The sequence below is a fragment of the Mesoplodon mirus genome (assembly GCF_964341445.2).
Source record: "Mesoplodon mirus genome assembly, chromosome: 7".
Taxonomy (NCBI): Eukaryota; Metazoa; Chordata; class Mammalia; order Artiodactyla; family Ziphiidae; genus Mesoplodon; species Mesoplodon mirus.
In genome coordinates, this window is record NC_138983.1 from 135,698,214 (window position 1) to 136,113,322 (window position 415,109).

Sequence of the window (415,109 nt, forward strand, 5' to 3'; positions counted from 1 at the left end):
TCACCCTTTTAAGAGGTTTTCTTAATATGCCCTATTCAAGCACTGGCTAAGACCTTTACAAGGTCTTGGAACTTTGACCAAATATTGCCCCTAGAATTCATCCCCACATGATTTATTCCACTTTAGGAAGCTGGTCCACTCATAACAGGACCAGGACACCATTTCCTCCCTAGAAGCATTTGTATGGAGTGAGGGCTGGCAGTTAGTCCCTGAAATACTCAGATTTAGGGTTTGCTAACTTACTCCAAGGCAGCCAGCTGACTCGTCGCAGAGGACAAACAGGATCTTCACCATCCTGGCTGCTAGTCCAGTCTTTCCCCCACTCAACCATTCTGTACCGAGGCCATGAAGTGCATTCAGTCTAACAAACAGGGCACGCCAAGCAGAGCAGAGCATGGCAAGCCTGTGGGCAGTTCTAATGGAAATCGCCTTCCCCACAGTTTAAGATGCTACTCAACAGCCCTTTTGAGCAGGCAGTCGTTTTGTGTGTGTGTGTGTGTGTGCCAAAAAATATTGTTGACTCCCATGCAAGGGAAGCTATATTTTCAAATCTGTTGTTTTACAACATTGTTAATGGTCAGTGACCACTAGGAATGTAATAACACCTAAAATGATCGTTATTTTATTAAACCAATGACATGTACATGCAACTGAACCACCTATGTGTACAATGTTTATTTAGGCCATGAGTAATGCATAAGGTGTGGGCCCTCACACAGGTTATCACTAGTTTAGACCAAACGAGAACATGAGGTTCCAGAACTCTCATGTGGAAAAGAACATCTGACTGCCCTAAGCCAAGGAGCTGCCAGGCCAAGGCAATGGTTGGTGAGGAAATTAGAAAAAAGCAAAACAAAACAACGTGCAGTGCTTTCCTTTAGTGGTCTTGGGGCTTCGTTTCACACTCTACTTCCTCTAAAATCTATTATTAACACCCATTATGTAAACATGTTACCTTAGAAACTATTGAAGAGGTACCATTTGGGGAAGCAACCCTTGGGCAAGGCTCTTCTGCTGCTGAGCCCTGCTCCACACCTCGTGGGGGAGCTGCTCCCCCCCACCCCGCCCCCAGGTCTCCCTTTCATCAACAGCAGTGATGAGGCAATAAATGGTGCTTAGTCTCTTTGGAAGGAGAGGGAAGACAATAAAGAACTGGAATGGGGGGTGGGAGACGGGATCCTAGTGCACATACAGAGGCTTCAACTCTTCTTATGCAAAAGGACTTTGAGTTTTGCAAAAACACACTGGTCACTTCATTCTACAAAAAATCTACTGAAATCGACACTGCATTCCTTCACCCGGGGAGTCTGGCTGAAGGATTCTGAAAGGTCGGCTGATTTCAAGACTACAAATCCCAGCCTCCCTTGGGGGACAGACACTTCTGAGAGGAAGTGATTTAGCCAGTCAAACCTCTAGGGTTGCAGCCAATTGAGAAAGGGGATGGAGGGAAGCTTTTAAAAGGAATGTCTGCTCAGCTCACACGCCTGGGGTCTGCCTCTCTCACTCTTACTTGGCCTCCTCTCTAATTGTTTCAGTCTGTCTGAGCTGGTAAATTCCTAAGCTCATAGTCAATTTACACTTAGCTTAAAAGCTCTAGGGGGAAAGAGAAAAAGTTTCCAGGGAGACCACTCACCTACCATTGCTCAACTAACCCTCTGGATTTTAACTGTTACCTCATGTGTTTTCTTAGTGGGAGGAGAGAGGCAATTTAGGCAGATAAATGAGCAGGGATGTAACTCCAGAGGCCCTGGGTTCAAATTCTGGCCCTTCTACCTACTGGGCAACTTATCTGCACCTGTGAACTGGGGAGCTGAGTAATACCTCCCGCAAGAGTTCCTGTGAGATATTAGATGACACACATGGAAAACCCTTTACAAAATACTGTACAGGAAGTATATATGCATAAATAAAATCATGTATATAATATAAAATGTATGTATATATATATTATATATATATTATATATATATATTATATATATAATATATATATAATATATATATATATATAAAATCACTGTTACCTGTTAGTATTTGCTAAGTTTCTCCAAGAACTTTTATTAAGTCCTTGGTAACCAGAGAGCACTCTGTTTGGGGGGTGCAATACAGTGTAGGTTTTGTTTTACAGTCAGAAAGGCATTTTCCAAATGAGTGAAAAGTGGGAGTACATTGGATTTTCCCCATCCCCAGCTCTCACCACACCCCACTTGGCCTCCTGCCTGTCACTGGTTCTATGTACCCCTAAAGCCCAGCAGACCAGGCTTCCAAGCTGCAGAATGCTGCAAATGAGATTGTTGTGAAGGAATGCTAAAAATGCACTTTTGTCAGAAATGCTGTGTTGGGTTTTCAAATCAGCTAAGAAATAGAGGCTGGGAGCTGGGATTTTATGCCTAGTAAGCTTGAATCCAGATTTTTTTGCAGACCCAAAGAGCCTGTAAGCTCCAGGAGAGAAGAGCCTCTGTTTCGTTTGCTGCCTTCCTGGCCACACAGCAGTTAGTCAGTAACTATATGCTGAGTGGATATGTAAGAAACAGGGATGCAGTCAGCGAGGTCTGAACATAAGCCCAGCATTTACACCTCCCTAATTATAACTACTGTCTTTGAGCTTGACTCACATCTGTAAAATGAGGATTATAGTCACAACCTCACAATGTTATGACAGGAGTTAAGTATGAGACTGTAAGTAAAAATGCTGTGTATGTTGAAAAGAATGATAGAAATGCCAGATACTGTCTTGGTTGATGAGCAGTCCCTCTTTATCATTCAAAACTCTGTCCTGGTCTCTTCTCTCTCATCCTAATACGGAGGAGTAAATCATACTCCTCCATTCTTTCACGTATTGCAAATATACCTTTTTAACTTAAAAAGTTACAAAAGCTTGAGACAGTCACAAATGTATAGAAAAGTTGGAACTGCACAAAGAACATTTTTAGGGAACCATTTGAGAGTGAGTTGCCAACCTGATGCTCCATCACCACCAAATATTTGAGTGTGTATTTTCTATAGACAACAACGTTCTCCCACGTACTCTGGGACAATCATGACAATAAGAAAATGAACATGCACAAACAACCAACTAATCCTCAGGCACCACTCATGCTTCACTAGTTGCCCTGTTATGTCTCGTCTTTTGCAAAAGGATCTCATCCAGAATCACACATTACGTTTAGTTGTCATGTACCTTTAGTCTGGGATACTCCCAACTTTCTTTAACTTCCAGGACTCCTGACAACTTTGAATATTTTAGGCCAGTTATTTTGCAGAATGGCCCTCAATCTGGGGCTGTCTGGTGTTTCATGATTAGATGTAGCCTAGGCATCTCTGACATCACAGAGTTGATGCCGCTGCCTTCTCCTTGCCCCTGACAATTTCAGTGTACCCCAGGATTGATGATGTTCATTTTGATGATGTGATTAGGGTACGGTGTCTGCCAGGCTTCTCCACTGTAAAGTTACTCTTTTCCCCTTTGTAATTAATAAGTATTTTGTGGGGAGGTACTTTGAAATTAAGTAAATATTCATCATCAGATTTCAATGAATTCATTCATTTATTTATATCTCTAAAGACTGGTGTTTTCCTATTTTATTCAGTGGGTATGACAGTTCTTACAATTATTTATTTTGATGATTACATTGTCCCCATGGGAGGTCATTCAAGCTGGCCTCCATGTCCTTTGACATGTTCCCCTCAGTCTTTGAGCACTTTCTTGCTTTCTCCCCCAGTTACATATTTGGGGCTCCCTGTTTCAGCTCTGGAGTCATTCATTTCTCCAAATATCACTGGTTCTTTTTAGTGGAAAATGATATTTAGAAGCCAATATCAGGGTGCTGGATGTGCTCATTGCTATTGCAATGTTGTTGCTCCCAAGACTTCTCAAGTGGTCAGAGCTAGGAAGTCTATGTGTATATATGCATATACATCATGTATACATACATAGACTTTTATATACGTACATGCGTTGTGTGAATCAGAGTTCTCCAGAGAAACAGAACCAAGAAAATATATAGATAGATAGATAGATAGATAGATAGACAGACATAAGAAAAGATTAATTATAGGAATTGGCTCACACAATTATGGAGGCCAAGAAGACCCACAGTCTGCTGTCTGCAAGCTCAAGAACCCATAGGGTAATTCAGTCCAAGTGAGTCTAAAGGCTTGAGAATGATGGGTGGGCGAGGCCAATGGTGTTAAGTCCCAGTCTGACTGTGGAAACCCAAGAACAAGGAGCACAAACGTCTGAGGGCAGAAGAAGGTGGACATCTCAGCTCAAGCAGAGAAAGAATTCACCCTTCCTCCCCCTTTTGGTTTCACTCAGTTCCTCTCTGGATTGGATGGTGCCCACCCACCTTGGCACGGGGCGGGGGGGATCTTTTTTACTCAGTTTACTGTTTCAAATGCAAATCTCTCCCAGAAACACCCTCACATTCACACCTGGAAATAATATTTTGCCAGCTATCTGGGCATTTCTTAGCCCAATCAAGATGACACATGAGTCTTCCCTGGTGGCACAGTGGTTAAGAATCTGCCTGCCAATGCAGGGGACACAAGTTCAAGCCCTGTTCTGGGAAGATCCCACATGCCGTGGAGCAACTAAGCCCATGCGCCACAACTACTGAGCCTGCACTCTAGAGCCCATGAGCCACGACTACTAAGCCCGAGCGTCACAACTACTCAAGCCTGCGTGCCTAGAGCCCATGCTCCGCAACAAGAGAAGCCACTGTAATGAGAAGCCCGTGCACCGCAGCTAGAGAAAGCCTGTGCACAGTAACAAAGACCCAACGCAGCCAACAAATAAATAAATAAATAAAATACGTTTATTAATAAAAAGATGACACATGAAATTAGCCATCTCATATGCATAGACATTTATATCTATAGTTATTTCTATATCTATACACATATCTCGAAAGCCTGGAGTTGACTCAGATGCATCTATTTCCAATCTAACACCACAAGACCCACCCCAGTTTTTTTCCCTTCCCACGTTTGTTATTCTCTTGTTCGACAACGAGAAACATGGTTTCCATTACGCATAATATATACTCTTACTTATCAGTCTTTCTGCATGTAACCAGTCTCCTATCTCTGCTGCACCCCACCCTTCCCCCACGTGAACCCTGCTGTGGTTCTCAAGTCCCATCCTGGCCACCCCACTGCATGGGCACCCTCCTTACCCTACACCAGGCCACGCCTCCACATGGATGCCTTCCTCTCTCCATTCAAGCTCTGACATCCGGGCACAGGCCTGGGACTGTCTGGCTGGGACTCCCTCCTATCTGGGACTCCACCCTCAACCCACTCAAACCTGACTGCTGTGACAGCTGCACCCCTGTCCTCCCCACGGATGCTCTCTTTACTCCGCTCGGGCACAAACACCACACTCCAGGACACTCCATCTAGTGCCCCGTTGAGTGACACCACTGCACGGATACTTACCTTGTTCTGCTCCACTTGTGGCCTCAGGAATAAATACTTCAGGATGGGAAGGAGAGGGGAAGAAAAGGAAAGGAAAGAGGGAAAGGAAGGAAAGTGGAAAAAGGGACGATCCATGAACACACAGTGAAGACTGCATGTATCTCATTGATATGGGTATGTGGTGGACGTGGGTGGGGACAAGGGATTACAAGATTCATTAACTTGTGGTTCTTGCCTGTCTCTGCATTCTCACATCCAGATGTGCGTGTGTGTGTGCACTCAAGGGCAAGCGCACACACACACACCTGCACTTTTCACGGTGCAGAATGGGAGAACAGTTAGAGAAAGGAGAGAAAGGGATGGAAATTAACTAGAGAGATGACAAGTTAGGAGCTAGTTGGGAATGGGGGAGAGATGGAGAAAATGACATTTTAAAATTGTGTGCTAGCTATTTACCATACCTAAGATATGGAAACAGCCTACATGTCCAGTGACAGATGAATGGATAAAGAAGACATAGTACATACATACAATGGAATATTACTCAGCCATCAAAAAGAATGAAATAATGCTGTTTGCAGCAACATGGATGGACCTAGAGGTTATCATTCTAAGTGAAGTAAGCCAGACAGAGAAAGACAAATATCATGATATTGCTTATATGTGGAATCTACAGTACGACACAGATGAACATATCTATGAAACAGACTCACAATCATAGAGAACAGATCTGTGGTTGCCAAGGGGGAGGGGTTGGGGGAGGGAAGGATTAGGAGTTTGGGATTAGCGGTTGCAAACTTGTATATATAGGATGGATAAACAACAAGGTCCTACTGTACAGCACAGGGAAGTATATTCAATAGCCTATGATAAACCAGAATGGAAAAGAATATGGAAAAGAATATATATATATATATGACTGAGTCACTTTGTTATATAGCAGAAATTAATGCAACATTATAAATCAACTACACTTCAATAAATTTTTAAAAAAAATCTTATGCTGGTTATTCAGGGGAACAATTGGAAACAGGAGGAGGGAGAGGATATGGCTGGTGAGTGTGGAAAAGCAATGCTCTGGGATATGCCTTTAATGTTTTCTGATAGAAACGGAGGCAAACATGGCATGACATTTTATTAATTTTGGTTTGGGGGCAGTGCTAAGACACAGCAATTTGAGACCCCAGAATCTATTTGTGTTTGAAGATCTGTGTCCTTCATTGGACTATAAAGACATGAAGGGCAGGAACTGTGTCTAATTCTTTCTTTTTATTCCTAGCACCTAGCAAGTGCCTGGCTGTATAGAAGGATCCGATACATGTCTGTTGTTTGTCAAACGGCACCTGCTGGACAGAACTTGTCCAGGCCCACTTGCCCAGCAATTCTGAGAGGCAGGGTGGGAGCCTCTGCTCTGCTTTGTTACAGTTAAACCCAGAGATACATGGAGAAAATAAAAAACATGGAAGACACAGTTAAAATATAAGACCAGAGCACTGTTATAATTTGCTGGCAATTTCTATCAAGTCAGTGTTTGGTGCCAATTGGTTTCCCCAGAAGATGCAGTATTTCTTTCCCCATTGATTATTACAGTGCCCGGAGGCCCTGGTTTTCAGAAACGTCTAGTCAAGCATCGCATATATTCTAGGAATACTTTCCAGACATCCCAGCTCTTCCTGAAAACTTCCCTTCTTTTACTCTTTCTCTGTCTTTTTAGGACCTTCTACTTATCTAGCATTTTTCTGAGTAACTCAAAGTTTTGTCTTAAAAAAAAAATAATAGAACATATGACCACTAAGAAACCAGTTTGCACCAGACCTCTATCTGAGAACTTTAAAAGGTGGAGAATATGAATTTTCTATCCACAGATACTTAGTGTGTGAGGAAGAAATATGAGCTTGCCACTCATTTCTGAAAAGCAAAGCTAATCAAATTGTAGCTTAAACCTGCTTTTAAAAGAGTATTTCTGATGATCTGCAGTCTTCTCCCTTCACATTGAATCTTTACAAACTTCACTGATTACCTGATCAGAATCCAAGGCACAAAACTCCGATGGATCCAATGTTTCAAGGAGAGGGCTGCCACTTGGGCCCAAAGCCAATGCTGGAAGGTCTGGGGCAAAAGGGAGTGAAGACGGGCAGTGGAGCTGAGCAGGAGTTTCCACCCCCACAATGAGCCTCGTGGCCAAAGACACAGTCACCCCCTAAGCTGCTCTGCATGCTCAGGAGACTGTGTCCCTAAAGAAGCAAGCCCCTCACCTCGAGGGCAATTGCCCAAGTCCAAGAGGGAAATCCTGAGTATTTGTAAAGCTTCCAGAAAACTCTCAAGGTTCCATAAACATCACGTTTGCATTCAGTGTGCACTTAGGTTATATCTTACTTGGCAAGAAATACTCGTGTTCAGGACATCAGTGTTTCAGTCTGTTGAGAGTTCATTACAAACGGCCCCACAGCTTTGCATTAGCAAACGCCCAAAAGACAATGGAGGGAAAACTGGAGTCAAAACTACGGCCTCATAACTCACATGCAGTAGGTCCCTGGAGGAAACCCTTTCCGCCTCCAGCGTTTTGGGTAATCAGGGCAGATGGATAGATGTCCTTTCAGTATGAGGGCTTGCTGGATTTCCTGGGAGAAACTGTGACGAAAAGACAGAGGGACCGATGCTTGGTTTCCAGGACATAAGTTAAAAAATCTTAATGCAAAAATACTAGTTTACTCAGAGTCAGTATCTTTAGAAGGTGAAAACCATCTCTAGCTAAATCTTCAGCCATCTTGGTCTCTTGAGAAAAAATGGAAAGATTGGCCTAATCATGGAATTTCCTGGTCTTAGCGGATTTACAACCAAAGATTCAGTGGATGACCCAGGTCATAACTGCTGGCTGCACCGCAAATTCAATTATCCCAAATTCCGACACACCAGCCTCCTTCCTGTCCCTCGCCCCTTTCTTATCATAACCTTTCCTGGGCCATCAACCCCCCACCAGCTTGTCTGAATCCAGGTTTAATCTCAGCAAACTCGGAGCTAAGAATCTACACTGAGGACATCTCATCAGAGGGAGAAGGCCACATTCTTGATGACGAGTAGTGACATAAATGCAGCCCCAGCCTGGCCCAACCAGTGCAAAGATGAAGTAAATCAGTCTATCCCCTCTTTCCAGCCACATCCGAGTGTGGAGAAAGCAGCATCAGGATACGAGAAGCTAGTTTTCAAGATTTTACAGCAGGTCCTCTGACAGCATGGAGGCTCTTACTAACTGACAAAGAGGGAAAACTCTTGAAACAGTTTTACCTGCTGTGGTTTTAACACCATCGTGCACACTCATCCTACCCTTGGTCAGCTCTTCCCCTCTCCCCAGCCTGGCCACATGTGGTTGAAGAGCCTCCCTGCAGTGTTTAGACAGCTTGCAGGGAAGGTGGGCTCTGTGAGTTGTAAGAGGCAGGCAGCCACTCAGGCTTCCTGGAGAACTGGGAATTGACTGTAAAACACCCATGGGCGATGGGGGAGATGGAGACCTCTTAAAAATGGACAGACAGCCTCTTGGAGCCGGAACAAGAAAGCTACTGGGGACCCAGGGGTGTGAGGGAGAGCGCACCTATGTTTCTACGACTAAGACACACTCCCCACATCTTCCCACCCATCCTCCCACCACCACGGGCCTCAAACCCTACATTGAACCCAGTTAAAACGTCTGAGAGAGAAGGTTTGCCAAGCTAATTACTGTCACCTAACTCTGACCCCTCGAGGTCCATCCAGTTGAAGTCTGTGGACTGGCTGTCTTCAACTCAGGGCTCAGGGACCAGGGGCGGCAGCCGGGAGAGGGGGGTGTCATCCAGATCAGCCCAGCTTCTCCCCAGTGGGGCTGAGGGCACGGCAGGCACCCAGACTGGCCAGCCTAGGCCATCCCTACCGACAGTGAGGACGACCCCGAGTGCGGGAGCACCCCAAGTAGCACTCCTGTGGAAGGAATCCCAAGTCCCAGCTTCCAGAACTTACTTGTTCTCCAGTCTGTGCCCCCAAACCCTAAATTATGTTATGGAAACCCTAAAATTGTCATATTACAAAACGATACTGCACCTCCACTGGGCCCAGACTGTTAAGTCTGGTTCCATGGTTACATGCCATGGTTCCATGGCATTTGGGGCAGGGAGAGACTAACACTGATGGATGTGTGGTCTCAGTTTTTATTTAACCCTCAGGACAACCCAAGAGATGGACGTTATCCAGCCCAGTTCCTTCTCAAGGATTCCGAGGCTCTGCAATTCGTTAGTAGGTGGACTTGGACTCTGGTCCGCTGGGTCCACCTCTGAGATGTCTGGAGCTCACAGCACCTTCTGAGTCTCCTTGGGGCTTCCTGCCTGCGTGAACTCATCTCCTGACACCTGCCATGGCGGGGACAGACTGGCCCAGCGGGCGAGCTGCTTCCATCTCGGAGCTGACACACGAAGCACTTTACAGTTTTCAAAATACCTATCCACGTGCTTCCTTTTTCCTGTGCATCACCAAGTGTTTTACCTGTTGATTTCTCTGGCTCTCCGTGCCGGAATGTCAGCTCCCTGAGGGCAGGGTCCCTGTGTTCTGTCCCCTGCTGTATCCCAGCGCTGGGAACCCCTGAGTGCTCAGCGTGCATCCCTGCAGCAAGAGCTGTCCCAAGAGAGATCGGGGTTCGGATGCTCACTTTGCAAGTAAGGTACGGGAAGCCTCACAGCTGCGGCATCCCCGAATCCTCATTGGACAAGTTAGATGCTCTTTGGGGCGGAAGAGGAAGCTGCTCTCGGAGTTTCTAGAAGTCTACCTCCGCAGCAAGACTTGGCCACCAAAGAACGATTTGGAATTTGTTTTGAGAAAGGTCCCTGGAAGCTCTCCCCGCGCCCCCACCCCCGGGCAGCCCCACCCCCAGCCAGGGTAGAGAGCCAGGTCCGAGCGGAGCCGGCCACCTGGCAGCCTCGCCCAGCTCTGGCCTGACCACCCAGGCCCGCGGGCTCCCCTCCTCTCCCCCCTGCCCCTACCCGGTCCCCCTCCGGCCCGCCCGCCGTGAATCCAGCCCATTTACAATTCCCTTTGAAAAGGTCTCTGTTTGGGTGAGTTCCTTGGGCTCTGCCTAGAGAGCGGCAGATTATCTGAAAATAGGTGTTATTGATCACAACCAGGTGGTCTTTGTGGAAAGGGGTCCACTTGAACCAAAATAAATATTTGCCGCACAAAGAACAAGCCGGGCCCTGTTGAGGGCAGGGCGCTGCCGGCCTCTCCGGCCTCCACGGCCGCGGGCGCGTCGGGCGCAAACCCGGATTGTGTTTCTCCAATTAGGACGGGGCCGCGCGGGGGGCGGCCGAGGGCAGCACAAAGGGCCGCCGGTTCCCGTGCCAAAGGCTCGCGGCCCGGCCCGGCTGCAGGCCCCAAGCCTGCCCGGGCCTGGGAATTATATTTTCTTTGGCTTGCCGGTGCGCTCCTTATTCTTTCTTTCTTTTCCCTCTGTTTTATTTGTATTTTCAAGTTGCCGGCCGGGCTGGATGCTGGCCATCCACCCCGCTGCCTTGGAGCGCGGGCGGGCAGACAGCCGGAGCCGCTCCGGGAGGCGCCGGGGGCCGCGTGGGTGCCAGGCTGCGCCCCTGCCCGGCGGGGCAGCGGGGATCCGGCTCCACCGTGAGGCCCTCCCCGGTCCAGCCTCATGTGACCTGGCAGTGATAAAGTGTCTTTCTTAGAAAGATGATGTTGATTCGAAGGGAGACCTGGGGTGAGGGGGGAGTCGCAAATCAGGAGGAAGCCGAAACCTCGTCTGACCCTTCGTGGGTCCCCTCTCGCCCATTCTACGTGCAAACGCTGCCCGGCCTCCCGCCCAGGGTCAGCACTGACATCCCCTCAGGGGCGTTCCTGCGCGTTCCCACTCCCTCCCCCAGCCTCTGAGAAGTCTTCACGTCGTGCATCTACAGATCGCACAGCTCACCTTCTTCCCAAGGCCAGCGGCGACTGGGTGGGTGAGGGGAGCTATGGAGGAAAGCGGGCCGCTGCTTGGTCAAGTGGGGAGACTGGAGCCTACAGCCATAACCAACATCTGGAAGAGGCTTTGAGGAAGCCGCCCCTGGCAGCCAGAGGGGGTTATCCAAAGCCAAGGGTGGAGGCTGGGGCCTGAAAACGGTATGGGACATAGGAAGCTGGAACCGCCTAACTCAGAGGGATTCTGGAAGACAGATAGAACGGCTGGGGGCAGAAAATGAGAGGCAAGGGAATAACCTAAGGACACAGAAAGGAGATGCAGTAAACCTTTCCTGTCCAGGTCAGATCACAGGAGGGCAGGGTGCTGTCCTGACAGAGGCAAGAGGGGATCCAGACAGAGCTCCCCAGCTATGGAGGCAGGTACAGACCTGGTACCACCCTCCTGCTCAGCCACAGACCCTCCCCCAACCCGGGCAGGCCCTCACTTCACTGGAGAAGACCTTTCTGGGGGCTGCTGTTGAGCTGATGGTCTCTTTGCTGGCAGGACGCTAGGTGTGCTCAGGTAGAATTTTAAGACAGTGGTGTCTACTTCAGAACATCTCTGTCTCTCTTTGGCAGTGATTTCCTCTCCTCCCCAGATCAAAGCAAGAGCTACCGTTAAGGCCAACGGGGCATCAGCAGCAGGCCGCAGGCCAGCCCCTGTAGAGCTAGGACGGCCTCGTGTGCCTTGTGCTCTTCAGCTTTCCCTTGGGAAACCTCTTCCGAAGGAAATCTTGGCAACCTCGCCGGCTTTCCCTCCAAGCCTAGCGAGGACGGGCTAGTCACAAGTCCTCCCATCCCGGGATCGGGCCGACCTAAGACCAGAGAGCAGGAATGATCTGCTCAAGGTGAAGATGTCAGCAGGCTTGGCCACTGAGGCAAAGCAGCCACAGTCACCAACTTATGAGCAGGTGACAACCAGAAGCAGGGTGTTTTAGAGCTAAAAATAACCTTTAAGGACATGTCATTAGAAAAGCAGTGTACAGGTCTTTGGAATCACCTAGGGCATCTAAATGTCCTGCAGTGGGACCCAGGGATTCTGCATTTATAACAAGCCCTCTCAGGTGATGCGGACACAGCCCAGCCTGGCAGACAGCCTCAGTGGTATGCTGGTAAATGTTTAATAACTGGCTCTTGAGATGGGGTGGCAACAGGGGGACTAATCTGTAGCATTTGTTGGTTTACAGAGTATAAAGACTTGTACGTGGCCGACTTCAGGCAACCACTGTGAAAGCTCTGAACTCAGAGCCGGGAAGAGATGCGCTCCATCAGCTCCTGTCACTTGGACCTCCCCTGAGACCCACAGCAATGAAGCTACGGTTCCTTGGGGCCAGAGTGAGGAGAGGAGCATGGATTCTGGGCTCTGCCCACGGCAGAGCCTGGCTGTCCTCTGAGTTAGCAGAAATCATGACCACACAGCGGGGGGTGAGCCCCACATCCTGGTGACTTTGACCACAACCAGAACGAAACCAGGAAGCAGAACAGTAAACAAACAATGTCGCCTGCCTTTCCTTCCTCTTCACCTTGCCATGATGAAGTTCTTAAAAATGTGGCATGGCTGGGGAAGAGCCTGAGTGCCCAACTCCTGAGGCTTGTGTTCTTTGGGGGGGAAAGTAAAAGAAGCAAGAGAATGATCCTGGGAATTGGGGTAGAGTCTTGCCAAAGATGGGAGGCCGAATAGAAGGCACTTTGCCAGCTGGCCTTGGACGATTCTAACCAGGGCCTCAAAAGCACTGGGGTGGAGCTGTGACGGGGTGGGTAGCCGAGTGAGGTCATGCCGGGAGAAACGGGATAAAGAGAAGGGCATGGTTTATCCTTTTGTGCTTCCTTAAGAGCCGACATAAGAAAACAACTGAAATGAAGTTCCCATGAAACCTACATGAAAGAACAAAAGAAGCATCTGATAAGATTCTCCACGGCTGGAAGTTTAGCGTTGGCTCTTATTTGCAGACCTTCCCTCGCATGAAGTCGGGTTTCTAATTGTTCAGGTGTCTGCTAGTTCTTCCTCATTCAGAACTCCAGTTCCTAGAATCATGAAATTATAGCATTCGTTCTAGAGCTGTGCAAAACTTGAGGCACAGAGAGGTAACGGAATTTGCCCAAGACCATACTGCTATTTATTCGTTCAGCAGCAGCTAGAATTCAAATTTCCTAGATCCAGTCCAGGCCTAGATCTTTACCTAGATTCCTAGATACTACAATGTATTATCTCTATCTTTTTTTTTTTTTTTTTGCGGTACGTGGGCCTCTCACTGTTGTGGCCTCTCCCGTCGCAGAGCACAGGCTCCAGACGCGCAGGCTCAGCGGCCATGGCTCACGGGCCCAGCTGCTCCGCGGCATGAGGGATCTTCCCAGACTGGGGCATGAACCTGTATCCCCTGCATCGGCAGGCAGACTCTCAACCACTGCGTCACCAGGGAAGTCCTAAGTTATCTTTTTTTAAATGAAGTATAGTTGATGTACAATATTATATAAGTTACAGGTGTACAGTACAATGATTCACAATTTTTAAAGTTTATACTCCACTTATAGTTATTATAAAATATTGGCTATATTCCCTGTGCTGCACAATAATTCCCTGTAGCTTATTTTATCCATAATAGCTTGTGCGCCTCAATCCCCTACCCCTATCTTCCCCCTTCTCCCTTCCCTCGCCCCACTGGCAACCATTAGTCTGTTCTCTATATCTGTGAGTCTGCTTCTCTTTTTCTGTTATATTCACTAGTTTGTTGTCTAAGTTATCTTTTGTTTAAAATTATTATGAAAGAAATGCTTGGCTTAAAATCTGTAGAATACAGAATATTAAAAAATGACAATGGGGCTTCCCTGGTGGCGCAGTGGTTGAGAGTCTGCCTGCCGATGCAGGGGACAGGGGTTCGTGCCCCGGTCTGGGAAGATCCCACATGCTGTGGAGCGGCTGGGCCCGTGAGCCATGGCCGCTGAGCCTGTGCGTCCGGAGCCTGTGCTCCGCAACGGGAGAGGCCACGACAGTGAGAGGCCCGTGTACCGTAAAAAAAAAAAAAAAAAAAAATGACAATGAAAATGACCATTATGGCACCACCCAAAGAAGATCAGATAATCACGCGCATCACTTATACTTGCTTCCACCTAGTCTAGAGGTTCTCAGCCTCAGCGTATATTAGCGTCACCAGGAAAGCTTGTAAAAATCCCTGTGAAAGATTGAAAAGTCCTAATGCCAGGCTGTACCCTTAAGGAGTTAAGTTAGAATCTGGGGGTTGGTGGTGGCAAGCATTGGTATTTTTTGAAGCTCCCCAGGTGATGCCTGTGTGCCACAGGTTGAGGACCACTGGCCTAGAATATTCTCCTCCCATATCTTTGCGTAGCTGGCTCCTTACCATCGGCCATTTCTCAGTGTTAGCTCCTGGGAGAGGTCTTCCGTCCCCACTCTGTCTAAAGCATCTTCCTCCCATCCAATCATTCTGAGTCCTGAGCCTCCTGAATGTTCCCTGTGACCTGTATGATTATGTGAAATTTTCTTAAAGGTATGCATGTACTGTTATTTCCCGCCTCCCTCCGTTAGAAAGTAGGTCCGTAAAGGTGAAGCCCTTGACCATCTTCCTCACTGTGTATCCCCCCTGCCCTCAGCCGTCTCAGAACTGCAGGCCTTCCAAACACATTTGATGAATGAATGAATGAGTGAGTGAATGGATTTGGGTTACTTCTGAATCTTCTTTCACGTGTATGTACACATATGTGTATATATGCAACAAGATTGTATGTTTTAAAAAATTTTTCAAGTTTTATTTTTTTAATTTAATTAAACAATTATTATAAAATTTAATTTTATCATTTTGGGTTCATACTTCTTTCATGTGACATTTCTGAGACCACTGTCTATAATCATTATGCTTGTTAAATGTGATTTGTAACGCGTAGTGGTGTATTCCTGGAGCAGTGCCCGCCCCATGATCCTTCCTTACCCTGCCCCCATCATCTGACTAACTCTTCCTTAGGCCTCAGGCTTCACCTTGACGTCTGCTCCTCAGGCAGCCCTCCTTGGTGCCCCTGACAAGGTTAGGACGCCTTGTGCCTGGTCTCTCCTTTGACAACTGTGTCTCCTGTCGGCTGTCCCTGGAATCTGAGCTCCACGGCACTCCCAGTGCGTTTCGTTCTCCAGCACGTCCCAGGACCCCGCCATGTACCCAAATGTTTGTTGAAAGCAGCAGAGCATCTCACCTTATTCTGGTCCACACAGCACTAACGCCATCTCCCTGTTGTGGTACGCAGAGGACTTTCTTCACTACAAATAATCCTGTGACAAATGGCCTTGTGTACATCTTTATGTGAATTAAGCCATTAGGTGTCTGCAGTAAAAATAATGCCATAAAATAGAATTTTGCTTTCAAATGAACCCTGTGTTTCCCCAGTTGATCTCCATAGCCTTGTGTGGTTATAATCCACATCTTACAGATGACAAAGCTAAGACTCAGAGAGAGTAAGTGACACACCAAATTCATAAGAAAGCAACTAGAAGGGTCAGGATTGGGCCCTGACCAGGAGACAGGAGTTGGACTGTTTTTGGTGGAAAGCCATGAATTTTGACACAGCATGACCTGTGCTTGCATGGGTGGGTTTTTCCTACTCCTCCTAAGGTAGTTATGAGGATTAAATGAGTAAGCTTCCCTGGTGGCACAGTGGTTGAGAGTCCGCCTGCCGATGCAGGGGACACGGGTTCGTGTCCCGGTCTGGGAGGATCCCACATGCCGCGGAGCGGCCGGGCCCGTGAGCCATGGCCGCTGAGCCTGCGCGTCTGGAGCCTGTGCTCCGCAACGGGAGAGGCCACGACAGTGAGGCCCACGTACTGAAAAAAAAAAAAGAGTAAGCTATAAATGTTGAATACCAGCTCTGCCCTCACTAGCCACCTTGGGCAAGTATCTTAACTTCTCTGAGCCTCAGTCTTCCCACCCATAAGATGGGGATAATAATATTATTGCAGCTTGTTGTAGAGAAAATGGAAAGCTCCTGCACTCTAGGAGCCTCTTAATAAAGTAACAAGTGTCTCTTCTGCCACCATACCCTCTCTAGAGTTATAAACTTCTACATTGATATCATATTTATTTTTCCAAAGTCTTCCACCTTGTTTTATCAGCCCAGTAATGATTAGATGACCCAGATATTTATGTCTCTCTGTTAAATATTTAAACAACATAATGGCTATTAAAGAGCTTGCCGGGTCTGCGGAAGCCCTCTCTCCACCGCCTGCCTCACAGTTGGAGGCGGACTTCAGACCACTTTCACTTTCGTGATCTGGAAGTGGACGGCGCCACCTGCTGGCCAGAGGCACTAACGTAAGGTGCCAGCTTGCTTACGACTGACGGCTTGTGTAGATTCCCCTCCCTCTCACCTTGCTTTCCAGGTAAGTCCGTAATATCTTTTTTTTTTCTTTTTTAACATCTTTATTGGAGTATAATTGCTTTACAATGGTGTGTTAGTTTCTGCTTTATAACAAAGTGAATCAGTTATACATATACATCTGTTCCCATATCCCTTCCCTCTTGCATCTCCCTCCCACCCTCCCTATCCCACCCCTCTAGGTGGTCACAAAGCTGATCTCCCTGTGCTATGCGGCTGCTTCCCACTAGCTATCTATTTTACATTTGGTAGTGTATATATGTCCATACCACTCTCTCACTTTGTCACAGCTTACACTTCCCCCTTCCCATATCCTCAAGTCCATTCTCTAGTAGGTCTGTGTCTTTATTCCTGTCTTACCCCTAGGTTCTTCATGACATTTTTTTTTCTTACATTCCATATATATGTGTTAGCATACAGTATTTGTCTTTCTCTTTCTGACTTACTTCACTCTGTATGACAGACTCTAGGTCCATCCACCTCACTACAAATAACTCAATTTCATTTCTTTTTATGGCTGAGTAATATTCCATTGTATATATGTGCCACGTCTTCTTTATGTTTCTACTCCCCTGGTCACCTGATGGAGTGTCTAAAGCACAGGCCAGGTCAAACCAGTGCTTTCCGAGATCCATGAAGACACACTGAATAAGCCATCTCCTTCCAGGACCCACTTGTCTCTCCACCTGTAAGAGATGACAGGGTTGGTCAGGGTTTCCATAGGGCCTTTTCACTGCTAAGCTTCTAGGATTTGGTGCATTTGCAGCGGAAGCAGAAGCAGTGATGGGAGGAAGGTTATTTTGTCTCAGGTTAAGATCAAGGCTGGGACTAGAAAGCAAAGGGAGGTGGTGGGGCTCAGGCCGAGGGCATAACGCACAGTATGGGACCAACCACAGGGCCAGACTCACCTTCCCACCTTGCCTTCATCATCAGAATCATCTCCTTGGCTGTAGCATCACTCAAGCTACCATCTACTGTGAGGCTGTATCAGGCTCTGTGCTGGGTGCTTTACATACTACTTCATTATGTATTATTTCATACTGTTGTACTTACAGTGACCCTCTAAAAGAGGGATTATCATTATTTACGATTTTTTAAGAAGTGGTTCATGTAAATCAACTATACTCCAATGAAAATTAATTTAAAAATACAGAAAAAATTTTAAATCTTTAGAAGTGGTTCAGAAAGGTTAAGAACTAGTTTTAGACCACATAGCCAACGGGGAAAGCTGCATTTGCCCAAGTGTGTCTGTCTTCCAAGGCCCTGAACTTCACACTGGACTTCCTGCCTTCACTTCTGTTCTTCATCACCTCCATCTTTTCTTCCATGCTGCCAGCAGGGCGTGTCCTTCAGAGGCAGTCCCAGGCTCAGGTTGTATGTGGCCACCACCAGCGACATGGGGAAGTGAGAAAGCCGTCAGGATCATTGTGGTCTCTCACCGCCACTTTGAGTTCAACTAAAACCAACATTGCTGGTGGTCCAGAGCCCACACATCAGTGAATCGCTTACTTTTCATGTCAATGGGACAGAGAAAGTCACCTCTGGGACGTGGACAAGCCTCTCACCTTCCCAGACTCCTTGGCTGTTCAGCGCCATGGTAGATGCATGTGACCTCTGTGTCCCCAAGGAACCAGTTCAAGGATGTGCTTCTCCGTTCCCCAGACTCACTCCCTCTGGTCCTGGTGAGCAGTCCCTCTGACCTTGGCTGCCACCTTCCTGCTGAGCTTTCCTTCAGAAAAGGTGACCCCCAGGTGTGAGGTCTGTGGGTGGCCCCAGGAAAGAGCCCTGACCAACTCGAGAGCAGAAGCCCAGGGCCCTCGCCCCACCTTCCCACTGCATCACTAGTGACCTGGGCAAGTCATGTGCTCTCTGAGCAGGTTTCCCCTCCTGGGAAATGGGAATGCTAACACTCTCCTCCCCAGCCCCCAAAAGCGAACTTCTGCTTCTAAATTCTCCACTCCATCCTGAATACCAACACCAGAGATAGATACCTAAAGCACACATTTAATCATGTCATTGCCCTGCAAGGGCTCCAGTGGTTGACTGATAGATCCAGGATGCAAACTCAGGGCAGCACCAAGCCTCCGGCTCCTCTGACCACAGAGCGATGCTTCCCTCCTGTGCCGATGCTGTGGCCATGGAAACACCACATCACCTCCCAGGAGACGCAAGCAAATGTACATCCTGTTCTTCCATGAGTCTGGGACGTGTGTGCAGCTGGTGTTCAGCCCTCTAGCCTACCCCTTTCCCTATTTTGACTCTTACCCATCCACTAAGCCCAGCTTGGCTGCCACCTCCTCTGGGAAGCCTTCTCCTTCCTCTGGCCCCCTCAACATTTTCTTCATACTTCAATTGTAGCATCTTATTTATTTAACTCATTGAATTCAATTTTAATACCTATGCACAAAATTTCACATACAGTGGTGGGTTCTATGACCTCCATCTCCCAAAGGGTGCCTGGATCCTCATCAGAAGGTGATGACCCAGAAGCCCTGGGAATGAAGCCCCCTCTTCCTAGCAGAGACCCTAGACCAGGTACCGCACTGACGCTGTTTCTCTTGAGGACACCTGTTCTGACTTTCTCACCAGCCAACCTTCCAGGAAGTTTTCCTCCTTACAGAGCTGCTAGTTCAGGCGGATCAGCTCCCACGGAGACCCTGGTTCTGAGAATCCAGCTCATTCCCAAGCAGGGTGAGCCCTGCAGGCGCTCTGCAATGGGCGAGGAAAGCAAAACAGGCACAGCCATGATCTCTCAGGCTCATAACAGCAGAGCAGGGGGCCTCTGGAGCAAGATCCCAGCAACTACAGCAAAGCCAATGAAGGCAAGTGGGGTGGAGAGCCCACAGGTGTTGGAATTATCTATCAACAATGGTCCTTACACAGTAATCTGCAGGAGGTATCGTTAAGTGAACAGTGTTTCTAGAATGCTACCTTTTCTGTAAGAATGGGGGGATATAAATAGATGTATATTGCTTATATTTTTCAAAAAGAAATAGAATCATGATAAAACTAATGAGAATGGCTACCTTGATATAAGAGGAAGGGAAAGGAGAGGCCACAGGAATAGAAATGAGTTTTCTAAATCTGGTTCTATGATTTTGAAACCATAGAACCGTACTCTGCACGATGAACCAAAGAAGACAGTGAAAACAATAAGCAAGCTCTCATCCTTGGAAATAAGCTGAGACAAAGGGACCTAATTCTATGTCAGATTGCTGCATGGTCACATAAGAGAAAGGAACGCCCTCAAGTGACTTTACAGCAGTTTGTTGACTGTATATCCCAGTAGGATATATTATAAAGATTTTTTTAAATTCCCAATAATTATAAATCCATAATCAATAGTCTTCTTGTTAGCAGTAATGTCAATGCCATTTTTTGGAAACTATTATATGCATGTTTCATAAGGCAAAAAATTACTTTCTCTACAATCAGCACTTCTCTGATTTAGCTCTGGTCCCCCAGGCTGGTTTAAGCCCCTCAGGATCCTTTATCACAGTGACAGGAACCATCCTTGCATCCTCATTCTTGCATCCCCAGTGCCTGACTCACAGGAGGCCCTCAATGAACACCCACTGGATTGAAATGAAGCCCAAGGTACCAGGATTCTACTCAGATTCCCCCAACTCATGGCCTATGCAGTATTCAGGAGACCTTTGATCTTTGTCACTGCCCCAACCAGGTCCCTTCCTCCTTTGCCCATGAAACATCAGGTGGCTGGGAGTCCACCCCGGGGACCAGTGCTCTTGGCTTCAAACCCACACTCCTACCCCACTTTGCCATGTCAAAAGTCATTTACTTTTTACAAAGGAATTTTTCCATCGATTATTTCATCTAAGCCTCTCCTAACCCTGTTTCAAAGCTCCCTTTAACAAATAAGGAAACTGAGATTCGATGAAGTTATTTGTCACAGACCCTCTGTTAGTGAATAATGTAGCTTAGCCAAAAGTTCTTTGGGCAGATGTGGGTTGAAAGCCACTATTACCCATGTTGTCTTGAGCAAATCATTCATTCATTTACTGATTCAAACCCATTTATTGACTATGTGAGGCAGTGTACTGGTGCTATAGGCACACAGAGGTGGATACAGAATATGAACACTGCTCTCCAGGGTTATCCAAGGCTCCATTTCCCCATCTGTCAAGACAAGTACATCTGTCTCTCCCTCACATGAAGGTTTACTGAGAGATTGAAATAAACCAACGTATATCTAATTAGTGCAGATATTTAAAGTATATGCAGACATAGGAAATACCAGTCTCCCCAGAATAGGCAAGTCCAGAGATGTTTACTAAGCACTGGCCAGGGGCTCTACCCTGTGCCAAGCAGTGAGGGGTTTCTCCCAAAGCATGAGGCGGGACAAGGAATGGGTGCTGACTATCCATGGGATCCAGGTAAATGCCTGGCAGCCCTGGTGGGTCCTCCCAGAGGGTGATCCATGTTAGAGGAGGTAGACATGAATGATTTTAAACCCATAAGCTTTCTAGACAGATCTGGGTTTGAGTCCCAGCCCTGCCACTAACTAGCTAGTGACTCTGGACAAGTTCCTTACCTGAGCTGCCTCGGGTGAAAAATAGGTGGAATGATAGTACCTCACAGGATCATTGGGAAAATAAAATTAGCTAGTGTATACGAAATGCTTTAAACAGGACTTCAGACATAGTAAGAAGTCAGTAAGTAGCCCTAGAGTAAGCTTCTCCTACTATAGCACAAGAGAAACTTGGGGTTCCTCACTCGCCTGAAAGATGCTCCCGGCCTCTAGGACATCCAGGGCGGTGGAGGATGCTTGGGATGGAGATGCAGAAGGGCCCACACCCGTCCCTCGCCCCCGCAGCCCCCATGCAAGGTCTCCCTCTCTGCAGGGCTCAGCTCCAAGGAGTCCAGCTGGGTGCATCTGGCTGGGGAGATTAAATTATTTTTGAATTCCTAACTGAATGTTCTTTTAATGGAAACTTAATGACAGGCATTGAAATAGATTTCCTCCGTAACCCCTCCTCCCGCGGCGCCCCCCAACGCGGGCTCTGTGTGGCGCAGATCCCGATAACCTTTATTCCCTACCCCTGGACTTTTATCTCCCCAGTGACAAACAGCCCTTGCTGGACAGAAAGAGGAAATTCCAGTCATTGTTCTCAAACTTCTGGCTTCCAAAATAAAATGCTCTATCTCCCCTGTCAAGCTTTGATTGACATACACTTCCTGGAATGGGGAGGACAACGGCCCGGGGGCGGGGCCAGGGCTTCATTTGCATTCTGGGCATCCGAGGTTTTCATCACGTTTGCTCTGGACAGCGGACAGGCCCCGCGCTACTCGCAGTCACCCTGTGGAGGGCCCATCTCCCGTTTTATGAAAAGTCTCGAGGGAAGACACCTCCTCAACGGTCCCCACGATCTACCAGGGAAGTTCTTTACTGTCCATGAAAACAGACAGATGAGCTGAGCATCTCACTCCTTAGATCTGGCAACTTAGGATCTTTTCCTTCCACCTTTTCTGTCTTGAGGAATAAATTTTTAGACAGTGTCCCACATCTTAACTCTAAATACTGGAGCTTGAGCCAACCTAAGTCTTGGAAGTTTAAACCAGGATCAGACTCTCCAAGTCAAAACCTCAGAGCAACAGAGCTAAACAGCCCATTCAAGAGGAATCAGTACCAAGGGGAACTCTGAATACGGTGAAGCATCATGAGATGCAGTTTTTCTTGAAAGGAATAAGAAATGTTGGATTGCTTTTAGAAATGGGTAATCAGTCAAAAGAATTACATGGCACACCTGTAGCAGTAGCTGGGCCTATGTGATCATGTCCTGGTGGGAACGCTTTACCACATTGGAATAAAAAGGCTGCCTTTAGCACTGGCATTAAACTATAGGCAAGTTGGCCTTCTGGAACCTTCTGTTTTCCATTTAATGTATTTACTCACTGAGCTCCTATGCCTGTGGTAACCCTTTCTCTCCAAATGTCCAGAGTTCTTATGCTGCTTTGGGGTTCCAGCCACCCCTTAGGACCATTGGATGATGCCTGCAGGGCCTCATTTCCTCGGGGCTTTGTTGGATGTAAGTATGTTAACAGATGCTAAAGATTCAATGGGAACTTGCATTAAAAAGTAGACTTCAAAGGGCAGAATGCCTCAATCCTAATAAAGGAATATTTGGAAGCAGACGTCTTCCATCGAATAACCCAGAAAGAAAGGCCATTTGCAAACATTCTGGTTGTCCTGCTCTCTTAATGATCAAGAGGAATGGATTGCCTATGATCACTTCACTACCAGCATCCCCCAACATCTGCTAAAAGGAGCAGAACAGACTAGAAGGCATGTCTTCTGACCCTTCCATCTATAAAGACACTACAGAGTCATAAACCCTCATGACAATGGGCCAGCAGAGAATTCCAGCTCCCTCGAGCTTGTTACACCTGATTTCCTTTAGCTTTGTCAGCAGATTAGATGGCGATGCCAACACACTTACATGCACAGAGTAATCTCCCACGTGGTCCCATCGTGTCCACCGTTATGGCCATGGACAAAGTGCGCAACTCTGAACCCATCAGACTCCTCACTCATTTTTGTCGGAAGGACCAGAGTGTGTGTGTGTATCTGTACAAACTCAACCCCAGGCCTGCAAAAACAAAGTCATTCGTATCCATGACTACGTGCCTAGACTCACACTGGAATGTTTTGATGGGGCTGCATGGGACGGGGCACATCTGCACCCGAGGTCGTGTCCTCCTAGGCATGCTGGATTCAAGACAAACTTACATCACAGTTTCAGAGATTTAATGTATTAATCAACACACTGAAAACATTTTGATTCCTAAGCAGCTTTGGGTACCATCTTTTCGAGAATACATTCAAAATAACGTAAGCAGGAAACTGAACAAGACATTCACAGGAAAACCTTCCCCTGCAGATCAATCCTTATATTACATTGGTCTGTTTGATGAAGATGTGGTGTTGGCCCTCAGAGGCAGGAAGGCCTAGCACTTTCCTTACTGTGGGGTCATATCGCGTTCCCTTCCCTTTCATACTTCTCCTTTAGAAATAGCATTTCAGTTAAAAACCCTCGGGTGAAAAACACAAGATATATTTTTCTCAGAATTATTAGCAGTATTTTCCCTTCTAAACTGTCTTTGCTCCTTCAAACTCCTCACTGCCTTCTTGGAAGATCAGGAAGTACTGTTTTAACAGATTTGAAGCCCCTTATCCCATCTAACACAAATTGGAAGAAATATCACCCCTCATTTTCAAATCAAACATTCTTTCTTGCAGGAAAGTGTTCATTGAGATTCTAGAGTGGTGATTTAGCCTCTGTCTAAATGTCCTTGGGCCAACACCCAGCTTGGCCACAGGCTCTGGAGGTGCCGTCGAGCAGGCTGGGCCCTGTGCTCCTCTCCTGTATGTAGAGATGTGGAGTCCATGGGCCAAGCCTCCCCCTTGCGCCTCTGGAAACACAGCATGACCCAGACTTGGATGAAGGCACCAACAACCAGGGCTGGAGAAGGCCAGAGCCTCACAAATGTTCACTGTGCATCCGTCTTTTCTTATTACTTTGATTGGTTCATCTCCCCCAACTCAGGAGACAATTTTTCCTTTGATACAAGCCAATGTTAAAATAAACGTGGCTTCTTTCTTATCAGTAGAACCAAAATAAGAATATTGTTTTCCCCTGATCCTATCTAAAGCTTATATCTTCTTTGGGAAGACTCTTAAAAAGGTTTCATTTGGTCTGCCCATGAGGCTTTCAATGATTTTTGTCTGTTCCCATCAACACTGCATGATTTCAAATAATCCTATTCAAGATTTTATGTGAGCTCCTATGGCTCCCATATTCCAGTTTCCTATAAACCCATTTCATGTTCTCATGCAGTTGCCTTGTAGAGCTATATGTCTTGTAGGATCATGGTTATGGGGTTCAGGGACATTGTGCAGGGAGATTTTAAGGGCTCTTGTCCCACTGTCATACCCCCAAATTCTTGATTGCTCCATAATGTTTCTAGTCACTAGGTATCTTCGAGATTTTGCTCTACTCGTGTTGAAAAGCCACTATTACATTTTGGTGTCGTCTGTTTCACTGACTTCGGACAAGATGAAGTTGGGGTTGTCATAGCCTCTCTTCATCCTGGCTTGAGCATGTTTCTCATTATAAAGGCACATGGCACAGTGAGGCGTCTCCACTTCCACTGTTTTGCTAAAGTTATGGAAATCTACTCGGTATTTCCCTTCCTTGGTCTTGGACACTATGGGAGCAAAACGATAGCCCCAGAGCACCTCTTCTGGGACATAGGATGTCCGGACTTGACAGGTAGCACTGGTTGATTCCACTGTGCCATCTAAAAACACCACTAATTCAAAGTCCTGCTGGGGAAGGGTTTCTGCTGCCATGTGGAAGAAGGGGCTAGTGTGGTCAATGACATGGTAAATTGTCAGCGGGGAGATGAAAAATAAATTTTCATTCCCTGCGTCAACCACAAAGTTGATATTAATCTGATCCAAAATAATGGTCTCTCCTTCAGGAGTGATGGTGGTCTTCAGAAGCTTTCCGTATATGTGACTGCCAATAAGGAGGCTCTTCCGAAGATTAGCCACTCGGATCAAGAGACAGAGCTTCCCACCCCGCTTACTGATCACTGCATTCTTGCTGAAAGTGATGGTCTTGGCACGTTTTTTGGGTCGGGAGATCTTGGCTAAAATGGCACCACACATGAAAGAATTGATGATGACTCCAAGGATAGACTGGAAGATAAGCAGAAAAATGGCAGTGCCACACTGTTCCGTCACACACCTGAATCCATAGCCAATGGTCACTTGTGTTTCCAGAGAAAACAGAAAAGCTGAGGTCAGGCCATTAATGTGCTCCACGCAAGGGGTGTGGTTGGCGGAAGGATGGAACTCAGGGAGATCTTTGTGAATGTAGGCGACCGCATACCACAGGAGACCAAAGAAGAACCAGCTCCCCAAGAAGACTGTGATGAAGATGGTCATTTTGTATCTCCACTTGAGGTCCAGCACAGTCGTCCAGATATCCACAAAGAATATCAGCCTTGACTGTGCCTCTACGTTGCCAAATTCGATGTTACACCTTCCATCTTTGGAGACCAGCCTTGCTCTTCGCGCAGGGCGCCCAAGAAAGTGAGTGACAAACCACTTCTGAAGATGTTTGAACATTCTTTCTGTCAACACCCGACCTGAAATCACATCAAAGAAAAACAAAACAGAACTAAATTATGTGTATAACACTAGTGAACTAAGTGACTCACATAAAGAGCTAACTGTCTATGAAACTTCCATTCAATACAATCTGGGTGAATGATCGCTTGGGCAAGCTGACAACAATGTTCTGGATACCATAATGCTATCGTCAGTAGAAAATTTCTACTACAAGACCATACTGCTTAAAGATAAAGAGAAAAGGGCTTCCCTAGTGGCACAGTGGTTGAGAGTCCGCCTGCCGATTCAGGAGACACGGGTTCGTGCCCCGGTCCGGGAAGATCCCACATGCCGCAGAGCGGCTGGCCCCGTGAGCCATGGTCGCTGAGCCTGCGCATCCGGAGCCTGTGCTCCGCAACGGGAGAGGCCCACGTACCGCAAAAAAAAAAAAAAAAAAAAAAAAAAGAGAGAGAGAGAGAGAAAAAATAATTACAGGGGGATAGATATGTAAAGGAAGCTGAGAGAGCATACATCCATGTGTTTTCTGACCTTAGTCACACCCAACCTTAAAAATGTCTGTGATAACGCAGACAGAGAACAGACTTGTGGTTGCCAAGGGGAAGGGAAGTGGGGGAGGGATGGATTGGGAGTTTGGGGTTGGCAGATGCAAACTATTATACGTAGGATGGATAAGCAACAAGGTCCTACTGTATAGCACAGGGAACTATATTCAGTATCCTGTGATAAACCATAATGGAAAAGAAGAGGAAAAAGAATGTATATATATATGTGTAACTGAATCACTTTGCTGAACAATGGAAATTAACACAACATTGTAAATCCACTACGCTTCAATAAAATAAAAATTTTAAAATGTTTATGATAACAAATTATGGCCTTTACTATGATTTATTTGATAACATTCTTTAAATGAATTCTCCTTTTTTCTTTAATAAATTTAGTCTTAAGCTAAGCAAAACTATCTGTGAAAGCAGAAGTTTGATGCACTATTTACATTTTTGTTCATATATAGAAATAAATAACTATTAAAAAAAGGCTCATCAGTATACTACCTAAATCATCTTATGTACTGCTATGGATACTCACATAGCAAGAGAAATTATAATTCAACTCAATTCTCTCATTTACCTAGTGAAGGAATTGAGAAAATTTTAATGACATTTCCAAAGTCAGGTCCCTCAACAGAAATTAACACAACGTTGTAAATCAACTATACTTCAATAAAATTAAGACAACAGCAAAGTCAGGGACCTAATCATGGCAGGATGACAACTAGAGCGTAAGGTTCCCTGCTTCCAGGTCTGAGAAATCTCTACCTCACTGCGTCTCAGTTATAACATTTTATATTCTAACAACAGATTTCTCTGAAACACTTCAAGAGAAGCATTGGTCAACTTCCTTTTTTTTTTTTTTTTTTTTTTTTTTTTTTTGCTCAACACTATTTAGAACAGAGTTCCTCAATACTGTTTGGTCAAGTTGTATCATAAGATCTCGGAAGTTTTCTCAGTGGGTCACAAGCCTGGGCTGCCAAGATTCCCAAGAGGAATAGTAAGATGCTCACCATCGGTATTTCCTACTTCCTTCCTTGCCCGCAAGCTGAAGGATGGGGCACTCTGATTTAAAGAATCCTGCACAAAGTTAGAACCATGTTTTATTCACTCCTCTATCCCAGCTGTTAGCACAGACCATGGGCACTTACTATTTATTCAATAAGCATAAATGGAATCATTCCTTGAATGAATTAAGCACTTCAAAATACCGTCTGGACAAAGGTCTCATGGATGACATTATTGTAACTTCCACCTTACAGCACAAAACTGAAGGGATTTCCCCCAAACAGACAGCACTGATGAACCCCCGGGGTCATAAACACTAGATGGTCTCCTCCCCTAGCTGTGCCCACCCCACTCCCAAGGTGTGCCTGCTATGGTTGGCAATGTCTTCATGGTATTTTTAATCAAATGCAAACATGTTTCTAAAATAGATTTCAAAATCCCCCTTCAAAAATGTGTTTATTCACACAAACTAGGAAGCGAAACCAACTTAGTGATAAATTTTAAACAAAAGTGATATCCTACCACGTCTTGCTCATGGCCTTAAGCCAGGTGAAAACACAAGAAGACCCCAGGCAGAAGTGGTGATGAGAAAACCACGGCTGTGGTGATTGGAAGGACAGGTTCTAAAGATATTAAAAAAGAAAAAAAAAAAGTAACCAGGAGAGCAGACAGCAGGGCACTCAGAGGGGCCTGCCCCTCATCTCACCCAACCCTCATTGACCTCAAGTCCCCAAAGAGTATGAGGGGATGGTTCCAAGTGTGGCTCACCAAGGGAAGTGGTCTCTTCCTTCCCCAATCTCTCCCTTTTCTCTGCTCACATCTCCCCTAACCTTGTGTCCATCCACTGGGGACTCTCTCCCTTTCCCAGGTTCGTGGAAGCTCATACTGTTTACAAAGCTCTTCCTATAGGGTGGATCTCACCTAAAACAATATCTTCTAAAGCCAACATTCATCAGTCGAATCCACATCCTCTTTGTCATACATTATAATTCCTATAATAGACGAGCTCCTAACATAGCAACCTATGAGCTTTTCTCCCCCACTATTCTTATAGTCCTACTTAAATTCAGTTCACTTTTGAAGAGAAAGAGTATTTCTGTAGAGTAAATGAGTCCCCCCTGATTTATCTCTTGGATGAGTTTGGGTTTCCATGCCTGTACTACTAAGAAAATATTATCTGCCTGGCCTTGCAAAGAGCAGGAACAAAAGCAACCAGCTTTAAAAAAAGCTTTCCCCAGATCGCCCACACTTGCCAACATCTTAAATATATTCTGACCTGAAGCATCCACGGCTGGCAAAAGCAAGGAGGTAGTGCTGGGAGCTGGTCTCTGTAGGCAGGCTGATTTCTTTTAAACCCAGCCTAATTTATGGTAGGCTTTGGCCAGTGGACTGATGCTAATTTGTATTAGCCTGAAAACATTAATTTGATAGTGGAGCTGTGTGGTTTAAACCAAGGTAATTGGTCGTTCTCAGGCCAAGCCCCAAGCTGGGTATGTATTTTTTTCCCAAACCTCACATGGCTTGAATACCATCATGCTAAGGCTTGACAAGCCACCAACTAAGGTCCCTGGGCAGCAGGCACAGGTTCTGTTCTGGCACTTTCCTCCTCTCCTTTACCATGCTCTATAGCTCTCTCGCCCTTTCTCCTAGTTTGTGCCCAATACCTTTCACCAGAAACAATTAGTTATCATCAATCTCCCAGCATATTCCCTGAAACACACTGAGATACTGAGATTTCTAAGCGCTCACAAAGATACAGGTGAATGATACAGACGTAGGTAAGTACATATTTGTAAGACAAAAATAAGATCACACCAGGAAGAAACAAGATACCATGTTACTCTCTCTACACAGCAGTCACTGTTATTTAAGAAATTGAGATTTAAAAGCAGCCTTTATTGTTGGATTTATTTTGTAAAATCTGGCATTTACTGAAGGTACTTTCTACATGCACTGGGTTAACCAATGCTGTTTGTTTATTTACTCAGACAGTGAGAAGATTTATACCTAGAGAATGCAAGAATACAGGATAAATTCATCCTCTGACCAAGCCCATCAGTCACATGGCAGTCCCATTATACACAGCCTATATGCGACTTTGCTTAGACAATGGCATTTAATCCTACCACAGACAGATACAATATGTATTTTTGGAACTATTGGGAGATGAGAAATTGGCCCTGGATTATGTAACATGCCCAGTTTTTAGGTCACTTTCTGTTGAAATCAGTAAATCTTAATAGCAAGCATAGGGCTGCACATTAGCTAATATTTACCAAATTCTTCTTAATGGCCTGGCAAAGCAAGTGGATTATATTATTGCCATTTTTTTCCTTCAGTGCTCCAGCATTCTTTTTTTTTCTGTAAACAATCCATTCTCAAGAAATAGACTTTGTATGAACTTTCCAAACATTGAGTGTATTGTGTAGGATTTCAAAGCCAAATAGAACTCTGTTCTGTTCTCAAGGAGCTCACAGTCGAAGGGGGGAAGTGAGCTCAGTAAATCAGCAATTACAATGTGGTGTGGTTTGTATAATACCCAAAAGACACGTCTCTGCTCAGAGATCTCTATTAGGCATCCCCCAACCCCCTGAGAAAACACCTCAACGGACAGAAAACTCACTTTTGTGTCGATTAATTTATTTATCCATCATTAAGCAACAGGGAGGTGTGGATTCTAACATGTGTGTTAGACATCACGGAAGTAATCACTTACCAAATGTACAGTCCCTGTCATTGTGAAAAAGCTTCTAGTCCAGGTGGGAGACGCAAACAAGCTGATAAACCGTCAAACGCACTATGATACCTGCCAGGGTAGAAAACCATGGAAGTGCTCTGGGAGGATCTTATTTGAGGAGGAGAGAAGTGCTATGGAGACCACGGTCTGGAGATGGCATTAGAGTCACACATGACAGTAGGAACTCTATAACTGTTTGTTGAATGACGATCAAGCAATTAAACGAAGCACGCATAAAAACAATGAGTCTGCTATCACTTACATGGCTCCCTGCCCAATAGAGATATTTTGGAAGAGACATTTTTGTGCGGTACTGTAATTGTAGATTGTGTATGTGACAGAGGCAGGGGCACAGAGGAACTGAAAGAATTGCTGAGTAAACAGATGACAGTGCTGGGGGACATCGCCACACCGGCTGGAACCAGCAAGGGCCAGCGCACTTAGCACTAGCTCATCTAGACTTAGAGGAGAAACTGATACCAACAACACCCGGTCTAGTTCTGCCTTGGGGACAACTCATGATACTTCTAAAGAAGTGTGAACTCTCTTCCCATGATCAGCCTTTCAAATTCTTGAAAATAAACATTTTCCTCCTGAATCTCCATTTCTCCATAAAAATGCATGCTTTATTTGCATACAATACCTATGGCAACCAAACCCCTCTGCATTTTAAGTGAGGTACCTACAGTTTGTGCTCCTTGATGATATTTAAAGAACCAGGACAGAGGCCGTTCTTTTGCAGGCAACCCCCTGAGAACGAGCAGTTGGGAATTTGGGGTTTCCCATGGCCAATATCACACTGCCTTCTTCCCACCCCAGCACCCTCAGCAGCCACTGTACCAGAGAGAAGACGGCAAACAGATGTTGCTTTTATCTCTTATTTAGAATTACAAAGGCTATCGTTCCTCTCTATAGATGAAAAAACAGTTGCTGTAGTCTGCCTTTTAGTCCAACCTCTCACAGCTCACACACAGCCTGAATTCGCTCAGGACATTTTTGAGAGTAAAGATTGTCTGTCAGAGGTAGAAAATAGGAGTTATTGAGCCTGAGAGGAGAAGTCAAATGACTTTCTGTAGTCCCTTTGCAATGGTGCTGGAGGAGAAATTCAAGCTTCCATGAAAATTGATGGCTTTGCTTCAGGCCATTAACCAACATTTCCTGAAGACCTACCGTAGCAAGGCATGCAATGGGATCATGGCCCAAGGTCTCTGCCTTCTTAATCAGTGAAATCAAGCAAACTCTCTACTGATTGAACTTACTACATGCCAGGTGCTACACTAGGAAGCAGAAGAGGTAACAGTCCCTGCTGTCAAGTTGCTCAAGGATGAGTAGTAACTCAGTCATTATCCAATAATTGCAATGCGGCAGGTTTGCTGCCCTGAAAGGGTTGAGGACAGGGTTTTCAAGCATCCCCCAGAGAGGAGATGCAACAGGCTGAAGGTCAAGTTTACACTCTTTAACACACCTTTGTTGAGGAGCTAAAACAAATGCATCTAACTGTTACCGCAGAGGACTTCCTGTTTTCTATGAAAACGGCCTCAAGCTATTGGAGGATGGCCACCCAGCTGGGTTTGCAAACCCTCAGTGCCCAGGAGCATCCAGTCAGCCAGCTCCTGGGGATATTTATATGGAGACCTATTGTCGACAGAGGGCATTGTTTCCTTTTTGTTCAATATTCCAAGAGAAATCACCTCTGATGTCTTTAGCGCTACCAGGCTGCTCACTTGGGCTCAGCCTGGGTTCTTACATGGAACTTGGCAAGGCCGGTGGAAATAATTTTTCCTGGCCTCATGGGCATGTGAAAGGGCATGAGCCTCAGGACCCTTCCAGGCTAGATTTGTGACTGCACTTCAGTAATACCCCACCTTTCCCTGAGGCCAAGTGTGCTCACAGGCCCCCTCCCCTGTGAAGCCACAGGTTGCTTGTGTCCAGGGTGGGAATGCAGCACAGACTTTCCTAGGTGCCTGGTTCCTCCCAGAGAAGAGAGTTTGGGAACAAGAGCCAGTGAATCATAAGGTCTGGGGGTGTTGGTGCTCTCTTAAGGCACACCGGCTTCTGTAGGCATCTCTGGAGCCTGCCGCTCCAGGAGCATCACCTGAATAACTATAGAGATCTGCCATGCATGGGGATCAAGGGGGGGGTGGGAGCCCTGGTGCAGGATGTTCATGGCATAGGTAAGAACCAAAGGCAGCAGGTAGACTGGAGGAAGTCCAGCTGGGCTGAGTGCAGACATGGACTTGAATCCCAGTTCTGTCACTTGATGGCCAGGTGACCTGAGCAAGCCACCTAGGCTAACTGAGCCTCAGCTTCCTCACCTGTGAAATGACTGTAAGAATATGCTCTCAAAGGCTGTAGTGTGTTTTAAATGCAATTGCATATGTAAAGTTCCTAGAACGCAGCAATTACACAATAAATAGTAGCAACTGTTATTATCAGTTCAGAAAGTTAAACCTGTGCAGCAGCTTAACCAGGCATCACTGACTGACCCAGGCCACTGAGGATCTGCTCTGCAGAGTCACAGGGGCTGTGTGGGGAAATGACACCCAGGCGAGAGACAAGGCTCCTGAGAGAGAGGGTGACAAAAGTTCTGACAACATGTCGATGCCTGTGAACTGTACTGGCTTCAGAGCCCATCCTGACCTGTGGAATAGAAGACCTGAGAAAGCCAAACACGTTTGTATAAAGGATTTGTCCATCATCAGGGCAGAAGCCTTATCCTGGAGAGGTGAGAACAGGATAGAGGGAGAGAATTTTCCTTGGTGCACTACCAGGGGTGATGCCCTTCTTCTTTTACCACAGACATTAAGTAGCATTTGATTGTATCACTGACAATCTACGGACACCGTTGAAAAGGAGAAAGCAGCTCCAGACAGCTGGGAGCCAGCCTGGCACTACCTCTAAGTCTCGGTGTTGCCGGAAGCTGTCCTGGGGCTCACAGCTGGGTCTTGGTGTTCTCTTGTTGAACCCAGTTTCACAGGATATCAACATCAGAATCATGTCTGAACACAGACAGAAACATGAACATGGTCCAAACCATGAAAATGACCAAATGTCCCCCTGTGCTGGCACTGTGAGCGATCCCTGCTTCTTTACCAATAACAGCTTTAGCCTTACACGGGTCTTCTCTGCTTCTAGATAATAAGATTTATTAACATACTCGATCACAGAATGACCCCTATTTCTTGACCTCTAACCCAGAGCAGCGTATTGCTTCCTTAACTCTCCCAAATCACCTAGAACAAGCCCGAATCTTGTTTATGTGCTGTCTAACACTCTCTCAAGCGAGGCTCCCCACAATTCCTCAGGGTGCATGTGCTCACTAGCTGCAGCAAGCCAACTTGTTCAACTGCTGGGGTGCTCCTGGTGCTCTTTGGCAGGAAGGCACTGACACCCCAAAAGGCAGAAGAGCACACAGAAGAGGTGTAACTAAGAGGTCATAAAGCTGTTTTATAACCAATTGACGATTCCATACCATTGCTTCCAGAAGTCACCCTCGCATATATATATTTGCAGGCTCTTGTATCAGGATGTGAAAATGAAGGACCAAATTTAAATATACAAAGTCATTAAAAGGAGTAAAAATGTTCAAGTTCAGTTTTTAAGTTCTATCTAGCTAACTAGTTTACAAGGGCCGTTGGTCATCCTAAGATAATTCTACTCTCCCCACAAAGACCTGTATCACTTCCTGGCACCTGGATTGGGACCCAGCAGGAAGCATCAAGAGATGTGATATTCCCACCAGGACAGCCAGCCTGGGAGTCTGTGAGGCTGGCCCCAAGCCAGGTGTCCGTAGGGTCTCACCAGTCTTTGGTGGCAGCATGCCTTTGCTGTAGAGTAGGAAACCTGTGCTTTGGAAGTTGACACTAATTCTATGTGTATTTTCAATTTTGTTTCCTTGTTGTTCTTCAGAGTTGTTTTGTGAAGTATCTTGGAAATGTTAGCATGTCTCGGTTCTGCAAAGGGACTCCCGTTAGGGGGGGTCCCTTCATCTCTGCCTGATTCAGAGTTTTGAAAGGACAGCCACACATCCCTGGGGGCTGTGGGGAATGGTGACCACAGAGTGAGAGAAACTTAGAGGACGAGAGAAACTCACAGTCACAGAGTTGGGTCTTCTTGGCTTTTATTCTAAAGATTTTCTAAGGAGTCTATCTTCTCAACTTTAGGGAGTTCTGTACTTTACCAAAAGAAGGCATGGCTTTGTTGGCTCTGCATGGATTGAGCCAAAGTGAAGAGGATAAACCAAGGGAAACGTGAGGATGCACAGCTCAGAATGAATGAAGGGAAGCCCAGGGCTGAGAAAAGCCTCTGCAGACTGTGAAAGGGTCATTGAGACCTGGGTGGAGGGCCTCCCAGCCGTATCCTTTGTGAACAGCGCCCTCTAGAGCACAGCGCAAAGGTGCCCTGAAGCAGGGACCTTCTGGGGCAAGAAGCCCACCGTGTCTGCCCAGCCACAAGCGTGAAATCTCTTGCAACCTGGGTTGTCCACTGGCTTGTTTACTGAGAAGCCAGTGTGGACACGAAGTCACTTGCCTCTGTCTGAAGAGGTGCAGGAGATGAGTTTCAAAGCTTCATGTATGACTGGAATTTGCAGTGACCCAAGAGCTGCTGGCTTTGGGATTCCAGTTGTTGGGCTTGGAATTTGCCAAGTTGCCTTTGCTGGGCTCAGGATTGGGGGTGAAAACACGGTATGGAAAATACCTAGTAAAATACAACAAATATGGTTATCATCTGGAGAGGGATGACAGGTCCCTAGAGAATCTTGGGTGAAAGTCCATTCAGTCTGTCCCAGGACCAGATGGAACCCTCCGCCATGGAAAGGGTGGGAGGGTCAGTTCTCAGGTCTCCACCATACACTCAGGCCAGACCTCCTGAGCGCCACTGTCCTAACTGTTGAATTCTAGTTTCTGGTGAACCTATAGCTGAAAATTAAATTAACACAAGGACCCAAAGGCATTTCTAGTCTCATAGCCTTTTATTCTCATTTCTATTCAAAAGAAATCCATTACAATGAAAATATCTTTATACAAGTCTAGATATAAATCTTATATTGAAACCAAAACCAATAAATTGTGTTCTCGAAAGATAGTACATGAACAGAAATTGCTTGTGTATAGTAGGTTGTATGATATATGCACTAGAATATTAGATATTTAAAGGAATCCTTTACTGAATAAGTTTATAAAGCAAAGAATCACTTTTTCAAATAAAAAAATCATTTTCTCACTTGTTTGGCTTGTAAAAGTATGTGTATTGGGGGATGAGTGTAGTTTGTTTTCCTGAAAACTGGACACATATGTAATAAAATAATTTTTAAATCTCTCTCAAGCACCCACCTCAAATGGCACTGACGTTTAATAAAAGAATTTTAATGTTTACCAAAAGTTGTATTTATATGTGTGCAGCGACCCCATTATTAGTCTGACCCTTCTAGTTTTCTGTGGTTTGGGTTGGTATTACATCAATTCAGTCTTTCCAGTCCAAAAAGGAATGAATTCCATGTGGACTAGAGGCCCTGAACATACTTTCCTGAGTGTCTGCAACAAGAAAGTACACTTTGTTTTTAAGAAAACATATAGAATCCCAAACCTTGAAGATTTATAATATAGAGGAATGACTCTGATGCCTTGAGTTTGGCACTGGGGGACTATTGGTCATGATGCTGTACCGACAGGTGAAGGGTGTCATGTTGGTCCATCCCTGCTCCAAGAGACATGCAAGGAGAAGGCCCAGAACCCCAGGTTCCTGAGTTTGGAGGGAACCTCTGAAGGCCTTTCAGTCCTATATTCTAGCTTATGTTTCCGTCATTGCCCCAGCAACGGGCCTACAGGGCAGGATCTAAGAGGTGGGTGTGTGGGGTTTGAATCTGGAGTCAGTCAGTCACTAGCCCTCCCTCGAGGTACCATTCAATCTCTTAATGTGTCGATTTCCTCATCTGAAAAATGGGCCCATTCATATCTATGACAGATGGATAGAAAGAGCTCAGACAGCACTTAGGCATGGAAAGTGATCCAGCCATTAACACCTTCAGGAATGCAACCTCCAGCTCTAATTTCTCTTTCAAGTCACAGCCATACATTGAATGAAAGATGCAACTGTGTCATTATCTGTGATGCCTTTAAATTCTGGGCTTCTCTTCACCAGTGTCCAGGCTGCAATAGCAGCATGCTTCCCAGAAAGGTAATGAGAAGGGCAAGGCTCTAACCACAGGGCAGGGGATTAGCTGCAGAGCCCGCGCTTCTGTGGATTCTGCTGCTCTGCCCCGGGAGCTTCTGAGGGTCAATGATTACCAGCTTTGGCTTGGGTTCCACCGAGCCACGGGAGTTGCATTAATGGGGCGGCACGTCACCCACCCTCCCATGTCCAAGAACTTTCTGGGAAAGCCCTGGAGGCAGAGGGAAGCAGAGTCAGCAGCCCCCATGACCCTGTAGTTCCATGTCCTAGAGCCGCCCTTGGGTCTATGCTGAATTCCTCTCTTTGGGGCTCTTCTTGTCACCGGGCAGGGCCCACCCCAGGGGATCCTCTCAGAGTGGGGACATTGCTGCAGAGACGTCCCACCTGCGTCCTCACAGTTTGACGAGCTACTCCAGCAACTGTCTTGCGCTGCTCTTGACAAGTGTCTGCCCCTGAAACAAGAGAGCGAGCAGGAGGAAGGCCTCTCCCAGACTCAGAGCCGGGCCAGGGTGGGCAAACCCAAGGCCTCGCCGAGACCTGCCCCCGAGAGGGCCCACGGAGCTCACGGCAGCCCTGCTGACGCACTTTTCCTCATTCCTCTCCTCTCTTTTTACTCACTGGTGTGTCTAGTGTCCTGGAAAAGGTGAAGTGAAATTCCACTTTACTTCCTCTTATTTGCTCTTCTAATCATAATCAAACTGAATCACAAGAAGTTTTTCCGTCTCAAAAATGTTACTTAACCTCTCTGTAGTTTTTCCTAATAAATTGGTGATTATAATGTCTATTTGTTGCCAAGGGGATTCACTGGGAAATACACATGTCCACACAAAAAGCTGTGCCCAAATGTTGATAGCGGCATTGTTTGTAACAGCCAGAAATTGGAAACAACCCAAATGTCCATCCACGGATAAATCAATAAATAAATGGGGTTTGGGCTTCCCTGGTGGCGCAGTGGTTGAGAGTCCGCCTGCCAATGCAGGGGACACGGGTTCGTGCCCCGGTCCGGGAAGATCTCACATGCCGTGGAGCAGCTGGGCCCGTGGGCCATGGCTGCTGAGCCTGCGCGTCCGGAGCCTGTGCTCTGCAGCGGGAGAGGCCACAGCAGTGAGAGGCCCGCGTACCGCAAAAAAAAAAAAATTATAAATAAATAAATAAATAAATGGGGTTTGTCCATACAATGGAATATTATTCGACCATAAAAAAGGAATGAAGTAGTGATACAGGCTACAACATGGTGAGTTTTTAAAGCATTGTGCTAAGTGAAAGCAGCCAGATAGGGTGTTTTTCCATTTGTACAAATGTGTAGAATGGACAAATCTACATAGAGAGAAAGTTAGATCAGTAGTTCCCAGTGGGGGGGGGAGAAGGAAGTGGGGAGTGACTGTAATGGTTACAGAGTGTCTTTTTTGAAGTGATGAAACAGTTCTAATACTGATGGTGGAGATGGTTGTCCACCTTTGTGACTATACCCAAAACCCACTATTGTAGCTTTAAATGGGTGGATTTCATGGTATAGGAATTTATTATATTATATTATATTATATTATATTATATTATATTATATTATATTATATTATTATTATATTATATTATATTATATTAATTATATTATATCAATATTGTATTGTATTGTATCATATTGTACTATTTCAACAGAGCCGGTACAGGAAAAATCCACACCAAGTACCTCTTGCCCGGCAGGACTCGGCAAACTGCCCCCATCTGTGGCCTGCCTCTCCAATTTCTTCCTCTCCATCTCTTCTCCTCCCTTCTCTCCCAGCGCCAGCCAGAAGCACCACCCTCGGCCCTTGTAGGGCCCTCGGCTGAACTTGGCCCCCTCCTCCTACAGCAAGTGCCACCGTGATTCTGGAGGCACCACATCCAACTTATTTCCTTGGTCATAAGAGTCTGGAAGCACCCAAAGGTGCTTCTGTGCATCCTCACCCTCAACACGCGCTCTGCCAGCAAAGGAGAGACTGTGCCTCTCCCGGCATCTGTGGGGCGAGCCCTTCTCCTCCAGCCCGGCCGATGGTGACTGGGGAAGCAGCCAAGGCAGAGTGTGGCGCCGCCCCGCCGTCCACCCTCGCCTGGGTCCCACACGCCGTGACCCTGACCTGGCAGCTCAGGGTTTAGCCCCAGGTCAGCTCTGCCCACTCGCCCCTCACAGCTCCCAGGGCAGGAGGTCGGGCCAAGGTCCTGAGCTTGGGAGCAGGTCTACCGTCCCCCAAGCACCACAGGCCCGTGGACCCACGCGCCATCTGATGGGTCGCCCGGAGGCGGACGGGAATTCACGTGGCCTTGGCCTCGTCGGCCTGCCCCTCGGTCCACTGTGCTGGCCACGCCTGCCCACACTCCCTCACCCTCTTTCACACTCGTGGGAGCTCAATTCCATTCTCTCCTGCTCGTTCCTTCACTCAGTACATCTTAAAAAAAAAAAAAAAAGGTTTTTTTTTTTTTTTTTGATGTGGACCATTTTTAAAGTCTTTATTGAATCTGTTACAATATTGCTTCTGTTTTATGTTTCGGGGTTTTGGGCTGCGAGGCTCTTAGAATTGTAGCTCCCCGACCAGGGATCGAACTGCACCCCCTACATTGGAAGGTACAGTCTTAACTGCTGGACCGCCAGGGCAGTCCCCTTTACTCAGTACATATTTTAATCTTTATTTTTTCTTGACTTTTGTTCCTTGCCCATGGCCCTTGTTGTATTCATGGAGTCAGCAACATTAGTTATCCATTCCTAGCCCGACCTCTGTGGGGACTCAGCAACCTCACAGATGAGCCAGAATCCCATCGCACCACTGAAATCACTCGTGAGGCCACGTTCCCCCGTATCCTTCCGCCTGCCCACACACACGGAGGAGGGAGGAGGGGGCGTGAGGCAGATTAGGATGGGTGGGGGGTCTTGGCTGCTTCCTTGGTGACAGCTGGGGGGAAGAGCTGTGCGGAGTCCAAACTGAGGGCCTCTCAAAGGAGGGACAGAAAACCACCCACTGTGCATTCCCGGAGGTTGGCCCGGCCCCTTTCTCAAGGGCAGGGCTGGATTTCCATGTACGCTTCCTGAACACGGGCCACCCCTCTCTATTTTCAGTTGCCGACCTTAAAAAACAAACAAACAAAAACCTCACCTGCATTAACATAGACCACAATGACCTGTTTGATGACACACCATCAGGACCAATCCTGGATCATCACAAATAAATGACATTTGGGGGGCAAAGAAACTAAAGTATGGCCCTTGTCCTGTGGTGAGCACTACTTCCTACAAAAAGAAAAAGAGGCCAGTCTACCTGGAGAACGTGTGCAGGCTCCCCGGAGCCTCTGGCCTTGAAACACGTGGTCTGGAGTCAGACTTGAATTCCAGCTCTGCTGCTGACTGATGCCCGTCTGAGCTGACTGCCTGCGTTTTCACAGACCTAATTTCCCAATGTAATCTGTTAAACCTGGAAATAAATAAGACAAAATGGAAAGTCACTAAGAAAAGCTTAGGAGCAATAAAGACCCTGGAGTTTGTGGTGAGTTATGTTTTCTTCTTCCTTCCTTCCTTTCTCTCTCCCTTCCTCCCTCACTCCCTCCCTCCCTTCCTTCCTTCCTTCCTTCCTTTTCTTTCTTTCTTTTGCTGTCTGTGTATCTTGCTGCTCTACGCAGCCCTAAACTGCAGAGCCAAAGCCACTGTTTCCTGGTTCATTTTCCCAATCCATCCACACTCCCAATAACTGTACCCATTTTCAGCAATGGGTTTTTCACAGCATCACTCTGGTCCTGGCTTGGTCCCCTTTGCTCGGGCTCCCCTGGGCCAGATGGAGAAGTGAGGATGGAAGGAAGGCCACTAGGAACTGCAAAGACCAGTGGGCTTAGCACTGACCGAAATGCTGGCTCCCCGGTGCCTGGGGGGTGTGGGGTCCGAGCTGTGGGCGCTAAGACTGAGAACATCATTCCAGAAGGCCAGTAGGTGGGGCTGGCAAAGCGAAGAGGGGGTTCAGCAGGTGTCACAAAGGTAGTGAAGGTCAGGCTGGGAGGTGGTGTGGACTCCGTTAAACCCCACTCCTTCCACTTGTCAACAGGATAAATGACTTTGCTTCTCTGAACCTGAGTGTTCTCCATGTACATGGAGATAAGAACGCCTGTTTCACAAGCTGAGACGGGATTCAGTGCAAGAACACACAGCAGAGGGGCCAGCACATGGGGACTTCAGTGAGGTCAGCTTCCTTCCGTGCTTGGCAGAGCTGGGGGGCCTTCATGAAGAGACAGCCAGTGTTGATTTGGCATTTGAGGAATAATTTGAACTCCCAGGTCTGGTTTGGAGGAGGCAGCTGGCTCTCCTGCCAGATCCAAGGACAGACTCGGAAGGGCCCACGTGAGCTGCAGAGAAAATGCAGGGGCGGGCGTGTGGCCCCACCGCGGGGAGATGCCAGGCCTTGGGCAGTATTCTTCTGCCTCTGTTAGCCCTGTCCTCCCTGGCTCTTCAAGAAGGCTCTCCCCGACCCAGAACCTCTGGGAAGGGAAGGCAGCGGGCTCCGGGCTGCTTTAAGGGGGCCTGTAAGGAGTATGTTTGCAAACATGAAGCCCAAAGGGAGAAGACTTTGTTTATCTGGCTGCTAGGGAAAAATAACAAAGCTGGGGGAAGAGACTGACGATCAAAAAGAAAAAGATTGCCCATAAAATGACCAGATTAGATTAGACCACGAAGATCCAATTATGCCAGGCCAATTGAATTTCCTCTGAGGTTAGCATGACCAGCCTTCCAGAAGCAGAGGCTGCTGGAGCACAGGGCTTGTGATTGGCACCTGGCACAATCCTTTCTCCAAAAGCTCTTAGCAGGAGTTCAGACCCCATGAGCCCTGGGTGGGGTTGAGAGGTGCATCTCCACCAGGCATCTGTGGCTGAGATTCTACTCTAAAAAAATGTCCCTAGCACCCTCTTCTTTTCTTTCTTAGCACCAAATATAGTTTATTATATATTTATTTTGTTGAATTCGTGCCTTCCTCAGCTCTGTCAGTGGCAAAACAATTGAGGAAAACTTGATTCAATCTTGATTCTTTTCTGTCTCTCATCCCTACACCCAGTCCATCAGCAAATCTTCTCTGCTCTTCCTACAAAATATTTTCAGAACCTCTTTGTCCTCTTGGCTCCATCTCCATCACTGCCACTGCTGTCCAATCCACCATCACTCCTGCTTTAGCTGCAGAAATCGCCTGCTCACTCATGTCTCTGCTGTCTCTCTCTCCTCACCCTGACACATTCGCCAGGTCAGAGGCAGGTATTTCTCGTGTAAATCAGATTGTGTTGCTGCCTGGCGGAAGCCTTCCTTGGCATCCTCTCGTCCTACCCACCACAAGGTCCTATATAACCCGGCCTCTGCCCAGACCTACCTCACATCACTGTGCTTCCACCGACGGTGCTGCTCAGACCACGTGCCACACTGCCCCTGCCCTGGTCTTTTGCACCTGCTGTTCCCTCCTTTGGGAGCTGTCCTGGCTCCTTTCCGTCCGTCAGGACTCAGCTCCGTGGTCACCTCCTCTGAGGGCCATTCAGCATCCAATCCAAGGTACCACCGTGGCCTCAGTCAACCCCGCTGCTTGCATCTCATCAATATCAGATGTCATCTCATTTATCTGCCTATTTATTATGTGTTCATTTCTTGTCTAGCTCCCCTCTAGTCGAATATATCCACTCCACAAAAGCAGCCTGTCTTGCTTTCCTCTAAATTCTTAGCTCCCAGATCCACCATTAGAGAAACTCTACAAATAGTTCTCAAAAGAGCAAAAGTTCGTGCCCTCCTCTGGCTGGAAGTGCACAAGCGCGGGGATGTGGTGTGATCTGTTCACAACTTTATATCCAGCGCCACCCATTGGACTCCATTGCCCCTCTAGAGAATAGAGGAGAGAGAGAGAGAGAGAGAGAGAGAGAGAGAGAGAAGCTATTTTCCTCCAAGATGCAGCTGAACATGATTTTTACTTGTTCACGCAACTAATGAAGTAAACATCCAGTGATGGTATGAAAACAACTCGTGGTGAGTTCATAAATGCCAAGTCTCAGAGGTGACAGGGAGATAGTGCATGCTCCTATCATATGCATTTGTGGGCATTTCCCCCCCTAATCTTTTAAAGTTAAGTTTAGGTTTTCTACAATGTGCAGTGGCACATAAACTTCGTGTATTTTGAACTCAATATTGTGCATGGAAATGTGTGTAAGAAATAGATATGTTTCTGAGTGTTCGTTTCCATGATCAAAAAACTACCCATTTGGGGGACTTCCCTGGCAGTTGAGTGGTTAAGACTTTGTGCTCCCAATGCAGGGGGCATGGGTTCCATCCCTGGCCGGGGAACTAAGATCCTGTATGCCACATGGCGTGGCCAAAAAAAAAAAAATTTTTTTTAACCATTTATTTTTAGCGTTTATTCACTTGGTCAAGGGTTTTAAAGTTTTTAAAAGTGTAGAAGCAGCTGAACTATATTCAAAGCTCAGAGACTCTGAAGAAAATGTGAATGAGCTAGAGCCAATGAAGTGCAAGGCTCAGGGAGGCTGGGTGATGGAGAGGACGGTAGGGAGCCCTGGCCAGCCAGAGCAGCTGGAAATGAAGGGACACTTGACCAAGCAGGGGTACCTAGAGGAAAACCCCCGCTCCAAGGGACCAAGCAATACAGTGGTGAGCCCTAAAATAAAGGACACGGGAGAATGGCTGTTAAAGAAGTCACCTACACACCACCATGTTTGCTTGTTTGTTTTAATTAAAGTGTCGTTGATTTGCAGTATCACATTAGTTTCAGGTGTACAGCAAAGTGATTCAGTTATACGTATATATGTATATATCTAAATATTTTATTCTTTTCCATTATAGGTTATTACAAGGTATTGCATACAGTTCTTTCTGCTATATGGTAGGTCCTTGTTGTTTAACTATTTTGTATATAGGAGTGTGTATCTGTTAGTCCCAACTGCCTAATTTATCCTCCCCCCCCTTCCCCTGTGGTAACCATAAGTTTGTTTTCTACATCTGCACACCACCATGTTTGATGGATGGTTAACCATTGTCAGAAAGCTATCTGTCTCTCTGGCTACAGTAAGTGTTTGTTGAATGAATGAACTGATGAATGAATGAAGAATGGGAAGCTGGTCAATCTTCCCGTGTTATTTGAAGAGAAAAGGAGATAAGATGTACAAAAGTAACTGGCGATTAATGAAAGTTCCATCAGGGACTTCCCTGATGGAGCAGTGATTAAGACTCCACGCTCCCAATGCAGGGGACCCGGGTTTGATCACTTGTCAGGGAACTAGATCCCACATGCATGCCGCAACCAAGGGTTCTAGTGCCACAACGAAGGAGCCCACGTGCCGCAACTAAGGAGCATGACTGCTGCAAATAATACCTCGCACAAGGAAGGAAGGAAGGAAGGAAGGAAGGAAGGAAGAAAGAAAGAAAGAAAGAAAGAAAGAAAGAAAGAAAGAAAGAAAGAAGGAAAGAAAGTTCTATCAAGCTTTCTTGAATCTAGTTTAGTGTGAGGGTAGTTTTTCCTCTAACCCATAGATCAACAATAGCGAACATTTATGTTCTAGGCACTCTCCATGTATAAACTCAACAGTTACAGTTGCTCTATGACTTACACAGTATCATCATTATTCCCAGGGTATAGAGGAGAAAATCAGAGATCAGAAAAGCCAAGTTATTGACCCATGTTCCCAGAGCTAGAAAGTTAGAATTCAGCCTACTGTAGCTTCCTCTGGTGGGATACGTGTCCACCTTCTACTTAGTTATTGGAAGAAACTCATTCAAATGCATCCCTTCCAATGTGACTTTTTTTGGCACAGACGGAAGGCTGGCGGTGTGTTCCCTAAAAGATCCCCGTTCCAGCCAGGCAGAGCACCTCTCACACGTGGCTGGAGGAACACTGCAGGGTTTGATTTTGCTTTACAGGACTGGGGCGGAAGGGTTGAAATCATTGCAGAGGAAAAAGAATGAATGTTTATTGCATGTCTGCACATGCCACAGACTGTGTTGCGGGCTTTGCAGAAATTCGTCCATTCAATCCTCACAGCGACCCCATGAAGTAGGTATAATTATCTCTATTTTACAAGGAAGGACACTGAGGTGTGGAGAGGTTAAATAGCTCTGATGAGGTAGAGCCGGGATGGGAACCCACGTCTTCTTGGATCCTTCTACCAGAAGTTCCAGAAAGATCGAATCAAGTCTGGTCTAGGGCCGGGGAGGAAAGGCAGGAAGGCCTTGGAGAAAGACAGGCCCTCCTCTGTTTCCCTCTTTCTTTCCTTCCTTTCTTGCTCTTTCTTTGCTTGTTCCTTCCTTGTTTTCCTCCTGTCAATAAATATTTACTGAGAGTCTATCCCATGCCCGGCTCTGTGCTGCGAGCTGGGGCTAGAGCAGGAACGAGATTGGTATTCAGGGAGTTGGAGAGAACAGAACAGATAACGAAAAGGAACCAAATAAACAGGGTAATTATAGATGGTGATAAGGGCTGAGAAAGCCATGGCAACAAGGGGTGACCTTGACAAGTGGCAGTGAGTAGAGGGCACCAGGAGCTGAAGATGGTGGGGGGGAAGCAATGCCGCGATGAGAGAGGGCAGGTCCTCCCCCAGGCTGGAGGCGAGCCCAACTCGGCCTCCTCCCAAGCCTCACCTGCTGGCTCCTACCCAGGGCATTGCTCAGAGAGTTTTAACATTTCAGGCAGACCTAGGAAACCTGCCCTGCCTGCACCCCCGGATGGGCACAAAGCCGGCTGCAGTTTTCCCGTTTGTCAGATGACAATAATAAGATATCTACCTCCCGAGGCCATCATACAAATTAAATGACAGAGTGTTTGGGAGAGTTCAGGCGAATGAGTGACACACTATAGAAAAGTGAGCTGGAATCGTAGCAAGAGGGAGTTCAGTTAGACACGAGGAAGAACTTTCTGATGGAAAGGATGATATGATGCACAGCAGGTTTCCAATGAAGAATCTTATCTATATTGACCATTTAAAATAGAAGCAATAGGGTGAGCAGATGTAGGCTATTATATACAGGATGGATAAACAACAAGGTCCTACTGTATAGCACAGGGAACTATATTCAATATCCTGGGATAAACCATTATGGAAAAGAATATGGAAACATGAATGTATATATATGTATAACTGAATCACTTTGTTGTACAGCAGAAATTAACACAACATTGTAAATCCCCTGTACTTCAAATTAAAAAATTAAAATAAAAAGAATTAAAAAAAAATAAAATAGAAGTGATAACTATCTGTCTCAAATAAGTGCCTGACCCTCCATAGGCTTCTTTGTGTGGAGTGAATAAATGTAGAAACGGATGAATTTTTATTTTTTATTTTTTTTTGCTTTATAACAAATTTAATCAGTTATACATATACATATGTTCCCATATCCCCTCCCTTTTGCGTCTCCCTCCCACCCTCCCTATCCCACCCCCCCAGGCGGTCACAAAGCACCGAGCTGATCTCCCTGTGCTATGCGGTTGCTTCCCACTAGCTATCTACTTTACATTTGGTAGTGTATATATGTCCATGCCGCTCTTTCACTTTGTCACAGCTTACCCTTCCCCCTCCCCATATCCTCAAGTCCATTCTCTAGTAGGTCAGTGTCTTTATTCCTGTGCCTTTATTCCCCTATGTCCTACAAATAGAACTACCATATGACCCAGCAATCCCACTACTGGGCATATACCCTGAGAAAACCATAATTCAAAAAGAGACATGTACCAAAATGTTCATAGCAGCCCTATTTACAAGAGCCCGGAGATGGAAACAACCTAAGTGTCCATCATCGGATGAATGGGTAAAGAAGATGTGGCACATATATACAATGGAATATTACTCAGCCATAAAAAGAAACGAAATTGAGCTATTTGTAATGAGGTGGATGGACCTAGAGTCTGTCATACAGAGTGAAGTAAGTCAGAAAGAGAAAGACAAATACTGTATGCTGACACATATATATGGAATTTACGGATGAATTTTTAAATGCAGGAAGAGGCAGCTTAAAGAACTCAAGAAGTCTCTTTGCTAGTTCTAAGTCAGGGATTCCAGAAGCTTCTCTCTGAACAAAAGTGAAGGCACCGTCCACTGGACACCATGCACACAGGACCCTGGAGACCAGCTGACCAAGCTCCTGTGACTGCGCCCCTCCCCAGCCCTCCCCGCACCTGCGCTGCAGCCCCACTGTGCACCCTGCCCGGGATTACTCTCATTAACTCCGGGGTGGGGACCAGGGAGCATCCACAATGCAAAGGCAAAACCAGCATCTTTCTGTGGGTGTCGTGCCTTCTCTCCATCCCCCGTCACAGCCAGGCCTGGAAATGGCTCAGCATCTGGTTGCTAGTCACCAGATGCATGGCATTTACTGTGTCTGTCTTGGGAACTTGGCCTGCCTGCGGTCTGGCTGCTGGAGTCCCTGAGGCCCCTCACCCACAGGGCTAAGCCAGCAGAGACAGGACCCGCTGCACCGCCAGCTTCCTTCCAGGCTCTGTCCCGAGTAAAGCAGGCGGCCAAGGGGATTAAAGAGGCCTGCTTCCCGGAGCAGCACTGTCTGGCAGCAGCAGGTGGGGACCAGGGATCAGGCAGGGGATGGGGACAGAGCAAGAGTCCAAGTAAAGAGTCAGCAGGGAGAGGAGGGGATGCTTGGAAGAGACAGGGCCTTGACCCCTTGGTTGCCAGGGGTTATGGTACCTCTTGGTGGGGGTGGGGGTGTCTCTGGGGCCTGAGCAGGAAGGAAGCTTCCAGGCGGCCTGAAAAAAGGCTTAGCCAGGGGAGGTGGCCGGAAGTGTCAGTCCCGGGTCCACACTTAAGCTAAGAATCAGATACCTGCCCCTTCGAGCCACCAAAGACAGTGGGACCGCTGGGGACTCGCCTCCCCGCCGCCAGAACACAAGACCGAGAGTGAGGGGGTCATGGTTGCTCCCTCCCAGGACCTGGGGTGGGAAAAGACTCTACGTCCACCCTGCCTGTGGGCAGGCAGCCCATGAAACCCTCCCCCAGAGAGACCGACGCTGGTTCCCTGTCTGCATCAGGAACATTTCCCTCTGAAACCCAGTCCTGCCTCTCAGCACCCAGATTCCCCCTGATACCTAACCCACATCCTCAGGCTGAGATGTGAATCTAGTCTCCTCTTGCCTTCAGCAGGTATGAGGAAACCAGCCCTTCCCACGTTAGGGAGCAATTTTAGCCCACATCCCTCGGCGACCTTCTCAAGTGACAGCCTGTTTCTCAGCTTCCCTTCACTAGAGTCAACTCCTGGGAAGGAATTTGCCCACTTCATGCCCTGAGTGACAAATCTCTCCGCTCACATGGCTCCAGGCACAAGCTTGGCCTGGGCCCCCTTCCCTACCCTCCCCACACCCCCCTCTCACTACCACCAGGTCCTTAAAGAAGCATCCTTGTCTGTAGAAATCCAAAACTGCAAATAGCACCACAGGCCAAAGGAAATCATGTATTAATAAAAAGGTGAATAAAATCCAAATCTTGGACACAGTTCCCTCCTCTTCTTCCCCAGGGGACTTCATCCTGTCTGTGTCTCGACAGCGCTGAGCGTCCGCACCGCCTGAAGGAAACACTGTGCTCTCACTCACAATGGTTTTGGATAAAGGAGCACAAGAGTCCCAGACTCTAAAGGGATGCTCGGAATGGTCCAGGTAAGCACTCTGAGTTAGGATCTCTCAGAGCTGCCCTTTTCTCTCCATCAAAGGGGATGGAGCAGTTGGGAGAGGGGATGAGCCTTCTCTCCTCGACAACCCCCCCCCACCCATCCCACTGGGGCCACTCTGGGAGCAGACTGGGTGGGAGAGGAGAGCCCAGCCCCATCAGGTAGAATGTGCCCCTCCCATGCCTCTCTCATTCCCACCTGTCTGTCCTCCCAGGGGCCCGAAATTTCTGCAAGGTAGGGACAGGGTCCTCCCACTTTGGAAAGCCCAGCACAGCGTGGGCTTCCCCAGAGGTCTTCTGGGTGGTCCCCTGACCACTCCTGTGACTTCTCTCTGAATCCGCTTCCTGCCCTCTCCACCCCATGCATAGTTCATCAGCGGTCCAACTCCTCAGAACCTCTGAATCCTCTGATCCCCGACATGGTTGACTGCCTTCCAGCACAAGACAGGGATTACTCTTATATCTCCCAACATCTTATCAGTGACTCGGACCCCAAAAGGCCACATTTCGGGGAGTCTTTGCCTATGAGAATCTAGCAACAGTTATTCATAGTTTCCAAGCTCTGTCAAGCTCCTCAAGGACAAATGGCAGATCTGGACGGAGTCAGAAAGCTCCCGAGCGTTTAATCAAGGGCAGCGAAGCATGATTCTTCCCCGAGGGTAGTCACCTGAGAGAGCTGTGGTGGTTCCTGCTACAAAGATGTATTAACCTGTTGCTTTCAACCGTGTTGTGTTGCATATTTAAATCTGCTGCCTGGGGATACGGTGGCACATTGATACCCCCTGGTAGATGCAATTCCTGAACCTGAGCTAAGAAACATTGGTGTTTGTGCAATTGGAAGAGAGGGAAGGCCACGGATGGATATTGGAAAATTCTGAATACATGGAAATTTCTGGCTTGTATATTTCAGAGTATTCAAAAAGAATGTTCTCTTAAAGCCTAAGTGGGTGACCTGCCTCTGTGAATGTTTATACGGCTAAATAACTGCAGGTCCGGAACCTGGGCAGACACATGCCCACGGGGGCAGACCGCACACTGGGGAACCGATTTAGGGAAAAAACAACAGGCTTCCTTGAGTGAGGAAGTTACAGATCCAAAGCCCTGTTGGGTGAATTCAGGTTTCTGCTTTACCTGGGGACACTGGAAATTCTTGGACCCTTCTAGCCCTTAGTTTCTTCTTTCCTCCGATGAATGAGCGAGGGTTCTGATGAACCCTTAGAATGATTGTTTAAAATTAGTTGTGCACACTACTATATATAAAATAATCAAGGGCTTCCCTGGTGGCGCAGTGGTTGAGAGTCCGCCTGCCGATGCAGGGGACATAGGTTTGTGCCCCGGTCCAGGAAGATCCCACATGCCGCGGAGCGGCTGGGCCCGTGAGCCATGGCCACTGAGGAACCTGTGCTCCGCAAGGGCAGAGGCCACAACAGTGAGAGGCCCGTGTACTGCAAAAAAAAAAAAAAAAAAAATCAACAAGGACCTACTGTATATAGCACGGGAAACTCCACTCAATACTCTGTAATAACCTATATGGGAAAAGAATCTGAAAAATAATAGATATATGTATATGTATAACTGAATCACACATGAAACTAACACAACATTGTGAATCAACTATACTACTCCAATATAAAATAAAAGTCTTGTAAAAATCTGCCAAAGACAGAGTTTGTTTCAATGCTCTGTTTTTTAATGGGATGGTATTGGGTTGGGTTTTATATTAACAGCTAAAGCCCTTAGAGTTTTCGAGAAGGAACCACTTGGGGTAGAACATCTTTGGATTCTCAGCAGTCTTGAAGGTGCCCATTGTGTGCATTATTCTTGGTTTCTTTGTGCTGTTCTTCAAACAGAACCAGGGATGAGGGCAGGTGAAGGCCCTCAGGGGTGAGGGCATCGCTCCCTTTGTCTGATCATGGATTCTGACAAGGCAACAGTGAGGATGGGGAAAGTTCTCTGAACATCCTTCATAACAAAGTCAGTGAGGGTGACTTAGGATCATTCTATCTGGAGCAGAGAATGGACTTTTCTGAGCCCCTTGACCTTAGGTTATTTTTTGCTTATTGTTGACTTTTCTAGGTCTACCTCCTATATGTCTCCCTAGGAATTTTTCTTTCATCTTTTTTCTTTTTTTGAAGTTATATGTTTTTATTCTGTTTTGTTTCTCCCATTTCCATACACACTCCCTGCTTGTTCATGAAGATAATGAACTACATAACCAAGCCAACCACTTTTGCTGTCTGGAACAGAGCTAATATTACACATGAATCATATATAATCCAGGAGACAGAACAGACTGGGAAGGTCTGGTCCTTTCTTCTTTACTTTTGGCTTTAGCCTAAGTCATCACTGCCCTATAGTTTCTTTTCTCAACCTATGAAATTTTAATGATTTTTTTGACCTTGAGATGAAGGTAGATAGATGGTCCCTTGGAGCTGTCTCCTGACCCCCTTATCAGGCTCACCATCACCTCCACCTCTGATGATGCCGAGCTGATGTGGGGAAAAGAGACAGTGGGAAGCAGAGTCTTTAAAACTAATTAATACATTCAACTATCCTCAATTAATTATTGGGCAAACTTTGATTTCTGTGCCAATAAATTCATTCGACTGTGACTTGAACTTGCAACACGATACATATTCTGGCAAATTCTTCTTCTTGGGCCTGACAGAAACTAAACTGGAACACTTTGAGTCCTGTCTGGATCCCAGGAGTTACTTCATGTCCAGGGAGAATAGTCCTAGGGGCACCCGAAATTGGCTAGTCTGACATGAGTCTATCCTCACTTAAACCCCAGAGGGCTGCTTTTTCCAGATCCTCTGAACTGTGAGATCTCACTATCCGGGACCTGTTACCCGCCGGCCAAGTGGAAGGAGGAGGGATAGATGGTGGATGCTGGGGTCAGATAGACACGGGTCTGAATCCCAGCTCTGCTGCTCACTGCCTGTGGGACCCACCCAGAGCATCTCAGACGCTGTGACTGGACAGGGGTCACGTGGACCCAGATGCTGTCCCCTCGCCCTGGGGTGGGCCTGGAGTGAGTGACCAGGCCTGAGATGACAGCCTCTCCACTGACCCCAGCAGGGGTAATTGTTTTATCAACGTCATCCTACTCCATGTGGCCCACTAGAAAAAACTCAGGAGACACGGACTTAAGTTCCCTTCCCTTTGTCCCTGTCATCTTTACCTCCCTGCAAAATGGGGCTGAAAAGAGCACCTACTCGAGACGTGGATGGACCTAGAGTCTGTCATACAGAGTGCAGTAAGCCAGAAAGAGAAAAACAAACATCGTATATTAATGCATGTATGTGGAATCTAGAAAAACAGTATGGATGAACCTATATGCAGGGCAGGAATAGAGACGTAGACATAGAGAGAATGGACATGTGGACACAGAGTGTGGAAGGAGAGGATGGGACGAATTGGGAGATTAGGTTTGACATAAATACATTACCATGTGTAAAATAGATAGCTAGTGGGAACCTGCTGTATAGCACAGGGAGCTCAGCTCGGTGCTCTGTGACGACCTAGATGGGTGGGATAGGGGGGTGGGAAGGAGGTCCAAGAGGGAGGGGATATAGGTATGTATGTAGCTGATTCGCTTCATTGCACAGCAGAAACTAACACAACATTGTAAAGTAATTTTACTCCAATAAAAAAAAAAGAAAAGAAAAAGAAAGATTATTCTATATTTTTAAAAAAAGAAAAAAAGAAAAGAGCACCTACTCATAGGAATGACCCACAAGGAAGATTCAGTTCAGTAACTGCTCAGTGTGAGTAGGGAATACTTTGGGGCAATTAATGGTACGTAGAGTAATGGTGACAGGGGCCTCTAAAGCTCAGCAATTCTGTTATTATTTCTGATATTGTCTCCACTTCAAGCTCCACCGCCGGGAAAGACACATTTTCTGCCCTGCATCCTAAGGGATGACACTGGGGCTCAGCAGAGATCCAGGGCGACGCATCATCTAGGCCTGGGTGATCAAGGAGAGAAGGAGAAAGAGACACTCCTTCACCACAGACAGGCAGGCACTTACTTCAATGATGGAGGAAAGCAAATGACCAGAGCCTCCATTTCTGAGGAGGGGGCCCCTGCAAGGCCAGGCCTCTGCCCTACACAGCACCGGCCTCCTATAACATCCGGGCCTATTAACTCATTTCTCTGGGCCCAGGAAGCCGTGGTGGGTGCGTGAGGCTCAGTGTAGAGAAAACGCTTTTTTCCATTCAAAGTTTGCTCATCATTTGGACTTTGGGGAAATTTCCAGATGAGACCAGCCAACCCTCAGTTTCCCGTGTCAGGGCTATGCTTCATCCTCACAGCCAGTCTGTCCTAGATCTCGTGTACTCTGCCTTTTAGTAATTTCCTAACTGGTTTCCTGGCAATGGTCATACCCCAGCTCAACCCACTTTGCACTTTGCAGACAAAGCAGTCTTTCTAAATTATAATATGACCTCACGTGGCCTCCCACTACCTTCAAGATACTGCCACGCTCCTGGGCGTTGCGCACGAGGTCCCTCAGGGTGAGCTCTCCCGCCACAGCTCCGTCCTTCTTCTCCCCTCCCCGTCCCCCCACCCCAGCCATGCCAGCTCAGTATTCCCTGCATACGCCATGTTCTCTCATGCCTCTGTGGTTTTGTACATGCTGTTCCCTTGCTCTGGAATGCCCTTCCTCCTGTCTCCAGCGGCCCCATCCTGCCCACCCAGCGAGCTGAGGGTCACAATTCCACAAGGAGGCAAACTGGGCAGTCCTTCCTGTGCAGGCAACGATTATATCATGACTACACTGTGGCATTTATCCTGCTGGAGTGTAACAGTCTATCTCCATGTGCACAACCCAACCACCCCCCCCAAACTGTAACTTCCACGCGAACAGGGGCTGTTCAGTCATTTCCCAGGACTTCAAAGAGTGCCCAGAAGACAGTGGGTGCTCATTATAAGCTTGTTGAAAGGCAAATGGGGAAAAAAACCTGTATGCCTAATAATAATATTAATGGAAAGGGCAATAATGAAGAGAAGAATGCAGTAGTCATGATGAGCGTCTTAAATTGTAGATCCAGGAGGAGTGAAATTTGGATCAACCTCAGGACATATAAGCGATCCCAGTGAGAACCCTAAGCGGAGGAATTAAGAAGCATTCATTCCACGGAAGCCACATGCCAGGTAAAAGGCAAAGCATGTGATCAAAGCTGAATCCTTGGAAAATCACTGAGCTGTGAAAAGGTCCAGGGTAGATCTGTAACCCAGCACAGAAAAAATGAACTGCTGGGAAAAGGAAAAACGACATTGCCTGAGTCTCAACTCTGCAGAGTGTTTTTTGGCAATTACAGCATCTTATGTGTTTGGAAAAAAATCATGGAAAACCAAAGCCACCAAAGCATCAAAGCTCCAAGAACCATTCACAAATCATTTGCTCCCTGTGCTGATTTGTAAATTCAGCCCCGCACCTGAGCTGACTCGATGTCCTTCTTACCCAGGAGAAAAGCCATCTTCATGCCTTATGTATTCAAAACAATCTTTTGTGATGGTTCACACCTTCCCAGACACTCCACTCCACTGTGTTTTGAAAAACTGAAGCTAACTTAGTGGGGATACATTTTCACAAAACAGGGCAGATTAAGACAACTCAAGCTAAGTGTATGACTGAACGGCACCTGCCAGTGGGCTGGGTAAATCCTTGTTGACAATGGTGCCCTTCCCATCACCATGCTTGGCTTTATTTTGTTCACCCAGCTACAGAAAAAAGCAAACACATGGGCTTCCCTGGTGGCGCAGTGGTTGAGAGTCCACCTGCCGATGCAGGGGACACGGGTTCATGCCCCGGTCTGGGAGGATCCCACATGCTGCGGAGCGGCTGGGCCCGTGAGCCATGGCCGCTGAGCCTGCGCGTCCGGAGCCTGTGCTCCGCAACAGGAGAGGCCACAACCGTGAGAGGCCCGCATACCACACACACACACACAAAAAGCAAACACAATTTTCCTAAAGCTTGCCAATCGCAAAAGACAGACACCTTTTGAGCAACTATGCAGAGCATCTATACGACATGGATGTTTGGAGAAGGGGGCTCCACACCTGTTCATTCTAGGGCTCGTATGAAGTGGAACACAGGGAACAGCTGCCATTCACTGTGCAGAGCATCTGTCAAAGCTGTATTTAGGGAGCTGAACAAACAGTGAGGAGTCCAGATGCATTCACTCGGAATCATGCAGCATTTCGTCAAAGGAAGGAAAGGCATTTTGGTGCAGGTAAGCAGAGAGTCTTACTAACACATTCCACCCAGTCAAGCCTTCAGTGTTTTCCACAGTGGACCTCACTAGCACCCTTGCCCTCTACCTGAATGACAGCAAAGGCAGAGAGAGTTCTGCCCTTGCAGGAGCTGAAGCCATCAGGGTCAGAAGGCCACGCACGTCTGTCTCCACCACCACGAGGAGAAGGTGGTGGAACCAGGCGTGATGCTCAGGGCTATGGAATGGCCAAGGGTGGCCAGGAGGAAGCTCATGGCTCGTCATCCACGTGCAACCAAAACATACAGAGCATCAAGCAAGGGAGTTAAACCCACACTTTTATCCCTTGGGAACAGTGGACAGTCTGTCTAGATTTGAGGTGGGGAAAAGAAGGCTAAATTTCCACCAGAATTAACTCCTTTTTAATTAACTCCCCAAAGGAGCAACGTGGCATTTCTCCCCTTACCTCATGGATTGTCAGCGTGAACACAGAGACAAAAGCTCAGTTTCTTGGTCCCTGAGGAAGCAGCCGGGTCCTTGATGTGAGCGAGTCCTTGCACCTTTGGTTCAAGAGTTTGGACGGCCCAGGTGACGGGGCCTGGGGCCCTGTTCTTTTTTATGAGTCTGTGGGTCGGCTCAGACCGGCTGCCGACTCATCTGTATGCAACGACTCTCAAAGAACACAGTTTACTTAGAACCGGTTCCAATAAGAGGAGGCGTGGCAGGTAAGTGGGCCGGATAGAGCAGAGGTGTCGAGCCACCAGGGTTAATTACGAGGCATTTGTTTACGGAGCCGTGTTAGAACCAGTGTGTGCCTGCTGAGGGTCCCAGACAAATGCATGCGTGAAGGCTGGATGCTCCCGGAGGGGGGCACCAGGGTCCCCGAGGAGCCCTTCCCAAAATTTCTCCTGCTCAGTGACGCTCCTCAGTGACCACAGGTCAGGCTGGCCTGACCTTCCCTCGGCCAATTTCTGCCACCCTGGTCCCAGTTCAGTGCAGAGCTCTGTAGCCGAGACTTTACAGAAGAGCCCCGTGAAGGGAAGGAAGCCCTGCAGCACTAACATCTCGCTGGGGGGAAGGTTCTAGCTTCTGTCACTCAAGGTCTGCAGTGGGTGGTGAGGTGATGGATGGAATGGACTTGGCACGTCCTTGGCATTGAGTAAAGGCTCGGGAAATCAGCACAGCCCAGTGTCTGCTTTCTTTCCTCCTTCCCACCCCAGCCCTTAGGGTCATCTCCCTCTGGTTCATACTTGGTGTCTTACGCCCTCTTGATCTGTCCTGGTGTCTGGATTCCTCCCTGTCCCAGAGGCCTCTGTGGACCCTCACTCATTTCACCTCTAGTCACCGCTGGAGTGTCAGAAAACAGTTCCCCTGGTAAGCTGTCACTTTGTGCTGGCGGAGTAGCGGCCGGGGGGCGGCATGGGGCTGGAGGGTGAATGCAGGTATGCTTCACCTTCACCTTCTGGCCGGTCTCCACTCAGCACCTCACGAGATGACATTCAGTATCAGATTTCACTCCAGTCTAAGTGACTCAAAGAACAGGAGAAGCTGCAGAGCTGGACTGTAGTTTGGAGGCCACATTCCAGTGATTCTGACACAGGAATACCAGGAGAAGGTATACATTTTGATTTTCGTAGAGACGATAAAATAGAAACTGATAATTACATGAGGAAAGGAAATTGTGTTTGCAAACCTGTGTAAGTATCATCAGTTTTATAATAAAGCAAAAAGAATAGAGTAGATGTAAGTAAAAGAACTTATAGGAGCATTTCCTGTATGAAGTTTGATTGTAGGAGACCTATTCTAGGGAGCAGCAGTGCCATGGGAAAAAGAACAAGAAGAGAGTTCCAAAGCTTGTGATAAATATGACCTTTTCCCTTCACAGAAGGTCCCCTGTGGGCAAACTGTCACTACCCTGTCCCCCTAGGCTCGCCCCTCTCTCCAAAGTTACCTCCTTTCTCAATCCCCCACTGTGTCGTCCTCCACCTCCCTTCCCTGGCATCCCTACCCCACCCGGGGGATAACCTCCCACCCCAGGTTCCCCCTCCCCACCCCTGAGCAGCACATCGCCCCAAGTCTTGGTGTGGGGAGCATAGGAATGCAGCCTGCAGACGCCCAGTGCAGGGAGAGTGGGCGACCGGGGGCCCTAGCAGCTGTGCCCCATAAAGGCTGAGCACAGGGCACACCCAGGGAGCTGGTGATGGAGAGGGGGCTCCTCCAGAGCAACCATGGCTGGAGAACTCCCCTATGGTCACTGGAAACTTCCTTAGACTCCAGCGCAGCCTAGGGTGCTTCCACCTCCCCTCCCTCTCTCCTGGGCTGTTCAGACAGGACGGGAGCTGTCAGGGCCACTGCAGGGCAGGCACCGGGTTCACTCAGGGCAATCCAGGAAAAGGGCTCTCATCTTCAATTTCAGAGCAGGGGCCCGAAGAGCCACGGTGGGTCTCTGGGCCAGTGTGAGCCGCAGATGTGCCTTTCATTCTCCAATCATCCTCCAGACAACTGGAAACACAAACATGCACCTCGCAAAGGTAAGCATTAATTCTCGGAGTCAGCACAGAACAGACCCAAAATGAGGAAAATAAACATTTTCTTAAGCGCCTCATTCATTTGCAAGTCAGGTCCCTTGCAGGATGGAGCCAGGCGTCTCATTATCACAGAGACCATGTAGTTATCTTACCTCCGTCCTCCCTCTCCTTGCCCCCCAATTCAGAACGGCCCCTGGGGACCATCTGGGAATAAGAAAGAGGCTGTTGCTAAGCAACAGAGAGGGCAGGGCGGCTGCTTCTCCCAGCTCCAGGAGCCTTGGTTATAAGATGCCAGTGAAAGCGCTTGATCTGATAGAACGCTGCATCTTGCATGAAACCAACATGATTCGTTTCCTCAGTCTCTCCTCCTACCCACGGTCTTCATGGAGAAATTCTGCTCCTGTTCCACCGTCTGTTGCTTCTCCCACCTCTGCGGTCACAGAGACAATCCTCCTGGGCCTGGCAGCCCGTGGCAGTGAGCAGAGTGCCTTTTCCCCGGGCTTTGCCTTGGTCCCGCTGCGCTGACCCCGCTGGTGTTCACAGGCGTTTATTCCTCAAACACAGCCAGGAGCCCCAACCTCTGCACCTGAGCTGGGGGACCAGAGTCGATGGACTGGTTTTCTTTTTCTTTTCTTTAAAGAAAATTGGAACATTTCAAAGATATTATGCCATTCATGACTAATATTCCAACGGGAGCAATTTGGATAAACAGTAGGTCTTTAGAAGTGCCTGTCTGGATAGGGGATATGGGGCATTCCGCTCACACAACAAGGGGCAGCTCACAACAAGTTCTGCAAGGCTGGGACCAGGTGCAGAGCGCACAGCAGGGAAAGCAGGCAGGCCTTGCAAAACGGAACTAGTTCTGGGTCCCAGGAGTGGGTATTCGATGAATAGCAGGTGAGAGCAGTAAATCACAGCAACACTGCCGAGGAAAATTCTTCCTGGTCTGAGCAGAGCAAGGGGGAACCTGACCCGGGGTGGGTGCCGGGTCTGTGCTGTGTCACTTCACGTCATCCTAACAACGTTTGGGAAAGTGTCGTTTTAATCAACATACAGACAAAGAGGGAAAGACTCGTCTCTGGGGACACATTGAGTATGTGACCAGGCGGAGGTAAAATTCACGCCTATATGAGAAGCTCAGGCCCTGACAACCACTGCCTTGTTGAGATGATCGACCACGAGGCGGACACAATTTCCCCCCCGTAGGGGGAAACAGAGGTTCAAGTCATTGTCCTGCCTCTGCTCTGATTAGTTAAAAAGCAGTTCTAAGTGCACACTTTGGGTAGAGCATATGTCCTTGGCAAAGCACTGAACTCATCGTTTTGGGAATCAGGAAAGGAAATTTTAAATAATTGTAAGATGAAAATGCGGTAGATGAAACAAATGTTTATTTTTGTTCCCTCCTGAACTCAACAAAAATGGGGGTAAAGGAATTTTAAAAGGTGAAAATCCACAAAGACCAAGAGCACAGGAAAGGGAACAAAAGTGGTCCAGAGAGTTGTACAAACTTCAAGAAGCTGGAGCATATATGAACAGGGAAGAGCAGCAAGGGCTGGACACAAGCACCCACCGAGGGAGAAGCCAGCCGGCGTCCAGGGGCAAAGCTGAGCTCTCACAGCCCAGGGCGTGGGAGCCCAGGCACCCCTGGAGGCAGTGCTCATGTCGGGGCAGAAGACAGGAAAACCGCTTGAAATTCCTTATCAGGAACAAAATCCCCACTCCTAGGATTTGAGAAAGCCAGGGAGAGTGTGGACTGGGGTTCTTCAAATGTAGCTGAGGATGAGGGTGAAGCCCTGTACTGGAGACAGAAGGGGGATTGTGGGAAAATCTTTGCACTGAGTGGGAGACCATGAGTCCCTTCCTGCACACGCCCTTTCTGCAAAACAAGCACATGGACATGTTATTCTAACACAGAGTTGGAATCTACTTTTCTAGCCACTAATCTACAGGCTGTCTCCCCCTCTGCACATAAGGGGAGAGATCTCCTGTGTCCCAGGCCACCGCCTTCCTACAGATGTGACCCATGTCCTCTGATTTAGGAAGGGCAACAATGGTGATTCCACGACCAGCGAACACGTGACCCCTCAGACAGGCCTCCAGTTCCTAAATGGGGAAAGATAGAGGGCCTCTTTGCGGGAATATGTTCTTTCATCTTCGTGCCTCGATATTTTCAGAGAACAAGTGCCTGGTGAATGAGATGTGGTACAGTCTGAACATGTTTGCCTCAGAGGAGAGCTAGGAAATCCCACTGAGGTGACAAAAAGGGAAGAACACCATTATATGGGCTTCACAATGGAAAGGTTTTGAGAAATCTGTGTGCAAGAGATGAAATGCTTCCCTCTGAAACATTTACTGCCTTTGAAGATGGTAGTGCATCCATGGCTCTGTGAGAAATTCCAGGTCAAGGGACATTTAAAAAAAAATAGGATTGAACAAAGGGAGGATTTTGATGATTCCGTTTAATTCACTAAAATCTTGTCGAGGGCCTTCCTGTAAAAGCCACAGCGCCAGGCACTTGGGGGAATTTACAACGTCAATAAAACATGGTCCCTGCCCTTCAAGAGTTTAATGCTTTGTAGGGGAGAAGATATCACAGACACAATAAGGCATAAATTCATGGGAAGTGTCGTGAAGAAATGGGAGAAGAGGTTACTTCTGGCTGGAGGAATTGGGGGAGCCTCATATAGATGGTGATGTAGAGCTGGATGCTATCAGGAGGGTAGAATTACACTCACTCCTTTGAGTCTGCAGCTAGTTACTTGGAAACTAGCTGGTGGAAGGTGGGAAGTGGGTGAAGGAGAAGTAGCTTGGAGGCTGGAGAACAACAGTGAGTTTGGAGCACGTGGAGGACTCGAGGGGAGACACGTCGGTTTAAGAACAGACGCCTTGGCGGATAAGGCAGAAGAGGGACAGGTGGGGACAAGATGGCAGAGGGAGAGGCTGTGCTTGGATTTGACCTTGATCCACGTTTCCATGGGAGTCACCTGGCTCTAGGGGGAGGGGACGGACACTCAGAATGCAAGAGCCATGGGTCTCAACGTAAGATGATGCTGAGAGTTCTTCTTTGTTTTGTATTTTCTATCCTGAGGAATTTTGCCATGTTTTATCCAGACTTTTGTATTTACGTATATTGCTGCCTATTTTGACATCTCTAGCACATTTCTGACAGATTTAAAATGTTTCCTCCTCTAAGACATGGTGGGGACACATCCTGGAAGCCCAAATCTCGCACACAGAGTCTCACTTGTGTTCCTTGTAGAGCCCTGCCACTCATACCATTAAACTAGGAAGAAAAGGTGCCCAGAGGCTGCAGACTTGCCCTCGTTTCTGTCTCTGCCAGGCTTTCTAGAAAAGGCACCAGCCTTCAGCCGTGCTCCGAGGCCTTCTTGCTGCTCAGGAAAGCTCCGAAGAATAAATAGATGTTAGTTCCCCTGCAGCAAGTGCTACCTCAATACTCAGCAGCGATGTATTTTTCCACCTCCCAACCCTTGAGATACATAGAGCACGGTTGCAGGGGGTTCCCTTCAGGTGGGCTCCCTGTAACGCCCAGGACTGGATTGTCCTTCCCCTGAGAATGGACGCCTCCCCAGGGCCGTGTGCTTTGAACGCTGTCGGTCCCCCTGTCTTCCATCAGCAGGCTGTATTCTGGGTCCCTGGTCCCATGGTGGAGGGGTTTCTCTGTGACAGGTGTTACTCAGGACAAGCCCAAGAGAGAGGTGTGGCAGGGAGCACTTGGGTAAAGGTAACACAGTAAGCCCCCTACATACAAACCTTCAGGTTGCAAACTTTCAAAGATGCGAACGTGCGTTCGCATGTCCAATCACGTAAGTTAGTTCACGTGTCTGGCGTACGTTGTCACATGTGTGCATCCTCTACAAGTGGCTGTGCTTTTGTGTACTTTACTGTATGGTACTGTGTAGACTACAGTAGTACAGTGTCTCTATTTCAAGCCCAGGATGTCGAGAAGCAAGCGTAAAAGCAGCGGTGATGTAGCTGGTACTACTGTACTTTTCAAGGTACTGTCCTGTAAGATTAAAAATGTTTTATTTTTTGTGTTTGTTTTTAATGTATTATGTGTGTGAAAAGTATTATAAACCTATTACAGTACGGTACTCTATAGCTGACTGTGTTAGTTGGGTACCTAGGCTAACTTTGTTGGACTTAACCAACGCACTCTCAGAACGGAACTCGTTCGTACGTAGGGGACTTACTGTAATCTCTTCTGATCTGCCGTTCAAGGCACTTCGCTGTTTTGTCTTGTCTGTGTCTCTGTGAAGGAGGCAGAGATGTATCTTTCTAATCCTCATTTCAGGGAAGAGGACACAGAGGCTTAGCAAGATCAGTTCCCACAGGGCCTCAAAGGCCCTTCCTAAAGGGACCCAGGATAGACTGGGGTTGAGACCAGCCTCAGTTCCTACGTGAACTTGGCTGGCCCCGTATTTTTGATCTCAAGACACCAGACCAGCAATCTGAAAGATGTTGTACCCCCATCTCCTGGGGCAGCTGCCTTCTTGGAATGGAAAGAGAGGTTCATAGATTCGCAAACCTCCCACACTGAAAGGGAACCTAGAGGTCACCTCCTTGCTGCCCACATCTTCCAAGCTTCCTTCCTCAACCACTTCCACCCAGACTCTCCAGCCTGCCCGTAGTCTTCTTAAGAACCTGCCCCTTGAAGCCGAGCTCTGCAGAGGTGCTCTCCAACCAGCCCACGTGGGACAGGACCATCACCTCTGTCATTCTAGATGTGATGCTCTTCTTTATTACCCTGGGTATAACAAATAGAACATGGTCACAGTACAAAAAATCAGAGCAGGAATTAGGGGCAGGCTACCACACAGTATGTGCCAGGGACTTGTTCCTTTCAGTCTGCAGCTAGTTACTTGGACAAAGCCAGTGGGGATTGTAAAAAATTTATTCTCTTTAATAACAATAATAATTCCACTAAAATTATACAAAGTACATTCAATACTTAAGAGTGGTGGGGCTGGGGAGAGGAGGAGAGGAAGCCAGTTTGGCCTGGAAGGTGATGCTCTTCTCAATGCCCCTCTGCACTCACAGGGTGATTCCTGGTGAGCTACAGCTGACTTTTGTTTTGTCTTCAAATGGAAATAATCCATTCGTTCCCCCAGCCTGCACAGGAATGGCTCATTTGGGGTTGGCTTGCACAGACAATGAGCTCCGGGGAAGCGGAACTCAAATCCAAGACTAACTCCATGGCTCTGTGGAGGTGTAAATACCGAGCAAATCTCATCAACAGAATTCTCCCCCGTGTCCTTCCTGTCTTTGAGGATCCAGGAACCGGGCAGAGAACACGGTAACCCTCAAGGAGGACCCCAGGTTTCCTCTCCCAGCGCCTGGGGGAGACGGCCCTGGGCTTGATGGTGAAATTGCAAACGCAGGTTATAGAAAGCGCCCTCTTTCTCTTTTTAAATTTCTTTTACATTTCTCTTCTTTTTGCAGTGTGTGCTTGTTTAATGGGAGAATGCCTGGAAGAAAACAAACCTGAGTAACTTACTATAAGTTTAAAATAATAAGCATATAAAAATAAATCTTTGGAGATGATATCACTTATATGTGGAATCTAAAGAAAATGATACAAATGAACTTATTTACAAAACAGAAATTGACTCACAGACATAGAAAACAAACATGGCTACCAAAGGGGAGGGGAGAGGGGGATAAATTAGGAGTATGCAATTACCATATACACACTAGTATATATAAAACAGGTAAACAAAAAGGACCTACTGTATAGTACAGGGAACTATACTCAGTATGTTGTAATAACCTATAAGGGAAGAGAATCTGAAAGAAAATATATATATGTGTATATATATGTATACACACACACATATACATATTAAATATATATAAAACTCAATCACTTTGCTGTACACCTGAAACTAACACAACATTAGTTTGTCAGTAAATTAACATACTTAGTAAATTAACTATATTTCAATTTTTAAAAATCATAAAACATAAATAAATCTTTGGGAAAGGATGAAATATATAGGTCATCTTAGCACTTGGGAGAGAGAGGTTGTCTCGTGGACTGAAGTGGTGAATACAAACAGGGCAGGAAGACAGTCCAAGAGGTCCTGGGGTGGCTTCACAGAAACCCTGCCCTGCATTCTGAAGCCTCACCACTTTCCTGGCTCCTGTCCCCAGGGGGCCACAGGGAAGACAGGGCGCTGCCTCCAGGCTGTCTCCCTGGGCATCTCCACGAAGAATCCCAGACCCCAGTCAGGGGCCAAGTCTTTGTCCCCTAACTCGTGCGGTCTCTGGGGTACTTTTCTTGCCGCTTTTATGCCTCAGCATGGCTTTCTCTCTCGCTGATTTGATGTTCCCAGGAAACAGGTTCCTCATCCCCCGAGTTCTCTCAGCTCCCAAGCTCCAAAGCTTGAAACCTTGTCCGAAGAATGAATGAACGACCGCAATGGAGTTCCCTCCCCTTTGCCGTGCACAGCCTGCGAACACAGGATACCTGTTCCCCTGCAAAGCACCGCCATCCCACAAAAGACATTTACTTCTTGGAGTTCCCAGCTGGTACAGCCATCCTGTAGTTTTTCTTTGTTTGCTGCCCTGGCACCCAGTGGTGACATCATATCCACAGAGCACCCTATGCCTTCCTTCCCTCGGGGCCACTCAGACACACAGGGGTCCCTATGCTGCGCCATGCTATGGCTAAGTAAGCAGAGGAGGCAATTTTCATTTGGGGCAGGGGTGGGGACTTCGGTTTGCTGGAAAGCTACCAAGACAGCCTTGCCAGGACCCAGCCACACATCCATGGGGCCTGAGCGAAGGACAGGACTGAGAGGCCCCTGCCACGCGCTGGTCATAATCATGCCTCCACTCTGAAGACCAAGAGTGGCTCCCTGGTCATGTAGTCTGGCCGATGCTTTTATCTTAGAGCTACAATCCCTGTGGCAACCAACAGGTTCTCAGAGGACCACCCATAACTCCCTCAGGCATGCCCAGACGCACCGGAAGCCCACAGAGCATGCAGGTCCAGCCAGGACAGCAGACCAGAGCAGGAAGGGATGGTGGATGCCTGCCTTTCATACGCGTCTGTTTGGGGAGCAGGTGTGAGGTGGGGACATGGGTGGACGTAGGACCAGGGCATCCTGCTGGGATCCTTTGGAAGGTAGAGGGAAGGGTGGTAGCAACACTGGCCTGTGGTTTTGTAGAGCTTCAGTTCAGTGTCTCGGACACTTTGTTCCAGATTCTCAGCTGCTCACACGTGTCCCCATAAAATCAAAAGTCAAGACAAGTAAGTTCACACGGTCCCAGCTAGTCACCCCTCTGTTCGTTGAATGCCCCGGGAAGCAGGGAGGGCTGGGCAGGGACAAGATGCCCCTCGAGCCGGTACTTGGCAGGCACTTTGGCCCAGGCTCGTGTATTTATGGGGGTCAGCTTCTCGACTCGGGCATGCAGACCCAGGCTCTGGAAATTGCCAACTTCTACAGTGACGAAGCACAGGTGCCCTGGGCCAGTCCAGTGACCTTGAAGTTGATGCCTTTGCAGCCAAGTTAGCCGATGTGACAATCATCTCCTACCACGGTGACCAGCCCTGCACCTCGTTGCTCAAAGATCCACCCACAAGGAATGCCCTGGGACAATCGTCAGAACCCGCGGTGCCTACAGAACAAACCACGATGCCCAGGCCCTCCCAGAATATTAAGAACTTGGATTCCAAAGAGCAGGTCTCACTGGCCTTCCAGCCTGGGTCCTTGCTGTCTCTCGGGTCCCTCAGTGACTTTGGGTGCAAGGTCATGAAGATTTCATTCAGGGGGAGGAAACGTGCTTTAGAATAAGGGCCTCAAGTTCAGGGTGACAGCCTCAGGGAGCTCGAGTTAGCAGGAAAAACACTGAACTTGCAGTCAGAAAAATCTGGGTTTGATGCCTGCCTTTGCCCCTTTGTGGCAGTGTCACAACGGGTTAGTTACATAACGTCTCTGAGTCTCAGCTTCCTCATCTGAAAAAGGACAAATTACACCTGCCTTACCTGGTATTGTGTGAAAGTGTCCTGTTATTGCTAAATGCTATATGAGCATCACTTGCTGTTTTACCATTATGCGGAATACTAAGATCAAATAGAACCAGAGACTAGGAGTCCTGGGTTTAGTTCTAAGTCCTGCACCAGTGAATGCACGGCAGAGGCCACGCCGTGCTCCCCAGACTGCGACGTGGGAACAGAGTCAGCTGTCTCCAGTGGCCCCGGGGGGCTGCGTGGGCTGCGGAATTGGAGGTGCTGGGTGGCTGGGACACTCTTTGGAGATCGGAGAGCACAGATAGGGCCTGACCTAGGCTTGGGGACTATGATGCAGGGCCGTTCCTACCTTCCTGTGAAAGAACCCCAAGGGTGAACTCTGCTCTTTAAAAGGGTCTCAGCACTGCCTATAAAACAACCATCACAGGAGCCTCCCTTTTTCTGTCTGGTCCTTTGCAAAGCACTTTTGTGAACATGACCTTATGTGATCACTTAAACAAGGGAAAGTAGCTGCACAAGGAGGTGGGTGATGTTCCTGGCCTCGTGCCTCCGTGTCCGGTTAACAATCCTGTCCTTGTTACCCCAGGTGCCCTGGAGCAGAGGTGATGTGGGCTATTCCCATCCCCACCCCCATCTGTGCAAGCCCCCTCCCGTCCTGACCTCACCCATCCTCCCTGGCTCACTAAGCAGAAGCCAGGAGCGCCCTCCCCACGTCTTCTCCAGTTGTCGCCTGGAAATCCTCAGCGGAGGAGAAAGATTCCACCTGCCACTCTCACCAACAGCTTTGGGCCTTGATTCCTTCCTTTACAAAGGGACACTGGGGCGAATAACAGCCAGGTTCTCTGGAAATAAGGGGAAGTGAATTCTCTGGGAAAAATTGCCCAGTGGGTATTTTCTGATGTCACTACAAAAGGAGGCAAGGGGGCCTTTTTCTGTGACCTCTAGAGCTCAACAGCAACGTTATTTGATCTTCAATCCCCCAGCAGGTGTGTCCACCATCAGACAGATTTAGAGCATCTCATTCAGAACCCGCCATTTAATAAGTAACCATGTCCCCTGACCCAATACAATCTCGTATTACCAGAGCATCTGGGGAGGGTTTGAGCGGCTGTAGGCAGGGAGAGGGGAATACAGGGAGGAGAGAGTGTGAAATGCTCTAGAAAAATCCCAACCTCTTGGGATCTTCATGCAGAGCGTGAGTTAATGTATCTGAATTTTAAAACATCCCCAGGTGCGCTGTGAATCAGGCACCTTCTAGGGAAGGGCAAGCCTCATTCAACAGACTTCAACATTTCAGTCCATTGAACATGACCTGCCTTCTTGTTCAATAGCCAAGACCAATAATCACCTAGTCGATGTACAATTCATGCGCTTTGCTGGAGTCCAGGTTCACCTAGCATGTTCCAATCATGCACTGACCTCCCCTCTGGCTCCCCCTGTAGGGGTAGATGTGTTGACCTCCTGTGGATTCTAGCTCCCATCAGAGTTAGAGTGCTCACTGCAAATTAATGAGTTAGCATTCTCGTCTAGACATTAGGAAGCTAGACCTGAACAGGTGTTGCTGGGAGATGGTTGTACTCAAAAATCAGGTGATTGAACTTGCAAGGGGGTCTTGGCAAATGCTCTAAGCGATGTCACTTTCTGGGATCTCTTGGAAGACAGCCGACTTGACCTCCATGGAGACACCCAAACATCACCGTTAGCTGTGTGCCCTTCCTATATATATATACGCTTGCATAACTATTTATTTATCTGCTGCAGCAAGGGTAGGCATCCCTGTGGGCATGGAATATGGCCTTATTCATCACTGCACATCCAGAACCTGGCACAGGGTCTGCTGCAGAGCAAGGGGTCAACCAATGTCAGTAGAACAGATGGTTCAAAATGAATGAATGACTTGAGTATAAAGAGAGTGAATTAAAGAAAGGCTTCTACTTTTGCTCTCATCTGAAATCTCAATAAAATAGCAGTTTTTAAACAGGTATTAACCCTTAAAGGTAAAAAGAACCAGACAGGAGAAAATAAAAACAATATTTTTGAAAACCAGAAAACAGATACATTCTACGCTTGGACTGGAAAAAACCAGGACCAGCACAATTGACACGTCAGAATCCCCAGAGGTGTAGCAGTTCGTAGCACAGTCTGCCCCTGGAGGTGGGGGATGAAGGAAGCAGTTAGAAGGAGGAAGACTGGTTGAGTCTGTTTAGGAAGGATCCTCTCCCTGACTCAGCCCAGGCAGGAAACCTCTCCCGGCCTTCCTGGCACGAGACTGGAGGTTTATTCTCTAGGGCAAAACAAAAGGCATCTGGATGGAGGGACGCACAGCACCATTAAGGATGGACTTTCATACCCTGAGAAAAAAAAGGCTAAGTAAACATACCCATCGCAGATGTCAAGGCCCCCAGATCTCGCCCCAACTTGATTCCAGAGGCTGGCAGTCTGGACTTGACCCTCCAAGCAGGAGACTGAGAGAGTTTTTCCCGAAAAATCTGAATACCCCCAAAGGAAAAATACTATCGGAGGGTGCCTGCAGTGAAATGGTCCAGACAGAGAATCTTCCAGAGTGCCTGACAGCTGTCAAGCCCCATCCTCAGGCCCAGAGCTTCCTCTTAGCAGGTTACCAGGTATCTGTGGAGCTAAAGCAAACAGACATGAAAAATTGTCTTGGAGGAAACAGAGACTACACAGGGGGAAGAAACCTTAAATGGAAAGGATGCTACCAAAATAATGAACCTTAAGAGAATAATAAAAGGAGGTTCTTGGAAATTAAAATAGGGTAGCAAAACCAAAAATCTCAGCGGAACGGTTGAAAGTAAAAGTTGAGGAAATCTATTGGAACATAGAGCAAAACACAAAGAGATGAAATTGGGAGAAGAAGATAAGGAAATGAGTTTTCTGAGTTCCAACATCTAAGTGACAGGAATTCCAGACTGAGAGAATGAAGAAAATAGGAAAAAGGAAACCATCAAAGAAACACGGCAAGAGAATTTCCCAGAATGGAAGGCAATGATGAAAAGAGCTGCCTAGTGCCCAGCAACAGGTATAAATAGTCCCACACCAACCAGGTCCCATCACGGTGAAATTTCAGAACACTACGGACACACAGAGGGTCTCACTTGTTTTCAGAAAGTGAAAAGAGGACACGTAAAAGGATCAGGCATGGAACTGGCTCTGGACATCTCAACAACATGATGGAAAGGTGGAAGAAAATGAAGGCATCCCTTTAACATTCTGAAGGAAAATGATTTCCAATTTAGAATTCTATACCTAGCCAAGCTGTCAATCAAATAAAGTAGAGATATTTTCAGATAAGCAAAGTCTCAGAAAATTTACCTTGAATGCTCTCTTTCCCACAAAACAGCTATAGAATGTGTTCCTCCAAAGTGAGAGAGTGAACCAAGGAAGAAAAGTTCAGGAGACGCAGGAAACAGAGGATGTGATACAGGAGGGGGGGGTGGAGGGCAAAGAGATGCCGGAGGCCAGCTGTGAATTGGCAGAGGGCAGCCTATCCAGACCAAAGGGAGTGGATGGCTCCTGGGGAGATTTGTCTAAGAGATGAAGTCAATAGGACACATTACGTATCTGGACATCTTGAGAGGAGATTGAAACCGTAGGTGGAGAATTTTCCTTGAGACTGGCGATGAGAACAAAGAGAACCAAGAAAATTAGTGACTCCACGGAAAACTAAAAGTTGTGCAGGAAAGAAAAAGTAGTCTGGCTTACTGCATGGATCAGCTATGAGTAGAATTTTATAGACTCGATAACATTAAACCTGAATATTATTCAAGGAGAATGGCGATACCGCTCCACTGGGAGAATGGAACATGGGAAGAGTGTGCACATGTGGTAGGGATAGGGGAGGAAAAAGCTAAGTTCCATCTTCAGTGATAGCCTCTAAGAGCGAAGCATCTAAAAGTACGACTATAAACGTAGTACTAGACACAATGGGTAAAACCAAGGGGAAAAGATAACCAAAGAGGAAAGATGGTAGCCTCTGGGGATTGAGAGAAGGAGGAGGAGGAATTCTGACTTTTTCACATCAAACTAGTTAGAACAATGTGACGCTTTGAATAAAAGCGTATGTTACTTTAATAAAACCAAAACTAAAGGTTAAGATAAATGAATGAGTCAATAAGGTATTCTACCTACTGAGAAATCCTTTTCAGCCACTAGATGGTGCTATTGGCCACTTGTGGAAACTGCCAGAGCAAGGCCAGTACCGGCTGCTCAGGAATGCTATGGTGTTTTCCATAAAACAGAATAAAGTGAGATTTGATCGGTAAAGATAGGAAGGAAGTAAAGTTGTTTGTTTTCTTTTATCTTCGAATATTGTCCCTCTCATAGAGCAGGAAGAAAAAATTATTTGCTCCTAGTGTTGCAATAACTGAAAACTGGAATCTGGGGACAAAATCCAGAGTCCTCTGGCTGTTGGGTTTCCCCTGCCTCTAGGCGCACAGGCGGTGATTTAATAAAATCAGCCGTGCAGCCGACTGTGGTAAACGTCTCCCTCGGGCACCTGGGCCCAGACTCAGGAATAAGAGGAAACTCAGGAACGGGAAGCTGTTGTTAGAAGAGCTGGAGCTACAATTGTGCTCCAGCCAGAATTCCATGAAAGTCCCTGAAAGGTGGTCTGGTGTCTTCTCCCAGCGGGTAGATGCTTATCTCCTCGGGGAAGCAGAGGCACCGGCATGGTGACCAGGGAGGAGCACGAGGCACACTTAGCATGACCTGCGAAGTTACTAGTGACAGCTGGAAAGCCGGAGCAGTGGCTTTTACCCTCAGCTCTACTGTCCCTGATTTTTCTGGCTCCGTGGTCAGCAGGACCCATGGGTACACGTTTCTTGCCCCCCTGCTGTGTTGAGCACAAGTCTTCACGAGATAAGTACCGTTTAGTAAATATTTTATTAGAGATGGAATCTGGTACGCCGCCCACTCTGAGGTCTTGCCACCCTCATCCTTTCAGGGTGGTGCCACCACACGGGTCATTCTGATCACAGCCCTCTGTCCCCTTCTGGACCTGCCTCCTCCTCCCTCCCCCGAGGTGTGCGCATGGCCCCCAGCTCTGGCCGCTTCTCCTATCCCTCTCCGCCCTCCTCCAAATATCTAAACTGGCCTCAGAGTCCCAGTCTCCTCCTCTCCGTAGATGGCATCCCAAAGTCTACACCTCTGTCCCTGATTCCCTCAACCCCAGACGCCCACGCCCTCCTCTTCTCAGACAATTCCATGCGGGCGACTCGCCCAACCTTTGGCTAGCACATACTCTGCCTAAAACCACACTCTGCATCTCTGCTTTCCAAGCCCCCTGTTCCCCTTGCCTTTCGTATTCCCATCATCAGACACGCATGCATTCAGTAAGCATTTGCTGAATAAAAGAGAGGGTGCCAGACTCTGAATTTCACGGATTTGAAAAAGCAAGGTCATCCGCCTCAAGGAACTTAGAGATTCCAGGTAGAGGAAAGAGACAGGAAACAGACGCCCCAGCATGCAGTGATCAGAGCCGGAGTGTGGGGACTAGAAGGGGCTCCATGCGCACAGGGGGAGGCCAGCCTCAGGGTCCCTGGGGATTCTGGGAAGCTTAGCCCAGCTCAGCAACAAGCCCAGCTCTATACTCCTGTTCTCCCCGTTCGCTGGGTGCTATCAGGCACTGGTGTCTGCCCAGTCTTTCTCAGCTGTGTCTTCTCTCTCTCTTTCTCAAACCCCAGTGTGTGTGGGAATCACTCGGGGATCTTGTTAAAATGAAGCTCCTTTTTGAGTAGGACTAGGGCGGAGCCTGAGACTCTGCATTTCTTACAAGGGGCCCGGGATGGTGCTGATGCTGCTGGGCTGTGCACCACACTGTGCGTCCTCAGGGTCTGTCCCCTCCTGCCCTTGTCACCGCAGGGCAGCGCCAGTGCGTGGCCCATGAACGCGCCTCCCGCCTCTAATCCTAGACTGTGCCACGTGGTAGCCACCCGCCGTCCTGCTTATTTCAATGAAAACGGAATAAGATTTAAAATTCAGTTTGTTATCTGCAGCAGCCATATCTCAGGCGTTCAAGAGCCACATGGGCCCCAGTCTACAGGACACATACCCAGCGTCCCTTCATCGCCAAAGCTGTGTTGGATGGTACTGCTTCATCGCTGCCCCACCTAAACGGATTAGTGTGTGGAACTAGTTATATACTGACTGCCGCCCTCAGCAGACTGGAAGCTCTTTGAAGGCAAGCTCTGTGTATGTCCTTTCTCTCTCCTCAGAACCTAACCCTTCTTTCACTTGTCAGACATTTATTTATCACCGTCTACGTGCCAGAATCTGTGCAAACACCAGAACCAGAGGTGCTCAGAGGTGAACCACACAAATACGGTCCCTGCGATGGTGGAGGTCACAAAATAGGTGCTCCTTAAGATGAGCAAATGAGTGAATAATATACAAACGACCTCCAGGAAAATCTTCAAAAACGACTTTCATAATTCTCCCCAACTCAGAAATCTTCAATAGTTATTCCCATCTGTGGAAGAAAGTCTAAATCCCACAGCTTGGGAGGCAAGGTCCTTCTGAGAAGCAGAGTTCCATCCATCATGTCAGCACGTTGGTTTGCTAGAGCCCCTCTAACAAGATGGCCCAGATCTGGGGGCTTTAACAACAGAAATTTCCCACAGTTCTGGAGGCCGGAAGTGCAAGATCAAGGTGCGGGCAGGATCAGTTTCTCCTGAGGCCTCTCTCCCTGGCTTGCAGACAGCTGTCTCCTCCCTGAGTCTTCACACGGCCTTGACCCTGCATGCGTGTCTCCCTGCTATCTCCCTGTGTGTCAATTTCTTCTCCTTAAAAAGACCCCAACCCAGTTGGATTAGGGCCTGTTAAAACAGACCCATTTTAACTTAATCACTTCTCTAAAGGCCCTGTCTCTAAAGATAGCCACAGCCTGCAGGGCTGGGGGTTAAGGCTTCAACATCTGTATTTGGAGCAGGGACACACCATTCAGCCCCTAGCAGTGAGGAATATGGTTGTGTAATCTAACAAAATGGGTTTGGAAATTCACTATTAATAACTGTGCCAATGAGAGGATACTTGCCTGAGCCTCCATTTTTCTCTCTGAGAAAGGGTGATAACATTACCCCCCTCATGAGGCTGTTAAGGGGCTTAAAAGCATTGACTTCTGTGAAGCACCTGCTCAGCAGAGCTCAGCACATAGTAGGCACTCAGTCAATTACAGCCACTTGTCCTCACTTCTTACCCTTGACCTCCCCTTCGCCCCAGCAGCAACCCCTCCCTCACTGCAGGTCCCTGAGTGCTTGCCTCCCCAAGGCTTTTTCAAACAAGCCCACTCCTCATATTCCAGTCCTAGGCTTCCTCATGCCCCACTTCTCTCTGCAGTCAGATGTCAGCTCTTGGCTCCCTCTCTAAGCTGTGTTAGCATTATTATCAACTCTACACCACCATCCCATTAATTAGCACCTGAGAATTAAAATCCCAAGTTATTAATTTGTCTTCTAACTTTCCTTGCACATAGGCTGACCCTCCCAATTAGACTGTTAGGCGTTTGCGATCAAAGCCCACCATTATACTTTTTAGTGCCCATCAGAGTGTCAAAAACATAGCAGACCTTAACTTATATGTGGTCAATAGTCACTATTCAATGTACACATTCTATATATACAAAATGTATATACATGTGGGGAGTGGTCTTAGCGTAAAGAAACCATGAGAAAGAGAAGTACCACTGACTGAGACACATGTGCTGTTTATAGACGAGGTGATTAACACACAACCAATGTATAAAGAATTCTCCTGACATGAAAAAAAATACTTAAAATATTTGTCTTAGAAGAGTTTTAGTTAGGACTTCAGAGTCTAACTCAACAAACTCTTTTAATTAATATTTTATCTGGCTCATTACCAGCCTCATAAATGCAAATGGAATTTCTATAAATAGGAGAAAAAATAATTTCCTGTGTGTCATATTCTGAAGGGAAAACTTTAATTGTGAATTCATCTCTTGCTCGATGAAGGAAGGTAAGAAGCAGGGGAAGGCACACAGAGGCAGGGGTTCTGCCCGCCAATTACCAGTGATGACACACCTGAATTCTCCATTGCTTTCGAGCCCCAGCCTCATCAATTTTCAGACAATGAGAGATGCACTTATACCTTCCAGGCCCCCTGAATAGTTCTTCAATTGTGTCCCCCATGCTCAAATGTCACCTGTGATCTTTGAAGGATTTGGACATGAAAAAGTCAAGGCTCACCTAAATTTGCAAAAACCAGCCAAGAATAGAATCCTATTTCTCATTTTTCAGGTCTAGGCGGAGAACTGGACCCAGGTTCTCTGCCTCGTGGTCCAAGGTCCATCACTTAGAGAATATTTATAAAATAACATTTTCTTCCCTACATTTTGCTTCAAAATCAGCCAGGCCCCCTCCATCAGGGCAGAAGAAATGTCACGGTCTTTATACTGAACCCAAAGGCAGCTGCCACCCCAAGACAGAGCACCTCCTGGGCTCAGTAGATGCTTACAGCCTGTGTCATGTGGCCCACAGACCTACACCGCCAAGGCCTCTCTGAGAACTAGGAAATGTAGGACTTGGGAATTTTCTTCTCAGAGTGATAAACCTTAAGATCAGCCTGTGATGGATGAGCAGGAAGACAGGCTACATCCCCTAAGGGGCCCAAGAGATTTCCTGGTTAGTCAGAACCATTGCAGCCTCACTGGATAAAGACCCTCTTTAGAGAGAGGGAAGGGGCATCCAGGAGACCAACCCCGGCTGCTCTGAGCTCTATCCCTGGGGGCGGTGCCTGGACGGTGGGCTGTGTACACGCTGGTCCACGGCAAGAGGAGCCCCCAGGTTGCCACCGTGAGACTAAGCTGCTCAGTCGCTGCCGCATGGTGCATCTTAGCCCCAGTGACAAGCACTTGTCATCTCCTTGTAATTAATAAACCAGTTTTCTTGTTTTTGGCAACGTTCACTTGATAAATATTCACTGAGCACCTGTGCTAGGTGCTGAGGGCACAGCAGAGAACACGAGAGCCAGGGTCCCTGCCCTGGCGGGCACTGGTTTCACATGCCTCATCTGGTGTGCCTGCCCCTGAGGGGAGACAGGCTCGGGGATTAGGGCAGGGGTGTGGATCCCCAAAGGCTGGGCAACAGGCAGAGACAGGCCAGGAAGGGCCCCCTTGATGGACCAGTCCTCGGAGAAGCTTGCAGGCCCTGCCCAGACAGCAGCCCTCCCTTTGGAGGGGATGTGACGTTAGCAGCTGGCTTTCCTACAACTCACAGGAGTTACAGAATGAACGGAGGCACTCATCTTCCCCCAGGCAGGGAGGAACTCAAAAAGGGAGGGAAGGGAGGCGGCTGCTAGGCGATGGCTCTGCGTCTGGGTTGCTCCGGGCTTCTCCTCGGGGCAGAGAGGACACTTCCTGCTCTTCCTGCCCGGCCACAGGCCACAGGCCTCCGGAGAGGACGGCCAGGGGTGAGCACAGAGCCTGGGAGCTGCAGGCCTGTTTCCTGTCTCTGGACCTGCTCCATCTCCAGCTCGTACGTCAGGGCACGTCAGGGCACCCCAGAACCTCACTCCACCCATGGGAGCAAGGTCCGTGGGGCTGGGGATGCAGCGCCAAGACTGTGGCCCCTCCAACTTCCCAAGGAAAGCCTCTCACCTTCTGGGTTCCATCTAAGAAGCGCAACTAAATTTCGCCAACCGCCCTGTCAACGCACGGCGGAGTGAATGAGCAAGGCTCTGATCCAAGGTTTCTGCTCGCCTAGTTTCTTCCTTCTTTCGGTCTGCTGCACCGCACCCACTAAACACGCGTGCACACGCTCATACACACGCACATGCGCGCGCGCACGGATCTCTGTCCTTGGCACCTGCACGACCAGAAGCAGCCCCGGCACCAGCAGCAGGTGTGGCAGGGAGGTGGCTGGAACCTGGGGGAGGGACGGAGGGGGCGGGGCCCGCGCGGAAGGGAGCGCAGAGCCGCCGGCCCCCTCCCCCGGGGTGTCTCTCCGCCTTCCCCCTCGGATACATTCAGAACTGACGGCGCCCCCATCACGTCGCACTGAACCCCCGCCCGGCCCCGGCCCCCCTCCCCACCGCTTCGCCCGTGGTCCTTTACACCGGTTATTACACATTAGTACACAGAGATTCATTGTACTGGGGGCCGAAGGGGAGGAGAACCAGGGGAGAGAAGAGGGCGGAGGGGAGGTAGGGAGGAGGGGACGGACGGAGGGAGGGAGGGAGACAGCGCGCGCCTCCTGCCACTGTCGCTGGAGAAAGGGAGTGACTAGTGGCTGGGACTGGAGGGGCTGGCGAGGGAAGGGACAGAATGGCTTAGAAGCCTCTGCCCACTGGACCCCACGCAGGGAGAGGCTCCCGGCAGAGTCCGAGGCTGCCGTGATGGCTGGGGCTGGAGTATCCCCTCCCGGGCCCTGAAAGCTCCTGCACCGCCCCGGAGGGGCACCCCAGAAGTTAGCATCAGTGTGACGTGGAAGCTCCGGTCTCAGCAAGTAAGTTGTCTTCTTTCCTCCTCCGTTTCTCCCGGCTCACCGGTTCTGGAAGGCAGGACGGGCGCTCTCAGCGTGCCCACTGCCCGAGCAGCTGGCTTTTCCCCGGCACCTGCCAGTTTGGGAGCCCTGGGGACAGGGAAGGGCTTAGGATGGGTCCAAAGTTCAGCCAGGAAATCTGAGCTCCCCGAAGCCGGCGTGCTGCCCTGGGCTGGGAGCTTAGGCTTCAGAGGGCTGTGAATGTGGCTGTTCTGTTCTAGAGCTGGGATCCTGTGGCACCAAAACCCGCATCAGGGTGGGCGAGGCCGGGGTAGCGGGGAGGGGGAGTCCTTCCCCTGGGCAGCCGCTCTGCCTTCAAGTGCGGGTATGGAGAGCCGGGGCGGGCGGCCAGCCCTTTTAGCCTTAAATCCTCAGCTTAGTCTTGCTTCCTTTTAAGTCTGGCCAAATTGGCAACATGGCCTTGCTGATTCTGCCCTCCTGCCGCCCCGGTCACCCCCTGCGTGCCTCCATATCTCTTTCTAAACATCTTTCAAACTGTTCAGAAAGGCGGCGTGGCGGGGGGCAAAGCTCCAAGGGCAGGCTTAGGGACTAGGGAGTAGCACCATGATTCCCGTGCTCCGCAAACCCACATATCTCCCTGGAGAGCCGTGGTGCCTCCCCTCAACCAGCTCTCTCCTCCCCCCGGACTGCGGGGCAGCCTGTGCGCTGCCGGCTCCTTGGACCAGCTCTGGCCCCGAAGCTCCAGGGTTTGTGCCAAGCTTCGGGTCGAACAAGGCCAGCCCAGCACCTGCTCTGAGAGTCCTTTCAAACACCAGCAGACCCCCAGGCACATGAGTGGTTGTTTTGGGTCAAACCATGCCCAGCACTTTGCTCTCTTCTGAGCCTTTTAATGGAGCAGATATCACCATCCTCGTTCTACAGGTGAGAAAGTGCAGCTGAGCGAGGCTACGTAACGTGCTGGAGGTCCACAGCTTTCAAGTGAGATTCTCACCTGGGCCTGACTCCAAACCGTACCTCTTTTTCATCACTAAGCTATGCATCGTAGGGCTTTCTGCTTCCCAAAGTACTTCTCCAGGTGGGAGGGAGGCAGTGAAAAGAAGCTAATATTTATGAACCAAATACTGAGCTGGACACGCTCATGTGCGGTAATCTGGACTCCGGTCCTGTGACGTGGAGCTCATCCCACCCACGTTATAGATGAGGCTGAAGCTTGGAGAGCTCTGAGCGCTAGTAAGCGGCCATTAACTTCTAAATGCTTGTCCTCTGGCTTCAAATCCAGATTGTTTCCACTGTCAAACAGCAAGCCTGAAACGTGTTCTGGCCTTCCCATATCTATACCTTTCCTTAAAACCCAGGTATAAATCCCATCAGCCGGCTGACAGAGGCCCTCGGGCTTCCTAAAATCTGGTGGGAGAATCAAGCAGAGCCATTGGTAGGGGCGTTAGAGAGAAGGGCCCTTGGCTGGGCTCCGACATGAGAAGCCTGGTCAGCCTGTGATTTTCAACTATTGATCCTGCCTGAGATGCCCTCACTCCAGGTAGAGGAAGGTAGGGCCCTCAGAGGAAGTGCTGGGGTACAGGGCAGGGGCGCTTTTGGGCACTGGTATCAGGGAATCGTCACTTAGGAACACTTCCTGTGTGACCTAAGGCATTTTATGTATGAGGATGAGGCTCTGTTTTTCTTTTCCCAGCCAGTGCTTTTCCCACTATTCCTCCCAGCCTCCCCTGACCTCACCTCATCCAGCCCCCCTACACCATGCTGTACCCACACAAGCTGAAACTAAGTGTCACAGAGTAGAGATTTGGAACCTAAGGCTAGAAAAGGACAAGCATTCTTTTACCTTGGAAGGAATATTTTGGGGCATTTATCAAGTGTTTACTACTTCTCAGGCTCTGTTCATTCACCACAAGATTGATAATAAATTGTTACAGCAGCATCAATTATTAGAACAGGACCAGGGCCACTGCTGAAAGAGGAAACATCCCATAGAGAAAAGGCCTGTGCTTTCCACGAAAGCACGGGGCTCCCAGCTCCCCCAAACCATATTCTAGACTCCCGGTCTAGCTCTCCAGCAGGGAGGGCATCCCTCAGACACAGACTATGCTGCAGCCTTCCTTATTTAAGTAGCCCACCAACGGTAAGCAGAGATGGGTGAACTCCGTGCAGCAAGCAGCGGGGCAGGAGGCAGAGGCGAGGGTGAAATGGGAGGGGAGAGAAGGGCCCGCGCTGCCCAGGGTCAGATCCCAGTGGAACTCCCCGACTTGGCTTCCCCGGAGTCTTCGGGCACATCCTGAGCCGGGCAGAGCTCTTCCCTCTATCTGTGGGTCCAGCAGAATCAGTGTGGCCCTGTCACCAGCATTCTTCCCACCCCACAGACTGCGTAGCAAGATCCCCCTGGGGCTCTCTGCCGGCACCCTCCTGGGTTTCCCATCCAGGAGACACTAGAGGTGCCCTAGTGGCCCGTGAGGATGCTGACCATCAGCACGAGGCGACAGCAGGGGTGCCACCCTCCCTCCTGTTTGCTCCAAATATGGCCAAGCTCTTGTTGCGTCCTGTGGTCAAAGCCACCAGCAGTGTCCTGTGCATTCACATACTTGAAAACTGCGTCTATGTCTGTTTTTTGTTTTTAAATCAATTCAGCAACCATCGATTTGATCCCCTAGCATGTGCCAGGAGTAATTAATTTTTGAAAACCTTGGAACGTGATCATTCGGGCAGGGAGGGTTATGCTTTCCACCTAGGAGAACATTAGCAGAAGTTTGCATTTTCTGAGCAATCCCGGTTGAATATTTAGGCTGCAAATGGAAGGATGATGGAGAGAAGGGTGTGGCCCAGGAATCCATTAGGTGGTTGGAAGGAGCCATTTTTAGATTAAATTTCCACTGTGTCTGAGCTACAGATGGGCCATTGGGAGCCGGGGCCCATCATCAGTTGTAAGACTGTGGTCAGCCATGGAGGAATTGCTCTGTTTTTCCTAAAGACAAGATAAGGATGGGAGAGCCAACACAAAGGGCTGTAGGGAGACATTTGAAAAAAAACAACAACACCTGAATGTATTTCTCTGAGAGACCTGTGGAGTGGCTTTCTCTGGAATAATTTTAAACCAGAGGGGACAGCTTCCCCTTCCGGAGCCCTGGCTGCCGAGGGACCGAGTGGTGGCCTCTGCCAGTGCAGCCCAGCTTATCTAGCGCCTCCTACCTTGACATTCTGATAAGTGAGCTATTCTAGTCCCCAGAGCCCAGGACGGCAGCTACACTGGCCAACGGCCCTGTTGAGCTAAATGCCAGAGCCAAACCTTTAACACATGACCCTGGAGATCCTGGCTTGTGCATCCATGTTAAGTTCCATCATCATTCCAGACCAGAGCAGGCTGAGGGGCAGAGGTCAGGGATATCTGACCAGTTTGGCAGGTGGCAACGGCACTTCCTGGTCACCAAGGGTCAACCCATATGGTGACCAGAGAAGCTGGTGGGGACACTGGAAAGGGAAGTGGAAGGGGGGGGGTCAGAGATCAATGGTGACAAGGACAAGCTTTTAGGTTCTCACTCTCATCTCCTGAGACTTGGTTGTTTGGGGCTGTGTGTGCCACCTGCCACTATGTCCTCTCTTACATTTCAGGCTCCCAGCGTTTAAAGTCAGGTAGGCCCTAGTGCCATCATCCTGTGTTATTTCTTGCTGCTCATAAAGGAAAAGAGGGGAAAGGGCAAGAGAGGAAACGTGTCATCCAGGGCTGAACCTGTGCCCCATGTCTTGCACTTGGAGTCTGCTTCCCCCCTTCCCCAAGATTGGTCTGTTGAGCACTTGATCCCCAGAGCCTGGCTGGGGGGTCACAAGAGCAGCAGGGACGAGGTGCCACCCCTGCCCCAGGAAGCTGCTGTCCAGCTGGGGTAACAGGTCCATGGGGGCCCAGGTCCAAGGCACCTCACTAGCAAGGCTATGACAGCCAGCACTCCTGGGCTATCGCAGACGACCCCATTGGACATTAGGGAACACAGTCCCGATTCAGGTTGCCTCAGTCACTTTGGAAAGTGCCCTTGATTGGATGAACTTAAAAAGTCGCTCGCATATTCCTTCAAAAATGTGTATGGAGCTCCTACCACAGGCCAGACCTTGTGTAGGAACTTGTGATAGAGGTTGGGTCATTTACACACCCTGTCTGTCCTGCCTGGAGCCTCTCCCAGGACTGACTGGGGGGAGGCAGGTGTGCCACAGCATCAGGGGACAGGGAGCATCGCCAGAGAGATGCAGGGGCCAAGGAGGTCCCACTGGACCGCAGAAGGCTTTCCAAGGCGCTTGAAAAACCACAAGGTCTTGATCACTCTACCTGTACAGTAAGTTGTGAAACTGAGTAAACTGGCTTCTTCCATCTTATTCTTTTGCAAAATTGTTTTCCCTATTCTAGTTCCTTTGCCTTTCCATATAAATTTCAGAATAATCTTCTCTGTGTCTACAAAAAAATCTTGTGGGAGACTGATAAGAATGGCATTAAATCTATACATCAGCCTGGGGAGAGCTGACATCTTTTCTGTGTTGAGCCTTCCCATTCATGAACAGAGTATGTGTCTCCATTTTTTAGATGTTCTTTGGCTTCTTTCATTGGCATTTTGTACTTAACATGGTTCCTTTTGATCTGCCAGGAACTGTGTGACCTTGGGTGAATCACTTAGTTCCTCAGACCTTCATTTTACTTTTTGTAAAATGGGTATAATGGCATAGCAAAGGGCAAGTAAGATAGGCTTATTTCCCCTTGACCGATTCTCTTCTCTGTTCTTTCTTTTCTTCCTCCCAACTCAAGTTCTGATGCCCTCACTCACTTCTCATCACTGTGTCATTTCTTTTCATCCTGTGTTGCCTTAAGCGTCTTTCATGCTCATCCCTTTACTCAGTTCTCTTTGCTTCCTGTTTCTTTTATTCTCACTGCTTTTCCTGGTCACTCAGCCTCCCTTTTCCTTCTTTTCCGTAGATGTAGTGTGTGACGCTAGGGCCGGTCAGCCTGGGTTCAAGTCCAGACCCACGACACTAGCTTTGGGGCAGTTTACTCACTCTCTTTCTTCATCTATAAACAGGGAAAACAGTACCTATGTCACATCTTTTCTGAAATGATTAAATGAGTCAAGACATATAAATCATTTAAAATACAATCTGGGGGCTTCCCTGGTGGCGCAGTGGTTGAGAGTCTGCCTGCTGATGCAGGGGACACGGGTTCGTGCCCCGGTCTGGGAAGATCCCACATGCCGTGGAGCGGCTGGACCCGTGAGCCAGGGCTGCTGAGCCTGCGCGTCCAGAGCCTGTGCTCCACAACGGGAGAGGCCACAACAGTGAGAGGCCCGCGTAGCGCAAAAAAAAAAAAACAAAAAAAAAAACAATCTGGGATAATATTATTACTGTCACACCCTGAGTCTCTGGTCCTTTCCCACTGGTTCTCTTACCTTCTTGTCACCATGCCATCTTTTCACTTGTATGTAGGTCTGTTTGTATTCACATTAGCTTGCTTTCTTGCTACCATCTCTCTGTGCTACTGTAACTCATATTCTCTGATTGTCATTGATAAATTGGCACCAGCCCAGGAAATCTGTCCCTGGGGCTGTTGAGAGGAAACAAGTGGTTTTGTCTTTTGATTTAATTATTGATCTGCTTTATTATTTAATGCAGGATACATACAGTGCAGGGTTACAGCGAAGAGAATGTATTTAACGATTCTGCTCACTTTCAGAGAGCTAGCCGGCTTAAAAGGGAAAAGTACTGTATGGACAGACATGACTGTGGGGAAAATGTAAAATGAATTAATTTGATTTTCATGCCCTTTTATTCGTGATTTTTCATACATCTCCTGCAGGGGGCTGGGAGGGTGAATCTGGATTGCGGCCAGTAAACCATGGCTGAGTAAGACGAATAGATGTAAGGACCCATGATGGCCTGCAGCAGCCTGCCAAGAAGGGCAACAAATGTTCCATCTTAAGCAAATGGGAGCCAAACGAGTTGGGAACTTCAGTCACAACTGCAGGTCCATAGATGCATTGCCCAACAATTAGGTGCTTACAAAACGTTAAATTGCTTGACAGGTACATGTGATTAAGCCTTTCAAATCCACAGTCCATACCTCAAATTAAGCCTGATTTTCGCCCTTTTAAAAAGTAATGAATAGGGACTTCCCTGATGGTGCAGTGGATGAGAATCCACCTGCCGATGCAGGGGACACTGGTTCGAGCCCTGTTCCGGGAAAATCCCACATGCCGCGGAGCAGCTAAGCCCGTGCGTCACAACTACTGAGCCTGCGTGCCACAGCTACTGAAGCCCGCACACCTAGAGCCCGTGCTCCGCACAAGGGAAGCCAGCACAATGAGAAGCCCGCCCACTGCAACGAAGAGTAGCCCCCGCTCACGACCACTAGAAAAACCCTGCACGCAGCAATGAAGACCTAAAGCAGCCAAAAATAAATAAATAAATTTATTTTAAAAAATTAGTGAATATATTTGGACTCACTCAGATATACTCAACTAGATCTTTTAAATACCATCAAAATGATCTTTTTGTCTGTGTTTCCTCCAAAGAATTGAACTCCACAAGCCAATGCCAGATCTGTCTGCTCATTTCAGACGAGAACACTGTCTTCCTTTAAAAACCCTTCAGTGAAACACCATTTAATCCTTCTCTCTTTTCTTTGTATCTGTATCGCAAACTCCCCATGTCTTTGTGTCTTTAATGACAAAGTAAGCATAGGATTAGTCCACAGCACTTCAAATAAGGTTCATGTTCCTCTCCAGATACCAAAAAATCAACGCAGAAGCTTTCATTCCTCCCTTGGAATTGTGGTGGAGGCACGTCCGAGGATGCAGTCTGAATGGGTGGCCTGGTCTGGGCTGCCCGAGGTTCTGAGGGCCCAGGTTCACCCTTTTGGCACTGACCAGCCCCTTCTCTGTGCAGCCAGGGGTCAAGGCCACCTGCTAGACCTATTGTTATTACCCAAAACCTCATAGTCTGTGTTTCCATGTCTAGTGTCATCGTCGTGGGAGCGATTTAAACCAGCATGTGTGTGGCCTTGGACAGCTAGCCAACTACAGAGTGGGACTAAAATCATAGGATTCTCATGAACCAGTCCAAGAGTTATGAATGGGCCCCACGGAGATGGCAATTACCATTATTTTTCCATAATAACTCCATATAGTAATAACACTGCTATTATTTCATACCTCATACCTGCCCTTATCCAGTAACAATTCGGATTAGGGGGCCGAGTGCCTTATACTGGTATTTGGTGGAGTAAAATTTTCCTGATAAAATAGCAGGTATTTCATTGACACTACGATTCCTGTAGATATATCCATTTCTTATACAGGAAAGAGACCCAGGGTAGGGATCTATGCAACGATGTGTAGTTCAGGGCAAGGTATGTGGCCAGGAGAGTTGGGATTATAATTCAGGATCAAGATTGCGTTCTGTCTAGTGCTCCAGACTTGGATGGACGTCGAGTGGCAGAGTAGGAGAGCGTGGACCCTGTGGTCAGCCCCGTGTCAATTCAAGCGGGTCCTGTGGCTTCCCAGCCACGTGACCTTCCCTGAGTCTCAGTCTCCTTATCTGTATAATGGACGCATTGCGCTTTCTCCATAGCGTTGCGGAGATGATAAGGAGAGTGAATACACATAAGGTTAATATACATCTGGTTCAGAGGAAAAAAACCACACACACACACACACACACACACACATTTCACTTCTAGGGCTATTTAAATAAAATAAGCCATCATAACCCACTGCAGGAAGTAAATTGAACACATATTTAAAACAAAAACAAAATGAGTGCAAAGGGCATGGGGGAAGCAGCACACATGGGTTAGATGCTCCCTAAAGAGCTGGCTCTGGTCAGGGCCTGTCTGAGGCAAACCTAGGGACAGGTGACTTACCTAGGAGTGACCCCGGCCCTACAGCCACACCCCTACCTTGACTTTGCTCAACAATCCCACCCATGCTGAGGGACCAGATTCAAGGGCTCCCCTGGGAGGGACAGAGGCAGCCCCAGGAAGGAGACCCGGGAGGCCTGAGCAGGTGGGACTGGGGAGTCTGTGACAACTCCCCAGGGAAGGTCATTCTGAGCAGTCACAGGCAGCACAGGACGCTCATCCCCTGAGCCTCCCCCACTTTACACAGCGGCTCCCCTGCAGCAGCCTCAGCAGCTCAACAGTCAAGATGGTGGCATGCAGAGACATCGCGGTGACCAAGGGTCCCGCCCGGCAAGGCCTGTTCCTCCATCCACGTGGTCCCGGCTCTGCGTTCCACTGAAAGCCCCCACCCTTCTCCTGGTACATGCCCCCCTCATGCAGTCACGGGACTGTTTTATTTAATTTTTATTGGAGTATAATTGATTTACAATGTTGTGTTAGTTTTAGGTATATATACAGCACAGTGATTCAGTTATACGTATACATATATCCATTCTTTTTCAGATTCTTTTCCCACACAGGTTATTACAGAGTACTGAGTTCCCTGTGCTACTACAGTAGGTCCTTACTGGTTATCTATTTTATATATAGCATTGTGTATATGTTAATCCCAATCTCCTACTTTATCTCTCCCCACCTTTCCCCTTTAGTAACCATAAGTTTGTTTTCTACATCTGTGACTCTATTTCTGTTTCGTAAATAAGTTCATTTGTACCATTTTTTTAGATTCCACATATAAGCGATATCATATGATATCTGTTTTCCTTGTTACGGGACAGTTTTGCATCTCAGAGAGAGGTGTGCCAGCGTTCAGTGTGCTGTAGCAGACCTCAGCAGAACCCTCTTTCTTGGGCATTGGTCCAGGAGCAGGGCTAAAAGGAGCACACGTGGCCTGAGCCCTTGTGAGCCTGCGACAGCAAGAAGCCTCCTGGGCACAAGCCAGCACTTGGGGTCCAGCCCACTCCTCCTGCTGAGTTCTACAGCCCTCTTGGCTCAGGATCCCCTAATGATGGATGACCAGCCTCCATTACGTCCCAGCCAGGGACAACTCCTGACCTGATCCACCTCCTGGCCTCACAGCCCACCACCCCACCCCGGAGAGGGCGCTCCCTCCACCTTCTCAAAGCATTTATAGTCAGAATCTCTTCCCACTGGGAACCACTTCTGCCATCAGTGAAGTGGAGAACGTAATGCTTCCTGGAGACCCTGCTTCCTGCAGCATAATTGCAAGGGGTGTGATTGGGAGGAGAAGGCTGGTAGGCAGAGGATGCACGGTGAGAAGAGGGGGCCACGGCAGCCCTCTGCACGACGGAGGGGTCTGGCGAGGGGGGACAAGGCTATGGGCGGGGGGACGGGGCTGGTTAGGACCACGGCGGGAACTAAGCAGCAGCCCATTCCCTGTCTCTTTGCTATCGTGCGAGTCCTACATCGGCCTCCTGGCTTCCTTTGTACTGAGGATTGACAGGCTGTGTAGATGGCAGACTCATTCGTGCAAACAGGAGGCTCTGAGGAGAATTTATTGGCATGACCACAACCCTTAACACCACGCTCAGCATAACTCAGAGTCCAAGCCAACATGTCCACGTGGGGAAGGAGCCTCTCTCTGCCTCGGGAGCCCAGGAGTATAAATTGGCAGCTGACAGACTGAATCTGACTCACAGATAGATTTTTTCTGGCTCGCTCGGTGTTTCAGAAATCGTTGAATTAGTTGTCAACATTGAAAAAGAGAAATTTCCTGTTTAAAAGTCTTCATTTCTAGCTTTTCTAGAAAAAGAAAGTGGAAGATGTTGCAGCACCAGCTCCACACTCTTGCATGACGGTGATTAGCTGGAGCTGGGTAACGCCGCCCCCTGCAGCACCACGCGTGTGCTTTGCTCACCTCAGTCCCCGCCACTCCCTATAGTGTCCCCGAGACCCAGAGCAAGTTGGTTTTTTTTTTTTTTTTTTTCGGTACGCGAGCCTCTCACTGCCGTGGCCCCTCCCGCTGCGGAGCACAGGCTCCGGACGCGCAGGCTCAGCGGCCATGGCTCACGGGCCCAGCTGCTCCGCGGCATGTGGGATCTTCCCAGACCGGGACACAAACCCATGTCCCCTGCATCGGCAGGCGGACTCTCAACCACTGCGCCACCAGGGAAGCCCCCCCAGAGCAAGTTTTGATTGCATTTACCATGGGTTTGTATAATTGCTTTTCCTAGAATAGGAATTATATCTTTTAGAATCTTTTTCTTTATCAAAAATATGGAAAAGAAGGTCTGAGAAGTCTCATATTTGAATAAAAATAAGAGAAACCACGTTGTCTGGTCAGTACGCACATGAGGTGTGTCTGTGTTCAGAGAAGCAGCAGCTCTGCTCGCTGACCTCACTCATCTGCCTTTGGAGGTGGCAGAGTTGGGTACCAACCTCCTGGGTTCTGCTCACTACAGCGTGCACATCCCATTCAGGAGGGACAGGTATTGGATCTACTTCTGGCAGAGGGAGACACACCTGACATGAAGGAAAGTCCAGCCAGAGTCATTCACAGTGAGATCAGTGGCCACCGGCTAGTGGTCTCTGCCCTGGGAGAGCCCAGAGCATCCACACAGAGATGCTTCTGGGAGTGAAAGGGGCACTTGGTGATTTACACCAAGACACCAGGTGTTGGCTAGGATATGTGGGCACCCTGTCTCCTCGGAGCAACTGGGGACCTGTGTGAGCAAATACTGCTGTGGTGAGAAAAAGTCCAGGAGCAGGTGTAAGCATGGCGAGCTTTCAGCTCAGGAGAAAAGCACGAGGGTGGATGGAGGAGAGGGGGGATGGCCCCAGCTCTACTCTGCAGCCCAGGCAGAACGGACAGCACAGCAGTAAATCATCAATTGGTTTCCAAGCACGGATCGGAATGTGTCGTCAGCCGCCTCCTGGACCAGGTGCATTTGGAGGTTTGGAGTCAAACATGTCTAGTCCTGCCTCTTAATTACTGAGTGGGCTTAAGCAAGTTACTAAATCACTCTGTTTTTGTGATCTGTAAATGGGGCCACTAAGATGTCTGAGCACTAAATGAGACAATGCATAAAAAGCATCCAGCACAGCGGTGGCATGTAGTGGGTGTTAAGTACATGAGCTTTTATGAGGGTCCGCTCCCGGGTCTCATGTCAAGAAAGCTCGCCTCGAGGGGCCTCCCTGGTGGCTCAGTGGTTGTGAGTCCACCTGCCGATGCAGGGGACATGGGTTTGTGCCCCGGTCCGGGAAGATTCCATGTGCCGCGGAGCGGCTGGGCCCGTGAGCCATGGCCACTGAGCCTGCGCGTCCGGAGCCTGTGCTCAGCAACGGGAGAGGCCACAACAGTGAGAGGCCCGTGTACCGCAAAAAAAAAAAAAAAAAAAAAAAGAAGTAAAACCACAAAACATCCAGGAAATAGAGAATAGACTCCCACCTAAGTTTATAGCTGCAAATAGCTGCAAATAGCTGCAAAATGATGAGGTTTTTAAACAAAATATCTGCTGGGTTTTTAAAGATGTATCACTTCTGACTCTCTTTGCCATTAAACCTCAGAATGCACTACAAAGAGTTCTGTTTTTGTTTTCAAGGTTAGTAATCGTGAAAGCTGGGAAGCCAGGGCTGGCCCCTGGGAGGAGCCAGCCCATCGTGCGGTTTGGGCCCAGGCTCTAGGGGCTGGAGTTGCTGGCCAATTTCTCCTGGTTGAAGAGGGGTTTGCTCCGCCATCAGTTTCCTGGGCCAGCCCCTGGGTCTCCCATGTCCATGGGCCCTGGCCTCTCTCTCTGCTGTTTCTACACCAGGCTCCAGGTGGGCAGCCTGTGGGCTGTGGCCAGGCGCCTGCTGCTTCTTCCCGGGCCTCTGAACTGTCCGGGCACCAGAAGGCAGGAAGGAGGCCGGAGCAGCCCTTTCCAAGCCCAGTGCGGGTATCTGGCCCGAGACAGGTGGCTGGGAGAAGAGGGGTCATGGTCACGGAAAGCCAGGCTGGTGACCCCGATTTCATGCTCAGGCCACTGTGCTCAGGGGTCCCCTGTCTCCACAGCCCCGGTGCCTCCCCTCCTCCTCTTCCCACGCTCCTGTGTGGAGAAGGCAGGTCACAAGCAAGAGAAACGCCCTGATCCGAGCACCAGAACCATCTCTGCCTCGGTGTGAAAAGAACCGAAAGTGAAGGTTCTTAAAAAGTTCTTCAGGCACGGCTTCTGGGGAAAGAGAGTGAGGGGTTCCCCACCAGGACCCCACAGAGACCAGAGCCATCTAAGACCTCTTCCTCTCCAAGCCGCAAGCGCCCATCTGGTGCAGCCGCTGTGGAATCTAGACACTGCGTTGGGTCTTAGCTCCCAGCAGATGCTGTGTGACTCTGGGCATGTTATTTAAGCTCTCTCCTAGCTCCCGCCTTTGTAAGATGAAGACGATGCCCTCCTCGCAGGAGTAAATGAAATGAAGCCACATGGCAGCACGATGCTGGCGCGGCAGGCACAGGGCCCTGGTGGTCCTCCTTCCTCGTCCTTGATGCTTGAAGCTCTCCTGCCCCCCAACTCCCACCCCCACCCCTAGACAGAGGATAACAGAGCTACCACTTAGGAGAGCTCCCATCAGCCACGCACTGAGCACACACCTTTCGTTTCATCGTCACAGCAACGCTCTTTGCGGCACTATTATTGTCCCCATTTTACAGATAAAGTAACTGAGGCTTACAGAGAAGTCACTTCCCCGGGAGTCCCTCAGCTCAAGGTAAAGTAGCAAGCTAGGCAAGCTGGTGCCTAACTCGTCATTACCTGGTTTCCTCTTCTGTCGTGTTTTAGTTGTTTATTTCTGCCGTCACGTCTGACCACAGACGTACTGGTTTAAAGCACCATTGGTCGGCTCCCGGTTCTGAAGGTCGGAAGTCCAGACGCCACGTGATCACGTTCTCCACTCAGAGTCTTGCGAGACCAAAACGCAAGTGTCAGCAGCTGCACGTCATCTGGCGCTCAGGCACTCCTCCGGCTCCTGTGGTAGTGGAAGAATCTTGTTCTTTGCGGCTGTAGGTCTGAGGTCCTCATTCCCCTTCTGGCTGTCAGTGAGGGGCTGCTCTCGGCTCCTGAGGGCTACCCACATTCCTCGCCACAATGCTCCTCCGTCTTGAAAGCCAGCAAAGGAAACACCTGTCTCGTCAAATTCCTCTCATGCCTCCAGTGTCCTGCTTCAGGAAAAGCCCAGTCTTTTTAAGGGCTTCTCTGACTAGGTCTGGCTCACCCCCAAACGATCTGCCTTGCTTAGAGTCAACTGGGCTAGCACAACACCCACTCACGGGAGTGAGAACCCCATCCCCACGTCCGGGGATGTACAGGGAGTGTATGGGGGCAGGAATCATGGGGGCCTCTCAGAATTCTTCCTACTCTCAGGACTTCCCTGGTGGTCCAGTGGTTAAGAATTCGCCCTCCAATGCAGGGGACACAGGTTCGATCCCTGGTCGGGGTACTAAGATCCCACTTGCTGCCGGGCAACTAAGCCCACGCACTCTACAACCCACACACCGCAGCTAGAGAGAAGCCCGAGCGCCACAACGAAGAGCCTGCGTGCCGTAACTAAGACCCGATGCAGCCAAATAAATGAATAAATATTTTTTTAAAAAGATGTAGGTAAGATTTAAAAAAACAAAAGAATTCTTCCTACTCTCATGTGCCCTCTCTGTTCCAAGTACATACTCTACTAGTAAGACTTTTTATACTTCCTGCTCACCTTGAGGGTCTTTGAGGGCATTGGAGCAACTTATTCATCAACCAGTTTGGAGTCTTTTCATATTTAACAAGCAGTACAGCCGTATAGACTCATATAGAACAGTAGACAAGTATCTCAGTCTGAGAAATGGGTATATTCCCTCCATAACTCCTCCTCCAATCTCACGCCAAATCCCAAATCTCAGGAAACTCAGACTATGATCCAGTGTATCTAAGAGAGAAAGGAGGAAATTGCTAAGGGCGCCTGCTATGCCCATTTCACAGTAGGGGAACTGAGTCTGAGACAAGACTCCCAGGCCAGTGTTGTCTTCAGGAAGCCCTGCTGGCCCCCAAGTTCAGTTTCTATCAAACTGCTACATCCATGACTTTCTAAAGCACCCCCATTACACAGCGTTTTCTTCACTGGGGACGTGAGAGGTGTTTTGGGAATTCTTAATGCAGAGGTGCATTTAAGTGGACGTCAGATTCACTAATGCATTATCTAAAATACAACTGCCTTTGATTTTGCCTCTTTTGATTCTTTCTCCACTTGTGTTTTTATATCAAAGAGATTCAACCACTTTGCTGGACTTGAAGCTCTGTCTTTCCCAAGAGCTTTCATCGTGTCTCGGCACAGCTTTCCATTCAGGGACGCAGGAGAGAATGAAAGATGAAGAGCAGTGTTGGGCTTGATGTGACTGAATGGGATTTGCTCAAGTCAGGCCCTCTTCCTGGCTCTGCAGAGAGCAGTGCCCACACGCAGCTGGCCACGGCCAGGTCAACACTTTCTCCCTGCCTCTGTCTCCACAGACCCCTGGGTTCAAAGAGACAATGCTAGAATACAAACTATACAAGGCCTGGGTCTGCATTCATCTTACTGCTTTATCACCAGCTCCTAGCACACGAGTTGAACTATTAATAGTTCTTCAATTAGTGTTTGCTCAGTGGATGCATAAATTAATAGAATGGATCTTGAAAACCTGATTAAAGAATCTTCATTGTCCATGAAAACCCTTTGACTTGTTGGGCCACAGCACTGGAAACCAAGATTTCTAGGGTGGGCAATTTGCTTACTCTTAGAAGGAATCCAGGTAGACAAGGGACCCTGCCTGATACCTGCCCTGCAGATTGCACACTGGAGCTTTAAATACTTGACTTAGAAGCTCCCAGCCTCTGTCTTCTTTAAAATGGTGTTATTGGGAAGTTGCATTAAATTTCCATTCAAGCAGAGTTTGTAACTATTCACATTTATACTTATACTTACGTTTATTTTCATATATTCTTTCCCTGGGTCCCCATAAGGGCCTCTGGGACTGGAGGGGTGGAGAATATTATCCAAGGTTTATAGCAGATCAGACTGAAGCAAAGAAAGTTAAGACTTTTACTTTGGATCACAGAGCAGTTGTGTTGAAAGCTGAGCTAGAATCCAGATCTCACCCTGGGTTGAACGAGTAATACCTCCTGCAGAGGATTCGAGCTCACATGGAGCACGGGGACCAATATCAAATCAGAAGCCAGCCTCTTTTCCTGTCTGCTGGACACAAAACGTTTTCAGATCTGAGCTGAGGTGTCCCAGAAAGCCGTTTTCTGTTTCCATCACAGAACAAGGCCTTCTCCTGCAAGAACGTATGAAAGCATGCTTAAAAGTAAAGAAGGGAACAGTGCAGAAAACCAGCAGAAAGCTCCTTTCCTGAAAGAGCTGCGGGCAGCTGATGTGCTTTCCAGGCGCCCTGGCCGGTGACTCATTCTTGCCGGGGCTGAGCCTGCCCTGCCCAGCGTCAGAGTCTTGAGAAGTCACAGGCAGCACTCCTCACGGCCCCCCATCTGCGTTCCAGCAGCTGGGGTCCCCAGGGGCACCCAGAGCCTCAGGATCTGCAGCCTTTCTTCCCATGTCTGGGCACTCTCTGGTCGAGTGTTCAGTGAACGGTCTCCTGGCTGAGGGGCCGAGCAAAATCGTGCTGGGGATTCTTCAAAGCAGCATCAAGCACGCCCTCCTAGCCCCAGTTATCTCTGCAACTACCACGCGAGGGAGACAAGGAGCAGGTGGCCTCTGCAGAATGGGAAATGGCCAGTGGACATCTGAGACGAACAGCACTTCCTACGACCCTTCTATATGAGATTTTCAAGGTTACCCTGGAATGGCTGCAGCCACTCAGGCAGCAGAGGAAAGGTCTGCCTCTCTGTGATGGGTGAGATCTTCCTCACTCAGTCCATCAGGCAGTTGGCTCGTGGTTTATAGAACATTCATCTAGGTTGTGCTATCAGGGACACAGTTTCCTGGGAAGGGACGTAACTGTGAAGTCAAGAGCTTGCTTATAAAGATGAAGAAGGGCTGAAGGATAGTATCCCCAGGATCAGAAGCTCCTAGAACCTTCTGGAAGGAGCAGCTCATCAGTCTCAGTCTGCTCCTTGGAACCTCAAGGTCTGCAGGCCATTGGGTGTTGGGGGCTGTGATCCCCCTGGGCTGGAGCCAGACAGACCTAGATCCCAAACCTAAGTCAGCCACTTAGCACCTGAGCTTCATTTTCCTTGTCTGAAAATGGAGTGATGATAACCGTACTGGTGTAAGAGCTCTGTTGTGAGGATTAAATGAGCCTATATGATATGAGTGTCTTAGCGAAGTGCCTGGCTCAGGACTGGGCAGACACTGAAGCTATTGCTGTTGCAATCTCACGGTCCTGCCCAGCTTCATCAGAGTCTTGGGAGCATTTTAAATGACTGTGGGCACAATATCAGAAAAACAGTAGACCGAGTACTACAGGATTCTGGGTGTTTCTTTAAAGCACAGCATATACTCCAAAAATATTTTATAGCCCTTTTGAAAACCTTGGGGCATTAACACATCCTGCCCATCTCAATTTCTTAGAGGGCAGGGAATTACTGTATCAGAATTTTTAATGGTGGGTCTACACAGCAATTTTTCATATTTGTAAGGGTTCAAACGGCCACAGACCTTCGGCTCAGACAGTAGGAGTGACCGCAAGGTGAATCAGACACATGTTGCCTTTTCCTTTCTGTCTGCTGCTAAGATCTCAGATAAAAAGAAGGAAGACAGGGAGGGATAAAGGAAACAGCATAGATTTTGGGCCTGACCAGCGAGAACCCAAATATCAGCTCTTCCACCTGGATGTCACTTATCCTCTTTGGGACTCATTTCTTATTTATTCATCCATTTATTCAATAGTAATTTTTGAGTACATAGTATGTGCCAGGCTCTGCTGTGGGTACTTGGGATGTATCGGGAAACAAAACAGACCCCAAATTGAGCCAGGGGGTGGAGGGCTTACATTCTAAAGGAGGGAGAGAGACTGTTGGAAATAAGCCTGATGCCTGAGCAAACAGTGCGGTGTTTCTATAACGGAGATTACCAGCTCTCACCCCCACGGGTTGTTGTGGTGATAACAAGTGACTGTCCATGTATCAGGCATGGAATACAGTAGCCATTTAATAAAGTGTTGCAATTACTATTTTTTAAATTGCTCCCAGGTTTCTTTAAACCCTTTAAACACTAAATGTGGAGTTTGCACCTGGAATGTATTTGTTTATTCATTCAACAAACAACTATTGAGCTTCCATTATATGCTAGAACCTGTACTAGGCACCAGGGATATAAGTGAATAATATAAGAAAACATGGTCCCTGCCCTGAGCATCTCCCAGGCTACTGCTGGTCCACATCTATTGGTCCATTGTACACTAGAGGAGAGGCCTTTGAGGGCACAAAGCCAGAATGACCTTGAAGTTCAGGGTTTCTGAATCAGAATGGTCCACCTCACTGATGATGTTTTGTTTTTGTTTATTGACATAGAGTTGATTTACAATGTTGTGTTAATTTCTTCTGTACATCAAAGTGACTGAGTTATACATATATATATATATATATATATATATATATATTCTTTTTCATATTCTTTTCCATTATGGTTTATCACAGGATATTGAAGATAGTTCCCTGTGCTATACAGTATATACTATACTTGTTCTTTATCCATTCTGTATATGATAGTTTGCATCTACTCACCCCAAACTCCCATTCCTTCCCTCCCCCGCACCCCTGCTCCCCGTTGGCAACCACAAGTCTGTTCTCTATATTTTGAGTCTGTTTTTGTTTGGTAGATATGTTCATTTGTATCGTATTTTAGATTCCACATATAAGTGATACCATATGGTATTTGTCTTTCTCTTTCTGACTTACTCCCCTTAGTATGATAATCTCTAGGTCCTACCATGTTGCTGCAAATGACATTATTTCATTCTTTTTGATGGCTGAGTAATATTCCATTGTATATATGTACCACATCTTCTTTATCCATTCATCAGTCGATGGGCATTTAGGTTGCTTCCATGTCTGGGCTATTGTAAATAGTGCTGCTATGAATGTAGGGGTGCATGTATCTTTTCAAATTAGAGTTTTCTGCAGATATATGCCCAGGAGTGGGATTGCTGGATCATATATTAGCTCTATTTTTAGTTTTTTGAGGAACCTCCACACTGTTCTCCACAGTGGCTGCACCAATTTACATTCCCACCAACAGTGTAGGAGGGCTCCCTTTCCTCCACACCCTCCCCAGCATTTGTTATTCGTAGACTTTTTAGTGATGTCCATTCTGACTGCTGTGAGGTGGTACCTCATAGTTTGATTTGCATTTCTCTAATAATTAGCTGATGTTGAGCATCTTTTCTTGTGCCTATTGGCCATCTGATGATGTCTTCTTTAATTCAGCATACCCCAGCTATGGCTGGCGATTCTAGGAATGCCATGAACCAGGATATGGAGATTGGGGTCACTCCCAGGGACCCTAAGAAGGTTCCCAAGCAGGCCCGCGATTATATCCCCATCGCCACCGACCGCACGCGCCTGCTGGCGGAGGGCAAGAAGCCCCGGCAGCGCTACATGGAGAAGAGTGGCAAGTGCAACGTCCACCACGGCAACGTCCAGGAGACCTACCGCTACCTGAGCGACCTCTTCACCACCCTGGTGGACCTCAAGTGGCGCTTCAACCTGCTCGTCTTCACCATGGTCTACACCGTCACCTGGCTGTTCTTCGGGTTCATCTGGTGGCTCATCGCTTACATCCGGGGTGACCTGGACCACATCGGGGACCGGGAGTGGATCCCCTGTGTCGAAAACCTCAGTGGCTTCGTGTCCGCCTTCCTGTTCTCCATTGAGACCGAGACCACCATCGGGTACGGCTTCCGGGTGATCACGGAGAAGTGTCCGGAGGGCATCATCCTCCTTCTGGTCCAGGCCATCCTCGGCTCCATCGTCAACGCCTTCATGGTGGGGTGCATGTTCGTCAAGATCAGCCAGCCCAAGAAGAGAGCCGAGACCCTCATGTTCTCCAGCAACGCCGTCATCTCCCTGCGGGACGAGAAGCTCTGCCTCATGTTCCGGGTGGGCGACCTGCGCAACTCGCACATCGTGGAGGCCTCCATCCGCGCCAAGCTCATCAAGTCCCGGCAGACCAAGGAGGGGGAGTTCATCCCGCTGAACCAGACCGACATCAACGTGGGCTTCGACACGGGGGACGACCGCCTCTTTCTGGTGTCCCCGCTCATCATCTCTCACGAGATCAACGAGAAGAGCCCTTTCTGGGAGATGTCGCGGGCCCAGCTGAATCAGGAGGAGTTTGAAATCGTGGTCATCCTGGAAGGGATGGTGGAGGCAACAGGTGAGCCGCTTTCTCCTCCTCGGCCCCTCCCCTCAGGCCGCTGCCAGGACTCCAGAAGGTGGAGTCTCCAGACGGCAGCTCAACTGCCCGACCCCTGCATGGTGATCTGGGGGGTACTGTTCCTCAAGGTGGAGGTGTGAGAGCAGTTAAGGTGTACGGAACCCGCCCAATGTCTGGGTCCATTCTAGACTCTACACTCGCAGTATCTCAGTGAGTGACATAGTTTTCCTTTAGTTGTAGATATGGAAACAGAGACACAGGCAAATTATTTGCCCAGGAGCAAGGGCTCCTAAGTCATGGAGCCAGGATGCAGGTCAAAGCATCCGACAGGCTACACCTAACTGCCATGGTGGAGGAGGTGTTACCCAAAGAGACTTCTGTGAGCAAATAACTTTGGGAAACTCCGGGTTAAACAAAGGTGAACCGGCTTCTTACAGCAGGACTTGGCATTGTCTTTTTACGTGTGAATCACCTCCTGAGGAGAGGACAGGATGCGGCATTTCCCAAACCCAAGGTTCCCAAAGTCACAGAATCCTCTTTTGGGAGAGACGCCTATGGGCCCCTGTGGGCCCCTGTGGAGCAGGCTGCCTGTCATCTTCCCTGTGGAAAGGGCTCCATGAACACGAGGTGTGCAGAAAACAGTGCATTGCACCCACACGTGCCCGGCCAGCCCCTCCCTGCCCAGCGACTGACTCACGGGCAGCCGAGCGCTTCCCAAGGCCGAGCTCTGTGCGGGGCTCGGGGAGCCCAAGGCCTGGGGGACCCCGTGTCCCCGCTGTACTCCCTGGGCCAAGGAGCCCCCGCTAACCTGGCACCCACCTCTGCTTCCTCCCCTTCTCCTGCCCCCTTCTCTTCACTCACGAAGGAGTCTGAGCCACAGGTCTGACCCTAAGGATGACTTGCAGAAATCTCACCCGGGCTCGGAATATACATATTTTTCTAATCTGGCAACAACGCTGGAGGGCTGGCTTTAAGCTCCTGTTAAAGATGTGGTAGCAGCTTTGTGCAGACAGGAAGGGTTCATGCTCAGGTCTGTGACTACACCTTGTCTGCCACACCACACTCTCCCCCAAAACGTTGCGGGCCTGGCACAAAGGCGGCCAAACAAGCCTTCCTGGCCTCCTGAGAAGCTGGGTGCTGGGTGGGAGACTCGGACCGGGCAGCCACAGACCCTCCCGATCAGAGCCAGTGGAAACGGCTGGGGTGCGAACAGGCTCCAGAGGCCTAGACGGAGGGGGCTGTGTGGCCATCTGCCGGGGGCCGAGCCTGGCCACGCGGCATATAGTGGCAGCGGAGGAAGCCCTTGGGGCCAGGACATCTGGGATGCAGGGAGCCTCCTCCCACAGGGCCAGGGGCTTGCGGGTCACCCTGACCTTGGTGCCGGGCTCGGATCAGAACGTGGGCTGAGATTCTGGGAAAAGAGCTCCACTTGGAGGCCACAAAGGAGGGGTCAGGTCAGAGACGCGGGGACAAACAGGAAAGCGGTGCCTAAGCTCGGCCCCTCACGCCCCAGCCCCGCCCTCACTGCCACTTGCTGGCCTCTCCCTCACGATGCCTCAAAGTCAGGTCCTGAGGTTGGCCTGCCCCATTTGGTTGGCCTCCTCTGCCCGCATGACCTGGGTAACCCTGGGTCTGCAGGGAGACAAGAGAAGGAGACCACCCACCCACACTGGCTCTGATCTCAGCATCTCTAAGAGCTTGGTGGCCACACCTATGGAGCCAAGTACAGGCTGTGAGTTCAGGCTGAGGTTTGACCAGCATGGCTCTGTGCAGCCTGCCTGTGTGACTTTGGGCAGATTGCTCAACTTGTCAGCAAGGTGAGGATAATAAACTTCACAGGCTCGCTGGGGGTTAAATGATGAAATGGAGTAGCATATGTGAAGCGCAGTGCCTGCCACCCAGAGGGGTTTCTGTCCTTTCCAAGTGCATTGGAACATGGATGCCAGATACACAAGTAGGTTTCCAGCCCTGGGGCAGCCCCCTCCCAAACGATGGGACAGGAGAAGGGCAGGAAGACCCCAAGAGGCTTGGCCCAGAGCTTCCATGGAGGTCCTGTCCTGCTGTTTTTCCTGAGGCCCCGAGCCTGCAGACACCTGGCCCCTGTCTAGGCTGGTCAGTGACCAGCTTGGGCCTCTGCACCTCTGCTGAGCTGGGGGGCTTGTCCAAGGACTGAGGGGAGAGGCCTGGTGCAGGCAGCACCCTGAGAGCAGAGAACAGGCTACGAGCCGCAGCATGTGGGGTACACTGGAGTTGCCCAGCACCAGAGCACTGAGTGGGGAGCAGCCTCTGCCCTGGGTCTGGTGTGTATGAGACCCCTGCCAGAGAACGTTCAAATTGGGGGGCTGGAATAGGTGTCTTCTTCAGTCCCTGAAGAGCACAAACTAGGACCTACCTTCCTTGGCTGAAAGATTAAATATCAGAAAGCTGCTTCCCCATGACCCTGAGCTCAAAGGCGTCCTCATCCATAAACAGCTGTCCTCTCTGGAGAGAAAGCAGCACCTAAAAATAACACAGGCATGCCAGGGCTGAGCGGACAGGGAATGGAGACATTGGAGCATGCTCCAATCAAGGAGCCATGCAGTGAGTTTGTGTGTGTGTGTGTGTGTGTGTATGCACATGTAGGCTTCTGCCCATGTGTATCCACCCAAAACAACCCCTGGGTGTTCTAAGTGCCTGTCAGTTTCTCTGGGTTCAGCCATGCTGAATTTATCTTTGTTCAAACCCTTTTCCTGCCTCTTTTCTTGTCTCACTCTTCTAGAACTTAATGCATTTTCAGGAACCACGTCCATTTCTGAATTATCCACTCCAATCTCTAGGAACCAACTCCAAAATCTTGCATTGTTAATTTCTAATTTTCTGCCTTCACCACTCCTCGAGCTCCTTCGGGGCAAGGACCGTGTCTTATTCAGCTTTCTATCTGCATCGTGCTTAGCACAAAGCAGACATTCAACAAGTGCTTGATGAATGATTGGATGGATGGAAGGATGGATGGATGGATGATGGATGGATGATGGATGGATGGATAGATGATAGGGTGGATGGATGGATGGATGGATGGATGGATGATAGGGTGGATGGATGGATGGATGGAGGGATGGAAGGATGGATGGATGATAGGGTGGATAGATGGATGGATGGATGGATGGATGGATGGATGGATGGATGGATGATAGGGTGGATGGATGGATGGATGGAGGGATGGAAGGATGGATGGATGATAGGGTGGATAGATGGATGGATGGATGGATGGATGGATGGATGATAGGGTGGATGGATGGATGGATGGATGGATGGATGATGAATGGATAGCTGTGGCCACTCCTAACACATGTGCCTTCTGTTCACCCAGGCATGACTTGCCAAGCACGGAGCTCCTACATGGATACGGAGGTGCTCTGGGGCCACCGATTCACTCCAGTCCTCACCTTGGAAAAGGGCTTCTATGAGGTGGACTACAACACCTTCCACGACACCTATGAAACAAACACGCCCAGCTGCTGTGCCAAGGAGCTGGCAGAAATGAAGCAGGAAGGCCGGCTCCTGCAGTACCTCCCCAGTCCCCCACTGCCAGGAGGCTGTGCTGGGGCAGAGCTGGACACAGAGGCTGAGCAGGACGGAGAGAAAGAGCCTGAGGGTCTGAGTGGGTCCCAGGAGACCAGGGGCTCGGAGTGAGGACGGTACTCTCCCCGCGACCTCCCCTCACTGGCTTCTCATGAGCACAGATGCTGCAGGGCTGGGGGCGGAGGGGTGAACCAGCTGAGTGTGCTGGGGGTCAGCCAGGAGCCGTTAGGCTCTGTGGGGAAGAGCAGTAACCCAGTCCTGGCACCTCCCAGCTCTTGCCTGGGCCCCCGTGGCAGTGCTGCTTCTTCTCCCCTGGCCTCTGTCACACTGGCTAAGGGCCAGGCCAGGAGGGGTTGCCCCACAATGAAACACACAGGTGGCCTCTCTCCTCACACCCCTCTCTCTGCCAACTGGCCCGGATCACCTGTCTCTTTGGGTTTCACTCACGCACGGGCAGCAGCCCTCCAGGGATGACACCCGGAGAGGGCTGTCACCCCCTTCCCCTCATTCTGATCACCCTGGGGCTTGTTGTGGATTCAGGGCGGGGAGATTCTGCCTGCCCAGAAGTTCAAGCCCCCGGTCTTCGGGGGAGCTCACAGACTTCCGGGTTAAGGTTGATCCAAGTCTTGCAGCAGTTCCTTGCAAATCTGTGACCAGTGACCACTTAGTGCGCTACAGAGTGCAAGGCCCTTGCTGGACGATCCCTGCATTACCTGTGAAGTGTGCGTTTCCCCCTGCTGTGTTCTGCGTGTCTAACGTAGCCTACAGATCACTGCTTTCCTTTGGGTGACATTTAGTCGGGGCCCTGGGCCGCAGAGCACCTCGGGCACGTGCAGCGTCAACGTCGGTCACTTCCTGGCCTTCCCAGCCACACGGTGCCTGCACCTCCCACCAAAGAGAGAAACCCAGCAGCTGGATCTTTGCTGGGACTGTTGGACCAAGAATCTCAACGTACTTCTGAGCTTCACTGTGGTTTAACTCACAATCTCAGAAATCCCACGGATGCTGAGGTCAGAGGACAGGATGAGCCAGTCGGTGTGAAACAGGGAGGGGGAGGGAAGAAACGCAGAGAAAGGCAGGCAACTCGAATTTTAAAATCAGCAGCAGCAGCAATTGTCGCTGGGATCGCTGACTTCAATCTCTGTTACCAGGCGATGTATGGACATGAAGCAACGGGAGAGGTGCCCGCAGAGGCGGCGTCACCTTTGAACCCAGGCTGGCGACCCTCAGCTGGTGCCTAGGCCTGGGCCCTGGGCCTCCCTCCGGCAGGCAGGAGTCTAACACGGCGGCTGGGCCTGGAGAGCAGAGATGATGGCCAGGGGACGGGGGTGGCGTCACCCTCACCTTACAAACACAGAGAATCGGGGAGAGAGAGTTGAGTGGACAATGGCATGGGACTTCCCTGGCGGTCCACTGGTTAGGACTTGGCACTTTCACTGCCAAGGACCCGGGTTCAATCCCTGGTCAGGGAACTGAGATCCCACAAGCCGTGTGGCACCACCAAAAACAAACAAAAAAAGACAATGGCAGAGGTTTTTCCTTTCCAGTCTAGAGGCGCAGGAAGAGGACGGACAGACGGTGCAGCTGCCACGGCGACGGGGCACGTCCGGCACGGGTGGAGGCCGACAGGTTTCTCATTAGCTGACCTAGACCTGGAGAGAGCTGTCGGATGTTCTGGCCACAGAACTAGGGAGGCCTCACCACCCCTGCACAGCTCTCAGCTGGCCTTTGAAAATGGAAGCATCTTCCTGCCCCAGACACGAATGGCCTTCCCTCGGAGTGCGAGCAGGAAGTTAAGGCAGAGCGCAGGGGACTGGGTTTGGATCTCAGGCCCACTTCCCCTGGGGCTGGGTGGTCCAGGTCCTGGGGCTGCAGAGAAGAGAAGCAGGCATCCACACTTGGGGGGAGGGGCACCCTGGTGCTTGGGCCCGGGGGCTGGACCTGGACAGGTGGGCGCCGGAAATCAGTGAGCAGTGGGGTCTTCCCGACAGGGGCGTGGTGCTGAGTCCTGGCTCCTGGCATCCTTCTGCGGTGAAGCAGGGCTTGGAGGGAATGGGGAATGGGCTGGAATACTGCCTCTGGGGAAAAGGGAACAGGCAGGCTGGCGCACCCCAGTGGGGCGCTGCTCACCATCAGGAATCTGAGGCAGGGAGCCTGTTACCGAGACCGGATGCCTTGGGGGTGGAGGAGCTACAGCTGGAACTGTCAGACCGGAGGGCTGGTCCACAGCTCAGGCCCGCCAGATCCAAGGCTTGCACTGCAGGACTGTTTCCATGCCCCTCCCACCCCCAGCAGATCTAAATGCTGCTTTTGTCAAAACCGATCAGTGCCTGCAGGTTTAGAGCCCTCGGTGAGGCAGCTAAGCAAGGACGGGGAAACCATGGGAGAAGCTAGCCTTGCAGCTGGCCTGGGTCCTGGGCCTGTTTCACACCTGCCTCCTTAGCATCCCCAGGTGGCCACGTGAGCAGTAGCCTCCAGGAACCTGGGCCACTTCACATCCGTCAGCCAACTACAGACGCTGTGGAGGCCACAGAAGAGGAAGAGATGAGCACAGTCCTATTCGAAAGCCCTCTGATGGGCCAGAGCTCACTCTACTGGGATGAAGCAGGTAGTAATCCCAGTGTACACATTAGCTGCTTTGTCTCAAGAAAACTCAAATGCAAGACGACAGCCCTTTTTATCCCAAGGCAAGCCTTTCTTGAGGATCAATTGATCTAACTAACGTTTTGAAACATTCTTCAAATCCTTTTCTGGAAGTTCTTGTATAAACATGGACTCACTCAACGTAAAGTCTGACGAAGGTCAGAACCTCAGTGGAGATCACTTTAAAAACATTGCATCTGCCCACAAGCCACCTGTGGGTCCCAGCCCTTAGCTGCATGGCTCTGAGATCACCCATCTCCTCTGATGGGCCACAGAGAGGTGAGCCAGGCTGTAAGAGGGGCTCCCCACAGGCCTCAGCATCTCCAAAATCCCAAAGAATGTACTCATGGGTCAGACCCCAAAAGCCTTGGGAGCTACCTTCCTGCCTCAGCTTCCATGTCCTTCCTCTCTGGAGCCGTTCCCTGTAAGGGAGAAGCCCCCAGGGGCTCAGAAGAAGGTAGTCCCCCTAGGCATCCTCTCCCCATCAGTCTGACACCTGCTAGGTCTCCACAGCCTTGCCCAAAGGCCCCTGGTCCTGGGCCAGGTTGAATGGGTTTTGCCCGTGACTCTCCCCTCCAGATGCCACCCTTGCTGTGCAGTCAGCCCACTTTCTGTCATTTCCTCGTGGTGCTTGAGGCCCTGGCCGGAGCAGCTGGCCTTGACGGAGGGGAAGGAGCCCCTGTCTGTCTGGGGGAGCCCCCCTGCTCGTGATCGGTAACAGCCGGGCACCTTCTGCCACATGCTGGTCCCACGCCTGCCTTCCAGCACGCCTCAGCCCTGTGTCTCCCGTGAGCTGAGAGCCACGGAAACTCGAAGTTTTTGTACGGAAGTTGCCAGAAACTAAAACGAACCCCCCCACCAAAAGTTGCCTGTTGGGCTTCCCTGGTGGTGCAGTGGTTGAGAGTCCGCCTGCTGATGCAGGGGACACGGGTTCGTGCCCCGGTCCGGGAAGATCCCACATGCCGCGGAGTGGCTGGGCCGGTGAGTCATGGCCGCTGAGCCTGCACGTCCGGAGCCTGTGCTCCACAATGGGAGAGGCCACAACAGTGAGAGGCCCGCGTACCGCAAAAAAATAAATAAATAAATAAAAAGCTGCCTGTTGTTGTCTAAGAATATGCCCTGAACACATCTCTGTGCAAACCATTTACTGCGCACCTACTATGTGCCCAGCGATGTGTCAGGCCCTTGCCCGGAAGATGGCACTGAATTCTCAAAACACTGCAGAGAAGCTCTTAGGAACCCCTTGCTACCAAAGAGGTAACTGAGGCTCAGCAAGGTTAGTTCGTTTGCTCAAGGCCACAGGTGATCAGAGGAGGCAGGGCCTCTGGGCCCAGCAGAGTCTCCCAAACAAACACGGATGTGCCCTCATCCTATATAATGCCTGCCCCCAGGGCAGCTCCTGAGCTCGGTTGCAGAGGTAAGGCTGCCCTACCTCTTCCAGCCGCTCCTGCGCCCTGCTGTGGACTGTCAGCTTCCAGCCCCCAGCAATGTTCTCCTGTGGCAGAATAATTGGGAAACACCTCTTTTCTGATCCTGAGAGAATTAATGAGCTTTGAAAAGAGATTAGATGGGTAGTCATTGCTTTGGGGAAGAAGCCACTTATTCTGCTCAACTTGGTTTTTGCTAATGACATCCTCTTAAACTCCTGTGTCAAATCCCTTCCTCCCAGTGTAGGATTTGTCAGTCTTCTTATTAAAAAGAACACCATTACACTGCTAAAAAAAAATCATCCAATAAAGTGGATTTGATCTTAACAGAACTCTTTCTCGTTTTAAGTAGATGGCCGTTGGTTTCCCATTCCAATTCACTGCCAGTTTAAGCAAAATTGTCCTTCTTGTTTTCACCAGTCTAAAAACACAGTATCAATATCTAAACTAGAGTGGAGGTGGAGTCTGGGTGAGGAAACTGGAGGTGGAGAGCTGGACCAGGGGTCAGGGCTCAGCCTCCAGGTAAAGGGCAGGGTGAGGGCACCATCACCCAGAGGATGTGAGCGATGTGCTTCTCCTGCTCATTCATTCCCTCCCCCATATCATTCTCACACATTCTTTCATGTTAAATATTCAGAATCTGGGACTTCCTTGGTTGTCCAGTGGTTAAGACTTCACGCTTTCACTGCAGGGGGTGTAGGTTCTATCCCTGGTTGGGGAACTAAGATCCTGCATGCCATATGGACCAAAATAATAATAATAATGATAATAATAAATATTCAGAATCTACACTACCTAAATAATGAGTGTCTCAAAAATAAACTCAAAATGGATTAAAGACCTAAATGTAAGGCCAGAAACTATCAAACTCTTAGAGGAAAACATAGGCAGAACGCTCTATGACATAAATCACAACAAGATCCTTTTTTGACCCACCTCCCAGAGAAATGGAAATAGAAACAAAAATAAACAAATGGGACCTAATGCAACTTAAAAGCTTTTGCACAGCAAAGGAAACCATAAACAAGATGAAAAGACAACTCTCAGAATGGGAGAAAATATTTGCAAATGAAGCAAATGACAAAGGATTAATCTGCAAAATTTACAAGCAGCTCATGCAGCTCAATATCAAAAGAACAAACAATCCAAAAATGGGCAGAAGACCTAAATAGACATTTCTCCAAAGAAGATATACAGATTGCCAACAAACACATGAAAGGATGTTTAACATCACTAATCATTAGAGAAAGGCAAATCAAAACTACAGTGAGGTATCACCTCACACCGGTCAGAATGGCCATAATCAAAAAATCTACAAACAATAAATATTGGACAGGGTGTGGAGAAAAGGGAACACTCTTGCACTGTTGGTGGGAATGTAAATTGATACAGCCACTACGGAGAACAGTATGGAGGTTCCTTAAAAAACTACAAATAGAACTACCATACGACCTAGCAAACCCACTACTGGGCATATACCCTGAGAAAACCATAATTCAAAAAGAGTCATGTACCACAATGTTCATTGCAGCTCTATTTACAATAGCCAGGACATGGAAGCAGCCTAAGTGTCCATCGACAGATAAATGGATAGAGAAGATGTGGCACATATATACAATGGAATATTACTCAGCCATAAAAAGAAACGAAATTAAGCTATTTGTAAAGAGGTGGATTGACCTAGAGTCTGTCATACAGACTGAAGTAAGTCAGAAAGAGAAAAACAAATACCGTATGCTAACACATATATATGGAATCTAAAAAACAAAAATGATTCTGAAGAACCTAGGTGTAGGACAGGAATAAAGACGCAGACGTAGAGAATGGACTTGAGGAAACAGGGAGGGGGAAGGGTAAGCTGGGACGAAGTGAGAGAGTGGCATGGACATATACACACTACCAAACGTAAAATAGATAGCTAGTGGGAAGCAGCCACATAGCACAGGGAGATCAGCTCGGTGCTTTGTGACCACCTAGAGGGGTGGGATAGGGAGGGTGGGAGGGAGATGCAAGAGGGAGGAGATATGGGAACATATGTATATGTATAGCTGATTCACTTTGTCATAAAGCAGAAACTAACACACCATCGTAAAGCAATTATACTCCAATAAAGATGTTAAAATAATAATAATAATAATGAGTGTCGAAAAGCACCCAGTGCAGCGAGCCCCTGCACTAGCGTCTGCATTCATCACATTAATTAGCAAAAGGATTGATTTTACTGAACAATGGGGGAGGGGCAGAGGAGGCTGGGATGTGTCCCATGGGCACAGGACTTCAGGATTTTCAAGTGAAGGCCAACGGTTTCTGCCGAGGTTGTCATTAGAGGCTTTACAATTGGCTTCCCTTCTGCTCCAGCCCCACCCGACGGGAATTGAACGGTTCAGATCTACGGAATAGGTTAACGGAAGGTCCCTCACTTAAACCATTCTGAAAGGATAAAACAGCTCTCCAGGGCTTTGATTGAGGACGGGACGTGGTATTTTCAGTTGTGGAGGAACTGCAGCACTGATGTGTGGGAGCATCTTCCTTGTCTGGCTCTGTGGCCCACCCATGTGACCAGGCATGGCTTAGGCTGGTCCAGCTGCTATGAAAAAAATACCACAGACTGGGTGGCTTACACAACAAACATTTATTTCTCACAGTTTGGTAGGCTGGGAAGTCTAAGATCAAGGCTCCGGCAGATTTGGTGTCTGATGAGAGCCTGCTTCCTGGTTCGTAGACGGCTGTCTTCTCACTGTATCTTCTCACAGTGGAAGGGGTGAGGGAGCTCTCCAGGGTCTCTTTTACAAGGGCACAGATGCCATTTGTGAGGGCTCCACCCTCATCACCTAGTCAGCTCCAAAGACCCCGCTTCCTTGTACCATCACATTAGGGGTCAGGATTGCAACATACGAATCTGAAGGGGACACAACCATTCAGTCCATATGTAAGCACAAGCAGATCAGTGCATGTGACCAAGGCCATAGCAGGTAAATTAGCCTTGGGCAAAAGCACCTGGTAATACTGAGGGTGAGATGGCCTTCATGGTGGTGATGTGGAATACAAAACATGCATAAAGGCCAGGAAGATCTGGGAACGGTTGGCTGTTCGCCTGCAGGGATGCCTCTTTGCTGGGGATCGTACTGCAAAGACTGTTCAGTATCAGAAGGGAAACTCCAAGTCAGGGGGCAAGAAATGTCCCCTCAATAGACACATTTGCCACTCAAGCCTGGATTACAATTTGAGGAAGGAGAACTACACACAGGTTTCTAGTAAAATGCAAAAATCTGAACATTTTCCTCAGAAAACCGACCTTGCCCAGAAGATCCAGTCTTCGCTTGTGCCAGTCAGAGAAGGAGGGTGAGACGCGTGCCCTAGGCATCCCTTTGGACGCTTAGGTGCAGCTGTAAAGCATGCTGGCTTCTGTACGGCAGATAAATGTCTAGGAAGGAGTTTCAGAAACAGAAATGTTGCAGACTTTTTCCCTAAGGAACTATTTACCTTTACTCAGAAACTGCTACGAAAATAACCTCGACTCTCTTAGTGAAGGCAAATGTCCTAAATCACAGGGGAGGAATTAATGAGAATGTGGGCACATGGTACTTTGAACATCATTCTTCTATCCCGTGGCAACAGTGTAAGTGGAGAAATCCAAGGCTGAGGACATGAGGCTGCTGGTAGTAAGAACGTGGTGGATAAGTACGTGCATTAAGGAGCCCTTTGTGTGCATGCACCGAATGCCATGGTCACATTCCAAATCGCCTCTTAAATAACCATGCTCACGGATCATATGCTAGTTCTATATTTGGTTTTTTAAAGAACCTCCATACTGTTCTCCATAGCGGCTTTACCAAGTTACATTCCCACCGGCAGTGTAGGAGGGTTCCCTTTTCTCCACACCCTCTCCAGCATTTATTGTCTTTTCACTTTTTTTTTTTTTTTTTTTTTGACCACCAAGCTGCGTGGCTTGCAGGATCTCAGTTCCCCAACCAGGGGTGGAACCTGGGGCCACAGCAGTGAAGGTCTGGAATCCTAACTACTAGGCCACTTGTTGGTAGATTTTTTTTTTTTTTTTTTTTTTGGCTGCATTGGGTCTTCGTTGCTGTGCAGTCTTTCTCTAGTTGTGGCGAGCAGGGGCTACTCTTCGTTGCAGTGTGCAGGCTTCTCATTGTGGTGGCTTCTCTTGTTGTGGAGCGTGGGCTTCAATAGTTGTGTGAAGTGGGCTCAGTAGTTGTGTCTTGCGGGCTCTAGAGTGCAGGCTCAGTAGTTGTGGCACATGGGCTTAGTTGCTCCGTGGCACGTGGGATCTTCCTGGACCGGGAAGAAGAAGAAGATTTTGAGGGCCCCTTGCCTCCAGCACTCCACGGGATGATAACTTCAGGGAACCCTCCCACAGACACGCACAAATACTGCTTCTAGAGCCCACAGGATTCCATGGAGATGCTGAGCAAGCAACCCATGGAAGAGCCATGAGGTGAGAACACAAAAGGACCCAATATTTATCCACCCCGTAAGCAGAGCACATTCTTCAAAGTTCCCACCACAGAGACCTGCTTGTTCCCAAGCATGCCAGCTCCCGGGAAGGCCAAAAAAGAGAGGACCCATCTTCAAACAAGAGGATTCCCGGGTTTCACGTGGATAACCTCTTCCCTTCCCTCTGAATCTGGCCTATTTTGCTTTTTTTCTTGCATGTTGCCTGGTCTAGATTGCTCTGAATTTCTCTCCTAATTAGTTCTTTTTTACATTGTAGCTTTGCAACTTCTTTTGATTTCCACTGCCCATTTAAATGCCTTATTTTCATTTTTGAAGCATTCTTTTAAACTCATGTCACCTCATTGGTTTTTACTGTGATGTCTGACAGGTAGCTCGCTTAAAAGAGTGAAATTTCCATAGTCTCTTTACAGATTTGCATTTTCACATCAACTGGAGAACAGACTGTTGAATCCTTTGAAATAGCTGGTGGGCAGAAAGGTGTACTGAATCAAACAATGGGCTTCTTTTGCAGTATGAGACTCAGGGAAGAAAACGTAAGGAATTAACCAGGGGCGAAGAACTTGATCAATAGATAATATACGATTTGATTCCTGGATTACTGCCTCTCACTCTACACCACCTCTCTTAATTTATATTCACTATGCCTAGAATAGCCTGTTCTGGAAGGTCATCCAGAAGCAGCCTCCACTGCAGTTCAATGAACTGTCCCAAATAGTTCCACTTTATTCGTTTTATTCACTTAAAGACAGCCTTCGTGTGTTATGAGTCATGCCTTTCTTTTCCAGGGTGACCACCCATCATTACTCTTCATTGGCAGGAGAGTTGTGCTTCAAGTTTCTGTAGCAAAATCCTTCAGCCACGTTTTAGAAAAAGCCCAATAGATGGTGATTTTTTCATTCACCCATTTACAACACAGATACACAAGACACACACTCCTCCAAGATGCGCAGCCACCATTAATTCACGATTCTTTAGCACACTTTTTCCTTACTGACCTTTGAATTGATTATAATAACCATTGCCTTACTCACTGATTTCAGTGAGAGTTATAAATAGAAAACCATGCACAAACATTAATATCCTACGGTTGCATTAACATCTCACCATTATCTTTAAATGTCACACAGCTGAGGAGCAAGAGGTGCTAATGCAGGAAGTGTCTCTGTCTGAACTTGGAGTGTGCACACCATCTTGGAAAGAGAAAAACCTTTTCAGGCACATTAAACCTCCACATCTCTTTCCCTGCTGGAGAACAGTGATAACTACCTGCCCTGGTGCAAGGCAGCCAGGCATTGGCCCCTCCTGGCCAACAGGGTTCAGATCCCCTTTGCTCCTTCACACAGGGCAACGGTTCTGAGGGAGGGCTCAGCTTCTGCAGACTGGAGTCATCCAGAGGCCAGCTGTGCTCAGAGACCCACCAGGTCCCTCCAACCTCCTTGCTTGCTCAGCTGCCACCATCTGTTGACCTTGGAGGGGTGGGGGTCCCCTGTCCTGTCACTCAGGGCAGTGGCGGGCGAAGGCACAGGGGGCGGCCCTGGGGGCACGTGCTGCCTTTGGGGTGGGGCTGATTGGGACACAGTGCTCTAGGGCTGCAGCAGTGCTGGGGACCCTGCCCTTCTGAACTGTCCGTGGTCACCGAGGTGAGCAGAGGACCTGGGAGATCCACCGGGGCTCTGAGGGCTCTGAAATGCCCGGATGCTGATGGCCTCGGGCTGCCCGCCGCGTGTGCACTGTGGGGCTGCCACCTCCTGTAGCTCCCAATCCTGCTGTTTGCTCAGCACACTGGACGGCACGACCGCTTCTCCAAGGCCTCACAGGTTCGTGATTAAGCGTACGGACCCTGGGGGAAAGGGGGGGAAGGAAAAATTGGGAGATTGGGATTGACTTACACACACTCCTATATATAAAATAGGTAACCAACAAGGACCTACTGTATAGTGTGGGAACTCTACCCAACACTCTGTAACGACCTATATGGGAAAAGAATCTAAAAAGGAGTGGATAAGTATATATGTAATTGATTCACTTTGCTGTACACCTGAAACTAACACTACATTGTAAGTCAACTACACTCCAATAAATATTAATTAAAAAATAATAAAAGCATACGGACGCTGGAGCCAGAGAACCTGGAGTCAAGCCCTGGATCTACAGCTTGCCCATGTTCTAGAGCCAGTCACTTCATCTCCTCTGCAAAAGGACGTTATCATTTCCCATCGTGACAGACGGCTGGGGGAATGCAGGTAGCTGATAGCCTGCAGCTGCAGGTGACTCCAGGCTCTGCCTCAGCTTTCAAGCCCAAAACCAGGAGCTCCGCAGGCAGGCAATCAGTTGCTGGGTCCGCGAGGCTCCCTGGTGAGCACCACTCCCACACCCCGCTCCCTGGGGCCCCCAAGAATTTCTCCAAGCCGCACCGCGGTCTGGGGGTCTTCCTGCCCCTCCTCCTTCCTCTCCCCCGCCTTTCATAGTCTGCAGACCCACGCAGTGACCTGGGGGCCCTCTGCCCACTTCTGCTTAGTCTCCCCTTTCTCAGGACCATCCCTCCCCACACATCTCCGGGACATTCTTCCTGGAAGATACTACTTGCTCAGGACTGGCCCACGGAGAGAAGCTGGCGAGGGGACTCACACACCAACGCTCTTCCCTCATCCGCTGAGGGTGGCCCTGGGGTTTTTCAATCCCCAGACTTTCAAGGTTGGGCCGCCCTGCACACTGGCTGAGCAAGCTCTTATTGTATTGAAAAAAAAAAACCCAAAAACCTCTCAGGCAGAGAAGCAGAGAGAAGCAAGAACTTGTGGGCAGGAGTAGAGATTGTCCACTGCATCTGTGGAAAACCCAGAAGTGGGCCACGGGCATGGGGCTGGGCCTCAACATCATCTGTGATGAATGACATCAAAACAGCAATTCTCAGACTTCGGGACTCGTATTTCTGGGAGTGCACAGTGGTCATGGTGGTTTGTGAAGGCCCCATGGTCAGGGCGAGGCAAGTGCTTGGAGCATCCATTTTCTTGCAGGTTTTTGTAGGGAAGCACAATTTTTTTTTTCGCAGATGGATACTATACATTGGAATGCAGACCTCACATGCATTTTTAAACAACAACATGAAACTTCAAGAAAACGTCATGCTTGACACTGGCGGCCTTATGGGGCCTCCTAGTCCCCCGTCATCCAAGTGGAAAGGCTGACAAGTAGAGCTGTGGGTCACTGAAGCCACTGAAGAGTTTTAGGTGAGAAAGTGCAGCGGTCAGATCCGTAGTTTGGAGGGCGAAGCTAACAGCAGAGAGAGGTCGGGTGCCCTAGGGGTCACTGAGGGCCTGGTGTGTGCAAGACCAAAGTTCTCATTCTGGGGTGAGGGGGGGACTCCAAAAAGTGATTCTACAACGAGTGTTGAATAAGCATTTTGAGGTCCGCTCGGGACCGAGGGCTGCGAGAGAACATATAGCAGGAGGATGAGGGCTGCTGGACATGGTGGTCACTGACCAATTCCTCAAGGTCACAACACTGGACTTGCGCTCCAAAGGACCAGCAGGAATGAGTTAGGTAAAGGTTTAGAAGAAAACGTCCCAGGGAATAGCTTGTGCAAAAGCCAGGAAGAGGGGGGGCCTGGGAGGTTGGAGGAACGGGCAGGTGTGAGCCCCAGTGTCACGTGGGATGTGCCTGGTGAGGCTCTTGGGAGTGGCCCCGCCAGGCCTCCAGGCCACGTGCAGGGGTCTGGTCAGAAAAAAAAAAAGCCTGCTGGCAGGTTTTGCACAGGGGAGCAAAAAATTATATTTGTGACTTTTAAAAGATCAGTTTGACTGCAGTGTGGAGAATGAGATGGAGGAAGGGTGGGAACAGATGTGGGGAAGTGGGTTAGGAAGAGATGTGCTTGTCCAGGCAGGAGATGCTGGTCGCTTGGACTAGGGGAGTATAAGTAAATCAGTAGACGTGTGCATCAGTCAGGGCTCTCCAGAGAAACAGAACCCGTAGGAGGTTCTGCCGTGTGTGTTGTGTGTGTGTATATATGGGGGGTTGGTTTGCAGGAAGAGAATCAGTATTGTCTTGCAAGACAGTTGCCTCAGGGGAGGCCATCACGGTTCCTCCAGGCAATGCAGGATTAATCCCCTCAGATGGGGGTGAGGATGCCTCTGGGGTGGCGAGTCCTCTTCCATGGGTAAAGATGACATTATCAGAATTCAGGAGATTAATGTCCCCAGCCTCATCATGATCTTCCCACAGGTCCCCATCCCAACTCAGGATCCCGTCCTTCCCCAGCCAATGCCCTCACTTTAACAGCAGACACCCTAGGAGGCTGGGAGTTCAACTTCCATAGTAAGTCAGCCACCTGCATTGTAAGTCAACTTGCATCACTTTGCATAGTAAGTCAACAGGAAGAGATCTTTGACTTTCAGCCGTCTCAGCCCTGCAGCTCCGGGAGCTGAGGGTGTCATCGGGGCACACCCGGATACTCTCAGGTCCTAGGGCACTGGAGCTGGAAATTCCAATCCCTGATCTCATCCTTTTCTTTTGCCACTTTGTCCAGTGACATTAGGAGCAGCCACCTAAGGTTACTATATGCATTTCCAAAAATGGTTTCCAAATCAAAAGTATATACACGGTCACCCAGCAGCTTGCTTCTTCCTCAACTAGGAGTATCTTGGTCACCTTACTTCTTAATCGACTAGGAGTACCCAGTGAAGATACTTTGCACATCTCCATAAACAGTTCATGTCATGGACAATCAGTGCTCTCTTTACTACTGGAAATAGAGTGATTAGCATTTTTAAATCTAATCAAATTAGAGAACCAATTCCAGAAACCCCACAACCAATTCAAAAAACTCGTCCTTCAAATTCTGTTCCTTTACAACCACTGTCGGTACCCACATCTGTTTAATCAGGGCTCTCCAGAGAAACAGAACCAATAGGAGAGTATGTATGTATGAATGTATGTAGGTATGTATGTAGGTAGGTAGGTAGGTAGGTATGACGAGGAATTGGCTTATGTGATTATGGAAGCTGAGAAGTCCCATAATCTGCCATTTGCCGGTGGTATAATTCAGTCTGAGTCCAACGTTTGGGAAACCAAGGGAGCCAGTGGTTTAGATCCCAGCCCCAGAGCAGGAGGGGATGATACAAGGGGTCCCAGCTCAGCAGTGAGGCAGGAAAAAGGGGTAAATTCCCCCCATCTCTGCCTTTTGCTCTATTCAGCCCCGTCAATGGAAGGGAGGATGTCCACTCACATTGGGAAGGGCGGTCTACTTTATAGAGTCCAATAATGCACATGCTAATTTCATACCTAGAAACGATGTTTAATCTAGATATTCTGTGGCCAGCCAAGTGAACACACAAAATTAACCTTCACTATAAAAAGAAGTGGGCAGCTTCAGGTGATATTTAAGAGTTAAACTTGGCAGGACCTAGTAAGGAATGAGAGAAGTGGGCAGAGTAGGGTGAGATGTAAAGACGGACTCCCTCATTCTGGGCTGGAGCCACTGGATGACCGTGGTAAGTAGGGCAGTGGGCGTCTGGAGAGAAATGGATTGGGGGAAGACAAGTTTAGAGCTGTGATTGTGTGCTGCTGTTTTAAGATGCTACAGACTTAGTGTATTTAAAGGCTGATGGGAAACATCAACCAAAGAGGAGAAGCAGACAAGGCCCAGCAGTGAAGGGATCATCAACAGACAGTCCCAGAGAAGAAGGGAGGGTGGGACGCGCAGCACAGTGGACAATCCATCTCCGAGAGATGTTCACTCTTCCCGGGCTTTCCCATCACCTCCTTCTCGCTTCCCTTCGCCCCTTTAAAATCCTGTTCCTCCTTCATTGCCCAGAGGAAGTTAGCACCCCTTTTTCCTCTTCCCCGACCCGACCTCCGTCCTCCTCGTCCCACTGAATGCCCAGGGGCTTTGCGGCACGCATCACTTACACCAAATGATGACCCATGTCCTCTGGATTTGCCGAACACCTACCAGCTGGCCTGTTCATCAAAGTAGCATTTCCTTTCTTTTATTGATTCCCTCAACACCAACCTCTGACCTAACATGAACGATAAAGGGGATTTTTACTGCCAAAATGAACCCATACAGGAGTCAAGGTAAGGAGAAAACCTCATAGCTCCCCTATGCACATCAGGACTCCAGTCCTTAAGTGATGCTCAGAGACAGACGGATGTCCTGCTAACAAGGTCTTCATTTCTCAGGAGGATGGTAGGGCTGAGCTACTGGCAATTAAGAAGAAGTGCAAAACAAGAGAGCAGGATGGTGGACGTCGGAGAGCCTGGGGTGTTGACAGCATCCCTGGTTCCTGTCTATTTCCCCGGCCTCATCAAACGTGGCAAACTAAGATAGGAGCTAATCTCAGAAGCCATTAGAAGGTGCTAAGAATTGACGAGGTGAGAACACCATGGCGTGGGCATGTCCACCCCGCACAGGCATTAATCAGTTGCTCAGTGAAAATAGCAGGGAAGAAGCTTGGCAGGAGAGAACGATAACTAGCCCCAGGCAGCAAAGAGCCCTGCCCGTGGCCACGCCTAGGTAATGTCCACCGCAGGCATTTCTCACCTTCAGATGACTTGTTTGTCACATCCGTCTTCGGAATTCTAGGGGCAGGTTAGAAAATTGAGTTAATTAAGAAAGGGAATCTATGTAAAGTGCTTAGAATAGGGCCTGACACACAGTAAGCATCAGTGTTAAATATAATAATGAAATAGCACAGTAAAAACTATTAGTATCCTTGACAAGCAAAAGCTCAAGTCAGAGAAACCTGGATTTGAATAAGGCATCTTCTAGTTTCCCAGAGTTATCTACTATTAATAGTAAGACATACAGACTCAGATTTTTTTTGTCTTCATTTGAAAAATGAAGGTATTCCTGCCTATGGTGCAGGACTGCGGTGGGGACAACAGAAGATACTACTGTAAAGTCTAGACGAGCCCTTCAGGATCTCCCAAGGGAGGAGGGGTGGGCTCTCCAAGGCAAAGATGGTCTTAACAAATGCACACCCTTCACACCAGGAATCTCCCCTATAAGTCACTGCGATGGTGAATTTATGCATCAACTTAGTTGGGCCAAGGTGCCCAGATATTGGGTCAAACATTATTCTGGAGGTTTCTGTGAGGGTGTTTGTGATGAAATTAACATTTAAACCAGTGGACTTTGAGTAAAGCAGATTGCCCCTTATAATGTGAGTGGGACTTTCCAATCAGCTGAAGGCCTGAACAGAAGACTGACGACCCCCAAGCAAGAAGGAATTCTGCAGCAAACCTGAACTGGGACATCGGCTCCTTCCTGGGGCTCCAGCCTGCTAACTTACTCTGCAGATTTTGAACTTGCCAGCCACATAATCTCATGAGCCAATTCCTTAAAATAAACCTAAATACACATCGTACTGATTCTGTTTCTCTAGAGAACTCTGTCTAAAACAGACACAAAGCTCCCTCTGGTTGTCAGAATGATGCAGATTGAGATCCCCTACCTCCCCAACATTGCAGGACCAGCTAGAATGTCTGTCCTGATGGCTAAGGAGGAGGAAAGGAGAGGATTGGGCCTCTAGTGTCAGTGCTGTGTGTCTGCCTGATTCAGCTGAGCCCACACTGATGATCACAGTGGCAAACCTTTCATTACTAGGACTCCAGGAAGGGAAGACCTAGAGAGAATTTAGTTAGTCTTTGCAAAAGTATATGGTGCCCGTTATTGACCAGAGACTGTGCTAGAGATGGGATAATAACAACACAATAATAATGAGTTTAATTGAATCTGAAACACAACCCATTGTAAGGCACACCATATTTTATGTTCCCAGAAGACAGGAAAAAAAAAAAAAAACCTTCAGATTTCAGAGGTGTCAAAATGGGGAAAAAATACATCTCAGAATGAATAAAATAGGATAATAATGATAATAATAAGATGTCTAGGACTTGCTATGCACAGGTACTGTTCTGGGCACTTTGCGTGTATTAATTCTTTTAATACAGCAAACTTATGAGATAGAATCCATTATTGTCCCATTTTATGGATGAGGACACTGAGACCCAGACAGGCTAAGTGCCCTGCCCAGGTTCACTCAGCTCCTAAGTAGCAGAGCCAGGATTTGAACCCAGGCAGACTGGCTCCAGAGTCCGTGCTCTCAACAGCTCTATAAGAACCACAGTTAGGAGACAGCTCATTCCGAATCTGTCCCATTGTCCAAGGACCTGCTGAGCGGCCCACGGCCCATTCTAGAAAGTCCAGGGGCTGTCAATCGGCTTGACTGTAAGTGACCACTCTTAAATGTACCCCTAGCTTTTTTGAGACGTTCAAATGAAATATATCTACAGCAGTTCATGACTCTGTCATGAAGTCACTTTGTCAGATGGCAGATTTGGAGCGAGGACAGACGTCAAGGAGCCACATGTGGTTTATCATCCGGATTTACCGAGAGGACATCACATTACCTCATCTTATCACGGCCCTCACCCATGAATTCACTAAGTAGGTAATTATCACACCAACCAGGTGCACGACAGCTGCTAAGGACCAAAGATCCAGATGAAATGGAACAGAATGCCCATTCCCCGCGGCCTCCCTGAAGTCGAGGACGCAAAACGAAAGACCTAACTCAGGAGAGGACGGAAGCAGAATATAAGGAAGGGCCCTGCAGGGTAATTTCTGAGATGGTTTATTCTTCTCTGATAGTTTTCTCCTGGGTATTCATGGCATCCTGGGGGCATCTCACCTCAGCAGAGAGATGACGCTGCCACTCCGGTTCCCATGGAAACCGAACTGGGACAGAAGGAACAGGAGGCTCTTCAAGGTCATCAGAGCACAGAGCACGGGAGAGAGGAGACAAGGACAGCAAGGAGAGGGAGCTCTTCCTCCCACTCATCACTGAAACACGTGGCTCCATCAGCAACACGACCTTGGGGCCCCAGGCGGGGAGTTCTGGGGGAGGAGCCTGTGCGCCTCCCCTTCGCCCGCCCCCGCCCCCCGCCGGAAGTGCAGGGGCGGCCCAGGACCAGGCTGGGGGTGCGGGCTGCTCCTCCGGCCTCCCGGCCCAGCCCTGAGTCTGGTTTCCAGGAGACGTGCCCTGCAAGTTTTGGAGATGAATGACTGTCCCCATGTGCCCTCCCCTCTCCTCAGAGCCACTAGGCTTCCAGCGCCATCTTCGTTATCAGCTTCCGGAAGATGTCCTGGAGTCGAGGACTGCCTCTCTGAGGATCCTCTGATCAGAAAGCCGAGTGTGGGAGGGGCCCGCTCAGGGCCAGGGCCGGAGAGATGCTGCACCGGCTTCATCTCGCTCTCGTTCTCCTCACCGCGCTTCCCCGGTGTGTGTCTGTCTGGTGCAGACTCTCTCCTTTCAGCCCTTCCTTGTTTAACACCCCGGCCGTGAACTTCTCCTTCCTTCCAAAAGCCTCAAGAAAAGACCTTTCTGCCTCCCAGCCGCCCAGGCTTCAGAGCAGGGCTGGCCGTTCCCTTGGAACTGTCCGGGCCCAGAGCTGGGGGGTGGGGGGACAGGTCACCAAACCTGAGGACCCTGCCACCAAGTCACGTGAGGCTGGGAGTCCAGGTATCAGACTCAGAGACTGAACGACTTAATGGGGACAGAGTCTTCTGGCAGTGGCTGGCAAAGACAAGTCCACGAGGTCACTTCTGGTTTTCATTAGGCTCCAAATTGTGCCAGGTACGTGCAGCATCACCACGGGGCTCGGGGTCTCCCAGTAGCCCAGGCCCTGCCTCCAGACCCCATTGCCTGAAGCCTGAGCATCTCTGAGCTCCCTGGGGAGACCCTGTCTGCTGAAATTGGCTTCTCCTCATTTGTCATTAGGGCCAGTACTTAAGAGGTTAAAAAAAGTGCAGGATACAAAACAGAGGCGGTGGTGGCAGCATTGGGGTAATAACGATTATTAATACTGTTAGGGTTGGTTTATTCCTTCTACAGTTTTCCTTGGATCACCAGGGGAGAGGTCTATCCACCCAGAGTGATATTGCAGGGCTGGGCTATACTCACGCATCTAGGCGATGCTTTTACAAACTCAAAAGCTTGGACTGGGTTTAGGGGAAGGGCCTGGGGTAGTGGGGCCCGCAGCACAGTCAGCTACTAGCCTACTAGCCCTGTGACTTTAGGGACGGCAACAGCCCTCTGTTTCCACAAGTGTAACATATGGGCTAGAATGATTCTCTAAGGCCGCTTCCAGCTGTAAAATCTTACGATTCTCCGGAAAGAAATTATATTAATGATTAACATTCACTTCATCAGGGCCCAGGCTTACAGCTGAAAGCTGCCTGCCTGAAGCTGAACTCCCTGCACCATCTACCTGGAGATCACGTGCCAGCTGTCCAAGTGGAGAGCTGTGGACCGAGCCTCTGGGAGCTGGGTGGGAGGGGGGGAGTTCAGGAGGAGGAGGAGGGGAAGGAGGGGAAGGTGGGGAAGGAGATGAGGAAGGAGAAGGGGGGGAAGAGGAGGAGGGGGAGGAGGGGAGGGGGAAGAGGAGATGGAGGAGACGCAATGACAAGTTTTGTGCCCATTTCACAGGTGGGGAAAGTGAGGCTTAGAGAAGTGATAGGTGGGGCCCAGAGTCCCAGCTGGGAGGGTGGATTCACGATTTTGATGCCAACGGTCTGGCTTCAGAGTCCACACTAAGAGGGCCTGGCCCCGCAGAGTCCCAGCGGGAAACAGACGGCACCTTCCAACACTATGACTGAGGGATCTGAATGACAGGGGAGCCCGGGGGACGGCGTAGTCTCTGGAGTTGGGGTCAGGGCGAGGGCAAGGTTACTTGACCCGTCAGGGCCGGAGCCCAGGCCTGTGTGCGGGACGCAGCCAGCCAACCCGAGCTCGGGGAGGACGCCCCGCTCCCGCCGCCGCGCGCCTCTCCGGGCCGGGCGGGAGCGCCCTCCGCGGGGGACCGTCCACGGAAGCAGCCATTCTCGGGGTGGCCGCCGCGCGGGCGGGGGGAGGGGGAGGCGGCCGCACTGCTCCCCGCTGCCGGGACACGGGCCTGAGGAAAGGACTCCGGCGAGGCCCTCGTCCCTGACTCCGTGGCTAAAACTACGCCCGAAAGCCGACGGGGCCCGGAGAGGGGCGAGGAGGCGGGCCCGGCGCGGGGGGTCGGGACACGGCCCAGCCGCCCGCGCCGCCCTCTCCGCGCCTCCGGACCACGGCACCCGGGCCTCCCGCGCCCCGGCCAGTGTCCTCCCCTCGGGGCGCGCGGCCCGTCCTCCCAGGGAAGAGCCTGGTGCAGAGCCGGCGCCCGCGCGGCCCCCCGGGCGAGGCGGCTCTGCCCGCGGGCGCTGAGCAAAGAGCCAGCCGACGGCGCCGGACAGAAGCGGCGGGGGGATGCGGGCTCCGGCCAGAGGCTAAGAGCAGCGGGGTCAGACCCTGAGCTAAAGAGGACGGGCAGCGCCTCGTCCCCCCCGCCCCCCACGGCCCCGGCCTCAGCCCCCAGCCCGAGTCGGACGAATCTGTCCTCTCAGCCGGTTTGGTGAAGACCATGCTGAGTGCCTGCGTGGACTGGCTCCCAACATCCTTCCTGCGATCTGAGCAAGTTCTTTCCCAATGTGATCAAGGAACAACCAGACCCAGAGGGAGTTGCCCAGGGAGCCCAGTGAGCGCTCAGACTGGCCCACGTGATCTGAAGGACAGAAGAGCTGAGTGAGGGCCGCGCCTCCCTCCCTGCCTTCCAGCGTGTGGGAACCAGGTTCTCAGGAGTTCATGTCCATCGTCCGGCCTTCCTCCTGGCGTTTTGTCCCGCGTCAGCTGCAGGAGGACAGTGACACGCACTCCTCAGGGACCACCTCCACCTCTAGACCCAACTTAGGGGATTTGCTTTCCTGTCCTGAACTAAGAGTTCTCTAAGAGTTCCTGCTACAACCCATCTTAATTTAGGAGGAAGGTGGGTCAGAATACCTGGGTGTCCTTTCCAGAAACGTGATGCCTCCGTGCAATGAAAAGACAGCCGCTTCTTTTGAAGAACTGGGTGCTCCTAACCTCCAGCTGGCTGCATGGCTGGTGTTTCCAACTCATACGTGGCTTAAAAATCAGTTTTCATGTCAAAACAAGCTTTATTCTCTTTCCCTCTCCTGTTGGAAAAGCAAGGTAACTAAGAGCAGTAGGGGTCCCAGCTGTGCTCGTGGGGGTTCAGACGGCACACAGCTCTGAGGCAGGGGGCTGCCCAAGTCGAGTTTCAAGGGTGACGCTTCCATTGGTCGCTGGAATTTACCACCGCCCTCTTCCCTCCCGGTTCTGGACCTGCCTGGAGGGTCCTCCGTAAGGTGCCCTGGGCAGCTACTCTCGAACATCTGGGGGCTAAATATGAGATGAAACCCATTTGCCACCCCTGGGCTGTTGTCACAGTGAACCTCAGGGGCTCCTGGATGGGAACCCACTCCTTGAAGGACTCAAGGGCTAAGTTTTGGTCAAGTCCCTGAGCTGGTGTTGGAGGGGAGAGGTGACCAGCCTCTCCTCTGTCCCTGCTCCCAGGGCAGGGAGGACAGGCGGCTTCGGGCCCCCTTCACTGACGTGGAATTAGCACACCCGTCTCAGGCAGAAGTGGCCTTGGGGGCCCTGGCCCCGGACAGCAGGCCTCCTCAGGAGCACTGGCTGTGGCGGAAGGGCCTTTGGCCTGCACGGTTGTGGCACCAGCAGCAACAAAAGGTTCACTCACTATAAGCCAAAGCAAGAGCAGTGGGACGCGGGGGCAAAGAGTCACCTCCAGTGAGGCCCCTGGGTCACATCCTGGGGCCTCATAAAACTCCTGGGAGGGATGTGAAGCAACGGGGCTCGGGAGTGTAAGGGGGCAGAGCTAGGAGAGCGGAGTGGGGTGGACAGCGGGGGGATCGCCGCCGGGGAGGGCAGGGGTCGAGAGGAGTGAGGGTGACAAGAGCCCCAGGAGGTGGTGTTCTCTGCAATGGGACTTACTCTTGAGAAGATGAAACCTCAGTATCTGCAGTTCTCTCTCCTGATTGGCTTCTTAGGAAAGTCCGTCATCTTCTCCGTTTTCTGTGCCTTCAGACTATGCCTTTCCTCTCCTTCCTCTGGCCAATGTCCATGGGTTTTCCAAGACAGAATAGAAAGTATTTCAAGGATGGCTTTGCTAACCACTTGCCAACTGGGGTGAATGCCTCTCTCAGGGCCACCGTGCCTTCTCAATTCCAAAAGGCCATTCACGTTGTAGTCTAAGTAAGTGGATCGCTGGCATGTGCAGTTATCCATTTATTGAGTCTCAGCTCCAACTGCACCCTTCACTGCCTTACTCTGTGATAACGAAACCGGGCCCTGTAAATATTTCTTCTTCAGCAGCTGACATGATGTTAAGCTTGCACAGGGCACTGGCGGGACATCGCAGAAGGAAGGGGCCTCTCTCCCAGGTCTGTGCCTCCTTCCTGCTTACCCAGGGCTGCCAGAGGTGTGGGAGCTGAATACGCCATGGTGCTCACCTTCCAGCAAGTGTTGTTGCCAGTCCCCACCTGGGTCCCCGGCCTGCTGGCTCCCCAGGAGGGCTGGCCAGCCTTGGCCCGTGATCCCCAGCCCACCCTCCTTGGTCTCCTGCTAACCCAGTGGGGAGCTCACAGCTTGCCGGTCCCCACCTGCGTTTCCTCGCCCTCCAACCACGGCCTGCCACCTGTGGACCAGCTGTGGCCCAGAGCATCCCAGTCACTTCTCACCGTCCAGCAGGCTTCAGCCTCACCCGCTCCAAAGAAAGTTGAAATTCTAGGCTCGGGGTGGAGAGGAGGCCCCCTTGCAATCATCTACCTCACTCAGCCTCAGGATGGTCTTCAGAGCTGCTTTATTCCTTCTTCGTAGCTGATCTCCTGTAAAGAGTTACTCGTATTTTATATCAAACTTTCCTGTACAAATTACATGTGGGGATGGAACCCACGCTGATACACCTGGAGTAGTTTTGCTCCAAACATAGGGATGGGAGGAGGAGGAGGTGCCATTTACCTTGACTGTCACGTGACAAGACCCGCGCCCCTGCCCAGAAGTTGTGTAAACAAGAGCCCTGCGTCTCTCCCAGGTCTTCCGAGGCCCTGCCACGGCCCCGCTGCCATGGCACTTCTCACAGATCAGGTGGTCGGCCACTGTCTGTGTCCCCACAGACTGTGGGCACCTCTGCGTCTCACCGTGCGGGCCCTGGACCTGCAGCAGTACCACCTGGGAACTGGTTCGAAATGCACATTCTCGGGCCCCGTTTCCGATCTGCTGAATCAGAAACTCTGTGTTCTGTGCTATCACGAGCAAAGGTTTGAGAACCACGGGTGTGGAGGAACTTAACTTCTTAGGCCTCACCTGCAAATGGTAATGATTATATCTTCCTCACATAATGGTTGTGAGGATTTGATAAGATGGCACAAAGTGAGAGCACAGTAATCGTGGCAACAGTATAGACACAGAGATAGAGATACATAGAGAAATGATGTAAGGCATCCAGCCTTCTTCACTGCCTGCTCGGCACCCCTCCTCTCCTTCCTAGAATTTGGAGGTCCTATGAAAGTGGTCTCCTGCACTCTGTCCCCCAGCTGACTAGGGGTGCAGGACTGGCCTTTCTAAACGGGCCAAGGCCAGAGAGGAAGGTGACCCAGGGCTTAGCTCCCTGGAAGCGAGTCCGGAGCCTCCCTGCAGATGCCCGTGGGCCCTTGGCGGTTGGGCTGAGTCCTCGCCTGTTCTTGGCACACTGGCCTGGGGGGATGACCCAGGCACAACACCAGCCCCCCATTTGCAACCAGTGCCAGAAGTCAAGAGGCAACGGCCGGGTGAGCAGGGACAAGGTCGCTGCCCAGCCAGGAGCTGGGAAGTCAGCCCATGGCGGGGCCGGGTTTCCATGTGCAGATGGTTCTCCCGTGTGCCGGGGAAATCAGGGGTTTCTCCAGAAGCTGATTTTCGCACTGCTCCATATGCCTCCTCCTCAGCTTACAGCAGGCCTCTCTCAAGGTCCATGAAGGCACGTGAAGACCAGGCAGGGGGTGTCCACTCAGCCTCGGGAAATTGACCTCACTGTGTTCACCCTGCCGACCGGTTCCCGCCCACGCTGGCCGTCCTCAGAAGCTGCCACCCATCCCTGGCTTCACCGTGATGTCATCTCATCCTAATTACCAGGCCCGGCCAAGAGATGCAACTCAGACCCCAGGTAAAACGAGGGATGGATGGGAGGATAGCAGAAGCTGAAAGGGCAGCTTTCTCTGGGAACGGAGCTGGCCGTTGTGTGGATCCTAATTTTGGACCAGCTTGAATGTACTTTATAGTTACCCCGTGAAATGCTGGCTCCTTTCTGGAAGGGAGACACATCTGATTCTGAATGAAGCACTACCCACTAAAGATATGATCACAGGCAGAATATTAATTTTTATCCCCCATACATGTTTCCAACCTTCAGACATACAACTCCTTTTTCTACCTCCAAATTCTTGGAAGCATGCTTATATTTGGGAGCTCCTTATTCCCTGTCTTGAGGGGATTTCTCACTGACTGTGTTTTTATTACAGAGAAAGGAAAGCTGATGTGATGAATGCTCACTGGATAGAAATCCTGGGGCTCTTAATTAAACCGGATGAGACATCTTACCCTGAGAAACACTCTCATTTGCTTCTTAAAAATTCATTTACATTCTCTGAGAGAGGTAATTTGCATTTCCCTGTCTCATTCCTGAATCAAAAGTTACAACGTTGCAGCGAATGGTTTTTGCCTAAATATGTTTTCTCTCTAGTATCCTGAAGAGTCTGTGATGGCAAGGAGTGTGGGCCTCTGTCCACGAGGGGCTCTGCTTCCATCGCTTCTCCAGCAACCTGGGAGCCACAGGTGTCAGGGAGAGAACCTCTGCCCTCCCCCCCAGGCTTCCCGACCTCCTCTGACACCCTTTCAAAGCAAGGCAAGAGAAGTTCTACTTAGCTACGTTTCACTAGGGAGCCGTTACTGTGGCTTAACGATTGTAGCCATGTGTGGTACATCTCTTATTAAACTTTGTGCTCCCAGGCAAGAAGCACACCTTTCTAAGGCTGTCCCCTCGGACAGACTTTGGCGACCATCCTCACTCTCAGATCGCTGCCGGGCACAGGCCGGCCAAGCTTACCAGTCGGGCACGTGAGTTGAGGGCGACCTTCTAGACGTGGACACTGTTGATGGGCGAGGCGTCTGGCTTCCTTCCCTTCATCCTCTGCTCGGGAGTGTTCAGCATTTCCATTTTTATAAGAGAACCGTGAATGCAAGGTATTAGCATAGTCTGAGCTATTGGTAATATGGTACTTTTCTCATTTTTGCCTATGACAGCTTGGACGTAGGGCTCCTCTTGTGAGATCTGCAAAGTGAGAATGAGTGAGCTGCAGGTCTCTAACTCAGGCCTAATGCCATCCTGGGCTTGACCTTGAATGCTGGGTTTTAGGACGTGAGTGGGAGAATAGACATGGATGAGGTTAGAGAGGTGAGTATATGCCAGAAAGTGACACACACTCGTGCCATTCCGAGGGGTTGGGACTGTCCTGCAGAGTAGTGCTTCTGCAGAGCAGAAGCATGCGACCCAGAGACCACCTGTACAGAGCAGCCTGACATGTTTGCTAACAATGTTATTGTTTTTTTTTTAACATCTTTATTGGAGTATAATTGCTTTACAATGGTGTGCTAGTTTCTGCTTTATAACAAAGTGAATCAGTTATACATATACACATGTTCCCATATCTCTTCCCTCTTGCGTCTCCCTCCCACCCTCCCTATCCCACCCCTCTAGGTGGTCACAAAGCACCGAGCTGATCTCCCTGTGCCATGCGGCTGCTTCCCACTAGCTATCTATTTTACGTTTGGTAGTGTATATATGTCCATGCCACTCTCTCACTTTGTCACAGCTTACCCTTCCCCCTCCCCATATCCTCAAGTCCATTCTCTAGTAGGTCTATGTCTCTATTCCTGTCTTACCCCTAGGTTCTTCATGACATTTATTTTTTTCTTAAATTCCATATATATGTGTTAGCATACGGTATTTGTTTTTCTCTTTTGGACTTACTTCACTCTGTATGACAGACTCTAGGTCCATCCACTTCATTACAAATAGCTCAATTTCATTTCTTTTTATGGCTGAGTAATATTCCATTGTATATATGTGCTACATCTTCTTTATCCATTCATCCAACGATGGACACTTAGGTTGTTTCCATCTCCTGGTTAAACAATGTGATTCTTGAGCCCTGTTTCCAGGTCTACTGACTCTGAATCTTTGTGGTGGATCCAGGACCCCACGTAGTCACAAGATGCCTGGGTAATTCTCAAGCGCACTTTACTTTGAAAACAATGGCACCATTGATCGAGAGGTTCATTCAAGAACCTAAGCCAAGGGATGACGTAATCAGAGTGATCACTTTGGTTGCACATTGTGGGACGTATTTTAAAAACTGGAGGCCAGACAAGTGATTATCATAATACTCCAGGTGAGGAATGATGAAGGTCTGAACTGAGCACCAGCGGTGGGGCTGCAGCTACATGAGGAGGGCAGCTCTGGAGTTTCCAACTTCAGTGATTGAGTCAATAAAGGATAATTAGGGGGTTTCGAAGGAAATGTAATTTGTGGAGGAAAATTCTTAGTTGCTTTAGATATGCTGAGTGTGAGGAGCCTGGGGTTACCCTGAGGGGAGCAGTCCATGGGGAGGTTGGACGGAAGTTTGGGCTCAGGAGGAAATTCTGAACATACAGATACAGAGAGATGGGGAAGGAAATTCTTAGCGTGGATGTGATTTCTCAGGAGAATGCGAGAGAAAAGAAAAAGCCTGTGGACAAAATGTTTAGGACTGGGGCTTCCCTGGTGGTCCAGTGGTAAAGAATCCGCCTTCCAATGAGGGGACACGGGTTCGATCCCTGGTTGGGGAACTAAGATCCCACATGCTTCAGGGCAACTATGCCCGTGTGCTACAACAGAAGAACCCACAACAAAGATCCGGCATGTCGCAACTAAGACCTGACACAGCGAAAAATAAATAAATAAAAATTTAAAATATTTTTAAAAATTAAAAAAAATGCTTAGGCCTGTCAACATCAAAGGGCGAGGCAGAAGAAAAGTTGCCTGATGAATGGGGCTTAGAATTAGGGAAAGTAACTTTTTTAATGTCCATTTTATTATTTTTTAGTTTGAATACAAAGTGTTTTAATAAACAAGAATGTAACCACTGCTAAATTATCCATATGCTGAGTCAAGGCAAAAATGTTACCCTAATTAAAAGAACATAGACATGATAGTCCATGAAGCCAGTGGGATGAAGTTAAAAATAAGAGTTTAATGTCCATTTTAGATCAATTTAAATTTTAACAAGACGGCATGTTTGCGTAGGTACTGATTACTAAATACAATTCTATTTAAATATTTATCCCAGGCTATTTAATAAATTTAATGAGATGAATGCAAGCACCAGAGTTAAATGTTGCAGGTAGGGCAGGAGGAGAGAATTGAGTTGGGTGGGAGAACGGCCATATCACCAGTGAGAGTTCAGGTGATGTGGACATAGGTGAACCCTCTTCATTAAGGCTGCACACAAAGTAAAAATGCTATCAGTAAAATTGCCTTCAGTAAGAAATGCCACCAGCCAGTTCTTTCAGGCATGAGTGTAAGAAAAATCAAAGAGATATTTTGGAAGGACAAAGTGGAAACTGCTTTTCTATACCTCACATGTGAGTGGAGGCAGGAAGGTATTGGTTTAAAAGTCCCTTGGCTGGAAGCAAAATGGATTTTCCCCTTTCCTTTTTTTTTTTTTTTTTTTTTTTTGCGGTACGCGGGCCTCTCACTGTTGTGGCCTCTCCCGTTGCGGAGCACAGGCTCCAGACGCGCAGGCTCAGCGGCCATGGCTCACGGGCCCAGCCGCTCTGCGGCATGTGGGACCTTCCCGGACCGGGGCACGAACCCATGACCCCCGCATCGGCAGGCGGACTCTTAACCACTGCACCACCAGGAAAGCCCTCCCCTTTTCTTCTTTATGTGTATGTTGTTGCTAACAATTCACAAAGTATTTTCCTATTTACACCTCAATTCCCCCAAGTAAATGTTTAACCATGATTACACATTAAGAAAAATAAGAACTTACACTGAGAGTGTTACCATGCCCCAGAATTGGTTTTCAGTGCATTCTTGATCTCAACTCATTTGTTCTGCACAAGCATGTTATAAACTAGGTACACTCATCCTTATTTTATAGAAAAGTAAGCAGAGGGCTGGGGTGACTTAACCAGGGTCACCCAACTAAGACACCCACATAAAAATTCACACCCAGGCAGTCTATCTCCTGCACCTGTTCCTTTGTCTATCATTTTATACCACTTTTAATTCATAGGTCCTAGTGACTATTAATAAATAGAAGCTGCTTAGATTACCCAGTTACTTTTGATTTTCTCAGAGGAAGCCCAAGGTAGTCAGTAACTAGGAACTGCCATGAGAGTTTATGATAAATAATCAGTGAGGCGGAATAACTCATAAATGTTCTCTCTCGCTGTTAGGCTCTATAATATATGTACATTTCATTACATGACCCTATGCATATTTATTACTTTAGATGGTTTTCACCTCTCTGGTTTTAGCTAGATTATAAATTCTCTGAGGCAAAGTAGTACGTACTCCTAATATTCAGAGCCTAGCACAGGAAAGCAGTGAAAATCCATTGATGCATCTTTAATGAACAAGTCAGGTAATGAAGGGGAGCTTGGAAGAGCTACTTTTAGTCACACAAATATTTTTCAGTTATTTTCCAAATAGCCTGAGTTGGAAAATCTAAATCTTAAATATGTTTCAGGGCTTGGTATTTATTTCTCTTTTAGAAGATATTTTAAATACACTTTTATAACTTCAAGAGAAATGTATCCATATAGACATGATTCATTTTGAAAGGACCCTATGGAATCCATGGTATTAAGAACGTTTTTTTTTTTTTTTAAAGAAAAGAACAAAATTTCTTACTTGAGCCAATCTCTGAACCAAAGGGCTGTAGCTGAAGGTTGATTGTGGTTCAGAGTTACCCCAAACTCTTGAACCACCATACTGAATGCTCCTCTCTCTCTCTTTCCATCAAGTATATTCTCAAATACAACCCCTGCCTACTGGAAATGTCTGATATGAAATGTTAAAGAATAAATGCTGGTGGCCAGAGGCCCTGTGCTGAAAGTCCCAAGAGGACTTCTGCTTTTGGTAATGGAGATTCAGTAATTTAGAACAAACCTCTGACTGAGGACAAATATAAGAGGTAGATAAAAATCTTTTACAAACTGTTCTCAAAGGCACTGTTAGCTCTTGATAGTAAGCTAACAAGATCATGATGAATTATTGGGGGAAGATCTAGGAGAGAGAGCAGAAGCCCAGAGAGGTAAGCCCAGTAGTTGGGACCACTTCCCCTTTCGGAGTATGGGTTTGTTCTAGAGGAGTTGGCTGAAGGGCACATTGCATATTGCATGTGGCACATTGCAGGGCTTAATGCACCTGAGTTGGAGTGTGGAGCTCACCAACACAGGGATGAGCCAATATATAGGGGAGTGGCCTGATGAACCCAGTTCCTTTTGGGTTGGGAAAGTCTGCACCCTAGGAGCAAACTGAACAGAACCAGATTGTTCTCAAGGAGACTGCAATTCAGCTTCAAGCTCTCTCCATGTCTGGTACTGGATTAGCTAGCTCCAAGTGTTGGCATCCGTAGATGTATAGCAGAAGCAAGCATAAATCCTTTCTGGAGGAGGTGATAGTATTCTAGTCCTCTAATTATTTTAGCAAACAATTTTTCAAAAAGAATGTTCAGCACACTATAAGAAATAACTAGTGCACAAGAAGAAAAGAAAACAAGCTAAGAGAAAAAATAGACAATAGAAACAGACTTACAGGGACTACAGAAATAGCACTTATCAGACATAGACTTTAAAATATCTATGCATATGTGTTCAAGATGAAAAAAGACAATATCGAGAATTTTGGCAGAGAAGTAGAACTATTAAAGGAAAAAAGAATATTCCAGAACTGAGAAATTTTTAATGTCGATTTTTAAAACTCGGTGATGTATTAAATAATAGATTACTCTGAAAAGCTAAAAATCTGAATTATGAACTGGTGAAAAGAAAATATCCAGCATAAAGCATGGAGAGACAAAACAATAGAAAACAGGAGAGTAGGAGACAGAGAAAATATAGTGAAACAGTCTTACATACACATATGTGGAATCCCAGGAGAGGAGAGCGAAAACAAGGCAGAAATGATATTTAGAGATATAATGGCTGAGAACTTTGCAAAAATGCTGAAAAATATTAAGCCATAGATTTTAAAAGTTCTATACCCCTAAGCAAATTACATTAAAAAATATATTACATGTATTTGTGTAAATACACACACACACACACACACACCATCATCATCATCTCCATATCTAAGCACACTATTGTAAAAATACTTAAAAAAAAAGACAAAGAGAAGATCTTAAATGCAGACTGAGGGGTGAAAAAACAATACCTTCAAAGGAGTAACAATTAGACTTACAGCTGACTTCTTCATAAAAATAATGGAAATCAGCAGACAATGGAAAGAAAATAATAGCCAGCCTATATCCATGAAAATGTCCTTCAAGAATGAAGTTGAAATAGAAACATTTTCAAATAAACAAAAACTAAGAAGTAATTAACATCAGACCCACACTAAAGGAAATAGTAAATGTTATTCAGGCAGAAAGAAATGATCCCACATAGAGGTTCAAAGATACAGTAAGGTATGAGCAATGGAAATGATAAATATGAGTGAATCTAAATGAATATCCAAACATTTGATATATAAAAAATATGACATTGGTGAGCTTTGGGAAAAGGAAATATTTTTCAATAATTGGTGTTAGACAATTATATCCATACAGAAAAAAAATACTAAGCTGACCCCATCTCACATTATATGGAAAAATCAATTCTAGCTAGATTTGAGTCATAGGATAAAAGGTAAAACAATAAAATTTCTAAATTTGTGACCTCATGGTAGGGAATGACTTTTTGTTTTGTTTTGTTTTTTGCAGTACGCGGGCCTCTCACTGCTGCGGCCTCTCCCGTTGCGGAGCACAGGCTCCGGACGCGCAGGCTCAGCGGCCATGGCTCACGGGCCCAGCCACTCCGTGGCATGTGGGATCTTCCCGGACCGGGGCACGAACCCGTGTCCCCTGCATCGGCAGGAGGACTCTCAACCACTGCGCCACCAGGGAAGCCCCGGGAATGACTTTTTAATAGGACATAAAAGTCACTGACCCTAAATGAAAAAATTGATATATCTGACTAGATTAAAATTAAGACTTTGTTCTTTAAAAATTAGGTGGTCAATATCAGAAGACTGGGACTTCCCTGGCAGTCCAGTGGTTAAGACTTTGAGCTTGCATTGCAGGGGGTGTGGGTTCAATCCCTGGTTGGCGAACTAAGATCCCACATACCTTGTGGTGCAGCCAAACATTTTTTTTTAATTAAAAAAAAAATACCAGAGACTCACCTACAAGAATTGAAAAAGTTTGCTCTCGGCAGTAGAAATTGGAAAGTGAGTGGGAACTGATGTTTTATTATAAGGTTTGTGATCCTGTTTGACTTTCAAAACTAATTATATGAATGATTTTCATTACAGTAAGTCCCCTACATACAAACGTTCAAATTGCGAACTTTCGAAGATGCAAACGTGCGTTCACGTGTCCAATCACTTAAGTTAGTTCAAGTATCTGGCCTACATTGTCACATGTGTGCATCATCTGAAAGTGGTTGTACTTTTGTGTACTTTACTATACAGTACTGTATAGAGTACAGTATCTTTATTTCAAGCCCAGGGTGTCCTGAAGCAAGCGTAAACAGCAGCAGTGATATAGCTGGTACTGTTAAGAAGCACCAGGAATTGGAGGCCCAGAGGAAGGACGAAGAGAGACAAGAGGAAGAAGTAACTAAAGAACCGAAGAGATTCACGACGCGGGAAATGGCACGGGGGTTTTCTTTATTTGAGGCGGTACTGTTAGTGTTTGAGGCACAGGACCCGAACGGTACGTGAAGGTCGCAGCAGCCGCTCAGAATGCAGTCCAGTGCTACCGTGCCATCTATGATGAGAAAAAAGAACTACTTTTTCCCCAGACATCACTGGATCATTTTTTCAAGAGGGTAGATAGATTTGAATCCAGCCAGGAACCAGAACCTGTGCCATCACCGTCAGGCGTGAGTGACATTGCAGCTTGCCCTCCGTCCCCTATGGCTGACGATCCTTCAGCTCTACCGTCTCCCACCTCCTCTCCCTCCTCCAGTCAGTAACTCTTCTTGCCTGTTCACTCGATGCCAGCCCCTGGATGCCAGCTGTTGTACTGGACTACTGTACTTTTCAAGGTACTGTACTGTAAGGTTAAAAACATTTTCTTTATTTTTTGTGTTTGTTTTTTATGTATTATTTGCATGAAAAGTATTATAAACCTATTACAGTATAGAACTATATAGCCTATTGTGTTAGTTGAGTACCTAGGCTAACTTTGTTGGACTTAGAACACATTGGACTTATGAACGCGCTCTCGGAATGGAACTTGTTCATATGTAGAGGACTTACTGTGCAGAAAAGTTGTTACAGATGACAGCTATTATGATAATGGTTATAAATTTATATGCCAGCCTGAAAACATTCCACTCTTTGGAGCTATTGGACTAAGGCTCACGTTCTGCTAGACGCACAACCACCTCTTACTTATTTGGTACATCACTCTCTTCAGAGCACTTTCTCAGATAATGAGGGACTTCATTTGTCCCTCACTGCTTCTGAGGTTGTCCTGACTGCGATCACTCTCCCCATTTTACAGACAAGGCAATGGCGGCTTCAAGAGATGGAGTAACTTAGCAAAGTCCCATGGCCTGTTCCCTCAAATTTGGTGTGGAATCAGGTGGGGATAAATAAGGTGGTCACATTATTATTAATAAAGCAGCTGTGGCCAAAACCAAAAATTCCTGACACCCAGTCCAGACCATATTCAACCAGACACGTTTCCTAAAAAGTATTCAGAAGAAATATTCTGTGAACAAACGCTCTACAATCCAACACCAAATAATCCTTCTTAAAGGTTTTCATGTACACATGCCATGTGGATCTCCAAGAAATTCTGCAGTCAAGAAACCAAACAAACCTATTTAATCCATTATTTTCCAAACCTTGGGACCATGTGGTCTTTGTGGGCTGGGGAGACTCCCATTTACAGTGATGACCATGAAACATAACTTGTGACACTGCGCTGGTGCCAGGTGAGCCCTGGCCAAGCAGGGGAGTGGTGGGCAGAGCTGCCTGGTTCCAGGACAGAGCCTGGGGGAGGTGACGGCTCTGCTCTGGGAACGCTGGCATCTAAATCACGGATGACACGGATTCTTCTGACGAGTTCCTTTTAAAAATACAAGTTCTGTGGATATATGTATTATATACATATAGCTGATTCACTTTGCTGTATACCTGAAACTGACACAACATTGTAAATCAACTATACTCCAATAAAAATTTTTTTAAAAATTAATTAATTTAAAAAACAAGTTCTCTGGCCATCAAAGAGACAATTCATTTAGTGGAGCATAGAAATCTATATTCTAAAAAAGCTCTGCAAATAAATAAATAAAATTAAAAAGCTCTACAGGGAATTCTGATGTGCATCCACATCAGAGTTTGGAAACCCTGATGGGGCTCAGAAGCCCTGTCTGGACTTAGCATGTGAAAATGGAGAAGCTAGTCTCTAAATGTTTATGCCATTTCCTAAAAATAGCAAAAAACAGTATTCGAGAATTGAAAACCATGAAATCATCCTTAGAAATCACGGAGTCTCCTAATGAAAGCAACCCCTCACTAGCGTTCTTGGGTGGATGGCGTTTTTATCCCAGTGCTGTGTGTCACAGCTCCAATCTCACCCTCCTGCTTTCAGTACTGGCTCCTTCACATCAGCTCCGAGCCTCTGCGGCCGGGTCCGTGCCCTTGAAGTGCCCGGACTTGTGGTAGTGGATGAGAAGAGAGGAGGGAGAAAGCAGCCTACGGAGCATCTGGGGGGCCCCAGCCGCCCTGGTGTACACACAGGACGCTTGCGAGGAACGAGCGTGTCACTAGCGCCATCTGGCGGCTTATTCAAAACCCTGCTCTCCAGGCAGCAGGAAGATCAGGTTTTGGCATCTGGAGATGCCCGTGGTTACAAAGGCAGCCCTTCCGCGCGGGGCTGAGCATGGGCAAAATAAGTTTCCTAAAGTTCTTCTTTCCATGACCCCTTTCTTTCTTAAAATGATTGAACGAATGAATATTCGTTCTTTCAACAAACCTGTTTGCCTATGTACCGTGTGTCCCCCGCTCGTAGGGCTTACAAACGAGTTCAGAGATGCAGACAGTTAGTAGACAATAAATACAAACCATTTCTGAATAATAAGTGCTATTTAGAGAATTAAGAGGGTGAGATGATCAAGTGGCCTTGAACTGGGTCATCAAGGAAGGCTCTGTGATGGAGTGAGAATGCAGTGAAGAGAAGCGGCCTCCCGTGAGAAGGGCGTTCCTGGCGGACCTGGGATGTAGGAATAAGAAAAAGGCAGCGTCTGACTGTGATGGGAAGTGGGGAGGGAGAGAGGCGTCAGGGAGCCGGATCATATCGACCAGGCTGCAGAGCTGGGATTTAACGTCAAGTGCTCTTGGAGCTCTTTGGAGGGGCAGTGGCCCGCAGCGGGAGAGGGAGAAGGGTTCTCCAGGTGCAGGGAACAGGGCATCACTAGGTGGCGAAGCAGGTGGCTCCCAAAGCACCTCCAGGTGGCATCGGCCACCAATCGTCAAGATTTCAGGAACACCGCACACCCTCAGGGCTCGGAGGGTCTTCAAAGGCCTGTTCTAATTGCCCATCCAACATTCCCATCCCTCTTACAGCATCCTTGCTCATGGTTCTCATTTCTGATTGCCTCCGCCATTTAGGGCCAATCAGAACAAGCCTACATCCTTCTCTCCTGAGAGCCCTGTGTGTACGTGGGCTGTGACTCTCATGCTCACCTCCTCCCTCCCAAGCCTCCCCTCGTTCACTGGGATGTGGGTGACAGGTGAGAGGAACTCGTTGCTGAAGAACTGAGGAGAAGCCAGCACAGACGATCAGGAACCTTCCTGGACAATAAGGAGGTCTTTGGACAAGCGTCTCAATCTCTAAGATAGGGGACAAAAGGTGCCCATCGCTGTGAGGTGTAATCACACCAGAAAACCAAGGAAATTACCTTAAAATAGGAAAGCGATGGTATTAGTGAAACCGAGCAGGACCTGTGGGGCCTTCCCGAGCACAAGAGCCTTCCTGCATCCCCTGGTTCTTGTTTGTAGGAAAAAGGTTTTCAGCCTCCTAGACCTTCCTTGAGTTCCAAAGGGCAGATTCAAACAGTTACTAATTAGAGGAGTGAGGGAATGCAGCAACAAAGGAAAGGCAGGGAAGAAACAGTAGCGCAGAGATGGGGCAGAGTCCTGGATCCTCCTCAAGGGATGTACAGAATATATCACAATCTCTGAGTTCTTCTACAGGAACGAAGGCCTCCACCCAGGTGGAGGGTGGTAACTTCAGACTGAGAGGACTGGTTGCAACCAGAAGGCTGATGATTGAGATTCCTGAATCACCACCCTGTGACCTCCCCACCAACCAATCAGAGGGAGGTCATACACCCTGCAGAGTTCCCCACAAATTTTGCCCATAAAAACTCTTCCCTGAAAACCATCGGGGAGTTTGAGCTTTTTGAGCACAAGCCACCCTTTCTCCTTGTCTGGTCCTGCAAAAAACCTTTCTCTGCTCCAAACTGATATTTTGGTTTGTTTGGCCTCACTGTGCATCAGGCACACGAATTTGGGTTTGACAACATTCATGCACTATCGTGGAATACTCATATTAGGGTAGCAAAAATGTTTTCAAGTCCAACATTGGCTGCTTTTGACTGGAAGCTATTCCTATGTGTTCTAGGTTTATTTAAGAGTTAAGATAGCCCTTGGCACCCTAATCATCATAAACTCTGGTAGGAAGAGAACCATTTCCCCCCATTAATCAGTGTAAAACACTTGCTAAGTGGCATTGAGGAGCACCAAGAAAAAGGGTAGTTCCTACATCAGGAGGGGCCAGGCAACAGTGCAATCCAGAGCCAGGGCTGCTCCTTTCAGAGAGTTCTGGGGGCCCAGGGACTTTAACCTGTAGGGTCCAGGTAACATCAGTGAGATGGTTTCCTATCCTTTCTATCCCCTTTAAGCTCCTGTAACTTAGAGAAGTGGGTCACTCAGGGACTAACCCATTTATGTTTCTGGAGGCTATCATCCCCTGGTACATAGGTTACTCTGTATGTTTGTTGAAAACGATTCAAGCCTTGATTTTTCCTTCTTTTGCAAAGTTGCCGTGGCCTTGAGGAAAAGGGTTCATTACATCGTCTCAGGCCCACACTCTAAAATGCTTTGTAGGGTGGATGTGAAAGTGGGAGGGAAGTCTTTCCTGGACACTTAGAACGTCTCCATTCCTCTCTTCCAAGTAACTCTCCTTCACTACCTTGCAAGCAATCTTCAAATCTGACCTCCTTTAAAAAAGATTTTCTGACGAACTCTGGCAGCATCTAGTGACTCTGGCAGTTGCATTTGAAATAACAAGCTAACTTGCTTTCCTTTGGGGGCCATCAAACAACACTACTTGGTCCAAATGTGCTTGTAACACACGAAAGCAAAGCACACAAGTGGGGTTGGGTCCATTCTCGCCGCTGAGGAGAGAGAACCGGTTATATTCCAGTGTCCAGACTAAGGGTTCTGAGCTCACATGTTGCACCGCATTACCACGGAGGACAGGCACGCGTCGGTCACTCGTTCAATAGGCACCGAGGCACATATTCTGCTACAGCACTGTTTACGGCATGAGAATACAATAGTGAACAAAGCCCTCGTCCTCTCGGAGTGCACATTCTAGAGGCGACACGGACGTACATCTATAGCATAGGAAAGCGGAGGAAGTGGACTGAGAGCAGTAAGAGATGCTATTTGAGATGGGGGGACGGTCAAGGGGAGTCTTTTCTAAGGTGGTGACACTCGGGCAAAGATTTAAAGTGAGGGAGCAAGACAGGTGAACGCTGGGACCTGAGCGTGCAGGGGAGGGACATGCGTGCAAAGGTGAGACCAGGGGACGCGGCCCATCTACGGAAGAACAGGAGCTGCGTGAGGCCAGCGTGATGGAGCGGGTGAGGGTGGGCAGAGGGCTGTGTGACCCTGACAGCCTTTACAGAGCACCTCCGCACGGCAAGCCTTCCTCTGTTTGTCGGGACTGAGCGAGGTACACCGGCTCCTTACCTGCAGAGGCTTTTCTCCAACCAGCGGAACCTTGTGGGTGCAGGGCCAGCTTCTTGCCACCGTCGTAGGTGGGCTGAGAGCCGAGCTGTGTGCAGAGCGCCGAGCTGCCCGCTGCCCCGGGCTGGCCTCCTTCCAGGCGTGCGGCGGCCTCGTGGGGCCTGGGGGCGGGCGGGGCCTGGAGACCAGCTCTGGTCCGGCCGTGCGCGGGAGCCCCTGCCTCCCCTCGGGGCCGCCTTCCGACTCCTCGTCCAGGACCCTCCAGCCACCACCCCAGGAACACGCATCTCAGACGAGGCGGCTCAAGGGGGGCAGCCAGCCGCCGCACAGAAGACTGTTCCCGGGAGAGTCACCCGACCTGCAGCGGACTTGGCTTGAGCAGAAAGTACCCCGTTTTTGTGTGAAGGTACTGAGGTGTGGGTGACGTCACCACAGCATGAGCCTAGCCGAGCCCGAGGCGGGGGTGAGTTCCCTGCAAGTTCACAGCCCGGTGCCTTGGCCGGTCCAGGGTTAGGGTGTTCGTGACCTCTGAAGACCCCCTTTGGGCGGGCAGCACAGAAGTGATAAAAGTGCAGCCTCCGAGTCCGAGAGCTGGGGCCTGAATCCCCCAAACCTCAGAGGAATGAGCTCCGGCACGTCACTGAAACTTTCTGGGCCTCAGTCTCTGTCAAGTTGTATAAAAGTAAAAAAGCTACTTAACTGTTGGGAGGCCGAGTTAGTATTAATACATGTGAATACCGAGAAGAGCCTGGTATATGGTAATCGATCAATCAGTTGTTAGCACGATAGTTACCATCACTTCAGTCACTGCACTCTCTTCTCTGAATAAGCATTTTCCTTCCACGGATCTTGAATCAAGAAAAATGGTCGTGTGTTTAAGAATAACGGAAAGACCCTTATAACTGACCCTAAGTTTTCCTTTTCAAACATGGAGAGACAAAGTCATCTCGCTTCAGCCACTCTTGTGTAAAGCACGCTGTCTGTTTTCCCCTGTGATTCTTCTGCGGCAAGTCTGAGCGCGGCTCCTGTTCCCGCCACCGTGTGCTTTAACCAGCCCGTGAGCCGCTGGGGCCACACAGTGAAGCAAGGCCCGCTGACAGCTGCTCCGTTAGTAGAGAAGGCACCACTCCCTGGGGTCGTGAGACCACTTCCCTGAGCTGCAGTTATGAGTCAGTGGAATGGGACGGAGAGAACCCTGCTGTAGCACAGGACGGACGTAGCGTCATCAGTGGTCGTACCCGGGGCGATCTACGTAAAGGTGTCCGCAAAACAACTGCCAAGGATCTTGAGAAAGCAAGGGCTTTCTCCACTGCCAGTCCCACTCCAAGTCTCACTCTGAAGTTTCCTTTTAACCACTAAATTACATCTTGCATCTCTACTGGTCAAGATTCTCTTCCTGCAAGATATGTCAACTATGTGAAACCTTCCAGTTTTTCAGAAAAGTTGACCCAACTGATTAAATTCTTAATGATACAATTGTATAAGCATAACATAACTTTCCCTTAACAGCTGTGTGGTCTTCCACCATCTCACAGTACAAAGCCTGGATAACTTTTATTGGGTACTTGCTCTCTTGTTAAACCCTTTAGGAATATCTATTATCGAATTTAGTCTTCAGAGCAACCCCAAGGGGTAGGTAATGTTATTATTATTCCCATTTTAGAGATGAGGAAGCCACGGCTTAGTATGAGTTTTAGAAATAGTTTTAGAAGGACTTGGTAGTTCAGTTAAGGGTTTTAGAACTAGTAGCAGTTGGGATTCAGTTACCCAACCTTAAAGGCTGCTTTTATTAGAGCATAAACTCGTGTCAGGGGTGCCTGGGTCTGGATCTCAGCTCCCTCACTGTTTACCAGCTGTACGACAGCGGGTGAAGAGTTGGACCTGTGTGCCTTGGCGTCATCTATAAACCGATGAGGAACAAATGAGTTAACAGATGCACAATGCTTACAGCACTGACTAGCACTGTATATGGTAAGCATAGTGTCACCACTGGCTGTTAAACACATCTCTGTACCGTTGCCCACAACTGATAAAATACATGAAACTAAGAAGTCAAATAAGCCAATCACGTGCTGGTAGTTGTTGTAAACGTTTTGGTGCGAAAGGAAAGCAGATCACTCGGTTCTAAGAGTTACTTGTTTCCCCTGAATACAGTATTTGAGTTGACTGTCTGAATAGCAATATGCGTGAACTACACTTCCTAACCAGCCTGAATGGCTCACACCCAACACTTGACTATGTAAGTATATGATAGGAGTTAATGGTATGGACAATCATGAGCATCTTACCAGTTTTAGAAATGCTAAATTGTTTTCTATATTGCTTGTCAGCCCAATTAGACCTAATTTCTATAATTGTAGATTCCTGAGTCCAGTCCCAGGTCTACTGAATCAGACTGTCTGGCAGTTGCTCAAGGAATCTTACGTTTAACTGGCTATCCAGGTGCTTTATATGGATTCTAAAGTTTGAGAACTTCTTGCCCAGTTTAAAACACGAACTAGTGGCTGAGAAATCTCAGGGTGTTTTGCAAAATGTTTTTAGGATTTTTTTTTTTTAAAGGGCACTAATTGAATGACTTGATGACAGCTGAAGCTGTATGTGCCTGGCACTCCTTTCTCTCTTCCCACTGGAGTTCATGGTGGAGCTGGATGTCTTCTGTGGGCCAGCATTCCTCTATGGGGAGTTATTCACATGGAAAATGCCAGTCTGTCTAATCATGTGGCTTTCTCACAAAATGTCAAATGCAGGGAGAACTCTTAAGTTTTTGTTTTATTCTCCCTTCTAAGCATCTTATATAATAATCTCACCTTCTGAAACTCGGCTACCCAAGCACCTTGTTAGGAGAAAAGGATCAGAGGCTCCAAGTACTGAAAACCAGATGAAACAAAGTCCCAATCTTTCAGGGCCCCAGTTCAGAATTTTTTTTTGCTCACCGATTTGACAAGCTTATTTATTTTGAATGGTTATTTAGAGGAAGAGGGAGTTTTACAGGTACCACGTAGACAGCAGCGGGCAGTGACAGCAGAAAGAAAAGGAGGATATAGGAAATTAAAAAAAAAAAAAACCGGCAAGAACATAATAGGACAGTGGTGGTGGAGCATTTGGTATAGAAGCAAACACTTTTTATCTCAGCGTGTCCCAACGGTATCACTGTCTTGTGGTATAGTGATCCATAGATGTAAATGGTGAATCGGTAGGTATACTGACAGCAAAGTTTGTGGTTTGAAATATATTCTGGAAATATTTTAATTAAAATATTTAAAATAAAAATTAAACCTCACAATTTTTTAAAGAGGTACACTCTCAATTATGTGAGAAACATAGCAACTAAAATGTCTTATTTCAGGTGGATGCAGGTGCCCAAAGTTTTTTTTTTTTTTTTTTTTTGTGGTATGCAGGCCTCACAGTTGTGGCCTCTCCCGTTGCGGAGCACAGGCTCTGGACGCGCAGGCCCAGCGGCCATGGCTCACGGGCCCAGCCGCTCCGCGGCATGTGGGATCTTCCCCGACTAGGGCATGAAAGCGTGTCCCCTGCATCAGTAGGCGGACTCTCAACCACTGCGCCACCAGGGAAGCCCCCAAAGTTTTAATGTAATAGGGAGTATCACTTTAAAGTGTGCCTTTTCCCACAGGACCACAAATGACTAAAATCCCAAACACCACCAATGTATTTATCACTGATTCCTCAATGACAAATAAATATACATTTTTAAGAGGTAGGTACTATATTTTCATCAGTATGAAGGAAATTTGGTAATGAAATACTTGGTATTGAGAATTTCAGAAAATTCAGTAGAAGACCCAGTGGCGATGTCATACATGTCTTTAATCCCATCTGAGCAGTTTCCGTGGGAACACATGTTCAGGCTGGGAGTGTTTATTGAAAGCAGATGTTATATCTTGCTTCCGGTCTGGAGTGTGGTACACAGATATATAAAAGATGGCCGGCACGCCAGGCTCATCTGTACTAAACAGGCAACTTCCCTTTTACTGGCAAAAAGGGACAGGCCCTAATATTTTAGGATGATGAATAATTTGTCATTTATCATTCCTAGTAGGAAAACTAGGATTCCAATAGCTTGATATTAAAGTGTTTTGTTTTTTTTCCTTCACAAAGTCCTGGCTGATATGAAGCATTTCTTTCGAGAAGAACATTGGCACAGGAAGGCGTCTGGACCCCCATCAGGCAGGTGGGTTACTGGCAGCGGCTGTCGCATTTGAATGCTTTATCTTTATCCACAAACCACCTGGCCACAGGTGACTGAGTGTAGGAGTTGCTTCTTTTCTGGTCATTTCACTCTGCAAAGTACACAGGATGTCCAAGATGCTGGGTGGGAATCTTTAGAAATACGGTTGTTATTCAGCGCCCCCTTCTGGGAAACCCTAAGAAGCCGATTCAGCCTCCTGGAAACCGCCAGCTTGGGAGCCAGGCGGCAGCCCAGTGCACAGGTGCCTGAGGGCAGCCCTACGTGCAGCAAGTCTGCCCAGACCCTCCAGTGCAGGTCAAGGTTTCTGCAGTTCTAAAGGTACTATCTGACCTGGGGAAAATTCGGCCAGGCAGCGTACTGTGACAGATAAAAACAGGAGACATTAAATCCCTTCCCTCAAATAAAATAATATTCCTTTTGGTATAATAGTCTGTGTCATACAAATGCTAAACTTTTGGTCTGAATACCCCCAATTACCCCATCTATTCTGTTATAATTCATATTAGGTTAAAAAGGAAACACATACACAAGGAAGTCTGTTTTAACCTGAAATAATTTTGTTGATATCTGAATTGCTTTCAGTGGGACATTTGCTTTAAACCACAAGGTATCTCCATCTGGGTTATCAGAGTACAAAATCCCTTCTCTCCCCCCACCCCCATCCAAAACAAACAAAGAAACAAACAAACAAAACCCCAAACCCACAACTCAGCTTCAAATAACTTTTGAAGAAATGAGACTCTAAATATTTACATATGGGTCAAGAAATAAATCACAAACTATTTACAAAAATACACAAGCTTATATGCATTAACAATTTACACCAGTTCACAAAAATATTAAAACATAAAAAAACACTATATAAATTAAAGTTAAGAACTCAGAAGTATGACCTAAGACTTCCTAGGATGCTTCTCTCATGCAGGTCATGGTTGAAAAATCAGATTTTGCTACCTTGGAATCTAATCTGTAAAACAACCATTTTTATTCTTTGAACACTAAGAGCACTAATCGAAAAAGGAAAAAAGACCCTCTGTGCACACTGACATTAGCTTGCACACAGTTAAAATATACCATTCCTGACAGTTCCGTAACACACAGTACTAAAAATCACATGCCTCTAACCATTTGGAATTAACTTTCTGACATCCTTTTGCTTTCATCATTAATTCTTACACACACTGCTCAGACGATACTTTGCCAACATACTGAATGGGTGACTGACAGGGCTGGGAACAGATATATGGACTTTGCAGGCTCCTTTTTTAAACTAAAGGGCAAATTTCAAATTTACCCTGTATATGTCTACTGCTGCTTCAGATGTGGTAATAACCTATTCTTCTATCCCCACTCACTTTAATGGTCCCTCTTCTTTACAGGATTAGTCCTAGAATATTTCAACCTGACCCTTTAAAAAAATGCTTTCCCATTATAAAAATGTGCAGGCCCTATCCTGGGACCATCCCCAGGGACTTGCATGTTTAGAAGGAAACTGACTACAGGAAGTGATAAGGCTCAGATGAAATTTACTCAAAGAAGATGGCATCTCCGGGGCTGTTGGCAAAGTCTCTGGCCAGACGTCCAGGGAATATTTATTTCAAACAAAGCTGTGGTATCAGAATTTTGCCAAAAGGGATAAAATCTGGAGACATGGCTGTGAAAATACCAACAGAATTAAGTTCTGGGTTTAATGCATAAGGCAGCTCCATTTCCTCATCATAATGCTCCATGTCAAAACAGTGACTCAATCTGTGAAGTCACACACAAGGTGAACTATGCTGAGGTAACCGGGTCACAGTGACCTGCCGTCTACCCACAATATAAGAAAGGGAAGGACACTGGCAAAGTCCTTCAAAGAACTGAACCCAGAGTTAAGGCTGTACCTACACTAAAGTGCAACAACGGTCGATTTTACCTAAAGTTTGTGTTTCACGCTTATACCAGGAATTTGAGTCATTATTCTGTATTCAAAATATTTACCTGACATTTCTAAACCCACGGCACTTCAATAAAGTAACCGCCTTCAAGAATTAACCTTAGCATTTATAAAACAGACCTTAGTCTCAGGAGTAAATACTGCGTGTGACGAATCCACAGACGTTAAAATTGGACACCTTCAGCCACATCCTTCGAGGCTCTCAGTTCCTAAAGCCGTCTGTATCTCCAGGTCACACCAGCTCCGCTTCCTAGCCTCCCTGCTGTTGTGAGAGCTTACAGGGCTTGTACGATCTCAAGGGGACAATGGATTGCCTACTGACAAAAAGATGGCTATGGCTGAAAAAATATTAGTGCCGCATATTCACCAAAGAGCAATTCCTGCACAGCGCTCTTGATGTGTGTGTGCTAAATGGAAGTATCCTGTCAGGTTCCCTAACATTGTGACTATATACCAGGTCGGTCTGCACTTTTCATCTAGAGGTCTGAATTTCTGCAGACATTTTCCATAATTTTAGGATTTCTACCATGATCTTTATTGAATCTCTCTGATCAATTCTGGGGGAACGAAAGAAAACCTTACAGCGTGTTTCCACATATAGGTAAGTGTGTTGCTCTTAAAACTTTATTTTTTTCTAAATGTACACCCTTAAAATGCAATCACACGATATTTTAGATTAAAAAAACTGGCATGAATCCTACTCTTTATACAATTTCAGAGCAATATTAGCAGCGTGAATTTAGCCTCTTAAAAGATTTCTCTTTGCTCTAAATAAAAGTTGCTTCCAAGGTTTAAAAAGCCAGAGCAGCAACCAGCCAGTAAATGGAATGACATTCTCCTAGTCTCTTCTACAAACTGAGCATTGAAAACATGTGAATGTATAAAAATCAAGTATCATAAAGAGCTATGGAATGACATGACAATCTCAACTCGTTTTATAAATACAGGACTGCCTTCGAGCCTGGCATACGTGGTGAGGTGGGTGGAGAAAATGGAATGCAACTTTCAAAAGAAAGCCCTGGGTATAAACATGTTTAACATGTCTCCAGCGTTGTAAGGACTATACCTAAAATGCTGGTGTGGATGGCAATTACAGTAAGACTGTGATCGCACAAGGACAGAGGGAAGAGACAGTACGTTCATTCCTCAGGCTGTAAACGGTCACCGCCCAGAATTCCAGCAGGTGAAACGGGCTGTGCTAAGTGGCTATTGCTGGAACGCTCAGTTTACTAACAGATAACCTGTAGCTACTTTAAGAATTCCCAGGACACCTGGTTTAGAAACAAATTAACATGTAAATTTGTAATCATGATAAATTATGTGTTTATCCAGTCAAACCATGCTGTTTTTTTTTTAAACGAAAAACAAAAGTTGCTTTAGGAAAACAAATGGTGTGAAATATTTCACTAGGGTCACAATTTACCAAATATTACTGAGAATAATAAAACAAAAAGAACTGAAGGCAGGCAGCAGCTTAGAACCACTGATGTCGTTTTCTGGTACTAACAAAGGTCACTGACTTCCAGCTAAGAAGGCTCTTTAATTCTAGCTTACAAATCCCTCTGCAGTGAGAGGCGTCTGCCCACTGCGCTGCGAGGAGCAGCTATGGAAGGGTGTGACAAGCACGGTTCAGCCTGGATCTAAGTGGTCTGACATTCTGTGACGGTTATTAAATGCTTAAAGTCTTAATTCCTTTTTTTGTTATAATTTTCTAAATGTCCAACAGACTTACGTGAAGGATCAAGGAGAAGTTTTTCTCCACTCTAATATAACACACAGCCCCTTCTAAGACAGGGGGAATGAAGTTAGAAAAACGGGTGTCCCTCTAGGCAAGATACGGCTACTGGGAAAGCAAGTGGGAACAGACAGGACACACACAAAGACCTTCGGGGAAGTGGGCATCAGCGGCTCTGAAGGACACAGAAAATGCTAGGAAGGACGAAGTCAAACTCAAATTCAGTAAAAGGCAGTCCTCAGGCTCTTACAAATCAGCCCTTATATATGGCAAGTATGGTAACAAATTTCTTTATGAGATTTTCAACACAGTGCTGTACAATCTTTCAGATCTTTAAATGACAAAAATGACAGTTTGTAGATGGAAGAGGTGGTGATGAAGCAGGGAAGGGGGGAAAAGATGGTGATTTATTTTTCTTCTTATTTTTTAAATGTGGTCGGGGGTTCTGTAGCTTTTTTTTTTTTCTTTCTTTTTTTTGGTTACTGAAAAAAATAGAACAGTCCACTGTCCAGCAGAGGCTGCTTCAACTCTATTGCTCCCGGGGCTCATTCCGCATGGACCTGTGTCTCAGAATGCTGCAAGGACAGCTCTGTGGGCAGGAAGGCGCCCTGCCCCAGAGCTGTAGCGTATGTCCTGTTCTGTGGGTGGGGAAAGCTGGGGGGCACATATGTGCCCATCGCTGCTGCTCCGAAGCCTCCTCGCTGGTGCTGGGGCGGGGAGTGGTAGCCCTCCAGGTTATCGTACTGGGGCCCGACAGTCCCACTGCCCTGGCGCCTGCCATGTGTTTGGTACTGGTATAGCACGCCGGGGTCCCTCTCCACGTTCTGGGTGTGGTGGAGCTTCAGGCTGTGACTCCTCTCTGGCTTAGGGGGTGGGACTGCTGACTGCACGAGGTGTTCCCCCTCCTTGCAGCAGTCTCTGGAGTGTTTCTCTGGGGCTGCCATCTGCCGAGCCCGAGGCCTCTCCAGCTCCTTGGGGAGCCTCACCTCTTTGTGGTTCAGTCTTAGAGACTCCTGCCCTGATGGAATATATTTCCCTCCAGAGTTATGGTAGCTGACTGGCTCAGAAGTGTCCGGAATCCCTTTGGGCCCATAATCTAACTGGCCGGCTCCCTGTGGGTAAGGTGGCCCGTTTTTTGATTCACACAGTTGCCTATGGCTTGCTTCCTGATGTGCCCTGTGCTCGGGGAGACTACAACCCATGTCATGCAGCTTCCTGTTCCTGAGGCTACTCTGCTTCTGAGGGAGGGTCGGCTTCTCTGACTGCCCACTGCCGTGTCCTCCATGGTGGTGGGCTCTGTCGAACTCTGGCTCCAGATGCTTCCTATAGAGGCGGTCATCTACCTCGGGACTGAGGGCCTTGGCCGGGTGCCGCCCCTCCTTCCCTTCTGCCACCGAGAGAAGTCCAGTTTTCCCAGGATCTGATTTACTCCGCAGGTGGATGACATAGATCCCACCCAAGTCATCTTGCACCACGGGGGTCATGTTGTCATACTGGGACATAACAGGCCCTTTCACCTTCTGCCGCGCACGGCTCTCCCTCCGGATGGACTGCAGGCGGTATTTTTCCATGTCCTCAAAATCCCATGAGGTGTAAGTGTGCTTTACGTCGGCGACTGGAGGCATGTTGACTACACTGTGGTCATTAGCAGAGAAACAGCTAGTCACATTGGCCCGGGGACGTGAAGGCAAACCAGCGTAGCTGTACACGTTCTTTCCTTGCAGCCTAGGATTGTAGAAAGCAAAATCGCGGTTGGGCAGGCGGTGAAGGGGCCTCAACTGCACTGTGCTGTACGCATCCACGTCACACAGGGCCCCGTCTGGGCTGAAATAGGAACCAGAAGAACTGGAATAGGGGCTGTAGCGGTAGTGCACCCGGCCATTCTCAAAGTAAGGCTGGAGCTGAGTCACGTGATAATCTGAGCGGGCCTGGGAGGACTGATATGGCTTATACTGGTACAGGGGTCTTGGGCAGTAGGCTGGTTCATCATCTGGGGGCACCTCTGTCCTCGAAATGGGGACAGAGCGAATCATGGACGACGGAGGGGTGTGGAGAGACTGCACCCTGCGGATGGTGGGGTACAGGGGCATTTCTTCCGAGTAACAGCTGCCCCTAACGGAGGAGCTCAGAGAGGACACGTATTCGGCCCGGCTGCACGGCTTCGGGTGGTGTCCAGACACGTTTCTGCCCGGGGCCACGTATGTGTTGTAACGAGGACCCATGGAGGCTGGTGGCTCTGATCTGGAGCCGTACATTTGGTGCTGCTCCACTTTGCCGTGATGAGGGGGAACACTCTGGGGGCGGTACTGGCAGTTTGGAGTCAGACTGAAATGCAAACAGTTTTCTGGACCAAAGGGATCAGTGGGGACATCAGGCCTAGCAAAGGTGGAATAAGCAGTTTTCTGAGACGCATGCTTGGCTTGCGGGACAGGGACTGGTAAAGGCAAAACGTCCTCCACGGAGGCTGAGGAAGTCGTGACAAAGGGATGGTGCCCAGAGCTGCTGGACGTGTCTGCGCAGCCGGAGTGGATGGCAGCAGCGATTTTAGTCTCCATGGTCCTGGTGGGGGGCCCCGGGGTAGGGAAGCCACAGGAGGAGTGCACGGGGACGGGCTCGCCGCGCAGGTGCAGCGGGGGGGCCCTGGCACCTTCCCGCACCTTTTCAGGAAGGCTGGGCTGGGGAGCGGGCGCAGAGGCGGGACACTGCGCGGCGGCCCCGCCGTCGCCGGCCAGGACAGGCGTGGGGTCACCCAGGGCTCCGGGTTCAGGCGGCCTCTCTGGAGCCAGAACTACTCCTTGAACCTATTGAAAGATGATAACATTATGAGTTTGTTTTTTCTGCTCCCCTCTACGGAATCAAACGCTAATAAATTCACAACTCACAAGTTGAGGCCATTTGGGCAGCAGCTTGAAATTTCCCAAGCTGTGCAGATACACTGGACAGGACAGAGACCGACCTGTCCCCACTGCCACGAAAAGAAGGCCTGTGTGGCCATCCGATGTGGCAGCCATCCCATCTTTGGAGAGATGTTCTCATTTACGATAGGTTTTCAATGTGAGATGAGGTGGCCCATGACACTATCTTACTGTGCAGACCAAACAGAAGTTTAGCCAAATAACCACCAGGCTTAAAAACATACACCCTGTCTATCTGTGTAGCTCAGTCTCAACACCAAGAACATTCTGTTAAACAAGAAGCATTGATTCTATCTGGAGAGGTTTTTAAAGTGACTCACGGCTGCCCAGTGGACAGTTTTCAGCCCCCAGTCCAGGGAAGGACAGGAAGGGACTTGTCTAGGTGGCATGCAACAGTCCCTGTCTCTCCCTCCCTCCTAGTGCTCCAGCCGGTCAGTGGCAGCAGAAGCCAAACGTGGTCCTCACTGCAGGGCTGCAAACACACTCCCCTGGAGAAGCAGCCACTAGAAGGAGCATCCCACACAGAAGACTAGATAGTGAAGTCCTTTTAGTTCAAGGTGACCACAGTAACCCTTAGCATTCTGCGCATAACATTCTCTCATCAAAACAGGTGCTTAACTACAGAACAATCTGCTGGTTAATGTTGAGAAAATAACAAAAAGTCCTAAGACACTGTCATCTCTGATAGTGCTAAAAAGTCTGTAAGGCAGAAAGTCTTTCAAATGTCCTGAGAATACAGCGCTTTGGTAGTGCAGACGTGAGTAACTGGCAGAGGTGGTTGGACGACTTGCCCAGAGCCACAGTGAATCAGTGATGGAGCCGGAAAACCCTGCAACCCTAACACCCAAGGCCCAGCTTGACTCACCTGTTCACAGTCTCTTCGTATCTCTATGAAGAAACTACCTACCTTCTTAGGAACTAAAGGGAGCAAGTATGGTTAAACTAGAGCCACCGAGTAACCACTCCTTTTTCAGAGGAAAACCAGCATCACAATAAAGGCAGATCCCAACCTCAACTGGGAAATGTTTCATGGAAACCTGCCACAGGACTTAAAGGCAGATGTCAGATCTCACTCGAGGTAACAACACACCCTGCTGGAAAGTGACATACCTTCGGAAAAATACACATTTCATCTCACTGACTTCCCCCCTTCTTACCTTGTGGGCGTTGTTTAATCCTATACTGGCTGCGGCTTGTACCTGCCCCAGGACTGGGAGCTGCTCTGAGGGTCTCTGGGAAGGAGGCGGAGGGAGGGGACGATTAGTTCTGTGACCGCGCTGGAGGGTGGCAGCGGTGAACCCTGCTGCGCTGGGCTGTTCGACCACATCCCAGTTGGCTTCCCTGGCGCTCAAGTCAGCTGCTGCTGGAGCAGTGGTCATGTAAGCCACGGGGGCTGTGCTGGTATTCTCTTCAGGGGACCCAGAAGGAGAGTAGATTTTGTCCCTAGGCAAATTAGAAGGTGCGGGAGCTCTGTCTGCAAGTTCTGAAGGGTGATGGGGCTTATCCACACTTGCACCAAGATAAGAAGGAGGCTGATCTCCACTGTAGAAATGAAGCTGATCCTGGTCCACAAAGGAGACAGTCGGCATACTGGTCTTCACAGACTGGTCTTCAGGGAAACTTATGTGATCATCAGACTCAGAATCTGTTAAGGGAACTGAAGTGACTCTGGCCTTTTCTGGGTCCCCAGATAAATAGATTCGAGGCGGCTGACTGCCTGGTATGTCAGCTGGGTGTCGCTGCTCCCCAGATTCAGTGGCGGTGGAATGGGTACAAACCCCAGTAGCTGCTGTATCCGGTGCTGGCTGGTCACAGTTTCCGGAGGCCTTGGTCTGGAGGTGGAACTGCTCAGCTGGCCTATCGGTTTGGAAATAGGCTTTATCTAAGGTAGCACTAGAGTAGGCAGCAGGCAGTTTCTCTTCAGTCGCAGCCACTGCTGTGTCTCCATAATGTGTACAAGCAGCCTGGGAAGCGCCCGGTCTCTTCAACGACTGGGTCGAGGCTTGCTGTGCAGACTCAGCTAAGGCCAGCGCCAAGAGGCGGGCAGCATTTTTCGGAGGCGGTGGTGGTGGGATAAGAGAGACTGAACTTACAGGAACGGAATCCTGAGGGGGGTCATGGGTATCTGCTCCTGGTGGGAAATTGGGAAAAAAAATGAAAGTGAAAAGGTAGCTTGTGTTATCCTATACGGAAAGCCAAACACACCCCATTTCATCACTAAAAAAATGGGTGCCTTCCATATTTCAAAATGGCAATCCACGATCTTCTATCCCACATGCAAATGCTGTAGAAAACACATCTGGTTCAGAAGGAAAACTAAAACAAGGAGTGTTTAAGATTGCAATCTCCTCTTGGATTGCTACAGAGATGGGGGTGAAGCAGGTCCCTCACCTGGCTCAGAAAAGATTGCCTAGAAAACAAGCTTCGAGTGCTTGCAGATTGTTATTAAGGATAGTTTTTATATTTGACGGTGTAGGCTGGCTGGTTAACTTGTAAGGCTATAATTTAGGTATTTTATCAGAAGAGAAAACAGAATCAAGAGCTACGAAGTTGTGCAAAAATTATCCAGGAATTCTGACTGTCCAAGGAGATAAGGGGACTTTATGAAGGTTTGAAGCAGGACCACTGGCCCTTTGGGGGATTTTCTGTTTGACTGATTTTAATTTAGGGCTTTGAGCCATCGGCACCACCTAGAAAAACATTCTGTTTGATTAAAGGCTGGCTGTGGAGTAAATCTCTCTCTTAAAAGGCACAGTTGGCACACAGGGTTGAAGATCCCTCTTAGCTTAAAGAAAGAATGGAGGAAAACAAATGGTACCTGTCTGAGTCTGTCCAGAAGGTACAGCCTTACTCTGACTGCTTGAGGCAGGCTCCTCCTTCCCTGGCGGGTCTGCGTCTGCAGCAGCCACCTGGTCCAGGGGCTGGACTTCAGACTCACACCCTTCCTGGGCCTCTCTCTCGTTTGCTTTTATCTTTACTACCTGGGTGGGGGATCTATTTATGACATCACTTTCTTCACCACTTTTGTTCCAAGCTGGAGAAGGTGCATTCTGAGCTGCTGTGTTTGCGACGGTACCGATGACTTCTGACACCCGAGCGGGAAGGGTCACTGCAATTGGCTCAGATATGTTCAGAGAGGGGGATTTGCTTAATTTCCGTCCAATCTTTGGAGAGAAAGCATAGACGACCTTTTCAGTGAACGAGGCTGGCTTAGATGATTTGTCTTCAGTTGGGCTCAAGTCCAGGGTAAAGAATGGACTCAGTTTCTCCTGAAGAGGAGAGACAGGTTCAGAACTGGCAGTGCTTCCTGGAGTCTGAGACTGGCTACCACCTGCTTCTGTGTCCTTTCTGTTGGTACTCTGTTTATCCTTGGAGTATCCCAATGAGTCTAAAAAGGAAGCCCCGCTCTCCAGACATTCTGATTCGCCCTTAGGAGGACTGCACTGAAATGACATTGGATCAAAATCCAGGCTGGCTACCCCGATGTCTGGTGGGCTCAGGTCAACATCCTCCGCTGAATGCGGAGACACGAGAGCAGGGATGTGCAGCAGCCCTACTTCCTCCTCACTTCCATTGTTGTGAGACAGATTATCGTAGGAATTACAGCGGTTCCCCAGCATCTCTCCATTAAAAGAGGCACTCAGGGCATCACTGCTAGATCTGGGTCTTCTGGGTCGGAACAGCTTGGAATCACCTGGTAAAAATGGATACAATATCAGAGTACGAATGTCACAGGATACACGGTGCCGTGATAAATCATCTACTCAGTACAGCAGAAACATGCCATATAGAGTAAGAAAACATAGTTGTCTCTTGGGGCACACAGGTGGAACTTGCAAAGCAAATGCTAAATGACAAACACATTTGATACAATCAGAGGGAGAATGCATTTGATGGTTTCAATAGGAAAAAGGACTCAAAACTCTTAGATTCTATTACTAGTCCAACACTGACTCTTGTGACTTTGCCCAAGTTTTTCATTTCTTTTTGTCTGATTTTATCACTGACCTCACACATGATTTGTGAGGTAGAAGTAACCACTTTAAATGGTGCTTTGGACATACAATAGCAAAAAGGGTTTTCTGTTTTTCTGAGGAAAACTCCTCATACCCAAATTTCTACAAAATTGAACTTCTCAAAAAAAAAGTGTTTACATATATTTAGTAAAGGATTCCTTTCAAATACTTAAAAATAATTTTTTTTTCTTTAACAAGAACAGGCTTTTAGTTTCTCAAGGAGAGGCCTTAAGAGTGGTAGAGTATTACCTGATTTTATGATACTGCTAAACATCCAACTGGTAAAAGCAGTCCTCTATCTCATTATTCTATTACAATGATTAGAATTGACATAGTGAAAATGTACTATAAAAAGGCACTGTCTTAACACAAACACATCCACTAATGTGTTTACCACTTATAAAATTAATCCCTACTCAAATATTATTTGCTGCTTAATACAAGCACCTACCCAGCCCACTGCATTGTTTTTGTGAACCATTCTCTTAACTTCAGTGAAATGGAAAATCTTGGAAAACCAGTAAGATGTCAGACACCCAACTGAAGTGAAATGCGAGGATTTGTTGAATCACAAGCAGAGCCATTGGTCGATGAGGACCTGGCAGTTAGAAGTTATAAATGAGGATGAGAAAGTTGACCAGAAGGAAGATACCCCAGGAAACTTCAAAAGAGCACAATTTGAATACCAATGGATTAAGAAAAGTCCATGGGAAATCAATGCAGCTCTTGATTATTTTTGCAACAAGGGCCTTTTTTTACCATACTGCTGCACAAGCCAAACATGACGTGGAGGATGTCCTATTTGCTAAACTACATGGTTTTGTCAAAAAAGTTCTACCTCCCTCCAAGTCAACATGGAAGTAATCTTTGTTCATTCTAAAAATTAGTACAGAGTTGCAACTATAACCCGACTTATGCTAAACGGAAGCTAAAAAGTTATTTTCAAAATTTTTTAGTTTTGTTCTTCAAGTTGCAGTCAAATCTTTTTGTACTATTTACCATAAAATTTTGGTCCCCATTTTAAGCAGATTCACTTTAAGTTGTCTTCTCCTGGTACTAATCATCCTCAGATAATGAGGGCTGCCTCTAACCAAAGTGATGTATGAGATTTAACGTCAGGTTAAATTTGTAAGACAAAAGACTACTGGTCTAAACATCAAAACTGCTTAATTTTATACTTTGTAACAAACATTGTGCTCTCATTGTGAAATTTAAAGAAAGAAATACTATTAACACCATTTTCCACTGGGCATTAATAAATATAAATGGTTAACTTAAAACACTTCACCTATTTTTATGTAAATTGAATAGCAATCATGTCAAAAGTGAAGAAATTAAAGACTGGTACCATATTAAAACATCAATGGACAATGCTAAATATCAATAGATACTAGTATTTTTAGGAAATCCTAGTCTATAGCCTATTTATTACGCATGTATTTATAAAATATAATTAATTCTGTGTCCTTTTATGAAATATATTCTAGAGTAAAACAACTGATGCTTTAGTCTTACCATCGGCTGCGTGGAGAGAAGAGAGAGACTCCTCACTCTTCGCTGAGCGCAAGGTCCCTTCTGCCCTGACACCTGAAGAGTCGAAACCAAACAGTGTCAGGCTTTATTCACCGTTACATACGTACTGAAAGGGAACAGTGCTTTTCTGTGCATATATTTAACTTGCAAGAGTAATTATATTTCTGCAACCATATTCAATTTTGCATTGTATTTTATAATGTGTTGTACTGTTCTCAAGTGGTTTCTTATGTGAAAAATCTTTTCTAAAGGATTATGAACTTGAGAATAGAGATGAGTTTTAAAACTTGCTTTTGTATTTCCTAAAGATCAGTATGTCTTGAGATGATCTCATACTGTTGCAGCAAAAATAGAAATGAGACTTTTCTGATAAACAAGAAAAATAAGCAACAGTGAACAGGCTGGGGAAACAATATAAACAGCCCTGAAAGAGTTAAGCAATCCTGGTTATTCTTTAGCTGTTACTACTAACAAATACTTGTAGCTAGACATGTCCTTCACAAAGCTAATTACTCTCTGATTCCATATGAATTGTACCCTGCACCTGGCGTTCACTCTCGCTGCATTCTCTTGTAGCAAATCACCCCTTGTAGCTGTTCACATTTCAGAAAGAAGGCCGCAGGTTGATAACCCAGAGATGAACGGACCCAATTAACAGGCTGCCTGACGCCAGCAGTGACTGTTTTAAAATACTGGAAGAAGAAGAATGCAAGACCTTCCCCACTTTGATCCTAGCACTTATCCTTGGGCGTTCCACCGATAAGAACCCCTGTAATTCCCCAGGACAGGGGGGCACAGTTCTTGAGGCACTAGCCTGCTGTGTCTTTCCTTCTGCCTGGCAGAAAAATAAAGCCATCTCTCTCTTCCTCCAAAATCTCTGTCTCCGTGTTTCTGTTCGGCATCGGTGCACAGGGAAGCCGATATTTCAGCAACAAAGCTGGATTTAGGGTGAGCCCTAAATCCAATGACTGGTATCCTTTTAAGAAGAAAAGATGCAGAGAGACAGAGCAAAAGCCATGTGAAGATGGAGGCAGGACTGGAGTGGTACCACTGCAAGCCAAGGAACACCAGGTGTCCCCAGAAGCTGGAAGAGGCCAGGAAGGATTCTTTGGATCCTTCAGAGGGAACATGGCCCTGCTGACACCTTGATTTCAGTTTTTAGCCTCCAGAACTGTGAGGAAACAAATTCCTGTTGTTTTTGTCCACTGAATTTGTGGCACTTTGTTATGGCAGCCCTAGGAAACTAACACAGGTCATTTAATTAATTACACATGTTGAATCTTATTTGTTAAACATCCTCATCCTCTTTCAACCTCTTGGCAGTGCTCAAGGCTGCTGACACTTCCTTGTAAGCCCTTCCTCCATGACTTCTGCTGCTGGCGCTCAGCTCTTGTTCCCCGCCTAGGCACCTTTTGTTCTCACTCTCCTTTCATGACAGCTCTGCCTTCTCTACCCTCTAAACACTGCTTTTCTCCAGGACTCAGGCCCCAACTCGCTTCCCTCACTCAACGGGCTCTCCTTCAGCCACACAATACATGCCTAGGGTTTTCACCCTTGGTTTGCTGATGACTTTCAAATCTGCATTTCTAGTTAGATTAAACCCCTTTATTGAATGCTAGATCCATACTATTAATCACCTCTTGGGCAGGTCCAACTCACTATGTCCAAAATTAACACATTATTTTTCTTCCCAAACCTACTGTTCCCTACAGGCATAATGGCACCACCAACTCCCTTACCATTTAATCAAAACCTGAAAATTATCTTTCTCATTTTTCACCACCATTTGGTCACCCACCCTGTAGATTCAGCTTCCTGAACACTTCTCAAATCTATTTCCCACCCCCATGGCCACTGCTTATTCCAGACACTCAACGTTTCTTGCCTGCACAATTGTATCTGTCTCCTGATTTATTGTCCAGCCTCCAGTCTTGTCCTCTTCCCATATATTCCCTATGCTGTTGCCAAAGTCATCTTTCTTAAACCCAAACCCGATCATGTTATATATTGAAGGTGTAACAGGGAAGAGACAAACCGGGACTACACGTTGGATCTGTTTCTTTAACCTTTGCTCTCCGCTGCTTTGGTTCACTAAAAGGGTACTGTCTGTACGTAACGGCCTGCCTCGGGGAACCCTGCTCCTCTGCCTGAAGGTTAAACCAAAGTGCCTTTGTTCAGGGAAACATCCGGACCCTGTCCACCTGGGGATGGCTGCAAGAAAGAAGAAATTAACACGTCCCCTCCCCAAGGCTGGCCATTCCAGGTGATATATGCAAAACATATGGCCTTTTTACTTTACTTCCTCATCTCCTCCCCCTCTCTGTGCTATATATAAAAGAAGCTGGCATCCAAACCCCCGATAAGATGGTTATTTTGAGACTTTAGACTGCCATCTTCTCGGTCTGCCGGCCGTATTCCTTGCCTCAGTACCTCGTCTCGGATTTACTGGCCTGCTGTCGTGCAGCAAGCAGAGCGAGCTTGGACTCGGTAACAAAGCCATTCAATGACCCCCCCGCCAAGGAATGCAGGACAAACCCAAACCTCCAGCAAGCTTCCTGGGCCCCTAAGAACTGGAACCTCTTTGTGTACCATCCCCCCAGCCACGTTCTTCATGGTTCCCTGTTGCACACACCAGCACACACTCTGCTCCCACTTCCTGAAATACCTTTCTCAGCCCCTTGTTGATCGGGTGAATCCCTGCTTATCCTTCAGAACCCCAATCAAGGTTCTCTTTCCTCTCCCCCATGAACTGACAGTTCTTGCCATAAATACCTCACATAAGCCTCTATTTCAATAGCTAGGGTTCTGCATGAAATTTATTTTCTTACACATATGATGTCCCAAGTAAGACATGGAAGGCAGGGGTGGTGTCTTAATTTTCTTTCTATCTGCAGAAGCTGCTATCAAAATATCTAGCACATGCTTACTACATGACTGCAAACTGAATGAATGATGAATTAAATAAACTGAATGTTGTATTTCTAACATTACCCAAGAAGTAAGCACTACTTTCCTTCCTAGATTCAGAACCTGTTAATATCAGTAGATTTAAATGATTTTTAAAAGAGCAGTACTTTCAACAACACAGTAATAGATTTATCTATCCAATAAGATACTCTCATCAAGGAATCATCTGGAAAAAAGATACCTTCTTTGGTTATAAGACTTATAAACTCTTAGAGGCATGTTGAAATATGACTTCGTCATTTTTAAAATCTATAAATATGTACACTAGTAAGTTTAAATACCACAGCGGTTATTTTTTATTACCAACAATATACAAACTACATTACAAATATATTGTGAATTTTTAAACACATTTACACTATATATAATCTATATAGTTTCCAAAGGAATTGGGAACTTCTACACACTTATATATAATATGTATTTGGGGTTAAAGCACTGGTAAAAGAAGACAATTCACGTGCAACAACACAACTAGGACGTATCCTGTTGAAGCCTGTTATAACAATGTGGTGAGTTTGTGTCTGAGTTAGAGAAGAGCCGCATGACAGGCTGGGAAGCGTGGCCCTGCAGGCAAACTGCTCCCGCAGCGCAGAGAGAAGGGAAGGTGTGATGACGCACTGACCTTTCAGAGCCATGGCTTTCATCTCTGAAGGCTCACTCTCATTACGCTGCAACTTTCGTTTAGAAACAGATGATGATTTCCCCAGGTTGAAAAAGGAACGCCAGCTGCCCACAGGAGACTTTTTCATTTTATTTTGAGGCCTCCTCCTATGAGAGAAAATAATCTGTATAAAGATACCCAAGGGGCAACCTTTATGTATGGACAATGAATAAATGATGGAAAGAACCAAGCAGCCTGGAGAGGCCCAGCTGACACGGTAAACCTCCACCTTCCATAGAGCTCACTCCACTTGGTGCGGCTGAGCTGTGTGGCTAAAGCAGGACATGAAAATTAAGTGTATGGATTTTAATAGCAGTAACTAGTTTCACAAAGATAACTTTTATACAGATTTTCATATTTGGATCTAACCTCACAATCCATGAAACAAGTGAGAATAAGACATATTTGGGAATAGAAAATATTAAAACTCCAAAAATAAAATAGAGTTGAAGAAAATGATTTTAGGTGTGAGGAAAGAGAATTAAGCCAAAAAAGAAGAAAAGTATTAAGAAAAATAACTAACATATATTGAATGCCAGGCATTATGCTAACTGTATATGTAGTATCTCATTTAAGTTATATAAAACCATATGAGGTAGGTATTATTATTCTCATTTTACAACTGAGGAAATTATGATACTAAGAAGTTGAAGTGACTTCCTTAATGTTGTAAAACTAGTAAATAATGCAGTCAGAGTTGGAACCCAGGTCTATCTGTATCCCAACATCGACACTCTTGATTACTATTCTATAAAGAGGTTTTTGAGAAAACTATAGAGGTATCATGTAAATTCAAGAAACTGAAGATAAACTTAGAATGACAAAGATGTCCTAACTTACTAGGGTCAGGACATTTTAATCAAGGGAAATGAAAGGAATTTAGAGAAGTATACTAACATGCGGAAATAAATTCTCAACTTTCATTAGTACTATCCAAATCCACGGAGTTGAAGTTCTCACATTCCTATGTAATAGCCAAAGCAGTAACCCGAGGTCAAAATTAACTCACATACATTAGTCTTCCCATAGTAACTTAGTAAAGAAGATATAAAAACCGTGTTATTATCATTTCTTTAGAGAAACAGAGAATAGGAGCTGGAAAGGACACTGAGAGAGTGAACAGCAGCGGTTCTCAAACTTTGTCACACATCAGAACCACCTGGAAGGTCTGATAAAAGACTGACTGCAGGACCCCAGCCCAGAGTTCTGGTGCAGTGGGTCTGGGGTTGGGGCTGGCCGAGAATGATCCGCCGGTCGGGAGATGCGCTGTGAGGAGCACTGGTCTACTCTGAACTCAGTGGGAACCCATGTCACGCCATTACCCATTCACTGTTTTTTGAATAAGCTGTCGCAACGTTTATTTCTAAACAAATTTCTCAACAACATATTTCAGAGAGAAAATGACACCCTACATGGAGGAAATGTATCATTTTTCCTAACATTCCCTGTACAGCAGACTTTCCTCTCCTTTCCAACAATGACATGATGTTGTAATGCTTTTCGAGAATCATTCACATCAGTCCCTATGAAGTAACATCCAGAGTCGAAGGAACAGGTTTTTCTGGGACTGGCACAGAATCAATATAGTAATACTAAAATGCAAAAGTAAAAGAAAAGAAAATAACAAATAGCCATGAAACGCACATTTTTGAGGAGGACTAAACGAGTTTTACCTTTCAGGTGGGAACTCAATTATGGTGTGAAATTTTCCCTGAAGTGCGGCAGGTCCTTCTCCTACTTCGATATATTTGTTTTCAGTCACAATTGGAGAATTGACCTGAGCCTGTGTTCGTGCCTGGGCCTCCTCCAGTGTCAGCAGTTTGGTGGATGGAGATGAAACCAGCAGGGACTTGGGTCTTGATAGAGAAGCTTTGGAAAGAAAAAAAAGCAATGAAGAGAGTAAAACTTCATGACACGGGGGGAAAAAATATAAATATCTGTGGGTGTACATAACAATCTGCTTATCTGTCTATCTATCTATCTCCCTTTCTGTGTTGTTTTATATTTTCTTCAGTAAGTTTTTTAAATGGTAAAAGTAATACAGCCTTACACTAAGTGAGGAGAAGATTACATACCAGGTTATTAACAGTGATAGATATAAATACAAAATGCCTTAAGTAATTTAACTATTTTCTTTTCTTAAAAGATTCTAGGCAAGGCCTAGTATCATTCATGTATTTTTAGTTTTGGAAGGAATTTTACTTCTGCTGCTCTATATTACACCTTTATATACATCAATAATAGGTGACACGGTACATTTTTTATGGGCCCTGAACTTCGATCATGATAGGTCTAATACTTAGTAGTCACTAAAAACATACGAAATAACTGTTATATTGTGCATTTTGGGGAACAGATATAAATTAGCTGCTTTCTACTAAGACAGATTTACTAAACTGAGATAAGAAATGCAGTTGCCCAATCTGGGAGAGGCTTTAATACACGTTCCTGGTAGTGAACGACACCTGTTAGAGCCATACCTGCCCCTTCCTGAATGACCGCGCTGATCTTCCCACTGAAAAGGACGTCAACGTGATTGAGGATGAACTCAACAACCACAGACTGAATTCTCACTTCCATGAAAGCCGCTGTCCCACTGAAGCAGGCAGATTCTATCTGTTTTGATCTGTGGGGTAAACAACATTACCATCACAGGGTCCCCAAAATAGCAGTCTTAAAGAGCATTATTTTTTGCTTTATGTGTAAATCACAGACAAACCAGAGAGAGAAAGCATACTTTTACAGTGCCTTGGCTAAACCCCGATTGCCTGTTTTAGGAAGATGCTCATAAAAAAAACATATTAGTTTGACTTTTAAAAATTATCCTTGGGGGCTTCCCTGGTGGCGCAGTGGTTGAGAGTCCGCCTGCCAATGCAGGGGACACGGGTTCGTGCCCTGGTCCAGGAAGATCCCACATGCCGCGGAGCGGCTGGGCCCGTGAGCCATGGCCGCTGAGCCTGCGCATCTGGAGCCTGTGCTCCGCAACGGGAGAGGTTGCCAACAGTGAGAGGCCCGCGTACCACACACACACACACACACACACACACACACACACAAAAATATATATATATGTATATATATCCCCTTGGGCTTCCTTGGTGGCGCAGTGGTTAAGAATCCGCCTGGCAATGCAGGGGACATGGGTTCAAGCCCTGGTCCAGGAAGATTCCACATGCCGCGGAGCAACAAAGCCCATGTGCCACAACTACTGAGCCTGCACTCTAGAGCCCTCAAGCCACAACTACTGAGCCCACATACCACAACTACAGAAGCCCACACGCCTAGCGCCCGTGCTCCACAACAAGAGAAGCCACCGCAATGAGAAGCCTGCGCACCACAACCAAGAGTAGCCCCCCGCTGGCCACAACTAGAGAAAGCCCGTGCGCAGCAACAAAGACCCAACGCAGCCAAAAATAAATAAAATTAATTAATTAATTTTTAAAAATTATTCTTAAGGAACACTGATGAATTACTTTTATTTAAAGTCACTCTGCTTCTACTTCAGGTCATAAGTCAAATGCAACTTACCTTAGCAGGTTTGGAGCCCAAACAATTGCTAGGTTTTTTGCATGCATATTTGTGATGGAACAATAGTCAGCTAGAAGAGACAAGTGTCTCATTAGGAACTCCAGCGTTCTGGAAAATGAAATACAGCATATTAACAAAAAGAAACACCTCGTATCAGTATAGAGTATAAAAGCTCCACTAATTAACTTGTAAGTTTTCAATGGCAAAATGGAAAAAGAAACCATGCAAACCCCAGCAAATTTTTTTGCTGTCTATTAGGTTTGAATATTATTACTACTACAGAACTGTCAGAATATTATGGATTCTACATTTTATATATGATAATTACATTACAGAATACTAAGAAAAAAAGTCTAAGGCAGATGCAGTAAGAAATGAAAGTTTCTGACAGAACTGGCTCAGAAAACGAAACAGTCTTAGTTTTAAAGAAATCTTTAGGAATATTTGCTCCTGCCTGTTAGAAATTTAGTTTCAGGGACACCAGTGAAGTGAATCTTCCACAAAATTTAGTTTCTAGACAAATACTATCAAGAAGTTATGCTATTCTACTTGCAGCAGACATGCTAACAGGAAAGAATTTAAACTTTTCTTCTGTAAAAGAAAACATTTCACAAGCCTAAAAAGAGTTAAAAGAAAAATTCCAGTAGGTACCAAGAGGGAAAATATTTGAACAATTTGAACATGCTCTTGGAATAGAAAGCCTACTTCAAATCCTAATATCCTGGTTTATCTTATACATTCTAAGTGTGATTTATTTAAATAATTGTTTATATATAGAGAGATTAAACAATAGGGCAGAGTATTTTGGGAAATAAAGCATGATCAGCTTAAATGTAAGTCAAGTCAGATAAACACAGAGGCATGACCTATCAGCTTATAAAACTATTAAATACCTGGGGAAATACCTATACATTATTAAGATATATCTATATAATAAAGAAGAATATATACTTTGGTAGAATAAATATAAATAATAGTAGAGTAGATAAGCATAATATAGTAAAAAAGTTATATGTATCAATATAGTAGGAAATATATATGTATGTGTGTGAGCATATTTATATATATATATTCACACACACATTTATGTTTCTGTGTATGTGTGTCTGTAGAGATAAAATACACAGCAAAGTAAAAGCTTAAAGATACACAGCAGACAATAACAATGATAATAATAATGGTTATTAACTCATATAAACGGTAAGTATTTAACAGGCCTTGTCCTGAGTGCTTTCCTTTTAATATTCGTAACAATCCTATGAGAAAAGTACTATGATCTCTCCCTTACAAACAATGAAACTGAGCCCAGAGGCAAAGGAACTTGCCCAAGGTCACAAGGTCAGACAGCTAACACAGGCCATTGGCTCCAGAAGCCCTACACTATAATTTCTATAATATATAGAAATTATATATAATAGGTGATATAAATGTACTACACTGCAGGGGATAAATATATAAGGAATATAAATAAAACAAATGGTGGGAGATTATTTGTGTAAAATATAAAATATATAGAAGACATTTGTACTTCACTATATGAGAAATATATACGTATATAATATACACATGTATATATACATATGATATATACATACATACTCTTTCTCTCTCTCTATACACACATATATACTCTCTCTCTGTATGATACATGATAGGGTTTCTTCCTACTCTTCTTACTGATGTTCTCTTAATTCACCCACAAGATTAACCAATAACACTCTCAATTCCCTCTGTAAAACGTACTGATGATTAATGTCCAAGGCACAATAAGTTTCTTTGGCTAACATACTGAATACTTCGACTAATATCATTTGAATTATAAGCTTACCTAAAGCCAATGTTAAGTATTTCTATGACTATTTATGCAAGGTTATTTTAATTCATAGTTAAGTTAAATGCCATCAACATTTATAAAACAAAATTTTTAAAAGATTTCTATGAAACCTCAGTGGAATGCTCTGCAAAGTCTTGATAAAGATTAGCCGCCAAATGAGGAAGAAACAAGTACCGTGATGAGCGGAGAACAATTTAAAACAAAACAAAACCTGTAATTACCAATAATATTCTCACAGAGAGAAGAGATATATCCATGAAATAAGAATAGAATAGGATACTGTAAAGGAGAAACATTCAGAGAAACAAGAAAGAGAGGGAGGAAGGGAAGGCAGGCAGTTAGTTCTCAGAAGTAATTTTTGTTTTTAACCATGAGATGGACTGGAGGAAACCCATATGTGGAAACTGACAAAGAGAAGGTGAGAAACTAAAAGAGTTAGTTCAAGAGTTAAAACAATTCCAGAAAGAGAATAAAGAAAAGGGATGAGGTTTACATTGCAACGAGAACCATCAAGGAAATAATACAAGAATATTTCTCAGAAGTTTCCAAAAAAGCCCAGTGAGTGCCCAGAGCAAAGAATGAAAAAGAACCCACTCCAAGATGAATCACTAAGGAAACAGACCACTGGCTATGTTCTAAATTTAAAAACATCCAGAAAGGATATACACAATACAAAATAGATCATATAAAAAAGTAGCACTCTAGTATCAGACTTTGCTGCAGCATTTTTGCTTAGATGCCAATAGTGTAATACCATCAAAATTATGGGAAAATACTATTTACAGACTAAAATTTTATAGCCAACTATCAGTCAAATATTCGAGGAGAATACGAGCATTTTCATATCAAAGTCTCAAAACATTTACCTCCCATACACCTCTTCTCACAGAGCTACTGAAGATGTACACTAGGAAAGCAGGGAGTAAAACATGGAAGGTGACAGCCAGAGATCCAGAAGAGAAGGGATCTAACTCGTGAAGAAAGTGATGGAGGGAATTTCCAGGAGGAAGGTGAAGGGCTGGAGCTGCGTGGAGATCCAGAGAGCAATCAACCCGGACAGAGCAGTGGGATGGAAGGCACCAGGAGGGGTGTTTTCATGGGGAAAAACTTCTTTTAAAAGGTTGCTTGGGGGCTTCCCTGGTGGCGCAGTGGTGGAGAGTCCGCCTGCCGATGCAGGGGACGTGGGTTCGTGTCCCGGCCCGGGAGGATCCCACATGCCGCAGAGCAGCTAGGCCCGTGAGCCATGGCCGCTGAGCCTGCGCGTCCGGAGCCTGTGCTCCGCAACGGGAGAGGCCACAACAGTGAGAGGCCCACGTACCGCAAAAAAAAAAAAAAAAAAAAAAAAAAAAAAAAGGTTGCTTGATATGTTTAAATACAACTAAGAGAACACCCACAGCTCTGTGAGAGTGACAGGGGACAGACGAGCAATAAACAGATACTCAGCAAACCAAAAACAGGCCATCACTCCAAGAAAACACACAGTTATCCCAAAAGGGAAATAAAATCCTAGTCTACTAGTAGATGCAGCTGTGAATAACAGTTAAGTAGTTACAACGACGCAGAACATGAACTCTGGCTGCACACCAAATGCTGATACAACCAGACTAGGAAGAGGAGAGAAGGGGCCGTGTGTTTGTGTGCTACTGGGGGAGGGGAGTTACAGCCACACCCTCATTTACCACAAAATGAAGGCAAATAATTATACCTAAAAATGAAAAATCAGGAAAGAAAAACATAAGCGTGCTATTTAGAAACAGGGGAGTAAACTCTAGAAGTAAGAGTTGAGAATAATAACTGCTGGGTAAGAGAAATTAGAACGGGGAGAGGAGACTGCTGGGTTTTTTTAAAAAATTTATTTATTTTATTTATTTTTGGCTGCATTGGGTCTTCATTGCTGTGCGTGGGCTTTCTCTAGTTGTGAGCGGGAGCTACTCTTTGTCACAGTCAGCGGGCTCCTCATTGCAGTGGCTTCTCTTGTTGTGGAACACGGGCTCTACATGTGCAGGCTTCAGTAGTTGTGGCGTGAGGGCTCAGTAGTTGTAGCTTGCGGGCTCTAGAGTGCAGGCTCAGTAGTTGTGGTGCATGGGCTTAGGTGCTCCGTGGCATGTGGGATCTTCCTGGACCAGGGCTTGAACCCGTGTCCCCTGCATTGGCAGGTGGATTCTTAACCACTGCGGCATCAGGAAAGCCCCAGGCTGGTTTTTTGCTGCCGGCTTTGCATAAGCGTTTGACTTTTTAAAACTATTTACATAAGTTATATTGACCATTTTAATTTAGAGAGAAAAGATATTCGCATAGTACCTCATGTAAAACTATAAAGAAGCCTCGGCTTAAATCTAATCATCTGTCTTGCTACGCTTTATACTAAAAAAAACATTAAAGGCCAGACTCATTCACACATTTGACCTCATTACATTAACAGGCGTCCTCTTCAGAAGGTATTGTTAGTATTGTTAGTATTTTCACATATATGGAGATTGATGTTTGGAGAGGCCACACAGCTAGTAAGTGATGAAGCTGGAAATTCAAACTTGGGTCTATCTACCAAAGCCAATATTCTCTGTATTGCACTAGGTTTCTTTTTCTGGTAAGTTAAAGAAAGTCCTAGTCCCCCTTAAAAATATTTTTTAATAACTGTGTGTTGATCAGATTTGTCTTCTCAACCTTCTTTTTCAGGGCTAAACACCTAAATTTCTTGAGCTTGCTTCACAAAAGTTCTTTTGAGGTTTTTTTTTTTCACTCTTCAGTGGGTCCTTAAGAGCCCCTCAAAGTTCTCACATTCCTCCTAAGACAGGCCACAGTAACAGGACAAGCCAATGCTGAGTTACCTCCTGACTCGACTGCCAGGCATTTACAGCTACAGAGTTGACAAAAAAGGTGTTGATTTTTAATGTTGATTGAAAATTTTCGTGTTGATTTAGTGCCAAATTTAGTGCCAATTTTAAAAAAATATATATGAACAATGTCATTTTGAAAAGATCAGCACTAAATTACTTAATTTGTGAATTAAAAAAAATCTACTGAATTTAATTTCTTGTCAATAACTGAAATTCTAAAATTTTATCTTTTTGTTTCTTTGTACACTATAATCAATCCATAATTTATGCCATTTTCTTTCTCTCACTAAATGGCAGTCATCCTCCATTTTATTCTGTCTTCTCAGAAACAGCAAAAGTATTTCTGAGAGTTGAAGCTAACATACAAATTAAATTGGGTTTTAAAAAGCAGCAACAAAAGAGAGGGTTCAAAATGGTGGTGTAGGAAGATCCTGAGCTTACCTCCTCACGCGGACACACCAAAGCTATAACTAGATACTCACAGGAAGACTCTCTCCACAAAAGACCTAAAGGCTGGCAGAGCAGCTCTTCTACAGAAAGGACAAAAAAGCGGGGTGGGAAAGCCCCACTGGGATGGAGCAGCGGGGAAAGATGCAGTCGTGCCAGTTACCCCCACCCATGGCAGGTGGCCCACAAGTGGGAGGGATATGACAAACATGGAGCTCCCTCCTTCCTGAGCTCTGACTGCACCTCTGCCAGATCTGGAAGGTGTGAGCAACCCCCTGAATGCCTAGTACTGGAGACTGGGGGGCTTGCGTTTCTGAGGCCCAGAGCACTGAAACAATCGGACAGACAGATGTTGTCAGGCTATCACCCCCAGGGTACTGCAGAGACAACAGACCCCCCGTCCAATCTCTCAGCAGCCACTCCTTCAAAACTGGAGGAGACAGCTGTTTCAACTAATACGTAGAAACAAACACAGAGGGTCAGGCAAAACGAAGGGAAAAAGGATTATATTCCAAATAAAAGAGTAAGACAAAGCCTCAGAAAAAGACGCTAGTGAAACAGAGATAAAGAGTTCAAAGTAATGGTCATAAAGATGTTCATTAAACTTGAGAAAAGAATGGATGAACAGAGAGATCTTCAACAAAGAGAAAAATACAAGAAAGTTCCAAACAGAAGTTACAGAGCTGAAAAATAAAATAATCTAACTAAAAAATATACTAGAGGGATTCAAGAGCAGACTGGATGAAGCAGAAGGATGGATCAGTGAGCTACAAGACAAACCAGTGGAATTCACCCATACAAAACAGCAAAAAGAAAAAAGGAATTTAAAACAGTGAAGATTCCTTAAGGGTCATCTTCTGGGTAAACAAGTAAACAGGCACCCAGCACTGTGTCAATATTTTGGATTTATTTTGGATTTAAGCAAAGCAATTCACTAAGTATTCACACCTGTGGTCATACACCCACTACCTTCAGCAATTTCTCAGTATCTCAAAAAACAAACGAACAAACAGGCCCAGTCAACCATCCATTTGTTCATTCATTCATACAACATTTGTTAAGTGCCTACTGGATGCCAAGCACTATGCCAGACCCTGAGAATACAAAGACAAATAAATACAAATGTATGGAAAAACGGAAGTTTCAATAGTTAGAACCCCAAGTAAATTTAAACAGAAACCCCAGAACCCACTTTTACACAACTGACTTCTACTTTTGGCTGGTAGTTTACATGTGGTTTACCTGTAGTGTGGAGGGGGGAGCTGCTGGATGACATCATGAATTTTCATCAGCCTTTCTTCATCTGTTGCTGCTGAGACAGCATCCTAGAACAACCATAATGCAAAATAAACTATTAGGCTTTGTTGGTAAAAATGAAAGTTCTTCATTTACAATTCAGTTTCACTTTGAGATTAACTGACTTTACTCTTTGATGCTGAACTATGAGGAAAAACAATGTAGTATTCAAGGAAGTAAACTTTGTTTCCACACTATATGGACACTGAAATCTATTAAAAGATAATATTTTTAAAACTTTATGATAACCAGTATCGAGGGTTATAAGATTAGTGGCTCAAAGTCAGAAACCGAAAGAGTGAAAATGTGAAAACAGTGAAGACCGTGGACCAGCTAGCAGTACAGTGTTTTTATTTTCGTTAAAGGATCCCTCTTCCTCATACAACTATCCCATATGTCCAAACCAATCTTCACACATTTTGAACAAAACCACAGCAAAACTCCAAACAGAACTTGACCTAAAAGTGACTTGTACTCACAGAAAACTTCTCGTACAGCTGGTAGGTAAGCAAAGGGTTTGGGAGCTCTCGGAAATACAGCTTACACAGGGAGCCCACGGAATGGATGTCTTGAACATAGGGTTCTTTTGTCAGGTCGGGAACATGTTCAGAGTCAAATTCATGGCTAAAAAGATAGATGAAGAGACAACAAAATTATTTTTTTGAAAGAAAAGCAAATATGACTTTAAAACAGAAAGGAAAGGTCCAAAGTATTAACCTCTACCTCAGTGAGTTAATATTTTCTTCAAATGACTATATTTCATAGAAGTTATATTTGGACTTCAGTAGTAATCAAACGTCTGATCATGAAACAAGTGTTTTTCTAAATGGAAATTAAGGGAAAAGCTTTAATATTAAAATGGACAGAAATCTCTGAAATGTGTGTGAAAGAGCAGCTCTTACCACAGAGATCTGAAAACAGGACTTCTAATTCCTAATGGTTTAAATACCCAATGTTTTGGCAATTCTGAAAACTAGAGTTGAATGGCAGCTGGTCCATGTATGACTATGTGCAGAAATTCCTCAGGTACAAGAAGTACAGTTCAGGAATGCTTTATGGAAGAGGGATAAGGAAGTCAGAAACAACATAAAGCAATTCCCAGCCAACACCAAATTTTAAAAGAAAGCAAAATCTGCAGCATTAAAGTGAGTGAAATAAAAATTGTGCTCAGAACACTAAGGCAGATTAAGCACACTCTGAGGAGGTTAACCAATATTAATCTACAGACATGAGACCACTTATGAACCTAGAGGATTAATGTATGCGGACAATCTGAATATGAGATTTGCTGCGTCCGAAACTAAAGACTGAAACCTTTTTCAGTACGAGAATCAAGTTGAGGAGGCGGAGTCAAGATGGTGGTGTGGGAAGACACAGAGTTAGCATCTCCCCACAACTAGGGCACCTGCCAGCTGCTGGTGGGGGGCTCTGACCCCAAGGAGACAGGAGGAACCTCCAAGTGAACAAGTAGGACCCAGGGGGACTGAGGGGGGAGTAGAAGTAGAGGCCAGACAGGATTAGCACCCCTGAGGGCGGGGAGGTCAGGAGAGGCAGGCGGGAGGGAGCCTCCCAGACGGGAAGAGCAGCAGAGGAGAGGAGCTCAACTGCCTTGCCCACCAGAACCCAGGAAGCCTGCTGGACTCCCAGGTGAGGTCCCCCGCCCTCTGAGACCTTCTGTTCCTGGAGCCTAAGCCCCCCGCCCCCACAGCCCCCAGGGCCTTTTCCAGCCCTCTGGGTCCTAAACATAGGCCCCACCCATTGCCCAAACCTCACCCTTCCTTAGGCCCTGTCCTCCACAGCCAAGGCCTTTTCTCCCTTTAAAAAATTTTTTTTTCATTTTCCCTCCTCTTTTTTTATTATTGTGGTACTGAGGTATCTTCTGGATGTTGATTCATCTATATTTTTATTTTTATAGCCTAACATATCTGTTAGTTTCCTAGTCTAATTTTATTTTTTACTTTGTTATTGTTCTTTTATTTTTTTTTTGCCGCCCCACGTGGCTTGTGGGATCTTAGTTCACGAGCCGGGGGTTGGGCCAAAGCTCCTGCAGAGGGAGCTCTGAGTCTGAAACACTGGACTAACACAGAGCCTCAGACCGCAGGGAATATTCATCGGAGTGAGGTTTCATGGAGTTCCTCACCTCAGCACCAAGACCCAGCTCTACCCAACAGCCTACAAACTCCAGCTGTACCCAAGTAAGGCAGAAATACAATCCCACTCATAAAAAAAATTTTAAAAAAAAATGAGAAAGCAAAAAAATACATCACAGAAGGAGCAAGGTAAAAACCTACAAGACCAAATAAATGGAGAGGAAATAGGTAATCTACCTGAAAAAGAATTCAGAATAATGACAGTAAAGATGATCCAGAATTCATTCTATGAGGCCACCAAAACCCTGATACCAAAAGCAGAAAAAGATATCACAAACAAAGAAAATTATAGACCAATATCCCTGATGAACATAGATGCAAAAATCCTCAACAAAATAATAGCAAACAGAATCCAACAGCACATTAAAAGGATCATATACCATGATCAAGTGGGATTTATCCCAGGGATGCAAGGATTCTTCAATATATGCAAATCAATGTGAAACACCACATCAACAAATTAAGGAATAAAAACCATATGATCATCTCAATAGATGCAGAAAAAGCTTTTGACAAAATTCAACACCCATTTATGATAAAAAGTCTCCAGAAAATGGGCATAGAGGGAACCTACCTCAACATAACAGAGGCCATATATGACAAACCCACAGCAAGCATCATACTCAATGGTGAAAAACTGAAAGCATTTCCACTAAGATCAGGAAGAAGACAAGGATGTCCACTTTCACCACTCTTATTCAACATAGTTTTGGAAGTCCTAGCCACAGCAATCAGAGAAAAAAAAGAAATAAAAGGAATACAAATTGGAAAAGAAGAAGTAAAACTGTCAGTTTGCGATGACATGATACTATACATAGAAAATCCTAAAGATGCCACCAGAAAACTACTAGAACTAATCAATGTATTTGTTAAGGTTGCAGGATACAAAATTAATGCACAGAAATCTCTGGCGTTCCTATGCACCAACAACGAAAAATCAGAAAGAGAAATGAAGGAAACACTCCCATCTACCACTGCAACATAAAGAATAAAATACCTAGGAATAAACCTGCCTAAGGAGGCAAAAGACTTCTACTCAGAAAACTATAAAACAGTGATGAAAGAAATCAAAGATGACATAAACAGATGGAGAAATATACCATGTTCTTGGATTGGAAGGATCGATATTTGTGAAAATGACTATACTACCCAAAGCAATCTACAGATTCAATGCAATCCCTATCAAACTACCAATGGCATTCTTCACAGAATTAGAACAAAAAATTTTACAGTTCGTATGGAAACACAAAAGACCCCGAATAGCCAAAGCAATCTTGAGAAAGAAAAACAGAGTTGGAGGAATCAGGCTCCCTGACTTCAAACTATACCACAAAGCTACAGTAATCAAGACAGTATGGTACTGGCACAAAAACAGAAATATAGATCAATGGTACAGGATAGAAAGCCCAGAGATAAGCCCATACACGTATGTTCACCTAATTTATGACAAAGGAGGCAAGGACATACAATGGAGAAAAGACAGCCTCTTCAATAAGTGGTGCTGGGAAAACTGGACAGCTACATGTAAAACAATGAAATTAGAATACTACCTAATACCATACACAAAAATAAACTCAAAATGGATTAAACACTTAAATGTAAGACCAGACACTATAAACCTCTTAGAGGAAAACATAGGAAAAACACTCTTTGACATAAACTACAGCAAGATCTTTTTTGACCCACCTCCTAGAGTAATGGAAATAAAAACAAAAATAAACAAATGGGACCTAATGAAACTTAAAAGCTTTTGCACAGCAAAGGAAACCGTAAACAAGACAAAAAGACAACCCTCAGAATGGGAGAAAATGTTTGCAAATGAAAGAACAAAGGATTAATCTCCAAAATATACAAACAGCTCATGGAGCTCAATATCAATAAAACAAACAATCCAGTTAAAAAACATGTGGAAGACCTAGGTAGACATTTCACCAAGGAGGACATATGGATGGCTGGGAGGCACATGAAAAGATGCTCAACATCACTAATTATTAGAGAAATGCATATCAAAACTACAATGAGGTATCACCTCAAACCGGTCAGAATGGCCATTATCAAAAAATCTAGAAACAATTTAATGCTGGAAAGGGTGCGGTAAAAAGGGAACCCTTCTGCACTGTTGGTGGGAATGTAAATTGATACAACCACTATGGAAAACAGTATGGAGGGTCCTTAAAAAACTAAAAATAGGACTTCCCTGGTGGCGCAGGGGTTAAGAATCCGCCTGCCAATGCAGGGGACACGGGTTCAAGCCCTGGTCCAGGAAGATCCAACATGCCATGGAGCAACTAAGCCTGTGCACCACAACTACTGAGCCTGCACTCTGGAGCCCATGAGCCAGAACGACTAAGCCTGTGTGCCATAACTACTGAAGCCTGCACGCCTACAGCCCATGCTCCGCAACAAGAGAAGCCACTGCAATGAGAAGCCCACACACCACAACAGAGCAGTCCCTGCTTGTCGCAACTAGAGAAAGCCCACATGCAGCAATGAAGCCCCAATGCAGCCATAAGTAAATTAATTAATTAATTAATTTTAAAAAAAAAAACTAAAAATAGAACTACCATATGACCCAGCAATCCCACCACTGGGCACATACCCTGAGAAAACCATAATTCAAAAAGAGTCATGTACCAAAATGTTCACTGCAGCTCTATTTACAATAGCCTGGAGATGGAAACAACCTAAGTGTCCATCATCGGATGAATGGATAAAGAAGATGTGGCACATATATACAATGGAATATTACTCAGTCATAAAAAGAAACGAAATTAGGTCATTTGTAGAGATGCGGATGGACCTAGAGTCTGTCATACAGAGTGAAGTAGGTCAGAAAGAGAAAAACAAATACCATATGCTAACTCATATATATGGAATCTTAAAAAAAAAAGGTACTGATGAACCTAGCTGCAGGGCAGGAATAAAGAGGTAGACATAGAGAATGGACTTGAGGGCATGGGGTGGGAGGGGGAAGCTGGGGCAAAGTGAGAGTGGCATCAACATATATACACTACCAAATGTAAAACCGCTGGCTGGTGGGAAGCAGCCACATAGCACAGGGAGATCAGCTCGGTGCTTTGTGATGACCTAGAGGGCTGGGATAGGGGGGATGGGAGGGAGGCTCAAGAGGGAGGGGATATTGGGACATGTGTATGCATAAGGCTGATTCGCTTTGTTGTGCAACAGAAACTAACATGGTATTGTGAAGCAATTATACTCCAATAAAGATCTATTAAAAAAGAGAAAAGAATCAATTTCAGTTATTTTCCAAACATGTATTCCTGAAAATAGACATGAACTCTGTGGTCAAATCAGAACATTAAAATGCTGTAGAATAATGGCAATTATCATGCACCACAGTGAAAAATAAAGGATAATAACATATTGAGAATAGACTAGAATCTAAGAGATTAAACAAAAATTAAAAATTATATTGCTGGTGTAAAGGATACCACTATTCTTGTCTCTGAGCCTATAATGGGAGAGGATGTGCAATATGTAATACATGCACACTTGAACATATACTACAAAGCCCAGGTGAAAGGAGATTAGAAAGTTCGCTCTCATCAATTGTAATTAACTAAAGAATAATTCTATTATAATGTAAATTATCATCTCTCATGGTTATCATAGGTTCAAATTCAATTTTTAAAAACTTCAAATATTACAAAGAGAAAATACAAGTATTGAAGAGATTAGGGGACATGGTTTTCTGATACTACAAACGGAGAGATGGCATTTAGGAAAATATACACAGAGAACAATATGGATATCATTTCCTACTTTATCTAAACTATCTTACGGAAAATTACGGTTATCAATATAAGTGACTTAATTTTGAAACAGTTTCATTTTAATGAATTACAGTAGGAACGAAAAAGAAAATGCCCTATGAGGTTTTACCGTAGTCTCTGGATATTGGAGGCAACGCCAGAGAGACGATATATTCCATCCACGATGCCATATCTCTCAATGAACGCTGTACAGCTTTGAAGAACCTGGGGCACTAGAGAGAATTTTTGAAGACATGGATTAAATTGGGAGTATTCAGTGGAAACAAAGTCACAAAAAATGAGAATGTCTTAGCAAAATGAAATTTGAAAATTAAAGTTTTAAGGGGTGGAGATTAATCTACTACAAAAACTGACAAGGGCATATTTACTTAATTTCACATCTACGCTAGGTAACTGGTTGCTAAATAATCAAGACTGGCTCTATCTTGTTACATTTAGGTAAGTGGAAGAGTTCATACATTATTAGGATACTTTCTCTAAGATCTTCTGCAACAGACTCATTTAGATCATGTTAAGTTAGGTGAACTGTTTAGTTCTAAAACCATTCTAGATTTTTAAAAAATACAGCTATTCAGCTGAACTTCATACACAGTAAATTAATATGCAAAGTTAAATGCTTATCCCAGCATGACAACTACCTATTCTAAGTGCTTCAGTTTTTCACTTTTAAAAGTCTCTTTTATCATTTTTATAGTTAATGCTAATTCCAATTATATCCAATAAACAAAACATCAACATAATGCAAAGGTCAAAGCAATTTCAAGTAAGTGGAATCTTTTAATTTCCTGCCTATCGTTGCATTAAAATTACTGACTTCTGACCGACAGTATCAGCTCGTCATAAACGACACTAACAAGCAGCAGGAAGAAAAGAAAGGCACTTTGGTCGCCTCTCTGAACAACGGTCTAGAACAGAACGTTTAAAGTCTATGATAAAACATTTTTCTAACCATTCAAAAATTTACAGTTACCGAAATCTGAACTTCATTTGTCTTGCAATGCAGACTGAGGAATTCACAGGCTTTAGTAGCTATGTTCATTTCATCATTTTGAGTTACAATCCATGAAAAGAATGGCTTAGAAGAACATTATTTGGTGTGCAAAAAACTATTAGGGATGAAACATGCAGAGTGGGGAATGAAACAATTAAGATATTTTAATAAGATAATTTTAGCTAATGTATTTCACTTATAGTATATTATCATTATTACTACAGAAGAAGACTTTTCCTTGGTTTTCCTGCCTTTTGTTGTACTTCCTGCATCCTGTCTTTTAAATTCTATCAGATCCTTTAACTTACATTTAAAACTTAAGACTCCTTAGCTTTGAATAATTTTATTAAAAAGCAGGTATATTATTGAGCATGTATAAGGTGCCAGGCTAGTGCTTTACAATGGATACTCTCATTTCATTCTCACAGAAATCCTGTGGGAGAAGTTCTATCATTATCCCCAGTTTACAGAGAGGAAACTGAGTCTTAGAGAGGTGAAGACTTACCCACAGACAAGCAGTACACAAATGGCAGAAATAAGGTGCTAACTCAAGCAGTCCAAGTACAGAGCCACATTTTAACTACGGAAATACACTGCCTGAATTTTAAGGTCCTTTGCCATTTGCACTTATTTTATTATTACCATATTTCACAACTCTAGGCCAAGTGAAGTTTCATCTTTTACCATACTAACCAGCCATTCTATAAGTCCATCAATTTCCAGGGGATGGAAAACCAATTTCCTCTGCCTGGATTCTTCCTCTACTACCATCTTCTTACAGAAAACTCTTGGCTGTTGTTCAAAACCCAACTGAACTATCACTCTTAAGCAAGCCTTCTTTGAATATCCTCCAAAGTCCCAAGTAGAGGTAGCTGCACTAGGTTCTAGGTGCCCACAGAACCATGCCATTTTTGAATTAATATTTATTTGTTTATACAGCTATTACTCCTTCTTAGTCAAACTCTTAAACGGCAAAAAAAACCATGCTTTGTTCATCCTTGTGTACTCAAAATCCAGGAGTACTGTCTTGACACAATGTAGAAAATTAGCAAATGAATTAATTTACAGTACCCTGTGAGCCTGACGAAGTTATCTGACCAAGTCAGCAGAATAGGGATCTCGGTCTTCATGTAGAACTGTATTCATTTTCAGCTGTATGCTTTCTACTTCCAAAAGCATTCAAGAATTTTAGTAACAAGAAAGGAAATATGTATATGTGGAGGAGATAAAGGGCAGGCAGAATTGTTGGGTACTTTTTGTGGACTGACTTTGATAATATAAGCAATCTCTATGTCAAAATGATATGCAAAATGCAAAATATAAAGTATCATTATGAGTTTGACTCCTATGTCTAAAATTGTTCCATCAATGATAACCTCAGTGCCTTAGGTTCCTACTCTGCAAACGAGAGGTAGAATAGTAAAATCTGGGGCTGGAAATTTTCTATCAGCTATTTCAAAGAAAATATATTTAGAGATTATTGGGGCAATTGACATAATTACTTAAACAGAGAAAGGAAAACAAAGCTGTATTTTTTTTTAGAAGATGCTTCTCATAACGCATGCTCCAAGTTAGCATGCTAACTTACCCAGGTACACATAAGGTTTGCCTTGGAAGAAAACTTCAGAGGACAGGGTTTTATTTCTGCATTATCAGGCTCTCCTAGCTTGTATTACAGAATTTTCATAAAAATTAGATGACATGATACTATACATAGAAAATCCTAAAGATGCCACCAGAAAACTACTAGAACTAATCAATGAATTTGGTAAAGTAGCAGGATACAAAATTAATGCACAGAAATCTCTGGCATTCCTATACACTAACAATGGAAGATCAGAAAGAGATATTAAGGAAACAATCCCATTTACCATCACAACAAAAAGAATAAAATACCTAGGAATAAACCTACCTAAGGAGATAAAACACTTATACTAGGAAAACTATAAAACACTGATGAAAGAAATCAAAGATGACATAAACAGATGGAGAAATATACCATGTTCTTGAATTGGAAGAATCGATATTTGTGAAAATGACTATACTACCCAAAGCAATCTACAGATTCAGTGCAATCCCTATCAAACTACCAATGGCATTCTTCACAGAATTAGAGCAAAAAATTTTACGTTTGTATGGAAACACAAAAGACCCTGAATAGCCAAAGCAGCCCTGAGAAAGAAAAATGGAGTTGGAGGAATCAGGCTCCCCGACTTCAAACTATACTATAAAGCTACAGTAATCAAGACAGTATGGTACTGGCACAAAAACAGAAATATAGATCAATGGTACAGGATAGAAAGCCCAGGGATATACCCACACACATCACCTAATTTATGACAAAGGAGGCAAGGACATACAATGGAGAAAAGACAGCCTCTTCAATATGTGATGCCGGGAAAACTGGACAGCTACATGTAAAAGAATGAAATTAGAACACTACTTAACACCATACACAAAAATAAACTCAACATGGATTAAAGACCTTAATGTAAGGCCAGACACTATCAAACTCTTAGAGGAAAACATAGGAAGAACACTCTATGACATAAATCACAAGATCTTTTTTGACCCACCTCCTAGAGTAATGAAAATAAAAACAAAAATAAATAAATGGGATCCAACTAAACTTAAAAGTTTTTGCACAGCAAAGGAAACCATAAACAGGACAAAAAGACAACCCTCAGAATGGGAGAAAAGATTTGCAAATCAAGCAATGGACGTTGGATTAATCTCCAAAATACACAAACAGCTCACGGAGATCAATACCAAAAAAACAAACAAACCAATTAAAAAATGGGCAGAAGGCCTAAACAGACATTTCACCAAAGAAGACATACAGATGGTCAAGAGGCACATGAAAAGATGCTCAACATCACTAATTATTAGACAAATGCAAATCAAAACTACTATGAGGTATCACCTCACACCGGTCAGAATGGCCATCATCAAAATATCTACAAACAATAAATGCAGGAGAGGGTGTGGAGAAAAGGCAACCCTTTTGCACTGTTGGTGGGAATGTAAATTGATACAGCCACTAGGGAGAACAGTATGGAGGTTCCTTAAAAAACTAAAAATAGAATTACCATACGACCCAGCAATCCCACTACTGGGCATATACCCTGAGAAAACCATAATTCAAAAGGACACATGTACCCCAATGTTCACTGCAGCACTATTTACAATAGCCAGGTCATGGATGCAACCTAGATGTCCAACGACAGATGAATGGATAAAGAAGATGTGGTACATGTATACAATGGAATATTACTCAGCCATAAAAAGGAACGAAATTGGGTCATTTTGTAGAGATGTGGATGGACCTAGAGTCTGTCACACAGAGTGAAGTAAGTCAGAAAGAGAAAAACAAATATCGTATATGAATGCATATATGTGGAATCTAGAAAAATGGTACAGATGAACCTATTTTCAGGGCAGGAATAGAGACGCAGATGTAGAGAATGGACATGTGCACACAGAGAGGGAAGGGGAGGGTGGGACAAATTGGGAGATTAGATTTGACATAAATACACTACTACCATGTGTAAAATAGATAGCTAGTGGGAACCTGCTGTATAGCACAGGGAGCTCAGCTCGGTGCTCTGTCATGACCTAGATGGGTTGGATGGGGCGGGTGGGAAGGAGGTCCAAGAGGGAGGGGATATAGGTATACATATAGCTGATTCACTTCATTGTACAGCACAACACTGTAAAGCAATTATACTCCAAAAAAAAAAATAATAACGTACCATCTGTCAAAAAGTATAGGTAACTTCCCTGGGATTCTTACAACCATGTGATATTATATTCATACTTGCTCATGTTCTCCCAAATAAGTAGGCAAACTTGAAAATATGGGTAATTAGAGGTCTTTCCCTGATTATACAGCTAAGCCTCTACAGACATCATACTTCATGGAAAACATCTGAACTGTTTCTTTACACTTTATGTTCCCTAAGTAAAAGGACTGAATGTCCAAAAAACAATCACATCATAGAGCTTCATAAATAAAACTATATAACTGAACATTGCTATTACTTAGGATTTTAAGAGAGACTAATGAGACATATAATTAAAATCAGTAGCAAAATGAAAGAGAAGAGCATAAACTTTCATTTTGAAAAACAGAGAGTAGAAACTGAAGAACAGTATAGGAAGATAAAAAGAGAAAAGATCTGAATTCTTTTTTTCACTAACATAAGAAAGTAATATGAGAACCCAATATATTATTAGAAGAAATCCTAGTACAAAAAGGCATTTTATTAACTACCTTTTCCCCTCAAACCATCTAACCAACCAGCCAAGTACACATTAAATAATAACCCAGTCAAAACATAACATTAGAAACCTCCAAAATGGTTCTTCCAAAAGGTGATACAACTTTTTTTTTTTTTTTTTGCGGTACGCGGGCCTCTCACTGTTGTGGCCTCTCCCATTGCGGAGCACAGGCTCCGGACGCGCAGGCCCAGCGGCCGTGGCTCACGGGCCCAGCCGCTCTGCGGCATGTGGGATCTTCCCGGACCGGGACACGAACCTGCATCCCCTGCATCGGCAGGCGGACTCTCAACCACTGCGCCACCAGGGAAGCCCAAAGGTGATATAACTTTAAGAATTATTCCCACACTCTCCAAATAATACACTTCTAAACCACTCATATAATATTTTTAGTACTTTTTTATCATCAAATGACAATACAATAGGAAGTAAATGTTTAAATTAAACTGATGACCCTTAAGATTAGAATCATGGCTAAAAGAAGTATAAGTAAGTATGACAAAAATTGGTCCTTTATTTTTCTTGACAGTTTCAGTTTCATTTCTGTTCTCTTCTCTTCATTTATTCAGTCAGTCATTCCCTTTACACATTCAGCCATCATTCAAAGATCCCTTTTATATGCCAGGCATCATGCAAGCATTGTGTAACACAGACAAAAAAGTCAAGTTCCATTCTCAAGGCAGTGGCTTCCAAGCCAGGAGTACACGGTACAGTGTTACACATTAGAATGTGCATCATGATTTTTGGTTAGAAAAATACGATTACCTAAAGGATTAATTTCAGGGGTTATTTGGGCCTTGCTTGTTTCTAGTGTGCTCTGATTATAAACTCCCCGTATATTTACAATAGTTTAAGAAAGCCTCTTGTTGAAAGGGCCAAATAACCTCAAACAGAAATACGTTCGGGCAACAGAGTTTCCTCACCTTGAGTTTTAAAATATTTTTTACATTTTGTACCACATGTAGTTTTACCTAGTTTTCTACAAAGTTCTCACTTTTTAAAAAAGCTATCTCATTTTAAGGATATTTGGCTTCAAGTATGTGCAGCAAATAAAACAAGTCCTATGAAAAAATCAATGACACCTACAAACCCTTTGTTCCATTAGAATAGATTTTATCATAGTTAGGGAATATATAACCATTACAGTTATTAAACCTGTTATTTTTCATAAAGAAATTATATATCGGCATCTGTCCTCTCTACCATACTTACTAAGAATGGAAACACAACCAAAACTTCTAAGCACAACCACAACTTGCTGAATTGACATTTGAAAGCTAGTAACAAACTGGAAAACACTCTCTCATAACGATCACATCCATCCATTCATCCAAGCACTGAACTCTTGAATAAGACTTTAATCTACAGAAAAAGGAATTTAAATTTCTAGTTATAAAAGTTGGGAGGCTGGTCTTGGTAATATACAGTCTCAAAACTATGACTTTTTTTCAAAGGAGACAAACATTTTAGAGTAGACTGTGAGAAGGAGAAGTGGCTGAGGAAGCTGTCTGGACAGATACGAAACTAATGTAAGCTAGCAGAGCTACTACACCCTCTGTGTGAACGTCTTCCTCTTCCTGGACAGACCACAAGCATCTCCGGTGCCAAAGTGCATTCCTAGACCCCTCTTGATTCCCAGCTACCCCACAACTCAGGTGAGTACCTGGGAACATTCAATACGTGCTGCTGGACTTACGTGGAGTAGGTACCGCTTGCCTAATCTACTTTAATTGGTTACAGGCCATCAACAGGGAGAGGTCAGAAACTAAAATTATGAGTTTATAAATTTTATTTTTACCTTCAAAACCAGAATTCAGAAGGTGCTCCCCCAGGTCACAACCAAATACCCTTTCTTTCAAGATCCCACGCTGCTTCAACTTCTGTTTTGTTGGACGAGACTTCATGAATGTCCGTAAGAAAGTAATGAGCTTGCCGTGCTTTTTAGATACTAAAAAATATTAATAAAGAGAAAATACCTTAGTTGGGGTAAGAGGTCACATTTTTACTTAGTGTGAAAAAAAATTCAGATCTCAACAGCTGACTACAAAATAATCTATTACAAGTATACTTTATATTCTGTAGGAAATTTTCAGCAAAAGTTGAAGAAACAGTTGCTTTATAAATAATATCAGGGTTTTGCATGTTCTTCTCACCAGCCTGTGATCTTATTTGATGGGATTGTGAGCAAACTGAAGTATTATAATTTGTGACTTTTTAAAATCAAGCGTGGTAAACCAGCCATCTTCCCAATGCTACCCAAGCGTGCTACAGGATAACTGGAACCTGAGTTTTATATTGCTTTGGAGATCTTCATGGTAAGTAAGACTTAAAATGGTGTAAATTTAGAAACTGCATTTCTAGTTAATTTCTAAAATATTTTATTTAGTGGTTAGAAATTTTCATGACATTTACAATCTGGAAAGTAAAACTGAAAAAATAAACAACCCCCTCTTTCTCATTGCATTATGATATAGATCACACCTGTCAAACTAATGGCTATGTAAGTACAAGACACACACACACATAAAAAAGCATTAGATTTTCTATTAACATTCATCTGTAGTATACCAAATACGTCACCTTAAATCCTCTGTAGATCAAGGCAAGAGATAAGTAAATTACATATAGTAAGATATTTCCACTGACTTATATGTTAGAAAGATAACAGCGAAAGATCTGAAAGCAAACAAATCCTTAGAAAACTGACTTTTGCTGAGAAGTGCAGCCTGCAGGGAAAATTACTCTAGAAGTCAACATACAACAAATTACCATAAGATCAGAGATTAGCTTCAGGATAGAACACTAAGCCACATGGCCTCAATCCTCCTACTCGGTTTGTATATGATTATAGGAGTCTTACTGAACCCTGCTATAGTTTCTTGAGTGAACCCAAATCATAAATCCCTTGAACTGATGAATCCTCCTGTAGGAATTCTGTGTACTGAGATTAACTTGTGGCCTAAATGGACCACTAGATGGGTTACTCTGACCAGATTAAACACTCTCTTTACATTTTGGGGGAAACTCTATTTACAGACTTAAGCATCTTTTCTATGAACTGTACAAAGGTGATCAACTGTAACTGGCTTGCCCATAACTCAGAGGTTTCCTGGGACATGAGCCTTTCAGTGCTAAAACCAGGAAAGTCCTGAACAAACTGGGACAAGGTAGTCATCCTAGACTGTACACAGATTAAAGAGGAAATTTATTTTTTCTATACCAATTACTTAAAGTTTACGTAGAATCGTCAGTATAATTTTGATGCTATCTCTAACATGCTGTGACACTCTGGGTAAATTACAACCTCGCTTGTATCTGAGATCCTTGCTACAAAGTTAAATGACATGGTCTCTTATCTGCTGAGACATTTATAGCACACTGGGGTAACTTCAGAAGTATGTCACACTTGTAATATTAGTATATGAAAAGTTACTGAACTTGTATGAGTTTTATTCTCCCCTAGTTGCTAGCAGATTGTGTATTATGAATCTTTGTTGTTAAAGTGTGGCCATTTTTGTTCATTTTTGAACATTCTCTAACAAACTTTAAAATAATTTTGAGAAGATTAATGAATAAAAACAAATGAGTTTGCTTTATGGTAATTTAACATTATATTTGTATATTTGGAAGAATTTTAATTTCTATAATACTCAATATTTCTACCTGGAAACAGGGTGTGTCATCAGTTTTCTAAAGCTATTATATCTCGCAGTAAAGTTTTCTAATTTTCTTTATGAAAAGACACATTCTACATATTTCTTGCTAGGGATATTGCTAGTATTTTACCTTTTTTTTTTCTGCTTTTGTAGAATAATAGTTTTCTTCAATTACAGTCTTAACTGGTAGTTACTGGTATACTGGAAAATTATTTCTTTATGTATGGCTCAAATCTGATCATTTTCTAAACTCTCAACATTTTTAGGAGAATTTTAGTTGATCCTTTCGGATTTCATGGATATATAATTGTGTTAAAGCAAATATGGTAATTCCATCCTGTTTCTGATAAGACTAATTTCTGATTTCTTTTTCAGATTTTAATAATTGACCAGAACTTCCAAGACACATGTTAAAAAGTAGGCATTTTGTACTTTGATGCTGAATTTGATGAAAATATCTGTTGGATTTGGCAACTGCATATGATGTACATGAGAAAGCATTCTTTTAGTCAGATTTCCAGGAATGTTTCAAAGGGATGGGAACTGAATTTTAACTACTATTCACTTAGCAACAAACATGTAAGTGCCTCCTGTACCTCAGGAACTGAGAGTACAGTGGGCAACAAGTGAGACAAGCTCTTGCTGTCAGAGCTTACTGAGGAGAGGACAATGAACAAATAATAATACCCACATAGCTGGCATTTATTTTATGCTTAGTTACGTGCCAACACTGCATAAGTGTTTATATTTATTAACCATTCATTTCTCATAGGATCCTATAAGGAAAATACTATTATTACCCCCTTTTTAGAGGAAGAAACTCAGGCACAGAGTGCTAAGTAACACGTCTAAGGTCATGGAACCAGGATTAAAAGTCAGGTGGTCTAGCTCAAAACCCAAGTTCTTAGCCACTGTATGATACAGCCTAAATTAAGACAGCAAGGTAATTTCAGACTGCTTTTAACTGCTAGTAGGAAATAAACAGAGTGCAGTAATAGTGATGAGAAAAAGAAACTATTGGGTGGGCCAAAAAGTTCCTTTGGTTTTTAAGTAAAAATAAAAGACACATTTTTCACTTTCACCAAGAACTTTGTTGAAAAACGTATTCACCGTTTTGTTCCACTACCTTCTGCCATTTTTCAGGCAAGTACATAATTCCATCTTCCAAAAATCTTTTATCTTTTGAGCAAAGAACTGTTCCAGGTAACTTTTATAGCCTTCCAGGGAATTGAAATTTTTCCCATTAAGAGAATTTTGTAAAGACCGAAATAAATGGAAATCCAAAGGAGCAATGTCTAGTGAACAGAGCAGATGAATCAGAACTTCCCAGACAAGCTGTAACAGTTTTTGCATGGTCATCAAAGAGACATGTGGTCTTGCATTACCCTGATGGAAGATTGTGCATTTTCTGTTGACTAATTCCGGACGCTCTTTGTCGAGTGCTACTTTCAGTTGGTCTAATTGGGAGCAATACCAATTAGACCTGTTGGAATGAATAGTTTTGTTTTCTGGGAGGAGCTCATAATAGAGGACTCCCTTCCAATCTCACCATATACATAACATCACCTTCTTTGGATGAAGACTGGCCTTTGGTGTGGTTGGTGGTGGTTCATTTCACTTGCCCCACGATCTCTTCCGTTCCACATTATTGTACAGTATCCACTTTTCACGGCCCGTCACAATTTGTTTTAAAAATGGAACATTTTCATTATGTTTAAGTAGAGAATCGCATGCAGAAATACGGTCAAGGTTTTATTCGCTTAACTTATGTGGAACCCAAACATCAAAGCGATTAACATAACAAAGCTAATACAAATGATTTTCAGCACTTGATTTGAATATTTTGAGTATGTCAGCTACTTCCCAAGTGGTATAACATTGATTGTTCTCAATTAATGTCTCGATTTGATTTAATGTCTCGATTTGATCGATATCAACTTCAACTGGTCTACCCGACTGTGGAGCATTGTCCAGAGAGAAATCTCCAGCACAAAACTTCGCAAACCACTTTTGACACGTTCGATCAGTCACAGCACCTTCTCCATACACTGCACAAATCTTGTTTTGCTTTCTGTTGTGTTTTTACCTTTCTTGAAATAATAAAGCATAATATGCCAAAAATGTCGCTTTTTTTCTTCCATCTTCAATATTAAAAGTGGCTACACAAAAATTCACCAATTTTGATAAGTTTTTTTAAAAGGCACGCTGATATGACAGCTGCCACAATACAATCTAACAAAACTGTTTCGAATGAAGTTAAAGACAACTAAGCGCTACTAAAGCCATCTTATGGAAAAAACCGAACAACCTTTTGGCCAACCCAATACCTTGATAAGGTGGTCAGGGAAGGTCTGAGGAAGTCATATATGAACTGGAAGATGCGAGTGTAGTGAACAAGGAAGACTGTATGAAATGAGGCTGAAGAGGTAGGTAAAGGCCAGCACTAGAGGCCATAATACAGAGTCTGGATTTTATGCAATGAAAACACGCTGAAGAGTTTAAACACTTTAGAAAGGTTACTTTAAAAATAACCCAGTAAGTGTATTAGAAACCTAAATGTGCATTAACAGGAAACTGATTGAATATTAATGGATACATCTGCACAGAGGACTGTTGTTTGGCTTTTTTTTTTTTTTTAAAGAGGATCTCTACCTATTGATATGAAGCAATCCCCAGAATATATTAAGTCAAAAAGGAAGGTAGAGAACAGTATATTTAGCATAAGAAAGGATATGGAATAAATACATCACACACACATAAATTCATAATACATAATAAACACATGTATGTGTGTACATAAGAGCTTATTTTTGCAAAGAGAAACACTGGAAGGATAAACCAGAAATTAATAATAATGGGTAAAAAAATGGGTGGGGAAAGGGTAGGGATAAAAAATGAGACTGTTCTGAATATACCTTTTTATGTAGTTTGACTTCTGAATTATGTTAATGTTCTTTCTACACGTTCAAATATAAACTTAGAATGTTAAAAAAGCAAATCCTAAGATTGGAAATAACCTAAGAAATGTATCTAATAATATATCAAATTGGTAACACCGTCAACAGAGAGAAAATATTTTAAATGCCTTGTAAACAATAAACTAACTGCACATGATTACCGGGATATATTCTAGGGACAAAACAACTACAAAGTAATATTTAATTTCTTTCAACTGTGTGAGAGAAAGAAGATACAATAATAAAATAAAGGAATTTAAGAAAAAATAACCCTAATGTTAGCTATGAGTTGGAAATGTGAACATGAACTCAAAATTAAAATACACACACATTTTCCCTAAGCTCTAGCTACTGAAAAGGCTTAGAAACAATGACATTCCAGTTGCATGAACGCCTTTGGTCTCAGATCTGGATTTCTAAATATCATTCCCTAACAAAATAAACCAGGACTCCTTGGAGAAATGCCTGTTTGCAAGTTGATAGCAAGCAAGCACAAGGTGAGACTGGGATATTTTTTTGAGACAGAAAGCAGGGGAAGCACCCACACCCATCAGGAGCCATGTCAAAAGAACTGAGTTGAATGGACTCCCACTGGCCAGCTTTGGGACGTCATAAAGATCTGAATATCATGAAGAACGACTGTGACTTCTTAAAATACTCCCCAGAAGAAAGGAAGGAAGGGAGTGACGATTTTCAGCATAAATGGAGCTAGAGCATTAAAAAAAACTGCCATGATAGTTTGCCACATTGAACTGGGCTCCCTGCAAGTAGAGAGCAATAGGTTTATTTCTTTCACAACAGTTGGCAGTATCGTATCTCGAATTACTGATTGAAATTAATTATATATTAACCAGGAAATACGTTCACAATTCAGCGATACCTGTAAGGAAACAGATTTGTATTCATGCTCCTCCGACCAAACTCTCATACACAATAAAATTACATTAGTCAGAGGGCAACCTGGGTAGAACTGGACTTTCCAGGACATCTGGTAGCTTTGACTGTCTTTGGTGTCCTAAGTTTGGCTCAAGAAGAAGGAAAGTTGGCTATCTTTTCCTGTAGGGTAAAGACCATTCATATTTATTTTTCCTAAATAATGACATAAGACTCAAGTAGGAGCTTGCAGTATGACACAAAATTAAGACCAGTGGAGAGTGTCATCAGCAACTCTGTGCCCCCATGTGGCACTTGTGGGTTCTGGGAAATTGTGCTGATATGCACGTAACCTGGCTTCTACTCGGCGTGGCCACGCTGCTTCTGTCACCTTTCCAAGAACACTCCTAAATATATTGGGAACTTTAAACCTCAACTTGTAATGGGAATGAGGGGTGGGTGTGGTCTCTTCCTGCCAAGCTATATCCCAATGTGAGATACCAAACTAACTAATATTCATAATGGAGACTAGACACACAATCTTGAATAATTTCTAAGTCTTCAAAGACAGACTGAACTATGTTCTGCACAGTTTGAGTGTTGCTGTTATTGGTATTACAACTGGCGTTCCAATGTAGAGACAGGTATGTGAAAAACCCTGGCATCCATAATTAAGTAATCCATTACCTGTCAAGACAGACAAATTTCATTGCACTGGAAATTTACACTGATAAAAATGCTCAATTTAGTTACAAATTTGAAGATCTAACAACACTTCCAAATATAAGTGCTTCTTCATGTTAATTTTTTCTTCACTTTATATTTTCTTCCCATTTCTTAGACAATAAAATGGCTAAAAGAAGTTTCTTTTGGATACTACACTGCCCCCACCCATTTTCTTATAACAAACTAGTAAACTGCTTAGTAAAACTACCTTTCGAGGAACAGAGTACGGAATACTGTCAGTGAAATCAGGAGACTTCTCCTGAGGAAGGGAGAGTGGGGGACTAGCTTTAGACAGGTAAGTGCCTATAAACCCATTTCAGCAAAGGAACCCTGGAATACAGTGGGAAGTGTGTTAGGGTTAAGGTCCACCAAATATGGTGGATCAGAGAAATGAACATGGTAACAGACATTTCCACAGATAAAAAATAAAACACAAAACAGTACTTAGACAAAAGCAAATCATACCACTGTGTATTCAAATTCCCTACTCTAGGGTTAAACTGCAACATCTGCCACAAAGCTACTTTCTTCCATAACATTTAGACAAGATTTCATGCTTGCAATCTGGTTTCTAACTTGACACAAACCCAACCAGACCAGTTCTTCTAGTAGTTAAAAGCTTTAGCAGTATGACACACAACTTAGTATCTCCAAGGTAAATCTTTATGATACCAACAGCCAGTTTATAGGGGCACAGTGACCCTTGACATGGAGAGGCAGGGCACCAGGAGTTTCTAACTACACAAGTACAGTACTTCTCCAGCAAGTCCTAAGAAGTCTCCTTTTCTCATAATACTTCTTCAATCAGAGTTCTCTAAATTGGGTCTTAGAAATCTTCTAGACTGATGTGAGAGAAGTCTGGGCTTGGAGTAATTTCTCAGTAAATTAAATGAAAGGAAGATGATTTGTGTCAGATAAGGGCCTTGGCATTAGGTTTAGTTGATTATATGCATCAAGTTCTAAGATCTGTAATGAATTCATATGGCCAAGCAGACAAAGTGAGCGGGTAGAGGTGGGCTGCATAATACCTGAGGAGATTATCTTGGTTAACCTAGGGTATCATAAAGTATGAGTGTAAGGTTTACATGTCCAATGGATTTTCACAATTGTACACAATGTCCTGCCTTTTGCTCAAACTTTTACAAACATAGATTAGATGACCATTTGATGGAAATTTAAGAGACTGGAATAGAAATACAGGCAACTGGATTCTGGGATATTTAAGGGTCTTTATAACCTCTCAAATTCTGTCTCTGTTGCATACTTTGAAATATTTTATGTTAAATAAATATGAAAAGATTCAAATTTTAATACAAAATTCCATAAACTTGCTTTCATTGAACGCACAACATATATATTCATTCATACCAATAGATATGGAGAAAGGACTTTTCTCTAAGCAATGTCAAATTGATTTTTCCCTTACTTTGTTATTATATCCACAGACTAGTTTTCTAAAAAAAAATCTGCTCTTCAAGATCAGCCAAGATGGTGTAGAAAGACTCTGAGCTCACCTCCTCTCACGGGCTCCCCAGAATTACAACTATTTGCAGAATGATCATCGATGAAAAAGACCAGAACCTACCATAAAAGATCTTCTACAACTAAAGATATAAAAAAAGAACCACAACGAGACAGGTAGGAGGGGTGGAGCTGCAATACAGTCAAACCTTCGGGGTGGATGAACCACAAGCAGGAGACGAGTAATAACTGCGGAGCTTCTACCAAAGAAGTGAGGGGTCCAAGCCCCATGCTGGGCTCCCCAGCTCAGGAGTCCTGCACCAGGAAAACAAGCCCCCAGAGCATTTGGCTTTGAAGGTCACCAGAGCTTACTTTTGGGAGTCCCGGAGGGTTGGGGGAAATAGAGACTCCACTCTTAAAGGGCACACAGAATCTCACACACTCCGGGGCCCAGGGCAGAAGCAGTAATTTGAAAGGAGCCTGGGTCAGACCAGCCTGCTGATCTTGGAGAGTCTCTCCGAGGCAGCGAGCAACTGCAGCTCCCCTGGGGACACAGACACAGGTGGTAGCCATTTTTGAGGAGTCTGGTCTACCATGTGGACACTGGTCCTGGCAAGCACCATTCTGGAATCCTCCCTCTAGCTTATCAGCCTCAGGACCCAGCCCAGCCCCCAACCCATCGGCCTATAGGCGCCAGTGCTGGGGCGCATCAGGCCAAGCAACTAACTGGGTGTAGAAACAGCCTCACCCACCAACAGACAGGTTGCTTAAGACTCCCAAAGCCCAGAGCCGCCCCTAGACACAGCCAGGCCCACCAGAGGACCCAGGACCCTGTCTCACACAACAGTGCACAGACAATAAAACTGGGACCCCCAGGGACCTCCAGAAAGAGACCCTGGGACCCAGCTCCAACCACGAGAAGGCAGGCAGCAGGCCCAGCATCCTCTGGGCCCTGGCCCCATCCTCCAGCCAGCTAACACAAGCTCTGGGACATCCCAGACTCCACAGCCAAGGGTGCCAGGAAGCAGCACTACTCACCAGCCATCTGATACCAGCTCTAGGACCCCTGGGCTCTGCAGCCAGAACCCAGGACCCAGCCCTGCCCTACAGGAGGTCAGCACTAGTTGCAAGACCTGGCTTCACCCACCAGTGGGCAGGCAACAGCCCCGGGCTCTCCTGAACCCTGACTCTGCCCCCAGTGAGCCAGCACTAGCCCCAGGCCCCCACAGGGTTCCACAGTCAGCTGCTTGTGACCCAAATCCAGCACAAAGCTCTGGTGATGAGAGGGGAGTTCGCTGCTGGGATGCCAAGGACACCTCCTACAAAAGGCCACTTCTCCAAGGCAGGGAAATGCAACCAACCTACCAGATACATATAAACAAAAACAACAAATATTTTCTCCCATTCTGTAGGTTGTCTTTTCATTTTGCTTATGGTTTCCTTTGCTGTGCAAAAGCTTTTCAGTTTAATCAGGTCCCATTTGTTTATTTTTGTTTTTGTTTCCATTACTTTAGGTGATGGATCCAAAAAGATATTGCTGCGATTTATGTCATCATTTCCATGCATGTTTTTATACTTTAGCTGTACATGTATACAGCCATAAGCAATATATATTATCATTTTGCATGTTTTAAAAATTTGTAGAAATGGAATCATACTATACCAAACCTTCCTCAAAGTTACCTATTTTGAGAATATATAATTGTGACTCAGTATAATTGATTTTAATTGCATTATAGTATTCCCCTGTAAGTATATACTACAGCTGTACTCCCATTCTGTTGACTGTCATTCAGAGAGTTTTGAAGTTTTTGTTATTACAATCAGTACTGCATTGAGCAATCTGGTGTCTCCTGGCACAGCTGAGAGAATTTCTCTGGCACTCATGCTGAAGACTAGGACAACTGGGTTGTAGAGTAGGTACTTTTCAACCATATTTCAACTCTGCTAGAATATTCTCTAAAATGATTTACCAACATAACATTCCCATAGGGTGTACTTCAGGATTCCACTCTTCATTTCTTTGTCCTGTTCAGTTCTGTCAGACTTTTTCATTTCTATCAATCTGATCAGTATGAAATTTTATTCCACTTTAAAGTGCACTTCTGTGCTTGCTAATGAGATTAGGCATTGTTTCATGTTCACTGGTCATTCAGTCTTCCTCTTCAGTGAAATAACTGTTCACATCCTTGGCCCATTTAACTATTTGGTTGTCTTTTTCTTACTGATGGGCAAGAATTCTTGATATAATCTGGAAATGAGTCCCCTGTCAGTTACTTATGTTACAAACATGTTCTCCCAGTCTTTGGCTTATCTTGTCTAAATTTCTAATCACGTCTTTGTGTATGGTTTCCATGCTTTAAGATATCTTTCCCTACCCAAGGTCATAAACATACTGCCTTATTTCTTTTAAACCTTTTATTTCCTAAACCTTTTTCACTTTAAGGTTTTTAATTGACTTTGAACTTTTTTGTATGTTTAGGATGAGGCAGAGATATAATCACACTATTTTTTTCTTTATGCACAACCAATTATTTCATCACCTTATACTGGATGATTCTTTCTCCATTGATTTGTAAGGTTAATTCTTATATGAAAAATGTGTATAGTATGTGAGGGGTCTGTTTCTCTCAATCCTACCGGTCTCTCTTCATCAATTCCTCACTTTCTTAATTTCTAGCATTTTATAGGTCTTAATACCTGGAAAAATGAGTCCCTCCACTTTTTCTTATTCTTCAAAACTGCATTTACATTTTTAGCCCTTTACTCTTTCATATAAATTTTAGCATCTGCTTCTCTAATTATAGGAGGAAAAAAAGCTTTGGGGAATTCGATTGAAGCTGTATTGAATTACACATTATTTTAGAGGAAAACTGACTTCTTTTCAATATTGAGCCTTCCTGACCATGAACACATTATATCTCTCCATTTATTTAAGATTCTTTTATGTCCTTCAGTAAGTTTTTCTAATCTTTCTCCATAAAGGTATTACTTACTTCTGTTATAGCTATTCTTAGGAACTTTATGATTTTCATTGCTATTGTAAATGGTACTATTTTCTAAAGGAGAGTTTCTAATAATTTATTACTGGTATATAGAAACACAATTAGCATGGTGTGACAGACTCCTGAGGTTCCAATCATGCTTCTGCGAGTTCTAGCTGTATGACTGTGGACAAGGTACCTAATTCTCAGACCTCATTTTCCTCATCTATGAAAAAGTTAAAAATAGTAATTACCTAATAGGATTGTTGTGAGAATTAAATATAAAGCACTTTTTTTCTGCTGGATAGAAAGAAAAAAACCTTAATAAATATTAGGTACTCTGTTGTCACTGTATTATTTATCTTTCATTCAGCAACCTTGCTCAACTCTGTTCTTACTTCTAATAATTTGAGAGTAGATTCTTCTGGACTTGTAGACAGTCATCTACAAATAGTACATATTTATCCCTTCTATGTCTTTTTGTCTAATTTCACTGAACCTTGAATAAATGATGATCTTGTTCTTGACTTCAAATAGATTGTTTCTTATGTCTCACCATTAAGAATAAAATTTTCTTGGGTTTTTGGGTAGAAACCTTAAACAGATTTTAAAAACTCCCTATTCTTAATTGCCAAGATACATAAAATGAACAAGTATTGACCTTTATCAAATGATTTCTCTGTATCTATTAAGATAAACATTTAGTTTGTTTTGTTTAATTTTTAAGTTTTGAACGTGACAAACTAGATGCACTTTTAAAGTCTTGCTTTTATACTCATGTGGTAAATCTCCTTTACTCCTACTTGCCCTGTATACATTGCAGGGATGTAAATGAGTACGAAAGACTGGAGAAGGCAAGTGGCAACTTAAAAAACTAAAGCCTTAAAGCCAAGGCAAGAGTCCCTCTTAGAAACTGTAAAAAACACAGGGATCCTGCAAACATATTAGAAGTGTCTTTCAATAAAAGAACACAAACATAAAATTCTATAGGGTACAAGTAGAGACAAAGAATTCTAAAAACGGGAAAACTGTAATAGGTTGCTGATGCCTTAAATAGCAGCAAAGAAATATGACAAAGATTTATATTTACATTCTTAATCAAATAGCTGAAGTGAACTGTGTTACTCAGCATTTTCAAATTTATTAAAAGGGATATTGGGAAGAGATGCCAAAATTAACTTATTTTTAGCATGTCCTGAAAGGATCTGTCAGCAACTCAGAAACACAGCTTTTGAACCAGTTTAGTCAGCACTCATGCTAGGAAAAATATGATATAATATTTACTTAGTTTATAGCTTTGAGTATATCAGTTAAATTAGTTTTAAACTAAACCAACAAAGCTTTTATTTGAAAATTAACGGACTTAGAAATTAAACTGATTCACTAGAGTAGTAATTTGACAAACTTTCAAAGAAAAAGTTCTATATGAGCAAGATTATGTTACTCAAATATTAAACAAACTGAACTAAAAACACTTTTTCCAGTAACTGAAATATAGTACCTTTTGTAACTTTTCCTTGTTCATAATATAGAAGAGCTTTAACATAAATAAAGCAAAAGGATGAATAATGATGTAAAGGAAGTTCTTTAAGCCAATGACTGAAAATACACATGAGTGATTCTGATGATGTGTTTTTGGTTTTTTTTTTTTGTTTTTGGGGGTTTTTTTTGCGGTATGTGGGCCTCTCACTGCTGTGGCCTCTCCCGTTGCGGAGCACAGGCTCCGGACGTGCAGGCTCAGCGGCCATGGCTCACGGGCCCAGCCGCTCTGCAGCATGTGGGATCCTCCCGGACTGGGGCACGAACCCGTGTCCCCCGCATCGACAGGCGGACTCTCAGCCACTGCGCCACCAGGGAAGCCAGATGATGTGTTTTTTTAGTCTTACAAAAAACACCATCCAAATCAGAGTTAAAGAGTTTCTTGCAAACCAAACTCAGAGTAGGTTTTTATTTGATGGAATAAGGACACATCTAAGAATCTCTGTCACTGACTCTATTTTTCTCTCTGTAAATCTTCTGGTCTATCTTGCTAGATCTGCCCTCTCCCTGGCTCCACTCACTGGCCTGTTCCCAGTGCTAAAAAAGGCAAGATGAAGAAAAAGATAAACTGAATCCTAAACCAGATCTCCAATGAAAATTGAAGGAAAATACAGAAATTCCAGTAATATCATAATATATGATACACTATTGTTTCTTTGATTTATTTGCTACCAAGTCCCTGGTGAACACTACAATGGCCATTTATAATATTGCTTTTACTAGAAAGTGCCATATACTTTATAAAGATTAATTTTTAAACTATGTTTCAGGAATTCACTGTATTAAGAGAAAAAAAGGTAAATAGTATCTATATGTTCTGAATTTCTGAAAACATATCCTACCAGGTTGATACTCAAAATGCAAAATCCTCACTGTCTCTCTAGGAATTACTGAGTTTTCTTCTAATTTTTAAAGCAGGAATAAAGCAGTTTCAGCCTTGAGTTTCACTGACGCCCCCCACCCATCCCAAAGTAGATGTCAAAGAAAATATGTAGATGTCAAAGAAAATATGTAGATAAGCTTGAGTATTAAATCTTAACGTACTGTTGAAGTTACTATGGAATAAGAAAGTAGAGAATCATTTTTGATCAATATATCGTAAACAATTTCAGAAGTAAGAGAAAAAGCACAGCTGATGTGTGTAACAGCTGCCAGGGTAATATCTGGGGCCAGCCCAGGGATGAGGTTCTGGAATGTGGACGACTGTAACAGTTCTGATATCTGTACATTCCAACCTCAAAGGGAGGAAACCAGGTATTTGAGAAATGTCATGTACGTGCAATACTGAATTTAAAATAGTACTGACAGTAATGGTTCTTGTTTGAAAATTTGTAAAGCTACTAACAGTTACATAAGTCAAAAAGGCTTCCATTTACTCATAAGAAAGAAGGGGAGGCATTTCAAAAGGCACTGCTGAGTGGAATGCAAATGGATGACACTAATAAGATATAGAAAATAAATCTGTAGTAAATTTTAGAGAAGAGCTTTTCAGACACAGAGGAGATGTGAACAATTCATCTGGAAAAAGAGAAGCAGAAAACTGGCAAAGAATTGCTTCTTCAGAATATCCAACACAACTCTTACGTGGAATAGCATGCCTGTGGTTAGCTAAAATATTTGAGTATTTAAATAAAAATGTCTCTTTTTCAGGGTTAAGAATGAAACCAAAGCAACCTCATGCTGCTGCTCTTGCTACAGCAGGACATAAACAGTGGTAAACCACAAAGGGCGTGCTATGTTAAAGCTTTAAAAATCATAGTTCCCTTGGGAAAATGGGCATCAGGTTACAATAAGACATTATTTACACGATACATTTACTGTTCTCGGAGCTACGAATTTCAGTAACGAACATAAAGGCTTTGTGACCACCTAGAGGGCTGGGATAGGGAGGGTGGGAGGGAGAGGCAAGAGGGAGGAGATATGGGGATATATGTATATGTATAGCTGATTCACTTTGTTATAAAGCAGAAACTAACACACCATTGTAAAGCAATTATACTCCAATAAAGATGTTAAAAAATAATAATAATAAAAAGAAGGCTCAAATTTAGCTTATGTGATTTTAGGGTAATACAAGTAAATTTTACATTTTTCCTGCTAAAACTGACATTGATTTTTTAAAAATAAATTTATTTATTTATTTTTGGCTGCATTGGGTCTTTGTTGCTGCGCACGGGCTTTTCTCTAGTTGCAGAGAGTGGGGGCTACTCTTCGTTGTGGTGCACGGGCTTCTCATTGTGGTGGCTTCTCTTGTGGTGGAGCACGGGCTCTAGGCGCGCAGGCTTCAGTAGTTGTGGCACGTGGGCTCAGCAGTTGTGGCTCACGGGCTCTAGAGTGCAGGCTCAGTAGTTGTGGTGCACGGGCTTAGTTGCTCCGCGGCATGTGGGATCTTCCCAGACCAGGGCTTGAACCCGTGTGCCCTGCGTCGGCAGACGGATTCTCAACCACTACACCACCAGGGAAGCCCCTGATACTGATTTTTATTTTAAAATTTTAAATTACAAATTAAAACAATAAATGTGATTGGTTTTGTTCCTCAACTCTGTACAAAAACAAAGTAAGGAATTTTTTTAACTTTACCCCTTTAGTTATATAAAAGACTCTGACTAATTTCATTTCTAAATACAGAACAGAAAGATTTGCATTTTAGCAGAGGAGAGTAGGAGGAAACATGAGGTGGCTATAAATTCCTGACTAAAGGATTCTAATACTAGAGTGGGTTATAATAAAAAAGACTATAGAAGCATCTCTGCTAAGAATTTTTAAATGATCTGAGCTCTTATTTTTCCAGGATGAACTAGTACTATTTGATATGAAGCTTAAAAACTAGTACTATTTTAAGAGAACATTTATTTATATATCTCTCATAAAAATTAAATTATAATAACTACATATTCTTAGAAATTCAGTAACATCATAAAGTTCTAGAAGTCTGAACATGTAGAACCTTAATATTAACAGTCTGAAAATACTTTTCTTGAAATTCTTTCTTTCTTTTTTTATTAGATTCAAATGTAATCATATTCAGTTTGATGTCAAATAACCGTCTGCAGTTTATGAAGCTATGAAGTTTGGTGTGGAACACTGGTATGATCAGGGTGGGTTTTGTTTGTTTTTGTGGGTTGTTTCCCCCCACTCCCCGCCCCAACATTTTCTTTTGCAGGAGCTGGAGGGGCAAAGCTCCATATTTGAAGAAGACAGAACTAATAATAAGAACTCTTTATTTAAAGGCAGAAGTCTTAGAAGCCTGCCCTACAAAAGACCTGACCTTTGGCATGAGAAATAAGAACATGGGCCTTGCAGTCAGACAGACCTAAAGGCTTGAATCCATTCTCTAATCACTTCCCAATTTGCAAGGTCTTGAGCAAATGACCTATTTAAGTCTCAATTCCCTCAAATACACAATGAGAATGACTATAATAATACTCTCACTCGGGGTTACTACAATGCTTACATGAAATTACAGATGCCAACCACTGAACTCAGCAAGTGTCAGTAAACAGGAGTTACTTCATCACTATAATTTCTCTGAACACTTTCAGAATCTTCCATGGTACAGGGCTCATCAGACCCTGAGTCAGCTTTCCAAACCAGGTTTGATCACATCTGGTTGTACCTCCTAAAGTCAGGGCTGAGATCACTAAGTAAGGCTGCACACAGTCACAGGGTCACTTCCTAGTTCTTCCCCCTCTAAGTGTCTTATGTGTAAACTTAACCTAAGAAACCTTAGATGTCTGCCCTCTCCTACCGAATATCATATAGTACTACATAATACGTTAAAGACGAGACGTTACAGCCTCAAACCATCATCGTATGAGCAACTAGTGCTTCTAGAAAGGCTGACAGTGAGACAGAGCTCTACATTCTGAGGTTCCCCCACTTGTGGTTTTGAAAGTTAAAATATCAATATTATTTAAGGAGTAGTAGAGAAGAAAAATGTTCAGCTTCTTAACAGGACTAATCTGTGATCCAGAGAAAACTGTGGTCTCCATGTTATCTTAATGAAAAGCATTTATAACCAAGATCGGAAGAAGCACCATATAAATATGGAATACTACCCTAATGGTAAGAAAATCTCTGCAAGAGGAGAAAAGAGTTAATTCAAACATATCACGGATAGAGACAGTTATCCGTACTAATGCCAATGAGGGAAAAAAAGAAAAACAATACTTGAAGATAAAAGGGCAGAAGGGTTACTTCCTTGTGCTAATTTGAACAGTCTCTTTATACAGTCTACCAAATTCTTTACGGTAAAGCAGTGCTGCTTATTTTCTATTAGTCAATAATTGGGATGCTATTTACCCAGCAGGGAAAAATTTTTAAATGTGATATATACTTGTTGCTTATGAAACAAAGGTATGTTCTTTTAAACATGCAAACTTTTGTACATTAACCTGAGGTCTAGAAAGCATTAAGAAATAAGCTGATTTGAAATTCTAAGATGAGTATTTCCTAAAACTAGGAAAGTAAGAGATAATACCTACGTAGTACGATCTACTTGAAAAAATGATCATCCCTCTACAAACATGACAAACCTTAAAGCTCAATTATTCAATTTTTTGGATAACTAAGTAATTAACCACTCACCTAAAAGCAGCCACGGAAGCATGTGCCCAAATGTAATATAAAAATAGTCTCAGTGAAATATTCTGAGTATTGCTGGGGTCAAACATTTGAATAATTGATTGAGATGTCCTTACCTCTTGCTGTGGCACAAGTTTTAGGATCAATAATTAAAATTATTCCAGATGACTGAACTTAGCAGTAGATTCGACAGGATACCACGGCTCTACATTCCATGCAAAAGTGTGCTGAACGAATCATAATCACACTGGCTCAGACCTTATCCACCACGGGATAACTCCAAGTCAAAGCTTCATGTCACTCTGAGGTTCCAGCTCTGCTTTCCGGCCCCCGTTCAGCAGTTTTCTTGGCCCTGTTTTCTGGTCTTTAGTCAAGCCAAGCAGCTTGTGTGTGCGAGAGCGCTGCTTGGAGGAACTTAATCCTCTCTCTCTGCACATCCTGCTTTGCAGCGCAGGAGAACTGCCCCAGCCCAACCACACTTGCAGAACAGGCTTCACCAGTATGACTCCACCCACCAGCTTCACACAGGTGCATATTTTCTGCTCAGAATAACACCACTATGAAATTGATATTCAGTCTTTAATTTTTTAAAAAGTCACTTACTATTCAGTTGTTTATATTTGCTATCCACATGGGAGACAATGTATCCTATAAAAATGATGGTATTTACGCCCAAATAAAATAAGGAAAGTAACTGATCAAGCAGGAAGTACTGTCTGTAAAAGGCTGAGTCATTAAACTGGCAGCAACAGGCTAGGAAAACATAACTTTGAATATCTTTGCTGATAATGAGCTGTGACTGTTTCTACTTAGACTGACAAAAAAAATTATCAATTTATACTGCCTCTGTGTGAAAAATTCTGAGATTGGAACGCGCAATTTTTTAATATGCAAATAAAAAGTTTTAAAACCTGACAAGTTTTTTTAGGATTAAAAATCCAGAATTATGCAACAGTATAAATCAACTATACTTCAATACCAAAAAAATCCAGAATTAAATTTTCCTGATTATGACCTCCTCCCTTTATACACTGCCCAAGTGTTAAAATTGTAGCTCTACTTATATAAACATTGAAAAGATTCATTATTTATACTAAATAACAGTACTGTGCTGTGTTAACCCAATTAGAATTAGTTGAAGAAATAAATGAATTGGAAGAGATTAACATATTTTCTGTTCCAAATGACTTTTTACTAATACCAATGTAAAGTCATGTTCACATATTGGTTTTTAGTAAACAAAATGATGTTACACGTGCCAGACAGATTTTAAGTACTTTACAGATAGTCTTCATTATAACCCTATGAAGTTGATTCGAATACTATTCCCATCCTAGAGATGAGGAAGCCAAGGCGGCGGAGGATTAAGCAATTGCCAAGGTCAAACAAGTAGGAATTGTTGAATTCAAGATACCCAGGGAGTATTTATCATGTACAGTGCCAAAATCTGCTACTGATCAAATGTATTCATTCCTTCCTTTCTGATCATAGTTCTGAATAAAGAAGTGTTGATAAATGGTAGGCCACAATAAGAAAAACAATGAATTGATGTGATTTCACAATTTGAAAGACCACAGAGAACTCCAGTGTGTGGCAGGAACAAAACATGTTAATTTTTACCAATGGAACAGCTGTGAATTTATGGATTTTGTTGAATGGGAAATGAGGCTCTTAAAGCTTATTCATGGTGGGGAAAGCAAAGCCACCCCTCTTTCCACCCCCTCCTCAGCACTGAAGACAGCAAGGGAGGGCAAGGGAAAGAGGCATGAGAGAGCGAAGGCAGGGGCAAGGGGAGGAGGAATCCATGCTGTAGAAAAGCCACTTGGGGGGATACTCGGTACAACTTAACATATGAGCACAGAGAGGAATAAATAAATTCGACGGTAGTTTGCCTGAGTGCAGGAGAGTGACAAAATGACCCTCACCTGTAACCTAAAGGCTGCACTCTGTGCCTCATAAAAACACAGGGTAAGAATGAGTGTGTGCAAACACTGGTGAAGCTGGAGTGAGGTCAATCTAGTTCCCTGCATTGCGACAGTGTCGATTTCCTGGTTTTGATCATGTACAGTATAGTTATGTAGGGTGTTACAACTGGGAGAAGCTGGGTTTTGAGTATATGGGACCTCTCTGTACTATTTTGGTAACTTCTTCTGAGACAATAATTATTTCAAAATAAAAAGTTAAAAAATATGGCTGACTGAAAAGCATTATACTCTGTCTTCTAAAGACTGCTGATGGCACAGGAGAGGTCACCTGTTATTTTTCTCTTGTAGGAGGTTATCCTGTGAAGGACTAAGATGTATCCATGTGGGCAGTGGGGGGCAACAAGACAACTCACTGGAAAGGCAAAGGCTACCTTCCAATCATTCTGTCATAAAAATTACCCGAAATATTCAAACCCTTGACAGTACGTCTGTAAATTCTGCCAGTTTCATGGCCAAAAACATATCCAGAAGTAGATCACATCTCACTCCTTCCACAGCTACCCTCCTGGTCTAAGCCACCAACACCTCTTGGTGGGCTCTTCACCACAGCGTACACACCCATGTCATCTCCGGTCCTGAACACAGCAAGCAAGGTGATCCTTTACTAAGGTGAGGCAGGTCAAACAGCTCTGCTCAAAACCTTCCAACGTCTTCCCATCTAATTTTAAATGAAAGCCAAAACCCACACAGTGGCACCCGAGCCCCAAGGAGAATCTGATGCCCTTTCACTCCAGACCTCGTCCTACGTCTTCACTCACTCACTGCTCCAGTCAAACTGGCCTTCCCACTGATCCTTTGACAAGCCCCGACATAGCAGCTCAGTGTCCTTACACTTGCAGCTCCCTCTCTGGGAAGCTCTTCCCCCAGGTACGTGCGTATCTCTGCTCCTCATCTCCTTCACGTCTCTGCTCAAAAGCCACTTTCTAATGAGCCTGTCCCCAACCACTCTACCCTCCTCTGAAATTACAAGCCCACATGAACCACATCCAGTACTTCCTAACCCCTGTACCAACCCCCCTTCTAGGCTTCATTTTTCTCCAGAGCACTTACCTACCTTAGTATATATATAATGTGTCTGTTTGCCTCTTTCTCTCCCTCTCATCCCACTTGAATACCAACAACAAAATAACAATATTTTTGTCTGTTGTGTTCACCATTTTAGCCCTAGTACTTGGTATGCACTCAATAATTGTCTGATCAGTGAATGAACAAATACGAGAAATGATCAGAAATGGAAAAGTTGCTTTATTTATGGCAAGGATTAGATCGAGCCCACCCCTAGCACTGGCTAAAACATAAATGGGAGCTTAGGAGACATTTTTGATAATTATAGTGGACATTATTCTTGTTCATAATTATTAATCAACTGGTTTAAAACAAACACTATGTATAAAGGATACAAATTAATATAAAATAGAATATCTATCCACGAGCAAAACAATCTAGGTGAAGAAGAAAGACACACAAAAAGTGAAGTATCAAATTCAAAATAACTCATTGCCATACACTATTTCCAAATGAGTGACACAAAGAATAGCTACCGTAGGCTGAAATGTAGTCCCTCGTTATTCAAAACATAGTCTTAGGACCAGTATTATGGCATTACCTGGGAGTTTCTTAGACATACAGAATGTCAGGCCCCACCCTAATGAATGATGGTCTACAGTTTTTAACTCTCTCTCTCTCTCAGGCAGACTGAATGCGCAATCAAGTCTGTGAAGCAGCAGCTTAAGGAGGCTTCGTGAAGAACAGAGTAAGTCATCTCAGGCAGAAGAAAGATCACAGGCAGGGAAAAAGCAGACCCAAAGTGTAAATGAGTGGAGAATAAGGAAACATGTTCTGATGCTGAGCAGAGAGGAGAAAAGGAAAACAGGTTACAAAGAGAAGTGAGTTCTCAGTATTTATGGAGCATCTTAAATTCTAGGCTAATGATTTTGTATATAATTCTGGCACAAAGGGAAATCAGTGAGGTTTTCTGAAGTCAGGGAATACAAGTTAAAAGCTGTATTCTAAAATTTATTTTAGTAGTAAATATTAAGATAAAGTAATTCTACAGGCATTAATTGTGCATCCACTGTGCACGTATCCTGTGGGGGAGACAAGGATGAATGAGACACACTTGTCAATTGTGAGGAGACTGCAATTTCGTGAGCAAGTGAAACAGCTGTTGTTAGATCTGACTTGAGGACAAACAGGACACGGGCCTAGGGAGAGACAGGCCAGGGAGAGACGGGCCAGGGACAGACGGGCCAGGGACAGACGGGCCAGGGAGAGACGGGCCAGGGAGGGACAGGCCAGGAAGAGACAGGCCAGGGAGGGACGGGCCAGGGAGAGACGGGCCAGGGAGAGACGGGCCTGGGACAGACGGGCCAGGTACAGACGGGTCAGGGAGAGACGGGCCAGGGAGAGACGGGCCTAGGACAGACGAGCCAGGGAGAGACGGGCCAGGGAGAGATGGGCCAGGGAGAGACGGGCCAGGGAGAGATGGGCCAGGGACAGACGGGTCAGGGAGAGACGGGCCTGGGAGAGACGGGTCAGGGAGAGATGGGCCTGGGAGAGACGGGTCAGGGATAGACGTGCCAGGGAGAGACGGGCAGGGAGAGACGGGCCAGGGAGAGATGGGCCTGGGACGGACGGGCCAGGGAGAGACGGGCCTGGGAGAGACGGGTCAGGGAGAGACGGGCCAGGGAGAGATGGGCCTGGGACAGACGGGCCAGGGAGAGACGGGCCAGGGAGAGATGGGCCAGGGAGAGACGGGCCAGGGAGAGACGGGCCAGGGAGAGACGGGCCTGGGACAGACGGGCCAGGGAGAGACGGGCCAGGGAGAGATGGGCCAGGGAGAGACGGGCCAGGGAGAGACGGGCCAGGGAGAGACGGGCCTGGGAGAGACGGGTCAGGGATAGATGTGCCAGGGAGAGACGGGCAGGGAGAGACGGGCCAGGGAGAGACGGGTCAGGGAGAGACGGGCCTGGGAGAGACGGGTCAGGGATAGACGGGTCAGGGAGAGACGGGCAGGGAGAGCCGGGTCAGGGAGAGACAGGCCTGGGAGAGACGGGTCAGGGAGAGACGGGCCTGGGAGAGACGGGTCAGGGAGAGACGTGCCAGGGAGAGACGGGCAGGGAGAGACGGGCCAGGGAGAGACGGGTCAGGGAGAGACGGGCCTGGGAGAGACGGGTCAGGGATAGACGGGCCAGGGAGAGACGGGCAGGGAGAGCCGGGTCAGGGAGAGATGGGCCTGGGACGGACGGGCCAGGGAGAGACGGGCCAGAGAGAGACGGGTCAGGGAGAGATGGCCTAGGGAGAGACGGGCCAGGGAGAGATGGGCCCGGGAGGGACGGGCCAGGGAGAGATGGGCCCGGGAGGGACGGGCCAGGGAGAGATGGGCCTAGGGAGAGATGGGTCTAGGGAGAGATGGGCCTAGATAGAGACAGGGCAGGGAGAGACGGGTCAGGGAGAAATGGGCCAGGGAGAGACGGGCCTGGGAGTGACAGGCCTGGGAGAGATGGGCCTGGGAGTGACGGGCCCGGGAGAGATGGGCCTAGGGAGAGATGGGCCAAGGAGAGACAGGCCTAGGGAGAGACGGGCCCAGGAGAGACAGGCCCAGGAGAGATGGGCCGGGGAGAGATGGTCAGGGCAACTTTCATGGACAAGAAGATTATGGCCTGAGTCTAAATACAAGGAAAATTTCAACTGGGCAAAATAGGGAGGAGGGCATTTCAGATCGTAGGAACAGTCGGTGCAGTAGGAGCAGAGGGAAAGCTATGAGACCACATGGTATGTGCTGAGGACACAGAAACAGAGCCCAGTGAGCACAGGGAGAAAGGGCAGAACGGGAGAATGGAAAAGGAAGATGGCCGGAAATGACACAGTAAAGTAGTCTGGAGGTATGTTTTATATGTAATGAGGAGCTATGGAAAGATGTTTTTTAATTAATTAGAGAAGCCTTAGAAAGAATGATGGCTGAAACAAAATTAGCAAATTAAGTAGGTTCCTAGAAGCACTTCTCTTCATCTTCCATTCAACACATGGTTTGCCCTAATATCTCTTCTGTTCATATACAGAAATACATTTTTATTTACTCTTGTTGTAATAAAACCAAAATATTCATTTTTAGAGAGAAAACAATAAATTTTACCTCTATTCAATGTTCCACGGTGGGAAAATTCTGGGGTTTGAGTTAAACAATCGCAAATGAGTGTAATCAATCTGGTACACAGCCAGGGCTGCCTAGGTGTGGACAGTGGTTACTAGGAGAGGTCAGAAGCCTTCTGCAAGTTCGGCTATGAAAGCCCAGGCACAGCGTGGAGTTTTCTGAGTCTCAGTTGCTCCACTAGTTAAAAACCTAGTAAGAACCTGCTGTATAAAAAAATAAATAAAATTCAAAAAAATAAAAAAAGCCGTGTGGGGGGGGACAGAAATACATTCCGCATCCTTAGTACACTGCAGGGCTGTATCGAGATTCAAATGCCCATTTAAATAACAAAAATACAGTATTCAAAAACTCTAAGGCAACTACAAATGTGTGATGTTATGAATTTTCTGTTTTTCCCTGATGCAGAGTGAGAAAGTATTATCTTGATGTATCCCTTACCATGTATTCGGAGAGAAAACCACCCGGGCATTCTAGCATTTTGGAACTCTTTTAAATCTTACATCAATGCCTCCTAGGGTACTGATTTTCATATCGGATTCTTAAGGTATTTGCCTCCAGAGTAATAACGTAACGTGTTCAATGGGAAGAATATTCAGTATAACATTCCATTTCGGGTAAGTAAAAACCTGAATGTTTTTTACTTGATATAGAGTGGTCACCTCATACTAAAGTGATGTCAGGAAACATGGTTACAGAAGAGCAAAGTGCTGGACATTCAAAGACAGAAAATGGAAATAATCCAGACGTAAACAAATGAAAACAAAAGAAAAAAAACTATAATTAGGCAGAACTGCAAATAAAACAACAACAACAAAACACAAAATGCTAGAGGACCAGTTTCCTAACAGGATATACAAGGACTTTTTAAGTTCAAAATTATGCCACGAATTCAGGCTGTGTTACCTTATAAACTACTTACAACGATTTCATCAGCATTACATCTGATTACTAAGTCTTCCCCCCAAATGAAAGCCTCAGCTACTTCTATGTCTGCTAACAAAAAAATTCAGACAAAAATCTGTGATGCAAACTCTATTCAAGTGACCATCCAGAGAAGCTCCCTTCCTCACCATGGTCCCATGAAAACTACTGCAATTCACTTGTTTCAGTGGTATACTGTGAAATATTTGCATATAGATTTATACCAACAAATAATATATTAAATAAGCACCTACATAAACTAAATAGACCTAGTTTCAGACACTCCTGAATTTAAATGATATAACATAGTAAATAAACATAAGTTGATAAAAAATAACAGCTTTTATTAAGTATCCAGGGGCTTTAAATGCCTGATCTCTAATCTTTAAAAGAATCTTGCCTCACTTCTTAGATGAGGAAATTAAAAATCAGAGAAGCCAAATGACATGCACATGGACAGTAACACATGGCACAGGGATTAAAATTCAAGGCTGAGGCCTGTGCTCTCACCTCTTTGAGCTGCTTTTCACATAGGTGTATACATTAAATAAAACATCTGCATTAAATCTGTTATCACAAAATATCTATTTTATGGAGTGGTTGCCTTAAGAAAGACCCTAAGAAATTACCTATTCGGACAGGGTGGAGTGAAGGGTAGATTATAATCTATGTAAAGTAATATATGATCATTGTAAATGAGTTAAACAATACAGGAGCAGAGGAAAAAAATGAAATGTCTCTTGTTATAGCTACAATCTCATTCCGCTTTCCAGTTAGGTATGTATCCTTCCTGATCCTCTTCTATGAGTTTACAATGGGATTATACTGTTGCGTGATTTGCTTTTTCATTTAACAATACATCACAGAAAAAATTCCCTGGGTTAGCACATAGGCTTCTACTTCATTCCTTTTGAGGGTTGCAGAGTATTTCACAGAATGGAAGTATAAAATCTATTTTGAAAATGTAATTTCAAACATTTGTGTATTAAAGCGACATTGTAAGGAATATTTACCTGGATAGGAGGTAAAAAATGCCAAGTGACCAATTCAAAAATGACAAAGGACTTGAATAGACACTTCTCCAATAAGCACATGAAAAGATGCTCCACAGCATTACATTTCTGTATAGTCACCATCTGGATCAACAGAACATTACCAGCACTTCAGAATCCTCTCTCCTACCCATCTACTCACTCTCCTCTCCAAGAGTAACCACTGTCCAAACTTTATCACCACAGAACAGTCTTGAACGGTATGATTTTGAACTCTCTCTTTATATATATGGAGTTACCCAGTGTAAGTGTGTGCATAAATCCGGCTTCTCCCACTCCATATTTATTTTTGTGAGACTCATCCATGTTGCTCCACACAGACATAACTCATTTCATTTTCATTGGTGTAGAAGAATGCACTGAATGAACATGACTTTATTCATTCCACTACGAATATACCTTTGAGTTCTTCAGTTTTTTGACCATTAGGAATAAGGCTGCTATGAACATTCTATACATATACCTAAGAATGGAGCTGCGGGGTCACAAGGTATATACGTGACAAACTTAGCAGGCAGTACCAAGCAGTGCTTGTCCTGCATTACGCTTCCCTGGCAGTGTATGAGAATTCCCACAGATTTACATCCTTGCCAACTTTTGGTATCGCTACTCTTAAATTTTAAGCATTCTGGTGGGTGTGTTTTTGTGAGTTAATAAAGTTTTTACTTGCATTTCCCTAAAGACTAATGATGTGGAACATCTTGTCACGTGCTTATTCCGCATTTTGATATTTGTTGTGAAATACCTGATCAAGTTTTCACTCAATTAAAAAAATCAGTTTATCTGTCCTTTTCTTACTGATCCTTTACATACTTTGGTTACGTGACCTTTGTCAAATATGTGTACTGCAAATATCTTTCTCACTGTGTGATTTGCCTTTTTCACTATCTTAATAGCATATTATGATGACATTCTGAACTTTAATTAAGTTTAATGATTAAGCTTCTCAGCTATTATTACTGCTTTATGTCTAACCCAAGATCATGAAAATAGGTCATGAAGATATTCTACAGTATTCTCTTCTAAGTCTTGTTGTTTTACCTTTCATATACAGATCTATAATTCTCCATGACCTAGCAACTTTTATTGAAATGGCTGTCTTTTTCACAATGCTCTGCAGTGCATGAATCAAGCATCTATATGGACACAGGTTTGTTCCTGGACTCTATTCTTTTCCACTGTTCTATCTGTCTATCCTTGCATTAATCTCAGTATCTTAATGAGTGAAGCTTTAACAGTAAGTCTTGATATCTATTATATTAATTTTCCCACTTTTTTGTTCTTCAAAACTGTCTTCTGTGTTTTGGGCTCTGCATTTCTATTACAAATTTTAGGATCGATTTAGAATCAGTCGTCAATTTCGAGAAAAAGCCTAACTCAAAGCTTGGGGCATTACCAGCAACTCTGCCCTGTTGGGCTCTGAACTCCATTTGTTGTTCCGTGAGCGCTGCGACATTCTCTACTCCATCAGCTGACACCCTAGGGGGCTAATGTCCCCATACACTGGGGTCACGTATCTGGATGTCCTTCTTCTGCTTAATCTTAGCTCAGTAATTGTTTACTACCTTGTTAACCCTCCAGTGCTTCAGAGAGATCTTATGTTTTTACATTTCTGTCCAAACTCTCTGTTTGCAGAAGGAGGGTTTGTCTAAGTTCCCCAGCCCTTCATGTTTAGAAGCTCAAGCTTCAAAAGTAAAGCTTTGCTTTTCTTCTCTCTTCACCCTCTCTCCACCTTCCCTCCCCCAAACCCCCTCTTTCTTTCTTTCTGGAAGAAAAGGTGGATAAGGTGGGAAGGTGGGGACTCCACCATGGAAATTATAAAAAAGACCAAATGGTGATCCTAGAAACGAAATACCTGATATGAGAACTGAACAATTCATTAGATGGGCTTCAGAGAAGCCTGCACAGAAGGAAGAGGTCAACAGAAAGCACCCAAGCTGGAGAGAGGACCAATGAGCCAACATCAAAGACGTAACTGACATGTGCAGGAGGAGGGAGACAGAAGGGCGCAAAACAAATCTCCGAGGAGGTAACAGCTGAGAACACGAAAAACGTGAAGACAGACACCATAACTAAATAACTGCTGGGTAAATGCTGCACAGGATAAACACACAGAAATCCTCAGGTGCTTCCTTCCTCTTCCTCCCACCTCAGCCTCACCTGCCATTCAACCAGAACCTGTGGGGACTGAACTAAATGCCAATTTCTTTGGGACAAGTGTCTATTTTTCTTCCTCTTTTCTTTCCTCTTCTTTTCTCCGCCCCCTCCGCCCCACACACGTTCTTTTCCTTAAGGAACCATGGATACATGCTATCTTGGTCAGGACACAGTGACTCATTAGTTTTATTCTTACACACACAAATAATTGGACATATGGAGAGCACTAAGAAGAGTTCCAAAGGGAAAGTTTTCCCTGTTGCCCTTGTTGCGCAATAACATAGGGAGCTTTACGTTGCAGTCTCAAACTATAGCTGCACCTTTCAGATCTGGCATCTAACATGACAGATGGCAATGTTAAAAATAAATAGAACATTAAAGTTATTTGTACTGCAGGCAAAGACAGTTTTAAAGTGTGAAACAAGCCTGAGGCTGACAGAATTCACATCATCCTTTTCAAAATGTATTAAGAATGCACATTTTCCTATGCCAACCCTGCAATGCTGCTCACAAAAGACAAAATACTAGCTTTTGAAGGTGTGCTGTCATTATGTATCATTACTAATTTAGAATTAACAATGCCATACAGGTCTATTAACAGAAACCTATTTTCTAGAACTGTCAATAACTGATTAACTTTCTCAAGTCTTAAAAGTTTTGGACGTTATCACTATTAGAAAATCACTTTCATATTCAGAACATGAGAAAGTATAATATTTGATTGCTACAATGTAACATCAATATTAAGCTAATATTTAAAAACAGTATATCTCTGAGGCGAAATTATCAAAGATAAGACTTTATAATTAATAAAAGTTAAGCTTACGCAGCAGAATACATAAAAATAAGGCACAAGAAATAACAATAAATTTTTGATGTTGAATTTTAATAACTTTAAAATAGTGACCACAAAAACCCATGATCATCTCAATAGATGGATAAAAAGTATCTGACAAAATCCAACACCCTTTTGTGATAAAATCATTCAACAAACTAAGAATTGAAGGGTGCTTCGTCAACCTGATGAAGGGCATCTATGAAAACCCCACAGTTAAAAACTTACTTAACAGTGAACAACTAGATGCTTTCTCCTAAAATCAGAAGTAAGACAAGGATGCCTGTACTCAGAAATTCTATTCAACAATGTAACATATCCAGGGCAATTGGGCAGGAAAAAGAAATAAAAAACATCCAAACTGGAAAGGAAGAAGTAAACATATCTCTATTCACAGATGACATGATCTTATATTTAGCCTATCCCAAGAAAATCTACTAAAAAACCTATTAGAACTAATAAAATTTCAGCAAAGTTTCAGGATACAAGATTAATACACAAGAATTAATTGTATTTCTGTGCACTTGCAGTGAATAATAAGAAAATGAAATTAAGAAAACAATTCCATTTACAATAGCATCAGAAAGAATAAAAATAAATTTAACAACAGATATGCAAAACTTATACTCTAAAAAAAACTACAAAATATTGAATGAAATGAAAGGTATAATAATCAAATGGAAAAATATCCCACGTTCAAGGACTGGAAGACTTAATAAATAAATACTGGCAAGAAGGTAATACTTCCCAAATTGATAAACAGATTCAATAAATCCCTATCAGAATCCCAGCTCTCTTCTCTGTAGAAACTGACAAGATGATTCTAAAATTCATATAGAACTGCAAGGTACCCAGAAAAACCAAATCAATCCTGAAAAAGAATAAAGTAGGAGGACCTCCCAATTGCAAAATTTACCACTAAGCAATGGTAATCAAGACAGGGTGGTACTGGCATAAGAAAAGACATAGAGACCAATGGAAGAGAACTGAAAATCCAGAAATAAACTCATATGTCTAAGGTCAACTGATTCTCTACAAGGGAGTCAAGTCAATTCAATGGGGAAGGAATAATCTTTTCAAAAAATTGTGCTCGGACAACTGGATATCCACTGGAGTTGGACCTCACACCACACACAAAGATTAACTCAAAATGGATCACAGACTAAAATATAAGATCTAAAACTATAAACTTAGAAGAAAACATAGGAGTAAATATTGACTTTGGGTTAAGCAACACCTTCTTAGATAAGACATCAAAAGCATAAGTGGCAAAAGAAAAAAATAAATTGAACTTCATCAAAATTAAAAACATTTCCGCTTCAACAGACATCATCAAGAAAATGAAAGACAAACCAGAATGTGAGAAAATATTTGCAAATCATATTATCTGATATAGGACTAGTATCTGGAACGTATAAAGAACACTTACAACTCAATTAGTAAAAAGACAACCCAACTAAAAAATATACAAAGGATCTGAATGTTTCTCCAAAGATATACAAATGGGTAATAAGTGCATAAAAAGATGTTCAACATTATTAGCCATCAGGGAAATGCAAATCAAAATCACAAAGATATATCACTTCATACCCACTAAGACAGCAATAACCAAAAAAAAAAATTAAAAAAGTAACAAGGATATGGAACAACTGGAATTCTCATACCCTGCTGGTGGAATTGTAAAACAGTGCAGCTACTTTGTAAAAGTTTGGCAGTTCGTCAAAAGGTTGAACACAGAGTTACCATATGGCCCAGCAATTCTACCCCTAGATATATACTCAAGACATGAAACATACATCTATAAAAAAACTTGTACACTAAGTATTACATTATTCATAATAGCCAAAATGGAAACCCAAAGTGAATATAAAAGAAATATTGTATATCCATACAATGGACTATTATTTAGCCATAAGAAAGAATGAAGCACTGATACATGGATGAATCTTGAAAACATTATGCTAAGTGAAATAAGCCAGTCACAAAAAGACTATATATTGTATGATTCCATTTATGTGAAATGTCTAGATTAGAGAAATCTAGAGACAGAAAGTAGGTTAGTAGTTGCTTAGGGCTGGAAGGAAGGGGGAGGATAGGGCAGTGTCTGCTAATGGGCATAGGATTTTTTTTAAGTTACTGATGCCATATTTAAACAAGGAAAGAAAACTACAGCCATCACAACCACTAATGAATAAGTATTCACTGAGAAAGTGTTTTTATGTTTAACAAGTTTACCCAAAGAAGGGGGATTTAACAGAGGATAAAAATGCCTTGAGGGCTTCCCTGGTGGCGCAGTGGTTGGGAGTCTGCCTGCTAATGCAGGGGACACAGGTTCGAGCCCTGGTCTGGGAGGATCCCACATGCCGCTGAGCAACTGGGCCCGTGAGCCACAACTACTGAGCCTGTGCGTCTGGAGCCTGTGCTCCGCAACAAGAGATGCCGCGATAGTGAGAGGCCCGCGCACCGCAATGAGGAGTAGCCCCCACTTGCCACAACTGGAGAAAGCCCTCGCACAGAAGCGAAGACCCAACACAGCCAAAAGTAAAATAAATAAATAAAAGAAATGCATTTCCATTAAAAAAAAAATGCCTTGAAAAGAGAATGAGAATCCCACGGTGAGGGTAGAGAAGGGCAGAGGGAATGTAATACAATCAGGAGAAATACACTTGATTACTCCCTCCTCCTTCTAAAATCTTTTAGTCTTTGTTTTTATTTTCTTTCCAAAAATTTACATCACATTAAAAAGTTCCAGATGAGGTATTCTGTAAAATTTGTCCAGATTAAATCACCCCAATAAAAACAAAAATTTCCAGTTTTAAATTTTTACCCCCTGTAACACATTGCTCTACATATCTGTAAAATACTCCACATACTTATATAGCACTGTAAATATACTACAAAAATGATAACAAATGCTGTTTAAAATAGTTTTCATGTTCACAGGCACTGATAAAATATACATTCCCTTCATTTATTAATTTTCAGCTAATCATACTATCTCCATGTCGGTTCTTTAAACCTGGTATTTTCTTTTATCATTTTATTCATTAATAAGCTACATTCCTACTATATAATTGTAAAAACAAATAATGACAAAGCTTAATGGAGCAAACAGTTCTTAAAATTTTGAATGCATGTAAACCTCTGTGAAATGATCAAGAGAGAAAAAAGAATATATTAAAAATCAAAACCACATAAAATTAAGAATGCATATTATGACAATAAATGCAAAGAATAGCTAGACAAGCTATGTGCTTGACTGGAAGAGAAAATCTGAATCTTTAAGCAGTTGATAAATAATCACGTTAATGAAAAAGTGTACTCACCGGGTTTTGGCACTGAGTTGGTCACTGACTGGGGAACTTTCTGATTAATTAACTCAACACAGTGTCCAGGGAAGAGTCCCACCTAAAGAAGAAAAGCAGCAAAGAGAGGATTTTAAACCAGAGAACAGACCAGTGTACGAACACTGCCAATTCAATTCCAGTCATGTGCTCCACAGCCCCTCCCAATGATTCTGTTATTCCAAGACTCTAAATCACTGATGATGCCAATTATACAAAAAATAAAACAATCTGTTGCTATGAGTATATCGAGTTAACGTATTTTATTTTTCTAAATATCTAAGTCTGCTTTCCTAGTTTTACCTTTTAATTTCCCAAACTTCTTTTACACCAATTAAAATATTTAGTCTGATACCAAGTTATGCATGCAAGAGGTACAATTTATACCTGTTAATAATTTACTTTGCTGAAATTTCAATCTAGTTGTGTTAACACCTTTACTGTCAACTTTCATATTTACTGATTTCTCTATATGATTTTTTAAAAAATCAACACTAAACCTCATTCAAATTTTTTTGCAAATTTTCTCTTCTTTCTCTCACAGGTTCCATGAAAAATGACAAGACTAAAATAAATTGGTGAAACAATCGCTCACTTAAAATCCTGGTATCCACTGTTGTTAAAGAGCCCAGTAGTGTGTGGTAAGTGGGAAAGCAAGAGAAGAAAACAACCAATCTCAGCAGTGGTAACAGACTCTGGCTTTAAAAAACACACCAATTTGACCTGGTAGCAGGATTGCTCATGGTGTTAGGTAGATGCCCAAGGAGCTGTATTAGTAAAATACTGAGCTCCAGATCACCCAGAGATACTACACAGCCAACAGAATGGAGAAACAAAGAGCCAGGAAACAAAAGTAAAAAGGGAATTTTTACCAATATTTATAGATGTTTTCTTAGATGGGAATATAATTGGGCTGCCAAGCAGCAGATGTTAAAGCTGAAACAAGAAAACTACATCACTTTGTACATCCCTCTGTTGTCAGACTCTGGGGGAGAAAGGAATGGTCTTCCAAGAGTATGATTCATCGTGAAGTTCTGAGCTGTATAATTTCCATCTGTGTGGGATTATTTTCACATACTCACTTGCTGCATTCTTACTTCAAGTTCTTGATCAATATTCTATGTTAGTTCTTAAAATTATGAAGATGTAACTAGTTATCATGAGCTGAAAAGGGCTTATTAACAAATTTCCAGTTTTGTTTGAAAGATTTGAAATTTGGGTCTTAAGAGTTCCTATATGCATTGCCTTCCAAAATGATGCTCTAAGTATCTGCTTTTATTGGTGAAATTCTATATCATACTTTACTCAACTTCCTATTTAACTAATAACAAGTAGAAATTCTTCCAAGATTGGTTAGAACCAGACAAGAATCAACTTTAAAAATTATTCTCATTCTCTCTTATGCAAATCAGTTATAAGGTAATCACTTATGGTTAAGTGTAGCCCCAGGATTAAGTGGGCCTGGGTTCTACTCCAAGTCTGCCACTTATTGGTCGGGTTTATAACTTAGCCTCTATGTTTCAGTTTCTTCCTCTAAACATAATAATATTGTACCTAATTCATAAGAGTTGTTATGAGAATTAAATGGATCAGTATAAGCAAAGTGCATATAGTAAGCACTTGAGAAATGCTGTCTATTCTTTATTATCTCAACATGCTGGCCACTGGAAGATCTAGAGGGCTCTGGCCCCTCCACTGTATGGATATGACACACAATACCTACCACCTTTTGCTTGTGTATACTTAAGTTTCCTCACTGTCAAATATCATTCTTTCCATAAAATTCTAATTCATTTCAATTTGTAGACATTTTCTGCCAATCTACTATAGAGAAAAGGCCACCCATTTACTAGGCTCTGTGACCTGGAGCAAATTGCTTAACATCTGTCTGTTTCTTAATTTGTAAAAATGGGACAACATTAGCTACCTCAATAATGTGTGTGAAAGCACGTAGCCTAGTTTCTAAACTCAAGCATCTGTCAGCAAACAAAACTAATTTTCCATCACTTCTTCACAAAGACTGCACAAAGCTTAATGATCTTCTTTGGGGAACTGTATCATACATACTAGTTACACTTTCACCTTTTGAATGTCTCAGTGCATCAGGTCTAGGTATATGGGGGAAATGCTACTGTGTACTGTGTAGAGGCAGGTCCATGATAGGTTCATCTGACGCCTCATTCCAATCCCTGCTCACCTGTCTCCCTTTATTATAAAGTGCAATATTACTAAATATTAGCTAAACTAAATATTCAGTTTCCCAGATTCCTTGCATTCAGGTGTAGTCACGGCACCTGTACAAAGCTTTACTGCTACTATTCTGTCTCTTCTTTATGCTGTGTACATAGGTATTGGGATTGGATCTGCAGTAGCCATCATTTGACCTTAAAGAAAGGCCAAGAGAATCTTAGAGAATTCTGCCTAGCATCATGAAGCTGCTGACTCAACTGCAGCAATGCTACCTTTTCTGTTCACTTTTGTTTCTTGAAGCCAAAATCACTCTTAACTGTAACTGTTTACAGTTAAGGTAACTGTTTTATTTAAAGGAGTTAATTCTGTATACTTGTGAAAAGCAAATAGATTCTGTTTTCCTATTATAAAATTTCCATCATAGAAAATGAAACTGTGTTCTATTGAAAATATACACATAATATAACTAACCCTAAAAATATAGTTAATGAACATTTATACTTTTTTGATGCATACTTAAGCTAGTATTTCACCAAATATAAATAATTCTAATAAACTCAAAATGTCCAACGTTAAAAGTGACTGGAACTCTAACAATATGATTTATGAACTACATCATCCTGTTTTATTCACATTAAATTCTATTATTATAATTATATTCATCATATTATTCTTTCTGCTGCAGTGGCATTTTCTAAAGCTCTAATGTAAATGGCTGAGAAAGGTGAGGGGAATCCAGTATATTTTGCAGGACTCAAAATGAGTTTCTACTCTAGGAAGATGGGAGGAAAAGAAAGGACGAGCATCTAGGGCCCATGAGGGTAGAGGAGCAGGTAATAAAAACAGAGTAACAGAAGAAAAAGATAAGGCAGGCGCAGTTTAGGGATGGGCTTAGAGGAGAGCAAGAGAACCTTCAATTTAGTAGTTTTTCCCCAAGTCAATTTGGCATAAGAAAGAAAAGTATATGAATGTAAGAGACACAGAGGTAGAAAACACAGGAATTATCAAGAGGATTAGATACATGAAAAGTTAAATCAGATGCTTCTGCAGTTTTTTCCCACTTTTATTGAGGTATAACTGACAAACTGTGCATATTTAAAGTGTACATTTTGATAAGTTCTGGCACCCATAAAACTGTAACCACACTTAAATTTATGAATATATGTATCAACCCCCAAAGTTTCCGTGTATCTCTTTGTAATCTCTCCCTCTCCCTACCAGCCCCTACCCCTGCCCACCAGGCAACCACTAACCTAGTTTCTGTCACTAAACATGACTTTGCAATTCCTACAATTTTATATGAATAGAGTCATGCAGAATGTACTCTTTGTCGTCTGTTTCCTTTCATTCAGCATAATTATTTTGAGGGTCATTCATGTCGCTGTATTTATCAATAATTCTTTCCTTCTATTCCTGAGTAATACTCTACTGTATAAATACCACCATTTGTTTATGCATTAGTCTCTTGTTCATGAGATACCTGGGCTGTTTCCAGCTTGAGGCCATTATATGTAAGGCTGCTATGAACAGTCATGTGTGAGTTTTTGTATGAACGTAAGCCTTCTTTTCTCTTGGATAAACACCTGGGAGTCGAATGGCTGGATCATGTCATCAGTGTATGTTTAAGAAACTGACAAACTGTTTTCCAAATTGGTTGTAGCATCTTACATTCCCCCCAACTGTGGCAGCGTTCTAATTCCTCCACATCCTCGCCATTCTAATAAGTATGCAGCAAGACTTCACTGTCATTTTAATTTGCATTTCTCTAATGACTACTGGTGTTGAGCATCTAATTATGTGTTTGTTTGTCATATATCTTTTTGGTTAAGTGTCTGTTCCCACTTTTGCTACTTTTTAAATTGAGTTCTGTTTTCTTGTTGAATTTTGAGAGTTCTTTATATGTTGTGGATACAAGTCCTTCATCAGATATAATCATCACAAATATTTTTTCCCAGTCTGTGGTGTGTCTTTTTATTGTCTTATAAGTAATGTCTTTCAAAGAGCAGAAGTGTTAAATTTTGATGAAATTCAATTTATTATTTTATGAATTGTTCTTTTGATATTACACCTAAGAAACTTTGCCTAAGCCAGAGTCACAAAAGTTTCTCCTATGCTTTCTTCTCCAAATGCTTTATAGTTTAAGCTTTACATTTTGGGTACGTGGTCCATTTTGAGTTAATTTTTGCATATGGCGCAAGAAATAAATCAAAGGATTTCTGGAGGCATAAGGATATCCAACTGTTCCAGCATCATCTGTAAAACAGACCATGTTTTCTTCACTGAACTGACATTGAACCTCTGTCGAAAATAAGCAGTCCATGTATGTGTGGGTCTACTTCTGGTCTATTCTGTCCTGTTGACTTACTTGTCTATCTTTCCCCTAATGCCACACTCTCTTGGTACTGCAGTTTTATAGTTGAGTCTTCAAATCAATTAGTGTTAGTTCTCCAACTTTGTTCTTCTTTTTCAAATTTGTTTTGGCTGTTCTTTTCTAGGTCCTTTGCATTTCCATATGAATTGTTTAATCTGCTTATCAATTTCTACAAAAAATCTGCTGAGATTTTGATTGGGATCAATTTGAGAAGAGATGGCATCTTAACAATATAAAGACTTCCAACCCATACACAGGGTATATATCTCTCATTTTTAAAATATTCTTTAATTTCTCTCAGAAATGCTTTGTAGCTTCCAGTACACAGATCTTTTGTATCTTTTTTCCGATATATCCCTAAGTAGTTCATAGTTTTGATGCTATTACAAATGGGTTTTATTATATTTTCTGACTGATGTTAATGCTACTGGTCTGTGGACTAGATATGAAATAACAAGACGTCCATGCAGTTGTCCCAAGTATATATATTTTAAATATACACTGTGTATTTTAAATATACAATTACTTTCCTTTTATTTCTCCTTTATATTTTATGTGAAAAATTATACTGACTTTTTTGAAATTGTGTTTGTAGGTTGGTATATCATTTGTAAATTCCATTTCAGGATCATAAGGAAAGATTTTAGAAATTATTTATCATAACAAGGGGGTATAGGGTTTGATGAGGTTAAGAACTACTACTCTAAGCCATTTTGTCAATAATTTCCATGAAACTGAATGTTTAAGCATCATTTGCTAGGACATATTCTGATGTTACAAATTAACAAAAAGAGCTATCTAGAAACTAATTTCTCTCTAAACATCAGTGGCAGCTGCTAATGGCACTAATAAGAAAAATAAAAAACTGCAGTAAGTAACACAGAAAATAATTTAAGAAAATTTACATATTTTTGTGATCCAAGGGGGGGAAAATACAAAATTGGAACTCACCAAGCTTGTGTTCTGGCTATATCACTGACTTACTGTCTTTGTAAATCAGAACAATCTATCTAAATTCCTTTGTCTCAGGATTTCTATAATTTTAAAATGACAGTGTAGGACCAGATGATCCACTACCATCTTTTCTAATATGGAAATCTATGATTCACACATGCAGACAAGCAGAAGCCACTACTGGTTCATTAAATTACTACTATGATCTGTTCTTTGCCCAGAATGCCTAAATTTCTACCTAAGCTCTGACACTAAACAGCAAAATAACAATGGGCTTGTAGTTTAGTCCCCTTTTGCTTTAGTTTCCTTGTCAGTAGAAGAGAGGTAATAATAGTACCTTCTTCATAGACTGTGAGAATTAAACGTTAATGGAAAGCACTTAGAAAGCACACGTAAGAGCACCAAGAAGTGTTACAATTCATTATATTGGAGTACCACATAGTCCTTCTTCCCTTGAAATTCTATAACATTACAGATGAAAAATTACAGTATGTGATTTCCCATTACTTAACTGGAGAGGAAATATTTTGCTCTACTTAATTTTGAGTAATGAAAAGGTGTAGCTTTGAATTCCGTACATAAAATGATGGTCTTCATATAAATAAGTGGGTAAATTGTCTTCCTCTATTAAACTACTTACTGCAAGGGACAAGGTTTCCAAATATCTTCCCTTTGGAATAAAGAATACTTTTCTGAAAATAAGCTACTTGGAACCACATTAAACTCCTGAGGTAAGGAAATGTTTACTGTCCAAGATTTGCTTCTCTGTCACTGTACACAGAAACCCTCACACAACCTTCTGGGGTAACTTTGAAAAATAAAATAGCTGATCCTTGATCATCTTGTGGAGAAGCAAGAGAACATGAGCTGTACAGAGTTCTGTCACTCTCTAAATAGTATTTTATCTCTTAGATTGACTGTATCCCAAATACGTTTTAGAAGATTTTCTGGGGGGAAAAGGAGAACACTCACTAAACTGTGTTTAATTTCTTCCTTTATCTGTGCACAGGATAAACAGTGAGAGGCTGGGTCAGTGGTTCTCACATTTTGTGCTTATTCATCACCCTTTAAGGAACTTGATAAAATTCAGATTCCTGTCCCCACCCCCGGAGGTTCTGATTAGTATGGTCTGGTTTTAACATGTTTCTTGGGTCATTCTGACGCCAGTGGCTCCTAGATAAAATGTTGCCAAACATGGCACTAACAAACAAATAATCCTCAAAGACTTCCACAGTTTACATGTGTGTTATGGCTTTTATGTAAGAAAAAAAGACTTTCCAGACATCTCACCTCACATTTCCAACCGCAGTCCCCAGATAAGTACAAAAGCTGATGACATTTATTTTTAACAAGAAAGAAAAAGCAAAGAGCTTTTTTTTTTTTTTGCTGAAGTACAGATTATATGATGAAACACCTCAGAAAACAGAGGTAAAAGATTCAATATACTCTTCTGAAGACAAGTAAAAAACAGATTTCGGAATTTCAAATTACTATAGTTAATATAATTTCACACTTCCTACTCCCATAAGTTTAAGAAAAGAAACATAGTCACAGTATAATTTAAACACATGGATGAACTAATCCTTCTGTTCCCACAGCAAAATTATGGTCTAGGTTAAAACAATACACAGACTGGCAGAATGCTGATCTTTATCAACCACCAGCTGATTGGCAGAGTTTACCTACAGCTCAGAGTAAGCACTGCTTCCAGAAGAGTGGTCTGAGGAACACCTGGGCCGGAATCACATGGATAAAAATGCAGGCTTAGGGCTTCCCTGGTGGCGCAGTGGTTGAGAGTCCGCCTGCCGATGCAGGGGACACAGGTTCGTGCCCCGGTCCGGGAAGATCCCACATGCCGCGGAGCGGCTGGGCTCGTGAGCCATGGCCGCTGAGCCTGCGCGTCCGGAGCCTGTGCTCCGCAACGGGAGAGGCCACAACAGTGAGAGGCCCGCGTACCGCAAAAAAAAAAAAAAAAAAAAAAAATGCAGGCTTAATCCTATCCCACAACCAGTGAAACAGAATTTCAGGGCTTCGGTCATAGGATTTTATGTTTTAACATGTTCCTCATGTAACGTGTCATAAGCATATCAAGTAAAGTTTGAGAATCAGTGGCGAAGGGAGAGGAGAAGGAGTTACTGGTAACAGAGAAATGAAGATGGCGGAACAGCGCCCTAACTATATTGGTAAATGCTACTCCTTGGACTAATTTTATTTGCAAGTTAAGAGAGCAATGCAATAAATACCATCACACGCCTAGCAGAATGGTTAAAACAACAACAACCGAGAACTAGCGAATGCTGACGAGAATGCAGAGCTGCGTCACTGCTGTTGCTGGTGGGAAGGCAAAACGCTAACAGCAACTTTAAAACACAGCTTGGTGGTTCCTTACAAAGCTAAACGTGATCGTACCATACAATACAGCAAGTGCGCTCCGTGGTATTTACCCAAAGGAGGTGAAAACACATCTGTACGAAAACCCGCACATGGACGTTTACAGCAACATTATTCATAAATGCTCCAAACTAGAAGCAACCAAGATGCACTGTAGTAAGTGAATGGAAAAATAAATTACGGCATATCCATAATAATGAATATTAGACAGTGCAAAAAAGGAACTATCAAACCACGAAAGACATGGAGGAACCTAAAATGCATGTTGCTAAGTGAAAGAAGCCAGTTTGGAAAGGCTACATACCATATGATTCCAATTATACGATGTTTTGGAAAAGGCAAAACTATGGAGACAATAAACAATCAGTGCTTGTCAGAGGTTAGGAGGAGAGAAGGATGGACAGGTGAGCACAGGAGATTTTTAGGACAGTGAAACTACTCTGTATGAAGCTGTAATGCTGGATACATGTCATTATGCATCTGTTAAAACCCACAGAACTATATACATCACAAAGAGTGAACCTTAATGAAAATATGGATTATAGTTAATAATGATGTATGAATATTGGTTCATTAAAGGTAACAAAAAGCAAACCCCAAAACTGTTTCCATCATTATGGAGGAGGATGTGATACTGACACACTGTATTTTTATCCTTGTGATTCTGGCCCCGGTGTTCCTCAGACCGCTTTTCTAGAAAGACTGCTTACACTGTGCTGTAGGTAAACTCTGCTAATCAGCTTGTGGGTAATAAAGTTCTGCATTTTTCTAATTCTATTCAATGAAATTGTAAAGCAAGATGTTAATAGGAGAAACTGTATACATGTGTGGGGCAGGGAGTATATGAAATTCTGTGTGTTATCTGGTCAACTATTCTGTAAACTTGTACTAAATGATAAAATCTATTAATTATTTTTTAAATAATAAAAAATAAATAAAACAAAGTCACAAGCCAGCAACTGCACAACATCAGTTCACAGGGCTCTGAGGGAAAGGCTTCCGCACACCACGTGTACCCTGTCATGCCCCGACAGCTGGCTGGAGAAAACGACACACGAGACTGAGAAAAAAGGAAAGGGGAGTCCACGTAACACGCTATAAACACATCAGGTTGAGCAGAGCTGCCTGCACGCCGACGCCGCATTTCCAGAGCGCGTCCCTTCAGCGGCCAGAGCGCCACAGCTCAGAGCTGGCCTCCATCCTGGGACCCAACAGCCCACATCTCTGCTCCCCTTCACCCTCTCTCCCGAGAGTGGTCAGCTCTAAATGGCCTTGATTCCCGGAAGACCACTGTCCAAGCTACCCCAAGGCCAAGCCCAGCCCCTTGTCTCCTGCTACTGTATCAGGAAGACAGGTTTCCTGCCTCCGTGCTTCCTCCTTCATGGCTCACTGACAAAGCTCAGTTTACAGAGTCCATCTGTGTGACCAGGACAGGTCAAGCTGGCTAACTGGTCACATGGCTGCTTCACATCTAGCCGGTCTACCCAGGTCATCTGGACATCCTCTCCTCTGAAGACATGCATAGGACTCTGCATTTCAAAGTCACCACCTCCAGGAACCCCTCCTAGATCTCCTAGGGAGTCCTGCTGGGCTCAGAACCTCCCACTCATCTGAGAGGCCCTGAGGAGGGGACCAGTGCTGCCTGTCCTCCTCGTCCTGCCTCGGGGCATGGTGTCAGTGCCCAGAGGGCCTTCTGCCATGAATGAAACGAAGGCCCTGTACCAGCCTGTGAGTACCACTGGGCCCCTTCTCAGATGCTGCCTGAGGACAGTGGGGTGGGGAGGGGCACCCATGAAGCAGTCACTCCCAGGGCTCCTTCCTCCCAAGGCCCTCAGGCTCTCTGCAGTCATGGCCAACACCCCTACACTCTGCCTGCCCTCGGCCTAGGAGCCAGCCTGGCTCAAGCAGGGTCCTACTCTTTATCAAGTCTGTGAGAGAGAGTCCAAGAAAGGCCTTCAAGCCAGCCCTAAGAGTGGCTCCACCCACCTAGCCATCCGGGACTGGCTAAATAATATCTCCCCAAATTCTTATGCTGAAGCCTTTAACCCCAGTATCTCAGAGCGTGACTGTACTTGCAGACGGAAGAGAGGAGGACTGAATTGTGTGGGTTCTTCCCGTAAAGTATTCAGTTCCTTTTTTAAATAAAGTTTTGATAGTGACATTTAAAGACTTGCTCCTGGTTTCATGGGTGCCCCCATGCCCCCAAATCAACTCCTCTTCTCACAGCCATACTCCAACATGGTCTAAACAGACCAGCATTCCTGTATGAAAAACATTTCATTATCAATTATAAATCAGTCCTGAAAGTTTAAAAAACTGTTTTTATATTAAATAATTTGTTTGGGGAATAAACTAATTTTTAACTCTAAATAAAAGAGTTAGGAAGATAAATCTATACCTAGCACAGAGTCAATACTCAATAAATATTTGTTATATGAAAGAAGGGAAAACCTGCTCTTTTGCAATCATGGAATTAAAATGTTAACAAGGACTAACGGGATTACAGTGGAACTAAGAAGAAAGCAAAGTCCAAAGAAAGCAAGTGACTTGCCTAAGATTATAAGAAAGGTAGCAATACCAAGACTAAAACGTAACTGTCATTTTAAAGCCAAATTTACTTTTTAATCATCTTTGGGACCCTAACATTTATAGCTCATTTCCATGAACATGGAGAATTGACCTCTTAATAAGAAAAAGAGGTAACACCAGTTTTCCATTTAGTTTTATATTTAATCAGAAGCACCAATTATTCATAACAATTAAGAAATCAGAGCACAGATAAAGAAGGACTGCAAATTATACAAATAAGAAAATTTGTGGGGTAATAAACATGATTTTTTTGCTTTTAATCATCAAATTAAATTGCTATAAATGCTCTTATAACAGATAAAGAGAGAGATAAACTTAAATCTGCAAAATAAAAAACTGAATTATTTACATTTAAAAATCAACATCTATTGAGTGAAAAATATGCATCAAGTCTGCTCTAGATACTTAACATACTTTATCCTCACACATTTAATCTTTGCAATAATCTTAAGAGATTAAGAATAGTCCTACAATCCCCATTTTACAATCGGGGAAACTAAAGCACAGAGAAGTAAAACAACTTGCTCAACATAACACAAGATTAAAACCCAAGCAATCTAGCACCAGAACCCATGCTCTTAACCACCACGCTCTCCTGTTTTAAACTTTATGATTATTTTTTGATAAAATACATTTTATAAAAACCTAATAGCTTTTATTTTACATGCACTTAAAGCTCAAGATACTTATATGATAGTTATTAATATTTCTAACTGTGCAGCATGAGCATTTAATCTACGCAGCATTTTAGGAACACTTTTATAAATGAACAACAAATATATTCAGGATACAATTTTAAGGCATTTTCAGATGCTGTTCTAGTGATAGTTTTAAAAGATAAAAGGAAACTTTTCTATCCTATGGAAATTAGTGCTAGTCAATCTAAAATATGCCTTTATCAGGTCTCAAATTACTCAGGCATATAAGGAAAAAGAAAGAGACAGCTTTAGATTCTGCTGTTATTCTGTAATTCACACATTGTTTGCATTAACAGTTACAGTGCATTAAAAAAACATTGATCAAACTGACTTAATTCTAGAGAGAAAACATATGTGATTCATGATTTTAAACCACTGTGAAAAGCAAGGCAGAGTCACAGTCCCGATAATCTAAAAGTGGTCACCAGGCATGTGATTCTGCTCACAATTTGGCGATGCCACCATACAGGAAAGAAGAAGGAGATCAAAACAACCACAACAGTAACTCGAAAAGAAAACCCAAGTCTAATATCATCTACATTTTTATCACTGCAGACAAAATTTCTGATGACAAAGTCCACTGCCAGCACATATTATGAACAGAAATATTACTGAAAGGAAAAACGATCTTTGACTTTTCCACACCAAATTCTTTGTTGCCTACCTGAAATCCATGCTTGCCTCTCCACCACGTGCTTAACACTTTTGGGGGCATGTCAATAACAGAAACAATGTCTCCCACCTAGGAGAAAAAATTTCAAGTGAAATGTTTTAAATCAATTTTGAAAGCAATTGTCTGTCTAGCATTTAAATCTTCACTGTAACAAAAGGGTAAAGTACTATCTTATTTTCTGGCTCATTATTTCTGGTAGAACATTAACGCTTCTTTCTGTAAGGAATTTAATCATCTTAACCATTTGTTAAGGAGGGGTTTACAGAAAGTTAAGCAGCACAAAGACCGTGGTCCAACTAACACCTGTACTAACTTCAGAAAGCCTGACTGATAGCAGAAGATGTTTGAACATCAGGCATCAGACCATCGCCACTCCTGTTAAAATACTCTGTTAACTGCTGTTACTGAAGGTGATCAAATTCGCTTTAGTGAATCTAAAAGGCAATTGTAAATACTCATATTTAGAACAACAGCGGCTTCTATTAATACATTTGGTGAGCACTCACCATGTGCCAGGCACTGTGCTAAACATTTGACATATCTTATTTCATCATATAGGAAAGCTCTAAGATGTCTACAATTCCTGGGTTATTCTTAGCACATGTAAAACTGAATGACAACTACATTCCTTTTAATAGGTGGTTCAATATAACATTCCCACTAAACAGCTGACTTTCTTCACTTTAAAAGACAAACTAATGAGTTTGTACAAACTTTTACAAAATTGTAAGTATGAAAATAGCAATAATAGTTTTTAATAATATATTTAAAGGAAGTTGTATTCTTCCATCAAAATAACTGATGATCTCTGTGATAAACCAGTTAAGCACTTCAGAGCAATGTTGTTAATGTACACAATATTGCTTTAAGAATTTTTTTTGTATATTCACAACTAATTTTTCCAGTCATGAAAGTCCTCTTCACAAAACCATACTTGCTAACAGACATGAGGGCAATCTTTCAAGATCAAGGATTCCTTTGTGTATAGAGCTAAAAATTTAGTTTGAGAACAGTTTGAATTCTATACAGTAAAAATTTACACTTTTTTTCCTCTTAAACTGAATAACTGCCAGCATTTTCTTTGGTCTCTCATCAGCCAATATTAAAGGAAGAAACTTAATTCCCCTCCTTTTGCATCTGATGGCAAGAAATGTTCATTTCACTTTTCATCTGGTCTTTACCTCAATCCATGAACAATAAGAAGAAAGTATCACTGGGTATTGTTTTTAGGTGCTAAAACACAAAGACAAAAGAGGATTTGGCTTTCAGAAGCTCACAGAGACAAACAGGAGAACAATTATGACTGAATGTAGTAAGTGACATATCAGAGATAAGCCTTGAGAACAGCTCAGAATGACATTCAGTGCAGGTTCTGGGGGGTATGTATTTCCATGGAGTAGAGGGAAGGAGATCAAGGAGACTTCCTAGAAGAAATGGGAGACATTTAAGCTGAATTTTCAAGAATGCGTACAGTCATTAGAATAAAAATAGATGGTATGCCAGGCTGAAAGACAATGATGCACAGACAAACCTGGCGCTTTTCATTACGGAAATGATTGCAACAGTTAAAACTGAGGCTAGAAAGACAGCAGGGACTGAGCTAACACACAGCAACTTTAGTCACGTACCTCTAAGGTCAATTCATCCGGGGCCCGAGCAGTGTACCTCCTGATGACATGGGCAGCACCAACAGCGGGAGTGTTAATGGATGACTCTTCATGAACCAGAAGGTGATGTCCCTTATTGTCAATCTGTAACGAAGAACATGCGCTAGGAGATGCTTAAAGACATGGGACTTGGAAGTTTCTTTGTGTGTCTATATAATTCAACTTGACTTAGAAAAACCATAACCCAAAGAATATTAAAAAAACACACACCCACCACTTCTCGAGTACTTACTATATGCCAGTCATTGTACTGTACATATAACATACATACTTTAACCTTCATAACTCTAAAAGATACTTATCATCATTATCAACACTTGAAGATGGAGACGCTAAAGCTAAAATAGGCTATATAAATTATGAGAGATTAAACAATTTGTCCCAGATCACACAGCCAATAATGAAGAACCAAGATCTCAGGGCAAGTTGGCCTGGCTCTAAGGTCTATATTCTTTCTACTTTCATTGCCTTCCCAATTTCCACTGAGAGGAGAGAATAATGTAACTCTACATAAGCAAATTAAGGGGAAAAACCTAACCTATTGACAGGAGAATACTCTATCACTCAAGACATTCTTTTTTTTTTTTTTGCGGTACGCGGGCCTCTCACTGTTGTGGCCTCTCCCGTTGCGGAGCACAGGCTCCGGATGCACAGGCTCAGCGGCCATGGCTCACGGGCCCAGCCGCTCCGAGGCTTGTGGGATCCTCCCGGACCGGGGCACGAACCCATGTTCCCTGCATCGGCAGGCGGACTCTCAACCACTGCGCCACCAGGGAAGCTCCACTCAAGACATTCTTAAATCAGACTCTTTAAAAGGCTAATTGTCTCTGGTTCATCAATGACTAAAAACTAACTTCAGTTACTAAGCCAATTAAATATATATATACATATATATACACATACACCTTGCTAAATGTATATACATTAATATATTAAATACAAAAATAACAGGTGTCATTGTGATTCATAAAATAATATTAAAATTAGCTTCCTGGATTATCAAAGAAAGATTTGAGATGAAAAATATTTAATGTATCACATATCTATCTTCCAGAAGAGGAGAATAAGCACCATTTATTCAATTCCTGAAACTCAACAGCTGTGAAAATTAATATTAAATTTCTTAAGTAGATAATTTAAAAATTAACTTTAATAAAAGATGAACTGGATTAATACCTCCATCCAAGTAAGGGCAGGTCCACAATTGATCTTGTTGCCAGCAATAGCTGAAAGGCGGGACAGGTAAGCCATAAGCATCTGAGTGACTGACTAAAGAAAAAGAGAAGATTCAGTGGTAACAGAGTAAAGATACTACACCCTCTGTCAAAGAAACTGGTGTTAAGTTGGTTGTTTCTGGGAGAAAAAAATCTGCAGATTTTTATGCATTTTCATAGTTACGGAGGTTCTTCATAGAGGCTTAACAGTTCCATGAACTGACACTACAGGCACTTACATAACTTTCTGACTGGTGCAGAACTTTCACTTTAGCCCCTCATCATCAGGGCTTATACTACTGTACAGCTTCTAATTTGGTTGTCTTCTCTTTCTATTTTTGTATTGAAAATGTAAAATGATAGCAGAGACATACTTGCTTTTCCACCCGGCTTCCCCCTGCTACTCTGAAATGTTTTCTTCAAGGCCTGCTGCAGTCTTCACACACCCAGCCACGGCAGGACAGTTCATACGTGATCCTACACCATGAGTCAACCGATGGGTCCAGGAATGGGACCCAACATTAGCTGACCTAACAGGAGTTGCTGAAGGAATTAGGAGCTGTGACACAAAATTTTGGCTCAGTCTGGCTGCTGTCTTAAAAAGAAATGAGAACCTGGCCCCTGTGGGGAGTGGTCATGTTCTGAGACAGTCTTGAGAAAGAAATACACAACAAACAAGGCAGACAAGGAAAAGGAGGCAGAGAGACATCCAGGCTTCTATAGTACGAAAAAATCTGCGTTTTTAGGACATTCCTGAGACCTTGTCGCGGTGTCAGTTCTTGCATGACTGAAGTCTCCACTTTGCCCTCACTACATAATCACCTGGGAATTAACTACAGATTTGAAATGGCTTCCCTTCAGGACTTCCACTGTTTTCAAGCATCCACTGTGGCTGCCAAGGAGTCTAAAGCCAATACGTTTCTTGTTCCTTTGAGAAAAACCTTGTTTTTGCTCTCTGGAAGGCTTTTGGGTTCCCACTCTCTTTTGGCATTTTGAAATTTTACCACAATGTTTCTAGATGTGTGTCTTTTCACTTATTATATTTAGCACTTAATGGGCCCATTTAATCTGAAAACAGGCCCTTTTTTAATTTAGGGGAATTTATTATATTTTTAGTTACTGCCAACCACTCTCTCCTCCTATAACTCCTACAAGAGGAACAGGGACTTGTAGGAACTTCTGGATCTATTCTCTGTGATTCCCAACAATTCTCTCACAACTTTTTGTCCCTTTTGGGGCTGTGTTCTTACGAAGCTTGCTCTTCCTGCTCACTAATTCTCTCTTCATCTATGTCCATTTTGCATGTAGTCCAGCTGTTAAGGTTTGTTATTATTAAAATTAATTTTAAAAACCACATGTTCATTTCTAAGGTCTCTGATTATTTTATTTTTTAAAACTCTGTTCTCATTCCATGAATGTGACTGCCTCACTTTCTCTCTGAGGGTGGTAATCATGCTTCTGAAAGCCCTCTGTGTGCTCTTCTGTTACTTTGTTTATTCAGTTTTAACATTGAAGATTTCTAGTTTATCTGTCCCTCTGCAGTCCTCCTGTACAAGTTTCTTATGCTGTATTTTCTTGCCCCCATAAATCTTATCCCATCTACTTTCAAAGATTCCTCACAATTTTTGATTCCCTGATGGTTCTTTTTATTTTCTGATGTTATAAAAGAATCTCTTTCCTCTTAAATTAAAAAAAAACCTCTTACATTTTTACTAGAAATTTTTGGCGGGAGTGGAAATAAGTGCACGGACACAGCCTGCCATCATAAACTGAGTAAACAGCATCATTTGAATACATATTTCTTTGATTATTAGTGAGGTCAACATTTTTCCATATTTTTGCTTCTATATTTTGCATTCTCTTTGAAAAATGATCTGCTCATATATATTGCCCATTTATATATTAAGATATGAGATTCTTCTTATAAAATTATACACTGAACCTATTTCAATTCAAAACATCCTAACAGCATTACTAATTTTTCAGTTAAGAAATAATTAAGTAATCTCACGAATCTTCCTGAGTGCTCAATATTATTTAGTATACTGGCAAAAAAAATTCTGCTAATTTATAGTGATTACTTCTGCAAAGTACTGAATGCTTACCTCTAGACTGTCCTTCAGGGCATCAGAACGGGGAAGCTCTGAGAGCTGGGAGAATCGTCGGTCATAAATACACAGATGAAGATGTTTATCAAGTACCCGAAAATCTTCATAACTTCTTTTAATGATCCAACTTTTGCCCTATGAGTAAGAAAAAAGAAGACTCCTATAATTTGTCTCTATTAGGAATGGTTAGGAACCAGAATTTGTTCCATAATGATATGTTATCCATGAGATTTTATATTTACTAATTAACTTGACAATAAATAAACTCCAGAACCCTATAGTGAGTTATATTACATTAAAATGTCAATAATGGAAAATAAGCTAGAACTGTCCACTAAACCTCTTCCTACCACTGATCAAGCCCACTGGCTCTCCTTGGGAATAATAACTGGTAGATGGGAAGATAGCATGTGACTTTAAACCCACAGAAAGAAGCATACAATGATTTTGTGTGGGAGAATATTACCAGAAATTAAAGAAAAATAAAACCAGGTCACTGATCAGTTACCACGAACATTTCTGTGACTGAAACTGGAAATACACTGAAAATTAATTTTCTTACATTTCTTAAATTTCATCTAGAAGCATTTGGTGTGCATATATTATCTAGAACCCTCTATATCTCCCCACTTCTCAGTCTTTCTTCCTTTCCTTGCCTAAACCCACAAGCTCATTAGAAATGAAAATCTGCTCACAGAGCATATTTATTACACACTGTCTTCTAAGTTTCTCTTGAATCTATCACTTTGTAGCCCGGGCTTTATTAAGGACTGACATCATTTCTGACCTCCCTGCTTTTGATCTTCTCTGCCACTCCCCTCACCCAACACAAAATACAAAGCTTGTCAGGTCACACTGACAAAAAGCCTTCAAAAGCTCCTGTGGGCAGTAATGATGAGCTGGTCCCCACTACACACCATTTGGTTTGACAATTCAATCCACTGGAGGCCTTCATTTCATAGCAATCTGGAGGGACTGGGAGACAAAGCAGCTGTCTCGGAATTGAAGAAAACATCTCTACTGTAGCTCTTTTCCATTTGCCTCCGCCAGACGGGGCAGAAGCAGAAGGTACCATTTCATGGGAGAGGTGCTGAATTCTAAACACGGGTATGTCCATAACTAACAGGATAAACTTGTCTAGTCCTACTTTGGACTACAATTCTCCATTACACAGACAGAAAGCAATACCACCTCCCTCTTTCAGAGGGCTGTTAGAATGAAATAAGAGAACAGATGTGTCAGATATTTTTAAAGAATAGTCTCCTGGTTCCTATTCTAAGAAATGCTAGTTCAATAAATCTGGAATGAGATCCAGTTAATCTGATGATCAGCCTGAGTTGGGAACCACTGATCCACAAGATTAAGTCCAAACATACTTGCACATATCAGGGCTTGCATCATCTGGGCCTCTCTAAATTTACAGTGTGATCCCACTCACTACTCCTCCATGCCGTTTCTTTGCTTCCAGTTATGCTCAATCACTTGCATTTCTTCCGTGTGTGAAATGTTCCCTTTCTTGCCTACATGATTTTTAAGTGCTGTTCTTCTACTATGGAAAGTTGTTCTTTTACTCTTAGCTCAAGTAAGCTCCTTTGTTTTTTCAGTTCTACCACTGCCTTCTACTCAAAGCATTCCTGAGTGACAACAGGTGGTTAAATACTTGTTCCTTTGGAATGGCAAAAATAAAAAATAAAAATGAACAACAAAGCAGAAAAAAAGAAACACAACTTATCGCATAGTTACAAATATTTTTTCTTTCACACACACACATTTCAAAAATTATGCAACACTTCAAATATCAGAAAATTACTAAAATTAATTTAACATATGTATATCTCCATCACAGAGACTAAACAGATGTCGACTTTTTATTTCAAAGCTCTGGATTTTTCAAATTGAAATATAGTTGACTTATAGTATTATGTTAGTTTCAGGTGTACAGCAAAGTGATTCAGTTATATTATTTTTCAAATTATTTTCCATTATAGGTTATTACCAGATATTGAATATAGTCCCCTGTGCTATACAGTAAATGCTTGTTGCTTATCTATATTATGTATAGTAGTTTCTATCTGTTAATCTCATACTTCTAATTTATCCCTCTCCCCCTCCCTTTACCCTTTGGTAACTATAAATTTGTTTTTCATGTCTGTGAGTCTGTTTCTGCTTTGTATATAAATTCATCTGTATTGTTTTTTAGATTCCACATATAAGTGATATCATACTTTCTCCATCTAACTTACTTCACCTAGTATATTCTCTAGGTCCATCCATGTTGCTGCAAATGGCAATATTTCATTATTTTTTATGGCTGAGTAATATTCCATTGTATAAATATACCACATCTTCTTTATCCATTCATCTGTTGATGGACACTTAGGTTGCTTCCATGTCTTGGCTATTGTAAATAGTGCTGCTGTGAACAATGGGGTGCATGTATCTTTTCAAATTAATGTTTTCTCCAGGTATACGCTCAGGAGTGGGATTGCTGGGTCATATGGTAGCTCTATTTTTAGTTTTTTAAGGAACCTCCATAATGTTCTCCATAGTGGCTGTATCAATTTACATTCCCACCAACAGTGCAAGAGGGTTCCCTTTCTTCCACACCCTCTCCAGCATTTGTTTGTAAATTTTCTGATGATGCCCATTCTAACTGGTGTGAGGTGATACCTGACTGTAGTTTTGATTTGCATTTCTCTAATAATTAGTGATTTTGAGCATCTTTTCATATGCCTGTTGACCACCTCTATGTCTTCTTTGGAGTAATGTCTATTTAGGTCTTCTGCCCATTTTTTGATTGGGTTGTTTGGTCTTTTTTGATATGGAGCTGTATGAGCTATTTATATATTTTGGGTATTAACCCCTTGTTAGTCACATCGTTTGCAACTATTTCCCCCATTCCATAGGTTGTCTTTTCATTTTGTTGATGGCTTCCTTGCTGTGCAAAAGCCTTTAAGTTTGATTAGGTCCCATTTGTTTAATTTTGTTTTTATTTCTTTTGCCTTGGGAGATGGTCCTAAGAAAATATTGTTATGATTTATGTCAGAGAATATTTTGCCTATGTTCTCTTCTAGGAGTTTCATGGTGTCATGTCTTATATTTAGGTCTTTAAACCATTTTGAGTTTATTTTTGTGTATGGTGTGAGGCAGTGTTCTAACTTCACTGATTTACATGAGGCTGTCTAGCTTTCCCAACACCACTTGCTAAAGAGACTGAAGAGACCTCTGCCCATTTTTTAATCAGAGTGTTTTCTGCTATTAAGTTGTAGGGGTTCCTTGTATATGCTGGATATTAACCCCTTATCAGATATGTGGTTTGCAAATATTTTTTCCCATTCCACAGGTCATCTTTTTACTTTCTTGATGCTTTCCTTTGCAGTTCAGACCTTTTAGTTTTTTTGTAGTTCCACTTGTTTATATTTGCTTTTGGAATCAGATTTTAAAAAATCATCACCAAGACTGATGTTAAGGGGAATACTACCCATGTTTTCTTCTAGGAGTTTTATGGCTTCAGGTCTTACATCTAAGCCTTTAAACCATTTTGAGTTAATTTTTGTGTATGGTACAAGTCTATTTTCATTCTTTTGCATGTGGTGGTCCAGTTTTCCCAGCACCATTTATTTCAAGAAACTGTGCTTTCCCCATTGTATATTCTTGGTTCCTTTGCCGTAAACTAAGTGACCATATACGTGTGGGTTTATTTCTGGGCTCTCTATTCTACTCCATTGATTATTTTTCTGTTTTTATGCCAATATCATACTGTTTTGATTACTATAACTTTGTAATATAGTTTGAAATCGGGGCACATGATACCTCCAGTTTTGTTCTTCTTTCTCAAGATTGCTTTGAATATTTGGGGTCTTTTGTGGTTCCAAACAAATTTTAGGGGTGTTTCTTCTATTTCTGTGAAAGATGCCATTGGAATGTTGGTAAGGATTGCACTGAATCTGTACATTGCTTTGGGGAGTATGCACATTTTAACAATATTAATTATTTCAATCCATGAGCAAAGAATTATCTTTCCATTTATTTGTGTCATCTTCCATTTCTTTCAGCAGTGCCTTACAGTTTTCAGTGTACAGATCTTTCACCTCCTTGGTTAAATTTATTCCTAGGTATTTTATTATTTTTGATGCAATTGTGGGATTGTTTTCTTAATTTCTCTTTCTGATAATCTGTTATTATAGTTTATAGAAATGGAACTGACTTTTGGTAAGAAGCTTGAAGCTTTCCAACTAAGATCAGGAACAAGGCAAGGATACCTTCTCTCATCACTGATTTAAAACACTGTGCTGGAATTCCTAGCTAATGCAGTAAGACAGGAAAAGGAAATAAAAGATATATAGATTGGTAAGGAAGAAATAAAACTGCCTTTGTACACAGATGACATGATCATCTAGGTAGAAAATACAGAACAACAAAAAAACCATCTAGAATCAGTAAGTGATTATAGCAAAGTAGCAGGATACAAGGTTAATATACAAAAGTCAATTGCTTTCCTATATACCAGGCAATAAATAAGTGGAGTCTGAAATTAAAAACACAATACCATTTACATTACCACCCCAAAAATGAAATACTTAGGCATAAATCTAACAAAATATGTATAAAATCTATATGAGGAAAACTATAAAACTCTGGTGAAAGAAGTCAAAGAACTAAATATGGAGAGATATACCATGTTCATGGACAGGAAGACTCAATATTGCCAAGATGTTAATTCTTCCCAACTTGATCTACAGATTCACAATCCTTCCCCAGCCTAAACCCCAGCAAGTTATTTTTCTGAATATTGACAAACTGATTCTAAAGTGTATATGGAGAGGCAAAGGTCCCAGAATAGATATTAAAGAAGAAGAACAAAGTTGGAGGATTGATGGTATGTAACTTCAAGACTTACCATAAAGCTACAATAATCAACACAATATGGTATTAGGAAAGGAACAGACATATACATAAATGGAACAGAATAGACAGCCCAGAAACAGACCAACCTAAACACAGTCAACTCATGTTTGACAAAAAAACAAAGGCAATACAATGGAGAAAAGATGTTTTATTTCAACAAATGGTGCTGGAACAACTGAACATCCACACACACAAAAATATATCTAGACATAGACCTTACATCTTTCACAAAAACTAACTCAAAAATACCTTAGCATAAGACACAAAACAATAAAACTCTTAGAAGATAACACAGGAGAAAATATAGATGACCTTGGGTTTGGTGATTACTTTCTTTAGATACAAGAGCAAAGACACAGTCCATGAAAGAAAGAATCGATAAGCTGGACTTCACTGAAATTAAGATTTTCTGCCCTGTCGAGAGAATGAAAAGACAAGCCACAGACTTGGGAGAAAATATTGGCAAATAACATATCTACTGATAAGGGATTTTAACCAAAATATATAAAGAACCCTTAACAATCAACAATAAGAAAACAAACAACTGATTTTAAAATGGGCACCTCACCAAAAAGACATACAGATGATAAATAAGCATATGAAAGGATGCTCCACACCATATGACATCAGGGCAAGGCAAATAAAAACAAGAAGATATCACTACACATCTATTAGAGTGGCAAAAATCCAGAACAATAATAACACCAAATGCTAGTGAGGATGGGAAGCAACAGGAACTTTCCTTCACTGCTGGTATGAATACAAAATGGAACAGCCATTTAGGTAGACTTTTCAGTTTCTTACAAAATTTATCATATTCTTAGCACAGGATCCAGCAATTGCACTCCTTGGTGTTTACCCAAATGAGCTGAAAATTTTTGTCCACACAAAACCTGCACACAAAGGTTTACAGCAGCTTTATTAAAAGCTGCCAAAGCCTGGAAGCAACCAAGATGTCCTTTAGCTGGTGAATCGATAAATGAACTGTGGTACATCCAAACAATGGAATATGACTCAGCACTACAACAAAGTAAGTATCAAGCCATGAAAAGACATGAAACTTAAATGCATATTGCTAGGTGAAAATAGCCACCCTGAAAAAGCTACATATTATATGATTCCAACCATATGACACTGTAGAAAATACAAAAGTATGGAGAAAATTTAAGAAAAAAATCAGTGGTTGACAGGGGCTAGGGGGAAGTGAGAGATGAATAGGTGGAGCACAGGAGATTACAGGACAGTAAAACTATTCCACATACTATAATGGTGGATACACATTATAAATTTATCCAAACCCACAGAATGCACAACACCATGAATGAACCCTTAATGACAATGGTACGTCAATGTAGGCTCATTCATTGTAACAATGTACGACGTTAGCAGGGGAATGTCCATAGTGGAGGAGGATGTGCATGTGTGAGGACAAGGGATACCTTGTACTTCCACTCAATTTTGCTGTAAACCTAAAATTGTTCTAAAAAAAAAGTTTATTAAATTTATAAAAAAAATTTATAAAAAGTAATCATGTTCTCTTCTCTCTATAGAGTTTTGCTAAAAGAAATATATATCAATAAGCAACCACATAAAGGAAATAACATTCAGAGCCTCAAAAGGTAAATACTGGGGACTGGATTTCAAAATTCATTTCTTCATACATCAATAAACTGATTTCTTTCAACTTTTAAAAACTGTTCTTGTGCTAGTAAAAAGTCTGCGTTTTTATACAGATTTATATGCAGGAAATTAAAACCGTAACAAATAATTTGCAAATTCTCTCAAACTGTTTTAAAGTCACTGAGTAAAATTCTAAAAATAGTAAAATACCTATCTTTTCAGTAGATGTGGAAGAAAAACTTTAAATTTCATATGTAAAAAAACAACCTTAATCATGGAATTTCCAAATGGGCTGAATAAAGTAAATGATCAGAGAATTGTAGAAGTTCAATTATTTTATGAAGAACAGAACAAAAAATTCACTATGTACATCTGTCTAAATTTTAATTTGTGGCTAATTTATAACCTTAATAATTATTACTATCAACTAAGTATTGCTTCTCCAAGGATAACAAAAATCAACAATTCTTAACAAAGCTCATAAAGAATGAGAGAAAAAGAAAAATACCAGTGTATACAGGATCAAATTTCTAAAACAAAATTTTATTCTTTCTTTCATTTATTCACCAGATATTTACTGAGGACCTACATAGTACCAAGCCCTGGAGTGAGCATTAGAGATACAACAGAGAAAGTACCATCAAACCTCTGACTTCTTAGAATTTATTTCTAGTGAGGAAAAAAATACTTTTTAAGTTAATACATAAATAAAATAGTGATACTTTTGTGCTATAAAGAAGTAATATCTAACCTGCCTCCTGAAACTGAGCAGGCACCAGACACAGCAACTGCGTGTGTGAATGGAGTGATGAGCTGACCAAAAGGTCAATGCCTTGTTGCAGGAAAAAACTCAGGGTCTTTTAGGAACTGACTGAAAGCTAGTGAGACCAAAGTGTAGGAGTGAGAAGATTGTCCCATGATGCTTAGAAAAAGTAGGCAAGGTCCAGATCCTGCACGGCCCACACAGGCCTTGGTAGCAGTTTGGGTTTAGTTTTAAATTCAGTGGAAATCTACTGAAGAGTTTTAACCATGAGAGTAACATGTTTAAATTTACATTTTACCTCATTCTGGCAGTTGAAGGGTTATAATCAAGTATAGGGTGCAAACACAGATGCTATCAACAATGGGCTAACAAGATACAGCGTTTGAGATACAGCTTGGTAATAATAGAGGTGGAAAGAGTTAGACAAAATCTACACATACTTGCGGTCCTTTCTGAGAAGAAGTCTTCACCTATGTCCTCTGAAGACTCTTTTATCATGAGAAAGTTTATCATGCAAGAGAATTAGTACTTTGAATTAACTGTATGTATGATGAAGTTCAGTGAAAAGAAAGACCTGATTTAAATCTCAGCCTGGTGTTATCCCAAATAGGGGACTTTACACAAGTTACTTAACACCAACGAATAGCAGTTTATTCTTCTACATAATGGGAATAGTAACACATATATTTCAGAGAAAAGTTTTTAGGTTTAAATAAGAATGTTTGCGATCTGCTTATATTCAATATATTGTGTTTATACACAGATGCTCTTCAAACGTTAATAATCAACTCCACCCCCTTAGTAACAACATATTCTAAACCGACCAAGTGGAGGAGTTATTTAATACCGAGGAATGCATTTCTGATGGTGGAATTTCAAGCATCAGAGTACAAGAGATATTTTGAGACAGAGAAGCATTCCCCTAAAACCAACTGTTTACTCCATCAACGGAGACATAAAGAAGCTTTCACATGACTGTAAATATTTTTTAACACGTTTATTGGAGTATAATTGCTTTACAATGGTGTGTTAGTTTATATTGTGCGACAAAGTGAATCAGCTATACACATACATATATCCCCATATCTCTTCCCTCTTGCGTCTCCCTACTACCTTCCCTATCCCACCCCTCTAGGTGGTCACAAAGCACGTAGCTGATCTCTCTGTGCTATGTGGCTGCTTCCCACTAGCTAAATATTTTACATTTGGTAGTGTGTATATGTCCATGCCACTCTTGCACTTCGTCATGGCTTACTCTCCCCCCTCCCTGTGTCCACAAGTCCATTCTCTACGTCTGCATCTTTATTCCTGTTCTTCCCCTAGGTTCTTCAGAACCTTTTTTTTTTTAGATTCCATATATATGTGTTAGCATGCAGTATTTGTTTTTCTCTTTCTGACTTACTTCACTCTGTATGACAGTCACTATGTCCATCCACCTCACTACAAATAACTCAATTTCATTTCTTTTTATGGCTGAGCAATATTCCATTGTATATATGTGCCACATCTTCTCTATCTATTCATCTGTCGATGGAAACTTAGGCTGATTCCATGTCTTGGCTATTGTAAATATAGCTGCAATGAACATTTTGGTACATGACTCTTTTTGAATTATGGTTTTCTCAGGGTATATGTCCAGTAGTGGGATTGCTGGGTCATATGGTAGTTCTATTTTTAGTTTTTAAGAAACCTCCATACTGTTCTCCCCAGTGGCTGTATCAATTTACATTCCCACCAACAGTGCAGGAGGGTTCCCTTTTCTCTACACACTCTCCAGCATTTATCGTTTGTAGATTTTTTGATGACGGCCATTCTGACTGGTGTGAGGTGATACCTCACTGTAGTTTTGATTTGCATTTCTCTAATGATTAGTGATGTTGAGCATCCTTTCATGTGTTTGTTGCTAATCTGTATATCTTCTTTAGAGAAATATCTATTTAGGTCTCCTGCCCCTTTTTGGATTGGGTTGTTTGTTTTTTTGATATTGAGCTGCATGAGCTGCTTGTATATTTTGGAGATTAATCCTTTGTCAGTTGCTTCGTTTGCAAATATTTCCTTCCAGTCTTGTTTATGGTTTCCTTTGCTATGCAAAAGCTTTTAAGTTTCATTAGGTCACATTTGTTTATTTTTTTTATTTCCATTTATCTAGGAGGTGGGTCAAAAAGGATCTTGCTGTGATTTATGTCATATAGTGTTCTGCCTATGTTTTCCTCTAAGAATTTTACAGTGTCTGGCCTTACATCTAGGTCTGTAATCCACTTTGAGTTTATTTTGGTGTATGGTGCTAGGGAGTGCTCTAATTTCATTCTTTTACATGTAGCTGTCCACTTTTCCCAGCACCACTTACTGAAGAGGCTATCTTTTCTCCATTGCATATTCTTGCCTCCTTTATCAAAGATAAGGTGACCATATATGCATGGGTTTACCTCTGGGTTTCTATCCTCTTCCATTGATCTATATTTCTGTTTTTGTGCCAGTACCATACTGTCTTGATTACTGTAGCTTTGTAGTATAGTCTGAAGTCAGGGAGCCTGTTTCCTCCAGCTCCATTTTGCTTTCTCAAGATTGCTTTGGCTATTCGGGGTCTTTGTGTTTCCATATAAATTGTGGAATTTTTTGTTCTAGTTCTGTGAAAAATGCCATTGGTAGTTTGACAGGGATTGCACTGAATCTATAGATTGCTTTGGGTAGTACAGTCATTTTCACAATGTTGACTTTTCCAATCCAAGAACATGGTATCTCTCTCCATCTGTTTGTATCATCTTTAATTTCTTTCATCAGTGTCTTATAGTTTTCTGCATACAAGTCTTCTATCTCCTTAGGTAGGTTTATTCCTAGGTATTTTGTTCTTTTTGTTGCAATGGTAAACAGGAGTGTTTCCTTAATTTCTCTTTCAGATTTTTCATCATTAGTTATAGGAATGCAAGAGATTTCTGTGCATTAATTTTGTATCCTGCTACTTTACCCAATTCACTGATTAGCTCTGGTAGTTTTCTGGTAGCCTCTTTAAGATTCTCTAAGTATAGTATCATGTCATCTGCAAACAGTGACAACTTTACTTCTTTTCCTATTTGGATTCCTTTTGTTTCTTTTTATGTTCTGATTGCTGTGGTTATAACTTCTAAAACTATGTTGAATAAGAGTGGTGAGAGTGGGCAACCTTATCTTGTTCTGATAATAGTGGAAGTGGTTTCAGTTTTTCACCACTGAGAACCATGTTGGCTGTGAGTTTGTCATACATGGCCTTTATTATGTTGAGGGAAGTTCCCTCTATGCCTACTTTCTGGAGGGTTTTTATCATAACTGGGTGTCGAATTTTGTCAAATGCTTTTTCTGCATCTACTGAGAAGATCATATGGTTTTTCTCCTTCAATTTGTTAATAAGGTGCATCACACTGATTGATTTGCACATATTGAAGAATGCTTGCATTCCTGGGATAAACCCCACTTGATCATTGGGTATGATCCTTTTAATGTGCTGTTGGATTCTGTTTGCTAGTATTTTGTTGAGGATTTTTGCATATATGTTCATCACTGATATTGGCCTGTAGTTTTCTTTTTTTGTGACATCTTTATCTGGTTTTGGTATCAGGGTGATGATGGCCTCATAGAATGAGTTTGGGAGTGTTCCTCCCTTTGCTGTATTTTGGAAGAGTTTGAGAAGGACAGGTGTTAGCTCTTCTCTAAATGTCTGATAGCATTCGCCTGTGAAGTCATCTGGTCCTGGGCTTTTGTTTGTTGGAAGATTTTTTAATCACAGTTTCAATTTCAGTGCTTGTGAATGGTCTGTTTATGTTTTCTACTTCTTCCCGGTTCCGTCTAAGAAGGTTGTGCTTTTCTAAGAATTTGTCCATTTCTTCCAGGTTGTCCATATTATTGGCATAAGGTTGCATGTAGTAATCTCTCATGATCCTTTGTATTTCTGCAGTGTCAGTTGTTACTTCTCCTTTTTCACTCTAATTCTGTTGATTTGAGTCTTCTCCCTTTTTTTCTTGATGAGTCTGGCTAATGGTTTACCAATTTTGTTTATCTTCTCAAAGAACCAGCTTTTAGTTTTACTGATCTTTGCTACTGTATCCTTCATTTCTTTTTCATTTATTTCTGATCTGATTTTTATGATTTCTTTCCTTCTGCTAACTTTTGGTTCTTTTTGTTCTCTTTCTCTAACTGCTTTATGTGTAAGGTTAGGTTGTTTATTTGAGATGTTTCTTGTTGCTTGAGGTAGGATTGTATTGCTATAAACTTCCCTCTTAGAACTGCTTTTGTTGCATCCCATGTTGTGTTTTCATTGTCATTTGTTTCTAGGTATTTTTTGATTTCCTCTTTGATTTCTTCAGTGATCTCTTGGTTATTCAGTAGTGTATTCTTTAGCCTTCATGTTTCTATTTTTGCAGTTTTTTTCCTGCAATTGATATCTAGTCTCATAGCGTTGTGTCAGAAAAAAATTCAATTTCAATTTTCTTAAATATACCAAGGTTTGATTTGTGACCCAAGACATGATCTATCCTGGAGAATGTCCCATGAGCACTTGAAAAGAAAGTGTATTGTGCTGCTTTCGGATGGAATGTCCTATAAATATCAATTAAGTCCATATTGTTTAATGTGTCATTTAAAGCTTGTGTTTCCTTACTTATTTTCATTTTGGATGATCTGTTGGTGAAAGTGGGGTGGTAAAGTCCCCTGCTATGATTGTGATACTATTGATTTCCCCTTTTATGGCTGTTAGCATTTGCCTTATACATTGAAGTCCTCCTGTGTTGGGTGCATTATTATTTACAATTGTTGTATCTTCTTCTTGGATTGGTCCCTTGAGTATTATGTAGTCTCCTTCTTTGTCTCTTGTAATCGTCTTTATTTTAGAGTCTATTTTGTCTGATATGAGAATTGCTACTCCAGCTTTCTTTTGATTTCCATTTGCATGGAATATCTTTTTCCATCCCTTCACTTTCAGTCTGTATGTGTCCCTAGGTCTGAAGTGGGTCTCCTGTAGACAGCGTATATACGGGTCTTGTTTTGTATCCATTCAGCCAGTCTGTGTCTTTTGATTGGAGCATTTAATCCATTTATATTTAAGGTAATTATTGATATGTATGTTCCTATTACCATTTTCTTAATTGTTTTGGGTTTGTTATTGTAGGTCTTTTCCTTCTCTTGTGTTTCCTGCCTAGAGAAGTTCCTTTACTTAGCATTTGTTGTAAAGCTGGTTTGGTGGTGGTGAATTCTCTTAGCTTTTGCTTGTCTTTAAAGGTTTTAATTTCTCTGTTGAATCTGAATGAGATCCTTGCTGGGTAGAGTAATCTTGGTTGCAGGTTTTTCCCTTTCATCACTTTAAATATGTCCTGCCACTCCCTTCTGGCTTGCGGACTTTCTGCTGAAAGATCAGCTGTTAACCTTATGAGGATTCCCTTGTATGTTATTTGTTGCTTTTCCCTTGCTGCTTTTAATATTTTTTCTTTGTATTTAATTTTTGAGAGTTTGATTAATATATCTTGGTGTGTTTCTCCTTGGATTTATACTGTATGGGACTCTCTGTGCTTCCTGGACTTGTCTGACTATTTCTTTTCCCATACTAGGGAAGTTTTCAATTATAATCTCTTCAAATGTTTTCTCAGTTCCTTTTCTTGTCTCATCTTCTTCTGGGATACCTATATATTCAAATGTTGGTGCGTTTAATGTTTTTCCAGATGTCTCTGAGACTGTTCTCAATTCTTTTCAGTCTTTTTTCTTTATTCTGCCCTGTGGTAGTTATTTCCACTATTTTATCTTCCAGGCCACTTATCCGTTCTTCTGCCTCAGTTATTCTGCTATTGATTTCTTCTAGAGAATTTTTAATTTCACTTATTGTGTTGTTCATCATTGTTTGTTTACTCTTTAGTTCTTCTAGGTCCTTGTTAAACATTTCTCGTATTTTCTCCATTCTATTTACAAGATTTTGGATCATCTTTACTATCATTACTCTGAATTTTTTTTCAGGTAGACTGCCTATTTCCTCTTCATTTGTTAGGTCTGGTGGGTTTTTATCTTGCTCCTTCACCTGCTGTGTGTTTCTCTTCTCATTTTGCTTAACTTACTGTGTTTCGGGTCTCCTTTTCGCAGGCTGCAGGTCTGTCGTTCCCGTTGTTTTTGGTGTCTGCTCCCAGTGGGTAAGGTTGGTTCAGTGGTTTGTGTAGGCTTCCTGGTGGAGGGGACTGGTGCCTGTGTTCTGGTGGATGAGGTTGGATTTTGTCTTTCTGGTGGACAGGACCACGTCCAGTGGTGTGTTTTGGGGTGTCTGTGAACTTCTTATGATTTTAGGCTGCCTCTCTGCTAACGGGTGGGGTTGTGTTCCTGTCTTGCTAGTTGTTTGACATAGGGTGTCCAGCACTGTAGATTGCTGGTCGTTGAGTGGAGCTGGGTCTTAGCATTGAGATGGAGATCTCTGGGAGAGCTTTCGCTGTTTGATATTACGTGGGGCCTGGAGGTCTCTGGTGGACCAACGTCCTGAACTTGGCTCTCCCAATTCAGAAGCTCTTAAGACCCTGTCAGCCACACAGCTGGTTGGTCATGGCACAGTTGGGACAAACTTAGGCCTCCTGACTGACAGTCCATTTCCTTCTACTGTAAATATTTATGAAAAACTTGATCTCCAGAAAAAATAAGCTATTATACATTGATGAATTCCGATAAATTCAAAGGTAGTTCTTACAATTCAACTTCAATAAGAACCATTCATTTCAACTTCTCTAAAGCTTACTATGGAACAAAAAATTACTAACTACTTCATTAAGCAACAATTATTCTTAAACAAACAAAACTATACTCAGAGGGGGAAAGATCAGAACCAAATTTTCATTAGGGCACATGTTAAAATAAATTCTTGCAACAGCTAGGTTTAAATTAGTCATTTTAAAATTAACACTTAGGGGCTTCCCTGGTGGCGCAGTTGTTAAGAATCTGCCTGCCAATGCAGGCGACACGGGTTTGAGCCCTGGTCCGGGAAGATCCTACCTGCCGAGGAGCAAGTAAGCCCGTGCGCCACAACTACTGAGCCTGCGCTGTAGAGCCCGTGAGCCACAACTACTGAAGCACGTGCGCCTAGAGCCTATGCTCCACAACAAGAGAAGCCACCGCAATAAGAAGCCTGCCCACCACAACAAACAGTACCCCCGCTCGCCACAACTAGAGAAAGCCCACATGCAGCAACGAAGACCCAACGCAGCCATAAATAAATAAATAAATAAATAAATAAATAAATAAATAAATAAGTGAGTAAGTAAATAAATTTATTTAAAAAAAATAACACTTAAAAACTGACGTTTTTAAACCAGACTATTTGCCTCACAGAGGCTTTAAGAATTAAATGATATGCTGCATGCCATAATACTTGTGTACTAGACATATAAGTGATCAAAAAATGCCTACTGAATTTGGATCTATGCAGTATGGAAGATATTGCTTACATTTCTGGGTTCACAATTTAAAAAGAAATTAAAACTGTAAAAGGCAGAGACAAAGACACCATTACAAGATTCAAAGGTAATACCTAAAGAAATCAGTATCACTTAACCTACAGAAAGGAAAAAGATCACAGCTGTTTAATTGGACACTTCTAAGATAAAAGAAAAAGCGAAGAAAGTGGGTTAAGATGAAGGACCAAGGGCTTCCCTGGTGGCGCAGTGGTTGAGAGTCCGCCTGCCGATGCAGGGGACACGGGTTCGTGCCCCGGTCCGGGAGGATCCTGCATGCCACGGAGCGGCTAGGCCCATGAGCCATGGCCGTTGGGCCTGCATGTCTGGAGCCTGTGCTCCACAATGGGAGAGGCCACAACAGTGAGAGGCCCACATACCGCAAAAAAAAAAAAAAAAAAAAAAAGATGAAGGACCAAGAATTTTGGTTAAATAAACAAAATTTCAAGTGCACATTATTAAAAACTAGAAATTAGCAAAGATATGAAATATGAAATTAGCTTCTATAATGAATAGATTACAGGGCGTAAGGGTGATCGTATCTCATCTGAAGATTAAGCAATCTCTAAAATCTGTTGTAGATTGCAAATTCCAAGGTGATGCAAGAAAAGCTGGCAATCAGGAAACTGAAGCTCCTTAGTAGCTCCTGCTAAGATTTCATATAGCTTAGGAAAGCAACTTCCATAATCTGGGCCTCAACTTTCTCATTTGCAAAATTAGAAGGTTTGATTGTGAGTCTCTCTTGGTTATAAAAAAAAATGATTCTAGTTTAATGTGGTTTATGGCTGACATATATGGCAAGAATACAGAAGGTAAGCCATGAGAACATATCAACGATTACTTACAGTGTGAGGCAGAGGAGAAACGTGACAGCATTATGACAATGCAGTAAATTACTACTTTCATGTAGTAAATAGTATAACAAGTAGTCTGAAATTTTTTAAGCAGCTTGACAAGATATTTACAACCAGGAAATAGCCTTAATTACCTAGGTCACTAATTCATGGAGGCATAATCAAGTAACGATTATACATTTTAATGTATGGTACCAAAATACCATGCTTACCTTTTGAAGGTCATTTTTTAAGAGCAGCATAGGTATTTTTGACATTATGTTTTGCTTATGAGAATAAAAATATTTGCATTGTCAGAACAAATGGAAATCACTGGTAAGAAGAGAAGATGCTAAAAGGTGTAGGTTTTAGATGGAATAATAAGTTCATGACTCACGTGCCAATCATGTACTCTAGATAAAGAAAAAATGTTTTATATTCCTGTATTAGCAATGGTTCATCATAAAAGCATTTGATATTTTCACTTAAAAGTTAACTCACCAAATAGAAGTATTTTTATGAAATATGACATGAAACAGTGATTCAGAGCTGCCCACTTCCTCAAAGGAACCAAGATGACATACAGTAAAACATGTATAAATGATATATAACTTTGAACATATATATACAAGCTAAGTTCAATTTCCAATCTCATACTCTCTCACCTACAAATAAAAGCACTTAATTATAAAAGGTTTGCCCTTAAAGTCACACCAAGACTAAGAACTTACGTATTTCCCATATGAAATAGCCATCAGACTTTTCCAGATTATTTAATTTTTAATTTCAGGTACATGAATAATACTTTTTGGAAAAAAAAAAACCCATAAACTCCCCTATCTTACTCTCTCAAAGAAAACTAAAAACTTTGTACATACGAAAGCTTTCCTCAAAAACACTTGCTTTACAATGACTAGTTCAAAGATAGGCAAGAAGCCTCAATGAACAAAGAATAAATAAAGGAACTAACTGCTTACTTGATGGAGGAAATAATCAATGCTACAAATGACATATTTTAAATCTCATTAAGAGCAAGTCATGGTAATTACCCTCAAAAAAGTTCTAATACTAAGAGTTAAGAAATAGCACACTTCTGAAACATACACATATTGTTACACCACAGTGGGACTTACCATCTTGGTTAGAAAAGTGTGCATCTGATGCAGACACTACTTCGTCTGTTCTTTTATTGTAATATGTGACCAGTAGCTGACTCATTTAACCTCATCATCAATAAAAAATATATTTCCTTTACTCTTTTTTTTAAAAGGATTTTATTTATTTATTTTTAATTATTTATTTGGCCATGTTGGGTCTTCGTTGCTGCACACAGGCTTTCCCTAGTTGCGGCGAGCGGGGACTACTCTTTCATTGAGGTGTGCGTGCTTCTCATTGCAGAGCACAGGTTTTAGGTGCATGGGGTTCAGTAGCTGTGGCTCGTGGGCTCTAGAGCACAGGCTCAGTAGTTGTGGCACATGGGCTTAGTTGCTCCACGGCATGTGGGATCTTCCTGGACCAGGGCTCAAACCCGTGTCACCTGAATTGGCAGGTGGATTCTTAACCACTGCGCCACCAGGGAAGTCCCATTTCCTTTACTCTTACAGGAAGAATTTTCACTTACGTTTGTAAATTAAATATCTATTAAATTGATTGTTTCAACTCTGAGTATATGCAGAAATGCCAATATGAATGGGAGAAAGAATAAAGTAAAACATTTGTGTTACCACAGTCAATGTTATGTTCATATTTATTCATTCATGTATTCAATGTTATTCATTCATATTTAATTCTCATTAAATTTTATGTGAAATGGAGAACACATCCACAAAATTACCTGACAAGCAATGTGCACGAGGTAGACCAGCTCTTTAGATTCACAGCCATTTTTTGTTACTTCATTCTGTTCTTCTGAAAGTGAAAGCTATGTCAAAGAAGAAAGGGCAAAAGAGAGGAAGAGAAAGTCATGATTAATGAACAAAATAAAATAAGCATTCAATAATACCTGTCCCTCCCCATCAACTTAATGTAAGATATGCCTTATAATAGAACTCTATTGCTTAAAGCAGATAAAATGAAGAATTCAGGATTTTTTAAAAATATGCTTCTACTTGAAAAAGAATAGATACATGTATATGTATAACTGAATCACTTTGCTGTACACCTGAAGCTAACACAACATTGTAATCTACTATATTCCAATATAAAATAAAAATTTAAAAAATAAATAAGAAATTAAAAATATATTTCTAAAAATTTTCTTTGTAGTTTATATCTAAACTAGCACAACGGTATAACAGCAGTAAATAAAATAGTACATTCATCCCAAAGCAGGCCTTCACATCCCTGAGGTACAGCACAAATGTGAAAGGAAGGCATTCAGGTGGGCCCTGAGAGACAGCGTGACCGGTGGTCTAAAAGAGCTCAGGCTCTATCATGGAGACTGCACATTGGCTGCCCAGAGAACAGGTTGGGCCTGCAGACACATTTTACTTCAGACTCACCATGCAGGTCTGAACACTGGATTTTATTTTATTTTTATTTGAACCAGCAGCTAACATTTAGAAACTAAGCGGTTTCTTATGAAAAATACAGATTTCTGACTTCGATCGAAAAATCTGAAAATCTGAACTACTAGACCCATATTCTCACATGGGCAACAAGTGGCTGGAGCTAAGTGACCACCCCCCTCTGAATGAGGCAAGTATTCTCCCAGAGACTTTGTCACAGAAGTGATTACTCTTTATTTTTTAGTCAATATCTAGGTTGAATGTTAACTGTCATTCATCATGCTACTTGCTTTGTTATTTTTTTTACACCCTACTCACTTCATTCATTTATTTACATATCCTTCCCATCTAGGGATGTGAATTTGCAAACTCAGCTCCAGATACAGACAACCCTGAGTTCAAAAGTGCCACTAACTGGTTATATAATGTTGACCTACCTAATCTCTCATCTGGAAAATGGGAATGATATAATAACACCTATTCTCAAGTTCGTTAAATGAGATAATGCATTTAAAGTGTTTACCAAGGTGCCCGGCACTCAGTAAGTACTTAATAAACATTACCTATCATTATAGTTAATATTATAAGAAATATAAAGTTGATGAGAATATAGTCTCTATTTTTTGAAAGCAGTATCACTGGAAGTATTAAAAAAGAAAACAAAAAAACTCCTGGTATTAGGAGAAGTTCAGAGGATAATGGTCATTCTCACACTAGCCAAAAATAAGCCAGATTAAACTACAAAATGAGTTTTTTAAAAAGTGAAAAGAAACCTACATGAACTAAGTTGCAAACAGGGACAAGACTTTCCTGAGACAGAAGAGATTCATATGGATGTGCTCAGATACCTGGCAAAGACGCAGGAGGATAGAGAACCTGCCTTAGACATGATAAGGAGAAACCAGCCAAACCCCAACTGACTGCATGTGGACTGGAGTGACAGATAAACTAAAATTCCAAGGAGCACCATCAACACCTACCCAGCAACTGACTCCCACAGGTATTCACCAAGTGGACACGGCCAGTACACCAATGGCGGGGAAGGGGGAGAGAGCAGGAGAACTGAGAAATATGAACCCATGAAGTGTGTGGAGTCTCCCCAAGCACAAGGCAGCGCAGTGGAGATGGAGAGAAGGCAAGAAAGCTGAGAAAGATCCTCTGAGGCTCTCGGGGCATTTAACAACTGGTGACTGGAGGTGGCACAGAAAAGCTGAGAGAAACCCCACTGAGGCATCGCGGGTGCTATAAGAGGATAAGGCAGCTACACACTAGGATCTGGGCAAGGGTAGCCGGAAGGGAGCACTTGTTGGCACAGAAAGCTGGGGAGCAAAGAGAACTAACAACCAGGTGGGTTGCTCTCCCTCAGTTCAGAAAACTACAGGCTTAGCAGTAAAGCACAAAAAGATCTCACCAATTTTCACTTTTCCCTGCTGAAAAAAACAAACTTCCTGAACCTACACTCAAAATATTTAAAAGTAATGATAAACTAAAGCAAAGTTGCCAAAGGCCAGGTCTATATCAGCCATAGGTCAGCTTGACACAGGGCCCCATCAAACATGACTATCATAATCCACCACAACAATCTAACAGAATGGAAGAAGAAGGGATAAGCCCATTCCTGAAGATAAAAATTATTGACTTTGGTCTCTACTGTCTCTTATATAACATATTCGGCATAAAAAATTACAAAACATACATGGAAGCCAGAAATTGTGCTCCAAGGTCAAGAGAGGAAACAGGATAAGGGACAGACACAGAAATGGCCCAGATATTGAAATAATAAAAAGAATGTAAATTAATTATGGTAGAAATTCTAAAATTTAGTCTGAAAAGATAATATGTAAGAATATAAGAATACAGGGAATTCTAGCAGAGACTGATCTACAAATATATTCAAAAGAAATGCTAAAAATAAAACTATGCTGTCAGATATTAACAGCAAACTGAATACAGTAAATGAAAGAATCACTGAACTTGAAAACAGGTCAACAGAAAGTATCCAAGCTGAAAAAAAACAGAGAAAATAAGGAATGACAAAAAAATAAATAAATAAATAACAGTACAGTTAAGATCTCTGAAAGAATACCAAACAGACAAGCAATATGTACAACTGGCATACCAGAAGGAAATGGGATTGGAATGGGGCAGAGAAGTATTTGCTGGGACAACAGATGAGAACTTTCTAAAACAGGTGAAAGATACCAACTAACAAATTGAAGAAATAGTGAACCCCAAATAGGATAAATTTCAAAAATCACTACTACACATATCAAATTCACACTTTTGAACAACAAAATAAAGACAAGAATCTTTAAAGCAGGCAAAGAAAAAAACATATAACATTAAGGGGAAAATAGATAAGTGACAGTTAAATTCTCACCAGAAATAAGAGAGGCCAGAAGACAAAGAGAAACAGATTTAAAGTGCTGGAAGAAAAATACTGTCAATTCTATATCCCACTAAAATAAACTTCAGAAAATTAAGAAATATAAACACATTTACAAGTGACAAAAGCTGAGAGAATATGTTTCTAACAGACCAGTGCAATAATAAAAGCTAATACAACTTTCTAAGATTGAAGGGAAATAGTACTAGACAAAAACCCAGAACTTCAGGAAGGAATAAACAACATCAGAAAGGGTAAATATGAAGTAAACATAAAACACCTAAATTCTCAATAGTAATAGACAGTAGAAGTTTGAGACTATCTTAATAGTTTTGAGAAAAGAAAATAAATTAACCAAGGTTTTATTCATACCTAAACCTACAAGAAAAAGAGCAAAAAGAAGAAGAAAAAAAGCATTTTCTGATGAATAAAAACTTAATGAGTTTGGACTTCCCTGGTGGTGCAGTGGTTAAGAATCTACCTGCCAATGCAGGGGATACGGGTTCGAGCCCTGGTCCGGGAAGATCCCACATGCCGTGGAGCAACTAAGCCCGTGCTCCACAACAAAAGAAGCCACCACAATGAGAAGCCCGCACATCACAATGAAGAGTAGCCCCCACTCGCTGCAACTAGAGAAAGCCAGCACGCAGCAACGAAGACCCAATGCAGCCAAAAATAAATAAATAAGCAAATAAATAAATAAATAACATTTTTTTTAAAAACCCACAAAACAAAACTCATTAGTTCCCATCAACAAATCCTCACTAAAAAGACTTCCAAAATATGTACTTAAAGATGAAAAAGGATTCCAGGATAAAGAACTAAGGTATAAAGCAGAAATATTGAGCAAAGAATTCAGCAAATAAGTATTATATCTAAACAAATCTTAATGTATAACAAAAATAATGATTAATTATAAGAAATAAAGAGATGAAACTATAAATCCTGAACAACACTACCATGGAGGAGAAGAAAGAGTAACCCCACTTAAAACATTCTAAGTGCTGGTATTGCTTGAGAGAAGAAGTAAAGACACTGATAAACTTCAGACTAAAAATTAGGTGTTCAAGTTAAATTTTTAATGGTAGCCACTAAAAGAACAGAAAAACCCGCTGTAACTTCCAAACAATAAAGAGGGAGGTAAAATTTTTAAATGTCAATACCTGCAACAGAATTAAGAGTAGAAGAAAATCAATCTTCCTAAGTAAAACAGAAGGGGGAGGAAGGAAAGGGAGGGAAGGAGCAAATTTCCAAATTAAAGCAAGGAGATGGGGTGGGGGGATTAAAAGCAAAACAGTCTAGTCAAATGGTATCAACAAAATGGTGGAGCAGGCAGCTCCAAACTCCAGTCCGCTCACAGAAACATGAAGAAACAAGCAAAAACTCTGAGAACGAACTTTCTCACTACTCTAGAAAACAGCAGAAAGCCATGAACATGTTCAGGGTGAGACACATGCACGCAAAGGACATAATAAGACCCTAAGCTCTAACCTCTAATGAAACTTTAGCTAAGACAGAGCTGTAAACAGCTTGGTGAAGTACTGAATGAGCACCCCACCACAAAGGAAATGTGCAAAGGCTGGAGAAGTGGCTTTTGGTTCGTTTTATTGTTAGCTCCCGGCATTCAAGGAATTCCCTGACAAACCCCTTCTGGAACACAAGCTAAAAGAAGGAGCGTTCAGTGAGTACCTATGACAAGAAATACAGTCTTTGCAAAAACAGTCTGGGAAAGCCACAAACAGACAACTGCAGCCTTCACAAAAAAAGACAGCAAACCTGTATAAAGGGGTGGAATCTGATTCCCAGGGTTACACATTATAACAGTCAAATGTCCAGTATGCAACAACAACAAAAAAATCACAAGATATGCACAAAAAAATTCCCAAGAAAAAATAAATAAAACAAAAGAAAATATCCCTGAGAAGTCCGGATACAAAATCTAGTAGTTTGTGTGTGTGTGTGTGCAGTGCAGCTTGCAGGATCTTAGTTCCCTGACCAGGGATGGAACCCACGCCCCCTACAGTGGAAGCAAGGAGTCCTAACCACTGGACCACCAGGGAAGTTCCAGTTTAGTACATTTTAAACAAACTACATAAAATACACTCAAAGAGCTCAAAGAAACTACACAGAACTAAAGGAAAGCAGGAAAACAATGTATGAATAAATGAGCATATCAATAAAAAGAAAGAAAAAAAAGGAGCCAAACACAGACTTGGGGGATGACAAATCACTATCTAAAATGAAAATTTCACTAGAAGAGATCAACAGCAGATTTAGGCAGGAAGAAGAATCAGTTTACTTAAAGAAAGGGCAAATAAAAGTATACAGTCCAGGGAATTCCCTGGTGGTCCAGTGGTTAGGACTCCACGCTCTCACTGCTGAGGGCCCGGGTTCAATCACTGGTCAGGGAACAAAGATCCTGCAAGCCACTCAGTACAACCAAAAAAAAAGAGAAAGAAAGTATACACTCCAAAGAACAGAAAGAAAAAAGAATTAAGGAAAATGAAAAGTACCTAAGAGACTGTAGGACACCATAAAGAGGACCAAAACAATATATTATGGGAATCCCAGAGGAAAAAGAAAAAGACAGAGATAAAGAGATTATTTGAGGAGGGATATTAGGAAGATGCAGGAATAGGCGGAGCCCCAGCTCTAGACCCCTTCACAAAAACAGGTCATAGCAACTGTCCATCAAAGTTTCTAAAGTTATCACAAAGGGCCACAATAAACCAAGTGAAAAGAGGAGTCACAAATGGGGATCAAAATCTTTGTAATACACATTGACAGATTTCTTTTTTTTTTTTTTTTTTTTTTTGCGGTACGCAGGCCTCTTACTGTTGTGGTCTCTCCCGTTGCGGAACACAGGCTCCGGACGCACAGGCTCAGCAGCCATGGCTCATGGGCCCAGCCGCTCCAAGGCATGTGGGATCTTCCCGGACCGGGACATGAACCCATGTCCCCTGCATCGGCAGGCGGACTCCCAACCACTGCGCCACCAGAAAGCCTTCTTAAACATAATATATAGTGGGAAAAAAATGAGATAGGTGTATACCCACCCCAACATCTTGAAAAGTATCTGGAATTTAAGTGGGGATCACTAATTATTTGATGAATGGCTGAATAAGCAAACACTGTCTCACCGGAATACAGCACTCATTTTCAAAACTGAATTCATTCTCTTTCCCTGCATATTCTCTTCTACCTCTTGAATTCCCAAAGTAAATAAATATAACTATTCACCCAACTGACCAACCTAATCACCCTTGATTCCTCTAGCACCCCCTCGTCTCCACACATCCTTTCTTTTCATATTCCCAGGGTTCAGATCGAACCTAGACCTTTGATTCCTTAATCTCTCCTGTCTTCCCAAAACTTGTCTCTCACACCCGTTCCTTTCTTCCTGTTCTCCACTGCTACTTCCCTAGTTCTGGGCCTCGCTGCATCGGGTCTACACCAGGGGTCCCCAAGCCCCGGGCCACAGACTGGTACCAGTCTGTGGCCTATTGGGAACTGGGCTGCACAGCAGGAAGTGAGCAGCAGGTGAGCGAGTGAAGCTTCATCTGTATTTACAGCCGCTCCCCATTGCTTGCATTATTGCCTGAGCTCCGCCTCCTGTCAGATCAGCAGTGGCATTAGATTCTCATTGGAGCACGAACCCTACTGTGAACTGCGCACATGAGGGATCTAGGTTGCGCGCTCCTTATGAGACTCTAACGCCTGATGATCGGAGGGGGAGCTGAGGCAGTGATGCTAGCGCTGGGGAGCGGCTGCAGATACAGATCATCATGAGCAGAGAGGTGTGACTGCACGGAGACCACAATAAACCAACTGCTTGCAGACTCATATCAGAACCCTATCAGTGGGCTTCCCTTGTGGCGCAGTGGTTAAGAACCCGCCTGCCAATGCAGGGGACACGGGTTCAAGCCCTGGTCTGGGAAGATCCCACATGCCTCGGAGCAACTAAGCCCGTGCGCTATAACTACTGAGCCTGTGCTCTAGAGACTGCAAGCCACAGCTACTGAAGCCCATGCACCCAGAGCCTATGCCCCACAACAAGAGAAGCCACTGCAATGAGAATACCGTGCACCACAACCAAGAGTAGCCCCCGGCCGCCACAACTAGAGAAAGCGTGCGCGCAGCAACGAAGACCCAATGCAGCCAAAAATAAATAAATAAATAGATAGATAAATAAATAAATATACACACACACTTTTTTTTAAACCCTATCAGTGAGTGGCCAGTGACAATTAAGCTACATCTGGTGGCAGGCTTTACAGGGGCAAGTGAGTTGCTGTACTCCAATCGTACAGCTGCATCTGGTGGCAGGCTGTAAGTCAGAATCCGACACTTGATTAGTCCACCCGTGGCCCGCCCATTATTTTATTCACCACTTCCGTCCGCGCCTGTTTCCCGCACTGCGCACTTGTCTCAGTCACAGTTTTGGTGAGCCCACAAGCTGACCCGAGCCAAAATGAGTAAAAAACAAACATCTCTGGAGAGCTTCTTTGAAAAGGGGGACAGACCCCATGAGGAGACAGCAGAGGACTCTAAGACTGCCCGGAAAAAGGAAGCTGCTTTTAAAGGAAAATACCAAGAGTCCTACTTAAATGACGGGGTCATCACAACAGGGGATTCACATTCTCCAAGCCCAATTTGTATAGTATGTGGCAACTGGCTATCCAACCAGGCCATGAAACCTTCACAACTGCTTCACCACATGGAGACCAAGAACCCTGCATTAAAAGACAAGCCTTTGGAGTTTTTCAAAAGAAAAACACGTGAACACGAAGAACAGAAGCAATTACTGAAGGCCACCACTTCATCAAATGTGTCTGCAATGAGAGCATCCTTCTTAGTGGCTAACCGCACTGCTAAAGCTCAGAGAAGCCCTTTACTGTTGGTGAAGAGTTGATCCTGCCTGCTGCTAAGGACGTTTGTCGTGAACTTTTAGGAGAGGCTGCAGTTCAAAAGGTGGCACGTGTTCCTCTCTCGGCCAGCACCGTAACTGGACGAATTGATGAAACAGCAGAGGACACTGAGGCACAGCTGTTACAGAGGATCAATGAGTCACCGTGGTACGCAATCCAGGTTGGCGAGTCTACCGGTGTTGACAACAAGGCAGCAATGCTTGTTTTTGTTCGATATATTTTTCAGGAGGCTGTGCATGAGGATATGTTATGTGCGCTTTTGTTGCCAACCACCACAGCTGCAGAACTACTCAAGTCTTTGCATGATTACATATCAGGAAAACTGAACTGGTCATTTTGTGTCGGTATGTGCACGGACAGAGCGGCTGCCGTGACTGGACCGCTTTCTGGTTTCACTACTCGGGTCAAAGAGGTCACTTCTGAGTGTGAGTCTACGCGCTGTGTCATCCATAGAGAAATGCTGGCTAGCCGAAAAATGTCACCTGAACTTAACAACGTTTTGCAGGATGTGATTACAATTATCATCCATGTTAAAGTACACGCCCTTAACTCACGTCTGCTCATGCAGCTCTGTGAGGAGATGGATGCAGAGCACACGTCTTCTCTTATACACAGAGGTGAGATGGCTTTCTAAAGGTAGATCACTGGTCAGAGCTTTTGAGTTACGAGAGCCACTCCAGAGATTTCTTTTAGAAAAACAGTCACCACTGGCAGCACATTTCAGTGACAGAGAATGGGTCGCAAAACTTGCTTACTTGTGTGACATATTCAATCTGCTCAACAAACTCAATCTGTCACTTCAGGGGAGAATGACAACTGTGTTCAAGTTGGCAGATAACGTGGCTGCATTCAAAGCCAAACTGGAATTATGGGGGTGACAAGTGAACATTGGGATTTCTGACATCTTTCAAATATTAGAAGAGATTTTGAAAGAGACTGAGCCAGGGCCTTCTTTCTCCCAGCTGGTGCATGATCACCTATCTCAGCTTTCAAAAGAGTTTGAGCATTACTTCCCAACCGCAAAAGACCCCGGAACTGGGAAGGAACGGATCCATGACCCATTTGTGAATAAGCCAGGTGAATCGACTTCGTCCATGCTAGAAGATGATCAACCGCTTGAGATCGCAAATGACGGTGGCCTTAAATGTATGTTTGAGACAACTTCAAATCTCCATACATTCTGGATTAAAGTCAAGGCGGAATATCCTGAGATTGCCACAAAAGCACTGAAAAGCCTGCTTCCATTTCCAACATCCTATCTTTGTGAAGCAGGGTTTTCTGCAGGGATGGCAACCAAAGCGAGATTACGGAGTAGACTGGACATAAGCAACACATGTCGGGTGTCACTGTCTCCCATCACCCCCAGATGGACCATCCAGTTGCAGGAAAACAAGCTCAGGGCTCCCACAGATTCTGCATAATGGTGAGCTGCATAATTATTTCATTATATATTACAATGTAATAATAACAGAAATAAGGTGCACAATAAATGTAATGCGCTTGAATCATCCCAAAAGCACCCCCCGCCCCGCCCCGGTCTGTGGAAAAACTGTCTTCCACGAAACCCGTCCCTGGTGCCAAAAAGGTTGGGGACCCCTGGTCTAGACAACTGAAGACTAGATGATTACAGTGGTCTTCTAACTGGTCTCTTTCCACTTCCTACTACACACTGATCATGGTACTTTCTTCTCAAAATCCCTCCATACTTTGTCAGTTCCTACTAAGAAATTAATTTAAAGGCAAAGTCCAAATACCTTAGATGAGCCTTGAAGGATGTCATTTCTCCAAATTATCTTCTAAACCACTATGAAAGATTAGGCTACATTTGCCTATAGAAACTTATGACATGAACATAATGATTTATTTTTACTTCCTTCAACTTAATGACATCTCAATCCTTTGCCTATAAGAAATGGAAAACAGAATTTCCAAGTCCCATACCTCTGGATTCCTTACAAATCTATTTTTGGAGTTTTTTTTTCCCTATACTGAATTCACTTTCTATCACCATGGAAACCAATCTGAAATTAGTGTTGTTAGGATCTTTAAAAATACAACTCTATTCAGCAAGCCTTCAAATGTTCAAAAAAGTCCTTTCTCTGCATGGAGAATGGAAATCAGCGTAAAGCTGGGTAAAAATATATCACCCCACCCACATAAAAAACATTCATCAAAGCTTAATCAACAGATTGCAAATGGGGCAAAGAAAGAGTTCTCTTCTTTTTATTCACCTGTTATAATGCTATTATGGTTTCGGTTATTATGGTTTCACTATGACATACCTATGGAGTTTGTAAACAGTTTTCTTCACCCACCATAGCTTGCAGTAGAATATGTAAACATGAAAAATAATTTCTGTTGCACAATATTCTGTGGTCTGCTCATCCCAACCATCAACATCCTAAGATTCAACACTGAAAATACCACTTCAAAACACCTGAGCTGAGGATGCCAACTGGAAGAACAACTCTATATTTGAGTTACATCTTAGGTGGGTAATAAGTGAAATAAGTTCTGATTTCAGAACACAGGGTAAAAATCAATGAGTCAAAACTGCAATTCACATTTCTTAGGAAAAAGCTAGAGACCTACATGCATCTTAATAAACGTAACAGCCAGTTTTTCCTTCCAGAACCGGAATAGAGCACTGTTTCCTCAGGTGAGTACCAGGTGAAGGAACTGGTTTGCTCATCCTTAAACACCAGAACCACCCTCAGCTCAACGAGAGGTCCACAGCATGAAGAATACATGGGAAATGAGATTAAATGACAGAACAGCAGAATCACATCTCCCATCTTACAGATGCTCACTCCAGAATATACACTTGTCAGGAAACAATACTTCAAGAATATTTTCACATTTCTATATGGTCAGAACTTTTTGAACAAACAGCTTTAGCAGCAGGGTTAAAGGAAGACTGAATGGGAACCCAAATAATAGAGCCCTCCAGAGAGACAGAAAGTCTTCTCTCTCCCCAGAGCCATCTGTTTGTGGAAAAAGACACCTTTCCTTCTTTTCCCCAGAGAGGATGTGTTTACATTCCAGAGCAGGGTTCCCTCCCTCCGTCTCCAGAAAGGCAAATGGACAGAAGTGCCAGCTATCCTAGATAAACTCCAAGTTTCATAATTTCAGAGTTTGTCTCTCGTGGCACAAAATCCCAGCGTACACACAGGGTGTATCTCGTTCTCATATCACCTCATGGAGAACTGAGGCATAAGGAACCAACACGATTTACACTATGAGTTTATAAAAGGTCTGATTTCTGATGCAGAGACCTCACATTTCTGTTAGAGAGACACAGAGAGAGAGAGAGAGAGAGAAACTGTGGCGAGCTGACTTGTTAGCCTCTCAGACCCTTCTCAGTTTCAGACTCAACAATACTATTTTTATAAGCATATTCAGTCAAATTCCTGGAAGTCAACTGCATGTGTAATGTGACTCCAACATAGGATATATTTTCTCATCGTTCAACCCATTCTGTACACCTAACTCCTGCACTGGATAATCTCCCATGAGATACAGTTAAACTCTAGTACCTGGATGACGGCAGCACTGATAACTCACTACGGAACTCTTCATTTTATTTTATTTTATTTTTTTTTGCGGTACGCGGGCCTCTCACCGTTGTGGCCTCTCCTATTGCGGAGCACAGGCTCCGGACGCGCAGGCTCAGCGGCCATGGCTCACGGGCCCAGCCGCTCCACGGCATGTGGGATCTTCCCAGACCGGAGCACGAACCCGCATCCCCTGCATCGGAAGGCGGACTCTCAACCACTGCGCCACCAGGGAAGCCCCATGGAACTCTTCATTGTAAACCCTCCCCTCAAAGGACAAAGATTTCCAGGAATAAGGGGAGGTGTTACCACAGAATACGCAGAAAAGTAGGGCTGAAATACATTTGTTTGGGTTTGAGGAAAACATAACTTTCTGGTAGGGTTAGGAATAGTAAAATTATCACAGCTTTTGTTTCAAATGGTTACACACATAATAATATATATTTCTAAATAAGATATTTTTAACTGGAAACATCTACAAGCTAATATTGAAACTGCAAGTAGTATTAAGAAGATGGGGGAAATACCATTTCATTGATTTACTTCATTTTTATTAATGTCTTAAAGTCTCACAGATAGGTACCAAAACTTGTTGCTGATATTTATTTCTATAAACTTTAATGCCTATATTTATACGAATTCTTAACCAGGAAGAAAACTCAGGCTGTTTCCAAAAGAAACCACACTTAGTCAACCGTCCATTGAACTTGTTAACTATTATACCAGTACACTGAAATACTGAAACTGTAAATGTGGAATCCATATATATGATCTTATCAGTTAACGATTTGTTAACCAAAGATTTTCAATGTTACTATTCAACGGGGTAAAATGCAATGATGTGTTTTCTTCGGTTTCCTTTATCTTTATTTTTAAAACTGAAACCTTCTAAATACATTACAATTTGAGTATTCTAAGCTATAGGTTTAATTCTATCTGAAACTGGAGCTAAATTTTTAAATTAATTATAATTACAGAAAATGCACCTGTTATTTTAACATTCTCCATTTCACAATTTTATATAAGGCCAGTTTTTATATTAAAAGAAATATTACATCTAAATAAACTGATTACTAGATCAACAAGAATATTATCAATACAGTCTCTCTTGTGAGGGGTAGTGTGTCACAAAATTCCTTACAGTTATAAACCCTCCTATTTGGAAAGCTTTTCTTTATCCACTGCCTCAGTCCTGACACCACTACCCTCAGGTCATCAGGAAAGTATATATATATATATATATATATATATATATATATATATATATATATATATATATTGGAATTGATATATTTATCCCTATTTTACAAACAAGGAAAGAGGCCCAGAAAAGTTAGAAAATTTACTTAAGAGCACACAGGTTACATTGCACTATTAATCATCATACCTTTTTACCTTCAAACACATTAAAGATGTAGGCCTTTCAAAACTGTGGTATCTGCCTGCTTAAAACAGTAGTTTTGTCAGTGTATCCTTTTCTAGTACTTTTACAAAAGAATGTGCAGAACAGCTCTAAGCCTTGATTCAAACATAGACCCCCACCACTTAGTAGCTGTCATCCTAGGTAAGTTCTCAAGCTCTTTTTGCCTCAAATTCCTCAACTGAAACTGTTATGAAGGGTCAATGAGACAACATACAAACAGTACTTAGTATAATGTTTGGCTCACAGAAGGCATTCAATAAACACCGGCTTATAGTTCCAATTACTTCATTTGAAATGAAAATTGAGGGGGGGGGTTATTTTATACTTTTACTCCTCAACATTTCAACATTTCAGATCAAACTTTACTTTTTCCACATTTCCCAGTATCAAGGCAAGACTGTGTCTGCTGAGAGAAAGTGTCGACTGAAGAAAAAGCACAACCTGAAAGTTGAGCATTATGCCACAGGAGCATTTCCAAGCCCCTTGCACAGCAGCTTCAGTAGAGAACACTCAGGAAACAGGTATTACACATTCATACTTTTTCTGTGCTGTACTTCGGTCAAAACCTGAGCTCTTGCATTCAGGCTAATTTAACTTAATGCTTTATATGAAATTGGATAAAAAGAAACATTAACTCACAGCTTCAGATAACGGAATGATAAAAGAAAATGTAAACCCACATAGTCACTTAGTGTTCTACACACTAGATGGCGGTATCACATAAAGCACAGCAGAAAGAGACTCACGCCCCAACAGCATCAAGCTGAATAAACTGAGTATGTATCTTTACAAGGGGCAAAAGATTTGTTTCCTTCTTACTGAAAAATAGTTCGTGAATGTGAATAAATGTTTGTTTTCGGACAATGGAGATGATACAAGGAGAAGTGCAATAAAGATAATAAATATACAGAATTTGAAACTACATGTGGTTTTACTTAATAAATAATAAGAAGCCCTTCCTAGCAATTGCTTATCTTTATATTTTTCTTCAGGTTTCAATTTCTGTAAATAAAATATAACACTTATACATCAAATCCTGTAGAGTCTGTTCAAAGTACTATTCAGGGAGAAAATATCCAAACTCAAATGCACTTATTAAAAAACAAGGACCAAAAACAAATAAAATATCAATAGTGCCTATACAATTTTATTTATCTAAGGAAAAAAGTATGCTTAGGAATTAATAGTTAATTAATAATAGGGAAGGAGAAATGAAAGGAGGGAGGGAGAAGACAAAGAGTCTCACGTTGATGAATAAAATCCGAAGCTGGTTTCTTGATAAGACCAAGTGTTAAGACTATCTTGTACACAACAATTTATACCCACAAATTTGAAAGCCTACACTAAACAGACAATTTTCTCAGAAAAGATAAAAACTGACCTAAGGAGACATTGACTAGACCTAAAAAGAACCTGACTAGACCAATAATCATAAGTTGAAATGGTAATTAAAGATTAAGCCCTCAAATGGGAACCAAACAGGAAAACCGTACTAAACTTTCAAAGAACAGGTAATTCCCATTTCCACAAACTATTCCAAGACATTTACTGTTTAAGGGGTATGGGGCAGTGAAGTTCCCTAACTCAGGCTAGCGGACACGTACAATACACAGACCAACAGCACTAATGAGCACAGACACAAGAATCATAAAATCCTGATAAGAGTGAAAAAGGGAATTTATTGTTTAAATATTTAGCCCAGAAGTAGAGTGTGTCCTACGAATACAAAGATGTTTCAACAATCTATTTCTGTGACCAGAGTAATGATCTGTACTAAGTTTTCAAGACAGCTTATTCATGCTCTACATAAAAGTGGACTAAGAACTAAGAACTAAGAACATGACATGGTACAGCCTCTCCTGCTGTGTCATTATATCCTTTTACCTCTTCACCTTGTCACATCCCCAGTTCATTTAAGTCAGAGCTCACAGTTCATCTTAGCTAGAAGGATCATTAGCTGTCATCTGGTTATTCTAGTGTATCCAGTATGAAGATAAGGAAAACAAGACCAAGATTAACTGACAACCTCCCTCAAGGTCAAGACTTTGACCTGGCACAGTGAGAGCATCCTGCCAGCTGGCCACACCCATTCCACCCCACACCAGTATCCTTTCTCCTCAACAGGACAATGCCATTTTTTGTCACGTGTTACAACTGAAAATAGTGAACTGATACTTGAACAGGAAAATCAAAGATAGGCTAAGGTCTGCTAGAACTGAGCTGAAGTAGGATTTGAACATAGTTGTGCAATCAAAAGCATATGTGTTGCCAATTCACTGGGAAAAGTATACACAGGCTTGGTAATTATTTTATCAGGCACAAATTAAATTACAAACTGGAATGTTGGAGGATGCTCAGTGTTTACAACAGCATCAAAAGGAATAAAATACTTAGGAATAAATTTAACCATAAAACTGAAACACGTGTATGCAGAAAACTACAAAATATTGTTGAAAAAAATTAAAGAATATGGGCAGACACCCCATGTTCAAGGACTGGAAGACAATATTATTAAGATGGCTATATTCTGCAAATTGAACTAAAGAATCAACATAATTCCTATAAAAATTTCAACTGTCCCTTTTTTAAAAAAATGGACAAGCTGATCCTAAAATTCACATGGAAATCCAGGGGACTTCAGAATAGACAAAACAATCTTGAAAAAGAAGAACAAAGTGGGCAGACATACACTTCTCAATTTCAAAACACATTACAAAGTTACAGTGATAATAACAGTGTGGTACTGGCATAGAATATATATAGTCGAAAGGAATAGAGGTGAGAGTACATCAATAAACTCATACATCTATCATCAATAGATTTTCAACAGGAGTGCCAAGATCAAGGGAGAAAAACAGTCTTTCCAACAGTGGTGCTCAAAAAACTGGATATTCGCATCCAAAAGAATGAATCTGGACCCCCTACATCACACTATATACAAAAATTAACTCGAAATGGATCAAAGACATAAATGTAAGTGATAAAACCATAAAACTCTTAAAAGGAACCACAGGAATAAATCTTCATATCAATCTTCATATTGGGTTAGGCAATGATTTCTCAGATATAACAACAAAAGCATAGGCAACCAAAGAAAAAAACGGATAAATCAGATTTTACCAAAATTACAAATTTCTATGCTTCAAAGGACACTATAAAGAAAGTTAAAAGACAACCCACAGGATGTGAGAAAATATTTGCAAATTATGTATCTGATAAGGGTCTAGTATTCCAAATAATATAAAGAATTCTTACAACTCAACAACAAAAAACAAATAACCCAATTAAAGTATGGACTTGATAGACATTTCTTCAAAAAAGTATGTAAATGGCCAACAGCACATCTGTCTAGTCACACCCACTAGGGTGCTATATTCAACAAGACATATAAAACCAAGAGAATCAAAAACATATGTTCACACAAAAAATCATACATGATTGTTTATAGTGGCCAAAAAGCGGAAACAACTCAAATGACCACAAACGAAAGAATGGTTAACAATATGTGGTAGGTCCACACAACAGAATAACATTAAGCCATAAAAAGGAATGAAGTACTGATAAATGCCACAACATGGATGAACCTTGAAAATACTAGGCCAAGTAAAAGAAGCCAGCACAAAAGACAACATGGTGTATGATTATATTTATATGAAATGTCAAGAACAGGCAAATCTACAGAGACAGAAAGCAAATAAACTTAGCAACAACTGTCAACATTTTAAATGTACATACCCTTTGACCCAGCAAATCCTCTTACAGGATTTTATTTAATGGATTATTTCATATCAATAAAACCCAGAATATCCATCAATAGGGAACTGATTAAATAAACTATGATATAATAATAAAATGAAATATTATGTAGCTGTGAAAAAGAATGAGGTGAATCCAAATTACTGAAATTAAAAAAAATACAAAATATACTATCAAGTGAAAAAGGAATTTTCAAGATAGTATGTATAGAATTCCATCTAGCTATATTTTTTAAAGGTTATAGATAGCTAGGTAGATAGTTATAGCTATAGCTCTATCTAGAGATACTGCTATTTATTTTATAAATATATAGAAAAATTCTAGACAACACATAATAAATAGTTAAAAAAAGAAATAGGGCATAAAGGGAATTTTAACTTGCATTTGTAGTTTTCATCATCCATTCTATTTGATGCTTTACTGTAAATAAATAAATGCACACTCATAAGGAAAATATATTCTTATCCTATTAGAGCAAATTTAAATGGTGAAAAAACTCAAAATATTAAAAAAGCATTTTTAAAGCAGATTTTATCTCTTCTTCAAATTCATTCATCCATTCATGCAACAAATATTCATTGAGTGATTTTTTATGTCAGGCACTGTTCTAGATAGATGCTGAGGTGGAAAAGAAAAGAATAAATAATAATAAAATATTTAGCATGCCAAATGGTGGTAAATGTTATGGAGAAAAATTAATTACAGAAGAGAGGTGAAAACTGCTGGTGACCAGGAATTGCCATCTTATGTACAGAAAGTACACCTGCTTTGAGAAGACAACATTTGATCAACTATTTAAAAAAGGGAAGGTAGCAATTTATGTGAATATCCAGGGAGAAGAACTTTCCAAGTAGAGGAAACAGAGAGTCCAGTGGTCCTGAGGAGGGAGCCTGTACACCGGAGGGAGAGCAGAGGCAACTGTGGCCAGAACTCTAAGACTTAGGGGAGGAGAAGAGATGAGGTCAAAGAGGTCAGAGGTAGAGCTTGTAATCCATGCAGGGAATTTCAAAGAATTTGACTTTTACTCTGAAAAACAGGAGAAATAATTGGAGGGTTCCAAAAAAGTGACATGATCTGACTTAACATTTGAAAAGAATCATTCTTGCTGTTATGCCAACTATATAAGACTAATGAAATAATCCCCCTGAAAGGACAACAGCTAACTTAAGGTGACAGCTGAGACAGGCTGGGGTGGCCAGATCCTGGATATATTTTAAAGACAGAGCCAAGAGTTTTGCTGATGGACTGGATGTGAGGAGTAACAAAAGGAAAGAAATCCAAGATGACTCCAAGGTTTGGCTGGTCAGGAACTGGAAAGATAAGAGTTGCTATTCATCACGTTGGGGAACACAGCAGGAGGAGCAGGTTTGAGAGGGGACTGTTCTAAGTATGCTAAATTTAAGAGGCTATTAGTCATCCAAGTGAAGATGCAGAGAAGTCCACTAGAGACACAATGCCACAATTCAAAGAAGAAACCATTAAAATTTCCTTTGTATGTTATATGGTAATGATACTACTAGCCCAAATTAACCCTTACATATAAATTATTTTATAAGCAATTGTGTCTCTCAGTCTAAATAAAATTGAGAATCAGAATTTATAACATAGGATTAAGAATAATTATTTTCATTTTATAACTGAAAGCCTTAAAGTTAAATATAATACTGTCAGATTTTAAAAATTTAGTGGACAGTGACATTTTCTAGGATACAATGGCCTATTGAAACTATAAATTCTCAGTATCTGAGGAAGAGAAAGAGCTATAAATATGAGCACAAGAAATCCGTAAGTCTAAGAGAAATTCCTCAGATCAGAGTGAAAAAAAAAAGAGAAGGTATGTAACTGCAGAATGTCCCACAACTGGGACATATTAATAGGCAAAACTGAGTCAGTCAACTGACAGTATGAATACCTATGAAGATATAACAGAGCTACCGAGCTTAAGGCTGATGACGTCTTCCAAACACATTTTACTAAGTTTTCCTACTTATTTTCTCCACAGCACATACTGTCAATCCTATATTAAAAATAAGTAAGGATTCTGAGAAGGAAGATTCTGGGAAGATGGTGGAGTAGGAAGCATCAGGATTCTCCCACCTAGACAGTAATTGCACTGGCAGAAGCTGATGCAATTATTCTGTAACTCTGGAGTCTACTGAAGGCTTGGGACTTCCAGGTGAAGACTTGGACGATACACTGCAGAGAATTTTGGTCCATCTCAGCTCTTAGCACAGTAGCAGCTCCCCATCCCCAGCACCTCGGCACATGCCTCATACACTCAAGGAGCAGCCTGCATGCAGCTTGTGAGAGCCAGGGTGGGCAAAAAGGAGCCTGCCCCATAAATAAGAAGGACCTGGGCTCTGATGGCTGCTCCTGATAGCAGAGGTGCAAACAGGCAGACAGTCATGTTGTTACACACACCCCATATGGTTGCAAGCCCCTCCCCCATTAGCTGAAGCAACTTCCAAAGAATTTAAAGGCCCAGTGCCCTTTCCCCTCCTTAATTTTTCTTCTTCCCCTTTGGGGAGCCAGAGATTATAGACTAGGACAATCCAAACCAACTGCATACATGGGGAAGATGCCCAGGGACACGTGCAGGCTCAGGAAATACCTGAGGAGACCTTAAGTTTACACCTCAGGCTAGTCCTTGGCACAGAGTGAGGCTACAACAATTAAAAATAAAATAAAATAAACAAAAACATAAAACAGCAAACCTCAGGGAAGGGGCAAAAATCAGATTTCTGAAGTTAGTAACTACTACCACATTCAAATGTCTGAATCAACAAAAAGCCATTAGGTACACAAAGAAATAGAAAACTATAGCCCATCCAAAGGAAAAAAATAAATCAACAGAAACAACCATAAAAAAAAGTGATAGTAGATCTACTAGGAAAAGACTTTAAGATAACTTTTTTAAGATGCTCTCCAAAACTAAAGAACAATGTAGAAAAAGTAAAGAAAATGACATACGAACAAAATGGAAATATCAACAAAAAGACAAGTTTCTAAAAAGAAATTCTGCACCTGAAAGTACAATAACAACAATGAATATTTCACAAGAGGGACTTAAGGGCAAATATGTGTAATCAGAAGAAAGAATCAGTGAACGTGAAGATATGACAATGGAAATTACTGAGTCTGAGGAACAGGAAAAAAAAAAAAAGAATGAAGAAAAGTGAACAGAGCCTACAGAACCTCTGGGGCACCATCCCATACACACTGTAGGAATCTCAGAATGAAACAGAGAGACAAAGGACAGAGAGAATATTTGAAGAAATACTTCCTGAAAACTTCCAAAATTTGATTGAAGATATGAATATAAATAGCCAAGAAGCTCAACAAACTCCAAGTAAGATGAACTTCAAGAAACCCACACAAGACACATTATAATCAAACTTTCAAAATCCAAATACAATGAAAGAATCTTAAAAGTAGCAAGGGAGAAGCAACTAGTCACATACAAGGGATCTTCAATGAGATTATCAGATTTCTTATCAGAAACTTTGGAGGCCAGAACGCAGTGGGGCAACAAATTCAAACTGCTAAAAGAATAAAATTGTCAACCAAGAATACATATCCAGCAAACCACCCTTCAAAAGTGAGAGATAAAATAAGACATTCCCAAATAAACAAAAGCTGAGGAAGTTCATTAACATTAGGCTTATTTTGCATGAGATGCTCAAGGGAGTCCTCCAAGTTGAAATAAAATGATGCTTGATAATAACTAGAAAACATACGAACAAATAAAGACCTCAGTAAAGGTAAATACATGGGCAACCATAAAACCTGGGATTGTGTAACAATGCTTTGTAACCAGTTTTTGTTTTCTACATGACTTAAGGAACTAATACTTTTTTAAAATTATAAGTCTAAAAGCGAGTATTGGAAATTTAGTTTGTAACCCCACATTTTGTTTTCGACATAATTTAAGAGACTAATGTATTTAAAAGAATTACTAGTTTATGTTTTAGGGATACACAATGTAAAAAATATAATTATATGACATCAACAACTGAAACGTATGGGGACCAAGCTGTAACGGAGCAGAGTTTTGGTATGTCATTGAAGTTAAGTTGGTATAATTAGAGTGTTATAACTTAGGATGTTAAATGTAATCCCCATGGTAACCACAAAGGAATATCCATAGATAGACACAAAAGGAAATGAGAAAGGAATTGAAACATTTCACTACCAAAAAATTAACTAAAAGCAAAAGAGGACTAATGCAAAAAATGAGGGACAAGACATCTATAATACACAGAGAAAACAAATAGCAAAATGACAGAAGTAATTCTTCCTAATCAGCAATTATCCTAGATGAAATGGATTAAACTCTCCAATCAAAAGACAAAGATGGACCCAATGGATTAAAAAAAAAAGTGATCCAACTATATGCTGTCTAAAAGAAGACTCACTTTAGATTAAAAGACACAAACAGGTTATATAAAAAGAATTCCTAAAACTCAACAACAACAAAAACTAAACAACACAATTCAAAAATGGGGAAAGGACTTTCAATAGACATTTCTCCAAAGAAGAAATACAAATGGACAATAAGTACAAGAAAAGATGCTGAACATCACTAATCATTAGGGAAATGAAAACCTTATTATACCCATTAGTTTGACAAAAATGTTCAAATGTTATATCATATATATGTTCATCCAGAACCTTGTCTCCTACAAGTGTTTGATTCCAAGCATCCAATGGCACATTACGCATATCTCTATTGCCTCATCATGCCATGGACTATCCATGCTCTCTTTACTATTGGACACAGAGTCATTAGTGTCTTTCATCAGACTGGAGAACCAGGAATCAAGGGGGTGGAAATGGGAGTGGTACCACTCAGTGTGACTCAGAGTGACTCACTAGCAATCTTAGTGTTTCCTGTCTCCATGACTATATGCTCTACTGGCCTAGTAGTCTTAGTTCCAAGGGGAGGAATGTTTCCACCAGAAAACACAACAGTGATTCCAATGAACTAGAAGTTAAGAATGCTGTTCGGCCACTTTGAGCTCCTTATGCCTCTAGATCAACAGACAAAGAAGGGCATTATGGTACGGGCCGGTATGACTGATCCTGACTACCAGGGGGAAACTGGACAGCTACTTCACAATGGAGGTAATGCAGAGTATGTCTGGAATAGATGGGATCCCTTAGGGTGTCCTTAGTATCACCATGCCCCATCATTAAACTCAATGGAAAATAACAAGAACCCAGTTCAGGCAGGACTATTAATGGCCAGACCCAGAATGAAGGTTTGGGTTGCCTCACCAGGTAAAGAACCACAGCCAGCCGAGGTTCTTGCTGAGGGCAGAGGGAAATACAGAGTGAGTGGTGGGTGAAGGCAACTGTAACACCACCTACAAGTATATGACTGTTTACAGAATCAAGAACTATACTTGCCATGAGCACTTCCTCCTTATTTTGTTATGAATATGTTCCTGTGTGTGTGCACACGCATGCACCTGTAACAAACATCTTCGTTTTCTTCCCTCTCTTATCACCTTATATAATGTAAGATTTAGATCATGGTATTTAAGTATTTTTAACTTTACATCACAGTGTAGTAGTTATGGGTTATCAAGAAGACTAAACATTACCCAAGGACTTTGCATCCTACTCTAGGAAAAGGGTTAATGTATTTGGTTGTATGAAAAATAGTTAATGGTGCTAGGCAGAAGTATGACTTTGTTATTGTCTTTATTTGGCAATAAGTATGGTTTAAGGGGTGCCAAGTTGAGAAGGGGCAGACTGTGATGGTTAATCTTATGTGTCAGCTTTTGGGCAAACATTATTCCAAATGGTACTCTTATTTTTTAGATGAGATTAACAATTAATTCAGTAGACCCTGAGTAAAGCAGATGACCCTCCATAATGGAGAGGGAGATGGAGAGGGAGAAAAGAAGATTACCCTCCAATCACTTGCAGGTCTTAATAGAAAAAAAGACTGACCTCCCCTGTTGAAGAGGGAACTCTAGAGCAGAGCGCCCTTGGACTCAAACTGCAACAGCAACTCTTCCCTTGGTCTTCAGCCTACTCTGGAGATTTAGGACTTACTAAAGCTCCACAACCACATGAGCCAATTCCTTAAAATCTAAATATCTATTTATCTCTCCCTCTCTCTCTCTACACACACACACACACACACACACACACACACACACACACACACAAATTCGTTCTGTTTCACTACAGAACTCTAACATAGCTAATCACACTTTAAAATAATAATAAAATTGGACTCCTTTTAAAAAGGACTGGTGGGTATCACAGTGTTAAAATACTGAGATGTTGTACCACCAATGATCCATGCAACTATAGGGGTAATGCTTTGCACGGGAGAAGGCCATCAGGACTCACCTCCAGTGCTATGGTTTATATCCACTCTGACTGGTTGTCACACTAGGGGTTCAAAATTTTTAACATCACTTCTTTTCACACTATACATAAATATCAATTACAAGTAACTTGAATGTTAAAGTCAAAACTATGAAACTTTTAGGAAAAAAAGTAGGACAATATCTTTGTAACTTCAGAGCAGGGAAGGGCATCTTAAATATGACAGAAAAACTACAAGTCAGAAGATTTGTACAAACATACAACTACATAAAATAAAGAATAAAATAGTCAATGCCTGAACACTAAAAGCAGAAAAAAGAGAGTGAAAGAAACATACCACAGGGTGAGAGAAAGTGTCTTTAGTTCACATACAAAAACAATAAAGGACTAGATGCAACATGAAAGGACTAAGATCCAAAATATGTAAAGCATTCCCATGAATGAATAAGAAAAATACAAGCAAATATATAAAACAAAATGAGCAAAAGGCTTGATCTAGAGTTTAAAAAAATAGGAATCTCAGATGCCCAATAAACATTTGAAGAGCTGAGCAACCATATCAGAAATCAGGAGACTGCAAATCAAAATGCAGTGAGAGGGCTTCCCTGGTGGCGCAGTGGTTGAGAGTCCACCTGCCGATGCAGGGGACACGGGTTCGTGCCCCGGTCCAGGAAGATCCCACATGCCGCGGAGCGGCTGTGCCTGTGAGCCATGGCCACTAAGCCTACACATCCGGAGCCTGTGCTCCGCAACGCAAGAGGCCACAACAGTGAGAGGCCCGCTTACCGCAAAAAAAAAAGAAAAATGCAGTGAGAATTACATCCCCAACAGATTGGTAAAAATTAACAAGTAAGTATCAAACAACCAAGAGTTGGCAAGGATGTGGAACAACTACTCTCGTTTACTGCTTATGGGAGTATAAATTTGTAAACCACTTTAAAAATAGTTGGCATTTGTACATCAGGATTCACATAGAACAATGTTCACTGAGATGTTGTTTAAAACAGCCAAAAACTGACAATAACCCAAATTTCAAAAAAATAAAAGAATCAATAAATTACTTGTGACATATGCAGAATATGGATTAATACACAGCTGTGAACAAACTGAACAAACTATGAGTACATACAAGGATGTATGGATATGCAAGGATAAATTTCACAATGTTAAATGAAAGAAGCAAGAAGGAATACATTCAATAATGAAGCCCAAACTGGTTTGATATTTCAACTTACCCCCAAGAACCCCTGATCCTTCTAACCCTGCTCTACTTTTTGACCATAACTCTTATCTTCTTGGCCTTCTTCTATGCTCTTTAAGAATGGGTCTTTGATTTTGGTTGTTGTTGTTCACTAATATAGCCAAAGCACCTAAAACAGTGCCTCGTACATAGTACTTGCTCAGTAAGTATCTGCTGAACAAATTAGAATAATTCCAATTATGTTAAGTTCAAAAAGGTAAACCTGAATGCCATATTGATTAGGAATGCATATAGAGAGTAAAACTATTTTAAAAATGTAAGGTAACAAATATTACAAAAGTCATGGTATAAGTGACCTCTCGGGTAGGGAAGGTAAATGAAACACAAGAGGGACACAGGAAATATCTATCTCTTAACCTAGGCTTTAAAATGTACATAAATATGTATATAAAATATATTATAAATGTGTTTTATATACATGTATATACATAATATACTTTACAATAAGAAAAATATTGAAAAAAAACTCCATTAGCACTTCTCTCCCTAACCCCTACTCCACCTTCACTCCAACTCTGATTTATCCATCACCACTATGACCCAACACAACAGTCAGGTAATGACTAAAATAGTTCATGCTATCAAACAGTGGCAAACTCTGTCTAGGAATCTGATAGAAATTCTGAAATTTATACAGATTCTTTTATACTGTTTCCACTTGAAACAGGAGTCATCAGGTGTCAAATATTAGTCAATAGAAGAGAAAAAAGTCTTCACATCAACCAATAAGACATCAATAGAAAAAACTACTTCTAAGTGTCACCTATCAGATACACAGTTAAAGATATAAATATGTCTTGATTCAGTATGCAGGAAATATCTCAAATATACCTGTATGCTGCCAAACTCAACGTTCTCATAATGGAAATGTGCACATTCAGCCATCTTCGGAAAGTGACCTTTAGTGAAGGGTAACCTGAAGTACATGAAATAAATGAGATACAAGATACTGGAACAGTCAAAATTACTAAACTTAAGGAGGAAATAAAACAGGTTGAAGAACTCATGCAACAAGCAAAACTATTTAATAAGCACATGCACATGAGCACATATATCCACACATACCTTTTCAGAAATACACAGAATCAAATGGAAATTACATTCAGTGCACAAGTCAAAACCGAAAGAAAAAAGTAAAATAAAAAGCATCACTATAGTACTCTTCTAATCCTGACCCACATCAATGGCCCTAGAAAAACTAGGCTTTCAGTGAATGTTATGGAAACTGTCAACAGCCTGCTCTAAGCAGAAGCAGCATTCCCACCACAATATACAAAACCAGATTTTACCTGTGAATGTTGTCACAGCCCATCAGTCCTGGATTGGTGGGTCTGGATGCAGAATGAACATTTTTATCCTTGTCTTTCCTCTACTTAGAATAAAAACATAGCTATCTAACCCTTCACCAGGTGAAAAGACGGTTTTTCTGCCTAAAACTGAAACGGATACCTTCAGATATTTCACTTAATAGTCAAATACTGGCATCCATCTCAGGCTTTCTCAAAAGCATAGCTGAGAAACAGCAATTTCATAACTCAAATACCAAAAGTGATTTTTCCAAATGACTGAGAGCATGTATTAAAGGTACCAAAAAAGACATACTTGGATTGTTCCCATTGAACAAATGCAACCTAATACACAATAACATAAAAGTTGTTACAAGAACAAAATTAAAGTGTATTTTTAGATAAGTAGATAATCCTCAGACCTATTCTGCTAACAGATGAGTGATAATTAAAGGCTTAACAGCATAATTTAATGTATGGACAGTAAGAGCTCATTTAGTAAGAAATCTGGATAAAAGTTTTAACAGAACTAAAGAACTGATTTCCGTTTATAGAAATTCACTTAAAACCCGCTGTAAAATTATACTTACTTTTTCACATGTTTAACTTTCATACTGGTTGTACTGCCACATGTCTTAAGACTAAGGTCTCCAGGAATCTCTGGAATGTCTGCTCCTCTTGCCTTAAAAAAATAAAGACAAAAGATTTATGACTATCCCTTTATTATGAATACATTTAAAAAAGCAGACTATAGCTCATTTCAATGGTTCTGCTGACTCCACACCAAAAGAAATACATACAGATTTAATAATCTCTTCTTAAAATTATAACTTACTTGACTTTTAATTGTTAAGAATAAGGAAAAATATTCACCTAAAAATATTTAACTTTACTGTAAAAGGAAAAAATTTTTGTTAAACTAAGAATTTCCATTCTCTTATAATCAAATTTTGAAATCAATTATTATATTATGTGCCTCAGCACAAACTAAAATCTCCCCCAAGAGTTGTTGGAACAAAATAACCATGGTTACAATGATTAATAAAAGTTTAAATGGTATATGTGAACATAATTAGGAGATCACAACATACATTTCTCACACTAAAATTTGAAAGTACCATCTATGTAATACCTCCAAATTACTTCTTACACTGCCAGTTTTCATAGCAGTGATTTTTTAACTTTAGTGAAACATTCACCTGTATCATTTTAACAACAGAAACTGGAAAATGAAAAAGTTCTTCACACTCTGGAGAAAGCAAACAGCAAATCCAACTATCTATATTAAAAAACAAATTTATGCTATACAATCTATGACTTGTAACAGAAAAAATTAGTATAGCCAGTGTCACATAATGCAGTAGGGGAGAATAATGTGGGTTGAGCATTTAAAATGAGTTAAGTGGAGATCCACAAAGAAGATGCAGTAAATATATACAGTGGAATATTACTCAGCCATAAAAAAGAATGACATCCTGCCTTTTGTAACAACGTGGATGGAACTTAAGGGCGTTATGCTAAGTGAAATTAAGTCAGAAAAAAGACAAATACTGTATGATCTCACCTATACATGGAATCTAAAATCAAATCAATATGAAAAAAAAAACAAGCTCACAGATACAGAGAAAAGACTGGTGATTGCCAGAGGTAGGGGTGGTGGATAGATGAAAAAGGTGAAGAGGTCAAAACATACAAACTTCCAGCAACAAAATGAAACAGTCATGGGGATTTAATGTACAGCACAATGACTATAATTAATAATATGGTATTGCACATCTGAAAATTACAAAGAGAGTAGATCTTAAAAGCACTCATCACAGGACATCCCAGGCTATTCAGTGGTTAAGACTCCATGTTTCCAATGCAGGGGGCATGGATTTGATCCCTGGTTGGGGAACTAAGATCCCACATGCCAGATGGTGTGGCCAAAGAAAAATTTTTTTTTAATTTAAAAAACAAAGTACTCATCACAAGAAAAAAAAACACATTTTCTAACTATGTATGGTGACAGATGTTAATTAGACTTACTGTTGTGATCATTTCACAATGTATACAAATATCAAATCATTATGTTGTGTACCAGAAACTAATACAGTATTACACATCAATATACCTCAATAAAATAAAAAAGAGAAGAAATTCACAACATCAGTTCAATTTTTTTTTTTTTTTTGCAGTACACGGGCCTCTCACTGCTGTGGAATCTCTCGTTGCGGATCACAGGCTCCAGACGCACAGGCTCAGCAGCCATGGCTCACGGGCCCAGCCGCTCCGTGGCATGTGTGATCCTCCCAGACCGGGGCACGAACCCGTGTCCCCCACATCAGCAGGCAGACTCTCAACCACTGCGCCACCAGGGAAGCCCCGCCAATTTTTAAAAAGGTTTTCTTATTCAAAAAAAAAAAAAAGAGCCAAGGAGGACCTTCAAGATGGTGGAGGAATAAGATGTGGACATCACCTTGCTCCGCACAAACACATCAAAAATACATCTAGATGCGGAACAACTCCTACAGGACCCTACTGAGTACTGGCAGAAGACCTCAGACTTCCCAAAAGGGTGTTGGTGCTCTGGCTGGGTGTCAGGCTTGAACCGCTGAGGTGGGAGAGCCAAGTTCAGGACACTGGACCACCACAGACCTCCCGGCCCAACATAATATCAATCAGTGAGAGCTCTCCCAGAGATCTCCATCTCAACTCTAAGACCCAGCTCCACTTGACGACCAGCAAGCTCCAGTGCTGGACACCCCATGCCAAACAACTAGCAAGACAGGAACACAACTCCACCCATTAGCAGAGAGGCAGCCTAAAATCATAAGGAGTTCACAGACACCCCAAAACACAATACCAGTCACGGTCCTGCCCACCAGAAAGACAAGATCCAGCCTCATCCACAGGACACAAGCAGGCACCAGTCCCCTCCACCAAGAAGCCTACACAACACATGGAATCAACCTTACCCACTGGGGGCAGACACCAAAAACAATGGGAACTATAAACCTGCAGCCTGCAAAAAGGAGACCTCAAACACAGTAAGTTAAGTAAAATGAGAAGAAAGAATAATACGCAGCAGATGAAGGAGCAAGGTAAAAACCCACCAGACCAAAAAACTGAAGAGGAAATAGGCATTCTACCTGAAAAAGAATTCAGAGTAATGATAGTAAAGATGATCCAAAATCTTGTAAATAGAATGGAGAAAATACGAGAAACGTTTAACAAGGACCTAGAAGAACTAAGGAGCAAAGAAACAGTGACGAACAACACAATAAATGAAATTAAAAATTCTTTAGAAGGAATCAAAAGCAGAATGACTGAGGCAGAAGAACAGATAAGTGACCTGGAAGATAAAATAGTGGAAATTACTACTGCAAAGCAGAATAAAGAAAAAAGAATGAAAAGAACTGAGGACAGTCATAGAGACCTCTGGGACAACATTAAACACAACAATATTTGAATTATAGGGGTCCCAGAAGAAGAAGAGAAAAAGAAAGGGACTGAGAAAATATTTGAAGAGATTATAGTTGAAAACTTCCCTAATATGGGAAAGGAAATAAGTTAATCAAGTCCAGGAAGCACAAAGAGTCGCATACAGGATAAATCCAAGGAGAAACATGCCAAGACACGTATTAATCAAACTATCAAAGATTACATACAAAGAAAAAATATTAAAAGCAGGAAAGGAGGGCTTCCCTGGTGGCGCAGTGGTTCGGAGTCCGCCTGCCGATGCAGGGGACGCGGGTTCGTGACCCGGTCCGGGAAGGTCCCACATGCCGCGGAGCGGCTGGGCCCGTGAGCCATGGCCGCTGAGCCTGTGCGTCCGGAGCCTGTGCTCCGCAAGGGCAGAGGCCACAACAGTGAGAGGCCCGCGTAACACACACACACACACACACACACAAAAAAAAAAAAGCAGCAAAGGAAAAGCAACACATAACATACAAGGGACTCCCCATAAGGTTAACAGCTGATCTTTCAGCAGAAACTCTGCAAGCCAGAAAGGACTAGCAGGACATATTTAAAGTGATGAAAGGGGAAAACCTACAACCAAGATTACTCTAACCAGCAAGGATCTCATTCAGATTTGACAGAGAAATTAAAACCTTTGAAGACAAGCAAAAGCTAAGAGAATTCAGCACCACCAAACCAGCTTTACAACAAATGCTAAAGGAACTTCTCTAGGCAGGAAACACAAGAGAAGGAAAAGACCTACAATAACAAACCCAAAACAATTAAGAAAATGGTAATAGGAACATACATATAGATAATTACCTTAAATGTAAATGGATTAAAGCTCGAATCAAAAGACACAGACTGGCTGAATGGATACAAAACAAGACCCATATATACGCTGCTACGAAAGACCCACTTCAGACCTAGGGACACATTCAGACTGAAAGTGAGGGGATGGAAAAGGATATTCCATGCAAATGGAAATTAAAAGAAAGCTGCAGGAGCAATTCTCATATCAGACAAAATAGACTTTAAAATAAAGGCTAGGGCTTCCCTGGTGGCGCAGTGATTGAGAGTCCACCTGCTGATGCAGGGAACATGGGTTTGTGCCCCGGTCCGGGAAGATTCCACATGCCGCGGAGCGGCTGGGCCCGTGAGCCATGGTTGCTGAGCCTGCGTGTCCGGAGCCTGTGCTCTGCAACGGGAGAGGCCACAACAGTGAGAGGCCCTTGTACCGCAAAAACAAATAAATAAATAAATAAAAATAAAGGCTACTACAAGAGACAAAAAGCACACTACATAATGCTCAAGGGATCAATCCAAGAAGATATAACAACTGTAAATAGTTATGCACCCAAAAGAGGAGCCCTCAATACATAAGGCAAATGTTAACAGCCATAAAAAGGGAAATCAACAGGAACATAATCATTGTAGGGGACTTTAACACCCCACTTTCACCAAAGGACAGATCAACCAAAATGAAAATAAATAAGGAAACACAAGCTTCAAATGACACATTAAACCAGATGGACTTAATTGATATTTATAAGATATTCCATCCAAAAACAACACAATACACTTTCTTCTCAAGTGCTCATGGAACATTCTCCAGGATAGATACTATCTTGGGTCACAAATCAAGCCTTGGTAAATTTAAGAAAATTGAAATCGTATCAACTATCTTTTCTGACCACAACGCTATGAGACTAGGTATCAATTACAGGAAAAAACCTGTAAAAAATACATACACATGGAGGCTAAACAATACACTACTAAGTAACCAACAGATCACTGAAGAAATCAAAGAGGAAATCAAAATATACCTAGAAACAAATGACAATGAAAACACGATGACCCAAAACCTATGGGATGCAGCAAAAGCAGTTCTAAGAGGGAAGTTTATAGCAATACAATCCTACCTCAAGAAACAAGAAACTTCTCAAATAAACAACTTAACCTTACACCTAAACAATTAGACAAAGAAGAACAAAAAAACCCAAAAGTTAGCAGAAGAAAATAAATCATAAAAATCAGATCAGAAATAAATGAAAAAGAATTGAAGGATGCAATAGCAAAGATCAATAAAACTGAAAGCTGGTTATTTGAGAAGATAAACAAAATTGATAAACCATTAGCCAGACTCATCAAGAAAAAAGGGAAAAGACTCAAAACAACAGAATTAGAAACCAAAAAGGAGAAATAACAACTGACACTGCAGAAATACAAAGGATCAGGAGAGATTACTACAAGCAACTATATGCTAATAAAATGGACAACCGGGAAGAATTGGACAAATTCTTAGAAAAGCACAACCTTCTGAGACTGAAGCAGGAAGAAATAGAAAATACAAACATACCAAGCACAAGCACTGAAATTGAAACTGTGATTAAAAATCTTCCAACAAACAAAAGCCCAGGACCAGATGGCTTCACAGACGAATTCTATGAAACATTTAGAGAAGAGCTAACACCTATCCTTCTCAAACTCTCCCAAAACATAGCAGTGGGAGGAACACTCCAGAACTCATTCTACAAGGCCAACATCACTCTGATACCAAAACCAGATAAAGATGTCACAAAAAAAGAAAACTACAGGCCAATATCACTGATGAACATAAATGCAAAAATCCTCAACAAAATGCTAGCAAACAGAGCCCAGCAGCACATTAAAAGGATCATACACCATGATCAAGTGGGGTTTATTCCAGGAATGCAAGGATTCATCAATATACACAAATCAATTAATGTGATACACCATATTAACAAATTAAAGGATAAAAACCTTATGATCATCTCAACAGATGCAGAAAAAGCTTCTGACAAAATTCAATACCCATTTATGATAAAGACCCTCCAGAAAGTAGGCATAGAGGGAACTTACCTCAACATAATAAAGGCCATATATGACAAACCCATGGCCAACATCATTCTCAGTGGTGAAAAACTGAAAGCATTTCCACTAAGATCAGGAACAAGGCAAGGTTGCCCACTCTCACCACTATTATTCAACATAGCTTTGCAAGTTTTAGCCACTGCAGTCAGAGACGAAAAAGAAATAAAAGGAATCCAAACTGGAAAAGAAGTAAAACTGTCACTGTTTGCGATGACATGATACTATACATAGAGAATCCTAAAGATGCTACCAGAAAAGTACTAGAGCTAATCAATGAACTTGGTAAAGTAACAGGAGACAAAATTAATGCACAGAAATCTCTTGCATTCCTATATGCTAATGATGAAATATCTGAAAGAGAAATTAAGGAAACATTCCCATTTACCATGCAACAAAAAGATAAAATACCTAGGAATAAACCTACCTTAGGAGATAAAAGACCTGTATGCAGAGAACTATCAGACACTGATGAAACAAATTAAAGATGATACAAACAGATGGAAAGATATACCATGTTCTTGGATTGGAAGAATAAACATTGTGAAGATGACTATACGACCCAAAGCAATCAACAGATTCAAGGCAATCCCTATCAAACTACCAATGGCATTTTTCACAGAACTAGAACAAAAAATTTCACAATTTGTATGGAAACACAAAAGACCCCAAATAGCCAAAGCAATCTTGAGAAAGAAAAACGGAGCTGGAGGAATCAGGCTCCCTGACTTCAGATTATACTACAAAGCTACAATAATCAAGACAGTATGGTACTGGCACAAAAACAGAAATACAGATCAATGGAACAAAATAGAAAGCCCAGAGATAAACCCATGCACATATGGTCACCTTATCTTTGATAAAGGAGGCAAGAATATACAATGGAGAAAAGACAGCCTCTTCAGTAAGTGGTGCTGGGAAAACTGGACAGCTACATGTAAAAGAATGAAATTAGAACTCTCCCTAACACCATACACAAAATAAACTCAAAATGGATTAAAGACCTAAATATAAGGCCTGACACTATAAAACTCTTACAGGAAAACATAGGCAGAACACTCTATGACATAAATCACAGCAATATCCTTTTTGACCCACCTCCTAGATAAATGGAAATAAAACCAAAGATAAACAAATGGGACCTAATGAAACTCAAAAGCCTTTGCACAGCAAAGGAAACCATAAACAAGATGAAAAGACAATCCTCAGAATGGGAGGAAATATTTGCAAATGAAGCAACTGACAAAGGATTAATCTCCAAAATATACAAGCAGCTTATGCAGCTCAATATCAAAAAAACAAACAACCCAACCCAAAAATGGGCAGAAGACCTAAATAGACATTTCTCTAAAGAAGATATACAGATTGCCAACAAACACATGAACGAATGCTCAACATCACTAATCATTAGAGAAATGCAACTCAAAACTACACTGAGGTATCACCTCACACCGGTCAGAATGCCCATCATCAAAAAATCTACCAACAATAAATGCTGGAGAGGCATTTATTGGAGAGAAGGGAACGCTCTTGCACTGTTGGTGGGAATGTAAATTGATATGGCCAGTAGGGAGAACAGTATGGAGGTTCCTTAAAAAACTAAAAGTAGAAGTACCATATGACCCAGCAATCCAACTACTGGGCATTTACCTTGAGAAAACTATAATTCAAAAAGAGTCATGTACAACAATGTTCATTGCAGCTCTATTTACAATAGACAGGACATGGAAGCAACCTAAGTGTCCATCGACAGATGAATGGATAAAGAAGATGTGGCACATATATACAATGGAATATTACTCAGCCATAAAGAGAAACGAAATTGAGTTATCTGTAGAGAGGTGGATGGACCTAGAGTCTGTCATACAGAGTGAAGTAAGTCAGAAAGAGAAAAACAAATACTGTATGCTAAGAAATATATATGGAATCTAAAAAAAAAAAAAAAGGTTCTGAAGAACCTAGGGGCAGGACAGGAATAAAGACGCAGACGTAGAGAATGGACTTGAGGACACAGGGAGGGGGAAGGGTAAGCTGGATTGAAGTGAGAGAGTGGCATGGACATATATACACTACCAAATATAAAATAGATAGTTAGTGGGAAGCAGCCGCATAGCACAGGGAGATCAGCTACGTGCTTTGTGACCACCTAGAGGGGTGGGATAGGGAGGGTGGGAGGGACACGCAGGAGGGAGGAGATATGGGGATATATGTATAGCTGATTCATTTTTTTATACAGCAGAAATTAACACAACATTGTAAAGCAATTATACTCCAACAAAGATGTTTAAAAAAAATAGCAAAGACAGTTTAGTTAAATGTTAAAAACCACAACTTCTGGGGCTTCCCTGGTGGCGCAGTGGTTGAGAGTCCGCCTGCCGATGCAGGGGACACGGCTTCGTGCCCCAGTCCGGGAGGATCCCACATGCCGCAGAGCAGCTGGGCCCGTGAGCCATGGCCGCTGGGCCTGCGCATCCGGAGCCTGTGCTCCACAACGGGAGAGGCCACAACGGTGAGAGGCTCGCGTACCGCAAAACAAACAAACAAACAAACAAAACCCATGACTTCTCAAAAATATGAGGTAACAATGTATGAACTTACAAGAATTAACACGTGATATATATATACCATCAGGAACCACTGGACCCATTTTCTTTTAGGTTTTGGTCCTTAGCGTGGTTAAACTTGCTATAGTCAATAATAGTTAAACCTCCTTAGCTTATTTATAATGGTAGATATTTCATCATTAATTGTTCATTGAGTCTTTATTCTGTCCTACAGGTCTTCCAAAGAGAAAAAATTTTATTATATTCTTTAGTAATGAAATAGAACTCATTCTGTCTTGCAATTACATTATGGATTCACTGGACCTTTTCATAAATCTAAGACAGAGTCTCAGTATAATATTTTCTCTATCTTGAAACAGAGTTCTTTCAAAATTCTAGGTATTGTTTCATCAGTGTTCATCATGATTCTTAACCCTACCACACTAGAAAAGACTAAAATTTAAAATACTTCTTTTAAAAAAATAAAAATAAGGGAAACACCTAAAAAGGGCATTGGCAATCTTTTTCTTAAAGGGTCAGATGGTAAATATTTCACGTTTATAGACCACACTGTCTCCCCCACAACTCAACTCTGTTACTACACAAAAGCAGCCATGTGTAAATGACTGAATATAAATCCATGTTCAATACAACTTTATTTTCAAAAACAGGCAGGCAGTAAGTTGAATTTGTCAACCACTGACCCACAATGTTGACACAATAGTGAAATAAATCATCTAGTTTTTGTGTTGTGTTGCCCAAACTGCTGCACCATCTTTAAAGAAGGTACTTTATGTTGTATACCTGAAACTTATATAATACTGTAAATCAATTATACCTAAAAAAAAAAAAAAAGAACACACGTTAAAAGCTTGGAGACACCATCTTTGTAGTTGACATTTTGCTTTCATTGAATATATTTAAGAATTCCATATTTTTCATTTTCCATCCGTAATAGAAAAGAGAAAACTGACAACGATTTTTTACAATGATTAGACACATCAAAGGATGGGTGCAAAGAGACAGTGTGCAGCACTCTAGACTTCAATAATGCTGGTGACATTGGTCACACACATATGACATCTCAGATTGATGATTATATCAATCTGTTAAAAATTGTGAGTAGGGCCTCCCTGGTGGCGCAGTGGTTGAGAGTCCGCCTGCCGATGCAGGGGATACGGGTTCGTGCCCCGGTCTGGGAGGATCCCATATGCCGCGGAGCGGCTGGGCCCATGAGCCATGGCCGCTGAACCTGTGCGTCCGGAGCCTGTGCTCCGCAACGGGAGAGGCCACAACAGTGAGAGGCCCGCGTACAGCAAAAAAAAAAAAAAAAAAAAAAAAAAAAAAAAAAAATTGTGAGTAATATATTTCTAAGGACAAAAAGAAAACACGGTATTTTCCTCCAGTTGGTCACTCAACTGAAAGGACTTTATCACAGAAAATTTTGCAACAACAACCTGGATCACCTGTTTTACTAAAATAATGGGTGGCAACATTCTTTCAGCTTTTATGATGTTTGTGCACCAAAATTCACTTGACATTAAGAGGTCTGCTATGCTTAAATTCATATTAAAATTTCTAAAAAAATGGTTTTTCAATATTTGTTCTGTAAATTATTCATAAATTGTCTTAAAATTTAAATATAAAGGAGTTGAGAAGGGTGTACTGGCCCCAGTTGGTAAATGGTGATGACTTTATTTGGCAGATTGAAAATTAAAATATTAACTGTCCTTTGCAAACAAGCTCATGCAAACAAGCTCACTGTGCTAGATAGGCCATCATCCCTAACACACACCCAAGGAGAAAATGAGGAAGCCTGCCAAGCTTATGATCCACATGGGGAGACACACTATGGACCACACACCTCTTCAACCACCATTGACTGGACTGTAGGTAGAAACATGACCCAAAGGTAAATTCACTGGCTATCCAAATGGACCTGACCGGAAGACCTCTGCCTAAAAAGACAAAATGGTAATAATTAGGCAAATGAACCAAGCAATGGTCCAAGAAGCCTGAGAGGATTCAAGAAAATATTTCTGAACCAACAGTTCAACAATCCTGTAACCATGTATGTTTTGTCCAGCAATATTTTCCCATAGTCCAGAAAAGTCCCAAGCATAAAAAGTGGTATCATTAATTCTTTTAAGATTCAGAAAACAGAATTAAAAGGAAAATATAGTATTATTACTCCATTGTGTGGTAAACTAACATTTTTACCTACATTTTTTTTTTTTTTTTTTTTTGCGGTACGCGGGCCTCTCATTGTTGTGGCCTCTCCCGTTGCAGAGCACAGGCTCCAGACGCACAGGCTCAGCGGCCATGGCTCACGGGCCTAGCCGCTCCGCGGCATGTGGGATCTTCCCGGACTGGGGCATGAACCCGTGTCCCCTGCATTGGCAGGCGGACGCTCAACCACTGCGCCACCAGGGAAGCCCCTACATATTATTTTTTAATAAAATAAATTTTCTTAAATTTCTACTGAAAGCACCTAGCTTGAGCCATTTTATTCTGTTGCTCTAAATCAAAAATTAGGAAAGTTCTCTTTTAGAAAATATTAAGTAACATTCATTCTTGGAAAACACACAATTTTCCCAATTTATTCATGTTACAATCGTCACTTATTTATGCTTCCAAAATAGAGTTTGTATCATCTTCACAGAAACAGTGCCATTCATCAATAGAAAATTAAAGAGACAACAGAGGCAATGGAAAATAGCACTTAAGGAACATACCATGTTCATAAAAGCACCCACTGTTTACAATTAAATTCCCTATATACTTATCTCCAGCAATAAACTGACTTCCTGAAAGGTTGGAGAGTTTCATTCACCCTTGAATTACAGACAATAGGCACAAAAGATGTGCTCCAAGAAGATAAAGGGAATTAATAGGTTATTAACTATTTTTATCTCCTCACTCCTCCCGATGGCTCAGTTTTACACCTCTTATTTTCCCTGTGTAACATAACTGATGTGTTCCTTACCCCGCAAGATAGCCCTATCTTCAAAATGCAATTCAAGTCTACCTACCATTTAAGCCTATCCCAATAATTTAGCCAAATTCTGATATTTTCTTTTTTTAAGTCATCCACAGGACTCACCCTATATGCAACAAGTTGAAGCATTATATTATATTTTTATTCATATTTTACTACAAACTGCCTTGTCTCATTCTCTAATCAAAGACTTTTCCATTCATCAAGAAGATAATTTCCTTGATGCAAGAGCCAATGGAGTGATATATGTACATATTCTATTAATACCTGACATCCCCAACCCCCATTATAACACTAAAATTTAGTATCATTCAAGGAAAAGGCTCAAAGAAAGTTGGTACTGTACTATCCCAGGAAAGCAAATCAAGACTTTTATCTCTCACTTTTTAATTCTCCTGTCTAATAAATATCTATTAAAGTCTAAATTAATAAAATTACTCATTTTAACAGCTCTGTTTTTATGGTTAAAAATATTTACTCTTTTGATGTACATTGCTAAATAATCTTCCAGAAAGGAGTATGTGCCTATTTTCTCACAACCTCAAGAACACTAAGTATTACCAATCTTTATCTTTACCTGATAAAATTACTTCATCTTTTTTAACAATAAATAAAAGAGTTAAACAAAATTTCACAATGTTAGTAGACATCTGTATTTTCTGTATAATATAATTTATTCTTTATTTTTATATTTTTCAGAGTAAAGAACACTTTTTAAGTTAAAGCTAGTAATATTTGTGTGACATAATATATCAACATACTTAATACTTTTCCATTAAAATTATAAACCTGGAAATTGTAGGCATTACACCTACTGACTTCAAGACTTACTACAAAGCAAGGGTAATTTAAGACAGTGTGGTACTGGAGTAAGGATGAACAAGTTAATGAGATACAACAGAAAGTCCAGAATTCAAAAGAACAGTACTGTCAATGAATAAGACTGATACAAGTTCCTAAAGTATGCAAAAAGGAAAAACCTTGAACCTTCTCAACGATACACAAAAAGTTATTCAAGGTGAAAATTCACTCAATGTGAAAATTAATAAACTAAAAGTGAACACAGAAAAATAAATCTTAAGTAAGATACCTTAAAAAGGAAACAAAAATGTACTATGCATAAGAGAAACAATAAATTCAACGGCATCAAAATTAAAAACAAAGAAGGGCTTCCCTGGTGGCACAGTGGTTGAGAGTCCGCCAGCAGATGCAGGGGACACGGGTTCGCGACCCCGGTCTGGGAGGATCCCACATGCTGCGGAGCAGCTGGGCCCGTGGGCCATGGCTGCTGAGCCTGCGCGTCCGGAGCCTGTGCTCCGCAATGGGAGAGGCCACAGCAGTCAGAGGCCCACGTAACGCAAAAGAAAAAAAAAAACAACAACTAATATTCTGGCCACACCACACAAATCGATAAAAGTTCAACACTTAAGCCCTTTTATTTCGAAAACTATTAAAAAACTAAATAAATGGAATTGTTTTGGAAAAACATTTTATAAGGGTTTCTCTTAATAAACTTCATTCTCAACATAATATTTTACACATATTATTATTGAAAGAGAAAAAGGTCCCAAACTTTCTTAACTCTTACTTCCTCATTAAAATCAGTATAATTTTCTAGAGAAAGTGTAGTAAAACAGCAGCTCTAATCTCATTTATATCTTTTTCATCATTCACTGCACACTTTTTGCAACCTTGCAATGTACTATTTATTGAGTGTAATGATTTTTTCAAAAAATAGAATCATAGCACTTGCCTTCAAGAAGTTTACAGATAGGGCTTCCCTGGTGGCTCAGTGGCTAAGAATCTGCCTGCCAATGCAGGGGACACGTGTTCAAGCCCTGGTCTGGGAAGATCCCACATACCGTGGAGCAACTAAGCCTGTATGCCACAACTACTGAGCCTGCACTCTAGAGCCTGTGAGCCACAACTACTGAGCCCACATGCCACAACTACTGAAGCCCACGCGCCTACAGCCCGTGCTCTACAAGAGAAGCCACTGCAATGAGAAGCCCACGCACCACAACAAAGAGTAGCCCCCACTCGCCGCAACTAGAGAAAAGCCTGCGTGCAGCAACAAAGACCCAACACAGCCAAATATAAAATAAATAAAATAAAATTAATTAAAAAAAGTTTACAAATAAAGAAATTAAGAGTACCAATATAATAATAAAAGATGCTAAGAACATATGATACAAATGGTAATTTCCATAAACAAATCAATGTGAACTCCAGAAAACAGAATTCAGTAACTTTCTATGTTACGCGTCATATGACATTTTAATACAGAGTAAACAAACCACCACATAACAAATACCACCTTTCTTCCCATTGATAAATTCAATGTGACTTATTGCAGGTTATCAAAATACATGGGAAAAATGTGAAAGATTTCTAAATAAGCAAAAGAATTTACTGAATATCCTTTCAGTGGCATGCTGGCACATCCAGGGATTACTTGATTCAATAGGGGTGTGGGGCATGTTTGTCTTTGATGAGACTATTTCACATCTCCTCAGTGTAGAAATTTGCAATGTAATGTTATGCTAAAAGGAAAACATCAAGAGAAGAAACAGAATTCCATAAACACCTTCTAAGCAACGAATACGCTCAATTAGAATCATATGCTCATAAACTGATATATTTGGCAGTACCTGAGGGAAAAGGCATTTTCAAAAATGAAATATGTAAAATCTCATTACAAACCTGCATTGACAAATGAACATTTGCATTCAATTTTGATAAGAATCACTAACTTTTAACTCCAATTAAGTAAAATGTTATCCTCTGCAAAACAGATTTTTGTTCTCATTAACAGATCTGAATCACAAAAAGTTATAAAAGTTATAATAGATTAAATGACTATCTCAAACTTATGTGGAAAAACTACACTGCATAGGATTTTCCCACCTAACTCCCAACAAACAAGAATTGCTTTTCCAGTATCTCAGTGAACATAAACTCCATTCTTCAGGCTGATCAGCCAAAGAACTTGAACTCATCCTTGACATCTCTATCTTACTCTCTCTGTCCCATTCATGAGTAAAAATGCTTGGCTTTATCTGTAAAACTACACCCAGAATCGAACCATTTTCCCCATCTACCATCCTGGTTCAAGCTACCATCACTGTCCATCTAATATAATAACCTTCTAACTGGTCTCCTAATTTCCTCTTTTTGCCTCCCTCTTTAGCCTATTCACAGCGACCAGAGACTTCCTTTAAAATTTTAAGCCAGATCATGTCACTTCTTGGCTAAAAATTCTCCAATGGTTTCCCGGCTCACTCAGCATAAAAAACCAAAGTCCTTATAATGGAGTACAACAAACCACTTCTCTGACCTCATCTCCTCTACTTTTTCCAGCTCAGTTTCAGCCACATGTCCTACTTGTGTTTTATCCAACTTGCTTTTTATTTCTATGCTATAGCCTTTAACTTGTTCTTCCACTGCCTAAAATGATCTGTTCCCAGATAAACACACTCCCTCACATCCCTCTGGTGTCTGCTCAAATCTCAACTTCTCCCAGAGGCCATCTGTGCCCATCCTATATAACTAGCAACTATTCTTTCACACTCTCTCCTCCCACTCTGTAACCCCACCACTCTGCATTAATTTTCTACAATGGCACATACCACCACATGACATATTATATATTTAATTATTTGCTTCTCCTCCTACCTCATTAAAATATAAGCTACAAAGGCAGGAAATGTGTGTGTTTTATTCATAGCTCTGCCCAGAGAGTCTAAAACAGTGCCTTGAATAGATAATTCGCTCAACAGATACTTCCTGAACAAATGAGCAAACCAACAAATGACAAAAATTTTTTTATGTGAGTAATGCTTCCTCAGTTCCTTTTCTTTATGTAAGTAAAATATACATACATACATATGCATAAAACTGATTTACCATTGCACTAAGTGTTTCTTCCCAATCAGGCCGCTCTCGAGGGTGAACGTTTCTGTGTAGTTCTGGAACAAAATCATCCTCTTCAGAATGTACTGAGGACTTCATCTTCCTAGAGATCAAAACATGAAAGACTGTGATAAGAGTTCCTGTTTCTTGGAAAGCTTTCCAATGACCACAATTCAAAGAACAGATAATCATACCAGATTTGAAGTTCAGTTAAAAGAGCTTTAGTGGTTAGTATTGGCTCTCCATTTCTGCTTTCAGAGCTCTTTCCTGATGTACCAACACCTGCTTTTATTCCAGGAGATAAAACTAAGGTTTATAACTAAGGTTTATCCTTTATTGTCTATGGTATTTATTATATAAGGACTGATTTTATCTGTTCAACACAGTTGGAACCTTGAAAAGATTTGCAACAGCCATCAATATTTATAGAACTCTGCTAAGCATTAGTGAACATGTAAAATGAGAAACGAGATATGGCACTTCTGGTTCCAATTTATGGAACATAGTGTATTACACTAGAATTCTCAAGAAGAACAACTATGAATGCTGAAAAAAACATACAAAACTACTTGCCTGAAGGCACAGGAAAGCAAGCTTTACAGGTAGGATTTCTGGGGCTACATCCTTGGAGAGCAGGGGAGCCCATGAAGCAAATTCCACATTTAATCATTCTTTGGTATAAGAGATTTTCTAGACCAATGATGAGAAATAGAGCCCAAGCACACTGCTGTACCTTAACTGGGCTGAGAAGGCAGAGCCTGGAGACTGGGGTTGCCAAAGCAGAGGAGGCTCCAGAGTGAAAAATGCCCCCCAAAAGACCTATATAGAAGGAGCCTAAAAATCTACATGAAAATTCCCCTCAAATTGTTAACTGATTCCTAAGCTTACATAAGTATATAGGACAAGATGCCAAGAAACCTATCAAAAAATAGCTGATGGGCAACAAAAAGCCAAGCAGATATTTCAACAGCCATGCTGAGGAGATGGAGATTGGCAGGCAAGCACTGCCAAGATAGAGGAGTACTGAAAAGAAAAGCGCTGGGCTCTCAACTGAGACTCCAGAAAAGTCATGCCTTGGGAGTAAGATCAAAATAGGAATAAACAAGCTCTAACGGAGCTTAAAATCAAGGCTTGACATGATCAGAACTGCCAGAAGAAAAATTAACTGTCCTCAGAGGAAAATAACATCCTATAGACCCTCTGCAAATTTCTCATCCACCTTGTGTGGCATCCAATAAACATGACAAGGAATGCCCCCAAAATTAATAATAATAATAATAAACAGGAACAAATGAATAAACATTGGGAATAAATTGTCAAAACAGAAAAAGACTCACATTTCATTCAGATTCTAGAATTATCAGAAAAGGACTTTAAAATTGCTATCATGGATTTCTAGCTTCTGTTTACAATGCAAAAAGCTGTAAAGAGCATCGCTCCCAGCCTAACAAGAGGAAAAAGCAGATAATCTATGAAATCATGACTTCTTTTGGATCCATCAGAAAACTGAGGTCTCCAGGCAACCAACTAGCCTATACTCTAACGTAAAACAAGAATCTCCAAGATGAGATGAATTACAAACAATTACTTGCCTAGGACAAAGCAGAGGGAGAAGAGTAATATACAACTTGATAAGAAAAATTCAGCTACATTTTTATCAAGTTGTTAAAAACATTTATCATTAATGTTCAATAAAATGAAAGAAATAGATGAAAAGATGAATTTCAACAGAAAATTGGAATCTATGAAAAACAACAAAATGTTCATCCTAAAACTGAAAAATACCATATCTGAAATTAAGAACCCACTGGATCAGTTTAATAGAACAACGAACATGACTAAAGAGAGGATTAGTGAACTGGAAGACAGTTCAGTATAAAATATCCACATGGAAGCACATTAAGAAAAAAGTGACAGAAATACATAAAATATGCAAAAAAGGCCTCAAATATGTCTAAATTCACAACTCAGAAATAAGACACATGAATTTAAAAAAGAAACAAAAGCAATGTTTTAAAAATGAAGGCTGAAAATTTTCAAAACTGATGACAGTCATCAAACTACAGATCAAATGAACCTTACAAATCTCAAGCAGGATTTAAAAAAATAAACACCTATATTACACTCAAACTGCTAAAAAAAGAAAATTACTAAGAGAAATTCTTAAAAGCAGCCAGAAAATAAAAGACAAATTGACTTCAAAGGAGCAATGATAACAATGTGAGGACATTTCAATGGAAATGATAATAGGGTAAATCTTCAGCATTGTAAAAGGGAAAATATTGCCAACATAGAACCCTCTGCCTCACAAAACTATCCACTAATAAATTAGGTAAAATAACTTATTTTCAAACAAAAGCTGAAAGAATTTATTATCAGAAGACTTTCAATAAAAGAAATAGTAGAGTTCTTCCGACCAAAAGAAACTGATCCAGATCTACAGAAATGCATGATGAGCACAAAAAGTGGGGAAACATAAATAAATATTGATGTAAAAGCGGATGTTAACACAAAAATAATGTCCTACGAGGTTCATAATAGACATAAAAAAGCACAAAGGATAGGAGGGGTACATGCAGCCAAACAGTTTAGGAATCCTCTATTGGTTGGGAAGTGAAATAAATTCTATTTTAGAGAAGAATGCAACATTCTGCAGATATATGTTATAATCCCTATGGTAACCACTAAAAGAACAATAAATGTACAACTATAAAGCTAATAGAGGAGAAAATTTTGAAAAATAAAACATACTTGTTTAATCCCAAAGAAAGCAGTAAAGGAAGAATAAAGGCACAAAGAATAAACAAGGCAAATAAATAAATATCAAGATGGTAAACTGCAGTCCAAGGATATTATTAATAATTTTTAAGACGACTGGACTAGTTAGCAAGCATGTGTAGAAACTGTAACCCTCATTCATTACTGGTAGGAATTTAAATGGTACAGTCACTACAGAAAATAGTTTGGCAGTTTCTCAAGCTATTAAACATAGAAAAACTGTCTGAGCCATCAATTCCACTCCCAGGTATTTAACCAAGAGAAATAAAAGCATATTACCACCAAGAACTTTTACATAAATATGCATACCAGTAGTATTCATAATAGCCAAAAAGTAGAAGCAAGCATCAACTGAAAAATGAATCAAAAAATTTACCAGATTCATACAATAAAATAATATTTGGCCATTAAAAAAAGAATGAAGTGCTAATCCATGTTACCACATGGATGAAAAGTAAAAGCATTATGCTTAATGAAAGAAGTCACACACAAAAGACCACAGATTGTATGATTCCATATATACAAAATATCCAGAATAATCAAATTCACAGAGACAGGAAGTATACTGGTGGTTACCAGGGGCTTGAGGGAGGACCAAATGGAGAGTTGCTACCAATGAATAAGAGATTTCTTTCTGAAATGTTCAAGAATTAGGTAGTGGTGGTGTTTGTGCAAGTTTGAAAATATACTAACAACCACATAATCGTATACTTTAAAAGAGTGAATTTTATGGCATGTAAATTATATCTCAATAAAAAAGTAAATGGACTAAAAATTCTAATTAAAAATAGGTAAAGGGGGACATTTCATGATGATAAAAGTGTCAAATCAACAGAGTAAAATAATAATAAAATCCATATGCAACAAATAACATAGCTTCAAAATACATAAGGCAAAATCTGAAAGAACTAAAAGGAAAATAGCTATATCCACCTTACAGGTGTAGATTTTAACAAACGTTTCTCAGTAACTGATAGAATAAGCAAGAGAAAAGAAAAAAATGTAAGTATATAGGAGATTTGAACAACCCAATTTTCCAACCTGAACTAGAACATTAAACCCAACAACTACAGAATATACATTCTTTACAAGTGTATATAAAACATTTACAAAAAGACCATATGCTAGACCATGAAGTGGTCTCAACAAATACAAAAAATTTAAATCATGAACAAAGTGTTTTGTGACCACCAGAGCATTACACTAAAAATCAATTACTTAAAAGGACTTCCCTGGTGGCGCAGTGGTTAAGAATCCGCCTGTCAATGCAGGGGACATGGTTCGAGCCCTTGTCTGGGAAGATCCCACATGCCATGGAGCAACTAAGCCCATGCACCACAACTATTGATCCTGCCCTCTACAGCCCATAAGCCACAACTACTGAGCTTGTGTGCCACAATACTGAAGCCCGCGTGCCTAGAGCCCATGCTCCACAACAAGAGAAGTCACCATAATGAGAAGCCTCACACCACATCGAAGAGTAGCCCCTGCTCTCCGCAACTAGAGAAAGCCCGCGGGCAGCAACGAAGACCCAATGCAACCAAAAATAAATAAATAAATTTATTTTTTTTAAAAATCAGTTACTGAAAGATAACTAAAAATTCTCCCAAATGTTTGGAAATTAAGAAACAAAATTCTGAATAACTCATGAGTCAAATACACAAAATCACAACAGAAATTAGAAAATATTTTGATCTGAAAAACAAAAATAAACACATTAAAATGTGTAGAATAAAACTGAACTGAAGCAAAATTCACACCTCTAAGTGTATATTATCTGAAATAAGACAAGTTGAAAAATAAATGATTTATGCTTCCATCATAAAAATCTAGAAAAAGAACAGAAAATTAATTCAAAAAAGTAGAAAGAAAAAAAATTTAATAAAGAAATCATTGAAATAGAAAGCAGGTGTATAATAGAAGAAATCAAAGCCGAAAGTTGATTATTTGGAAGATTAATAAAATGGACAACACCTAGGAAAAAACATTGAGGAAAAAACAAGGAACACAAATATAAAGAATGAAAATGGAGATACAGCCAGAAGCCTGCCGACATTAAAGAAGATTCTGAGAGGGACTTCCTTGGTAGTCCAGTGGCTAAGACACTGCACTCCCAATGCAGGGGGACCGGGTTCAATCCCTGGTCAGGGAACTAGTTCCAACATGCCGCAAGTAAGAGTTTGCATGGGAAACTAAAGATCCCACATACCGCCAAGATGATTCTGCACGTGGTAACAAAGATCCTGCGTGCCGCAACTAAGACCCACCGCAGCCAAATAAATAAATACTTAAAAAAAAAAAGACTCTGAGGATACTACCGACAACTCTATTCCAATATACTGACAATTTAGTTTAAATGAACAAATTCCCTGAAGAACACAACTTATCAAAACTGAAACAAGAAACAAAAGATGTAAATAGTCTTACAGCTATTAAAGAAATTGAATCTGGGGCTTCCCTGGTGGCGCAGTGGTTGAGAGTCCGCCTGCTGATGCAGGGGACGCGGGTTCGTGCCCCGGTCCGGGAAGATCCCACATGCCGTGGAGCGGCTGGGCCCGTGAGCCATGGCCGCTGAGCCTCCGCGTCCGGAGCCTGTGCTCCGCAACGGGAGAGGCCACAACAGTGAGAGGCCCGCGTACCGCAAAAAAAAAAAAAAAAAAAAAGAAATTGAATCTGTAAGAAAACTGCAGGCCCAAATGGATTCATTGGTGAATTCTTTCAAACATTTTAGGAATAAATAATAACAACCTTACATACATTCTTCCAGAGTATAAAAGTAAAAGGAAGACCTACCAACGTGTTCCATGAGGCCAGGACAGCCTTCATAACAAGCTGATAAAGACACTACTAGAAAAAAAAATTATGGTTCAACATCACGAACATAGTTGCAGAACTCCTAAACAAAATATTAGCAAACAGGATAGTGAACAAGTGAGTTTCAGTCCAAAATACAAATTATTTTAATATTCTAAACTCAATCCCTATAAACTGACCACATCATTAAAGTAAAGGAATAAAAACATAACTTCAATAGGTACAATTTAATACTTATTCATGATTTTTTAAATACATGTATGTTTGGATGAGGGCTATTAAAACACACACAAACACATACACCTAGCATCACACTTGATGGTAAACCTGATGCTTTCCCGCTGACAAGCATGGTCAAAATGGGCACGAACAGGACGAGAATGTCTTCTAGTCAACGTTGTCCTTGAGATCTTAATCAATGTTTTTATTTATTTATTTTTGGCTGCGTTGGGTCTTTGTTGCTGCGCGCAGGCTTTCTATAGTTGCGGAAAGCAGGGGCTATCTTTGTTGCGGTGCGCAGGCTTTTCATTGCAGCAGCTTCTCTTGTTGCAGAGCATGAGCTCTAGGCACGTGGGCTACAGCAGTTGTGACTCACGGGCTCTAGAGCGCAGGCTCAGTAGTTGTGGCGCATGGGATTAGCTGCTCCACGAAATGTAGGATCTTCCCGGACCAGGGCTCGAACCCATGTCCACTGCACGGGCAGGTGGATTCTTAATGACTGCGCCACCAGGGAAGTCCCTCTTAATCAGTTTTATTTTAAAAGGTAAGGAAAATAAAAAGAGGTATAAAAATTAGAACAGAAAAAATAAAATTCTCATTATTTGAAAATGATACAGTATGTAAACAATCTAATAGACTCTAAAAACAATCCGAATAAATAAGATCATTTAGCAAGATCACAGAATATAAGGTCAAACGCAAAAATAGAATGTATTTATATATACCAGTAGCATACAATTATTTGTTAAGACCAAAAAAATCCCACCAAAAATACAATAGATAAATAATTTGTACTATCTTCCATATATTACTACACAGAAGAGTAGTATTAAGAGGCCAGGCAAAACTGATCTATTGTGACAGAAGTCAGAATGGTTACCTTTGGGAGAGGTACTGAATAGGAGGGGCAAGGGTCTTGTAGGTTGCTGAGAATAATTCATATTTGATTGTGTTGTGAGTATATGAATGTATACATTTCTGTAAGTTCTTTAAGCTCCATTCTTCTGATCTGTGGACTTTATTTATACGCAAGTTATACCTTAAAAAAGTATAAAATAAAAATTTATTGGTAGGGGGCTTCCCTGGTGGCGCAGTGGTTGAGAATCTGCCTGCTAATGCAGGGGACACGGATTCGAGCCCTGGTCTGGGAGGATCCCACATGTCACGGAGCAACTAGGCCCGTGAGCCACAACTACTGAGCCTGCGCGTCTGGAGCCTGTGCTCCGCAACAGGAGAGGCTGCCATAGTGAGAGGCCCGCGCACCACAAGGAAGAGTGGCCCCCGCTCGCCACAACTAGAGAAAGCCCTCGCACAGAAACAAAGACCCAACACAGCAAAAATAAATTAATTAATTAATGAACTCCTACCCCCAACATCTTCTTTAAAAAAAAAATTTATTGGCAAATGTTACACATTATCATAAAATGTATAAAAATTGTTTATATACATTTTGTGTCATATAACAATGAATCAACTCCACAAAAACTTAGTATCTATTTAATAGACTATTTTCTTCTATGCTTTTAAAATTATACACAAATTTTACCCTTAAAGTGATTAATTATAGCTGCATATCCAACAGAAAGGACAAAGTATTAAGATTACTAACCATAAAACCTAAAGAATCTAATGCTATATTTACAAGAGTTTTGTGTAAAACATCTCCAGACTTGAACCTGGATATTTTCAATCAAAAGGAAAAAGAACAGAGAACAACACTTTCTTCAAATTGTGGGAACTAGCCTTACCATCTTGCTGCTTCCCTAATTACAAAATTATTTGAATCTCTGACACACACTCACTTTATATTTTATGAGCTTCTTGTTCATAACATGAAAAATCATACTTGACGGAGTTGAAGTTCCACAGAGAAGCCCAAGTGACACATCGCCTAAGGGACTGCTTGCTCCCAGGGATATCTTCCCTTGATCCCCGGAGTGAATTCCAAGCAGCAATAGAACTTCTTTCCTTTTATCCCCCAATCTTTGTTTTTTGTTTGTTTCTGGTTCTTTGCCCAGCTGGGTATGGTTCTGTGACACTGGTGGCCAGTGAGTTACTCCCCATTGGTATAGGGAATGACTGGGAAGTTTTCTTACGGTCCGACCATGTGGTGATATTTGACAGATAGAGAAAGGCGCCTATTCTCTGTCAGAGAAATGGGTTTTAGTCTATTTATGTCTGTCTGTTTGTGAAAGAATATATTTAAATTCTACTGAAGAGAACATCTCGTTGAGATATACCTAAACTGGTGAGTTTGGTGTTCTCTGTTTAAGTTGTAAAACTGAAGCTACAAGGTGGCTGTGTGTGTCTGTAAATGATAAGAGTTATTACCTGTCATCATAGACAGTAATATATTTTCCTACCTTCAGAGGATATTAATAAATTAGATTATAAAGCACCTTAAAATATTGGAGCTCTGTTCTGGTTCGTTTATACAGATTATTAAGTGCTTACAAATGTCTAATATTCCTAGAATTCCCAGAAAATAAGGAAACTGAACTTCTAACATAACAGGGTTAGCTATGTTGGTGGTGAAAACAGAATGGAGGTTTACTGAAGGCAGAGGAATCGAGTCCTAGTGATTTCCAACTGAAAATGCCTGATATACTATAATTCTTAGCAGGTATAACTTTATCATGCAAAAATGAAAAGAGTATCAAAATGTATATACTGAAAAATCTTCCTCCCTTTCCTGTCTCCAGTCTGCCCAATTCCTACCCGTTAAATTTCCCACTTTATATACTCTTCCAGACTTTATGAATATATATATTTACTTATGTAATTTTTGCATATATATTAAAGAATATACCCACAAAAAGCAAAGTAAAAAAGCAATGTGTAAATATGCTACTCTTTGCGCAAAAAATTAGAACAGTTTTATTCCTCCATCTCTACCCCTCTTTTTACATAAAAAGTATGTTTACACACTGTTGTGCAGTTCTCTAATATTTCCTGCAGAACTTTCCATATCAGTATACAAAGAGCTTCTTCACTGTTTTTACAACTGTGTAACAGTCCACTGTGTAGATATTCCATAATTTATTGAAACAATCCCCTACTAATGAATTCTTGAATTATTTCCAAACTTTTGCTATTACTAACTATGCTACAAATTTGTAAATGTCATTTTTATATATGTTCACGTATACCTGAACGACAAATACAATACAGTGTAAAAAATTCTTTTTAGGGCTTCCCTGGTGGCGCAGTGGTTGGGAGTCCGCCTGCCGATGCAGGGGACACGGGTTCGTGCCCCGGTCCGGGGGGATCCCACATGCCGCGGAGTGGCTGGACCCGTGAGCCATGGCCGCTGAGCCTGCACGTCCGGAGCCTGTGCTCCGCAACGGGAGAGGCCACGACAGTGAGAGGCTCGTGTACCGCAAAAAAAAAAAAAAAAAAAAAAAAAATTCTTTTTATACACTAGCCCACTTTTCTGTTGGGTTCTTGGTCTTTTTCTTATATCTTTTTAGTTCTTTATATACTAAAGAGATTAGTCCTTCATTTGTATTATGAATTCCAAGTATTATTTAAAGGCTGTCATTGGTCCTTGCTTATTGTTTTCTATAATGCAGATGTTTTACATTTTCTGTAGTTGAATTTCAGAACCCTTTCTTTTAGGAGTTTTGCATTTTTTTAACATCTTTATTGGAGTATAATTGCTATACACTGTTGTGCCAGTTGCTGCTGAATAACAAAGTGAATCAGTGATACATATTCATATATCCCCATATCTCCTCCCTCTTGCATCTCCCTCACACCCTCCCTATTCTACCCCTCTAGGTGGACAGAAAGCACTAAGCCGATCTCCCTGTGCTTTGTGGCTGCTTCCCACGAGCTATTTTACATTTGGTAGTATATATATGTCCATGACACTCTCTCACTTCATCCTAACTTACCCTTCCTGCTCCCCGTGTCCTCAAATCCATTCTCTACGTCTGCGTCTTTATTCCTCTCCTATCCCTAGGTTCTTCAGAACCTTTTTTTTTTAGATTCCATATATATGTGTTAGCATATGGTATTTGTTTTTCTCTTTCTGACTTACTTCACTCTGTATGACAGACTCTAGGTCCATCCACCTCACTACAAATAACTCAATTTCGTTTGTTATTATGGCTGAGTAATATTCCATTGTATATATGTGCCACATCCTCTTTATCCATTCATCTGTCGATGGACACTTAGATTGCTTCCATGTCCTGTCTATTGTAAATAGAGCTGCAATGAACATTTTGGTACATGACTCTTTTTGAATTATGGTTTTCTCAGGGTATATGCCCAGTAGTGAGATTGCTGGGTCGTTTGGGAGTTCTATTTTTAGTTTTTCAAGGAACCTCCATAGTGGCTATATCAATTTACATTCCCACCAACAGTGCAAGAGGGTTCTCTTTTCTCCACACCCTCTCCAGCATTTATTGCTTGTAGATTTTTTATGATGGCCATTCTGACCAGTGTGAGGTGATACCTCAGTGTAGTTTTCATTTGCATTTCTCTAATGATTAGTGATGTTGAGCATTCTTTCATGTGTTTGTTGTCAATCTGTATAACTTCTTTGGAGAAATGTCTATTTAGGTCTTCTGCCCATTTTTGGATTGTGTTGTTTTTTTTGATGTTGGGCTGCATTAGATGCTTGTATATTTTGGAGATTAATCCTTTGTCCATTAATTCCTTTGCAAATATTTTCTCCCATTCTGAGGGTGTCTTTTTGTCTTGTTTATGGTTTCCTTTGCTGTGCAAAAGCTTTTAAGTTCCATTAGGTCCCATTTGTTTATCTTTGTTTTTATTTCCATTTCTCTAGGAGGTGGGTCCAAAAGGATCTTGCTGTGATTTATGTCATAGAGTATTCTGCCTATGTTTTCCTCTAAGAGTTTTATAGTGTCTGGCCTAACATTTAGGTCTTTAATCCATTTTGAGTTTATTTTTATGTATGGCATTAGGAAGTGTTCTAATTTCATTCTTTCACATGTAGCTATCCAGTTTTCCCAGCACCACTTATTAAGGAGGCTGTCTTTTCTCCATTGTATATTCTTGCCTCCTTTACCAAAGATAAGGTGACCATATGTGCATAGGTTTATCTCTGGGCTTTCTATCCTCTTCCATTGATCTATATTTCTGTTTTTGTGCCAGTACCATACTGTCTTGATTACTGTAGCTCTGTAGTATAATCTGAAGCCACAGAGCTTGATTCCTCCAGCTCCATTTTGCTTTCTCAAGATTGCTTTGGCTATTCAGGGTCTTTTATGATTCTATACTAATTGTGAAATTTTTTGTTTAATTCTGTGAAAAATGCCATTGGTAGTCTGATAGGGATTGCACTGAATCTGTAGATTGCTTTGGTTAGTATAGTCATCTTCACAGTGTTGATTCTTCTGATCCAAGAACATGATATATCTCTACATCTGTCTGTATCATTTTTAATTTCTTTCATCAGTGTCATAGTTTTCTGCATACAAGTCTTCTATCTCCTTAGGTAGGTTTATTCCTAGGTATTTTTTTTCATTGCAACGGTAAATGGGAGTGTTTCCTTAATTTCTTTCAGATATTTCATCATTAGAGTATAGGAATGCAAGAGATTTCTGTGCATTAATTTTGTATCCTGCTACTTTACCAAATTCATTGATTAGCTCTAGTAGTTTTCTGGTAGCACCTTTAGGGTTCTCTATGTATAGTATCATGTCATCCACAAACAGTGACACTTTTACTTCTTATTTTCCAATTTGGATTCCTTTTATTTCTTCTTTGTCTCTGATTGCTGGGGCTAAAACTTCCAAAACTATGTTGAACAACAGCAGTGAGATGGAAAATCTTGTCTTGTTCCTGATCTTAGTGGAAATGGTTTTTCACCATTCAGAACGACACTGGCTCTGAGTTTTTCATATATGGCCTTTATTATGTTGAGGTAAGTTCCCTCTATGCCTACTTTCTGGAGGGTTTTTATCACAAATGGGTGCTGAATTTTGCGAAAGCTTTTTCTGCATCTATTGAGATTATCATATGGTTTTTAATCCTTCAATTTGTTAATATGGTGTATCACATTGATTGATTTGCATATATTGAAGAATCCTTGCACTCCTGGGATAAACCCCACTTGACCATGGTGTGTGATCCTTTTAATGTGCTTCTGGATTCTGTTTGCTCGCATTTTGTTGACGATTTTTGAATCTATGTTCATCAGTGATATTGGCCTGGAGTTTTCTTCTTTTGTGACATCTTTGTCTGGTTTTGGTATCAGGGTGATGGTAGTCTTGTAGAATGAGTTTGGGAGTGTTCCTCCCTTTGCTATATTTTGGAAGAGTTTGAGAAGGATAGGGATTAGCTCTTCTCTAAGTGTTTAATAGAATTCGTCTGTGAAGCCATCTGGTCCTGGGCTTTTGTTTGTTGGAAGATTTTCAATCACAGTTTCAATTTCAGTGCTTGTGACTGTTTGTATTTTCTATTTCTTCCTGGCTCAGTCTCAGAAGGTTGTGCTTTTCTAAGAATTTGTCCAATTCTTCCAGGTTGTCCATTTTATTGGCATAGAGTTGATTGTGGTACTCTCTTATGATCCTTTGTATTTCTGCAGTGTCACTTGTTACTTCTGCTTTATCATTTCTAATTCTGTTGATTTGAATCTTCTCCCTTTTTGTCTTGATGAGTCTGGCTGCTGGTTTATCAATTTTGTTTATCTTCTCAGAGAACCAGCTTTTAGTTGTATTGATCTTTGCTATCATTTCCTTCATTTCTTTTTCATTTATTTCTGATCTGATTTTTATGATTTCTTTCCTTCTGCTAACTTTTGGGTATTTTTGTTCTTCTTTGTGTAATTGCTTTAGGTGTAAAGTTAGGTTGTTTATTTGAGATGTTTCTTGTTTTTGAGGTAGGTTTGTATTGCTATAGCTTCCCTCTTAGAACTGCTTTTGCTGCATCCCATAGGTTTTGGGTCATCGTGTTTTCATTGTCATTTGTTTCTAGGTATTTTTTGGTTTCCTCTTTGATTTCTTTGGTGATCTGTTGGTTACTTAGCAGTGTATTGCTTAGCCTCAATGTGTTTGTATTTTTTACAGATTTTTTTCCTGTAATTGATATCTAGTCTCATAGTGTTGTGTTAGAAAAAATACGATTTCAGTTTTCTTAAATTTACCAAGGCTGATTTGTGACCCATGATATGATCTATCCTGGAGAATGTTCCATGAGCACTTGAGAAGAAAGTGTATTGTGTTGTTTTTGGATGGAATGTCCTATAAATATCAATTAAGACCATCTTGTTTAATGTGTCATTTAAAGCTTTTGTTTCCTTATTTATTTTCATTTTGGTTGATATGTCCATTGGTGAAAGTGGGGTGTTAAAGCCCCCTACTATTATTGTGTTACTGTCAATTTCCCCTTTTATGGCTGTTAGCATTTGCCTTATGTATTGAGATGCTCCTATGCTGGGTGCATAAATATTTACAGTTGTTATATCTTCTTCTTGGATTGATCCCTTGAACAATATGTAGTGTCCTTCTTTGCCTCTCGCAATAGTCTTTATTTTAAAGTCTATTTTGTCTGATATGAGAATTGCTAACGCAGCTTTCTTTTAATTTCCATTTGCATGGAATATCTTTTTCCATCCCCTCACTTTCAGTCTGTATGTGTCCCTAGGTTTGAAGTGGGTCTCTTGTAGACAGCATATATATGGGTCTTGTTTTGTATCCATTCAGTCAGTCTGTGTCTTTTGATTGGAGTAAATTTAATCCATTTACATTTAAGGTAATTATCGATATGTGTATTCCTATCACCATTTTCTTAATTGTTTTGGGTTTGTTATTGTAGGTCTTTTCCTTCTCTTGTGTTTGCTGCCTAGAGAAATTCCTTTACTTAGCATTTGTTGTAAAGCTGGTCTGGTGGTGCTGAATTCTCTTAGCTTTTGTTTGTCTTTTAAGGTTTTAATTTCTCTGTCAAATCTGAATGAGATCCTTGCTGGGTAATCTTGGTTGTAGGTTTTTCCCTTTCATCACTTTAAATATGTCCTGCCACTCCCTTCTGGCTTGCAGAGTTTCTGCTGAAAGATCAGCTGTTAACCTTATGGGGATTCCCTTGTATGTTATTTGTTGCTTTTCCCTTGTTGCTTTTAATATTTTTCTTTGTATTTAATTTTTGATAGTTTGATTAATATGTGTCTTGGCGTGTTTCTCCTTGGATTTCTCCTGTATGGGACTCTCTGCACATCCTGGACTTGACTATTTCCTTTCCCATAGTAGGGATGTTTCCAACTATAATCTCTTCAAATATTTTCTCAGTCCCTTTCTTTTCTCTTCTTCTTCTGGGACCACTATAATTCAAATGTTGGTGCGTTTTTGCTGTCCCAGAGCTCTCTGAGACTGTCCTCAATTCTTTTCACTCTTTTTTCTTTATTCTGCTCTGTGGTAGTTATTTCCACTATTTTACTTTTCCGGTCATTTACCCGCTCTTCTGCCTCAGTTATTCTGCTATTGATTCCTTCTAGAGAATTTTTAATTTCATTCATTGTGTTGTTCATCCTTGTTTGTTTGCTCTTTAGTTCTTCTAGGTCCTTGCTAAATTTTTCTTGTATTTTCTCCATTCTATTTCCAAGATTTTGGATCTTTACTATCATTACTCTGAATTCTTTTTCAGGTAGACTGCCTATTTCCTCTTCATTTGTTTGGGCTGGTGAGTTTTTACCTTGCTCCTTCATCTGCTGTGTATTTCTCTGTCTTCTCATTTTGCTTAACTTACTGTGTTTGGGGTCTCCATTCACAGGCTGCAGAAAGTAAAAGTATAGCAGAACTTCTAAAATTAAGTATCTAGAAAGGTTTTACTTGTTCTGATTGTAATCTTCCCAGGTTTGTCACTTTATGTATTTTTTTTAAAAAGGAAATTGACTATATTACACTTATAAACAGAGCTTTAAGTGTTTCAGGGATTTTCATTTACTAAGTTTGAACATGCAATTGAATGTTTACAAGGGTTTAATGTTAAGTTGAATCCAAAGCTTAAGGAGAAATAGAAAGTTAAAATTTTAACTTTAAATAAACAACTTAATAACCAGGAACTTCTACATAGTTTTATACAGTTTCTGTGCTCTAAGGCCCTTCTTGTACATCATAAAACTCATACAAACATACCTTGGATTCCATCCCAAAGAGTTTAATTAGTGAAATACCAAGAAAGTCTTGTACGAGCATGCTTCATGGTTAATTACAAAGACAGCCTAATGGCTAGACTCCAATACTGAATAAAATTTTCTGAGATTAAGCAATGTTCACATCAGACTCTCCTGATTATCATTAAATTTATTATTTTTGTAACACTAATGAGAGTATATTGGGTGATAATTATATTTTATATTGAAAGAACATTTTAGGGGCTAAACTATACTCCAGATCACACATCCAAAGTTACACAGTAATAGAAATATCTTTTTTTTAATGCAAAATACACATCTTCTTTGGTATTGTACATAACAGATAATTAAGGGTGTGATGACTATGAAAAGTCACAGAGTATAAAATAGGCCTGGGTGTGACATTGATATATCTGTCACTGGTAAGCTGTTAATGCTACCTCTCTATCCTAGGAATCCTAAAATGAGGAATTTCTGTAGAAGACAAAATAACAGTCAGGGTATTAAAAGCAGAGAACTGTGAAATAGCTTTATGGGCTTCCAGAGGAATTTAGCCATTAAAATAGCCATCCCAGATCTGAAAGAATCGCAAGAACCTAGAAGAAATACCACATTCCAAGCCCTTGTTACCTATGTGAACTGCTGCAGTATCTTCTAACTCATGGCCTCATTTCAAATAAGGCAGAGAATGAATAAAGCAAGCAACTAACCAACCAATCAAATGCATGAGCCATTATTATTAGTTCTATGATGCTATAAAGCAATAAATACATTGCAAAAAAATTAAAATATGTACACCAAATTATCTGGTTTAAGTAAAATCAGAAGCTTCTCTTCTCACTTAAAATCAATTGTTTTATAATGGAGATACAAGTGAAGATCTGACTGAGAGATCTGGGCATCTGTAGACTCTAAATTTTAAAGGTATACAAGTTCTAGAAATGTGGTTTAATTATGCATTATCTCCATAAACATTTCAAACTATATGTCATTGTTTGTCATACATACTAGGCTATGAATCTGCCAACGAGATACCAGAGAACATTAAACAAGATCATAAGATAAACATTTCTACTCTCAAATGCCAAAGAACTAGAACCTCTCATGATTGTGAGTTAGTAATAATTCCCAGATGTCCTCGAGGTAATATTTTTAAAAGGTCACATTACTGTATGCACTACTTCACTTTTATGTTGGCTGCATAATTTATACATCACTGGTGCTCAAAAACTCCTCAAAGAAGGAATTTCAGAACTGAGATATAAGCTGTAGCCTCTTAAAAGTTATTACTTACTAGAAAATAACATTTAGCAGCAGATATATCAAAATTTTTTATAAAACTGAAGTCTTTTACTTTTAACATCAGTTACACTGGGGTTCAAGATTTTGCTCTACCATATACTGACAACATGGTGTATGTGGTTTTCTGAGCTACAATTTCTGCATCTGGAAGATAGGAAATAATAATACTTACTTTACAGGATTAATAAACATATAACTGATATACTATATCATATTTGGCTTAGTACACTGCATATAACTCCTAAATAAATTTTTCTCTCTTAAAAGAAAACATTTTTGTTTTTCCTTTCTGCCTTATATTCCCCTTTCATATTTACAGAAGCATTCTTCTAATGATCCCTAAGGATTATTCTACTCTAAGGACTCTGGGGATCTCGAAATATTCTAGTCTAAGAACTCTTTTACCGTAATGGTATGATACATGTTAACTTTACAAAATTAGAAATCAGAAAATGAGAGATTTGTGAGTCAGTGGTAGGCAGGTTAGAACTATTGCCATGAAGGGAGACTGACCAACTTCCCACAGAGCTATAACGTTAAGAAAAGATACCCCTTACTCCAACCAATTCCAACAATAAAAGTTATTCCAAAAGCTACCGGACACAGTGCTCCTCTGTGAGCACCTCCTCCCAAAGCAGAGGATGACTGGCAGCACCAGAAACCTACACTTCAGGGAGCTATGACTTCCCCCTCTTAGCCATGGTGCCTCAAATGACACAGTGCTATTCTTTTAAGAATGAATTTAAAACCCAGCTCAGAAGCTATCCAGAGAAACACAAGAGCGCTCCATCTTCTGCCCTTATTGTGTGTGTGTGCACGCATGGAAAGTAATGAGTATGTAACCATAATGACAGTTTGGTTAATGTGTATTAGCACAGGTTTTAAAGAAACACATAACACTTTTCTATATATATGTTTAACTATCAAATTGATTTTACAGAAACAACGCTCATATACAGCACTGAATCTATAATTGGTTCTCCCAAGGTTACAGCTGCAACTCCCACTATCCACCCCTCGCCACCTTCGACACCCACACACATGTTTTCCTGCAAGGCGTTTCAGCTGGAACGCCACTGTGAACATTGTGCAAGCGCTCTGCTGCCATAGCTCCTTATGTCTGACGGCTGAAGAGGTGAGAAACACTACATGGAATGTGGTCTTACCTTGAGCTCTTTGTTGCACTTATAAATAAAATAAGATCAAATCTCAAAGACATATTTGGTTTGGGAGAGTCATGGTGGCATTCAGCTATGAAATAATACCGTAAACAGACAAATGCCCTAAAGTATCACAGTTTCCTAAAACAATGCACACACTAGCTCAGTTTCTCAGGATGAAAACGTGGTCACATAGTCCTAAGGAAAAGAAAAGCTCAATCTTACACAGATTTGCTTTTAAATTGAACTGTCAGAAGAAAATCCCAGACAGCCTCCTGTTGCCTCACGAGTAAATGGAGGATCACAGTATCAAATCTATCACAACAACAAAGTCCAGGTTGTTTCTTCCTTTGACAAATATGTCAAAATAACTTCCACAATTTTAACACCAGGCCAAACAGTTTTAACACAAACATAATAAATACCTCATTCCTACTAATTGTTCATGACACACTGACCATATTTATGACCATAACTATGCAATATGTGAAGCATCAGCACACCTTGGGAGAGAAGTAGCTTACTCAAATAAGAAAGGCTAGGGACTTCCCTCGTGGTCCAGCAGTTAAGACTCCGAGCTCCCAATGCAGAAGGCCCAGGTTCAATCCCTGGTCAGGGAACCAGATCCTGCATGCCACAACTAAGAGCCTGCATGCTGCAACTAAAAGATCCCGTGTGCCGCAACGAAGACCTGGAGCAGCCAAATAAATAAATATTTTTTTAAAAAAAGAGAGGCTAAAATAAAATTATGGAGAGAATGAGAAGGCTGACACAAAAAAAGAATTTCATATGCTAATAAAATAGTTCATTTTCATACTCTGAACACTGAATTATTCTTTAAAATGTAAAACATACTTCTTATTCATTTTAACCACTGATTAACAAATTTAATGTGGGTTATCAAGAGTTCCTAATATTCAATCTCTTCTGTCATTTAACCTAGACTTCAAAAATAAAATCTGTGGATAAAGAAATCCTTTAACTTGAGAAAGGAAAGACTCTTTGAACACTAAACATAAAGACAAGATCTGATGAAAATAATGATCTGTTCTCCTACCCAATTACTCATAGATAAGACTGTAAAAGACGTTTAATTGCCCATGTGGCTGACAGTGATAATATGCAGTACAAACTTCGAGTTTTTTTTAATACCTCCAAAAGAATTAATTTGCTAACCCTGTTGAGAAAGAAAAGCCAGAATAAAGCCTCCTAAAATTTGTAACAGCACAACACAATTAACACACAAATGGCACTGTGTCTACAAGCTGGGTGAGACCTCTTTCTTCACCAATGAAAGGAACTTGGAAAGCTGCTTAACCAGGAGGCACTCTCAAAGACTTCAATTTTGAAGTTACAGCTAGAGATCAAACCAAGAGAGATTTGCTAGGGTGGGGGGCAGGGGAGATAAAAGGGGAGTGAGATATAAGGTCAGAGGCTTTGATTCATGAAACAATTAATTTGTACTTAATCAAAATGTTTCATACACATGAATAAGGCAACAAAAGCAGCCATACATACATACACACACACACACACACACACACACACACACACACACATACACACACACAGAGAGAGAGAGAGGAACATATTCCAAGAAAAAGAAGAAGAAAAATCTATTAGATTCAAATCCAAATCACACGTTAGGTACAAATCAGATATACGAAGGGGTAGTGGTTCAGTCTCTACCTGAAATTCCTGAACTGCTACTACAAAACCTGTCTAACACCTTCTCTTCCTGGTGTCCTAACAAGTCATTTAAAATGCCTTCTACGAGCTCAGGACAAGCTGTGGAATGAAGAGCGCTACGTACAACTAGAAACCTGTCCTCTTCAGTTCCAAGCCTTCCCCCAGAGAAAAGAAGTCTTACTGGAAAGGAGATGAAAACAAAGAGGATGGGAGGGCTGGGGAGCACAAGTGAAGGATGTGGACAGAGGGACAAAGGTGAGAGAGGGAGAACTGACAGCAAATTCCATAATTACCTGAAATGTTCTTCTCTTTCGCCCTCTTCAACGTCAGTCACCTGGGTTATAACTTCTGAATCCAACAAAAAGACACTGTCATCTCCTGAAGGGCTACTCTCACTTTCTGCCTCCACCCTGTACTTCAAAACTTTAAACCTCAAGGCATGGACTAAAGAACAGCAGCAGTGCTGAGGCCGCTCAGCTCTACTGATGTACGTACAGGTGTGCGGCTGAGGCGCCGGTGCTATGGGATCCTGCTGGGCCGAAGTTTATTATGTGCTAGGTTAATTGCAGGTGAGGCAAAGACAGGAAATCCCATGAAGCACCCTCACTGTGTCAGACTGCTACACCTGTGATACCGGACCCCTCCCACTGCCTTAGGCTCTGCGACCTACATAACCAAATGCAGAACCCGAATGAAGGTGAGTTTTCACTAATTATTATTCATTTAATAACTATTTCTCTCTTCTCACACTTTCCAGCTAATAAGTTAAAAAACAGAAGTTTTCAAGATGCAGACTTCTCTTATGTATATCCTTTTTTCTCTCAGACTTTTTTTGTTAATTGAAGTATAGTTGATTTACAATGTTGTGTTTCAGGTATACAGCACAGTGATTCAGCTATGTGTGTGTGTGTGTGTGTGTGTGTGTGTGTGTGTAGTCTTTTTCAGATTCTTTTCTCTCATAGGTTATTACAAAATTATTGAGAATAGTTCCTGGTGCTACACAGTAGGTCCTTGTTGGTTATCTGTTTTATATATAATAGTGTGTGTATGTTAATCCCAACCTCCTAATTTATCCCTCCCCCTGCTCTTTCCCCTTTGGTAACCATAAATTTGTTTTCTATGTCTGTGGGTCTATTTCTCTTTTGTAAATAAGTTCATTTGTATCCTTTTTTTGTTTGTTTGTTTTGTTTGGTTTTTTGGTTTTTTTGCGGTACGTGGGCCTCTTATTGTTGTGGCCTCTCCCGTTGTGGAGCACAGGCTCTGGACGCACAGGCCCAGTGACCATGGCTCACAGGCCCAGCCGCTCCGCGGCATGTGGGATCTTCCCGGACTGGGGCACGAACCCGTGTCCCCTGCATCGGCAGGCAGACTCTCAACCACTGCGCTACCAGGGAAGCCCTCCTTTTTTTTTTTTTAAGATTCCACATATAAGGGACATCATATAATATTTGTCTCTGTCTGACTTACTTCACTCAGTATGACAATCTCTAGGTCCATCCATGTTGCTGCAAATGGCATTATTTTGTTCTTTTTTAATGGCTGAGTAATATTTCATTGTATATATGTACCACATCTTTATCCATTCATCTGTCAATGGATATTTAGGTTGCTTCCATGTCTTGGCTATTGTAAATAGTGCTGCTCTGAACACTGGGGTGCATGTATCTTTTCGAATTATAGTTTTCTCCAGATATATGCCCAGAAGTGGGACTACAGGATCATAAGGTAACTCTGTTTTTGATTTTTTAAGGAACCTCCATACTGTTCTCCACAGTGACTGCACCAATTTACATTCCCACCAACAGTGCAGGAGGGTTCCTTTTTCTCCACATCGTCTCCAGCATTTATTATTTGTAGACTTTCTGATGATGGCCATTCTGACCAGAGTGAGGTTACAACTCATTGTAGTTTTGATCTGTATTTCTCTAATAATTAGTGATGTTGAGCATTTTTTTCATTTGCCTCTTGGCCATCTGTATGTCCTCTTCAGAGAAATGTCTATTTAGGTCTTCTGTCCATTTTTTGATTGGGTTTTTTTTGTTGTTTGATATTGAGCTGTATGAGCTATTTGTATATTTTGGAAATTAATCCCTTGCCGGATGCATCATTTGCAAATATTTTCTCCTATTCTGTAGGTTGTCTTTTTGTTTTGTTTATGATTTCCTCAAAGGAGACAAGAATATACAATGGAGAAGATACAGTCTCTTCAATAAGTGGTGCTGGGAAAACTGGACAGCTACATGTAAAGAATGAAATTAGAACATTCTCTAACACCACATACAAAAATAAACTCAAAATGGATTAAAGACCTAAATGTAAGACCAGATACTATAAAACCCTTAGAGGAAAACATAGGCAGAACACTCTCTGGCATAAATCGCAGCAACATCTTTTTAGATCCGTCTCCTAGAGTAATCAAAATAAAAACAAAAATAAACAAATGGGACCTAATTAAACTTAAAAGCTCCATCTCAGACTTAAGAAAGGTCAACTAAACACTAGGAAGGATAACACTGCATGAAAAGGTCTCCTGGGCCAAGCACAATGGGAGGCACAGTTATAGATCTCAGAGGTAGGGAAGATCACAATTTATAGAGAAGATAAGCATGGTCTAGGGACCTGCCCAACTTCATGCCTTCTAGTATTACATCCATCTTTCCTTCCCCACAATAATAACTGCCATATACACCTTTGCTCAAGTAACCAAAGTGGGACACAGCAGCCAGGCTTGTCCATGGCTTTCTAAAGAAGAAAAAAGTAAATATCGTTAAGTTAACTGATGCTGACAATTACAGCAAATAAAAGCATGCAACATTTTTACATACAACTTAAACTGCAGATGCCTAGAGCAACAATAAAATGACTCACTGGGAAACGAGTGAAAAGTATAGCATCTACAACAGTGGCAACAACATAACTGTTACTTAAAAAACAGGCATGCTGGTACCAACCACTGACATGTCACCCATGCATGGGCGTCTGCCCTTTACCAAGCCTGGTTTTACATTAAATCTGACCAGATGAAATTTTAAAAGGCATCCACTGGGATACCCTTGAATTTTCATATTTGAAAATAAGGGAAATTAACCCTCCAGCTGACTTTGTTTATATGATACTTTTTCCTTTCTACAAAACTACAATTTACATTATGTGTTACTGTTTTAATCTTGTTGCTTCAAAGATTATACAGTTTTAATCCATGGACTGTGTGGTCATTACATATATTCCTGCTAGAAACTGAAATTTGCTATCAGGTCTGGGAACAAATCTGGAAAACAAACTGTTCTTGAGAGCAGCTACACTGGAAAAACTCCTGAACAATTTATACAGAGATATCTTGCAAACTAGTCTAATGATTTTCACTCAAGACAAATCCAGAGAAATTTTGGCCCGAATAACTATAAAAAAAAATTAAAGGATTATTGAGATCTCTCTATACCATAAATCCCCTATCATTTTCCAAAGATTCCAAAGAGGTGGAATTAAATGTAATCCCTTCCTCATTCCATCCACTGAAATAAATTCCCAATGGATCAAAGATTTAAATGTAAAGAGAAAACCATAAAAGAAAATCATGGGAAAGCTTTTATCACCTCACAGCTAGGAAGTCCTTTCTAAGTATAATTTTAAGAAGCCCTGAAACCACAAAAGACTGATACATTTTACTACATACAAATTTTAAAATCTTCCCTAAGCAAAAAAAAAGTTTTTAATTGTGAATAAAGTAAAATGTAATTAATTAAGGAAAGACATTTGGAACATATCACAATGGGTTAATTTCCTTAATATATTTTTTAAAAGTGCCTATAACTCTTTAAAACCCAACAACCCAAAAGATAACTAGGCAAAGGTCATAAACAGAATAATAACAGAAAAATATGAAAGAATCTTAAAACAAAAAAAAGTATTTAACTTCACTCATAATAAAAATGCAAAAAAACACAATAAGTTTTTTTTATCTATCAGGCAAAGATTTTTTAAAGTTTTAACAAGCTGTTTGGAAGATGTGGGAAAATAAATATACACTGTTGGTGGAAATATACATTGGTATAACCTCTATGTAGGGCAGTCTGGCAAAAAAATCCTGTGTTTTCATGAATCCTACTTACCTTTCCTTTTAATCACTTCTTTTGCTCTTTCACTCTCATGGTGGATTACCTCCCTTCCTCAAGCCCTTTCAAACATGAAAAAGTGACCTGTAAACAGTGTTTGTACACAGCACACGATGGGCAGCCTAACGTCAAATCACTCAGGCAGCCTCTTCTAGTTCTGCTGCCACGACCCCTGCTGCAACGAGAGCCTCCTCCCCTCCCAACCTGGCTTATACACCAAGCAGACCTCCCAACACTTGTTCTCACAGTTTTGACTTGCTATTAGAAGTTTTAAAAAAATGTTTTTAACTTCAGAATCAACATGTGTTCTTTTTTCTGTTCCCTTCTTTGATAGCTTATGAAAATGTAGAAAAAACAAAAGATAATGAATAGCAGGGAGGCAGGACAGGAACCAAGCAGAGTCAGTCCCAAGGTCACCAGAAGCTGAGCGAGGGACTGGCCATTCCTGCAGACCGCAGGGTGGCTTTAACCCTTTTTCCTGATTGGCTTAAAACCTGACCAGACTCCACTTCCACAACAAGCTTCTCAGAGCACAAGTCTCTGACCTAAACCCGGGGAGTCATCATCAGTAGTTTAGAACCAGTTGATTCTTCATCTTCTACTGAACAAGAGGTAAGGAAGCTGAGGGAAAGAGAAGTTCCTAATCCCTGCAGGAAGAGGAAAAGCATTCTTAGCAACAGTTGAAGAGTCCAAGTAGAATGCATTTTTTTTCAAGAGAAAAACAATTTAAAGATATAAATCCACTAAAATTTAGAATGAATACATAGTGTAAGAATGGTTAATGATGGATGGCATTTGAACATTTGAGGAAAATCTTCAGTCACTGGAAATATTTTAGAAGGATTCTTTTTTTTTTTTCCTTGTGGCACGCGGGCCTCTCACTGCTGTGGCCTCTCCGCTGCGGAGCACAGGCTCCGGATGCGCAGGCCCAGCGGCCATGGCTCACGGGCCCAGCCGCTCCGCAGCACGTGGGATCCTCCCGGACCGGGGCACGAACCCGTATCCTCTGCATCGGCAGGCGGACTCTCAACCACTGAGCCACCAGGGAAGCCCTAGAAGGATTATTGCTTAATTTTTCTGATACAATTATTTGATACACATGTATACATTATACTCAGACACACATTATTCATATTTAGAATACATAATTTTCTGAAGAGTCCATTTGGTATGTCTATGTGTAGAGTCATAGCTGTGAAGCATTCTGTGGACAAGCTTGGTCTACTTGGCTAGAAAATGGAACATTTGATGTTAGAGAAGATTTTGCTTCATTAGAAACTTGTATTCAAGGACAGCTCTGACTCTGAACTATTCAAAAGAACTCAATAAAATTTCCCCAAAAAATGGCTATCTGAATATGTCATCCCTATCACAAGAATATATTCATGAAATAAAAAGTTCCATTTCAAAAAGCTGTTTATAAAACCTGGGGGGAAAAACAGTTTTCAATAGAAGTGCAAGTATTTTGAAGTCAAACAGACATGGGCTCAAACCTCAACTATACTGTTTATAGATAGTATGGTTTGGGGCAAGTAACTTAAATTGCATCTCAGTTTGGTAATCTCTAAAAGAGGAATAACAACCTTGTAAGGTTAGTGTACGGATTAGAAATGATGCATGTAATTATCATATTGCACAGTGTAGATGAGACCCTCCCAGAAATGACAGCCATCATCCTCATCATCATCACTGAAGCCATAAAATGTTTTTGTTGTTGTGATTATATAAAAACTGAGGAATAAAATATTTTAATCTGCAAATGTTTGGCTTATCACTCTGTAATTTTTACCATTATTAAGAAGAGAGTAGTAATCTAATAAATAAAAAGAAACCAATCTCAACTAAATTAAGACGCTGTTTTCTAATTACTTGAATCCCTTTTATGAATGTGAAGGATGCAAAATCAAAAATTAGAACTAGGGCTTCCCTGGTGGCGCAGTGGTTGAGAGTCCGCCTGCCGATGCAGGGGACATGGGTTCGTGCCCCGGTCTGGGAGGATCCCACATGCCGCGGAGTGGCTGGGCCCATGAACCATGGCCGCTGAGTCTGCGCGTCTGGAGCCTGTGCTCCACAATGGGAGAGGCCACAGCAGTGAGAGGCCCGCGTACCGCCAAAAAAAAAAAAAAAAAAAGAAAGAAATAAAAGTTCATATCCCCTCATCACATTAATACAGGGATTGCAAAGTGCATATAAAATTAGATCATAAGTCAATTCGGCATGACATTTCCAATCTTCTTAGTAAGTTATATTAGGTGGAAATTTCACAAGTATATGAATAAGCTCTCTCAAAACTCAACTGAAATGGTCTATCATTTTAAATTAAGTTCTACATCTTTACCCAAATAAGCAAAGATTTAAACTTGGTATTCAAGTTTAAAATACATATAATGTTTATTATAAATGTAGAAAACTTCTTTCAATAAATATAATCTTGGGCTATGCTTTCACTGAATCACTACCTACCATCAATTATTACACATTCTAGAATCATCATCTCATATAAATAATACTGGTTGAAGAAAAATACTATGACAGACTACCTAACTGGACTCCCTCAACACAATTTTTAACCACTGTGTTTGTTTGGTATTAGTAACTACAAAAAAAAATTTTAATGTGATTACATTATAAGAAAAATAGTATTTTTCAATAGACACATATAGAAAAAAAGCTTATAAAACTATACAACAAAAAACTGTGGGTGGGCTTCCCTGGTGGCACAGTAGTTTACAGTCCGCCTGCCGATGCAGGGGACACAGGTTCATGCCCTCGTCTAGGAAGATCCCACATGCCACAGAGCGGCTGGGCCCGTGAGCCATGGCCGCTGAGCCTGCGCGTCCGGAGCCTGTGCTCCGCAACGGGAGAGGCCACAACAGTGAGAGGCCCGCTTACCGCAAAAAAAAAAAAAAAAAAAAAAAAACTGTGGGCAATTCTTACTTTCATCTTTAAATTTGTCTACAATTTTTAATTTTTAATATAAAAATATATTCGCTATTTCATTTTTTAGTTTTAAAGAAATTAACTTCATGAATTAAAAGATCTAATCCAGTTTCTTCCCTTGAATAGGTGAATGCTAAGTTCCCATCTCAATATACCATAGAAATCAATGATGTTAATTGAATAAATACATATGAGTGAATGACTGAAAAGCTTAGGTCCCTAGCATAGGGAATATAAAGGCAATGTGCATAAATAAGGCAACACTGTTATACAGACCAAGATAAATCTAAAGTGGAGAATGAAAACAAGAAAAATAGCAAAGGAGAAAAGCAAAAACAAGTATCTTGCCTAAATAACTAAGAATATTAAAGAGATTCTTTACATATCAGGATCTGAGAATCATGACATAAACCTGCACATCAGGAGTTAATATAAATTTAATCCCTCCTCCTGTATAAATATATTTCCTATCCCAACCTATGAAGAACCAAAATCCATGGTACTTGCACTCCATCAAAGAAATCTAATGCCCGTAATATAAGTGTAAAGACTATCAAATTCATAAACCACTTCGTTTCACTTCATTTCCCTTTTCAAAAATTCACAAAATCCAACCCAGGAATACCTTGTTCCAATACTCAAGAGCTCCAGGTGCTCTTGCTCAAAGAAAAAGAAAAAAAAAAACCCATGGTAGCAGCATTAACATATTCTAGCAAGTGAAATTAGTCAGAGGCTGCAGAGAACTCTGCATCTACCTTGACACTGGCACACAGGACAAGCAAGCTGCACTAAACTTAAGCATTCCACTGGCTGACTCAATAAATAACAAAACACTTGCTTTATGAGACATGTTAAAAGCTAAGGATCTCAGGAAATCCTCACTGGCTAAGCAACCATCTCACTGGTCTGAGGGACTACTCATTTTTTTTTTTTCAATCTATAGATAAAATAAATCAAAACTGTATAATTGTGAACAATAAAGTCTGAAACAAGGTATAATTCTTCTAGCAACAAGCTAAAGGTCACTAAAATACAACAACTGCATGTAGTGGTTAAAGGAATATACAGAATCAATCATCTTTTTAAATGACCACTGGATAGTAAAACAGTATTTCCATCTGAGAAAATCTATAGGACTAAAGGAAGGAAGTGGACCACAGTTAATTCACGTAAAAGTATAGGATTAATTATGGATTAAGGATTAATTATGCCACAACTGATTTGGTAAAAAGGTTTTGTAAAGATAATGAAAGTTTCGTATTCTTTAACATAATGGTGAATTAAAGGAAATACTTCTTGAGCTAGAATTTTTACTGAATATGCCACAGTCAGCGAGATACAGAACAAGAAGGCCATATCACTTTTACAAATTTAGGGCTCTAGAAAATTGTGGTCTTGTCAAAAAACAAACTGTCTGTACAATACATCTGGTTACTGCTGAACTAGACTTCCTCCTAATGTTAACAATATTGCAAAAAGAAAAATGCTACATGTACATTTAATGAATAATAATCAGGGGAGAAAGCAAATGATCTCCATCTCCAAGGAAGGTCTGGGGAAGTCTAGAAGGTACTAGGATAAAATGTCTAGGAGGAAAAATTAGGGCTATACCCACCCCCCAAGAAAAGAGTTATACTAAGCCTGCATACTTGCAAAGCTCAGGGTATTGCATTAACTTATTAGAGATTCTCCCACCAAACTACATTGAAAAAATGCCAACAAATCAAATGTCTTCAATCTACTGTTTACCTCCTGGTATTCTAACCTGAACAGATCACTCTACTATATGCTGATATGAGACAAGTAATTTTAGCAGCCTGCTACTTATCTTATTCTGCCTTCTCCAGTGCTATCACCCAGAGAGGGTGGCAAGAATAAAGGTGGGAGTCAACAATGACGAGTATTACAGAACATTTAACTGCTTATAAAATTATAAGCCTTTATGCTCAAGTCACAATCATCCTATCCTCAAGTAATAGATGTTAAACCCACATTTCTAAATATTAACCTGAGATACATTACTCTGATTTTAAATAAATATACTTACTTTAAATCAGATATCAATAATTCTTCAACTTTATTTTCCTAGAAAGGAGAACTAAGTTCCTACCTGCTCATTTAAATTTATTTCAGGAAACAGGCATTTTTCCCATTATCCTTTGTTATAGAAATTTGTCCTGCTAAATTTTGCAATAACAATAAAGTGAATCTCTTAAAGAGTAAAATATAATAGAAAAGCAAAATGAACTTAATATAGGTAGTTCTTTAAAAGATACAGATTTATATTTAAATTTGAATGATACATTAAGAATTGACTATTTGCCTATTTCTTCTGTTTTTGCTAGAACCAGACATTAATATTATAATCTGTGGTGCTTTTCACATGATATTTTCAAAAGATATAATGAATACAAAGTACATTTTATGATGTCTCAAGCAGTACTTGCAAAATAATAAAGCTTCTTTTTAATTTTTTTAATGCATGTATTTATTTATTTTTGGCTGCGCTGGGTCTTTGTTGCTGCGCGCAGGCTTTCTCTAGTTGTGGCGAGCAGGGGCCACTCTTCGTTGCGGTGCGCGGGCTTCTCATTGTGGTGGCTTCTGTTTTGCGGAGCATGGGCTCTAGGCGCGCAGGCTCAGTAGTTGTGACGCACGGGCTTAGTTGCTCCGCGGCATGTGGGATCTTCCTGGACCAGGGCTTGAACCCATGTCCCCTGCATTGGCAGGCAGATTCTCAACCACTGCGCCACCAGGGAAGCCCAATAAAGCTGTTTTTAAGTGTCAATTCAGAATCCTCAAATTATATCACTATACCTTTGTGGTAAGATAAGTATGTTTAGAAACTCAGTTAACTTGGTGCTTACTGATATACAATTCATTAAGCTACTGTTTCACTATTACAAGTAGTATTCAAGTTAAATATACAAAGCAACTGAAAACAACAGTACTACTTTTGAGTCCATGGTTTCCATTTTAGAAATAATGTTGGATATTTTTAATTTAATGAAGCTCAGATAATTCAAATTCCTTCCATGCCACTTATTACCTATATGAACTTGGGCAATTTACTTAAGATCTCTGAAGTGCAATTTCCTCATCTGAACAAAATAAACATGCCCAATCATATTGCAATCAAAGTGATTAGATGAAACAGTATACATAAAGCATCTATGGAACACAACATTTGTAAATATAAGATGCTAAAAAAAATGGAAGGTATACTTAAAAGAAAGATGTTTCATGAATCTAGGTTTAGGATCTACTAAAAATATGTTAAACTCCTTCAGAAGAGAAATCAAGATTCTCATAAGGGCTCCTTTATAAATTACTAAACTATCACTATCTCACCCGAAGAAATATCACAAATACCCAGTTCAGTGTACAAAGTTTTCCAATTGTTACAAACCTGTTTTTTAAACAGTTGGTTGGTGTGAATCAGAAAGCCCACACATGACATTTTAGTTAGTAAGTTTTTAGTTAATAATTTAGTTAATAATCTTGAGATTTAAGGGCTGCCTCTCCTCCTTTCTTTTCCACATATTTGTTGAAGAAATCAGGTCCTGTATAACCTCTAGTATCCCATGCCTTGTTGATTATATCTATCCCAACAGTGTTGTTCTACCGGTTCCTCTAGCTCTCTTATTTCCTTTACAGGCATTAATTCCTAAAAGCTACATTGAATGCTTTAGTTTCATGTTTTTTGCCTTACCTACCAGCCTTCTAAAATAAACATTAATCAAATGAACAGCAAAATGGTAAAATGATACAAAATGCAAAGACAAAAGTAACCAAAGGGCCATAGATAACATATCCTTGCATGACTTAACCAGGCATAGTGGGGTAGCTATCCAAGGTACAGCACATTCAGAAGTTTCAAGTGTTGTTTAACTTCTAACCTAAAAGGGCTCTTGCATCCTCTACTATCATCTATGACATTTTTATGTCCTCCTACACAATCTGCTAAGGACAATGGCAATACCTGCACACACCTGAACAATCTATGACTAATACCAAGACTTTACCCAGTATGTCTGTCACTAATTAGTTTCTATATTTTAGGACAACACAAAAGCTGTGTGAACTATGAAATATTCTTAAAGGACAGAAACATTATAATCACTCCTCTTTGAGCAGGAAAAGGAACAATTGATATACTGGAATAAATTATCAATTACATGAAAACAGGTGAAATGCAGGATTTATCCCACTCTAGTATATTAAACCTAGTTCATCAACTCAAACATTTGATATTAAATGATTAGCAGGAATCAAGAGATCAAAGATATATCTATAACAGGCTGCATATCTGAGAAAACATGGATTCATGATATAATGTAACACAGAGGGGTAAACATTAATAAACCTTCATGAGCTTGGAAATCCAACCTGTTAGTATCAAGTAACACAGATTTGCCAAGGAGAACTAGACAAATCTCCTCCCCATTCCCTGCGCCCCAAGAAAACATTGTTAACTATTTGGCCAGTCTATCAGAATCTCCAAGTCAAAGAACTACTAAAACAGTGAAAGATTCTACAAATAGCACTATATCCACAAACTAACAGGGCATTCTTAAGTGAACAAATGGAAAAGACAATTCACCATGCACTGGTTTTTCTGCCAGTTGAACAACCAGCCAGTGAGTATCATCAACCATTCTGTCATTTCAAATATAAAATACAAAGTAGATACCAGCAAAACAAAACTACCACCTTAGACTATTACAGTAGTTTACTGTTTTCAAAGCACTCTGACGTATTTCAAAGCAAATAACAAGTGACTAGAAGAAACTAAACCAAGTGAAGGGTGGGAATTTTACATCTGAAATAACAGATTTTAGAAAACTAAATTTATAAGAAAAAGCACTGAGAAGTGAATTTATACATTATAATCTTTCAATAACTGTATAGTCTAACATTAAAGAGCTTAATAATAAAAACAGGTGTAACACAGGAAATAAACAAACAGGAAAGTATGGTCACTTACAGCATTGTTTTCCAAGGAAAAAACTGAGGCTATTTCTCCAAGTGTGGCTTTAAAACAGAGGATTCTCAATCCTTTTTTCTGCCCCAAAACAGTTCAAGGATATGCACACACTCATTAGGAACAATGACTCATAAACTATTTAGAGATTTATTTTGATGAACAACCATTTGAAAAGCAAATTATCTTTGACAGGGGTCAAGCGTGTTGAGCATTCAAACCTTAAGGTGAAAATTATTTTAATAAGAACTTAATTTACTTGAAATCAGCAACACGCACAAAAATATTAGTTTTAAAGAGGGGGAGGGAGGGAGGAAGAGCTGGATGAAATGAAGTCTCTGATCAGCTAAGGCAATATGAGGGCAAAAAGGAGGAAGGCAAAAAGTAAACTCTGTCTTAATTCCTTAAAAATTAACGGATGAAAGAGACGTAAATCATTAACCAGAATATCTGGGGCTATCAGTAAGGGTATCAATACCCTTCCTCAAAACGTTCTGCAAATGACAGCCAAGTGACAGAGGCTTAACTGTATTGACACAAGTTGTGAATCAATATGCGGGTAATTCTTATGCTGTTATTGATATTTTTCTTAGGCAATCTTCTCTGAAATTAGGAACATTCGCCTGAATGAGTATCTGGTGCAAATGTCTAGTCTATGACATGATAGTAAAGAAGAATTTGGCCAGTGGCTACTTAAGGCTGAAAAGGATGAAGGGCCAGAGAAACATCTGTGTCAGAGAACACAGGGAACTGGAAACAACTATTAGAACTTAAAGAAGTTTCAGAGACTCCAGTACTTGCAAAGCTAGAAGAAATCTTGAAGACCATCTACTCTGAAGTCAGTTAGTAAGCTTAACTCCAGAAATGCACGTTTCCTTTTTCTACCTTTCAGCTATATGGTAAATTTTCACATAGTATCTCATATTAATTCTGATGAGATGGTGTGATCAGAACACTGTCTCTGAATTACATATGAGGAAACTGAGGCTTTCCCAAAGTCACACAATTTATAAGTGGTATTAACCTCTTGGGTTATTTGAGAAGGAAGAGGTAAAACATCTCCTCCACCAAGAAATTTTCCAATTATTTCCCAATCCAAAGTATTCTCCTCTCTGCTTTACCATAACACTTTCAAAAACACTTTCAAAATACTTTAAAAATACAAGAGAAACAGGAATAAAGAGGTAAAGTGATTCGCCCAAGGGACACCAGGGTGGAGGGAGCCTGAGGTTATGCACTTAACCACGAAGTCATGCCCCCCAAATGGTCACCAAGTGTGATCTCTTCTGCTACAACACATTTCTGTAACACGAATTAGTTCATATGAGGTTGGTAAGTAGGGGAATGTGTCAACATAACTCAGATTATATGTGACAATTTTTCCCACACATTATGTTTTCGGCCAGGTACGTCCAGTGTAACACAAAGTTCTCTGCACAGGTGAATGTGGCAGCAAAATACAGGGATCAGTGGACTGCACATGATGCCCACTCGTACCACTTTGTTGCTGGTTCAGTTTGGTCCCATCCTAGGTCTTGGGCTTTTTGCACGGTGCTTCCTCCTTTTGGTGTACTTGGCCTTTGTCTCTGTCATCAGCAGTCTCAACCCTTCATTCCACCGCTTTCTATCAAGCGACCATCACCCTATTTCAAAGGTAAAATCCTAGGACTTCCCTGGTGGTCCACTGGTTGGGACTCTGCGCTTCCACGGCAGAGGGCACGGGTTGGATCCCTGGTTGGGGAACTAAGATCCCACATGCCACGTGGCACAGCTCAAAAGCGTTTTTAATTGGTTAATCGAAAGGTGAGATCCTAACTTAACCGTAATATTTCTTTCCTTCTTCAAACGTGACGTATCTTCCTAACTGTGCTGTTATTAGGATCGTTACTGCTTTGATTAGGGCTCTGCATACAAAGCTGCATAGCCTTTGAGTGATTTGTGCAACCGTATGTTTACACATTACTGCAAAAACACTGTAGAAAAAATAATGTTTTAAAAACGGGATCAGGGCTTCCCTGGTGGCGCGGTGGTGGAGAGTCCGCCTGCCGATGCAGGGGACGTGGGTTCGTGCCCCGGTCCAGAGGGTTCCACATGCTGCGGAGCGGCTGGGCCCGTGAGCCATGGCCGCTGAGCCTGCGTGTCCGGAGCCTGTGCTCCGCAACGGGAGAGGCCACAACAGTGAGAGGCCCGTGTACCGCAAAAAAACAAACAAACAAACAAACAAAAAAAAAAACGGTATCAATATTTACTCTATTCACTACATACTCCGTTATGGCCCATTAGAGTTTTACTACAAAACAAAACTGCTACCGTCACAACTACTGGACACCTAACACAACAGAACAGTTATTCATTCCCTACCCATCTCAGTGCCTTCCATATAAACCAAATGCAGGCGCTCCTCAGAAGGTGCGTAAGAGAACTACACAAACATGTACCACTAGGCATCAGAATTTCATGAGTAGCTTAAAAAAAGACAGGTTTCCCACACACACACACAGACCTACTGTATTTCTGGAGACCAAATTCTAGAATTTGCATTTGAAGTTCTTCAGTTGATTCTATTTATCCGACAGCCCAGCTGTGTAACGATCAGGTACTCATATAAGAGAGCAATAAGAACAAAAATCAAGCCCCCCAAATGATATGCTTTTACTTTCTGCAATGGTCAATAATCCAAGTGAAAGAAACAGCATTCCTAAATGAAGAGTATTAAAACTGTATGAATACCACTTTTTAATCCTGTAACTCAGAATTTTTCAATTCAAATATGAAGGGCTGTTCATGAGATGTATGTGGTTACTGAGAGGCTGGAAAATGAGTGAAATAGTAACGTAACTATCAACTATACCCTCTAACCAGTTGCCTGATACATAAATAAGTCCCTCACTGTGGGAAATGGAAGGAAAAACATGGTATCTGTAATATATGACAGGTAGGAAGTTGTCATTTCTTAGCTCAGAGCTCTGACAACCTTTGGACTTCTTTATTTTGGAGTTCTATCTATTGAGGCAAATTATTCTCGTTAAGGCTAACCAATACTACTATACTAACCATTACTAACCATACTGCTTAATTTGCCTCAACATAATGTACACTAGTTCTCCATTAACATTTCTTATTTAAATGCTCGTATGAATCCACCACAGTTGGTAGAATCCAAAGCTACTACAGTAGATGAGGTAGTACAACTGTAAACACTCTAGATGGCAATTAGAGCAAAGTATGCTTGTATACAGCGTTCTAGGGAACTTTATAACATGTTAGGTACTTAAGTAATTGTAGTTGAATATTTGTGATCCAGGATACTTACAAAAAGGCAAAAAGTTTTAGTTTGGGGGCAAAAAAATTGCTCATTTTACATATAAACAATCCTTATTTGGACCACCAAACATGACTGATTTGGATCTCAAATTGTATTTTTATCTGGCCTTTACCTAGTTGTCCCCAAAATATATATGATATCTGAATTTTATTCTCTAAACCACATCCAAGGTTTATATTTCATAACTGTACATTTCAAATAAAATATAGTATAAAGAATCAATGAGTGAGACTTCCCTGGTGGTGCAGTGGGTAAGAATCCACCTGCCAATGCAGGGGACATGGGTTCTATCCCTGGTCCAGGAAGATCCCACATGCCACAGAGCAACTAAGCCCTTGTGCCACAACTACTGAGGCTGCACTCTAGAGCCTGCGAGCCACAATTACTGAGCCCGCGCGCCACAACTACTGAAGCCCGTACGCATAGAGCCTGTGCTCCGCAACAAGAGAAGACCCGACAAGGAGAAGCCTGTGCACCACATCAAAGACCCAACACAGCCAAAACTAAAAATTAAAAACTCTTTTTTAAATTAAAATCTTAAAAAAAAAAAAGAATCAATGAGTTTTCATTTGTCTAAGCCTCAAATGTTCTGACTCACTTTGGAAGTGCTGCTATTTGAAACTTAAATGATGTAAATTGAGATACAGGGTAATCAAGAGATGTCTCCAAGGCAGAACCACACTGTGAAGCTCAATGAAACTCCCATTTCATTGAAAATGGACAAAATCACTGCTTCAGGTAAACCAGAAAAATACCCAAGGAGGTATTGGGTATTATTGACACAAAGGATGTGGTTCAAACCTATAGCAGCTAAATTTTAATCTTCCATTTGTCAGAACTACTTGCCAAAGGCAAATGACAGAATGTTAATAATATACTGAAATTTCCTGCAATTGGCAGCAGGTAACAGTAATGGAGAAAAGTGACGGATGTGAGAACCTGAGACATCACCCCAGCACCCTGTAACCCACATTAGGTAACGTACTGCTAGACATTCCAAAAATAGTGTGCCCTATTTCAGTTGCATTAGGTGAATTCTGCATTATGCAAATATAAATATCAAACCAAAGCTCCTAAAAATGTGACAGGTTCCCTTATCTTGAATTAAATTTTTATGTTAAAGATAACATTTTAATAGTGCAACATTTTCATAACCCTACATAAGTCATTTAAAAGCAGATTTACTTCAAATAGACCCAGTGCTTTGCATAGCTAAAATGACAAATCTTACATGAAGATGCTATAGGAATGATAAATGAGGCATTAAATGAGGGCAGGAAAAGATAGGGAAGGAGACTACAAACTCTAGTTTTATAGGAGGAAGGTAGGTATGTTTTAAATATTTTTTTAATAATAAAAATTAAAAAAAATCTTGAAGGGAAGAACAATAACTCATATTTATCTTATCTTGTCCATGCCTGCTGCTCAAGAAGCAATTTTTAAAAGGGAACTGCAGGAGTACTCCCCCAAAAATCCCATAACCCCAGTCTAACCATGAGGAAAAAGTCAGACAAACTCAAAGTGAGGACAGTCTACAAAATAACCTACCCGTACTAATCAAAACTGTCACAGTCATCAAAACTGCGGAAAGTCTGAGAACTGTCAAAACCAAGAAGAGCCCAAGAAGAGTGATGACTAAAGGTATCTGGTATCCTGGAACAGAAAAAGAACATTAGGTAGAAACCAAGCTTCAAATAAAATATGAACCTTAGATAATAGTTATGTGTCAATATTGGTTCGTTATATGTGACAAATGTGCTATACGAATGTAAGATGTTAACAAAAGGGGAAATTGGAATGGGATAAATGGGAACTCTATACTATGTGCAACTTTTTGGTAAATCTAAAACTACTCCAAAAAAATATTTTCTAGAGAACTCTATTATAAGGGATAGAAAATGCAACTGAAACCGGATTAAACATAAAAGAAATTTGTTGGATCATATGACTGAAAATACCTAAAGGTTGCTCTCACTTTAGGTACAGAGACATTCAGAGGGTTCAAATGGCATCAGGAAGGTGTCTCTCCAGATGTTGGCTACAGTCTTAGGTTTCATGTACAGACAGTTCTGCTATAACACTTGCTTTGAAAAGGCAAATTTGTTCCAAAGTTATTGTTATATTAGGGAACAATTTACACACAGCATGAATTTTGCATTTGCTTATACATGATTTCATCTGCCAGAAGCACTAGGTTACGAGCCAGCAAACTTCTTCTGTAAAGGGCCAGATAATAAATATTTTAGGTTTTGTGAACCATATGGTCTCTGTCACAACTACTCAACTCCGCCTTTGTAGAAGAAAAGCAGCCGTAGACAAGAGTAAATGAATGGGCACGGATGCTTTCCAATACAATTTATTTACTGAAACAACCAGGTACTAAGCGAATGCAGAAAGCTGCACCCAGCTGAACCAAAACACTTAGGAACACAGAGACGGTGCACAACTCCCTAGGACAAGGAGCCGCGCCCAGCCACGTGTGCTGTTACCACTTCCATCTGATTTCTGACCAGCCTCCTCAGCCCTAACCACAGGGGGCCACACTCCCACACCACCTCCTCCTCCAGGAGCACCACACAGTCCATTTAATTGGGCCATCTTAAGATTTCCTACCCACTTCTGAACAGATCACTTTGTCGCAAAGAGACTGCTGACTGGCCTGGGCTTGAGTCACGGACTTTATCATTGCAACAGGAAGGTGGAGTCCAGCTTGGTCCCTAAGGAACCAAGATTGGGGCAAGAAACGACTCCCAAACCAAAATCAAGGGCTATTTCAAAAAGGGAGTGAGAAAGTCAGTGCGTGAGCAAGTGAGAGAAAGAGACAGAGAGAGAGAGAGAGAGAGAGACAGAGAGAGAAAGAGAGAGAGAGGGAAGGAGGGAGGGTGGGAGGTGGGGAGAGGGGAGAGAGAGAGAGGGAGGGGGAGAGAGAAAAAGGGAGAGAGGGAGGGAGGGAGGTTGCGGGGGAGAGAGAGGTAGAGAAAGGGCGGGCGGGAGGGAGGGAGAGAGAAAAAGGGAGAGAGAGGGAGGGAGGGAGAGAGAGAGGGAGGGAGGGAGAGAGGGAGGGAGGGACAGAGGAAGAAAGAGAGAGAGGGAGGGGGAGAGAGAGAGGAAGGGAGGGAGGGAGGAGAAAACAAGTACGTAGTACAACCTCTATGTACAAGAGCTAGAGTGGCAGAGTTTCACCTGTGACTAATTTATGCAAATTCAACAATACTATTCAGCACTGGGTTTGATTCCAAGTAATTTAAAGACATGCATTTTTAATACAACAGAGCTTCTTAAAAAATCTGACAATATATTTCACTTGGTGCTCAATTAAAAGAAAAATAGCAAACCTGTTTCATTGCTGGGAAGAAACTACAATGAATTTAGTGACGACAATATGTTTTTATCCTGTTCTTTACAGCAAATTTAAAGGGTTTTCAAGGATACTTTTTTTTTTTTTTTTTTTTTGCGGTACACGGGCCTCTCACTGTTGTGGCCTCTCCCATTGCGAAGCACAGGCTCCGGACGCGCAGGCTCAGCGGCCATGGCTCACGGGCCCAGCCGCTTCGCGGCACGTGGGATCTTCCCGGACCGGGGCACGAACCTGCGTCCCCTGCATCGGCAGGCGGACTCTCAACCACTGCGCCACCAGGGAAGCCCAAGGATACTTTTAACTAGGCATTCCTGTCACCTTGCCCACTGACTTCAGAACTAACCCATGGATAAAGTGCAGCTCATGGATACTGAAGCAAGCAATCAGAGTTTCCAAAAAATATATTCTTAAAGCTTACAAGGACAATGGAAACTTGCTTAAGTCCAATTAGTTCCTCTAATCAACACTATATAATGATTTTATTTTTTTTATTTTTATTATAGTTGATTTATAATATTGTGTTAGTTTTAGGTGTACAGCAAAGTGAATCAGTTATACATATACACACTTTTTTTTTTAGATTCTTTGCCCATATAGGCCATTACAGAGTATTGAGTAGAGTTCCCTCTGCTATACAGCAGGTTCTTATTAGTTGTCTATTTTATATATAGTAGTGTGTATATGTCAATCCCAATCTCCCAATTTATCCCTCCCCCGCCATACCTTGGTAACCATAAGTTTGTTTTCTACATCTGTGACTCTACTTCTGTTTTGTAAATAAGTTCATTTGTACCATTTTTCTTCGATTCCACATATAAGCGATATATTCGTCTTTCTGTGTCTGCCTTACTTCACTCAGTATGACAATCCCTAGGTCCATCCATGTTGCTGCAAATGGCATTATTTCATTCTATTTTATGGCTGAGTAATATTTCATTGTATATATGTACCACATCTTCCTTATCCATTCCTCTGTTGACAGACATTTAGGTGGCGTCCATGTCCTGGCTATTGTAAATAGTGCTACGATGAACACTGGGGTGCATGTATCTTTCTGAATTATGGTTTTCTCCAGGTAACACTATATACTGATTTTAAAAATCAATATGAAAGTCTTTTTAAAAATTAGTCATCCCTGGCCTTCCCTGGTGGCAAAGTGGTTAAGAATCCCCCCCCCCTGCCAATGCAATGCAGGGGACACAGGTTCGAGCCCTGGTCCGGCAAAATCCCACATACTGTGGAGCAACTAAGCCCATGACCCACAACTACTAAGCCTGCACTCTAGAGCCCGTGAGCCACAACTACTGAGCCTGCGTGCACGCCTAGAGCCCGTGCTCCGCAACAAGAGAAGCCACTGCAATGAGGAGCCCGCGCACCACAACGAAGAGTAGCCCCCGCTCGCCGCAACTAGAGAAAGCCCGCGCGCAGCAACGAAGACCCAACGCAGCCAAAAATAAATAAATAAATAAAATTAGTCATCCTTCTGTATCCTTGAGGGATCAGTTCCAGGACCCCCCAGGGATGCCAAATTCCAAGGATGCTCAAGTCCCTCATATAAAATGGAGTATTTGCATATAACATATATAACCCATTTACTTTAAATTATCTGTAGATTACTTATAATACCTAATACAAGTGCTATGTAAATAGTTGTAAATACAATGTAAATGCTATGTCAATAGTTGCAACAAATCCAAGTTTTGCTTTTTTGGAACTTTCTGTGACTTTTTTTCTTGAATATTTTTGATCTGCAGTTGGTTGAATCCACCGATGCCAAGCCCGCAGATACAAAGGGATGACTACTTCCCTTTATCAACTCCACTCAAATCATACCTGAAAATTACTTCCCTGAACTCACCCATTTTTTCACACCGCCATGACTATGTTTGTACTGCTTAGCCCCTTCCTTTGAATAGGCTTTCACTCATTCACTTGGTAAACAACACTTTCCTCTTGAAGTCCTTCTTGCCACTGATTATCACTGTTTTATTCTGGTTAATGGTAACATTTCCGGTGTTGGCTCAGTAATCATGATGCTGGCTTTTGGATACAGACACACACACACACACACACACACACACACACACACACACACACACACACAGATTTAATCATTTTGGAGCAAACAGCCATCTATTCCTTTAACAAACTTTTCAAAATCTACGTAAGTGATGAAATCAGACTTTTGATTTGATTTATTCATATGGTGATTTACAAAAGGAACTATCTTCGCATTCCTGGGGTTAGTAAATAATCATATCTGACCACGGTGTATTACTCCTTAATGAGCTTTGATTCTGCTAATATTTATAGGATTTTTACACTGATATTCATTTGTGAGATTGATCAAGTTTCCAATGTACAATCTTTGCCAAGTTTCGCTAGCATCTTTTAAAATTTTTGAAACTGTTCCTTCTTTTTCTTTTCTCTCCACCAGTTTAAACGGCACTGGTATTATCCAGTTCATAAAGCTATGGTAGATTTCCCCTCCAGTATCACCCAAGTCTGGTAGATTAGGATGCGAAAAAGGAGGGTTTCTCTTTAACAAGTTTTTCTCTTTCTTCTATGGTAATTGCTCTGTTTCCATTTTCTCTATCTTCTAGGGTAAGCTTGGTTGTTACAACAACTTTCCTAGAAAAATCATCCAATTCATTCAGTTTCTCATATTTGTTTCATCAGAGTTGAGCAAATCCAATGATTCTTTAAATTCCTTCTGTACCTATGTTCATTTCCAAATGAAACTTAACAGATTAGTTATTTCGTTGTTTTCTAAAACAAAACAGTTCTTCAATTTCTCTAAGTAGATCTATCACCTTACTGAAAATGTTATGTAACTTTTCAGTGCCTCAGTTTATCAATAAAAGTTCCTGTTTCATAAGGTTATTGTGAGAACTAAATGAGCTCATATATGCAAATTGCCTAGAACACACCCTAGCACTCAATGCATTCTGTTATGTATTCATTTCTGCTTTGATCTCTGAATTCATTTTCAACTGCTGCTGGAACAAATCACCCCAAACTTAGTGGCTTAACACAACATAAATGTACTATCTTAAAGTTCAGGAGATCAGAAGTCCAAAATCAGTGTCGCTGGGCTAAAGTCCAAGTGTCAGCAGGACTGGTCCCCTGGGGAGAGAGGAGAATCTGTTCCTCACCTTTTACAGCTTCTAGAGGCCACTTGTACTCCTTGGCTCACGGACCCTTCCACACATCACTCCAACCTTTTGCTCCCGTCATCACCTCTGCTACTCACAATGATTCTCCTGCTTCTCACTTTTAAGGACCACTTGGGCTACCCAGATATCCAAGATAATCTCCCCACGCAAAAGTTCTTAATTTAATCACATCTCAAAGTCCCTTTTGCCGAGGTGTGGTAATCTGGTATGAGTCCCAAAGACTTGTCCATGTCCCAATGCCTAGAAAAAGGATTTGTGCAGATATGATTAAGGATCTTGAGATAATTAAATAACCCTGGATTATCTAGGTGGTCCCTAAATGCCATCACAAGTATCCTTATAAGAAAGAGGCAATGGGAGATTAGACACACAGAAGAGGGAAAAGTGATGTGAAGACAGCGGCAGAGACTGGAGTGAAGCACACAAGCACAGTAATCCTAGCAGCCACCAGAAGCAAGAAAAAGTGAGGAACCAATTCTCCCCTGTAGCCTCTGGAGGAAGCATGGCTCTGCCAACACCTTGATTTCAGCCTTCTGGCCTCCGAAACTGAGAGAACAGCTTTACATTGTTTTAGCTACCAGGTTGGTGGTAATTTGTTGGAGCAGCCATGCTAAACTAATACATCATGCAAAGCAACACATTCACAGTTCTGGGGTTTGGACAGGGACATATTTAAGAGGGCATTATTCATGCCCACCAGTCTTTATGCATTTCTTCCTTTGCTCTCTTTGGATTTATTTTATGATGTTTTCTCTCTCCTTGAGTTAGATGGATAATTCATTAATTCTTTCTTGCTTATTATATGCATATTTAAGACAAATAATCTTCCTACACAAGCATACCTTGGATATATTATGGGTCTGTTCCAGACCACTGCAATAAAGCAAATATCTTATTAAGTCACGTGAATTTTTTGGTTTCCTGGTACATATACAAGTTATGTTTTCACTATACTGCAGTCTATTAAATGTGCAATAGCATTATGTTTAAAGAAGCAATGCACATACCTTAATTTAAAAATACCTTATTGCTAAATAATGCTAACCATCATCTGACAACACAGGGTTGCCACAAACCTTCAATTTGTAAAAATGCAGTATCTGCAAAGCACAATAAAGTGAAGTGCAATAAAATGAGAATATGGTTTTAGCTAGATCCCATAGGTTCTAATATATTCTGTCTAATGTATTTTGCCATTTTCTACATTTTAAAATTTCCTCTTTGATCCAAAAATTATTTACAGAGTTTTAATTTCCAGGTGATGGGAGCATGTAGACTCTTTATTAGGAAGTACCAGCGGGATCAACATCTGTGGTGAGGAGGAGAAGCAACAACACTCAGCAAAGAGAGAAGCTGGCCTGCACTGCAGACCTAATGACAGTCAACGCCAATCCCATTGGGAGCACTGACATGGCCCCCAAAACTGAGGAGGGGCAAGAGGGCCCTTTAGATCCTATATCAACCAGTCTTTGGGCCACACTGGGAAGGGGCGCTAAATTCACCAACACACACCAGCTAGGTTTCAAATTCAGATTATGCTCTTTGAGAACTTGATAGCTGAATTTTCAAATTCCTTTTCACCTTTTAGTTGGGGCATTAGTTCAAATAGAAATAGCTTTATTTTGAAAGCTGTACTTTTATCCTACCAGAAAATGCAAATTTCAGTTATGTGTACGTAAGGAATACATATACAAAAACTGTTTTCTCGTACTTTCTCCACGATGTTTCGGTAGTTATAATTATCAAATATAAAAATGGTTAAAGATTTATAAACAAAGCATATCTTTTCCTTCTGCTCCTATTGTTTTATTGAGTTCAGGCTGAGGAACCTTTCCTGTAACTTTTCTATTATTCCTCTCCTCCAAATGATACCCAAGAAAGCTTAAACCTGTTTTTCAGCTGAATGTTTCTAAGGTCTGTTACGCAAACTATGCTTTACTTAGGAAGCACAAGAGAGCAGAGAATTACAATCTCACACAAGTTCTTAGGCAGTCTCTCAGACTAGCTGGCCAAAATCTCTATTTTTCTCGCCCAGAAATATAATTTCTCCAGTAATTTTCAAACCTTTCTAATATTTTGATAATTTCAAAAACATTAACATTACTTGTAAAGATAATTACTAAGACTTGCCTCAAACTTTCTCAGGTCAGACCACAACTTGATTTTTCTGCCATACAATTATTAATATTCTTTCTCCCAGACTGAAAATGGAAGATAGAGACGTGCTCCTACTTGCAAATAAAAAGTATCTAAAATCCAAAGATTAGTAATATTCACATTAACTACCCACCCACACATACACAGTGCTCATTCTCAATCCCACACAATTTAGTCCGCCTCAAACAGAGGGATCCATAACCACTTTGTCATGAAAAAAACAAATCCTGGCGATCCCATTTCCAAACACATCTCTTTTTTATAAAGCTCATAGACAAACAATGAAAAGGAATTATACTCTGGGTAAATGGGGGTTTTAATAGGACAGCACTTGCATAAATTGCTTAAGAAAGCTGGATCAGGCAGAGCAGGTCATCTAACAACGAATATGCTTTTCCTTTAACTGGAACATTCTCTAAGATGAGTTAACTTTTTTAAAACCAGAATATCATTAACTGAAATACTGTGGCTTAAGTCCCTATAATATGTTCATTCACCATCTGGAGCATCCAGGAAAGCACAGAATAGACAAAACAAGGAAAAAAGATTTTAAAACTGGAGGTGAATTTTAAGGCAAAAGAAAGGATTTGTATATGGCAAAGGACTTGGAGTAAAAGAGACTGTGACTAACAATGAAGAATAAGTGAATGTGAATAAGCTTTGGGAGCAAGAGGGAAAGGAAAAAATTATTTTAGCCCTAGTGCAACAATACAACGGAAAACCAAAGGTCACCTTTCACTTCTAGACAAAACGAACAATGCCACTTTTATCAGGGGGTTATTAACTCAAACATGTAGACAGCTTGCTGAACTGGGAAGCCCAAATGTCACTCTTACTGCTTTTTGCTTACTAGCAGAGAACATATCTTATGCCCAATAAAGGTTTTAAACTGAGTGTTACAGCAGAACGCTGGAGGGTCATTTTCAAAAGCAGGTATATGGCAAAAGCTGCAGTAAAGTTACTCTCCAGTCCAAATGAGCCTACTGCATACTGCAAATATTCAGTTAAAATGAAACTGTGAATTATAGCCAAAACATAGCCCTGCCAACGTCTTTCATACACACTCCTTTTTAATGCAAACAGCACAAATGTTATCAACTTCTCCAACAGCTGCATGTTTTTTTAATAATCAATATATACAGAAATCACTACAGCAACCTGGATTAAAAAAACAAGTTGTCCCAACACAGAAAAGGTGAAAGGAGAACACACACTTAAACGTCTGCCTTGCCAGAGTCAGGTTTTCCCAACGTGAAGGAACGTCAATTCCTCAGTAAACATATGTCCTCTCTATGTCCTCTGACTGGGATCCAGCCTGGCTTCACTCAATGGATGGTGACCCACCTACATCACCATCACCTGCAAGGCCATTATAAAGGCAGATTTCCAGGATCGACCCTGCAACGGTTCCGTGAGCACGACTCAGAACTCTGCATGGTTAACAACTCTAGGCAATCCCGTCACAGGTTAAAGCCTGGTCATTGTTCTGGTGCAGAATCCATAATGGTAATAATACCTTTGCTCCAACTTATACCTATTCATTTCTACACACTATTGAACAAATAGAATTGAACCAAACGGTACAACAGTTCTCAAACCTAACGATACATTAGAATTATCTAAGGAGCTTTTTTAATACTTTCCAAAGCCTGAGACCCATCAACTAAATCAAGTTCTCTAAGGATAAGGTGAGGGCATCAGTATTTATTAAAAGTCTCCTAGGTAATTCTGATGTGAGGCCATGTTTAAAAATCACTGACTCAGATGATGCTCTACATTCTGATTAGGGGAAAAAAGGTGTATAGAAATTAAAAAGGAAAAAATAACTTCTAGTAACTGAGAACACTGACGTTTCAGACACATCCATTAGCAAGAGTCTAGTGCAATGGTGAGTTCCCCTATAGAAATAATGTAAGTGACATACATATTGAATTTCTTAATAGCCTAGTAATAAAACTTTTTAAAACAGGTAAAATTAATTTTCATAATATATTTTATTTACTCTAATATACCCAAGCCATTATCAGTTCAACATGTATTCAATATTTAAAAATCAATTATCTATTTTACATTCTTTCATCATACTAAGCCCTTGAAATCCCATATGAATTTTCCACTTACAGGACATGTCAATTCAGAACAGCCGTATCCCAAGAGCTCAATAACCACAAATGGCTAGTGGCTATATTTTGAACAGAACAGACCCAGTATATTATTGAATTCTGGCTACTCTGTACCTCTAGCTTGCTTAGCATGTTTGAATGCTTGAAAATTTCTCATTAGCCAACTATCGAGGCTTAGCTATTAATCTGTGGTATCAGCGGAATAGCAGATTGTTTATTTGTTTGTTTTTTACGTTTTCCTTTTACCCAGGCTGCCAGACAATCCATGACTGAGTGCTAAAGCACAGGAAGGACCTAACAATTAGTCAAATACTCACACTATAGGGAAAGAAAAGGTGGAAGGCTGAGTAACACCAGGAATGCTAATAGGAAAAGCAGAATCGATGATATTTTTAAATGTAATCTTGGCATAATTCAGGAAACAAAATGAAAAAGATATCTGCTTGCTTTTATGAATTCAGACTTTTTGCTGACATTTTAAAAAATCTGAAATAAAGATTTAAATATCGAACATTCATTTCAAAAACAGGGAAAGGAGTAAAAGCGGACAAAATGAAAAGTAAATTCAACTTTCCAAAAACAAGTTTCTATATACCAGGATTCCACAAAGAACAAGAGAAAATTAAAGAACTAAGTAAACAAGGTCTACCATGCTCACCAGAACTGAAGTCTCAGGCAAAGAAAGAATCAGCTGGACACCTGCCCACACATATGCCACTTGAACCAAATCACACTGGGGTACTGTCTTGAAGTAAGTATAAAAAGAACCAATACCAGAAATTTCTGTGTAGAAATAAAAAGACGCCAAGTCCATTTACTGGCCTTCATTTTGAATACTGGTGATGAGCTCACAGGCTCCATGGTGATGGTGAAATAATAAAATGCCAACCAAGAAAACAGAGGAACCAACTGACTGAAATTTTACATCCACAAGAAAAGTGGCAAACAGATGGCGGAGCCCCCGTACTGGGGACTACAGCGTCCACACCCTGCCCTCACTGCAGAACTCTCAGAATTATCCTAGAAGATGTGGCAAGAGATTCAAGCTTTTAGAAGGCTCTAGTCCCTGCATTCAAATTACAAAAGCTCTACAACAGAATGGTTATGTATGAAAAACTTAGTAATTCAAACCAAAGAGAGTACAAGAGAGGAACCCACATTTATTGAGGTTTAAATACCAGCCAAGAGAGTTATACCAGTGAAAATGGTGAAGAAAGAACCTCTGAAAATTCTCTCCTCAGTTTTTATTTTTTGGTTTTTTGGGGTTTTTTTTGCGGTACGCGGGCCTCTCACTGTTGTGGCCTCTCCCGTTGCGGAGCACAGGCTCCGGACACGCAGGCTCAGCGGCCACGGCTCATGGGCCCAGCCGCTCCGCGGCATGTGGGATCTTCCCGGACCGGGGCACGAACCCGTGTCCCCTGCATCGGCAGGCAGACTCTCAACCACTGCGCCACAAGGGAAGCCCCTCTTCTCAGTTTTTAAAAAAATTCTGAAAATTAACCAAAGGCTTGCAGCAATCCAGGGAGCATTTTTTTCCCAATAAAAATGACTGAATCTCAGTAGAAACAGTGAGTTTTGTGTTGCTTTAACTTGACCTAATCCCACCCCTGCCTCACATTTCCACGGTAGCCTTGAAAACCAACAACCTACAACCCATGAAAACCAGCAACCTGGCAGACACCAGAGGTTTGGAGCTGCTTGAAAGCTTCGTTCCCAAGGAATTCTCAATATAGGGACCTACCTGGTACCTCCCTAGAATACCCCACTTGTACAGCTATCTTATTTGATATGACTCAGGGACCAAGCTGAGGGTTGGAAGTCTGTAGAGGTTGCAAGGGCAACGAAAAGTAAGATATGGAGAGGCTCAGCAAGGTTTGGGGACACAGGAAAAGAATCACATAACTGAATCCCTTAAAATGAGTCAATTTTTAAAATTAAGTTAATTAAGGATTTTAATTATCACCTTAACTGGGACAAAGTCTGCATAATTTTATATATATATATATAACATTAACATGGCCAGATAGCAAGCAACAAAATTATGTCTAAGCTGCTAAATGAAAATACGCAGTTAGCTGCTACTGAAGAACTGGAACGTCAGGTGGCACTCTTGCAAAAGAAATAATTATGGTAACAATGGTACACAGGCTAAGAACATGAACCTCAAGTTTAACATTACACTACTTGGCCAATCCAGATTCATTTATAAAACATACTTCAAAAGAAACTACTTAATTTTTTTCCGAATACACAATCCATATCTTTGAGGAAATGCTTCAGATGCTACTGAAAAAAGTCATTCTTTTTGGACCCGGACAAAGGTCAAGGAGCTTTCATCTTCACTCTCCCTAATCTCTCTCATTTAAATTTACAGTGAGGATGCAAGTAAAACATATAATGAATGATGCAACTGTACTCCATAACATATTTACTAGTTTGTTCGATTTACTTTTTTTTTTTAATCTGGTTACAAAACATCTTAAGGTAAAGCATTTTTGTTGGGATATGGCAGGAAAAAAAACAACTGTTTAGGTATTTTTGTCTTCTCCAGGCTAAATTTGTGACATCACGTTAAACTAGAATATGCTTTTTAAATGAAATTTCTCACAAGTAATATTTCACAACTTAGAGAACTGACAGTAAAACTTTCTAAAAAATAAGACTGAAATATCTTTGGACTAAATGATTTCACATCAAATCAATTCAATGATTGGCTAACATTTAAAATGTAAAAATCTAACAAATAAGAGCCTAAAATTTCATATAGTATTCAATATATAAAATAACTTTTCATAGTTACATAGCACATACTTTATGGTTCTTGTACAAATATCTACTCTGTTGTGTTGATGTTGTTGTTTTATGTTAAGAAATCCTGCCCTATTTTTTTTAACATCTTTATTGGAGTACAATTGCTTTACAATGTTGTGTTAGTTTCTGCTTTATAACAAAGTGAATCAGTTATACATATACATCTGTTCCCATATCTCTTCCCTCTTGCGTGTCTCTCCCTCCCACCCTCCCTATCCCACCCCTCTAGGTGGTCACAAAGCACCGAGCTGATCTCCCTGTGCCATGTGGCTGCTTCCCACTAGCTATCTATTTTACGTTTGGTAGTGTATATATGTCCATGCCACTCTCTCACTTCGTCCCAGCTTACCCTTCCCCCTCCCCATATCCTCAAGTCCATTCTCTAGTAGGTCTGTGTCTTTATTCCCGTCTCACCCCTAGGTTCTTCATGACCTTTTTTTTTTTCCTTAGGTTCCATATATATGTGTTAGCATACAGTATTTGTTTTTCTCTTTTTTCTCTTTCTGACTTACTTCTCTGTATGACAGACTCTAGGTCCATCCACCTCACTACAAACAACTCAATTTCGTTTTTTATGGCTGAGTAATACTGCCCTATTTTTGACAGCTATTAAACATGTGGCAAACAATTATGTTTTCTGATTACAGATGGAAGCTCAGGAGAGTAGCATTTTCTTATTAAGTTAAATACACTAACAAGCAAGTATTTCAAACTAAATGAAAACCACCTGGAGTGTCTTCACACTGTCAAATGTAAGCATGATACACTACCAGAAAATCAAATAACTTTCAATTTTAAAACCTAGGGAAATCTTGGTTCTGGTAATGGTATAACAGCTTATATTTTTCCACCATGTTGTCTATCTCCAACAGGTTAAGGACTATCAACTGTGAACAAAATATAAGACAAGTACTTGAAAAGACAGAAGAAGAATATCTAATGAATGGATATAAACTCTGAAGGGCCATCCCATTTCAGAACCCCCTACAGAGTCAGCTATGGCCTTTCTAAAAATGCATCACAGCCCACCTTCTCCTTCTACCCATTTCTTCCTTCCCTTCTCTTCCCCCTTTTCCCTCAAGTGTCAATACCAATAACATACTAATAAACTTCCTTCACATCTCTCTCTGCCCCACAGAGTTTGCTTCCCAAAGGAACCCAACCTACAACAGCAACCAAACACCAGCAAAACTATCAGGGATTCAACCACTTAAACAACCACACTCACGGGTAAGGTCCACATATCTAAGCTCTTCCCGAGAGCACATCCCAGTTCCCACAGTGTGGGAGGAACCAAACTTCCAGCAGAAAGCCACAGTCTTATTTGCTGGAGGTGTCAAACGACAGAGTTTGGGGTCACCAACGTGAGTGTAAATTTGAATGTAGAAATTCCAGAAAGGAGAGGGCTGCAGAGGAAACCTATACTCTAAACATAAGCTCATTTCAAATTCGTGGCTGACCCATTAACTCACATGTGCAAGAAAGACTCCGTGGAGCCCACCAGAGAGCAACAGCTGGAAGGCTGAAAGAGGCTGAGACGGTATCTCAGCTGCTACCACCCCAGAGGAAACAGAACTTCAGCCAAGCCTCGAAACCGCTGGGTAAAAACCTCAGGCTTTACACTGAGGCTCCTTCCTGAAGAGTAAAGGCTATGCCCCAGGATTAAAGGGGTCCTTGAACTAGGGCAAAACCAGCCCACCCTGGTACACTACAAAACTAAGGTACCAAAGGTTCAATGTGATCACCCAGTCATTTTACTGCCTACTAAAACCAAATTGATACTCAGAGAAAGAAAACAGAAAAGACAGACTCTCTACAACAATCATCCATAATGATTAGGGTACAACAGAAAATTACTAGGCCGCTGTAAAGAGAAAAGGCTGTCAACAGAAACAAACCATGGAATGACTGAGATATTGGAATTAGCAGGTAGTTTAAATATAAATAGAGTAAATATTCTAATTAAAATACAGAGGTTGTCAGGCTGGATAAAAAAGCAAGGCCCAATTATATACTAGTGACAAGCAATACACCTTAAAAATAAAGACATAATGGGAAAGAATATAAAAAATAATGTATATATGTGTATAACTGAGTCACTTTGCTATACAGAAGAAATTAACACAACACTGTAAATCAACTCTTCTTCAATAAAAAAGACAAAGATAGGTTGAGAATAAAAACAGAAAAAGATAAACCATCAACATAATAAGCCCAAGAAAAGCTGGCTTGACTATATTAATATAATCACTTTTCAAGAAAATATGTATTAGCAGAGGTAAAATGGGACTTTTGCAAATAATATAAGAAAAGTCAACTCATCAGGAAAACTTAATCATAAATGTGTATGCTCCATATAACAAAACTTCAAAATACATGAAGTAAACAGCAATATGGGCATACCTCATCTTATTGCACTTCCCTGTATTGTGCTTTGCAGATACTGTGTTTTTAACAAATTGAAGGTTTGTGGCAACCCTGCATGGAGCAAGTCGATATATCCAAGCCATTTTTTCAACAGCATTATTTACTTATTTATTTTTGTGGTACACGGACCTCTCACTGTTGTGGCCTCTCCCGTTGCGGAGAACAGGCTCCGGACACGCAGGCTCAGTGGCCATAGCTCACAGGCCCAGCCACTCCGCGGCATGTGGGATCTTCCCGGACCGAGGCACGAACCCGTGTTCCCTGCATCGGCAGGTGGACTCTCAACCAGTGCACCACCAGGGAAGCCCCAACAGCATTATTTTTTAATTAATTTTTTTTTTTTACGTGGGCCTCTCACTGTTGTGGCCTCTCCCATTGCGGAGCACAGGCTCCGGATGCACAGGCCCAGCGGCCATGGCTCACGGGCCCAGCCGCTCCGCGGCATGTGGGATCCTCCCAGACCGGGGCACGAACCCGCATCCCCTGCATCGGCAGGCGGACTCTCAACCACTGCGCCACCAGGGAAGCCCCAGCATTATTTTTTAATGAAGGTCTGTACATTGTTTTTCTAGACATAATGCTATTAGACACTTATAGACTACAGTTTAGTGTCAACATAAATTTTATATGCACTGGGAAACCAAAAACTTCATGTGACTCACTTTATGTAATATTCGCTTTATTATGGTGGTCTAGCGAACCCACAAAACCTGAGGTACGTCTGCAGAAATAAAGGGAAAAACAGATATCCATACCATAATTAGAAAATTTAACACCTCTCTTCCTCTCTAGAAAATCCTAGACAAAAAAATAATAAGGATATAGAAAAATTGGATAATATACTATTAAATCAACTTGCTTTAAGTGACATTAATAGAACACTACACTCAAACAGAGAATACACATTTTTTCAAATGCATGTGGAACATAACACTGAGATGGAGTACATGCTGTGCTATAAACCAGGGCTCAAATTTCAAAAGATTTAGTTTACAGAGTAAAATTTCTGGTAATATAATTAAATTAGAAATCGGTAATAAGATATCTAGAAAAGATTCAAATATTGATATTTGGAAATTAAGCAACATATACATAGCCAATGGGTCAAAGAATATATTAAAAGGAAATTTTAAATATTTCATAATTTAACAATACAGAAAATATACTACATCAAAACTTGTAAAATCCAGTTAAAGCAGTGGTTAGAGGGAAATTTATAGCATTAAATGCTTAAATTAGAAAAGAAGATGACTTGAAACCAATCATCTAAATTGCCACTCATAACCTAGGACGAAATAGGTAGAAAGAAATAATGCAGATAAGCAAAAATAAATGAGATAGAAAACGGAAAATCAGTAACTTAAAAAACCAAAAGATTAATAAATGTGAAAAGCATGTTGCTGAATTCATGTTAATACTTCAATAAAAAGTTTTAGGGCTTCCCTGGTGGCGCAGTGGTTGAGAGTCCGCCTGCCGATGCAGGGGACACGGGTTCGTGCCCCGATCCCGGAAGATCCCACATGCCGCGGAGCGGCTGGGCCCACGAGCCATGGCCGCGGAGCCTGTGTGTCCGGAGCCTGTGCTCCGCAACGGGAGAGGCCACAGCAGTGAGAGGCCCGCGTACAGCAAAAAAAAAAAAAAAAAAAAAAAAGTTTTAAAAACAAAAAAAATTACAAACTACATAGTACTGAATAAATGACTTTTTTTTCCTAATTGACTTGCAGATGCCCAGTAAAAATGTTAAGTGTGCTGGGTCTAAAAGCGGGCTTTCCAAGGTTGTCTACCTCCATCATAGGGTCCAGAAGAGGCATTTCAAAGACAACAGGCCCTCGACAAAGAAGATATCCAAGTGCCCAGTAAGCACATAAAAAGGTACTCAATGCTCATTAGTCATGAAAGAAATGAAAATTAAAACCACAACGAGATACAACTGTACACCCACTAGATGGTTAAAACTGAAGAACTGACAAGACAAAAAGATGTAGGGCAGCATTTCTCAACATACAGGCACCTCAGAGATATTGCGGGTTCAGTTCCAGACCACTGCAGTAGAGCAAGTCACACAAACGTTTTTTGTTTCCTGGTGCATATAAAAGTTATGTTTACGCTAAACTGCAGTCTAGTGAGAGCACAATAGCATTATGTCTTAAAAAAATGTAATTAACTAATATCTGATCAATTTAATATCAATTTTGTTGCTAAAAAATGCTAACCATCATTTGGGCCTTCAGCAAGTCATAATCTTTTTGCAACAGCAACACCAAACATCACTGATCACAGATCACCATAACAAAAAAGTCTGAAATATTGTGAGAATTACCAAAATCTGACACAGAAGCACAAAGTGGGCAAATCCCATTGGAAAACTGGTACCAACAGACTTGCTTGATACAGGGTTGCCACAAACCTTCAATTTGAAAACACCCCATTATCTGTGAAGCACAATAAAGCAAAGCACCATAAAACAAGGTGTACCTGTATAGCTAACAATCCCCAAAATCCTTTCAGGGGTCTGGCACGGTAAAACTATTTTCATAATAACTTATCACCTTGTCACTGTGTTGCGTGATGGTGTAAAAGCAGATAGATAAAAATATTGGTGTAACCATGAACAAAGGCAGTGTAATAAACTATAGCAGGTCATCGTATTTTTCACTAACATGCACTCACAATTCCAAAAAGCAAAATCTACTTTCATTTAAAATACATTTGAAGCAGCAAAAATTATTAATTGTATTCAATTGTGACCCTTGAATCGATGTATCTCTTTAATATTCTGTGTGATGACACATGGGAAGTACCCATAAAGCACTTCAGGCTTCAATACACAACAGACTGAGATGTCCGAGGAAATCACTCGAGTGACTGAAATAAGGGATGAACTAGCTCCGTTTTCACTGAATGACATTTTTATTTGAAAGAAGAACCAATTACGGTTACTCAAACCCTATTTGTCAGGAATTTTCTCAGAAATGAAGCAAGTCTCTCACTTCAGGGAAAATAATTGTCAGTGTTTGTGGCAAATGATAAAATCTGAACTTTCAAGTAAAGTTAGATTTTTGGAAAAATTTATATCTGACACTGTGAGCTTGATAGCTTTTCTGATGAGATCAGTGATAAGATTAATAAATGTTCGCACAAGGCCAAAATCAAGGTGTCAGCCAGGCTTGACTCTCAGCTGTCAGCTCTAGGAAGAATTTGCTCCCAAGCTCATTCAGGTTGTTGGCCAAATTCAGTTCCTTGCAGTTGCAGGACTGAAGTTCCTGCTTCCTTGCTGGCGGTCAGCCAAGGGTCACCCTCAGCTTCTAGAGGACACTCACATTCTTCCTCACCTGTGCGCCTTCTACCTCTGGGCCGGCACTGGCACACCTAATCCTTCTTGCCTTCAAATCTCTCTGACTTCCCCTCCTGTCACCAACCTGAGAAAACTCTCTTTTAAAGGGCCTATGTCATTTCCATAACTTAAAGTCAACTGACTTGGACTTTAATTACATCTGTAAAAATCCCTTCACAACAGTACCTAGATCAGTGTTTGACAGAACAGCCAGGGGACAGGAATCCTGGGGGCTGTCTTTGGAATTCTGTCCACCAGTCTTCTCACGGGCTGCCCCCAGACAAGGACTGAGTGCCACAGGGATATAAAGGCAAGCCTGTCCCTGGGAACCATGTGGCTCCCCTGACAGGTAACCTTGGCTCAATGGTTCCCCACTGGCTTTGCCAAAACTCTGAAAACTATGCCACAGTCTGGGGCTTTTCCTACCCACCTTCCTTTACTTCTGTCTCCCTCACAGAGGTCAGATCTGCACAGATCTCTTCCAGCTGGAGGGATGGACTTGCTCTGGACTGGGCTATGAATTACTCAAATATATCCATTTATCAAAACAGAGAACTGTACACCTAAGACATGCATTTTACTATATAAAAGTTATACTTCCATCTAAAAAGATATATGCTAAATAAATAGCAATGCTACTAAAAAGAGTCCTTACCTTCTGAAGACAGGCATTGTGTATGAAAATAGTTACTGATGAAATGATACGACGGCAGAGATTTGCTTCTAAACAATCCTGGGTGGTGGGAGTGGCTTTGTGGATAAAGCAAAATTGGTCATATATTAAAAACTGTTGAAGCTAGGTGAGGGGTCTGTGGGAATTCATTATATTTACTCTCTACTTTTGTACATATTTGAAAATGTCCATAATAAAAAGATATTTGAACTAACCTATTCTTGGCAGTGAATACAAAACAACAGGAATTCTAATACATAATTGGTCTGAGTACAAATGGGTACAACCCCTTTAGAGATCAATTTGTTTAAACCTACTAAACCTAATGCTACGCATGCCCTTCAACCCAGCAACTCACTTTTAGGACACCATAACAAACTCACGCACAAGTAAACGTTCAAGGCTGTTCCATGCAGTGGAGTCAGCAAAAAATTTGCAATAATCTAAATATCTCTGAGATAATGGATGAAGTAATTGTGGAATACTCACACAGTAAAAATATACGCAATAGTTAAAATGAACTGTATCTTCATATAACTGCATGACTATCAAAAAATGATGAGGGGGCTTCCCTGGTGGTGCAGTGCTTAAGAATCCGCCTGCCAGTGCAGGGGACACGGGTTCAAGCCCTGGTCCGGAAAGATCCCACATGCCGCGGAGCAACTAAGCCCGGGCGCCACAACTACTGAGCCTGCACTCTAGAGCCCGTGAGCCACAACTACTGAGCCCATGTGCCTTGAGCCCGTACCGTACTCCGCAACAAGAGAAGACACCGCAATAGAAGCCCATGCACCGCAAGGAAGAGTAGCTCCCACTCGGGCTTCTCTGGTGGCGCAGTGGTTAAGAGTCTGCCTGCCGATGCAGGGGACAAGGGTTCGTGCCCCGGTCTGGGAAGATCCCACATGCCGCGGAGCGTCTGGCCCGTGAGCCATGGCCGCTGAGCCTGCGCGTCCGGAGCCTGTGCTCCACAACGGGAGAGGCCACAGCAGTGAGGGGCCCGCGTAACGCGTAAATAAATTTATTTTTAAAATGAGAAAAAAAGCTGCAGAGTAATAAATATGATACTTGTTGTATAGTTGTAATATGTACCAAGAAATGGTACATATTATTTATGGCTAGATGTATGTACTTAATAGAAAGGGTATCATGAATGAGTATGACAGTGTACCAAATTCAGGTTAATGGTTAATTCTAGGTAAGAAGGAAAATAACATCAAGGGTTCAACTATATATGTAATGTTTTATTTTTATTTTTTTTTAATGTCAAGCAAGTTGGTAAAATATAAGGAATTAATGAAGCTGGTATATTGGTTTATGTTTCTCTCTATTCTTTCCTGTTTGTTTGAAACATTTCAAAAATTTTGGAAAACACGAAACAAAAAGCTGTAAAGCTACTGCAAGAGTTCAAGAGAGTTTACTGCTTGACAACTGACAAGTTACCTAACATTGAAGTTTTCAAATAATATTTTCTTTTAAGAATCAATTTAACCAATTTCAAGTATTGCATACTGTTTCAGAACTATAAACTATCTCGCTTCAAAATACCCACCGTTACATACTGATTTAAAAGACGTCCTGCTGACAACAGTAATAACACGTATTACAAAGTATGAATCACGCATAACTAAACCCAAAGCTGTAGTCAAAGCGTCGTGCCGAAAACGTCTAAGATCATACAATACACATGGAAGAGGAATGGCGTGCTGTATCTACATTACTCTTCTTAAAAATATAAATCCAAAGTAAACATGGCAAAATGCAAAACTTTATGCAGTGTAGACGATGGGCACGTAAGTGCTGTGATTCTCTGTACTTTATGCTTTGAAACCTTTTACGAAGCGGAGAAAAATAAATATAATTGAAATATCTGCAGAAAGAATGGTAAGTATATAATATGTATATACATATATATACATATACAGTATTCTAGGAAAGTCTTCCCAAAGATCTCCATACTAGCTGTTCAAAAAAGAAAAACATTTATTTTTAATCTTCTACCTGAATGAATCTGGCCACTTTTATACAAACTAAACCCCCTCTCCAGAGTAGAATGGGGAGACCTACTCAGCATATGAACTTTATGCTTTATGAATTTTATGCTTCTTTAAAGGGGAGGCTCTGTCAGGATAACCGTGTTCTGGAAAAAACAAACAAACAAAACCCAAAGGTAGTTGTTTCTATCTTTGATTCCCCACTTGATCATTACCTTAGTTTTCTAGGTTTAAAGTAGGACTTCACAGGTTTTGATCACTGTAGTGGGTTGAATGGTGGTCCCCAAAAAGATATGTTCATGTCCTAATATTCACATGCAGTGAATGTTGCATCATTTAGAAAAAAGACCTTTGAAGTTAAAGATCTTGAGATGAAATCATCCTGTATTTCCAGTGGGCCCTAAATCCTGTTATAAGTTTCCTTCTGAGACAGAAGAGATTAAGACACAAAGGAGAAGACCATGTAAAGATGGAGGCAGTGACAAGAGTGATGTGGCCACAAGCCAAGGAAGCCTGGAGCTACCAAAACCTGGAAGAGCTAAAGGATCCTACAACCTGTGGAGGGAGTGTGACCCTGTTGCCACCTTGATTTCAGACTTCTGCCCTCTAGAACCGTGAGGGAATAAATTTCTACAGCTCTAAGCCACCAGGTTTGTGGTCATTTGTTACAGCAGCCACCAGACACCAATACAATCTCCCCTTCCAGACATTCCCCTACCAATTCAACTAGCTACCCAACATGGTACCTGTCATGACTTTCCTTGCTCTGTAGAATCTCAGGCCACATTTCCTGTGCCCCTCCCTGAGCTCTTGCTTGAGCCCCTACCCTTAGATGCTATATGTGTAGATATATATAACCTATTCTGAAACTTCCATCATCTGTAGCAAAAGTAGGTCTGTACCACTTTTGCTGTTATCAGCTGGAATTAAAGGACTGGTAAAGTGACAGGGCACCACGGACACAAATGCAGGTGTGTGGGTAAAAAGTACCATTGAACTTGGTCTTCAAATAAGAGAAAACCAGCCCTGTGTGGTAATAATATAAAAAGAGAAGCAGGAATAAGTGATATTATTGGAGTACAGTCTCCAGTCACAAACAATTACAGAATTTCTGAGCATAAGTACAACATGATGTGATTTACAAAAACTAATCTGATTAAAATGTAAAGGCTACATTAAAAGATGTGTTTGAACCTAACATCAAATCAGCTGTATCTTATCAATTCTAATTTCACAGAAACAAAAGTAATTGGATTCTGCAGAAACTCTGACAGTTAAGACTCAACTACTTTCCTCAGTCCAAATCTCCAAGGCCTCAGGCTGTTCTGACCCAACCTACCAACCACAGTTTCAGGTTTGGATGTCATGGCCCTAATCCAAATGATGCAGCTTCTGCATATCCCTGCAAAGTAAGTGTGACAGCAAGAATGCAGAACAGGGGCTTCCCTGGTGGCGCAGTGGTTAAGAATCCGCCTGCCGGGGCTTCCCTGGTGGCGCAGTGGTTGAGAGTCTGCCTGCCGATGCAGGGGACACGGGTTCGTGCCCCGGTCCGGGAGGATCCCACATGCTGCGGAGCGGCTGGGCCCGTGAGCCATGGCCGCTAAGCCTGCGCGTCCGGAGCCTGTGCTCCACAACGAGGGAGGCCACAACAGTGAGAGACCCGCGTACCGCAAAAAAAAAAAAAAAAAAAAAGAATCCGCCTGCCAACACAGGGGACATGGTTCAAGCCCTGATCTGGGAAGATCCCACATGCCGCGGAGCAACTAAGCCCGTGCGCCACAACTACTGAGACTGCGCTCTAGAGCCCACGAGCCACGACTACTGAGCCCGTGTGCCTAGAGCCCATGCTCCACAACAAAAGAAGCCACCACAATGAGAAGCCCACACACCGGAACAAAGAGCAGCCCCCACTCGATGCAACTAGAGAAAGCCTGGGCACAGCAACGAAGATCCAACGCAGACAAAAATTTAAAAATTTTTTTAAAAAAGAATGCAGAACAGAGAACAAGAAATGGCTGGTGGAACAAGGACAGATGTCCCCAGATAGAGGCCAGAAAAGGGACTGCAGTGATAGAAGTGTACAGGAAAGGTCTGGAGCTAGACCCAGGAACCAGTTTTAACATCTGTGCAGCAAACATTTGCAACATCCCAGAAAACAGATTCAAGTGATGAGTGAAAATCAATTAACTCTACTAAAACCATTGAGTATGTTATTTAGAGCAGAGACAAAGCTTCTAAATTAATAACATACTGGTTTTAAAGACCATGTTTTAGAAATTAAAAGCTTATATCTCCCTAAAAATCCAAAACTAATTTATCAGCAAATACTCTGTCACTTTATCTGTAAGACATATCCTGAATCTATTTCTCTCCTCTACACTGCTACCTTAGTCTAAGCCATCATCATCTTTCAACTGGACGAGCAGTTGCTTCTAATCCATCTCTCTTTTTCCATTCCTGCACATCATGATCTGGTATTCATTACCAAAATGGTAGTGAGAGTAATATTTTCAAAATATAAATAAGCGGGACTTCCCTGGCGGTCCAGTGGGTAAGACTCCACACTCCCAATGCAGGGGGTCCAGGTTCGATCCCTGGTCGGGGAACTAGATCCCGCATGCATGCCACAACTAAGAGTTCGCATGCTGCAACCAAGAAGTCTGCATGCCGCAACTAAAAGATCCAGCGTGCCACAACTAAGACCCGGAGCAGCCAAAATAAATATAAATAAATATATATATATTTTTTAATCTAAATAAGCTCACATCACTCATCTATTTAAATTTCTACTGGCTCTTCACTGCCCTCTCATGCTCCGGCCCTGCTGACCTCTCACTTCCCTCCTGGTCCACTGCTTTCCAACCAGAGTAGCTTTTTTGCACCTGCTGCATACCCTGTTCGTCCCTTCCCCAGTGCCTCTGCACTCTCTGCTCGTGGGGTCCCTGATTTGGACCCAGCTGCCGCCTCAGCCAGGTCTCACCTCAAATGACCACCCCACCCCAGGCCTTCCGCGGCTAAAACAAACCCTCCTAATCACTTGCCATCACTCTGCTCCTAATGATTAGAAACTGGCTCAAGGCCATCCATCGCCCAGCTCCCAACACCATCTATCCTTTGCATGAGACTGAACCAATTCTGAAATTATCTTCTTGTACTTATTTAACTAGAACATAATTCCCGTGAGAGCAGGAACCCAATTTGTACGCACAGCTCAGAAATAGGAACTTAATTGTTGCATGCAGCACAAGCACTTTGGTAAACAGTCTGGCATTACTTCCTGAAGTGGAACATTCACATATGCCTAGCAACTGATGTCCTAGGTACATACCTGAGGATTTCCTAATTTCCTAGCTATACACATACCTAGTTTCTGTACCTGAGAGAAACTCTTGCACAAGCACAACAGAAAACAAGTACAAAAATATTCTTAGAAGCACGGTTCACAATAACAAAGTCTGGGAAACAACTCAAATGTCCACAAACAGAAAACTGGATAAATAAATTGTAGTCATAATCATAGAATGAGACATACATACATTATAAGATGGATACATTTTAGTGACAATAATATAGATGAATTTTAGCAATGTAATATTAAATGGAAGAAATTCTAGAGATTAGACAGAGCATCATAATCGTTTTATAAAATTTAAAGCTAGGTTTTTAAAAATAAAATATTCTTAGGAATATATAGATGCAATAAAACTATATTAAAAGGAAAGCAAGAGAATGAATATAGGAACCACTGCCTAAACTGTTTACAACTAGGGGTTTATTATTATTATTATTACAAAACAATATAAAGAAAGTAAAGTAAAAAAGATAGAGTCAGTTCAGAATTTCGGGCTTGCCCACAGTCCCAATTTAATGGAAATAAAAACCCAGATCTCTAGCTCTATATGACACAAGGTTCTCCCAGTGGATGCCTGAATGTTGCCTGGGGCTGTTCAAGTTTTTTTTAAGCCCTTTCTGTAGAATGCTATCATTTATGTACAGACATGAATGAAAGCAGATTTTAAAAGTCCTTAAGTGAACTCTTTAACAATCAAATACTAGCTGAGGACCACCCTTCCTCACTCAGCTCCCAGTAGTCTTTATTCTTTTCATAACTCCGAAACAGTTCTGCCTGTAAGTACAAAACAAATGATTTTCAACACTAAAATATTTATGGAGTCAAGACAATAAGGCAACAATCTGAAAGTATAACAACAGGCGCTGGTTAAAAAAAATGGGATACAGCCATTCAAGAAAATACCAGGCAGTCCTAAGAAAAGAACCATGAGGGAGACACTTTACATAATGATACAGAATTATGTAAAAAGAAAAAAAAAACAGTTTTCAAGGTACAGAACAATACATACAGTAGGTTAGAATTTCTGCTTAAAGGAGGGAGAAGAAAAACACATACATGTAAAATAACTATACTCATACTTGCAGATGCTTAAAATATCTCTAGATGGAGACACAAGGAGTGAATATTATTATAAACTCTGCTATTTCCTTTCAATTTTGAACATCTGAATGTGTTATTCAAAAAATAAATTCTAAAATTTTAAAATCATAGAAGAAGACTATAATGGAAAACAAATACATTCTGAAGAGCACTGGCATTTTTCAAAGAGAAACTACTCCAAGGTAGCTATTCTTATCTTAACTGTGTACACTCGCAATCCGGATGATGAAAATATCGTTCACAAAGAGTGCACTGTTCAGTGGTTCTGACAGATCTTATTTGAAGCTCTTTTTAACAACTCTTTTCATGTTCTGAATGCTATATAACTTTTTTTTTTAATACTTATTAATTTATTTATTTGGCTGCACCGGGTCTCAGTTGCGGCACGCGGGATCTTTAGTTGCAGCATGTGGGATCTAGCTCCCTGACCAGGGATCAAACCCAGGCCCCCTGCACTGGGAATGCAGGGTCTTAGCCACTGGGCCACCAGGGAAGTTCCCTGAATGCTATATATCTTAGCTACATATAAATAAGATTGGCTTATTTCTCCTTTTATTTACATTTTCTTCTGCTTGAAAAAGATTTATATCCATTATTACCAAAAGTGTAGCAACAACCAGTATCAATTCATGTCCATCTTTTGAATCACTAGTAAGATAGTTCACCTTTCTAACTGGATATTAAAAACTGGCCTTATTTTCTTTTTTGATAATAATTGTGGGGTTTTTCTTTAGTGTTAGATAAGAGTATTTTTATCTAAAATGACCTGTATCTGCCTGTACACCCAACCACAGACTTCAAAAGTGAAATGGTGATTGTACTTCCTCGTGTGGGACATTTCAAACTAATAAATTTTAAAACAGATAATTAAGTCAAAAACCCACCATCTTCACATTACTTTTCAAAATGGAAATACTATAACAAGTGCCAAGGAATACAAAAAGTTAAAACGGCACATCTTCGGGGGAGGGGTAATTTTAAACATTGTTATATGTATATAAACATAAATATATTACGGTGTGGGCATTGTAAAAGTCATGTGAATTCTTAAGACAGATATGAAATTTCAAAGACATTTAGAGCTACTTAACTCACATCTGACATCAGCTGTACCTCGACAGAGTGTTTGTGACTTACTAACCTACCATCGCTGGTTTTATTCCAGTTCAGTAAAAATGTATACAAATAATAAAATAGGGTTCTACTTACAGATCCTTATTCTTTTTTTCTCCCAGAAATATGCATTTAATTTGAAAGCAGTTAAGATAACAGATCAACTAAAATGGCTAGTGTATTTCAAAATATTCCTGATTTTGGTTATCAGTTCTTGTTAGGTTTGAATTACCACTAAATGGTGATGACATTTATTTATTGTACTTGACAATACAGTGTATGTAATATTCAGCAGGTATTAATGCACAAATTGAAAAAATAATATAACCTTTTGCTGATTTGCTATAATGGACAAAGTTTCCATGCTTACTACCTGAGGTTCCTTTAAAGATGACACCTTTGAGTCCAGCCTTTTCATGCCGCTGCCTGGTGAATAACTGCTGACATTCACACACAATCTGTAAGTTGCTATGGAGAACAGGTGACCACTGGTGACCGACCATCTTTATATTTGTATATGCAGACATCAAATAAAAGAATGATAAATCATTTCACACAGATAAAGCAGGCAGGTTGCACTTGCAACCTGTTTTTTAGCCAAGTTTTGTCGAATGACTTCCTATAAGCAAACACTGGTTGCTCCCTGCTGGACTGCTTTCCCTGCTACTACTCTCCAGTTCTCTATTTTTGTACAAGACTATAGCTCAAACGGTACTTCTGTTGCAGTAGCCTCCAGCAGTATACCCCCGTGTACAGTACCTGAAAGAGCAAACTATCAGAAGAACCCAGTATTTGCATGTACATTTGCACAAATCTTAATGACAATTTGCAAAATTCCTACACAGCACATTCAGCTTATTCTAAGGCAACTTTCAAGTTAACTGCCTAATTCCTGAGTGTCTATTCCATTTTCTCACCCACTGACTGCTTAACCATATATTTTTATATTTCTCTACACAGCTGGAGAGGAGAGGGGGGTAGCGTATGAAGACTCAGAAGGAGTTTCTAAGTCAAATATATTCTATAGGTAATGACCAGAATATTGCCAGAACTGTTATAACAAATGAACTGTATATAACTGGATTTTTTAAAATCAGTCATTACGGCAGCACTGTTTTTATAAGTCTATTAGGTACATATTATTGCCTTCTTAGTTCATATTCAGAGGACTCAGGAGAAATAATGTTTTTCTTATTGTTGCCTATAGGTTCATTAAAATCCGTATTTCATGGAATGAAGCTAATTATCTCACCTGAGAGATGGAAGACTAAAAAAGCATCTAAGGAATAGAACTACACCACAAAATGTTAACCATAAAAAGCTTGTAGAAGCATCAAAAGATTATCTAATAAAGCTGGAATCTGCTACGTGAAAACTTCAATATGTCATTTTATTTTACTGAGCCATACTGTGCACTGGTCCTACACTAACATCAATGAGATGACCAGGTACATCCACAGTGTAATTTTATTTTTTTTAAAGGATTTAATCCAGTATTTATTCCACACTCATGATCCTTCTCTGTAATCAGAATACAAGTCATAAGAATAATCTATCAAATAATTTGCTGATAATCTTAAATAATGCAGCATAGCATTACTTTAAATACTTCTCTGTTCTAGATTAAGTTTAAAACCTCAAACAGCAATCTTCATTATCAATAAAAAAAGTTTTCAATTTAAAAAAAGGACACTATGTCAAGCTGTTTCATAATTTAAGTATTTTCCATTTATAAAAATGCTTTGGAAGCTTGAGGCTTACATCTATTCCTCTACTCATCTGCCCCACCCTCTCCCAATTTCACGTTAGTATAGGGTTGCTGCAAGAATGCTAGGCTTTAGACATTAATTTCTCCTTTTATATAGTACTTTGAAATCTGAAAAATTCAAGAAAAGGATTACATGTCATGTATTTTTTCAAATAAAAAAGGAAAACTTAGTGAATAAATTTTAGTCATACTAACAGTGTCCCTTTGAGGTAGAATGCTAAAAGGACTTTTGATCAAATCACAGCCTAACTGAAACCTTTGCATCAGAAACTGACTTCTCCTAAATTCTCTCTAAAGTTAACTGTGGAGAATATTAGGTTTGACATATTAACAAGAGCCTTCCAAGATAATATACAGTGAACAAGAATGTGAATCCTACAACTGCTGCCTTCATGTACACTGAAAGCATGTAATTCTCCTATAATAGACATCCAAGATCCGTTTTCAAAGTTTTTAGCATTCTATTATGAAAAGCACAGCCATGCTAACTTCAGTACATAAACCATAATCCCACACCTACAAAACAAAAATAGAATTAGTGGCAGTTTATTGCCTTATACAAATTTGACCAACATGGCAACCATGCCAAAGGAATTAAAACATTTTCAGGACATATGTACAGACTGTACATCTCAAAAACAATTAAACAATAAAATGCAAGAATAATCTGTGCATCATGTATCAAACTCAACAGTTGGGTGAAAACATCAATGCAATAAATGGGATTACAAAGGCACTTCCCTACACAAAAGAGGAAATGAAAATGCAGCCTACAGGGAGCTTGAAGAGTGTGTAACTACTGCACCATCTCAACTTGGGAGGGAAAAAAAAAGCAGATTTAATCCAACATTTATAGGATTCAATGTGATCCACTTTTACAAAAAATTTTCACACACTCTCCTCTTTGCTTTTATGTTGTCTTTCTGGGCTCTCTGCTTCTATACTTTGGTTCCTTCAGCGATCGTGTTTGTCAGACTGGTCCCTACTATCATTGATCTCAGTGATCTCGTTTGTGGGAACGTTCTTTGCTTCTGCTACGCTTCCTAGATTTTTCTTTGCTGGGGCTATGTTCCCGTTTTCTTGATTTTTCAACACTGTCAGTTCTTCCTTGACTGCCACTTCTACTCTGTTTGATTTTTCTTTACTTTCATTTTTATGTTTACTTGATTTCTCTTTGCTACTGCTTCCACTTCGCTTCCCCATATTTCTACTCCTACTTCTACGCTTCCTTTCTTGGAATCTTTTTTGTCATCTCTGTGCCGCCTACCATCTTTGTCTTCTTTATATTCCTTTTCTTCTACCTCACCCCTACGTCTCCGTTCCCTGGACCGTTCTCTTGACCTCTCCTTTTCTCAGTCATTACCTCTTTCCTTATCATAGTCACAATCTCATCTTCTACCTCTCTCATTTTCTTTCTCTCTTTCCCGATCCCTGTCCCTTCTATCCCCTTTCCTATCACGACTTCGACTACGGCTTCTATGTCTTTCCCTACTCTTGCTATGCCTGCCTTCCAGCCCCCGATCAATATTTCAGGATCTTCGCCTTTCTTTTTCCCTTTCTTTGGCTTCACGCACTGGTCGCCGGCGTTCTTTCTCTCTTTCTAATTCTCAGTCAAAACTAGAAGACCCATGGCCCTCCCGACGATGGTTTCTACTTCTGGATCTTCTTGGGGACCTCCGTGGACTCAGTGATCTCCTTGGAGACCCTGAACGCCTGCGTTCAACATGTCTGTCCATTTCCTCAGCGCTTTCCTTTCCATCTTTCTTGATTTTTCTTGGCCACATTTTAATCTATTGATCAATATTCTTCTGACCTGGAACCGGAATTGGTTGTGCCAAGTAAATAAATAAATAAATATACTAAAAAACAAAAACAAAAAAAAAACCAGAGCTTCAAAAATATTGATCCTAAAAATGTTTTAATCTCTAAAAGCAGAAATTATGTCACTTTCTCATGTTCATAACTTCTAATACTATATTATTTTTTATTTTTCTTTAACATCTTTATTGGAGTACAATTGCTTTACAATGGTGTGTTAGTTTCTGTTGTATGACAAAGTGAATCAGCTATACATATACATATATCCCCATATCTACTCCCGCTTGCATCTCTCTCCCACCCTCCCTATCTAATACTATTTTAAATAACACATTAATTCAAAATACACCTGCTTTTTAAAATAAAAAGCGTAAAACAAATTGACTGGATTTCATGACAACTGGATAGATTTAAAATATGTTAGTTAATACTGTCGAATACCTTTGGAAAATCAGAAACATCACAACTATCAAAATACAAAAACTTATGCACTCACAGCAACCCATGCATATACTATTATATAATATTATCTACCATTTATTATGTACAAACTATATGATACAAATATCTTCTTAATTCATACATCTACCCCGTACGGTAGCTAGATAATTTTATACCCATTTTACTCATTAGGTAAACAGGCTCAAGAAAGGTTAAAAAACTTGTGCAAAATTATAATACTAGTAAGAAAGAATTCAAATTTAAGTATGACTTACATTAGTTTTATACACTAAGGCATGCTGGGTTTCCTAATGATCCCAAAGAGCATTCTGGTGTTTGCAACGTTGGTATTTCACTTAGCCATTCATTCATTCATTTATTTATTTTTATAAGTTTATGCATTTTATTATTTTCGGCTGCGCTGGGTCTTCGTTACTGCACACAGCCTTTCTCTAGTTGCGCTGAGCAGGGGCTACTACTCTTCGTTGTGGTGTGCAGAGTTCTCATTGCAGGGGCTTCTCTTGTCGCAGAGCATGAGCTCTAGGCACATGGGCTCAGTAGTTGTGGCTCGCGGGCTCTAGAGCACAGGCTCAGTAGTTGTGGCGCACAGGCTTAGTTGCTCCGTGGCATGTGGGATCTTCCCGGACCAGGGCTCGAACCCGTGTCCCCTGCACTGGCAGGCGGATTCTTAACCACTGCCCCACCAGGGAAGTCCCTCACTTAGCCATTTAAATTCAACATAGTTCTCTGATGTTTAGAACTGAGAGCTTGAACCTTTGTCAAAAAGATCTAGAGCTGAAATTCACTTTAAGATTGAAAACTTCTAGATACTTTAAGACCTAAAAAATTGTATTTCTGAAAAGAATCACACAAGATGAAGACCACACTGTTAACCAGAGAGTTACAAAATCCGTCAGCTACTAAATAATTTGTAAGGATCAAACAATTTTTGTCAGCCCTCAAGTTTAGCATAGACAATGTCATAAGAAAGATAATTCACAGCTAGAGGCAAAGAAACTTCTAAAGACTATATCCTCTAGACCACCAAGTACGATCTTAAGCAAAAGCTGCTTGGATATCCCATTATAATCCTATGGTTCCCTAGTTGTTCCTTTTCTTAAATATTTCATATTTTCATTTTGCCTGCTCCAGTACATAGCTGATAATAAGTAAATGTTGATGAAAATAGTAAATTTAAGATTTAAAGAAATATAAATCCCCTTTTGCTTATAAATCATTCTCATCCATTAAACTAATATTTACTGGCCATTTACTAAGTCCTAGCTGGTAGGAATACTCCAAAAAACAAAATCCCTGCTCTCTTGGAGTTTACATCCTAATGGGGAAGACAAATGTTCTTAAAAGATGTATTTGTTGGATAGCGATAAGTGCATAAAGCCTGTTAAAGGGAACGGAGAATGCCTGCTTTACACTAGATAACCAGAGAAGCCTCTGTGAGGAGGTGACCTGTGAACAGAGACCTGAATAAATGGAGTGAATTACGTGGGTACCTGTGGAAAGCCCATCTGGGCAGGGGGATCCACAAGTGCAAAGACCCTGGGGCAAGAGCAGCTTGATGGCTAGGGTGTGCAATAGAGTATCAGTGGAATGACAGGAGAAAAGGCTCCAGAAATAGGGTCAGACCTTGCAGGGCTTTCCAAGTTGTACTAAGAACACCTGAAATAGGAATCTACTAAGGTTTCTGTGAAAGAGGAATATGGCCTTGCTTATATTAAAGAGGTTTAACCCAGCTGCTATATAAAGACTAGTTCTGAGCTGGACACAAATCAAACAAGGAGACCAGTTTAGGGCTGTTGCCTTGGTCTAGTCAAGGAGGTAATGGTGATTCTGAGCTAGAGTGGGAGCAAAGGAGGAAGTGAGAAATGCCCCAAGCCAAGATCTATTTTGAGGGTAGGGACAACAGAGTTTGCTGATATAGTGGGTATGAGCTGGAGAAAAAGCAGAGTCACATTTGACCCCAAAGACTTTGATGTTTCAAGGTAATTTTCAATTGTCTCAATCACAGTTCTGACTAATCCTAACTCTTCCCATAAGCTTAGGTAAAATCAATTCACCCTGAATCTCTCATCTTAAGGCCAAACAATCACGGAATTTATTCACAGTCCCTTTGAGGACACAGAGCACCTTTATATTAAAGAATTCTTCCTTCTAACTTTTATACCCTCTCAGGAATAACTCCTAACAACAAAGCCAAGTAATGGAGCCTTTGCCCTTTCATGTCCTTTCTTTTCCACCTCTTCTCATTTCTCATGACCCAGTAAGAAAAAAAGCTGCACAGTGAGGAAGCACTGAATGAAAACTTCAGCGATGGTCTTTCTTCAATCAATGACTTCCCAGGCAGCTGGGTTTACTAATCATCTCCTGTTCCGCCAACACCACGTATCTACAAAAGTTACTAACCCGTGCGTTCATGCAGGCTTAATGTCACCCTGATACAAAGACAGGCGAGATTTAATATAACCAGCTGCCTTTTCAGAGAACTTATCTTAAACACATGCACACATATATCTAACAAACACAATTAAGACTTTTCAACAGTGCAATAAAATGTTATCTCCATAATTTTTAAAAGCCCCGGCATATTATATACCTTGTTGGTTAGTACACACTGACTTTCCTCTTTCCTGTGTGTTCTTTCTACCTCTAGCTTTTGCCCTTTTCCAAAATCATATTCTTCTGTAGCAAATATTTTTTGTGAGCATTTACTCTGTGTTAAGACCTGTAGTAAGCACTCCACTGCATAATGTCATTTATTTATCACAACAGCTCTCTAAGTACTATCATTACCACCACTTTGCAGATGAGTAAACCCGTGTTTGATCAGATTACCAAGAGTGACAGAGCCAGGAGGTGTCCCCGTACTGAAGGCTCCACAGTTCATGCTCCTACCTACCATTAACTATCTCTTAGTCCATCTAGGGAACCTTCCTAAAATACAAATTGAATGGTATCAGTTCCTGCTCAAATAAAATACCTCCAAGTGTTTTCAAACGCCTACAAAATAGAGTACAAACTCCTTCGCACATTAGCCCTAACATCATCTCCAATTAATCCTCCTCATTCCCCACGTTACTGCCAACACACACTACTGGCCATTTTCCAAATATGTTCCATACTATTCCACCTGTGTTGTTCTCACATTAATCCATCAAGCCAGCCTCAATCTGTTGACACCAAGCCACCTCTCTAAAATCCAACTCAAATGCCACACTTCCTGAAATTTTTTTCCCAAAAACTTATAAGACATACACACACAATTTTTTTTTAAAATAGATTTTTCCCTCTTGGAGACCCCACAGCATTTTGTAGTTTTTCAGGCAACTGTCATTCAACCTTGTTCGTACAAATTTCTTCTCTCACCTCTCAGACTATATAAATTCCAGGGCAGGGACTGTTTTTTGTAATCTTCATTTCCTACATATCACCTGCACATAAAATGTCTGTAGAATTAATTCTGGGCGTAAAACTTAAGTTTTTAAAGATGCAGGTTCCACTTGCCAGTTATACTAGTTGAGATTACTATCTTAAGATTTGACTTTCAGATAACCAACCCCATCAAATATCAATACCTAAACCAAGTTGTTTAATTCTTAAGCTGTAAGCACATTCTCCCCATTTATAGCTAGTCAACAAGATCAAACTCTTCCCTACTCTGAAGGGAGCATATAACAGCATGATAGAAGTGGAAATAATTGGACACCATTAAGTTCATAAAGTATTTCTTTACAGATTTTAATTTTACATTTTCTGTATATGAATAATATAATCTTGAAAATATATCTATGCAATATACCTTAAATACAGGAATTGCAATAGTAGCAATCTAGCTTTTATAATATTAACAATATGAACTAACCCTGAAATACCACTTAAATTCACTAAGTGCTACCAGAAGTAACTGCTTTTAATGATGTGACAGAAAAAAGTTTTTCTTAGTATAATTTAAATGCCTCCTTTAAAGAGCAGCAAAGAATGTGCAGTCATCGTTAACCTACCATACCACAGCTCTACTTGGAACCCTGAGGCCAACTAGTTCCACCATGTGTCACATTCCTGTCACCTCCCTTGATCACTGCCCCTCCAGGCAAGCTCTTGCAACATACCGAGAGTGTACCTCCTCCTAGCCCTATACAGGGCTACAGTTGTAGGAACTCAATATCACAAACAAACAACTGAGGGACTGGGACTGTTAAAGACAGTCATGGTATGAAATAAAATACACTGTTCAGTAAATAGTAATTTCCAAAATTATTTCTAACTACCTACAAATATGTATAAAAAGAAGTCTAGATTGATCTTCCTGAATGTTAATGAGTTACTTTTGAGTAGTAAGATTTTAGATATACCCTCCATACCAACAGGTTTTTTACAATGGGCATATATAATTTTTTTAAGGAATAAAGTGACTCTTAAAATGAAGAGTATTCAGCTCCAGACCCACCCCCACTAAGAGCACACACAAACCTACATTCTCCCATGACAGTTTCATTCACTTCAGGCTTTATCTACCATTTCTGTAGACATGATTATAAGTCTATATTCTTAACATCTCTGGCCACCCCTATTCCCTACTCCCCAAGTCCCAGTTCCCCACTGCTAACTGCTTCCTAAAAGGAATCAACTGAATTTTCCACTGGCAATGCAAACAAAATAAATCAAATATAAAATCCCACTTGTCCACATACACTAGCACACCCTCTTTTCTGTAAAATGGAGATAATAACAGTACCTTTCTCAAGTTGTTGTGAGAAATAAATGAAATTTTATGTATATTAAAGTAGTATGTGGCATATATAAAGCACGCAAATTTAGCTGCTACTGCTGTTGTGTTTTATTATTATTGATGAGTAGTTCTCTCGTTTCTTGGAGTCCTTTATGTAATTATGCTAGGCATTATGTTGGGTGAATGGGAGACTCACTTAGCCATTTAAATTCAACATAGTTCTCTGATGTTTAGAACTGAGAGCTTGAACCTTTGTCAAAAAGATCCAGAGCTGAAATTCACTTTAAGATTGAAAACTTCTAGATACTATAAGACCTAAAAAATTGTATTTCTGAAAAGAATCACACAAGATGAAGACCACAGTTAACCAGAGAGTTACAAAATCCGTCAGCTACTAAATAATTTGTAAGAATCAAACAATTTTTGTCAGCCCTCAAGTTTAGCATAGACAATGTCATAAGAAAGATAATTCACAGCTGGAGGCAAAGAAACTTCTAAAGACTATATCCTCTAGACCACCAAGTACGATCTTAAGCAAAAGCTGCTTGGATATCCTATTATAATCCTATGGTTCCCTAGTTGTTCCTTTTCTTAAATATTTCATATTTTCATTTTGCCTGCTCCAGTACATAGCTGATAATAAGTAAATGTTGATGAAAATAGTAAATTAAAGACAAAGAAAAATTATTGAAAGCAGCAAGGGAAAAATGACAAATAACATACAAGGGAACTCCCATAAGGTTAACAGCTGATTTCTCAGCAGAAACTCTACAAGCCAGAAGGGAGTGGCATGATACACTTAAAGTGATTAAAGGGAAGAACCTACAACAAAGATTACTCTACCCTGCAAGGATCTCATTCAGACTTGATGGAGAAATCAAAAGCTTTACACACAAGCAAAAGCTAAGAGAATTCAGCACCACCAAACCAGCTCTACAACAAATGCTAAAGGAACTTCTCTAAGTGGGAAACAAAACAGAAGAAAAGGACCTACAAAAACAAACTGAAAACAATTAAGAAAATGGTCATAGGAACATACATATGGATAATTACCTTAAACGTAACGGGATTAAATGCTCCAACCAAAAGACAGGATTGCTGAATGGATACAAAAAAAAGACCCACATATATGCTGTCTACAAGAGACCCACTTCAGACCTAGGGACACATACAGACTGAAAGTGAGGGGACAGAAAAAGATATTCCAGCAAATGGAAATCAAAAGAAAGCTGGAGTAGCAATACTCATATCAGATAAAATAAACTTTAAAATAAAGAATGTTACAAGACACAAGGAAGGACACTACATAATGATCAAGGGATCAATCCAAGAAGAAGATATAACAATTATAAATATATATACACCCAACATAGAAGCACCTCAATACATAAGGAAACTGCTAACAGCTCTAAAAGACGAAATCTACTGTAACACAATAATAATGGGGGACTTTAACACCTCACTAACACCAATGGACAGATCATCCAGACATAAAATTAATAAGGAAACACAAGCTTTAAATGACACACTAGAACAGATAGATTTAATTGATATTTATACGACATTCCATCCAAAAGCAGCAGATTACACTTTCTTCTCAAGTGTTCACGGAACATTCTCCAGGATAGATCACATCTTGGGTCACAAATCAAGCCTCAGTAAATTTAAGAAAAGTGAAATCGTATCAAGCATCTCTTCTGACCACAACGCTATGAGATTAGAAATGAATTACAGGGGAAAAAAACGTAAAAAACACAAACACATGGAGGCTAAACAATATGTTACTAAATAACCAAGAGTTCACTGAAGAAATCAAAGAGGAAATCAAAAAATACGTAGAGGGCTTCCCTGGTGGCGCAGTGGTTGAGAGTCCGTCCGCCTGCCGATGCAGGGGATGCAGGTTAGTGCCCCGGTCCGGGAAGATCCCGCATGCCGTGGAGCAGCTGGGCCCGTGAGCCATGGCTGCTGAGCCTGCGCATCCGGAGCCTGTGCTCCACAACGGGAGAGGCCACAGCAGTGAGAGGCTCGCGTACGAAAAAAAAACAAAAAAATCTTCCAACAAACAAAAGTCCCGGACCAGATGGCTTCACAGGTGAATTCTATCAAACATTTACAGAAGAGCTAACACTCATCCTTCTAAAACTCTTCCAAAAAATTGCAGAGGAAGGAACACTCCCAAACTCATTCTATGAGGCCACCATCACCCTGATACCAAAACCAAAGATACTACAAAAAAAGAGAATTACAGACCAATATCACTGATGAATATAGATGCAAAAATCCTCAACAAAATACTAGTAAACGGAATCCAACAACACATTAAAAGGATCATACACCATGATCAAGTGGGGTTTATTCCAAGAATGCAAGGATTCTTCAATATACGCAGATCAATCAATGTGATACACCATATTAACAAACTGAAGAATAAAAACCATATAATCATCCCAATAGATGCAGGAAAAGCTTTTGACAAAATTCAACACCTATTTATGATAAAAACTCTCCAGAAAGTGGGTATACAGGGAACCTACCTCAACATAATAAAGGCCATATACGACAAACCCACAGCACACATCATTCTCAATGGTGAAAAACTGAAAGCATTTCCTCTAAGATCAGGAACTAGACAAGGATGTCCACTCTTGCCACTATTATTCAACGAAGTTTTGGAAGTCCTAGCCATGGCAATCAGAGAAGAAAAAGAAATAAAAGGAATCCAAATTGGAAAAGAAGAAGTTAAACTGTCACTGTTTGCTGATGACATACTACACATAAAGAATCCTAAAGATGCCACCAGAAAACTACTAGAGCTAATCAATGAATTTGGTAAAGTTGCAGGATACAAAATTAATGCACAGAAATCTCGTGCATTCCTATACACTAATAATGAAAAATCTGAAAGAGAAATTAAGGGAACACTCCCATTTACCACTGCAACAAAAAGAATAAAATACCTAGGAATAAACCTACCTAGGGAGACAAAAGACCTGTATGCAGAAAACTATAAGACACTGATGAAAGAAATTAAAGATGATACCAACAGATGGAGAGATATACCATGTTCCTGAATTGGAAGAATCAATATTGTGAAAATGACTATACTACCCAAAGCAATCTACAGATTCAATGCAATCCCTGTCAAATTACCAATGGCATTTTTTACAGAACTAGAACAAAAAATCTTAAAATTTGTATGAAGACACAAAAGACCCCGAACAGCCAAAGCAGTCTTGAGGGAAAAAAAATGGAGCAGGAGGAATCAGACTCCCAGACTTCAGACTGTACTACAAAGCTACAGTAATCAAGACAATATGGTACTGGCACAAAAACAGAAACATAGGTCAATGGAACAGGATAGAAAGCCCAGAGATAAACCCACACACCTATGGTCAACTAATCTATGACAAAGGAGGAAAGGATATACAATAGAGAAAAGACAGTCTCTTCAATAAGTGGTGCTGGGAAAACTGGACAGCTACATGTAAAAGAATGAAATTAGAACCCTCCCTAACACCATACACAAAAATAAACTCAAAATGGATTCAAGACCTAAATGTAAGACCAGACACTGTAAAATTCTTACAGGAAAACAGAGGAAGAACACTCTTTGACATAAATCACAGCAAGATCTTTTTTGATCCACCTCCTAGAGTAATAGAAATAAAAACAAAAATAAACAAATGGCACCTAATGAAACTTCAAAGCTTTTGCACCACAAAGGAAACCATAAACAAGACGAAAAGACAACCCTCAGAATGGGAGAAAATATTTTCAAACGAATCAACGGACAAAGGATTAATCTCCAAAGTATATAAACAGCTCATGCAGCTCAATATTAAAAAAACAAACAACCCAATCCAAAAATGGGCAGAAGACCTAAAGAGACATTTCTCCAAAGAAGACATACAGATGGCCAAGAAGCACAAGATGCTCAACATCACTATTAGAGAAATGCAAATCAAAACTACAATGAGGTATCACCTCACACCAGTTAGAATGGGTATCAACAGAAAATCTACAAACAACAAATACTAGAGAGGGTGTGGAGAAAAGGGAACCCTCTTGCACTGTTGGTGGGAATGTAAATTGATACAGCCACTATGGAGAACAGTATGGAGGTTTCTTAAAAAACTAAAAATAGAATTACCATATGACCCAGCAATCCCACTACTGGGCATATACCCAGAGAAAACCATAATTCAAAAAGACACATGCACCCCAATGTTCATTGCAGTGCTATCTACAATAGTCAGGTCATGGAAGCAACCTAAATGCCCATCGACAGACAAATGGATAAAGAAGATGTGGTACATATATACAATGGAATATTACTCAGCCGAAAAGAGAATGAAATTGGGTCATTTGTAGAGACGTGGATGGATCTAGAGACTGTCATACAGAGTGAAGTAAGTCAGAAAGAGAAAAACAAATATCGTATATTAACGCATGTATGTGGAACCTAGAAAAATGGTGCAGATGAACCAGTTTGCAGGGCAGAAGTAGAGACACAGATGTAAAGAACAAATGTATGGACACCAAGGGGGGAAAGCGGCGTGGAGTGGGGGTGGGGGGTGGAATGAACTGGGAGATTGGGATTGACATGTATACAGAGATGTGTATAAAACTAATGACTAATAAGAACCTGCTGTATAAAAAAATAAATAAAATTTTAAAATTAAGAAAAAAAAGGTTAAAATGCTAAAAAAGAAAAAACAAAAAACACTGTTATCACTATTACTCGTTTCTCCACATACTTCTAAAATCCTGGCTGAATCTTCCCTCTCCTCCTTTTCTTGTGCTCCACACCCCAAACAATACACTGATGACTCAGGCTGTAGTGACCTATGACCCCAAGGTTCCTTCTGCTCTATCTGTGCTTCGACACACCCTCGTGTACCTCTGTACTGTGTGCCTACTATGTACCACCTGCTGTGCAAGACACAGTGTACAGTGAGTAAAGCTGCCATGGTCTCTGCCCTCCTGGAGCCTGGAGTCCACTGCCTCTCTCACAGTCGTTTAGCCAACCAAGAGAATAGGGAAACACAATGCCGCTCAGATTACCTCTTACAACAAATGCTGTGGTGCAAGGATGACAAGAATACACTAAATTATATAAGGAAAATAATAGGATGCCATTAAGATAAGGGACAAGCTCAAAAGAGAACCATTCTGAAATTCATTAAAAACAACAGAAAATTTCCTAGAAAACCTATAATGAGTCAAACAACTACAAGGTTAAAAATATAAAGACACGGGCTTCCCTGGTGGTGCAGTGGTTGAGAGTCCGCCTGCCAATGCAGGGGACGCAGGTTTGTGCCCCGGTCCGGGAAGATCCCACATGCCATGGAGCAGCTCGGCCCGTGAGCCATGGCCGCTGAGCCTGCGCATCCGGAGCCTGTGCTCCGCAACGGGAGAGGCCACAGCAGTGAGAGGCCTGCGTACTGAAAAAAAAAAAAATATATATATATATATATATATATATAAAGACACTACTGAGACAAAAAAAAACACTGACCACTGACCAATCTACAAGGTAAAAAATCAGATACGGGTATGAAAGAACAACATATTCCAACATATTTTTTTAGCTTTTTAGAAAAAAGATCATATAATGGAAAATATGTATATCAGAGTGGAAATGAACACAGAGGGCTCAATTCTAAAGGATGTCATACATTTATAAAAAGCACTGAATTGGCATTAATATTGAAATTTTTATTACTAGTAGATACTCAAGAAAAGAGGTGCTCATGCCAAACCATAAGTGCAGGCTCCCAGCTGAGACCCTGCTGCTGACTCAGAGTCACATGAGCAGAGTGGTTTCCCAAAGCACACTCATTTTCTACCACACGAAAATCTATCCCAAACTGTTTTTCACTCTGCGGCATTCTTGAAGGGTTGCGATTTAAGAGCAAGACTATAAGAAGAAACATAGCCAGCTATACATAATATCAAATGTATTCCTTTGAGAAATATGACTAAATAAGGAAACAAATGAACTAACAGGAACACCTGATACCTACCCAAACCTCTCAGCCCTTTAAAGAAATTGTTCCCTTTTTTGTATTTAAGTATAATTGGTTTATAGTATTATATTAGTTTCAGGTGTACAGCATCATGGTTCAGTATTTTTATAGATTATACTCCACATAGTTATTATAAAATAATGGCTATATTTCCCTGTGCTGTACAATCTATCCTTGTTGCTCATCTATTTTATGCACATTAGTTTGTACCTCTTAATCCCATACCCCTATTTTGCCCCTCCCCTTTTCTTTCTCCCCACCGGTAACCACTGATTTGTCTTCTATACCTGTGAGTGTTTGTTTTGTTACAGACATTCATTTGTTTTATTTTTTAGATTCCACACATAAGTGATAACATATAGAATCTGTCTTTCTCTGTCTGACTTATTTCACTAAGCATAATACTCTCTAGGTCCATCTGGGTTGCTGCAAATGGCAGAATTTTATTGTTTTTTATGGCTGAGCAGTATTCCATTGTATATACATACCACAGCTTCTTTATCCATTCATCATCTGTTGATGGACACTTGGGTTGCTTCCGTACCTTGACTATTATACATAACGCTGTTGTGAACACTGGGGTGCATGTATCTTTTTGAATTAGTGTTTTTAAAAATTGCTTCCTTGTATGAAAACATCAGATGCAGCAATACCAGAGACAGCAATGTTGGTGCTTCTCAAGTCCAATGTATTTAGGACGAGACCCTACTTTGCCACCTCACCAGCTGATATCAATCAATCTTCCTTTTTAAGCTTGTGATACCTCCTCTGCACAACAGGGAAAAGCAGATGTCTGTAGTTTCTATTGTATGTCTAACAAATGTGTAAGAAGAATACAATCGTTAACTGCTTTGAGAATTTTATGTTGATGTCTATTTTCCCTAGTTATCTTATGTCACTGAAATATAGCCTCTGAAATTAAGGTATCTCATTTTACATATTAATTTACTAGTACAAGACTTATCCTGAAATCCTAATTTTATTTCTTAATATTGACAGCTATGATGAATAAAAACAGCAATTTGGGCTTCCCTGGTGGCGCAGTGGTTGAGAGTCCACCTGCCGATGCACGGGACACGGGTTTGTGCCCCGGTCTGGGAAGATCCCACATGCCGCGGAGCGGCTGGGCCCGTGAGCCATGGCCGCTGAGCCTGCGCGTCCGGAGCCTGTGCTCCGCAACGGGAGAGGCCACAACAGTGAGGGGCCCACGTACCGCAAAAAAAAAAAAAAAAACAGCAATTTATCTATAACAAAGCTTTAAAAAAACTATTCAGGTTGAACCTGTGGAGAATTTTCTAAACTATACTTAGACAACAATGTTACTGCTGACTAACAACTGGTTCACACAGAATGGTGAGGATTGATACCCGCCTCTTCCTATCATCAGAAGCGAAATACCATAGTTCTTTGCTTTGCTCTAAGGAATATTCTCACTTTGTATACTGTAGCAGGATTATTTCTGCAACTATCACACTGTAAGCTCTTCAACTGTCTAATTATTGAATACATTTGTGTTTTTGTTAATAGCTTTATGGTATTTTCCACTCTTTTGAAGAGTTTATTATGTCATTAATGAGAAAAAACAAGAAGGGCGGAAATTAAGGTTCATTAAGCACCAAATGCATGCCAGACACTATAAAAATTAACCTACATATGTCATACCTAATTTAATCTTCAAAAAATCCTGTGAGAAAAGTAAAACAGCTCCCCCTGCCCCAGCCCCAAGGTCACAAGGCTCTAGAATGCTACAGCCAGGATCTGAATAACAGCAATCCTTACTCCAGACCACGCTATTACCTGTGATTTCGGCTTTTTAAAAAATCTTACTGCTTTTTCAGATTACAAAAATAATACCTATTCATTGCCAAAATTCTGGGAAGTACAAAAAATTACAAAGAATATTAATAACTATCTGAACTCCTACCATCCAGAGATAACCACTGCTTATATCTTAGTGAATTTTTTTCTTTATAAAATAGAAAAGTTGCAGGGGTTTTTTTATTATTACGTTAAATTACAAATTAATATATGGATACACTCTCATTGTTAAAAGTCAAGTAGGAGTCAAAGTAAGCCTTTTCTTATCTCCAGTTCCAGTCATTATTAACAGTTTTACTAAAAAAACTTTTCTTTATGCCTGTACATGCTTATATACAAATTAAATATGGTTCATTTAGTATATTTTCATAAACATCTTATTTTTCTGTGCATGTGTATTATTCTATACCTTGCTTTTCTGCATCTTATGTGGCTTGATGATCTTTCCAGATCTTTTATATACAGGGCTGACTCATGCTTTTTAATTTTTTTTTTTTCACTGCCTTGGGTCTTCGTTGCTGTGCGTGGGCTTTCTCTAGTTGCGGCGAGCACGGGCTACTCTTCGCTGCAGTGTGCAGGCTTCTCATTGCGGTGGCTTCTCTTGCTGCGGAGCACGGGCTCTAGGCACGCAGGCTTCAGTAGTTGTGGCACGCGGGCTCAGTAGTTGCGGCTCATGGGCTCTAGAGCGCAGGCTCTGTAGTTGTGGCACACGGGCTTAGTTGTTCTGCGGCATGTGGGATCTTCCCAGACCAGGGCTCGAACCCGTATCCCCTGCGTTGGCAGGTGGATTCTTAACCACTAGGCCACCAGAGAAGTCCCCTGACTCATGCTTTTAACTGCTAGCTTTTGTTTGATAGAGCTCAACTTCTTACAGAGTTCTTCATACCTTTTTCACTTTTACATCATGATTTTCCCTTGTTATTAAAGTCTTAAGTAATAAAGTTTATAATGGCTAAGTAACATTCTTCTATATGGATATATCATAACTATATTTTGTTGGACATTATGATTTACCAAATTTTCATCAATAGATATAATACTACAATGAATATCTTTGGTTAAATCTTTAAGTTCCTCGAAATGGAATTACTAGGTCAAAGGTAACGCTTCAAGGCTCTTGATACATATTCCTAAATTGCCCTTCAGAAAAATCACACCATTTAACACACCCACAGCAGTGTATGAATTCCATTACATTATTTTTGCCTTTTAAAGAATTATTTATTCAAAGAACAGATGTTTAAAAATTACACTGGGGACTACCCTGGTGGAGCAGTGGTTAAGAATTCGTCTGCCAATGCAGGGGACATGGGTTCGCGCCCTGGTCCGGGAAGATCCCACATCCCGCGGAGCAACTAAGCCCATGCGCCGCAACTACTGAACCTGCGCTCTAAAGCCCGCAAGCCACAAATACTGAAGCCCATGAGCCTAAAGCCCATGCTCCGCAACAAAGAGAAGCCACCACAATGAGAAGCCTGCGCACCGCAACAAAGAGTAGCCCCTGCTTGCCGCAGCTACAGAAAGCCTGCGCATATCAACGAAGACCCAACACAGCCCTAAATAAATAAATAAATAAATAAGTGTAAATTAAAAAAAAAATTACACTGAATGCTATAAAATCCATCTTCTAATTTGGCTTAGATCCAAAAAATACCTTATAATTTTAAACCAGCAAGTTGTGATTTCTTAGATATTGGTTAAGAGAATTCTAAGCCAGTAGACAATAAGTAGACTGGTCCTATCTTGATGAGGCACCACTAAGTAACTCCCAAGGTGATGGTGATAAGATAATGAAGTTACAGGCACTGTTACTTTTATCTGGTTTACAGACTCTCCTTTTCTCAAGCTTTTCTCCCTTAATGAAACATGATGTACTCCAATAACCCTGACTGTAGAATACACTACTGTCAAATGAATCATTTTTCCACCAGCCTACATCACAAAATCTTGAAACAGTTTCAATAAGAAGAAAATGTGCCTCTGAATGTAAAAAACACATGGCAGAAAACAGTAAACTTTTAAAAGTAAGTGGACTATATGAATGCATGTAAATGTAGTCATGAAAACATAGAAAACATCTAATTTGCTTAAGCCCAATCTTTAAATACAATGATACTTTAAAATTATATTTGACAGAAACTTACTGAATGAAACACATCAACAACATATTCATTACACATATTTATAACTAAAATATTATGGAAGAAATAGAGCAAAAAATATGGAGGGTTGAGGACAAAAACACAGGACATTTATCTCAAACACGCCCGTGTGATTACATGCCTCACCCTTGTATTATCTCCACCACAGAAAAGGGAGATAATTTATAGTTTAGGAGCAGTTCTAAACTGACATTACCTTTACAACTACAGTATACTTTTATCTTCTCTAACACCTTTACCATCACTTACAGTAATTGGTCTACTTCCGCTTAACAGCTTTACTCTCAACTGTAGTCATGTCTAATCTCTGATTATCAGTGGAGGAAAACAACAAACTCCCCTAGGATACACTGTCACCAAGCTGGTTAAGAGGCAACAATGGTCAGCTAATTAATAGATGGTACCTGTGCACTTTCAGGATGCTGTCTATGCTAATACACTGCTTTCCATTAACAGTTTAACTGGCAACTTCTCTCCTCGACAGGGGATTCCAACTCATCAAAGATGTTTGCTCAACTGGGCAAAATATTGATCACCATTGCAAGTTAGTTATTCTTCTTAACCAAACAAACACAGTAGTGTGAATCAAATATCCAGGAAAACAATAGGAACAAGCTCAGATATAAATGGCAGAACAGGTCTTCCAAATCCAACTGTGTGAGAGAAACAAGGTTCAAGTGTATCTGTGCTTTAATTAAAGTAAGGATATACCACCAGTGAGTAATATACCTGACTTTGCCAGCATGCCTAGAAGTAAATGACTATCAGGTCTGAAAGAACTGCAGTCTTTCTTGGAGGCTGTCTCCTTCATGTAATGATGCTGCCATCAGTTAAAGCATCAAAGCTCTGTAAATGCTACTCCCTCTACACCACAGCATGCTTTAGCCTCTCGCTAGGCCCGACTCTAAGCCCAACCAGGGAAAAGCACCTAGGGAAGCTCCCTGAATACCCATATGGGCATCTCAGTAAAATTATTCTGGCTCCAAAACGAAGGAAGAATGAGCTGGAATGGAAAAGTTTTAGGCAGAGAGAGCAGTAAGGAGGTTGCTGCAAAAACTGAAAGAGAGTATCTACCAGATGTAGCAGTGGAGATGGCAAGAGGCAGACAAACTTGACCTTGGTCTAAAAGGTGTAAAAGTAGAACTACATAGATAAATCAAATCCAGGTGTGCTTCGGGGGAAGGAACTGGAGAGCCAGAGGGTAAGTTAAGAAGACAGAGGGAGGATCTCAGGAAGACAACAAGGAAAGGAAGGGGCACCAAACCTACACACCTCTGAAAAAGACTCGTCCGAATCTTGCCCTCCTCCTCCTGGACACCTAGGGAGTGGCCACCTAAACTCTGCCAGATAGGGATCCATCCCTCTCCCTGTTCATTACCTCACTTTGCTTCTTAAACAGGAACTTGTGATATATGGAGACAGATCTTATCTATGAATAAGGACATACTCTTGATACCAAATATGGCCACAGTCTATGGATAGGTAAGTATACACATTCTCATTATTTCCCAATCCAAGCAAAAAGAGCAGTAGATAAGGAAACGTGATACATAAAGAACGTGCAGTGCACGTTAATTTTGAGTGCCTGTTTCCAGGAGCACTCAGAAACAGAGCCTTAATATTTTCAGACAGAATATGCTCTGTACAGAGTGCAAACGGCTAAATCCAGCTACGTTACACACTGTTAACTAATTACATGTTGAGGAAAAACAGTCCACAATATGTAAGAGTCTGATACTAGGGCTTCCCTGGTGGTGCAGTGGTTGAGAGTCTGCCTGCCGACGCAGGGGACACGGGTTCGTGCCCCGGTCCGGGAAGATCCCACGTGCCGTGGAGCGGCTGGGCCCGTGAGCCACGGCCGCTGAGCCTGTGTGTCCACAGCCTATGCTCCGCAAAGGGAGAGGCCACAACAGTGAGAGGCCCGCGTACCGCAAAAAAAAAAAAAAAAAAAAGTCTGATACTAATATATTGTTCTAGAAACTTTATAGTTAACTGGAGCAGAAGGCCTGAAAACTCACAGGGCAATCAAAAATCACTTACTCATAAAAACAGAGTAGATTGGTGGTTTCCAGGGGCTGGGGGGTAGAGGAAATGGGGAGATGTTACTCAAACAGTACAAACTTCCAGTTATGAGTTAGTTCTGAGGATCTAATGTGCAGCATGCTGACTCCAGTCAACAATACCGCACTGTACACTTGCAGGTTGCTAAGAGAGTAGATCTTATATATTCTCACCATAACAACAACAACAAATATGTAATTTTGAGAGGTGAAGGATGTGTTAACTAACCTTACGTGGTAAACATTTTGCAATATATATGTGCATCAAATCACCACATTAAACTTACACAATATTATATGTCAATTATATCTCAATAAAGCTAGAAAAAAAGTATTTCTTATTACCAGTAGGCAAACACACCACATTAAAACCCAGAGTTATACAACTCTAGCTGGAAACTTCTGTGATGGCAGGTAACACACCTATTTTGCTCATCTTTGTATTGCCAGAGCTTACAAAGTATTTGAAAATCAATATGCACTCAGTAAGTACCTGTTCAAAAATGCTGCCACTGAGATCTTTAGGCAAAAATCTGTATCAGGCCTGCTAACACAGGAGAACTGCCTACCACATGGTTGTACAAATGGACTGCTGCCAGGGATCTGAGCAGATTTGGGTTGGTTAGTTATTCTAACTCATGAAGGATATAATTATGCAACTTTTAACTATTCAAGCTTAATTATATTAAAATTACATTATAAATGAAATGGTATATTCTTTATTTATAATTAAAAGCAAATAGGTGGGGTTAGAGCCTTATGTGCCTAACTCACATTCAGTTCAATTCCAACCGCTGAAGCAAACATGAACCCTTGTAACTCACCATTTATTAATTGAGAGAGGAATTAAAAACTCATGCAGCACACATGTATACAGATCTCTGATCATCTGTCCCCCGAGTTTAAAAACTAGAAAGTTCCCCAAAGGTACTGTAATAATTCATATATTTTCAATTTCCCAAGACAGTCTCAATTTTAAATACAGTTGGACCTTGAACAATGCAAGGGTTAATCAGCATATAATTTATAGGCGCCTCCCACCCCCGCATCCGCAGATTCAACCAATCACAGACCACATAGTGATGTAGTATTTACTACTGAAAAATATCCACATGTAAGTGGACCCACACAGTTCACACCTGCACTGTTCAAGGGTCAACTCTGACATACCATACATGATGACGTGTGTCATATGGGAATGTGGAATGCACAGTCACTGTCACCAGAAGGCCCCTACTTCCCTGACTCCTTCCCATTCTCCAGCCCCCAAAGAAAATAAGTTATGAATGACTCATTTTGAAGAAAAATAACTAATATTTTAGTTTAAAAACTTATGATTTCCCCCAATTGATTCAACATGAAATAGAAGGAGAAAAGAAGGCAGGATACTGAGGAGAAATCTCTTCCAACTGACAATATCACATTGTGACTAACAAAGATCACTGCCTTTAAATGTCAGGCACAGATGATTCAGTCTTCCAGATGGATTCGTCTTATTTTTATTTTACTATTCCTGTTTCATCTTTTTGCTTCAAAAATCCCAAACACAGTATCTACAGAGTTGGTCATAATAAACAAAACAGCTGATTACTTACAAATGAGAAAATTAAGCCTCAGTGCAATTAAATATACACATTTGAACTAAATATTTGATTACTGCACACAGCAGTGATTTATGCTAAAAGTGAGCACTGAGTTTAAATGTGATGAATAATTTAATTCATCACATTTTCTGTTTACTCAATAAACAGAAAAGAAATTGTTTTCTGTTTACTCAATAAATCTGAAAATCCACTAAGAGGTTAGAGGTCCTAACTGGGTTCTCTTGACAGCTAAGTAGATTAAGCCAGTATTTCAGTCAGCTGGTTGAGGGATGTGTATGGTAGAGGGTAAAAAACATACAAAATGAATATTAACTCCACATAACCGGCTGACAATCACCAGTTAGCTAAGGCCATCTTAAAGAAGAACAAAGATGGTAAAGAACTTAACACTAACAGTTAACAAAACCCATTATAAAGCTATAATAATTAAAACAGTATGCTACTTGCACAAGGGTAGAAAAACTGACTGATGGAACAGAAGAGAATCGTGTCCAGAAACAAGCCACACATCTGGTTACTTGATTTACAACAAACCTAACGCTGTAGTGGAGGAGAAAGAATAATCTTTTTAACAAATGGTGCTGACTCCACTACATAACCATACGGAGAAAAATGTTTTGTGACCCCCTTCTTCATATCTAGACAAAAGTCCATTCTAGATGGAGGGAAGATCTACATATAAGAGGTAAAATAATGAAGTTTTTTAGAAGAAAATATAGATCATCATCTTTGTGACGTTGGAGTAGGCAAAGATACTTTTTAATATTACCCAAAAAGCACTAACCATAAAAGAAAATCTAATAAATTGGATTATATAAAGACCTATTCCTCAAAAGACAATTAAAGAGTGAAAGAGCAAACCACAGAATAGGAAAAGGTATTCTCAATACAAATATCTGACAAAGGACTAGTATCCAGAATATAAAAAGGACTCCCACAAACAGTAAGAAAAGACCTACGACTCAACAGAACATGGGCAAAAGACAAACAACCACTTCACAAAATACACACCCACCAGAATGACTAGGTTAAAAGCAATGACAAATCAAGTGCTGATGAGAAGGCAGAGGAGCTATAACTCTCAAGCACTGATACCCTATGATCCAGCAATTCCATTCCAAAGTACATACCCAACAGAATACTTACATATGTTTACCAAAAGAATGTTCTTAGCAGCAGTATTCATAAATCAAGACTGGAAACACTCCCAATGCCCACCAACAGTTGATGAGATAAATAAGCTGGGATATAGTCACACAATGGAATGCTACACAGCAATGAGAATGAATGACCTATAATTATATATAACAATATAGACAAATCTCACAGAAATGCTGAGCAAAAGAAGGCAGACACAAAAGAGTACATTCTGTATGATTCCATGTATATACAATACAAATACAGGCAAAAACTAATGTATGCTGTTAGAAGGATACTGATAATCCACGAGGGCAATAGAGGAACTTCTTTGTTTCTTGATCAAGATGCTGGTTACACAGATATGTTCAGTTTGTGAAAAGTTATAAGGCTGTACATGTATGATCTGTGTACTTTCCCTGTATGTACATTACACCTGAATAAGTTTTTTTTTTTTAAGGGAAACGGTCTCCACAGTTAACCTTGGTATGGAGGGAGATGAGGTCATCAGTCAGATTCCTGAGTGTGCTATAACTACCTGAAATCCTCTCCATTCAGAGGGAGCTCCAGTAGTTTCACTATAGATTATGTAGCCAGATGAAGCCAGGAACTAAAATGAAAGAGAGGATGAAGTGACAGTGGGAGATGCTAGACTATTTATGAATACTTCCTCACATTTCCTCAGACCTCCTTGGTAACCAATATCCATCCAGCTGGATATCCAGCTGGTCCAATCAAGTCTAAAAGACAGAAATAAATCCAAAACTCCCAAGGTCTTCCGGATTTGAAGTTAGATAAAATCCCTTGTTAAATTATAATGAGACGATCCCAAATCTCCAGGAAGCAGATCATAACGGGCGTGTAAATAATTATATCAGTTAGGAATAATGTTCTGATGCATGTAACAGGAAGCCTAAATTATACTGGTTTAAGCAAGACAAGGGTTTACTCTTCTCATCCAATGGAAGTGCACAGAGGCACTTGGTGACACTGGTTTGGCAGCTCAGGAATACATGGGGGAAGATCTCTGTAAATCTCCCGGCTTTCCTCTAAAGGCCTCTAGAATACTGGTCTAGCCCCAGGCATGGTGTCTGATTTCTACGCAGGAGGAAAAAAAACAGGTAAAAGGGCTTTCAAAAGAACTTCATCCAGAAATTTCTGCCTACATCTCACTGACCAGAACTATGTTACATGGCTGCTCGGGCTGGAAAGGAGGCTAAGAAATGCATAGTTCTTTTAGCTAGGCCTACTTCTGCTTCTAGCAAAGCTTTGTAAGTTCTATTAGAAAGGAAACATGGGGAAATGTTTATCAGATAGGCAATGAGGGAATCTCTGCCATAGCTATGATGAGTACTTGATGTTTTTACTAATACTGAATATACTTTTTTAATCTAGCAATTTACAAGTTTGTGGCTCATGGCACTAGAGGCAATGTTCTGTGGTACAGCTCTGGCAACTCTTTTTCCGAAGCATTTTTCATACTATTTCCCACAGGAAGAAATCTTAAAGTTCAGGCCCTGTAACATCACAAGGCCAGGCACACCCACCATTTCTCCAGCTAGCAGCTAAAGATCAATGTCCAGGTTGTTTTCCTTTCATATTTCACTTTGAATCTTTTAAACCGGAAATTACAAAAAAGTTGAATGACGTTTTCTAAAATACTCAGTTCTTAGATGTATTAATAACGAATCCGAAAAAAAAAAAAACCAGAACTTCTTAAATTCTAAAGAGAGTATTTATTTCCTGACAAATTTTTTCAGAATGAACAGTGAATTCTCATTCTGCCCTTTTCTGACCTAAAGCATTATTCACCATTCAACCAAATTAACTTATTTAGCATCTGCCATCTCATAAAGTAACATGGCACTTTTCTGCTGAAATACAGTTATCAGAACACAAACATTTCCTCTCGATGTAACAGATGTGAATAATGCTATATTCAACCAGTATTTCCCATATTCTTTAGTCCTCCTCTTTATCCTTCCCCTGAATAAACCATCCATTTTAATAAAATAAAGTGGACTATTCAAAAAATTATTTTCATCCAAATCAGTAACAATACATTTACTGGAAGATTTTTAAAGGGGAATATTCAATTCACTAAATGTTACGTTGCGATTTTCGAGCCGTCTATCAAATATATTCTCTATTTTGTGCAAAGGTTTGCTTGTTCTCTCTTAAACAACTATCACATTAAAGTTTAAACTAAGCTCAATACATATCACAGGAAAGACTTTAAAACAAAGCAAAACTGAATAAAAGATATACATCAATTAACCCCAGGAAGTTGAACTTAAATTTTTGTAATCTTCAAAACATTTAGGATTTTCTCCTCTACAGGATGCCTCCAGCTTCTCTTACTCCCTTTAGCTGGGATCTCAGAGGCTCTCACCTGCAGCTGTCTGTACCTCCTCTGCTCTCTTTTCAGCCCCGCCCGTCTCCTAGTGCCCACTCTTCACCTACCTTCCTTCGGTTCTCAGCCACAGTCTTCTCTGTGCTACATCTCTGCCTCCAGAGGAGCTGGTCTCCAGGATAACAAATATCTGGAGGCCGTGCTCATCTTAGGCAATTTAAACAGGCCTAAAAAGAGTCTGAAGAACTTCTGGCAGCAAATTGTCATATTTCCGGCTTCCCTGGTGGCGCAGTGGTTGAGGATCCGCCTGCCAATGCCAGGAACATGGGTTCAAGCCCTGGTCTGGGAAGATCCCACATGCTGCAGAGCAACTAAGCCCTTGTGCCACAACTACTGAGTCTGTGCTCTAGAGCCCGCGAGCCACGACTACTGAGCCCACGTGCCACAACTACTGAAGCCCACGCACCTAGAGCCCGTGCTCCACAACAAGAGAAGCCACCGCAAAGAGAAGCCCGTGCACCACAATGAAGAGTAGCCCTCGCTAGCCGCAATGAGAGAAAACCCGCACACAGCAATGAAGACCCAACGCAGCCAGAAATAGATAAAATAAATACATTTATTTTTTTAAATTGTTATATTTCATAACAGTAGCTGATAAATCAAGACTCTAGGCTAAACCTAAGTAACTTTCCATAAGAGTGTGATGAACAAAATTCTCCAAGTAGCAATAAGAATTTATGTTAAACTTCTGGTAAATCAGGATTTTAATATATATATAAAGACATTTAGAAGAGTTATCATAACTACCATACTCATTTTTCCCACCTTAACTCTTACCAGTCACAGAGACAAAGCTCCTCCTAAAGTCAGAGACTCAATCCCAACGGCCCCGGTTAAGCAATATGACCACATATATCATAACCTATAAACCAAACCATGGTGCTGACCACTGATCAGAAAGAGAACTACCCAAAAGTATATGAAAAGAAATACACAAATGCATTATTGATGGGAAAGAAGAACTACCTCAAAGCACATGCACTATTCAATGGTGAATCAGTGCATTAGTTTCAAATACAAACCTCCTGCTTTATTAATCATGGGTGAGAGATATGCAACAACATAAGCTAGAGGCAGCTTTTCAGCAAAATGGTAATACTAGTATAGATTCCTTAGTCTTTCCAAGGACAGCAGACTTGAAATAAAACCTTGTTATCTGAGCCCAGTTTGAACACTGGCTAGTGCAACCAAGACTCAAAGGCCGAGCTACTCTATATTTGCAAAAGAGATGCTGCATTTATGGTATTCTCATATTGAGAGATATTACTAGATTTTTATTAACCACCTTGGGATAAAGGAAAAAAAAACACTACTGCAAATGCCATTATTCCTACTTTCTCACACAAAAAAATAACACTTTTCCTGTGGATTTATTAACCCACTCATTCATTTGACAAATATTTATAGGTTTCACTGACTGAATAATGCCCAACCTTTAAACGATGTAAAAAAGAAAGCTAAGGAATTAGTGTGACCCAGATACAGAAGGACTTTTCGACCAGAAGAGCTGCAGGATAGCTTTTACGAAGAAGATAACAAGAACTGCAGAGGAAGAAACCACGAGCATCTACCAGATTAGTCAATGCATAAAACGGTAGTAATTAACACTGCCATTTTTCTATGTGGAGACAATATTTTTATAGAGACTATCACTTTGGGATATGAACATCTACTTAGATTTAGCTGTGTGGACATGAGATTCCTCTGGGACTAATAAGAATTTCTTCCAATTAAGCTTTCTGTTTTTTGGGTTTGTGCTTTTTTGTTTTTCTGGAGGAGGGTCACTCAACAATTCCATAGAAAGCAAGGGAAAAGCACATCCCAAGTCTACTGGCAGCTTTTCCCATCCTCAAACAATTCCTTGTTCAGATGCACAGCCACAGAAGTTCAAAGGTCACTGGCGTCTTTGTACTCAATCCCATGGTCGTTACAAACAAACTTTTGTCCCCATTCCTTCAATGACATGGGCTGCAACAACTGCACTGACTGAAATTTTACATCTGAGGCCTCATGTGCATTACTTAACCGAAGGGCCATAGTATTTCATTTATGCTTCAGCCATAAATTATAAAATCTCTTTTGTGAAATAAAATAATTTATTTACCTGGGCATAAATGCATGTTGATTCTAGCCAACCACAAAGAACATCACTGACAGTAATGGTCTTACAATTTCTTGTCATAATTATCATACTTCCTATAACATGATTTAGTAAAGCCTCTGTTAAAGACTTTTTCAGGGTTTTTCTCCTCCTTGTTGCCTTTCTCTATTTTAAATCATACCCACATGATAAAAAGTAAAGAAAGTTATTATGGGCTTTTATACAGAGTTATAAATCTAAAAGTTCTCTCTTAAAATGTGACAATAAATATATCTAAATAAGAAATCTCAAAGTTATAAAATTTATTTTAAAATAAAAGAGTCTAAAGAATATGTTTGAAAAATAGTATAAATACAGTATTATAATTTAGAATACAAGTAATTTTACCTTTATGCATATACTTTAACAACTCTTTAAGCATAGAAGTCAAACAATTGTTAAAACTGTCCATTTAAACCAATTTTTAAATAAATTCCTACTACTTTCATGTGCTAACAGCAACCTCCAAAATCTATTCTCATACAATACTTTTATTATAGCTGAATAATTAATCAAAACATAATTACCAAAAAAATTAACCGGTAAGTAATCCAAAAAGGAATTACATAAGCAATCTTTGAAAAAAAAAAAGTTTTAGCAGCAGAGCTGCTAAATGAACACAAATCAACTGAAGCATGATGCTGGAAAGACTCTGCCAGTACAAAGATAAGAGGCAGTTTCCTCCACAAAGAAAAATTTCCAGAACTGTTTCTAACTAAGGCAAACACTCTGGAAGGCTGAAAATACTTCTGAAAACTTACTGAGCCTCCAACAGTGTGCTAAACACCATACGCCTCAGAGCAAATGGGTCCAAGAGCACAATGTTTTTAATTTTAATGAGCATGCAACGGAAAGGAATACAGCTGAAAGAAGCAAAAAGAACGAACTGCATATAACAAAGATCACAGAAATACAGAAATATTGTTGAAATGGAGTATAAGGTGGCTCTGGACAGGGCTAAACAAAGGAAGAGGGTCTAAAGTAAAGGAAAAGTTATTCCAGATCTTGTTGCATGAACTTCAGTAACTCAGAAATACTTCTAAACCACAAGGGCCTTTATCAGCTCACTTAACCAAGCATTTCTTTCTTTCTACTTCTACTAAAGTCCTTAATCCTAAACACTAAGAATATCATAATATTTTTCATATCACTCATCTAGCTAAGACTAAGCTAAAGGATTTTCTAAACCTCTTCCCCTGTTTCAGACCTTCCCTTTCTACCTTCCAATAGGTTAGCCTATATAAACAGATCAGCTCGTTACGTGAACTCAGTTCTCTATATGCTGAAGCCCAGGCCCCTGTTTCGAATAGAGAGTAATGCTAAAAGAAAGAAAACCAGTAAAAACCAAGCATTTTTTTCTGTTTCCACCTCTTCCCATGCTAAGCGAGCAGGTAATGAGGAATTCACCAAATAGTTTTCAAAACTCTTAAGCAAATAAATGTATGAAAACTGCTTCCTACAGTGGAGCAAAGAGCTGATAAGCAACTTGTTCTGTTTATCTGTTTATCGAAGTAACTTAGACTCTGAACATGTCTAGGAATCTAAAATGATTCCTAGAATATTAATGGTGCAAAGAAAAAAAGGGCAAACTGATTATATTAGAATCTTATTTAGCAGGAAATTAATATGCTACTAGCAATGATATATAAAAATTCCTATAGAAAAAAATATTCAAATTCTGAGGATTTTTATAACTAAACACATTGATGTTTATGGCTAGCCGTTGCCATATCACCATATGATAAATGAAGATGGAGCTTCATATAAACAGGAAAATGGGGACTTCCGTGGTGGTGCAGTGGTTAAGAATCCACCTTCCAATGCAGGGGACACAGGTTCAAGCCCTGGTCCGGGACGGAGCAGCTAAGCCTGCGAGCCACAACTACTGAGCCTGCGCTCTACAGCCTGTGAGCCACAACTACTGAGCCCGTGAGCCACAACTACTGAAGCCTGCGCTCTACAGCCTGTGAGCCACAACTACTGAGCCCGTGAGCCACAACTACTGAAGCCTGTACGCCTAGAGCCCGTGCTCCACGAGAAGCCACCACAATGAGAAGCCTGTGCACCACAACAAAGAGCAGCCCCCGCTCGCCGCAACTAGAGAAAGCCCACGCGCAGCAACAAAGACCAGAGGCAGCCAAAAATAACTAAATAAATAAATTTATTTACTTAAAAAAGAAACAGGGAAATGTCTGCCTTTCACACACAAATTAAGAGAAAATATGGAAATCTAACAAAATGTTCACAAACAATATTTACTTATGACAGAATAAATCGAGCATGCCACAAAAACTAAATAGAATTAAAATATACCTTTTGAGCTTTTAATTTTTCTTCAATTTCTAAAAAAGTTTATACTGTACTATATTCAATATTATTCTAGCTGTCTTATTTTTTTTAATTTCTAACAATATAGATAGCAAAAGAAAATCCCTACTTTTTAATCCCCTACAAATCCACTTCTAATAGGTAGGTAGTAAATATGTACTGAATGAATGCTGAGTTATTAGTTTAACCAAATTTACAAATAAAGAGCTGTAAAATCTGGCTAAATCTTCTACTTTAAACCCATTTCAAAATACAGTTTACACACTTAGGGCAGTTTTTAAAATATCAGGTCAGAATGTATCCCTACAGGGGAGAACAGTTGAACATGCATATGGGAACCTGTTTGTTTTCCCAAATGTATCAACAACAAAGTCAATTATTAAACACTACCTTTTAAATACACCAAAAAAGAAAAAGAGCATTTTTTAAAATCTGATTAAAAAATGGGCAGAGGACTGAATAGACATTTTTCAAAAGAAGACAAACAACTGGCCAACAGGTACATGAAAAGGTGCTCAACATCACTAATCATTAGGAAAATGCAAATCAAAACCACAATGAAATATCACCTCACACCTGTTAGAATGGCTGTCCTCAAAAAGACAAGAGATAACAAGTGTTGGCAAAGATGTAAAGAAAAAGGAGCCCTTGTGCACTGTTGGTGGAATGTCATTTGGTACAGCCACAATAGAAAACAATATGGAGATTTCTCAAAAAGTTAAAAACAGAACTCCCACCTGATCCAGCCATCCCACTTTTGGGTATATATCCAAAGGAAATGAAATCACTATCTTGAAGAGCAGCACTATTCACAATAGTGAAGATATGAAAAGAACTGCAGCACTATTCACAATAGCCAAGACATGGGAAGAACCTAAGTGTCCATCAATGGATGAATGAATAAAGAAAATGCGGTGTATATACAACAGAATATTATTCAGCCAAGAAAAAAAAAGAAGGAAACAATATGTAACAATATGAATGGACCTTGACAAATACTGTATGTTCTCACTTATATGTGGAACCAAAAAAAAGGTAATTCATAGAAATAGAGAGTAGGATGGTGGTTGCCAGGGGCTGGGGTGGAGGAAACTGAGAGATGTTGGTCAAAGGGTACAAACACCCAGCTATAAAATGAATATGTTTTCTGGGGATCTAATGTACAGCATGGTGATTACATTTAACAATACTGTATTATACACTTGAAAGATATTAAGAGAGTAGATCTTAAATGTTATCACCACACCAAAAAAAAGAAAAAATGGTAATAGCCTGTGGGGATGGAGATATTAACTAATCTTATTGTGGTAATCATTTTGCAATATATACTGTATCAAATTATCAGCTTGTACATCTTAAACTTTTACGTTACATGTCAACAACATTTCAATAAAGCTGGGGGCTGCGAAAGCTTTAAAAAAAAGAGAATGCAAGAAATCAAACAAAACCTTTTCCAACACTTGTATTATATAGCCTGAATAGGAGTATTTCTTATTGTTGCTAAATTTAAAATATCACCAGCTATACCAATTTTCAAGCATCTTGGGCTCTGCAAAATTACTTAATGCCATTGCACAGCAATTAAGTAATGATTACAGCTTTAGAAAAGAGTATATTTCATTATACATACAGTTAATTCATGGGAGACACTCCATTAGGAAAAAGAACTTTTTAAAAAAAGAGTGATTCGTTTTTTGAAGACCTTACTTTATCTAATAAGAATGCTGAAACTCAAAATTACTATCTTCCAAACTTAACAAATGCTGCTGACATACTTAAAATCAAATCTCAAAGAATAAAATTCTTACAACTAGCTACACAAATTCTGGTATCCTTATCAATGTCAGTATCTTAAAGTACAAGATCTGAATTGGCCTTAAGTTTAAACCACTGTAGGACACACAGGAAAATGAGATATCTTTTGACACTAACCCTTAGATCCTGAGTAGAAAAATGAAAAGTCGGTCTGAGCCAGCTGTTAGGCTATTAAATTAGCCCCACATCTCAGCACTAAGGAAGTCAAGACTTTCTCATATTAACTCTCTAGCCAACTTTGCACAGAGAAAAATGGTTCTCCATAATCACAAGTTGAACCTCAAAGATACCTAAATAAGCTAGTATTTTTCACACTGACATCCATGGAAGAGCTTCAGATGTTTTGCAAACATTTGATTTGAAGGTGTTCCCACATCATTACCTATTCTTAAAACGATAACAGGCAGAAATTTTAAAACCATAATATGCACATGTTTTCAACACAGCGGAGACCACAAATTCATGAATTTGTGCTATAATCAATTAGCAAAAATAGGTAAATATTATACACTGATTTTTTAGATGAATATATAATAACAAAATACTAATTATCATTAAAACCCTGGAGGTCCACCTATGATTTTGTTTGAGGGGGAAAAAAGAAAGGGTTTTGTTGCTAGAAAAGTTTGAAAAAATCACTGACTTAGTGCATGGAGTTGGCAACCTATCAGAACTGGGATGCAAACACAGTAACTGAGTTACTGACACTTAATTCTCCTGGGAGAAGCTACAACACAAAAAAAGACCTCACAACCCTAAAAACCTCCTTCATCTTACTGTACCAAATATAGATTACTTTGCGGTAAACATTTTTTTAATGTATTAGTATTATCTATCAGTCACATCTCAGTATCAATCACCTCATCTATAAAATCAGTAGGAGTACTTGCATATATAGGCAAATGATTTCCAACAAGTGTACCAAGACCATTCAATTGAAAAAGGATAGTCTTTTCAACAATGGTATTGGGAAAAACTGGATATCCACATGCAAAAAAAAAAAAAAATTGGACCCTTATAAGATACAGAAAATTTAACTCTAACTGGAGTAAAGATCCAAATAAAAGAGCTAAAACTATAAAACTCTTAGAAGAAAACATAAGGGAAAAACCTCAGGACACTGGATTTGGCAATGGTTTATTGAATATGACACCAAGAGCACAGGCAACAAAAGACAAAATAGATAAGCTGGACTTCATCAAAATTAAACACTGTTGTGCGTCACAGGACACCGTCGACAGAGTGAAAAGGCCACCCACAGAATGGAAGAAAATATCTGAAACCACATATATGGTAAGAGATTGGTATCCAGAATATATAAAGAACTCCAACAAGTCAACAACAACAAAAAACCTGATTTTTAAAAAATGGACAGGGGGGGCCTCCCTGGTGGCGCAGTGGTTGAGAGTCCGCCTGCCGATGCAGGGGATACGGGTTCGTGCCCCGGTCTGGGAGGATCCCATATGCCGCGGAGCGGCTGGGCCCGTGAGCCATGGCCGCTGGGCCTGCGCGTCCGGAGCCTGTGCTCCGCAACGGGAGAGGCCACAACAGTGAGAGGCCCGCATACCGCAAAAAGAAAAAAAAAAAAAAAAAAAAAAATGGACAGGGACTTCCCTAGCGGTCCGGTGGTTAAGACTCTGCACTTCCACTGCAGGAGGTATTCGATCCCTGGTCAGGGCACTAAGACCCGACATGCTGCATGGTGCGGCCAAAAAAATAAAAATTAAAAATGGACAAAGAACTTGAATAGACATTTATCCAAAGATGATATGAAAATTGACAACAAACTTCTGAAAATAATGCTCAATATCACTACCACTAATCCAATGCAAATCAAAACCACAATGAGATATCACTTCACATCCATAAGGATGGAACCAGCAAAAAAAAAAAAAAAACAGAAAATTACAAATGTTAACGAGGATGTGGAGAAATAAGAACCTTTGTGCACTGTTGGTGGGAATGTGAAATGGTACAGCTGCTGTCGAAAACATTATGGTAGTTCCTCAAAAAGTTAAAAATAGAATTACCATATGACCCAGAAATTTTACTCCTGGGTATACACACAAAACAATTGAAAGCAAGATCTCAAAGAAATACTTGCACCCATGTTCACAGCAGCACTATTCACAATAGCCAAGAGACAGAAGCAACCCAAGTGTCCCTCAATGGATGAAGAGATGAATAAAATGTGATATATACATACAATGGAATATTATTTGGCCTTAAAATGTAAGGAAATCTTGTCACATGCTACAACATGGTTGAACCTTGAGGACATTATGCTAAGTGAAATAAGTCAGTCACAAAAAGACAAGCAGTGTATGATTCCATTTACATGAGGTATCTAAAGTGGTCATATTCATAAAAACAGAAAGTAGAATGGTGGGTACCAGGGGCTGCAGGGAGGAAGAAATGAGATGTTTAATTGGTACAGAGTGTTAGTTAGTTTTGCAGGATGGAAAAGTTCTGGAGATCTGTTTCACAACAATGTGAATATACTTTAAACTACTGGACACCTAAAAATGGTTAAGATAGTAAATTTTGTTATGTAAATTTTACCACAATAAAAAAAAAATAGTATGAGTAACTACCTCATGGGGCAATTGTGATAATAAACCAGATAATACACGTAAGGGGCTTAGAACAGCTTCTGGCATATCAATAATAAATAAATGTTAGCAGTAACAGTAGCTACTGATAGTATTAAAAAGACAGATTTGTGTCACTTAGTGACACTGAATCGTGGATTGAGGGTCATTAAAGAGAAAAAAAGCTTTCCTTGAAAATCAAGCAAGAGAGTTTAGTACGTGTAGTAGCAAGAGCACTTATTAAGTATAAGAGGAATACAGAGCCTCTGATGGTTCTTGATCAGGTAGAGTAAACAGAATGAAACTTTAGTTTAAGGAGGTAGGTACAGCAATCTAGAACAAAGGAACACAAAATCAAGTCTGGGAAAATTAATGTAAAGACATTGAGAAAGGTGCTACAGTGATGTTCCAGTCATGCCTTGCAACTCAAAAACAAGGGAAAAGAGAACTGGTGTTAGAATGCTAAGCAACCATCCCTTCAAATCTGTGCTTTTAACCAATAAATACAACTTCTCATAGAAGTTACGTTGGTTAGCAGGTCAATACCAAAATGCCAGCTAAGTTTCATATATTTCACGTTTTTTCCCATCGAAAGTTCTAACAAACATAAGTATTAAAATATAAAAAGCCTAACCTTTCCTAACTCACGAAGCCTTTAGCATTAAATCCCAGATTCTCTAGAAGCAACACAGAACTGAAATGAATAAAAACATGATGCTCTGGGCTTCCCTGGTGGTGCAGTGGTTGAGAGTCCGCCTGCCGATGCAGGGGACACAGGTTCGTGCCCCAGTCCGGGAAGATCCCACATGCGGCAGAACGGCTGGGCCCGTGAGCCATGGCCGCTGAGCCTGCGCGTCCGGAGCCTGTGCTCCACAACGGGAGAGGCCACAGCAGTGAGAGGCCCGCGTACCACAAAAAAAAAAAACAAAAAACAAAAAACACCATGCTCTAATGTCACAGACAACCTGTTCCCAAGCAGGGAGTAGGAGAAACTATCTCTGATCCATTCTAGCACCTATCACCATGATGCTAAATACACACACACATATTCAAAGTAAAACCCTGACTACTTAAAACCTTTAGAGCAGGGTTTCCCAACTTGGCACTACTGACATTTAGACCAGATAATGGGGGGGCCGGGGGGTGTGGTGAGGGGGCCTGTCCTGTGCATGAGTAACAGAGAATTACTTATTCCAAATGTAAGACTATAAATCTGGGAAACATCCCTTTCTCAGCTCAAGTTAAATGTTTAAAAATCATTTCACATTATTTATAGACTAGTACTGAGGAAAAGCACAGGTACTTTGAGGTTAAACAGACCTAGATTTGAATTATGAATCAATCCAGCACTTAGGTACATGAGTAAGTGAGGTTACTGAGGTTTAAATAAAATAACTTTTGTAAAGATCAATACAAAATGGGTACTAAATAAAAAGAGAAGTGAATTTACACTTACATGCCAGAACTTTTTTTTAATCATAACTGGTTTAGGAAAGAAAGATTTCTAAAATGTATTGCACATTTTCCTGCTTTAACGTAATCTAACCTTTTATAAACAATGCAGGGTGACCATTTCAGACAAACGTTGCTGTAACAACTAAATAGGACACTAATGTAGGGAAGAGAGCTATCAAAATGCATAACTCACAATTAAGTTGCAAGACACTGGATGAATTGTTTGAATCTTATACAAATGATACCATTTAATAGAGATTAAATGTCAAGCTGAGTCTTCAGGTTAAAAAGTAACAATAAAGGGAAACAACATAACAGAAGCTGGGACAGAAAAACTCTAAAAAAATGTAACTGCCTGCATGCCCTAAATAAACCAGAAGTGATAGGCTGTCCAAAAAAAAAAAAAAAAGTACAAGAAAAAGAATTTGGGTTAGTAGAGAGAATATACCAGGATGAGTCAGAAGAATGGAGTTCTAGTTTCAACTGCCCTACTTGAGTGAGAACGTGTAGCTAGATTAAGCCACTTAACCTGGACCTATATCCTCATTAATAAGAAGGGCGCAAACGTACTTTGACACCTCCAACATCATCAGGCAGACCAAATATTAATGTTGATAAAAATGCTCTCAAAGCTGTATGTAAACACGTTATACCGTGAGACCTGCGTAGTCACCACACAGCAGTCTAGAGCAGGGTTTCTCAGCCTTCTGCACTTAGGACACATACAGAAAATGACAGTACAGACACAGGCACACAGCAGTAAGTAAGCCATGCTGCTGTCGGCCAACAGTGATCAGCAGAAGCTCGTCCACTCTGTCACTGATAATCCTCTCTGAGGAACAAGGACATCAGTATTTCTGCCCTATCTGTAACACATTCAGAGGGCTGTCTGGCACACTGGTTAGGAAGCTCTAATTAAAGTGCGATGTCTAATTTGGAACACTTGTAAAAGGGAATTTAACTTTTTCCACAATAACTGGCTCTGGGAAACAGAATCAAGAGTAGAGTCTGACGACGACAGAACAGTAATACCTTGGACCTAAGCAATAAACCCCTGTCCTAGGCCTGGACCTTTGAAGGGCCATGCACTGGCCTCCCCCTGACCACACCCTTGACCATGCATGGGGCCAGCTGATCTCAGGACCTGAAAGGTATGCCCAACTGCAGCCTACACACCCAGCCCTGATTTTGCAAGGACCCCAGAATTTCCTGTCTACTTCTAGGCTTTGCTCAGGTCTCTTCCCTGAGTGAGTTGATCCTCCCAATGGCAGATGACCCCACCATCGGTATTTATATCGCTGGGTCCAAGGGATGATCAAAGAGCTGCTGTCTGAAAGGTGAACAGGGGTGCACGGATTCGAGTGTCCATGTATGTGCACATGCAAAAAGTCCCTCATGCAAGGAACCTGGAGGGAGAATGGAATCTTGGGTTGAAGGCTGGGTCTTTGCCCTTTACCATGTTCTGGAGCAGAAAGAACTCAGAGGAATCTGAGAATTCCCTGTTTGACCCTGAGTTAGGTCATTATGAAGTTTTCTTTGTTAAGGTAGGCAATGGAACATCTGTATCAGTTAACTTGATTAATAACTTGTAAATAGCTCCTGGAAAAGGAGCTAAAAATCTTAGGAGTATGAGGAACAGTTGAAGAAAATAAGTACATTTAGCCTGGAAAGAGAAAAAGTTGGTGGGAAGATCAAAGAACCAGCCATTTTTCCATGACAGCTGAAGGCCATCATGTGAAAAACAGAGCAGATCTGTGCGGTGTTGGAAATGCAGGCAGGTACATTCCACTCTAATATAATGAGGAATTTTTAAAAATAAGAACTCCTTTTAAAAAGAACTGGGCAAAAACAAGGTCCTACTGCATAGCACAGGGAACTATATTCAATATCCTGTGATAAACCGTAATGGAAAAGAATATGAAAAAGAACGTGTATATATATGTATAACTGAGCCACGCTGCTCTACAGCAGTAATTAACACAACACTGGAAATCAACTATACTTCAATTAAAAAAAAAAGAACTGGGCTGTCAAGTGAGTAACTGAGTTTTCAGTCACTGAAAATACAGAGGCAGAGGGTATGTGCTTCTCTTCCAAGGAAAATGTAGAAGAAACTCTGATACTGGGAAAAGGTAAAACTATGTATAACCGGGAGGCCTATGTAACTGCAGTATATGAATGTGTAGCTCTATATGCAGAGACAAGTGGCATGAGACACAAGGCAAAATGGAAGTTAAACCCTGAAGTAACATTTCTCTCTTAAAAACTCCCTGCTGTCAGCTTACTCTTGTCATTTGCCTCCTCACAAAAATCGAGGTAAATTCCTCTATCCTACAAAATTGATTACTTAAGACTAAAACAGCCATGTCTCAAGGGATTTTTTCCATCCCCCAGAAAATCACAACCTTCCCTGCTGCTCTCAGGATGCTCTGACTTACCACTATCACTGAAAACCTTGCCTCCCATCCCCACGATGGATGGCACCTCTTTGGCATCAACAAATATGTTTTAATAGAAAAGCTAGGGATACAGTACGTATCTAGACAGACCCCATGCCCCTCAAACAGCTTGCAGAAAAAGGGATTATAAATGTAAAACATAAGCGAATAAATAAACTAAAATGAAGAAAATAAAATAGGGTAATATAGAAGAGAAAGACCGGGGTACTGCATGTACACAGTAATCACAGAGGCCTCTCTGGGGTAGGAGAAGGCAGTCACACAAAGATCTGAAGGAAGTACATTCCAAGCAAAAGGAACAGCAACTGTAAATCCCTGAAAAGGTACATGCTTAGCTTCTTCAAGGGATAAAAAAAGAGCATCATCCACTATACACCTATTAGAATGGCCTAAATCCAGAATGCTCACACCACCAAGTGCCAGCAAGGATGTGGGACAAAAGGAACGCTCATTCACTGCTGGTGGCAATGCAGCCACTTTGGAAAACAGTTTGGCAGTTTCTTATAAAACAAAACATACGTTTACCATACAATCCCACAATCACAGTCCTTGGTATTTATCCGAAGGAGTTGAAAACTTACGTCCACAAAAAAACTGCACACGGATTGTTTATAGCAATTTTATTCATAACTGCCAAAACTTGGAAGCAACCAAGATATCCTTTAGCAGGTGAATGGATAAACTGTGGTACATCCAGACAATGGAATATTATTCAGTGCTAAAAAGAAATGAGCTATCAAACCATGAAAAGACATGGAAGAAACTTAGATACACATTACTAAGCGAAAGCAGCCAATCTGAAAAAGCTACATACTGTACGATTCCAAATATAAGACACTGTGGAAACGGCAAAACTATGGACTCATTAAACAGATCATGAGTAGCCAAGGGTTGGGAGTGGGGGGGAGGTGAGGGATGACTAGGCGGAGCACAGGGGGTTTTGGGGGCAGTGAAAACTACTCTGTATGACACTATAATGGTGGATGTATGTCATTATAAATTTGTCCAGGGCCTCCCTGGTGGCGCAGTGGTTGAGAGTCCGCCTGCCGATGCAGGGGATACGGGTTCGTGCCCCGGTCTGGGAGGATCCCATATGCCGCGGAGCGGCTGGGCCCGTGAGCCATGGCCGCTGGGCCTGCACATCCGGAGCCCGTGCTCCGCAACGGGAGAGGCCACAACAGTGAGAGGCCCGCGTACCGCAAAAAGAAAAAAAAAAAAAAAAAAAAATTTGTCCAAACCCACAGAATGTACAACACCAAGAATGAACCCTAATAGAACTGAGGACTTTGGGTGGTAATGGCGTGCTGGCACAGCTTCATCAGTTGTAACTAACGTCCCACTCTGGTGGGGAACGTTGACAGTGGAAGAGGCTGTGTGTGTGAGGGACGGCAGGGTGTGGGAAATACCTGTACCCTCTGCTTGACTGTGCTGTGAGCCTAAAGGTGCTCAAAAAAAAAAAAAAATAGAAAAGTCTATTAAGGAAAAAAAAAGAAGAATCACATCATTGTGATTGCAGCCCCGTGAACAAAGGAGAAGACAGAGAAAGACGCGGTTGCAGAGGAAGCAAGGAGCCAGACCACGCACTGCAGACATTCTGGATGACATTTTTCATCGTGGCTGGGGCTGTCCTGTGCACTGTAGGATGCCCAGCATCCCTGGCTTCTACCCACTAGGTGCCAGCAGCACACTCCCCCTACCACCCGTCCCCCAGTCCTGACAACCAAAAAGGACTCCAGACACTGCCAACTGTCCCCTAAGGGCAAGATCTTCCCCAATTAAAAACCGCTGATACAGGGCCTCATAAGTGGCCACAGTGGAGATTTTGTTTCCATAATAAACCTTTAAGTTTTAGTTTTAGTGTTAAGTGTACTGGAAAGCCAATAAACAGGTGATACAATCTGATTAACATTTAACATTATTTTTGGCTCCTGTTATAGGATGGGTGAGGAAAATAAGGGCAAGAGTAGAGGCAGGGAAGTCTGCTGGCAGTTTTCCAGAGGAGAAAGGCTGCCAGCCTAGGTGTTAACAGTGAAAAAACTATTAAAAAACGTAGTCATGTCCAGTTTGTATTCTGCAGGTGGAGCTGACGGGACTTTAATATGAGATGAGAAGAAAAAACTGGAGGATAACCCCAGGGGTTTTGGCCTGCACAACTGGGTAGACAGTGGTGTCACTTCACTTGAGAAGATGAAGACTTTGGAAAGGCGGAGGGAAGAGTAAATGAAAGAAAGAGGAATTCATAGTTCTGCTTTGTTCACATTACATTTGAGGTGTCTATTAGACATCCAAGTGGAGGAGTGGCGTCAGATGAGTCTACAGCTCAAGGGGAAAAAGAAAGGAATCTGAGCTCCCTCAGCATATAAATGGTATCTGAAACCATGAAAATGGATGAAATCACATGAGGAGAGCCCAGGGACACTCCAAATTTTAGAGTGGGGGGTGGGTAGAGATAAGCTGCAAAAAGACATAGAGAATGAGTAGCTACGAGGTCAGAGAAAGTAGTTGGCCAATGTGAAATGCTGATGAGAGGTCAATAAGACATAGACACTGCTGATCACTGGCTTTGACAAGACACAGGTCGTTGCAGCCTTGATTAAAAACAATGTCAGTGAGTGGAGAAACGAGCTCAAACGGATCAGGCTAAAGAGAGAATCAGTGGTAAGGAAGTAGACACAGCAAACATAAACCTCTCCTGTTGCAAAAGGGAACAAAGAAATTGGGCAATAGCCAAAGGGAAACATAAGGTGGAGGAGACGGTGGTTTAACAGAGGTGATTTATTCAGTTAAGGTATTAGGGGCTCCAACAAGACAAAACTGTATTCCTTTCTCACTTAACCATCCAGAGATAAATGAGCAGTAGTGGGGTGGCTCTGATCCACGAGACCATCCAAGGATCCATCTTACTGATCCATCTCCCCCTAAAGTGCTGCTCTCACCTGCAAGGTTCAATAACACGTACCAGCACTACATTCTCCTGGCAGAAAGGAAGCAGAAAGCAACCTGCTTTCCTTTCTAAGGCCATGACACAGAAATCACTCACATCACTTCCGGTCATATCCATTTACCCAAACTTCATCATGTGGTCACATCGAGCTGTAAGAGGGAGACTAGGAAATGTAGTCTAGTTGGGCATCCATGTGCCAGAGAAAACCTGAGGGCCCTATTACTGAAATGAAGCTGCAGAGAATGGCATTTGGTGAATCATCACTGCTGCCAGTAATATAGGGCATGTCTGCATACTAAAAGAGATGATCCAGTAAGGAGAGAATGATAATTTAAGGAAAAAAATAATGGCAGGAGTGAAAGCCTTAAGAAGGGAAAAATGAATGAGATCCAGGGCTCAGAGTTATTGACCCAGAAGCCGGGACACTTTGGTCTCCTGTCCCTTCTCACATGCTTGACTTTTCCAGAAGAAAAGTTGCCCCTTGAATGCATTTCCAGCAAATTAAAGTAACCCTTTCCTTCTATCCAGTAAATCAAGCAATTATGCAAAATGAGCAAAAAATCTGGCCTGGATTGAGCAGTTGTCACTTGAGCTGTCTCCTAACAGGCTGATTCAAAGACGCTGCCTCTCTGTCAAAGAGAATATGACCAAATTTCAGAGCTGGAGACAGTCTACAAAGCTCATGTTACAAATGTTCAGGGCCACAAGGCCACAAAGCCACAAAGTATCCTCTCCAATAGTACACCCAAGTCCTCGAACTGCCAGATCAGGGATCATCCCACTGTCCCCTTGTCTACTCTTTTATAAATATTCTTTTTCATAATATAGTTTATCTCCCCAGTAGAATGAACACTTCCTAAGGGCAGAGACTCAATGCCACCTTCTTTCATATCTATCTTCCACTGCATTTAGCATGGTACAAAATACTCACTTGTACTGAACGGATACTTTTCAGTTCACTGATAAAAGAGATTTGGTTTCCTGCATCCTACCGGAGCCAGGATTGTTACCGAATCCGGAAGACCACTGGATTTCAGGTTCTCCTCAGGTAGAAGGTCAATGGAAACTGGGCAAGTACAAGAGGATGGTCCCTACTTTAAAAAAAAAAAAAAAAAAAAATCAGAGAATCATGGAATTTAGGAGCAAGAAAGGATCTTAGAGACCTGTAGTCTGACCCCTCATTTTACATATAAGGAAAATGAGGTTTAGAGAGATGAATTACTCATCCAAAGTCACAGATTATTTACAGCAGAGCCAAGACAAGAACCCAGGTCCTGACTTCAAGTTCAAATCTCCTTTTTCTGTTAAACAAAAATCTCCTTTGTCTGTCCTTAATATACTAGGTAATTTATAAAGTACACATAATATGTTCTTCAAAATTGTTGAAAATACTACTCATCTTAAGAGTCCTTTTACCACATACCTCTCCAATAAACAGAGGAACAGGAATTACTGTTTCCATCCTACACACAAGGGAACAAAAACAATGCAATCAAATGGCCTGCCCAAGACCACAAGGCTGAACCACAGATAATAAAAATTTTACTATTTTAAGGGAAAATGAATGGAATATTTTAGAATTCTTCCCCAGAGTGGGGTGCCTATCTTTCCTAACAGAGACAACGTAAACATATCATACACCACATGGGTCACGTATGCTTTTCCTCTCAGTGCTTCCATCTCCACAGCCTCCAATACTAATGTCTACTATGATCCATGGCATAAAATAAAGTAGTAAATGAATATATGATCATAAGCCAAATAATAGGATCTCCCTGAAAATCAGAATTCTACTTCCACTCTGAACATTCTGTTTCATAAATTTCTTATAAGAAATTAAACCAAAAACCTTGTTTCTCACTTCCTTTTACCTTCCTAAAACAATCTCCTTTAAATACCAAGGAAGTCCCCTTGCCCAGGCACGCTATGAAACTATAAACATCTATTTTACCAAATCTTTACATTTTGCTACCATGGGGAATACTCCCTCTCAACCTGCATCTTTTCAAAGAGGAAATCTCTGGTTGGTTTTGTTGTTTATGTTTTAACCTCAAAAGAGAATACTGTCTCCTTGTGATGGTGGGTTTTCTTTAGGCCTCTACTGTTTTTGAGGTGCTACAATTAGAACCCTGCAGTGTAGCTGTCCAGGGGCTGCAGCTCTACAGCTTGATGAAAGGCCCTCTGCCCCACCGAGGACAGAATGGGGACAGCATGAGTGCCCTCCCATGTCTCCCTTGTATCATCCCACTGCATGTAAGCAACATCCAAGGGGTAAAACTGCACAATCTGTAGGATGGCAAGAGTCACACTGGCCCCAATTCTGTTCTGTTTGACTCAGTCAGAACAATGGCCTCTGTTTATTTGCTCAATCTTCGTTTAGGATTAATGTTAAATAAACCAGCACTTGAAGTTGGGAAGCACATCCAATTTGTCAATTGTAAGATAATTTAAACCAAATACTTCAGAAAGCAGTTTAACATCGAAGCTTCTAGAGAGTACACTAGGTCTATCTTTAGGGAAAAAAATTAAGTTTTATTATTCCAATTCTGAAGAGGATATTAGAGAGATGCTAATACAAATCATAAGGAAGACTTAGAGTGTCAAATACCTTAAAAAAGTTATCTAACGTTGGCCTTATTTAATGTTTTTTCTCAAATATCTTTCTCAAAAAAATAAAAAACAGGAAACACCAAAACCAACATAGAACTGGTATTTAAATTCAGCTTGCAAACATACATTAACACCAAGAAATTATCAAGAACCAGGATCTCTGAAAAACAGAAAATTACCTTTTCACCCATTCTTAATCATCTAAATAAGCAAGTGATTAATAAAAACACAGTACAACATATGGGAAACTTCTCAAGCTATTCCAATTATCAGCTGTTATCTAAACTAATTGTTTCAGTAAAGGAGAAAATTCCACACCAAGTAGCATACCACTCAGGAGAACAATTCTATAATACTGGGGCAAGGTGATGTGCAATATTTTAGGCTTATTGTTTACACTAGAATTTATGATCACTGTCATGTATAACTTACTAAGTACTTACTGTATGCCTAAATCGTATTAAGCTTTGACATGTAACATTTCATTTAATCATCACCACAACCTTCTAAGACAGATTCTACATTCTCTGATTACAAAGGAGGAACCTGAACACCAAGATGTTAATTCGTTTGCCCAGGATCAAAGTTTATGTCACGGTTGGTACTCAAATACAAGTCTATCTGACTCCAAAGCAAAACTTAGTAACTTTCCAGGGGTCTTAACCCCTATAATGCTATGATAGGAAATAACTCTGTGCTAAGTAAAGCAAAAATTTTAAGTCCTACATCAAAGATTGGCAAACTTTTTCTGGAAAGGACCAGCTAATAAAATTTGGGGGCTATGCAGGCCATACTGTCTCTGTTGCAAGAAATCAACTCTGCTGCTGTACTGCCAACGCAGCCACAGACGACACATAAACAAGTATGACCGTATCCCAATAAAACTTTATTTATGAGCACTGATATCTGAACTTCATGTAACTTGAACATCATGAAATATTCTTTTTATTTTGTTCAACCATTTAAAAATTTTTCATTCTTAGTTCATAGGCCATACAAAATACAAGCTGCAGGCCAGATTTGGCCTACATGCTGAATTTTGCCAATGTCTGTCCTAAATAAAGCAGACAAATATAAAATACTTTTTGCTAAACAGCTCTTTTCATAACTCCTAACTTGTAATCTCCTTTAATATTCTGAACTGATACTTTAAAGAAGCTCAAAGTCTCAATAAACTTGACATCTGTCCCAAAATAATCAAAAACTCCGGAGTCCAGAACTGTAGACACCACATATGAATTTCCTAAGAATGAGACAGAACCACAAGATTCTGGAACTCGAAGAGATCTAACACATTCTAATTCCTTATGTGCATTTTTTAAAACTGATAGTAAGACATTTAAAACAGTTCAATACTAAGTTTACAGGTAATGACAGTAATACCTTACGGGTATAAGAAGCATTACAAAGCATTTTCACATCCTTTCTCTCAGCTGACCCCTCCTCTGTAAGGAAGATAGTGAAAGCTTTCTCAGCCCCATTCCTAAGGAAAACAGGCTCAGAAATGTAAACAACTTGCCCAAAGCAGGGACGAGGCCACACAGCTACTAAGCAGCATAACTGCAACTATAACCTGATTTCAAGTCCTTGCTGCCTCTTAACTACTTCCATGGACATCAAATTTCACATTAATGGGTTAAACCCTAAAGATTTTCAAGAATATTAGTCAAAATCTTTAAATGCAATGAAAACGTTTAGTCCATTTCATTCGATTTTCATTCTATCACAGTCTTCTGAACAAAACAGCTGCTAATTCTTGACATTTGTTAAATGCATTTACAGTCGATAGTGAACCTATGTGTACTGTGCAGACAATACACCCAGACCAGCTTAGAAACACTGCTGAACAAGTCATCTAAACAGGGAATAAGAGAAAGAGAAACGGAGATGAATGAACTGCCATTAAAGTCTTGGCCCAACTGTGGAATAGCTTCTGGTGATTGGAAAATAATGTGGAGGTTAGGAAAAGAAAATAAGAGGAACGTAACTACTGGAATTCAAACCAACATCAAAGACTCTAATGACAGTTGAGCCTGCCTGTCTGCTTCTTGGTCTCGCCCTAGAAAACAAAAAGTTATATAACCAACGAAGGATCTTACAACTAACATTTCCTCTGTGGCCCACTTACACCCTATCACCCACCTCAATGTGCATCACCATACAGTAAAAAACTGGGCTTCCACCCCAGCTAGGTCTGGACAAGTCTCTGTCCAAAGTGCTGCTTTATTCCACGGACGGCTATAGGGACGATGGTACGAAGATAACCAGCTTGAGCATAGTTCCAACCTCACACCGTTCTAGAATACTTATTCTATAAAGCATCACACACCCAATTTTAGGAATGAAGTAGACTCCAGATATTCCTGAAAATGGTAATCACAACATCATAATATCCCATCTTCACAAACAGCCCTATTAAAAAATAATTCACACCAATGAGGGCTTGAAAAACTTTGAGGTCGTGTTGTAGCAGCAATTAAAGCTTCTATTTCCTTCACTCTCAAGTTCAAGGGCCAAATGTCATGATTCCGAGTTAGACTTCAATTTACCCAATAAGGAAAAATATATTAATGAATCACAACCGTCACTACCCAAAAATATTACAACAAATTCAATTACTGATTCAAACTAGCACATTTTCTGGACTCTAAGAGCCACGGCACTCTAGCACCATATGTTTTTTTTCTTCCAACAGAAATACAAATACAGACAACGTTTACAAAAGCAACCAATGTATCAGAAGTTATTCCCATTCAGACTGACTTAAAAGGTCTAAATCTGTGCCAAACAAAACTCTGAAAGAATGGAAAATAAAAGAGATGCTGACAACAATGCAATGTGGCCCAGCTGCCAGCTATCCATGTAGCATCATGCAGTGCCCCAAGCAGTTTAAAAGCAGACTGCAATTCTGCATGCGGATCAAAATTATAATGATCCAAATTCTATTTCCTAAAAGATAACTATCAAACTGCATCCCAAGCATCCTGCTGGGGGTCTCCTCCTCCCCCCCCCCACCTTCCTTAAGCTTCAGCAACAGAAGGTGGAGTTATAAAGGGTCCAAAAGTAGACTACAGCTAAGAAATCAGCTTTGACTTTCTCCCGCTACCGCTTCTCGTCATCTGTTTGGGTAATTTTTTAATACGAATATTTACTCAAGTCAACAAAACGAGAAAGGCAAGACGGGGGCGTGGGGGGTGATGGCGGCGGAAAAGGGCACTAAGTCACCAGCACCGTCCAATGTGCAGCGGCAACTTCAGCCAACTAGAAAGATGAGAGGGAAAACTCCACGGGTGAGCCGGCGAGCACGGCAGGGGGCGGGCACGGCGAGGACGCCCCCGGAGCCCCCAGGCCCGCCGCCCGCGTCTCGGGTCCGGAGCGCCGCAGCAGGCCAGGAACCGCCCGGCCCGGTCCGACGAGGCCGCGGGGAAGCGGCAGGCGCGGGAGGCAGCGGCCCGAGCGCGGTCCGCCTCGGGAGGCCAGAGACGGAGTCGGCGGGGACGGGGGAAACCCGAGATGGCCTTCTAAGAACATTCGATCCCGAACCTTTACTTTAAAAAGAATTTCTCCCGACAAGGAAACTCAGGCCCCCGCAGCCTTCCCCTGCGGCGCCTGCCCACGTCACCGGCACCCCGGCCCTCCCGCGGCCCCCGCCTTACCGAGCCCCGCGGCCCCGCCGCGCCGCCGCGGCGTCGCTGCGCCCCGCTCGCCGCTCCGTGTCTGTCCTGCGGGGCGCCGGGCCCGACGCCCTCCTCCTCCTCCTCCTCCTCCTCCTCGTCCTCGTCCTCGTCCCGATCCTCGCCGCTGCCGAGCACCGCCCGCGCGCCGAGCCTAGCGTCTGGCCGCCCAGGGCAGCCGCGGGGGCTCGGCCGGGCGCCCCCCGCGCCAGCGCCTCATCCCGCCGCGTCGCCCCGTCAGGCTCGGGGACGGGGACGCCGGGCTCCGGGCCGCGGCCTCGGAGTCGCCACCTCCGACACGCACCGCGCTCGCCCTCACCCGGCCGAGTCGGCCCCGGGGACGTGGTCCTCCGGCTCCGAGCCCCTCGCCCGCCGCCTTCGGGCCGCCCCCGCAGCGCCCCCGCCCCGTTCGCGGCGCGCGCGCCCGCCGGAGGCCCGCCGCCGGCCAGGCCTCCGCCTCCCGCGCTCCGCCTCCTCCAGCGCCCGCGACGCCCGCAGCGGGGAGAAGAGGCGCGCCGCCGCGGTCGCGGGCACGAGCACGCGCGAGGAGGGCGGGCGGAGCGCGCGCGCGGCCGAGGACGGCGGGGGCGCGCCAGGACCTCGCCTGCCGTTGTCCCGGGAGCGCACGTGCGCGGCGGGGGTGCTTTGAGAGGCGCGCGGCTCGTCCCCCCCCCACCCTCCCCGAGGCTCTGGGGCTGGCGGGGCGCGAGAACGCGGCCCGGACGCCGGCTCGGGGGTTTGGGTGAGGTCTGCAGCCTCGGCTTCTGCGCTGTGCTGCGGTGCAAAAACACAACCTGCCGCAGCAGCAGGAGCAGCAGGAGCAGCAGGAGCAGGAAGAGACTTCCTCCGAGACTATGGCAGTGACTCCTCTCCACTGCCAGCTGACCCCTGGGTACTGTCACCGCGCGGCGGAGGAGAGGGGGCGTTGCCGCAAGTCGGGAAGCTTCTCGTCTCTCCATCTCTTAAGCATTTTGGTGTAAAATCAACTCGCATCGGTTATTATTTGGAATCTGGGCCTAAAAGTTCCTTTGGTTGTCTTCTTCATTCAGAGTTATGGACCAGAAGATTGGAAGAGACCTGGCAGGGGAGAGGAAGGACAAGAAAGGGTGGAAGAGCGGCAACCCCCGAAGGTGCATGGCCAGGAGACAAGTGAACCCCTGCCCGTAGATGGCACTGCCCTTGCTTCTCCCCCTGCTCCTTTTGTTCGGCCTCTGAAGGCTGCGCAGCACTCCGACCTGCAACAAGCGTCTGTGTAACAGAACAGATCTTGACATTCTCCCTTTTCTGTTTCGATCTTTTCTTTTATATTTGTACCTTCCCCTCCTTCTGACGCCTTCGGAATCTAAATGTTGGGGACGGGGTTAACCTACATAATTTAACCCAGTACCCAAACCCACCCTTGCCAAATACTGCATCATCTAATGTCACTGCAGAGATTCGGGTCCACTCAGCGTTTAGTCATTTCAGTGGGCGTCACTGAATATAAAACGTGGCCTTGACCACAGTTAGCAGAATTTCAAGGGCATGGACGTGAAGCAGGATTTCACCACATCCTGGAGAGAAATTAGGGAGTGAACATGCATAATAATCTCACTCTTGCCAACTTCAGTATAACCAGTATAATTTTGGTCTTTTTTTAAAGACCAAAATTCTAGATGTTTTCTAGCAGAGAAGGAGGGAAGGGATGGAATGAGGTTCCCATAGAAGCACAGGGTTGGATGGGAAAATTTAAAGACGTGCACTTTAAAGAAATGTATCCTGGTATGGTAGCCATCTACTTGAAACTGGTACGCTTAGTATCTGTAATGGTCTTAATGGGTACTTCCTAAGTGCTGGAGAAACAGCCAGATGAATGAAGAAAACTTAGAGACCTGCAGCTTCACACAAACACATAGTTTAAAAATTACTCTTTCTCCAAACTGTAGGAGTTCCATGGATTCACCTTTTGGCCACAGAGAGCCATCTCTGCCAGAGAGAGAAGAGTATGCAGAGAGGGATTTAATAGCTTGTGTTGTTCCCAGGGATTGGTGAGCATGAAACATAAAATCTCCTGTGATGTCAAGAGGAGGTCAGGATGGGACATTTAACAAAGTCACCGTGAGAATGGAGTTTTGCCCAAGGCTTTCATCCCTTGGCTACTCTCAGCTAAGATAATGACATTCTGTATTCTTTCAGAAAGACTTCACATCCCAGAGTTTGGCCATCACACCCCCAAATTCAGCTGTACTGACCGAATGTTAAATGGTTTATGCTCAGCTGGTGGAGAAGGTGAATAATACCTATAGGAACTGGGATCTCTACATACATTGAATGAAACAGATACTCTATTCCAGGGTCTCAAAACATCTTGGTAACTTTCCCCCCGTTGGTATTCTGTCTAGTTCAGAGAAAGAAGAAATGGATTCCTTCTGTGTATTCCAGATGTCAGGGGTGTTTGAGTGAGCTCAACGGTGCTGATGCTCCTTACTCTCGTTCTGAGCCAGCACCTCCCCTCCTTGGAAAGAAGCATCCAGATAGCCTACAGATAAGTAGTTATTCTTGCTATACCTGCAGATAAACAGAAGGCTGTGATTTCTGGGCAACTCTGCAGCCATCTGAACTTGGTGCTTCAGAGTCTGTAACCAATTACCTCTGTCCTAATAACACCTTTACTGATTCAATACGTATATTCCAATAATTGCAACATTCCCTAAAAAAAGAAAAAGCCTGTCTGGATGTAAAATGGTAAATAACTGCACTTCTTATAGTTTGATTCAGTATTCTCAAGGTGAGGGGTCGGGGGGAGCCAGGGAGAAGGCAAATTCCCTCTGTCTCTGAAGCTGTCAGAGGCCTCCTCCTGGCCTCCTTTCTCGGCCTTGACACTGTCGTCTTCCTGACAGTAGCATCTGGGCTCACTCCTGGCATCTCAGATCTGTTGCACTGCAGTCCCCTCCAGGCACTGAAGCAGCGTCACGGTGCAGACAAGTGGAGCCAGCACAGAGGGCTGCCACAGAGACGACTGCATTGCTTGCCTAACCTTGAGTTTTAGAGAGAACCTGGAAATTTGAGCAAGGGAGAGAGAGAAAGCTTATTGTCATCCCCAAACTGAAGGCTCAACAGCTGAATGGAGAAAAATGAGTTGCTGAAAGCCAGCCAGGCTTAAGAGAGAATTTTCCCAAAGTGACATTTGACATTGCCTTGTTTATTTATTTTCTTCCTGGCCAAAGGGCCAGCTCCATGTTGTGTCCCCATTAAACGGGATAACAAAATAGATTTTTGAAAAAGGTGTGTTGTCTGTGTATAGCATCCTCCTAGCTAAGCTGGATGCCCACGGAGTAGACTCTCTAAACACTGAACCCTTTACCACAAGAAACTACTACTGGGCAACATCTTAGGAAGTGGTCAGCAGTGCTGAATCCACAGGGCAGTCATTAAAATGATAAACGTCCCCTCCTCTGTCCTCTCCCGGTCACATTTTGGTTCATTAGCCTCTATCACAATAATTTAGAACTTTTGGCTGTTCTCCCACAAAGGTTTTTTTTTCTTCCAGATGCTAAACCTTACCAACTGTACCTATCTAATATCTGCTTTTGAATGTTTAGCCAGATAGTAGCTCTACTGCTCTCTCCTCCACTGAGTCCTTCTCCACTTCCAGAATTCTAAATGTCCACTGCCCCACGGCTCTGACCTTGGGCCTTTCCTCTTCTCTTTCCACACGCCCTCCCAAGGCAGTCTCTCCCAACCCTTGCCCTTAAATAGCCTCCATTCACTGATGTATATCTTTAACCCTGACCTCTCGCCAGCACTCCGGACGCCTATACCCAGCTGCCTCCATGACCTCTCTATTTGAATATCTCAAACTTCATGTGTCCAAGCAGAACAGTGGACTTTCTGTATTAAAACCAACACCCAAAATTGCTTCCTTCAAGTCTTCCCCATCTCAGGACAAAAACAACCCTTTCTCTCAAACATCACATTCATTTTAGCAGGAAATCCTTCCACTTCAACCTTCAAAACATATTCTGAATCCAATCTCTTCCCTCCCTCCTAACTGCTAACACCCACGTCTGCCCCCTACAATCTCTCCCCTGGGTGACTAAGTGGTCTCCTATCTCTATTCTTACCCCTCCATGGTCCAGTCTCAACTCAGCAACCAGAGAATTTCTTTTAAAATATGAGTAAGAAGTCGTTCTCTTTGCTCAAAACTCTTCAGTGCTCTGTGCTTCTAACAACACTACAATAAAATCCAAAGTCCTATCCCCAGCCTTGCAAATCCCTTCAGCCAACACACCTCTCCATTCACTCTGTTCCAGCTACGTAGTCTTTAAACCAGGGAGAACCACCTCTTCTTGGCTTTTTTTTTTTTTTTTTAATCTTTTGGCTGAGCCGGGTGGCACGTAGGATCTTATTCCCCCACCAGGGATCGAACCCGCGCCACCTGCATTGGAACGGTGGAGTCTTAACCACTGGACAACCAGGGAAGTCCCTCTTCCTGGCTTTTAAAGTAACCTTCTCAACTACTTTCTAAAATAGTTCTGCCTTCTCTGTCCCCTTCCTCTGCTATTTTTTTTTAACAGTACTTATCAATGATTATGTTTGTTTGTTTGTTTTAATTTATTTATTTTGGCTGCGTTGGGTCTTCATTCCTGTGTGCAGGCTTTCTCTAGTTGTGGCAAGTGGGGGTTACTCTTTGTTGTGGAGCACAGGCTCTAGAGCGCAGGCTCAGTAGTTGTGGCGCACAGGCTTTGTTGCTCCGTGACATGTGGGAACTTCCCGGACCAGGGCTCAAACCCGTGTCCCCAGCATTGGCAGGCGGATTCTTAACCACTGCACCACCAGGAGAGTCCCCATGATTGTGTTTCAAAATTGATTATTTATTATTTGCCTCTCTCGCTAAAATGAACATCCCACAGGGCGGGACTTTGTTTATTCACCATTGTATCCATGTTGCCTAATACATGAATAAATGGTACTGTCAGAATACAGGATCTGTATCCTCACTTATTTTCTGCCATTCTTTATTGCTATGGATGTATCTTTTTTTTTTTTTTTTGCGGTATGCGGGCCTCTCACTGTTGTGGCCTCTCCCGTTGCGGAGCACAGGCTCCAGATGCGCAGGCTCAGCGGCCATGGCTCACGGGCCCAGCCGCTCCGCGGCATATGGGATCCTCCCGGACCGGGGCACGAACCCGTATCCCCTGCATCGGCAGGCGGACTCTCAACCACTGCGCCACCAGGGAGGCCCATGGATGTATCTTTATTACAAGTGGGAACAAGTGCAAATTATAAAATTATATCATTTGCAATTCACTGCAAATCAAATCAAAACAAATTATACTGGAAATCTAAGATTATATAAAGATTCAGTGGAGAGGGGCATTAATGAATAATCTAATTTCTAAAAGGCAAAATCATAGTCTAACCTTGCAGTTAGGTTTTGAAATGTAGAAGTTACATATCAAGAGGCACAGAAAATCAAAGGCAAATTAAATGAAGTGCCTTTTCACTTCCAACTGAAATAATCACCATGTTGAAAAGGAATGTGGTAAATTTAAGGAGAGGCTAGTTGTCCCTTTCATTTTTTATCTTGTCCCACTATGTAACCTTGAACAAGTCAATTAACATGTCTTTTTCCATCTGCAAAATGGGCCTACTCGATTTCTTCTTTAGTTAGGTATCATAAAAGTAGAATAATTTAATTATCATGGAAAAGTTTTGGAAGAAAGGAAATTTGGAAATTATCCATGATTATTATGTTTCCTAAACTTCTCTGTCTAATATTTTGAAATGAGGAAGAAATGAATGTATTTTTAAAATACAACTAAAGACACATGAGAATCACTCAACATTTCTAAACTGATCAGAAAAAAACATTCTGAGGTAGCAAAGCAAGATACAGTCACCCGAGTATATCACCCACTGTCTGAGCTCTACAGAATCCATTTTATAGTCAGATGTGAACTTAGACCAGGAAGTGAAAGGAATTGCATTGAAATGTAAGCTTTTGTAGAAGTATTAATTCTACTTCTTATCAAGCAAAATTATGTGGCGGCTTATGAAAGAATGAACAAAGAAGCAACTCAAACATTTCTATATATGAGATCCTTAAGGCGCAGCGAAATGTTTGGAAGGGGAATCAGGTCTCGGGGAGCTTTTGAAGCTGCATCTCTCAAGCAAACATGCTGCTTTATTTAAAATGTATGTTTAGTTGAGGTGACTTGGAGGAAACTAAATCTCCCATTGGCGGCTGTGACAGTGGTGGGATGTCGCTACTCCTCATGAGAAAACACACACGCACGCACGCACACACAGTCACACACACTCACACATGTCACTCAAGCTCACACAATATTTCACTGTAAACACACCGCGTGCTCCAGCCCTCCCTCCGAGCTCTGCCTGAATCAGCACTCTTCTCAGCTGTGTGGTGATGCTCCCAGGCCCAAAGGCTTTTATGAGATCTAAAGAACAGAAACCAGTGTTGAGGAAGTGCATGGGAAAGTGACTTGGGAAAGCTAGAGTTCAGAGGGAGGTCATTCAACTCCAGGGCTGCTTCTTCCCCAGGGTGCTCCCTGCAATTCCCCTCCCACGATTTTGTCTTTTATGGCTTCCAGTTTCCAGAACTCAATACATCTCAGAAGGTCTAAACCATCTGTGTTTCCCTGCTATATTCAAAATACATGTTGGCTGAGAATGTACCTACGTTTCTGAACCTTAATGCAGTCAATGCTAAGTTTCCTGGGCAACTTGAGAAGAATAATCCAATATGCCATTTTACTGTTTTTATAAAACCACTTGCACTTGGCTTTGGAAGGTATTTGTATTTGAATATGAATGATCCCTAAATACATTGGGGGTTAGGGATCATAATACATCAGACAAAACAATAAAACTACCCTATCAAAATATTATTTCCCTGTTCCCATATCTATTTTTTCTCTTACGGATTTCATGCTGAAAACAAACAGCATCACTCCTCAGAGTGATAAAAAAGGCCAGTCGCAAGCAAAGCTGATAACAGACTCAAACTTACCAGTTCACTCCTTCTTTCCTGAGTCATGATCTAATTTTTTAAGTATTTCTCTTTAGTTCTTGATGAATTTTAACAAAAAAGCAATGACAAACATCTTACTCATGGCAAAAAAAAATACTTTGTTAAGGAGTACTACAGGGACTTCCCTGGTGGTGCACTGGTTAAGAATCCGCCTGCCAATGCAGGGGACACGGGTTCGAGCCCTGGTCTGGGAAGACCCCACGTGCCGCGGAGCAACTAAGCCCGTGCGCCCCAACTACTAAGCCTGCGCTCTAGAGCCTGTGAGCCACAACTACTGAGCCCACGTGCTGCAACCACTGAAGCCCACGTGCCTAGAGCCTGTGCTCCGCAACAAGAGAAGCCACCGCAATAAGAAGCCCGCACAGCGCAATGAAGAGTAGCCCCCGATCAGCGCAACTAGAGAGAAAGCCTGCCCACAGCAATGGAGACCCAAAGCAGCGCCCCCCCCCAAAAAAAAAAAAAAAGAATACTGCAACAGTGATAGAGAAGGTCAAGCAGCTGAGAAAGTTATACTTTAGGTAATTCAGGGTTTTCTGTGCTTTGTGATTCACCTTTTAGTAAAAGATCTAAGGTATTATCAACAGGTATGAGGCACTATTAATATTGAGAGAAACTGAGGCACAGAGAAATTCAAATTCTGCCTAAAATTCAACCTGTACTTGATCTCTTATTTTTGGCCATGCCGTGCAGCATGCAGGATCTTAGTTCCCTGACCAGGGATCGAACCTGTGCCCTCTGCAGTGGAAGTGGAAGCGTGGAGTCTTAACCACTGGACCACCAGGGAAGTCCCTGTACTTGATCTTTATTATTCCTCTTTTTTAAAATAAACAGTTGATGATGGCCAGGTCACATAAAACTGACAAAAAAGTTATTGAAGGATAATGTTATCTGTACATTACAAGAGAGAGCCCAGCCAAACAGAAAAACCCCTGTCCACCCTTTAAACTTCTCTCTCCTACCAGAGTGGAGAAGACTGGGGGGTCCTTGCCCTTGCATTCCCACCACTGCCTCTGGTAACCATACTTGGTGCAGCTGACCATGACTCTTCCCACAAGACAGCATCAAAAACAAATCCACATTCAGGTACTGGGGTGCAAACTAAGTTCCAGTATATGGGTTAACCAAACCATTGCCATTTCACTACCCAGTCCTTTCTTGGTTTTTTGATGGGCAAGTAAACCTCAGTAAGAGCAATTTTTCCGTCCCAACCCATCCCTTAATTACTAGCCCTGCATCCAGGCTGGCTCTCACATCCCACGCCTCCCCAAATCATTTGGTACACTTTTGGGGGAGAGAAAAGACCTCCACAACGTCACCTTGATACGACAATGGTGTCCTTTTACAAGGAAAACAAAGTCAACCTTCATGTTTTCCCTGAGCAGATCAGGCAATTTTGGTCTTTCTTTTTATCAAGGGAGAAAGATATCTTCAAGGAGATGTCTAAATCTTGGAATTCTTAATTAAGTTTTCATCTGTATGGTATCATGCTGGAGGCTGGGTAAAGAAAAGTGAACAGGGAGCCCTCTCCGTTTCTCAATGCTTAAAGTTTAAGCTGGATCAAATCAGCAAAGGCTAATCTATGGGCACACAGACATCAAACAGCTGTGCAAACACTGGACCGATGCATAAATTAAATACAAAAGTAAGTAAAGTATTTACATTAAGTAAAAGTCATGCAGCTGCTGTTATTATTCTCCGCGAAGGCTCAGGAGGGAAGGAGGTACATTAGGCTACACAGATTTTATTTTTCTGTTGGGGATCGTGTCAGCAGGAAGGAGTGGAGAGGTCACAGATGGCCAGAGGAACATAGACAAACTGTTATGTAACTGTCGTCCACTGATGCACAGCCTCTAAACCGGGTCTTCAGACTGAAGTGACTTTGTTTCTCAGAAATTACTTTTATATAGCAGACTATGCTTCTAGGAGTTTATGTCAGGGAATCACTTTAAAGAGTCAGAGACCACCCTCATGGGTCAATAGCAGGACCCCAAGGAGGTGACCTGAACTGTTCTACCTCAAAGAATATCTTGCTCTTCTAGATGTGTCTGGGGTGAAATTAAAGAAGCTACAGTAGCCTACTGCCATTGGAGACTCTGCCTGCTAGCCCACACCATGGAAATTTCCTGCCTTCTCTATGCAGGAACTCGGGATGCAGCACAGCTTTATTTAGCCTGAATTCCTATACTCGACACCTGGATCATGAATGGAGACATGAATGATTGATGAATTACCAAGCTGCCCATGAATCTCTCCTTACTTGAGGAGGCGAAAGGAAGTATGGACCTTGGTGCTTATTTTAAATAAAAATGGTATTGCTATTCAGGAACATTCTGGGGAGTGTCCTATATTTGAAAAAACAAAGATTTTTTAAAAAGATAAAACAATACAAACTCATTGTTTAAAAATTAGAATGGCAGAAAAAAACAGAGAGGACTCTCCTGGTGGCGCAGTGGTTAAGAATCCACCTGCCAATGCAGGGGACACGGGTTCGAGCCCTGGTCTGGGAAGATCCCACATGCCACGGAGCAACTAAGTCCATGCGCCACAACTACTGAACCTGCACTCTAGAGCCCATGAGCCACAACTACTGAGCCCTCACGCCACAACTGCTGAAGGCCACACGCCTACAGCCCGTGCTCCACAACAAGAGAAGCCACTGCAATGAGAAGCCCTCGCACCACAACAAAGAGTAACCCCCGCTCTCCGTAACTAGAGAAAGCCCATGCACAGCAATGAAGACCCAACGCAGCCAAATAAATAAATAAATAAAACAAATAAATTTTAAAAAAGAATTTAGATACAATTAAAAAAAAAAAAGTGAGAGTGCCAGGAGAGGTGCTCCTTAAACGCTTTCCAACTTAAACCTCTCTTTGGGCATTCCTGAGAAGGGCCTCAAAGCTGGGTTCCAGGCTCAGGCCTTAGCCCCAAGTTTTGGCTGATCAAACCAGAAAAGTTCCAAAGTCCACTCAGGTTGTACTTTTTAATTGACTAAAATCCTTGAGCAGTTGGTAACACAGTTAATGCTGTCTGGTACTAATTACTACCTAAATTTAGTTTAGTATAGGAAATGCACTCAGTCTTGGCTTATTCCCTTAATACCTGATCCAGATACTCATTAATTTTATTCTCATATTTCTTATATTGTACATTTTTTGGTTTTCTGCAAATGTAAATCTATTTACCTTATACTCTGTCTTCATTACTGCATAGTCAGTGAATTCACCTGAGACCTCACTTTTCATTTCACTTCCGAGCAGCATAACTATGATCGGTGGTCTCCAGAATTCCGGTCTGGTGCATTCGGATCCCCACGGAGATGGTATAGTTCTTCTTATTCACATGTCGCAATCAGCGTGTCTCTGAGGTGTGTGATCAGAATATACTGGTTACTCTGTAAAAGGCAGAGCCTAAGGAGAAGTGAAGTTTTCTGTTTCTGTGCAACTGTGTGTGTTTGTGTGTGAGTGTGTGTGTGAGAGAAAGAGAAAGAGTTATTTCTCATGAGAAGTGGTGTCCATCTCCAGAGACTGAGGGTCAGCAGTGTCAAGGTCTGCCAGGTACTTAAGTGCTAATTGCTGCTGTTACTAAAGTTCTCTTTCCACCAGAGACTCGCAGGGCAACCTTGGGGAAATGACTGAATGCTTCCATTCCTTCCATCTCACACCTGGACACCAAGGACAGTAATATTTTCCGACTCCTTCCATCACAAAGGCATAAGAATGAATTCATTTACAGTTGGGGTTTTGAGATTCAATGAAGACATTATTACTTCAGGCTCCTTTTATATCGTTTGGATTTTCCCTCAACCATTGAGGAAGGACAACTTTGCTGGAGATGCTTCTTTTCTATACTGCTGTCTTGGGAAGAGTACCCAATTGCTGAAGCTTCACAATTATAAGAAGAAAAAGAGAAAGAGAACATCACCACCCACCCACACAGAGTTGGCATTTCAAGCTTTGAGCAGTTAATAACCACCTCCTCAGGTTGGAAGCTGTCTTGCTTACAATGCTGTTTTAATTGTTCTCACACACCCTACCAAGCACACCTTCCTTCCTGAAAAGGCTCAGCACAGACCCACTTTTCGGCTTTGAAAGGCAGAAGAGTGGAATGGAGTTTAAAAGGAAATACAAAGGCTTTCATAAAACGGAGTAAGGACCAAAGGCTCTAGCTCTAGAAGGTCAGTATTTTTAAGCAAATACTCCAGTTGTTTTCTATTGTTCTGTGTGTGTCAATTCACAGAGAGTTGGGGCTTAAAGTGTGGTTTGTCTGGACTCCCTTCCTCTGACGAGGGATTGAGGACGTAGTCACACCACTGGTAGATCCACAGGAAAGAGAATGGATGAAGGAGTCTTCCACAGAGAATTGTGAGAAATGCCAAACAGAGACAGCATGCAGATACAGAGAGGCAAGGATCACAAGCCAGCCAAGGGAGCCTGAAGAGGAAGCCAGAGACCAGAGCAAGGGGCAGAGAGACAAGAGGACCAAGACAGGGAGCCGTGGGGTCGACAGCTAAAAGAGAGTCTGTTCTGATCTTGGGACTGAGGCAGGAGGTAGATGAGCGCCCCCCGCCCCCAGGGTAAGCAGTTGGAGATTCGTTCCCTGTGGACCAATACTCCAAGAGAATAGCAGGACAATAGAGAGAGGGGACTGGGCCCTGCCCAGATAGAAGATAAGAGACCACATATTTCTCATTCTCCAAGTCAAGGAGACCTTCCCAACTAGAAAGCTCCTTGGAGGTCAAAAGGGGAGTGATGTCAACTACCCATAGGTCTCTTCAGTGGAATCCATCTTGGCTGAGAGATGTGCACGCACACAGGGGAGGACCCTGAGATATACCAGATATGGACTCTGAACCAGGCAAAGCGAGATGATTGGCCAAAGGAAACCCAGAAGAAATGCCCCATATAAGTGATTTCAACTACCATGAGGGCGTGACTCTCTCTCTGAGCCAGCCAGTGTGTCTATCCACAAGTGCTGTACTCTTGTTTTCTCCTAATAAACACTTTACTTGTTTCACTACTTTCCATCTTTGTGGGAATTCTTTTCTGCAAAGCCGAAGGGCCAGGGCCTTGTCACTGGCCACTGGTCTAGTGGCTAGGATTCAGCACTCTCACTGCCGCGGCCCGACCTCAGTCTCTGGCCAGGAACCAAAACCCTGCTTCAAGCCACTGCAGGCCGAGGCCACCCGAGATCAGGACCAAGGCTTCTATCAGCTGGCTCTTCTTGGCTCATGAAGGCGGTGGGGGCGGGGGGTGGGGAGGACGACTGGGTACCAAAGGGTGAAGGGGACAGACACGTAAGGTGTAAACCAGTTGACCTGCAGCCCCTCAGGAGGCTCTGACCTTCAAGGTTCATTGAGATGATAGCAAATACAATCGCTGATGTAGAATCAACACTTAGTCCGCTCCATGCTCTCCTGTGTACACTCATTAAAAATGTAGTAATTAATATTTGCAACAACAATATTAAGTAGGTATAATGCTCCCTGCTTTGCAGCCCAGAGAACTGAGACAAAGGTTAAATAATTTGCCTAAGACCACGTAATACCCGGCAACACTATGGTTTAAAGGCGTATCCTCGTGTCATCAGAGCCCCGGTTCTTCTCAAACTTGAGATAACAAAAAATGCACATTCCTCCTCCCTCCCAGATATTCTGATTCAACTGTTCCGGGGTGGGGCCTGGGAGTCTGCATTTTACCGTGCATCCCGGGGGGTGTTGACATGGGGACTCCAGTCCCCACGCCTGACATACCAAAATACTACCCCACGCAGCAGCAAAGACCAGGAACAAGCATGCGGGCAACAAGGGTGGAACTAAATTGGTGGAAAAAATGTGGAAGAGGTTTCACCTGATAGTCTCTGATAATCCTGATCGTCTGCTTATTTTCTCCCAAAACATGTGTTTCCCATCATGTGGAAATAACCAAGAGTAACCAACCTGGTAAGTAGAAGGATGGAGCTTCCTCATGTCCCACAGACCCTACTCCTTTGCTGCATCCTGGGTTTGGGCTGCAGACAGATCCCCCTGTGCATCCCTGGGACTGTGTTCAAAGCCCTGCAGGCAACAACATTAGGCACAGTCACTGCTCAGATGTGAAAAATCCCATTTCATTGGTTCTAACCAGAGTAGAAAGCTCTCAGCTACTCCAAAGACAGCTTTTAAACAAAGGGACTGCTTCTCATAATTACCCACCAAACAAAGCACATTGATAAAAACCACTGCTAGTTTTCCCAACATCATTATCATGCACGAAACCGGCATTTCTCTTACTTTGGTTAAACTCTTGCACTCCTGAATCAAGCTGGGGCGGGGAGGGGGGAGAAATCCATCTTGTTCATGATGTTTCTCATCTCCCAGGGTCCCACCTTTAGGCCTGTAACTTTATTTTTACCTAGGTTTCCTTAAAGAGGTTGGGAGACTGGATTCCAGTGAAACCACAGGAGGCTATAACTAGTTTCTTTGCAATTTTCATCTCTTCTCCAAATAAGAGGGAAGGGGCCATTTGAATAACTCGTAATCTACATCAGCTGGAAATGTTCTTGAGGGTTTGTTTATTTCGTCTCAAAATCTCCTAAGTATTCTCTCTCTTTTCTTAGCCGCCCTTCCACTCCTGTGTGTCTGTACTAGCCTTTGTGGCCTCCACTGCAGGCCGAGGGCCAAGGCAAAAACAGATTCTTTTCATCTATTCAAGTGTGATCTGGGCCAGACAAGCCTGCTCCACAGGCCAAAAGCACAGGAAAGTATTCTGTATTCAGCTTTCAGCTCCGCAGAGTCTATAGCAGGGGCCCTGCCCTTGGCAAGGCCACAGTGGTGACAAGGACCATTTGGCAGACATGGGAAAGCTGTTTGTTTGGCCCCTTCCCTTCACCTGGATGGGGTACCCTGGTAGAAAGAGCAGCAGGAATGGTGCATCCTGTTCCTACCACTTTCTCTAAGTGCACGTTCAACCTTAAAACAAAACCCTTCTTTTACCTCCAAAAGCAGCAATTTTTTTTTTTTGAGATGCCAGGTAAATTTAGAGAGTGTTACAGTTGCTTATATGGAGTTGATTAATATAACAATGATAAAGCTGGTATGTTAGCATGTGAGTATCAGCAGAGCTCCCGACCTGTCTTCAACACACAGAGGAGGCAATGTTTGAGATATGATTAATAGGAGGAGAGAACTAAGTGAAAATAGAGATTGAGCTATTTAAGGAGACCTTTCCTTTGTGTCAATTTACTAAAAACACACTCTTTCTCTAGTGCCTTCCAAAACTGCACCTCAAACTAAGTATGATAATGTTATGCAAAACAAGGGTGCCCACTATTCCATTTATTATTCAGCAGTGTTCTAAATGTGCTTTATGAAAATAAGAATTACAAATATTGGCAAGGGAGCAGCAAATTTATCATCATTTGATTATAATATTATAGTATATCTAAAAAAACTAAAAACAACTATTAGAAATAATATAAGAATTCAGTAAGGTGGGAGGTTATCCAATAAATACACACACACTTTATTTTTATTATGGATATTATTTTATTTTATTGAGATATAATTGACATAAAACATTAGTTTCAGATGTACAAAATAATGATCTGATATTTATGTATATTGTGAAATGTTGAGCACAATAAGTCTAGTTAACACCCATCACCATACATAGTTGCATTTTTTTTTTTTTTTGGTGTGTGATGAGAAACTTTTTGTCTTTTAATTGTCATATTTAGACTATTTACATGATCAGGTGGCTTAAAAAACCTTTTTATTGGGGCTTCCCTGGTGGCGCAGTGGTTGAGAGTCCGCCTGCCGATGCAGGGGACACGGGTTTGTGCCCCGGTCCGGGAAGATCCCACATGCTGCGGAGAGGTTGGGCCCGTGAGCCATGGCCGCTGAGCCTGTGCGTCCGGAGCCTGTGCTCCGCAACGGGAGAGGCCACAACAGTGAGAGGCCCGTGTACCGCAAAAAAAAACAAAAAACAAAAAACTTTTTATTGCAAACTATAGCTCACTTTTAGTAAAGTAAGGCATAATTATAGAACACACCCTGCACATACACTTTCTTTTATTCCAAAAATTAACCAGTTAGAAAATAAAAATGGAAACAACTCCCATTAACAGCAAAAACATAAATTACCCAAGAATAAACTGAACAAAAAATGTGTAGTACCTAAATGAAAAAAGCTAAGCGAAGTAAAAAAAAGGCTAGTTCTTAGATAGTAAATCTCAGTACTGTAAGGATGTCAATTCTCCCCAAAAGAATCTATAAATGAAATGAATTCCATTCAAAACCTCAACAAGATATTTTTGGAGGGATACTAGGAAAAAAACATTCTGTTAAAGGATAATTTTCAAAAAGGTAACAGCATAATCATCCAGCAAATACAAAATGAACACATGTCAAAGATCATTAATGAGGTAACCAGTAAGATGTTATGATTGATTCAGAGAGTATTTGAAAAATTCAGTGTATATAATCAACTTAACAAAGAAATGTTAGGATAAGGTCGCCAAGTTTTGGGGGGTTTTTTAATGAGATTTTAAAAAATATGTTTATTTATTTGGTTGCACCAGGTCTTAGTTGCGGCAGGCAGGCTCCTTAGTTGTGGCATGCATGTGGGATCTAGTTCCCTGACCAGGGATCGAACGCTGGTTCGGGGCCCCTGCATTGGGAGCGTGGAGTCTTATCCACTGTGCTACCAGGGAAGTCCCAAGGTTGCCAAGTCTGATTTTTTTTTTAAACTGATTAATTCGCAACAGGCTGTAAATCTTAGAGATGATCTATTTCACAGACAGAAATTACTTGCATCTCCACCAGACAAAAATCTAGAATTTAGCAAGTAATTTCACTAAGTCTGGGGCCTTAATCAACAGTAAACAATGAACTAAGTTCATTTCTCTACAGTCCTAAAGTGACATGTTGTTAAAAAGATGTGCTGCTCACCTTTGTCTTATTTCTAGGATTTGGATGATTTTTCTGAAAATTCTAAAGGTCATGGAAAGAATAATCTTAAAAGTAACTAGGTAAATTTTGAAAAATAAAATAAACAAAACAAAAAAAGGGAAGGGCAATTTTCCATACCTACTAAAATAATAAAAAGATTTCTAAAAAAAATAATAATAGGTAATAATACCTATAATAAATAGGAGGAGAGTGCCTTACCTTGGTGGGATTAGAGAGAGTATGACATCCATTTTCACCAACCGTCCCTGCTTTGAAATTTGGGCCATAAATACTTGCTTGCTCCCACCTGTGTCTCTGTGTCTCTGTCTCTGTCTCTCTGTCTCTCTCAGACCTGCTTCCATCAAGCAAGCTGACTCCCCCCTGCCGCTCCCCCTACACCCAGCCCCACTGTTTCCAATCTAGCCACCACCAAAGTCCTAATAATGTTATGCTTCAACTCCCCTGTAGCCCAGTCCTTTGTTTTCATACACTATTGGCCAGACCCTGAAGGTAGAGAGGTATGAACAACTTTATTACAGTGATCATGATGTTTGCAGTAGTCTTTCACACCCAAGTGAGACTGTTATTTGAGGCACTATTTTGGCATTTTTGATGAAGTCTTTTCTTAGAGTTTGAGACCCATAGCAAATTCCTTTCTATTGCCCAGTGTTCTTCGGAGTAAATTCATATACATCATTGATATCCAAAGCTGGAGCATCTCCTTTTTTTTTTTTTTTTTTTTTCCCTTCATTACTCTCTTAATAGTCTTTTGGTCCAATGATGTACTGGAAGAACATGGAAGTAAATGAATCAAGAGATCTGAGATTACATCCAGAATCTGCCTGGATGTGTTTTCTCATTTGTGAAAATGAAGATGATTGGACTCTTCAGAGTACTTTCTGCTCTGGTTCTATGGCTACAGTGCTTCAGTCACATGCTCTCCCATGGTCTGAGTATTGCCAAGGAAGGCACACCACACTCAAGTCTAAAAAGCTCTCCTTTCTCCTGTACCTCTTGAACTAGCTTAATATTGGCAGTGTCACTACTGGGGTTTAGGATAGAGACACCAGTCACCCACTCCCTCCCTGGGGTTTTTGCCAGTAGAATAAAAATCAAAGGGTTGTCTGAACGGAGGTCAAAGCCCTCTAGTAATAGCTACACAAAGAACTTATCTAATTTTTATTTAGACCAGGGTTGGTTTCTGACTGACCCAGAATCCTAGGCTAACCCACTATTTCCTTACTAATTTAGTTAATCTCGTCTAAAAGATAATTCCCAAATCTCTATCTAGCAGTCTTTCCTCTCGGAATACCACTTCGACATTCAGGAAGCTGAACATTCTTGGTAACAATGTGTGGTTGTAATACACAGAGATACAGGATTATTTTCCTTAATTATAATGGGTCAGAGCTTTCCTCTTGGTCATGTGGTATCTTCTTCAGGAAAAAAACAAAGACTGTATCACTAACTTGCCCAAATTTCTGTGGAAAGTGAGAAGTTTAATCATTCCAATGCTTTGCCTGTGAGTCTGAAACTATTCAGATGACTGACTGAAATTTTCATGTTTCACTCAAGTGTTCTGTGTGTTCTCAAGTGTTCTGTGCAGGTAGAGAGGGCTGGACTGACTCAGTTTAGAACTGACCATCTAGACAGCACTCCTGCCACTGTGGGAAAAGAGACCGAAGAATGATTTAAGATTTATATGTATCTTGACGATTCGAACGGAAATGTTAAATATTCAGCCTATCTACCTTGCAGTCCCTGCTTGATTTAAAGCATAAATTAATACCACCGGATTAACTAGCAGCAAATATCTCATCTGGAGATATATTAGGATGTACCCATGGAAATAAGACAATACTTATTTGTAGCAAATAAAATATTTATGTTGGGTATCTTGTTTGAAGGCTATTAATTGTTCCTAAACACCTGCAAAATATTTTCAAACATTTCAATTAGGTAATAAAAGTTTGACTCCACATATTTTAACTCCTGTTTGTGGATTTTTTTAATATAATTCTGATATTTTATCACACTCCTGTTTCCCTTTCATCAAGCATCCAAATTGTTTTGCTATTTTAAAAAATAACATACCACACAGTGGTGATTGTATTAAAATTTACAATACTAAGAAAATCAAGACTTAGAATAGGAATTACATTGCGCTTGTAAAGCAGAGTCCCAGCACAAAGCCTGAACCACACTCCTTGCAGATTCAGGCGTGTCTGGGCTCGTCTGATGACCAGCAACACAGGCAGTTCAGGGATCCCCATGGCAAGGGAACAGAGGATCTTAATTCAAAGCAACAGATCTAGAAAGTGTGAAGATGGCAGCCAGCCCTATGCTGACAACCCTGTGTCATTTAGAGCTCTTTCAAGTGCCAGTAACAGAATATACCCGAAGGTGGAAAAAACAATTAACCAGATGTTCCAAGGCAGTTCGTGTCCAGGATTGGTGGTGTGACTTGGAGATAGGTCAAGGGCCTGAGTGTTTCCCATCCAGGTCTTCACTCCCCGCACGGAGTCACTGATCTCTAGATGACTCAGCATTTCTAAGCAACATATCCAGTGAAGAGGAAGGGACATTTGTTTTCACGGGTCCCTTTCTGTGAGAGAAGCTTCCCAGTTGCCTTCCCTTCTGGATCTCCTTGGACAGAAGCAGGCCACATGCTCATCCCCCCACTGCAAGAAACTAAAGTGCTTTATCCTTGCAGGAATTCTCCACCAGCAAGGAAGAGTCTGCCGAAAACGTCTAAACCACCGGGTGATATCCCATATCACCTACAGAATGTTCATGAGATGGAAGAAAGAGGCACAGTGCACAGCGTGATATGTGGACACTAGGGGTCTGACCTGGAGAAACTTTGGGCTCTCCAAAAACACCAGATTTTTTTCCTACCAAGCTGCCTTTGAACTAGGGCAAGATTCTTCCAGAGAAGAGGTTTGTCAAAGACAAATGACAATCAGGATTTGAGTTTGACAGCGTGTAATAGATAACACCAAAAAAACCAGTGGTTGAACAAATTAGAAGTTTTATTTTTTTCTTACATTACAAAGCACCTAGAGGAACAGAGTCCAGGGTGGGTATGGTAGCTCCACGACGTCATCAGAGACCCAGCTTCCTTTTATCTTTCCTTTAAGCCATCCTTAGCGTATGTTGTCTCCATCTTCATGACACCCAAGTGGCACCTACTCTGCCCTCTTCCCCAGGCATCATGACCACAGTCTAAGAGGAGTAAGAAGAAAGGACAAGGGGCAATGGTGAGTGCCCCTGAGTTATTACTCTTTAAGGAACATCACTGAAAGTCTTATGCAGTAACTTTGGCTTTCTTTTTTCTTTTTTTTTTTTTTTGTGGTACGCGAGCCTCTCACTGTTGTGGCCTCTCCCGTTGTGGAGCACAGGCTCCGGACGCTCAGGCTCAGTGGCCATGGCTCATGGGCCCAGCCGCTCTGTGGCATGTGGGATCCTCCTGGACCGGGACACGAACCCGTGTCCCCTGCATCGGCAGGCGGACTCTCAACCACTGCACCTCCAGGGAAGCCCTGGCTTTCATTTTAATGGCAATAACCGTCACATAAAACTCCAGCTGCCAAACAGATTGAGAAATGTACTTTTACAGGAGATTCATGCCATCCTGAATAACGTCAAAATTCTGATTGTAAGAAAGAAGAAAGTCAATTTTGGCTTAGTGACTAGAAATTTTTGTTACAAAAACTGGAGTTTTTTTGTGAAAACTAAGAATGGAAAACAGTATAGTGAATCAGTGGTGGGAAAGGGTATTTTCCCGATTCATTTAATTTCGGTGGGTGGATTATGGGAAAGAGATAGAAAGAGATCATTTTCTGCTAGGAACCGTGTTTGCATAGGAAATGAGCAGGTGATTGTTGAAGGATCAGTGAGGACAGCACCATGGGGACCAGGCCGAAGCTCAGCAGCAAGTTCCACAGACACACCTGGGATTTACCTTACACTTTTTAACTGCACAAACTCTGAGTCAATACGGATATGGGTAACCAGAGAGAGGAATTTTGCAAGGCCCCCGAGATGTATACTTTTGCAGATATAAGGATTGTTCTATATTTTTCTACTAGTGAAATCTTTCTATAATCCTATGGAGGATTGACTTGAGGGGGTGGATGAGATGGGCTGGGAATATCTGATTTTCCCACAGGTGCTGGGAGAGTATAAGTCAAATGAAGTGAAGAAACTAATGATGGGGCTGACCAGATAGGACACATTTAACT

At 42.2% G+C, this 415,109-nt stretch overlaps 3 protein-coding genes and 1 pseudogene across 6 annotated transcripts; 1 reads left to right on the forward strand and 3 right to left on the reverse strand.

Annotated features, from left to right (window-relative positions):
• Window positions 1-24,792: 24,792 nt before the first annotated feature.
• On the reverse strand, window positions 24,793-25,911 carry KCNJ1 (potassium inwardly rectifying channel subfamily J member 1; the record flags this gene model as incomplete). Its single annotated transcript, XM_082628346.1, has 1 exon — window positions 24,793-25,911. One exon carries the CDS (start codon window positions 25,909-25,911, stop codon window positions 24,793-24,795), a length of 1,119 nt encoding a protein of 372 aa, XP_082484472.1.
• A 67,673-nt stretch (window positions 25,912-93,584) lies between these two features.
• On the forward strand, window positions 93,585-99,063 carry KCNJ5 (potassium inwardly rectifying channel subfamily J member 5; the record flags this gene model as incomplete). The annotated part of the gene is made up of 3 exons (XM_082629521.1): window positions 93,585-94,524; window positions 97,874-98,192; window positions 98,847-99,063. Exons 1-3 carry the CDS (start codon window positions 93,588-93,590, stop codon window positions 99,061-99,063), a joined length of 1,473 nt encoding a protein of 490 aa, XP_082485647.1. The 5' UTR covers window positions 93,585-93,587.
• A 40,528-nt stretch (window positions 99,064-139,591) lies between these two features.
• Window positions 139,592-395,299, reverse strand: ARHGAP32 (Rho GTPase activating protein 32). Of its 3 annotated transcripts, none has more exons than XM_082626852.1 (23): window positions 394,889-395,299; window positions 284,855-284,963; window positions 269,665-269,756; window positions 269,078-269,119; window positions 268,620-268,704; window positions 243,463-243,549; window positions 226,057-226,194; window positions 223,914-224,006; window positions 222,699-222,821; window positions 221,062-221,139; window positions 209,187-209,268; window positions 177,776-177,925; window positions 170,818-170,920; window positions 165,244-165,388; window positions 164,711-164,793; window positions 158,351-158,458; window positions 157,303-157,448; window positions 156,496-156,691; window positions 154,784-154,929; window positions 151,174-151,245; window positions 148,461-149,336; window positions 146,800-147,773; window positions 139,592-145,528 (listed from the first exon to the last, which is right to left on the reverse strand). In XM_082626852.1, the coding sequence occupies exons 2-23, from the start codon at window positions 284,957-284,959 to the stop codon at window positions 143,273-143,275; spliced, it is 6,180 nt and encodes a 2,059-aa protein (XP_082482978.1). In that variant the 5' UTR covers window positions 284,960-284,963; window positions 394,889-395,299; the 3' UTR covers window positions 139,592-143,272. The 3 variants fall into 3 exon arrangements, with proteins under 3 accessions (XP_082482978.1, XP_082482976.1, XP_082482977.1); XM_082626850.1 differs by lacking the exon at window positions 394,889-395,299 and adding an exon at window positions 389,554-389,784; XM_082626851.1 differs by lacking the exon at window positions 269,078-269,119 and having other exon boundaries at window positions 394,889-394,961.
• On the reverse strand, window positions 348,658-361,558 carry LOC309808971 (annotated as a pseudogene). Its single transcript has 2 exons — window positions 361,430-361,558; window positions 348,658-350,523 (listed from the first exon to the last, which is right to left on the reverse strand). The product of its transcript is annotated as an uncharacterized misc_RNA (transcript).
• Window positions 395,300-415,109: the final 19,810 nt, after the last annotated feature.

Excerpts from the sequence above, each read along its gene's own strand:
- ARHGAP32 (XM_082626852.1), bottom strand. The coding sequence starts at position 284,959 with ATGAAGTCCTCAGTACATTCTGAAGAGGATGATTTTGTTCCAGAACTA. Across the intron at positions 209,269-221,061 it reads GAGGCAAGCATGGATTTCAG|GTGGGACTCTTCCCTGGACA; the intron begins GTAGGCAACAAA and ends TTTCTTCTTTAG. Across the intron at positions 157,449-158,350 it reads TGGGCTCCAAACCTGCTAAG|ATCAAAACAGATAGAATCTG; the intron begins GTAAGTTGCATT and ends TTTACCCCACAG.